The sequence below is a fragment of the Zonotrichia leucophrys genome, chromosome 9, assembly GCF_028769735.1.
Source record: "Zonotrichia leucophrys gambelii isolate GWCS_2022_RI chromosome 9, RI_Zleu_2.0, whole genome shotgun sequence".
Taxonomy (NCBI): Eukaryota; Metazoa; Chordata; class Aves; order Passeriformes; family Passerellidae; genus Zonotrichia; species Zonotrichia leucophrys.
This window is the reverse complement of record NC_088179.1, coordinates 3,798,614-4,355,640: the sequence shown is the minus strand read 5'-3', so window position 1 is coordinate 4,355,640 and position 557,027 is coordinate 3,798,614. Positions and strand designations below refer to the sequence as shown.

The 557,027-nt window shown below is 48.9% G+C and overlaps 25 protein-coding genes across 73 annotated transcripts in view; 11 read left to right on the top strand and 14 right to left on the bottom strand.

Annotated features, from left to right (window-relative positions):
• The window catches only part of UBE2G2 (ubiquitin conjugating enzyme E2 G2), an 18,507-nt gene extending 14,131 nt beyond the window's left edge, over window positions 1-4,376 (bottom strand). Inside the window, exon 1 of one of the 2 annotated variants that reach the window (XM_064720611.1) lies at window positions 4,271-4,376. In XM_064720611.1, the coding sequence (XP_064576681.1) occupies window positions 4,271-4,313 (43 nt within the window). In that variant the 5' untranslated portion in view covers window positions 4,314-4,376. Of the gene's footprint in view, window positions 1-3,883; window positions 3,900-4,270 lie in introns of those variants that run through there. The other variant, XM_064720612.1, reaches the window with a different exon arrangement.
• A 462-nt stretch (window positions 4,377-4,838) lies between these two features.
• LOC135451439 (small ubiquitin-related modifier 3-like) lies at window positions 4,839-8,079 on the bottom strand. Its single transcript, XM_064720613.1, has 4 exons — window positions 8,043-8,079; window positions 7,619-7,759; window positions 6,259-6,330; window positions 4,839-5,953 (listed from the first exon to the last, which is right to left on the bottom strand). Exons 1-4 carry the CDS (start codon window positions 8,061-8,063, stop codon window positions 5,891-5,893), a joined length of 297 nt encoding a protein of 98 aa, XP_064576683.1. The 5' UTR covers window positions 8,064-8,079; the 3' UTR covers window positions 4,839-5,890.
• A 7,755-nt stretch (window positions 8,080-15,834) lies between these two features.
• PTTG1IP (PTTG1 interacting protein) lies at window positions 15,835-25,296 on the bottom strand. The gene is made up of 7 exons (XM_064721205.1): window positions 25,196-25,296; window positions 22,688-22,740; window positions 21,316-21,424; window positions 18,632-18,737; window positions 18,463-18,528; window positions 18,038-18,084; window positions 15,835-16,598 (listed from the first exon to the last, which is right to left on the bottom strand). Exons 1-7 carry the CDS (start codon window positions 25,272-25,274, stop codon window positions 16,555-16,557), a joined length of 504 nt encoding a protein of 167 aa, XP_064577275.1. The 5' UTR covers window positions 25,275-25,296; the 3' UTR covers window positions 15,835-16,554.
• Window positions 25,297-41,332: 16,036 nt separating this feature from the next.
• On the top strand, window positions 41,333-74,444 carry LOC135451631 (diacylglycerol kinase beta-like). 2 transcript variants are annotated; one of them, XM_064721011.1, is made up of 25 exons: window positions 41,333-41,777; window positions 47,601-47,852; window positions 50,151-50,227; window positions 51,588-51,684; window positions 53,414-53,644; window positions 54,771-54,941; window positions 55,646-55,695; window positions 56,231-56,305; window positions 56,410-56,529; window positions 57,548-57,665; window positions 57,948-58,036; window positions 58,350-58,466; window positions 58,579-58,677; window positions 59,113-59,226; window positions 59,311-59,384; window positions 60,054-60,128; window positions 60,704-60,789; window positions 61,617-61,706; window positions 62,735-62,895; window positions 64,193-64,257; window positions 65,769-65,859; window positions 69,097-69,298; window positions 69,895-70,015; window positions 70,104-70,164; window positions 71,730-74,444. In XM_064721011.1, exons 2-25 carry the CDS (start codon window positions 47,786-47,788, stop codon window positions 71,826-71,828), a joined length of 2,550 nt encoding a protein of 849 aa, XP_064577081.1. In that variant the 5' UTR covers window positions 41,333-41,777; window positions 47,601-47,785; the 3' UTR covers window positions 71,829-74,444. The 2 variants fall into 2 exon arrangements, with proteins under 2 accessions (XP_064577081.1, XP_064577080.1); XM_064721010.1 differs by having other exon boundaries at window positions 41,334-41,777; window positions 51,588-51,753.
• Window positions 74,445-76,238: 1,794 nt separating this feature from the next.
• On the top strand, window positions 76,239-88,940 carry ETV5 (ETS variant transcription factor 5). The gene is made up of 13 exons (XM_064721015.1): window positions 76,239-76,367; window positions 76,861-76,997; window positions 77,170-77,257; window positions 77,366-77,413; window positions 77,517-77,567; window positions 82,496-82,625; window positions 82,719-82,985; window positions 84,382-84,641; window positions 85,264-85,323; window positions 85,691-85,759; window positions 86,119-86,288; window positions 86,925-87,026; window positions 87,161-88,940. Exons 2-13 carry the CDS (start codon window positions 76,953-76,955, stop codon window positions 87,380-87,382), a joined length of 1,512 nt encoding a protein of 503 aa, XP_064577085.1. The 5' UTR covers window positions 76,239-76,367; window positions 76,861-76,952; the 3' UTR covers window positions 87,383-88,940.
• Window positions 88,941-104,856: 15,916 nt separating this feature from the next.
• BOK (BCL2 family apoptosis regulator BOK) lies at window positions 104,857-130,670 on the bottom strand. Of its 2 annotated transcripts, none has more exons than XM_064721370.1 (5): window positions 130,299-130,670; window positions 129,068-129,418; window positions 122,102-122,230; window positions 111,706-111,869; window positions 104,857-105,955 (listed from the first exon to the last, which is right to left on the bottom strand). In XM_064721370.1, exons 2-5 carry the CDS (start codon window positions 129,288-129,290, stop codon window positions 105,830-105,832), a joined length of 642 nt encoding a protein of 213 aa, XP_064577440.1. In that variant the 5' UTR covers window positions 129,291-129,418; window positions 130,299-130,670; the 3' UTR covers window positions 104,857-105,829. The 2 variants fall into 2 exon arrangements, with proteins under 2 accessions (XP_064577440.1, XP_064577441.1); XM_064721371.1 differs by having other exon boundaries at window positions 105,788-105,951; window positions 130,299-130,559.
• A 15,595-nt stretch (window positions 130,671-146,265) lies between these two features.
• Window positions 146,266-165,966, top strand: STK25 (serine/threonine kinase 25). Of its 3 annotated transcripts, none has more exons than XM_064721099.1 (12): window positions 146,266-146,401; window positions 147,881-147,996; window positions 154,015-154,245; window positions 155,791-155,847; window positions 156,868-156,976; window positions 158,194-158,351; window positions 158,614-158,799; window positions 159,341-159,486; window positions 160,212-160,326; window positions 160,622-160,693; window positions 164,225-164,361; window positions 165,623-165,966. In XM_064721099.1, exons 2-12 carry the CDS (start codon window positions 147,967-147,969, stop codon window positions 165,660-165,662), a joined length of 1,281 nt encoding a protein of 426 aa, XP_064577169.1. In that variant the 5' UTR covers window positions 146,266-146,401; window positions 147,881-147,966; the 3' UTR covers window positions 165,663-165,966. The 3 variants fall into 3 exon arrangements, with proteins under 3 accessions (XP_064577169.1, XP_064577171.1, XP_064577172.1); XM_064721101.1 differs by having other exon boundaries at window positions 146,294-146,397; XM_064721102.1 differs by having other exon boundaries at window positions 146,295-146,455.
• Window positions 165,967-167,994: 2,028 nt separating this feature from the next.
• Window positions 167,995-250,786, bottom strand: FARP2 (FERM, ARH/RhoGEF and pleckstrin domain protein 2). Of its 4 annotated transcripts, none has more exons than XM_064721096.1 (27): window positions 250,652-250,786; window positions 241,109-241,332; window positions 224,463-224,567; window positions 223,001-223,043; window positions 219,503-219,581; window positions 217,799-217,896; window positions 215,328-215,442; window positions 207,464-207,611; window positions 206,615-206,704; window positions 205,341-205,504; window positions 205,142-205,210; window positions 203,713-203,770; window positions 202,803-203,043; window positions 192,274-192,446; window positions 187,548-187,637; window positions 186,134-186,267; window positions 185,213-185,294; window positions 183,198-183,435; window positions 181,380-181,510; window positions 180,097-180,165; window positions 179,616-179,705; window positions 178,866-178,948; window positions 176,456-176,574; window positions 175,535-175,698; window positions 172,215-172,322; window positions 170,665-170,816; window positions 167,995-169,551 (listed from the first exon to the last, which is right to left on the bottom strand). In XM_064721096.1, exons 2-27 carry the CDS (start codon window positions 241,310-241,312, stop codon window positions 169,464-169,466), a joined length of 3,135 nt encoding a protein of 1,044 aa, XP_064577166.1. In that variant the 5' UTR covers window positions 241,313-241,332; window positions 250,652-250,786; the 3' UTR covers window positions 167,995-169,463. The 4 variants fall into 4 exon arrangements, with proteins under 4 accessions (XP_064577166.1, XP_064577165.1, XP_064577167.1 ...); XM_064721095.1 differs by lacking the exon at window positions 250,652-250,786 and adding an exon at window positions 246,261-246,317; XM_064721097.1 differs by lacking the exons at window positions 167,995-169,551; window positions 170,665-170,816; window positions 250,652-250,786 and adding exons at window positions 172,880-173,019; window positions 246,261-246,317 and having other exon boundaries at window positions 172,212-172,322.
• Window positions 250,787-256,787: 6,001 nt separating this feature from the next.
• On the bottom strand, window positions 256,788-279,529 carry SEPTIN2 (septin 2). 3 transcript variants are annotated; one of them, XM_064721156.1, is made up of 13 exons: window positions 279,511-279,529; window positions 276,435-276,467; window positions 275,245-275,365; window positions 272,070-272,156; window positions 271,004-271,127; window positions 266,406-266,540; window positions 266,053-266,170; window positions 264,716-264,817; window positions 264,256-264,401; window positions 263,541-263,624; window positions 261,108-261,165; window positions 259,750-259,853; window positions 256,788-259,355 (listed from the first exon to the last, which is right to left on the bottom strand). In XM_064721156.1, the coding sequence occupies exons 2-12, from the start codon at window positions 276,441-276,443 to the stop codon at window positions 259,758-259,760; spliced, it is 1,080 nt and encodes a 359-aa protein (XP_064577226.1). In that variant the 5' UTR covers window positions 276,444-276,467; window positions 279,511-279,529; the 3' UTR covers window positions 256,788-259,355; window positions 259,750-259,757. The 3 variants fall into 3 exon arrangements, with proteins under 3 accessions (XP_064577226.1, XP_064577224.1, XP_064577227.1); XM_064721154.1 differs by lacking the exon at window positions 279,511-279,529 and adding an exon at window positions 278,728-278,924; XM_064721157.1 differs by lacking the exons at window positions 271,004-271,127; window positions 272,070-272,156; window positions 275,245-275,365; window positions 276,435-276,467; window positions 279,511-279,529 and adding an exon at window positions 269,489-269,504.
• On the top strand, window positions 278,860-316,169 carry HDLBP (high density lipoprotein binding protein). Of its 2 annotated transcripts, none has more exons than XM_064721152.1 (28): window positions 278,860-278,998; window positions 296,681-296,748; window positions 297,320-297,432; window positions 298,333-298,487; window positions 298,924-299,139; window positions 300,752-300,958; window positions 301,708-301,923; window positions 302,739-302,945; window positions 303,149-303,256; window positions 303,789-303,893; window positions 304,320-304,398; window positions 305,049-305,188; window positions 305,474-305,578; window positions 305,880-305,993; window positions 306,310-306,396; window positions 306,568-306,699; window positions 307,016-307,234; window positions 308,058-308,279; window positions 308,493-308,711; window positions 309,405-309,543; window positions 309,929-310,083; window positions 310,686-310,790; window positions 311,445-311,579; window positions 312,111-312,254; window positions 312,845-313,030; window positions 314,370-314,486; window positions 314,903-315,031; window positions 315,623-316,169. In XM_064721152.1, the coding sequence occupies exons 3-28, from the start codon at window positions 297,357-297,359 to the stop codon at window positions 315,707-315,709; spliced, it is 3,804 nt and encodes a 1,267-aa protein (XP_064577222.1). In that variant the 5' UTR covers window positions 278,860-278,998; window positions 296,681-296,748; window positions 297,320-297,356; the 3' UTR covers window positions 315,710-316,169. The 2 variants fall into 2 exon arrangements, with proteins under 2 accessions (XP_064577222.1, XP_064577223.1); XM_064721153.1 differs by lacking the exon at window positions 278,860-278,998 and adding an exon at window positions 292,501-292,576.
• LOC135451824 (collagen alpha-1(I) chain-like) lies at window positions 292,065-293,915 on the bottom strand. Its single transcript, XM_064721369.1, has one exon. It carries the CDS (start codon window positions 293,913-293,915, stop codon window positions 292,065-292,067), a length of 1,851 nt encoding a protein of 616 aa, XP_064577439.1.
• Window positions 316,170-325,174: 9,005 nt separating the features above from the next.
• On the bottom strand, window positions 325,175-342,105 carry PPP1R7 (protein phosphatase 1 regulatory subunit 7). 2 transcript variants are annotated; one of them, XM_064720914.1, is made up of 11 exons: window positions 341,994-342,105; window positions 341,296-341,373; window positions 341,006-341,128; window positions 337,002-337,057; window positions 335,964-336,029; window positions 335,291-335,421; window positions 333,901-334,063; window positions 330,838-330,954; window positions 329,531-329,635; window positions 328,620-328,706; window positions 325,175-325,558 (listed from the first exon to the last, which is right to left on the bottom strand). In XM_064720914.1, the coding sequence occupies exons 2-11, from the start codon at window positions 341,336-341,338 to the stop codon at window positions 325,382-325,384; spliced, it is 1,068 nt and encodes a 355-aa protein (XP_064576984.1). In that variant the 5' UTR covers window positions 341,339-341,373; window positions 341,994-342,105; the 3' UTR covers window positions 325,175-325,381. The 2 variants fall into 2 exon arrangements, with proteins under 2 accessions (XP_064576984.1, XP_064576985.1); XM_064720915.1 differs by lacking the exon at window positions 341,296-341,373 and having other exon boundaries at window positions 341,994-342,066.
• A 112-nt stretch (window positions 342,106-342,217) lies between these two features.
• PASK (PAS domain containing serine/threonine kinase) lies at window positions 342,218-362,344 on the top strand. The gene is made up of 17 exons (XM_064720913.1): window positions 342,218-342,393; window positions 343,231-343,446; window positions 344,097-344,326; window positions 346,287-346,457; window positions 347,821-347,961; window positions 348,205-348,339; window positions 349,100-349,384; window positions 349,739-349,838; window positions 351,345-351,519; window positions 354,142-354,986; window positions 355,604-355,785; window positions 356,281-356,448; window positions 357,200-357,325; window positions 357,968-358,102; window positions 359,475-359,674; window positions 360,926-361,059; window positions 361,946-362,344. Exons 2-17 carry the CDS (start codon window positions 343,272-343,274, stop codon window positions 362,101-362,103), a joined length of 3,360 nt encoding a protein of 1,119 aa, XP_064576983.1. The 5' UTR covers window positions 342,218-342,393; window positions 343,231-343,271; the 3' UTR covers window positions 362,104-362,344.
• A 644-nt stretch (window positions 362,345-362,988) lies between these two features.
• Window positions 362,989-364,224, top strand: MTERF4 (mitochondrial transcription termination factor 4). Its single transcript, XM_064721718.1, has 3 exons — window positions 362,989-363,329; window positions 363,408-363,592; window positions 363,670-364,224. The coding sequence occupies exons 1-3, from the start codon at window positions 363,113-363,115 to the stop codon at window positions 364,030-364,032; spliced, it is 765 nt and encodes a 254-aa protein (XP_064577788.1). The 5' UTR covers window positions 362,989-363,112; the 3' UTR covers window positions 364,033-364,224.
• Window positions 364,225-364,249: 25 nt separating this feature from the next.
• Window positions 364,250-396,184, bottom strand: SNED1 (sushi, nidogen and EGF like domains 1). 5 transcript variants are annotated; one of them, XM_064721717.1, is made up of 33 exons: window positions 396,138-396,184; window positions 382,962-383,249; window positions 382,328-382,514; window positions 381,479-381,641; window positions 380,419-380,544; window positions 380,194-380,307; window positions 379,332-379,445; window positions 378,972-379,085; window positions 378,735-378,851; window positions 378,029-378,154; window positions 377,665-377,769; window positions 377,117-377,230; window positions 376,891-377,007; window positions 376,345-376,461; window positions 376,149-376,265; window positions 375,895-376,008; window positions 375,641-375,814; window positions 375,363-375,476; window positions 374,655-374,768; window positions 374,109-374,222; window positions 373,914-374,027; window positions 373,097-373,393; window positions 370,501-370,684; window positions 370,304-370,416; window positions 369,603-369,881; window positions 369,131-369,275; window positions 368,769-368,851; window positions 367,900-367,986; window positions 367,591-367,707; window positions 367,134-367,221; window positions 366,509-366,592; window positions 366,273-366,311; window positions 364,250-365,913 (listed from the first exon to the last, which is right to left on the bottom strand). In XM_064721717.1, exons 2-32 carry the CDS (start codon window positions 383,141-383,143, stop codon window positions 366,275-366,277), a joined length of 4,071 nt encoding a protein of 1,356 aa, XP_064577787.1. In that variant the 5' UTR covers window positions 383,144-383,249; window positions 396,138-396,184; the 3' UTR covers window positions 364,250-365,913; window positions 366,273-366,274. The 5 variants fall into 5 exon arrangements, with proteins under 5 accessions (XP_064577787.1, XP_064577782.1, XP_064577786.1 ...); XM_064721712.1 differs by lacking the exon at window positions 396,138-396,184 and adding an exon at window positions 385,864-386,171 and having other exon boundaries at window positions 382,328-382,468; XM_064721716.1 differs by lacking the exon at window positions 396,138-396,184 and adding an exon at window positions 385,864-386,000.
• MAB21L4 (mab-21 like 4) lies at window positions 396,102-400,304 on the top strand. The gene is made up of 5 exons (XM_064721720.1): window positions 396,102-396,564; window positions 397,581-397,803; window positions 398,586-398,739; window positions 399,574-399,930; window positions 400,095-400,304. Exons 1-5 carry the CDS (start codon window positions 396,105-396,107, stop codon window positions 400,185-400,187), a joined length of 1,287 nt encoding a protein of 428 aa, XP_064577790.1. The 5' UTR covers window positions 396,102-396,104; the 3' UTR covers window positions 400,188-400,304.
• Window positions 400,305-400,780: 476 nt separating this feature from the next.
• AGXT (alanine--glyoxylate aminotransferase) lies at window positions 400,781-404,137 on the bottom strand. The gene is made up of 11 exons (XM_064721719.1): window positions 403,868-404,137; window positions 403,560-403,752; window positions 403,193-403,257; window positions 403,021-403,121; window positions 402,787-402,857; window positions 402,397-402,481; window positions 402,071-402,166; window positions 401,781-401,850; window positions 401,585-401,680; window positions 401,249-401,377; window positions 400,781-400,942 (listed from the first exon to the last, which is right to left on the bottom strand). The coding sequence occupies exons 1-11, from the start codon at window positions 404,105-404,107 to the stop codon at window positions 400,835-400,837; spliced, it is 1,254 nt and encodes a 417-aa protein (XP_064577789.1). The 5' UTR covers window positions 404,108-404,137; the 3' UTR covers window positions 400,781-400,834.
• Window positions 404,138-405,594: 1,457 nt separating this feature from the next.
• On the top strand, window positions 405,595-447,955 carry KIF1A (kinesin family member 1A). 22 transcript variants are annotated; one of them, XM_064720616.1, is made up of 50 exons: window positions 405,595-405,755; window positions 410,815-410,966; window positions 414,840-414,916; window positions 415,015-415,194; window positions 416,192-416,257; window positions 416,383-416,561; window positions 416,903-417,014; window positions 417,365-417,442; window positions 417,726-417,791; window positions 418,282-418,299; window positions 418,625-418,700; window positions 418,789-418,867; window positions 419,335-419,477; window positions 419,858-419,884; window positions 421,140-421,348; window positions 422,336-422,415; window positions 422,699-422,774; window positions 424,804-424,883; window positions 425,142-425,248; window positions 426,194-426,277; window positions 426,384-426,564; window positions 426,656-426,728; window positions 426,968-427,061; window positions 427,173-427,321; window positions 427,466-427,644; window positions 427,730-427,867; window positions 428,709-428,945; window positions 432,518-432,636; window positions 432,720-432,805; window positions 433,090-433,228; window positions 433,821-433,986; window positions 434,306-434,396; window positions 434,756-434,874; window positions 435,016-435,071; window positions 435,689-435,797; window positions 435,908-435,974; window positions 436,063-436,147; window positions 436,465-436,570; window positions 438,568-438,594; window positions 441,447-441,561; window positions 441,778-441,911; window positions 442,034-442,095; window positions 442,206-442,351; window positions 442,561-442,773; window positions 442,922-442,999; window positions 443,256-443,380; window positions 443,513-443,659; window positions 443,763-443,955; window positions 444,031-444,149; window positions 445,159-447,955. In XM_064720616.1, exons 2-50 carry the CDS (start codon window positions 410,861-410,863, stop codon window positions 445,199-445,201), a joined length of 5,439 nt encoding a protein of 1,812 aa, XP_064576686.1. In that variant the 5' UTR covers window positions 405,595-405,755; window positions 410,815-410,860; the 3' UTR covers window positions 445,202-447,955. The 22 variants fall into 22 exon arrangements, with proteins under 22 accessions (XP_064576686.1, XP_064576685.1, XP_064576684.1 ...); XM_064720615.1 differs by lacking the exon at window positions 438,568-438,594 and adding an exon at window positions 440,025-440,048 and having other exon boundaries at window positions 428,685-428,945; XM_064720614.1 differs by having other exon boundaries at window positions 428,685-428,945.
• Window positions 447,956-448,558: 603 nt separating this feature from the next.
• ILKAP (ILK associated serine/threonine phosphatase) lies at window positions 448,559-460,152 on the top strand. Of its 2 annotated transcripts, XM_064721377.1 has the most exons (12): window positions 448,559-448,687; window positions 449,261-449,326; window positions 449,723-449,779; window positions 450,213-450,341; window positions 451,162-451,288; window positions 452,316-452,422; window positions 452,831-452,924; window positions 454,707-454,794; window positions 456,353-456,474; window positions 458,175-458,294; window positions 459,543-459,624; window positions 459,900-460,152. In XM_064721377.1, the coding sequence occupies exons 1-12, from the start codon at window positions 448,645-448,647 to the stop codon at window positions 460,038-460,040; spliced, it is 1,176 nt and encodes a 391-aa protein (XP_064577447.1). In that variant the 5' UTR covers window positions 448,559-448,644; the 3' UTR covers window positions 460,041-460,152. The 2 variants fall into 2 exon arrangements, with proteins under 2 accessions (XP_064577447.1, XP_064577448.1); XM_064721378.1 differs by lacking the exon at window positions 449,261-449,326 and having other exon boundaries at window positions 448,602-448,687.
• Window positions 460,153-462,495: 2,343 nt separating this feature from the next.
• ERFE (erythroferrone) lies at window positions 462,496-464,467 on the bottom strand. 2 transcript variants are annotated; one of them, XM_064721366.1, is made up of 6 exons: window positions 464,164-464,467; window positions 463,877-464,037; window positions 463,677-463,785; window positions 463,515-463,605; window positions 463,352-463,430; window positions 462,496-462,993 (listed from the first exon to the last, which is right to left on the bottom strand). In XM_064721366.1, exons 1-6 carry the CDS (start codon window positions 464,465-464,467, stop codon window positions 462,745-462,747), a joined length of 993 nt encoding a protein of 330 aa, XP_064577436.1. In that variant the 3' UTR covers window positions 462,496-462,744. The 2 variants fall into 2 exon arrangements, with proteins under 2 accessions (XP_064577436.1, XP_064577437.1); XM_064721367.1 differs by having other exon boundaries at window positions 462,848-463,070.
• Window positions 464,468-464,965: 498 nt separating this feature from the next.
• Window positions 464,966-468,541, bottom strand: KLHL30 (kelch like family member 30). 3 transcript variants are annotated; one of them, XM_064720986.1, is made up of 8 exons: window positions 468,413-468,541; window positions 467,432-468,272; window positions 467,182-467,350; window positions 466,904-466,990; window positions 466,570-466,725; window positions 466,306-466,494; window positions 465,667-465,812; window positions 464,966-465,392 (listed from the first exon to the last, which is right to left on the bottom strand). In XM_064720986.1, exons 2-8 carry the CDS (start codon window positions 468,203-468,205, stop codon window positions 465,141-465,143), a joined length of 1,773 nt encoding a protein of 590 aa, XP_064577056.1. In that variant the 5' UTR covers window positions 468,206-468,272; window positions 468,413-468,541; the 3' UTR covers window positions 464,966-465,140. The 3 variants fall into 3 exon arrangements, with proteins under 3 accessions (XP_064577056.1, XP_064577055.1, XP_064577054.1); XM_064720985.1 differs by having other exon boundaries at window positions 467,432-468,275; window positions 468,413-468,515; XM_064720984.1 differs by lacking the exon at window positions 468,413-468,541 and having other exon boundaries at window positions 467,432-468,397.
• A 406-nt stretch (window positions 468,542-468,947) lies between these two features.
• Window positions 468,948-472,896, bottom strand: ESPNL (espin like). Its single transcript, XM_064721368.1, has 5 exons — window positions 472,535-472,896; window positions 471,077-471,127; window positions 470,621-470,756; window positions 470,326-470,534; window positions 468,948-470,287 (listed from the first exon to the last, which is right to left on the bottom strand). The coding sequence occupies exons 1-5, from the start codon at window positions 472,894-472,896 to the stop codon at window positions 469,048-469,050; spliced, it is 1,998 nt and encodes a 665-aa protein (XP_064577438.1). The 3' UTR covers window positions 468,948-469,047.
• Window positions 472,897-476,663: 3,767 nt separating this feature from the next.
• On the top strand, window positions 476,664-477,939 carry FBXL12 (F-box and leucine rich repeat protein 12). Its single transcript, XM_064721192.1, has 3 exons — window positions 476,664-476,814; window positions 476,888-476,960; window positions 477,158-477,939. Exons 1-3 carry the CDS (start codon window positions 476,729-476,731, stop codon window positions 477,929-477,931), a joined length of 933 nt encoding a protein of 310 aa, XP_064577262.1. The 5' UTR covers window positions 476,664-476,728; the 3' UTR covers window positions 477,932-477,939.
• Window positions 477,940-482,110: 4,171 nt separating this feature from the next.
• Window positions 482,111-495,640, top strand: SFT2D3 (SFT2 domain containing 3). Of its 4 annotated transcripts, XM_064720826.1 has the most exons (4): window positions 482,111-483,594; window positions 485,930-486,156; window positions 489,031-489,469; window positions 490,221-495,640. In XM_064720826.1, exon 1 carries the CDS (start codon window positions 482,274-482,276, stop codon window positions 482,931-482,933), a length of 660 nt encoding a protein of 219 aa, XP_064576896.1. In that variant the 5' UTR covers window positions 482,111-482,273; the 3' UTR covers window positions 482,934-483,594; window positions 485,930-486,156; window positions 489,031-489,469; window positions 490,221-495,640. The 4 variants fall into 4 exon arrangements, with proteins under 4 accessions (XP_064576896.1, XP_064576897.1, XP_064576898.1 ...); XM_064720827.1 differs by having other exon boundaries at window positions 485,930-486,011; window positions 489,031-495,640; XM_064720828.1 differs by lacking the exon at window positions 489,031-489,469.
• WDR33 (WD repeat domain 33) lies at window positions 486,135-555,628 on the bottom strand. 5 transcript variants are annotated; one of them, XM_064720824.1, is made up of 23 exons: window positions 555,486-555,628; window positions 538,746-538,969; window positions 536,624-536,692; window positions 536,074-536,178; window positions 535,358-535,453; window positions 534,738-534,889; window positions 532,883-532,980; window positions 504,957-505,083; window positions 504,247-504,401; window positions 504,046-504,124; window positions 503,437-503,547; window positions 502,600-502,694; window positions 502,383-502,391; window positions 501,590-501,676; window positions 501,233-501,372; window positions 500,758-500,910; window positions 499,359-500,405; window positions 494,808-494,910; window positions 494,071-494,533; window positions 490,421-490,587; window positions 490,198-490,290; window positions 489,261-489,446; window positions 486,135-486,806 (listed from the first exon to the last, which is right to left on the bottom strand). In XM_064720824.1, exons 2-23 carry the CDS (start codon window positions 538,947-538,949, stop codon window positions 486,577-486,579), a joined length of 3,969 nt encoding a protein of 1,322 aa, XP_064576894.1. In that variant the 5' UTR covers window positions 538,950-538,969; window positions 555,486-555,628; the 3' UTR covers window positions 486,135-486,576. The 5 variants fall into 5 exon arrangements, with proteins under 5 accessions (XP_064576894.1, XP_064576893.1, XP_064576891.1 ...); XM_064720823.1 differs by lacking the exons at window positions 486,135-486,806; window positions 489,261-489,446; window positions 490,198-490,290; ... (11 more) ...; window positions 504,247-504,401; window positions 504,957-505,083 and adding an exon at window positions 517,625-518,976; XM_064720821.1 differs by lacking the exons at window positions 486,135-486,806; window positions 489,261-489,446; window positions 490,198-490,290; ... (11 more) ...; window positions 504,247-504,401; window positions 504,957-505,083 and adding an exon at window positions 521,684-521,712.
• Window positions 555,629-557,027: the final 1,399 nt, after the last annotated feature.

The window sequence follows — 557,027 nt, the reverse complement described above, 5'->3', positions numbered from 1 at the left end:
GAATTGTGTCATACAGCACTCCAAGGAGAACAGGGGCAATGGGAATAAACAGCCAAAGCCCACAGAGCAAAGGGTCTTCATGAGGATAATTCTCCACTTCCTTGCTCAGTTCCTCCCTCAGAGAAACGTTTCCATCCTTAAGGATCAGATAAAGCAGAATCCGGGCACTCAGGGGCACAGGAATGTTGATTTTCCATCAGAGTTTGATTTTCCATCTTGTGGTTCTCCCTAAGAAGAAAATGCCTCTGCTGTTCCTCTGGAAAAGCTGGCAGCAGTCCCTGTGGTGGGCAGCCACCCAGAGACATGGAATTGTGTCATACAGCACTCCAAGGAGAACAGGGGCAATGGGAATGAACAGCCAAAGGCCACAGAGCAGAGTCTTCATTAGGACAGAGGTTCCATTCTCCACTTCTTGCTCAGCTCCCCCCTCAGAGAAAGGTTTCCATCCTTAAGGATCAGGTAAAGCAGAATTTGGGCATTCAGGGGCAGAGGAACTTTGATTTTGAGTGGCTGCACATGATCACTGAGAAAGGTCTCCATGGGAATGGTGACTCCTAACCTGTGACTTCCCCAGAGCTGTTCAAAAGGAAATTGAGAGCCCAGCTGAACATGAAGCATGGGAGCTGACACAGCATCACTCACCAGAGCCTCCAAAGCAGGGTCACTGCAATGGAATGGCAGGGAGGTGCCCAGTTATTTGTGAGTGAGCAGCAGAAAGCAGTGAAAGGCTGAAACCAGTGCTCTGATCACATGCAGAGTGACTCTGACAGAGCCAAACAGTCCCACTCAGCGCAGAAATTTTCCACAACAGCCAATCTAAACCTCCCCAGGTGCAACTTTTTATTTGTTCCCTGGGAGCAGAGCCAGATCTTGTGAGCTTAAAACAGAGCTGACACCAGATAAATGTGATGCCTCTATCAGGAATTCAGGGCAGGTTAGCTGCACACACAATCAGCCCCTTCCTTTTCATTTCTCTGCTCTTTGTGGAGTTGTTATCAGCCAATTCCACCGTGGAGATGGTTCTCAGGAGAGCTGAAAACACATCTTGTTAAAGAACTGAAGAGACTGAGATCATCCTTAAAAGAGAAGTTCAGCAGTGTGGTTCCTAAAAACTGCAGCAAACCTGCAAGGGGATTTAGGATAAAAGCCCAGGATTTAGGAAATATTATGGGTACGTGCTCAGTGCAGTATCTGACAGCATCTGGACTGAGAAAAAGTCAGTTTTCTTCTGATTCCACACAACTCTCCCCAGGCACTAAGGATGGGAGGTACCCCCTAAAGCCCTGCCAGAAGGTTTATCATTTCTGTGCTTCCCAAATCTCACAATTAACATAAATCTTTTATTTTCAACCTGACAGCACTTCCAGAGAAACCTGTTGGCATTAAAATCCCTGCTGCCTGTTTGTGCCAGGAAGGAAATCCAGTGCATCCAATCAGGCACTGCAGTTCTCAGGTCTCTAGAGATTTAATTCTTACAATGTGACCCACTTTAGACTTGAAATTTCAGCCAGCACAAGACATCTTCAAGATCTGATACTGTTTCTTTACTTCAAGAAACAGTCAACACAGAAAAATAACGTTTCCATCTCTTATCTCTCACAAATATAAGCTACTGAGAGACTTAGGTCAGGCTTTAATACTATTATACATCAAGAATTAACAACAGGCACATGCTCTAATAAAAATGATGCCCTTTTTATATCTGATTTTTTTTTCAGCTTTATCCAAACTGGTTCTGGCAGAGTAGATAGTAAATCTGAAAAAGAAAGAAATCAAACAGAGATCTAAATGAGGACAAGAAACCCAATCATCTGAATGCCCACAGCTTCCCTTCCTTCTTCAAAAAAAAAAAAAAATCAGTGCAATTCCACAACCTCTCCCAAAATGCAGTAATATATCTGGGCTCCATCAGATAGAAACTCCTCACAATGTCAAGAATTTTTCACAGAAGGAAACGATAAATCTTTAAATTAAGACTTAAACAGAGTGTGGGCATGCAGAGAAAAAGATGAAAGACAAAAATTGAAAAAATGGAAAGAGTTAAATAAAAAGCAGCATCAATAAAACAGCCATGGCTGCACAGGAAAGTTTGGATCCATCAATCCTCACTTTCTCTAGGAAACTGCTACAATTTAAAATTCATAAAACAATCTTCAGCATCAACTCAAGCTGGTAAGGAAATCTGGTAAGGAAATACACCTTACCAGAAATCTGGTAAGGAAAATACACCCACCAGCAAGGCACTGAGTGCCAACACCACTGTTACTACTAGAAGTAACTAAAGGGAAGACATGGAGGAGAAGAGGGATAGTAAAGAAAAAAGAAATGTCCATAACTTTGTAGATAACACCCAGGCAGGAGAGGGTCACTGAAAACCATTCCCATTCACCCAGGGCAACACAGGAGGGAGAAACTTCACACTGAGCTGAACCTCAGGCTCCAGCCCTGTCCCAAGGCAGGACTTGCAAAAAGAGGCAGCAGAACTACCTAAAGCCAGGAGCTATTTTTATTTTTCATGATAACTTTAGCTGAAAATCTCTACAGAGCTAAGAGACTGCAGAGCTACAATTAACTGCCAGTCTTTAGAGAGACACAAGGGAAAGGTTGTGAGTCCTAAGTGATTCTGGGGCTTGTGCTAAAGGAAAATAACAATGCACAGACACCAAAATGTCTGTTTTACTGCACTGCTGCAGCTCAGGTTTCCAGAAAGCACTGTGCACTCAGCCAGTTACATTCATTTTTTACAACACTGAGTTTTATTGGGCATGGGAAAGTGCTTGTAAAGGCAGATCACAGACAAAACATTATCTCTGTTCCTGCCTTGTGTTACCCTGGGAAACCAGGCAGAGAAGAGTCACCTCATGTCTGCCTGTGGCATTAAGTAAAAATCTTTCTGAGATAATTTAATATCATTTTTCCTAAATACTTTGTTCATACAAGACGCTCCAGTAAGATCTCTGTGCTCCTCAACAACAAAGGATCACAAATGTTTCTTTGAGACTTAGGGCACTGATATGAGAGGAGAGAAGCAGTGCCAAGATTTTCTGTGGTTGTTTTTCAGGTCACTGCCTCTGGAATACAACAGGAAAATGGAGATTTCTAGGGCACACACTGTCAGCACAAACTTCAGCCAGCCCCAGCTGGGTGGGGAGCCCTGGCTGCCCAAACTTCTGTGTGACAGCTCAGCTCAGAGAGCTGCAGAGCAGCCTGAGAACAGCACAGTGCTGGCAGAAAATGTGTGTCAGAAATACTTTCATAAAGGCTGGTGTATTCCACTGAATCATGACAGAAACAAGTCCCCATGCCTGGACAGACCACAGGAAGTGACCTTCCCTGGAGCAGAGCCTGTTCTTACAGCCCAGCTCCCTCCAGCCCCACCAAACATTTCTCTTCTCCATTCTACTTCCTTGCTGTAAATAAAACCCAGAGCATTAAAGCACCTAGGTACACAAACAGGTATTTCTTGCCAACAAAAGGCACTTTTGGGCACATCTCAAACCCATCAGGGAGCAGATGAGCCATCCCAGAAGCTCTGGGATTCCCAGAGGTCTCTGGTCCCTGTGGTGAGCATCCCTGCAGCCACATCCCACAGTGGTTTTTAAACAAACAAGTCTAGCCTTTCATTACTAAATTCGAATTTAAATCCTTTTTCTAGCCATTCTGCTTCCATTAAGGACTTCAGAGAATTCCAGAATCATTCAAGTTGGAAGGGACATTAAAGTTTATCTCATTTCACCCCTGCCATGGTCAGGGACACCTCCACCAGCCCAGCTCGCCCCAAGCCCTGTCCCACCTGGCCCTGGACACTCCCAGGGACCCAGGGGCAGCCACAAGCAGGAGGATCTGCCCTGACAAACACCTCGAATTACAGAGATCTCCATACCTGTATTCTGTTCTATCTGGAAAATTTAACAAGGAAAATACCAAAATAACCGGCCACATGCCCAGGGTTCCCAGCCTCCCTCTGGAACAGCGGAATCCCAGAGGTGCCACCCGCACACCGAGCTGTCCCCTCGGTGTCCCGGCGAGACAGGGGGCAGGACTCCCTTCCCACAGCCCCCTCAGAGCGGGCAGTGCCCCGTGCCCGTCCGTGACCCCCAGCCCGCCCCGGGAGCTGCACGGAGCCAGAGAGGAGCCGGGGCACGGCGAGGCCCGCGGCCCGGCCTGCCCGGCGGCCGTCACGGCCCCTCCCGGCCCGCGGGTCCTCCCGGGCTTCGGGAGCGCTCCCCTTTGTGAGGGCAGCGCCAGGGGCCCGGGGAGCGCCACTCACGCTTGTACTCGGCCATGAGCCGCTTCAGCGCCGTCCCCGCCATGGCGCGGCCCCGCCGCCGCTTCCGGGTGCGCGGCCGGAGCGGCCGCGGGCGGGGCAGGGCGGAGGGCGGCGCTCTATCCGCCCGCTTCGCCTCTATGGTAGCGGCCGGTCCTCCCACCGGTATCAGGCGGAGCGGGAAAACCTCGGGATTCCCTATAGGAAACAATGGGGAAGATGCAAGAGAATCTGCAAAATGCCCCATGGAGCGGGGGTATGCGGAGCGGATTGCCCGGAGCAGCGCCCACACGGCATTTCCTGCACAGAGAGCGGAGAGCCCGGCCCGAGTCCCTGAGGGGATCCGCGGGATATCCCAGCCCAGCTACCGCCACCCTGGAAAAGGGAATATGCTGAAATCTGCCTTTCCAGCCAGATTTCAGCAAGCAGGAGCACAGCTAATGTGAACAAATGTAAAGAGAAAAGGCTGGGGATGATTCCATGGAGCAGCAGGACAGCCTCAGTCAAAATTCCTCAAAACGGGCTTCCTGGAGCCCAAAACACCACACAAATAATTAAACCTCAGCAAGGCTGGAGGGGCCGGACAGCAATTTATTTCACGACACTTAAATGTCTCTCCTCGCTTACTAGCTCTTCTGCACAGTTTGGTGACATTAAAAGGTATTTCCCCCTCTCATTTACAAAGTTTATATACAAAAAAAAGAGGTATTAAAAAGAAATCTGAGGCCACGGACTTCCAGTGCCCACAGAGACTCAAAGTTAAGGGAGCTGGGCAAAGGGAGCGATGCTGCCCAGCCCTCAGCAAACAGCTGCAATTTCAGTGATGGGATTTTTATCACCTTGCACAACAAAAAATCACAGCTACTCTATCACAAGCATTAAGTTTTTGGACCAGCTGCCCTGCTGCTACCTCCAGCTCTGCAATAGTGCAGGACAAAAAAAAAAACCATTTCTGCATTAAAAAAGTATATTTTGGCCTACTTTATCATAATATGAAAAACCACATGTAAACCTGAAGTATTTAAACCCTATCCTAAGCATTGTATTGTGTTCTAGCCCCAGTCAAGGGCAGGATGCTGCCCAAGGGATTGAATGAATTTGTAACATGAGCTAAAAACTTTAAACCTGTATCTGTGTCCCTTCTCTCACGCACATCTTACAAGGAAACTTTTACACTCACACTTAGCATGAAAATACATTGAACTATTTATATAGTTTGAATTAAAACAGGGATAAAACCAACCAGAGACAGGAAAGAACACTCAGTGTCCCAACACATGGATGAATGCTTAGGCCACAAGTTTAAAGAGAGAAAAAAAAGAGATAATACAAACAGTATTTTTTTAAAAAAGGCTAACAACAGAGAGACAACACATATTACTTAATCTGAATTTTAAATGGTGAAATTCAGACACAGCTCAATCCCTGCAGATACTATTTTGACTTGTGCACACAGAACGTCAAAGACAACAAGCAACTTTGGTAAATATCCTGAGAAGTTTCAAAGAACCCTGTGTGATTGGCATGTTCATCTGTTCCCTAATAAAACAGCAAATCCAAGGAGAGATGAGAGAGCAGGGAGTGATGAGGATCCTCAAACTGTTCTCCAAAAGATGCTGTGTCTTAGCATCCTCCTCCTGTCTGCTGCTGGTACACTTCGATCGTGTCGTTGTGTTCCATCTCCAGCTGTGGGAGTAACACAGGAATTATTTTAACATCTTAAAAACATAGAAATGATAAGTAATACAGAAAACTTGAAAAACACATGCTGACAAAAGCACGTGGCTCTCTGCTCTGAATCAGCATTTCAGGAATAACTTTAATTAACTAAGACATGAAACACTTTCCATCAGTCATCCTGCACGAATTTGTTGGAACATGCTAAACTCACAGCAACTATTTCAGGATCATTTTGATTTCAAGCCCCTTTGATCACCACTCAGACACCTGAATATCTGTGTAGCAATTTGCAGTAAGAGTGTTTTTCATACCTGTGCAGGTGTGTCTGCTTCTTTAATGGGCTTTCCATCAAACAGGAACATAATGTACCTCATTGACAAGCCCTGCAAGTTCAAAGTTACAGATGAGAAACCACACTTGATTTCTGAATGCAGACTAAGTGTTCATGGATTTACTGTTAGAACATATGACAACAAAATTAACACTCAAAAGTCAAGGGGGATGACAGAAGATAGATTTAGGTTAGGTATTGGGAAGAAATTCTTCCCTGTGAGGGTGGCAAGGCCCTGGCACAGGGTGCCCAGAGCAGCTGTGGCTGCCCCTGGATCCCTGGAAGTGTCCAAGGCCAGGCTGGATGGGGCTTGGAGCAACCTGGGATAGTGGAAGGTGTCCCTGCCCATGGATGGGCTTTAAATTCCCTCCTAACCCCAAACCATTCAGTGATTCTCTGATTAAGATTTCACCATCAGGACACTGAGCACATTTGTCTTGCTGTCTACATTGAGGAAGGTCAAATGCTGGTAACTTTACATTGCCCTTAAAACCTGAGTTACCACACTACTGAATCCTGTTCTGACAGTGTTTAATCACATGAGGAAGTCTTTATTCCCTGCATCAGGGACTGAGGACCTTGCTCTGCCCTCTAAAATCCATGTGATTCACACTTGTGTCACACACAGGAATGCCAGAACTCCTGTACCTCTCCAAAACCCCAGATGTGTCAGGGTGCAGCAGGCACAGAGCAGGGCAGAGTGTAAAGTTTGAATAAGCAAAGAAAGGATCCTGCAAGTAACAAAGGACAAACAAAAGTCTGTTTGTCTGTTTCCAAAGCCATTCACATGCCGACCCTTTGCTCTGTGTAAAATCGGGAGCTCCAGGCTCAGGAACTGAGCTGTGGGATTCATCCTTCTGTTCAGTTCAGGATGGCACTAAGGAATAGCCTGTGACACCTGTGGGACACAGGTCACAACTGTGCAACAGGAGCAGGAGACACAGGAGGGGAGAAGAAAACAATGCATGAGGAAGCTGTGGCATAGAAGAATTAATTTTGTGCCGTTTTCCAAACAGAAAATGCACTCAAAGTTGATGAAGTTTTTGGAGATGAGGGTTAGTGCATTGTTTATGAGTCAGGATCAGAACTGGAGGAATTTTTGTAACTGTGTCATGGGACATTAGGGAGCATCTGAAGAGGAAGAGGCAGCTTCCATTCAGCATCCCAGCTCCTCATTCTCCCACACACCTGGACACCCTCAGCCTGCCCACAAGCATGTTCCACGATGCGGGCAGAGAAGCAGCGAGGGTTCCACCAACACGGGGACGCTTCCCCGGGGTATCGGAGCCCTTTGGGTCCGTGGGAGTCCGCACGGAGCCCGGGGCCGTGCCCTCGCCTACCTGTCGGAAGCAGTACGCCTGCATGAGCTTGCTCAGCGGAGTGTGCCGCTTGATTCTGAACTGCACCACGGAGCCGTCCTGCCCGGCAACTTTCAGTTCGATGTGCTCGTTCTCCGTTTTCGCACCTTCCTGGACGGAAAACTGCAGTATGCGGCGGGCTCAGAGCGCCGCTCGGGCCGGACAGCCCCCGCCACATCCCGCGGCGCCTCAGCCGCTCCTGCTGCCCCCGGCCGGGACACCTCGGCGGCCTCGCGCCACGGGCGAGGCGGAGCCGCACCACAGTCCCGCCCCTCCGGGACGAGGAGAGGCGGCCGCTCCTCGCTCTCTCCCTGCTGCCCGCTCCTCCCCTCCCGCCGGCTCCTCCCGTCCCGCCTTCCAGCCGCTCCCGTCCCGCCGGCTCCTCCGGCTGCACTCCCCGCCTCACCGGGGGCTTCTCCTCCGACATGGCGGGCGGCAGCGGGGGGATTGCGCTGGGGGCGTGGCCAACGGCCAAGGGGCGTGGCGGGGCCGCGTGCAGGCGCGTCCCCGATGAGGCGCAAGGGGGCGCTGTGCTCCGGAGCGGGGAGCGGCGTGAGGGGAGCGCCCGGGACGCCCCAAAACATCCTCGGGACACCCCGAAACAGCCCCGGGACACCCTCAGAACACCCCGAAACAGCCTCTGGACACTCCAAAACAGCCCCTGGACACCCCCGGGACCGCACCTTCCCGGTCGCACGGCAGCTCCTGTGTGAGGGGAAACAGGGGACGAGAAGCCTTCCATCAAAGCACCCAATGTCTCCAGTCCGGCCCAGACCGGTGCTGGCGTGTTCAGATCCCCCTTAAGGGGAGGAGAGGCAAGTTTGCCTCGATCCACAATTGAGGAAAGAATTAGATTCTAAACATACCCGAAAGCGAGATTAAAACACAAACGAGGTTAAATGTTGGGATCCAAAGCGATATTTCAACCTTTATTTTTTTCATAAAGAAAAGTGGGGATAGCCAAGAATACTTAAGTGAAGCAGAGGGGAGGTGTTACCACCATGGGTCCAGCGCTGCCTCACAGAGTGCAATGGGTCTTTAGCTTCTGAATTCCATCTGACAGCTGCCAGTGGAGACAGCTGGACCAGCACTGTGGGAGGGCACGAGCAGCCAGCAAAGACTCCCACACTTTGTAGATTTAGCAGCCGCAGTTTCTGTGGCACTTGCTTATTTGAGAGTGGCAATGTCATGTCCACCTCAAAGCAACAGCACGCCCGTGGGCAGATTCATGTTTGCTCCCTTAAAGCTGGTCGTTGGAATCCAGCTGAAATTTGCCTGATGTATCAAAAAGTTTATTGCTTGATTTTCTCATATATAAAGCTTTGCTGCTTGGTCGCCTGATGTATCAACTACAAGTTCTCTTCCTGACTTCAAACAGGGTTTATTTTCCAAAATAAAGCAGGAATTAAACTTTTTGCTAGAGGCAGAGAAAAACTTTAATTTTCAAACTTGAATCTTCGAAGAGGCAATGAAGAAAAATATCATTTACTTTTTACTCATTCACTACACAGGGCCGGGTGAGAGCAGGGCGGGAGTTTGGTGCTGACGGAGCTGCCCCTGAATGGAGGGGCAGAAAGGGATCCGGGCTTCTTCAGAGGAAACCCCCTAAATATGAGATCCATCCCAGCCAAGTCCATTTCCTCCCGCAGGCAGTGCCCTTGAGCCGGTGGCCAAGGCTGCCTCCTCCAGCCCTAGGGGTGTTGTGGGGCCAGGAGAGAGGAGGAGGATCTGCCCCAAACCTCAGCCTCTGTCCTCACCCCGGCCGTGAGGAAAGCGGATGCTAGTCCCTTCAGAATATGCTCAGAGTCTTAAAGGATTTTCCCTTTTCCATTCCCTTTCCCGGATATATCCCCTTAGAGATGAGCAAAGCGGCACATAATCAAGCAAGAATGGCCCCTGTTGGGGTCTTAGGAGCTGGATTTTTTTGTTTTTCTCTCGAGGAATTTTCCCCAATACGTGTTGCCAGGATACAGTAATGACTGGATACTTAAGAGAGACGAAAGAAGTTGTCAGCTCAGGGGAAGGGTGCACCTGGCTAAGTTCTCTCTACCTGAGGTTTCCCGTGGAGGGCAGAGATACCTCGAGATTTGGACTGGGGAAACGGCGTTGGGTCCGGCCTGTCTTTACTGCGCTCAATATTCGGAGGGGAGAGAGCTGCAGTCGCTGTGGGGAGAATTCATCGCCACTGTGGGCTTCTGCCTTCTGCTGCCTTTCTTCTACCGTAAGTGGAGCTCTGCTGTTGCATTGGGACCCCATTAACACCCTACCTCACTAAAGAAGGGGCTTTTCACCATCTGCCTGGCTGCCTCAGGGGAAAACCCTGGGACGCCGAGACCGCCTTTCCCTGTCGCCGCCGCTTCTTCAGCACTGCTCCGAGCATTCCCTGCATTATAGCTCTTCGTTCTCTGCCTGCCGAGACGCCCTGTGGTTCCCACTACAGCTGTGGAGTTTGATAAATCTCATTTACCACCATGGATTGTAAAGCAAGCCTTCCTTCCGTCCCTGCCCGTCACGGTAGAGCCACCATTAATTACCGCGCGCTCCCCGAGCTGGCACCGGAGCGCCCCCTGCAGGCGCGGGGCAATCACAGCACCCGCCCTGCCCTGCCCGCCGGGAGCCAGCAGCGCCCCTGCCGGCCGTGCCCGGAACTGCAGCGCAGGGGGAAGTACCCACGGCCGAGAGAGGCTGACACTGCTTCTGTTTGGGGCTGCTGTAGTTATTGCTGTTTGTTTCCCTTATTAATGTTTGTTTGACTTGTTATGCATTCGTGGCATTCACCCTAATCATTGTGTGTACTTGTATTAACTGTTATAGTTGTTGCAGCACTTTGGGCTGGAAAATGAAGTATTGGGACTTGCCTAAAAGAGACAGTCTCTGTAAAAGGGTGTACTTGATAAATAACACAGAGACTAGAAATTTTCAGTTGCCTTGAAGTTACTGAATAGAGCTTTAAGGCTAACTAGCGAAAAAGATTAAAGGTGTGCATAAAGGAGGTATGTAGCTGGGACCAGTGAAGAAAAAGATAGAGGACTACAGAGGAGTTTTTTTTGCAAATTACATAACAAAAAACAATAGTGCATCCCCAAAGAAAAAGTTCAAAAAAGGTATATTGAGTAATATTGAAGCATTCAGTGAATATCACCACCAGACCCCCCCCCTTTAGATGACCTCCAGGACCAAAAAAGGACTTCCAGTAAAAGGCGAATGCATCAAATTAGTTCTAGGGAAATGGTGTTTGCGTATTAGCTGGGAGGTACATTGTAATGAATATGTATGATCAGGATGGAATAAATACCCTGTTGTGAACTTTCACCACACACATCAGATTAAAGGAGATACACTTCTGTGTGTCCAGCGCTAATAAAGAATGCTGCTTTCTAACACTTCAAATTGAATAAAAAAAAGTTTATTTCAGAGCGAACATCCTAACAAACATCCGAACATCCTAACAAACATCCTAACAAACATCCTAACAAACATCCTAACAAACATCCTAATATCCTAATATCCTAATCTCCTAATATCCTAATCTCCTAATATCAACATCCTACTCTATCCCCAAGTTTCTAAAACTATATGCTTTCCCTCCCACAGCTCCCACTCTCCTAGTCTTGAAGCAATGTGCAAACAACAGGCAGAAGAAATCAGACGAGGCCCTTCTCATCATCCTGGTTTTCAGTTCGGACGGGCCATGGACGATCCACATCAAATCAGATCACACGAGGTTGCGGTACTGGTTGTCCCCTGCGGCCATAGCTTGAATTCCCCTCGGTGGCCGCTGTCCCAGCCCGTTTCTTCGCAGGTCATCCAGCTCTCTCCGGGGACGCTGGCGGGGCACAGGGCTCGGGGCCCTGTCCCCATCGGCCAGTCTGCGGCGCCGGCCGCCTCCGGGAGCCGCATCCTCCTGCGCCTCCTGCTGCTGCCGCTGGCGCCAGCGCACCACGAAGGGATGGAGGCGGCGGCGGGGCCGGCGCGGGGCCAGCCCGGCCCGGCTCTCCTGGCCCTGCAGCACGCGGATGCCCCCGATGGGCCCTTGGCAGGTCGGGCAGGTGGCGGCGGCGTCGGGCCCGGCCTGGGACTGGATGCAGGCGTGGCAGAACACGTGTCCGCAGGGCTCCACGGCAGCAGCGGGGCTCTGCAGGAAATCCACGCAGATGCGGCACACCCGCACGGCTCGGGGCGCGGGGGGCTCCTCCCTGACCTCTGCCATTGCTGCTCCCGGGCTCGATTGCTCTCAGCCGCTGGCAGGACTCGAAGGCTTGGCTTCCACTGGGGGCACTCGGAGGCTCCTCAACCTCTCGTGGGACTCAGAGGCTCCTCAGTCACTGAGAACACTCAGAGGCTCCTCAGTCACTGGCAGCACTTGTAGGCTCCTCAGTCACTGGGAGCACTCAGGTTCCTCGGTCACTGGCAGGACTCAGAGGTTCCTCAGTCACTGGAAGGACTTGGAGGTTCCTCTTCACTCACTGGCAGGACTCAGATGGTTGTCTTCACTCACTGGAGTAATTCAGAGGTTCCTCGGTCACTGGCAGGACTCAGAGGCTCCTCACTCACTGGAGTAACTTGGAGGTTCCTTGGTCACTGGAAGGACTCAGAGGCTCCTCACTCACTGGAGTAACTTGGAGGTTCCTCGGTCACTGGCAGGACTCGAAGGCTCCTCGGACACTGAAGTAACTCGAAGGTTCCTTGGTCACTGGAGTAACTCGAAGGCTCCTTGGTCACTGGAGTAACTCGAAGGCTCCTCGGTCACTGGAGTAACTCGAAGGCTCCTCGGTCACTGGCAGGACTCGAAGGCTCCTCGGTCACTGAAGTAACTCGAAGGTTCCTTGGTCACTGGAGTAACTCGAAGGCTCCTCGGTCACTGGAGTAACTCGAAGGCTCCTCGGTCACTGGAGTAACTCAGAGGTTCCTCGGTCACTGGAGTAACTCAGAGGTTCCTCGGTCACTGGAGTAACTCGAAGGTTCCTCGGTCACTGGAGTAACTCAGAGGTTCCTCACTCACTGGAGTAACTTGGAGGCTCCTTGGTCACTGGCAGCACTTGGAGGTTCCTCCTCAGTAACGGCAGACTTGGAGGTTCCTCACTCACTGGCAGGACTTGGAGGCTCCTCAGCCACTGGCAGCACTCAGGTTCCTCGGTCACTGACAGCACACAGAAGATGCCCACACGCTGGTAGCACAGAGGCTCCTCAGATGCTGGCAGCGCTTGGAAGCTCCTCAGCTGCTCTGGGTCACAGCCTGAGTGTGCTGGCACTACCCAACGCTGGTGGTTATAGTTACGCAGGTGGTGTCACAATGACCATGAGTGACATGGCCTGACATCACAGGGCACTGAGGGACACACCCAGGAGCTCCCCCATCCACAGAGACAGATCCTGTGGCACACAGCCCACCTGGCAGTGGGCTGCACACCTCAGTGTGTGCCCAGATCCCTTCCAGGCGGTCCCTGCTGGTTTCCATGCCATGTGCTGGGGCCTGGGGCTGAACCTCCCCAGGGAGAGGACTCTGCTCAGCCCCTGGTTGAACTTCAGGAGGTTCCATCAGCCCATTTCTCCAGCCGGTTGAGAAATGTGGGACCACAAGACCTGTTGAGGTCCTTATGGGTGCACAAGTCACCCACTGGCATCTCAGCAGCTCCTCCCATTGCAGGAAATCCAGCAAACTTGCTGAGGGTGCCCTGGGCCCCGTTATTCAGGCCACTATCAAGAAGGAAGAGGAGCGGTCCCAGTACTGATGCCTGGGCTACACGGATGATGATCAGCCTCTATCTCAGCTTCATGCTGCTGATCAACACCCTCAAAATAAAAACGAGTATCAGCAGTTAAAATCACTTCCTCACAGGGCAGAGTTTATTTGCAAAGTTCTGCCTCTCCCAAGCCTCCTGCTTTCTCCAAACTCATGAGAAATATCTGGCTGATAATTTATAAGCCCGAGTGAGCATTTTCCCCTTCAAATACAGCAGCTCTGGAATACAGCGTAGGATCTGTTGAGTCTTTTGCCTGTTCCACCACTTTTCCTGAAATATATCTGGTATTTTCCTGAAAATACCATTGTAGCACTACACACTGACACCACCTCTTGGAATCATTTTGTGCCCTTTGCAAAGAGACTGGGGTTGTTTGGCACAGACTCTCCAGCACCAGGCACCTCCAGGGCCCTGTTTCTACCAGAGGATTTTGACCTGAGTGGTCTGCTGCCACCATAGCCCCGCTGTGGATGGAATGGAAGAGGCTGTGATGACAGCAGGCCACCCCAGCACAGTTACCCACCTGCAGCTGGGCAGCCTGTGCTCACGGCTCAGTCTGTCCCTGGGGTTTCACCTCCCAGAGTGTTGGCTGTTTGTCCCACCTTTCCTATCACATGGCTGGAATTGGCCTAGTGCCACCTTTTTGTGGCTTTATGTGCAGGGCTGTGGGACTCTCCTTGGGCTCAAAGCCAAGCTCTCTGTTAGATCTCATTAACCCCTTCTTTCCAAGTTCCCTTGTGCATCCTCCTGGTACCCACTGCAGGTGGTGGGGCACTGTCCCACTCCTCAGCTGTGGTGTCCCCATCACCATCTGCTTCCCCATCCCACTCAGGACAGCTTTCCATCATGGCAGCCTTGCAAAGGACCAGTTTCCTCATGAAATGTCCTTTTAGCTGCCAGGCTCCACTCTCAGTTACACTCCCAGACCTGAGTGGCACCTTGGCCACCCAAGAACACAGCTTCACCTCCCCACCATGGCCCAGCCAAGCCAAAGGGTTCACCAGCTTTTCAGTGCCTCAGCCACATGATCCCTGCACACAGCAACCTTCACAGGAGGAATTAGAAACATCAGGAGTAGCTCCATGCCAGGCTATGTGAGGCAGCCCCTGGAAGGAGGATGCTGGAGCTCAGGATGAGAACAGAGGACACAATGCCTCTGTCCAGGGACACTGGGTGCTGCCCTGGCAGCATGGCATGGCCTCTGCTTGTCCCCAGGGCATGGCCACATTCCATCCACCATCCATCCTGGCTCCCAGCAGGTCTCTCTGCTGCCCTGGCTCAGCAGAGGAGGACAGAGCCAGTCCTGTGGGGTTTCATGAACAGGAACTTACTTGCAGGGGTCCCCCATCCCTGATAGGTTTGGACACATCACCCCTTAGTGCTGGGAGCAGGGCCAGGGGGAGCACTCAGGGAACACAAAATTAATTTACTGGTCCCAGTCCCAGGGCAGGAGGGGGACAGGAGCCTCGTGCAGGGGAAAGGCAGCTCAAAAGGTTTTAGCACCAGCTGTCCCTGGGTGTTGGTGCCTCTCAAACAAAGCCCCCACAGCTTTCCCTGTACCTTTGATTAGCAGAGACACCACGGGCCCTTTGGGCCAGGACAACCAGGACCCCTGTCAGCACTTTCCCTTCTCTTTACTTGGCTCCACAGTCCATCCTCCACGCCCAGGGGGATTCCAGCCAAACGGGGATCTCTTCGGATCATCACCTCCCACCTCCCGGCACCGCCCCCGGCTCCTGCCGGCAGCACCGAGCGCAGCCCCTGCCCGGGCACAGGGTGGGAGAGCAGCCAGCAGAGAGCCTGGCAGGGCCAGTCCCTTTGTTCCTCCCACCCCAGCCTCTTCTGGCATAGCCAGGGACAATCTGGATCAAAAGTCACCCACAAGTCCTGCCCTTGTGGCATGCTAACAGCAGCCAGGGCTCCCGGTCCTTATGCTGATCCCCACAAGCCCGGCCCTGCACAGGGAGAGTTTGATCCCAGCCCATGGCAGTCCCCCCACGGGCAGCTTTCCCCAGCCCAGACTCTCCCATCCTGCCCAGCCTCACACGGGGCTGTGGGTGCTGCATGGGCAGCTCCAGAGCAGCAGCTCCATCCTCCTCCCCAGCCCAGCTCCCTTGCACTGCTGGGGCTGCAGGCTGAGCCCCCAGCCCCCCCACGTACACAGGGGCTCTCTCCTAGAGATGGCAGGGACAAAAGGCCAAACTCCTGCCAGAACACCCAGCTCCTTCCTCAGAGAGCAGCCTTGCTTCCATCCCCAGCTCTTCCTAACACCTGAACATCTCTGGGAACTGACTCCTCCTTTCAAACCCAGCAGGAGCCCAAGGCAGCCTTGCTTCTTCCTCCCCCAGCTACCCCCAATGAGTCAGAGCCACATACCAGTGACAACTCCATCTGCCACTACTCCCAACCTGTGCCTGCTGTGGAAGCAGAATTAAACTCTTTCAGACCAGAACAGTAATTGAATCAGTTTAATATACAGTCAGCAAATTGTAAATGCACTTGAAACTTACAGTATTGCTAACAGATGTGGCCATTGAGCCCAAGACCACCTTTCTAGAAAGGCACAGAGAGGTAGGAAAGGTGGGGCATTCCCCAGATTAGTTGCAAGTGAGAAGGTGCACATAGGCCCTTCCTCCTGGAAGCACCAGATCACCAGAAACTTGTGCTCTTTGAGAGGACTGCTAATGTGCTGGGATAAGTGCAGGCACCTGGAGTGACAGCCAAAGCCTCCTGCTGACCCTTATGTCAGGAAACTCTTGCTGGCTTTTGCATATACTAGAAGAAAAAAGAAAGGGAGGGCAGAGCAGAAGAGCCTAGCTCTGTGTGCATGAAGTGTTCTTGGTGAGGCAGGAGTGAGGGAGGTGTGACATTGCTTTTGCCCTTGGCTGGGACAAGGACTGTTCTGTGCATTGCTTTGGACACCACAACCACCCTGGGGTGAGTGAGGAGAAATGCTCCATCCTCCAGTATTGCCACCATGGCTTCTTGCACCAGCAGGGCAAGAGCAAAGCTCTGGCCAGACCAAGCACCTGGAGTGGGGACAATGGTGTCACCAAGGATTTGGGTCATCTCCTGTGGCAGTTGAAGTGGCACCATGGTGGTGGGGGGAAGCTGGAGACTTTTGGCTCTGCAGAAGGCACTGTTCACCAGGGTGGGTGCGTGTGTCTGGAGATGCTAATTCTCAAATTTTGCATAAGGGTTCTCTTCCTTGAACAGGCCTAGAAGAGAGGAGACATTTGTTCAGACAGCAGCTCCCACAGTGGTCACAGCCAGCAAGAAAACCAGTTCTGGGAAACAACTCTGTCATTTAAGCCTCCTCAAGCCTCCCAGCTGTAATTCTCCCAGAATGCCTGCTCTTACTTGAGCAGTGCCCACAGTCAGCACTGTTTCACTCTCCCTTTCTCTACAAGTGGAGACACCCATTGAGAAGCTTGACTGATGGCAAGCTCCTCTCCCAGGCAGTCCATGCACAGTCCAGGTAAAGCAGCCTGCCTGATCTTCCAGAGTGCTCCCTCTGCACACCCCTTCTGTCAGAATGGACTTACAAGCAGACTCCCAAATTAAATTAGAACTCTTCTTAGACTTGCTTCCCTGCTCCTGCATTGAGACTGGGAAGCAGCAAGGCAGGGTATGGGGCTGGAATTTGGGCTAGCAACAAGCCATGTGCCATGCTGTTTGCTGCTTTCCCAGCTCAACACTTCTGAAGAACAGCCACAAAGGACAAGACTGCAAACTCTGGGGTCAAGCTGCAGCCAGACAGCCTTGGCATGGCAAGACAGGCCCAGAGCACAGCTCTTCCACGGGAAGATGCTTCCCATCCAAGAGCTCTTTCAGGCACAGCTTTGCCTGCTCTTTCTTCCCCAAAGGAGCCTGCCCATCCAGGCCCTGGGATCTCCTGCCTAACCTGGACCTGCTGCAGGCAGAGAAAAGATCTCTAGTTTTCCCTACAGTCCCCCCAAAGCCAGAGACCACCAAGTGCAGCATGCATGAGCCCAACTGCCCCACAGGCAGACACTGGCAGAGCCCCTGGCAGCCCCAGAGGGTAGGCTGTCCCATGCACAGAGCAACTGGCTGTTCCTTGCTTCCTTCCAAGCTGATTTTCCCCTGGCCCAGGTCCTTGGGACCCACCTGAGGGACAGCCCAGCCCCAGGAGCGAGGCTATGCACTCCTATCCCCAGGGGACTGAGACACCACTGCTGGCACAGAGGACCAGAGGGACTGGGGTGGGATTGGTGCCTGCTCTGTGCTCCTGCAGCTGTGGCCATTCTGATTCCTACCTGCCCCCACAGCCCAGGCTGCTGGCTCACCACAGGCCTACTGGAGGGCTGTGCCTGAAGGGTAACAGCATTATGATGGTGCTGTGTCTGCCAGCTTCTGCTTCTCCCCTCCAGTCAAGCTCCATCAGCTTCTCCCACATGTAGGACACATTCTGGGGAACATTATACACTTCCTCTTCCCTGCCCAGGGAAAATAGCCCTGTGTGGGCTCACACACCACGAGCCCAGCATCTCTACACTTATTCTGAGCCAAAAGAAGCAGGGACCATGTTTTCCCTGCTGGCCAGGTCTCATTTACAGCTGTGACCACGGCAAGGAGCACAGTTATAGAGGCTGCTTCATCTACAGCTTAGTTTGAATCACTCATGTCAGCACTGTACCGTATTTCCTTCGGATTTCATCATGCCGTGATTTCATCTCTGCTCTCCTGCGAGAGGCAAACAGAAAAGCCATGAGTCAGTAATTGCTGGTACAAAAGGGAACAAAAAGAGCCAGAGCTTGCTTATTCCCAACCAAGAGAGCTCCAGGCTGGCAGGTTTGCTCAGCCTCCCACCTCAGGGAGGCTCTAGGGACCACCAGAGCCCACATGTCAGCAGCCCTTAGGGAGCTGCATACACAAGACTTGTGATGCTACATCCACGAGTCACCCCAGCATGACATTCCTAATGAGGCTCATGTGTGAGCTAGGGCTGAAGCAGCCGCTGACTGCATGTGTTGAGCCCCATGTGCCTCCTGGCATGACATTTGATGGCACAGACAGGAGCCAAATCATCCTGCAGCCTCAGGGCCTGTGGTACAAACTCACCTCTCCTCCTGACGCACCCGCCGCTTCTCCCGCTCCCTGGCTGCTCTCTCGTCATCCTTGTCTGGCCTGGGAGACAAAAAAGCCCTTTAGTGCTCTCAGCACTCAGTTCTGCAGCAGCACATGGCTGCATCTGAGCTGCCCCACAGTCAGAGGACCCCCCAATACTTGCTTTTTGCTCTTTTTCTTGCAACAGCAGCAGCAGCAACAGACCCCCAACATGATCAGAAGTGTTCCTCCCACCACGGACATTGCAATGATCAGGGCTTCAAAGTTCACTGAAGGATTTGACAAAAACGTGTTTAGCACACACAGACACAGCTGCCTGGGGTTACAATGTAGGATCACAGGATCATTAATGTTGGGAAAGCACTCAAAGATCATCAAGTTCAACTGTTCCCCCAGCACTGCCAGGTCTTCCAGTAAACCATGTCCCCAAGTGCAACAGCTCTGTGTTTTTTGAATCCTTCCAGGGATGGTGGCTCTACCACTGCCCTGGGCAGCCTGTTCCACTGTCTGACCACCCTCTGAGTAAAGAATCTTTTCCTTACTATCCAACCTAAACCTCCCCTGGTGCAACTCGAGGCCATTTCCTCTTATCTACAGCCATTTTCTCTTGAACATACAGCTTCAGTCACTGGGCTGTAGTAGATATGCAACCACCTGGGAAAGCAAATGGACATTGTTAGCTGTAGATAACAATATAGATATACCAATGCAGATATAGCAAGTGTTGGTACCCACAAATAAACACCAGCTGAGCACATGTCCCTGCTAGCAGGAGTGCTCAGTTACTGGCTGTGAAGAAAGGCAAGGACAAATGCACTCAGGTCAAACTCCTCTGGCAGAAACAGGAGCAAAACTATCTTAATCACTAATCCAGGCAAAAAGTAACCATCAAGGGAAAACACCCAACAACTGAAGGCTTCAGGGTTAAGGAAGGATCTCTGACAGGGTGGAATTGCTGTCCATGTGAGCCAGCCTCAGAAGTCATCTCTGATGAGATGAGCACTTAAAGGTGTCTCAAGTCCTTGGGCAAGGGATAAACTGAAACAAAATCTGTTGGGATTTATCAGCTTGGGGGCAGCAGTGCTGCTCAGGCAGCTGAGGGCCAAGTCCTGCTTTCTGCACTGACTGCCACGTCTCCCCAGGGCTGGGGGGCTCTGCTTGCCCCCACACACAACAAAACCTGCTGGAACATGGTGAGGCAGCAGCCACGAGCCCTGCTCCCTGCTCATCCTGCTCAGCTCCTGCAGCAATGGCAGCAGAGACACCAGCCAAAAATGACACGTCTAGATGCCAAGGATTTCAGGCAACAACACAGAGGACTTTATTCCAAGCATGGTTCAGGCTGTTCAGAGACTTGTGCCTGTGGAAATATTTGTTTAGGAGCCACTTTGTACACAACAGCCAGGCTACAGAAATCTCAGTGCACCTGAACTTGCTCAGAGCACTTTTGAAGGTCATTCAGTCCAACTCTCTGCCATGGGCAGGGACATCTTTCACTAGACCAGGCTGCTCACAGTCTGACCTTGAATGTTTCCAGGGATGGGGCATTCACCATCTCTCTGGACAGCCTGTGCCAGTGCCTCATCACCCTCATTGTAAGAGACTTCTTCCTTTTATCTGCTCTCAATAGATCCTCTTTTAGGTACTCCAGCCCGAGCTGACTCCACCACTGAAGTGGTTTTCAAAGCCTGCAGCAGTTTCAGTGCTTCTGAAACCCTTTTGGGGTTTCAGGATGAGCCTGGGGTTCAGCTCCCCCCTTCCCACACAGAGAGATCTCTGCAGAGCACCAGGCACTCCTCCAGCTGATGACAGAGGCTAAGTCACACACACCAAAAATGCAGAATCACACAAGAGCTAATCTCCCACAGGACTAATCTCCTCATAGCAAGTTTTGCAAGCCAAGGAATGTGATCTTCTATAATGAAACCTTTTGTGACGCTACTTACATCAAAACTAGTATTTCAAGGTCTTACAGAAGTTTCAGAAAAGCATACCACAGGGCTCACAAAGAGGAGATTCTTCCTCCACCAGCAGAAGAGCAGTGTGAACTCTTGTGGGCAGACAGGAGAGCTCAGCCTCGAGCACAAGAGATGACAGGCAACAGCAATTCAGCTCCAGGCTCCTCATCAAGGGGGTGGGTGAGAGCAACCAGCCCCCAGCTTGTTTCCTTCCTGCTCCAGCCCCCAAAAGCTGGCTCCTGTCTGAGCATGAATTTGGACTAAGCTTGGTCTAAACAAGGCACCAAATTCTCCAGAAATCCTTCAGAAAACGGAGCAGGAGGGAGGAGAGGCAGCTGTCCACCAGAAAAAGCTCCCAGAGGAGACCTGCATGTGCAGGGGTGGTTTTAGAGGAGGTTTTTTCTCAAGTGGGTAAGAGCTGAGCAGGACTGTGGTACACTCAGCACTAGAAGCACACACAGGTTCCCAGAGAAGTCACCACACCTCTGGTTCCAGGAGCCCACGTGGGACAGCAGCCACATGAAGAGGTTGCACAGAGTGACATGGCAGCTGCAGGGGAGAGATCTTCTGGGATTCAGCCACCAGCAAGGGCTGCACAGGCCCACAGAGAACCTTCCACTGCTGCTCCCAGGCGCCAGCCACGTCTGGAGCCTCCATCACACCACAGCAGAAGGGATGCATTTTGGAGCAGCTAAATCCTCACGGGTCCTACTTGCCAGAAGGCAGGAACTGCTCATACTCTGCTTCCCCACCCACGCTCCAGCAAGTTTGCAGAACCTTGACTGCCTTCAGCCTGTCACTGCTGCACTGGCAGAGAGATGGGAGGCAGGGGAACCTCCCACAGCAGCAGGCAGGCACTCCCACAGTCACAGCCCCGGCTGGCACTTACCCCAGCAGACTCCCCAGCGAGCAGAGCGCAGCTCACACAGGTCAGCCGGGGGGAGGATCCTCCTGACAGGGTACTCCATGCACCTCCTGCTGCTGGCACACCACAGGCACTAGGAGACAGGGAGCAGGCAGCACAGAGTTACTGCTGCGCTGCCAGTGGCCCACAGCACAGGCTGGCTCACCAGGTACCACCCAGCAGACACAGAGTGCTCAGGAGTAAGAGCTGTGACAGCACAGATCACACCAGGAGAGGGGAGTGCAGAGTAAAGATGCTGAGAATCCTTCTCCTGCCTTAGAATTAGCTGGAAGGGACTCATAAAGATCACTGAGCCAACTACTGGCCCTGCTCAGGACAGCCTTAAGAATCCCACCATTAATAACACAGATCCTTTACATTTATTTTTGGGATAAGAAGAAAGCCTTTCAGACACTTTACACACACAAAGCTGATGAGCAGGAGAGGTGTGCATGTGCCCAGCTGTTACAGACATCTTTTATGAAAAATCTTTTCTTTAGGATTTTTCCTCCTGAGAAGCTGAGAGGCCTCAGGAACAAAATGTAAACAATGGTTATCTGCTGCTGTGGAATGCAACTGGTAGAACTTTAATTGGCCCGTGTTGGTTGTTTCTAATTAATGGCCAATCACAGTTGGCTAGCTCAGACTCTCTGTCTGAGCCACAAGCCTTTGTTATCATTCTTTCTTTTTCTATTCTTAGCTAGCCTTCTGATGAAATCCTTTCTTCTATTCTTTTAGTATAGTTTTAATATAATATATATCATAAAATAATAAATCAAGCCTTCTGAAACATGGAGTCAGATCCTCATCTCTTCCCTCATCCTCAGACCCCTGTGAACACCGTCACACCCAGCCACCACCAGACCATCTGCAGCGCTTTGCACGCTCCTCTCCTGGTGGCACGAGCCCCAAACCCAGCATTCAGAAGGGTTTGGTCAAACTGGTTCTGGCCACATCAGCTGCAAGATCTGACTCAAGTTCAAGTTAGCTGATATCTGTGATAAGGCAGCAGGGACTGGCAGGACACCAGTACACATCCTGCACCCACCCAGTGCCACAGCCCAGTTGCTGCAGGGGAACTTGACCAGCCAGCCCAGCCCAGCCCACTCAGTCCTTTCCCCAAGCCCATCCACCAGGAAGCAGCTCGGCAATTCCATTACTCTAATCTAAAAGCACACAACAAAACCCACCCAGTTTCTAGCAACCTCTTTCCAGAGCACCAGAGAGGGATTGCCCTCTCACCCTCATAGGTGGGTGGAATTTGCAGCATGTCTGGGACAAGGGACCAGCCCTGCTTCCAGGAAGGAAACTCTTTCAGGTGTGGTGAGAGGTTGGGAGTCTCACTGCTGCTACTCACAGTGACATTTTTCAGGCATTCTTCACAGCTCCTGTTCGTATACTGGCGACAATCTGCAGGAAGGAAAAAAAGAAAGACACCTCAGGACTTTGAAGAGCTTCAGTGCTTTAAAACCCTGGGCTCCTCCACACCTGCTCCTGCCCACCACTGGAGCTGCTGCAAGAGCCACCAGCTTCAGCACGTGCTCCATGTCACGGTGGGAAGCCCAAATGCAAGGCAAGTTCTGCCTTGCTCTGCTGACAAAGCCCTAAACTATGAGTTCCTCTCTTTGGTTGTATTTCCTCAAAAGCCTGAGGATCAGCTGTGACAGTAGGGCAGCCAGGAGACACAGCTAGAGTCGGTCTGGAGGGACCCTGTGAGGATGAGGGCAAGCACTGGGTGGGTGATACAGTCCTGTGGCACCAGATGATGGAGCAGCTCAGGCAAACAACCCGAGACACAGAAGTTGCTACCAGGAGAAGTAGAGGAGCACACAGAGCTACAGATCCTGAGGAGGCCTGCTGCTGCACATGAGGGCTGTGCCCTACCCCAGCCAGGTCATCCAAATCCTCCTTCAGCAGGACACAGTCCAGGCAATGGGAGCAGTACTGCAGCCAAAATCTGTGCTCATGTCCAGAACCTGTTTCCAACCCCAGCTCTTTCCAGACCCCAGTTCTGCAGACACAGGTGGCTCTCAGGACCAGAGCCACCATGGATGAAGGCATCCAGCTGGGCAGGGGAATGGATAAAGTCTGAACACAGGACAATCTGGCCCCATTCTGAGCTTAGCTTCAGCTCCCAGCAGTGCTCCTGGAAAATGTCTTCCTACAGGATATTCACCTGCAATTCATTGGTGTGTTTCTCCAGATCTGCAGGAAGGGTGCTTTGCCAAGCCCTCAAGAATGAGCCGTTTAAAACTGACTCCTGCTCAAGAGTCTAAGCAGCAGCCTGTTTGACAGTGGTTTAAAAGGAAAACTCAATTTGCCTGACCACTCACTGCTGGCTGAAGGATCATTGCTTTGCAGTGTCGTAATCAGGAAAAAATCAATCCCAGAGGTGCTTGTTTTCCACTCTCACAATCAGCAAAGCTGGATTTTCTCCCTCCAGCTGGCAGGAACCCTCAGCTATGACCCACTGTCAGCAGTCACATGCTCTGTATAGCCTTCCAAACAACTGGGCAATTGATTAACATAGCTCAGATAAGGGTGTTTACACACCAGAGAGGCTGAGATTGCAGGTTTTAAACACTCTGAAGCTGCATCTTCTCCAGCCTCAGTTGAAGAAATAGGGAAGCACAGCAGTGCCTCTGCTGCTCCAGGACTGTTCTCTACCAGGTGTCACAAAACACCTTCCCACAGCACAGGAGGCCAGTGGTGGCCAAAAGCAGAACTTGTGGTTTTAAATAGGCTTTCCTTTCCCCCAGGATATCCCCTCTCCCTAGCTTGGGGCATCATCCTACAAGTCATTAAGTCAAAGGCAGCGAATTACAGCTGTTTGGGAATGGGCTGCTTCGAGGACAGCACAGCCCTTCAGGATTTGGTTTGTGCCAATGTCCCATGTCAGGTGAGCAGAGAGCTCCCACGGCATGGCACAGGAAGCACTGCACTCCTCAGGGACAGAGACACAACAGCAGCTCTTGCTGTGCTGGAACCCCCCTGGGTAATGCTTTTGACAGCTAGCTACAGGAGGAGTGAAGTGAATGGAGAACAGCTCCTGGCTTGGAAGAGGGGGCAGAATTCTTAGGACACACTGAAGGCAGTCATCCCCACCCTCTGCTACAGCTTCTACACCTGGAGCAGCACCTCTGGGAGCTCTGCTCCATCCCCAGCCACTAAGGAGGAGCAGCTGGACACCCACATATCAAACACGATCTGTCACAAACCACCCTGTCGACAACACTCCTGTCAACCCATCATGACAATCCACCCATTCACCTTTTCCTGGTCTGAGGCTGCCCAGCCACTGTCCCCCACCTTCCACAGGGCCATCAGCAGGAGCCTGGCTGTCCCGTGGTCAGGACAGGTAAGCAGCTCTCTCACCTGAGCTGCTATCATCACTGAATCATGGAATCATAAAATGGTTTGGGTAGGAAGGGCTTTAAGCCCACCATGGGCAGGGACACCTTCCACTATCCCAGGCTGCTCCCAGCCCCGTCCAACCCGGCCTCGGACACTGCAGGGATGGGGCAGCCACAGCTCCCGGGGCATGGAAGTTCCACTGCAGTAGAAGCCGGAAAAGCGGCGAGCAAAGCACCACTTGCAGCACCCACCCAACTTTCCCCACCTCGACGGGACACACCGGGCTCACTGGATCCCACCCGGCGGAACTGTCCCGAGGGACACGGCCATCCCTCCCAGCCCTCACTGCCCACAGCCCCTGACCAGCGGCCACCCGCCCCGCTGCTGCCGGCCTGCTTCCCGCCCGGACACCCACAGAGCCGGGCTCCAAAGCCGCTGCCCGCCCTGGATTTTGGGGTGCTGTGCGCGGAGAGCCCCCCAGCCGCACGGCGGGGCCGCGGTCACCGCTTACCTCCGGCCGCCTCCTGCGCGGCCACGGCGGCGGGCAGCAGGGCCAGGGCCAGCGCGCAGAGCGGCAGCGCCGGGGCCATGGCGGAGCGGGCCGGCACCGGGGGCGGCCCCGCCGCTATGTAGGGAGGGCCGGCCGGGGGCGGGCCGGGGGCGGCCCCGCGGGGCGGTGAGGGCCGGGGGCGGCGGCCGGAGCAGCTGTCACGGGCGGAGAGAGCCCCGGGGCTCCTGGAACCCACCGAGACCCTGCTGGCCTTTACCCTTACCGGGGACCCGCCGGCCGTTACCGAGACCCCGCCGACCCTTACCCTTACCGGAACCTGCCGGCCCTTACCGGGACCCCTCAGCCCTTGTCTTTGCCCTTACCGGGATCCCACTGGCCCTTACCGGGACCCGCCGGCCCTTACCCTTACTGGGGACCCGCGACCCTTACCGGAACCCCACCGGCCCTTGCCCTTATCGGGACCCCACGGCCCTTGCCCTTCCCGCCTGCCTTGCCCTTACCGGGACCCGCGACCCTTACCGGGGACCTCGCCGGCCCTTACCGGGACCCCTCGGCCCTTGCCCTTGCCCTTACCGGGACCCACCGGCCCCGCGGCCTCCCGCAGGAGGGGGCCAGACCCCCGCGGGAGGAGGAGCGGGACAGAACCGGCTTTTCCACCAGCTCCCCGGTTAATCTCCCCGGGAAACCCACCCCAAAGGGTCCCGCATCCCTTCCCGCACCGGTTCATCGATTGTTACAGCACGGAAGGGTGTTAATGTAAAATAAATGTTAGTTCTCGTGACACACTGTGATGTGATGGGGTAGTAGAGTTTTATTGGAGATTTTGGGATTGTTTGCGGTGAAGTAAAACAAACAGCCTGGCCCTGCAGAGAAGGATTTTGCTTTTGGAGGGTTAGAGTAGTCCCTGAGGGATAAACAACGGCTTTATCCCTGGGATGAGCAAGGTCCCACAGCATCCCAGGCTCTGAGATCCTCCCAGGCTGGTCTGGTGTCACAGCTCAGTCACTGCAGCCAGAGGGACTCAAGGACACCTGGATCCATGGACCAGCAGAAACAGCAGCTTTGCCAAGTTTTACTGTCATTTGAGATCTGTTAGTGTGGGTGTCAGTGCTCAGTCAATTTGTGCTGTACCTGTATGTGATGGATGTAAGAACCTCATAAAAAAACCCCACCTGAGTGCCTGATTTGGCTGGTACATCTCACACCCATGAATAAATATTTGCGCTCTGTAATTCCAAGCTTTGCATCCCAGCCTGGCGCCTGGGTCAGCACTGGCCAGGCGTGACTTTTGTGACACACAGCGTGCTAGGAGCTCCCTCCTGGGCAAAGCCCTGGCCTCACACCCATGAGTTTTAACATTCAAGACATGAGAAGCTGCATCAATATAAACAAAAATATAAATATGAGGATTTTCACATGCTGTAGGTCAAGAGTGAACTGAGTGCTCCCCTGGCACCCCCAGATGCCCCCTCGAGGTGCAGCAGGAGCAGGGAGCCTGGCACAGGCAGTGGGATGCTGAGGTGTGAGTTACCCTGGTACTGGCTCTATGGCCAGACCCTCCCTTGGGTTTTGGCTGAGGGACTGAGCACTGCAGGGTGTTTCTCTCTGGGAAAGCTGGCTGGGTTTTGGAGGGCAGGTGGGGAGTGGTGTGAAGGTACCTGTAGGTGAGGATGGGAGGCAGCTCTGCAGTGAGTGCCAGGGAAAAGCTCTGGCTTGGAGTCACTGACACCTCAGCATGGAGGCAGCTGAGGGAGCAAGAAGAGAATATTTTAGATTGCCCTAAACAAAATGAAGAAGATAAATAATATTTTTTAGCAAAACCCCAGAGAAAGCAATCCTCTATCTTGAACAAACAGCGACACTGGCCACCCCTGCATTGTGGAGCTCACCATCCATCTGCTCAGAAAGCTTTGTCCTCCCTGCTGTGTTCTTGGTGTCCTTGAGAGCCAGATGGGCTGGCTGCTGGTGACAGAGCTCCTGCAGGCTGGGAGCACGAGTGGCCAAAGGCTCTGAGGGTCGGCGTTGTCGGGAAAGATGAAACAGGAAAGCCTTGTAAATATGATTGCCTAGCAAAAGATTTTGAGAATATGGAAACTATAAGCGAGATTGAAATGAAAGCAAGCTTTGAGATACCTCAGTTACTGAACAACTGGAAAACAATGGTGTGGCCAGCTGAAGGTAATCCCCTTTTGATGGAAGAACACCCTTTGCTGGTCCAAAGGTCAGAGCAGACCCTACAGCTTGGCAGAAGGGGCCCAAAGAGGAGTTTTCAGGGTTTAAAATGTAACACAATACGGCAAGGTAATGATTCTTATAGGCTGTATGTAAATGCTATAGAATTTGTATGTTGTACTAGATTGGTTAGTGAGAATTAGAATGTTCAGCACAGAAGAAGATTTATGGTATTGTAATGGGAATCTTAATCTCTTACCCCTTTTACTCTCTTATGCTTTTACTCTCTTACCCTCTCACCCTCTCTCCCCCTCTCTTCTCTCAGGCCTGCTCTGAGCTGTGTTTGGCAGCTCCCAGCAGGGCCCTGCCCCCAGGCCCTTTGCAATAAACCCCAAATCCCAGCAGGGCCCTGCACCCAGGCCCTTTGCAATAAACCCCAAGTTCCTGACCTGGCTGCAGAGATCTCTGCTCTCCATCCATCCCCACCGTGCTGCCCCCCTGGCTCCCACACGGCTGCAGCCGGGCTGCGGGAGCTGCAGCGGGGGCTGAGCAGGATGTGTGTGTGACACAGAGGTGCGCTCGTTCCTTCCTCCACCACAGGCGAGCGCTCTGCCGCCAGCAGCCGGCTGTGCCTGTGCCTGTGCCTCACATCTTGGCAGCTCCTCAGGAGAAACACGGGGCTCTTCACGTGTGATGGGCACTCGGGCTGCCAAAGACATGGGAGCTGTGTGTTTGCTGCTCTGAAAGCAGCTGGTGCTTGAAGCTGGGCAGGCGCTGATAATCACCCTGGTGTTTGCTGGCACAGGAGAGTCTCCCTGAAGCCCTGACACCAGAGTCATTGCCAGATGCTTTGGGAAGCGGGAGGAAGCACCAACCGAACCATTTCTGTTTGCAAAGTACTTAATTCCTTTGTCCTGGGTCTATCCCTGAAGTGACACCTGGACTACAAATCATCCCAGTGGCATGGGCAGGGACCCAGGCAAGGAAAGTCAGGGGAGACCCGAACACCGCTCTGATCCCAGTGGCCTCCCCTCTCCCTCTCCTTATTTGTCTCTGAAGGGGATTTTCAAACCCTTCAAGATGGCCTCAAGTGGTTTCCAAGGCGACGGTGCTAGAGTCATCACTGCCATGGAAACCCTCTCTTTGGCATCATATAAATATTTCCCTTCAAGGAGGCTGGATGAGTGGGCGATGCACTATTTTCTAGCACTCCCTGGCTGCAACAGGACAACCTCCAGGAGATGGGAGGGAGCTTGGGAGGTTAAAATTAGCTTGCCATGCTGGCCAGCAATGGAAGGAGGTGATTGCTGATGTTTCAGCCCAAAACCTGGGGTTATTTGTGTCAGCGGGATCCAAATGAAATAGATTTACTCTGTAGGGAGACAAAAATGAGAAAAAGAAAGGCAGGGAGGAAGTAAGGTAGAAAACTGAAAACTTGTGCTTTTTTTGCTGTTCTTCAGAAAAACTTCATAAAGTTTTCCCTTTAATGCCAATCTCACATCCTCTTGGGTCAGAGGGAGGGGGGTGAAAACAGTGGCTCCTCCACACTGGGAGCTCCCAGGGCAGCTCAGAATTCCCTGCTGGCTGGTGGCTGCTGAGAGCTGGTATGGTGGGGGACAGCCAGAGCTGGGCTGGTGTCCCTGCCATGCAGAGCACTGGGGATGCTGCTGGCAGCCCCTCCAGAGCTGTGCCTGGGGCTGAGCATTCTGAATGGGCAGGGCTGGAGGGGATGCTGGGCTGCAGCTCATGGCAGAACCACTGGCACTTAGGGGACACCACAGCAACAGGAGGTGTTTTGGGATTACCTGTCCCAATGCCTGTGCTCAGGGTGTCGCAGACATCTTTTATGAAAAATCCTTTCCTCAGGATTTTTCTCTCGGAGAAGCTGAGAGGCCTCAGAACAAAATGTAAACATTGGTTATCTGCTGCTGTGGAATGCAACAGGTAGGTCTTTGATTAGCCCATGTTAGATGTTTATAATTAATGGCCAATCACAACCCAGCTAGCTCAGACAGAGTCCAAGACAGAGCCTTTGTTATCATTCTTTGCTATTCTATTCTTAGCCAGCCTTCTGATGAAATCCTTTCCTCTATTCTTTTAGTATAGTTTTAATGTAATACATATAATAAAATAATAAATCAAGCCTTCTGAAACATGGAGTCAGATCCTCATCTCTTCCCTCATCCAAAAACCCCTGTGAACACTGTCACATCAGGGTGCAGGCAGAATCTCTCCCTGTGCTCCTGTGAAGGTGTTGGGGAGTTGATGAGACAGAAAGGAGGCAATTAAAAGCAAAGCAAAGCAAAATACTTCAGCCTTGAATATGCTCCCAGGAGAGGGTGAAATACTCCAAGACCCCCATCTGCCTGCACCCTGAGCACAGGCATTGGGACAGGAACCCCAAAACACCTCCTGTTGCTGTGGTGTCCCCTAAGTGCCAGTGGTTCTGCCAAGGGCTGCAGCCCAGCATCCCCCCCAGCCCTGCCCATCCAGGATGCTCAGCCCCAGGCACAGCTGTGGAGTGGCTGCCAGCAGCATCCCCAGTGCCCTGCATGGCAGGGACACCAGCCCAGCTCTGGCTGTGCTCAGCCTTGGGGCACAGGCTGCCAGCAGCATCCCCAGTGCCCTGCATGGACACCAGCCCAGCTCTGGCTGTGCCCAGCCTTGGGGCACAGCTCTGGAGGGGCTGCCAGCAGCATCCCCAGTGCCCTGCATGGACACCAGCCCAGCTCTGGCTGTCCCCTTCCATGCCAACTCTGAGCAGGCACCAGCCAGGAGGGAATTCTGAGCTGCCCCGGGAGCTCCCAGCGTGGAGGAGCCGCCGTTTTCATAAACAGAGACGTCTGCCTTCAGCAGCGGGGCCAGGCTCCGAGCCGGGCCAGGCTCTGCAGAGGGCGTCTGTGCCCGGGCTGCTGTAAACACCTCCTGTCCCCGAGCAGATGGCTCCTCTCACACCAAAGGGCTTTCCTGACAAACAAAGCGGCGCCGCACGCAGCCCTGGAGCGCTGCTGGCTTTCCTGGAAGAAGGAAGGGGATGCTCCCTCCTTGCTGCGCTGCCCGGGCTATTTTTAGTCCTGCATAGCAACCAGAGGATGGGGAGACACGGTGTCCCCCTGCCACCCTCTCACCTGCTGGCTGCTGGCCTTTGGCAGGGGCTGGGGATGGCTGTGGGTGATGGCTGGGCTGGAGAATGAGGGTTTCAAGTGATCACCCCCCAGCACCACCCCAAAAAGTCTCCCAAGAAGCACAGAGCTGCTCCAACACCCACTTGCTCTCCCCACTCTGGAGACCAGCAAGGTCAGACCCCAGCACCTGCTTTCCTCTTTCTCCGTTTAGGAAAAAAAAAACCCAAAAAACAAACCCACCCTAAATCCAGAGCAAACAATTAAAATGTTCCAGCTGCTGGCTCAGAGCAGCGATCCCAGATAAAACCCCAAGGATCTGCCAGCTAAAAATAGCCTGAGCCCCATAAATTAAACAAAAGCTTTTTGCTGGGCTCTTGGAAAGCCAGTTCCAGTGCAGTTTTCTCTATGTAAGGTATAACTCTAATGGTATTTGTTATTATTAGCCCTACCTCCCCCGTGTCACGGACCTTCCCAGCACCATTGTTTAGGAACAGGAATTTTACAGAGCCAGACTTCTTCCTCCTGGCAGCTCCTCTGCTGGAGTGGGATCCCACCTCAGCCACTTTCCTGCCTTTTTATATTAGTTTAAACCTTTTTATTTCCTTTCATGCAACTGATTATTTGATACTAAGATATCCTATGTTTTGTAGGGCCACCCTCATTGAAGGCCTGCCTCAAACATATGCTTATTTTTATCCCTATCAGCTGTTCTGGGAGCTGTGGACCCGTAAATAAATTCCTGCTTGGAATGCAAAGGTATTGGGCAGCCCTTGGTGGATGCTGTACAAGCCAACATGCATGTAGGGGCTTGTCTCACCTCCTTTCTGTCATCGAGACTATTGATATTTTCTCATGTTATATTTTATATATATGTGAATGACTTACAGCTTTCTGGGAGTTTTCTCCTCCAACCCTTGAAAGAGCTTCCAGCATCCCACTACCTCAAGCACACGTGGCCAGCTCATGAGGATGAGTTCCCTCCAGTCCTTCTCCAATGCTTTTCCCAGCACTCCATGCTGGGTGTGAGGAGCACGTGCAACACCTGCTTTCCCATCCCAGATATTTAGGCTTTGTTGCTTTCTCTATGGGCTTTTGCAAAAGTATTTCACTTACTGCACCTGGAGCAGCTGCATCCCAAAGCCACTGAGATCCCTTGCTCCATCCTCGTGCTGGACTTCAATTTTTTTGCTTCACTTGCCAGTAGTTCTGTGGCTGAGTAATCCAGCCCACATCTCCAGGAGGTGTGAGCAGGGCTGGCAGCTCAGAAAATCCACACTGCCTTTTCCAAGTGCAAGCACCATCTCCTTGCTGAATTTTTTCTCAGCTTTCCATCCCAGCAGCAGGACTGGCTCTTCTGCAGCCACCCAGCAAAGCTTCTCCTTGCTGAGCTGTGTGTGACTGAGTCTCCACAGGTGCCACCCACTTGTTGTGTCCCACATTTTTGGGCTCCCTGCAGTGTTTTTTAGGCTGTCAGACCTTTCTGGGCAGGGTGTGAGAAGAGGACAGCTCTCCTGGTTCCTGCCCAAGGGTTGGAGACAGCCTGAGAGCTCAGCACCCACATCTGCTCCACCCTCAGCACCATTCAAGGATGTGCAGGAGGAAGGGTGATGTTCCCATCATCCCACCATGGCCTTGGGTTTGTAGCTGTGTTTGTAAACATGCCTCTACCTGCCCCCTCAGCAGGGCACAAAAAAAATCCTCAGCAAGCTATTTTAAGTGAACTCAAACCAAAAAAAAAAAAAAAAGAAAAAAAAAAGAAAAAAAAAAGAAAAAAAAGAAGAAGTCAACTCTGAGGCTGTCATGTCTATATTTAGTTGGAACTTTTCTGTCCAGGATTCAGACTCTATTTGGAAACCCTGTGCCTTGGCATGCAGCCAAGCATCTCAGTTTTATACAGTAATCCCTCAGCATATGGCAAACGTTTCTGTTCTCCTGGTGACTGCGGCAGCCTGGCATGGAGGGCTTTCAGCTGAACCCAAGAGAAGCTGTCTGTCTGAGGATTCACATCACAGACCCAGAAAGTCTTTTTATAGCAACATCTTTTTGGGAAAAAATCACTAAGGGTGCCCCTACCCCAGGCCCCAGGGCCAGGAGGGCATTTTTGGGGTGCAGGCCTTGGGGCTGCTGCTCTGGGGTGATGGGGATGAAGATGTGGCACATGCCAGGTCACAACCCCAGGTATCCCTGGCTGGTTCAGCCGTCAAGGTGGGAAACAGCTTCTGGTTTATTTTGCCTCTCTCTCCACTGAAAATGTAATAAAAATTCCCATCCATTATTCTGAGATTTCACATGCCAGGACTTCTGGGATTGACACAAATATTGCTCAGTGCATGGTGTAGTTCCCAGTATGAGTTTTGTTCCAGATGCTATTTCAGTGTCAGCAATTTTGTCCTGACACCTGCAGGAGTCTGACGGATGTTTGTGGAAGCAGCATCCTTGTGAATCCTTCTCCTCTCCTCTCCTCTCCTCTCCTCTCCTCTCCTCTCCTCTCCTCTCCTCTCCTCTCCTCTCCTCTCCTCTCCTCTCCTCTCCTCTCCTCTCCTCTCCTCTCCTCTCCTCTCCTCTCCGATTAAACAAGTTTTGTGACAGCCCCTCTCTTGAAAACTCAAGAAACCTCTCATGAAGGTAGCTGAGAGTAAACTTGCAGATTCTGAGTGCCACACACACTTCTCACTCCGTGGCAGCTGTGGGATAGGGAGAGGCAGAAGCCAGATGAGGAAAGGTGATCACACAGTTATTTATACAGCCCTTCCAAATATTTGAGGCTCGTGACACGCGTGATGATGTATAACAAAAATATCTCCTTCAAAAACCTTCCAAGTTAAATCCCACATCCGTATTTGAATCCAGGAGTTGAAGGGATTTAGGGAAGTGTACACTTCCAGTGATTCTTATCGCTGGCAGGGAGGAGCTCTCCAGACAGTGCCCAGGGCTGGAGACAGAGCTAAAACCCTGCACCACGACTTTCCCCTCAGTGAGGACAACAGGCTGGGCCACCTGTGGGAACAACACAAAGGGGAAGTGTTGGGGAAGATGAAACAGAAAAGCCTTATAAATATGATTGTCTGGCAAAAGATTGTGAGAACATAGAAGCTATAAGTGAGATTGAAATGAAAGCAAGCTTTGAGATACTTCAGTTATTAAACAGCTGGAAAACAATGGTATGGCTGACTGAAGGTAATCCCCTTTGGATGGAACAACACCCTCTGCTTGCAGACAGGCCCAAGGGTCAGAGCAGACCTTACAGCGTGGCAGAAGGGGCCCAAAAAGGAGTTTTTAGGGTTTAAAATGTAACACAGTATGGCAGTGTAATGATTCTTATAGGCTGTATGGAAATGCTGTAGGATTTGTATCTTGTACTAGATTGGTTAGTGAGAATCAGAATATTCAGAGCAGAAGAAGATTTATGGTATTGTAATGGGAACCTCGCTCTCTTTACTCTTCTTTGCTCTCTGATTTTCTCTTTACCACGCTCTTGCCTTCTCTCTCTTTCCCACTCTCTTTACTTCTCTCGGGCCTGCTCTGAGCTGCAGCTGGCAGCTCCAAACAGGTCCCTGCACCCAGGCCCTTTGCAATAAACCCCAAGTTCCTGACCTGGCTGCAGAGATCACTCATCGCTGTCCATCCCAACCATCCTTTCCCCCTGGCCCCTACAGGGAAGGGTCTGTGGGGATGCTCAGGATCAGCACCTTTGATGTGGGGACCCCCCTATCCCCAGCAGAGGGGAGACTCACTGTCCCCTGCAGCATGGTGCTCCGCACTGCTCAATATAACAGGGTTTCTAGTGAAATTAGTTTAATTTTGCTCACTCAGGAGAGGCCAAATCATCTGAGGGAGCTCTGCAGGGCTCAGGAGCTGGAGGTGGCACCAGACATTCCCTGGGCAGGCCAGTCATGGCAAAGCTCAGTTCACACCATGATGCCATGCTCCACCCTAAGGCACCCATCTACAGGTCCCTTCCTGTCACCCTGATTTTTTAAGATTTTCTAAGCCTTCTGATGTTTACATTCTCATAGCAGATTTTCTCACACACTTTCTGTGAATAACTTATTGTTTTGTGTAGTGGGACACACAGTATGGGTAAATGAAGGTGGTATAGAATGTAATCTTATCCCCTAAAGATGATTGCAGCTGAGCCAATTACTAAAGATTAGGAGCAGGCCTGATGTTAACAGGCCACACCTGTAGCCATTAAGAACAGTGTTATAAAACAGTGAATTGGTGGGAACTGGAGTCAGATGGCTGCTGCAAAGACCAGGAAGAGTCAGTGCCTAGAGGGGGTGCTTACAAGAAACAACAAGGAGGTACAAGACTCTGGCAATATGGAACCCTTGCAACGTAATGATACTAGAACTCTTGCAATATAATGACAACAGTTTTGCATTCTTTTATGGTAGAAGACAATTTTGATGGACTGTTGGTTTGCCCAGTGTCATTGGAGAGGTAATCCCAAAACACTTTCCCCCTCCAATCCACTGTCACTTTTAGAAAACTATAAATGTTAAAGTCAGAAAATAAACTTCCCTTTTTCTTCACCTCGAGAGCAGCAGTGCACTCGTGTTTATACTGACCCCTTCCCCTGCTTTGGGGACCCCAATGGACACTGTGGATTTGGGTTCCCCTTGATCCCACAATGTATCCCCAGCCCTGGTGGGAAAATCTTCAGAAGAGGCAGCAGAGCACGTTCCTGCCTGCCCAAATGTCTGCTGCAGCTGAGGCAAGCTTTCCAGAGCTTTGCACCACCCACCCGCGCTTCCCTGCAGCCCGGTGATTCATCGATAGCCACTTGACTCAGCTCTACCCTTTCATCGTGCCTCGATGTGGCATTTCCCAAATCACATGGGCTTTTTCTGCTGCTGTTCCACACCTCCAGGCCCAGCTGCTCTTCTGTGTGGTGCCCTCCTGCTCCAGGATTGCCCTCTGCCCGGTGACACAGGCTGCCCTGAGATGACACAGGGCTTTGTCACCGCAGATTTTATCCCCACAGTCTCCCCACAATCCTTCTTCCCCACAGACAGGGATTTCCTTCTCACAGTTATTGTTTCATGCAGATGCCTGTGTCTCTTGGGACAAGGACAAGACAGGGTGGAGATTCTGATAAAGGCTGCTGAAAAATCTTTTGATTAAGGTGTGCACATTCCCAGGTGAGAGGCGTGTCTGTGGGAACCAGGTACATCCCCAGAAGTGACCCACAGCTGGATCAACACATCCTAAAAGATGCCAGGAGTTTCCCAGGAGCTCTGTGCTGCAGGGAGGATTTTATTGCACTCCTGATTTCCTCTCTCTCACGCTGAGGTGTTGGAGCTCGTGGTGCCAAATGCTGCCCCATCCTGTTTATTAGTGCTGATTGTAAAACCCTGGCACCAGCACTCCCCATCAGGTCTGCAGAAATCCTGCTGGATTTGCTGCCTTCCAGACAGATGGACCTTATTAAGAGGTGTCACAGCACTAACAACATCTGACAGCTCCTGTGCTCCCTCCCCTGCTCTTCTCCTCACAATCTGAGAGCCAGGCAGCAGCCAGAGATGGAGACAGGAGGCAGATCCCTCTGCTCCCACGCCTGCCCCCAGGGCACAGAGCTGGGGCTTTCCTTTGCATGGATTCCTGCACTCTGAATTTGCTCCATGCTCTTCCCTTCTCCACCATGGAGGCACCCAGCTGCACCCATGGCTGTGCAGTGAGGTGTCACCCCCAGCACTGGATGCTTGAGGTTGCAGATGATGCATCAAGATCTCTTACAAGAGGGAGTTTTCCATATATTTTGTTACATTTTGGATGTTTTTTCACTAGGTGCTTTGTGCCAATGGGTTCTGATGTTGTGATGCTGTGACATTATCATGTTCTGAGCTGTTGCATTGTCACTGTGGCCATCTCAAGTTTAGAAGAGGCCACAAAGTTGTTTGGAGGGATGGAATCCCTCTCCTATAAGGAAATTGTGGGGATTGTTCAGTCTGAGGAACAGAAGGCTCCAGGGAAACCTTCTCAGTACCTAAAGGTACTCTTCCAGGAGAGCTGGAAAGGGACTTTGGACAAGGACAGGGCTAGGTGATAAGACAAGGCAGAATGGCTGTACACTGACAGAGGACAGGCTTAGACTGGATTTGGGGAAATAATTCTTCCCTGTGAGGATGGGGAGGCCCTGGCACAGATTGCCAAGAGAAAACATGGATGCCCCCTCCCTGGAAGTGTTTCAGGCCAGTTTGGATGGGGCTTGGAGCAACCTGGTCTAGTGGAAGGTTGTGACGGTGTTCACAGGGGTCTGAGGATGAGGGAAGAGACGAGGATCTGACTCCATGTTTCAGAAGGCTTGATTTATTATTTTATGATATATATTATATTAAAACTATTCTAAAAGAATAGAAGAAAGGATTTCATCAGAAGGCTGGCTAAGAATAGAAAAAGAATGAATAACAAAGGCTTGTGGCTCGACTCTCTGCCCAAGCCAGCTGACTGTGATTGGCCATTAATTAGAAACAACCCCATGAGACCAATCACAGACGCACCTGTTGCATTCCACAGCAGCAGATAATCAATGTTTACATTTTGCTCCTGAGGCCTCCCAGCTTCTCAGGAGGAAAAATCTTAAGGAAAGGGTTTTCCATAAAAGATGTCTGTGACAGAAAGTGTCTCCACCTGTGGGGATGAGAGGTTGGAACTGGATGACTTCTGTGGTCACCTTCTATCAGCTCTGGGTCACTTGAGGGGAAATGGGGCAGGGTGAAACTGAAAGTACCCATGGGTGCCCTGACCACTCTCAGTCTCCCTGCTGGGTGTCCCCAGCCTGTGCTGAGCTCCTGGGCCCTGAGTTAGCCATGGCTCTCAAGGCTCCATGCTCCCAGCTCAGAGTCCTCCTCCAGCCTCAGGAAGAAGCTGCTTTGCCAAAATCCCTGACTCACACCATCTTTCCCTGACAGCAGGCTGGTTCTGCAATTGGAGCTGGGCTTGGGCACGAGCCACAGCGCCCTGGAGAGCTGCTGCTGGCACTGCTGTGGATGTTCCTTCTGACTGTGCTGCTGCAACTCTCTCTTGCTTCCTGTCAGCCCCATGGTTCCCGAATCAGAGTTATTTCACCCTCCAGAAAGCCATCCTGCCTAGAAGTCACCCATGCAGTTCTCCAGGTGCAGAGGCAGGGATGGAGTCAGCTGGCAGCCAGGTTGCTGTTCCCTCTGTGATGTTCAGCACCCCAAGGCTTGGGAAAAGCCTGCTGGGGTGACACCAAGTGCTTTGGGAATATCCACAGTGGTGAAAGAGCAAGTGAGTGCCCTGCCCAGCCTCTGGCTCCTCTCACTGCCTGCAGGAGCCCAGCACAGTGCCCAGGGACACCCAGATCACCATGGCTGGCAGCTGGGAAAGAGCCAATTTGGCCACGTTGGCATCTCCTGGCTCTTCAGTCAGGTCCCTCTCAGGGGACATCCCATTCCTTCAGGGTTTTCTAATTTCCAACCTAATCTACCTCTCTCCAGGCTCACTGAGACTTAATATAACACTGGCAACCACCCATGAGCTCATCCTTCTCCCAGGGAGCAGATCTGTGCTGAGCAGAACTGTGCAAAAAAATCATCCTGGAAATTTCTTCTGGTTTTATGGGGTTTTTATCACCTTTCCTGTGGTCACTGAGAAATAACTGGGCTGTGAAGTGCTTCCCAAGCAGCTGTTTGTCTTTGGAGCAAGAGCTGGGACTGGGGGAGCCTGGGCTCATTTTCATTTTATCTTGACTGCAGTGCTCATTGCTCTGCAGTTCCCATTTGTAATCACACGTTCAGTAAAATAATCAAGTTATAATTGCTTGGGATTCCTTCTCTCCTACGTCACAGAGCCCAGGAGGGGAAGCAGTGCTACAACTGAGTCAGCAGCCAGCCTTGGCATTGCCTTGGGCCAACATTTCAAGGGAAAATTAACCACAGTTAAACCAAGAAGAGAGCTGATAAAAATCTCCCAAATCTGCCCAGGTGACAAAAAGAGATTTTTAACCTCTCCTTTTCTTGTCATACTGAAAAAAAAGCATCTTCTTGCCTGTGAGTGTCCCCAAAATAAGGCTGGATCAGTGCCCATCCTTTGCAGGGCAATGCCCTGGGTGTGCCCAGGGTGTCAGGGAAGGTTCAGCCCCTCCCCTGCTGATCCCTGCTGGGTTTGGGCTCTGCCAGGGGCAACCAGGGAAAGAGAAGGAATCACTGAGCATGATTTCAGAACAAGGAATCATGAGTGACTCAGGTTTAAGAAGAACAATTTTTTGCCAGGCAAAATGTAATGGCTTTTTTGGACAGGGATAGAAAACAGAGCTGCAGCTCTCATTAACCCATCAAATGCCTTAATCTGGGGAGCGAGGCTTGGACAGACCTGCCCTTGAGGCTGTTGTGCCAAGGGGCACCTGCAGACACACCTGGGGGTGTTTGGTGGGTGGTGGGGCATCCCAATGGCATGAGCAGAGGGAATATTGGGAGACTGGCAGGGACCAGGGAGGCATCACAAATGCCCAGGGTGGCATCTCCATTCTGGCAGCTTGTCCTTCCTGCTTCTCCAAACTGGGCTTTTCCTCCTGCATGTGCAGAGAAAGAGCTCAGAGGCTCCACAGCTCCTGCCAGCCCCCCTGGCACATGGGCACTGCCACCCCAGCAAAGGGATCCAGCAAAGGGATCCTGCTCCTCCTCATCCTCATGGGCACTGCCAGCCCAGCAAAGGGATCCAGCAAAGGGATCCATCCTGCTCCTCCTCATCCTCACAGCTCCTGCCAGCCCCCCTGGCCCCAGCAAAGACATCCTGCTCCTCATCCTCAGGTGTGCAGCATGGTCAGGGCTTTCAGACTCAGAGATCAGTGTTAAGCAGGTCTCCTCCTCCCAAATGTGACCCCAGAGTCCCACTAAGGGAATCAGTCTGGGGGGTGAATCTGCAGCTTCAGCCCTTTTAGGGACTGGGAGTGTGTCAGGACACAGACACATCATCACTGGGGCTTGTGCCTAACCATAATAATTTGGTTTTTCTGCCCTTTTAATTTACTAATTAATCCCTGGAAGGGATACTTACTGGGATGCAGGGAAAAAAAAAATGAAACTCTCATCTGGGAGTGCTGAGGATTTCACCAATAGCCCTGGCAGAGCAGTCCAGCATCTCAGTGGGCCAGCAGCTTCTCATGATTGAGCTGGCCACACTGCCTGGAAAAAATACCCATTCCCCACTCCTGCAGGGCCATTCCCATGGCTGGAAAACCTGTGAGAGCTCCTGGCTGTCTGGAAAGCCCTGGGAGACTGCTGCTGGCTGGAAATGATGGCAGGAGGTAATAAAGCATCCTGAGCGTGTTGCTCCTGTGAGGGCTGGGATCAGCCCTGAGCTGAGCAAGGCATCATCTGGCATGAGTTTTCTTTTGGGAAAAGGGCTCTGTGCCTACCAGCTGAGCCCTTGCAGGAGGAATTTCACCAGCCCTGGGCAGGTCTCTTCCTGCCCAGCCCAGAGACCATGAGCCCTGGCACCCTGGATGCAGACAGACACGGGTGTCTGGCCAGGAGACTGCTTCATCCTCATCCTCCTCCTCCTCTCACCCGTGTGTTTGACAAACTGCTGTCTCCATGCAGTAGTTGCTAATGATAAAATTCATTTATTATTCATTTCCTACCCTGCCTCTCCCATAGTGTCTGGGCTTTCCTTACATCCCACTGTGCCCTGAGGACCCACTTCTCCATCCTCATCCTGGTCCCCAATCCCCATCCCTGGCATGGAGAGGTAAACCAGGCAGGATGAGGACAGGGCTGGGACACTCAGGGGACAGGAGATGCCTCCTGCTTTAGCTCAGGGCTGACACAGGTCACAGCTCCTGAGGGAGATGGCTGCCTCCTTCCTCCTGCTCTGGAGTGTGACATTTCTCTGTGCTCCGGCACAGCCCACCATCAGAGACCAGTCAGGTCTTTGAAGGGATGCTCCTCTTTCCCAGGCACAGATAACAAGTGCCATCATCAGAAGTTAAAGGTTGGACTCAGAGGTGTTTTCCCACCTAAATGATTCCATGATCCTGTCTTCCCTAAAACTGGTGTGGCTCTGGGGACTCCATCATTCTCAGCATCCCAGCCAAGGGCCCCAACCCATCTCTGTGGGGTCCCAGCCAGAAGAGAGGGAGGGAAGGTGGGGCTGGAGAGATCCCCACATAGAGCAGGAACATCCCCTAGGACTGGCACACAGTGAACAGCTGTGCCTGTGGAACCTGCTCCTGTTTCTCTCAAGAAAGTTCAGTCCCAGCTGTCAGTCCCCTTCTCCCGCTTTTTTTTTTTTTTTTTAAGTTGGAGAGCTACGTGCACAGATCACGTCTCTAATTAATATAAATATAGCGAAACATAAATAATAGACATGCCTGAAATAGTGTCACTCCCAAGCAGGCAGGCAGACGCGTCATGGAAAGAAAATAAAAATGCTTTTTATCTGTTTTGGCATTTTTTTTGTTTGTTTGTTTTCGGTGGTTTGTTCTGTTCCTGAGGAAAGAGCAACCTTTGCCATGGGTGAAACTGTCTGGAAGTGAGAGACCGAGGTGCAGGGGGAGGGAAGGCCCGAGGAGGAGTGAAATGGGGACCGCGATGGGGATGGGATGAAGAATGTGGATGGGGACAGGGATGGGGACATAAAGGGGGATTGGGACATGAACGAGAATGAAGATAGGGACGTGTGAGGGGATGGGGACAGGCACGGGGAGCGTCAGAGCTGCGGGGCATGGGGAAGCGGGGAAAGCCCCGCCGCCGTGGGGAGGAGGGGATCCATCACCAATGAGTTTCATGGTGCAAACCCGTCTGTCTCCCGCCGCCCCCGCACCGGCTGCTCCCGCCCCGCTGCTCCGGGCGCTGCCCCGGGCCCGCCGGGCTCTTCCCTCCAACTCCTCCTCCTCATCCTCCTCCTCCTCGTCTTCCTCTCCCTCCCGGCCCGGCCGCCCGGTGCCGGCGGAGGCGGGCGGAGCGGAGCGGGGCGGGCCGGGCCCGTTCGCATCCCCAGCCCCATCCCCATCCCCGCCCCGCCGCGGGAGCGCCGGGCTGAGCAGCGCTGCCAGACACCGCCAGTACCGGAACCGCGGGGCTGAGCCACCCTCCAGGCACCGCCAATCCCGGAACCACCGGGCTCAGCAGCTCTGCCCGGTACCGCCAGCTCCAGAGGCACCGGGCTGAGCGACCCTGCCCGGAACCACCGGGCTGAGCCAACCCTGCCCGGCACCGCGAGCTCCGGAACCGCCGGGCTGAGCAGCTCTGCCGGTACCGCCAGCCCCGGAACCGCCGCCGCCGCCGGTCCCGCCGATGGCACCGCGCTGCCGCCGCCAAGTAAGGGGACAACAGCGGCGGGGGGACGCGGGGCTGGGCGGGGGGAACCTGTGTGCTCACCCCTTTCAGTCGTGGGGAATCCCCCAGATCCGCTCGGGATTCCCCACCCCACGCGGGAGCGGCTCGGCAGCGCTCGTCGAGCTCCGTGTGCTGCCCTCGGAGTCCGCGACCCTCACCCGGGCCTGCCCCGACCCCTTCCCCGGGCCAGCCCCGACCCCTTCCCCGGCGGTTTGGGAGCGGGGCAGTGCTGGGGATGGGGAATCGGGATTCCCTGGTTTGTGGTTCCACTCCTGAGGAAAGCTTCCTGAAGGGTGCAGAGAGGGCAGCGTAGCCTTATCCGAAGGGAGAGGAGGATGGCAATCAGCCCCTAAACCGCCCTACACCACCCTAAATCCCCCTACACCACCCTAAACCACGGTCACTGGTGTCTCAGCGTGTGTTGGTTCTCAGCCCGGCTATAAAACCACCACAGTGCTTTGGCTGGGCAGAAGAACAGCCCGATGCAGCTGCTCCCGTGTGTTGCCAGGCTGGAAAAGCTCGTTAGTGTCTTTCTTGTTAAGTAGGAATTGCCAGGGCTGTTGGCTTTGAGGGTTTTGGGAGGGCTGAGGCGGTGCTGGTGTGGCTGGCCCGTGGAAGGGGGATGGATGTGACTCGTTCTGCAGGTTGTGGTGGGGGATGAAAGGGGACAATGCTTTTCAAAGCTACCAGGAAGCAGCTTCATCTTGCACAAGGTGTGGTTATAACCCATGGGACTCGTGGCCACAGGATTCCTGCAGGGAGAGAGAGTCAGAGCTTCCATCTGACAGGTTTGGAGGTGTCCTGAAGTCCTGGGCTTACATGTGCAAGGTGATGGAATTGGGATCCTGGGGTGGATCCCACTCCTTAGGCTGCAGGCCCAGCATTTGCTGCCCTGTCTGGTGTGGAAAGGGCTTTTTCATGAGACAAGATCTGCTTGGAGTGGGACCTGCAGGTCCAAGGGGAAGGATCTTGCTCCAGAGATATCCTAGCTCAGATCCAGTCTGCTCTGAACTCAGCCAGCAAAATTATTCTCTAAAAATCCAGCAGTACTAAGTCAGGAAGTTGTTGGTGTCTCTGGGGGATGAGCTGAGCTGTCCTGGCCCTGGCAGTGGGTGAGTTCCAGGGAAGGCTGTACTGCCACAAGGTTGAGCCAAGCTCTCCCAGCACCCAGCTGGGAGCTGGTGCAGCCGCAGCCCAGCCCTGGGGCTGGAGGGCTCGCCACAGCCACCCACCTTTCCCTGTATCACTGGTGCCTGGATGCTCTGGGCACCCCTGCCAGCCCCTTTTATTGTCCTGGTGCCATGAGGGTGCTCAGTCTTCAAAGCAAAGCTGGTGTGAGGCACCTGGACAGCGTGCCTTGCTCTGTGTGGGTGTTGCTCAAAGGGTCAGGACAATGTGCAGACAGCAACAGGTCTGGAGAATGGAAAAACCCCATCCTGAGTGTCCTCCTGAGCTGGCAAAACGCAGGAAAGTGCCTTCTCCTGTGGCTGCAGAAAATAGTTTGAGCGTGACTTGGTTGGGGTTTGTTTGCTGCAGTGGGACAGGAGGGATTTATACTCCACCCACCGCCTCAGGGGCCTCTCCCCATCCAACACAAAAATAGGCTGATCTTTCCAAAAGATGGTGGGGGAGGCCCGGAAAATGCCATTCCTGCAGGGACCTGCCATGCTTGTGCCCCAGGAGATGTGGCACGTGACTGTGGCTTCTGCAAGCCCGGGCAGGGAAACAGGGATGAGCCCAGCATCACTCCCTGCTGTATCCCACTGCTGCCAGGGAGCTCTGCATGTGTGTGTGAGCTCAGCAGGAGTGGTGCCTCCTCCTGCCACCTCCTGCAGCTCAAGGAGCCCATGGTTTCCTTCCCAAAGGGCATCTGGAGCAGGAATCTCCTGTGGGGCAGGTGCTGCAGCCCCATCCACACATTTCCTGTGGAGCTGATGGGAGGCTGGAGGCTCTGCCAGCACCTGGGAGCTGCCAGCCCAGCCCGTTGTCTGTGGTGCTGTGTGTCTGTCTGCATGGGCAGAGTTGGGTCCCCATTGTTGGGGAAGATGAAACAGGAAAGCCTTATAAATATGATTGCCTGGCAAAAGATTTTGAGAATATAGAAGCTATAAGCAAGATTGAAATGAAAGCAAGCTTTGAGATACCTCAGTTACTGTACAATAGAAAGACAATGGTGTGACTGGCTGAAGGTAATCCCCTTTTGGTGGAACAATTCCCTGTGCTTGCTGACAGCTCCAAGGGTCAGAGCAGACCCTACAGCTTGGCAGAAGGGGTCCAAAGAGGAGTTTTTAGGGTTTAAAATGTAGCACAGTATGGTAATGTTGTGATTCTTATAGGCTGTATAGTATATGCTATAGGATGCAATAGGATTTGTATGTTGTACTAAAGTAGTTAGTGAAAATCAGAATATTCAACACAAAAGATAATTTATTGTATTATAATGAGAACTTCACTCTCTTAGCTCTTACCCTTTTTACTCTCTTATTCTTTTGCTCTCTTACCCTTTTACTCTCTTCCCCTCTCACCCTCTCTCCCCCTCTCTTCTCTCGGACCTGCTCTGAGCTGTGTTTGGCAGCTCCCAGCAGGGCCCTGCCCCCAGGCCCTTTGCAATGAACCCCAAATCCCAGCAGGGCCCTGCACCCAGGCCCTTTGCAATAAACCCCAAATCCCAGCAGGGCCCTGCACCCAGGCCCTGTGCAATAAACCCCAAATCCCAGCAGGGCCCTGCACCCAGGCCCTTTGCAATAAACCCCAAATCCCAGCAGGGCCCTGCACCCAGGCCCTTTGCAATAAACCCCAAGTTTCTGACCTGACTGCAGAGATCTCTCGTCTCCATCCGTCCCGACTGTCCCACCCCCTGATGCTCCAACACTCCTCAGTAGCTGTGGCCCTGGGGGACAGGTGGGTGGCAGTGGGACAAGGCTCCCAATGCCACGGTGACCCCAGAGCTCAGTGCTGTGGCATGAGGAGCTGGATCCTCCATCCACAGCAGCGCCTGGAGCTGGAGAAGATGGCTCCCAGAGCTGGGAAAACAGCTCCTCTGCCATCCCTCTGCTGCTGCTGGGATTCCCTATCCATGAACCCAAGAGGTGCCCAGGGGCAGCCCTTTCTGAGGGACACTCTCTGGTGTCCAGGCTCCAGTCACCACTGTGGGCCGGCCATGGCTCACTCCAGCCTGGCATTTCATTTCCCTGTTGATGCATTTCAGGCCCTACATGGCTGCGCCCTGGCTCCCACAGAGCTGCACCCATTCCTGCTCCCAGCAACTCCTCTCCCATCCCTGCAGCTGCCAGGATGTTCCAGCAGCTCCCCAGGAGCTCCAGCCCTGCTCATTCCCTCCCAGGAAGGTTTGGGAGGCCCCAGGGTCCCCCCTGTCCTGTTCATCCTCCCCCATTGTGAGTCAGGGCCCGCCGGTGAGCGCCTCCAGGCAGGGTAATCCGGTGTTATTTGTAACACTAGTAGGGAGCTATTTTTAGAGAGAGGCAAATTTGATTTAATAGAACATAATTTGCCGCTGACAATTCAGAGGGCGGCCAAACGAGGAGCAGCTGGATTCCTGAGGAGGCTTTTTCCTGCCCTTCCTGAAAGCCGAGGCTGACGTGCCACCAGTGGCATTTGTTATTCCAGCAATTGCTGGGGGAAAGCCCCTTGGGATGGCCCAATTAGCTCTGCTTTGCTTTCCTTCTGGAGCTCTGTGCTACCCCATCACCCACCAGTAAAGCCAGGGATGTTTTTGCTGCCCTCAGTGCCTCCAAATTCCTCTGAGGAGCTGGAGCCAGCCAGGTCCCCCCCTTTGCCTTTTCTTCTGCACTCTCTGCCTCTCCTGCCTCTCCTTGGATAAGTTTAGGATAAAAAAAAAGGTTCTGATCAAATCAAACAGCTTGTGCACCAAGAAAGTGGAGTCTGTGTGTGTTCCTGGGCATTTCTTACAGGCTGAGCTCTTCTGGACCAGCCTTGGAGGTGCTTTGGGACAAACCCATCATCCAGCATGGGAGCAAACACCATCTCCTTGTTTGTGCTTTCAGCAAGATGAAGATCCCCACAAAACCAAAGACATTGGGTTGTTTTTCCCTAGCCATAGCCCTGCTGTGTCCAGCCTGTCCCCAGTTGGTGGCACAGGACGAGCTGGGATAGTCACAGGCTGCAGGCAAGCTGCCATGGGGCTGCAGGGCCCCAGTGAGGGGGGGAAGGTGAGATTTTCCCCAGGATTTGTGTGTTATCCCACCAGGAATAACATTCCAGTGAGGGCACTGTCCCCTGTCCTGGGACAGCCCTTCCTGGACAGGAACAGCCCCTTGAGGGGTGCCCAGAGCCCTCCAGGCAGCCTCAGGGGCAGCCAAGCAGTGCCAGGCCATGGAGGGGTGGAACAAGAGCCCAGTGACTTTGTCCTCCAGGACTAAGGAGGGTTGTGACACTGAACTCTGGCAAACGTGTGGCCAGGCTTTGGTGGGCTCCTCTCTGTGTGCAGCTGGCAAAGCCCTTGGCAGCCACGTAGGCAGCCCTCAGGGCTCAGCATCCTCCCCACAGCCCCAAAGAGGGTTTGCTCCCTCCTCTGCCAACACCAGGCTTTGCCCCTGGGACCATCTCTTGCCCTGGAGAAGCTGAATATAGAGCCAGAATAGCATTAGTGCAGAAATGTGGGCAAATCCTGAGGATGGGGGTTGAAGTGACTGCTCCTGGTGCAGCCCCAAATGTGAATGTCCCTGGGGACTCTCTGTGGGGTTGCTGTGGCTCCCCAGAATTACTTGTTCCTTTTAATCAAAGGTGTTTTTCTGTGACTGGAAAGGTGCAGCCAGCTGGGGGATGTGGGTGCTCCCCAAGCATCATCCCAAATCCTGGGATCCTTCCCACCTCATCCTTGCTCTGCTTTCTCCAGTCTGTCAGCTTAGGCTGGTGGAAACTGGGAGCCAGCATTTAGCAGGGTAACAGCCCTAAAATGGAGATCAAACTCCATGGAGGGCAACCACCTCCTCAAAATGCTGCCCTGTGCCTGATGACCAATTTGATTAAATGAAAAAGACTAAAAAATTTTGAAGCTTATAAATGTGTGGGCTGGAGAGAGCCCTTTGGTCAGGGTTTTTCTGTGACACTGTAGATTTTAATTTACGATGATTCTCTGGAAGGAAACACCAGCTTCAAAGGTGCAGGAGCACGCTGGAAGTTTGTATTCCCTGCTTCCAGTTTTTGCATCTTCTTTAAATAATCATGCCCTTCCTTCTGCTCCCCTTGCTGGGTTCCCCTGGGAAGTGCTGGAGTGTCACAGGCATCTTTTATGGAAAATCCTTTCCTTAGGATTTTTCCTCCTGAGAAGCTGAGAGGCCTCAGGAACAAAATGTAAAAGAGGATCTGACTCTATGTTTTAGAAGGTTTGATTTATTGTTTTATGATATATATTACATTAAAACTATACTAAAAGAACAGAAGAAAAGGTTTTATCAGAAGATCAGCTAAGAATAGAAAAGAAAGAATGATAACAAAGGTTTGTGGTTTGGGTTCTGTTCTCTAAGCTAGCTGGGCTGTGATTGGCCATTAATTAGAAACAACCACGAGACCAATCACAGATGCACCTGTTACATTCCACAGCAGCAGATAACCATTGTTTACATTTTGTTCCTGAGGCCTTTCAGCTTCTCAGGAGGAAAAATCCTAAGGAAATGATTTTTCATGAAAGATGTCTGCGACAGGACAAAGCCCCCTGGCACCCCATTTCCAAGCTCCCACCACTGAAGGTGACTGTCCCCAGGGACAGCAGGACCCTGTCTCTGCCTCCTGCTGACCCCTCCTCTCTCTCTGTGTCCCCTCCAGGCTGGGCAGGTGCCCTGAAGCTCTGGGCTGGCTTCTCCCAGGCACAGCAGGATGATGCCAGCAGTGCCAGAGCCACCCCTGCCCCTCTCCATGCTGATGTGACCGAGCTCTGCTGGCACCTGTGGCACTGAGGCTGGCACAGAGGCAGTGGCTGGTGGCCCCTGCAGTGTCCCTGCTGCCCAAAGATGAGTGATGGCACGTGGATCTCGCTCAGCCCCGCTGAGTTTGCCCAGCTCCAGCAATACACAGACTGTGAGTACCTGGGATGAGAGGGTTGGGTGTGCTGAAAAATCCTGCTGATCTGTGCTGCACTGGTCCTACCTTTCCTGGACAACTAGCTGATTCCTTAGGTTTTTGGGAAGCCCCTGACCCTCACCCTGGCTGGTTGGGCTCCCCTGCCTGCCTGGCTGGGAGGATGGAGCTGAGCTCTGGGGGCTGCACACGTGAGCTGGGCTCAGTCCGTCTGAAGGCGGCGGCTCCCACGTTCTCAGCAGAGTGAAATGCCAAGCAGGAAAAGCAGCCTGGCTTTTCCCAAACACACCAGAGCTGCTCCACAGCCTGCTTTGGGCTGCCAGCCCTCTGCAGTAATTTTCCTTAGTGCTTTTGCAGAGCAATTCTCTGCTGCAGCTCCCGCTGAGGCGAGGAGATGTGCAGCAGCACCAAAGGGGTCCTGGAGCTGGGGGAAGCTGCAGACAGAGCCTGGGTGAGGGCCAGAGGTCCAAAACCAGGTCCTGGAGGTCCAAAACCAGGTCCTTGAGGCCCTGCCTGCCCCAGAGCTGGAGTGTGGGCGTGCTGTTTGCAGCAGAGGATGGAGAAGCAGTGCAGCTCATGAAGGTGCTGAGAGCAGGGCAGGGTAGGGCAGGAAAACCACAGGGTGAAGGGAGAAGGGTGTGAAATTACAAGGGTGCTGCTTTGCAGAGTTGTCATCACCCTGGGGTGAGCAAGCTGGCTGGGAGATGACTGAGAGCCATGGTGAGCTCTCTGAGGCTGCCTTTGGGGATGCTGTACATCAAAAGGGGCTGGGGACAAGTTCCTCATGACCATCCCACCCCAGCCCACCCTGCTGAGAGCACTTTTTGGGGCATTGCCTTGCCAGGCAGAATCTGGGAAGGATTTCCTCTCCCCCTCAAAGCAAATGACCTGGCCAGCATAGGGATGGGACAGATCTGTGCCCTCTTGTCTCCTCCAAAGAAGGTTGGGACTATTTTTCCCAAGTGATGCTCCTGCCCCTCAGCCAGAGACTCAGGCAGGGCTGCAGGTAGAGCTGTGTGTGTGCAGTATCCCTCTGTGCATCTCATTCTGCCTCTCTGGAGAATGATGGGCTTTGCTTTCCTGAATCCCAGGCCATGGAACACCCTCTGTAACACTGGACTCAGAACACTGATGGCATCTTAGTCCTATTAACCAAAGTGTGGCCAGCAGGGCTGCAGCAGGGCCAGCTGCCTTCTCTCCTGTAGGATGGCTCAGCACTGGGGAATGGGATTTGGGGGTTCTGAGGATGCCAGGATCCCTTTCCTTGAGTGCCCCAGACATCCCAGACAGCTGTGGGGGGCCAGTGCCAGGTTCTGTCCCCAGCAGAGGGCTGAGGGGATCAGAGTCAGCACAGCCCCCACGTGCAGAGAGGATTTCCCAGTAATTAACAAGGCTGGTGTGTCTGAGAACCTTTTAATTGCACATGCCCATTGATGTGTGTGAGGTGAGGGCTGAATGTTCACTCACCTTGATATTTTTTTTCTGTTTTTTCCCTTTTTTTCCCTGTTTTGAAATGATGAATGTCCCCCCAGACACTCCAGCCTTAAGGACACTCAGCCAGGGTGTGTTTACTACTTGTGTGGAAGTTTGCATGGACAAATCCAGTGACAGGACAAGCAGGAATGGCCACAAGCCACACCAGGGGAGGTTCAGATTAGATATTCAGGAAAATTCTTCCCCAAAAGGGAAGTCAAGCACTGCAACAGGCTGTCCAGGGCAGTGGTGAAGTCACCATCCCTGGAGGTATTTAAGAGCCATGGAGATGTGGGACATTTCTATCTTTGTGCTGGGTAATGGTTGGACTTGATGCTCTTAGAGGGCTTTTCCAACCTAAATGATTCTGTGGTTCTATGAATACAGTTCTATTTCTCCCTCCTGGAGATGCCAATGGGCATCCCAAGGCAGGCTGTGGGATGAGTGGCCCTGCCAGGGGGTGATGAGTGGCCCTGCCAGCAGCCACCTGCACTGGGGCAGGGACATGAAGGGTGTGCTGAGCACGCCAGAGCAGCTGCGACTGCAGTGTGATCCACGCCTTCCTTGCTTTGTTCTGGCTCTGTGTTTATTTTCATACTGGCAAGAGGAAGTTCTCTGTGTATGTAAAGCTCCCAGGCCAGCTTTCCATATCTGCCCTGCCCTCTGAAGATGGAAGGGGAAGCAGGGCATGCCCGGCCTCTTCCCGGCACAGAAGGATCCAGAATTGTACACCCAGCACATAAACCCCCTGTGCAACACCCTGCTGGTGGATGACACAGGCAGCCCAGCAGGGCCATGCTCAGCAAGGTGCTTTTCTCTCCCCAGACTCCAGCAAGAAGCTGAAGGATGTTCTGGAGGAGTTCCACGGGGACGGTGTCCTCTCGAGGTACAACCCCGAACAGGTACGGCCCCATGCCCACCACTGTCCCCCAGTGCTGCTGGCACCCCCAGCCCCTGCATCCCCCCCCAGCCCAGCTCCCCCAGCTGGGGGCAGCCAGGGGAAGGCAGGGCTGGCTGCTGACCCCCAGCTCTCCCCATGGTTTTGCTCCCAGAATTTCATTCCCCAGCCATCCCCAGACCGTGCCCGCTGCATGGCCACCCCACCCCAGCCCACCTTGCTGAGAGCTTTTTGGGGCATTGTCTTGCCAGGCAAAATCTGGGAGGGATTCACTCTCCTCCTAAAAGCAAATGACTTGGCCAGCATGTGATGGGACAGGTCTGTGCCCTCTTGCTCTCCTCCAAAGCAGGTTGAGATTATTTTTTCCAAGCGGTGCTTTCAGAGGGACCTGTAGGTGTGCCAGCAGGACAGGGCTTTGTGTGGGGCTGTAATCACTGGAATTAAGGCAAAATGAGAAAAATCAGTGGGCTGAGCATGCAAGGAGGGGCACAAAGGTACCTTGTGCCCTGTGGGGCTGTAATCACTAGAATCAAGGCAAAATGAGAAAAACCAGTGGGCTGAACATGCAAGGAGGGGCACAAAGGTACCTTGTTATTCCAGGGCACCACAGGACCCTCATTCCAGTTGGGGATACAAAAGCCATAGAGAAATCATCGTCCTCACACCATGGCACTGCCCAGCAGGGAAGGAGTGGGCACAGAGTCCTCAGGAGGAGGAGGACAGTCCCCATGGGGCTGGGCTGGAAAGTTCCACTGCTCTGCCCTTTCCTGCCACTCTGTGACCGTGTTCACAGGGGTCTGAGGATGAGGGAAGAGATGAGGATCTGACTACAGGTTTCAGAAGGCTTGAATTATTATTTTATGATATATATTACATTAAAACTATACTAAAAGAATAGAAGAAAAGGTTTCCTCAGAAGACTGCTAAGCTAAGAATAGAAAGGAATGAATAACAAAGGCTTGTGGCAGTCTGAGCCAACTGACTGTGATTGGCCATTAATTAGAAACAACCACATGAGACCAATCACAGATGCACCTGTTGCATCCCACAGCAGCAGATAATCAATGCTTACATTTTGTTCCTGAGGCCTTTCAGCTTCTCAGGATGTAAAATCCTAAGGAAAGGATTTTTCATAAAAAGACATCTGCGACACCACTCCCCCAGCTCCTGCTGTCACCTGGCTCAGCCATACTGGCCTGGGCATTGCTGGATCCCTTTAGGTTACCCCAGACACTGGGATTTGGGAAAGCTGCAGTTTTGGGGAGGGCTCTGTTGTGCCCAGTGAGGGGGGCCCAGGCTGTGCAGCGCCTCATGGTGACCTGGACCACTTCCATCCTCCTCCTCCTCCTCTCTCTGCTCCCCAGCCCATCGACTACGAGGGTTTCTGCCTCTTCATGAAGACCTACCTGGAGGCTGACGTGCCCGAGGAGCTCTGCCAGCACCTCTTCACCTCCTTCAAGCGTAAGATCTGCCCAGCCTCCCCCGAGAGCCAGCAGCAGAGCCCTGGAGTGCCCCAGCACAGCACCCTGGGTGAGCCAGCCCTGCCACCCAGCTGGGCACTGCGGCACCGCACTGCCACAGGAGTGGAGCTTGGGGGTGGCACCTTTGTGCCAATGTTATGCTGTAATCTCAATGCTTTTATGAAAATATATCTATTTTTTTTAATGTTTGCTGTAAGATGTAACTAGAAATAGAGCAAAGTAGGCTTTGGCTTAGGAATAAAGGAAATAACTTTATTAATTTACAATATGAACACACAGAACTTAGAATGAAAACTTCCTAAAAACATTTTTTCCCTTCTAATTTTTAACATAACGCAGTGAGATAAAACTTTGGATTTTTAGTTTAGTTACTGCATTTTAAATAATTGACTCTCAGTTTATTACTACCTTTTAGAGAGTTGATTTGTAGTTTATTAAGAAGAGAGGAGTTTTTTTGCTATAGGCTCTTTTAGGAAAAGAAAGAAGTTTTTTTTTAATTACTATAGACATTTTTAGGAAACATGGTTGAAACTTTGTGCTTTTATGTTACATATTTGGAGAATATTTGCTATTGTGACTTTGTTTAGTGTATTTACTACTGTACATGGATTAGGGCTGCTTTTAGCATTTTTCTTTTAAGGATGTTTTGCTTAGTTTTAAAAAGTAGCATTTTTTTATTTTTGGGACACTATTTTTTTTTCATTTATTTTTTGGGGGTTGAAGGGTTTTGAGAACAGAGATTTCATATTTTTTTTTTCCTGTGGCATATAGACATATATAGACAACCCCATCTGTCAGATGGGTTGCCAAGGCTGCTGCAGGGAGGGATTTCTCCAGGAATGTCCTTTCCTCTGCACATTCAGAGCCCAGGTCCCTCTGTCAGCATCTCTGTGCAGGCTGAGGTGGCCTGTGCCTGTGTCACAGGTGCCAGCAGCTCCCCTGCACGCAGAACAGGCTGTGTGTGCCAGGCACCCAGCCCTGCCCGGGTGCATTCCTGGCTCGTGGTGACATCTGCTGAAAGGACCATAAATTGCAAAGGGAAAGGGAGCACGTCCCCAGCTCTGGCTGGTGATGGAGGAGCACATCCTCTCTGCCTGCTCTGAGCACTGTGGTGTCCATCACCCAGGGATGGGGCACTGCTGGGCCAGGCAGGAGGGGCAGGAGGGTGAAGGGGCACTTGTGGTGCCCCTCAGAGAGCCCTGGTGTGACCGTGTTCACAGGGGTTATGGGATGAGGGAAGAGATGAGGATCTGACTCCCTGTTTCAGAAGGCTTGATTTATTATTTTATGATATATATTACATTAAAACTATACTAATAGAATAGAAGAAAAGATTCTCATCAGAAGGCTGGCTAAGAATAGAATAGCAAAGAATGATAAAGGTTTGTGGCTCAGGCTCTCTGCCTGAGCCAGCTGACTGTGATTGGCCATTAATTAGAAACAACCACATGAGACCAATCACAGATGCACCTGTTGCATTCCACAGCAGCAGATAACCATTGTTTACATTTTGTTCCTGAGGCCTTTCAGCTTCTCAGGGAGAAAAATCCTAAAGAAAAGATTTTTCATGAAAGACGTCTGTGACACCCTGGGGCTGGGATGCCTGGGGCTGGCAGAGAGGGCACAGGGTGAGCACCCAGCTCCAGTTCCTGGAGGAGGGGACATGGACACCCTGGTGTCACACTGCCCTTGTGTGTGTCTGCTTGCAGGGATCAATGGGAAAAGCCTCCGAAGCGCCCTGGGACGAAACACTCCAGAGCCCAAGGGCAGCACAGCTGAGCCCCAGCCAGCATCCCTCACCCTGGCATCCATCCCCAATGCCTCCCCCAGCTGGTCCAGATCATCCTCCCAGAAATCCACCACTGGCACCACCTCTGCTCACAACTCCTCGGGCTCCTCCAAGATCTCCTCCGTGTCTCTGCTCAACCCTCAGTCACCAGGTGAGCTTGGCTGGGGCTCCACAGGGACACTGGGGCACTGACAAGTGGCAAGGCCTCCCCAGCTTCTGGGCAAGTCCCCAGCGTGGTGGCAGTGACCTCCCAAACTCACTGGGCTCCTGGCATCCTGGCAAACTTAAGCTACAAACTTAAGACATCAGTGATGTCTTAATTAGCTGGCAGCATCTTGTAGGGAGGGGTAAATGGGCAGTGAGTCACAGCTGCCCCTTGCCCCAGCCCCTGAGGAAGGGCCCCTCTGCCAGCAGCATCCCTCCTGCTCTTGGCATGAGCATCAGTGAGCGTGGGCTGTCCTGGCACCCTGGCAAGCTGCCCTGCTGCCCACTGAGCTTCTTCCTCCCCCTGGCTGGATGTTTGTGCCCATCAGGACACGTTTCCATGGGCTCCAGCTGCTCATCCTGCCCGTGGCTGCAGTGATGGAGGTGTGGCAGTCTGCTGTATTAGCAGGGACCCCCGTGGCAGGCAGGAAGGAATGACTCCATGTTCTCAGAAGGCAAATTTATTATGTAATGATACCATATTACATTAAAGAATGCTATACTATACTAGAGAATACAGAAAGGATACTTACAGAGTGCTAAAAAGATAATAATGAAAACTCGTGACTCTCTCCAGAGTCAACAACACAGCTTGGCACTGATTGGCTAAAGAGTGAGAACAACTCACAGCAGAATCCAGCAAAACAATCACCTGTGGGTAAACAATCTCCAAACACATTCCAAAGGGGAAAAACAGAGGAGAAGCAAATGAGATAGGAATTGTTTTCTTTTTCTCTGAGGCTTCTCAGCTTCCCAGGAGAAAAAGGGATTATTTCAGAGAATGTGAATGCCACGGGAGTCTGCACCACAAGGACTGAGTGGCACTGGCCAGCCTTGAGCCTGTGATGGCACCAGCCCCAAATCTGCTTTGTGCCCCCAGGCCTGCAGTGGCACCCAGCCCCAAGTGCCCTTTTCATGCCCATTCCTTTGTCCCCTCTCTGTCCCAGCCCTGCCCTGTGGTGTCACTCAGTCCCACACTGAATGGGTCCCTCCCCCAGAGTTCCCATGTCCCACCTGGTGACAATTCCTGCTCCAATGTCACCCCTGTGTGTGGCCTCTGTCCCTGCCCACAGGCACGAAGAACGTGGAGAAGAGGTTGCCCTTCAGCCTGAGGAAAGGCTCCAGCTCCCTGAAGGCCACCCCTCCTCCTCCTCCCACCCCCGTGGCCCAGGTGGTGCACCTGAAGGACATTGTCTGCTACCTGTCCCTGCTGGAGAGGGGACGAGCAGAGGACAAGCTGGAGTGTGAGTGTCACCCTGGGCTGGGGAGGGAACCAGGGGCTCAGGGTGTCACCTGCAGGGGGGTCTGGCTGCTCCTGTCCACTTGGGAAAAACCCTCAGCATCCCCTTCTGCTCCTGTGTGTGTCTTTGGTGAAGTTTGCATGGACAAATCCATTAACAGGACAAGAAAGAATGGCCACAAATTACACTAGGGGAGCTTCAGATAGGATATTCAGGAAAATTTCTTCTCCAAAAGGGAAGTCAAGCACTGAACCAGACTGTCCAGGGCAGTGGTGAAATCACCATCCCTGGAGGTATTTCAAAGCCATGGAGATGTGGGACATTTCTGTCTTTGTGCTGGTTAATGGTTGGACTTGATGATCTTAGAGGACTTTTCCAACCTAAATGATTCTGTGATTCTATGAATACAGTTCTATTTCTCCCTCCTGGAGATGCCAATGGGCATCCCAAGGCAGGCTGTGGGATGAGTGGCCCTGCCAGGGGGTGCCAGCAGCCACTGAGACAGGGACATGCTGGGTGTGCTGAGCACAGTGTGTGCCCAAGGGGCCTTGATTCTCCACAGCCCTGGGGTCCCATCTCAGCCTGGCTGAGCCAGCACAGTGCTGCTCCACCCTGAAGCCCCAGCAGCCTGGAACAGGGTGTCTGGAGCAGCCTGGGTGCCCTGGGGCTGGGCTCTCATCATCATCATCATCTTCTCTCCTCCCCAGTTATGTTTCGCCTCTACGACACCGATGGAAACGGGCTCCTGGACAGCTCGGTGAGCCTTCCCTTGGGACACAGGGCAGGGGCTGGGAATATGGGTGTCCCCTGCCCTGCTGAGGGGCTCCACAAAGGGGCAGGGCTGTGGGGAGGGAGGAGGAAAGCAGCAGCTGTGCTGCAGAGCTGGGGATGACATGGCAGCTCTGCTGCATCCAGCGGGAACTGGGGAAAAATCCACCCACCATGAATTGTAGCACTACATCAGGTCATGGTGTTTCAGGGAAGGAAAAAATCATGCACAGCTCCTTCTGCTATGATGTTTTTTTTCTTTGTTCTTTGGGTATTGCCTGTGAAACCTGCTGCAAATGAATCTGGTTTTTCAGAATAGTTCTTCCCAAGGAAAACCCTTTATAGATTTTCTTGCAGGGCAGAAGGCCCTGAAAAAAAAGGAGCATCCATTGAGGACCGGGGTGTTGCTGCCCCTCCTATGTGGGCATTTTGGGATGTAGACCCTGGGGGCTTGGGGTTGGACACTCTGCTGATGCCTGGAGCCATCCCTAACCCTGGGCACTGTTTTCTCTGTGGGAGTTTAGGAGCTGGATCGTATCATCAACCAGATGGTGCACGTGGCTGAGTACCTGGAGTGGGACTCCACCGAGCTGAAGCCTGTGAGTGCTGGGGCTGGGGGCACCAGGGGCAGCTCCAGGGGCTCTCAGCCAGCGCCCTGGGTGCCATCACTGTCCCACACACCACATTTTGTGTCCCCCTCCAGATCCTGAAGGCCATGATGGAGGAGATAGACTACAACCACGATGGCACTGTGACGCTGGAGGAGTGGATCCGGGGTGGCATGACCACCATCCCCTTGCTGGTCCTGTTGGGCATGGAGACAGTGAGTGTCCCTGAGGACACCTGGTCCAGCCTACCCCCAGCAACCAGCCATGCACTCATAGAGCACCACACAGCCCCTGCTGACACCTCCAGCCTGCCCTCTTCACCCCCAAATCTTTCCAAGTTCATTTTTGAGCTGCTGTGCCCAAACAGGCTGGGCTTGCTCCTTGCTATCACTGACTCCACTTGGGTGAACATTTAATCAAAACCTAAGATAAGTACCTAAAATTGCGTCTCCTCTTGTGGAGTGAGGCATAAAGAGCAAAGGTGGGGCTGCTGGCACCCCCTTTATTTCTCTGTCTTGTTTTTTCATCCCTTTGGCCTTCATTTCTTTCAAGTGCATCCCTGGCCATCAGATAATAATTTGCCGGGAAAGAAGGTTTTGCTCATGGTGCTCATGGTTTCCCTGTAGAGGTGGGGTGGTGGACAGGCTTTCTGGCAGAAAAAATCAAGAAAGGGGATTTTAACAGCTTCTGCAAAGCACTCATGCCTGGCCCCAGATGAAGGGGTTTGTACTTTTGTCACCCCATGGTGGCAGTGGTGGCTTGCTCCCAAATGTGAAGTCACCTTCCTGTCAGCTGCCAAGATCTTCCCAGTGGTTGGGCTGTGCCAGGGTAGTGGTGAAGTCACCATCCCTGGAGGTATTTCAAAGCCGTGGAGATGTGGGACATTTCTATCTTAGTGCTCATTAATGGTTGGATTTGATGATCTCAGAGGGCTTTTCCAACCTAAATGATTCTGTGATTCCATGAATACATTTCTATTTATCCCTCCTGGAGATACCAGCTCTGTGGGAGCTGGAGCTGGTTGTGCCCAGGGGGATGCAGTGCCAGGGATGCTCTGGGGAGCACCAAGAGAGAAGGAGAACAGGGGGAGCCCATGATCCTGCCAGGACCAAACTCCCAGAAACACCATGGGGTTTTTAGGGGGGAAAAAAATTATTAAAATGATGGGCTGAGGGTGCTGGGACTCTTGGCAGCAGGGGAGTGACCTCCACCCTCCACTTTCTTGCCCTGCAGAACGTGAAGGATGATGGGCAGCACGCCTGGAGGCTGAAGCACTTCAAGAAACCTGCCTACTGCAACTTCTGCCGCACCATGCTGCTGGGGGTGCGCAAGCAGGGCCTCTGCTGCTCCTGTGAGTCCTGGCCAGAAGGCTGCACTCCCAGTCTGATGGCTCCTGCCACAGCCAGTGCTGCCCTGGGGAGGGAGGATTGGTCCCTGTTAGTGCTGAGCCCCGTGGGTGCTGCAGGCTGAGCGGGGAGGGGGCAGCTGCCATGCTGGGGAGTGATGCCGACCATTTTCTTGGTGGCACTTGGGGTGGTGGTGCCCTGGTGGTGTTGGGGTAACAGCTGGACTGAAACTGAAATTATTTCAAACCTAAATTATTCTGTGCCTTTATGATTTTTTCTCTCACCAGTCTGCAAGTACACAGTCCATGAGAGGTGTGTGTCCAAAGACATTGCTTCCTGCATCAGCACCTACGTTAAATCCAAGAAAAACACAAGTGTGAGTAGCAGCTGGTGCATCTCTGAGCCACTGGGTGTCCTGGTTTCCTGCTCTGCCTTCCCCTGGGTTTTGCTCCTCATATCCTAGGCAGCAGTTCATGGGCATTCCCAGCATCCAGAGCCTTGTAGGATGCACCCCATCCCCAGTTCCCAGGCACCCACACCACCCCCAGCTCCAAGATTTGCACAGGGGCAGGGTTGGATCAGCAGCATCCTGCAGGACAAGCTGCCAAAATCCTGATGGACACCCTTAGCAGGAGGGAGGGGCCTGTGGGTCAGTGGGTGCTGTGCCACTGTGTCCCCGTGCCTTGCAGGTGATGCAGCACACCTGGATCGAGGGCAACTCGCCTGCCAAGTGTGACAGATGTCACAAGAGCATCAAGTGCTACCAGGGCATCACTGGCCTGCACTGTGTCTGGTGCCAGATCACGGTGAGTACCCGGGGCTGGGCACACCCTCAGTGCCTGCATGGCCAGCTCTGGGCCCCTGCTCAGGGCAGGGCAGGTGTCCTCTGCTCCACACCCCTTCCTCCCACCCCTGCAGCTCCACAACAAGTGTGCCTCCCATGTGAAGCCAGAGTGTGATGGGGGCCCACTGCGGGACCACATCCTGCTGCCATCCTACATCTGCCCAGTCGTCCTGGTAAGTGCCCCCCTTGTCCTGGTAAAGTGTCCTGGTAAGTGCCCCCCTTGTCCTGGTAAAGTGTCCTGTTGAGTGACCCCCTTGTCCTGATAAATTCCCCTCCTTGTCCTGGTAGAGTGCCCTCCTTATCTTGTAAAGTGTCCTGGTAAATTCCCCTCCTTTTCCTGGTATATTCCCCTCCTTTTCCTGGTAAATTCCTTCCCTTTGTCCTGGTGAGTGCTCCCCTTGTCCTGGTGAATGTCCCCCTTTTCCTGGTGAATTCGCCCCCTTGTCCTGGTATATTCCCCCCTTGTCCCGGTGAGTGTCCCCCTTGTCCTGGTGAGTGTCCCCCTCCTCCCTGCCAGTGATGAGGGCCCTGCTGAGACTGCTGTGCCGGCCCTGGCTGCTGGCACTGCCTCGTGGGCAGGGTGGGCACCCACTCCTTGGTTCCCAAAGGACAGGCAGTCCCACTGCCGGCGCTCCGAGAGCGACTCCCCTGCCAGCACCAGCCCCGAGGACAGCCAGGCCTTCAAGTTCAACTCCACCACCGTGGATGGCCAAGGGCTGCAGGTGGGTTCCAGGTGCTGCAGGTGAGCTGTGCCACTGAAAACTGCACAGGTTGAGGAATTCACAGGTGCCTTTTCTGCCCCCCAGATCAGCCCCCAGCCCGGGACGCACCCGCTGCTCGTGTTTGTGAACCCCAAGAGTGGAGGAAGGCAAGGGGAGCGGTAGGTGGGCTCCTGCTGGGCATCCCTCCTGGTGTGGGAATCACCTTCATGCTGTTAGAAATGAGTACTCCAATTTAATAATTAAAGGGGTTTATTAAATAATTAAAATATAAATTTGGAAAAAGCCACAAGCAATTTCGACTCTGAGCCAGGCGATCAGAGATGGGGAAACCCAGGATTTGGCTTCTGTTGCACCAAATCCCTGTGGGTGTCCAAATGTCATTTCTAATGTCTATTTCTAAACTAAAAATGTCATTTTTCATTTTATACAGTCTTTTGGGCTCTGGAAGGGGCTTCTCTTTAGCATATTTTTGCATATTGTCATAGCTTTTCTTTCTTGCTGCTGTGTTTCCTGGTGGATAACTGCTGGAATCCTGTCAGTGAAAACTTTCTGGGATAAACTTCTGATGATGCCTATCAATTGCCTCCTGCTGGGGTCTTGTCAGATGAAAAAAATCCCTTGAAATATCCTTCCCTGGAGACAGTCATCTTCCTGATGTTTGAATTTCTGTCCTTATCACTCAGCTTATTACTGCCTGTTGCCCAACACTGATTTTAGTACACGGAATGCTGTGGTTTTTAATTTCCTTTAGCACTAATTATTTTATAGCATATGTAACAGATTATTTTATAACATATATTACATCCCTGCTGCCTCTCTCCTGCCAGGGTGCTCCGGAAGTTTCACTACCTGCTCAACCCACGCCAAGTGTACAACCTGGACCGTGGCGGGCCCACGCCAGGGTAAGGAGCTGCTGCAGGGGATCCTGTCAGGAAAATTAACCCACAAACACCAGAGGTTTATGTCCAAAAAGGAGACAGAGGAGTCCTTTTACTTTATTCCAATAAAGGGAGAGGCCATGGGGCATTCCCCTGGGGTCTCTCAAATTTTTGGAGGATGCAGCCTCCTTTTTATCCCAATTTCCCAGCCATGTTTTCCTTCTCTCTTTCCCCATTGGCTGAGGTACTCGAGAGGTACAGACTTCCCAATATGCCTGATATCAAAGGTTTCCCTCTAATGTATTTCCCTTTTCATTTTTAATTCTTATGGAATTTGAGTTTGTTTTTCTTCCCCATTGTTTCTTTCATCTCTCAATGTCTAATTTCATTTATCAGCAAACCTAAAGTTTATTTGTATAAGTAAATAATACTTTTCCATTCATCAATCAGTGGAATCCTTCCCATTGCTTCTTTTATCTTCCAGAGCTAGTTTTATCTACCAGCAGACCCACAGATGGTTTGTAGAGAAAAATCTGCTATTCCTCTCAATCCTCTGCCCCTCTCTCACATCACCCCTTGTCTCTCCGGGCTTTCCCCAGGCTGAATTTCTTTCGGGACACCCCGGATTTCCGTGTGCTGGCCTGTGGAGGGGATGGCACCGTGGGTTGGATCCTGGACTGCATAGGTGAGCCAGGCACAGCTGTGTTCCTGCAGAGCATCATCCTCCTGCATCCTTGGTGTTGTGCCACAGATTCCTCAAATTCCCCCAGGGAAAGTGGGGTGGGGATTGTGAAAAACACCAATCACTCGTTTTTAAAATTTTTAAAAGTTTAATAGTAATAAAATTGTTATAAAAATAGTAATACAATTGGAGTAATAATAATTTGGACACTTTGGATTAGGACAATATGAGACAATAGAAACAAAGAGTTAGGGATGGTTCAGGTACCTCTTTCTGGGCAGCACAAGCCCGAAAAAGGACCCAGGTTAACAAAGGATTAATCCTTAAAAACAATAAGTTGCATATTCATACACCTCATCCATGATGCATAAATTCCATTCAAAGACAGGATTCTGTCTGGTCAGTGTCAGCTTCTTTCTCTAAATCCTGACGGTGTTGTCCTGCCTAAGCAAGGCAGGAAGAAGTTCATTTCTCCTGATAATGGAGCAATAAATTCTCTTTCTCTGAAAGTTTTAGGTGTCCTGTGGCTGCTATCTCAGTGCAAGTCCTTTCTTCAGAAAAAAATATCCTACATAGCACAGTTTCTATTTTAACATTGTGTTATAACCTAAAACTATATTTAATACAGTACTTAAGAGAATTAATACACCATCACTTTCTAACACAACACATCTAATATTCATTTTAATATTTGCGAAAAGCCAGTCATAAAACACGCATTTTTCACAGTGACCCTTAGCCAGCAGCATCATTGCAGGGACACAGGGAGGGGCAGGGAATGAGCCTTGCCAGCCCCAACCCTCTCTTTTCTCTTCTCCCTTGCCCTGCAGATAAGGCGAACCTGGTGAAGCACCCGCCGGTGGCCGTGCTGCCCCTGGGCACGGGCAATGACCTCGCTCGGTGCCTGCGCTGGGGAGGAGGTGAGCACAGCCCTTGGGAACCCTCAGCATGGCCATCCCCAGGGCAGGGAGGGCTCCTGGGGTGCAGTTCCGAGCTGCATCTGAGCCTGCTGCCTCTAAATCCTTCCAAAAAGAGCAGCTGCTGCTTTCTGAGCCCTCCATAGCGGGGCTGTAAGAGTGTCGGGGGGTAGCACGGTCAGGATGGACGGAGATGAGAGATCTCTGCAGCCAGGTCAGGAACGTGGTGTTTATTGCAAAGGGCCTGGGTGCAGGGTCCTGCTGGGAGTTGGGGTTTATTGCAAAGGGCCTGGGTGCAGGGCCCTGCTGGGATTTGGGGTTTATTGCAAAGGGCCTGAGTGCAGGGCCCTGCTGGGATTTGGGGTTTATTGCACAGGGCCTGGGTGCAGGGCCCTGCTGGGAGCTGCCAGACACAGCTCAGAGCAGGCCCAAGAGAAGAGAGGGGGAGAGAGGATGAGAGGGTGAGAGAGTAAAAGGGTAAGAGAGCGAGATTCCCATTACAATACCATAAATCTTCTTCTGTGTTGAGTATTCTGATTCTCACTAACCAATCTAGTACAAGATACAAATCCTACAGCATTTCCATACAGCCTATAAGAATCATTACATTGCCATACTATGCTACATTTTAAACCCTAGAAACTCCTCTTTGGGCCCCTTCTGCCAAGCTGTAGGGTCTGCTCTGACCCTTGGGCCTGTCTGCAAGCAGAGGGTGTTGTTCCATCAGAAGGGGATTACCTTCAGCCAGCCACACCTTTGTTTTCTAGTTGTTCAGTAACTGAGGTATCTCAATCCTTGCTTTCATTTCAATCTTGCTTTCTATATTCTCAAAATCTTTTGCCAGGCAATCATATTTATAAGGCTTTCCTGTTTCATCTTCCCCAACAGCTGGGTCCTGCCCAAGCTTTTCCATTTGGAGAGCCCTGCCATGAGCTGCAAGGATGTGCCATAGCAACACCCCCAGTGCTTGGCACCTGTTTGTGACATGGCTGTGCTCCCCTTCATCCTCCTTCATCCTCTTCCCCTCCCAGGCTATGAAGGAGGCAACCTGATGAAGGTGCTGAAGGACATAGAGCACAGCACGGAGGTGATGCTGGACCGCTGGCACATCGACATCATTCCCACTGACAGGGAGGCCAACGGGGATCCTGTCCCATCCTCCATCATCAACAACTACTTCTCCATTGGGGTGGTGAGTTCCATGGGGCAGGAGTTGGTTTTTCCCTCCCTGTTCCTCCTGCTCACTCTCCCAACTTGCCTCCATCTCCTGATGTTGAATTTGCAGGCAATCCTGGCATGGGAAGAGATGAGAATCTTGACTCCCTGTTTCAGAAGGCTGATATATTATATATTATATATGACATATTATATATTATATATTATATATTATATATTATATATTATATATTATATATTATATATTATATATTATATATTATATATTATATATTATATATTATATATTATATATTATATTAAAGGAAAATTATATACTGAAACTCTACTAAAAGAATAGAAGAAAAGATTTCATCAGAAGGCTAGAAAAGAAAAGAATAGAATGATAATGAAACCTTGTGACTGCTCACAGCCTTGACACAGGTGGCTGTTATTGGTCATCAAGTAAAAACAATTTCACATGCTGGGTGAACAATTCTCCAAATCACATTTCAAAGCAGCAAAACATGGGGAAGCTGCAGCTTCTCTGCTTCTCAGGAGAAAAGATCCTAATGAAAGGATTTTTCAGAAAATATGTCCATGACATCCTGCTTTTGGGTTTTTCTGGTTTTATTGTCGTTTGTAAAGGCAGCACCAAGACACATAAGCAGGCATGGGATCTCTGTCTTCCCAGCAGGAACGTTGCAAGAATGAGTGGGAAAGGATCTTGAACAGGGTTCAGGGAAGTTTGGGGTGCCAAAGACAAGAACACCCCACCTGCCAAGGCATCAGCAAAGCCCTGCTTTGGTGTTTGGACCCATTTTCCCACATTTTCCTGACCAGGAGAGGTTGGGGAGCCTGGGGAGGATGACAGCCCTGTGGCATGGGGGTCATTCTGAGAGCAGGAGTGTTTTGGGGAGAGCCCCTCTCTTCTTTTGTCCTGTGCCAGGGCTGCCCCCATGGCAGGGGTCACTCACCTGCAGCCCTGCAGGATGCTCCTGGGCTCACTCTGGCTCCTGCTAATGCAGGTGGCATTTGGTGACAGGGCTTAAACACCCCCACTGTGCACAAGGAGAGGATGGGATGAGTTTCGGGAGAGCTGCCATCCTGCCAGGGGGGCTCTCAGGGTGCAGGGTCTTGGGGTGTCCTCAGAGCCCCACTGGGTCCCTCCATCACCTTGAGCCACCAATGTCATCCTCAGTGACACCATGTCACTGTGCCACAGGGACCAGCATGAAGAGCTGAGCAGCCCTGCCCTGGCTCATGCCCAGGGGGCACAGGGTGTGGGTTCTGTTTCTGTTTCTGTGCCTCTGATGTCTGTGTGCTCCCCACAGGACGCCTCCATCGCCCACCGCTTCCACATCATGAGAGAAAAGCACCCCGAGAAATTCAACAGCAGGTGAGGGCTCCCCAAGGACCCCCTGAGGGCTGGGGGGGTTTGGGGGGACCCCCTGACACCCCATGGGGGCACCCAGCACCCCATGCACCATGCCAGGAGGGTTTGGTGTTTGTCCAGCCTGAGGGCACAGGCACCAGGCATGGTGGGGGTTTGGGATGCTCCTTCAAGTCCTGTGCGATGTGTCAGGCTGCTCAAACTCAGCCACACCCCCAGTTAGGTTCATTCATGCTTTATAATTAGTGTGGAATGCCAGGACAGGCAGGAGCAGGCCAGGCAGGGAGGGCAGGGCAGGCAGCAGGTCACAGCTCGTTCCCGCTGTGCTCAGGAAATGGGGTGGTGGCAGCAGGAGCTGTGACTGGGGATGGGGTGAGCCCCATCCCAGGTTTAGAAATGCCTCAGTGGAGCAAAATGTCTGGCTCTGCCCTCAAAATCAGCTTCTCTTGGATTACAGCTCTCTCAGCTCCCCCTCCAAGCCTGGCTCAGCAGCTGATGCAGGGAATGAGCCACGGTCAGGGGGTGCTGAGGCTGCTGAGCTGTGGGACATCCCCTCCATAGGGTGCCCTGTGCTCTGACAGCACACCCCATGGCCAGGGAGCACCCATGTCTTGGTTTGGAAGGACAGGAGTCTGCTAAGGAAGGCAGGAGCCTCCCCTGAAATGGAGAATGTGAACCCTCCCCACCCCTCTGAATTACTATCAATTTTAAGTTAGGGACTCTCCAGCAAGAAAAAGGGAGCAGGAATAAGAGTTCTTTAATAGGGAAGGAAAAAAAAAATAAAGGATGAAATAAAGAATGCAGTAAGCTAGAACAACACTGCCAGAGTCAGAACCCAACCTGACACCCTGTGGGTCAGGGTGTTGGTGGCAGCCCCATTGGAATTGTGGCTCAGCCCTCCTGCAGTGTCAGGGGTGGTTCTGCTGGAGCAGGGATCCTGTAGAGAAGGATGGATTCTTCCTCTGAAGATCCAGTGGAAGGAGAGGCAGCTGCTGTTCCTCTGGGGAATCCCGTGGAGAAGCCGTGCTGGTGTCTCAAAACCTCTGGATTATATCTGGGCAGCAATGCTTGGCTCCTCCCTCTGGGCTCACATCTCCCAATGGGATGCTGCAGTTCTTATCAGCCATGCAGGGACATTCAACAGCTGTTATCAGCAATGTCCCCTCCCCAGGGAGGTGTGAATGTGGTCACTCAGAGAGAGAGATAAGGCAAACTGCCCACTTGACAAAGGTAATCTGCCATGCAGATGGGAATGGAAAACATCTTGCATTGCAATCTTCAACAACCCAGCACCTCCATCCTCCCCCTGTGATGGGTGTCAGAGCCACCCTGTGACAGCCCCAGACACCCACACAGCTCCCTGGGGCCAGCATCCCTCTCCACCATGGCTTATGTCCTCACCCATGGCTCGTGTCCCCACCACAGCAGCTCCATTCAGTCTCTGGCAGCCCCTCCTGCTGCTGGCTGGGGTAAGATGCTGCTCCCAGGTGGGATCCTGACATGTCTCTGTGCCCCAGGATGAAGAACAAGCTGTGGTACTTCGAATTTGGGACCTCAGAGACCTTTGCAGCCACCTGCAAGAAGCTCCATGACCATGTTGAGGTTGAGGTGGGTTTCCTGGCATGGCCCCTGGCTCTAAGCATGGCACAAAGGCATTTTGGATCCCTCAGCTCTTTGAGGAGGGGGTGCCACCACTTTGACCCCTCCCTGTGGCTGAAGGACAAGGCAGGACCCCTTATTCCACCACACTGCAAAGCCAGCCAGCTGTGGGCAGAAGAATAATCCTGTATCCCCCACTTCCAGCTGTATTTGAGAGCATGCCTGGAACATTCTCCCTGTAAATTCTGCACTGCTCCCAGCCCTCATTGGATGACATGGAAACAGCCTTTAATTAGAGCTGGGAGGAGGGCCCGTGGTTGCTAAGAGTGCTGTCACTTCTCTGTGCTGGGGATTTGGGCTGTAAACTTCCATCTCTTCTTATCTCTGGATAATCCACCCTTTTATAACTTAGGCTGGAGGGTGAGGGGAGAAAATAGCACTTGCAAGAGGTGGTGGGTGCAGGGTGCTGCTGGTGGGCACAGAGCAGAGCTGTGCCCATGGGCAGAGGGATTTGGATGCCCGTTCCTATACAGGGAGTTTCTTCCCTTCCCAAAGCCTGGGGTGGGTAGCTGCACCCTTGGAAACTTGTGGGAAGGGGCAGAAGCAGCATCACAACCATCTCACCCCCTTCCCCATCCATGCTGGATAAAATCCGTGTTTGTGGAGTTGGGTGCTGCTGGAAGGGAGCACGAGGTGCCCCCTGTTCCTTTCCGGGGTGCTCCCCACCGAGTGTGCATGCCCAGCAGCCGAGCCCACGGGCAGGAAGGGGTTAACCCCACAGCGTTTGGAGTTGAAAGGAGCCGCCTGTCCTCCCTCCAGCTCCCAGGCAACTGTCAGCCTCGCAGAGAAATAGCAGTTTTGTTTTGGAAATTGGCACTCCTTCCCCCTACAACTCCTGGAAATGAATTTGCTTTTTCCCCCAGCTGCAAATTTCTCCTTCCAGCCTCGCTGCCGTCAGCTGCCCCAGCTCAAAGGGCCCATTGTGGCTCCCTGGCAGGAGCAGGAGCAGGAGCAGGGAGGGCTCTGCAGGGAGAATCCACAATCCAGAATCGCTCCTGCCCGCGGCTCTGGGCAGGCGTGGGCGGCTCTGGGCAGGAACAGGCTCCTGCTGCAGCATCCCAGCATCCTGCACTCCTGCCAGCCAGCTCCCATCCACCCCATCCCATCCATCCCATCCCACCCCATCTCAAACCGCCCCATTCATCCCATGCCATCCCACCCCATATCCCACCCCATCCCGTCCCATCCCATTCCACCCCATTCATCCTATCCCCTCTCATGCGTCCCACCCCACCCCATCCCACTGATCCCATCCCATCCCATCCCACCCATCCCATTGCATTCCACCCACCCCATCCTCCATCCATCCATCCATCCATCCATCCATCCATCCATCCTATCCCATCCCACCCCATCCGTCCCACCCCATCCATCCCATCCCATGGATCTCACCCCATCTCACCCTATCCCATTCCATTCCATCCCATTGATACCATCCCACTGATCCCATCCCATCCCATCCCATCCCATCCCATCCCATCCCATCCCATCCCATCCCATCCCATCCCATCCCATCCCATCCCATTGCTATCCACTGCTCAGAGCATTGAAGGCTTTTCTCCCCCTACAAATCACAATATCATTACATTGTACTGAGAACTCGGGGATTAACATCCTTTCCAAGCCTTGGACAGACAGCTCTTCCTCCCAAACCAGAAGATTCCTGCTTTTTTTTGGCTTTTTTTTTTGCTTTTTTTTCACTTTTCTAAAAATAAGCTCCTGCAGCACCAGGGGAGGCAGGAAGGATCTGGCACATGCAGGTGTGAGCACCCAGCTCCTCACACATGGTTGGTGTCCTCAGCAATGGCCAGAGGGGTGGGAAAAATCAGCTCTAGACCTTTGTTCATGGAAAATACCCAGAACTGGAGCAGCTCATCAGCCCATTTCGTTCCTCTCAGCACAAGAAGTGAGGGCAGGGGCTGCCTGTGCATCACCAAAATGCAAGGAAAAAGCTGTGCTGGGATTTGCTGAGGCACAGAGTGGCAGGTAAAGAGCAGATGCCTGGAGGAAAATAGGGATGTTTTAGAGAAATTCAAGCTGGATGGAAAAGTGGCTGCTTTGACCAGAGGTGTTTAGGAAGGAGATCCATGTCCAGGGAGCCTGACAAGACCTGAAATTAAGAAATGCATTTCCATGGCTGGTGCTTTCAGTTCTGTGGAAAGCTGCAGGCAATGGATATTTTAACTTGCACAGGGAATTTTCAGCCCTGCTGCATGACAGCAAAGCCTGGGATGCCAGTTCTGTGTGCTCTCCAAAACCTGACATTTTTCCCTCTGACACCTTCCCCTAATTTCCTTCCAGCCTTATTTCTCTTTTCCAAATGGCTCTTGAAGACAAACTGGTTTGAGCTACATTTAGGGCAGCCAAACTTTCCAGTCCTTTGGAGTCAGTTTGGATGAGGAAAGGGGGAAGGCAGGTGCTGGAGCTGCTTGGGTGGAAGCTGCTTTAGGGTCAGGGTGATGTGATGGTGTTCACAGGGGTCTGAGGATGAGGGGAGAGACGAGGATCTGACTCCATGTTTCAGAAGGCTTGATTTATTATTTTATGATATAGATTATATTAAAACTATACTAAAAGAATAGAAGAAAGGACTTCATCACAAGGCTAGCTAAGAATAGAAAAACAAAGAATGATAAAGGCTTTGTGGCTCGGACAGAGAGTCTGAGCCAGCTGACCGTGATTGGATGTTAATTAGAAACAACCACATGAGACCAATCCCAGATGCACCTGTTGCATTCCACAGCAGCAGATAATCATTGTTTACATTTTTTCCTGAGGCCTTTCAGCTTCTCAAGAGGAAAAATCCTAAGGAAAGGATTTTCCATAAAAGATGTCTGTGACAGGGTGGTGTTGCCTCCCAATTTGGGTGACAGCACTGAGCCTAGCCAAGGTTTTATGTGCTCCCTGTGGAATTTCCTTTTTGAAACTGCCATTTTGGAGCTATGGTAAAACTCCTGTGGAAGCAGAGGGGAGAGCAGCACAGAGAGTGTCAAGGGCAGTAACTCTAGGAAAAAGTGAGGGGTTTGTTTGGATCTCCAGCCCCACCACTCTGGAGCTGCCAGTGTCCCCTGGAGCCACCCAATGTCACTCGGTGCCCAGGGAGCCACATTTCCATGGCAGGGAGAGGAGGGGGCTCCCCGTGGTGGGCACAGCTCTCCCTGACACACCCCCCATGTGCCCTGGCAGTGTGATGGAACCCTGCTGGACCTGAGCACCACATCCCTGGAGGGCATTGCTGTGCTCAACATCCCCAGCATGTACGGGGGCTCCAACCTCTGGGGAGAGACCAAGAAGCAGCGTGGCTACAACAGGCTGGGCAAGAAGGTGCCAGACAAGGTGCCAGGCACGGTGGTCACCGATGCCAAGGAGCTGAAATTCTGTGTGCAGGGTGAGTGGGGGGCACCAAGGGAGGGTGGGGGTAGCAAAGGTGGGGGCAGCAGTCCCAAAGGGCTGCAGGGGACAGCAGGGGTGGTGCCCTGGGGACATCCCCACTCCTGGGTGGGTCAGAGGGTGTGGGGGGCTCAGAGGAGGGCTCACAGGGGTGGGTGTGAAAGGGGATCTTGAGCCATGGCCATGTGTCCCTGCTGGTGGCCCAGAGGAGCAGGAGGAGCTGTGAGAAGAGGCCATCCCCTGGGATTTGGCCAGACCTTCTCATTCTGTCACATGTGCTGGTTCTGGAGAGCTGCAGCACCCCAGGGCAGCCAGGCAAGGGGTGCCATCCTTTCATGCACTGCAAACAAACACTGCAAGGGCTGCTGGGGATCTGAGCTGGCACCATGCAGGCCCTGGTGCTGTTTCAGGCTTTTGCTCCAAAGATTTTGGCTGGCAGCATTGCCCAGCGCTGGGAACACCCAGCTTGGTGGTCTCAGGACAGAGAGGATAAATCCCAGGGGGATAAATCCCCTCAGTGCCACCAGCACACCCTGGGGTTTCCAGTGAGGGCAGGAGGAGGGGGATTTCAGCTCAGACCCCTGTGTCCTGCAGACCTCAGCGATCATCTCCTGGAGGTGGTGGGGCTGGAAGGCGCCATGGAAATGGGGCAGATCTACACGGGGCTGAAGAGCGCGGGGAAGAGGCTGGCCCAGTGCTCCTCCGTCATCATCAGGTACTTGTCCCCTTCCTAGGAAACCTGACACCCGTGTCACCGAAACCTGACACCCGTGTCACCGCCTCCCCTTCTTTGTGCCTTGCAGGACGTCCAAGCTGCTGCCCATGCAGGTGGATGGGGAGCCCTGGATGCAGCCGTCCTGCACCGTGAGTGCCCAGCCAGGGGCTGGGGGGCTGCCAGGGGGTGGGGATGGACATGATGGGCAGCAGGGCTGGCAGGACTTGGGCATGGGTGGCAGGAGCTCCCAGGGCGTGGGGATGGAGCAGAGCGGGTGGCAGAGTGTGGGATGGGCAGGAGGGGCAGCAGGGCTGGCTGGGATGGGGCAGAAGGGCTGGCAGACCATGGGGATGAGCAGAGGAGGTGGCAGGGGGTGGGGATGGGTGGTAGGGTCTGGCAGGATGTGGGGATGAGCAGAGGGGGCTGCCAGGGTGTTAGGATGGGACAGAGGGGGTGGCAGGGTGTGGGGATGGGTCGGAGGGGATGGCAGGGTGTGGGATGGGCAGCAAGGCCTGGCAGGATGTGGGGATGGGTGGCAGGACATGGAGATGGGCAGAGGAGGTGGCAGGGTGTGGGGATGGGCAGGATGGGCAGCAGGGGATGGCAGGATATGGAGATGAGGCAGGGAGGGTGGCAGGGTGTGGAGATGGGTGGCAGGGGCTGTCAGGACTTGGGGATGGGCAGCAGGAGCGGCAGGACATGGGGATGGGCAGCAGGGGATGGCAGGATATGGAGATGGGGCAGGGGGGGTGGCAGGGTGTGGGGATGGACAGGATGGGCAATAGGGGCTGTCAGGGTGTGGGAATGGGTGGCAGGGGCTGCCAGGGGGTGGGGATGGGGCCACCCCCTGGGCAGGCAGGGTGTGGGATGGGTGGCAGGGGCTAGGGCAGCAGGGCTGGCAGGGTGTGGGGATTGGGGAGAGGGGCTGGTAAGACATGGGGATGGACAGAGGGGCTGGCAGGACATGGGGATGGGCAGCACGGGATGGCAGGGTGTAGGGATGGGCAGGATGAGCAGCAGGGCTAGCAGCACAGCAGGCTGGGACAGCCTTGGCTCCTCCTGGCAAAGCTGCAGGGTTTGGAGGGAGCCTGGGGCTGGGTTTGGAGGGAGGCTGGGGCTGGGTTTGGAGGAGCCTGGGGCTGGGTTTGGAGGGAAGCTGGGGCTGGGTTTGGAGGGAGTCTGGGGCTGGGTTTGGAGGGAGGCTGGGGCTGGGTTTGGAGGGAGGCTGGGGCTGGGTTTGGAGGAGCCTGGGGCTGGGTTTGGAGGGAGGCTGGGGCTGGGTTTGGAGGAGCCTGGGGCTGGGTTTGGAGGGAAGCTGGGGCTGGGTTTGGAGGAGCCTGGTGCTGGGTTTGGAGGAGCCTGGGGCTGGGTTTGGAGGGAGGCTGGGGCTGGGTTTGGAGGGAGATGGGGTTGGGTTTGGAGGGAGGATGGTGCTGCTGCTGATGGGTGGCTCAGAGCTGAGCTGTGACTCCGTGCCCTGCACTCATGTCACAGCCATTCCTTGCTGGATGGGCACACAGCATTCCTCCCTGGGGAGCTGCAGCAGGGTCCCCTTCCATTTCTTCTCCTTCTCTTCCCATCCCAGCGGGGCCTGGATGTGATTCCAGAGCTCTTCCCCCGGTGCTGAGCTGCTCCCACCTCCATGGGGTCACTCCTGAGGGTACCTGGGAGGGCTCAGGCTCCTCTCACTGAGCTGGGTTTTTCTACTTTTCAGGTGAAAATTACCCACAAGAGCCAGGTGCCCATGCTGCTGGGGCCCCCCCAGAAGAGCAGCTTCTTCTTCCTGAAGAGGAGGAACAGAACTCGGGATTAAAGCCTCACCCAAGGATCCACAGCCTGGAGCATCCCAGCATCCCACCTGGGGATTGTTTATCCTGGGAAGGTCTTGCAGGCTCCTTCCTGACCACCAGAAACATCCTCTCCAGCTGGGATGGAAGAAGGGGGAGAAGGCAGGCTGGAGCAGTGAGCACATTTGCTGGAGCAGCACTAGGACTGGGATTTTATTTTTTTTCCCCTTTATTTAAATTCCCTCCAGCCAAGCTGCCAGTGAATGTGCTCCTGAGGCAGCACTGAGCTCCATTTATTTATTTATCCTCCTCCTGAAGACCACTTGATGTCTCAGTGCAGTGGCTTTGCCCCCCAGTCCTTGCAATGGGAGGAATTATTTATTTCTTTAGCCCAGAGGAGCCAGCTCAGGCCCTCACCTCTGTGCTGTGGGGTTTGAGAGAGATGCAAGAACCATTGCTGCCAGCCCAGTGGGACAGGCTGGGGACTGCCAGTGCACAGGGACAAGCCTGGGGTGGATGGCAGGAGATTTTGTTTTTACAGGGAAATGGCAAAAAAAGGGAATTTTGGGGGAAGCAGCCCCAGCTCTGGGCTTTGTGTTCATATTTATGTATTTATTTAGCAAACTTTGGACAAGAAAGGGATTCTGGGACTTTTCAGGAGCCGAGATTGGACACAGACACCACCTCCCTTCTCTGCTGGACTTTTCCTCTCTCCTAAATCCTGCCAGCCTGTCCTGGGGGCTGGAGACCCTGGGGACAGACATCCAGAAACTGTTATTCCTTAAAGGTGTCCCCAGCACCTTTTACACACCTCCCAGTGTGCTCTGCCAGGCTGGTGCTGCCCCTGGGCTGCAGAGAGTGCTTGCACCTCCCTTTCTCTAGGGCCAGCTCTCCCCACAGCCCTCTGCAGCCCCAAGAAGCCTCACAGATGATGGCAGCTGGGATGCACAGGCAGGTGTTGGTGGCATCACCCCTGGATGGACAGACAGAGCAGGGGATGCAGTTTCTCTCCAGGGACCAAGAAGCAGATGGATGCAAGGAGTTTGTGGTGGTTTGAATGCACTCCCAGGGGCCAGGAGCTGCCAAGGCTGGCCATGGCAAGGGGCCAGCAGTCACCCAGTGCCTCCAGCAGTGGGCCTGCATGCAGGATGCAGCCACATCCTGAGTTAAACCTGCTCCCTTGGGCTGCTGGAGGCTCCTGTGCTGGTGGGAGCAGCAAAACTGCTGCTTGTCCCCACTGTGTCCCTGCCACAGGGCTGGGACAAGTCACAGTGCCCACCCAGTCCCTGCTGATGCTGCAGGTCCCTGTTCAGCAGCATTCCCTGGCAGAGGGTGCTGCCAGCTCTGCTCCAGAGGGGCTGGCAGGGATCTGCTGGTGACTGCAGTGTCACTGCAGGGCATCAATCCACTGCTCTTCTTCTTCTTCTTCCCCTTCTTCTTCTTCCCCTTCTCCTTCTTCCCCTTCTCCTCCTCCTCCATTGCCAAGGGCAGCAGTGCCTCACATCCCCACACCTGGGGAGGGTGACAAATCCACCTCAGCCACATCCAGAGCTCTGCCAGCAGCAGGGTGACAATCTGGGGGATGGCAGCACACCAGGCCAGCAGGTTTGGTTCTGTTTCCCTGCCCTCAAGGCAGGGTTTTGTCCCAGATGGGGATCAGCAGTGCATGGGCAGTGAGCTGTGGTTTCCCTGCCCCTTGTCCCCGTCACAGTTTGCTGGGCTCTGGGCAAAGAGCAGCCCTGGGGGCTCTGCTGGGCTGTGCTGGCAGAGCTGGGAGGGCACTGAGCCTGTCCCTGCTGCCTTGGGCTGGAATCAGGGCTGAGCACTCAGCACGTCCTGCAGGGCACAGCGAGCCCAGGGCCACACTCTGGGCCATGGGACAGTGACACACCAGCAGCAGCACTGCCAGGCTCCAGCCAGACACCCCTCTGGTGCCCAGGGAGGTGATCCCTGCCCCAGGGGCTCCATCTGCTCCCACACTGCCAAAGGCCTGGGCCAGCAGGCCTGCCTGCTCCCACCTGCTCCTCACCCTGATGGTGCAAAGCTCCTGAGCCCAGGAGGGGCTGGGATTGCAGCTCCCACCTTCTCAGCCTGATGGTGCAAAGCTCCTGAGCCCAGCAGGGACCCAGGAGGGCTGGGATTGCAGCTCCCACCTCCTTACCCTGAAGGTCCCAAGCCCAGCAGGACCCACAGGGGCTGGGACTGCAGCTCCACCTCCTTTACCTGATGGTGCAAAGGTCCTGAGCTCAGGAGGAACCCACAGGGGCTGTAACTCCACTCCCACCTCCTTTCCCTGATGGTCCTGAGCCCAGCAGGACCCCCAGGGGCTGGGCTCCATGCCAGCTGTCCCTGGTGCAGGGAGGATGAAGCCATTGCAGCTGGGGGGCACCTGAAGCCTTTATCCCCCCCATTCCCCAGTGCCTCCCAGTCCAGCCCAGCTCCCAAGGGCACGGGGTGGCACCGAGCCCCCAAACGAGCCCCTGGGCACTGGGGAGCCCCAGCTGGAGCCCCAGGGGCTCAGCCAGTCCCTGTGTGTGTCCGTGTGTCCCGTGGTGGTGCATGGAGTGGTGTCCGTCGCTTGTCCTGCCGTGTGCGCCTGGCTGCTGTGGCCTTGCCTCCAATAAAGATGGTCATGAACTCCTCAGCTGCTCCTGGCCTGCCTGGGGGTCATTCCTGGCCAGCTGTGGCCCTCTGGGGACTCAAAGGGACAATGCCACTCCATGCTGCCGGGGCTGAAGGGGTGCAGGCAGCGATGGAGTGGTGCTCAGTGCGAGCTGCATCCGGCTAAATTTGGAGCCTGCAAAAAAATTTCTTTTTTTTTTTTTTTTTTTTTCAGCAGTGGGGGCTAAATTTAGCAGGCACCGGTCACCATCCCCCCCTGGCAGCCCTGGCTCTCCAGGGGTTTCAGCTCTTCCTGTGAGCTCCCACCCGCCTGTGCCACGGCTGTCACCTCTGCGTGTCCCCGGGGTGCTGAGCAGCCCCAGCCCCCAGATCTGCAGCTGCCCTGTTGTACCCCCAGCTCTCCCTCATCCCCACTGCCCCCCGTGCTCCCCAGGCTGGGTTTTGCCACCTGCCCTCCCATGTGTCATCTGCTAATTTTACCTGCAGTGATTTCATCTGTGCCGAGGGGAAGTGAGAGCCTGCAGAGCCCCCAGGAACGGGCTCAGAGCAGCAAGGACACCCCGTGCCCTCTGTGCTTCCTGTCCCCATCATTCCAGCTGGCACATGAGCTACCTGCCACCATCCCGGGGGGGTGGAGGTGGCCCTGGGGGACTCTGGGAGCTCATCAGTGACCCAGCATCCACAGAGCAGCGGCCCAAAGCCAGCTGGGCAGCTCGCCCAGGACACTGACAAGCCCATGGGCTGAGCATTTCAAGCTGGCCAGGACATCTCTGTGCTGACAGGCTTCTCAATCCCTGGGCAGCGTCCCAGGATCCGAGCAGAAGGTTCCTCTCCTTCCCAAGCTGGGATGTGCAGTGTGTAACCAAACACCTTGTTTTTGCCTTCTCCAGCAATAACTTCCTAGTCTGCCTCCACAGCAATGTGAGGCCTCCCAACAGCCCATTTATCCTGTCGCTGAGCAGCCACATGCCAGCTACCCACAGCAGCTCTCACCCCCTTCTTACAGGTGGGTAAACTGAGGCACTTAGCAGGGAAATGCTGCAGTGGGGGGCCTGGCAAGCACCCAGCAGCTCCATTCTGTTCTAAATTTACTCCCAGACCTCTGGGAGGTTTAGTGTCCTGCAGGGGTGTGTGTCCATGAATCTGCTTGGAGGGATCCGTGGCTCCAAAGCCCTTGCAGGTGGGAAATATTTTTCCCATGCCCCTTTTTAAAGGCAACCATGGCTGCAGGGCAAGGCTGCCAAAATCAGTACTCAGGTTTGGCTTAGCCCTGGGCTCGCACGGACGCTGCCTTGTTTGTGTGAAACCACAACCCAAGAAAGCAGAGGGGACCCCAGGGCCTGCGAGGCCCGAGCTCCGTGCCATCTGCATGCCTTGCTGTGTGCCAGCTTCTTGGGCACGTTGTGCACGGACCCGCTCCTTCTCTCCTCGCCACCCTGGACCCGGACCCGAGGGTGGTACCCCCAATTCTCCCTCCTCCAGGCTGTCCGTTGAAGCCCCATCCCCGCTGCTGCAAAGGGCCGCGGCCCCTTTAAATCCTGCGCGGCCCCGGCCCCACCCGTCAGTCTTTTCCCCCTTCTATTTTTTTATGAATGAAAAACGTTCGGGGCGGAGCCAGGCAAATCCCCGCTCGCCCATTGGCCGCCTCCGCCCCCGCCCACTCAGCCGTTCTCAATGGTGCTCGGCCGTGCGGCGCGCTGGCGGGCGCGGGGCAGCTCAGCAGCCAATCAGATGTCTCGGGGAGCGGAGCGGCGGCACACCATTGGCCGGCGCGGAGGGTAAACAAGCGGCGCGGGGCGGGGCGCGGCGGAGGCCGCTGGCTCGGGGGCTGCGGGCCGGCGCAGAGCGGCAGCGCGGTGCCCGGGCTCCGAGAGGCGCTGCTCCATCCCCGGCCCCGCTCCCGCCTCGTCCCGCCGCCGCTGAGGCTGCGGCGCCCCGGCCGGGTAGGTGCGGGCCTGGCGGCAGGGCGCAGAGCGGCCGGGGCGCAGGCCCGGGGCGGGGGCGGTGTTTATGAATGGCGCGGGCCGCGCGGTGTGAATGGCGGGGGGCGCGCGCCAGCGGGCGCTCGAGCGCGCGCTCGGGGGAGAAGCGCGGGGAGGGGAAGGGGGGAGGGGCGGAGTTTATGAATGGGGCGCGCGGGGTGGCGTGGGAACGAGCCCGGCTGCGGTGAGGGGCGGGGGAAGGGAAGGGAAGGGAAGGGAAGGGAAGGGGGGTGAGACGAAGCCAAACGCGGCCCTCCCCGCTGCCTCCCCCCGCTCCCACGGCGCGTGATGTCACGCCCGTTTCTATAGAAATTAGGTGACATCACGAGCCGGGGGGCTGCGACCCGCCACGACAGGAGCGGGCCGGCTCCCCGGGGAGGCGTGGCGGCACCGAGGCAGCCCCGGGGGTGGCAGGGGCCACGGTGTGACCCCTCCCCGTCCCCTCCACCCCCAGGCGCGCACCTGCCGGAGCCCGGGCGGGACCCCCCTTCCCGGGCCGGCGTCGATGCTGAGCGGGCCGGGGGCACTGCCCGCTTCCCCCGCACCATGGACGGCTTCTACGACCAGCAGGTTCCCTTCATGGGCCCCGGGGTAAGTTTGCCCACCCTGATCCCCCCGTTGACAAGTTCCTGCCCGACCTTGCTGACACCCCGTCCTCGGGTCACCCACTCCTAATCCTTGGGAGTGCCCCCCTCGTCCTTGGGGGCACCCCCAGCCCTGGGGGCTGCCACGCTCACGGGCAGCTGTCACCCTGTTCTTGCAGAAGTCCTGCACAGAGGAGGGCCGAGGCCGGCCGGGGTCCGATAGGAAAAGGAAATTTTTGGAGACCGACCTGGCCCATGACTCGGAAGGTAGGCAGGGCTGGCCCCGTGAGAGCGTTGTTTTACAAATAATCCTGCAAATAATGGCAGTTTTATTTATTCTTCTGTGGAGCACATAAGTCTTTCACTCTGTTGCAGAGCTCTTCCAGGATCTCAGCCAGCTCCAAGAGGCCTGGCTAGCTGAAGGCAAGTCTTCACCTCCTCCTTTTGCCGTGTAAAACCTCTCTGTGAGCATCTTTTTGAGAACTGAAAAAGCCATAAACCCACTTTTTTTGTTTGTTTTTTTTAGCTCAGGTCCCCGATGACGAACAGTTTGTCCCAGATTTCCAGTCTGACAACTGTGAGTGATCGTTCCTGGGTTTTGTTCTCCGGGGGGAGACGTTTGGGTGCCTGTGCAAACATTTGCACTGGGTTTGGAGCTGCTTCCTTGGGAAAGCAGTTGTTCCTGGGGCTGAAACGTGAAATCATGGGCTTTTGGGAGAAAGCACGTGTGCTTTGGGTTCATCGAGATGCGGTGTGCAACCTCCTGCCTTTTGTTAACGGGGAAAAACCGTGGCCAGATGCATGGAAACGGCTCTGAGCTGCTCTCTGGGCTCCTCTGAGGTGTGATGCTTGTTCCCAGCGAGGTGCATTCCTTCCTAAACCCTCCTTTTCAAGTGGCAGAGATAACCCGTGCTGGGCTGCTTGGTTAGCCACAATCTCTGCAGTTTTCTAGAGCTTTTCCGAGCCCTGGCCCGGCGCTGTTGGCAGGAGCGAGCGCGAGCGGTGAAACTTGAGCCGCTTTAAGCAGCATTAATCACTGGCAAGGCAGCCTCTCTAAAAGGAGGCCAGTGAAAATGCAGTCCCTGGCGAATTGCATAAGAGCCAGAGTGGGTTCTGAGCCGGGCTGTGTTGCCAGAGAGGGTTGGTGGCGAGGGCAGGGGCCGGGGATGGCGCCGGGGGAGAACGGGGGCGGATTCAGGATGTTTGGAGCTGTTACCTGGCAAACACAAGTAGTGGCTTGGTGTCGGTGGCTGGGCTTTGCTGCCGAGCCAGGCAGCCAGGGAACTCGAAGGAAATCAAATTTAGCCTGCAGTCGAACAGATTTTCTCATTCCAGCTCTGTCACAGCATGCAGCGGGGTATCTCCTCCTGTTAATTATTGCTCTTTGGTTACTCTGGAGTGGGCAGCTTGCCATTGAGCCCGTCCAGACAGCCCAAGTTTCAGATGTGTTTTTTCCCCCCTGTCTCCCCTGAGATAAAAGGCAAGCCCGGAGTCAGAAGCACAAGGGTCTGTTGACATCCCCAGCACAGCCCAGCAGCTCTTGCTCGGAGCAGCAGAAACTGCAGTGTGCGTGGGAGGGTGGCTCTTGAAGCTGAAGCTGTTTCCAGTGCCTTTTGGCAGTCTCTTTTTCCTTGTAACCTGAAGAGCTCAGAGAGGAGAGGCAAACTTTTCTGGGTGATGCAGGAAAAAAAGAGGAGAAGGAGAAAAAGGCGTTTATTTGGTCAGGACTCTTAAAATGTTCTGATCTGTGGAGCTGGTGTTGAAACGATTTTGTCACTTGAAAGATCTGCCTGCGTGGCTCCCTGCAGCAATAACCTTCTTTATCTTGCCTGGGGAGAGAAAGCAAAGGTCTCTGTTGCTGCTGCAGGGTGTCAGGCTGAGGCAGAAGGGAATGGGAAGCCCAGCTCTTGCATCCCTGCACTAGAGAGAGTTTACAGAGCAGAGAAACTCCAGTTTTGAACCGTGTGCCATGTAGAAAGGGAGAGAAGGATGGCTGAGGTCTGCACCCAGCTTTCACTAGTAGGGACATGTTGCCTTCCTGGGCTGGCAGCCACAGTGGAGTTCAGCATCCCTTGGCTTCTGGGGAAAGGTAGATCCCTCCTCAGTCCCTGTGGATGTTTGTGGGCTCTGTTTCTGCAGCTCTGTAGCTCCATGCCTTTTCCCTGCTGCTCTCTTATCCTGAGCAAACCTCAGCCTTGTGCCCCATCTTGCATTACCAGGGCCAAGCTTCCCAAAAGGGACGAACCAGGCTCAGTTTGGACCCCGCTGCAGTGGGGAATGTGCCACGTGGAGTCTTGGAGGTGCTCAGAATCCTTCTTGCCTTGCTAAAACCCCCTCATAGCTGCCTGCAGCTCTGTAATACGCACTCTCTGTTCCCAATTCCATAGCCAAGATCCCAGCGGACAGGGTATTAAAGCTGGGGCCTGGTAGCACAGTAACATGGAGGGCAGTGGGTCGCTGTGCTGGGGAGGAAATCGCACTGCAAGGAAAGCAAGGCTGCTCCACATGAGGGGTGCAGTGTTAGTGCCCCGGACTGGTGGCAAGAAGCCAGATTCAGGGCTTTTAGGTTGCCCAGTGATGGATGCTTCCATGGGAGGCAGGAGGTGACCCCACAGAGCTCAGCATGCTGCACCTTGGCTGGGCATGGTGTGAGTTCACCAGCAGTGTGTTCCTGTGGCTGAAGGTGTTGTGTCTCCACTGATTGTTTAAGTACCTGGGAGGTGATGGGATCATGCTGAGGAGATCAAGCAGCACCAGAAGGGATTTTTTAATCCCACGGTACCTGTGGCCTCCCCTGCGCAGGCAGCGCGTGGCAATAACCACGGGCAGGGCACGGAGTTTCTTACACACCAAAATGAGAGAGGGAGGTTTGTTTGTGAGGAAGAGCTGTTCAAACAAAGGAAAGCAGGATCCTGGTTTCTATTTCTGACTCCTCTCCTGGTGTGACCTTGGGTGTGCTGGGGGATGGAGGGGCAGGCAGAGCTCAGCTCCAGGTGACAGCTTGAGTGGGTGCCAGTGTCCCTGGCCTGGAAATGTGGCTTGGTTGCTTTCCCTTGGCTCATTCAGAGGAAACCAGTGCTCTCTGAGCTTAATCTCATGGAGGTCCAGTCTTGCTGCTGGGTGGGAATAACCTGCCCTGTCCCCCATCAAGGGTTTCACTGGGAATTCAAGTCCTTGAGCGGCTCTGTGGTGTCGCCCTTTTCCACGGGATGGTTGGCATTAGGGGCATTTCCAGTTCCACTGCTTGCATGGCACTGGGAGGGTTTGTGTGAGCCTGCCCTAGGTCCCCTCCTGGCTGGGCACAGCTGTGGCACATGTGGCTGGTGTCCCCAGGGTCCCTCCACCTCCATAGGGGCTGCCAGGTACCCTCGGGTGTCCTCACTGCTGCCGTGGCTCAGCCTTGCTGTGGATCTGCTGACACATCTGCTCCAGCCCTCTCTAGAGCCGAGCTGCTCCCTCTGAGTATTTTTCTATATTTTTTTTAGCTTTTAATTACAGTGCCCAGGGCAGGACCGGAAAGGGTAAAAGCGCTTTGTGCGCCCGCCGTTCCTTTGAGGTGTTGGGTGCTGCTCCTCCCACCTGGCTGCCAAACCCAGCGTTTTCCCCCCAAAATCTGCCCCTGAGAGCCCCCCAGGCTCCTCCAGAGCCGGGCTGGCCGTGAGCTTGGCACTGGAGCCGTCGTGCTGAGCAGCGCCGGCCGGCCCCGCCGTGTTTGTGTAAGGAATCCAAACGTTGCACAGAGCCCCGGCTTGGACAGCTGGTCTCTGTTAGGATCTTAAGGCTCATTTCCCTTTTTTTTTGAATGGCAGTGCTAAGCTCTGGGGAAATTTTTCCTTTCTTTTTTTTTTTTTTTTTTTTTTTTTTTCCCTCCCTCAGCCACATGAATGGAGCGCTGCGAAGCGTTTGTGAATGGAGGGTGGTGCCTGCTCGGGGACTGGAGGCTTTTTTTTTTTTTTTTTTTTTTTTCTTTCAATGAATAACCAGACCCCATTGTACGGCTGGCGGAAAAACAACTCTGCTCCAACAACACAGAGCCTGTTTGGGAGAGCCATGCCCGCGATAGGCAGCTGGAGCCCTTCCAAAGCCAGTTCCCCTTGGCTTTCCCATGGCTCAGGGGGTGCCTGTGCTTTGCTGCCGCCATTCTGCCCCCCTTCTTTAGGGCTGGAAGTGCTGAGAGTGGCAAAAGCTGGCTGGGGAGCGGGGGAAGGAGGAGTGGGATAAATCCAGGGTGTGGGGGGCTGTGCTGGCTCAGCGCTGGGCTTTGTGTTTCAAATCCTTCTCGGCTGGAGGGGGGGGTTTATGCCCTTGGTACCAGCTGTATGGAGGCCTTTCCAGGGGGGGATGGGTAGGAAAGGGGAGTCAGCAGCTCTTTAAAGGTTTTGACAAATTAGGGGGGCAGCTAATTACCTGGCAAGCTGTGAACAGTTGTCCTGGAGCTATTTGCTCCTCTCCAGTGTAGCTGGGCTGTGTTTAGGCTTCGCATGAAGCTAATACTCCACTTCCGATTAGTCTTGGCTCTCCTCTGAGGCACTATTTAGGTACAGAGCTCTGAGGCGCTTTCCCTTTCCTAGGGCGCCTGCTTTTAGAAATTAATTAGCTTAAGCGTATATTACTCAGTTTATAATTATATATATAGCAAGCGAGCTTGGGAGTGGGTGGAGAGGATTTGGGTTTAATGGGATGTTTGTCACTCGAGCTCATACAATTGTGGGACCCCAGGACTAGATGCCATTGGACCACCTGGGCTGTGGGATGGTGGATCTGTGAGTGGGAATGGCCCTCTGAGGGCAGGTTTATGGTGTGGGAATGCCCCTGTGAGGGCGAGTGGGCTGGTGTTTGTGAGGCCCTGGAGGAGGTCTGTCACCCCCTGCTCTGTGTCACAGCCACTGCCTGTGGTGCCTGGGCTCTGCTCCACTCGCTGAGGGGCTGGTGATAGCAAATGTCTGATCTAAGGCGGTTGTGGAGCTGCCTCACAGCCCTTGGAGCCCTTCTGAGAGCAATGTCCTGGGCTGCTGCCACTGCCCAAGCTCTGCCCTCCTCTGCCACCCTACTTCTCAGCCAGTGCTGGGGCCTGGCAATGCACCCATCACCCTGGTTCAGCTGCTGATGCTCCCAGGGCATAACTCAGCCCCTTACCCCATGCACAGAGCTGATGCTCCTAGGGCATAACTCAGCCCCTTACCCCAAGCACAGAGCTGATGCTCCCAGGGCATAACTCAGCCCATTACCCCCAAGCACAGAGCTGGTGCTCCTAGGGCATAACTCAGCCCCTTACCCCATGCACAGAGCTGATGGCTCCCAGGGCATAACTCAGCCCATTACCCCAAGCACAGAGCTGATGCTCCTAGGGCATAACTCAGCCCATTACCCCAAGCACAGAGCTGATGCTCCCAGGGCATAACTCAGCCCATTACCCCCAAGCACAGAGCTGGTGCTTGCAGGGGCGATGCTCCCACGGCCCTGTCCCCCATGGGTGAGCCTGTGTCCCCCTCGGTGTCCCCGCAGTGGTCCTGCACGCCCCACCTCCGGCCAAGATCAAGCGGGAGCTGCCCAGCCCGTCGTCGGAGCTGTCCTCCTGCAGCCACGAGCAGGCTCTGTGTGCCGGCTATGGGGACAAGTGCCTCTACAACTGCTGGTAGGTAGCCGGGGCACTCCGCTGCCCGCAGAGCCCTCAGGGGGTGCTGTCCCTCGGTGCCACCGCCATCCCCCGGTGCTTTTCCCCTGGCAGTGCCTACGACAGGAAACCCCCCGCCGGGTTCAAGCCATTAACGCCGCCCGCCACGCCGGTGTCCCCCGCGCAGCCCGGGCCGGCGCTGCCCCCGCCGCCTCCGCCACCGGGCCCTGCCGGGCCGGGCGCCGCTCACGGGGCCACCCCGGGCCCGCAGGCGCTGCAGGAGCAGCGGCAGCAGCCGCCCTTCGCCGTGCCCAGGCCGCCGCACCCGCCCATCCACATGCCAAAGATGATGTCTGAGAACCAATTCCCCGCAGAGCACAGGTAAGGCAGCCCCCGGCGGCCACAGGGGTGCTCCGGGGCCCTGTGGGCACTCCTGGGGTGGGTTGGTGGTCCCAGAGTGTGGGGGAGAAAGAGCCACAAGGTCCCAGTAGGAAGTGGCAAGTTTTGCTGCATGGCACCACAGCCGACAACGTTTGTCCCACCAAGCGCAACCGCAGCACGGGGACAGAGGCACAAGGATTTCTGTCCCTGAGCATGGGGCAGAGCCTTTGCCTCCCTCTTGGGAAGGGCAGGGGAGGCAGAGTCTGGCTCCTTCATCCTTCCCAGTTCCAGCAGGTGCTGGTCCTGGGTCAGGGCTCTGCTCTGCTCATTCCCACCCACTGCAGCTCTGCCTGCCGAGCCCTGTTGGGCTGTGGAGCTGTGCCCATCTCTGTCCTGCCTGTGTGCACCCTGGTCTGGGGGTGGTCCAGAGCTCCCCATGGCATCACTGTGATTTTATGGGCTGTGGTGGGACACCCCTGTTCCCTCCTTCCTCTCCAGGCTGTGGCTTCTCTCCCCATCACTGCCACATCCCTGGAGGCTCTGCCAGTGCCTTCCCTCACCCTGGGCTTGCTCCTGTAGGCATGGGACAAGATGTGGCAGCCTGGCAAAGGCCGTGCAGTGGGGCCAGGGAAGCCCTTGGAATGTGAATGTGCCCACAGCAGGCCAGCATCCCTGCCCAGCAGAGCTCCGTGTGACCTTCAGGCTGTTCAGGGGGCTGGCTGCGACCCCTTGGGAAGCACGGTGCCAGCACGGGGCTTGGGTTTCATTCAGGAAGGGCAGAGGGACACGGCTCGGAAATGGAGTAATCCCAGCCCGGCAGCTGGGAGGGCTCGGGTTACAAAGGCAAATGGCGCAGGGCCGGCGGAGAGGAGCCGCGCGGAGATCCAAGATCACCTTTCAAGGTGCCGGAGGAGGACGAGGGGATGTGGCAGCACCCCCTCGGGATGGTCCCTCACCCTTTGCCACCTCTCAGAGCCGTGGTGGCAGCACCACGGAGCCCAAAATAGTGCTCCCTGCTGCCGGGTTCAAGGTTTAATCCCAGCTGCGCGGGCGGATTAGCAGCGGCTGGAGCTGCGCCGTGGATTTGGCTTTGCATAAGCGCCCACCCCTGCTCAGCATCCCTGGCCCCTGCCCCCCTCGCTGGGCACTGATTTTACTGATTTACAGCTCTGAGGGGTGGTTTTTGGTCCTTTTCTCATTCCTTTCCAGAAGGCCAGAGTGCTTTACTGTGTTATCCTGCTGTTCCACCTTGGTGTTCTCAGAGCTTAGAGGGGCACAGGGTTCTCAGCACCCCGTGGTGGCTGTGCTTCTGAGGAGCCACCCCAGCTGTCAGCAGCTCTGGTGTGGGGTGGGAGCTGCCCCCCACTCCTTGGTAATGGCACATCCTTGTCCCCAGGTTTCAGAGGCAGCTGTCGGAGCCCTGCCACCCCTTCCCGCCGCAGGCCGGGGTCCCTGGGGACGGCCGCCCCCTGTACCACCGGCAGCTGTCGGAGCCCCTGGGCCCTGCTGCCCCCCGCCCCCCTCAGGGATTCAAGCAGGAGTACCACGACCCTCTCTATGAGCACGGCGGCCCTGGCCTGCCCGCTCCTCCTGGGCACAGCTTCCAGCCCCCCATGGGCATCAAGCAGGAGCCCCGGGACTACTGCATTGACTCAGGTGGGTGTGGGCCAGGGGACAGCCAGGGGGGGCTTCAGTGACATCAGAGGTGGGGTTGAGCCTCAGGGAGTGGGTGATGTGTGACCCTGGAGCTCCTGGGGTGCTGGGATACTGCTTTGCCTTTCTTTCCTCCTTTCCCAAAGCCAGGGCATACAGCAGGATTTCACCTGATGCCAGTGGTGTGGTCGGGGCTGTAGCCCCAGGCTGGGGTGCCCCACAGGGCCTGGTGGGTCCCCCCATGGCTCTGGCCTAGGGCCAGCTGTGATTGCTGGCTGCTGGACCCTTGCAGCATCACGGAAAAATCCTCTAATCGCCTTAGGACCTAAAAATACCCCAACCTCGGGATGGAGGGTGGCACAGCCAAGCAGATGGTAGGGGAGGTGCAGCAGTGCCTCCCTTCATGTGGGGCCTGTGAAAACTCGAGCTGCTCCAGTCTAAATTCCAGTACCACCCCAAATCATACTGGGTTTCTTTTCCCCAATGTTGAGGGTGGATGTAGTGCACCAGGGAGCGTGGGGAAGGGGGAAGGTTCCCACATTTCACTGCAGGACATGCTTGGGGTAAAGAAAATGTGCCAAATCCATGGGTTTACTGCCCTAATGTAATTTCATTTCCCCCTCAGAAGTGCCTAACTGCCAGTCCTCGTACCTACGGGGGAATGTCTTCCCCAACAGCCATGACGGTGAGTGACCCCCCCACTGTCCCCTGTTGTGACCCCAGCACTCCCTGGGCACCCAGAAAACACCCATGAGAGCCCCTGGGGCTCATGAGAGCCCCATGTGCTGGCACCAGCCCCAAAAGCAGCTAGCAGCCCCTGTGACGGCTCAGCAGTGCCATGGGATCTGGGATAATGCAGAGATGCCAGTAGGGTTTGGGAGCAGTGAGGGGGGCAGCGCTGCACAGCACTCAGCCACTGAAGGAACTGGGAATGGGTCAGCTCCCTGAGCTGTGGATGGGGTCCTGAGCTGGATTCAGCCAAGCCAGGGTTTTTGGGCTCCAGCCAGGGTAGTGAAGGGGCCCTATGCTCATGAAGGGTCTTTTCCCCACAGGATTTTCATATGAAAAGGACACACGATTGTATTTTGATGACACGTGCGTGGTACCCGAGAGGCTGGAGGGTAAGTTTGGCCCCAGGGGAGCCTGCAGGGGAGCTGGGGCTCATGGAGGAAGATGTGGGGGCGCTGGGATCTGCAGTGCCTGGCTTGTAAAGCCAAGCAGTGTTGGCACGGTGCTCTGAGAGCTGCTGAGCAGCATCCCACGTGGCAGCTTGGCATCACTGCCATGCTCCATCTCTGTCACTGACACCTCCCTGCCTGCAGCACCATCCCCAGCACCTCTCCCACCCCACGGCCTGATGCTGCTCAGGTGTTTCAGCACAGGCATGACCCGTGTTGTTGTACATGACTCCTGCTGGTGGCACAGCCTGGGAGAGGGGCAGAGCCAGGCTGTTCACCCAGGTGTCTCTTTGTGTGAGCAGGTAAAGTGAAGCAGGAGCCCACCCTGTACCGCGAGGGCCCTCCCTACCAGCGGCGTGGCTCCCTGCAGCTCTGGCAGTTCCTGGTCACCCTCCTGGATGACCCTGCCAACGCCCACTTCATCGCCTGGACCGGCCGGGGCATGGAGTTCAAGCTGATCGAGCCTGAGGAGGTATGAGGGGTCCTGCCCTGGAGCTGGGGCGTGCCTGGGGGATGCAGGAGTGGATCCTTCCTTTAGTACCTCCCACTGCCCCTTGGCGTGGCACGTGCTGGCTCCCAAAGCTGGCAGTGGTCACCAGCCGTGGTGCTGTTGCCTCTGTGCTGTGCCTTGCTGAGTTCTGCTGCTCTGCCCTCCTTCCCAAGCTGCTCCCATCCTTTGCCCTGGGTTTCCAGCAGCAGCTCCGTGCTGGAAGCACAGGGCTCCACGGGAGGGTGACACAGAGGAAGGAGCAGTTTGGGGAGTAATTGAGAGCAGCTGTAGGCAGCCCCGAGCTGTGAGCTGCGCATTGTGGGTAATTACCCATAATGTCTCTTGCACCATGCATGGAAATTGTGGTATTTTGAAGCAGCTTTTTTGGCAGGCTCTGCCTAATGAAATGACTTTTGATTTGGCCCCTGATCCAGTGGTGGCTGTGTGGTCACAGCCCAAGCATTTATCATGGCAGGCGAGGAACCACTCCCAGACCACGATGACACCTTCACTCCAGCTGCCCCAGCCCCCTCAAGCCGGCCTCTAGCCACATTTCAGTTGTGATTCCCCTGAGGATCCCTGTCCCAGCCCTGATGGCTGCCTCCTCTCTCCCCGTAGGTAGCACGGCGCTGGGGCATCCAGAAGAACCGACCAGCCATGAACTACGACAAGCTCAGCCGCTCCCTGCGCTACTACTACGAGAAGGGCATCATGCAAAAGGTGAGGCCACAGCAGGGTGTGACCGTCCCCTGCTGTCCCAGGGTGGGACTGATTAGGGATTAGGTCTGATGTGAGGTGTGTGCTGCTCCCCTAGGGCAGGGAGATGTTCCCTCATCCCCTTGTCCTCCCTGCAGGTTGCCGGCGAGCGGTACGTCTATAAATTCGTCTGTGACCCCGACGCCCTCTTCTCCATGGCCTATCCTGACAACCAGCGCCCTTTCCTGAAGACAGAGCCGGACTGCCCAGTGCCCGAGGAGGAGACGGTGCCCCTGACACACTTTGAGGACAGCCCTGCCTTCCTCCTGGAGATGGATCCCTGCGGCAGCCTTCCCTATGCGGAGGGCTTCGCCTACTGACTCGGCCGGCTGGCAGAGCCATTGGCACTAGCGCATGCACCTGGGGCAAACGCGGTTTTCTAAAGAATATTTTTGGCTGTCCATAAGAGGGGAAAAAAAAAAAAAAAAACAAACCACAAAACCAAACCCCAGCGACAAAACAGCATGGGTGCACACGCGAATTTGAGGAATTTAAAACGCCCCACGTGTGTCGCCGCCGAATTCCCACCCTTCCTTTCCAAGGGCTAGTGCACAGGACTGCCCGTGGCTGGCACCTCCTGCCGTGCATCAGTGCGATGTCTTGGGGCGCCGGGAGCCTGAAGGCGCAGTCTCTTGCCCAGGCCCTGGCTCTGGCCGTGCCCCAGGGCTGGGCTGCGTGGCTGCCGAGCCAATTGTCACGACAATCCGCTTTGCATCGAGCACAATCCGCGTAGCTGCCTTGTGTGGTGGAAAGGGCTTTGATTTGCACAGAGAGAGAGGAGGGATGCGGGGGGGCCGCCCGGGCCAGTGCCCCGGGGCTGATGTGCGCAGCATCCTACCCCAACCCCGAGGAGCCTTCTGCCTTCTTCCTGAGCCCCCTCCCCATGTAACCTCCTGTTGTTCCCATAGAACCTCCTGCATCCTCTCCGTGCCCTCCATCCTCCCCAGCTCTGGCTCTGGGCCATGGGTTGCATTTTGGGGGAGGAGACCCTGACACTAACTTCCTCTTTGGTTGGTTTTTTTTTTTTTTTCCGGGATGTTTTAGGAAAATACTAAAGGTTTCTAAACTGATTTTTGTAGATTTTTTGTATTTTAAGGCAAAGCTATTTTTCGCAGCTCGGCTGCTGTCCCTGGAGCCCCTGGGGACACCCCAGTGGCTTTCCTGGTGGCAGGGGGAGCCCTCGATGCCCGTGGCTTCCTGGGATGGCTGCCGAAGGATCTGGTCCACTCCATTTCACTGCTCCAGTCCTCTTTCCCAGGGGAGCCAGGCCTGAATCCCAGTACTGGCCCAGCTACGCTCCCCCTGCTCGGCATGGCCTCGGAGCTGGGCTGCAAGGCTGAGGTGGGCAGGGATGGGGGGTCCCCCCCTTCCTCAATCCCCACCTCTCTCCAGCTCCCCCCACCCCTCGCTGCACCTCTTAACACTCCTCCACCACTCATATATCCATACCTGCCTCCCCTGCACCAGGCTACATGTTTTGTTGTAAATGCTGTATAGGAATTTTTTCTCTTCTTTAGTTAGCTTTGGTTGGAATTTTTGTTTGGTTTTGTTTTGTTTTTTTTTTTGGGTTTTTTTTTTTTGTCTGATTCTTTTTTTTTTTTTTTTTGGGAAGTATGAAGATTAACTCTACAATGACTTGGTTGCTCTCCCCATGGTGGCTGCAGTGGCCTGTACCCATGGGGGAGCATTTGGTTTGGGGAACCCCACCTTGGGGGACAGGTTTTTAACCATTTGCTCGGTGTGGCAGGTCTGCAGTGCAGAAGGAGTTAATCTGAGGACTGATTTGAAAAATATCTTTATTCAAGCAGGGCTATGTATCTCCTGCAAAGCTGCATTACATTCTGTACTGTGTACAATAAAGGATCTTGCTTCCTGTTCCTCCCTGACTGCCTGGGCTCCTGCTTTGCCTGTGTCTGGGATGCTGCCTGGGCTGAAGGAGCCCCTGGATGTGCTTGTGGGGTCTGTAGTGGTCCAGGATACAGCCCAGCACTTGGGGCCTGCAGCATGGTGTGTCTGGAGCTGGGACCAAGGCACCAGGGCTCCTCTCTCCCCAGCCCCCCTGCTCTCTCCCCAGTTCTGGATTTGTTGTTCCTGGGTGTGGATGGTACCATGGCTTTCACAGCTGCATCCTATGAGAGGATCTGTTTGGAATGGGGGTGGCTTCTGCCCAGTCAGTGCAATTTAATATTTCCTCTTGCCAGGGTTTCTCAGTGAGTCCTGCACTCCCCTGGAAACCCGAGTACCTGTCATCAAGTAGGGCTAAAGCTGGTGGGGACCTCTCAGGACAGCCCCTCCACAAGCCACTGGCAGTGATCCCCCATTGTCCCCATTGCTAGGCAGGGTTTGCAGAAATATGGAGGTGAGTGGAGGGCAAGGGCTGTTCTGTGAGGACTTTATTCAGCTGGAGGGTCTGTGTTTTGCCTGACAGGCTGGAAAAGAACTCAAACACCCCAGAACTCCCAGTGCCATTGGCCTCAATTCTAGCTGGGCTGAGCCAGGGTGTCCATGGACATCCTGTGCAGGGGGCTGGTGTGATGCTGCTGGAGCTGCCCTGACACGTTTCCTCTTCCATCTTATTCTCAGAGCCCAGCCAAACCCCATCCCTGGATGTGGCAGTGCAGAGATGAAAGGTGCTTGTGTGCCATGATGGTTTTTACACCCCCACCCCAGCTCCCCTGCATCCCCTGCTGGCTGCCAGCCACCTTTCTAATGGCTCCTTAAGCTGCTCTTCCATCATGCCTGAAGTATTAGGCTGCATGGGGAAGTGTGGCTGTCTCCCAGCCCAGGCAAGGCAAAACAGGCTCTAAAACATCCAGCAAAACCAATTCCTTTGGCATGGAGCCTTGAAGGAGCTAAATCAGCTGTTTAGCCTCAGGAGACATCTTACACTCCCAACCCATCCCGTCTTTATTTTGCACAAAGTTCTGTCCTCTGCCCAAGAGTGCAAACCCAGGTGATCTGAGCTCCAGACAGTGCCTGGTAATCCCATCCCAGCGGGGATTTCAGCAGGCTGAGTGCCGGGGCTCAGGATGGGCTGGGGGAACTGGGGGCACCGGCAGCGCGGCCGGCGGGCAGATGGCCCAGGGGGCAGAGCTGGGACCAATTATGGAGGGTGAGGATGAGGATGAGCAGATAAAGCAAAGCCTTCCAAAGCCTTCATCAGGCATCTTGGCACACCACAACCCTGACCCTGGCCCTGCAAATCTTGCTGTGGGCAGGGCTGGGCCCCAAGGGTGTCTCTCCTCCCAACCCCAGGGAGGATGAAGAGGAGCAAGCAGAGAGGATGGTGAACAATGAAGAACCATTTTGGAGAGGATTCATCTATCCAGGCTGGGCAAAACCTTGGTGTTGGTGCCCAATCCTCCAGCTCACAGCTGCCACCTCTGTGTGGTCGTTGTGGTAAAGAGCCCATCAGCAATCTGTGACACTGGGTAAGCAAACAATAAAATGACAGCTGGTATTGAATGGTTAAACAAAACAAAAAAAAAAAAAAGGAAAAAACAAAAAATGGAAACCAAACAAAAAATGTGGTTTTTCCTATTTTCTTCTCTTCATGGTCTCTCTAATGTGCCCCAAGTTCCCCCCTCCCTGCAATGAGAGTTTGGAGTTAGCAGATGGTCCAAGAAGCACAGGTTAAAAATCATTTGGAAAAGAGGAGCCTGTAAAAGGGAGAGGATCATTACAAACCTTTACACATCCATAATTCATGGAGCACATTTCTGCTCTCCCTGTCTTGGAAGCATATAGCAGGACTGGAAAATGTTCAAAAAGCAACAGAGACAGCCAAGGGTCTGCTCTGGCTCTTCCATGGGAGTGTATAAATAGTCTGGCACTTCCGACTGGGGCAGGATTTGTGGCTCAGGGGCTTCATATTTAATAGCCCATGACAGAGTTTTCCATTGCTGCCTGCAAGAGCATTTTGGGGAAGAATTACTGCCCACGCAGCTCGTTCTCCTGGCAGGGCTGACAGGGCCAGAATTGAGGCTGGAGGTGCTGCAGGGCCCACCAGGGGCAGGGAGGCACAGCTGCCCCCTGGCCCACGTCCCTGTGCCCATGGTGGTGGCCTCTCATCCTGTGCTGGGCAGCTGGCTCTGCCAGGGAGGGAGGTCACATCACAGCAGCTCCTCTGCTGCCCAGCTCCTCAAACACTTCATGTTTTCAATAAGTGGGTGATTTGGCTCTTGATTTGGCTCTTAAACACCTGGAGCAACACCAGTGGCTCCATGTGTGGTGCCAACTTCAATATGAGTCAACCCCAGAGGGAAAAAAAACCCAAAAACAACCACACCAAAACAAAACAAAGCAAAACAACAACCAAAAAGATCAGGCAAGCAAGGTCTGGGCTGGTGAGTGAGGGAAAGTGAGGAACTTCCACCTGGGGGTGTGCAGGACACCCAGCTCCCTTCATGCTGGTCTGGCACCACCTCGTGGGTGTCCAGCTGCTGCTCCTGGCCACCACGGGGTTTGGTGGCAGCACATCTGCAGAGGTTTTGGTGTCCACATGTGGTTCAAACTCTGTGGCAGGCAGGGCTTCAGCCACAGCTTATTTCCCAGGGGTCCTCTCTGCTTCGTGCTGGATTTCCTGGGAGATGTGGGTCTGTGTTGGTGACTCCAAGCCTCTCACTCCTGGCAGGCTGCAGGAACAGGGAGACCACTGAGCCCACCTCTGTCACAGATATCTTTTATGAAAAATCCTTTCCTTAGGATCTTTCCTCCTGAGAAGCTGAGAGGCTTCAGGAACAAAATGTAAACAATGGTTATCTGCTGCTGTGGAATGTAAGAGGTAGAACTTTGATTAGCCCATCTTAGATGTTTGTAATTAATGGCCAATCACAATCAGCTGGCTTGGACAGAGAGCCGAGCCACAAACCTTTGTTATCAGTCTTTCTTTTTCTATTCTTAACCAGCCTTCTGATTAAATCCTTTCTTCTATTCTTTGAGTATAGTTTTAATGTAATATATATAATAAAATAATAAATGAAGCCTTCTGAAACATGGAGTCAGATGCTCATCTCTTCCCTCAATCCAAGAACCCCTGTGAACACTGTGACACAGCTCCTCCTGAGCTCCACTGAGCAGGGAGCTGGGGCTCCACCAACACCCCAGAGCCCTCCAACACCGAGCTCCCAGCCTCTCACAAGGCACTAACACTGCAATAAGCCTTTAAGTAGCTCCTGAAACCATGAGCCAATTGCTGAATTAAAGGCTCTCAGAGCTGCAGGGGAGGCTCCTATTATCATCCTCTTATCATTAACTGTGGCAGTAACTGTCTGTTATTCCTGTGTTCTGTAGGTGCCCATGGACTACTCCCAGCCATGGGGCACCTACACAGGATTTTGTGTCTGGAGAGCCTGAGGAACCTGCAATCCTGAGGCAGGCATCCCACCTAGAGGAAGGTGTCCCTGCCCATGGCAGGAGGGTGGAACTAGGTGGTCTTTGAGGTCTCTTCCAGCCCAAATCATTACAGCTTTCTATGATTTCTTGGCCACTTTTTAAGAGGCAATCAGCAGGACCCCCGAGGCTCAGATTTTGGAAGGAGGGTGCCCCCACTTGGCTGCAGAAGCAGGAGATCCCCCTGCATTGAAGGGCTGGGTGCTCACCTGGCTGGTGCCTCCCTCTGGCCAGGAGAGGGTCCTGGGCAGGGTCAGCCTGGCTAAGACAGAGCAAAAGGTGCAAGATGAGGTTTAATTACAGCTGGGAGTGGAGCCAAGGTGAGGGGCAGAGCTGGGACCTTGTCTGCAGCACAAGGAATCAGCCATTCCTCTTATTTAGAAGGTTTTTAGTTTAATATAAATAAAACCATCCCGGACAGAACAGGCAGCAGATGAGCTGAGAAACCCTGAGCTCCCACAGCACTGGGTCAGCGCAGCTGCACCCCTGCACTCCCAGCTGATCATCCATGGTCCTGCCATGAATTCTGCTGGGATTCCTGGAGGGATCTGGTAACAAATCAAATGGCACAGCCAGGCCAGCCCTGTGCCAGCCCTGGGCCTGGCACCCTCCAGTGCTGCTCCCTGAAAGGATGAAAGAGCATCTGCCAAGGGTGACACGAGCCCAGGCTTGCAGGGATCTCTTTTAAAAAAAATAATCTCTTGGTTTCTTGGCCACCTTGGACCCAGGAGAGGGCAGCAGCAGCCCAGGCTGCAGCCTCAGCTACCCTTTCCAAAGCTCCTTTTCATGCTCAGAGACAGCAGAGAAAGAAAAGCAGTGGATGGAGGGAGCAGTGAAGAGCAGAAAGCCGGTGGGTGGGCTAGTGGTGCTCTCCTGGCCTTCAAAATTTTTTGCTTTCACGATGGAAGTGGAAAGAAAACAATCTTTCTTTGAAAACAAATCAGAGTGCCAGGGCTTTCCATGGCAGTCTCTCATTCTTTTGGTGTCAGTGATCCCTGTGGATGCTTGTGGTGATACTGGGGATACATGTTCCCAATGGAGGTGGGAGGGAAATATGTGCAGTGTGTGCCCATTGTGCTGCTGCAGAGATGCTGAAAGCCCATGAGATCCTCACTGTGGAGCTCTTATGGCTACACTCAGAGCCCTCCAGGGGGATAAAACGAGATTACCAGTGCTACACAGGCACGCTGGCTGCCTTGGCCTCGCTGATTTTGTTGTGCTTGAAGGAGCAGGGAAGGGAAGGCTGGAAATAGGGACATTTTCCACTCCTCCACCTTGGCACCCCACACAAGGGCTCCCCAGCAGCTCGGTGCACTGCTGAGTACTGTGAAACTCAGGCTCCCACTCCCAAGGCAGCATCAGAGGTGTGGGTCAGCATCTCCAGGGGCAGCTGTGGCATTTCCACCCATTTCCATCCTGTTTCCCAGGATGAGCTCAGTGGGTGACTCACAGAGCAGGTGAGGGGGAGGAGACACCCTCAGCCCCAATTCCTGCCCTGCATTCCCAGCCACCTGCTCTGACAACAGCCAGCCTGGTGTGCAGCCAGCCTGGGTTTGCTCAGGCATTTCCATTTCTGCCTGGCTTGGCGTGCCCCAGGGCACAGGGGCAGCAGTGCCCCACTCCTGGCTCAGAGCACACAGATAAACCCTCAGCCCTCTGTTCCCTCATGGGGTTTCTTATGTTTGGTTTGTTTTTGTTTGTGTTTTTGGTTTTTTTTTGTGTGTGTGTTTTATTGTGAGGTATTTTTGTTTTGTTGTTTTGTTTTTTTTTTAGTTTACACCCTCTGAAATCACAGAAGTGCAAAATTATTGCTTACCAAAGCTGTTCTCCTGAAATGAGTCATGAAACAAGGAGTTTTGTCACTCTGCCAGATACAGCCTGGCTGCTTTTCTAAACTGAATGGCACCAGGGAACAGCTTGCTCCTCCCTTTGGGTTTCAACCCACCTGCACCTGGTGGTACCAGCCTCCCTCCAGAGACTGGAGAGAGAATTATTCCCACCTGCATTATTCCCACCTGCATTATTTTCCTGCTTTATTCCCACCTCTTCAGACCACCAGCCCTTTGTACTCCATTTTTGGGTGAAGTTCTGCATGGTGTGGTAACATTTTGGTGGTGCTGTGCTTTGTATCAAGCCAGCAGCTTGTTTGGGGAGCTACCACTGTGTGAAAAACTGCTGAGAAATAAATCTCTTATTCAGATCAGCCAGTCGGGGTAGCCTTGCCCGTCCATCCATCCATCCATCCATCCATCCATCATCCATCCATCCATCCATCCATCCATCCATCCACCCACCCACCCACCCATCCATCCCAACAACCCAACATCCCAGCATCCCAACCTCCAGCATATCCCAACCTCCCAGCATCCCAAGATCTCAATATCCCAGTATTCTAGCATCCCAATATCCCAAAATCCCAACCTCCCAGTATCCTAACATCTCAATATCCCAACATCCCAGGATACTAATATCCCAACATCCCAGTATCCCAATATCCCAACATCTCAATATCCCAGCATCCCAACATCCCAGCATCCAAATACCCCAACATCCCAACATCCCAGCATCCCAATATCCCAAATCCCAACATCCCAGCATCCCAATATCCCAACATCCCAGCCTCCCAGCATCCCAATATCCCAACATGCCAGCATCCCAACATCCCAAATCCCAACATCCCCAGTATCCCAGCATCCAGCATCCCAAATCCCAACATCCCCAGTATCCCAGCATCCCAGCATCCCAACATCTCAATATCCCAAATCCCAACATCCCAACATATCGATATCCCAACATCCCAGCATCCCAGTATTCCAGCAGGCTGGGCAGAGGGCAGAGCTGGAGGATCAGCAGCAGCTCTTGAGGCTGTGCTGGCTGAGTGGTGGCAGGGAAAAGCAGGAAGATAAAGTGGGAATTATCAAAAATGGACACAAGCATGTTCTTGCATCCACTTTGCTTTCTGGAGCATGGTGTTGGCTGGGAAAGCAGTGTGGCTGCCATCCAAAGGGCACAAACACCAGATTTCATTTAGAGTTTGTGTGCATACCTCCACTCCATGGCTTCAGCTGCATTCACAAATCCATGTTTGTACCTGCAGAAGCAGCATCCCAGGCCTGGAAAGGCAGTCCAAACTCTGCTTCCTTCTAAAATGCCTTTTTATTTTTTTTCTGGTTTGTTTAGTTTTTCAGGAGTTGCAACAGTCTCCTTTATTTAATGGCTTTATTTTTAGTACTTTATAGGACACACATCAGCAGGGAGCCAGAGTTTTTAATTACAAACATTTCGGCAAAAATGGGCCATCTCTCTGTGTGGTGGGTCCCAGCATCCTGCTGCTGCCTTGGAGACCTTCCTGCCTGTGGGCATTAGAGCAGGCTGGGAGAGGCTGGAGCTACAGGGATGAGAGTAATGTTTAAGTTCCCAGACTGTTTTTGAGTCAAGTAATGTATTTTCAGCAGGTTGAACTGTTCCTAAAGGAGGAGATGAAGGTGTCAGGTTTTTTTGCTAAACCTACTCCTTATGTTCTTCCAGGAGTACATTTGCAAATGTTTTTCCCCTTTTAGAGCTGTTTTTCTCAGTCTTCTCTGTGCACTCTTGACACTCCTGCTGCTGGAAAGTCAGGCCAGGAAGCTGGTGCCTGTAAATCTGTAAATCCCATTTGTCTGTGCTGTGTATACACACCTCTGTCTGCAACCCAGGGGCCCCTTGAGACGGTGACGTGCATGAGAGCTCTGCAGGGACACAGCCCTGGGATTTTCCCCACCTCCTGGAGCTCCAGACTGTGGGAATCAGCACTGGAGCCTCCCCAGGAGAGGCCACTGCTCTCCATCACACCAGGCTCTCACAGCTGCCCACTTAACTGCACATTTTAAGGGGCCAGCTTAACCCTGCTCTGCTCATGACCTGGCAGTGGCCACTTCCAGGAGCTGTCAGCCATGCAAAATGGGATTAATCATGGAATCATGGAATGATTAAGGTTGGAAAAGCCCTCTGAGATCACTGAGTCCAAGGGCAGCACTAACCCCCACCTCCAAGGAGCCCCTGTCCCAGTGCCAGCCTGTCCCAAAGCCCCACTGTGGTCACCAAGCCTCTGGGGCAGGAAGAGCCTCCCTCTACAGAGTCACCCTGAGAGTGACAGACACTCTCTGCAAATGCAGAGGCCAACTGTGCTGTCCTAGGCTGGGTCTAGGGTGTCAAATCACCCTGGCCAGTCCTTTGGTAGCTCTACTCTTCCTTCTTCCCTTGGTTTCTGGTAGTGGGATGGGAATGTTCAGCTCTACACCCATCCATCCATTATGGATGAGAATATTCAGCTCTACATCCATCCATCCACCCATCCATGGATGGGAATGTCAGCTCTACATCCATCCATCCATCCATCCATCCATCCATCCATCCATTATGGATGGGAATGTTCAGCTCTACATCCATCCATCCATGGAAGGGAATGTTCAGCTCTACATCCATCCATCCATCCATCCATCCATCCATCCATCCATCCATCCATCCATCCATCCATCCATCCATCCATCCATCCATCCATTATGGATGAGAATATTCAGCTCTACATCCATCCATCCATCCATCCATCCATCCATGGATGGGAATGTCAGCTCTACATCCATCCATCCATCCATTATGGATGGAAATGTTCAGCTCTACATCCATCCATCCATCCATGGATGGGAATGTCCATCCATCCATCCATCCATCCATCCATCCATCCATCCATCCATCCATGGATGGGAATGTTCAGCTCTACATCCATCCATCCATCCATGGATGGGAATGTCCATCCATCCATCCATCCATCCATCCATGGGAATGTTCAGCTCTACAATGGCAACAGGGCAGGAGGGCCATGCCCATTCCTTCCTCCCAGTATTTCACTCCCTCACAGCCTGAGGACATCACTCCGAGAAGTTTCTGGAGTTAAATTGGAGACACTTTGCTAAATCTTCCAAGTGAAAGATGGCAGGATTAAATTCCACTTTTGATATAATCCTCAACTCTCTCTTCAAGGCAAATGCAGCTTTGCCTCCAGCCCTGGCTGGTGCCTCCATGCTGAATCACTCTGATCCCAAAGTAAATAAAGCTCTTTGAAAAAGGGCAAATGTTTTCTCAGCTGCTCTTCTTCCCTTCAAACGCAGGGCTGAGTGAAATTTTTATGTCTGCAGACAGAAATATATGCAGTCAACAAATGTTCCTTGCTAGGAAGCTGTCTCCACAAGATAACTGGGTTTTGGAAAGTACACTGAGAATCCATGGGATACTCCTGGACCACACTGCTCTCCTTACAGCTTTCCTTTCTCCTCTCCTTAAGTGCTTTACATTTTATGGACTCCTAAATGAGCAGATTTAAGACACTGCACATTAATCTTGGCACGTAGGCAGCTCAGGCTCCTGGAGTCCTCAGGACTTTGTTTCTGCTCAGCCCTGGAGCTGTGTTTGCTGTGGGAGACAGCAAACAGAACCAGCCCCTTGTCGTGAGAAGCAGCAGTGATCTGAAGGGCCAGAGCCCCCTGTGGGGGCCAGGCTGCCTCCTGCCAGCTGCTGTCCCCCATCCTACAGGTCTGTGTGCTCCTTCTCCTCCAGCTCCAGCTCTGAGAAGCCTCAAACTGACAGGAAAACCTTTCTGCTAGCTCTGAGGGCAGAACACCCCAGTCAGCTGCCCCGCACATCCTTGCTCCCTCCAGAAACCCTCTCAAGGCTGTGAATCCAATGCCAACCCCTACTAACACTTTATTTTTATTAAACTGCTTAAATTTCAGCAAAGCTGCTGTGCAATTTTTCCACTCTTCCCCGTGATGTGCTGCAGGGTTTGGGAAGAGTGCCTGATCATTTAGCTCAAGCTAGCTCCAACCCCCAGCAGGTTTATTGCTTGTAATAATGCACAGCCTGGGCTTGACTCTGAGAATTCATTGCTCCCCCTCAGAGACAAAACACTGCTTTGAACATGCCAGTATTTTTAGTTGTGCTGTTCTCCTCCTCCAGTTAAAACCCAAGGGCACAGATATTCCAAGCACCTCTCCCCAGCTCCAAGTAATCTACCACTAGGCACAGATTACAGGCTCACTGGGTGCCAGGGTACCCAAACCTTGCAGGAGGGGCTCTCAACAAAATCCTTGGGGTTTGCTCCCTTCCAAAACCCAGTTCTGCTCTCTCTTTTCCCACTCTGTGGAAATACAATTTACCAGCCCTAACAAAAGGGAAAATACACCAGGAAATTGCCATGCAGGGGAGCACCCAGCTCTGCTTTGTCTGGGGGAGAAAACAACCTGGTAGGTCAGGGGGGCATCAGCCAGGAGCAGTGCCAGGGAGCTGAGAGGGAAAGCTGAGAGCAGAAGGCAAAGGGACTTGGCTGGAAGAAGCTTGCCAGGCTTAAAAAGGGCAGTCTGGCCACTTCTGGCTGAGGAACTGAGAGCAAGGAATGTTCTAGCAGCTTAGCAGCGATTGAATTGTTCTTTTGAAGTGACAAGGAGATCAAAATAAAAGGCTATTTTGGTGGTTTTTTTTTTTTTTTTTAATCCCCTTCTTGGATTACCAGAAAATCCTGGCTCACCTCTGGTGGGGAACAGGTACAAAGTGTACCCAGCCACCACTGCACAGCCCCTGACTCTCACCTACCTCCACAACAGGAGTGAAATGGCAGCACCACAATGCTGGGAGGGCTTCAAGATCAACTTCCAGGTGGTTTTGTGTCCCTTGGGCAGTGGCACAGGGCACTGGGAGAATGGATGTGCACAGCAGGGACCAGGACAGGATCTGCAGCTCCTGCCAATGAGGGCTGGCTGGGACACTGGGAGGGCTGGTCCTGCCAAGCAGCCCCTGCTCTCAGCTCCCATCCAGCAGTGATGCTGCAGGCCCTTGGTGCTGCCCAAATCTCAGGATTTTGTGGTTGAGATGACCCTCAAGGTGTTAGAAAGTTTTTATTCTTCAGCCTCGCGACTGAAGAAGAAGTTGAGATTCGGTGGTTTAGTTTTTTAAGGTTGTTTTCCTTATCTGTTATATTCTTTCTCTGAGATTTGTCCAGCAGGTTGGGTTGTGGCACAGTGCCTGCCCTTGGGGTGGTGTTAGCTTTTCATGTTAAGAACTATGTGTATTTTATATACAATAATTTTCTAATACTTATTACTTATGATAGACAGTCTGTCTCCATTCTAAACTAATCAAAAAATGTCACTATTTAGTAGAAGATGGAGGACAAGAATAAGGAGAGGACACACTTAGATCTTTTCATCTTCCTTCTTGAACTCTTATTCTAAAACCCCAAAATTCTACTTTTTCACCCTGTGACAAATTCACTATCATTCTACTCAATCTCTTGTGGCTTGTAAATCCTCACACAAGGTTGGTAATTGTTTCCATGGGTTAAAATCAAAGGCACAGGTGTTTTTGACTCTGTGACAAGGTCTCTGAGCCCCCTGCCAGGGTCTTTAATTGCAGCCATGATATTTTCTGAAAAATCCCTTTGCCAGGATTTTTCTCCTGAGAAGCTGAGAAGCCTCAGAGGGAAAGAAAGTCAATGATTATCTGCTGCTATGGAATGCAACAGGTGCATCTTTGATTGGTCCATGTTGGTTGTTTCTAATTAATGGCCAATCACAGTCAGCTGGCTCAGACTCTCTGAGAGTCAGGAGATTTTATCACTCCTTTCTATTCCTTTCAAGCCTTCTGATGAAATCCTTTATTCTATTTTTTTAGTGTAGTTTTAATATATAATTTTCTTTTAATGTCATACATATAATAAAATAATAAATCAGCCTTCTGAAGCATGGAGTCAAGATTCTCATCTTTTCCCTCTTCCTGGGACTCCTGCAAATTCACCACCACATTGAATCACCCAGCCAGAGCTTCCAACACCCAAAGTCCTCCACAGCCCAAACCAGGTGCCCTTGAGGTGGCTGAAAGGGAATGGGGAATAAAAGAAGTTTATCTTGCTTAAACACAGAGCTCAACAAAAGCAAGAGAGAAGGTCACGAGATAGGGACAGAAGCAGAAATTTGAAACAACAGGGGGCTGTGTTTGACACCAGGAGAGAGGTACAAGCAAGTTTTCCTCCTGATGGAGAAGACTCCAATGCTATATCCAAAGGAGGGCATTTCTCCTCAGTTAAAGCTCTGAAATAAACATGCTTTAAGGAAGGAAGCTGGAAATTCCCTTCCCAACTCCTTCCTTCTTATTTTCTTCCTTCTGTGAGAGGGGAGGTTTTTTCCATCTGACCTTGCCTGGACATGGTCTGCCTGCCGTGTGATTGACCCAGGAGCATTCCCTTTCCCACAGACTTGAACATGCAATGCATTTCCAGGTCCTGGGGACAGTGAAAAGTTCAATTGAGGATTGCTCTGTTTAGCTGTGCTGGGGGCTCATAATCCCAAGTGGGTCAAAATGTTTAGAGTTAAAGAGGTTACAGGCTTTTCTGAGGCAGTATTTAAATTCCAGCTGTCAAACCATTTGCATCGAAGAAATTTGTAGCCAGCAGTACATTCAATTGCTGTTTTCTTGTCATTAATCTGGTAATATGCATTGTTTTCCCATTGCCATAAGAGAGTAATTAATCTGCAGCAATTTTATGCCTATAAAATGATAAATAGTAGGCCTAAAAATAAATGACAGTGAAGAAATTCGAGGGGACACGCATTGATGAGAGCCTCACCAAGAATGCTCTTGGCAAAGCCTTTGGAATGCCTTCAGGGTTTCATCTTTTTCCCGATCTTTCTCAAGAGTTTGATCCAGACTTTTCAGGGTCTGATCTTTTCAGAAACCCATCTCAGGGACTTGCAATCTGCTTCATATTCAGTTTAACTGTGCACAAAAAAAAAATCCACTCGCAGACTTTGCACATTAAAAAAAGAATTTTAAAAAAATTTAGAGGTTTTTCTTGGGGTCTATAAAATGAGCATGAAAATGAGGAAGTTTGGTGTTGCAATTTCCTGGGAAGCCTCAGTCTCACTCCCTGTCACTACTGTTCTGTACTTTGGTCTGTAACACAGATGCAGATCTGATAAATTACAGGCGTCACAGACTGTTTTCTTTCCCTTTGCAGGACAAAAAGCAGCGCAGGAACAAAGGTGACATCTGCTGCCAGGCTGAGATCCCTTTCTTAGTGCTGCTTTGAAGAAGGTGAACCTGCTGCAGGTGTTTGATATGGCAGAGGCACCAGCCAGGCTGTGGCTGGGCCAAGGCCAGGTCTAGGACACGATAAGCACTTCTGAAATGCTTATCACTGAATAAGAGGGCTTTCCTGCTTCCCTCCTTTGTGAGAAAGGGTTTTCTGTTGACTCAGTGTAGGCTTACTGTTGGGAAGGATGAAAGTTTAACAATAAAGTCTCAGAGATATGGGTGCTTGGCAGAAAGATTTTTGAATGTAGAGTCTGAAGAAGGAATAGAAATGAAAGCTTGATATAGTTTGATATAGAAGTTTTGATATAGAGGAAAAGAATTGCTGAGCCAGTCTTACTGGATAACCAAGGAGGCAAAGAGTGTGTTAGTTAGAAGGGGTTTTTATGGCTTAGAATAAACCCACCTCAAACAAGAAGATGTTTTTACCAAGCAGAAAGAGAGCACAGGCAAACAAGTCAGCAAATGTGGCAAGTAGAAAAAAGGTCTCAGAATTTTCCACTGCAAGAAAACTGAAAAACAACTTCTAGCTTCAACTGTAATGTACTGACTTTTAGTAACTGGAGAACAGTAACATGAATATGGTAATTACAGGAGTTATGATAGGCTGTAGATAATAGTTAAGGTATAGATTGGTTCTACTGTATGAAGATGCTCGGCAAAGAAAAGTATAGAATGCATTGTAACCAAAAGAAAAGTATATAAAGCATTGTAACCTAAACAAAGGGTCTCCAGGGCTGCCTGCAGCTGGAGCTGACAGATGTGGGCACAGCTCTGTCACCCATGACCCTGGACTGCTGTAACATCTTGGATGGAATAAACTGCATTTTGTAAACAATAAACTGCATTTGGAAGAGTTGTCTGGAGTCCCACATCCCTCATTTCTTACTGTTCACTATAAGGAAACAGAGAATGAGGCTGGTGTTGGAGGATGGTGGATAATCCTTAATGGAGCAAGTTCTTCTGTGAACAAAGGCAAGATGAGGCTCAGGTCCCTCCAGGCTCCACTCTGCTGTAACCACAGGCAAAACTCTCTGCAAAATATTCCACAAAATATTCCAGAAATACTTAGGGTGCCATTTTCCCACCTCCATCCAACCTTTTCTTCCTTCTCCTGCCTCTCCCTAAGCACCTCCCATGCCCTCACCTGACCTTTCCTCACCTTTCCCCTGAGCCCCCAGTTTTTCTGGAAAGAAGCTGGAGCTTGGCTGGGCTCTGCAAGAGCCCAACAGGGTGAGCAGCAGCCACTTGTCCCTGTGCTGAGAGCAGGTTTGTCCCCTACCACTGTGACTGCTGCCCTTCCGCATAAAAGGGATGGAATTGGGACTGAAAGGTCACTATGGACAGGGAACAGCCCCCAAGACAACTTTTAAGTTTGTCTCAGAATATTAAATGTGTGTGAAACAGCTCAAAAAAAAATGATGGCAGCCTTTACTACAAGCAGATTTCTCAAGCAGATATTTGGGAGCACTGGGGGAAAAGAATGAGGTGGTCAGTTTGGGGTTTCCAGGTTTTGATGCTGGAAGAGGAACAACAGGCAGTCTTTTGGTATGAAGGAGCACAATAGTGTTAACCTTAGTACCTGGTTTTTTCTTGTTTTTCTCTAACTACTAAATGAATTAGATCTACTCCTAGGGCCTTCATCCATCATTTAAAATGAAAATGTTTATTAGGGTGATAAACAACCAACCCTGATGTCTCCCATCAGGTAGGGCTGCTGAAAAGAGAAGAGGGAATAGAAAAATCACAGAGCCCCAGAAGAGCTGAGACTGCAAAGGACTCCTGGAAGAACTCCAAAATGACTAAATATTACAGACAGGACAGAACACAACATAAACACTTGTCTGTGTTGTGCTTAATACTGTTAGTTCCCAAAAGCACGGTGGTGTGTGCAATTCTTTCTGCTCTGTTGTTTATTTTGGTGACCGGGCTGGGGGTGATGTGATTATTGCAGGAGTGAGAAGGGTTGAAGAGCCCTCCTTTAACACCAAGTGCAAGGTGAGCAGCACACTGGTCAGCTCTGGTGTGTGCTTTGCAGGGACTAGAAAGCCAGAGAGAAGCCAGAGAAGTCTGATAGCTATTGAGGGGAGCCCCAGGATCTCTTCATTATCAGCAGCTTCCAGGCTGAGCCTTTGTGTGCCTCTTGTAACCCCCTTCCCACCCACACACATTCCTTTCCAGCAATGCTGCTTTATTTGGCTTGTCATTATCTTCTTGTTAAATCCACTTAATTGGTGCATTTAACTCTTCGTGTTCCTTAATAGATCCTCTGATATCACTTGTTTACTGAAATAAAAAACCCCATAGCCTCAAGCATTAATTTCAAAACAGCATCTGAATTGAGACAGGTCTTGCCAGTCCCAGTAATTCCCATTTACCCCATGAGACTCGAGGCAAGCTGGACTTGATGAGCTGAGAACCCATCCAAGTCAAATTCTGCACACAGCCAGGGTATTTCCAGAAATCCAAAATCTCTTTTTCCACAAGCTCCTTTAGGACAGCAAATCTGCATCCCCTGCTATGGACTGTTGAGCTTTTAGTGCCTCTGTTGCAGGCTGGAAGGGTTCCTCTCCAAAAGGTGACTAGTGCAGTCCCCATGTGCTCTGTACCTGTTCTAAATTTCCACAGCCAGATCAACCAAGAGTCTTAAGGAAGAAAATCCCAACTCTACGTGATGCCAGAAAAACCCCTTATGCCAATATGTCAGGAAATTAAAAAAATTAAATGTTCCTCTGGCAATTTGGTTTTATCTGGGGAATTGCTGCAAGCTTTACACACATAAAAATGCCCCAACAATATGGCACCATCAGCTGCACCTACATTGGCAACTCCACCAGTGCAACCCACCCCAAAGGTATTGCTTTATTCTCAAAACTCCTGGAGGAAGAGTAAAGGCCCTCTAAATGTTTGGGAGGGAAATCAGGGGAAAAAACAGCAAATCGCCTATAGTGCCACATGTTCTTAATCCACTTTTTCTTTTTTTTTTTTTTCCTGTGCCTGGTGCCACAATTTTGGGAGCAAGGAGTCTCCAGAAAACTTGGGCAGAGAAGAGACTGCTGCCATCAGGAGGGCCCTGCACCTCTTGGTGGGAACAGCATGTTTCTGACATGGCAACAACATGGGTTAAATTCCAGGCAAGCCATAGCTTTAACATGTTAACATGCTCTACCAGGGGAAAAGCTGAGGTATTTTTAGCATGGCCAGAGTGTTTGTCTCTGCACTGTTCTGGCCTTTTTTGGAATTGGTAACTCTGCCCTGGAAACAAATACAATAGCCTTTGCAGCAGTGAAATACCACTTATTTTCTTTTATTGTTTGCCACAAAGAAGACTACTGAGTTGTACTTGAAAGAGATTAAAGGAGAAACATACATCAGCTACTTTCAGCACAGCTCACCGCTTTCACAATGCCAGCCAGACCACTTGCTGCTTCCCTATTTCTGCCCACATCCCCCAGCCTTTCCTACTTCCATGCTTAGCTCTGACAGAATCTCAGTGGAGAATGCATTTTTCTTCATGATGAATCATTTTTATTCATGATTCCATCCTGAGCTGCTGTTTGAAGGCATTGCCCCTTGCTCTGCTGTTTGACTGGGGTGAGTGCAGTAAGAGGGGTCAGCAAGACACACATTGCTCTGTCATCCTGCCCCTCACACCAACCTCCAAAACATGGCAGGGAAAAGCATCTGCTGACAGATTGCTTGGTTTTATCTCATTAAAAACCCACCATGCAGTGCTGGGCAGAGCCCACCGAGTGAATCAGGGATAAAGGAGGAGATGGAGTTGAAGCACAAACGAAACAACACCAACACAAGGCAAGTCTGAGGGCTGAAAGGGAAATCATGTGGAGTGAAGGAGGAACTCTCTCCCTCTCCTATTTCCTTATCCCGTTTGAAACAACATTCCCTTGCTCCTGCCCTCTGCCTGGGGCTGGCAGAAGCATGCAGCACAGCCACGAGGAGCTGACACCTGACAGCCCCAGCCACACCTGGGCCACACATGCAGGACACCCAGGGAAACGAGTCTTGGAAGGATTAATGGTGAGAGAGGCTCCTGTGGCTGCAAATAGGAGACTGTGGTTGATCATCTGCTCCCACTTGATGGGAGAGGAGAACAAGGCTTTTTTTATTGTCCCAGTTCTTCTCTTCCTCCTCTTCAGAGATTGCCATTACCAGTCTGGAATTACTTCTCCAGTTACTTCTCGCTGCTTCTGGAGTGGGAGAGAAGATGGGGCAAGGGGGCTGTGCTTGGAATCTCAGACTCATCTCTCAGGCAGCAGGACGAAGAAGATGGCCTTGAGGAAGTGCCCAAAACTGCAAAGAGCAGCCACGAGCCAGTGGGAGCGAAGGCTGGGGTCAGTGTTCACCACACACTTTGTGATGTCTGCCTGAAGAGGAGAAAACAGAGATTGTCAGAGACATCCTAAGACACCCCCTGGCATCTGCACCCTAAGGAGAAGCTCAGTGTCACAGCATAAAACACTAAAGCTTGAATCAGTTATGTAGTTTGGTCTAGTACATGCTATACAGTAGTTAATAAACACTTGCTATGTGATGTATGGGCCCAAAAAATATTTTTGCAAAACACTGTGGAGGTATGAGAATACTCCCAGCATAACTTTCATAGGTTATTGTTCAACTGCATCAACACCTCCTATGAGAGCTGGATTAAATCTGTGACTATCCCCAGGCAAATAGATTGAGCTTCTGCACCAAAATCTCTTGTGCTGACTCCTGAGAACTTGCATTGACTTTCCTCAGCCTTTACAGCTTCTTTGTTTGACATTTAGTGCCAGGTCAGCCCCTTCTGCAGGCTGTGCCAGCCCCACAGCCCATGGCACCACCCCTGCTGCAGCACCAGGTGCTGGCACTGACACTTCCACACACTCAAAGTTATTAAATCAGGCTCAAGAGCCCTGCAAAACACACTTTCCTAATTCCCCACCACTGTCCCCCTCTTCAGCCACCCCTGGGGACAGAAATGCTGCAGGAAGATTATCCAGCACTTCCCATTTTGGATAGCTAAACGAAACTTTCCCTGTTCAAATGGTCTAGGAATCCTCAGCAGTATCAGCATTCCCGTCCTTTTCTGTAAAGCCAGATGCTTCCCAGAGGTTGTCCTGGTTAATATCAGCTCAAGTTGCTTGTACATTTTCTCTTGCCTTAATGCTTTATTTGGAAGGCATTCAAGCAAGCCACCCCCCAATTTAAACCTAAAGCAATGCAAGCTTTGTAGCTTTGTTTGTGGAAATGCATATGCCAGCAGGGATGCCTCCCAGATTTAAAGATCACTTGGACAGCCAGTATTAATCAGAAGTTGGCCTGCAATGATTAAAAAAATTAAAAAAAAAAAAAAGGAAAAGAACCCCATCAAATTGATAGAAATAGGCTCTCAGCTGGCATGGGAGGGAGAAAATGGAAAATATCAAGAAGGTGAAGTGAACAGGACAGAGGTAGAGAGAAAAATGCATTTTCTGGTGCAGGAATCAAAATAAAGCTTTGCCCATGATATAACTGAGTTCTGGTTAACCTTCAGCCCAGCACAAGATGTGGACTGAGGCTGTGTGATAGGGGGTGCACTGTTAGCACATCAGCCCCATGTGGTTTGCAGAAATAGATTTTGGGAACAATAATCACATCACAAGAATGGCAAACGCTCACAGCCCCAAAAGTCTTTTCTTTACAAGCTTAGCTCAGCAGCCTTCCAAATTTGCCTTCTAACATAAATCTCTCATTGACCAAGCACAGATGAGTGAGACTCTCAACCCTGAGGTGTTCCTCACCAAAACAGGACATGAGAGATGATGAATGCTCCAACAATCTTCTCTATTCTTTCTGCTTGTTCTCAATACAAGCATGAGCCTTGCCTGACCAACCTTGGTCATCATCATCAGAAAGGAAAAAGGGGCTGAAGGGACAAATCCCAGAGTCTGGTTAGTGGGTAGAGCCACACTAACCAACCCCATCATCATCTACAGACCAAAGCTGTGCTGCCACACATTCCAGCAGCTCCTTGTTCCTTCCAGGCCAGGAAGGCTGGCCCAGTGCAGCTCACCCCACTGCTGCTCTCCTGGGAGCACCAGCAGGAGTGAGCTGATGAATGAGTGACAAGCAGAGACTGCAGAAGGGAGGAACACAGAGCATGCAGTGATGGGAAGGAACAGGACGGCAGGAGAGAGCTGAGTCAGCACCAAGGTGAGGAAATGCTGCTGGAAAACACAAACAGAGCAAGCAGAGCCTAGGCAGTTAGCAGAGGATGCTGCAGTGAGGTACCAGTGCTCACAGGCATTGATCTGTATTGTGGAGGAAAGCAAGGTGGGTCTCCCTGAACGCTTCCAGCACACTCACCCTGTTTGCATTTGAAAATAGTCTGAACTGAACCTGTCAGATTCCAGCAGCCTGCATGGGGTCAGGTTTAAAACACTTGTGTCAAACTCTCCCTTTAGCCATGCAGGACCTGTCTGAACACACATTTTAGGGCACCTGATCCTTGAGAAACACAAGCTCTAATGGGCTTTAGTGCCTCCTGTGAGCCAGGACAACCAACCCAACCCACTGGGCTGATTACAGCTATGAGGGGTTAACAGCCAGGTGAGGAAATGCAGTCCTCAAAGCCCTGCTCTGTTCTCCCAAAGGCAATGACCTCAGTGCTCTAACCAAGAGGAGCTGCACTCAGAAGCACTTACACATTTCTATGGGGCTTGCCCAGATAAGCAAAATTGCTCAGCTGTTTAACAATTGCCTCAGCTGTTGTTATCCAAATCAAGCCTACCTGATAAGGCAGTGCAATTGAAAACTTCAAAGCCACTTAGGGCTTTTTGCCTGGCCAGGCACTGATAAACTGTTGCAATGGCAGTTTGATATGCTATGTTAATTGTTCAAACAAATTCAAGTCACCTACACTGCTTTGCAGCAAATGCTGCTAAAAAAATTTAAATCTTTCCCTTCCACTGTAAAGCCACTACTGAGGCTGCAAACTCTTCCCAGGAGGAGATCATGCCTTAAAGGTTCTTTCCTGCTCTTCCTGTGAGGTTTGCATTGGTTCTGCTCTCTTCTCTCACACATGGGAACCTGCTGCTGAATGGAGAACTCCAAATGCCTTCCCCAAATCTCCTTGGTGTCTTTCCTGGACCAGCTCAGGGATGGGGGTTATTCTTAGCAGCCTCAGCCTAGGCTGATGAGTAAGAGATGGGGAATAAGGATGGCAAGCCAGGACAAACCCACACAATGGGTGAGAGGGCTCCACCAAAGAGCTGCTTGGTCTGGCCTGTGAGTGGACGAGGCTGGGAAATTCCTTGCTGCAGTGCCTACATCAAGAGAAGAACATTCGGATAGGCACAGCATGAGATGGGATTAGCAGCATTTCCCTATATTTCTAAAGGGAAAGTATTTTCTTTTCAGAGCCCAGAGCTGCTGATCAGAGTGTTGGAAATGGCTGTATCAGAACAGCCCAGCAGCCTCCACAGGCCTGTGCTTGATGAGGGACAGTAAAGATGGTTTCCTTTCCTTGGGGCCAGATCCCAGGAAAATCAGCATGGATTCAGCAAACCCAAAGGAATGTGCTGTCCCTCTAAAGGGGGATGGCTGGAAAAAGAGCCAGTGGTGGATTTATCTCCTGAGCTGCACAGAACCAGAGCTTGTAGCCACAGCTCTCTTCACAGAGAGCAGACAGGCACCACTTCCCAAGGGTATTTCCTGGGAATGGCAGCGAGGAACCTCAGAGAAACAGAAAACAATTCCTATCTCCATTCTCTGCTCCTGTTGTTCTTGCACATGTAAAATGTGTTAAGAAGACTGCTTACCTGAAGGGATTTAGTAATTAGATTCTACTAATAGTTCTTTATATTAATTAACCAATTAGGTCAAAACTGTGTCCTGTTTTGAGACAGTCACAAGTTTTTCTTTAGTATTCTTTAATATCTATTCAGTATCTCTTAAGTATTTTAATATCTCTTTAGTGTAGTATCTCTTTAATATACTGTAGTATTAATGTAATATAGTATAGTTTTAATAAAACAATTTTTAGTATCTCTTTAGTATAACATCTCTTTAATATACTATAGTATTAATGTAATATAGTATAGTTTTAATTAAAAAATTATTCACCCTTCTGAATCAACAGAATCAGATACCAATCGTTCCCTGGGTCCTAAGACCCTACATACAATAAGTGCTGCTCTGGAGATGGGTTTTGCAGCTTGTTTGCTATGCAACAAATTTTCCAAAAATATCCTTTTGGAATGATCCAAACATTCTGTTTTGAGCTCTAATGAAGCAATACATGAATTAAAACAAGATGCTAGCTTATCAGAGCATGCAAGTTTTACCAAAACAAAATAAAAATAGCTGGAAACTAGAAAGAGATGTGTTCCTACACAACATTTCTGTTTTAATGAAACTAGATCTTAGGGGGGAAAAAAGTTTCAGAGAATACATTTCAAGCAGGTATGCAGTTAAAGAAAGCCTGAAACGATACTGAGGCAGGGACTGGCATTCACAGGCAGGAACAGTGTCACTTAATTCCAGGATATCCTCTTCACCTGCCTCAGCACAATTCATTTTTGGAACACAAAATGAAACAGATCAGGGCATTCAAATCAAAGTTACTTTCAGCCCAACCAAACAGCTCCCTGGGACAGCTGGCCTCGAGGTGACACAGTTTTGGAGAGGGCAGGGATGATTTAAGGTAGGACTGGTACTTAGTAAGTGCAAGGGATCCCAAACCAGAACAATGACACTTTCCCAGTTCTTCCTTACACTCCTGAAGAAATCAGGGAACTGAACCAGCTACTGACTGGTTGGGAAGTCTCAGCACAAAGGAGCAATACTCAGTTTGGAAAAGGACACCCCATTCTCTCCAGATCTGACTGGGTGAGGAGCCTGACCATTTCCTGACAGCTTAGGAATACATTTCACCTCTTGGAAAAGAGGGAATTTGCATGCCTTGGAACAAGATATCCTATGAACTGAGTGGTGTCACAGGGCAATATTTTGCCCCAAGCAGCACCTGCCCAGCAGCATACTAGGGGATCCAAGGATCTGTGTCTGTGTCCCTGCCTGGTACATGCAGACATCCCCCAGCTGCCAGCCAGTCTCTCCACTCAGCTGGGGAGGTCACTGGGAAGGTATTTAGCTATGCCACAGCACCAAAATAAAGTTTTTCTATGAACCATCCTCCACAGGTACCAATGCTCACATTAAGTACAGAGAGACCAAAGGAATCCAGTGCTTAGAAGTGAAGTGAGAATTAAGCTGGCAGGCCTCATTTGTTGCCAGTTTCTAAGAAACAGCTGGCCAAGAGTAACACAGAATCAAAGAATGGTTTGGGTTGGAAGAGACCTCAAAGATCATCCAGTTCCACCCCCTGACACAGGCAGGGACACTTTCCTCTATAATCAGCCTGCTCCAAGCCCCATCCAGCTTGGCCTGAACACTTCTACAGATGGGGCAAACCACAGCTTCTCTGGGCAATCTGTGCCTGTGCCTCACAGGAATGACCCTACAGTATCCCTCTATGAATGGCTGCTAGCTCTGGAGAAGATCAGGAACACAACAGGTGCTGGTGGGTCAGGACTGAAATGCGAATAATTATAAGAAGGAGAAGGATAAGAAGAAGATGAGAAGAAGGAGGAGAAGGAGAAGGAGAAGAAGAAGATGAGAAGAAGGAGGAGAAGGAGAAGGAGAAGGAGAAGGAGAAGGAGAAGGAGAAGGAGAAGGAGAAGGAGAAGGAGAAGGAGAAGGAGAAGGAGAAGGAGAAGGAGAAGGAGAAGATGAAGGTGAAGGTGAAGGTGAAGAAGAAGGAGGAGGAGGAGAAGAAGAAGAAAGAGGAAGAAGAGAGAAAGAAGAGAGGAGAAGAGAGGAGAAGAGAGGAGAAGAGAGGAAGAAGAAAGGAAGAAGAAAGGAAGAACTACTGATGGTTTTGAGGATGGGACCATGAGGCAGTAACAGAGTTATGTAAGTCTAGCACAGTTGTAAGGGGTAAGTAGGACAGAGGTAGCCACAGCACTGTGAAAGAGAATTTCCCACAGCCTTTTTCTGCATAAAGCTGCCGAGAGCACGCTCTCACTTCCACTAACTGGGATATTTTCTAGTCTGGACACAGAGAAACAAGCCCAATGAGACATGCAGCACTTCTTACCCAGCCTCCTCTCCTCTTCAGCCACGTCACCAGGGTCTTGCGCACGAACTCGCCCAGGCAGTCCACGATGGTGTGAACCATGGCTGGCTGCGCGTGCCGCACGCAGTCCACGGCCAGCCCCGCTGCCACGGCATACAGCGACACCACCTTGCCCCACGTGATGCCTGCGAGAAGGGAAAAGGACACTCACATTTGTAAAAATCAAAATGAGTGATGTGGGACTCCAGGCGGCTCTTCAAAGTGCAGTTTATTGTGTACAAAATGCAGTTTCTTGTATACAAAATGCAGTTTATTGTATCCAAGACATTACAGCAGTCCAGGGTTGTGGGTGACAGAGCCTGTGCCTACAGCTGTCAGCTCCAGCTGCAGGCAGGCCTGGAGACCCACATCCCTCCTTCAGGCTCTTACTGATAGCGCACATTGGGCGCCACTGTAAAAGCCTAAATGAGAGATGTGGGACTCCAGGCAGCTCTCCAAAATGCAGTTTATTGTATACAAAATGCAGTTTGTTGTATCCAAGAGGTTACAGCAGTCCAGGGTGGTGGGTGACAGATCCTGTGCCTACAGCTGTCGGCTCCAGCTTCAGGCAGCCCTGGAGTCCTGCACCCCTAAATCAGGCTCTTAATGATGGTGCCCCACGTTGGGCGCCACTGTAAAAGCCTTAATAAGAGATGCGGCACTCCAGGTGACTCTTCAAAATGCAGTTTATTGCATACAAAATGCAGTTGATTATATCCAAGATGTTACAGCAGCCCAGGGTCATGGGTGACAGAGCCTGTGCCTACAGCTGTCAGCTCCAGCTGCAGGCAGGCCTGGAGACCCTTTGTTTAGGTTACAAATACTTTATATACTTTTCTTTGCTGAGCGTCTTAATACAACAGAACCAATCTATACCTTAACTATTAGTCAGTCAGCTATCTAATCTCCCAGAAGACAGCTTTCCTGCCAGGCTGCCCTGCCTGCAGCAAGTGCTCCACAGAAGCTGTCCCAGCAGCTGGGACCTTCCTGTTGGTGTCAGTGATGAGTGTGGGACCTCAGCTCGAGGTACCAGCCAACCTCCTGGGGCTGCCCTGGGCATAAATCCTTCATGCTCAAACCCAGCAGTCATAAATCCCTCATGCACAAACCCTGCAGTCATAAATCCCTCATGCTCAAACCCTGCAGTCAGCTGCCCCTCATCAGGCTTTCCTCAGGACCAGTGACCTGGAAACACAACCCTTTCGCTCCCATGCACACAATTTAGTTTATTATCTGTGATAGACATATTTATCAAGCACACTGGGAAGTATTTTGCAGTGTTGTGTCTCTATGGAATCTGTGCAAAGTCTCTCCCAAACATAGGCAGAAGCCTGGTGAAGTTCTAATATCTAAAATACACACAGAACTGTTCTCACAGGGTTGCAGTAAGGTGAGAGGATGGAGAGGGGTTAAACACATCATTAGAAGAGTAGATGTGCTCAGCAAGCAAAAACACAATTTAAATGGGGTAAAGAGTCTCCCTCTTTCCTTCACTGCACTCTCAGATCCCGAACCAGCTCTGAGATGGAGCTCCAGCCTCCTCACAGCAGCTCTCATTGCAGCAGAATGCCCTATAATTCTTTAGAAAACCTGCAGATTTCACAATTCTTGCACTTGGTGCTTCAAAAGGGACATTCACACTAACAATTTTAGGAATTGCTTGCTTTTCTTTTCCTTAAAAAAAAAACAAAAACAAACTAAACTTTAGAGGAACTCTTCAAATGTCAGCCATGGGAATACGTTGTAAGACTGAAGAAAATCCATTCAGCGTTACATTAGTCATGACAAATGGGATTTTTGTAAGATAAAAATCTACAGATGAACTTTTTGTGAGGCTCTCAAAACCTCTGTGACACTCTGTCCTTCCCCAGAACTATCCCTGAGATCAGGGGAAGTTTTTAATGTAGCTGAAGCGACTGTTTTTCTTTTGGCTTTATTTACTGAGCAGACCCTGCGGTGTCCCTGACACCAGCGCTGTCACTCAGGAAGTTCACTCCCTGCTTGGCATTCACGCTATTTATCTGCCTTTCTCACATTGTGTGTCACCATGACAGCCAGCAGAATGAGCCAGGAAGAGGCTATGAAACCACACAAGAGTAGACAGAGGGGTTCTCCCTGCAAGGAAGAGGCTGTCCAAGTGCAGGTCAGTGCATTCTACCCAATGAAAGAGGCTTTCAGGGGTTACACTCCTTGCTGATGATATATTCAGGACCAGAGCCTCAGCTGGCTGATATTCAGCTTTAGTATAAGTCACTTTTACAGTTCTCCATCCCTGCAGAAATGTGGTTCCCTGCATCTTGAGTTACATAACAAAAGTTACCCAAAATTCCAGGGAAGAGTTCACTGGCTTACTCCCAAGCTTTTGCTGACAGCACTCCTCAAATATCTGAAGCAAGTCCATTAGCTCTGAGATATTTACGTGGCAGTAACAAAGACTGACAGGACTGAAGTCACTCTGGTGCAGAAAAACAGCTCCAGTCCTGGTTAATGCTGTTTTGAGCCCAAAATAGAAGAAAAGTGTATCCATAACCTGTGAAAGACAGAGACCCAGCACACAGGAAAGCAGTTTGCTCTAAGGCACATCAGTCCAGAGAGGATGGAGAGGAACCATTCAGCTCCAGTTTCCCTGCTAAGATTGTTCCTGCTGCAGGATTTGCACGAGGGGAGTGCTCATGGCACATGGAGAGACCCCTCTCCCTTCCACAGCAGAGAGGGATCAGGTTCTTGGTTAATAATGCTGATGGATGTGGAGGGCTCAGGGGTCACATCCTCCTTCCAGAGCACACCCAAAGGGGTCAAACCAATCCTTCAGCCTGCCTTTCCTGTTAGAGTCAGTCCATGGGGCAGGAGAGGAGGAAATCCCTGCCTGATTTCCACTTGTTTGAATCCCCTTGCCACTGCTGGAGGCAGCAGGCTGGGCCTCTCACAACAGCAGGGCACAGCTTATGCTCCTCTTCTCATCTTGTAGGAAGCAAGGGATGAGCAGGCACCTCCAACACCAGGACCATGCTTGGGGCTGGGCCCCTTTCCAGGAGGGCTCCAGCACCCACCCAGCCCAGGCAGGAAAGGGCAGCAGCCCCAGTAGCCTTCCCCTGCACTTTCCCAGGACACCAGCTCCATGAATTTTTCCCTCTCAAGAAAATATGGGTTTAAAGGTTTTCTGTGTTCAATGGGCTAAGTCTGTGCAATGGTAAGTGATGTTATGTTGCATTTACTCCCCTTGGCAGGGGCAGAGGAGCACAGTTACTGGGAGGGCAGTGCCTCTGTCCCCTGTGATGTCCAGGCCAGGCTCACAGTGACACCAGTGTGATACATCTCAGCAAAAGCTGGAATTGCATCTCCCCAGTGCACATGAGAAGTGAAAACACGTTGGCTTGCTCCAAATCCCTCAGAAGGGCTGGCTGTCATCCACACTGGGTGAAACAGGCACTCATCACCAAGCAAGACAATCCATTCACAGCTTCCCACTGCGTGGATTAACATGCACAGGAGCTAACAACAACAGGGAATGGAAAGCTGGTCCAAAAAGGAGCCAGAGAGAGAGAAAGCTCTGCTCACAGACATGGAACAAAAGGATATGGAAAAAGTGAAGGGCTGCTTAGAAGGCATTATTAAAAAATAAGAAATGCAAGTTGCACTCCCTAGGCCAGCCATGGAGCTGAAGGTATGTAAACACTGCTGAGCCCAGGGGAAAATGAATTGGCAGGAGAGGAATGCTCTTGAAAGTGTTCCTGCTCATATGAGCTTGTCTGCCTCAGGGGAGAGATGAAGAAGCCATGAGACACCAGGGCACCACACAACAACCTGAGGTTATTCAAATAAACTCAGCATCAAAGTCCTGCTCACAAATCAGACCTTAAAGAAACACCAGCCACTGCTACACTCCAGCAGCTGGGAGAACGCAGCCAGACACAACAAGCTTTGGTGGAGAGAAAAGCTGAGAGGGGTGTGCACAAGGAAGGAAGCTCAAGTCATAAGGCCTAAGTGATGAGGGAGAAGCAGGATGCTGAAGAAGCTGAAGAACACCAAAAAAAAATGAAGCTCTCTCCATGAATTTGTCAATATCCAGTGAGAGCGGAATTCCAATTTCTAACTGCATTTCAGAGAAATGGTCTGGGTTGGAAGGGAATTCAAACCTCATCTCATTCCAATCCCCTGTCATGGGCAGTGTTACACCCCAGTCACCTAATTCCAGGGTTAAAACCAGGGTTCTTTTGCTCTGCATAGATTCAAAGGAGAAAATCCCAACCAGATATGATCAAGAGGTAAAAAAAACCCTCATGAAAGTTTGCTGGCAAACTACAGAAAATTAAGGAACGTTGGCAAAAGAGTAAATGCAACATAACATCACTTACCACTGCATAGACTTAGCCCACAGAACATAGAAAACCTTTAAACCCATCCAATGTCACGCCCCATGAGAAGAGAGAAGAAGAAAGGGAAAAAAACAGAAAGACAGGAAAGATACAGAAAAACAGACTTATAGCTACTAACTCCAGTTCCAGTGATGTAAAACTCCAAAATGAAGTAGGGTCTGTCACTGTGATATTTTTTGAAAAATCCCTTTGCCAGGATTTCTTCTCCTGGGAAGCTAAGAAGCCTTAGAGAGAAATGAAAACAATAATTTTCTGATTGCTTCTCCTATGTTTGGCTGCTTTGGAATGTGGTCTGGACATTGCTTACCGACATGTTTGATTGGTTTCATGTGAATTGTTTTTGCTTAATGACCAATCACAGCCAGCTGTGTCAGACTCTGAGGAGTCAGTCACAAGCTTTCATTATCATTCTTGTTAAGCCTTCTGTCTGTATACGTTTATTTTTACAGTATAGTTTTAGTATAGCAATATTATATTATATTACTATATTATATTATATTATATTATATTATATTATATTATATTATATTATATTATATTATATTATATTATATTATATTATATTATATTAGCCTTCTGAGAACAAGGAGTCAGATTCTCATCTCTCACCTTGTCCTGGGGACCTCACAAACATCACAGAGTCAAAGGACAATGTTCTTGCCTCGTGGTCAGGCTTCTTAAAGCTTTGGTCCATCCTGGCCTTCTCCCAGGTGAGATTTGCACTTTCTTGGCCACACTGGGTGCTGCCTTCAGTGTGCCATGGCTGACAGACACTGCAGGGCTGGGGGTGCAGGGCCAGGGCACCATCCCACCACAGCAAGGGCTGACCCACCCCTACCACATTCCAAGCATCCTAAGATGTCTCAAAACAGATTCCTTTTTCCACTCTCTGACAGGCAGGGACACCTTCCATTATCCCAGGTTGCTCCAAGCCCCATCCAGCTTGGCTTTGAACATTTGCAGGGATGAGGCAGCCACAGCTTCTCTGGGCACCCTGTGCCAGGGCCTCATCCTCCTGGGGAAAAATTTCTGCCTTATATCTAATCTAAACCTACTGCCTGTTAGTTTGAAGCCATTCCCCCCTCGTCACTGCAGGCCCTTGGGAAAATTCTCTCTCCAGCTTCCTTGTTGGCTCATTCAGGGGCTTGGAGGCCACACTGAGGTCACCCCAAAGCTTCTCTCCTCCAGGCTGAACAATCCCAGCTCTCCCAGCAGAGCTGCCCCATCCCTCTGCTCACCCTGGTGCCTCCTCTGGGCTCTCTCCAGCAGCTCCAGCTCCTTCCTGTGCTGGGACCCAGGGCTGGAGACAGATCTGAGCAGGGCACAGGGGCAGAATCTCCCCTGCCCTGCTGCCCAGCACACAGGTGGGCTCTGGGTCTGTTGAAGATTGCAGTGCAAGATGTTTCCCATTACCATCTGCATGGCAGGTTACCTTTGTCAAGTGGGCAGTTTGCCTTATCTCTCTCTTTGAATGACCACATTCACACCTCCCTGGGGAGGGGACATTGCTGATAACAGCTATTGAATGTCACTGCATGGCTGATAAGAACTGCAGCATCCCATTGGGAGATGTGAGCCCAGAGGGAGGAGCCAAGCATTGCTACCCAGATATAATCCAGAGGTTTTGAGACACCAGCACGGCTTCTCCACAGGATTCCCCAGAGGAACAGCAGCTGCCTCTCCTTCCACTGGATCTTCAGAGGAAGAATCCATCCTTCTCTACAGGATCCCTGCTCCAGCAGAACCACCCCTGACACTGCAGGAGGGCTGAGCCACAATTCCAATGGGGCTGCCACCAACACCCTGACCCACAGGGTGTCAGGGTGGGTTCTGACTCCGTCAGTGTTGTTCTAGTGTACTGCATTCTTTATTTCATCCTTTATTTCTTTTCCCTATTAAAGAACTGTTATTTCCTGCTCCGATTTTTTTTTTTTTTTGCCTGAGAGCCCCTTAATTTAAAATTTACAGCAATTCAGAGGGGTGGGGAGGGTTTACATTCTCCATTTCAGGGGAGGCTCCTGCCTTCCTTAGCAGACTCCTGTCTTTCCAAACCAAGACAGGGTCCCAGTACACAAGGCTGGGGCATGTCCAGCTCTCTCCCACCAGCACCCCCAAGTCCTTCTGCCAGGGCTGTTCTTGATCTGCTCATCCCCAGCCTGGACTGGTCCTGGTGGTTGTCCCAGTGCAGATAAACCATTAGCACTTGGCCCTGTAGAACCTCATGAGATTCCCATGGATCACTTCTCCAGCTTGTCCAGGTCCCTCTGGATGTCACCCCATCCTTCAAGGGTGTCAACAGCACCAGTCAGCTTGGTGTCACCTACATCCTTGCTCCTGCAGGGAAAGTGCTTTCTCCTCAGAAAGCATTTACCCTACATTCCTGTTACACAGGGCTCACTTCAGCCCAGGCACTCTTGAAGAAAAGCCAAACCCAGTGAAAACCAGGATGAAAGCTTTTAGAAAGCCCTCATGCCTAGCAGCTCTCACCAACAGGGCAGAACTGCTTCCTTTGGGAAAGGAAAATGCCTCTCCCTTTTCTACTTCTGTTTTCCCACCAGTGACCTCTTCCTTCTGGCATTTGTTTTAAAATGTAAGGAAAAAAATGTCAGCTTATCCAGGCCCCAAACCAAAGCTTGTAGAAGGCAGGGGAATGTCTCCTGCTACCTGCAGAGCAGCTTTGGACCACACATGAGAACAAGCAGTAACATCACAGAGGTGATGGTGCTGCAGATCCTTCACCATCAAAAGCAGATCAGGGCTCTGCAGTGCTTTGTCTCCACACAGGGTGAGCTCACCTCACCCTGAATAACAAATGAGATGTTTGGAAACAGGGGAACAAAACACAGCTTGAGCCTAAAGGCTCTTCTCCCAGATGACAAGCCATGGGACAAGAGGAGATGGCCCCAAATGGCACCAGGTGATGTTCAGATTGGGTATTAATGAAAATTTCTTCTCTGAGAGAAGAGGCAATGATCAGGCTGCACCAGGGGATGTTTAGATTGGGTATTAATGAAAATTTCTTCTCTGAGAGAAGAGGCAATGACCAGGCTCCTCCAGGGGATGCTTAAATTGGGTATCAGTGAAAATTTCTTCACAGAGAGGAGAGGCATTGAACCAGGCTGCTCAGGGCAGGTCTGGGCTCAGTCAGGACTTGCAGACAGTGTGGACAGGAAATGAGCACAGACAGAGCCACAATGTGAAGACTCAAAACCAGACCAGAATGTGGAAGATAGACATGTAAAATATTAAGGAGAAAACCTCTCCAGAAAAAAAAAAAAGGTCAAAATCCCCTGCTTCCTTGCTGCAAAGGCATTTTAAGTGACTAGTGGGGCTCCCCAAGCTGTCTAAGCACTGAAGTGTCAGACTGTAGCTGTTTTCTTAATAAACTTGGTAATTGGCATGAAAACTCACCCTGAACTTGAGTGTCTGGTTTCCTTTGCTCAATAAGAGCCTCTTTCCTCTCAAGTATGAAAAAAAAATAATAAAAGGAATGAATGTCTGGCTGCTACAGCCAACTCCAATTTGCTGGATTTATTGTTAAATGCTGAGTTTTAAGACTGCAGTGCGATCCAGGAACATTAAAAAACAGCAAGCTCCTACCCCTCAGCCACTCAGCAACCTTCTACCTAGGAGAAATTACAATAATAAATTGATAAAAGCAATTAAATGCACAGCTCCCAGCAGAGATGGGAAAGAATTAAGAATATACATGGAGAGCTCTGGGAAGGTTTGAATCAGCCCACTAAAAGCCATTTCTGCAGCAGGGTGGCTCCAGAGGAGGGGCAGCAGAGTCCAAAGTCTCCAGCATTGTCAGCCCCAGAGGGCTGAGTCCAGATTCTATTCTTAATACCCTGAAAGGTTTAGAACTATGAGATATGATTCCTACTTTAATTTGAAACTACCCACACGTTTGGCTCCTGAGCTGAGAAGTGAAGAACACCAAAAAACATAAAAAAGGCAGCTTTCCATGAATTTGTCAATACCCACTGAGAGCAGAATTCCCAGGAGGCAGCAGGGTTTATCCCCAGCACCACAGCACACACAGTCTGCTCCCCCTGCAGCATTCCTGGCCTCTGCCTTAGCTCCCTGTGTCACTCCAGCTCTGGAGTGCCCCAGCCCCAATGCTGCAGTCACGGAACATCACCTGCAATCCAAATTGCGCCTGAGTCTGCCAACCTGAGTGTTGTTTTTCATTAAAGCTCAGCACTGAGTGACAAGACAGGGCACCTGCACTCTGTACCAGCCACAGTGACACATTCCTGCCATGCTTTCCCTCTCTCTGAGCTCCCAGGCCCTCCCAAGCTGCAGCCCAGGCGTGCTCTGAAAGGCTGGCGAGGGCTGCACAACCAGGCCCACAGCCCAATCCCTCCATTTCCAGTGACACAGCATCAGTTTCCCTAACCCAGGGAGTAAAATCTGCCCTGATCAAGCTGCCAGGAGCCCTGCTTGGGCAGTGCCTCTCTGAGATCTGTTTTGCCATCTGGGGAGGATCTGTGCTCTCCACCACAGGGCTTCAGACCTTCTGCATGCCAGGGCTTCTCCAGGGTGTCAGTGGTTCCAGATAAAGCAGTTATTAACAAAGTTCTTTGTGAGGATTAAAAGGTTTTGAGTGAGGTAGCCTATTTGAAAGTACAACTGAAACCTGGATTTCCATCCTGTAGCAACTATTGCCAAAGTGACAGGAGTCCCTGCATCCTGTGACACCTCCATGCTATTGTCACTGGTTTCAGTGGTTTCATACTGCCAGCAAGTTGCTTTCTTTGGGCTTTTTATTTTCTTTTTTTGGTTTTGTTTCCAATCTTTACCATCTACCGTCCCTTCCACAGACAACACAACAAGACACTGCAGAAAACCTATAACCATGTCAGAACCTGCCTGACATAAATCCCTCTGAAAGGCTTCTCTTCCCTCAACTCCCACAGGCTGCTTTTCCAGTTGTGAGCAGGGATTGTTTCCAGGAAAAGCTGAATGCAGCACAGGGCTTATTTTTGCTTTTGACCATCATCTCTGGAACCAGTCTAACAGCAGCAGCAGCAGAACATTCACATCTAAGCAGAGAGAAAGCTCAAAGCACCTGCTCATCTGGAACAGCCTTAAGGAGCAGGGCTTCCCCAGCATGAGAAAGGAAAAGGTTGCATTGCATCTCTGGGTGTTGCTGTGGGAAGGGAAGCCAGGAGGAGAGGAGCTCTCAGTGATGAGCTGATTCTGGCTCCCAGCATCAGCAGCCTGAGCTGGAACAAGGGAGACTCCCAAGCAATGAATCTCCTGCAGCTGCCAAAGGTGAGCAAAGAAGCTTGGAATGAGTGACCTCCCTCTGCAATGAGGCAACAACCACCTCCTAACGAGCGAGGAAGGGCAGGAGGTGCCTTCTAGAATGAGACAGAACCCACTGGGAGGATATGACAGCCCAAGACATTTCCCTGCCAGCTCTCATTAAATCATTAAAGCAGGGCACAGTGCCAAACTGCCCACAGCCCTTTCAGAAAGCAAGCCCCACCTTGCAGGCTGTGCCTTCTCCAAGAGGTGTTGAATAATACCCTCTCCTTGACTCAGAGATGGGGCAACTGAGAGGTGCTTTAAAAACTTTAATTCCATTTTCAGTCTCATGAGAAGGGTGAGACAATACAGATGTTATAATTCACGTCATAGTAATCAGAAGCCAACTATCTCCTAATTATGGTATATCATAAGTGTTTTTTGGCTTATCAGATTTTTACCACATCATGCCTTACAACCAATCATCTAAAACTACACCTTGTGGGTCCCACTAGAATGAATCTCTCTTATTTGTAAGGCTATTTTTTGAAACTTTTTTAGCTCTATTTCTCTCTCAACAATATCTCCCCTATTCCACACCATTTCTAAACCAACATTTAGAAGGCAATTCCTTGTCTCAAATTCAGACACAAACACATACTATGTGAGAACTCTCCACAAACCCATTTCCCACAGGAGCTGGCTCCATCCCTGCTGCCCTGTGTGTGTGTGTGTGGGGACCATACCTGCAGTGAAGATCTGCGTGGCCACGGCCAGGAAGGCGTCGGACACCACGGACTCGGAGTGCAGCGAGATGTTCAGCTGCCGCGCCACGTTCCGGTACACGTTGGGACGGATGTACTCCAGCTCATCCCCTGCCAAAACACAGCAGGGTCAGCTGGGCACAGCACCAAGCCCTGCTCCCACCCTGGAGGAGTCCAGGGATGCCATCAGGTCAATGAGATCTAGCTCATCCCCTGCCAACAAACAGCACCAAGCCCTGCTCCCACCCTGGAGGAGTCACAGCTGGTCTCACTCCAGGGATGCCACCAGGCAAAGAGTCTGAAGCCCTGTGGAGACCCAGGGCAACATAGGGAATATTTCTCTGTCTGCTCTGGGGTGCCCTGAACCCCAGGGGAGCACTGGCTTTGACCCTCATTCATGGAGAAAGTTTCCCAGACTTCAAAAGTTTCCTAGACTTCCTAGATTGGAATCTACAAAAGTGTGGAATAGATTATAGAGTAGTGTATGTGTATCACTTGGTGAGAAATTTAGGGTTTGGGGTTTTTAGTGCGTTGTGGATGGAAGCAAGATGGAGGGCACAGGGTGTCATCCTGGGTTTCTTCTTCATGCTTCTTCTTCCTCCTTCTCCATGGGTTTGGGTGGCATTTTATGATTGGGCAGAAAATCTGCATTGCGGGCTCTGTGGGATCAGTTATTGGGTTAAAAGGGAAAATAATCCAGGTGTCAGTTCTTAATTGGATAGTTTAGTCTTAAAAGACCTTGGAACAAGAGATTGTTGGCCATTTTGTGCCTTCTAATGAAAAGCTGCAGAACTCACAGTAGTGAGACTGTTTTACTGATAAGAGATAATAAACACCTGGGTCCCAACATGAATTACTGTCTGGAGTGCCTTCAATCCCAACCCAGAAAAACTCACAACTGAAACCCCCACAAAGTCCAGCTCCACCTGAGTTTAGGCAGGCACACGAGTGCTTAAGGTTGGTGAGATGCAATTCCATCCCATCTGTGTGGAAATCACAAATCCTCTGAACAGAGACACAACTCTCTCCCAGGGTTTTCCTGGGAAGCTGTGAGAAGGCTCAGAGAAAAGAATGAGGAACAATTCTTATCTCCATTTGCTACACCTGTTATTGTGCACATGTGGAATGTGTTAAGAAGATTTGTTTACCAAAGGGTGATTTCTTAATTGGACTCTGGTCCAATATTTTGGATTCATTGACCAACTGGATCCATGGGTGTCGTGACTGTCTGGCAAGGGCGATGGGTTTTTCTGAATAGTATAGTGTAGTATCGTGAAAAATGTGTGAATCTATTTTATTTTATTAAATTACTATTTTATTTTATTGTGAATGTATTTTATGATTGGCTTTTTGCAAATATTAAAACTACTATTACGTGTGTTATGTTAGAAAGCTATGATGTATTAATTTTCTTAAGTAGTGTGTTAAATATAGTTTTAGGCTATAACATAATGTTAAAACAGAAACTGTGCTATGTAAGATTTTTTTAAAGAAGGGAATGAAGTACTCCCACTGAGATAGCAGCCACAGAACACCTAAATCCTTCAGAGAAAAGAGAATTTATTGCTCCATTATCAGAAGAAATGACCTTCTTATTGCCTCTCTTAGCCCTGAAGGCACCGTCAGGATTCAGAGGAAGAAGTTGACACTGACCAGACAGAATCCTGTGTTTGAATGGAATTTATGCTTCATGTATGAGCTGTATGAATATGCAACAGGTTATTGTTTTTAAGGGTTAATCCTCTGTTCACATGTGTCCTTTTTCGGGCTTATGTTGCCCAGAAAGAGGTACCTGGACCGTCTGTAACTCTTTGTCTCTATTGTCTCATGTGGTCTTAAATCCAAATTGTCCAAATTATTATTACTCTAATTATATTACTATTTTTATAACCATTTTAATACTATTAAACTTTTAAAATTTTTTAAACAAGTGATTGGCGTTTTTCACAGTATCATATAATAAAGTACAATAAAGCAATTGTTCAGCCTTCTGCACTCATGGAGTCAATGCTAATTATTACCCAGCAGGGAATGCTGCTACGACACATCTGCACCCTGGGACTCCCAAAGGGAGCAGGGGCAGGCAGGGGCCCTGTACCAGTGGTGTGGCTGCAGTAATCCCTGATATAAATCCTGCTCCCAGCCTGGCTGCCTGCCTTTCCTCCAACACAGGAGACAGGCCCCAGATAAGCAAAGCCATGACGTTTTATTTCAGAAGTGAGAAGGAGGCATGAATGTGGTGTTGTGAGGTCCCCAGGATGAGGTGAGAGATGAGAATTTGACTCCATGTTCTCAGAAGGCTGATACATTATATATTAATATAATGTATTTTATCTATATATAATATATAATATATAATATATATATTATATATTATATATTATATATATAATATATTATATATTATATATATTATATATATAATTATATATAATAATATAAATCTATTATATAAATACATTATATTTTCTGAAACTATACTAAAGAAAGAGAAAGGAGACATCAGAAGGCCAAACAAGAACGATAATGAAAGCTCGTGACTGATTCCTCAGAGTCCGACACTGCTGATGGTGATTGGTCATCAATTAAAAAACAATTCACATGTTTGGATAACCAATCTCCAGAGCACATTCCAGAGCAGCAAAGCATGGAGATGAGGCTTCTCTTTTTCCCAGGAGAAGAAATCCTAGGGAAAGGATTTTTCAGAAAATATCATGGTGACACATGCACATCCATTGAGAGCTACGCCCTTCCTCAACACCCCATCAGGCTTGTACAAAAATGCCTCCAGTGCAAGAGAGTGATTCAAGAATGCTGAAGGCTGATGAAAGCCAAGGATCCACCCAGAGCCGCACAACATTAATTAAACAAAGAGACTGCCAGCTATTTTATGCTCATACAGGGACTTGAGAGTCAGTCTGGAGCTCTTTCTCTCCTTCAAATGGTTAAGGAGATGTTCATCTGCATGGCTGACTGCTCAGCAGCAAGGTACCTGACACACACAGAGATGTGTTTTCACCTTTCTGCCCAGCTGGGAAATGGCAGAAGGTGTTTAGGCCAGCTTGAAGACCAAAAAAAAAACCACCAAGGACAAGCAGAGAACCCTCTCCTAAAGGACTGAGCTATGGGGCTTGGGAAACAACAGTAAAGCTTTTCCTTTTATAGCAAAACAAATAAGTTTTTGAGTAGTAGAATTAATAAAGCCCAGTTTCCAAGGGATTTCTCTCTCTGTAGGGGTTCATGGATATTTAATGAAGGTTGTACAGCTGCTGTAGGAGCATGACACAACACAAACACCCCATGGGACCAAGCCCCTTTGTGCACAGAGAGTCCTTTTTGGCTTGGATTTAGGACACACTGTGCTTCTCTCCTGCACAAGGGTGCTCTGGGAAGAGGAAGAGGTACCCCAACAACTTTATATCCCCACTGTAAGACCCAAGTGACTTGGCCCAGCCAGGGGGCAACTGATCTTCTTCAAAATTTCATTTATGTGAGAGATAAAAAGGAAGATCTCACTGCATTCAGGACCTTTTCACAGTGCCATTAGCTACTGATCCTTAATTCATTTATCTGGCATTCAGCACAAAGGAAAACCCAGCTCTGCAGAATTTCACAGCTGAGCTCTCCCAGCCCTTTCTGAGTAAGGGATTGTCCCTTGTTTGACAGAAAGAGGAAACCTGCCAACACATGGTCAGCCCTGATAAGAGGAAACCTTACTTGGTCTACCAACAGCTGTTTTCTCCTCCCAGGCTTCCTGGAAAATGTCAGGAAATGGGGATAGCCCTGCTTAGCTGGGCCCAGGAGCCTGGGATCAGCACTTGGCAGCTGCCACTGCTCCAATTTCCAACAAGCAGCTCCTGGAGGCCCCAGCTGAGATCAGGGTTTGGTTGGAGGCACACATGCCCTGTTCTGCAGCAAGGCACAGGGCAGGCAGCAGCATCCAGGGAAGGAAAGCACAGGAAAGCATTCCCAAGCTTACAGAGCCTCTCTCCCCAGCAGCACCAGGACCTCCACACTGGTGCTGGTCTCCAGTGCAAAAGGATTTTTCAGAAAATATGGTGACACACGTACATCCATTCTGATTTGCAACATTCAGAGCAATCTGGGGGCCTCTCCTCCTTTCTCCAGAGACCATGGAGGAATTTGCAGGGCAGCAGTGGCAGTTTTCATGTGCAGAAGCTCATTGCAGTGGTCAAAGGGCACCTCCCAAGGCCTTGGCCAGAGGAAATACAAGTTCAGATAAACCAGCTGAAGCTCAAGTCCAGCAGCAGCAGTGCCCTAGAAGATGCCAGATCTTTTGTGGCAATTGAGTCAGTCACTCTGGAGAAAACACTGCAAAAACACCCAGCTGAGAGAGGCTGCTCTAAGTGCTGTGGGAACAGCTGGTACCCAGCTGGAGACCTGTGCTCACACAATCAGTTTGCTGCTGGGCTTTCTCACACTGCTTTGTGATTTTCAGCTCTTGGAGGTCCTCAGAAAAAGGCAACTTTGCAGAAACCCCATGCTGAGCAGTGCTCCAAGAGACTGAGGAAACTCAGAGCTGTTTAGGGAAGATCACCAAAACCAAAAGCAGAGAGGAAAAACCTCTTTATTGCAGTGGTCAAAGGGCACCTCCCTAGCCTTGGCCAGAGGAAATACAAGGTCAGATAAACCAGGCCTATGGCAGACACAGCACCTTGGTCTGGGCTGCCTCATTTGCCTCATACCATTAGGTTTTACCATGCCTGACTCATTAATTGCACTAATTAGCTGCTAAGCCTCACTGAGCTGATGAAGTCTCTCTCCCTGTGACCTTCAACAGCATTGCCTGTGCCCAGCACTTCTGCTGGCCCACCAGAGCCTCTGTGTGCAGGTGGGCTAGGAAATACCCCAATTTCCATCTCCACAGGCTTCTCTGCACTGTCATGAAGGAGAAAACTGCTCCTGCTTGTTGCACTGCTCAGGAAAGGGCTGAGGATCAGCATTGCTGGCAGGTGGCTGGACACCAGCTGGCCTGGTGCTGGTCAGAGCAGAAAAGGGGAAAAGAAAGGGAAGGGCCCTGTGACAAGTGGAGTTTCCAAAGGAACAGGATGGAAACTGTTCTTCATCCTAATGAGGAGCACTGCTTACCTTTCTGCTTTCATGGTGCTCTCCAAACAGATTGGCTCAGAGAAGGCACCAGGTTCCTGGGACTATCAGCCAAATCTTCCCATCTGGACAACCCAGGAGACGCCTTCAGATCCACAGAGCCACCTGCCTGCCCTTCAACATGTTCCTGGCCACCCACAGAATTTTGGGTTGAAAGCACAGAAATCTCAACCCCCAAAGCAGGCAGAGAAGAAAGGAAGTACAAATAGACAGTGGGATTGGCAGAAGAACAAGAAAATTCCCCCCAAAACCAAGCAACCACTGGAAACAAAAGCAGAAGTAAAATCAGCATAGAAGAGAAAAAGTGAAAAAGAATGAATTAAGAAAAAAAGTCAACTAAAACAAACCCAGCTTTGCCTTAAAAAGAAACTTAGGATAATAAGGGGAGAAGGTGGTAACACCAGCCCTGGTCCTGTCTTTGTTAGGCCCAGCTAAAGCTGACTTCACCAGACCTGTTTGAACTCTGATGTAATTAAATCAGATGCAAATGCTGGTGGTAGTTTCCAGCCAGATGTGAGCTAATATACCAGCCTGCAGGCAAAGAGGGATGTTGGGAGCAGCTTCCAAGAATAAAGGTGTTGGGTTCCCAAATGACAGCTAAACTTGAGCACACAGGGTGCTACACAACCCAAAACAAAAGGCCAGGCAACTGCTAACATTTAAAGGGTGCTCCTGGTACAAGCTCTAAAGATTATCTTCATGTCACCAGGCATAACCTTCAAACTGCTCTCCCTGAAGCCCCCATTGTTGCTGTGCTGTGAAGGTGGCACAAAAGGCAGTGTGTGCCACACATCAGCCAAATCCTTCTTGCTCCAGCAAAAAGCAAGAAAACTCAGGTTTTCTTGCAAAGTAGACAAAGGAAAATTAACACACTGTCATTAAAAAGCAGCTTTTGTAAAATCTCCAACACATTTTCTGAGCATCTACCCCCAAATTAAAGCTGGGTGAGCTACTGCTGAAGCCCAAGTCCAGCAGTAGCAGTGCCCTAGAAGATGCCAGATGTATTGTGGCAAACAAGTCACTCCCTCTGGAGAAAACACTGCAAAAACACCCAGCTGAGAGAGGCTGCTCTAAGTGCTGTGGGAACAGCTGGTACCCAGCTGGAGACCTGTGCTCACACAATCAGTTTGCTGCTGGGCTTTCTCACACTGCTTTGTGATTTTCAGCTCTTGGAGGTCCTCAGAAAAAGGCAACTTTGCAGAAACCCCATGCTGAGCAGTGCTCCAAGAGACTGAGGAAACTCAGAGCTGTTTAGGGAAGATCACCAAAACCAAAAGCAGAAAAGAAAAACCTCTTTATTGCAGTGGTCAAAGGGCACCTCCCTAGCCTTGGCCAGAGGAAATACAAGGTCAGATAAACCAGGCCTATGGCAGACACAGCACCTTGGTCTGGGCTGCCTCATTTGCCTCATACCATTAGGTTTTACCATGTCTGACTCATTAATTGCACTAATTAGCTGCTAAGCCTCACTGAGCTGATGGAGTCTCCCTCCCTGTGACTTCCAACAGCATTGCCTGTGCCCAGCACTTCTGCTGGCCCACCAGAGCCTCTGTGTGCAGGTGGGCTAGGAAACACCCCAGTTTCCATCTCCACAGGCTTCTCTGCACTGTCATGAAGGAGAAATCTGGCCCTCCTTGTTGCACTGCTCAGGAAAGGGCTGAGGATCAGCATTGCTGGTAGGTGGCTGGACACCAGCTGGCCTGGTGCTGGTCAGAGCATTGCCTGTGCCCAGCACTTCTGCTGGCCCAAAAAGCCTCCTGCAGAACCTCAGTCTGGTGCAAATCCCTCCATCCCAGCTGGGCTCCCCCTGCCAGCACTCACCAAGCCGCAGCAGTATGGTGGAGACCTCGGCCAACTTCCCCCCGGGCACCGGCGTGTTGTGCTCGGGTTTGCTCCAGCTCACACCTGCCTGGATCAGCCTGGAGTTGATGTAGTCTCTGCACAGAGCCTTGGCTTGGGACACAAGCTCCTTGTCAGTGGGAGACCTGTCAAAAACCTCCATCACCTCTGCAGCAAAGACCGAGGAGCGACGCAGCACCTCCATGCTGGTCTGCTGAACCCCAGCTCTGCATGCAAGGCTGAGCCACAGCAGAATTTGTCCACCAGGAGATGTCCTCAAGGTCTGTCAGAGATCCCAGCAGCTCTTCTCCACAGCCCACTTTTTCGTTTTAGCTGGTAAATAAAAGCATCTGTGAGTCCTCTAGCATTGCAAAGATGTAAATCAGGAGCTCAAGAACACAGTCATGCCCAAGTCAATAGCATCACATTCGCAAAACATTTCTCTGGGTCCATCTTACAGACAGGAGGAAAAGTCTTGCATTTCTTATCCACTGAGTATCCCTGGCAGGATGATCCACAATTTGGAACTCTCAGGTTGTTTCCTCTTTTCCCATTCAGATTTGGCAGTTCTAGAATTACCCATCAGACAGACTAGACAGTCAGAGTATGGAAACACTTCATACAATGTGCTGACAATCTCAGCTTGTTTCAATTAAATTGGAAAAAAAAAAAAAAAGAAAGAAAAGAAAAGAAAAGAACCCCAAATACCAGTTCCAGTAACCTCAACCAGATGTCAACAGACATTCCAGCTCAGTAGGTCATGGATCTTTCTGAAGAAATGGCACTGTTGCAAGAACAAGGCTATGGGAGCATTGGAAATGCCTTGATGGAGACACTTATTCTGAGACACATTCTCCGTTTAGGTTTTGGTTGTGCCACAATTTTCCCCCCAAAACAACGTTCATACTACTACTTGAAAACATCTAGCAATGGCAGAGAAAGCAAAGCAGAAATGTAGATTTTTGAAAAGGTTTAAGCTGTGAATGCCTTAAGGGAACCATCAAAATTTCTTCAGAGGCACCTGAATTCATCTGCTGATCTGAGTTTTTAACCCAGTGCTGCTTCTGAAGTCAGAGTCAGACCAGTCTTTATTCAGAGGTTAATAAATGCATTTTTCAGTCTGCATTTCAGTTTCACACACCTACTTACAATGACCATTTTCAAACAAAACACTGCCAGTTATCCCAATTTCCCCAAGAAAAAACATATTTACCTCTCATGTTGCACTTTTTTCCCCCTCAGTGATTTCTTTTTGGGTTTGCTTTGGTGTTTCTTTAGAAGATCTGCATCACTGGACACCTGGTTTGGGATTCCCAGGTGACTGTCACCCTCCTCTGCTGTGCTTTCCACGGGGCTCTGTCAGCAGCACATCCCGGCTGGGCTCTACCGGGATCCTTGGGCTTGTTCTCCTGCTTTTAAGGGAGCCAGGCGCCGAGGAAAGCTTCTGGCTTTAGCCTTGTAAGGAAGATGAAATAAGCGGGAGGTGGGGTTGCTGTACCAGAGGGAGAGCTCTCTCCTCCCCTCTCGTGTCTCTTAAGGAGGCTCGCTGCTGTTCTGCGCTGGGCTCCAGGCTCGGGGCGAGGCTGCCAGCATCATTTCTGATCACACAGAAGGGGATGGATGCACTGCTGAAACAGGGATAATTCCTGCTGGGTTCCCAGAACAGCTCCTGCAGAGTTGATGCTGGCCAGTCATTTCATACCGCAGCCAAGTGGGGGAATTGTGCTCTGTCATATTCAGCCGTGGGTTAATCCTACACTTCAATCCCTGCCATCATTTTGGGCTGGGTCCCTGCACTGCCATCATTTTGGGTTGTGTCCCTGCACTGCCATCATTTTGGGTTGTGTCCCTGCACTGCCATCATTTTGGGCTATGTCCCTGCCCATGCCAGGGATTTCAACCCCCAATACATGATCTGTAAGGTCCCTTCCAACCCAAACCGCTCTGTAATTCTACAATGATTTTATGATTAACATGGAGATGTTGGGAAGGATGAAAGTTTGACAAGTCTCACAGATGTGGATGCTCAGCAGAAAGATTTTTTGAACGTAGAATCTGAAGAAGGAATAGAAATGAAAGCATTTTGATATAGAAGAAAAGAATTGCTGAGCCAATCTTACTGGATAACCAAGGAGGCAAAGGGTGTGTTAGTTAGAAGGGGTTTTTATGGCTTAGAGCAAAGGATAAACCCACCTCAAGAAGATGTTTTTACCAAGCAGAAGGAGAGCACAGGCAAACAAGTCAGCAAATGTGGCAAGTAGAAAAAAGGTCTCAGAATTTTCCACTGCAAGAAAACTGAAAAACAACTTCTAGCTTAAACTGTAATGTACTAACTTTTAGGGATTGGAGAACAGTAACATGAATATAGTAATTATAGTAGTTATGATAGGTTGTAGATAATAGTTAAGGTATAGATTGGTTCTACTGTATGAAGATGCTCAGCAAAGAAAAGTATATAATGCATTGTAACCAAAAGAAAAGTATATAATGCATTGTAACCAAAAGAAAAGTATATAATGCATTGTAACCAAAACCAAAGGGTCTCCAGGCCTGCCTGCAGCTGGAGCTGACAGCTGTGGGCACAGCTCTGTCACCCACAACCCTGGGCTGCTGTAACATCTTGGATGGAACAAACTGCATTTTGTATACAATAAACTGCATTTTGGAGAGCTGCCTGGAGCCCCACATCCCTCGTTTCAGCTCTTACATAGGGAGCCACAGCTCAGGGCTAAGGAAAGAAGTGCTTGCAACTCCCCTGAACTATGAGCAGTCTGGTTAAAAAAAAGTGAAGTGGCTTTGTTGATAGGAAATAGTCTATCCAGAATGAAGTGTATTGCAGGAACTTGCCCACTTTATCTCAATGTGTTATGAAAAACATGTCAGCGAGTTCCAATATATTTATAAATTAATTTCAACGTCAACTTCTTGTTGCAACATTATCATGTTGATGCCACAATGTTCAGCTTTCTTCCATGTCCATTTCAATAAACCACATGCAACTATTGGCTTTCTGTGTTACAATTTGAAACAAAAGAAGTTTTAATAATAGAAGTTTCCTGCAGCCAAGAATTTCTACCAGACCAAGCACAAATTCTCCCCAATAGCAGTTTGTATATTAGCAACTGGGTATTGGGCATGTTTGAAACAAATTTTTCCTAAAGGAGGTCAGAAGTGAGATGTAGCTGTTGTCATCTTGTTGCCTGCAAGAAAGACAGAAGCAAGGGCAGCTCTTCAAGGTGTTCAGCACATAAATCCCTTCAGTACAACATGCACCAGTGCTGGTCTTTATCCCTCCAAATCAAGGGATAAAAAGGAACAAATGAACTGCATGAAAAAAGCCTCTTTATGTGACGTGCTGAACATTCTGGCCAGCACCCAGCACAGATTAACACAAAGCATGTTGGCTGCTGTTACCTGGATTGCTTTGCTGTCCTGGAAAAGGGCTGAGGTACCTCACACCCTTCAGATTTTCTGTCTGAGCTGGCTTTTTTGGGGAAAGGAGCAGAGTTAAGGAGAGGTACAAGCAGTGATCCAGCTGGGACCCCAGCTCAGTGGCATCTTAATACAGCAGCCTATCATAACTGCTATAATTACCATATTCATGTTACCATTCTCCCAGATCAGCTCAGCTCAGTGGGAACTGTCCCCAGTAACAATTTGTATATTACCAACTGGTTATTGAAACACAATTTTCTGAAAGGAGGTCAGAAGTGAGATGTAGCTGGCAAGGGCAGCTCTTCAAGGTGTTCAGCACAAACATCCCTTCAGTACAACATCCACCAGTGCTGGTCTTTATCCCTCCAAATCAAGGGATAAAAAGGAACAAATGAACTGCATGAAAAAACCCTCATTTTGTGACGTGCTGAACATTCTGGCCAGCATCCAGCACAGATTAACACAAAGCATGTTGGCTGCTGTTACCTGGATTGCTGGAGCCTGCTTTGCTGTCCTGGAAAAGGGCTGAGGTACCTCACACCCTTCAGATTTTCTGTCTGAGCTGGCTTTTTTGGGGAAAGGAGCAGAGTTAAGGAGAGGTACAAGCAGTGACCCAGCTCAGCTCAGTGGGGTCAGGGTAAGATGCCAATAGTGACTGTGCAGCTCCAGCACCACATGTGTTTGCTCCAAGGTTCTCTCAGAAATCTGATTTTATCCTCTAGCTTTACTAAAATTTAAATACAGACAAAGGCCTGTCCCACAGAAGCTGAAATCAATACTCTGTGCTACTGCCTACCCTAAACCCACCAGTTTCCTGCACAGCGGGCCAGGTTGTGTCTTGGAAAATTGTATTTTTGCCTTTGCCACCTTGATGGCTGAAAAAACCATTAAAAATTATGCCTTAGCTTCCTGCAGCAAGCTGACAGCTTGACACAGGGGCCCTATCTAAACTGTTCCTATTCAGTGGGGCTATGAAATGAGGAGGAAATGTTTAAATATCACTATTGCTTAACTAATGATAATTTTTTTTTCCCAGAAATCTGGCAAATATGCAAGTACCACAGTGCTTCCCAGCTCCCTGAGAGTGCCAATCTCATCCCACATGTGTTCCCTGCCCAACTGTCACAGCATGCAGCACCCCCTCAACTTCCACCCTGCAGCAAAGACACAAAACCTAAAAGCATGAGGGCGTTGTGCATAAAAAAACAGGCTTTGTATTACAAAACCCCCACCCAACAGTACATGGTTTTCTACCTATATTATTGACACATTTGTATTAAAAATACAGTTTCATGGGGAAAGATGCTTCAATAAGTAAAAGCAGATGAAACCACAGCATACAGTGCTCAGGTGACCAGAAAATGAGAGGGTGTGACAATCCAAGGTGCTGTCAGTGCAATCAGAGCCCTTTTTTCCATAGAATGTTTATGCTTAGGGACTTGATCTATAAAGGGAAGACACCTGTGGCAAAGGAATTATAAGTAACAGTGCAAAAGCAGTTTTTATCGCCCCAAAACACAGTTTCCAGTGTAGCTGTTCCTGGCATGACAGTGTTCCAGGCTCCACAGCACAGCTCCTACCTCAGGTGGGGTGACCACAACAGCTTGGAGCACTCCTTTAGTAAAACCAGGGGACCACAAAGATATATTTTATAAATATGTCAAGTGGGAACAAACCCTGGAGATGCCACATCAGCAAGAACACAGGGAGAATTTAATTGTGAACAGCTTCTCCTCAATATTAAGCAGTTCAACTGCTAGAGAAGGAAGTCCCTGGGAAGGCCTTTCAGCAGCTGGAGTTGAAGGAAAACATCCAGTGAATTGTGAGCACCCTCAGAGGGTCTGCATGGCACAGATGCCTGCAAGAGCACGAGAGCAGCCCCAAAGGCCAAGGAGGTCATTCAGCATCATGTTCCCACAGCCTGGCTCTGACTGGAGCTGTTGCTGGGCCTCACCTTGCAGAGCTATCCCAGCCACTCCACACAGCCCACAGTTCCAGCAGAAGCTACACACACAAATTCCATGCTACAAACGCCTGCAGAGCAAGGACTTTGTGGAGCAGATGGTTGCCAAACACATCCAGGTAATCTTCAGAGAGCCTGGGAACCAACCCAGCCTCTACCTGCTCTAATTGTCCCTTCAGAGACAAGATGCTCTGGCAAAACTCTGGCACAGCAGCCAGACCAACTCCTACCAAACAAACCCTGGATCACTTTCTGCATTGTCTCTCCCACTTTTAATGTACAATCTTAAGTGATTTTTGCAGCGATTCTTCCAGTCTGTGTGTGCGAAGTTATCACTTAGCTCTTCAAGCATACTTACAATGTCTGGCTTTGTGCTGCAAGGCTGGACAGGAGGGCAGGAAGGTTGGACAAAACATTTCTTTTTACATAGAAATTTTTTGCCAGGAACACAATACATGGAAGCAGCAGCTTAATGGGACCCAAGTAAAACACAAAAGAGGCTTTTGGAACATTTTTCTTGTTTCTGAAGGCCTTGATTCAAAGCCTCCTCCAAGCCATGCAGTGAGTTGAATCACTTGCTTTATGGGATCACCTTGGAGAGTCACATATCAGACCTAAGAGTCTGTGCCACAGCCAACTTATTTTCCACAGCCTTTAGACAATTCTCCTTCACAAGGATACAGATCTAGTGACTCAAATGCATCAAGTTTAACAACAAAACCACTGCTTTGGTTTCTGACTAGCACTGATACCCAAGGCTTTCATCTCCTAACCCACTGCCATGCCCACTGTCACTGCAGACACAACTTCTCTGTTATCCACGTGTTTTGACAAAGGCAGAACAGAGATATGGTGTGCTCCAGAACTGATGTACAAAATGGGTGAAGAAAGGGAAACTGCAGCAAGAATTTAATTTCTGAGTTGAAATATTGAACATCTCTACCTATATTCCTGAACCTTATTGAGAAGAGTTTAACCACTGTTGCCACCCAGGCAGCATTTAATCAGCTGCTCACTGCAAGATAGCAGCTTCTAGGTACATCTAGGACTTTGATGAGGCTGCATCATCTGCTTCAGAACCTCTATCAGTAAATATACCTATTTTGTTTGTCTCTTGTCTCCTAATTTGCTTCAGACACATTTTATTGAATGGCTCAATCATCTCACAGCCAAGAAGGCAGCAGACGCGAAGAAATTAAAAGTTTTAGGATGTTCAACAACTATAGCTTTGTTTTGAAACACAAATATTTACCACCAAAAAGAAAGCCCCAGATGAGGTCACTGTCCCCAAGAGATCAGAGCTCTCTTGCCTTTAAGCTCTGATCAACAAAGGCAGAGAGTGAATCTTTGTCTCATTCTAGGAATTGACCACCAGCAAGGTTTGGGAATCAGTTCCCACTCACACATGGGACACAGGCACGTGGACAGGTAAAGACAGGCAGGTGCTCTGCCTGCAGTGATCCTGAAATCACAGAGCCTGCAGTGGGAACAGCCCTCCTGCACAGGTTCTGCAGCATTTGTGAGCTCTGACACATTTATCTGCAGCTGCAGACGTGTGCTGGCACACAGACATGTCCTACATAGGCAAAGGGATTGCTGGATCTGATAACAGGGGCAGGACTCTGCCCTGAGCACATCTGCATGCCCTAAACGTGCTCCAGGGGATTTAGACTCAAGTTTTGCATATTCAGAATGCAACCTGACTTGTAATTAAACCCTTGGTGACTTTTGGAATGCCTCTTCTGCTGGGCAGGGCAGCTGCTGTGGCTTTGGAAAACCTGTCTTCTCAAGGTCTGAGACACGAGGTCAGGCTGATGTCTCAAGTCTGCTCAGATCAAACTCAGAGTGCATGGCTGCTTCATCCACAATATTATACCCTACAGCACCTCCATTAGGCTGCAGCTCCACTCTGAGTGCAGCAAAACATTTTTAAACACAACTCTAGACTTTGTGGAACTCCACACTGGCAAAAGTTTTCTTCAAGGCTGCGCTGTTTGACAAGAGTGACCCCTCTTATTCTGTGGAACAGTACAGGGCTGCTTTCCTCAGCAGCGAGATCAGCTACAGCCACCTTCATTTGTGTCCAGCTGCTCACAGCAATTCCTAAATCATCCTTCCAAATTGCACTGTGATAATTTAGGGATTGCTGGCACTGTGGAGCTGGTTCTTGTTTTTTTTCATCTGGATGTGATAAAACCTTCCATTCAGAGCACATCTGCAGAGATGTATTAGTACAAGCAAGGTAGTTACAAGCAAAAGGAAACAAATTCAGCTTTCCCATCCAGAAAAATGCCCAGGAAGCAATTGCACTAGTGTTGATTGTCCACATAAAAATGCAGCTGTGGTGATCTGGAGCTTCCTAGTCCACTGCAGAAAACAGAGAAATGCTAAGAGAAAGAAATCAACAAATCCTGCTGTGAGCTCAGCATGCCTGGATTTTCCTGCATTTATAAGATGAGAGCTTTTGTGGCTTCTGGTGGAAGAGACCTTAACCAGAAGGAGGAAGAAGGAAAAAGCAAAAAAAGTCATGGCAACATTTTATTTCCTGACATTAAGGTATCAAATCTGGGACTTGCAATAGCCAGGACAAAAGCAATTCCCACCTTCCGGCTGAAACATGACCTTGATCTTGGTGTCCAAAGCAGGGTTAACTTGCATTTGTTGACCACGAATTTCATTGTCTCCCTTACTTCACTCCCCTTTGGGCTGGAGTGTTCCATGACTCTGGAAGGCAGCTGGCTGCAGTAGCTGTGTCACATTCATATTTTCTGAAAAATCCCTTCGCCCAGGATTTTCTCCTGGGAAGCTGAGAAGCCTCAGAGAAAAGGAAAACAATTCTTATCTCATTTGCTTCTCCCATGTTTTGCCCCTTTGGAATGTGTTTGGAGATTGTTTACCCACAGGTGATTGTTTTGTTGGATTTTGGTGTGAGTTGTTTTCACTCTTTGGCCAATCAGGGCCAAGCTGTGTCGGGACTCTGGAAGGAGTCAGGAGTTTTCATTATTATCTTTTTAGCATTCTGTAAGTATCCTTTCTGTATTCTTTAGTATAGTATTCTTTAATATAATATAGTATCATAAAATAATGAATTAGCCTTCTGAGAACATGGAGTCAGATTCATCATTCCTTCCTGCCATGGGGCACCCCACAAATACAATAGCAGCTGCTCCAAGTGTTTGGGATCAGGTGATCCACGTGCCCACCCCTGCTCAGGGAAGAAGGAAAACCTCACCATCATCAGCAATCCCTTCTCAGGCTCCTGAATGCATTCTGGTTGGAAAAAAAATGCCACAGGTCTTGGACCATCAGTTCAGTGAGAGCCAGGAGCCTCTTGGTGCTCTGCTTCTGGCCCAGCCTGCAGATCTCCAGTCTGTCCCCTAGCCCTGCCAACAGGAAACATCTGGCCAGATGTTAAAGTACTGCCAAAGGTGCTCAGGGTGGGCCCAATTTAGTCAAAGTGATTCAAATCAATCTTAATCACATTTAGCGATCAGCAGGCAGGAAATGTTGTTTTGAAGTCACTGATTTGATCTGTTTCTAAGAGAAGGCGAGTCAGACTCACCTGTCACTTGTGTCTGAACACAGCTCATTGCCAGGGTTTCTGCCTCAGCAAAAAATTACAAAAGTGATGTGTATTTAAGCAATTTGACAGCTGATAGCAATCAGAAATCTGAATGTGTCCAGGGTGTTTTGTACTTATGCTATCCTAACTTCCTGTTGCTGGTGTATGCACCCTTGAACATTAGAAAAACACGAATTTAAAATGCAAGGAAAACAGAATAAAATCATGTCTTCAAGTGCTAAATAAACTATCAAATGTGAAGTTGAAAAGGGGTTTGGAGTGCAGGAAAGCATTCAAGACCAAAAAAAGCCATAACACAACCATTCTTATACAGGTACTGAACTGAGTCAACTGTTGAAATGATTCAGCAGCTGGAAACCAAAAGCCTTCTCTGGGGACACATTCAAGACTTCTGAGATGCTGCAAGCTCAGAAAAGTCTTTCTTACTGAGCTAATTCAGTTTGTCCTTTGACTATGAGTAGCCAGAGAGGTAGAGGGAAAAAAATCTACTTCATATTAGGCAAGATTAATTACTTTTCACAAAAAGTCTGAAGAACCACCTCAACATAAGCAATGCTGCTTGCTTGTATTTTAAAAGTCACTCAGATTTTATTGCCATGCTTTCCATCACTTAAGAATTTCAACAAATCCTCACAGCTTTGATATTTTTGTTTTACAGCAAAGAAAGGGCTTAAATTGGACTTGATGATCCTAAGTGTCTTTTCCAACCTAAATGATTCTATGAAACATTTACTTACCTGCATGAATAAACTGTAAATGAAAATTTGCACCAAAAAATCCCTTTAGCATTCCACAAATTTCACCTGAGCAATGAACTCATTGCCTGAACTGGCCATGAGTTCAGTGTCCTACAGGTGATTTGGGGGAGAAACCAGCAATCCTCTAACCAGGTTAAATCTGAATTCTCTCAGCAGCAAAGAGGAGGTTAATAAGTAAAATAAAAATAGGGAAGTGTTTTCAAAGAATGAAGCAGAAACTCATAAAATTACAGTTCTGGGGAAGAGAGGTTATCTCCCAGTGACCAGTGTCAGCTGAAGCGGAGTTACTTCAGTATTTGCAAGTCAGTGGTTTAAGGGGGAGTTCAGTGCTGTTCAGCATCATTGCCTGTGGCAAAACCAGGGAGAAATAACACACAGACAAACCCCACAGAACTGGATAGGAACAAGCAATGAGGGGAACACTCCCAGGTTGGTTTTCACTGCCACCAAGGTCCTGGAAGCAGCCAAGGGCATCTCCTGCTCCATGAGGAAGCCAAGCAGCCACTGAGCTGTCTTGTGCACTTCCTGCCATGTGTTTGCTGTTTAAGGGACAGTGGTGCCCCTGGCAGAAGCCTCACAGTAGGGCAGATGAGTAATTTAATAGACAATATTGATATAAAAGAAGGAGATGCTGGTCATTGTGAGCCACCAGAGCAAAAGCAGCTTCACACAGACCTGCACAGGTTCTGTGTCTTGTGGTGGTGTTCACAGGGATGAGGGAAGAGATGAGAATCTTGACTCCATGTTTCAGAAGGATGATTTGTTATTTTATGATATATATTATAGTAAAAGAAAATATTAAAACTACACTAAAAGAATAGAAGAAAGGATTTCATCAGAAGGCTAGCAAGAAATAGAAAAAAATGATAATAAAATCTTGTGACTAACCAGAGTCTGAGCCAGCTGACTGTGATTGGCCATTCATTAAAAACCACATGAGACCAATCACAGATGCACCTGTTGCATTCCACAGCAGCAGATAACCATTGTTTACATTTTGTTTCTGAGGCCTCCCAGCTTCTCAGGAGGAAAAATCCTAGCAAAAGGATTTTTCAAAAAATATGTCTGTGACAGTCTCTCACCAACCCCCAAAGCACATCTTCACTTAAGGTTCAATTTCTCATATCCTGGAAAGCACAGACCAGCTTCTCTGCATAGAAGCCAAGGCAGGATACAAATTCTTGCTGGCATTGACCTACACACAGCATTTTGTTAGGAGGAATATAATCTTTGTGACTTCAGTTGTAGAAGCAGCTGTGAGTTCATCAGGCCCAAACTGTAGCGACCTGGAGTGATTAACATAAATGAATGATTTATGTAAATTGAGTGATTTACGTAAATGATGAGTGAACCTTGCAGATCAGCAGGGGACAGAGGTTAATGTGGCTTTGGCCCAGCCAGCAGAGGCCAAGGAAGGGCTCATTAATGAACACAAGTTTGATGCTGGCACTAAGCCCCTCAATACAAAGAGTTCTAAAAGAGCAGGTAGCTTTCCACCTCCTTGCTTTACAAGAAAACAGAAAGAAAGTTCTTTCAGAAAGAATCCTAATTCAAGCAACTATTAACTCAACCAGGTAACTGCATCTTCCTATTTCAAAATGCTTCTGGCAAATCTGCTTGAAGATGTCCCTGCTCTTGCAGGAGGGTTGAACTAGATAACCTTTAAAAGATCTCATCCAACTTGAACTACTCTATGAAATAAAAGAGGAATCTTTCATTAATTTCTAGTTTTCCCTTCCACAAGGTATGTTGGGAGTTAATAGGAGGATGGACTCCGTTCAGACTAGTTCAGTTCTTTCCTCTGAAGTACATGAATCTGAACAATTGGTTTCACTTAGTGTTATATTCTAGTTTAATTGCTTGGAGAAAACATGTTTTGGTAAGAAAAAATGCTGTCAGAAAGGGGAATATAAGCTGTCAAGTCCTGCCTAGGTTTTTGTCCATGGAAACTTGCATGCTGAACTCAGACCCAGGGATCAGCACTACATTGATTTTACTTCACTGTGGTTCTCTATACACAACAGAAACCCTGAGATTCTTTTCCAGGAGTCTCCAAATGGCTCACACATACTGTGCTGGCCTCACAAAGCAGCAGTTAAGGCAGTGGAAGCACAGAAAGCAAAATGCAATTTTCACAGGGGAAAGTTGGAACAGAGAGGGCTCAGAAGCACCTCAGGATGAGTTAGGAGATAATTTTGAATTGTAGAGATCTTTGTAAACACACATGTGACCACACCGTGGTTTTGCCAGAATTACAGCTGAGTATTCCTGTTCCTAACTGGGACAGGAATGAAAAAATAGGTGTTTGGCCAATCTGCACAGGCAGTAGGCAGCCAGAACAAGCTGATTTTCTCCAGCACTTCTGGACAGCACCATCTTTCTCCTTATTTTTCTGGGTGGAAAAACTCATAGGGGATTCAACCACATTTAGCAGCTCCAGTTTAAAAGTACAATGCCATGCTATCAGTCCCAGCAGAGCATTTTTTCCTCTGTTTCAAGGAGCCTTTAAAACAATTTTCATAGGAATTATGTGGTACCAGACAGGAGTTACCCCTGAAGTGCTTAGGTCTATCAGCCAGATAAACCATGTGCCAGCAGCTATCCCTTACAGCTCTGTTAAACAGGGCTCTCCCCACTCACCTGCACACAGCTTCCAGGGCAGCCAGAGGAAACAAGCAGCAAAGCAAAAATCCCTCCAGAATTACATTAGCCACATCCATTCCTGCCCCTGCACAGCACAAAGGCCTGCAAGAACCCAGAATTCAGCTCAGGCCCCTTGAACTGCCTGCTACCACTACCCAGAAAAACCAGCATTCCATGCTCTGGGCTTGGAGGAGCCATCATTTAATTTAGGGATGAGTTGCTGTGGGAAGCAAAGGGTTGCTGAGCCAACAGAGTGTCAGCTGCACTCTGAGCTTTACAGCTGCAAGCATCACTCTTGCTCATTCCACTCTGCCAGCAAGATTGAGAGATAAAGGCTCTTTTCTTTGCTCAACACTCAAGACAGCCTTAAGAGCCACACTATCAGCAGAAAATCAGCCCTGTGCAGCCAATATTGCAAGATTTGTAGTGATAGAGTCTGAAAGCAGGAAGGAGACTGGTGTAGCTTTAACAGCCTGCTGCAGTCTCCATACAAGCACAGATCTGAAGAGCCATCATCAGAGCCAGTGGATTTCCACAGTGCCACCTCAGACTGACCTGTCTTGTAAGGGTGTGGATTTCTCTTCAAATTCTCCCTGGCTTTCCCACAGCGAGCAGCATTTAAGGCCTGGAGCAGGACATCATTGCCAAAAAAAAATAATCACATTATACTTATCAATAGCTGTGATGCACCCAAATAGAGCAGAACTAATGCTCTATGCCTTACACCAAAGCAAGGAGCAATTTAGATTCAGAGTGGTCTCTGCTCCTAGTTTCCTTTGTTAAATTCAGGTAAGGGACTGCTGCACTTCAAAGCCTTCACCAAAAATCAAGGTGACTATGGAGAACATCCCCACTTAAAACTGTCAGTGCAGCTTGCAAGCTCAGGCAGAGACTGTTTTGGCATGAGCTTGGCTAGCATCTGCTCTACAGAAGCTCAGGAGCCAAGTCCAGACAAAAACTACAATCCACAGCAAAGAGTAAAACTGCCAATGAGTCCAGCTCTTGCTTCTTTCTGTACAAGTGCATCCTTTCCTAGGGCTTGGAGGCTCCACTTTGCACTGGGCAAAGCCATATGCCCTGGGAACATGACAGATTCAAAAGGATCCTCTTGTCAAGAAGATAACTTGCCTTCTGTTCCTATAGCAGTAGTGTTTAACTGCATAATGCAGCAATGGTGCTCCTCCACATCACTGCTCTCCACAATTCCACTCCTGGCACAAACCTCTCCAGCCTTTTAGTATCCAAAAGGAGCCAGAAACAGCTCCTCTCCAAACGAGCGCCCCAGCACCAAGAGAGCTGTTCTTGCAGCACATTTTACAGGCAAGTTTGACCCCCATCTACCCTGCTAAGGAATTCTACCTTTAGGGAGAGCCCTTAACACCCAGCTCTGAGGCTAACCACTCTGCTCCAGTGCTCTGTTTATGCAAGGAAAGTGCTGCCACTTCTCAGGGCTCTCCAGGTGCCTAAGCTGCAGCTGCAAATAATCATAGAATCATAGAATGGTTTGGGTTGGAGGGGACCTTAAAATTCATCTCCTGACATGTCTTTTAGTGACTCCAAAGCTAAGGTGCCAGACCTGATATCAGCCAGCCTGTGGTGGTGTTCACAGGGGTCCCAGGATGAGGGAAGAGATGAGAATCTTGACTCTATGTTTCAGAAGGCTGATTTATTATTTTATGATATGTATTACATTAAAAGAAAATGATATATTAAAACTACACTAAAAGAATAGAAGAAAGGATATAATCAGAAAAAAAAATTGAATAGAATGATAATAAAATCGTGTGACACAGTCTGAGATAGCTGGACTGTGATTGGCCATTAATTAGAAACAACCACATGAGACCAATCCCAGATGCACCTGTTGCATTCCACAGCAGCAGATAACCATTGTTTACATTTAGTTTCTGAGGCTTCTCAGGAGAAAAGATCCTAATGAAAGGAATTTTCATAAAATATGTCCGTGACACAGCAGCACGAAGGCTGCACGATCCCTAGGAAAGGGATGAGCAGTGACAGAGCTGTGGGGATCTGGCAGGAGCAGTGACAGAGCAGCAGGAATGGGATCTGGCAGGAGCAGCCGGGTGCTGCAAGGAGCCGGGGCTGCAGGGCGCTGTTGCCATCTGCTGGCACCAGCACAGAGCAAACCACGCTGGCTTCCAAAACCTCTTCACACACATCCACAACTTGTAGTGTGATTGTTCTGTAGTCACCGTTGCTAATGTTAAAATAAATTTAAAAAATAAAATAAGGAGAACTAGCCTGCTAGGAGTACAGCACTGCCTGAAAACCAGGGAGCAAGAGTTTGGCTCCAGTTGATGCATTCTGGAAATCAAATGGAGGTGGTGATGGATATGAATGTGCCATGGACAACCATGGACAATTCAGGCACACATGCTTCCCCAGGGTCAGCATTTGTTTCTGCATTCTTCTGAGCACATTAATAATCTTCTCCCCACAAAACAGGCCCAGAAACAGCTGCCTGAGAACAGAGCAATCATCTCCATGCCCTGTACCCCAGCTTGTCCCAACCAAAGTCTCCAAAGTGACCACTACTGATCCATAAATGGTTTCCTCCAGGTGGTGGCCAGACCAAAATCCCACACACAATCTCTCCTGCCCTATCCATGGAGCAACAGGCTACAAAGCAGATGAGGAAAAACACCAGCCCACATTTGAACTCCTCTGTGTCCTGTGCTCCTGGGGCAGCTTTAGCAATTTCAGAGGGAATTGCTGTGCTAACCCCACATGACAATCACCCTTAGGAAAGACTTATCCTGAACCGACAAAACAAATTAATTGCTGCTCCCGTGTGTATGTTCAGACTTAATAACACATTAATTAACATGAGACTTCTGCCCTTTGGCCTCATGCCAACAGTGGCTGAATTAATGACTGAAATTAATGTGACAAGAGGTGGAGAGCTGAGGCACTGGGGTCAAATTAAGTAACATACACAGGGACTCAGAGAGAGAGCAGTTCACCCCTTGGTGCTTGCTGCAGTGGAAGCAGAGCAGAACTTCACTCTCCTTGCTTTCCTGCTTCACATGAAGCTTTGGTTTCATAGATCTCTTCAGTGAAGGTGCCATGCTGCAATAGTGAAGACATCATGTTGAAATATGGTTGTTTATGAGACAAGATGGTTTGATTTTGTGGGGCTAGAAGGCTGCACCTGCAGGTATAAACTCACAGCTCCAGCAACCCAAGGATCCAACAGGCAAGAGCTTTGTGCAAACCTTCCAGCAAGGCACAGCTGGTTTAAATACAAAGCCAGAATCTCACTGCAGGAGTTTTTGATAGCTGTACTCTCTCTATTTGATGTTTGCACTCAGGTACCTCAAAGTGCTGGTTGATTTGGTCAGGGGCAGGGAAACAAAGAGAAGGGAGATGGATGAGGGAGGAAATGCAGGAGGGAATAAGAGGAATGTGGGGGAGCTGCTGGCGGCTGCCAGACCCATCTGTCCAGGCAGCAACAGTCCCAGGTGAGAAAAACGCCAAGCACTTGTTTTAAATTTTTTTAAAGTTTAATAGTAATAAATGGTTATAAAAAGAGTAACATAATTAGAGTAATAGAAATTTGAACAATTGGGATTAGGACAATATGAGACAATAAAAACAAAGAGTTACAGACAGTCCGGGTACACACATGAACAGAGGATTAACCCTTAAAAGCAACAGCCTGTTGCATATTCATACACCTCATACATGATGCATAAATTCCATTCAAACACAGGATTCTCTCTGGTCAGTGCCAGCTTCTTCCTCTGAATCCTGACAGCATCTTCAGGGCTGAGCAAGGCGGGAAGAAGTTCGTTTCTTCTGATAATGAAGCAATAAATTCTTTTTTTCTGAAATATTTAGGTGTCCTGTGGCTGCTATCTCAGTGGGAGTAGCTCGTTCTTCTCTTTTAAAAAAAGTATCTTCCATAGCATAGTTTCTATTTTAACACTATGTTATAACCTAAAACTTTATTTAACATACTACTTAAGAAAATTACTTTCTAACATAACACATCTAATATTAATTTTAATATTTGCAAAAAGCCAATCATAAAATACGCATTTTCCACACCAGGGTTGCTCCTCTTGCTACAGCTCACCTGTGCTTCAGAGCAGCACCAGCTCCCCATTAGAAGCAGCCGGTTGTGATAAAGGCTTTGTGTGTCAGCTGTGCCTGATTTGTTCAGTGCAGGACCAGCGGTAAAGCTGCCGGGTAAGAAGCTAACAAAATTGAGTTAGATTTTTTTTCTTCCTTTGAAAAACGTGAATCAGTCACTGACATTACAGCACGTGAAGGTTTCCTTAATGCCAACCCCGCTGAGGACGAGGCCATGAGGGAGCTCCGGTCCCCTCGGCTCTCCTCCTCCCGCCCTGCCGGCAGTCCCGGGGCATCAGCAGGGGACAGCCCCTCACCCTCACGGCGAGCAGCGGTCAGAACAGCTGAGGGCGGGCCTGCCTGGCGTCACCCGGGGGGCTCCCGGGCACAGTCCCGTAAGGGCTGGCAAGAGGAAAGCCCCGTGAGGCCGGGCCGGGAGCACAAGAGCGGCTGTCCCGCCACCTCCTCCCCGCCGGGACGAGGGGGCTGCGGAGCCGCTGGGCTGGGCAGCGCCCGCCCCCAGCGCCTCAGGACTCCCCGCCCCATCCACCCCCGCGCAGCCACCCCGCCCTGCGGCTCCGCCCCGCCGCTGCGCGCGCGGCATTCTGGGTATTGCAGTCCAGAAACTCGGTCTCACTGCTGGGTGGAGCGGCGTGGAAACTACATCTCCCGGCGTGCCGCGCGGCGCGGCCTCCCCCGCCGCCGCGCCGTGTTGTTGCGCCCGGCCCGGCGCTCCCCCCCCGCCGTGCCTGGTGTCGCGGGGCAGCCCGGGGCGGCGGCGGCTCCGTGCGCCAGGGCCCGGCATGGCGCTCCCGACGGCCGCGCCGCGCTGCCCGTAGGTGCGGCGGCGCCCGGGGCCGGGCGGGCCCGCGGCGATGAGCCACGGAGGGACTGTGAGGGTGCCGGGCGGGGCGCGCTGAGTAGCCCATGATGGCGAGGGGGACGCGGGAGGGGGGAGATCTCTGAGGTGTGAGGCGGGACGAGGTGTCTGTGACGGGAGTGGGGGTGGAGGGCGGCTGTGGGGCCGCACCGTGACGGGGGATGCGGGGGTCGGGGGCCTGGAGAGGGCCGGGCCGAGGGGCCGGGCTGGGTTGGGGCTCAGCTGTGGCTGGGGTACAGGGAGGGAAGGGCCGAGGAGAACAGAAGCAGGGAGATGCGGGGCTGGGGCTGTATGAAGGGAAAGGTGTGAGGTGCAGGGCTGGGGCTGTATGAAGGGAAAGGTGTGAGGAGCAGGGATGGGGCTCCATGAAGGGAAAGGTGTGAGAAGCAGGCTGGGGCTCCATGAAGGGAAAGGTGTGAGGAGCAGGCTGGAGCTCCATGAAGGGAAAGGTGTGAGGTGCAGGGATGGAGCTCCATGAAGGGAAAGGTGTGAGGTGCAGGGCTGGGGCTCTATGAAGGGGAAGGTGTGAGGAGCAGGGATGGGGCTCCATGAAGGGAAAGGTGTGAGGTGCAGGGCTGGGGCTGTATGAAGGGAAAGGTGTGAGGAGCAGGCTGGAGCTCCATGAAGGGAAAGGTGTGAGGTGCAGGGATGGAGCTCCATGAAGGGAAAGGTGTGAGGTGCAGGGCTGGGACTCCATGAAGGGAAAGGTGTGAGGTGCAGGGCTGAAGCTCCAAGAAGGGAAGGGTGTGAGGTGCGGGGCTGGGGCTCTATGAAGGGAAAGGTGTGAGGTGCGGGGCTGGGGCTCTATGAAGGGAAAGGTGTGAGGTCCAGGGCTGGGGCTCCATGAAGGGAAAGGTGTGAGGTGCAGAGTTAGTGTTCCCTGAAGAGAAACGTATGTGCTGAGCAGGACTGGTGCTCCTTGAAGAAGAAGGTGTGAGGTGCAGGATTGGTGTTCCCTGAAGAGGAAGGTGTGAGGTGTAGGGTTGGGGCTCCATGAAGTGGAAGGTGTGTGCTGAGCAGCTGAGCTGTAGTGGGGACTGTGGGAGCAGAGGAGTGCTCCCAGTGAGGGGATTGCTGAGGAGGAGCAGGAGAAAATGACTGTCTGAGGATGATGCTGAGGAAGATGCTGGGAGTGGTGGTGAGGCAATAGGTCTGTGGCGTTAGCTATAATACTGGGCAGCATGCTGAGGGAAAATGGAGCCTGGGACTTGGTCAGTGTGTAACATCAGAGTGAGGCTCCTTGCCACATCTGGGAGGCATTTTTGTAGAGAATTGAGAAATGCACTGTGCAAGGAGGGCCTGGCATACTTAGAACCTGCTGGCAGGTTCAAGGAGCACTTCAGATGAAGGAGAGAAAAAAGATGCAGGTAACTCTTCAGGGGAATGAGCCAGCTTCCAAGAACCTCGCTTGAGAGCTCTGTATTCTTGCTTGTCACAGTTGACCAGTGGAGAAATCATCACTTTCCTGCTGTGCTGCAACATCCTAATCCTCCCTGATTTTGCAAAAAACCCCATCCTGTAGGCATGGCTCACCTGAGAGAATTTGCTAGCCAGGTAAGTGCTGATTAAAAGTTTGTTTTAAAACCCTCTTTGAGGGTTTACATAATGCTGTTTGCTCTTGATACAAGGGTTTCAAACAAATAACGAGAAAATCACTTTTTGCCACTCTTTATCTCTGTTGCACAGGTCTCAGCTTACTCCTGTTGGCTGACTGACCTGTGCCTGACTGTACCTGGTGTTGGGCTGATAATGGTGTGTTGCCAGCCATACAGAAAGTGAATTCTTCACCCACTATGGAGCCTTTCTCTGGGATTCAGGGTGTTCTTTTTAGGGAGACAGGAGTCACTGGCTTTCTAAATATTTTTGGAAGGGGAAGTCTAGGAATGGGAGCAGAAAAACGTGTTCATGGCATTAGTCTCAGAAAAATGGTGCTTGTAACCTTGCTGCATAAGAGGCAGTGATATTTGATACTGGGTCATAACTCTTCCAAGAGATGTCAGCCTCTGTGGATGTGGTTAAATGTTGTTGATGTGGTGACATTTTCACAAGAGGAGTGTGGAAAGATGATGCCAGGATTTGGGACTAAAAGCTAAAGCACGTTAATAGTATTGGCTTGCATCTTCTTCCCTCTGAATTTGGTTGTGAGGTGTGTTTGATTATTGGCAGATGTCAATACTGAGCACAGGTCTTCTTAAACCATGTTTTGGGGCATTATTCTGTTCTGCTCCTAGGTGTAGAATTACTAAAAGCTTTAGTGGTTTGGGCTGATGCTTTCTCTGAACCTTGACTGATTTAAAATTGATTTGCAATGCACCTCAGTTTGCATGCTGTCTTTCACATCAGCTGTTTCCCCAAAGTGTGTGTGGAATTAAATGTGAATATAATGCCTGGGTGAGTCACTGTACAGGGGGAGAAAGGGAAGGATACTGTTTGATTAGGGCTGAAAACAGTTCTGGAGCTGCAGAGGAGATTGCTCTGAAGGTTTTTTTTGTACACAGCATTCACTCTTGAAGCTTATCAGCATTCTGGTGGTTTCAGCTCTGGATTTATTATGGAAATGTTAGGCATTGTCAGACCCTGTCATGTCATGAGTGTCTGCTCTTGGCATAGAAAACCAATCTGTGCTGTCCATTCTCCAGTCTTTTCAGGAATCCCTGGTGTAGCTGAGGCTGGCTGGGAGGGCACTGGGAGCTGCCCTGAAGTTTTCTTCCCTGGGATTTAGGGAGCACTGGGAGGTGCTGTGAAAAGCAAGACTGAGACTTGCATTGGGCTCTCAGAGGGTTGGCTTGTGTCTGATTCTCAGCTCTGGTGCTGATGGGCAGAGTCACCTTAGACCAGGCTGCTGTGCCTGTGTGCTGCCATTCCCTGCCTCAGCTGCTTCTGCTCTCTTTCCTTGGCTCCCTTTGTGCGAGCACACAGCACTGCAGGCCTCTGGTCTTGGTCTGAAGCTGCCAGGGGATGGATTTGTGTTAGTTCCTATGCTTAAAGCTCTGATTTGGGCTCTGTTTCTACATTTGTTGTTCCTTACCTGGCCTTGGAGAAGCCATTTAGGTTTTTTTTTGGCTACACAATGCTTCATCTCCTGAAGCAAAAGAACACTGTGTGTGAAGTGAGCTGGGAGTTTCAGACATACAGTGTTTCAAAGTGTTGAACACAAACTTCCCTCTTTTCTATACTCCAGAAATTCAAAATTGTCCCAGGTTTTGGCAGTTGCAGAGAGCTATGCACAGATTTCATACAGATAGGGGAGCTTTCAGAAAGTTCCAGGTACAAAGCTGGTTTCACCAGAGAGACTCTTGGTAGCCCAGAGGTGAGTGTTCATCATGCAGGCTGGGAAATTGGGGAGCAGAGGAGACAATGAGGGAAAAAGAAGAGCAGATGAGTTCTATTAAAACCAACTTCCTTCTTGCACTGTGTTTGGCAAAGCAGAATTATGTTTGTTTGTTTGTGTGGCTGGTTGGAAAGTGCTGCAGTCAGAAATAACTCTAAATGTGGCTGTGGTTCCACAGAAACCCTTTGAAGTTGCTGCATTCCTGGTCAGCTTCAGCTAATAAACTATTGGGGCCTTGACAATTTTCTGTTTCAGAGCTCTCCCATGTAGAACAGTGATTCCAATTCCAAGATTAAGGAGTTCTCATTTCCAAAAGGATTCAAGCACCCCTCAGTGTTTTTTGCAACAAATGTAGGCGTGATCCTTGCTCTTGAATATTTTGAGAGTAAAATCCAGCTGGACACAGCCCAGAGAGAAGATCTTCAGCTGCTTCAAATGCTGTTTGTTTCTGTTCCCAATATGCAGCTTATCTTTGCAGGCAGTAGCTTTGAAATGAGGGCAGATACTTACCCTTCTTCTCTAGTACTTATCCACATCTTCTCAGAGACTGTGGCTATCATGTCTGAGCAGCTGGAGGTGGCAGAGCTGCCAAAACCATTCTTTCCCCATGAAGCAGCTGCAGTGTTGCTGCCAGGCTTGTCTCACAGCACTCTGCAATTCCTGATGGCTGCAGTGAGCTGGTCTGTTTTAAAACATGGTATCATCAGTCAGGATGGCAAACACTCCCACACCTGTCAGGACAGAGCATCCTTCTTTCCTGTGCTGTGAGATTGGATCCCAGAGGGCACAAGTGGAGCACATAACCAGGAAATTGTCACCATCCCTCTCATGCTTATTCCCTTCCTGCACTCAAACTGAGCTGGTGCATTGTGTGCTCTCCCTCCCAAGCCTGCCCAGGCCTGCCTGAGCCATCTCCAGTGCCTGCCTGGCTGCTCTCAGTGGAGAGGAGCAGCAGGAGGCTTTTTGCTTCAGATCTGCTGTGTAACAAGCAGTCAGCCAAAGAAAAAGTTACAATGTAGTGATCATCCCTTGGTGGCTTTACATGTAGAACAAGGAGCAGCTGCTGCTGCTGGAGCTCCGTTTTTCAGCTCTGATGGGTTCTGTGAATGTGGAAGAAAAATGGGAAGAACCCAAGCTGGTGAGCAGTTGCAAAGGTGACAGGTTCTAATAAGCTGCTTGGGGTTATCTGTGCTCATTTAAGCAGGTATAAAGCATTTCATCTGGGTTCTGTTGCTTCCCACTAATGAAGTTTTCCAGGTGTGTTTGTAGCACTGCAATTCCAGAAGATTTCCAGCCAGGGTGGTTCTCTGACAAGATGACTGGTACTGAGATAAGTTATATTTAGGAGAGGGAGGGATGGTGCTTGTTACAGCTCTCACTATGGTGGAGGTGTGTTGGGGAAATCAGGCTCATGGAGTGCATCCTTCTCTCTCCTGACAGAGCAGGGCAGTTCCACAGCTCCCCATTCCTGATTTGTGCTGCTCTCTGATGAGTGCTGAGGCTTTTATGCCCACACATCTGAGCATTTGTGTTTGTCAGCACAGATCACCCTGTGGTGTCTCAAACTGGATTTTTTTTTTACTGGGCAAGGGCTTTTGAACAGGGTCCTGCAGACAGGACATCTTAGTTTGTTCTGGAAGTTCAGAGTTGCTGAAAATGTCACTTGGCAGTTTCTTCTGTGGTGTTCACAAGGTGTGCTCTTGAGCAGACATTGACCTGCTTGAATTGGGCATGGGCCTCTTTCCTCCTGCCTGTTTATAGAAAGGGAAGAAATCCATCAGCAAACTGTGCTCCTCCAGCAGTGTGTGGTGTGTCACAGTGTAACTGTGGCTGGAATCACTCTGTACCCCTTGGCCCTGTGCTGGCTCCCTGGACTCTTTCTGGGTCTGATGGGTCTGATTTCTGCAGTTTTGGCCAGTGCATTGAGGGATGTTCATCCTCAGGCCCTCCACAGAGTCAGACCCTTGCCCTGTCACCTGTGAGCTCTAAAGCATTTCCAGGTCACTATTGGGAAGGTAAATCCAGTACCTACAAACTAAATATCCTCATATTTCCACCCTAATGGGGGTGGGCCTGTCTCACCTTCCCATCTGTGATGTTGTTTTCCTGAGTCCCTTGGGCAAAATTTCTGTGTGCTTGTCAGAGGCTTTGTCTCCTCCACCACACCTACCTGAACTCCTTTGTTCTACAGAAAACAGGATAAACCAACATCCAGGTCTGCAAGGTTGTTTACAAAGCTGTCCATGATGACAGAGCCTGCCACATAAAGTGGTGGTTGTCCCTAAAGCTGCCTGCCACAGCCAGTGATCTTATGTTTGATGTCTTCATCTGGAGAAATCAGTCCTGACTCTCTGGTGTGTCTGAGGGGGGAGCAGTTACTTCCACTTTCCTGTTTCTTACCTCATGGAAAAGTTACATTGGAGGGGAGGAATGTTTTCATGAAGATTTGCTTCTCTGCACTATTCATGTGGGTTGTGGTTTCTTTTCTGAGCTGATCAAGTGCTTCTAGCAGATGATCCTCTTTCTCTCCCTTCTCCTTGATGTGTGGGAGTGGCTGATGTGTTGTAGGCATTTTTAGGGTGCAGTAGGTCACTGTGCACAGTCATGTTTGGGGCACTTTCTTGCCCCTTCCTCCAAGTTGGTCAACAGGTGGAAGCTGTTCCTGGTCTGCAGTGAGCCTGGACTGGTCACACTGTTCTCCCTGCCTGTGGTCATCATTCTCATGTTGTCCCCTAACATTTCTCAAGCTCAAATCCTCTTTTTCCCACCTCCCTCTCTCCAGTCTCTGCTATGCATCTCCAGTTCTTATCTCTGAACATCCCTTCTAGTCTGTTTCCAGTGCATTTGTTCAAAGTTCAGCCTGTTTGGGTGTTGCTATGGATGCAAAGGATATTTGGTTATCCTTCTATATCTTGGGCTGGAGTTTGTGTGGAAATCCTGTTGAGTGAGCTGCCTGTAAAACTCACCTGGGCCTGGCTTGCAGCAATGCACAGAAGGCAAACAACCTGTGATGACAGACTGGCTTAATCATTAAGCAACACCTTGGGCTGCTCAGTGATGGCCTGCTGCTAGAACGTGGTGTGAGGTGGAAAAATGCAGCCTCTGTGTTCTCTGAGAAAATCTGCCAGCTCAAGGCCCTTGTGAGAGAGCACTCTCACTGGGTGACGTGTTGGAGGTGAGACTGAGAAGTTCTGGGTGTGGAAAATTCCTTCTGATGGCTTGGCTGCTTCCTAAGGTCAGGCCATATTTTTCAGGGTTCTTTTTCAAACTATTAAAAAAAAGGCAGAAAAGCTAATCACAAAGAGCATTTTAGTAGCATGAAGGACCTCCTGATGTGCAGGTGGACTGAATTAAATAGTATAAGAAAGTGACTGTGATTTATTCCCTTTCTTACCCATATCTTAATAAAGAATTAACTGTGCAGCTGCTGTTAAAAGGTCAGTATTTCTCTGTTAATAACTGCCTGGTTGATGTGCTTATCTAATGAAGGAGATGCTGTTTGCCTTTGCATCTGAGGGTGCCAGCTAGAGAAGAGGCTGGTGCAGAAAAGCAGCTCAGGAGGATGGAGTGTCCATTCTGCTCTCCTGCCTCCTCCTTGCTGCTGACCTTCCAAAAGATGTGAGGCTCCATCTGCAAACATCTGAGGAGAGCTGTGCTGGGAGCTGCCTGGAAATCAGGCTGCAGCAGAGGAGGCAGTAAATGTGAATTCAGATTACTGTAATATTTCACCCTCCAGACAAGTAGGGAAGGGTGCAGATCTTTCTAATCATTTCAGTCTTTGAGTGCAGGAAGGCTAACTAGGGAAATATTTTTATGTGGCTTCTTGCTTGTGCTCATTGTCTCATCAGATCTCCAGGAGAAATCTGGTTCTGGTACCCCTTGCTGGTCTGTATTGAAGTGTGAACAGATGCCTGCTCATGGAGCTGCTTAGGCACCAGTTGGTGCCTGCAGTTGAGCAGCCCTGTCCCAATGGAGCTGACACTTTCCCCAGCAATATTTGCTGACATTCTCATGCTGGGCTTCCCTCCTTTTCCTCCCCCACTGTGGTCTGCAGGGTTGGAAAGCCTGTGGAAAAGTTCTAATCTTGGATATATTCCGTGCTAAGTTTCTAAGACTGTTTAAGATAGGTGAATTTATCAAGGTAGTGGGTGCTGCACAGATATGGAGATGAGCTGTGTGTGTGTGTGTGTGGTGCTCTGCAGCCTGGGAACTGAATGGAATTCTCCCATCTCGTGGTTTAGCACTCCAGGGTGGATCCTGAGGAGCTGTTCACCAAGCTGGAGAGGATTGGCAAGGGCTCCTTTGGGGAGGTGTACAAAGGCATCGACAACCGCACCAAGGAGGTGGTTGCCATCAAGATCATTGACCTGGAGGAGGCTGAGGATGAGATTGAGGACATTCAGCAGGAGATCACAGTGCTCAGCCAGTGTGACAGCCCCTACATCACCCGCTACTATGGCTCCTACTTGAAGGTAGGACAAACCAGGGTGGCTCCTTGCCAGTGGTTTGGGAATGGGGAGGTGTGGTATTCTCAGAGAGGAAAGGTGAATCTGACTCCATGTTCTTAGAAGGCTAATTTATTATTTTATGATCTAGATTATATTAAAGAATGTTATAATAAACTATACTAAAGAATAGAGAATGGATACTTACAGAAGGCTAAAAGTTAATAATGAAAAACTCATCATTCTCTCCAGAGTCTGACACAGCTTGATGGTGATTGGTCATTAAGTAAAAACAATTCACATGAAACCAATCAAACAACCACCTGTTGGATAGACAATCTCCAAACCACATTCCAAAGCAGCAAAACACAGGAGAAACAAATGAGATAATATTGTTTTCCTTTTTCTCTGGGGCTTCTCAGTTTCCCAGGAGAAGAATCCTGGGCAAAGAGGATTTTTCAGAAAATATGATGGTGACAGGGAGGGCTGCTCTGTGGATGCTGCAGTGGGTGGTGGCACATGGCACTGCAAAGTGACATGTGAGTGGCAGCATGGCAGCAGGAGCAGTGGTGCCTCTGCTCACTGCACTGATGTGCACTTGATAGCAGACTGGGCTTTTTGGCACATTTCATTTGGAAATGAGGTGCCCTGTACTTTGTGGTACCCAGAGCAGGGCACTTCACTGGAGAGCAAGTTATTTGTTGAAGACTGAACTTTCCCTGGTCTGACAATTCTGGAAAGGAAGTTGATGGAATACTTTTCCAGAATAGCACAGTGTTAAGGCAGTACCACTGAGGGATTTATGCCTCTGAAAAAAAGAGGAGATTGAAACTCATTCATTTCATATTTCATCAGAAAAGGTGAAGAGTATATGAGCTGAGTCTATGGAGGAGTGCTAATACTGCTTCCACTGAGAGCAGGTTTAGGAATCCCTGATGGAGGTAGTGTTGATCAGAAGTGGCCTATCCATGCTGGCTGCTGGAGGTGAATGTAACAATGGGACTGCAGCAAATAGTTCCTGAGCTCTTCAGGTCCTGAATATTCCTCCTTTATTTTTTAAAGGCCATAATGTATTTTCTCAGCCTTCTGCTGTAGTTTCATGGACCTGCTGCTTATCTTCTGTTGGGACCCTGGAGCCTCAGCATGGAATCTCTTCTCTGAGGAGTAAGAGTGTCTTGCTGATTGTGCCCTTCATGCTGGCAGCTCTATTAATGAGATCAAAGGCTGCCATGCTCCCCTGCCATTGCCAAGAAGGATTTATGCTGGATGAGCTGCTGGAGAGATGTTAAAGGGCTCCAGCCTGGGATAAGCTTATCTGTGGGCTGGGCAGTCTGGTGCCTGTAGGGGCACTTGCCCAGGTGAAACTGCAGACTGAGTTAGCAATGTGCTGGGGGCAGGTAATGCTGTGTCAGCAGAAAAGAGGGAGCCTGGGGCTCCTTCCTTAAGCCCCTGAGAGCAGCAGCTCTGGGATTGTGTACAGGAAAATCTTGTGTGTTGCTGCCTTGTGGGTGTCTCACTTTTCTGTCTGCTTTTATTACTGTATTTGCTCTTGGTTTGTGCTCTTGCTTGCAGGGCACTAAGCTGTGGATAATCATGGAGTACCTGGGAGGAGGTTCAGCCCTGGATTTGGTGAGTAAGTGGCAAGTTCTGGACTATGAAAAATACTGACTGAAGCCTTGGTTTGTGCAGTGCCCATAAGCCAGACACACTCTTGCCACATTCCATCCCTTAGGCAGCCCTGTGCCCAAGGGTAAGCAGTGCAGGACACACATGTTGGTTATGCTTATCCCAGGACTCAGGAAATGTTTTCATGGGGCTCAGCTGTCCCAGCACTGTTGTCCATGCTGTGCTGCTGTGTGATGGAAAGAGCCAGTGAACTGAAAAGTGAGCACAGCCAGTTGGTTTTGAGCAGTAAAATCTGTACTTCACCTAGTCAGAGTCATGGTATTGCTCAGTAAGGACATGGTCTGTGATGAAATTACCCCAAATTTTGAGAATACACATGCAGAATTTACCCACAGGCAAAGGTGCACTGCACTGTATTCTGTCACAGCATTTTTCTCTTCTCTTTAGGACAATAATGCCCATTTTTCCAGAGGGATAACTAATGATGTAGGAAAAACTGCTGAGCCTACAGTGGCTTGGAGGAAGGTGTAGTGGGTGTTCTGTCATCAGCAGAAGTTACCTGAGTGTCAGAACCTCAGTTGTTGCACTGAGAGGGCAGGACTTGGTTAGAGGAGAACTGATGGAAAGGAGAAGAGCTTTGATACTCCACAGCCTGAGGGTTGATATCTCAGAGGCTGAAATTCAGTACTTGCATGCTGGCAGAGAGACCTGAACAAGAGAAACTGTTAAAATGTTCTGTTGGCCAGTGTATTCCCAGGCCAAAGTGAGAAATGAACTGCTGTTTGTTTGGGAAGCCTTTAACAGACTGATAGGCCAGCAGAAAACCCCCCAAAGTTTTGCCATTGAATGGTTCCAGGTGCAGACACCAGCATTCTGCTTGTAGCACCTAAATCAGGTGTGCAGGAAGGTGCTTCCTGCTGAGTACAACCTGCTTGGCCAAGGTTTCCAAGTAACAAACTGAGAGCCTGGAAAATCCAAGGCATCACTCACCCTCTTTTAAATCATCTTTCTGCCTTTTTTTAGCTGAAGCCAGGACCACTGGAGGAGACTTACATAGCTACTATCCTGAGAGAAATCCTAAAGGGCTTGGATTATTTACATTCAGAGAGAAAGATCCACAGAGACATCAAAGGTAAGATTGAAAGGCTCAGCTCCCTTTCTTGTAATGGATGTTAGTAACATCACACTCAGAGGTATTTTATTCACCATAATCTGCAAGGTTTCAAAGACTGTTTCTCAGTGCTGCTTTTCTTGTTGAGTTGCTGTTTTGTGAATCTGGTGCTTGTCACTGTATTACAACTCATGCTTTTCTTGTCTTTAGGGTTTAGAGTAGCAGTGAGGATCTGTAGCTCTCCTCTGGCACTTGGAGTTTGGAGCTGAAGTGAAGGAGTCAGTGAAAGGCATGCTCAGATATTAGCTGACTTGTGTCTGGACATTTGCTTTTCTGCTGGACCCCAGGGGTGTGTGTGCTGGTTATTGTGCTTGTAGCTCACAGCAGGAGTGAGCTGTCCTCAGGCAGGGTTCACAGCCCTAGAAAATCAGGGCAGCTTGTGTCAGCTTATCCTGTTGCTGTTTTTTATAGTCCCTGGCCACGTGTGGTGTGCAGAGCTGGCATCTGCCTCTCAAGGAGCAGAGTCCCAGCAAGCCCAGAGCATCAGAGTTCTGCAGGAGGATGGAGGGACAGAGCTGGGGAGCTGGGCCAGGTGCTCTCTGCTCTCACCCACTGCAGGAGGGGGTGTGAGCACTCAGGGCACAGAAACCTCGTGCAGGGAGACTGGGAGAAAAGATGTTGTTGCTATGTGAGGCTGCATGTTTCTAGCACTGCAGGATGTGTAGGGCTGTTGGCTGCCAGTGGTGGGGAAATGCTGAAGGTTGTTAGGTGGGGTCTGAGAATGAAACCCCCATTCCCAAACTTGCACAATGTTACAGTCTTATCAGTGAGTGGGAACCAGTACAAGAGTGGGCCTTGAGCTCTTTAGAAGGATCTGCTGTTTAACCTGGGCTGAATGCTACTCTGGAAAAAAAATCAGGAGCATTAGAGACTGTGTTACCCTCCCTTCTCTGTGTGGCCAGGAGTCACATCTAATTGATGGTGTGGTCCTTCACATCTGCCCCCTGCTCCTACCTTACCAATATTCCCCTCCTGATCCAACAAAGTGCCTGAGCTTGTTCCATGTCACCCAGTGGACTTCAGAGCATGAGAATGGGTCTGAAGCTGAAAATCCAGGCTGAGGGTTATCACTGGGGTGAAGGGGGATCCCCCAGGAGGGCTCTGCTCAGTATTCAGTTCTCTGTGGGCTGGAGGTGATTCAGAGGCCAGCAGACTCAATTTCTTATTTGTGCATACAGCTGCCAATGTGCTGCTCTCAGAACAAGGAGATGTGAAACTGGCTGACTTTGGGGTGGCTGGCCAGCTGACAGACACCCAAATCAAGAGGAACACCTTTGTGGGGACTCCATTCTGGATGGCACCAGAGGTCATCAAACAGTCTGCTTATGACTTCAAGGTGAGCTGGGGGCAGGATTGCTGCTTGGGGCTGCCATACATGAGGTGGTGCTAGGACAGAAACAGGGGTTGGGAGTGCTGCTTACTGCAGGAATTATTCTTTTCTGTTATGATGCAGAAGTTTCTGTTCTTCTGCTGAAGAAGTTTGTATATCAGACATGAAATGCCCCACCTGATTTATGTGATTAGCTGTCCTAAAACTGTGCTTTCATGTTTTAGAATTGTTCCTTGCTGTTCTGGGTTCTTTTTCTTCTCTTTTCCAGGCAGACATCTGGTCCCTTGGGATCACAGCTATTGAACTAGCAAAGGGAGAGCCTCCAAATTCTGACTTGCATCCTATGAGGGTTCTCTTCTTGATCCCCAAGAACAACCCTCCAACACTTGAGGGTCACCACAGCAAGCCCTTCAAGGAGTTTGTGGAAGCCTGCCTCAACAAGGATCCTAGATTTGTGAGTATTGCTGCCCACCTGTGAATTTGGGAAAAGCAGCAGAGCTCAAAAATGCCCTTCCCTTCAACAGGAAGGTTTCAGAATTGCAGAGATAGAATTGCTGAGCTTACAGGATGGACACATGAGCTGGACTTCCTCATGAGGGGACAAGGAGGGGAGAGCACTGATCACTTCTGTCTGCTGACCACAGTGGGACCTAAGGGAATGGCATGAGGCTGTGTCAGGGCAGCTTTAGGTTGGATATTAGGAAAAGGCTTTTCCCCCAGAGGGTGTTTGAGCACTGGAACAGGCTCCTAAGGGCAGTGTCATGGCCTGAAGGCTGCCAAGAGTTCAAGGAATATTTGGATAAAACTCTCAGGCACTTTGTTGGGGATTGATGGCATTGTTGGGGGCTGTCCTGAGCAAGGCCAGGAGTTGGATTTGATGATCCTCGTGCATCCCTTCCAGCTCAGGATATTCTGTGACTCCAGCAGCAGTCAGTGAGTGTGTGTTCAGTGTGCAGGGATGGTTAGATGTGACATGCTTTCCTTTTCTGCTCCAGAGGCCAACAGCTAAAGAATTGCTGAAGCACAAGTTCATCACACGCTACACCAAGAAAACCTCGTTCCTCATGGAGCTCATCGACCGCTTCAAGCGCTGGAAGTCAGAGGGCCACGGAGAGGATTCCAGCTCTGGGGACTCTGACATGTACGTGCATCTTCTGCATGGAGGCTGCCCCTGCTGCCCCTGCTTGCCCCAGGGTGGCCTACTGCAAACAGCTCAGGTCCTTTTCCCACCTGAGATCTTACCTTGGAGCTTTTGTTTGTGGCAGCAAGTGAGTGCTGTTACCTCCTGTTCAGTGGGACTCTGTTCTGGTCCTAACTTGTGGAGCCTCTTTGCTGAGTGTAACACAAAACATTATCTGTGTGTAACCAGTAGAACAAGGCTCTTGTGGCCTGTATTTTATGCACCCTTCATTAACTACAAGAGCTCCAGGCTTTAGGAACTGTGGTGAGGGCTCTGTGGTGTCACAGTGCTGCTCTTCACCTGTGGCAGCACTCAAGTGACCAAGCACTCAGGGAAATTGGCTTCTGACATCTAAGTCTGGCTCCTCGCATTGTGAGCTTGGGTTGTCTTGAAATTCTCCTAAATTTAACTAGCACTAGAAACTTCTTCAAGCTGGCTGGATCAGAGAGGTGATGTGGTGATTTGGAAACATGATGTACTTAGCTCAGATCTCTTTGATGCTCTCTAGGTGTAGTAGAGACTGAAGTGGTTTCTCTTCAGAATTTTTTCTGGGATAGGGAAAAGCCTGAAGGCCTGCAGCAATATGGCAGTCAGGTGGGGAGAACTTGTGATTCTGGGAAACTGTGGGCAAACCCCCAATGTATGGAGCTGAGGCTTTGTCTTGACTTTCCCCTTTTCATTTGCAGTGATGGAGATGCAGAGGATGGAGACCAGGGTCCAATCTGGACATTCCCACCAACCATTCGCCCCAATTCCTTGAGCAAGCTGCACAAAGGAATGGCTCTGCATGGTTCCCAGAAGGTCTGTGTGCTGTCTGGTGTTTCTCAAGTGGACTGAACTAACATGAGCTTTTGGGTGTCTTGGGGAAGCCACCAGGCCCTCATCTTGTGTCTGAAATTTACTTCAGTCTGGCACCAAGGGCTGGTGCTGCAGAGCTGCCTCTTCCACATCATCAGGGTACTGTGACTTGTGGCTTTCCCGGGATCTGGTGATGGGATTGCTGTGGAGGTGCTGTGAATTCACCAAAGGCTGAATATTTCATGTGCCCTGGAAGCTTTTCCCTGTGCTTGTAACTTCTTCTCTTGTTGCTTTCCAGCCTACGGAGCCCATCAAGAGGCAACCACGGTCACAGTGTCTCTCCACACTTGTTCACCCAGTTTTTGGGGAGGTGAGTAGAACCTTCTTGGTGTCTCTGCTGGTTGGAGATGAAGAGATACCTGACATAGATAAATGGGAAGGATTTGGAGAAGGGAGGTGTGGAGAGGTGTCTAGTAGGGTTAAGGGACTCTGAAGTATTTGTACCAGTTCAGAGAGGAAAGTGAGTGTGTCCCTGGCCTGTCCTCCTGAAAACACTTGTACTGGAAGAAAGGCATTACCCTTCTGGCAATCTGTGTTCTGGTGAGGATCTGATAGAGGAGTATCTGTCTCTTACCTGCATCTTAGGCTTGCTGGTGCCTGGGCAGCTCTGATGTCTGTGGCTGAAGTGCAGCTCCTGTTAGAGCTGCCTGTCACTGTGCATGTCCACAGCAGAGTTACTGAGGGGAAGGTGGGTGGGTTAGAGCAGGAATTGGCTTTGCTGGTTACTGGACCATTTCTTGATCTGTACAGACTGCTGTTGGTAGAGTGCCAAGACCAAGGAGTTCCCTGGCACCCAGCTTCTGGAAGGCAGGCAGAGAAAATCTGTTCAGAAAACTGACCCAGTTGCCCTGCCTGGTGGTCTGGATGGGGATGTGCAGTTGGAGTAAGAGCTGCCATTAATGACAGGATGGTGTCTGTGTCAGCATCACCTTCCCAGCTGGGTGATGCTGACAGGGAAGAGAAGGATAATCATAAGGGGGCTGCTGGCTATGAGCTCTGGTTGCTCTTTCCAGGAGATTATGCTTTGGAAGAAATCAATTAGAAGCTGCCTGTCAGGGTTCTGTTCGTGTCTGCTGGTGACAGACACCCTTTCCTGGTCCTGAGGAGTTCCTTCTCTGGATCCTGATGGCATGGCCCAGCACAGAGCTGTGCTTTTCCCAGGAATAGTTTCTGACTTAACTCTCTGTTCTCAGGTGTGCTGCTCTGTGGAAGGAGGGTTTGCTGCATGGCAGGCACCAGAGGTCATTCTGAAAAGCAGGCTCCTGAGACCACTCTGCTTTGGAAATTGGGATTTTATCTAACCAGCCTCTCTGTGCTTTGACTTTCAGAGTCAGAGCATGAGGGCACTGACCTGGCTCTTGTATGCCCAGAGCTATGAGATGAAGCCACATTAAAGCCATGCTGGTTTGTGATGCAGTTTGTTTGTGCAGCACAGTCACTGGTGTCTGGGTCTCTGTTCAGTTTAGGAGCCCCCTGGGGCAGAGTGCTCAGGGATGTGGCTGTAAATGCAGTTTGTGCTTTTCCTTACTCACCTTGCTGCACCAGTTCCAGGCAGGAAGTGGCTTCTCAGACATTTCATTTCTGCTGGTTTGATTCCCTTGCCCCAGTTTTTTGATCCCCCTTTCCCTTGATGAGACTTTTGCTGGCTCTGAAAATCTCACTGAGCAAAATTAGGAGCAGGAGGGGTTCTGGGCAGTCTCAGAAATAACCTGGCTTTTGTGTGCAGTAGAGGGGGCTTGAAAGAAAACTTCTCCAGGTTGGAAATCTGCTTCTCTGCTGGTTGTGTGTGTTATTCTTTGCTTTTGGTAGGAAGGAACTGAAAACTTTGTCCTCCTCACTGTTGTATGATTGCATTTTAAACCAGCTAGGTTTGATCCCTTCATTCCCCAAAGGGGCTGAAGCTGGGATTGTGAATGGAAATCTGACTGAGATGTTCTTTGTAATCTTTCATCTGCCTTCCTGCCTGTGAGTTATTGGATGTAACATTGAGAACAGCTCGTGAGGAGTCAGTAACTGTAGGGGGACACAGTATGGGTAAATGAAGGTGGTACAGAATGTAATCTTATCCCCCAAAGAGCTGCAGCTGAGCCAATTACTAAAGATTAGGAGCAGGCCTGATGTTAACAGGCCACAGCTGTAGCCAATAGGAACAAATGATATAAAAGAGTGGATTGGTGGGATCAGGAGTCAGTTGGCTGCTGCAAGGACCAGGAACAGTCAGTGCTTGAGGAGCTGCCCATGAGAAACATCAAGGAGATATGAAACTCTGGCAATATGGAACCCTTGCACTATAATGATAATAGAACTCTGGATATATAAGACAACAATTAACAGGTGTGGGTAGCTGCAAATCTGGAAGCATTGTGGGGCAGGGAGGTAAAATGACTTTTTAAACCTGCTGAGGTTGAGCTCAGTGCAGTGCTGTAACTCCTGCAAGCCTCCAGAGAGCTCTTTGCAGTGGGAGGAGACAGCCCAGCACACACTGCTCCCATCACAGGCTGCTGGGCTGAAGTTCAGGGGCTTTGGCATCAAAGGCTGATGGTAAACTGGCTCCTTACCTCCAGGACAGACAGACCCTGTGCTTATTGTGAGGCAGGCAGCCTTTGGTAGGTACACATCAAATCCTTGGATGTAGCATCACAGCTATTTTTGCTCTAAGAAATCTGTATCCTTGATGAGTAACTGAGCTGCCCTCCATGCCCCTGCCACTCTGACTGAGCAGAGGTGTGTGTGGGTTGTTCCCCCAGCTTTGTGGCAGGGAACAGTGCCCCTCTGGGGAGGCAGTGGCTCTTTTTGGCTGGGAACTGTTTGTTCCCAGCAGGGACTTGGTGCACAGGCATGACTGCAGCTGGGGATTAGCATTCACAGTGTTCTGCTTTCTGAGAAAAGGTGAGCTCCAACAACAGGAAAGGTTGATCCTGGAATTGAGGGAAAGAACTGCAAGGCTTATGGAAAGCCCTTTAATCAGCAGGGCCTGATGAGAGCTTCATTGAACTGGAGCAGACATTGCTTGTTCAGCAGGATGCTTGAGTGTTGTTCAGCTCCTTGTGTGCTGGTGCCCTGGGGAAGGGGCTGTCAGATCAGCAGCTCGTGGGGAGCTGCTGCTGGGGGTGGAAATGTAGGATTTCCAACAACAGATTGCTTCAGGCTCAGCACCAGTGACCTGTCAGGTGCCCTCTCAACAGAGCTGTGGCTATTTCAAGGTAACAACTGGAAACTTGTGCAAGTAGAGGCCATGAGAGATGTGAGCTAATGTAGGTGCTGTGTGTGGAGGTCTTGGTGTGTGCAATTTCTTCCCCTGCCCCCTGGGTAAAGCTCTCTTAGAGAGGAGTGTTGGAGGCCCAGGGGCTCAGGATCCCTGGTGTGGCAGTTTTCTGTGGCCTCCCAGTCACTAGAAGCAGCTCAAGGCATTTTTGTGGTGGTTAAAAGTGGTGGTGACTGACTCCTGGCACTGGGTATATTCTGCCCAGCCTGCCTGTGAGTGCTGGGCTGTCATCAGCAGCAAAGGTGATTGTACTGCCTCAGGTACACCTGGAGTTCTTTGTGCTGTGATGAGTTTTCAGGGCTGTTGGTCCATTCCCTGCAACATGTAGTTTAAGAATACATCCTGTTAGGTAAGGGCTTTGATTGCCTTTAGTACCTGGAGGCAAATTTGAACCCCAGACATTGGAATTCTACCTTGCTGACCTACAAATGAGCTGGTTTTGGTTCCTTTAAGTGGAGTGTGGGTGCCTCCTACACCCTGGTGGGATGGGAAAGAGCCTTAATGTCAGTGCTGCACTTCTTGACCTGTGCTTTCTGCAACAAAATGAGGACCTAATGCTCTGTTTCTGGGCTGCAGCTCAAAGATAAGCACAAACAGACTGGAGGCAACGTGGGAGCCATGGAGGAGCTGGAGAATGCCTTCAGCTTGGCCGAGGAGTCCTGCCCAGGCATCTCTGACAAACTGATAGCACACATGGTGGAGAGGGTCCAAAGGTGAGCAGTGCCCGAGGCTGAGCTGGGGTGGAGCTGCCACTGACAGCTGGGCAAAGTCCATACAGACAAAAGTGAACTTCTTCTGACTGCTTGCATTTAATGGCAACAGTTCCTTTGCCTCAGAAGCCTTTCCTCACACTGGGCAGGTTTCTGTAGTGTAGGTGTATGTTGTAGGGCACAGAAAGATGCTGCTGTTCATTTCATTTTGCACATAAATCTATGTACACATGGTGTCCTGCTGGGCTCATTACCCAGGCAGCAAGGACTGCAAATCTCACTGGGTTTGCTTCTGGAATAGAAAGTTTCTGTTAATAAATACCTGTTTCATTGCAGGGAATGTGCTTTAAAGCACTACGTGCAGCTAGTCACTGCTTGCCCACCTTTAGGTGTACACCAAAGTGTACTTTTCCTGCAAGAATTATTTATTAAACCAGGGAAGGAATGTAGTCTGGTAGAATTTAGTTCTTTGCTGGGTCAAACTTGGCTCCATTGCTGGCACCAAGTCCAGTCACATCCTTGTGTTGCAGGTACCAGCACAGCTAACCTGGTCACAGATTTACCAGCCTTTATTTAACATGAGTTTGGCTTTTCTCCCTAAATCTCACCCTTTCCTTACCATGAGAGAAACTCAACATTTGGCTCCTCCCTGGTTAGCAGGCTGGAAATGTTTTACCATACCAAAAGCAGCTGTTCTGTGCTCTGGCTGCCCCTATAAGCACAACCCAAACTATTCAGTCTTTACACCCTTGAACTCAGGCTTTGTAAGCATTTCTTTCTGGTGGGTTAATGTTTGTGCTGTAACTCAGGTTCCTATTGAATAGAAGAGAGTCATTAAGGTTGGAAAAGGTGTCCCAGATTGAATCCAGCCTTTCACTGATGCCCACTGTGGCAGCCAGGAAGAGTGAGCAGGAGGTGCAGGTGGATGTGTGTGGGTGCCTGCAGACAGCTTCCAGCATCATTCACTTCTGTCAGCCTAGAAATGACACTGCTGCACAGGGCAGAAACATCAGAACAACAAAAGATGGTTGTTTTTTTGAGGGGCTTGCAAAACCTCAAAGACCTGCTTGCTTTCTTACCATAAAACATCAGTGCTGAAAACTACTTACTAGGTTAAAACTGAATCTTGAAAGCCTGAAGAAGCACCAAACCAGCTTGGCTTTTTGTTAAAAGTGCTGGTGTTGTCTGTCAGGACTGCAAAACGTGGCAGTGGGGCCAGAGGCAGCAGCCCTGCCCAGCGTCCCTTGTCCCCTGTTCCTTGCAGGTTTTCACACAGTCGGAACCACCTGAGCTCTGCCCGCTGACACCTTCCCTGCTGCTGTTGCTGCTGCCAGGGGGGAAGGATTTTTTCCAGCTTCATAAGAACTACATCTCTAATCCAGACCACCATCTGTTGGATGTGACATTGTGATGGACCCCAGGACATTTCAGAGCCTTCATGTTAGCCGTGTTTCCATGATAACCCAGGGTGGGGTTTGCAATGCAAGTACAATTTAGACCTTTTGCAGAACCCGAGATGGGTGGTCTAATTGTTTTTACAATGTAATCAATGCAGTTTTTAATTGTTTTCCTACAATGGATGTGTCCATTTTGGCTTGGTTTGATTCACAGCTTGTTTCTGGTAAATGCCTGGCTGCTGGAAAAAGGGAGATTCTCTCCCATTGATGGATGTTTCACAGGCAAGTCTGATGGGTTTAGTCTCCTGCCCTTCCTAAAGAAGTGTTTGTGAGCAGTCTTGTGTGAGTGCAGGGATGTTGGGAAGCTCTCCAGGTGTTTAGGGCCTCTGGGAGAGTGAGAGCAGCTCTCCAGTTGTTCTGGAGGATCACTTCAAGCCCTTCACACACAAGGAACAACACTTTGCAGTGCTGCAGCAGCTGGGCTGATACAGTTGCTCTTTCCCAGCCTGTCATTTCATAGGAGGGTTTGCTGATTGTTCTTTTGTTGGCTCTGGGACATCATTTTGTGTTAGGCCTTAGTTCATCTACTTCAGGCAACAGCAGAGCTTGCCTTGGGTCTGCAGGGAGCAGGAGGCAAAGGGGTTTATTTGCTGTGGGAGCTGTGCACTTCCTGTCCCTGGTGCTCTTGGCAGGCTGGGCAGGCCCACAGGGGGCAGAAGGGTTAAAAAGAGGAGTGGGGGAGCACAACAGCTGCAGGGCTTTGGTTCACAGGACAGAGGGAGACACTACATAGTTTTTGGTGCAAGAACTTGTGCTCTACAGGAAGACTTAAGCTGGATGGCTCACAGCAGTGTGCTTGGGCTGGGGGTTCCCAAAAGCTGCTCTAGGCCTCCCTCTCCTTCTCAGCCTTCCCTTTGTGGCTGCTCAGACTCACTGCAGCTGGCTCTGCCCCAGGTGCAGGCTGGGCTGGTGTTTGCTAGCAGAGGCACCACAGCATCCACTGCTGTGTTGGCTGCTTGAGGTATCCCAGCAGAGCATCCCCAGGAGCTTTGCTTTCTGTACCATACTGGTTTATCAATCTTTAATTCAGGTAAGCACACAGATGTTAAATCTACATTTTAAAGGTCCAGAAAAATAGACTAAGGAGACTAACCCCTGATAGCTGTGAGATTGCTTAGAGAGCTGCTCTCCAACTGAGAAGAGATTCCCATGAAGTCAGCAGGAGCTCAGTGCCCCAGCTCTTTGTGCCTGGGTGTTTGTGTGTGGATGAGATGGCTCAGCCCAGAGCCCCTGAGAACAAAGGCTGGAGCTGTTCAGCATTTTTTAATGACAGGCCACTTGGTTAGAAACAAGGCTTGGTTTTTGGTACTTAGACCTGCAGATTTGAAGTGCTGGGCTGCAAGCAGCTCAGGGGGACCACACATTCCCTGCTCCTGGTGTAGGGTGTTCTTTACCTTATTTATCCTGCTGGATAAAGCCAGGCTCAGCAACACTATGAACTTGTACAGAAGAGAAGAGGTGCTGCTGTTGGCTCTCTGCTGCAGAGTTCTGTGGTGAGAGCCAGCTCAGAGCTTGCAGGTAGGAAGAACAGAACAAACCCACTTTTCCCTCAGGAGGAGAAGTTCATGTACAGACAGGAGGCTTGGAGAGGGGGAAGGCAGAGGCTGCAGGCCAGCACAAAGGCCCCTGCTGCTTTTCAAGTTGCTGTTCACAGCAGTAGCAAAGGTGTTGATAAGGTACCTGTGTTGTTCCTCACATGCTCTGCAGTGTAACGAGGAAACTTCCTAAAGGAAACAATCCCCACCCCTTTGCCCAGTATTCAAAACCAATGGGTTTAGTTTTCAAAAACATTGAAAGGGATCTGCCACTTTCAATAAAGTAACAAAACCAATGAGGCTGGTGTAACTGTGTTATTGGGGGAAAAGGATTGGTTCCAGCTGCTTTTCTCTGCATTCTTCTTGAGCTGCCTGCTGAAGCCTTTCCAGAGGCTCCTGGTGTAGAGACCCCACCTCAGCCACTGCATCTTCAAGGAGATGCTGAGCTGTGGCTCCAGCACAGAAGCAACTAAAGGATCATTCACTCACCAGCCCACAAACCTAAAGGGAAGACTCCTGCTCACTGTGGGAGCCCCAGTTTGGATGGAGAGCACTTGGTACAGGGTGAGCTGAGATCCAGAGACATGGAAAACTGAGTAACTGGAACCTGGGATGGTGAGCTCAGGAATAAGAGGCTGAGAGAGTTTTATACCAAGATGCTATTTACTTTGAACAGTCATATTCAGCCACAGTATAACATGTCTAATCAATCCACATGGATACACCTACAACAGGCAATTAAAAAAATAATAAATGAAGACACTAATAAATTAAGTACATTTAACTTAGATGGGACAATGGTCTGTGACAGCGGTGGCAAAGGCTGGGTCTGCAGTCACTCCTCTAGGATGCAAATGCCAAGCAAGAAAACCCCTCTGGATTCCCCCTCCCCACAAATGCTTGAGCCCATACCTGAACACTTGTGCTGGCCTCTGTCCATCCCATTGTCCCATGGGATCTCCACATTGCTCCATCCCCTCAGCATGCAACACTTTCCTTTTGCTCTCACTGCTTCACTGCCTTGTTCCTTCCATTGCTACACAAACACTTTTCTATCTAATACAAACCAGAGTCCCCACAGCCCATCAAAGCCACGTCCAACAGCACCTTGTGGCACTTAGCAAATGTCAGTCCTTCTGTGGAGGCACCCAAAGGTGACAGCTGTACAAAAGAGAACAAGCTGCAAACATTTCAGATTTAATACAGAAATTTAATAGAGTCCACAGACACTAATGCTCCATCTGGAATCCAGTGACTTTTACACCTTCATGAGAAACAGAAGATGGGTCCCACCCCGAACTGAACTAGAAGATGAGGGATTTTCACAAGTCTTGCCATGACAAAAGCACAAGCAACAGTGACTTTCAGAGGCTTGCTCTCCTGCAGTGCTTAAATGCCTTGAAAACATCACCCACACCAGAGTGGAGAGTGTTTGCCATCCCATGCCTTACTTAACTCCTACTAAGGGATACAGAAACCGGAGCTGTGATATGAGAACAGTGATTGAGTTCAGAGGACAAACCATGCACCCCCCTGCACCGATCCACAACCCACCAACACCTCCACAGAGACTCAGCCTGCCTGGAAAGCTGCTGCCCTGGCAGCTCCTGAGGAGCAGAGCTGTGCTGGGAGAGCTGCAGAGGCTGATCAGAACGAGCTGGGAGCGAGGCAGCACGTGGTGGGTCCCTGTCTGTCTGAGGCAGCTGTGCCAGCAGGACAGGCTGTGCTGCCAGCCCCACCAGCACCCTCTGCTGCCAGCCAGCTGCACCCCTGGAGGCTGCTGGGTTCCTCCCCTGGGTGCTGAGCATCCAGTCCAGGTGGAAAAAGAAGGTGGGAGCTGCCCTCAGGGCAGGCAAAGGTGTCACTGTACAGGTACCATGGAACAAGAACCCCTCCATGATGGTGCAGTCGTTGGGTTCTCTCTGAGTAGGTCCAGCTGGAACAGACTTGCCCCTCTTCCACACCTTTGGGAATGGATGTGATCCCTGGCTGCAGCCCCACTTCCCATTCTGGGGGGAAGGAGCATCCTGGCTCTTTGCTTTGCCAACTCCAGAGCCTCCTGCTCCCACCTGTTTTGTTGGTGTTGCCAGCAGAGATCCAGCTCTGCCCCACATCACTCTGTGTGAGTGTCCTTCTCCTTGGGGACAGGCAGGCTCGACCTGGCTGGAGAGCTGGTGGCTCTTTTGATCACCTCCATCCACCTGCCAAGAAAAGACATGAGGAATGTTTAACCCTCACTCCCAGGGAATCTTGTCCTTTGTTATGAGCTGTACCCCTTTCCCAAACCTCCCAAAACAGCCATTTTCTTTCTTTTACAAGTCCTCTGGAGAATTAACTTTTCAAAAGGACAGCTTGAGATGTGGCAAATACCCTGCAGAACGTGGCTGCCTGTCCAGGTAATGAGTCTGCAGTGCTCTGAGCCCCAGAGAACTCTCATGAGTGCTCACTGTGCTCTCTCCTCAATCCCCAGCACCCCCACACACACAGGAGGGATCTCCAAATATCATTGGTGGGGAAAAGAAGGGAATGTTATTCCTGAGAATGTGCTGGAAAATCACTCAGGGTGGGAGGAAAGATAATTCTCTCTCACAGGATTTCTTCCTGGAGAAGCACAGAGAGAAGAACAGAAAACAATTCTTATCTCTACTTGCTGCTCCTGTTGTTTTTGCACATGTGGAATGTGTTAGGAAGATTGTTTACCTGAAGGGATTTAGTGATTGGATTCTGGTGATGGTTGTTTATATTAATTAACCAATCACTCCAAGCTGTGTCCTGACTGTTGGGAGACAGTCACGAGTTTTCTTTAGTATTGTAATTAGTAATTATTGTATTTATTTAGTAAATATTGTATTAATTTAGTAATTCTTGTATTTAATTTATTCACAATAAAAACTATTGTAATTAATTTAGTATTTTCTTTAGTATGGTAATTCAGTATAGTACAGAATCTCTTTAATATATTATAGCATAATGTAATGTAACATAGTTTTAATAAAGCAATTGTTCAGCATTCTGAATCAATGGAGTCACATGCCAATCATTCCCTGGTTAATATTAATTGGTTAATATTAATTAACCAATCACTCAAAGCTGTGTCCTAACTGTCAGGAGTTTCCTTTAGTATGTAATTTAGTATAGTATCTCTTTAATATAGTATAGTACAATGTAATATAATATAGTTTTGATATGTTCAGCATTCTGAATCAATGGAGTCAGATGCCAATCATTCCCTGATTACTATAAAAGAGGATGGAATGACCAAGCACTGAGTTAAGAGCAGGTTACAAACCAAGACAAAGGAAACAGAAAAGTACCTCTCAAAGGTGTATTTGCTCTCAGCCCTGAAGAAGTACACGTGGGACTTGAACTGCAGCTTGAAGACATAATCCTTGTGGATGCCATCTGCCTCCACAGGGCAGCTGACCGTGTAGCCCAGCAGGGGCAGGCTGGCCAGGGGATAATCATCCTGCAAGAGCCAAGAGCCCAGCCCTGAGTGCCAGGCACCCTGTGTGCCACAGGGCTGTGCACTCGTGCTCAGAGACAACAGGAGAGCTCTTCTGCAAGGCCACCAACAGTTCATGATTAAACCTTCCCCCAGCTCCTCTCATTTTTTATGGTTATTTGTTTCTGCTGCTCTGCCCAACACTGCCTCCTGTGCTCCCTCCTCCTTCTCTGCACCCTTCCTATGGAGCTCAAAGCACAGATCTGACAAAAAAGGTGAAGTAACCCTCACAAAAGAAACGTGACCTCAAGGCAAGAAGCCAGAATAACCCAATTACTGGGTTATTGCAGCTATGATATTTTATGAAAAATTCTTTTTTTTAGGATTTTTTCACCTGAGAAGCTGGGAGGCCTCAGGAACAAAATGTAAACAATGATTATCTGCTGCTGTGGAATGCAACAGGTGCATCTGGGATTGGTCTCATGTGGTTGTTTCTAATTAATGGCCAATCACAGCCAGCTGGCTCGGACTGTCTGTCTGAGACACAAGCTTTTGTTATTTTTTTTTCTTTTCTATTCTTAGCCAGCTTTCTGATTAAATCTTTTCTTCTATTCTTTTAGTATAGTTTTAATATAATATATATTATAAAATAATAAATCAAGCTTTCTGAAACACAGAGTCAGATCCTCATCTCTTCTCTCATCCTCAGACTCCTGTGAACACGTCACAGGTTATCACAGTTTATTTGGTTAATAAGATGAAAGAATTGCACTGGACCATGGTTCATGATCAAGCAGTGCTGGATGCACCATGGGCAGAAAAACCCCTGGAGCCTGTCAGGCTGAGCTGAAGCCCAGCACAGAGAGAAGAGGGCAAAGAAGGCCCAAAGGCTGCTGTGTCCCTCACATCCCTCAGTCACTGCATGAGGAGACATTTCCCCCTCACACACAGAAGTTCAGAACCATCAGAACTGGAAATTCTGATTAAGTTCCACAAGAAGTGTGTTGTCATCTTATCTCAAAAGTTTCAAACCTCTTTGGTGTTTCTCATGGTCAGCTCCTCGGAGCACTGACTCTTTCTTCTTCGCAAAGCAGCCACTGACTCCAGTTCCCTTCTCAAGCAGCCACCCCACTCTTTTACAGCATCTTCTTCTCATTGCTTACAGCTGTGGCCTGTTAAAGCCAGGCCTGTTCCTAATCCTTGATAATTGGCCCAGCTGCAACTCCTCAGGGTTAAGATTACTTTCCACACTATCTTTATTTTCTTATATTCTATCCCCCTACAGAAGTGCCCACAGCCTTTCAGAGCCCAGCTTCATTATGAATTAATTACCTCCTCTTGCCCTGGACTGTCCCTCAAACAGCAGTGATTGAAAGCCCAGGACCCCAGGTGCCCCCAGGACCCTGCCCATCACCCCCTCACCTGGTGTGTCTTGTAGAAGAACAAGCAGAAGTTGGTGAAGACCACCCAGAGTTTCTGCCAGCCATTGCTGTTCTTGAATTTCCTCAGCAGATACCCAGAGAGTTGGTTCTGGCACAGAAGGAAAAGAGAATTCCCTGAAATCCCAGGCTGCCATCCTGCTGCAGCCCAGCCCTGCTCCTGTCCCTTCCCCCAGGCATGGTGACAGCCACCAGGGTCCCTCCCTTCCAGCCACCCTTTCTGACATGCAGAAAAGCCAGGTGGAACACACTGTGTGAGAAGGGAAACGAAGCAGGAGAGGACACAGAGGGCTGCAGAGCGGGGAGATGAACAGCACGTGGCAGCTACACAAAGCAAAGCTGGCGTGGAAGGGGCTGCAGGGAGGGGAACACTGCCTTGGAGTCAGCCAGCAGCACAGGGAAACCCCTGGCATGCAATGGCAACACAGGAATTTTGTACTTTGGGAAAAAGACAGGATTTGTGGCGGATTTACAGAGAGAACCGTTTTTTTGAGGCATAAACAGGAGGAAATCCTGTCTTAACAAGGCAGTGGCACACATCTGCCTCTGAGGAGGAGGATCCTCATGTGAGCAGTTAGGAAGCAGGACATTTTCCTGGGCATCCCAGGGCTCCTCCCCAGCAGCACAACAAGTGAGAGGCATCTTTACCTGGATCATGCACAAGTAATCAGACAGGGAAAGGCTCTGGTTCCGGTACCAACAAACATGGGTGATTGTGTTGGGCCGTTGGGCCTGGCCCAGCAAATAGCGAGGAGGAAGCTCTGGAGAAACAGCAAGAGAGCAGAAAACTGAGCAGAGAAAGGGGGAGAGAAAGAGAAAAACAGAATGTTAGGGTGAGAGGAGTGATGCAAGAAAGGTGGCTGTCAAAGGAAAATGGATTGTGAGAAAAATGACGGTGTTAGAACATGGAACAGGTCAGAGTGAGAGCGAGTGCAGGAATCACACACTCCATCCCAGAGCCTGCAGCAGGCTGGGCTTGTTAGCCATGCACAGAACTGCCAGCTGGTGCCTTTCCCCAGGTGTCAGCAGGGAAAGGCCTGGGCCCTCCAGCAGAAACCACAACTCAGCCAGCTCAAGTGCCAGTGTCTGTACCTTGAGCCCAGGTCACACCTACAGCACTTCCCTACCAAGCTGATCCTCAAGGTCTCTATCACAAAAACACAGGAGCTCCAGTGCCCAAACTTTCAACTCCACTTGAACTTAAGGGCAGAGCAGGTCAGGCAGGCCCAGACACAGCTGCAGCCCCCTGCCCCACTGCTTTTGTCAGGTTAGTGATCTCCTTTTCCTGTCCATGTTGTTTAGGGTCCTTCCCATTTCTGGAAGTCTTCCCAGCCTCCAGGCAGGTGTCCTGCCCTGCCAAACTGCTGCCTAAAGTAAAACCAGAGTTGCTGCAAGCAGTGTGAGGAGTGCTGAGCTGATCAGCCTCGAAATCTGCAGGATTCAGTGCCCAAATGTGCCACCAGTGCTGCCCTGCACTGTGGGGAACAGCCAGACTGCAGGAACCAGTGGCTCACAGAACCCCAACCCTCTCTTCTGGGTTGGAAGAGATCCTAGAGCTCATCTGGTTCCAACCCCTGCCGTGGGCAGGGACCCCTTCCTCTAGAGCAGGCTGCTCAGACTCCCATCCAGCCTGGCCTTGGACACCTCCATAATAAACATCAGCATAAAATGATGCTGCCATGAAAAGACACTTGGCTGCTCAGTCCTGCCAGCAAGGGAAGGGCAGAGAATTCCAACTGAATTCCCTCTTCTAAATTCTGGGTGCAGCACAGCAGCTAACCAGAGCTCTGTACAGCACAGTCAGTCTCTCAAGGAACATATGGAGAGGGGACCATTATAATCATAGAACAATTAAGGCTGGAAAAGACCTCCAAGATCATCAATTTGACCAAATCTCACGTAACAATTTAGCAAAGTGCCACATCCACACAATCTCAACATTTCTGGGGATAATGACCCTACCTCTGCCCTGGGCAGCCTGTTCCAATGCTTAACCACTCTTTTTGTGAAGAAATTCCTCCTGATTCCCAACCTGAACCTCCACTGTGCAGCTTGAGGCCATTCCCTCTTGTCCTGTCCTTGTTCCCTGGGAGCAGAACCCAGCCTCCACCTGGCTGCCCCCTCCTGTCAGGGAGTTGTGGAAAGCCAGAAGGTCCCTCCTGTAGATGCCATGGGACAGAGAGAAATGGCAAGCATTTCTCACAGCAGCTTGTGAGAAGTTTTAGGGAGCTGGAAAGATGTGATAACTTGTTGACTATAAACAATTTGCAAGTAGTGTTTTCCTACTTTATTTTTCTGTTCCTCTCAAGGACAGTGTGTGAGAAAGATGTTTCTGTTCATTAGCCAATAGAATAGAATCTATTGTACCACTCTGTCACAGACATCTTTTTATGAAAAATCCTTTCCTTAGGATTTTTCCTCCTGAGAAGCTGAGAGGCCTCAGGAACAAAATGTAAACAATGATTATCTGCTGCTGTGGAATGCAACAGGTAGAACTTTTATTAGCCCATGTTGGATGTTTGTAATTAATGGGTAATCACAGCCCAGCTGGCTCAGACAGAGAGCTGAGTCACAAACCTTTGTTATCATTCTTTGTTATTCTATTCTTAGCTACCCTTCTAGTGAAACCCTTTTCTTCTATTCTTTTAGTATAGTTCTAATGTAATATGTATCATAAAATAATAAATCAGCCTTCTGAAACAGGGAGTCAGATCCTCATCTCTTCCCTCATCCAAGAACCCCTGTGAACACCATCACACCACTCTATAAAAACCATGCGGTTCTTTTGAATAAAGCCTTCTTTGCCTTTTCTAAAAAAAAACAAACTAAAACAAACACCCAAAAACCAAACAAAAAACCCACAAAAACCACCCCCTGAGTGTTCTTTTCTCCAGGTTGAGCCCCTCCAGCTGCTCCTGGTGCTCCAGACCCTGCCCCAGCTCCATTGTCATTCCCTGACACGCTCCAGCCCCTTAAGGTCCTTCTTGTGGTGAGGGTCCCAAAACTGACCCCAGGGTTGGAGGTGCACCAGCAGTGCAGCAGCAGTGCCAGTGCCCAGCAGTGCAGCAGCAGTGCCAGTGCTCAGTGCCCCAGCAAAGCAGGGTGACACCCAAAGCAGAATTCAATCCCAGCACATCCTGGCTTTCCTGTAAACCTTCCCCGCTTCGTTCCCGCTGCCCAAGCCAAGCCCTGCTGCACGGAGAGCAGACACACAGACAGCCAGACAGGGGGACAGCATGCACAGGGGGGGTGCCCAGGCTCTCCCTGGCTGAGGGGGCACAGGGGCCAGGCTGGCCCGGGTACCTCGACGGCCGCGCTGTGGTCGGCCATGGAGACGCTGGTGCTGCGGTACCAGCACACGTGCACCGTGGTGTTGGCACGGGGCTGGCTCTGCCTGTCCAGGGAGCTACGGGAGGAGTGAATGTCATCTTCTGACTCCTGCTCTACTGACACCTCATCTGAGGATCCTGGGGAGGAGAACGGGGCACTGGTTTAAGTAAACTGTGCAATAGGAAAGGAAGAGAAGCTGGGATGTCTGAGAGAGGAGGTTTTCTCTTGTCATGTCCAGCTGAACTGGTTACACGGCTCCTGCACCACTCTGAGCACATCAGGCTGGCTTTCAGCTCAGTTCTGCCTGGGGCAGCTGGCTCACAGCATCAAAGGATGGTCTGGGTTGGAAGGGACCTTAGCTCATCATTCCAACCCCCTGCCATGGGCAGGGACACTTCCACTGGAATAAAATCAGAGTGGTTTGAGTCAGTGCTGTGACAGTTCTGTTCCTTGAGTCTAGGAACAGAACAAAGGTCTCCAAGAAAAAATACTCCATGTTTCAGCACAGCCATAACACCCCCAGACAGGCACAGGAATACTGGGCTGTAAAAGCTGACCTCCAGAGACTCTACATTTTGGACAAAAAAACTCACCACATAGTTAAAGTGAGAAAAAGCTATGGAAGAGTTTTTAGGATTTTATAAAATCCCTTTATAAGGGACCTTATAAAATTAACAACTCTGCAATGGGAGCATCTCTGCTGCATTTAAAGCTGCCTTGAACATCAGTCTGGGAAGACAAGCATATCTCTTTTGATTAAAACCAAAGCCCAATTAATTCTCCATCATCATATGAACTATAAAAATACATCATTTATGCCATCAAACTCACAAAAGGAAAAGCAGAAAGGACAGCACAAGTGCTGCTTTCAGGGGGGCAGGGAACAGCACTTACTGTTGGAGCGGTTGCAGACAGAATTTTCCAGAAGCATCTCGGATTTCTCTGTGGATTTCTTGGCCATCTCAATGGCCACATTCAGGTCTTCCATCCACTTGCCCATCTCCAGGCGGGTGCTGCAAGGGAAGCAGAGGCAGTGGGCATCCCAAGGGAAGCACAGGCAGTGGGCATCCCAAGGGAAGCACAGGCAGTGGGCATCCCAAGGGAAGCAGAGGCAGTGGGCACCTCAAAGGAGGCAGAGACAGTGGGCATCTGCCAGCCCAGAGCTGTGCCCTGCTGCTGAAGGCACAGGTCACTGCCCAAAGCAAGGGGCAGTATCCTTCCATTAGAGAAATAAAACCAAAATTAGAATTCCTCCAAAGCTGGAGCTTTCCAGAGAGGAAACTGATCTCATACAGCCTCTACCTCTACAGTCAAGCCTTGAAACAAGACTAAATTAATAATTAAACACTTGGACTTTACAGCAAATAAAATGAACAGACAGCAGGCAGGGTCAGGAGAGAATTCTGGAGATGGGGGATAGGAGCCATGATTTTTTTGAAGGATAAATGGCAGCCTGAAGCACAGCCCATCTTTCTAAGAGCACCTGACATCTCAAGCCAGTAAAACCCAGAGCACAGAAAGAGGAAACTTCCTTCCCCCATTCCAGGATCCTACAAGGTGAGACCTTCACAGCCCTTCAAGGTGTTTCTGTATCCATAGGGATGCAACAGTGGAAGTTTAGGCTTTAGACACAGCCTCAATATTTCTTTGTTTTGGTAACCACCTCTTTTTTCTGAAAGTTTTTAACTTAGACTGAAAATTCCACATGTGGTCTAAGCCTAGCAGTAATTTTTATTTTTGACAGGTAACCTTTGAGCTATTTTAAAGTCATGACAAGGTAAAAATTCTATTTATTTTTCTAAATTTAGGAATCTTTCAAGCACCTTATGACTCACAGCTGCTGAGAAATGGTTGATCTTAAAAAAAGATGCATTCTCAGGTGTTAGGTTGGAATTTAAAAAAATAAATCTGCATACCAAAGGAATTGGCTCCTGTGCCATTACACACCTGATTTATAAATATACTGTAGTGGTTATTTTTCAAGAACAGGTCAGCAAGCAGTAAAACCCCTGTGATTTAAGGCTGAGATTTAGTGCTCCCACCCTGCATTGTTGGCATTCCTGATTCCAGCTGGGTTTTCACAGCAGACAAAAAGACAAAAACTCCTAAAGCTGATCCTAATTACAAAAAGGCACCAAATTCACTGCACAGGGATAACTGAGGCTGAAAAAGGATTATTTTTATTTCTAAGCCAGCCTTTCATTTTCCCCCAGCTTCCTCCATGAGATTCTGCAGAAACTCTCTCCTCCTCACAGCAATTCATATATTCTGAATTTTCATTCTAAAATATCTGTATGTTTAGATTTTTGTCTCCTGAAGTGGTTTGAAGGATGACAATGGCAATTCCCAAATAAACAAACACAATGGCAAACTTGTTGCTGCCGTTTGTGCTGTGGGTCAGACAGAAACACAGAATCACAGGATGGTTTGGGTGGGAAGGGAACTCAAAGCCCATCCAGTGCCACCCCATGAGGGCAGGGACACCTCCCACTATCCCAGGCTGCTCCAAGCCCTGTCCAGCCTGGCATTGGGCACTGCCAGGGATGCAGGGGCAGCCACAGCTGCTCTGGGAAGCTGTGCCAGGGCCTCAGCACCCTCACAGGGAGGAATTCCTTCCCAATATCCCATCTAACCCAGCCCTGTGGCAGTAGGAAACCATTTCCCCTTGTCCTGTCCCTACAGGCCCTTATCCAAAGTCTTTTTGCATTTTCCTTGTTGGCTCCTTCAGGCCTGCAAGGCCACAATTTGGTCACCCCAGAGCTTCTCTCCTCGAGGTGAACACTCCCAGCTGTGCCAGCCTTTCCTCCCAGCAGAGCTGCTCCATCCCTCTGCTCACCCTGGTATGTTTAGATTTTTGTCTCCTAAAGTGGTTTGAAGGATGTCAATGGCAATTCCCAAATAAACAAACACAATGGCAAACTTGTTGCTGCTGTTTGTGTTTTGGGTAATTTTTATTTTTGACAGGTAACCTTTGAGCTATTTTAAAGTCATGACAAGGTAAAAATTCTATTTATTTTTCTAAATTTAGGAATCTTTCAAGCACCTTTTTTTGGACACCAGAGCTCCTCTGGGCTCTCTCCAGCAGCTCCAGCCCCTTCCTGTGCTGGGCCCCAGGGCTGGGGCAGCTCTGCAGGTGGGGTCTCACCTGAGCAGGGCAGAGGGCACAATCCCAACCCCTTTGCTGGTACCCACCCTGGGATCAGCCCAGGATAAACTAACTGCTCCTTCCCAAAATTCAACACTGAAAAAGGAGCTGGGAAGAGTCCTGGGCTTATTTTGAAGTCCAGAGGAAAAGCAGGATTACCTGGCTGCCACCACTATGGTTTTCTGTGCAGAATAGATTGTGAAGCAGTGTGGGACAGACCATTCATTCTCACTCTCCTCCACCTGCAGGAAAAGAAAGGATTTTTCTCATCAGTGCTCAGGCCCAAATAAACACTAAAACTGTCCTGTGCTGGCTGGGATTGGAGTCAAACAGGATCCCAACCCTGCTGCAGGGAGTGCAGAACAGCAACTGTCTGATGAATACCAGCTACTTTCAAGTCTATTTTGGCTCTCTATGAAAAATCTATGGTGTGTTTCTACTGCAGGGGCACAGCAGCACTTCCAGCAGGGCAGGGAAAGGAAGGGTTGGAGCAGGTTTGGCTCATTACTCACCGGGGGGTCAAGCACTATCAGCTGCAAACCAAAGACAGAAAGAACAATCCTGTTAGAAAAGGTGTGGGGAGGCAGGAGCATTGATTACATGCCCAGCTGTGTGCAGGGGGACAAAACACCAGGGTAAATAAATCCCTATTTCCAGATCAGCCTCTCACAGCAGTGTGAAAATGAATGGGCAACAGGGTGTGCTCCAGCTGTTTGCTAATGTGGAAGGAACAGACTCATCACCTGCAGATAAACAAAGCTCTGTTGGACACACATCAAGGTCCAAGTGCTGCTGAGAGCTGCCTTGGAGCAGTTTGTGGCTTTGGTCCTCGTGCCCTGAAGGAATTCCTCAGCCTGCCTTAGGCAAAGCCACTTCCTTAACCCTGGGGTGCAACATGGAACCACTTACCAACATGCCATGCAGAGAGAGGTGTCCGTGGATTTTGAACTGATTTGTCCCTGTGACCCCTTTGCTTGTGTACAGTAACATATCTGAGAACTGCAAAGGCAGGAAGAGAACAGTCAGTGCTCTGAGAGCAGCAGGCAGGGCCAAGGATTTTTTGACATCTCCTTGAAAATCTGTTGTTTAAAGGCCACTGTAGATGCATGAAAAATGCCATTTCTCAGTCAGTTTGGCCAACTACCCTTCCAACCTCTGTTTTGTTTACTTATAAAAGAGGAAATAAATTTTTTAATTCTGTTAAAACTCTGTGCCATTAAGGAACCAAGTTGACCAGAGAGTAGTACCACAACCACACCTCTAAAAACATTGCTTGGAATGAGTTTTCAGTCTCAGGTGCCGATTTTAAGCAAAAGCACATGAAAACACATTTCCCCAACAACTTTATCTTGAAGAATTTGGGTTTATAAAACTCAGGAGCAGCACTCACCAGAAAGAACATCCTCTGCTGTAAACCCTTCTTAGTGAGCTTGTACAAGCAACCTTCCCGGATGAACTCCTGCAGTGGAAAAGAAAAAATTGAACAATGTTTGATCTTTCCTGACTTGAAGGAATTTTATTTTCATCCCAGAGTACACAGATGTTGATTAGTGCCCAGTCATGACCACTAACAGATTTCTTGGAGGCCCGATGACACTTTCCTTCCTTTTTTGTGACATGAATCAGCTCCTTGCTGCAGCCAGCATTTAAATCAGTGAAGGAAGAGAAGGGAAAGGAGCAGAATTCCTGTTGGACACCAGCAGTTCACCTATCACACTTACATCCCACTGCAGTGACTGCCAGAGCATCCCCAAAGCCCATGCGATGCTCCTGTATCTATGCCCAGTACATCTATCAAAAACAAAAAACAGAAATCCAGGCAGGAACTGCACAAACTCCTATAACACAGAGGCACCCACACCAGTGGGGTTTATTGCAAAGGGCCTGGGTGCAGGGCCCTGCTGGGATTTGGGGTTTATTGCCAAGGGCCTGGGTGCAGGGCCCTGCTGGGATTTGGGGTTCAGCCCATGCTGTGCTCTCACCATCCCTGTGCTCTCTGGGTTTGCACCAGGCAGACTCAAGCAGAGCTGGGAGGGCATTTCCAGCAGGACACAGCAGTTCCCAGTCACACACAGAGCACCACACCCCAGCACAGCCAGTATTGTTGGGAATTTAGCTGCTAGAGAATGGAAAAGTACAAAACCGTGGCTAATTCCAAGTCCTGCACCTGTAAGATAGCATGTCCTTGGGCCTAGCTGTAGTATAATAACAAACAGTGAAAGAGACATGAGAAAAGAGAGATGTAACCCCTAAGGAATGAGGAAGAGTTCATGGTATAGTTTAACCAATAGATTGCTTGGCTTACAGAATATTCATAAGCTTATTATTTGCTGTATAAGTGTTTGATACTTTCTTCAATAAACTGGACCAGAAGGACCTGAGGGACCGGGACCGGACCGGACCTGAGGGCCATGATGAACCAACTGGTGTCCTGGTCCCCTTCTTTTGACACAGTATCTGTACTGGGAACACAAAACTGCAGCCAGAGTTTAGGCAGAATCTTTCTGATCAGAATATCACCAAGGGGATGATCCACCATCCATGGCATTCACTAAGGGACAGTTACTGAAGTTACACAGACCAGAGGGGCAGTGATGGCAAATCCTCATTCCAAAGGCACTTCCTTGGAGATAAAACCAGCAAAGGCTCCAAAAACTCAGCAGAGGCACTTACCCTGCCAGGTGCTGTGAGATTGTCCACCCCAATCAGGTCATGCTGCAGCTCTGTAAGCTTCTGGAAGTTTTCCAGGCGGATGAGGCTGTGCTGCAGCTGGGAGGTCATTTCTGTGACTTCCTTCAGGGCATCTGTGTGGAGAACAGCACCAATGGGACCAGAGCAGAGCAACCCAGGCCACCCATTTCACCCCTGGAAAACTGAATCTGAAACTTAGATCTGAAATTTATAGCCAATTCTAGAACAGAATGGTTCATATGGAAGGGACCTACAACGTCCAATTGCCAATTTAAGTGTATTTTGAGAAGGGTAAAAAGAGCAAGTGATTCCACAGCATTTCCTATGCTTGTGGAGATTATTGTGTATCTGAGATTTTGCTTAAACAAAAATATTTACCATTTAGCTGAAAGTAAATGAAAAAATCAAACTATTTCTGCCATGAATGGACTTTACTACACACACTTCTGATGCTGCAAAACAAGCATTTTTGGTCACATTTTTACATTTAAATGACAAAAATGTTGTAAAAAATCTTCTCTTTTTTTTTTTTTTTCTGCTAGGAGACAAGAAAAGAACTGATTTTCCAGCTTTGGGATGCATCATGAGAAACCCACTTCCTGGAATGCCAGGAAAAAAAAGCACTAACATTGAATTTGTGAACATAACTGAAAACAAGTGAAGCAAAGTGTTCAAGGCCAGGCTGGACAGGGCTCTGAGCATCCTGATCTGGCAAAATTATCCCTGTCCATAGTGGAAGGGGAATGAGCTGAGTTTTAAGCTCCCTTTTAACCCAAACCATTCTGAGATTCTATGAGTGTATAATTCTTGTGTTCCCAGGGCACAGGCAGAGTTTAGGGTGTCCATGGGGAGGGTGCTGCCAGCAGGACAGGGCTGGGCTGTAGGAGCCAGGGGGGTGGGACAGCTGGGACAGACAGAGATGAGAGATCTCTGCAGGCAGGTCAGGAACGTGGGGTTTATTGCACAGGGCCTGGGGGCAGGGCCCTGCTGGGATTTGGGGTTTATTGCAAAGGGCCTGGGTGCAGGGCCCTGCTGGGATTTGGGGTTTATTGCACAGGGCCTGGGTGCAGGGCCCTGCTGGGATTTGGGGTTTATTGCACAGGGCCTGGGGGCAGGGCCCTGCTGGGATTTGGGGTTTATTGCAAAGGGCCTGGGTGCAGGGCCCTGCTGGGATTTGGGGTTTATTGCACAGGGCCTGGGTGCAGGGCCCTGCTGGGATTTGGGGTTTACTGCAAAGGGCCTGGGTGCAGGGCCCTGCTGGGAGCTGCAGGAACAGCTCAGAGCAGGACTGAGAGAAGAGAGGGGTAGAGAGGATGAGAGGGTGAGAGGATAAGAGCACAAGGGAGTAAAAAAGCAAAGAGAGTAAAAAACGTAAGAGAGCATGAGGTTCCCATTACAATACAATAAATCATCTGTGTTGAATATCCTGATTCTCACTAACCAATCTAGTACAGGATACAAATCCTTTAGCATTTCCATATAGCCTGAAGAATCACTACATTACCATACTGTGTTACATTTTAAACCCTAAAAACTCCTCTTTGGGCCCCTTCTGCCAAGCTGTAGGGTCTGCTCTGGCCCTTGGGCCTGTCTGCAAGCAGAGGGTGTTGCTCCATCAAAAGGGGATCACCTTCAGTCAGCCACACCATGGTTTTCCTGTTGTTCAGTAACTGAAGTATCTCAGAGCTTGCCTTCATTTCAATCTCATTTATAGTTTCTATATTCTCAAAATCTTTTGCCAGACAATCACATTTCTAAGGCTTTCCTGTTGCCCCTTCCCCACACTGGGCGCTCACTCACTGCGGCAGTCGGCGAAGTCCCGGTGCTCTGCTGTGTAGTGCTTGCACAGCCTCCCCAGGATCAGCTTGTAGTGCATCAGTCTCTGGATGGGTTTGAGCAGAAAGGTGTTGAGGGGCAGGTAGCAAACCTTCTGCAGCTCAAACTCCTTATAAACCATCTCCAGCTTCTTGAGGCGTTTGGTTGCTTTCTCCAGTTCCGTCAGGACCTCGTCGTGTTTCTGCAGGTAACCCGTGAACTCCTGTGGAAACGGACACAAAGTGACTTGGATCATAGGAAAACAATCTTTCATCATTAAAGGAAGTGGCAGGCAGCTCCTAGTCAAGGTCAAAATAGATGTTTGTATGGCATTGTGCCTGCTGAGGATACCAAATGCTGGTGGTACAAATAGCAGTCCCACACTCCTGCACTCCCATTCAAGCTACTGGCTTTAATTAAATAATTACTCCACTACTGCAGCACTAATGTAACTGTCCCACATAGGCACTCTGCACCAAATAAAGCTGATTTCATTTCAGAAGAAATTATTCTGCCTTTAAAAAATATGTATATTTTTAAATTAAATAACTTTGTGAATCAAGGTCTCAATAGGGGAGCTAAATAAATAACTTGTCTTTGTTTTCTGCCAAATAACCAACAAACACCACTTATCAATGTAAATGTAGGTGCCTAAATAAGCAACAGTGATATAAAACCTTCCTGCAATTATTTTACCATGTTTAAAATTGTTTCTCAAAAATAAATAAAGTTACTTCGAGATTGACTGAAAAAGAAAAGAAATTCTTCCCTGTGAGATGATGTCAGATACCAGAATCTGGTAGTTCATGGATTAAACATTGTTAGGAACCTTTTTCCTGTTGTAGAAAGAAGCTACAGCCACAGAAGCCCAGCCCTCCCTGAAGATGCCTGACTGGAACTTTGGACTGAGAGTTAAGATGCCTTGATAAGATAAAGGGAATGCTATTATTCAATAATCATAGGTCAGGGAGAATAAACAAGGCAGAGGGAAAAGAATGCATGCCCAAGAAAGCCAAACCCAGCAGGAAATCATTCCTGGCTGTGTTTGGGAGGGGGAGGCCATAGCCCAAAAGGTCAGGTTTGCACAGAACCCCCAAACAGGAGGAGAGTTTTGGGTGAGTGGTGAAACCTCTGGTCAGAGGCAGTGAACACCCACCCTCCCCTACACCAAGTGGATCAGTTGTAAAACCCCCCAAGCCCAGGATGGCCACATCCATGGGACATGCATGTGGGAGGCAGCTGAGGAGGGGTCTTGATCCATCCAAGACCCCCAAAGTGTTCCCCAGACTGATTCCTGTGGCCTTGCACCACAGGACTGCACAGGATGCAGTCATTCACTCTGCTGCAACAGACTGTGTAAGGGTTGCCCCCTCCGGGGGAGGTACCTGGGCATTCCACCTGGCCTGGGCACATATTAATCCCTATTAATGATTCTATGTTTTGTGGGGGACCCTCACCACCAAGAAGACCAGCTGGACAGGATCATCAGGATGCTGGAGGGATGCACAGAGTGGTGATATTTTCTTTAATCTGTCTCTGTCCCTCTCCTTCTGTTCCCCCACCTCTCTTCTATTTCTTTCTCTTCCTTCTCTCTCTCTCTGATATTTACTATTAAACAAAGCCCATACTATGGACTTTGGCATATGGTCTCATTTGCATTTCTAATTTTTTTTTTTGCATTTCTAATAATTTCAAGAACCAGACTGTAGCAGGTGGTGAGGCCCTGGCACAGGTGCCCAGAGCAGCTGTGGCTGCCCCTGGATCCCTGGAAGTGTCCAAGGCCAGGCTGGCCAGGGCTTGGAGCAACCTGGGACAGTGGAAGGTGTCCCTGCCATGGCAGGGGTGGCACTGGATGGGCTTTAAGGCCACTTCCAACCCAAACCCTCCTGGGATTCTGTGATGAATGGAAATATTAACCCTGAGCTCTGATTCTTGACAAAACAAAACCAAACAGAACACCTCAATAATCCCAAAATTCCAGGTCTTGCAGCCTGTGTTACCTTGAGAGCGTGCATGTTCCTGAGCATGACATCCCCAATGCGCTGGAAATCTCCCTTCACATGAGCATTGCTCCTGCCCTCCCTGGAACACACATGAGGAGAAAAGGAGAAGGAAACATACATTGGGGATCAAGAAATTCCTGTTTTCTCCCTCCATCTCCTCTTGTAATTCACAAAAATCTATAGGCATTTGACATTCTGATTTCACTGCTCAGATTGAGAACTTGGTACGTTAAATATGGATGCTGCACAAAACAGCAAACACAAAGGCATGCTTAAAAAACTGAGAAAGGACTAGAAAGGAGCTTGTGTGAAAGTCTATTTGAAAGTTTTACACTCCAGACCTCCACATAAACGCCATAACATGACCCCACCTGATTTTGTGAATTTATTTTTGTTCATACTTCGTTTACGTAGATCACCTCCTTTTGAAAGGAAGTTATACTGTAATATATAACATGGCAGGTCAGGAGAAAAAAATACAAAGTTTAAAAACATCATGTGTGAAATAAACTGCATTGCAAGAACTAAACTCCCATCTTAATCACAAAAATGTTTCCTAGATTTTCACCTGGAGATTTCATTAAAGGTGGGGAAAAAACACATGCATCATCTTTTTGATCTTGTGCTCCTTCTTTTTTCTAAGGCTTGAGAGACACTATCAGATTATATCAACAATTGATGATCTTAAAGGTGTTTTCCAAGCTAAATGATTCTGTGATTACAAAACCCTCAGTCTGGTGCACAAGTCATACAAACTACAGGATATTATATACAAAGCAAAGATTAGAAAATGGCCTTTGTGCAACATGGTTTGTACTTTTTTCATGGCTTTAATTTCATAAAAGATTTCTCCTTGCTTCTGTTGATGCAGAAATACCAATTGTGAGGATGTAAATAAAGGTGCCCCATGTCACTTACCAGAGGGAGAGCCTCTGCTCAATCTCCTTCAAGAAGCCTCTGTGGAACTCATAGATGGGGTCAATGTTGGAGAAGAGCAGGGTCATCAGGCCCTCGGGCATGGCATTCTCCTTGATCACAGCACTGCGGAACCACTGCCAGAAAGCCACAAAGTCTCATCAGGGTCTCTGCTTCAGAAACTCATTGTTAGCATGAAAATTCCTGCTCCTGCAGTGATGGGGGAGGAGAGAGTATGCACAGGGAAAAAGCAGGGAGGAAGAAGGAGTATTTAGGGAAGACGTCATTTGTGAAGAATGGAAAGATGGGATTTTTTTTTCCTTGCCAAATATGAGGAAGATGAGGCCCATGGCTGGCTGTGGGCACCAGCTGGTTTCTGAATGCAATGATGGGATGGTTGGGGACAGCTGAGTGACAGTCAGTTACCCAGTGGCTGCCCCAGCTGCTGCCACTTCCACGCAGATAAATCTGCTCTCAATGGCCTGGAGCCTGTGCCAGTCACTCAGCTGAAGACATCTCGTTGAGGTCACATTCCACACCTTAGTGCTTCTGGCAGGGATGGGGATATTACAAAAATCCTCTGAGATTTTCCCCCCTTCTTTTTAGGAGAAGTGCTGGGAAGCCTGTAGGAGGAATTGGAGTGAGATGGTGCTCAATGAGCTTGCAGAGAACACCTCCACTGAGGCCATGAAGCATTGAGGGAATCAAGCTTTTCTTTAATGAAATTAAAACAACAGCTTATAGGAAGGCAACAGTCACAATGCTCAAACACTGAGCTCATGAACAAAAAAAGCTCTTTTAGAAGCACATGAACTAGAAATTCATGCTGCCCTCCAAACTGGGACTCACTTGTCTATTCTGAGTGAAAGGAGGAGGAAGAAACAGAAGCAGCAAAACAAGAAGAAACTCTTCAAACCCCCATGGGTTTGATGCCCTTTGCAACTGCCATCTGCTCACAGATCCACAGGCACAAGGCTAAAAGCTTTCCAAGGCTAAAAGCTTCCCAAGGCAAACCACAGAGAAGACAGCCAGGGTATAAGCAGAGCTGGCAGGTATCACTGAAATGGAATGTTGTGGAGTTGCAACACAAAATCAGAGTTAGCCTGAAAACACAGATTACTAAAAATCATGTAATATTAACAAGGTAAGGGACTCTTGCAAAATGTTTTTAGGCTTTCCTTGTTCACAGTTTTCAGAGCAAAAGTTTGCCTAGGTCATCAGGATGGCACAGGATGCAGCTGCTGAAGTCCAGGGAAGGTACCTGCTCCCCCACAGAAGGGGATATGCAAGAAGGAAGGGGACAGCTGCTTGGCTCACGGATTATGCTACATCACAAGAAGAAATTCCAAGTTTTTCCAACCTAACAACCACAAATCTGTCAAAAAAAGGGAAAAGAAATAAAGTCAAAGGCACTTACCACTGTAATGACCTCCAGGTCCTTTAAATAGGTGCGTTCTGTGGCCAGGATCTCCTTTGCTATGAAGTATGCCTTGTCTGTGGGGCAGCGCTGGAAGGACACACAGACACCAGTGAGAACTGAAACACAAACCTCCATTTCCCCCTGGGCATCAGCTCAAACCTCACATCCACTTCCCCTTGCTGTGTGCAAATGGAGCAGCTCATTACTGACATCTCTTTGTTCAGTAGCACATTCCCAAATACTGACTTTACTATAAAATATTCTTTATATTGTTAGAGTATTTAAAAAAAAAAAAAAGCCAATTACATGTCAATTATCTTAGAATCACAGATGGTTTAGGTTAGATGGGACCTTCAAGCTTTTATCATTCCAGTCCCCTGCCATGGGCAGGGACACCTTCCACTACACCACAGTGCTCCAAGCCCTGTCCAACCTGGCCTTGGACACCTCCATTACAGGAACTTCCACCTCAAATCAAGGGAGCATTTTACAAACATATGGAAACACTTAAGCCAAGATACCTAGATTTTAAACACTTCTCTAACCACCAAAACCAGTCCAACAGATTTGCAAGTAGTCCTTTTCCAAAACTGTTTATTTCCACTTACAGCTTTTACTCAAGCTACTCCTTTGAAGACCACATTAATTAGCTAAGAAAAAAAGAAAATCCAACCACAGCGTTTATTGGCTGTATGATTGCTCTGGGCTGCTCTTTAAAGAGAAGACAGAATGGATATGGAAAAACAAAGGAATGAAATGGTGGCAAGAGATGTTGTGCAGCTACAGCAGAAAATTAGAACTAGCCTGAAAATATACACTACTAAAAATCATGGAATATTAAGGAATTAGTCACTCTTCAGGGTAAGGGACTGCTTTGACTCCTTAACTCACTATGCTGTGCTGTAGTTCCATGCCAAATGCCAATGAGTTAAGTCAAAATTTGGTCTCCTCCATCTCTGCCCCTCCTGAGGGAAACACTGCTTTGAAAATTATTTCTTCTGTTTCCTTGTATGTTCTGAGCTAATCAAAAATTCTCTTTACAGAGTCACTTTGAGATGCCTCAGTGCTGTCAGCACAGCCACTGAGTGTTTCCCAATCCTCCAGCTCAGGGTTACCCATGGAGGACACATTCTCCTGGCTGCTCAGTAACCTCTCTGTTGAGTCCAGACAATCTCTAGAGGAGTGTATCCTCAAATAATTAATTTTGAGACACTGTCTAGTCTCTTTTCAGGTTATTTTATGCTAGTTATTGCAGTTTCACATGCCAGCCCGCTCCCTGGAGGAAGCAGAGGACATGCTCACTCATTCCACAACCATTCCCATCCATCTACCTGTCTCATGCTGTCAGTCAAAGTCCTACCTAATGCTGGCTTTTTTCCTTGGCCTATTTACCTGACTGCAGCCTCATTTGCTGTGGAACTTCAGTGGGGATCCTGCATAAGCAGCCTCTTCCCTAAGGAAACCATAATTTTCCTGGCCTCCCTGGAGCCTGAGGTGGCACAGTTTCACCATCTCACTGCCCAGCCTCAGCAGTTCCTCACAGACAGGAGAGTTTCTGCTGTCAGGGATGTTCTCACACAGCCCTGGGTACCTCCCCTTCTGGACTATGCACAGGATCTCACTGCACTTCTTTCAAATGTTACAGGGCACGCAGGGGTGTGAAACGGGAGCATGGCTTCCACACAGGCAGGCAGTGATGGGGGAACTTCCTTAAAAACTAAAACACACCATGGTCATAACCTGTCACTTCTCATAGCCTGCATGGATCATGTTTTTCTCCACCTCTGAACACTTCTGAGGTTTCTGCCTCACTCTCCAGCTGATTCTGTGCTAACCTGGGGCACAAGAGGGCTTTTGCTTTTCCCAGGCACCTTCTGTTCCTTTCTCCCTCCCCAGCACATCAGCCCTTTCTGTTAATTCTCAGAAGTTCCTGCTCTTTCCAAACTGCTCCCTGGTGGAATTGAATGCCCTTAAGTTGCTTTTTTTCAGTCTTGCAGCAGTCCTAAGTGCATCCCTTGTGCAGAGTGCTGGCAGCAGCTGCTGGGCAGACCCTGCACCAGAGGAGTGGAAAGGCTCTCACAGAGCACAGGGGCCCTGCCAAACACCCTCACCACTGCTCAGGCTCTGCAAGGGGAAAGGAAATCAGCTCATGCCTCAAAAGCCAAACACAAGAACTCTCTGAGGTGGCAGTCTCCTTCTGGAGTCCAAAGAAAATGTTTCTACAGCCACAGCAGGCATCCAGGCAAAGATCCCCACTTGGAAAAAATGATGTTTCACCATATAATGTACAAACAATCCCACCTGGAAACCTTCAACATTCACCAGATACAGCAAACCCATCTTGTGAAGAGCACTACTCTGAACTTGTAGTGGCCAAAAATGTTTAACTTTTCACTTCAAACAGGCTTCAGAAGTGTTAAAATAACTCTGAGAGGGGGAACTCCCCCAAAAAGCCCAGTTTCAATGTCCTTCTTTAAGTGGGTTGCTACAACCAACCTCCATTGGAAAAGGAGCAGGGAGAAATCTATCAGTGAGATGAAGGAAAAGCACAGAGATTTAAAAAGAAAGGAAAAAAAGAAACCCTCATGTTTCTAAAGGTGTCAGTACTGGACCAGCAGCACTATGGCTGCAAAGAGCAGACAGCACACATTGTGAGAGTTTGCAGAACCTGCCCTGATTAACCACTACAGCAGCATCACCTTCAAAACAGAGCTCTAGTCAGTGAGATATTGCAAGATTACATTTTTCTTGTACAACAAAGCCGTAAAGCTCCTGTGAAATGTAACCAATTTCACACTGTTTTCCTCTTGTGTCTGTTTCACTTAAAACAATGTCTCTGAATAGACATCAAAGCCTTGGAATACTCAGGAGTTGATCAAGCTTAAGATCAATACAATAAAAAGAAGTTCCCTTCTAAGGAGTCTCATTTTCATAAATTAGTTTCAGCCTGAAAGAGAACACAAGCTGCCAAAACACCAGACCTTGCAGAATGTGGCAGAAAGGGTTGGGCTTCACATTTAAGTCAGCTAACACAGTCTCTGCTCATTATTTCCAAGCCATAAGGACAAATGAGAGGAGTTATTTTTAAAATAACTATGGAAACTAACAGTAGAGTGATCAGCCAAAGCTATAAACTCCACTCAGAAAGTCTAAATGAGACAGGGAAGCTGCCAGTGGGGTGGGCTGTGTGCAGCTCAGCTCCCAGTCACAGGTTAAACCTTCCTCTCTCTGGCAAGCACTCACAGCACGTCCACACCATGGGTGTTTCTCAACAGCATCACAAAAGTGCCTGGAGGTGCCCAAGAATGTGGCAAAGACACCAAAGAGCAGGGCCTGTGACCAGGTGCCTGAGGACCCTGGTCTGCCAGAGGTAAGACAACCAGAACACTGGATGGGGCAAGCAGGAGAGCAGAAGCAAAGACCACACAAGGTGGTTGTTTCTTCTTTGTGGAAATCTGCAGCAACCAGAGACTCCATACAGAACTGAGTTTGGACAGTGAAACCTTCCTTGCACTGTAATGGAAGGTCCTGGATCCTTCTCAAGCACCAGAGCCAACAAACCTCTCTGCAAGCAAGGCAAGGAGAGCAGAGAGTCTTCCAGGAAAATGGTTGTGGAACTCTACTGTGGAATTCTTTATCCTTTGGAAGAAATGCAGCAAATGCTGAGCTCTGCATGAGGGTGAGGAAAACCCCACATCATGTGGGGGAGTCCCTGGTTAAAGCAAGCAGTGCTCAGTGGTTGAAAGGTTCTTTCAGCAGGCAGAAAGAAAGAAGCCCAGACATGGAGCAGCACCCAGACATAAGCACATCTTGAAGACCCAAAGCTGTTCCTGGTTTGAGACTCACTGCACCTGCAAAACTCAGGAGCATTTTTGTCCCACTCTTTCCAGAAAGTGAGCCTCAAGCTTCTGCAAGGCCAAAGCACCATCCACCTCTCTCCAGACAGAAGGGTCAGCCATGGAGAGGAACTTCAACAACACAGCCAGCTCTGCTGAGCAAGCCCATGATGAAATGGATGTGAGAGAGTTCACACTGAGCTCAGGTCCTCCCCAGCTCAAAGGGAACACCACAGGACCCCTCTAAAGGTCCTGTTATGATCAGAAAGCATGGCCTGGAGGAACAATGTATGGTGAGATGGAGCAACGAGACAGTGATGAGACTGCATGGAAAGGAAGGAACCCAGCAAACAAACTCCTTATACATTAACAAATAAGGATCTCTGAGGATCACTGTGTCCAGCTCCCCATCCCTTGCACATCCACCTGAAAATAAACCATATGAATGGAGGCATCATCCAGATATTCCTTGATCTTTGTTAGGCTTGGTGTTGTGATCACTTCCCTAGGAAACCTGCTCCAGGGATCAGCCTTGAGGTGAAGAACCTTAGAAGAACCTTTCCCTAATATCCAACCTGAACTCATTTCCATTCTGGGGTACAAAAGGTGGTTTTGAACACAATTCCCTGACACACTGCTCCTGCTAAAACAGAGGGAGGTGCTCCCAATGGCCATGCCAAGAAGACACAAGATGCCAGGAGGGCAGAGGGGACTCCTGCCCCAACAGCTCAACACATCCAACCAACCCTCAGCACTGGAGTTCTGCCCCAGCCACCACAGAATAAAGCACAATCTGCATTCAGCAAGCAAGCACAGCTCCCACCTCACCCCTTCAACACCCAGCACAGCTCCCACATGGCACCATCACTGCCCATCTGTGCTCTTACCTTCCTTTTCATTTCATCATCCTCTTCTATCCTGGCGCCACCAGCATCGCTGAGCACAGGGCTGAGCAGAGGGGACGAGCCCTGGGTGCCTGCAGTCACCTGAAAGCCTGGGCTCAAACCCAGGGGACTCTTCAGCACAAGGGAGGACAGCTGGCCATGGTCCACAGGGAGGCCTGGGTGGGAAAACAACAAGAAAATGGAGTGGAAAAGGAGAGAAAATTATTTCAAAGATAGTGCAAATCACGTGATTATCCACTGTTACAGCAAACCAGCATTGTAATCTCATATTATTTTTAAAAAGGCAAAAAAGCAAAAAGGCATATAAATCCAAAGACTTCTGTGTGTATCTCAAAGTAATGGGAGTGTTCCCTGCATGCCAGAGGTTATAGGGCAGTGCAGTAAGGACAGACACAGTGACAACAGAAAAGGGAAGGATAAATTGCTTATTGTCACAGAAAAGTAGTAGCACAATTCACAACACAGGGTTTTACTGCAGGGACTGCAATACAGCTTTCAATTTTTGCTTTTCAATATAAGAGTTACTTTTCAACACAGGGAAAAGCTAGGATGAATTATTCCATGACTTGCCACTCCAGAAGACAAAGTATGTTAGAAATACATTCAGAAATTAGGGTATCTCCAAAATTGATCCAAAGAAAAAGGAAAATCTATTGCTATACAATGAGGGAGCATGGAAAAAATTAAATTCCTGGCTTTTTTAAGTATACAAACAGAATAACCTCAAAGAAAACAATTTTGTAGCACTGAGTATTAACTGGATGGACTCAATCCACAGCTAAACCTCTTAGAAGCAAAAGGTACCACTTCGCTTTAGGTTATTGAACTTTTTATTTAAATTATTATTACTATTTTTTGGACCCCTCAGAGATTTCTGACATACCACAATGAATTTAAGCCTCCTCTTTTCAGCACGTAGACCCCCCACTTGGGGGAGAAAATGACCATTCAAGATCAGCTTTTTTGGACCAAAGGAAGGTGACAGACACACTACACCCACAGAATTCCTTCTAATCTCACAAACTATTTTTCTGATCTTCCCTATGATACACAAACGAGTTTTCTCAGATCAGGTAACCAAACAGGTATCAGCACTTAAGCAAGGAAAACTGAAACACCCTCCCAAGCCTCCCCAGCAGGATTTGTTGTGTCACGAGTGCTGAACCACCCACCCGAAGACAAACGGGGAAATCAACAGCCAACCCCAAACTGCCAAATCACCATTTCCCAAACTACTTAGAAATCATCACAATATCTTAACATTTTTTAAAAAAACCAGCCCTCACAGGTATGCAGGATCCCCCCACAGTGTCATGGGTGCTGCAGGAGGAGCTGGGAGCTCTCGATTCCCTCCCAGCTGCACACCCAGGGCGAGGCAGCCCCAGCCTGTGACTCCACATGGACAAAGGCAGGAAGCTAAACAGAGCTGCACTCGGTCACCTGGAAGAGATTCAGATCATCCAGGCTGCTGAGTTAACTATTTGTACACTAGTCCAGCACCACTTCTGGAGGAAATTTTGTTTCTCTCTAAGCATTTTGGCCCTTCACCCCAGGAAAGCAACACTTGTTTCACCTATCCAGGCACAGGATTCAAGTTTGCTTTTACATGCCAGGAGTGCTGAAAAAACCAGCTTCCAAACAAATGAGTTTGCAGGGGTGAGGAGCTTCTTTAAGTTCTTGGAATTTAACATGAAGTAGCAACAAATTCCAGAATCTGTAACTTGAACTGCTTCCAGACAGCCTGAAAGCTCAGACACAGAGGGAACAAATGGGATAGAACTTGCTATAAACCACCCTGCTTTTTCACTTGGGTTGTTCTGCCTTTTATCTCCTCCAACAGAAGATGGCCAGGAAATTAATTGCAAATATTGAATCTGAAAGCAAGAACCCTCCCCAAAGCCAGAGTGCCTGATGGAACTGAGGCACATTCACAGAATCTCAGAATGGTTTGAGTGAAAAGGGACCTTAAAGCCCACCCAGTGCCATGGGCAGGGACACCTTCCACTACACCAGGGTGCTCCAAACCCTGTCCAACCTGGCCTTGGACACTTCCAGGAATGGGGCAGCCACAGCTTCTCTGGGCAGCTGTGCCAGGGCCTCTGCATCCTCACAAAAAAGAATTTACCCATCTAAAACTTCCCTCCTTCAGCTTAAGGCCATTCCCTCTTGTCCTGTCACTTCCCTTTTTTTTTCCCCTGGAAGAGGCTATAAGAAGCACAGAGCAGCTCAAGTTAGCTTTTTGGCTAACATTTCTTTAATTAAATATTTGATCTAAGCTCAGTGTGATGGCAGATGATATTACAGGTGAGGACTGAAATTTTCATTCTCACAACCCAAGTCTTCTCCACCAGAGCAGCACAGAGGACTCCAGGCAAGCAGGTAGGATGTACAGCAATTCCTCATTCTCACAGAGAAGGATGGTAAAGGAGAAGCCATTTCAACTGCTGCTCAATGTAGAAAACTCCTAATTAGGTGGAAATATTGATGTGAAGATCAAAACATGTGAATGATTCCCTCTGACATCAAACCTTGGTGCTCTGAGGTCTTCCCTTCCCCACAGGCAGCATCTTCCAGTTACATTAAAAGGGATTTACTCTTTCAGAGGGATGTTTCTGTGTTTCAATGTTCTGCATGAAGTGGAAATTTGTTCTCTATAAGTCACACAAACATCTCAGGTTGGTGTCTGTAAATGCTGGGAGCACAGCCCTCCATGCATTGATGTGGGAATTCAGAGTTTACCCCACACAGTCAGACATGGCTGAATCCTGTACACAGCAAATTTCTGCCTCTGCATCACACACAAATGCATTTAAGGCAACATCCAAAAATGCATCAGCTCAGTGTAATATTCCACATACTCAAAGATCTTAAAGTATGCTAATACTTTTTAGTTACACTATATAGTTAGAAATGTGCCCTTAAGCAAACAAACCCACAGTTTCATAAAGCCCAGTATACACCTAATAGAAATAAAAAATAAAAACTAATCAATAAAACATTGTAAAATCTCTGTAGTATTCAAGAGCACAGCTACAGAATCTGGTGAGAATGCTGAGGATATCCTCCACAGCTACTGGGTAATATTGGTCATGTAGAGTAGGCTCCATTTGATTTTCACTGAGATAACAAGCAGAACAATAAGATAACAAGCTTTTGGCATCACTTCCCAGTTATTTTTTTCAGCAGGTATTTCCATTCTTCAATCTAAATTCAATTCCTACCCAGAAAGCCAGATTTGAATGTACAGGCTGGCCAAAACAAAAAAATACAGGTTCTCTAAGCTTTATGCATGGATGCTTAAAATAATTCAGACAGACCACTAAAATAGTACCCCAATAATACTGAACATTATGGGATGGACAAAAGCTATGTGAGGGTCTAATGTCAGCAACAGCTCCTTATCAAACGGAGTGACAGAAAACCTTTAGAGATACAACTTTATTGTTATATCTTTGTTATTACCAGTGCTTCAAAAGCAGATTATTTTCAGGCTAAGCCCTGCAGAGGCTGACCAGAGGGCAAGGGGAGCCTGCTCTGAGCCTCCCTTCCACCCCATGCCCTGCTGAACCCATCACATGCACAGACCAAATGATTATTTCTAGAGTGAAATACACAGTATCACTTCCAGAGTGAAGTCATTAACAAGCTGATGTACTACAAGTAAAATGCTGGATATTTTCCCTATCTTCCTTATTTCAAAACATCACAACTAGCAGCTTGTCTCTCTGCTAATCTTCCCTTTAAAAAGATGATAAATAGTTGGGTGATAAGAGAATCTTGAAAATTATCTGAGAGCCTAAAGAGCTGATGCAAGAGACTTTAAACTCAAAGATCATTTTTTTATCTTTCAACAGGTACAAGTCACATGAAACATTAAAGCACATTTACAGCACTTGCCATGTGCCCAGTGCTGGGTACCTGTGAAGTCACATACCACAATCCTAAGGTTGGCCCTGGTTTTATGGTGATGCCATAAACAGCTGAAACAATCCCAAATAATCACCTTCCTTTTGCCACCTTTCCACCTTTCCAAAGCCCTGTTTGCAGGGAAGAGAAATTACCTAAACCCAGGCTAGAGATACCTGAAGGAGAACCTGCCAGCTAGAAAACATGCCATCACCTTCACATGCTGTGTTTGCAAAAAAAGGAAATCTTCCAATAAAAACAGATATACAGAAGAGAGTTCAAGGGATATACTCAGTTTAAAAGAAAAAGATCTCCACAATAAATAGAATTCCTACAAAGAAATCTGAGCTTCTAGTCCCATTTGTATTCCAAGCAAAAGATCTGCACAAAGCAGGAAATTGAAACCCACACACCAGTGTTTGCCTACTGTGCTCTATTTCCAAAAACTGTGTGGAGAAAGCTGGGAATAAAACTATAAGATGCCTTGGCTAGGAGAACAAATATTTATTCTATTTCAAAGGTAAGGGTAATGAAAATAAAGCTAAAAAGCCCATGTTGTCATTTATATCAAAGTTTTCCTTGTTTTATTGCATAAACAATTAAAATTATGAATTAGTACAAATCTGTAGGTTCATAATTGGCAATCTGAACAGACACAAAGATACTCAAAAACCCCAACATATAATTCAATAAACATTTCCCATATATAAAAGATAAAGTTCAAGAGATCAATTAAAAAATTCCAGCTCTCTTTGTTTGAATGCAATCTTTTCCTGGCAAGAGTAGCACCTATGGAACTGGGGAGTCCCTCTAACCAAGGCACAAGTACCCCTGTTCGTACCAATAATCTGGAATTTTGGGATTCCAGCAAGTGCAGAACATGATTTGATTTTTGCAAATGTACAGGAAACCTTCCCACAGAGCAGGTTCATGTTCCAAATTTGAACTTCCAAACCTCCAGCTCAGCCACTGGAGTGATCCTATGGGAGCCCATGGGCAGGGAATGAATGAAGAGGATTTTCTGATGTGTTTGGAACTGTGAGGTCTCCCCATCTTCAGAGAGAGGATGTATATGTACAGCCACACATATACACACAGCCCTTGTGACAAGTCCCTAAAAATGACAGGCAGTGACAGCTAAATGACTGCATTGACACCTGTGATTACACTCACTCAGTACTGAGTAATTATGGCTTAGAACATTTTGCAAAATGACAATAATGGGAATGACTTACCGACAGGTTTGCCCCAAAAAAGGATTAAATTATAACAACTTTTATTAGTGTCTTCAGAAAATCTTATCCCTACCAAGACTTGCAACTAGACAAAATCTACCACCACCACCAAAAAAAAAATCAAATAAAAACACCCAATATCAAACCATAACCAAGCCATCAAAAAAAACAAAATAAAAATCCCTTAAACAAAATCACCTATGACCACAATACAAATAAGCACAGGAAAAAGGAGATCAATACTTGGTATTATCCAGATTATTCAGCAACTCTGAAATTCACTGGAAATTAAAGTGAAAGTTGAGGGTAGCTTGATATACCACCCTATTCCACCCTAAGATAACATATGGCAAGTCCTGGGAATATACAGCATGTATTACTTGACTAATGAATACTTTAAAATTACAAATCTACACACAATAGGTAACACAGGTTAGTAAAGTTAACAAAGCTAAACCAGGTGGTGGATAGGTCAGAGAATATTCCATGACCCAGGTTTTGTGCAAATTAAGTTTCATTAACTGCATAGATGATGATAAAAATGCTCTGATGTAGTGCTTTACATTTAATAAATGTCTTTAAGCATCAGAAGGGTTAGAAGTTCACACATAGAGAAGGACAGGTAGGGATTAAATTGCTCAGTTAAAATACCCATTTTGCTTTCTCTCAGGGTTCAGGTGCAGCCTGACTCCCTGGGAAAAGCCACCAATACTGGCATGCATCCTACAGCTGCCTGTGCTTGCTAAAACAGAGCAGAGAGATGTGGAGGGATGGAAAAGAGCCCTGGCACACTCCCTCTGCTGAGCTGCAAACTGCTGCTCTGTGTAGAGCAGGAGAACACACCTGGACACTCTGTGGTTCTCCTACTGGAAAAACACAGCACCAAAAGCTGTGCACTGGCTAGAAATGCTCATTCCTGTGTGTCCCCAGCTCCCCATGGGGTGGGAGGCACAAAGCAAATGGGCAAGAACCTGCAGAGGTGCACACTGGAGGAGTGGGGGCACGACCACAGAGTTTTCACCCAGGTTTTATCTGCTCAACCACAGCTCCTCAAATGCTGCTTTCTTGCATGTGATACTCAACAAAGATCTTCTCCATCTTGGCATTTTTCCTAAGTCATTCCCCCTGTTTTCCATGCTGCATGAGGTCACTGCAAGGCTCCTGGCTCTCACCACTCACCTTCATGAAAGGAAAGCTTGTGTTCTCAGGAAATAAAAAAATCAGTACCAGGAACTAAGTTTTAGTACCAACAGAGTAACAAGAAAACAAAACAAACCCCAGGGAACAATGCTGGAAGTTAAGCAGCATCACCAGGACTCGGGACACATCACACTCCCCTCGTGCTACCCACAAGTAAATGGAGGGGACAGAGCAGGGACAGACATTCCTTGTCCCACCTTCTCCTGCCACCTCAGGAGGCAGCCAGGGGAGGTGAGGACAGCTCCACTGCACTGAAATAACCCACACAGCTCCCTGGGAGGCTCTGAGCTGCCACATTCCCTTGAGGGCAGCTGGTTTTCTCTCCATCTCTATCAGAAAGTGAATCTGATGTCTCTGAAGGAAATTATAAAGAACCTTTGCTCACAGCTTTCTTGCTATAATAAAAACTCTGCTTATGAACCAAATTTTCTGCTCTTTTGTGTCTGTCTGGGAAACCTAGAACAAAATAACACAGGTCAGAGTGCAAAGATATCCTCAGAAGCCACAGGGCTTTGGAAATCAAGGGAAGCACAGAAGGAAACCATGACAGCTCTATGCTATCAGTCAGCCAGAGCACTGACAGAACTAACAGGGGCACAGCAGCAGCTCTGAACTCTCATTCTGTACCTAAAACCTTCAGCTAAACACATCTGTACCAGGGTCAAAGGTCCCCTCACCTCTTCCTCACCTGTGGATCCCTAAGATAGAAGACTGGAATCCTGGTCACCACCATTCCTTTGGAAAAACTTAAGAGGCACTACACTAAGAATCTTATTGCTTTCTTAAAAAAAAAAATAGAAAATCCCTGAGAGTTAGAACTGCCAATAAAAGATCTGCACAGTTTAAAATTAAAGAAGAAAAACTTTGAAGATGTCTTTTCAAACTAACTGTGGTGCAAGAAGGCAAATTGGCAAGCCTGTACATTGAAAATACAGGCAGCTTTTTACCAAGATCTTTTGAAAACTAAGAGAATTTAGTTGGATTTATTCCTATTCTACAACATTTAAAGGAATGCTTGAGATTGAGGCACAGAACATGGAACAGAGGCAGCACAGTTATATGTAATAGCTGAATCCTGATCCTCTTTTTAAAAGATCAAAGATATCAACAGCCTTTCTCTACATCTTCATCTATATCCTTGTCCCTGATGCCACCACCTGTAATAGAGTTTGCAGACAGAATTCTGTCTCTTTGCTGATTTTATTTCTCTTCCTTGGGTTACATAACGTAGTTCATTCTGGGAAGAAATCAGACAAATCACCTAAAAATGTACTTAAAGGCACCAGCTCTCTACACCACTGCCCTGTTTCAAAATGTCACACCACACCCCCATGACATCATCTGCACAGGCCTGAATAAAGTCCCACAAAGAGCCAGAACACACATTCCACAGGAAAGAAATAAAATGGAAGTAACATAGAACAAAAAAAGAGCACCTTGTAGTAGATTACTGGAGGTCTGAGCTAATATTTTGTTCTCAATGTGCTTTGTGTTCCTGTGCTGCTGGCAAAGGGGGCAGGTTTCTCATGAGACAACACACATTCCACTCAAACACAAGGTAAAAGCAAGCATTGTGCAGAATAGTTATAGCTTGGTAAAACTAACGTGGAAGAAATGGGTGACTAAAGGAGGTTTTACCTCCTTGAGTTCTGCCTCACGTTGAAAAGTATTCCATTGAAGTTGTGGTTATCAGAATTTTGAGAAATAATAGTATTTTTAAATGCTTGAGTAAACAATGCAGGTCTTTAATGATATATCAAGACCATATTTAAACTGGTAGCAATAATATTGACCATAAAGTTATGTTTGTAACTAAGCTGCTTATTTTGGAGGCATCAGCTGTAATAGTGCTGCATTCTCTCTGCAAAGGACTGAAAACTGGGCAGAAGGAACCCAAAAACCCAGTGGCTGAAGGAGATGATGATTTCCATCACAAGATTTGGGTCAGGTGTTATGGATTTCCCATTCTTGCTTAAATATGGTCTAAAAAATGCTCTCACAAGCTGAAGCTCAGAACTTCACCTCCACAATGCACAGCAGTTGGGAAGGACATTTCACAACTTCTGTTGTTTTGCCTCAATAAATGTTGCTAAATTAAATGTGACCAGTTAAGCAACAACTCAAGTGTCTTTACCATTAGACTTCCTAACTTACAGCTCATGTCACCTGTCTAAAAGAATTTACAAAAGCCCTGAAGCTCTAACTGTTGTCTATAGTATTTACCTCTCCTAACAACTCCATTTCTCAGAAAAATTACAGTATTTTTCTGAATACAGTCCATATTTTAAAGAAAAAATTAAAGCTATCACCAGGTTTGCCACCAGCTGTCCTCCACAGACACAGGACACTTCTCTGAATCACTTTGTATTTTTATGCAGAGTGATTAAAAACAAGAAAGAAGGGAAATGCGATGGGGATTAAGTGCTTTTAAAGTCTCTGTATATCTCCAAGCTGCTGGACTGCTGAAGACACCTGGAAGTCAGCAAATAAGCTTGTCTTCATAAGAAGTTGGGAAACTGCTATTTCCATTTGGTTGGATACACATTCCCTCTTCCAAAGGCAGGTAGAGGTATTTATTCTTCAAAGCATACCACAGACATGTTGCATAGGTTGGCATTTTAAAACTGTCCTTCAGAGATGATTTGAAGATTCTTCAGGGTTTTTTTGATGATGGAAACAAAACCAAACCCAAAATGAAGATCTTGCTACAGTGCAGGAAAACAGGCAATTTTTGGATGCAGCTGCTGGTTAATAGGCATGTACAGAAGTGACTGTTTTATTTGGATTTTGGAGGAACAGTATATTATAGAGACTCTTACAGATATGTTTACAGCCGAAGAAATCCTTTAGTGTACTGTAAGTGGGGATGTCTGTATGAGCCAGTTGATAGTTAAAATTCTCTGAAATCAGTGGTTTTTCCTAAATGTAGTATTTTCCAACATTGCAGCCTATTAGAACCCATTCTTCATGTAGTGTGATGCACAGAAACACAGCACCAAAATTTGGATGCTTTGAGGGACACTGAAGAGGCACACAAATTTTTTTAAAAATTTTAAAAATTTAAAAATCAACTATGTTATATGATTTAAAATCCAGCCATTGGATTGAGTGATATCACACCCTATTATTGACTTCCAAGCCTGAAAAGCATTGAGGAATCCATCCCAAAAATCAAGACCAATCAATTGATCTGTGACTTCTCTGTCCAGTCTTCTTGAGTGAGATTTTTTAAATTATTCTGAAAGTCAAAGGCATAGCTGTCCCCCGCGCTTTGAGCAAAGGGGTTGCTAAAGAAAAGGTTGACATCCAGAGGTGCAGCTGTTTCTGAGTCCCAGGAGTCGGTGTCGGTGCTGCTGGAGTCCTCTGTGGTGGTGGGAGGGCAGCTGAGCTGCTCCAGCTGGTCGATGATGTCGGTGAACTGGAAGGCTGAGCTGGACTCGGAGCGCACGGAGCAGGCGGGGAAGTTGAGCATGGAGCTGGCAGAGGAATGGTTGGCAGAGCCGTGGGTGTGCAGGGAGCAGCTCCCGTTCAGGGCCAGGTTGTTGAGGGAGCTGCTCTCGGAGCGGTTGTTGATGAGGGAGCTGGTTTCAGAGGGGCTCAGCAGGCTTTGCATTCTGCTGGCTTGGGCCTTCACCTCAAACAGCTCTGAGGTGTCCGATGGCCTCTCATTGCCGTTGAAATCGCTGCTTTCCTCAAACTCAAACTCCTCTTCCATATTCATGTCCACGGCCTCGGTTGAGTACCTGTCAGGGCTCGACTGAGCAGAGACTGAGCTCTGCTGGAGGGCACCTGCAGCTAAACCAGCTGGCTCTGACAGACACTTGGAAAACTCAGAACCCTTTAATTCTAACCCACTGTACACATAGGAAAATGCCTCAGAGCCCCCAGCAAAAAAGGACATTTCTGCTGGGTCATCATCGATAAACTCCTCTGACACCTGCAACTGGGAATTTGCCAGTGTGAAAAGAGGGGCCCCACGGCTGCCATGCTGCTGCTCTTTTTCAGCAATGAATACACCTGTGGTAAAGTCATCCTCATCATTGTCATTTTTACAACCAGCAACCCTGCTCTCCTTACTACTTCTCACTACATCTACATCTACACCGCAACCACTCTCAACGACAGGACAAGACGGGTCACAGTTTCCTGCAACACTACCAAACCCAACACCTTGGAGCACGGGAGATCCAGGCTGCTGCATCAGCTTCCTCCCCACTTCTTCCACTGGGGCTGCAGTGGTTTTGTCTGGAATCCTTGTGTACGATGCTCGGGGCTCCAAGGAGGAAGGGCTGGGTTCAGCAAACATGGGCAGGATGGAAGCGGGACTGGCCAAGGAGTGAACTGAGTGGAAGGGGGCAGCTGTTGAGGCTGGAGACCCTGGAGTTCTCAAGCCCTCAGAGAATGGGACACTCTGAAATGGGACAGAAAAGCAGAAAGACAACAGATAAAAAGGTTTTTACAATACATAAAAACAAATGTAACATCTAGTTACATCCATATGCAGAAGGAATATACGGTTCACAGAAGCTCACTTTACAGCAGACACTGAACCTGATCCAGTAGCCCATGTAAAAGGCAAGATTTTTTCCCTTAATTCTGATAACTGGATGGAAAGTTAAAAGCATATATTTTATAGCTGAACAAGCATCCACAAAGAAAAAGAACAAAATGACAGTGAAATTCTGAGATGCTTCTTTAACCTCTCCCATGTAACACAAGAGCATTCAGTGAAATGATTGTTTCTTGCTGTGTCCTGCAGAAGGCATCTTACAACAGCTTTGAGACTGCCAGAGAGCAGTCAGACAATACCTGGAGATAAACTAATCCTCTGAAATAACATACTAGAAAGTCCAACACTTCCTTTTCAGTTCAGTGGAACTTTGAGTAAAATATTACTCACTTCACACTCCATTGGCTACAACTATCAAATCAGTAACACCAACAAAAAGAACTGTGCAGCAGACAAAGAGCAAACAGTGGCAGCAATTCTGGTGAGTTGACTCCTTCACTATCACCTCAGAAAGCTGTTTGTCCATGGCCCTGCCCACAGCCACAAGCCAGAGAGTGCTGCAGAACTGACCTGCTTTGGCACGTCTGCGTTGGAGGTGCGAGTGGATGCTCTGACCTTGCTGTGCCTCCTGTGGAACAGAGCAGCCTGTCAGCATCCCACACATGCTTCAGCCTCATTCCTTCCCCCACCACTTATGGCCATGCCAGTGGCCAACAGAAACATCTCAAGCTCTATTTTATTGTGTTTTGTTAATAATTAGTTCAAGTTTTAAAAGGTCAAAAGAGTTGTAAATTAAATTATGTAAGATAAGAAATGTATTAAAATGGAATAAAGCAAGATCCAGATCATTCACAGAATCAGAGAATCATTAAAATTGGAAAAGGCCTCTAAGATCATCAAGTCCTGCTGTTAACCCAGTGCTTTATCTCCTCCTTTTCTGAACACCTCCAGGGATAGTGGCTCCAACACTTCCCTGGGCAGCCTGTGCCAGTGCCTGATCAATTTTTCCCAGTGTCCAACCTAAACTTCTCATGGCACCACTTGAAGCCATTTCCTCTTGTCCTGTCACTTGTTACCTGGGAGAAGAGACTGACCCCACCTGGCTGGTGGGGATCTCTTGGGACCACTGAAGGAGACTTCAACAACTTGGGGCTGAATACTAACTGAATACTAAACAGCATATTTTAGTTTAACTTCATCTTTTTTCATTATTATAAACATCTACAGAAGAATGGCTTCAGAACCAGAATGAGCTAATAATTGTACAAATTTTTATAAACTCAGTCCACCATATAAAATTTTGAATGTTAGTGTTAGATATCCAAAAAGTGATATCCTGCATTACACTCATTGCTAGATTCATTCTTTGTCAATAATTAAACAGCAAATCAAATTTTGAAATAGAAAAGGAGCTCAACTGAAGTCTAAGACATTAACAATACCTATTAATAGCAGATTAATGCAAACTTTTTAAAATTCCTTTTAAGCCCCTATAATCTTTTGTATTAGGAGTAAGATTTCCCATACATAGTTTGGATTTGGGGTAGGAGGAGCTTCCCACATGTAGACTGGACAGCATTAGAGTCAAGGAAGGAAAAACAATTTTATAATGAAAAAGCATATTCTTAATTGATATATTTATATATTTAGAAACAATTGAGTATTTTAGGTCAGAGTTTCAAACTTGCAGATCCCAAGTTCCATTATGTGCTCTGCCACTGGCTGATGGCACAGCTAGGTCCTCACTAACATTATGGAATCTTCAGCACATGCTGAAATTTCAGACAGCTAAGCCACATTATCCACAGACATCAAAATGTGGTACCAAAACTTTCCTCTTATATCATCACAAAATAACTTTTTTACATTTTAGGTCAGCTACCTTAATGAATGAGAATGAGCCTGCCTCCAAGCAGCACTAAAACACTGAAATTTAGGCAAGAAGGGCATTGTGAAAGTCTCAAGCTATGTTTTGCCTTAGAAAGCCATTTCATCTTACCTTTCATATGGGGTTCTCTTCATCCCACTGTCCTTAATATAATCCACTAGCTGCTTCTGTGTTCGTCCACTGTGAACCCACACAAGTACAAAGGTTATCAAACACAGGGGATGAGCATTACAGAGGAATGTCTTTAGAACATTTCTTCCTTTTGCTCTCATTTTCTAAGACAAAATGAGTGTGTTGTGTTTCTCCCTACCTGTATCTGAAAGATGAGCCTCTGCTGAAGAACACTGCTTTAGCCTTTGGCTTTGGCTGGTCGAAGAGCCTAAAGAATGTGTGATACTCAACACAGATTTTCCAGAAGTTTTTACACTCATCCCTACTTCCCAAAAGAAACTCCAATGTATCCTGATATGGGCCCTGGGAAAAAAGACACAGAAGTTCAGTAGCATCTAAAATGACAGTAAGGAGAAAAGGAAGGTACAAATGTGTGCCAATAAAAAAGATGAACTCCAGCAAGATGCAGGATTTTGCTAAGTCACTTCTCATCTGCCTCAAAACAATGGGAGTGATTCTGAATGCAGTTAAAAATTATTTAATAGCTGTCCAAAATGTTTGCTTACCTTGAAACTGTAGAAGTATTTAAAAAGCACTTGACTTTAGAAACATGCTCAATATAACCCACCTTCAGAAAATTCAAAGGAATTTAAATACTCAAGTGAAATAGTAGCTATTTTAAAATACTATGCCTTTTTTAGGAGTTCTGATGCTTGTCTCTTGGAAATTCCAGAACAAAAATTCCAGACAAAACCAGAAACTACTGCATATGTCAGAGTACAGTTATCACATGAAATTTCTGCAGGTCTCTCTGTGAAACACATTACTGCATCAGCAGACAGTGGGTCCTATTTCAGATATTCTTGGTACATGAAATTATATCCAAAGTTGGTTTTTTTTCCCTCTATTTTAATATAAATTAAACACTGAATGCAATCTAGTCATCCAGCATGGAAGCAACAATTTTGATGACATCTGCAATAAAAAATATCTACTGTAAATCATCTAACTATGCAAAATGACACTTGTGCTATAGAGATGCATAGAAAAAATGAAGCAAGTGAAATCACACCATCCTTAAAATTAAGCTACAACAATATAATTTCAGTCACCTATTCCTACCTGAGGTGTATCAGATACTTTTCATCTGAATCAAGAAAGTGGATGCAACTTTTTCAAAGGAGAAGTACTGAGAAAGGCTGCACCAAATACTTGGGTCTAGTAATTTTTTTCTGTCTTGCATTTATCCATGTGTAAGCTTGTGTCAAGGATAAGCTGAGAGTGAAACACAAAACCTAAAGATCCTAAGTTGTGGGGTGAGAAAGGAAAGATTGACACTTGAATGATGCAGCCAAACCTGCCTGCTGAGGCTGTTTTATAAATCACAAACTCCAGAAATGTTCATAATGAAATAAAGCACAGGTATTTTTTTCAACACTGAGCAGTTTATATTACAGTAAAAGTGACACAGACCTCTGGGTGCAGCTTAATAAGGAATCTTTTCCTCTTGAAGCTCAGCTTACGGACCTTGGACCAGTTGAAGGTATTGATTTTTGTGTTACCCTGAATCAAAATGAGAATGATCAAATGTTAGCAAAAGTTTCAGAGAAGCAGAGAACCAAACAAAATTCTGTTGTGGGTATATAGATGTGTATGTATCCAGCTGGATTCTTAGTTCTGGTGACAATATTGCCTTAAACAAGAGAGGCCACTGAGCAGTGTGAGAGGGATTGCAGGGCTGATGCACCTCCAAAAGAAGCTGCCCCACAGTAAGCAAAGAACAGGTAAGACACAGCTGAGCACCCAAACAGAAATATTTCAGTAAATCAGCTGCCTCTGTGTTCTGGGGAGAGGAAAACCCTATCACTGCATTCATAAACAGGACTCTGAGCACTGAGTTGCTTCTTTAATACAGCAAACATAGTAACACTAATTGGTCCAATCACTCTAATCAATCAGCATTCTTATACAATAAGAGCAATAATATCCAGTAAAAATCCACTGGAATATTAAAATAACAATCAAACCAAAATTCCAGAATGACAGACCTGTCCCAGGGCTGTTCCAAAAATGAATTAATTATGATTTTCTCTCATCACACACCTAACTTCAAACAAAGCCCCTCTACCTCACTGTACTTGGTTTTGATGCTCTGCTCTCTGCACAAGGACAAGCTGCACCAAACAGAGTTTTGGGGGCTCAAATGACCCTCCTTGACCATAGAACATGTTAAATTTCCAAGGCATCAGAGACACCTGATGTTCAAATGAGAGACTTACTCCAAGACATGCTAAAGGACAGAGTGTGCCATCCCTGCCATACCTGGAACACCAGCACACCCATGTGTGAAACTGCCAGGTTGATTTTGGTGCCCTCACGGTCGGAGGCAAGGTGGAATCTGATGCCATACATCTCCAGTTTCCTGGCAATTTCAAGCACTTGAAAGTCAGATTCAGCAGGAGTTTGACCCCTATAATGAGGAAGAAAAATAAAATTTTAAGAACAAACTGATTCTACAACACTGCCAACACATTTAAGTCTGAAGTCTGGCACTAAATGAGAATTTTCTGTCTCATCTAGTTGGGTGGTTTCACTCCATGTCATGTGTTACACTGAAAGTTCTGTAATGACACAGCTGATGGCCAATGTCAAGAGCATCCCAAGCCAGATGCTGAGAGAGATATTAATCAGTTCAGAGCTTTTGCCAGTTGAGAAACCACAAAGTTGAACAAATCCACATTCAATCCACAGTGCTCCTCCTTCCGCTTGCTTGTGCACACATTAGCATCAACAAAGATAAGAAGTGAGAGTTGGCAGAGTTGCACAGGCAGCAAAACAGAAACAATGCAAATATTGCAACAGAATGACCCTTTTCAGGTCAGGTTTTGGGACCACAAAATTATTACTCTATTACTACCAGGTGCCTTTGGCTGGATAATTCCCTCCCTGCCAAGGAAACCAGAGAAGAATCTTTAAAATGAAACTTCATCTGCTGTCAAAATTCCTCTAAAAACAAGAGGAAGCTGCACACAGACAGGAGCAAGTGCTCTGTAAGGGTGCACAAGGCCCAAAACAGCAACACAGAGACTGTTCATGACCTGGCACAGCTTCAGCCCTCACTGACTGCTCCCCAGGTTAGCTGACATCAAACCACTAACATTTTGCTCTCCTGCATGGAAACATCCTTTTTTTCCTCAATATCCCTTGTTTTTTTCCATGAGAGGGAGGGCATTAGATTATAGAGAATTTTCAGTGAATACAAAGAGTTTTTCCCTGTAAATCAAAACACTGTAAGTTCCTGGGTCCTGACAAGGAGTTAAAGATCCTCCAAGAATGAGCAAATGGTGCTGTGGAAATGAAGGAGTTCTTGGAGTCACAGAATCACAAAATCATTAGGGCAGAAAAAGGACTTGGACTTGATCATCACTGAAGATGATCAAGTCCAACTATTGCTACTGATCATGCTCCAGTTACATTACAAAGCAAAAAAGTCTTTATCACAAACATGAGCATGTCACCCAAGTAGGTCTGAGCTACAAACACCCTGCAAGAAAATGCTACTACCCAGTTTGAGCATAATATGATATAGGAGAACCAGGAGAAGCAGAACCTTCTCCTGCTAACCCCAAGGAAAGCCCATTGCAGAGCTGCCTCCACATCTGGGGTCCCCAGCCTAAGTGGACACCCCATAAAATAAAGGAAGATCAGAGGAGGGCACAGAGATGCTCCAAGAGCTGGAGCCCCTCTGCTCAGGCTGGGAGAGCTGGGGGTGCTCTCCTGGAGAGGAGAAGGCTCTGGGGAGACCTCATTGTGGGATTTTGTTGGGAATTTAGCTGCTAGAGAATGGAAAAGTACAAAACCGTGGCTAATTCCAAGTCCTGCACCTGTGTTGATAGCATGTCCTTGGGCCTAGCTGTAGTATAATAACAAACAGTGAAAGAGACATGAGAAAAGAGAGATGTAACCCCTAAGGAATGAGGAAGAGTTCATGGTATAGTTTAACCAATAGATTGCTTGGCTTACAGAATATTCATAAGCTTATTATTTGCTGTATAAGTGTTTGATACTTTCTTCAATAAACTGGACCAGAAGGACCTGAGGGACCGGGACCGGACCGGACCTGAGGGCCTGTGATGAACCAACTGGTGTCCTGGTCCCCTTCCTTTGACAGGATTTCAGTTCTTACAAGGGCTCTAAAAAAAGAGAGGGACTTTTTCTATGGACAAAAGGTGATAGGAGATGGGGAAATGGTTTTAAACTAAAAGAGATGAGATTAAAATTACATTAGGAGAAATTCTTCCCTGTGAGGGTGCTGAGGCCCTGGCACAGGTGCCCAGAGCAGCTGTGGCTGCCCCTGGATCCCTGGGAGTGTCCAAGTTCAGGTTGGACAGGGCTTGAAGACACCTGGGACAGTGGAAGCTGTCCCTGCCCATGGCAGCAGATCAAAATTTAAGTTTCCTTCCATCCCAACCCACTCTGGAATTGTGTGAAACACCAGCACAGGACCTGCTGGGGCACTCAGAGCAGTGAGGCTGCATCAGCCACAGCTGGATAAACTGACCCCCTACATCACTACTGACAATGATTAGAAATAATAAATACCAAATTACTTCCATGTGCAAGCTCACTAGGATAAATGTAATGATACACAGAAGACACAGGTGCTCAAAAATTATTATTCTATTTACAAACAACCAGTGCTGAAACCAGATTAGATTCCTGCACACACAGACTAAGCAAATTTTACAAGCCTTTTTTTCCAAGAAAGTGGCCTTCCTTTCATAAATCTGCATTTTATTTTACTAAAACACATGACAAACTATTTTTAGCATTACCTATTTTTGTGTACTATGCTGTGCCAACCACACCATCACTACTAAATAAATTCTCCTGGTCCCTTGACTGGCTTTTCTAGTTATACTCCTTAAAAATACCTCCTCCTACCTACCTAGAGTCATGTCTTAGATCAAACAATTGTTTAGCTCCATACAGATTTCCTTAAAATACAATTAGAGAATACTGAAATGAATTATTACATTTGAATTAACAAAACTAGGGATGATGACAATACATATTAACTCTGAGTAGGAACTGTCTCTACAATTCAGAATTCAATTATGAAACTTATTTAATATTAAAAATAGAAGTTGTTAGAAAAAGCAATGATTTTTTTATAGTTAGTAAAATTCTCTTTAGTGTAAAACACATACACACACAAAATGCCTTGAGAAAGTAAACCTGAATGCACACAGCAGCATTTCAGCAGTGTTCTGTTGCCTTGTTCAAACAAAGAATCTAAAACACTACAGCAGGAAATCACAAATTTATTTTGCCAGCTGCAGAAGGCAGGAATTCAATGGCATTCCTGTCTTTACAAGCTCACTCCATAATCCACCCTCATCCAAATGTCAGTATTATGTGACCATGTAATAGAAAGGGAAAAAACATAAGGGGCACAAAAACCTGATTTCAAATGGAAACAGAAATGCCAAACAACAGAGAGTAATTTCTACTACTGTTACTACTACATGGAGTAGTTATGTCTAAAAGCTCAGACTGGTAAAGCAGATTTCTTGAGTAACACTGGAGTAAGTGCATTTAACATTGGCCTGAACTGTTGTTTCATTTCCACCACAGATTCCTCAACTACATCACAAAACCTGGAGAACCATGGTTCCTATTTATGAAATATACACAAGACAAAAGAGGTAGATCATAAATCCTGCTTTTGGCCAGGGCTCCCTGAGTTCCACTCTGAGCTCTGTGTGTAACTCCCACCCACGCTAATTCCTGCTGTAATTCTTCTGAATGCAGCGACATTAGGAATGAAAGCAGGGCTTTGTCTTTTAAAAAGGGTGCTGAGGTTGGGAAGGAGCCTTGCAAGGGAAGGAAGGCAAAAAACAAAAAATGACAACTAGAAAACTGGAGCTCTGCAGTACTAAAAATTCCTCATGGTGTAACTGATGTAGAATCACTGATTATTATTTAATATACTATTACATATGATCCAAAGCACAGCACATCTCAGGAAAAAAAATTAAAAATAAGATACCAGGCAATTTTAAGAGTGTTCATTGTGGAGCAGCTGGGAGCAGAGCAGACACTCTGGTTGCACCACAGACAGGTACCCAGGGAGGCAGCTCCACAAATTGCCCTCAGATGCTGCCTGCAGGCTTAGCCCAGCCCCAAAACAATCTGCTCTAATTTTGTCCAGCCATTAAGCAGATAAATCTACTTAATCTTCCCCAGGTCAATGGATGACACACTAATATCAGTATTTCCAGCAAAAACTGCTGTCAGTGCAATAGGTGTTGGTGTAGAGGCTCCTTACAACCACCCAGCTGGACAAATATTGCTTGTGATACAAAATTCCCATGGCAATGGGCTCAAAATAAATGCTGTCAAGTGTTAAGTGATTTACAGAGCATTTAAACCCAGTGATTAATATAGAGCTTTAAAGATGAACTGTCAAGTTAGAGTTTTTCTAATTTACAGGCAATTTAAAGAATTTAAATTCATGGACAACTAAGCTAACAAGTTGTGAAAGGACATGCATTTACATCAGTAAATAGAAATCTATTAAATTTTTTATTTCTTTCCTGATTTAGGTATGCACAGACAAAGAAACCACAGACATGTGAACACAGGCCAAATGTGTCATGTTGAATCCTGCACTCCTCTTGCAGCAAGTATTCTACTACTCACAGGAAGGCAGAAAACATTGTATTTTGGGTGTATTTGAGTGTATTTGAGTGTATTTTGGGTGTATTTTGGTGTATTTTGGTGTATTTGGGTGTATTTTGGTGTATTTGAGTGTATTTGGTGTATTTGGTGTATTGGGTGTATTTGGTGTATTTGAGTGTATTTTGGTGTATTTGGTGTATTTGGTGTATTTGAGTGTATTTTGGGTGTATTTTGGGTGTATTTGGTGTATTTGGGTGTATTTTGGGTGTATTTGAGTGTATTTTGGGTGTATTTTGGGTGTATTTGAGTGTATTTTGGGTGTATTTTGAGTGTATTTTGGGTGTATTTTGGGTGTATTTTGGGTGTCAGGAATTAACTGCACCAGCACAAATACACTACAAAATATACATCTTTTGTTTTTAATAAACTATAGAAGATAGTTTTTATTTATTTCCATTTTATAGAAATAAAATAGATGAATTCAGGCTCTTGCTGAAGTAATAACTAATGTGCTACACCAAAAATATAACTCATCTTGTTTATCATTACTACATTTGCAAAGTATAGAAATCATATTCCTATTCTAATGAAAGTAAAAGTATTTCCAAATGTAAAAGGAAAAATAGAAAATAAGCATTCAATTGCCATCTTTCCAATTACAACATTCTCCATTTACAGAATGGATTGGATACACAGGTTCTGTTTTATTGAGGGTGATGACATTCTCCCACTTCTAATAGCTACAGTGAAGCAATAAAAAAATAAAAATAAAAAGGAAATGAGGCAAAAAGAAAGTGCCACATAAACAATCTGGAGGAGATGAATCATCCTGCCAGGAATGGGCTTCTCTTCCTGAACACCTGGTTTGTACAAGAAATCCTTCAGGAGCAAAGATCAGTGGGAAAATCACAGAATCCCAGGATGGTTTGGGTGGGAAGGGACCTTAAATACCATCCAGGACACCTTCTATTATCCCAGGCTGCTCCCAGCCCCATCCAACCTGGCTCAAAAATATCACTCTGCTAAAGGTCAGTGGGGGAATAATAAGGTAAATGAAAGGAAAGAAAAAATTAAAATAAATGGGAAAAGTAAAAATATTATACACCAGGATAAATATTATACACCAAGGATATCCCACTGACCCCAAAGATATCCCAGTGACCCCAGGGATATCCCACTGACCCCAAGGACATCCCAGTGACCCCAATGATATCCCACTGACCCCAAGGATATCCCAGTGACCCCAAGGACATCCCAGTCAGCCCCAAGGATATCCCACTGACCCCAAGGATATCCCACTGACCCCAAGGACATCCCACTGACCCCAAGGATATCCACGTGACCCCAGGGATATCCCACTGGTCCCAAGGATATCCCACTGACCCCCAGGATATCCCACTGACCCCAAGGATATCCCACTGACCCCCAGGATATCCCACTGACCCCAAGGATATCCCACTGACCCCAAGGATATCCCACTGACCCCAGGGATATCCCACTGACCCCAGGATATCCCACTGACCCCAAGGATATCCCACTGACCCCAAGGATATCCCAGTGACCCCAAGGATATCCCACTGACCCCCAGGATATCCCAGTGACCCCAAGGATATCCCAGTGACCCCCAGGATATCCCACTGACCCCAGGATATCCCACTGACCCCAAGGATATCCCACTGACCCCCAGGATATCCCACTGACCCCAAGGATATCCCACTGACCCCAAGGATATCCCACTGACCCCAAGGATATCCCACTGACCCCCAGGATATCCCACTGATCCCAAGGATATCCCACTGACCCCAAGGTGACCTTTTCTAATCTCAATGCCTCAGCTGTTCATTTGAACATGGCTTTCATGCACACTTCTAAAAAAATAAAATAATAAAATAAGATTTTCTTTTTGCCTTAAAATAAGATTTACAATCATTTTAATAACATGGCTGTATTAAATGCAATTCTTATTAAACTAACTTTGAAAAGTACATTTATGAAGCAAGGAACTTTTACCTGTTAACCTTCCTCTGATTCCTTCCTGACAGGCAAAAATACAAACTTTCCTTATTGTAACCAATTATAAGAAGTAACTTGTTTGAAAAAAAGCTCAAATCATAACAGAACTACCAGTCCCTAACTCAGAAGACATTCACAACCTTTCCAAGAGAAAATTCCCCACAAGCAGAAGCAACTGAACAGAATCCTGGTATGTGACAAATGCTGGGCTGCTCTGTCCATGCCCTGGGGGTACTGAGATCTAAAAATCCAAATTTCACCTCAAATTTGAGAGCCATCAGCCTGCCCTGCATGGGATCATCAAAACCTTGCATGACCCATTGGTAGCTTCAGACTCCACAGCATCTTGCAGTAGTATCACAATGTCACTACAAGTTCTGTGAAAAGGATTTTTCCCCTTTTAATTTGCTTTGAAATTACTAATTATTTTCTTCAGGCAAGAGAAAAACTAATGAAATGAATGGTTTTCCTACTCCAGCTACTTTCTCCCAAGGTGAAGAATCCTAGAATATATTTTAATTTACTTCAAAATTAAATAACTTAAAAACATTTATTTTGTTTCTTCATCATTTCCACAAGCACATCAAAGGTTCAAAAGCAGAAAAAGTAACCACCTGATTTCATGAAGAATCAGCAAAACTGAAATTTTATCATTAGCAATAATTTCAATACAAGTTAAAGTGACTGATCACAAACAGCAAATTACTGAAATTCTCAGGAACTAATTTTCCAATATTATAGGATGTGTCTTTCAACACAGATGCTGCCCTGAAAAACTTTTGTTCTGTCTTAAAACAAAATCCACAGAGAACAAAGAAAAACCTAAGTTTGGATTAAAACACAGAACCATGCACAATAAAATGTGTGTGTGGACATTCACAATTTTTAAAAGACCTTCAAATTGCTAAATCCTAATATGCAAGGTGTCAAAAATTACAGAAAAATAAGTTCCTGAAAGTCCTCACTCCATGTTGGAAGCAATTTTATATTTGTGGCAGAGTTTCTTTGTCACCAATAGTCTGTCCTTAATTCAAAACTGTAAGATAAGGTATATGATACCTTACAAGATAAGGTATTGCATGAATTCTGATGTGAGTTATTTCCTCCCCACTCCCTCCATCCTTCTCCATCTCCCTTGTGCTTAATGTGCAGCAAAAGAATACAATGCAATTGATTTCTAATTATTTAGACAAAAGCAAGAGCTCTGCATATGCTGGCAAAACTGAGCTTAAACTCTGTAGAATGGAAAATCTGAAGAATTCTTTTACCTAAACCCATTATTACATTTAAGTTTTCTTTGGCATGTTATTAAAGGCACACTGCAAAAATCAATTGAGAAAAACTACTGCCCAACAACTCCATCCTGACTATGTGACTATTGCTATCCCAAACTTTCTTGCTCAAGGTAAATGGTGTTTAATTTACACACTCTTGATGCCATCCTGCTGCCCAGGGGTTCCCTTTGTGGTGTGCATTAATCCTCACTTACACATGCTTCCTGTGGAAGTCCAGGATCTTTCCTTCAAGTTTTTCCTGGTTTGGCAAATACTGGTTTGTTTTAAGGTGTTCTCTGTCTTCTGATTCATCAAAATCTCCTATTTCAGCTATAACAGAAAAGAAAACTATGTTAGAGTAAGAACAATGGAAAAGGAACAATGGCAGAAAATACTTGGTAAGGAATTAGAGAGATGTTTAGGTCTTCAAATCTGTGCATGATGTTTTGTATCCAGTACCATTTTACCAAAATCACATTTAGCCCAAGCTGACTTCCTGGGGATTACAGCAGTATTTGAACATTGTCTGGAAAATTTAGACTTCTTAAAGGTGCAAGATGTGAAACCTGTAGAAGACCTGTGAGGTGGTCTGAACAGTTCTTCCTTACAAATACCTTACACCAAATAGCATATTTCAATTTATTTTTTACTATATAGATGTAAAATAGTAGTTTTACTATATATGTAATATAGTAAAAAAATAGTATTTTTTACTATATATATATGTAAAATAGTGAAAAAATAATATGTAAAATAGTGTCTAGTAATAGACAAGGTTACTCAGGAAGGTGGCAAGTTACAGCTGGAATTTTGGTCTCCCCTTCACATATCCATGTCTTTCAGATGCAATTCTGTGAATTTAGGAAGATTTACTGAATAAAAAAGCATTACTGTAAAATGCAGAACAGCTTCCACCTGATACAACACAAAACAATCAGAAGTTTTTGGCTCACAATACAAAAGCACAAGACAGGCAGAACATGTGGCAAATGTACATAAAATTACAAGTTGAAGAAATAAATTTTAAGAATTTACTTTTTCTGATAAAAAAATATGAAGTTGCAATATTAAATTCAAAACCAAAAGGTTTTAAAATATAAAAGTACATAATGTTGTCCTTAAAACTTCCCAAAAACTAAGCTGTGAAGCTCATTTCTGTGGAAGGATGGCAAAAATATAAGAAAATTCAAAAACGAGATAAATACAAGGGTGACCAAACAGATGCAGAGTGAGTCTGTGGTGCTGTGTGTGCAGTGATTATGGGATGGATGCAGCAAAGGAAGAGTTGCTCTGTGTCTGAGGGCATCTGCCATCAGCTGTGTCAGAGAAAGGAGTGGGATTGTTCCACAAGAATGCAGCAAATCCTGTTTAAAACCTAGCCAGCATAAGAAGGAATGAGTCAAAAATACTGAATATTTTGTAAAAGAATTTCTGTTGAAAATGAAGCTGTTCTTTCTCACATTTTCCAGAAGAGCAGAATCAGGCTAAGCAAGGCCTGAAGGTGAGATTCTCTCATCAGCTCCACAGGGCTGGAAAACCACGAGCAGGTTTTAGTGGTGTCACTCACAAGGCAGATTTGCTCCTCCAATAAAATCACCAGAAGAAATACTATTATAACTGTATTGTTATATTGCATTGCACAGTCAGACAACCAATAACTACTCAGCAGTGCAATTGTGAAGAAGAATTATTGATCAGCTTTTGCATCCAGCCAGCCAAGAGCCACCAAGGTTGGGCTGCAGACCTGTGAACACTTCAGCTGCTGCTCCAAAAATCTGGTATCTGAACTCACTCAGGGTTTCCAACCTCCTTGCTTCAAAGGCCACATTTTAGGTTTTTAAGCATGCACAGACTGAGCCAGCAGCAGCATGGAGTGCTTCCAAATAAATGGCTTCCCATTTCCATTTTCAGTCGCAGCAAGGAGGAAAGGTGCTGACAGCCCCAGTGCAGAACCTGTTCCAGCATGGTTCTCAGTGTTCCAGCCCAGTTCCTGCACAGCCATCTCCTCCCAGCACAGGGAAATGGGAACTGAAGCCAGGGGAGCACCTAGACAGGGGGGAACAGCTGGCTGGGAGATGTGGGGTGCTGGCAGCAGAGCCAGGGAAACAGCAAGGCTGGTTCTGTACCACCCCTCTGAAGCCAAATTTACCTCATACATTAGCACCAGCTGTTCCTCCCCCTGATGACTGTCACCCTGATTTTTTAAGATTTTCTAAGCCTTCTGATGTTTACATTCTTGTAACGAACTTTCTCACACACTTTCTGTAAATAACTCATTGTTCTGCATTCTTTTGTGGAGGAGGAGAAATTTGATGGACTGTTGGTTTGTCCAGTGTCATTGGAGAGGTGGCACTGTCACCCTCCAATCCACTGTCCCTTTTGGAAAACTGTAAATGTTGGAGTCAGAAAATAAGCCTCCCTTTTTTCTTCACCCTCCAATCCACTGTCACTTTTAGAAAACTATAAATGTTGGAGTCAGAAAATAAACTTCCCTTTTTTTATTCACCTTGAGAGCAGCTGTGTGTGCTTCTGTTCTTTCCTGTCCTATACTGACAGGTGACCATCCCAGGGTTGAAAACCAACAAATTTACAGTGTGTGAGAAGGAAATGCTATGAGATAGAGATTTCTTTTAGTTACCAAAAGCTTCTGTGTGTGATGTAATGTGGGTCAGCAGTGGATACTCACACTGCAGCAGGTGGGAGACCAGCAGAGCAGCTGTGTTGTCACTGCAGGTCAGCCTCTCCTCTGCCAGGTCCCTCTTGATTTGCAATGCAAACAGGTACCTGCAGGAGAGGAGCAAGGGCTGCAGTTACATCCTGACACTGAAAACACAACACAACAACTCAGCAGGGGTTTATAAAAGCAGCATCTCAATCCAAAATAACCTGTGACTTCCATAATTTATCAGCACAGAATGACTCACAGCAACAAGAAAAAGGAAAACCATGTTTTAAGCAGGTTTCATCTGTGCAGTAACAGCAGCTGTCATTTTTAGCTGGAAAGAAACTTAAGCAACATTTCAAGTGATACAGAAATACAGAAGAATATCACTGATGCCAGTATTTTGTTAGAAAACTGATAAGCTCTTCTGTTAGCACTCAACTAATCTACTCAGCAGTTGTATTTTCCAGAACTATATTAGCAGCCTGCAAAGACACTCAGAAGTTCAATTTTCTTTTCTTATACTCCTATATTAGTTCCACTGAAATATTTCCCATTCAGCTGTTAAAGAGGAATCATTTCTGTTTAGCAGTTTTGTATGCTGTTCCTTTTAATTGGAAGGAGATACAGTAAGGACTCCAGTAAATAGGCAACAACTCACTACTAGAAATCTTCAAACTGACAGACTGATTCTTTTTCTTTACTGAATTACACCCTAAGAGATGGTAATAAGATTTTTTTAAAAGAAGAGTTTATTTTAAAATTTTATTCCTGAAGTAAAAGATACTAAAAGTTATAAATTTTGAGTTATAGGCTTTTTAAATTTTTAAGTACTGTAAGTATGTATTAAAGGCTTCTCAAAAAGTATGTTCTGCTTTCTGCATGTCTGATTAGAGCTCTCAGTTTTTTAGTATACTCACAATAAAGAGTACAATATCATTAACAGCATCATTAATTACCCAGATTCTCTAAGTGCAGACCATAAATACTCAATAAATAGGCAAAATACAGTTCCTGCTCTAAAAAGTTGTATTCTTAATGAATTCCCTAGTTAATATAAGAAAACCTGGTGCAAAGGAAATATTTAGAGAATATTTCTCCTTGCAAGAGACAGTCACAACTGTTACCATGCTGGTTTGTTCTTAAATACATCTGAAGGATAATAAGGAACCTCTCTAAGAGGAATTCTAATTAAAAGTAGTGAAACTGTGAGAAGCACAAAATGAGCTCTTTAACCACCAACATCTGGGTGATGTCCTTGTGAGAGGCAGACTTCAGACCAGGCCCCAGGTGCCAGCAGGTGGATAGGGCTGCTTAACTGACCACAGATCCATCAGCAATAACCCAAAAATAACCCATGGTGAGCACAGTTAAAATTGTGAACAGTAAAGTGTGTTTGGAAGTTTAAATCACTTAATAAAACATGTACTGATTATTTTATATTTATTTTTATAGACACTGTTTATAAACATTAGTATTTTCTGTATACTCTGACTCCCTTGGCACCAGGATGCTGGAAAGCCCTAACCTGTGCTGTTTTCTGTTTTGAAAACTATTTTTTCTGATAACATTCATCTGCCAACACATGTCTGCTGAAACTGCAACATTCACTGTAAGTGATGTTTTACTCATCTTCCACCTCAGTTTTGCTTGGAAGTAACTGTGCTGACTTCCTACTCTATTAATTCAGTATTTAAATCATGTCCAATAGTTCTAAAAATACTTTACCTGGTATATTCCTCTTGCAGCTGACCAGGGTCAGGAGGGAAAAACTTTACAGCCAGACGAAGCATTGTAGTCTTTGGTCCTGGAAGAAAAGTTGGTCATTTCACAAAAACACCCTGAGATCCTCATAAACACATGCATATTCTGTTTGCCAACAGGCAGAGAAACAGCACAGAGAAATTCTGGCCAGTTTCAAATCCCAGCTAACCACAGCAGGCTCTGCTGTTGCTTGTTCATGTCAAGTGAGATAAAGCAGCTGTTTTGCAGAGGAACTGGATACCACTGACAAGGTGAGTCTGCAGCTGAAACTGGAAAAAGTTTCATGCAGTGTGAAATCTCTAACACCCCAAAGCAGCTGCATCAAAGACCCTCAGAGGTGAGCCAGGGAGAAGGTTCCAGAAGGGAAACACATCCCACAGGCTGCCAACACCCACCTCACCAGCAGCACTGATAAAAGGTGTTTGCAGCCTGCCCCCAGCCTGCCTGGTAATACACATTTCCTCCCATTTCCAGAAAACTAATTGAATTTTCAAAATTCAACAGAACCCTTGGTCACTACAGGAAACAGTCCATAATGCTCTAAATTATCAGTTCCAGCATCACAACTCAGAAATCCTTGTTTCACCTGGATTTCTGAAGGAATTACTGCAGAGTACAACAATCCCTCACCATGCCAGCACTGGGCACCACTGTTTTCCTGTTGTTTTTCCTGCCTGAAAGCAAATGAGGCCAAGGATTGCAGAGGGAGGCAAAGCACTGGGCAGGCTGTGCTGAGCATCCACCTGATGTGCACCAGAGCCAGGCAGTGCCCCCAGGGACTCCCTGTGCTGCTGTTTCAAAGTAAACTTACCCAAATTAAAAATAAATCAAACTTGCTGGAGCACAAGCAGCCTGCTTTTTAATTTATTTTAAGCACCAGGATCTCTCAAAGCTTAACAAAGTCCAGTTTAACCCCCATTAGTCCTAAAGTACACTGATTTTTTTCTGTCTGGAATATCTGATTCCCACAGGTCAAACATTCCTTCACCCATCCTCTTGTTTGCTAATGAGAGAATAACAAACTTTGCTTTTTGACAAGTAGCTGGGAGAACTCAGACTATCACAGCTGTGACAAGAGCAGCTGCCAGCCTCCAATTCCAGAATTACCAAAGCTTTGGTCAACAGCAACAACAAAAAACCACAAAAAAACCCTAAAATTCACATCCTAATTACAGTGGAGTATCTAGAAATGAAAGGAGGCTGGAAATAACACCCTATAATGACACAGAAAGCCCACATTTGGCAGAGACTAAGGATTCTACAGTTCTAGACACAGACCAAGTGAGGGAAATAAATAGTTTTAATGATCCCAGTTAAAAGACCAAAATTTTACAGCAAATTTCTGAAAATACTGTGAGTCTCTGGAAGACCTTCACAAGGTTAAGAAGAGTCCTGCACATTCCTGATGCCAGTCAAGTGGAAGTATTAATGTGGGAACAATATTGGAATTGTTTCAAGCATCAATTACATCCAATGGTAATAAATATAAAAAAATTAAAAACATAATACTGCATATTTGCTTCTGCAGCACAATCTTCCTGTTTTTGTTTAGCCACTTCTGCCTTTCCTTTATGAATAAATTCCATTTAAATTAGAAAAAGAAACACTTGCCCAGTCTTAATATTCAGAATTTATTTTAAGAAGCCAAATCTGAGCAAAAGAAAGAAACAAAAAGGATGTGAGAAAAAATGACCCAGGCAGGAATGGTTGAAAACAACTCTGTATATTATATAAAGTAGCAGCACCTCAGAGAAGGTACCCAAATGTCAGCCTGATACTGTGTGTCTGCTAGGAGGCTCAAAATTTGGGTCCAAACTCCTTCCCACATGAGTGATTCACTACTAAAACTGACTGCATTCATTTGAAATGAATTTAAAAACTCTTCTTATCACACAAGATAAGGTTCAATGGATGTCACAAAGCCAAAACTAACTGGGAGTAAAGCAAGAACTTTTGTTTTTAGAGAGGATGTCAAAGACTCAGAAGTGTCTGTCTGCAGGTGCACAGCACTCACCAGCAACATCAAGCAACAACTTTGAGCAAAATCACCTCAAAGTCCATAACATCTGTGTTCCCCTGCAGCTGGACTAAAAGTAAGAAGTTGAACTTCAAAATCATTACATTCTACAGAAAAAAAAAACCCAAAACCAAGCAAACAAAATCCCCAATAGATAGAAAATTCATTTCAGTCAATTTAAAATTGATGTCAGAACATGAACATTTGCCAGACAACTGACTGGTATCTCTTACAGAATAATATTAATTAAAAAAATTAAATAAATCTTTCAGTTTCACTGGCATCACAACAGGGGTGGCAGACTGTAAAGCAGCCATAAATCTCAGTACATCCCCATGATTTTAGACCACTTTAGAACAATATTTGTATCATCAGGGAACGCTGTCTGTGGTCTAAGGTCAAGCTTTCACAATTTATTTGGTATAGGAGAGGATACAGAAGGAGTAACCAAGCAGCACTGCAGACCTGTGACCCATCAGATCTTCTGACTGGGACATAATTCCTTCTAGCCAGGAGCATATAAAAAGACAGCACTCCCAACATCTTTTTGGCAGGGAAAATAGAGTGAAAATATTCTGTATTCTCCCTAGGGAGCCCTATTTTATTGATGATTTGGTTCTTCTGCTTAAAAACAGTGTTGACAGAAGTCAAAAATCATGACCTTAAAGTTAGAAAATGAGCTAGAATTGATGATTTCATATTTTCTGGCAATCAATTTTAGACAGAAGAGTAGCTAAAAGCTACTTCCCAGTACTCATTTCCAACATATTTCAATCAAGATTTGCAAAGGAGTAGGAATCCACCACACCCTCCTGATCTTGTTCCTCCACAAAGCCTCTATGATCAGAACCACAAAACAAACAAATTGCTTAACTGTGTTCTACAGAGAAAAAAACAAAAAGCTGGATCTAATCTTTCAGCAACCTCTGAAGAACCAAGCAGCAACCTGAACTCTTCAGCTGTTTTGGGCCTTTAAATTGCCTGTGTATTATATAATTGTCACTTATATAATTATATAAGTGACATTAACACTTTTTAGGTGCTATAAAGAGCATATTTCAGAACCTCTGCTCCTCAGCATGTGGAAAGAGCTGCCATGGGAATCAGCCAAAATGCTCCTTTTTCTTCCCACGGTATGACAACACAACAACTTCCAAAAGCTAACACAACAAGTGTTATGTTTCACTTCAATACAGCAGCAGCTGAGCCAACCTAGCCAGATATTTATCAGAGAAAGAACCCTACCCTCAGGAAGTTTCCATTCCACCCACCACACAGTGCCTATTAAAATGTCAGGTTAGCATGCCCCAGCAGGAATCACTCTCACCCCTGCCATGTGTGTTTTACAGGGAAGCATAACCAGTAAATCAAGTAGTAATTGTGAAAGCAACCCACATCAAGAAGATGTAAATTAAGGAAAACTTCCTTTTTTTAAAACTACTTACTCCGTACTTGTTTAATAACAGGTTTCATAGGTTCCAGCCAAATCTGAAATGGAAGAGAAAAAAATTACAAACATTCTTATTTATTATAATATGAAAACATTAAAAGGAAATTCAAATTAAGCAATAATTTATGAGTAGCATTTCTTCCTCAATGCAGTAATTCCTGTGCTTTACAAAAAGTGTATTTCTCTATTTGGATTGACATTTCTCATGCATCAATACCAAAGCCACTGATCTGTGCTTAAAGCTCATCTGGACAGAAGAAGAGCCAGGTCAGCAAAAGCAGAGCCCCAGTGCCAAGAGGGCAGGAGTCATGCCAAAACCCACAGTCTGACAGGAGCCAGGCTGCAGAATTACAGAATTACAGAAAGTCTGCAGAACATGGAAAGCTCCAATGGTTTTTCCCTTCTGTGCTATTTCTGTCACTCTTCCCTACCTACTTAAGGTTTTTTACTCAATATTAACTTGCCACCATTTTTTCCCTTTTGACAAGCACGTTTTACAAGAAAGACTTTTGTTCTAGTAAAAGGAGAATCCACAAAAGCAATGCAAAATATTCTGGAAGCTCAACCTTTTATTTTCCCCACACTTCCAAAGAGAAAATTGTTACAAGACAATTATGTTTGGTGCTTACTGCCCTGTTTGTGAGACACCTGAGGATTTTAAGAACATTATTAGCTGCAGAACAGTTTGCACACCATGCACAAGCAACAGAAACTACACAAGCTTTAGTGTATTTCCTCAGCTCAAGAGCAGCATGGATAATGCCTTTAGCACTCCCTATATTCTCATCATATTCTCTGCATGTGAGTCCTAAAACTAAAAAAAAAAAGTAATTAAGAAAAAAAGTTGAAAAAAACCAAAACAAATCAAAATGAAAGGAAAGTTTGGGGAACATTTTCTAGTTTAGAAGCCACACTGTCCTCTTTGCAAGGTTCAGGATAAGTGACTAGGAGGCTTAAAGGTGTCAGCATTGATCTGGATCAATGATTTAAAAAGCTTGCAGGCCTTTGTGCCTGCTGAGGTTTTTGTTGATTAGAAAGAGGTTTCTAATGGCTCTTCAGGAAAATTAATTGATGACTGAATTCACTGAAGATAAATATGAACACTACCAAAATTACACACCACAATTTGATTTTATAAGTGCTCTGCAGAGTACACTTTGAGTTCATGTTTCTCTTTTCAGAGGAAAGGAGGATTTTATTTCTGTCCCTGCAAGTGGGAACATCAGCAGCTATTTAACTTCATACAATTTCTGAGACTTAACAAGTAGCAGGATCTGATTCTTCTCCCTTCTTCTTCAACAGCTCTTGTCATTCTGCTGAGTGAAACAGCTTTACAAGAATCCAAGAGATAATCCCACAGGAGACTGCAGGAAACTGCAGCAGACTGAGAAATTCTTGTCACTCTGCATTCACCCAACCTTTTCACAATCCCAGATTTGTCAGGGAACTGTACTCACCCAATATGACTGGATATTCTGGAACTCAATTCCAAAGTAGTCAGATTCAATCAAATTCAGATGCTTGTAAACTTCTGTCAATAACGTCTGGCCGTAACATTTTGACTAAAGGAAATAATAATAAAAAAAGTTACAGTGAGATTAATAAGAATAAATAAGAATAAGTTTATTCTTGTTTATCTATTCTTATTATTGAATAAGCAAAAACAAATGGCATCTTTATAAACTGGAGAAAAATATCACAAAGTACAGGAATGTGCCTTTTGTTGATGGAGTGGCAAAACTATCCTTTGTCCCCTCAAAAAGGAAAGAAGCCCAGAACTTTTTCTCCTCAATTTGGTGAAAAAGCCAGCTGATAAGACCTTGAGGACTTTAGCTCCAATTTAAGGATAGGCAATCAGACAGAAGCCAAAAAGTCCTGCCTAGATAATTTACTAGAAAAAGAAGAGAACAAAGAAACTAATCCCTTTTGTGAGGTGTTTTACCAGGGGCAGGAGGACCTCTTGCACCTAGCTCGATTTTTCTCTGTTATTTTACCTTTTATTAAACCTTTTTGTTTCCAACACTGCAACAGAAGCCATCCTGCTGATTTTATGCCTCCAAAGGTGAGTTACTAGACTTCCAAGAGATTATGAGACCTGGCTTGGAGAGGCTACTATTACTACAAAGATTATTCACATTGTTCTAGTCACTGTAACACACAAACATCTCATACACAAGACTCCACACAAAAATCCTTCACAGAAGCAGAGGAGCTGAAGCTGACAGAGGCCACTGGAGGTCAGCTACCCGCAGCCTCCTGCTGCCAGCAGGGTCAGCAGAGAGCTGAGGGGAGCAGCTGTGGGCTATTTGCAGCTCCCTCGATAAACCCACACGTTTGTTTGTGTAGCTGAGGGCTGTGGCTGGAGCAGGAGCTGCTCCTCACTCACTGCTCCCCACACCAGGAACCCCAGGGACACCCCCAGGCTGGGAATGCCTGTGGACAGCAGGAACCCAACCAAACCTCTCACACCACGCTGCCTGGGGAACCCTGGCAATGAATCTGTCCCTCAAGGAACTCACTCACAAACCCTTTCTGAGAGCCAGGTTAGGGGCAAAGCCACAAACAGCAGCAGAAAGCAGCTACAGGAGAATTCCACAGCACATCCACACTCGGGGCTGCTGGTTCAGTCACTCAGTTTGCTCTGCACCTCTCACTGCAGCAGGCACCAGAGAAAACCAGCATTTCTGAACCCACACATCAGCCCACCTGCATCACCCAGCAAAGAATCCAAAGGGGCTGTCCCAGCCCATCCCAGCACCACACCAAACCCTGCATGGCCACCCAAGGGCTGTCAGCCACCAAACCTGCATGCCACCAAAGGGCTGTCCAGACACACCACCTGCATGTCCCCAAAGGCTCCCACCCATCCCAGCCCCACACAAAACCCTGCATGGCCACCCCAAAGGGCTGTCCCAGCCCATCCCAGCACCACACCAAACCCTGCATGGCCACCAAGCTCCACCTTGGGCCACACAGCATTCCCCAAGCTGTGGGACAGGGTGTGGCACCATTCTGGAGGGATGACTGGGTTATCCAGCACAATGCACTGACAGCCTTGATGCCACTGTGGTTTTTGTTCATTTGGAAAAGTCCAGTGATGGAAGCTTCTATGACTTTCCCATCAAAGCAGGCACAGAGTTCTGTAATGACCCACAATAGTACCTGCTTTAAAAGTATTAGGATTATAATAAATTATCACAGAGTCACAGGATGGTTTGGGTAGGAAGGGACCTTAAAACTCTTCCATTTCCACTCCCTGCCATGGCAGGGACACCTCCCACTGTCCCAGGTGGCTCCAAGCCCTGTCCAACCTGGCTTTGGACACTGCCAGGGATCCACCTGTGCCAGGACTTCACTACTCTCACACCAGGAAAGAATTTCACAGGGAAGAATTTCTTCTCAACAGTTCATCTAAATCTACCCTTCTTCATTTTAAAGCCAAAGTAGTGATAGAATTAGAATAATTCAATTCAATGCAAATTAAAATATCTGAGGGCAAGAATGTGTTATTTTAGGCTTAAAAGATAAAAAACAAGGGGAAACATTGGGGAAACAGTTTCACATGATTGAGGTGCATAAAAAAATCAAAAGTAATCACCTCTTACAGGAAAAACATAAACTCTCAATGGTTTTAGAACTCTGCAAATGCCTCTATAACTCTTAAAAAACCTCTAAAATTTCATAGAGAAAAAGTCTGACAGCCCTGCAATGCTGCAAATCTGAAATAGCTTTGGTATCTGCAGTGGTGTGAGCAAAGCTGACTGAATGCAACCCTGGAACCTCAGAGAAAAGCACAGAAGCAGGACACCAGATGGGTTTGTAGCTCTCACTCAGGCTTTCACCAGCCATGGCACCTGTCAGAGCAGCCACAGCTTCACTCAGGTGAATTCATCTGGTGCAAACACAAATCATTCCAAAAGTTTCTTGGTATCACACTGGCTCAGGCCACTAATGCTGAAACCCCTAAATAAAACTGCAAGTCAGGAGAAATGATGCAATTGTCAGAGACTGCAGATGGTACAGAGATGCCAGGCTGAGTGCTGACATGGTACATGAATATGAGTACTCAGCTCTTTTTCTGAACAGGTTCTGTGATGTCTAAAATGGCATTTTCTTGGGAAGAATAGCTGCACTTTTTTAGCCAAAATCTGTGCTTCCAGAAGACTCTGTGGGTATGGGTTTTTGTTTTTAAATGGTGACAATGAAATAAGGAATGATAGAGGTAATGATAAACCACATCTCCAGTAAATTACATTATTTCTGTGATGCCTCCTGAACGTTTCCCATGCAGGTAACACTCTGCCACGGGAGACATTTATGCCTGGAGAAATGAATTTTGGCAATCAAGTTTTTTTAATTTTTAACTGAAACACATTTCTTGCTATTCACAGAACGAATAGGGTGGAAGAGACCTTAAAGACCCTGGAGTCCAGCCTAGCCCCAACACCTGAACTCACCCCTGGCACCCAGGGCCACATCCAGGGTTGGTTAAACACACCCAGGGATGGGGACTCCGCCATTCCAGAACTTTATCACCTTTCTGTAAAAAACTCTTTCCTGATATCCAACCTGTATTCCCCTTGGCACAGCTTGAGGCTGTGTGCTCTGGTTGTGTCAGTGCTGCTGCAGACAGAGCCCAGCCCCAGCTGAGCACAGGCACCTTTCAGGCAGTTATAGAGAGTGATGAGGGCACCTCTGAGTCTCCTTTTCTCCAGGCTGAGCACCCTCAGCTCCCTCAGTTGTTCCTCAAGCTCCCTCAGTCACTCCTCAATGCACTATGCTATGGATTTGTGCATAAATGTTAAAATAGGAACAGAAAAAAAATATCCTCAAATCTAGCAGGAGTGTTGTAGTGTGTTGTTAAGTTTCTTGTGTTATTCCTCCAATTTATGTATTGTTCTCCCCTATTATGTGTAAAATGGTTTTGTTCCCCCGGTTTTTCCCGCCGCTGCTACCCTGTCAGGTGGGTTGCTGTGGTAGCTTCGCTATTCATGGTTGCTGATATGTAATTGCTCCTCCCCTGGTTTCCCTTATGGGTGGGGGTTGTCTCCTCCCTGGGCCCGGTCGGTCGCCCCCTTCTCCTCCCGGGTTTCGAGAGCCTTCTCCTCTCTGGAGATGGTGGCTGGCTGGGGTCCCAGGACACCTCCTTTACCTTTTGATTATTGGTCTCCATGGAGTGTCAGTTCTGTGAAGTTCATCCCCTCACCTTTCCCGATTGGTTCCGCCTGTACCCACCCCCCTATTGAAAAAAACTTTTCCCGGTTGGTTTCCCCGCGTTTGGATCCCGCAACACCTTCAATAAACCGATGTTTAACCCCCGGGAAATGGTCAGCTCCGTTCCTCCCCAATACCAGCGGTGTAAGCCAGTCCGCAGCCAGCACAGCCCGAGGCCATCAGACGCCGAAGGGCGCTGGCCAGGAATTGCAGAGGGGCGTCGGCCTTTCGCCCTCAGCTAGCCGGACTCTAAACTTCGGGCCACATACGCCCCCCTCTGCACAGGAGCCTTGTTTTTTAAGGTCCAAACCCACACATCTGTAATTGTGCACCTCCTTCTCCCAGGCCCCACAGAAGGGAACACTTTTGAGGCAGCAGCACCCTGACCAAGCTCCTGTGCAGAAAATGGGACATGCACCTTGCCTTTCCTCTGAACAGGACATGTCCTGTGACCCAGGTCTCTGATTTCTCATTCATGAAACAAAAACCCAATTCTGGTTCCAACAACCACCTTTTGTTAGAGCTGACACAGTTGGATTCACTCCTGAAAGATGCCTGCTGACAATCAGACAAGTTTTACAGCCAAATGCTGCACTATCAAGGGATCTGTGTGCAGGGATAGTTCCACAAAGGAATTAAAATGATCCCAACTGGATTTTAATGCACAGCTTTCTTCCTTTCCCACTGAGCCACATCTCCTGGCTCCATCAAGTTCTGTGCCTGAAGGCAATCCAGCTGCCTTCATCTCTCCCAAAAAAAGAAGTTTTATGGCCCAGATCCCTGGCAATTCTCCCCTTCCACTGTCAAGTCCACACTCCTTCAAGAGAAACTGGAGATGAAGAAATTTAGATGGTTGGAGATGGAAGCACTTGGCAACCAATTCAATTATAAAGGTGCCATCCAAATGCTAAAAGTGTAAAATAATTTTGCTTGCGTTACCAACTGTAATTTTGGGTGTCATTTTCAATGAAAAGCTAAGAAAAACCTCAGTTTAAGCTCAGTATCATTTTGCATCCTTCAAAGGATAAATTTCACATTTTGAAAGAACAGTATTAATTTTATTTTAAAATAAAAATGGGGTTCAAAAGCTTGAGACAGAAAACAGTCTTTTATTATTTTGTCTCAAATTCTTTGGGAAAACTCCTCCTAGAAGTATTTGGTTCCTCAAGTTGTTTATTGCATTTATAACCATCCTTTCAGACAGAAATGAAAGTAACACAGTGGGCAGCTCCATGTCATTGTTTCATTTGCATAAAAGCAGCACAAAGCAAAATATTTGAAGTAATTTCTTAATTACTGTAATTCTGACAGCAGGGCAAGTAGCTGCATGAATGCATTTCATAAAGGTCCTGCTTTCAATACAAACTCACAACATGGCATACTTTCCATTCCAAACCTCTCAATTACTCTTTATTTTCTGCCCAGACAATGACTACTGATATTGCTGAATTATTTCACATTAAAACAAAGAAGAAAAAATTGGGAAAAAAAACCTAAATAGGCAGCTAACAACAGCTTTCCTTGGTGACCCTGCTCTAACTGTGCTGTAGATAATTTTAATGAGTCACCATAAAAAGACTGATAAGTAGAATAAATTTATTTCAAATTGATTTCTATAGTGAAATCAAACTTTAAAAGTTCTCTCAGAGCTGCACAAGTGCCAGCAGGTACCCTGACAGCCAGCCATGGCACAGAGAGCTCTGTGTGGCAAGAGAAACCCCAAACCAAACCCCAAAACCTTCTCAGTGCTAAGACAGCATCAAACAGGAACAACCACTCCCAGCTGAAGGTTCTTGCCTCAAGGAAATATCTCTATTTTTTACCTTATCAGAAGAATAAACATATTTAATGTTAGGAGTGCTTAGGACAGAGGAATAAAAAATATATATATATATTTTTTTTTTTAAGTAGTAACAGCAGTTATTTTTGTTTTATAGAACAATATAATCACAGGATGGTTTGGGTAGGAAGAGACCTTAAAAAACTCATCCAGTGCCACCCCTGCCATGGCAGGGACACCTCCCACTGTCCCAGGGTGCTCCCAGCCCTGTCCAGCCTGGCCTGGGCACTGCCAGGGATCCAGGGGCAGCCACAGCTGCTCTGGGCACCCTGTGCCAGGGCCTCACCTCTCTCACAGGGAAGAATTCCTTCTCAACATTTCATCTAAATCTGCCCTTCTTCATTTCAAAGCCAAATTAGCGATAGAATTAGAATAATTCAACACAATGCAAATTAAAATATCTGAGAGCAGGAATGTTCTATTTTCCACTATCCCAGGTTGCTGCAAGCCCTGTCCAACCTGGCCTGGAACAATTCCAGGGATGCAGGGGCAGCCACAGCTTCTCTGGGCACCCTGTGCCAGGGCCTCAGCATCCTCAAAGGGAACAATTCCTAATTCCCAATATCCCATCCATCCCTGCCCTCTGGTGTGGAGAGCCTGGTTTAAGCATGGCTTAAAGAAAGAGGCCATGAAGGTATTCAGCTGAGGGAAATATAGAAGCCTGCTGTAAAAGCAGCCTTTCCCAGGCTTGATCCTGTAAATAATTAAGGTTCTCAGCCACCTTTTATATAAACAACAAGATTCTCAGACCGTTCTGTCCTTGGCTGTTACTGGGAACAGACGGTCAGTCTGGGAACAGATATGAAGGTTTTCAGAACCTTTCATATCATGGTGTGAACACTGATCTTGGTTTCAGTAAACTAACTTCAGGTATTGTAAACAAAAGGAGGAGCTGAAGTTTTCTCTACAGCCTATCAGGAGCTCAGATTTTGCAATATGCATGAAGTGAATTAACACTGTTATAAAAAGTGCCTGGTTGATGAATAAATCGGAGTCAGATGCTAAATCAACAAAGGTGGTTGCTCCCTCACTTCAACACTCTGGCAGTGGGAAGCCATTCCCTGTGTCCTGTCACTCCATGTTTCATCCCCAGTCCCTCTCCAGCTCTCCTGGAGCCTCTTGAGCCATTGGAAAGGGCTCTGAGGTTTTCCTGGAGCTTTCTCTTGTCCAGGCTCCAGAGCATAGGGGCTCCAGCCCTTGGAGCATCCCCATGGCCTTCTCCAGACTCACTCCAGCAGATCCATGTATTCCTGATGGGATCTCACCAGAGCAGAGCAGAGGGAGACAATCAAGCCCAGTGTTATTTGCTATTTTCTCAAATAGCACTGCTATAGGGCACATCCCCCCTCTGCCATAAGGTCTGAGCTTAGGAAGAGAGAAAACAAACCCACAGCCCAGGATTTTCATAGCTCAAAATCATACCTCAAAATCAAGGCTTCCTCTCTACCTCCCAAACTTGTCTTCCAGGACAACTTAACTTTCTGTTTCCACATATTTTAATTTAAAAACCAAAAACCCCCATATTTTCATAAGGACTAGTACTCTCATCTTCCAAAACTGGCATGCTGTCCTTGCTCCAACTTTCCAAAAAAGAATCCCACTTTTGGCAGCAGATAAACTGGGAGGGAAAATCAGTCCAAAAGTCAAGATTTTGGGAAAAAAAAGTGTTATAAAGCTGAGGTATAGAATGGAAACTCTTGTGCAGCCAGAGCCACTGGACCCTAGCAATAGCAAACACCTTGGATTTTTGTGTCACAGAAATCAGAAATCTGCATGTCAGGAGACCAATTCCTCCAGTTAACAGTGGATGTGCATGAGAGGCAGAAGTTTAGGTTTGACATCATCATCACAAGCACCCTGTTTAAATAAATTTAAATAAAGGCCACTTCAGCATGGATTTTTATTGATTTTTCTTCTTCAGGCCACTTTAAAAGTTTTCCTAATGAAAAAGTGATTTTTCACTTTATAGTAAATTAAAAAAAATAGACAATTTGCAGCTAAACATAGATTTGTTATTTCCTTTCTTAATCAGAAATATGCAAACATTTTGGTGAGTTTATAGCTGTGTTTATCTCCAACCCTTCTGCAATCTGTTAGATCTCTGTCCAAATGAAGCGTGAGACAGAAAAAACACTCTCCAAACTCCCTGTTAAAAATCATCATTAATGCCACATGTAAACAAAACTGCATTTCTGAATGCAGGGTGGACATCAGAATCTTTATTAGAAAGAAGGAAATAATCTAATACCAGGAGGTATTAGAGGAATAAATACCAGTCATCAACTTGGTGCTTTCATGGCTGAGACAAGATGACCTTACAGCTCCATATCTGGTATTCAATCTGCACACTGGAAAAGCAAGAAACAACTGCCTTCCTTTGCAGTCCTTTATAGTTTTCTGAATTTTGATTGGAATTAGTAACTCCAATGAAAATACTCCCTGATTTTCCACAAAAACAAGCACCAGGTAACAACTCTGTCAAACACTGTTTTCATGTGCTCAGCCAAATTGCTTAAATACTATTTTATTTTGATCATCTGAATATTTAACAATAACTTTAAGCTTCGAGTCTTTCAATTTTTCTTTTAACTCTTTGTGAAGAAAAGGGTAATTTAAATACATTTATTTTATCCACCCTTCTATACTGACTTTACTAAGACCACATCAAGAATATTCTGCAGAGCATTTAACAGCTTCCAGAGCACAGGATGCAGCTTCATTATCACAAAATGAGATAGAGCTCACTTTCATCTTGAAAATTCTTCTTTATAAAAAAGAAGTTATTATGTTACAGAAAAAAGAATTATTGTGTTACAGCATTTCCACACTGCACTAAAGTATCATTTACTCAACTATGGAAGCTGCAAACTCAAATAAAAATCTTGGAGCTATTTAAAGTTCCATTATTACACTCCATACTGGGCATTTTTTTTTTGTTTAGGAAAGAAAAAATCAAATTCTAAGACTCTCTCCCCATGATATTTTTTGTCCTAGGATTTCAGTGGTTGCTTTTGATGTGGTTTTGTCAGGGTTTTTTAAAGCAGAATCCACAGCCAGACAAATTATTCTAGAAATGGAAGCCTCTGGCTCATTTAATTAAGGCTAGCTTTAAAATTATGATCATTGAAAGGATCATTTAAGGCAATGTCAAAGCACTGAACCAGCTCTACCCAACAAACAAGCTTTTCCAGAGTGGCTGGACTTGCTGGATGCCTCAAAGTAGGAAAACAACAGCTGGTTGACATGGGAAGCCATTCCCAAAAGGGAGGGAATTACATGAATGAGACTGGGAAATGTACACTTGGGTAGAGAGCATGTAGAGACAGAAAATGGCCCTGAGTTTTTAGAAATGGTGCTGTGCTGAATTACTCAGAATAAAACTGCTGGAGAGTACCTGGGGAAGAAGGAAGCACATTAATTAATGAACACCATGGGGCACATGCTTGCACAGAGTTTCACAGGTTCTGCTGGATGATTTGGCACCAGAGCTCCTGCTTGGTAATAATTAAACATCCAGGTGACAACAGTGACAGCACCACAGAGAGGAGCAGCTCTGGGGCAGCTGATCCCAAATTCAGGTTCAAACCAGAAAGTCTGAGCACCTCCTTTGTCCACACAAGCTCATAAAGAGAAGGAATCACAGTTTTTGCCCCTTGAACCTTCCTACAGCCATTCATTCCCTCAGGCCTGGCCACCCCACACTGAGAGTGATGCTGCTCCTATGACCTTGCACAGCTTCATTTCATAGGCATGTATAGCATATAAATAAAACTCCATAGTTTTAAGTCATTTTAAACATAGAACATACTCTGTTCATAAAAAAAAAAAAACTAAAACACCACCTCACTAAAATTGCAAGTCTTTCAACTTTAATTATGCTTTTGCCTCAAAACCATCATCCATGCCCACATTTACCAGATTTGATCTGGCCTTTCATACAATTACAGAATAGTTCAGGTTGGAAGTGACTTAAAAGCCCATCTCATTGCCATTTTTACCATGGGCAGGGACACCTCCCACTGTCCCAGGTTCTCCAAGCCCTGTCCAGCCTGGCCTTGGGCACTGCCAGGGATGCAGGGGCAGCCCCAGCTGCTCTGGGCACCTGTGCCAGGCCTGCCCACCCTCCCAGGGAACAATTCCCTCCCAATATCCCATCCAACCCTGCCCTCTGCAGTGGGAAGCCATTCCCTGTGTCCTGCCACCCCAGAACTTGTCCCAAGTCCCTCTCCAGCTCTCCTGGAGCCCCTTCAGGTGCTCAAAGACCTCAATAAGAGCTCCCCAGAGATTTTCCTTCTCCAGGCTGCACAATCCCAGCTGTCCCAGCCTTCCCTAGGAGAGGTGTTACAGCACCCAGGGACTGCACTTCCCCTGCAAGGTGTTAGGCTACTCCAGGCTGACACTTCTTGGAGGAAATCTGCCCAAAGGAAATAGTTTACAACATCTAGAAGACAGTTATGACAGACTCTTTGGATAAAAGACAAACACAAATTGGGTATTTTTACAGAAAAGGCCCAAACTCCCTTTTGTTTTGTGCAAAACTGAAATGGTCCCAGCTGTCCTAACATCACTCCCCACTGTACTTTGAGCAGAGGTGGTGATGGGTTAATAAATACCTACAGGCCAGATTAGATAAGGCCAAGCTTTTCTAACTTCCCCCTTGCCAGCAGGGGTTTCCTACACCCCTGGCTTCAGGCTGCCTGCCTGCCAAGTGGGCTGAGGGCACAGCAACATTCTCCTGCATTATTTCAGCTGAAGATGTGTCTGACAGCTCTAAGAGAGTTCCTATAAAGCTTTGGGGTTTTTTCCCTTTTCTAATTCTTGTTTTTATTAATGAATGACTGCTCAGTCAGAGAGAGGGGCTCACTCCCCTCCCATATCCAACACTCCAGCCTTGAACAGAAAATCTCTCATGCCAGGAATTGCCACCATAGCACAGCTTTGTAAATATTCCATATATATGGTCTCTCTCTTAGCCAAGCAGGCAGCACTGCCTTTCCAAACAGCAATTTGGCTGCAAGGAGAAAGGGCTGACACACAGGTGTGCATTTGCAACCTTGTTGAGCTAAATGCACATCCCCAAGTCTGTGTGCTCTGAACCCTGGGAGTACCATGACACAAAATCCTGGCTCAGCTCAAATCCCTTTTTCCAGCAGGCACAAACCTAAAATTTCTCTGCTCTCAGCACACTGAATTTCTGTAGCTGTGTTTGGCTGCTCGTGGGCTGATTCTTGGTTTGCTTTTGGGTTTTCTTCCCTTTCAGGCTCCCTGTATTTTACAGAATTACCCATCTGTGGGCTCCACCTTCAATGTCACCCACACCCAAAAGAGGTTTAAAAGGTTTCCAGTGGACTTATTCTTGGTTTTTTTGTAGAATACAGCATTTCCTACAGCCATTTTGGTTGAATGGCATCAGACTGATTTCAGCTGATTTTCACTATCCTACATCAGCAGATTATGAAAACAGAAACAAACACCTGCCTAGCCACACAAACTGTTATAAATTCAATTCACTACTCTTAAAAATTAATATTTCAAGGACTGTAACACTTGATCACCATTTTCCTAAATGGTTTCTGTGTTTTAAGATGCCAATTTTTTGTACAGGGATATTCAGACTGTTTTTTCTTTATTGCAGTGCAACTCAATTTTCTTTACATATAATATGACACCTAAGGTCAAGAAAACTGTAAAATAATAATTTTGGCTTATACAATTTAAGATCACATTTTTCCTAAAAAAAAAAAAAAAAACACCAATGGACAAAACCCACACTCCAAATGTCTGTCAATAAAATGGCTGTGGTTTCACCTTTCCCCACCCCATACCACATTCCTACATGGCATCAAAAAAGTCCAGCTTCCAAACACAAAATAACAGGCCTAAAAAATATATAGTGGAATCAAACAGCACACAAAATGCAAAGCTTTAGTTACCTTCTTTTTAAAGCCTGTAATAATTGCAAATTTAAAAGAGTGAATTACTAACTTTCTCTTCTGAGGTCAGATAAAAATAAATCCTAAGGCAGCTTATTTGCCATATTTAGGAGACTCAAAGTGAAGCAATGACAAACATCTGGCTATGATTCTTTCTGGAATTTTGACTATTTCTTCCTGGCTAGGGAAGAAAAACACTGTGAGCTGACCAACAGCACCTCAATTCCTCCAGCACAGCACTTAATAGGATTCAGCAGCAGACTATTCCTTGACTCCTCACATATTTAAGCTGTTAATACTTTCACAGCACAGAAGGGAAAGCCTTCATGCCAGGAAGGTCTGAGCAGGCACAGGGAGAGCAAGGCAGAGGCAGGAGGGCACAAATGTCAGTGCCAGGCTGGGCTGCCTGTGCCACATGGCACACAGCAAGGGCTTTTCAGTGCCCACAGCATCATCCCAGTGTTTAACACATGTTTCTTACCTAAAATTACTCAAAAACAGCAGTTAAAAGCTGTAGCATTTCTGCACCATCCCCATGGAAGTTTTTTGGGGCACTAAAGCTACCAAAACTCTGCTACTGAGAGCAGCATTTGCCATGTGCAGGAGTGGGAAACACTCCCCAAATCATGGAAGGATTTTGCTTGATTCCTCACATATTTAAGCTGTTGATACTTTCACAGCACAGAAGGGAAAGCCTTCATGCCAGGAAGGTCTGAGCAGGCACAGGGAGAGCAAGGCAGAGGCAGGAGGGCACAAATGCCAGTGCCAGAGCCAGGACTAGGCTGGGCTGCCTGTGCCACCAGCAGCATGCCCAGGGCTCCTCATGGCACACAGCAAGTGCTTTTCAGTGCCCACAGCTTCATCCCAGTGTTTAACACATGTTTCTTATTTAAAATTGCTCAACAACAGCAGTTAAAAGCTGCAGCATTTCTGCACCATCCCCATGGAAGTTTTTGAGGCACTAAAGCTACCAAAACTCTGCTACTGAGAGCAGCATTTGCCATGTGCAGGAGTGGGAAACACTCCCCAAACCATGAAAAGGATATTGCAGTCAGATTGCTTCCTCTGCCATCCCAAAAACTTCCTGCAGCCCCAGCCCAGCTCCTGATTTCAGGGCCTCCAATGGCTGCTCCAAAACAATGGGCATCCCAGGGGAAGCCACTTTCATGGCACCTTTTCAATCACAGATAACTGCAGACTGCACAGAAACCAGAGTGAACAGAGTGATTCTATTCCATGCTAAACATGAGGATGGAGAGTAGCTTTGCACTTTTATTAATGCAATTTATAAATTTCAATAAGCCAAGGAAGTGCCCAGCAAAGACACTCACTGTCAGAGTAATCAAGTACACATTTTCATTTAGTACAGAATGAGTCACTTTGGTTTTGTAGTAATTAATAGTTTTGCAGGGTACATCAATGAACAAAGCAGACAAGAGCAGTGAGAGGACACTAATTAATAAGAAAATAAAGGGAAATTACAGTGTAATCTTATCTAATTAGCCTGTTCTCAAGAATGGCAGTGGAGTCCACCCCTGTCAGAGGGAGAGGGACACCTCAGACAGCATGGCAGGGATGCAGAACATCATTACTGCATTACATACAAAAAATAAATTTAAAAGAACAGATTTGTGTTCTCAGAACAACCCAACAAAGATTAGCACAAAAGAAAAAAAAAATCCAGTTTAAGTTTTCCCTTAGAGTCAAGCAGGCAGATCCTATAATAAATTGTACAAATTCCCAAATTTCATTTGACATCCAAGCAGAAGGAGAAGAGGAAGTACATGCCATTGAAGAAGCACCAAGTTCTCCCCAAACAATTCAGTAAACTTGAAGCATAATAATATAAACTACTTTTTCTGGGGCACTTCCTCCTAGCATAGAGAATATCTCATGTAAAAGCATTTCCTAAATGACACATATCACACAGGCCAAATATTAAACATCATCTGCTGGCAGCAATTCCATTAAATGTCATTTTGGTGAATTCAACCCAGCCCAGACCCTTTGACTTGAGAGTCTGCCACATTTTTGTGCTGAACAAAAGCCTCCAAGTTTAATCTCTTCAGAAAATCTGGAAAGCTGGCAGAACTTCTACTGTAAAACCCTGATTACTTTGAAGTGGGAAATAAATTGAATTTGCCAATCATTCATCTCATAGTCTGCAAAAACACCCTTTGGAGTTATTTTGGAGAAGAGGCCAGGTAACCCATGAAATGGCACATGCCAGATTTGAGCTGACTAAACAAGCTGGCTGTAAAAAGGGAAAAAAAACCAACTCATGGAAATAGTGAATATTGCAGCCTAGCTTTGAATGGATATGTTTCATTCTCTCTTCTGTTTTGGAAGGGAAAGGAGAACCCATAAATAGCCCATTTGCAGTTGTTTTAAACTCCAGAAAACATTGAGTATTTCTCCATCCCCTAACATTCAAATCAGATTCACTGGAGAAAGTCTCTGCCCAATGTACTTTAAAGAATAACTCCCTCTCAGTAATTAATAAATTTCCTACTTAGAAATTAAACCTTATGAAACAGATGGAGAAAATGGGCAGAGCCAGTGGTAGAATGCAGCTATGTGGAACTTTCAGCAAACTGTTCCAGATACACCAATAATACAAGGAAAAACTGTTCTTTCCCATTTTGCTCTCTCTCCATCCATCACATCACTCTGTCAGTCTCTCTTCTTGCTCTTTGGCAAGTTAAGAAGTCAAGTGGGCTACCAAAAAGGGCAACCAGCAACTGCTGCCAGGAGAGAAGCAACAGTTTTAAACTCATCTTGGAGAAAGGAAGGGATGACAGGTAAAGCTGCATGGATTAAGCTGTTGCTGTGGCTACTCTGTTCATCCCATATGGCTAAAAATGCTCCTGTGCCTCATTTCAGGCAGGGAGGAATAAACAGGGATACTGCAGCAGGTCCCCACCACACTGCACAGGGAAGCTGATCCTGCATTCAGTCCTTCCACTGACACACCACTTTTCCCAATAAAAAGTCACTTGCCACAGCTCTTACAGACAGAAAAATGATTTTTCCCAAAATCATTTGGGAATAAAAGCCCCAAACCACCTTTTTGGGATCACCCCATCTCCCCAGGCAGGCCTGAGTGCCACTGCACTGACAAACTACAGCTGACCTGAATCAAACACAAACCCCAGCTGATCACATCTTGTTCTCACAGCCAGTGACAAAATTACAAACCAAAGAGAATGGGCAAGTGGCATGGCATTCTGAGCCTGCACTCCTCCAGGACAGCTGCTTGGCCACCACTTTCTCTAATTGCTTTTTGAAAAATGACTGTGCTAGCACACACACCTATTCAGCAGTGTCACTGCCTTTTCCTAATTCCTGCCCTCAATCCCAAGTGAAAAATTCCCATTTTCCACAACAAACAGCAGGAGCATGGATAGCTCCTGCTATCCCAACAGCTCACCAGAGAAATCAGGCAGATGGGCACAGTTTAATACCTCATGCCTGTTTTCTATCATTTGCTACCTTATTTAGCCAAAACTGAAAGGCCATGGAGGCAGTGTTAGCTGGACTGTAATGCCACAGCTGCTGACTCTGGACCTTTTTGTGCTCAGTGCTCTGAAGCTGACCCAAGGCTGACCCCTTTTCCTCATCACTCCCAGCATCAGGCATGAGGTTTTTAAGTTTTTCAGTTCCAACTGATCTCATAAAGAAAAGCAGCACAATATTAATTATGGCCTCAGCAAGCTAGTGCCTGAATTTGGGTGTTTCTGTGGGTGAGAAGAGCTTTCCAGCTCTCTCTCAGAGAGAGCTTTCCAGGTAAAGAGAACTAAGACAGCTCCTAATTATGGTTAACACAACCAGCTGAAAGCCCCATAAACCTGGCCTTGCCCTGACTTTCAAAATTACAGAGCTGAGGGCGTTACTTGGAGTTGTTTTCTTCTTTTTTGAATCCAAACACAAAAGCACCATCTACATCACTTTGGAAAAATAAATAAAATTTTGCTTCGAAAGGACCAAAGTCAGCGGATTTTGTAAAAAAATATTCTAACATAATGTAAAGGGAAAAAAAGAGGCTTTTGTGTTCTATGTGGTACATGAGGGATGGGTGGGTTTGCAGCACCAGACACTCTGTGCTCAAGTGGAAGGATACAGGCACAGCCTCACTCTTTAAAAAACAAACAAACAAACAAACCCAACAGATTTCACATCTGAGACTTGAACAGAATCTGTGGAACACATCCCCAAATCCAGTATTTCTTCAGAGTTCCACAGAAATCTTTTTCACTCTATTTGAAAAACCCTTTTTGAGTCTATGCAATGAACTAAGGCTCCAAGTGGAAATTCTAAATTACTGATTACAGTTTGATACTAATGTAGAATATCTGATAGCTGAGTGTCTTCACTACAACACAGTTGTTTTCTAACAACAGATCCCAGGCAAACTAGAAATCAACTCTGAGGTTAATGCTGAAAATGTATCAAGAATTGGAAGAAAAAAAATTGTTTCAAAGCAGAATCTCCCTAATTTGTGCATGGCTTCTGTGTTTTATGGCAGAATTCCCCAAGCATACTTTTAAATGAACATTTTCAGAAACACTGAACTGACACTGCTTTGGTGCATCCCTCCTAAAGCATGCTGGCAATCAAAGACTTTCAAATAGGAGCAAGTTTACATGGAGAGGATACAAACCATTAAAATCATATAAATACAAATATAAAATCATAAATCATATTAAAAAATAATATAAATACAATACAAACCATATAAAAATTAATATACAGCAGTAACTAAGGCAAAGCTCTTCTGCTTCCCAGCTGCCAAATCAACAAAGCTGCATGTGGCTCAGGAAGCAAGAACATTTTGGCAGGAGACAGTTGCTGCTCCCCCAAAGCGAACAACAAACAAAAACTCTCCTTACAGTATGTGCTTGGATTTAAAGTCTGTTAAAAACACAAAACATCTGTTATACTTGAAAGATTTTTAAAAAACAAGCCACGCAACTGCTATCACTGCTTGTGAGCAGGTAAATCCCAACAGGAATCTGCATGGCTCAAAATGCCTCAGCTCTCTACAGAGGCACATCCTTGTGAGCTTTAAATTCTCAGAGGCTCAGTGTGCTTGAAGTCAGGTTTAAATCTCTCTTACCTCAATGTCAAGGACTTCCACTGTGTTGTCCAACATCTTGATTTTGACGGGGAGGTCGCGCTCGTGCGCCTTGGCGGGCGATGAGGCCATGGCAGGCACGAGGCTCTGCCCTGGCTCCAAGGTGCTCACTCCTGAGCTCTTCTGGGCACCCAAACGAGAGCCTGGAGTCTGCAGAACTCTGTAGGTTCCTTCTATCTCTCCCATCTTCCAACAGCAAGCAGAGTCTGTAGAAATATGGAAGGAAATGGAGGGTTAGGGTTACAGCCTGAATGATATTGTGGATGAAAATACCACCCAGTGAAGCACTGTCACAAAATCCTTATTTAACATTCTTTATCCCACTAGCAAAATCAGTAATAAGGTTAATGAAGCTCTGGACAGGGCTTGGAGAAAGCTGGTCTAGGGGAAGGTGTCCCTGCCCATGGGAGAGGTTGGAACAAGATGAGCTTTAGGGTCCCTTCCAACCCAAACCGTGCTATAATGACTAAAATCCAACAGCTGGGAAGCAAAACCAACCATTCTGAAGCACAGTTAAGAAATGGGGTAATCAAACCTGTGCCTTCTGCCCTCTCAACATGAACATTTTTGGTTCTGACAAGGTTTTTCTGCTGATGAGCCTCCTCCCACCAGCAGCATGAGCACTGGGGACAAGAAGGTACCCAACCATCCCACTGACTGCACACCGAGATAACAGAACTATTCATTTCCTGCACCCCCAAAAAGGTGATTCGTGCAAAACCTCAACTGCTGGCAGCTCAGAGCCTTCATCAGGCATTATGAAGCACAGTTAAGAAATGGGGTAGTCAAACTTGTGCTTTCTGCCCTCTCAACATGAACATTTTTGTTTTTGACACTTTTTCTGCTGATGAGCCTCCTCCCAGCAGCAGCATGAGCACTGGGCACAGAGAAGAGTGAGGCAGGTGCCTCTCATGGGTACCCAACCATCTCACTCCACACTGAGATAACAGAACTGTTAACTTCCTGCACCCCCAAAATGATGATTCATGCAAAACCTCAACTGCTGGCAGCTCAGAGCCTTCATCAAGCACTGCTACAAGGTAACAGCTCCTCACCTCACCAGGAAATTTGTGCTATATCCAGATTAAATCAGTGGGCAAAAATCTCAGTTACAGACACTGGTGAGTGCAGGCTGACTCCTACACAGGAGCCTGGCTGTCACAGCTTGGTGGCAGCTGTGCAGAGCCAACCTTTAATTTGACATGGGGAAAATGTCCCACGAGGCTGTCCCAGCTCTGCCATGCCACCAGGGCAGTGCTGATGTTTGCATGGGGAACCACAGTGGGGTCCACACCAAGGTGAGGGCTGTGTGCTCAGAATGCCCCATGCCCAGCCCTGGCACTGAGCATGTGGCAGCAGGAGCACACAGGGAGGCTGCCTGGGCCTTGTGGGTGAGTTACCCAAACACCACCGTGTGTGCCAACACAAGGGTGTGTGGGTACTGCAGTGGGACAGCTTCACATCCAAAGGAGTGCCAGGTTATTGTTTTAGTAAAAGTGTTTTGTCAGAAAAGAAGAAAGGCAGCTCATGACAACACTCCTTTGTCCCTGTGCTCAGAGTAGGTAGGCAGCTACTGCAAGGATCTGAATGAAGCCAGCCCTAGCTGTCCTCACAAATTACTTGGGGGTTTATGTTATGTTTCTGTTTCAATTCTCACACTCACTGAGACTGGTCAAATGTCTTCCTAGCTTGCAGCCCAGTGCATTTTAACATTTTGGGGGTTTTATTTTTATACTTGTAGATCCCTGTAGAGATAAACTTACTCCAGAAGGGCAGAGAGATGCCTCCCCACCTAATCACAGCCCCCACAGATTTGTGTGGCCTCTGAGCCCCTGCAGAGCCCTGACCAAGCAGCAAAGCTGAGAGCACCCAGAGATGTCACCAGCCTCCCATGCAACACCAAAGTGTGACAATCACAGAATAATTATGACTGAAAAAGTCTGACATCATCAGGTCCAACCTCTAACCCAGCACTGCCTACACCATTAAACCATGTCCCCAAGTGCCCCATCCACACATGTTTGAACACTTCAGGGATGGAGACTCCACCACAGCCCTAAGAAGCCTGTTCTAATGCCTGAGCAACCTTTCAGTGAATAAATTTTCCCTGATATTGAATGTAAATGTCCTCTGACACAGCTTGAGGCCATTTCCTCTTGTGCTGCCCCTTGTTCCCTGGGGGCAGAGCCTGACCCCCACTTGGCTGCAGCCTCCTGTCAGGGAGTTACAGAGAGCAAGAAGGTTCCCCCTGAGCCTCCTGTTCTCCAGCTGAGCTCCCCCAGCTGTGCCTCACCTGATTTGCTCTCCAGAGCCTTCCCCAGCTCCACTGCCCTTCTCTGGACATGCACCAGGAACCCAAAACCAAACCCAGCATGAAGGATGAGCTTAACCCTGAAAGTGGGCACACACTGCTCTATGCCCAGCCTTGGGTGACAAATAATCAGAAAGTTTCTTTCTTGGGCTGTTTTGTGTGTATTCTTTGCCTGAACTTCTTGGTTAGTGTGGCCACACAGCCAAGGAGAAAAACTTTTAGGTCATAAATTTTAAAAGCACCCTAACAATAAAATTCAGAGGTGTAAATTGGGTGTCTCCTTCTGCTAACTGCTGATCTGAAGAGAAACCAGAGCTTGATCTGGTCACCTGTATCCCCTTGATATCATGTCCCTTATCAGGTAATCCCATGGTAAATTTTTGCTGTTGGCATTCAGGAGCCTGTGATCACCTGGAGCTGCCCAGGATGGGTCACACTCCTCACAGGGCTCTTTATTAGCCAGCCACTCTTAAAATTGGTGCTCCAGGAGCACTCATTCCCTTCTGAATAAACAGCTCCTGGAAGAGACACACTCTGCAGTTACTCAAAAGGAAAAAAATGCAAGCAGCAAGAGCAGAGGCAGCAGCAGGAGCAGCCCTGCAGAGCCTCAGCAGTTCCCCTCCAGCTGGAGGCAGCTGCTGCCCCAAGGAAGGCAGGCAGCCACCCAAGGCCAGGCTCAGGGGGAGCTCCTGGGCACTCTCCAGGAGAGATCAGAGTCACACCAAACAGGAACTGCACGTGTCAAAGTCCCTCCCCACTGGTGCTAACAGGAAAAGTGAACTCAGTCGGGCTTGATCTCACGTCCCGCTGATGACATGTTCCTAAAAATATTTTCAATATTCAGATTTTAAAGGCCAAACAAGCACTGGGCACAACACACATGTGCAGAAGCACGATGCCCAGAAGAGCAGTGGAGCATCCCCCCCATGGCACATCCTGCTCCCTCCAAGGCACCCCACTGGTGCCACCACAACCAGTGACAATCCCCAGATATCCCAGTCTGCTCCCTCTGCCTCCACCACCCCATGTGTGAGGAGTGCCAGCCAAGGCAAGCACTACCTCCAGTTTCACCACCACAGTTACACAGGGTGTTTTAAGTCCTCTGACTACACATATGACATTTCTGGACAAAACCCACAGTGTCATGGCTCAGGAGACACTTCAGTTCAAGGGGCTGACTACACGAAAGGAGGAGGAAAATGAGCTAGAGACAGGCTGCAAGCTCCAAGAACACAGAATTTCTACAGGCAGAGCAGAGCATCCCACCAAAAGCCTCCTGCCATGAGTGAGCCACAACAAGATCTCAACAATACAAAACTAAAATACAATATCACCACAACACTGGTATTCTGGCATAAAAAAATCTTCCTTGCATTGCCTCTCCCTGAACTTGCTTGCACCTAGTGTTTATCCTGATCATTTCCTACAAATTGGGACCCAGGCACTAAAGCTAAATCTGCTCCCTGAAGCACAGTGACTGAATGAGTGTTGCTCTCAGCCCTAAATGAAGGAGCAAACAAAACAAAATTTAGGTAGCAGTATATCTTTTTCTTTTTTACCAGGTGCTTTGCAAAATACCTTTTAAGACACAATGAGTTTCATCTTCTACTTGGATGGAATAAACATATTTTTCAGAAGCAAGACAGCGTTTTCAGCTACCAGCAAATCTGGAAAGGCAGCTTATATCTAAGGATATGCAAGATCATAGAAATATAGAGTGGCTTGGGTTTAAAGGGACCCTAAAGTCCACCTTGTTCCAACCCCCTGCCATGGGCAGGGACACCTTCCACTAGACCGGTTTACTTCTAGCCCCATTCAATCTGGCTTTGCACACTTGGATGACACCAAGGGCTTTCCAAGGAGCTCCTCTGAGCACGGTGTCTTTTGGTGAGTGGTCCATGGCAGGGTCCATGCTCCATCCCTCACCCATGCAGGAAGCAGATCTGAAGCGAGGCCAGTTCCCCAGCAGTGTGAGCAGGGTGTTCATTCCAATAGCTACACAGGGAGCAGCAAGGAAGTACAAAAGAGCAAACTTTCCTCTCTTAACTCTTTAAGCCACAGCCACCCGTTAGCAGCGCTACACTGAGCTGACACAAATGATGCACCAGGAATCCCCCATCTCAGAGAAGACGGTGAAGATTCCGAGTGCTCCATGGCGAGAAGAGCGATGTGCTCCCCTGAGCCGCACCTCAGGCTCCCGTAGGGCCCGTCCCTGCTCACGGCCCCGGAGGGTTCCATGGCTCTCCCTGCACACGGCGGCCGGGATGGAGCAGGATGGGCGGGGACAGCGGGGAATGTCCGCGGCCGGTCCCCGCCAGGTGAGCGGCGCTTCAGCAGCGCCTCTCGGAACGAGCAGCCGGGCCCGGCAGGACGCTCCCGGCCCGGGTCCCGCACGGAGGCGGTCAGGGACGGGCCGTGCCGGGGCGCGGCTGCCCTCACACTCGCAGCCCGGCAGGGCAGCGGCGAAGCCGCCCAGGCCGGACCGGCGGCACCCCAGCGAAGGCGCTCTCTGAGCCCCGGGGAAGCCGCTCCCCAGGCCCCGGCAGCCCCCGAGCCGGAGCCTAGTCCCGGGGCTGGCAGAGCGCGGCCCGCAGACCCCGTTCCGTTCCCCGGCCCGGCTCCCACACGAGCGCCGCGGGCCGGGGCCGCACCGCCGGCAGCGGCGGAAGCGCGGCCGCGCAGGCGGGGCCGAGCCACCGGCCTGGGGCGCCGCTCGCCGGCAGCGCCGCTCCGGCCCCCTCAGCCCCCGCCCCGCGCCCGCTCCCCGCGCTCCAGCCCCGGTTCGGTTCGGTTCGCGGCCCGAAGCCGCCGCCCCGCGCTCACCTCCAGGCCGGGCCCGCTCCGCCGCCGCCCGCGCTCACACCGGCCCCGAGCGGCCCCGCCCCGCCCCGCCCGGCTGTGGGCAGCGGGACCGGGGCGGGACCGGCCCCACCCTGCGGGCGGGTAACGGGGCCCGGGGCAGGGCCCGCGGCTCCGCGCACGGAGCTGCAGCGGGATACAGAACACAGACACACACCGAGCCCTCCCGCTGCCCCACCGCCCCGCCGGTCCTGCCGGGATCAGAGAATTATTTTATACCGAAACGAAACCCAAAGTGGGGTTTTGCAGCACGAGGAAGGCTTTAAAATAATATTTCCATGCGAAGCTGAAGGACAGGCTGCTACACAAGGCCTGCACCCCAAAAAGAGGCACATGAGAGCCCCCAATGCCATCCCAGACATCCATCAGGCGCACCCCACAGATCTCACTTGCTCAGGGGAATGCCACCCTGGGGGACAGCAACATGCTAGTAACCAGCCCCAGGCCAAGTAGTGAAAATTTTAGGTCTTCACTAGGTTAAATTTTTCACATATGAATTTTAAGTGGGGTAGAAACAGACTCAGCGCTACAGAACAGAAAAGGTGGGTGCTGCACAGGGGCATTGGGAAGTGTTGTTGGCCAAAGGAGCTGAAAAACACAAAAGCATCCTCCTCCTCCTCCCTCCCCAGCCAGCAAACCCTCACTGACACACACGAGAACAAAACACTGTAGGAAATTCAGCACAGGACAAACAGATCTTTGCACCGTCTGGATTTCATCAGCTCTAAAGCTAAGGCCAAGGCTGGCAGATAACAGGACAGCCAGGAAAAGAGCTCTTCCTGAAAAGGGCCACCTTTCACAACCCCTGAGTCACCCACAGCTCACTACAGTCTGCTCTTCAAGACAAGAAGCAACAGGAATGAGAGAAATCCTTGTGTTTCTCTAGATATGGATTGTTGGACAATAGCATGAGAATTGCAAGGAGCCATCTTGTTTCTGAGAACTTGACCTTTTCACAGCAATATGAAAAACAAAATATTGGCATAGCATATGACTTTGGTAATAAAAAGCACATAAATTATGCAGAACAGCACTTTCAAACAGAAGCAGCTTCATTACTCTCACTCACAAAAAGGCAGCTTGCAAATTTAGTGAGTAATTCCTGACTAACAGCATTCTCATCTCTTCAAAAGGACGAAAGACACAAAGTTTTACAGAATACACCCCATGATTTGTTCTCCTTAAAAAGTGATGTGGAGCTGAAGAATCTCATGGATTCAGACAAAAAAAACACAAATAGGAAAGTTGCAAAAGTGTACACAACATTTTAGAGAACTCCATTTATAAGATCAATGGTGATTTCAGTCAGGTGAAGTGCTTTCATTACAGTCAGGCTTTTTTCAGTATCTTATTTGCATAGCTTTTTATTTGCAACCTAACTGCTAATACACTTCCACATCCTTCAAAGTGCCGACACTTCAGAGTCATCTTCATTTCAATCACTTTCTTTAACACCTAAAAAGAGCACTAAAGTTTTCTTGTGCAAAAAAGCAGCTGCCACTAAGTCAGAGAACAAATCTGATGTGATCACTTTAAAGCCACACACCACCACACTCAGGAGAGGAAGGGAAAATTACAGATGGGGCAGAGCCTTTAGAAACATCAACACCCTGCTGCTGCTCTTTATGCTTCACTCAAGGGTCCTGACTTTGTTGCTTACCCAAAACACAGGTGATTTACTGAACTGAAACAGTGCAGCAAGGAAAAGGCACAAAGGTTCAGTGTTTAATTGTCCTCATCCTGAACACATAAGAACAAGCTCATTTCTGACCTGTCTACTCACACAAACAACAACAACAAAAAATTTTCCATCATATCAGAGAATTCCAGAATAGTTTGGGATGGAAAGGACCTTAAAGATCATCCAATTTCAACTCCTCTGCCACTGGCAGGGACACCTTCCACTATCCCAGATTGTTCCAAGCCCCAACCAACTTCACAGGGCTGGAGCAGCCACAGGGCACAATTAGGAAGGGCCACATCAGGCTGAACTTCTGTTCTATACACTCAATCATTTAATAAATCCTCAGCATCTCTAACAAAAAACATGCTTGAGATGTGGTGTTTGGTGATTTTGAAAACCAAAAGAGGGAGTGGATTGGTTATCTCTACCAGACTCAGCAGTATGTTCTTCACAGCTGTCCACAAAGACTTTTAAGTTTCTGTAACAGCCATGAAATCAAACTTTTCAGCCATCCAAGCAGTGTTTGAAGCCTTTACAGGAGGAGGAAGAAGTTGAGAGACCAAAACTAGAAGAAGAATGTCATTACACATGAAAGCCAGCTGTTGCTGATGCAGTGTCAGGACAAAGCACAGCTCTCTCCTTTTGAGATAAAAACTGATAACAAGGTGTAACTCTCTCACTCAAGTAATACAACAGATAATCTGCACCACATTCTCCTCTTGGCCTGAGCAGGACAATTAGAATTACCCTTTCATTACACTATAATATAATTTTTTTCTTTAATCACCCTCTGGATGAGGTTTGAGGAAGTCCTTCAAAGCAGACTTTTTATCCAACCAAGATAACAGCTGGGAAAGCTTCTTTTTGTTCAGATCCTTCACCATGACAAAGAGAAACTCTGCAGGCTGAAAATGGTGATTTTGTCAGCACATATTTTCCAAATCCACACTACAAAGCTCTGTCTCTCGGAGGTCTCCATCTCATAAGAACAAGGCAAGCAGTTTCAAATGCTTACATTGTAGGATTTCAAATGCTTGTAGCAGCAAGCTGGCACAGCTGAGAGCAACATTATTTACAACCACTTCAGCCAGCATTTTATACCATGTGCACCAAACTAACAGGGCCACATGTCACCAGCTCACCTCTCCAGTGTGTTGTGCTGGGACTCCACAATGACAACACACATGGGCACACCAAGGATTTGAAGAGGAAGATGGATTGATATGGGTTGCACTGCAGGTTTGGCACTGAAAGCACCAGAATCCCTTTGGGGGCTGTTCACAGACCTTTGACTGCCACAGTTCCTGGTTTAGTTCAAGCCAGAGCCTTGTAGGACAATTCTTCCATCTGTTACTGCCTGGAGATATTCAACAATTTCCTGTAGGCATCATTAACCTAAGCCTAAGTGTCACTTAGGACTGACTGCAAGGGCTGAGAGCTTTCTCCACCACATGATCACTTTTGAGGACCTGGTGACACTGCACCACCCTCAGAGCACCTCAGAGCTCCACCAGGGGAAAAAAATCACTTCTGCACAACTGTGTCTACTTGTTAATGAAAAGTAATGACAATTAGTGACCACCCTGGCCATGGCTCTGGTCTGGAAGTGTTTCATCCTGTAATGGCTTGTGCAGCAGAACCAGGCACAGACCACTTGTCTTGCCTCCCACATCACCTCAGACATCTCAGCAAGGACCAGGCTGCAGGATCCACAAGTCATTCCTCAACCTGCCTCATTGCAGATTAACAAGTTCTCTACCCAACAGTCACAAAGAGCATAAGTTTGTTTCTTAAATAGCAAAATCAGGCCAATTTCAGCAATTTGAATCAGTGGTGCTCTGTACTAACAGCCCACCAGTATTTCAGATGGTAGAAAAACTGAAAAGAATAAAATCATAAAATCTGACCAATCCACCAACTCTCATTAGCAAATGACAAAAGACTCAAGTCAAGGTGAACAGGAATTGTTGGATAAGCAGAGATATGATCCACACAATGAGCATAAAGATTGAATAACACATACCTGCACATGCCACTTACCAGAATTACTCTCTTACTCCAGGCTCACTTACTGTTAAAATTTACTGAAAGCATAGGAGAAATCCTGTTCTTCAGCAGGAATGAATGAAGATGCTTCAAAAATGGTCAGAATGCACCTCCTTCTACTGGCAGAGATGGAATGGCAAAGGCACTCAGCAGCAGCAGGGCCTTGCTAAACCAACTGATTCCCATGCTACAGATAGCTGTAGACTCTGTGGTTGGGATTTTACACTTCCAATCTTAAATAATTCTGCCCTCCAAAATCACGTTCTAGCACTTCTCCCAGAAGGAATTCTTTGAGCTTCTCATTGTTCCCCTTTGGAGTATTTTTCAAGAGCTCTTCTATACACACTGCAACTTCTAATTACATTGGCCTTTCTAAAGCACAAAGTCCACCAGCCTTAGACCATGACCTGGAATTAAACCCTCATTATTAACCAATTCTTTAGAACAGGCCTGGGTATCTATGTACAGGAAAAACTTCTGCTAACAGAAAAACCCCAAGAGGCTGCAAAATCCCTTTTTGCAATCACCTACTTTGCCTTTCATAATTACATCTCTATTTTAACTTGGCTCTCATGGTGAAGGTGGCAATTAGAACAAGTAAATTAAGCACAGCATATGTTCCTACCTGCACACACAGACACACTCACTCAGCAGCTCCTCTCAGTCTGACTGGTGAACTTGTCCAAGCACGTCCTCCCTGCCCAGAAGGCACAGTCTGTAGCCAGCAGCAGTTCTGAAGCCACAGCACAAAAATAAAGAGCACAGACAAGCTACAAACTGCAATAAAACAGAGCTGCTGAGCCACAACCCTGCAACAAAAGTCCAGGTAAAAATCTGACAACTGTGTCTGCTGTGTTCTTATCCACAGGTAACAGCTGAGACACAGACAATCCCTTATTGCCCCCACGTGGTGCACCAATCTTACTGCACAAAAGCACAAATAGGCCCAGAATTCCTCTGAATTTGCTTTAAATTGAATCCAGTTTCTTTGATAGATGTTAGTTCTGTGACTTTAACAGCCTGAGCATTAAGCTGCTACCAAATAGTCTTTTCTGCAATTATACTGATTTTTTCCTCTCTCACACTTAATAATGTCTGCACAGTGAGGGCAACCAAGCCTGTCTGAAGCAGCAATGCCTGAACACCACCTCCCAAAAAAATTGAGAGTGCCAAAAAGCTCACCCTGCCTTTTAATTTTTTTATTATTTTTTAAATCTCATTGAGGTTCATCTTATTTCCCTGCCCATCAAATCAGCCTGGCTTTTGTTACCTCAGAGAAGTTGCACAAGGGTTCAAGTCAGTCATGCCTTGTACAATGCCTCAAAGATCTACATGAAAAATGTCTGTGTGTGTTTGAGGGGGTGGGGAACAAGACATCCCCAGACAGAAACCACTGCACCCCCACAATCTGAAATTGTGACAAGAAAGATCACCTCATCCTCACATACCAATCAACTTAAATCAACAAATGCACAAATGTCCAGTTAAACATAAAAGAGAAAAAGGCCTAGTTCTATTTCATGGACAGGAAACTTAGAATAAAAGGATAAATTTAGGATCTCCAAGCACTAGACATGGATAAGCTGGGCAATTATTTTACTGCCAGATAAACCACAGTTGAGGCTGTCAGTAACACCAACTGTGCTGCATTAAGTTCTTTCAGAAATGAGGCAGACAAACACAGATTGCTGGCAAAATAAACTGGTGGATTGCCCACTCTGCCCTCACCCCAAGGGCTGCTCCAGCTGTTGGTGCCAGGACACAGAGCACAGCAGTGCCACTGCTGCCCTGACACAGCCCCTGAGCTGAGCCCAGCTGTCTGACACATGGACAGCCACCCCTGCCACGCTGTTTCCATGTTTCAAAGCAGCCTGGGACTATTTGCTGGGCAGGAAAGGAAGATTCAAACCAGTTTTCTTCTGCTGGGTGCAAACTTTCTAAGAGATTGAAATAATTCCTGGAGAGCCCAATTGGATGTTCTCTGCAGGGGAGAAGCTCTGAACTCAGAGTAAGTACCACTACAGGAACAGCTCAGCCTAGGTTTTGGGCTCTCCTTTATGGAAAAGCTTCTTAAAAGTAAAAATAAATTAAAAATTTTAAAAAACAAGGGAATTGAAAATTGCAAGGCACAGGAGTGAGCATGTTCTGAACAAAGCCTTTTACTGTCAGTGCCTTTTTTTTCCTTTTTTAAATAGATATGCTATTGAAGCAGCACAGGATCTGGTTTGATGAGTGTTTTGCATTAGTTCTCATGGGTGTGTATATTTACTTATTTTACAGAATACACTGAGTTACCTTCACGACACTTGTGAGCTCCTATGCTTCCTACACGGGTTTTTCCCCATGAATTTTTGGCTTCTGCTTTTAAAAATGAGGCAATTCCTCATTGCCCCACCAGCTTCAAATTGCTTGTCAATAAAAAACAGGGGGACAACCAGGCTGAAGCACTTTAAGCATGATGCCTCAACATGGAGAAGTTGCTAATGGAATTCACATCTTACAACTCAGATCTCCCTGACTTTTTGTCATTTTTTTGTGTATGTGACTTACCGGGCTGAACAGAAATTTCTGTCTGGGAACGTGGATCACTCTTGGAACAAAGCCTTAAACCTGACACCATTTACATCACATGAGATGTGCAAAGCTGAGAGCCAGGGAGGGCTGGGATGGAGCAAAACCAACCAGCTCCATCAGTTCTGCAGAACTGTTTAGAACAGGTTTCAAAGGGAGCAGAATGAGCCCCAGGCTTGGAACAGAGAGTAGAGCTCCTCACTCCTCATTCTTTTCCTACCTAGGAGTTCAGCAGTAAGTGCTGCACTGCTTTCTGTGTGGGACTGCTCCATAAAGCCAGGCAGGATGGCAGCAGGGCTGGGTCTGCCCTCACCCTTTTGGGGTAGCTCCCCAAAAGTGTGTTGTTCTCTCTCTGAGGTAGCCTTGGAACAAAGCCTTAAACCTGACACCACTTACATCACATGAGATGTGCAAAGCTCAGAGCCAGGGAGGGCTGGGATGGAGCAAAACCAATCAGCTCCATCAGTTCTGCAGAACTGTTTGCACCAGGTCTCAAAGGGAGCAGGATGAGCCCCAGGCTTGGAACAGAGAGAGCAGAGCTCCTCACTCCTCATTCTTTTCCTGCCTAGGAGTTCAGCAGTAAGTGCTGCACTGCTTTTTGTGTGGGACTGCTCCATAAAGCCAGGCAGGATGGCAGCAGGGCTGGGTCTGCCCTCACCCTTTTAGGGTATCTGCCCTCACCCTTTTAGGGTAGCTCCCCAAAAGTGTGTTGTTCTCTCTCTGAGGGAGCCTTGGAACAAAGCCTTAAACCTGACACCACTTATATCACATGAGATGTGATATAAAGCTGAGAGCCAGGGAGGGCTGGGATGGAGCAAAACCAATCAGCTCCATCAATTCTACAGAAATGTTTGCACCAGGTCTCAAAGGGAGCAGGATGAGCCCCAGGCTTGGAACAGAGAGTAGAGCTCCTCACTCCTCATTCTTTTCCTGCCTAGGAGTTCAGCAGTAAGTGCTGCACTGCTTTCTGTGTGGCACTGCTCCATAAAGCCAGGCAGGATGGCAGCAGGGCTGGATCTGCCCTCACCCTTTTAGGGTAGCTCCCCAAAAGTGTGTTGTTCTCTCTCTGAGGGAGCTGGACACCTCCTCTGCCTTGCTGGACTGACAGGCTCTCATTCCTGTGGGTGGGAGTGAAATTCATTTGCCTTCTGCATTTCAAGCACCGAAACTAAACTTGCAAGCACACAGCTCCATCAGATCTTGCCTTGCTAAATGCTGCAGAAACTCCACGAGGCACCTGAAACTTGGGCACACCCTGCTGTGGCTGTGAGCCAGGCCCAGGTGATCCCATCATGTCTGGGCTGCCCTGGCAGGGTGTCTGGCCATCACACCACTCCTTAGACAAAGCTTTTCGTCCTCATACTCCATTCCCACTTTCTGGGTTTCACCTGTAATGACATCAAATGTAACTTCTCTGCACATGGGCATTGTGACAACAGCCTGCTGCCAGCACCCTTCAAGTCTTCATATAAAAGGACACACTAGAAGGTGACAGCACCTCCCATTTTTTTGGATTATGAAGGGATTCTTTAGGAAACACTACACACCAAGGGCTGCTCCAGCACAGGGACACCCCCTGTTTCACAGGTAAGCTGACCTGCAGTGCCAGCCCCATGTCCACAGGAACAGCAGCCCAGAGCCTCATTCAGCATCTCTGGTGGCAGCCCTGGCAGGAACAGGGCTTCAGGACAACGAGCTGCTCATCAAACTGTTATCTCTGCTGAGAAACTGCCCTTGGGAATCGTGGGCTGTGGGAAAATCTCTGTGGCAAGCTGAGTTATGAAGGGTTTTAATCACAGCTTTCTTGCACTGCAGGAATCCTTTAAGCATTTCTTTCTGGCTTTCTCTGACAGCAGGAGCCCTGTGTTAAGCTCTTTGAGCTCTATTCCATACTCAGCATTGAGAGAAAACAGCAAATAGGGAAGAGCACATAATTCCATGGAGTCCTTTGCACTGAATTCCAGTACAATGTCCTTCCAAGCAGTGGTTTCAGCTCTTCCCAAAGCCTTTCAGGATTATATTCTGGCACATTCTGAGCAATTACCACCTCATTTCTCCTCTAGTCCAGACACTTCCCTAAAGCATGCAGCATTTCAGGATCCACTACAAAGTGTCCAGAGAAAGGCAGCAAAAGTTACATTTTTCATTTTTCTTTACTCAGATGTCAGGAAACAAAGGTCTATAGATATTTTGTTCACTTTTCCTTTTCTTTTTGTAACCACTAAATGTGTGTAACAAGCTAGCAAAATGCTGCTAGAAATCCTTCCCCAAGACCCAGAAGCCAGATAAACCAGCAAGAGCACCACAGAGAAGCCAACAAAACAGACACAGGAGGTGTGCTCAGCCCTGTCCAAATACTCAGAAAGATCCAGGCAATATTTGGCAGTGTGGAGCAGGAGAGCTGCCTGAAAAAGGCACTTCTCTGCACCCATGCTGTCCACTGAGACAGAAGCAGCAAAAGATTCAACTGACGTTGAAGTTACAACCCATGAATCTGAACTTTATTTCTTTCAGTCCTGAGAGGATTTCCTACTAAATGCCTTCTGAATATGGCTGGGATCGTTAATGAATGCCAAACATTCCCTTCCACTCACATCACAGGAGAGCTTTCTCCTCAGCAGCTCACTCTGAGGTCATTAGAGTGTGTATGAAGACAGAGGTGTGACTGATTCACCCACAGGAGTCACACAAATGAAAAGCCTGGGAGCAAGCAGTGTCAGAATTTGATCTAATATTCAAAACCACCTGAAAAGGGCACATGACAGGCTCTGAATGATCTTTTCCCTCAATCTTTGCTGAAGAGCCATGATGGCCAGGGAGTGAATTTGAATTACTCTCCCCAGAAAAGGGAACATTTGGGCATATAAGCCACCATCATTCTAACCAGGATAAGCAGAACCTACAAAAATGCTACCCCAAAAGTATGGATGAAGTACAAGAAAAATTCTGGGAGCTTGCAGGATCCCAAATGGAAGGAGCAAAGAAAGGGAGAGAGTCTGGAGACAGCCATGGTGGTGGCTGCTGCTCTGCTTTCCCCCCTCTCCCCAGAGGTGCTCTCTAGTGATGAGCAGGGTACAGTAAATAAAAGCCAGGGCTCAGCACACTGCAAGAGGTTTCTCCTCTCTGGAGTTGCCACAGCATTTTCCTTGCAAACATTCTGTCACTTTAACAGTGACAAAAAATTCTGTACTCCTTTAGGGGTGAACTTCCAAACCACTGTAGGAGAGAATTTCCCCAAACCTGGCCCATTTTCTCCCATGCTATGCATGTTTAGTGATCCTTGGGGGAAAATCTCTGAGTGACCTCCCTAAAATCTCTGTCCTGACTCTCAACATGGTGTGGACCCCACTGGCAGACCTAGCAACAAAAACATGCTTTCCTTAACATACAAAGGGAATTCAAAACTCTCAAAAGCTGCTCTAACAGGCTAGAGGGAGGAAAAAGGGGTGAAAAGCTGGGGAAAATCATCCCTCCCTGTTCTCCCTGCACAGCAACACTGAATATTCATCAAGTGACCCTCATTGTCCTCAGTGTTATCATGTCATAAAGTGGCATCCCACAGTACAGCAAAAAAGCAAAAATCAAATCCTGATTGCTCTCCCTGCCCTGAAAAAACCCTCCATGAGGAGCATCTATGGCAATAAACACAGAGTTAGGCACCACACCCACTGAACAGACCAAGCAACATTGGGACTTCTCAAATACAGAAAATGTTTGGATCAAACCTGTTTCCAGCCTGCTCTGGGCAGATTTGTGGTTATCTCACTGTGCCCCACACTGGGGCTGAATTAAGGCTGTCCTGGTTTAGCAATGGTATTTCCTAACTCACTGCTCCCACTGAAACTCCAAACCAGGCTGCCAGTCCCTTGCTCCCTCTTCCTCTCTCTCTCTTTTCTGCATCAGGATGGAGAGGAGAACTGGAAACACAAAATGTTGTAAGAACAATTTACTGGAAACACCAATGAGATAAGAAAAGGAACAGTAATAGCAACCATATTAAATAACAAAAATGATACAAAAGAGAGAGAAAATGCCCACCATGGAGCCCAACCCCGCCCACTGTCACTCCAACCCTGCCCTTCCTGGCTGCCCCAAAAATTAACCCTGTCCTGGCTGGAACAGGACAATATTTCAAACATACCACCACAAATTAATATTGAGTACAATAAAGAATCATAATAAACACAAAACAGCTTTTTAGCATTTTTATTACAGTTTTAGCTAATTGTAGTACACAGATAATAACAGGTTTTTGTACCAAGAACTAGTAACTTGTGCTATCAACTCTAAAGCTCTGCAAATTCAAAAGTATTCTTACTCCTAATATAAAAACCATCACAACACAGTAAAAGAAAAAGAACTGTGGCCAGTTCAACAAACCACCAAACAGAATTTACCTTTTGTCCCCAAGCCTTTCTGCTACTCATATTTTTCTTTTACCAGCAGCTTTTCTGAGAAAAGTAGTCTTGCTTTTCATGCCTTAGCACAAAACCATCCATTTCAAGACCATCTCAAGAAAAGTGAAGGAGAACCTTCAGAGACATCAGGCACACTATGAACAACTGTCCCAAAGACTTGGGAAGATGCAGTAATTAATTATCTAAAATGGCTAATGCCATAAACTTGGTTTTTCCCATTAAATGCCAAAGCAACATACAAAAATATTTCTCCTGTTGAATTTTTAGATCATTTTTTTGATCAATTTAGATCAAACTTTTCTTTGCTTTATAATAACATGAAATGCTTTAGCCTGAACAAATATTTTAATAGATATGTAAATATTCCAAAGAAATAATTTCACAGATGGTGACCAAACAGCACTAAACAAATGGACAATGTGCTCTTGTTCCCATGTTAAAAATAGAGAAAAAACCTTTCAACCCAATATACACAGTGAGAGTGACAAGTACAACCAGGCCCCTGTGCAGACATTTTACATTTCACAGTTTTTCTTCAAGTACAGGCTCATGGTAATAGAAATAAATAAGGTGTTGTGGAGTGTTCTGTGGCAGTGCTGCATTACTTTGGTCCTACACCTTCTTTTGAAAAAGCAATTCAAGAATTAGAAGCACATGTTTTTCTCACCAAGTTTTGTGGGTAGAGGTTTGACAAAATGGGATTTAACTCTGCTGTGCATACAAAAAGGTTCTCATTTTCACTTTTGTCAAGGTAAGGGAAAGTCAAATGAGTTGTGTCAAAGTTTGGAAGACAGAGCTGGACATCCCCAGCTACAATGCAGGATTTTACTTCACATTTTTAGAAAGATTCAAACATAAAACAGCAGTTTCAGGCAGGTAAAAATTCCAACTGATATTTATATTTATATTTAATCTAGCCACTGAAGCACCACTGGAATTATACATTAGCTGTAGAAATTCTATTATTTTTTCCACAGGAACATTAACAAAATTATAAAAGTCACAGCTGCACCTGAGCTCAAAGAGCCAAAAGAAGTTGCAATTCTATCTATTTGTTTATTAGCTGCTCAGATAAGGATGTTTTGTGATAGAACAGATGAAGAAATCTGATTGCTGGCTTTATCAGGAGCAGCAAAGAACCCAGGGTGTGTCACTGCTTGCCCTGTCAGCCACCAGCTGGGCACTTGTGTTGATTATTCATTATTTGCAGCAAACACAGCACAAGGAATGATCTGCAGCACAAGCCCAGCCAAGATAAAAAGTCTCCTTTGCTACCAGGATTAAAAAAGAGATCTTGGCCTAATAAAAGGAAACAGAGACTCTTCTGAAGTAATACTGCTGACTCCATCCTGGAGCAAGAACTTAAAATACAGTTTGCACTGATCCTGTCAGGAACAGGTCATTTTTAAAAAGAGAAGTGTGCTAATATATATTTTTACTACATGTAACAGTTTACAATGCCCTAAAAATAGTATGAAAATACTTATTAGGATTTATAGAATTTCTTATCCTTTGGATGTAGGAAACACCCATGCATAGAAAACTACTCTTTGGAGTTTACCTCTTTCAACAATAAAATCAGCCTTATTCAAGTTTATTTGGCTACAATAATGCCAGAAAATAGCAGGAGTGACTTGTGATGGCCTACAAGAAACTGTTCAAAATTAGCTGCAATAGAGTAAGAGATTTTAGGAAAACAATAACCCTCAAGGGTAAATCTAAAAGAAATAATGCCTGTCATGTAACATACAGTGGCATCTCCTTTCTTTTGCTAAGACACAAGGCATGCTTGAATTTTCATTTGATATTCTGCAGAGGCCAAGGAAATCCTCTGCTGTGAGCAGAGACAGAGAAAGGGCTGCTGGTCTCACACACACATGTAAACACTGCAATATTTATAAAATTAACCTTGCAGGGGTGCAGCCTTAGTGAGGTGACTGTTACCTGGCACTGAACAAGGGATCACTGGCAGCTGCTTATTTCTAAATGGAATACAAAGTTAAAAGTAGGGAGCTAATAAGGTATATTAAAAAATATTATTATCTACTGCTTATCAGGCTAGAAAACTTTCAATGACTATTTTGTATCCCTAATAGGAAATTTAAAATAACCTCAAGAAAAGAAGGACTAAAGAAAATGAAAGTCAAATGTGTATAATATATAAAAATACCAACTGACTACATGTTATGAAATACATCTGACAAGGTGTTACCACAAAACAGTCCCACATTAAACTCCACAGCAAGCTCCAGATCACATGGAAGCAAGAGGCATCCTTTTGTCCTCCACCACTGCAATCCAGCTCCAGGAGGTCTCCTGGGAGTCAGGGGGTAAAATCATCTAAAAACAAGACAGGAAAATACCATTTCAGATTAAGAAACCTGAAAGAACTGCACACATTTTATAAGTCACGAGTAAACAATGACTTCATCATGAGATTAAGAAACCTGGTTCAACTATTTCAAAGACTTCTTCCATAATTCTTACCAGGATATATTGTATTGACTTTCTGGGAAATTTTTATATGTATACACACACCATCACACTGTTTAGTTTGACTCCAAGCCATCTAACTTTGCAAACAGCAGTTAATCCTTATAAATTAAAATTCAGACTGAAATCTATGGAAACACATCTTGTTAACATTTTTCCAAAACTTCTTAATACCAAGCACATTAGAGAGCAGCTAAAGGAGAAGCCCTTTAAGTTTATTAAGGTTATTTGAGCTTCTTACCCAAGACTTTACACATGGTGCCCACTGCTGTCACCTTCTCCACTTTGCATCTGCATCTGCATCTGTGCCTGCATCCTTGCAATCATCTCCTGCATGCGACGCAGCTGGAAAAGCAGCACAGAGGAATTCTGCAGCTCACAATATAATTCTTCACTGTCATCACTCTAATTCTTATTTTTATTAAAGAGGGAATCACAAAGCTGCATTTTCTTTATCTGACAGGTAATGTATTCAGGTTATGGCATCTTCCTTTACTGCTCTGCATCACTGAAGAGGCTGGCATTTACTGACTGAAATAAATAGGTTTTATTATTGTACTGTGGGATGGGATTTTTAAGCATCCCTAAGTGGAAGTCTCTAACATCACATGTATAAAAATTATGGTTCTAAAGTACTGAACAAGCAATTTACACTTACTAAAGTTTATCAGAAAAAAAAAAAAAAGCAGTCTGGTTATGTTCCTCCAAACTACTCCTGCATCTGTCATCCAAAAAAAATTGTCAGGATTATTCCCCAACTCCCTTGCTAGGGATGACTGGGTGGAAGAAAGTATTACAGGCAAACCATCCAGTGAGACACAAGCATGACTAAACTTGGTTGAAGCTCAGTTTTAGAGTATTGTATTTTAGACTAACAGACTATGTTAGAAGCAGCTTTTCATACTGAAATCAACCATCTATGAATCCCATTAACCATGACCTGTTGCTTGTGTGGCAGATTCCCATTTTTATCCCACTATCTGTGATCATGTCAGACCCCTTCCCTTCTGTCATCCACTTCTCAACAAGGCAATTAATCTCACCTATCCTAGCACAGCACCTGCTTCAGGTCCCACTTCAGCCTTTCTGCCCACATTTTGCTTTTCATTGCACTTTTTCTAGTCTTGCCTATCTATAACCTTTAAGTTTAGAGAAACAAGAAAAGCAGCATTAGAGCTATGCATTATAAATTTGTCACAGTGGCAGAATGAGAATTTCTGTTTCATTTTTTATTTCTGACTGTTTTTACCATCATTCCCTCTTTTGCTGCAGAGCTGAACTGACTTTGTCCCAGTCTGCAGCTCTTAACTGCAGAACCTTTACTCCCAGGAGGACGATTCTCCTTGCCCAAACTGTGTGTTACATCCATTGCTGACCAGTAAAATGGAATCATGTTTTACCAGATTCCACTTGTTCCAAAAAATCCCTTTCCTGAGTCTCCTCCTCCTTCTGTTTTCTTAGTGAACCTTTAAATAACCTTATATTGGCATATAACTGTTTTTCCTTTATGAATTACCAAGATCATATAAATGTTTGCTCCAAAGTAGCAACAAAACAAAAATTCCCCCATTACAAGAATATAAAGTTCTGTCATCTTACTTCTGCTTCCTTCTCAAGCAGAATCTGGTCTTTATTCACTTCTTCATCTTCTATTTTCCTAAAATAATATTAATATTGTTAGAAACATAAAACCATTAAGGTTGGAAGATTGCTGAGTCCAAGCATTAACCCAGTATTGTGTTAACCCACTAACATGTCCCTCAGTGTCACTGTCATATTTTCTGAAAAATCCTTTTGCCAGGATTCTTCTCCTGGGAAGCTGAGAAGCCTCAAAATAGAATGAAAACAATAATTATCTGCTTGCTTCTCCTGTGTTTGCTGCTTTGGAATGTGATCTGGAGATGGTTTACCAACATGTTTGATTGGTTTCCTGTAAATTGTATTTATTTAATGACCAATCACCATCAGCTGTGTCGGATTCTGAAGAGTCAATCAAGAGTTTTTCATTCTCATTCTGGTTAAACCTTCTGATGCATCCTTTCTCTTTCTTTAGTATAGTTTTAGTATAGCATATGATATAGAATGGAAAGGAAGGGATAGGAAGGAATAAGAATAGAAAGAAGAAAAATAGGAAAGGAAGAATAGGAATAGAATAGAATAGAATAGAATAGAATAGAATAGAATAGATAGATAATGATAGAATAGAATGAATAGATTAGAATAAATAGATAGAAATAATAATAGAATAGAATAGAATAGAATAGATAGATAGAATAGAATAGAATAGAATAGATAGAATAGAATAGAATAGTAGAATAGAATAGAATAGATAGAATAGAAAGAATAGGATGAATAGTAGAAAGGATAGAATAGAATAGAATAGAATAGAAATGAATAGAATAGAATAGAATAGAATAGAATAGGATAGAATAGAATAGAATAGAATAGAATAGAATAGCAATAGAATAGATAGAATAGATAGAATAATGTGAGAATAGAATAGAATAAATAGAATACAATAGAATGAATAGAATAGAATGATAGTATAGAATAGAATAAATAGAATAATGGGATAGAATAGGATAATGTAGTAGAATAAAAGAATAGAATTAATAGTAGAATAGAATAACATAAGATAGAATAATGATAGAAAGAATACGGATAGGATAGAATAGGATAAATCATCTAATCAAGCAAGTGCCATCAAACATGTAAAACAAACAAATTGGTGTTTGTTAAAAAGTTAACAGAGAAGTACATTGTAAAAAAATCCTGTGTAAATAAAAAGAAATAAATTATTGTAAATAAATCCTAAGTGAAGAAATACATTGTAAAAAATCTGCTGTGCCCCAAAACCTCAGAGATCATTAGTGAGTACAGAGAAACACCTATTGTAAGCACTCCTGGTAGCAAAAGTGCAAGCTTGAAATAAATTCACATGCAATTTACCCTCACTTACAGTAAACCTAACTACATTCTAGTACCATTTCAGAAATGTGAAAGGAAATGGGCCACTTAACTAGAAAATATACAAAAAGATGTTTCAGTTTCACATACCCAACTTAACAGCAACTTGAAATCCTCTAAAATTGGATGACCTTAGGTCACATTACCTCTAAGGCCTTTGTACACACCTGTGGGATAAGAGGTGCCAGAACTTGGGAAGTTTGGGGATTTTACCTTGAATTTCAGAAAGCAGGATTTCAAATCAGGAGAGAAGAGGATTTTATCTTGCCTGTAGGCAGAAAACTCTAAAAGGAAAACTCTTTTTGCTGAAAACTGACCAGACATGTTACAAAATGTCTGTTAACAGCTCGATGTGGAAACTTTTGCAAAATGCCCCAAAAACCCCAAAACGTGCAATTTGGAACCCTCTAGTGGCTGTAAGAAGAGATGCAGCTGAAACACCAAAACCAGGAATCGTGCAGTTTCCCTCAAGAACTCCCCAGCTCATCTTTACAGACCCTGCTCTTGTGTTTAAAAATTGGGTGTTTTGCCAGTTCTCTTTCCAGGAAAGCTGTGTCCTATCCAAGCCAGCTCAAAACAAGGCTAACAGTGTGATAGCTACTATTGATGTATGTCATGTGTAATAAAGAATTGCAAACAAATTTGATCATCTCTTTTTAAAGCCTCCATCCAAATATTCTGGTTGTTAATTCTGAAAAAAACCTCCACACACTCTTTTTAAGATATCAGCTCTGATCTAATTTGCAGATTTTTTAAAGACATTTATCATAGACATCTGTCCTACTTAGGACCTTCAACACTCCAACCCAACTATGTTTAAACCTCAGACCAAAGCACAGATCCATTCCCACAATTTCCTAACTCCCCCACCATCACTTCAGATTTAGCAAATATTTTTTTTGTTACACTCTTTGTAAGCTGCTCAACAGAACTTGATGTTGACTGGAGTTACAAAGCTGCCTTTGGTCTACCAAATGCTAACAATGCAATGGTAGGTGAGACACAGAGAGAGCAAAAGAGAAATTCAGAGGAGGAGAAAGCAGCATGCAACCATGAGATGCCAACCTGGTGCCTCGTTTGAGCCTCTCAGAGCGGAAATTCTCATAGTGGAGATCCTGGGTCACCTCCTGAAGGTCCTGCATGTGGGTGCTGGAGGAAGCAGAGTCATTAACAGATAAATTGTGTCACATCAGTTTGCTTAAGCAACTCTGGCATCAGCACTGGCTTGGATCAATGTGCTCAGCATGCACACCCACTTAGCATACTAATTTAAATCTAATTTCAGTTCAATTGGTGCAATAAAGGACACTGAGAGGTCACCTCAGCCCTGAGAGTGCCCTGACAGAGCTGCACTCCTGGGTGAGGCCTTTGATGAATCTGAGCAAGCAAAACAGAGTAGCATAGACCAGGAAAAAAACCAACCAGGGGGCTTTTCAGGTCTGCTCCCTTGCAAATGTATCTACTCATAGATATATTGAAATCAGCACAACTTGGTTTATGTTCAGGGGATTTGAGCAGCAATACAACACTGCATTGGATAAAAGAAGCACACAAATCACTGTTTTCACAGAATCACTGAGTAATTAAATCAGAGAGGACCTGTGGGTCCTGTGTGGTCCAACCTCTGACTAGGCCTAGCTCAAGGCTGCTCATGGCCTTCTCCACACAAATTCTGAACGTGTCCAGGGATTACCCAACTGCTGCAAACCCCCAGGGCAGTGCTTGATTATCTTGGTGATTGTTTCCTAAACTCCCATGTAACTGGAATGTTGTAACTTACATTAACATGGTCCTCAGCTTCAGGAAGTCATTATGCTCTGGATTCTCCACTTCAACTACACCCCATGGGTAGAGGCGACCTCTGACTTTTTTGCCTTTTGCTTCAATGAGTTGATTGGACCCCACTACACAAAATGGAATGCTGGCCTGAAAGCCAAAAGTGAAAAAGTTACTTACAATAAACCAGGACAAACAACTCCAAGAACAACTCTTGTTCTGCTCAGCACTGCATATTATGGTAATAAGTTCATAATTCTTTGAAATTAAAGGTGTAAAATAAATAAAAGGAACTGCTGCCACCATCCTCCAAGCTAGGGAAGCCTGGGCAGAGACACTTCAGGTGTCTCATTTCTGGGTGACTCACTCCAGGTTGCATTGCAGCTCCTGTCCTAAAGCCATCTGAGCAGTCTGAAAAAATACAATATATTATCCATGTATATAACCTATTAAACCAGTCATACCTTCAGGAGTCTGGTCTGCTCCTTAAAATCTTCATCCTCATCTGATTCAGCATCAGGCAGGTGATAAATTTTGATGCCATGCTCTTCTATTTCATCCAGAATCTGAGATATGCAATAAAATAAATAGATATAATGTACATGGAGAATCAGTACTTTTAAATCCTAACAGAAAATTACTTAATACACAGGCTCTTAAGAAATCTGGATTTATCTTATTGATCCAAATTGCTCAGCAAGGATTTGGTTTTAAATACTATATTTGTTCATGATATTCAACAATTACTTGCCATGGACTTTCATACAAACAATAGTGTTCACAAAACCACCATCCTTTGTGGAAGCTCTGCCTTGTTAAAACTTTGCAATTTTTTTTAATAATAATAAAGGTGTTGACACAGAAATTATACTTGCTTTCTACAGCTTAACCTCCTTGCTCTTACATCTGAATTACTACTTGGGGGGTAGGGGTGGGAGTGTTTGAAAAACTGAGATATAAACACTACAAATACTTTTTTCTTCATGATTGACAGTAATGGTACCCGCACCAGGAATCCATCTACCACAGACCCCAAATTTTGCTCTTTATAAAAGAATAATCTTTACTTCTGCAGAATTCTAGCACTCTAAACACACCTACTAGAGTATACTATATATAAAGTCTTCATTTTTATTCCAGAATAACTGACAAAACCATAGTTTTCAATGCAAGAGCTAAGACTGGAGCATGCCTGTGACGAGTTAATTCTAACACTTCTTTCTGAACTTCCTAGCTGTTATTAGCTCATGCTGGTTTGCTGAATCCCCCCTCCTCCCAGCAAACACAGCATCAAGCCCTGCATGACTGGATGTGTTAAGAGGTCTTGCCTCTGGAAGACAGAACTGGAATGCTTTAGGAGTGATATAAGGGAAGAAAAACAGCCTCACTATCAAACATCTCTGAAAAATCCCATTTTTTAACCATCAGAATTCTGACTGGGGAAAAAACCCATGTGCACATTATAAATGCAGATACTATCTCTGCTTTAGGATTGATTAAACAGGTAACTGAGCAATTACCATCAGCAAATGTATTTAGATATTTTTCCAAAGTTTCAAAATTCACTCAATCTAACTGTAAACGCAGCCAGATTACCATTTTACAAACAGCATTCTAAGGACAGTTTCTCATTTAAATACATAACAAAATATTTTACAGGATATCAAACTACATATTAAGTGATGCTACACTGTGCATGAGATTCTATTTTCCTCAGCTAGGACAGAGCAAGGTTAATGAGAATGCCCCCACTGCCACAACCAAAGCACAACACATTTCTGCAGGCCAGAAAAACACTCACCCTCTTCTTTAGTCTCTCTCTCTCCTTCAGAGAAAGTGTATCAGCTTTTGCAATCACTGGTACAATATTTACTTTGTTGTGTATGGCCTTCATAAACTCAACATCCAGAGGCTTAAGGCTAAAATTAAAACATGGAAAATTTTTATTTATTTTTTACTCTAAATTACCAATTTATTTTCACTCCGACAGAAATATCTCTCTTTACACAGAGAGAAAGAACACAGCCAATTAATGTCAGCAGTTACAGCAGCTGCTTAAGTAATGGCAACCTGATTCTGAAAATTTAAGTCACCAGGCACAAACCAACTCTCTAAAATAAAATAATGTATAAAAAATGACAGAGAAACACCTACCCATGACCAAATGGTGAAATGAAGTAGAAACAGCAATGAACTCGATTATCTATGATATGCCTTCTGTTCAATCCACTCTCATCGTGCAGGTATCGCTCAAACTGCTCATCAATGTAAGAGATGATGGTCTTAAAGCTGGAAAACAAACACAGATTTGAGGAATCACCAAATGGCCCTCAACTTTAGGACTCTTTCAAAGGTAGTATTAAACCACTAAGATAGCCTGCTGGTGAACCAGTCTTCTGTTGGGCAAAAATTCATTTACTGATTCTATAGAACAGGGAAAACAGAAGAGCACATCTTAAAATTTTATTGGAATTCTAGAAAAAAATAAGCATAGCTACTATGCATATCACATATGTATAGAAAGATAATATATACATAACCCAGCCTTAGTTCTAAAACAAATTTCTCTTGGGTTAGTGTTTATATCTTGATTAGCATTAACTACACACTGCAAAAAAGGCTCTGCTACATCCAACCTAAATCTATTTTCAGTTTCAAATCATTGTCCCTTGCTCTGCTACTGCAGGCCCTGCTGTTAAGTCTCTGTCCATGTTTCCTGTGAGCCCCTTGGATATATTTCAAGGCCTCAGTAAGGTTTCCCTGGGTCTTTTTCTCAGATGGAGCCCCAACTCTCCCAGCCTCTCTTTACTGCTGTTCTGGATCATTTTTGTGGTTTTCCTCTGCATCTGCCTTAACAGGTCCATGTCTGCCATGTGTCAGAGCCCAGAGCTGGATGCAGATCTCACAGGAGTGGGGCAGAACTCCCTCCCTCAGCCTGGGACACTCATGGCTTTCAGGGACTGCCTGCTCATACCCAACTTTTGTCCACTCATGTCCTGATTCTGGCCCAGATCTACAGGAGGGGACAACTCCAGAGAGGAACAACTTATAGCAGTGTGCTGAGCCCTGGATTTTATTTACTGGACACTGCTCATCACTAGAGAGCAGCCTCAGGCAAGGAGGAGGAAAGCAGAGCAACAGGAACCATGGCCATTCCAACTGCAGCTGAACCACTGCCACAAACAGCTGCCCCTACAGAGAGGAAATCCAAGACCAAATCAGTTTGCTTAGTGAGGGATGAAGAGGAAGCAGAAGAGGAGGCAGGGCCAGAGATAATCACCCAATTGCTATCCTTGATGAAAAGATGTCAGCTGCCCTTTGGGGACACCCTGGCATCCTGGCTGCTCTGGTGCCAGGACATGGTGGCCCACCATGTGGAAGCAGATCATAGGGAAGCCAAGGAGCTGGGATCCCTGTCCTGGCATTGACAAGGGGATTGGGATGAGGCCAGAAACTCTCAGCTCTGGTGGTGACTTCTGTCAAGTGTGAGGGAAAGGTATTCCCTCAAGGATGATCTAATGGTGTGACCAGGCAGGTGGAAGGCCATGGAGGAAGGTATCCAGTACCTGAGAGAATTAGCTGTGCTGGGGGCAATCTCTGGGGTTCCAAATAACCATCAGTCCCCTGCAGATCCTCTGAGGTCCTCTGTACACAACCCACGTGGCAGAAGTTTGTACAGACAGAAGTTGTACATGTTGTATGTCAATGCAAGAAGGAGAGCAAACAGTGCTTCAGGTGACCCAGCTCTGGCAACATGAATATTAGTTTTTTCCCTCCTGACCAACCTGCACCTCAGCTGTGCAAAGACTGTCCAAGATTAAGAACAGATTTGAAAAACTCTAGCAAACTAGAGAGGAAATGTTCCATACTCCACCAGTATGGGTCAGTCCCTGCTGCTGGGAGCAAACAGCCCCATCCTCAGGACACAGGATGTACACCACGTGGTAACCTGTGGTTTCACCTACATGGCCACACAAAAGACATCAGGAAGTGGGATGGAAAAGCCACCACTGCCTCAGCAGCAGGGGGGCAGGAGCTGACAGGAAGTACAACCACCACAGGAAATTCTTCAAGCATAAATGCAGCTCCAGCTTCCAGTGGGCAGGTCCTCAGACAGAACAGAAGGGCTGATGTTACTCCTGAAGTGTAAGCTTTCAGAACACTGGCAGTACATTGATGGCATCATCATGTGGGGAAACATGGCAGAGGAAGTTTTTGAGCAAGGGGAGAAAACAATCCAGATCTTCCTGAAGGTTGGTTTTGCCATAAAACAAAGTAAGGTCAAGGGACCTGCTCAGGAAATCCAGTTTTTAGGAGTAAAATGGCAAAATAGGCATTGTCAGACTCCACTGGATGTGGTGAACAAAACAGCAGCTCTGTCCCCAGTGAGCAGCAGGAATGAAGCTCAGGCTGACCCAGGGGCTGTGGGATTTTGTAAGGTGCATATTGCAGAGCACAGTCAGATTGCAAGGCCTCTCCCTCATGTGACCCAGAAGAAGAATGATTTCAAGTGGGGTCCTGAACAACAACAAGCTTTTGAACAAATGAAACAGGAGATTGTTCATGCAGTAGCCCTTGGGCTCACAGGACAGGACATGTGGGCTTGAAGCTGAATTTCACTTCATTGGGCAATTTAATTTCCAAAATTATGGGGAAAGGCAGAGGTTGCCTTGAGGTTCAGGGGTTTGAGAGATGTGGGAAAAGGAATTACCACTGAAAACTGATTTGACCTCAAGATTAGTTCTCAGTGTTTACTATAATGTAAATTTGTAAAAAGAAAAAAAAACCTAAACAAACAAACAATGAAAATCTAAGTTGATGAAAAGCACTTAAAAATTAGGCACAGAATCTGAGAATGCTCAAGTGAACGTGGACAAGATCCAGGGGTGGATTTTTGCTTGCACTGAAGAGTAGGTGATTTACTTTCTCAGAGTATTATTGAGAATCAAGGTCACTGTTCACTTAAAGCTCTTTCAAGCAAAATGGAAGTTAACAAAGAAATAAAAAGCATTACAAAATTGATTTCAAGATGTGCTAAAGTTATTGATTCCTCTTCACACGTATTGGAATTCATTCATGACAGCAGGATTAAGCTTCTTCAAAATTAGAAAACAAAAAACCTCACCTCAAAGTGAGCATTTCACAGGCACACACAGCACACTCTCACCCCTCAGAAGAGATAAGAAATCCATGTTATTCTCCATAGGTAGATGAAGAGATGCTGTGTGTGCACGTACCAGTCCCTGCAGTTGATGGCATTATCAAACTTCTTCAAAATTAGAAAACAAGAAACCCCACCTGAAACTGAGACTTTCACAGGCACACAGCACACTCCCACCCCCCAGGAGAGATAAGAAATCCATGTTATTGTCCACAGGTAGATGAAGAGATGCTCTGTGTGCACATACCAGTCCCTGCAGTTGATGGCATAATCAAACTTGCTCAAAATAAAAAAACCCCACCTGAAACTGAGCATTTCACAGGCACACAGCACACTCTCACCCCTCAGAAGAGATAAGAAATCCATGTTATTCTCCACAGATGGATGAAGAGATGCTGTGTGTGCACGTACCAGTCCTGGCAGTTGATGGCATAATCAAACTTGCTCAAAATTAGAAAACAAAAAACCCCACTTCAAATTGAGCATTTCACAGGCACACGGCACACTCTCACCCCTCAGAAGAGATAAGAAATCCATGTTATTCTCCATAGGTAGATGAAGGGATGCTGTGTGTGCACGTACCAGTCCCTGCAGTTGATGGCATAATCAAACTTCTTCAAAATTAGAAAACAAAAACCCCACCTCAAACTGAGCATTTCACAGGCACACACAGCACACTCCCACCCCCAGGAGAGATAAGAAATCCATGTTATTGTCCACAGATGGATGAAGGGATGCTGTGTGTGCACATACCAGTCCTGGCAGTTGATGGCATAATCAAACTTGCTCAAAATTAGAAAACAAGAAACCCCACCTGAAACTGAGCATTTCACAGGCACACAGCACACTCTCACCCCTCAGAAGAGATAAGAAATCCATGTTATTCTCCAGGTAGATGAAGAGATGCTGTGAGTGCACGTACCAGTCCCTGCAGTTGATGGCATAATCAAACTTCTTCAAAATAAAAAACCCCACCTCAAACTGAGCATTTCACAGGCACACAGCACACTCCCACCCCTCAGAAGAGATAAGAAATCCATGTTATTGTCCACAGATGGATGAAGGGATGCTCTGTGTGCACATACCAGTCCCTGCAGCTGATGGCATAATCAAACTTGCTCAAAATTAGAAAACAAAAAAACCCCACTTCAAACTGAGCATTTCACAGGCACACAGCACACTCCCACCCCCCAGGAGAGATAAGAAATCCATGTTATTGTCCACAGATGGATGAAGAGATGCTGTGTGTGCACGTTCCAGTCCCTGCAGTTGATGGCATAATCAAACTTCTTCAAAATTAGAAAACAAAAAACCCCACCTCAAACTGAGACTTTCACAGGCACACAGCACACTCCCACCCCTCAGGAGAGATAAGAAATCCATGTTATTGTCCACAGATGGATAAAGGGATGCTGTGAGTGCACGTACCAGTCCCTGCAGTTGATGGCATAATCAAACTTCTTCAAAATAAAAAACCCCACCTCAAACTGAGCATTTCACAGGCACACAGCACACTCCCACCTCCCAGAAGAGATAAGAAATCCATGTTATTGTCCACAGATGGATGAAGGGATGCTGTGAGTGCACGTACCAGTCCCTGCAGTTGATGGCATCCCCATAGCCCGGGGTATCCACGACCGTCAGGCGCAGCTTCACTCCCCTCTCCTCAATTTCCACTGTGGAGGCCTCAATCTGCACTGTGCGCTCAATCTTGTCTGAAAAACAACAAAACTGCATCTGCACAGCCCAGCCTGACACCAGGGCACCCTGAGATCAGCTCCAAAAATCAGCTGGCAGAGAAAACAGCAAAAATATTATTCTATCCATTGCATTCAAAAAGGCTCAGTACAAAAATTCCTTCAGCGTTATTAGAGGACTGAGTATGAGATTCCATCATTTTCTTGAAAATAACATAGAAATTCAGGCAAAAGGCTCTGAGACAAAACCATCAGTAAGGGGAGAACAATATAAAATTATATGTAATGGATTTTTTTTCTTGAGGCTGGAAGTAATAAGTAGCATCAGCGAACATGATAAAATTTCACAACATTAACACAAATTTCTACATGTTAATACAAATACATCTCATTTCCCCTCTATTTCTATTTTACAAGAGACAAGAAACAACTGTTGATCTATACAAAGCAATTCATTCAACAGGTAGCCAAAAGACAAAAATTGCATCTTTTATCTTATTACAATGTTCTCTTTTGCTGGATTATTTCATACCTTGATAACAACAAAAACAGGACAAGAAAATGAAGAATAAGAAGTGAAGTTTCATTCATTTTAGTCATTCACTAAACATCTACCTAAAGTTGAAATAAGTTGCAAACAGGCATAACCAATTCATATGTTTACAAATGCAACAGATTAAAAACGAAATAAATTCTCTGATTGTTTTAGTTGATTGTTTATCTTACTGTGACACAAAGACTGTTTTTAAGCAAAAGAAGGGATCAAATTTCTAGGTGTTAATACAAATACAAAGACTAAATAACAAAGACCTGGTGCAGAAGAAAACGGTTTTATCAAACAGCTGAAGTGTCAGGAAATGCATTAGAAACTACTGGAGCTGGAAATCACTGCTGGCTTTTACCAAAACTCACAGATAAAAGCAATCAACTCCAAAAACCATTGAGCAAAGATGTATTTACCAGCAGCTCCTGGGATTATCCTTTCTGGGTACAGATCTGTCAGGAACAGGCTGTTTATTAATGTAGATTTTCCTAATCCAGATTCACCTGTGATTCAATAGAAAGATAAATTCAATATATTTACATAAATAATTTCAAGAGTGTCTCACAGTATTATCTGACTACAGATTTTTTCATATTTCTTTCAAAGGAAGAATTTACATATTTTTAATTTTGGATTAGGCAAGTTTACACAAAAAGATTGAATAACAATTTTTACATCTTGGCTTTGTAATGCACTTTGCCAGAGCTCTCACTGATGATCTGTAATTAATGCTGCTAGCCAAGGGGAGTTGTGACCCATTTAGAATTAAGATTTTCCATTTCATCTCCTGATTTTTTAAGACAAGCTTTTCTGTGAAATATCATACCCAGTGAGAAGCTCTATCCTGTCAAGGCTTTATCATCAATTTAAACAATGAAAAATCCATTGCTGAACTTCTGTACAGCCAGGCTACATAAAATGGGATTTATTTATGTTTTTTAAGCCAGTAGGGCAAACAAGAATTCAAAGCAAGAGGAATATGGCCACTGAGCAATTTTATATGAACTAGAGGATTACCAAATTGTACTGTAAGTATATTTTTGTTCTAGAGATACTGATGGCCATGAGGAAAATTTAGACTCATTAGAGATCAAGATTTTAATCAAAACAAATGTTTATAGCATAAAAAAGAGTAGCAACTTGAAATGCTCAGTACTTGAGTTTACTGAAGAGATATTTTTCTAGAATTTTAGTGTTATTTCAGGTGTTGATAGGATTAAATAAAAAAAAAATTAAAAAATGATGGGCCACAGAATGTCTGAGTAACACTGCAATATGAATCAGACAAAAACATCTGAACAACAGGGAAAAAAGGACAGAAATTGTTTTGAAATGAAGATTTGAGTAGGAGCTGCCAGTTTCAGATTGTGCCAGTGCAGCCTGCACCAGTGAGGGTGACAGGCACCCAGAGAAACTCAACAGTCACATGGAATTATTTCAGCAAAAGCATGATTTCATCCAGTGCCACATTCCACTGTCTCAGTAAGGGTAAATATTACACAAAAATCAGTTTTCATAGTCACTGTCAATGATTATGTTGGCTACAGTAGTTTAGTGACTTTTAAGTGAAATAACTATTTAGATGAAGTCATAGCTTAATAATGAGAATGAACATAAAAATAAACACAAGTGACTGGGATTTCTTTGGGAGCAACACAGCCAAGCAGCCAAATTCTTATAAACTCCAGCTCATATTTTCAGATACCACAGCAAACAATAGCAGGGGGAAAAAACATAACCAAAAGCTGTGGAAAAAAGCAAAATCATTGATTAGGTTTCTGTCAGCACAGGCAGCTTTAAAGTATTATCCTGCTCAGAAATGAAGGAGGATGGCAACTTAATGAAAAATGAGAGTTCAGAACAGGCACTGACACAGCCCACAAGAGAACATACTTTAACTCCATGCATATTTGAAGAGAAAGCATTCACATTCCAAACTGTTGAAATAACCAACAATTTAAAGCACAGTTTATTTTATCTTACATCAGCTGCCTCCCTCTGCTAGTGTGGCTTAAAATACCACTCCAAATTTTCAATGAAATTATTTTTTTTCCAAGTCCTCTTCCTTTAGTTTCCATTTATCCCTTAAAATACTGGCAGGCAACAACAGTAAAGTTCCACTTCACTCCAACATGGGTGGATTAATTCTCTTTCTGTCACTCTTACACCATATCATTTGCCCTCTATTTCTATTTTACAAGAGACAAGAAACAACTGTTGGTCTATATAATTTTACATTGCTCTCTTCCAGAACTGTTTGACGTGGCAGGATTTGCAATTAGAATTCAAACAGATCTGGAAGTTTAGAGAAAGCAGATCTTTTCTTTCTCAAAACTGTTCACACTTTTAGGATCACTGAACAGTAAATTCTGAAGAGTCAGAGTAGACAGAATAATTTGAAGCAGCTACTTATGGTTTGGTTTTACTCTTGGATTTTATGAGGTTCCTTTATGGCATCATCCACATCAAATACAGTAAAAAACTACAATAAAATTATAGGAAGACAAAGATAAGGAAAAACTCTGTACACCACTGAAGAAAGTAGGACAAAAGCAGGGCTAGGGCTGTCATTTGGCAAAACTAATGAAAGGTTTGAGGACAGGCTCTCCCTGTAACTACTGAAATCCAAAACCATTAAAAGTCAAACACCTCCTATCATCATCACTCTCTCACCTCTCCTGCTCACTCCCACTGTGATCTCTCTTAGGCAAATCTAGCACATAAATGGGATTTATTTCTTGTGGGGCCAGGTAATGAAGAGCCTAATTCTATTAGGGTGTTTTTTGTAAAAGCCTATTTAAAAGCAAGAATTAAAGAGTTCAAACAGCAAAACTCACAAGTTATGGCTCACAGAGAGACAGAGAAAACACCCAAGCCTGATCTGGGAGTCTATTGAATTTTCAAGAATAATTTTCAACCCATTTCTCAAATGATCAAGGTATTTCTGCAGACATCAGATTTTTTGTCAACACTCCCAGATTTTTTATCAAGACTCCCAATGAATTATCAAATAGAATAACACTTTAGGTTACAGCTGCTAACATAAAATCATGATTAAATTAAAAAGTAACAGCTGACATCAAAACCAACTGATCCAATTCTCAGTCTTTCTCACTCTTTTACAAGAGTATTTGGAAGGTTGAAAAGATAGAGGTCAGATTGTTTTGAACTAAAGAAGAATAAACAACATTTTAAATGGAATGGTCTGCTTAATACAAGACTCTTAATCCAAACACACAAATGAACTAAGACAATATTCAAATGCAAAACCAGTTTTAAATTATATTTGAAATGGAGTGCTGGAATCCTGTAGGACAGGGCAGAAGGAAGGAAGGAATGAGTGATTGCTGGAGTGCACAATAAACTTTCTTCACCCACAAACAAACTTATTAATTTATTCAAGAATGGTTTTAATGTGGTAAACAACTGCTGCAAGAATCAACAAAATATAAAAGAAAGCTAAATGCAACAGTAAAGGAAAGTTTTGATGCAAGCTGAAGCCTTAGAATAGTGCAAGTAACATTTGATTTAACTTCAAATTCCCTGTGAGCAAGCGCTAATTGTGAGAAAAACTACAAAATGTTTCCTTACCAACCACCATCAGAGTAAATTCAAAGCCCTTTTTCACAGACTTTCGGTGAACCTGGTTGGGAAGGTTTGCAAATCCAACATAGCCAGGAGTTTCTGGGTTGGTGAATTGAGCAGGCTGTTGCTACAAATGAAATTTAAAAAAAATAAAATAAGACTATAATAAGCAACCAGTCAAGATTTAGAAGCTTGTACAACTGCTTTCCTCACTTAACTCAAAAGGTTTGAAGCTATGGGACAGAGAGGAAACTACTCAGAGGTTCCTGCTACTCAATGGTTTCACAGAGAAGTGCAGAACAACTACATTGACCTAGAGCTTAAAAAACAAAACTTCACTTGTTCAGATATCCAGCCAAGCTCACTTTAAGTGAAACAGAAACAAAATCCCAAATAATTATTTACCAAAGCATGACAAAGTATGAATTGTGGGCACTCATCACTTTTTGAACAGGCTTCGTGCACAGCTAAAATAAAATAGTTTTCTATGACCATTCCTGATCCTTTTTTAGCACATCCAAAGCCAAACCCTGAGCAAGCTGTGAAGTGAAAGCCATTGGCTGGAGGTGCTCTTCAGAGAGCTCTCTTCAGGGGTGGGGAAGGGGAATTTACACAAGAGAATGCTCACTGCTACAGATATGGCAGAGAAATCTTTACATCTCTTACTTCCCTCTTCAAACACATCACTCAAACATCCTTTATCACTCATTTCTCTCCAATAAACCAACATGGGCATTTCACCCATCATAGCAAATGCTAGGAGCCAAGAATGAGATGAATCCCAGCATGACAATAATATTTTAGGTTATAATACTTGAAATGAAGGGTTTTATTGGAGAAGCAGTTGATTCTATTAGTAAAGAAAGAAATTAAATCTAAACCACCATTTTCTTAAATGATTGGAAAGGAAGTTTCAGTGAAGATGCAGCAGGGAGCTTTTATCCAACTCTGACCAAAATGAAATCCTTCCAAGAGTATTAATTAACTGCAGAGATTTATACTTGCATGAAACTACTTTAATCTATGTCTTGCATCACTCATCTTTCAATATTGTGGCTCCTATAGGCAGTAAATTTTGAATGCTCTTCATATCAAACAGATGCAAGTTGCACAATAATAATCATTGAGGATTAATATTTAAAAACAAAAAATGTATCTCCCATTGTTGCATTGGAAGACAGAAATTTTGTTCTTACCTTGGACATTTTTAGGCAAGGACAGGAAAAAATCTGAAAAAAATAATAATGTTTATCAGCTTATTAAAAATTGTATGAGGAAAAAACTCACCTACAAACCAGTGTAATATTTGCTGTTGCACAATAAATTAAAAAAGGAGCATCCCTGACTGGCTGTCCAGACTCTGAAAGTGTCAGATTCTTCACAGGCACAAATATTTGACTCTGCTGTTCTAACAAGGGGCAGAATTTTCAGCTACAATTACTCCTATAAATGCAGTCAGACAAGAAATTCAAGCAACATGAATGTGGGGTGCTGAAGGCAGCAGATGTGTGACAAACCATTCTGAAGCCCTCAAAGTCCACATCCTTTCTGAAAACTCACCAAACCAAACACCTTGCTAAAAGACACCTTGCTCTTTAGAGAAAAGTTTCTTCAAAGCCAAAAAAACACAACACCCTAACTCATGTATTATTTTTCCTTTTCAAGCCTCTTTGTCCTCAACATTTCCATCCATGCTTGAGTGTTTTGTAAAGAGCTCACAGCTTCAAAATGAAACTTTTTCTCTTCCTCTTTTATCTAGATGCTTGCAAACTCAGTCATTCTACCTCCTGTTTACCAATATAAAATTTTCATATGTAGCTGCATGTGAAATAAAAAACAGGCACAAAAAAAATGTTTAAAGATTTCTTATCTAACACTTCTGTGCAAAAAAAATCTCTTAACAAAGCCTCACCAACCACCAGCTTGCATGATTTCAGGAGAACATGTGATTTACTGTGGCAACATAAAAATGCCTGCATATGCTGGATCTGCAAGTGATAAAAGCTCAATTCCCCTTTCTAGACCTTCCCCTGGCTCACCCTCTTACCACAAGGTATCAGTTCCCACTCCAAAGCCCTCAGCCACCTCTTACCTAGCTCACTCTCACTTTATTTCCATGGATTTGAAATTATCACTAATAATTCTTTCCATCTTCCAAGCAGATTTTGTCAGCAAGCCCAATTTGTGTGAAACTACACCAAACTGCTTCAGTTTGCAGCACCCTTCAGTCTGTTCCTCCCAGCAAAGAGATATCTTGGAATCAAAACAAATAGCAGAACCCCAACTTTTTGTGTCAGGCACAAGGTAAAGTTGTTTCAGTGTGGGGATGATTTCCAGGATTTTCTTCTCAAAGCTACCATACAGGTGTATGTTTACACCATTTTAACCTCATTTGGGTTTGATGGGAGTTACAGACTGAAGATGTTGAACTTTGAAGCAGTTTGGTGTCCTTTCTCATGAAGCAAAATTTGCTGAGCAAAATCTGGCACCCTGATTACTGGCACAAAATAAAAACTGGATAACATGGTTCTCAAGTGAAATTGTAAGATAAAAATAAAATCTAGTATCTGCAACATCTGCATTTCAGTCCACAGAACAATCTATGACTTGTGATGTATTCAGCTAGTGAAGAACTTGAGCCTGTTATATCATGTGAGATTGCTCTGATAGCAACTCTTCCTTCCAAGAGTGTTTCCTGCCCAGTGATGTCATTGATTCCTGCTTAAGCATTCTCCATGAGAGGTTTTCAATGCCAAACAAAACCAGATCCTGCTGGAACACAGAGGAACATTCTTTTAATTTGTGAGACTTGTCTGTCACCCAACTATTTCTCAGAGGAGGGCTAAGAGACGAGGAAAGTTTCTCACAGCTACTGAGGAAACGAAGCAGCGAGCAGAGTTATGCAGACGGCTGCAGCTACATTATGTTTTAACACAGAGAACAAGCACAGAAACTTTTCAGGAATGATGTTTCCCACAGCGTTCCCGCCAGGTCTGAGCGCTCCCACACAGGCACATCCGAACCCGAGGGCCAAGGCCCGCAGACCCGAGCCCAGGGCAGCGCACGGGGGGCTGCGGGCTGAGATCGGGGTTCGGGTGCATGGAAGCAGCCCAGACTTTCTCGGGAGCTGGTCGGACATGTTCCTCACCCTCCGGTCTCTACAGCGCGGTGCAGTTTTCTACGAGAGCACGTTCAGAAGGGACTGCCTTGCCCGCCGTGGGAGGGGCCCCGCCCGGGGGTCCCATGGCGGCCACACGAGCACCAAGTCCCGCGCTGGGAGGGCGGCCAGGGCGCCTCACACCTCCCCGGCACCGCCCGCAGCGCGCATCGTCCCGCTCCTTCCTCACCATCACCCCATCTCAACCAAACCCCTCACGTTCGGGGGTCCGGCTGGAAAGGACAGAGCCATCCCAGCGCTGCTGCCCGCCGTGTCCCCTCACGGCCGGCGGGACCCCGCGCTCCCGGGGCGGGGCAGGGTCCCTCCCTCACCTCAGCGCCTCCCGCAGCCGCCGGCCCCGAGCTCCGCTCCCGCGCGCGCACGGCCGGCCGAGGGGGCGGGGCCGCCCCGCCCAAGGCCACGCCCCCCGGGCGGTGCAGGGCCCCGCGCGCACGCGCGCGCCCCGTCCCCATAGCAACCCGCTGGGACGGGGCGGGGCCGCCCGCATGTTGTAGGTCACGCACATCCCCTCTGCTGCACCAAGATGGCGGCCGGGCCGTCGGCCTCGTACCCAGCCTAGGCTTCGCTGCGGGCCGACTAGAGGTAACGGCGGGCCCGGCGCGGGAGGGCGGGGACGGTAGCGCCTCCGGTGAGCGGGAGGAAGGCGCGGGCCCGGCGCTGTGACCGGGCTCCTTCCTTTGCCTGCAGCAAGATGGCGGCAGCGGCGAGAAGGGCGGCAGGCGGGATGTGCAGCAGCGCCCGGCCCCGCTCTATGGTCGCGGCCGCTGCCATTGGCGCAGCGCGGGCCACGTGCCGGCCGCGCGCCCCGCTCCGAGCCGGGGTCCCGCTCCGCCGCCCCGGGGCCCCGCTCCGCCGGCAGCGCCGCCCGCGGGCGGACAAAAGCCATGAGTCATGTCCCGCTCCCTTCCCCTGCGGCGCACCGGCTGTGGCTGGGCCCTGCCGCGCTCAGGGGATGCGGCGGAGGGAGCGATCGCTTCCCCCGCCTTCAACCTGCCCTGTGTCCCCCCTCCCCAAGGGCAGCGGGCTCCATCCCCGGCGCTCCCCAAGGCTGAGGATGCGCCAAGGGCCGCGCTGGGGGAGGGCTGTGGCCTCACCTGTGACACTGCAGGTAGCGGCAGCCGCCTCTGGGCATGATAGCCGCGGAAATTCAGCCTCTGCTGACCTGCTCTCTGTGCCTGCAGTGTGGTTTTATTTCGAGTTATTTATAGACCGGGATGATCCAGCAGCCCTGAAGAGAGTTAAACATAGGGCACTGCTGATTCTTGAGCTATAGGTGAAATGGCACATGATAAATAGCGTTTCCCGTGATGGCTTTCCCCAAACAGTAGGGGAGGTTTCATAATTTCTTCCAGTGAGAGACAAGAAGCAGGAGAGGAGATTGTGCTGAGAATATTGGTAATATAGAGATCAGTTAACTTGTAAGATGAAGCAAGAGCTTTGAATTAACTAAATTTAGAATTTGAAACATTCTCTGTTCTGTGCTTGTGGAGTTAAGATTAGTGACATTCAGTCCCAAGGTGTTTGAAGAATAATTTCTTGTCTTATCCTGTTGTGTAATGGCAGAGAAAAAAATCTGCACACTCATATGTGCTGCATTGCTTTGTCACATCCCTTCTGTTCAGTAAGGCAGGTGAAGCATCTGCCTGGTGATTTATTCTCCATTTTCCCTACTGGTTCTATTCTGACAACTGTCTTCAGTTAGAAGACAACAGACAGTAGATTTGTGTTGGGTTTTTTCCCCCAGACCTGAATTGGAAGTGGTGTTTTAATGTATTGTTTCATATGTGGGTTGGGCATCCCTCTGTGTGGTAAAGGAACATAAATCAGAGGTGAAGCAGGAAAGGAAGCAATAACCTGATGTGTATCTGTCTATCTGCTAAAGCTCTGTGTTTGAGTAGGAGCTTCCAGTTTTTCTAACCCTTTGCCTGTTTAGATTCAAGCTGTTATAAAAACCAGTATTCCTATTTGTACGTGGATTTTCATAAAGCATGGCCCAAGTCATAGGCAGAGCCATCCACAGCTAAAACACACAACCTTTTTCAGAAAGGTCCACAGTATAATTTTACAGGGATCAGAATGACAGGCACAGGAAGAGCTCTCACTAGATCTGAAACAGTAACTGGTGGGATGTGACTGCAGGGTGGCAGAGGCAGTGTCACCAGCCAGCCTGAGCTTTGCCACTGCTGCTCAGCTAATCCAGATCATTCTCAAAGGACAGCTTCCCAAGTAGCTTCTATAAGAAACACTTAAAAATTGCTCCAGGGTTTTTCTATGTAGCTCATTCTGCTGTGTCCACAGCTGGCAGTGTGATACACACTCCTGTCTCCTCCTTTGCTGCAAGTTAAGCTGATTTTTTTTCTGTTGGCTTATTTTTCCTCTCTTTCCCAGTTTTGCCTGATAGGGTGGAAAAAAAAAATGACATTTCTTCTTATGATTTTGAAGGTTATTCCCTATTTTTTCATTAGTCTCACTTACCTAGACTGGGATGAGGAAGGAGGTTTCCTTCCCCTTGAACTGGAATTTGAGCATAATGTTGTTGGTTGCTGCACAGCTTAATGGCAACAATAATAACTTGATTTTGGTAGGTTAGGGGAGGTTATTCTTGGTCAAGTAGCTGTTCTTTTTCCATTTAACATCAGGCTACCTCTGAAGGCAGTATGGTCTGTTAGATGAGAGCTTTGTAACCTTGGGCTTTCCATAGCTGTTATCTGAGTGGGAGCCATCCCAGACAAGGCAAACTGTGCACTTTGCACCTTTTTAATGAAAATTGGGGTGTTTCACTGGCTACAGTATTTCAGGTGATACTGCCTGTTCCAAAGCATGTGATTCTTTTTGTATACAGAAGCTTGTTAAGCTGATACAAATACACTTAGGGTTGTGCTGCTGTGAAAATTTGGGTAATTCCTCCAATCAGATGGTCAGAGTAGTCAGCAGTGGCACTGGGACCAGTCCAGAGCATTCAAACTGAATGCAGGTGTGTGGTTGGAATCACAGGATCATTTAGGATGGAAAAGACTTCCAGATCATCAAATCCAACCCTTCCCCAGCTCTGCTGTGTTCAGCACTGACCATTCCCACATCCAAACATCTCAAACCCTTCCAGGGATGGTGGCTGATGCTGCTTCCCAATATCCAATCTGAACCCTCCATTATGAATGAATTAATGAATGGTTCTCTTACCATAACTGGGAGGGTTTTGTCAATTCCAGTGGTGGGTTTGTGTAGAGTATCATATTTATGTGGAAATGTTTCTCTTTGAAAAAAAAGTCACTCAACAATGGTTCAATTTGGTTTTGTATTCAAGAATTCTACAGAAGGAAATCCTCAGGCCTTTATTGTGCAGAGCCTGTAAAATAAAGCTCAGAGTGAAATAATGAGACTGGCAAGTGTTCCCATGGGTGTTTTGAACCCTTAGGGGAATGTTGTTACAGTCTTGACAAAGATATTCAGAGTAGGGGAGAATTCCCTATCCTTGGAAATGTTTAAGGCCGGGTTGGACAGGACTTGGAGCAACCTGGTCTAGTGGAAGCTTCCCTTCCATGACATGGGGTGGAATTGGATGGTGATTAAGGTTCCTTCCAACCTAAACCAAACTGTGATTCTGGGATTCTCTGCACCACTGAAGAAGTTGCAGCAGGGTTTTTAAAGCAGGCTGAAGAAAATGTGTTCACCCAGGAGGTAACAAGCCTGACTTGTCCAGGAGCATGGTGCTGGGAGAACTTCTGCAGCATGAGTCTGTGCAGAAATTAAGTAGGTGTTATTGTATTAAAATATGAAAACAGATAAAGAACAGACAGGAAAATAAACCCCAGCTGCAGGATTAAGTCTCTGTTCCTCTTCCTAATTACCCTACCTTTGAAAGCAGAATGCTATTGTGTAGCTTGTTGGGCTTTGCTCATGTTTTTTTATTTTTCTTATTGTTTTTTCTAGGCCTTTGGTCCAGAAGCCGTTCCTGCAGGGTGTGTGGTGTTGATTGTGGCCTGTGAGGGGGAGGGCGGGCCCTGGTCAGGAGGGCCTCTTGGGAAAGGGATTGCAGAGGACTCAGGACACCTGGAGGTGGTCTCTGGCTTCCAGGTGTTCATGCTGGACTGGTGATTAAGTCAAGAATCTAGGGCTTGTTTCAAGAGCTCTTTCCATTTTAGAAATTCCGAGCTTTAGAAGAACAATTTTGGGTTACTAGCTTATCCTGGATGTGGAATTAGACCTGATAAATTTGCATTTATATTTATATTTGTATTTATTTGCCCTTTAGCTTTAAAAGTAAGCAGATTTTTAGGGTATAAACAGTCTATTAAAATCTTGTGATTTGCATTCTCATCTGAAATGATAAGTCCTGAATGCCTAATGAGTTTAGTGATCTTTTTCCAGATCTTCCTTCTGTGCACTCATAGTGTGACTTCAGTGGGAGGAAATCACAAAGTCAGGCTGGAAAAAGATGTATCAATAAATGGGGAGAAAAATTTCCAACCAAAGCGAGGGGAAAAACTGAGTTGCTAAAGGATTTATGTGTTTAAGGTTTTAATTGCAACAAGGAGGAGTAATCAGGCTGTGATTAGTGTTCTGAGTTTTTCATAAAAAAGGTGTGTTCAAGCTGAAATACTTAATTTGTCCTTCATTTAGGTGATGATCTGTGGTGTTTCTACCTGCACAAACTGATATTTTCCCAGCAGTCTTGCAGAAGTACAGGAATGACTTGTGGCAGCTGCCATATAATACAGATAATTCTCTTAAATCCTGCTTCTAGACTTCACTTGTCTCTCACTACTGATTCTGTGTTGTTGAATCTTGCATCTGGTAGATCTCTCAAGCCTCAATGATACCTACTAATATTTTACAACTTCTTTCTGGCTATATTAGCACGTGAGTAGCTCAAGTACACGTAAGCACTCCTTGGTGCAGAGGGCTGACCTTGGCCACAGCTGCCTGGCCTGGGGGAGCTGCCTGTGCTGCTGAGGCACAAGGGAACCAGGGGTTGGAGCAAGGAGTTATGTCCAGCTAGAGGCACAAAAAAAAAATCAGGGAGAAACCTGAGAGAAAAGATAAACCACAAAAGGCTCATCTAGAGGAAGTCATAACAAGTTTAACTTCAGTGGAAAAACAGCGCTAGAAGAAGGGAAGGGATTGGTTCAGTAGCTGCAAGACACAAAGAAATGGTGACTCACAGGAAAAGTTTTGCCTTTGAGGGGATTGAATAGCACAGGCATATTTGTGACCTCCCTTAAATGATGTTGTTTAATTTAATTGCAAAATAAAATGGATTTACTTGTTGACGCAGAATGGAAGTAGTACCAGATTCTCTTACACCCCACAGCAGTGTCTGGAGCTGTTTTCCAGCAACAATTTTGCTGTTTTACTGACAATTTTTCAGTGATGAGAGAACCACTTGGGATAAGTTTGAGGATGGAAAAAATAGATTTATTTAGCATTGATGAAAGAAAAGAGATAGACCCATCCCCCCACCCGAATAAAAGACCCCAACAACAAAAAAAACCTCAAATATGGAAACAAAGCCAAACCAAGAAACAGAATTCTCTAAAGAACTTGTCAGTGTGATTCTGGTAAAAGTATCCACACATATATAACTTGTGTGTATGCCCCATCTTTTATCTGCAAGGGAAATACTTGTGAAGAAAAGTCTCTGGGAGTCATCATATCATGGTAATTGATAATTGTGTGCTCTGAATTCAGCAACATCCCAGCAAATAACTGGAATTTAGGGAGGAAAGACTTGGAAGCCTTTGTGTTATGACTATTGCAGTCCTGTTTGGAGGAGGCAGGACCCAGCCTTCTCTGTGTTATTGAATTGATAGCTGCTTGTTGAGGTCTCTCTCAAAGGAAGGTTACTGGTATCACATCTCCCACTAAATACCACGAGGCAGGTATGGCTGACTGTCACACAAAGGTAACCTCTGGTGTGTTTCTCATCAGGGATTGGATAACAGATAATCTCCTTACATCATTCAGATCTCAGGCTTGGTGCCAGCTATTGGCACACAGCATGGGCATCGCTCCCCTGCCCCTTTTCCCCACCCATGCTGGTTTTGGTTGCCTGGTATTTCAAAGGTTTTGCTGCAGGTTGCTGTAAAAATCTGCAGAGGCTTTTTCAGAGGAGCACTGACTGCCTTTATGGCCAGAGCTGGATTCAGGTGCTACCACCTGCTGTAGCATCACTTGCTTCTTCTCTTCTGCTTTTTTGTAGTCCTGTGTTTTTGTCTATCCCTGCATTTGTAGCACTGGGAATTGAACTGGATATTTCACAAAATAAACTGGATATTTGCCAAAGATGAGTAACAAATAAAGCCAAGGGCAGGCTGTGTGGCCAGAAAAGGGACCTCAGGCATGGGATGGGTACATGTGTTGAATTAGAAAAAAGGAAGAGGGGATGGAATTAGCATTTCCCCACTGGCAGGGACAGAGGCAAAGCCAGGGAAAGCCACTTTGGGGGAGCAGGCCAGGAGTGATTGCAATGGGCTTGTTACTGCTTGCCCCAGAAGCTGGGGGGCATTTTTGTGTCTCCAGTGGCCACTGGAGATGGTGTGGACTGCCTGACTTCCACATTTCTGAAAGAGAAGAGCAGGGTCCTGCTGTTTGTACAGCAGCCCCAGCAGTTTCCATTGCTCAGGAGAAAGTAAGTTTGCTGTTATCTCTGTGCCAGTGATAAAGTTGAATGTAAACCTGTGCTGGAGCAGTTGAAAGGAAAACTGGAAAAAAAAACCTCTCAGAGCAGGCAGGGTGAGAGTGGGAATGGGAATGTATTATTGTTGACCTGGTAGTGCATATGCCTTTGTTTCCCAAGTGAATACTTCAGCAGTTGGTGCAGTGTGCTGGGATTCAGGTGTTTGGTCTTACAAGGACCCTTGGAATGTGTGGAGAATAGCAAGTTGGAGGTATATGACTATTGCTTAAAAGTAGAGCTGGTTATGTAGCATTGAAAAAGCTTAAAAGTGATTTTTTAACTCTTGCTCTTATAAATAGTTTCATTAAAATCCTGAATAGATGGCTCTGTTGCTTGCAGCATAGCTGTGGGTAAAATGAGAGCAAGCAGTGAGTATTTGCAGAAGGTTAGAAGTTCTTGCAAATTTAGGAAACATTACTCCTCTATTTTATTTGAAAACTCATCTTGCTCAGGACACCAGTCCAAGTGGGTGGAGGACTGAGCAGCATGAGGTATCAAAACAAAAAAATTGTACCCAAAATGGTTCATGTCCTGTCCCAGTTCAGCCCAAAGATGAGCAGGGTAGAACTGGGAATGATTCAGTTATGAAAAGGGGTTTTAACTGTAAAATAATATTATTTGTAACAATTAGGGGGAATAGTTTTACTCTGAGTTCTCCCTATCTGTCTTTCTCTCCTTTCATAGCAGGCTTAGAGTGGCCTTGCAAATTTGGAAGGGAAGACTGTCTGGGTTTTTCACTGTCAGTTTAGATCACTGTGATGTAATTCTGTCTAACACATGAAGAGCCTTTTGCTTGGCCTAGTAGAGATTAGGAATTAGTGCTTGTCTGTGGATATGCTGAGCCCTGTTGCATGTGCTATGAATAGGACAAAGGGAAGGCAGTGCTTAAATAGTGAGGGGCTGAGCATTGCTTTGCCAAAGTGGAAGTCATTGCTTTTCCAGTTGGAATCAGATATTTACTTTAATGCTTTTTCAGAGGAATTGTTGCCAAACTGAAGGTGGGTTTTTTTCATTTTTAAATAGTTCTGTCCTGCTCCAAACACAGCACTAGCCTCCCTGCAAGTTTCAGGCTTTTATTCTTTCAAGTGTTTTGTTTGTCATAATAATTCTGACTTTTCTGGGTTGTAATTTCAAGCTGCTTATTTCATCTGAAAGATAGAAATAAAGAAAAATAAAATTTACAGAATTAGAGAGTCTCTTGAAGCCATGTGACTTGGGAAGCTGGAATTCAGAGCAAAACATACCAGAGCACATAGAAGTTTATAAAAATGGAGCTCTGGCATTCTCTTCTCTTCATTATCCAATAAACATTGTGAACTGAAGAATCTTTAAAATCTTTTAAGGAGTCTTGAACAACTTTGCTGAGGTTTTTTTTATATAATACCTCAAATCAAAGTAGCTAAGCAAGATTAAAAAGAACTGGAACCCAAACAGAGTGGACAAAACCAAATGCCTGTTTACATTTTTGCTTAAGTTGCAATTTTTCTGCTCCTGCCCTGAAAAGTGGCACTGGGGAGGTCTCATTTAGTTTGCCACTGTTCTTTTTTCTTTTCCTTGTTTTCTGTATATATTTATCCAATCAATATGAAAAGAAGTGGTTGTTGTTGTCTTTATAAACTGCTGTAAGCAAGTATTTAAATTCTGCCCTGCAAAATATTAGGTTCAGAGTACCTGGAGGAGGGTCTTAGTGGGTCTGGGGACAGGTTTGGGCTCAGGGACTTAGTTGACTTCATATTTTCTATGTATAGGACAGTTAATATAGTAAAAAGGTAAGTTATGGCTTGCAAATTCCTTGCCTTTTCAAGCTAGGTGATGTAGAGTGGATGAGAGCTGCGTGCAGCATTTCTTTAAAAAAAATTGCCACGTGTTCATTTTATAGTGCAGTGGCCAATGGAGAGAGATCAGGAGACACTGAAAGGTAAACAAAAGAACTTCAACCCAGTGGCCAAAGGAGAGCAAAGTAAAAGTTTCCATTTGAAGAACAGAAAAAAAAATAGTGCATGCTTTGTTCTGCAGTGTCTCCAAAATGCTCTTTTCTTGGGTAGCTGGGATATTAGCAGGCTTTGGGAAGCACCTCTCAGCTCACTGATTGTGGAAGATTTTTGTTCCTCTGCAGTGTAGAATGGCAAGCAGTGCTGCAGCACCACTCAGAAAGCACCTGGGAGTGATAAGCACACAGTGTGCTGGTAATTTAAACTAAAAAGCAAGTTCACATCAGCATAAAAAGCTAACATTGAAATTCCAACTGCAAGTAAGAAACCTTTTTTCACTGTAAGGACAGTCAGGTGTTGGAATGGGTTGCCCAGAAAGTTTGTGCAGCTAGGAAGGTTTTCAAGACCTGAGTGAGGAAAGCCCTGAATGCCCTGGTCTGACCCTGCTTTGAGCAGGCCCCAGAGTCTCTGACCTCCATGTGTTGCCAGATATTCTGAATTTCTATGATTTCTGTGCTGTTCCCACTTTCCAGGCAATATATTTTGAATCTTTGTTTTCTGAATCACTTTTTCCATTTTGAGTCAAACCAGTGTTTTGCTTTACTGTGAAACTGGAAGATACTGTGTTTTACTTTATCGCTCATGTTTATTCCTCATGAAAATGTTTATTGGCTCCCCAAGGCCAGCAGCCTGAAATTTGCTTCTACTCCTTAGCAACTTCTTGAAAGCCATGTTTATGTTAAATCAGATTTCTCTCACAGTGCAAGTGGAAGGGCAGACTCAGATTGGTCCTCTGTGGCTTCCTTCTGCTTTGCTTTTGAATTGATTTTATTAAAGTGTCCATTGATTTTTATTTTTTTTTCTTTCTCATCTCTGAAAAGGCATTTGTTTTGTCACAGCACCTGACATCCAAGGATCACAGCATTCTGAACAATTTGAAATGAAATAATGAGTCCACAGAGAAAATCAAGATGCTGTGTGTGTGTACAGCCAGGCCAACCAAGACCATTTGCTGGTCAATTCACCAAATCTGCAGCAAATCCAAGAGCAGAGCTTGAGTCTCTTTACTGTTGTTTTTTTTTTCCCCCATTAAATCTAATTTTTCTCATAGTGTCCCTGTGTAAAGCCAGCAGCTTTTCCTCCCTCTGCAGTCAGAAGCCTGGTGCTCCTTGTTCACTCTAGAACTCTGTCACACCAGTAAGTTGCTCCTGTTCTTCCTGCCTATTCTGCATGCCCCTTGTTACAGAGCACCCTGGCATAGCCCAGGAAGGGCAGTGTCTATATTCTTTGCTAGCTGATGGTTCCATAATTTTATTGTCAGTTTTAAAGACCCATATTTGCCTGAGAGGCCTGCTGAGGTTTGTCCTTTTTCTTCCATATCCAGTCTTCTGTTCCTGCAAGAACATTGCCCTCAATAAACAATGTAGGTTACCAGGAGAAAGGCAAGTGGTGTTGCACCCACCTGGGACCCTGTATTTTCTACCACAGATCCTGTGTGAGACAAACACAGTCACTCATCTTCCTTCCACCACCCTCTCTTCTTCACAGCATCACTAAGTGATTGGAGCTGGGATTAGTGTCTAGGCTTGGGTAGACTTTTCTCTTTCTACCTCTAATTCTCTAATTGGGTATTTACAGTGGGCCTCTGAAGATGGTGGAAGCTGCATTAAGTACAGCCAAGGGGCAGAATTTAGCCTACAGAATCATCTCTTCCCAGCATTGATGTGAATGGGGAAGATAGGTGTCTGATTTGCACATCCCTGAAACTTTTCTTCCTCATAGCAAATAAGTAAAAACTAATCTCGGAGACATAAGCAATGTGGACTCAGTTCAATCATTTCTTATGATGAAACTTTTTTTATTCTCTTAGCAGAACTATCCATATAGTTTGACTCCAAACTCCAGTTTAACAGAGCTTTTCTGTAGAAATGCCAATGTTCTGTTGGAAGATCCCCTGGCTTGCCACAGCGATAGCTGTGGAGCTCAGACACGTATCCTGCTTTGGCTGGGACCCTCAGTACTCCCTGCCACAAGTGCCCTGCATCCTGAATCCTCTTTTGCTTGCTTTTTCTAGTGTGATGCAAAGTATACCCCCAACCCTTTTCTCTTAACGCCACTGGCAAGGGATGTGCTGCAATGGATGTTTTCAGGGGGTAGCTCTTTTGTGGTGTTCTCTGACTTGAGGGTGTGGGATAAGCACCCAGAGTACAAAAAGGGTGCTTATTTGTACAGTTTTAGAAATCTGGAGTTATATTTAACAGGAAATAAAATCACAGCACACACTCTTTGGAACATACTTGGGTTGCTTTCCAAATAAGGCTTTTGGTTTCTGGCAGGAAAAATAGGGCTCTGTTATAACAACAGAAAATACGAATAGGCCAGAAGAAATGCTTTCAAAATCCCAGCTCAGCCGAGGGTGGCTGTGCCAGGAAAGACCAGCCTTTTTGCTCCAGTACTTTAAGGTGCACTTTCCTTTCCCTTCCCCAAGAGCTCTGGGCTGAAGTGATCATGGAAAGCTTCTTAACTCCTCAGCCTTGCCTTCACATGGGTGAACACATGTTCCAAAAAAACAAGCCCCAAACCAGTTCAGTGTTACTTTTATCTCTCTGTGTGTTTGATGTTTTTGCTGGTCCCATTTGTGTCCTCCCTCAGACTGGTGATATGAGCTGCCACTCTGATAAGCCGTGGAAACTACACACTGCCCAATCCTTTACCCTTTCTGCCACTTCTTGGTGCTCTCTTTGGGAGGGTTTTTTTCCTTTATTCTAACAAATAATGAAATTGGGGCCTATAATGCTGCCAAAATACAGGTTGCTTGAGGGGGAGTGGTAAGTTAGGTTTGTCAAGGGGTTGGGTACCTTCTTCTGTCTCCATTCTCCTCAGCTACCAAAAATTCCTGCACCTGGCTTGTAGGGGAGCCATTTTATACACATCTCCATGACAAGTGTATTTTTCATTTATTTTTTAATGTGAGATTGCATTTTTGGGCAAGTTAGTAGACAGAACAGACCTGAAGTAATCCCTGCAAACCCCTCTCTACCCACACTCCATGGCCTCATTGAAGAAAAGGTATGGGATGGAACATGGATGGTTGATGTGCTGGTGGGAGCAGGAGGTTGAAATGAGCCTTCTGGCACCGTCTAAATGTGTTTTTGCCCATGCACAGTATATTGCACTGAATGTGGGAGGAAAGGTGAGATTTTCCCCTCATACACACACCTCTTTCCTTGTGGAAGATCTTCCTCTAAGGAGAACAGCCTGTGACACGTTTCCTTCAGCAGAAATCATTATTTGAGGGTGGCACACAGGTGCTCCAGGCCTTCCAGTAGCTTCTGGGACTGGCAGACTTCCCTCCCACCACTTGCAACTGCAAGTAAAGGAAGAGCAACAGGCAGAGGAGGATTGTCTCTTCAGCAGACCTGCAGAGGAAGCTGTGATAGAAGCAAGAAATCCATAATGACCTGGCAACCCATGGCTGCAGCAGCACTGTGTAGAGAGAGCAGGAGAGAGCCATGCTGGTGTCCCAGAGGCACAAGGTGGAATGTCCCCACAGAGGGCCTCTGCTGAACCAGATAATGAGGTGGAGGTGAGGGAGAACAGTGTTGGTGCTTTGGTAGGCTGGAGGTTGTGATGCTTCTCTGGTTCCCTGGCTCAGGGGATTGTGGTACTTGCTCATGTTAGAGTTAATTGGAAGTTAGTGTTGAGAGGAGCTTTGCACTGGGGAGATCAACATGAGGGAGCAAAAGCACCTGAAGAGCATCCTGCATCTTAAGCAGGGTTCTGAGTCCCAAATTACAGCACCCTGCACTGCAGCTGCTGCCCAGAGTCTGGAGGTGCTGAGGTTTGCCCAGGTCCTGGAGCTCTGCCTTTACATAAACCCCCAAGAGCCTTGGCAGGCACCAGCCTGCTTGGGGGCTTAGGGGCACTGGTGGCATCCACAGCCCGGTGCTTTGTGCCAGAGCAGCCAGAGCCAGCTCCTGCAGCAGCCATGACGTGGCAGCAGTGATATCTGCCTTTCTGTGGAGATCCCCGTGCCTGGAGTGGGATTCCTGCATCCTCCCAGAGAGAACAGGCTTTGAGGGGAGATCACAGAGGTGCCTGGCCATGGTGTCAGTTCAGTCCTGATGACTGTTCACTGTTCAGCAGACTTCCCCATTTCACCCACAAGTGTATCTTTATTTATAGCTATAAATTGTTTGTGTCAAAAAATTCAAGTGTTTTGATGATGTTCTCCCAGCCATAGGATAAAAAGAGGAGAAATGGAGAAATCTACTCTTGTTTACTAATAAGTAATAATTTTACTAAAGGCTAAATACCATCCATGTTTCCATAAATACAGTGCATGAAATCTCTAAAATTTACTGCGTGTACTCAAAAGCAGTTAACCCAAAGACCTCAGATTTTTGTGGTCAGAGCTCCACAGAGCAGCTTTCATTTTGTTTGCTAGGATCTGGGAGTGCTCTTTCTCAAGGTGGGAATGAGAAAACCAGTCACTAAGTGTAAGTTATAAATTATTAGAAAGATTAATGCCATGTAGGAAAATGAGCTAATGCAAAAATCAGTTCAAATTGGATGCATTTTTACAGTGATGGGAATGGGACAGGGTTTTTTCCTTGGTTCCCTGAGGGTGCAGAGCTAATAATTAAAAACATCTATATTGCACAAAGTAATAAACATCCTCTGTGCAGGAAAGGAGGGTATTGTGCTTGCTGGCTTGCCTTTCCCCTCCTTCACTCTTCCCAAAAATTGGAATAAGAAGAGGGGTGCGGGTTTGGGGTTTTTTTTATTTATTATTTTATTTTTCCGGGGGATTGTGTTGTGGTTTTGGGGGTTTTCTATGGTTTTGTTGTTTTTTGGCTTTTTTTTTTTTTGTACTCTTGCTCTTACCTTGCCCCTCCTGCCTGCCTGCAGCCTCCCTTCGGGCAGCTGCTGCTCTGACAGGGTGTGCAGGAGGAGGTGGATCAAGGGGCCTCTCGGGGCTGGGGCCTCGCTGTCCCTCTGCACTCGCGGGACCTGGCAGGAGCCCCAGCTGTTCTCTTCTCTAAGCCGCGGTTTTCAGGCTGATCGGAGCCCTCATGAGCCACTGCTCACTAACCCTGCGTGATACCGGGCTTGCCCGGAGTGGGTAATCCTGAGCTCCGGGGCTGGGTAAGGGCCTGCGGGCGGCTCGGTGCTGCCGCTGGGCTGCGGTCGGGAGGCGCGTTCCGCGGTGAATCCGCACGGAAGGTGCACAGGGCTTGTACCGCGGATATCGGCGCGGTTCCGGGGCGCAGAGCGGGCGGTAGCCAGCCGCGATCCGCTTCCCTGGCCGTGCGGGAGCGGGGCCGCCAGCAGAGCCGCAGGCTCCGGGGCCGCTCGGCCGCAGCGGGGCGTCCCCGGCGGCGCAGGGCACGCGTGGCGGGCCGGCCCCGCCGGGAAGGGGCATGTCCCGCTGACGTGCGGCCCGGGGATTGGCAGCGGCCCGGCCTATATAGGCGGCGGGGCGGGCGCCGCGCCGTTCTCCCAGGAGCGCTCCGTTTCTCCAGAAGGGCGGGCGAGCGGGCACCGGCCGGAGTGAGTCACGGGGGACGGGGGGCGGCCCCTCCGCCGCGGCCGCGGCGCCGACGTGGAGGCTGGCGGGGAGGCCCGGCCCGGCCTGAGGCGGCCTTGCATCCTCCCCGGGGCACCGACGTGTCGGCGCTGCCTGCAAAGTGCGCGCTAACTTCGCGCCGGCCGAGCCGGGCAGGGCAAAGTCCGGCGAGGGAGGGCATCCGGCGGCGGGAGGTGGGGAAAAGTCTGGCCCCGCGGCGCGGCCTCGGCCGCCGGTGGCATGGCTGTGCCGGCCGGCAGCAGCTGCCGCGGATGGCCGGCAGTGGGGCCGCGCCGATGGGGAGGCCGGGCCCCGCGGCTGCCTGGGGAGGGGGCGGCCGGGCCGGGCCGAGGCACGGTGTGGACCCCGTCGTTGGTGGGAGAGGGTTAGTGGCGCAGACGGAGGCGGCTCCATGCCGTTCCCGGCCGTCTTGGGGTTTGATTCCGATAGGAGCCAAAGCGGCCGTAGGCGAGCGCTCGTCCGGTGTTGGTCAGCCCGCGGAGCGCCGGCGGCGGGCAGCCCAGCCTGCCGCGGGCCGAGCGCTCCTCTCCTGCCGTGGCTATAGAAGGACGAGCGCCCTGGCCACCGTCGGCGGGGGGAGGTGCCAGCGCCGGGCCCGGAGCCGGCCGTGCCCGCCGCGCTGCCCGCCACCGGCACCGTTCCGGCGGCCGTGGAGCCGCGTTCGGGGCTGTCACTGGGCCCCGCGGGAGCTCCTGCCCCCCGCTCGCCTGATGCGGCCGCCCCCGGCCTGCAACCCTCAGGGCCGCGGCGGGCTGGGGCTGCCGGCACTGGGGCTGGGGCTGCAGCTGCCCCGTGGCACCGGCCGCGCCCCGACCCCGTTCCCGCACGGTCCCGGTGCCCTGGGCGCGCCCCCGCCGCCCCCTCCCGCTCGGCCCCGCGGGGGGCGCGGTGACAGCGGGGCCCGCCGGGCCCTTTAAGGGCGCCGCCCCGCCCCGCCGCCCCGCCCCCGGTGCCGCCAGTGCTGAGGTGGCGCTGGCGGCGCCGCCCGCCCGGCCGGGCCCGCGGGGCCTGGCGGCTCCCCCGCCCCTCGGCCGGGCACGGCGGGGCCGAGCGGACCGGCGGCCCCGTGCCGCTGCCCCGGGGGTCACGGCGGCGGTGCGGGCCTGGGTAGGCTCCGGGCACCAACTGCCCCGGCGATGCCCCTGTCCCAGCCCCGTGAGAGGCGCCGTCTCGGGCTGCCCCACCGGGCCGGCCAGCAGGACGCGGCCGGGTGCACGTCCTCGGTGGCGGGGCCGCCACAGGGCTCCTCCTGTCCGGGGCCAGACGCGGCGGCGGGGCCGGCGCTGGTGGAAGAGTAAACATGGGGGATGGGTCAGGGCTGCCCGCGGCCAGGGCTGCGGTCGGGTTGCACTTTGTGATGCATTAAGTCGGGAATCGCTACGAAGGGAGACTGCGTTCTGCCACACAGCAGCTGTCTGTCAGCGTGATCCCCTCCAAACCAGGGGACCTGGGCCTTCAGTCGCTGAGGGAGCCCGTCGGTTTTCAGAAAAGAAGTATTTTCATGTGTCCACTCATCAACCAAGAGGTTGCCTTGTCCTGGGTGAACGTTTGACAGAGCACAGTGCCTACCAGCCCAGACCTGCTGCTGTGTGTGTTCTCACTGCATGGCATTAACAAAGTAATAATGTTTGTATAAATATACTTTTAAATAACATGTAACTGACATTTCCGTCCACAAGAGCTGCCTGTATTGGCAGTGTAACTCATGACTTTGCCTTTGTTTCTCTTCATACAAATGTTTCCCGTGTGATTAGGTCTGGCCATTGCTGGAGGTTATTTTTAGGATGTTTCTCTTTATTTGAGAATTCGTTCTCTTTATTGAAATGTGCTCTAGACTTCTGTAACTTTATTTGGTGCACAAGGCCAGCGCTACAGGCAGTGTATCAAGCAGGCAGTTTGAAACCTGTTGACCCAGTCAGCTCCATGCTGGCATGACGTAGCTGTAACCTTAGTTTCAAAACCTAAGTGGGAAGCCAAGGAGGTGTAAGATCCAAATGCAGTGCTTGAACTGCTGGTTTTGATGTTGCATTTAAAATACCATTCTAATGGTTGCCTCTGATTTTGGCCAGAGATGAATCCCTGAGGCCTGCAATATACCAGATGCTTGGAATTGCTGGAGATGAGGAGTATTTGTTCTTAGCTTCTTGTATGGGTGACGAAGCAGAAATTCATATGGATAAATGCTGCCCTTTGATTCTGCATTCAATGTCTGGCTGCTCTCTGAGGTGGAGGCTGAAGGAGGATCTGTGCAGCTGCTGTGTACACAGTGAAACCAGCAGCTGTGCCTTGAGGTTGTGTCTTTCAAGTAGGTGCTATATTGGGTGTTGTTCACTGACTTCTTATCCTTACCCTCCTCCTCTAAGGAGAAAAATACATGCAAGATCAGCCAGGTGGTGTTTTCTGGAGAAATGAGAGTTATAAGCACATCTGTGCCTTTAGCAAGGCTGTGGCCAGACCTTGACAGCTGTTTGTGATGTCTAGCATGCCTCTCCCTCCTGCCTTCATTTGGAGCTTGCCACAAGGTGGTGGCACCCTCGTTAGTGACCCAAGGGGCTGCAGGAGCTGCCACAGAGTCTGCAAGCCTTGGGGAGATAGTCTGGAACAGGTGCCATGGCTGTAACTTGCTTTCCTTGGATCTGCAGCAGCCTGAGCAGCACAGGCATGCACCATGGACACATAACCATGTCTTGCACTGGGGTGTAACCCTGGACTGCAAGGAGATTTCTGCAAGATCAGGTTGCTAGCCACCCTTTCTGTGCAGAGATCTGCATTGCTGCAGCAGCTGTACTTCAGCAGCATGACTGGCTGTCCCAGTACCTGCTGCCTCATTCCTGGATTAATTGCAGCATTAGCTCTATTGCTCTGACAGCACAGTTTGTGCTGCCTTCTGCCTGTTCAAGGTGTGTTGAAGTAGGGGAAAACAATGGCCTTGGCTGAGGTGCAGATCAGGCCTGGATGACTCTGTTGCATCACTGTTTTCTCTGTTCTTCCCTCCTTTCCTTCTGCCACCATCAGCCTCCCTTTACTGCATTACAGCTCAAGCATAATGTGAGACACCCCATCAGCAGCACTATGTTTTTAGGAGTGACCCTGGTTTTGGGAGCCTTTCAAACATACTGGAGTGTCAGAGATGGCAGCTGCTACTTTGCTGAAAAGCAATCAAGCTGTACAGAAGATGGCCCAAGCAGCACTGCAGGGTGTGTGTGGGACAGCAGCCTCTTGTCCCATGAGCAGGCAGAGGCACTGGGTTTTAGGAGAGTGCCAGCTCTGCAGAAGCACACAGAGCAGCTCTGGAGGGCTCTGGGTGTGAATATTGTACAACTGACAGTGTGTGTACTGTACTGACTTTTACATTTTCACTTGTATTCCTAAGCGCTTTCTCAGTAAATCTGCAGATCCAGGTTCAGGAGATGGAAGTCCTTTCCCAGCAGTGTATTTTTCTTCCTGGTTCTGCCTCTTGTACACATTTAAAATAGTCTATGTAAACCAGTGTAAATTTTCTTCTTCAAACTTTCAGATTTAGGCCTGGAGACAGAATTTAGTGCCTGGTGCATGATCTTATTGCAATAAAAACTGCAGAGCTGGACTGCCCAGCAGCTGAGTGTTTGCCTTGGTTTGTGAGGATGTCTGTGTTGATTCACCCAAGCTCCACTGAACTACATTCCTAACTTGTGACTGATGGCAGTGCTGTTGGCAGGTTTTCAGGTTGTTAGTCTCTTCTGACTAGAGAAGGTCTTGTTTGCAACCCTGAAATTTCATGTTTTGAACATCTGCTATTAATTGACTATATTTTTGCCTGATATTGGATGGCTACTCTTGTAGCCAGTGTGGTGAAAGAGTAACTACTCCAGACTTCCTGCTGTGAAGTTGGAGTAGATAGTGGCACAGCTAGTAAAATACAACAGGTGTCATGTGTGGGGAGATGCAGCTGGGTATGAGTGTTTTGGATAAGGTGCAGCTTTGAAGCTACAGGCAGTGCTCTGTTGGAAGTCACAGTAACAGGGATGTCATGTTTTCTGTTGTCTTGGACCTAATTTATTTATTTTAATTATTTTTTTTCTCTACAGCAAAAGCTGGCAGGCTGACAAACAGGCAGCTTACAGGACGGACTCTCTGGCTACTGACCATTTAGCTGGTAAGTTTTTACACCATTTAGCTGGTAAATTCTTATTTTGGGGAGCCAAAGATCTTGCTGCTGCTGAGCTTGCTAGTCAGAGTGGTTTTCTGAGTGTCTCCCTAAGTCAGGCACCTAAATAAGTTTCTCAGGAGGAGGAAACAGCTTCCTGGGTCCTTTCTCTTTTATCTCTAGGAGTACACCATGGTCTTGGACTGACTGTCCAGATATTCACATACTCATGTAAAATTGCACACCATTAATAATTAATAGATTAATGAGACTGTACTCTAAGTTTAATTAGAGTATGCTTTAAAAATTTGTGGTGTCCCCCTTTCCAGTGACCTTCTTAGGTTACACATCCTTTGCCTTCTTAGGGAGGAGCTCTGGTTTTGGTGACCACTGTGTAGGGAGGAAATATCCCCCCAAAATTCCTGTTTCAACAAGGAAATCAGGCAGCCAGTGGGCCCTGGGGGTGCTTTTCAAGAGGAAGACTGGAAGAGTGCTCTGTAACAAGTACTTTGTCTTCCTGGGCTGACTTTGTTCACCCTGGCTGCTGTTGGTAATACTGTTGCCACTCCATCTCTCGCAGTGGCATACCCGGATTGTGTGTGGGTGGGAAGTCGACAATGAGCTCTGTGGCAGTTTTGACCCAGGAGAGCTTTGCTGAACACCGCAGCGGCCTGGCCCAGCAGCAGGTGAAAGGTGAGTTCCTGTCATGTGCCTCTCAATCCAGACTGCACAAACATGTTAAAATTGTGCATTTGCCTTCCCTAAATTAGTGTTTTACTGGACTAGCTGTCCACCCCCAGCAACACAGTGGTGGTGCTGCACAATGAGGGCTGTGAGGAGATGGGCCTGAACACTTCAGAGAGTTCTGGCTAGCAGTGCTCTCAGCCCTGGGATGGGGCACATCAAGAGTGGGGCAATGAGCTACACAAGAGATCAGTTTGCTGGGCTGTCATTTCCACCCTTTGCTCAGCCAGGTGCTGGGGGTGGTCACTGACCATACAAACTGACTCTGTGGTGGGTTTTGGCTTCCATTCCCAGCTGTGAGCTGCCCCATTTGGTATGGCCCAGTGCACATAATGTACAGGCATACAGGCTTTCCCTAGACTTTGCCCTAACTATAGTCCTTCTCTGCCCTTTCCCTAGACTTTGCCCTAACTATAGTCCTTCTCTGCCCTTTCCCTAGACTTTGCCCTAACTATAGTCCTTCTCTGCCTTTTCCCTGGGCTGATGTTTGTCTTATCCCCTTCTGACCTGCACCCTTTGGTCCTTTCACTTCTTTCAGCTCAGCCTGTTTTCTCCTAATTGAACTCCTCTTGACAGAGTTGGCAATAAGGTGCTGTTCACTCCCTGCACCCCCTGTGCCAGCTCAAACAAGGCTGGTGGTTTGTGGCATCCACTGCAGTCTGTGCTGTGCTGATGTCAGTCGTGCTCCAGACTTGGCAGCCCCATAGGCATAGTTGTAATAGGATTAATAGCAGGGCACAAGCCATTTGCTCTCCCTTGTTAGTGGTGCCTAATTACAATTGCACTGCCTGTGAACAGGGGCATTTCTGCAGGGAAAGTGACTCATTTGCCCTATTTGCTTTACTCCAGTTACAGCTTTAAACTCTGAAGAAGAGAATGATCCTCCAACCTACAAGGAAGCCTTCCCTCCACTCCCTGAGAAAGCACCATGTTTGGAAGCTGCCCAGGAACCTGCTGGTCCCTGGAGCAAAATTCGACCAATAAAGGCTTCTGTCATCACTCAGGTTGGTGGAGTGGATGTCTTATCTCCTGTCTTTTCCCCACTCCCCAAAGTAGGTGAAGTGAAGCATTCTCTGGAGTATGAAATCCTTGGTATATCAGTCAGCCTCTTTGTTGTATTTTACCCTGGTACTGCAGCTGAGAGCTAGGACTGCTCTGGAGGGGAGGGATGTGTTGGAATCCCTGTTCCACAAATAGCTGAAGCAGGCCCAGAGGGAGGATTGCAGAATTCCTGTAGTGAGTGCTAATCCCCCTTTAGGAAGAGTCCCAGTGTGGGGCAGCCTGGCTGCGGAAGTGCTCCTGCCCTTCCCTGGGCACAGCTGCACAAACCTGGGGGTCAGCTTGCCACCAAAGTCCTGCATAGCCATGAGAGAGAGAGAGGAGCTGTCAGGCAAAGCACACTGACAGCTTGCTGTGCTTTTTGTGTCTGTGGCTGAGCAGGTGTTCCATGTGCCGCTGGAGGAGAGGAAGTACAAGGACATGAATCAGTTTGGAGAAGGGGAGCAGGCCAAGATCTGCCTTGACATCATGCAGAAGACAGGAGCTCACCTGGAGCTGTCTCTGGCAAAGGACCAGGGCCTTTCCATCATGGTCTCTGGCAAGCTGGAAGCAGTCATGAAGGCTCGGAAGGAAATTGTTGCTCGGCTGCAGACTCAGGTGAGGGCAGCTAACTGTTTCTCACTTGATCCTTGCTCTTCCCCAAGACTCTTGAATGCTTTGAGACCCTTGGGTGTGTGCTTATAAGCCAAAGAGGTGTTATTAGATGACTAATTCAGCTTTGCCATATATTTTCAAAGCATACAGTTGGCAATTTGGAATGGAAATGAGGCTTAAAATAGGGTTCAAAGCTAATTACAGGCCATGGTGTTGCATGAAGGGTGGAGTCTTCAACCTGTGACTTTGTGCTGAGGTGCTGGTGCTGGCAGGGTACAGGTCCCTCACACAAAATTCATAGTGTGTGAGAACAGAGTGGTGCTTTCTCTGAAGTCTTTCAGAGAAGAATGTGGAGGGATGGGAGGAAGAAAAATAGAGAAGAGGGAGTCCTGCCAAATGGTGGAAGTTTCAGATTGGGGTTCTGAGTTGTGTAACTTGAGCCCCATTGGTAAGTAATTACAGACTGCTTGTTTCAGTTGCTTCTCCTTTCAGTCCTCTGCATTTTGATTTCTTACTTTCAGGTTCTTGAGTTCATTATCAAAATGGTACTTCTTGTTAAGATCCATCATAGCCAGATGTCATGGTGTGTTTTAAAGTGTAATGTCCAAGGTAGTTAATGCAGTAGTTAATACCATGTCTGCTCAGTGCTGTTCAGCCCATGTGTCATACCCTGCCAGAGGGATGAAAATGGGACAAACTCTACATAATGTGCATCTGAAAAAATAGTTTAGGTTGTACTCCCACAGATCCATGCCCCACATGTCCTCACATATCCCTCCTACGTGGCCCCAGGTCTGAAAGGTGTGTCTGTGTTGCAACCTCTCCTCGGCTTGCCTGGCATCAGTATGTGGACAGGAAGCTGAAGAGTCACACCAAGTGATCTGGTTTTGATTTCATTTATTTCTTTTTCCATTATAGCTTGAATTGTAAGTGCCTAGTTAGTTAATAGTTACATATTCACTGGGATCAACAGCATAGTAGCAATCCTAAGCTCTCAGGTCAATAAAAACTCATTGAGAAGGGTAGAAGTCAGGAATCCCTGTTACAAGCCAGACCTTTATTGCTAGATTGAGAAAAGTTCTGGGGATCCCTTGTTTTCAAGAGAGAAGCAGTCCCTGAAGCAGCATGTGCTGCTTTGAAGACACCTTAGCACTCAGTAATGGTAAGCATAGTTGAGCTGTCTGCCTGCTGGAATAAGTTTCTGGTGTTGAATTTCAGTTTCCTAGGAGTCAGGCTATGTCTTCTTCTCTGTAGCCTTGGCAGCAGATATCAGAGTTCAGATAAACTCTACCCCAGAGCTGTCATCCCAGTTGCTCTCTGGTGCTGAGAGACTGAGACAGTGGAGCATAGACACCTCCTCATCTGTGCCTGAAGGCTTTTGCTTGTTCAGAGTGTTGGTCCTGGGAAAACAGAAGGCTTTTTAGGGAATAGTGGGGTTTAGACTCCTGGAATACAGGCACTTTAGATCAGCTCCTCTGGCATTGTGTCAGTCTTGTGCTAGATGGATGTGCTGGAAGACACTGTGTTCACTCCTCAGTTGTAGCATAAGCAGCATCTGAAAAGCTTTCCCTGTGCAGGCAGGGGCTCTCACAGATCCTTGGCCTCTGTATTGCAGGCCTCAGCGACAGTTGCCATCCCCAAGGAGCACCACCGCTTTGTCATTGGAAAGAATGGTGAGAAGCTGCAGGACCTGGAGCTCAAAACTGCAACCAAGATCCAGATCCCCCGCCCAGATGACCCCAGCAACCAGATCAAGATCACTGGCACTAAGGAAGGGATTGAAAAGGCCCGACACGAGATCTTGCTTATCTCTGCTGAGCAGGTACCTCAGGCCTGTGATCTCTCATGTTGTTATCTGAACTGCCATTTTGGTTCTCTATGGTATATGAGATGTTTGTAGCCACCATGGCCACAGCCAGTGGTTGTTGTCATTATATTGCAAGAGTTCTATTGTCATTACATTGCAATGGTTCCATATTGCCAGAGTTTTGTACCCCCTTGATGTTTCTTGTAGGCAGCTCCTCTGGGCACTGACTCTTCCTTGTCCTCACAGCAGCCAACTGACTCCAGTCCCCTCAACCAACCAATCCACTCTTTTAGAACACTCTTCTTATTGGCTACAGCTGTGGCCTGTTAACATCAGGCCAGCTCCTAATCCTTAATAATTAACCCAGCTGCAACTCTGAGGGGGTAAGATTACCTTCTATACTACCTTTGTATTCTATCCCCCTACAAGTGGTAACACTGTTAGCCTGAACAGAGGTGCACACCATTCCCCTGGCTGTTTGAGCACTGCTTCCAGGTTCTGCACCTTCTGCTTGCCCCTTTTGTCCATCTCTGAAGTCAAATAAGCTCTTTTCATATTTTGAAGTGAACCACATTAGTTACCAGCTAAGCCAAGAGATTAGAGGCAAATATCATAAATTGAGACCAGCGGTGTTTGTAGATGGAAAGGGATGGAGCCTGCAAACTGGAAAGGTGCTTGGGCTAGAGTGTCAAGAAAGACAGCACTGGGAATCAGCTGTATGTATCACCAGCAGTTTCCCTGAGGGCTGTTCTGGATTCCTGTAGGATAAGCGTGCCGTGGAGAGGCTGGATGTGGAGAAAGTGTACCATCCCTTCATTGCTGGCCCTTACAACAAGCTGGTGAGTGAGCTCATGCAGGAGACAGGGACACGCATCAACATCCCCCCGCCCAGCGTCAACAAGACAGAGATAGTCTTCACAGGGGAGAAGGAGCAGCTGGCCCAGGCTGTGGCTCGTGTTAAGAAGATCTATGAGGAGAAGGTATGGATGGTCCCTAAAGCTTCCCATCTTCCCCCCCACCTGCTCACAGCCCCTCTTCCCTTCTTGTTCTACTTCTGTGCATCCCTCAGTTGCATTCTCCTCGTGTCAGCTCTTGCTCAGCAGCCTTTGCAGTACATGGACCTGGGTCTTACCATTTCCTTGCTCAGCAGAGTGGGACGTGGGGTGATTCTGTTGGGGAGGTGACAGCTCTCCTGCTTTTTTGTGTAATGGAAATTAGCAGACCACAAAGAGCTCTCTGGGTGCATGTTTTCACAGGTGCTGCAAAGGAAGGAGGGAAGTGTGAAGGCTACAGTGTGGCCAACTGACAGTATCAAAATTGTTACATGAGTAGAAGTTGCTGAAAAGTAAATTTCACCTCAGTTTATTTTCCATTGTTAGTGTCACTGTGAATATCCTTGTTGTGGGTTGTTGGTCTGTTTTTCCTCATGGTTACGTCTGCATTTGTACCGGTCTGAATTTCAACACAGATAATCAGCTTATAGCGTGGTGTTGCATTACAGCACTGCCTGGGGACAGCTGGGCATTGTGCAAGGCCAGGGGTGTGTATGTGGTCTCTTCCATGTAGTGTCCCAGGGAGCTGAAACAAAATTTTTGTATTTCACCTGTCAATTTTTGAGAATAAGGCTTTCTGTAAGCAGGTCCCCAAGATTCTAGGGTACTGCAGAACTCCTGTGCTCACCTTTGCTTTGATCTTTCCTGGGTGCTGAGCTTCACTGCATCTTGTGTCTCTTCCTTTCACTTTTGTCCTTCCCTGCTCCCTTGTGATTGATGCTCCAGTGCCTCTGCTCCTACAGAAAAAGAAGACTACTACCATCGCTGTGGAGGTGAAGAAGTCCCAGCACAAGTATGTCATCGGCCCCAAGGGTAATTCCCTGCAGGAGATCTTGGAGAAAACTGGAGTGTCTGTCGAGATCCCACCCACTGACAGTAGCTCGGAGACGGTGATACTGCGAGGCGAGCCTGAAAAGCTTGGGCAGGCATTGACTGAAGTCTATGCAAAGGTACTGATGGGATGGGCCAGGCTCCTTTGGCAGCCCCACAGAAATACATCCCTGGGCACTGACAGGTGGAGGGGGGTGGTCTCTGTCAGGCTGTCAGAGATGCAGCTTAGAATTGAACAATGAGGGTGCAGCATGGGAATTGGAAGTGATTTTTTGTGAAGGCCTCTTGCAGTCTGTCCATCAACAGCTTCTCTGTCTCTCAGGCCAACAGTTTTACCGTCTCCTCGGTCTCAGCCCCCTCTTGGCTTCATCGTTTCATCATTGGAAAGAAAGGACAAAATCTGGCCAAAATAACTCAGCAGATGCCAAAGGTATGGATGAACTGTTAGCTTAGCACCAGTTGAAGTAGAATGTGGTTTAATCCAGCTCACTCTTTGTAGAGAGAGAAATGTATTCTGGTATGGATAAAACCAGGGAGGAAATGACACAGATCTTATCATATTCAGGGGAGCTACCAACCAGATTCTACTGCCTCAAACACTTCCCATCCTATGTTACTTTCAGGTGTTGAGTCCTTCAAAGGAAACTTTATGTGTTAGTATTTGGAGAATTGATGTAGTAGGAGACCTGGAAATTCTGAGTTCAATGAGACTTCTCCCTTGTGAGTGAGATGGTGTCTGGAGAAAGGCTAGGTGAGCAACTTCTCCAAAGCCCTTGCAGACTCCAGGACAGCACCAAAACCTTGTGCTCTAGACACCAATATGGCCAAAATTGTAGGTTGCCTGCTTCAGAAATCCTGTGTACCCTTAGTGGTAGGGATTGATGGTGTAGGCCTGACTGACAGCATTGACCTGGCTCTTACCTTGGAAAATTCTTACTGGTTTCCTTGCCTTGTGTGTCAAGGTTCACATCGAATTCACTGAAGGAGAAGACAAAATCACTTTGGAAGGACCTACAGAAGATGTGAATGTGGCACAGGAACAGATTGAAGTCATGGTTAAGGATCTGGTGAGTTGTTGGTGCTAGTTCTACTGTATAAAAAGAAAGTGGGGAAAGGTGGGGAAACAGATGAAGTGTAGCTCATGTCTGTGGGTATCTTCACAGGCTTAACAGAACTTGCAGAAGGCAAGTTGTGTGGCAGGTGAACAAAAACCTTGGTTATGAAGCTTTTCTTAAAAAATCACGGGCACATCTTCAGTCTTTTGATGCAGAGAAGGGAAGATTCTCTTTCAGTCACAGCTGGAGAGGCATTTAAGTCTCTTTAAATGTTTCACAAGCATGGTGCTCTCAGCTCAAAGCAGAGGAGTGTTCTGCTGTGCTCACTAGCAGGAGGAGTGCTTGTAGCTGCAGCTGGAGTCAGTGCCTGCACTGGCAGTGGGCTCAGGCAGCAGCAGAGGGGGCCTGCCCTGCCTAGCCCTGTACAATTCTTTGTAGATCAACCGGATGGATTATGCAGAAATCAATGTCGACCACAAATTCCACCGACACCTCATTGGCAAGAACGGAGCTAACAGTAAGTGGGGTGCCTTTCTTATCCTTCCTCAACTCTCTGTGATAAGCCTGTCATATCGTGGCTCTGCAGCTCAGCCAGAGTGCTGCCTCCATCACATTGCCTCTGCCCTTCTGGAGTGAAGTTGGCACAAGAAGATAAATGGGCAGTGAGGCCTTGGGATGGCTTTAATGTCTTGGAAAGTTGAACAGATTACTTTGCTGTGTCCTGGCAGAATTTTTGTGTTTTGGGGAGGTTGGATAGTTGTCTTTTTTCTTTTTTTCAAATTGGTCTATATGAATTTCATTTTAGAACTGAGTTGAGGGGGTAGAAATCTGCGTTGGTGAGTTTTTCCCCAAAAAAGAATTTGGGATTAGAAATGAATGAGTATCTTCTAGTCTAAATATGGTGGTATCTGGGGAAGAAACAGATGCCTCACTTTGGCAAGTGAACTATTGCCTCTAGATGCCATAGTATTTAATTGTACAGATTCCTGTGTAGCATGGATCTGCTCTTGCTGAGCCCCAGGGTGAAGAGACACTTTCCCCTGATTCATCTCCATCCCCCTGGCCTTTCCTCAGAGGCTGATGTACTTCTTAAAGCCTCCAATCAAGGTGTCTTTGCTTCCAAATGGTGCCCTAGCAGAGTGTGTCACCACAGCCCTTGCCTTGCAGTTAACAGGATTAAGGACCTCTACAAGGTGTCTGTGCGCATTCCCCCGGACAATGAGAAGAGCAACCTGATCAGAATTGAAGGAGACCCACAGGGGGTCCAACAGGCCAAGAAAGAGCTGCTGGAACTCGCTTCCCGTATGGTTAGTGGGATGTGATGCCTGGGAGGTCACAGGGTTTGAGCTCTTGTGTTCCCTAGTAACCTTCTGGTAGAGATGTGTGCCCCTGGCCCACTGAGCCCTTGGATCTCAAGGGCAAGTTCCTCTATTCCCTTGGATCCCTTCTCTGTCAGCCCAGAGTGAATAATATCTGGAGGAAAAACATTGATGATCAGTAAGCTGTCAGGCAGCAAACTGGTAATGACAATTTGTTGTCACAATTATGTGGCTCTCCTGCTGAGCACTCCTTGTAAACTCTGTTCTCCACAGGAAAATGAACGCACCAAGGACCTAATCATCGAGCAGAAATTCCACCGGACCATCATTGGGCAGAAGGGCGAGCGGATCCGGGAGATCCGGGAGAAATTCCCAGAGGTAAGGCTTTCCAGGAGAGGAGGGATTCAGAGGGCATAGTTCCTACTTGGGTAATAGACACATGATCAGTAAAGTCATAAATGTAGTGTCTCTGTGAGCATGAGAAATATCTAACTGATCTGTTAGTGCTCATACATCTAAAATATGTGAGAAGATGGTTCTTCTGGCCAGAGACTGCTGACATGGTTACCTGCTTCCAGATGGCAAAGGAGATGTGCAGGATCCCCCCAACCTTTGCACATGTCTAACATGACAATCATTATATTTGTTTGAGCTGACTCTAAGTGACCATTTCCTGCAGGTTATCATCAACTTCCCAGACCCTGCACACAAGAGTGACATTGTCCAACTCAGAGGTCCCAAAAACGAAGTGGAGAAGTGTACCAAGTACATGCAAAAGATGGTGGCAGACCTGGTAAGGGACACTTCTATCTGCTGTTCTCTCTTCCATGCCTGAATAACCCTGGAATAGAAGAGAGCTGTAGGGGCTTGACTAGGGCTGACACACCTCAAGATGAGGGAACTGTGGGCATGGTTCTATGTTTATGGGGGCAGGCAAGTAATCCCTGTTATTTAAGGGCTATAGGAGAGGGTACCTGTATTTGCTTATTCTTGGAAGTGTCCCATATGGAGAATTCCTGTTGTCAGAAGCTTGTTTATCAAATTCCTGGGGTGGGGTCTCACTTGCCAGGATGGTGTAATCTTCAATTCTCCCTTCCTTTCTCTCTTAGGTTGAAAACAGTTTTTCTATTTCTGTTCCCATCTTCAAACAATTCCACAAGAACATCATAGGGAAAGGAGGTGCCAACATCAAGAAGGTGAGATATCTTTCCTTTCTTTGCTGCTCATTACCATGATTGCCTGCAGTGAAGTCTCCTTCACTGGTCTCCCCTGCTCATTGGTAATGCAAAATAAAACCTCCAAGGTCTTTTTTTTTTGTCATGGGAGACCTCTCAAATAATTTTGCTGGAATTTATTCTTTGTGGCAGATCCGTGAAGAAAGCAACACCAAAATAGATCTCCCAGCTGAGAACAGCAACTCGGAGACAATTGTTATCACGGGCAAAAAAGCAAACTGTGAGGCTGCTCGTCACAGAATTTTGGCAATCCAAAAGGAGCTGGTAGGTGAAACAACTGGCCTGTGACAGATCAGAGACTTAAAAACATAAATATAGGAGTTACAGGAGATATAAATAGAGAAGTGCTTGTAGTGGGGCATGGCAGGGGGGAGACAAATATGGATGTCTGTTCTTGATGCTTCAGGTGAAGCTTGTGGCTGCTCATGTGTTAGGAGTGGCCAGTGCAGTTCCCTCTGGTCAGGCATCTCTGACACTCAGCTCTGCAGAGCTCCTGGCAATGTGGGAGTTAGGGGGCAAGCAGAGTCTGTGCAAACACACAGCTGTAGCTTGACTAACATCCCATACTGTCCTTGCTTAGGCCAACATCACGGAGGTGGAGGTCTCTATTCCTTCCAAACTCCACAATTCCCTCATTGGCGCCAAAGGCCGCTTCATCCGCTCCATCATGGAGGAATGTGGTGGAGTCCACATCCACTTCCCCACAGAGGGCTCTGGCAGTGATACTGTGACCATCAGGGGCCCAGCCCAGGATGTGGAGAAAGCCAAGAAACAGCTGCTACATCTGGCAGAGGAGAAGGTGAGCCTTGCCTTACAGGGGATGGAGCACGTTGGTCTGACCAGCTTTTTGTTTCTGGAGGTTGAAGTGATTCCCTCTGTCTGCATGAAAGGATTTGGTGTCAATAGAACAAATCCTTTTTTGAGGGATTTGAATACAGTTTGGGTGATTAAAAGTCATACATTTATGACTTCCATCCTTGTGACAATGAATTCTTCTCTCATGGGCAGAAGAACTGTCTGTAATGCATCTCTGGGCAGACTGATGATACACTCAGAGTTAAGGCTCCTTGCTTTTGTGGTTTGAATGTTCCTGGGTACCTGCACTTCTCTGAAGCACTTTACTCTGTATATCTCCTTCACTATTTTTTTTGATCTCTGCATTTCAGCTCCAGTTCTCCCATTTCACTGCATATATTCAGATTTGAGAGCTTTTGGTTACCAGACCATGCTCTGAGTTGTGGCTGACTGACTGGTCATTTTAATAGCAAGCTTTCTGGGGTCAGCATGTGAACATGCTCTCCCTGGGAATGGTTAGTTGTCTCTGGGAGCCTGGCTTGCAGCAGCTAGCAAATGACTGTGTTGCCTTTTGTGCAGATCAGACCCTTCTGGGGAAGTCTGCTCCTATTCTCATTGGTCATGCTGAGTGTAGTTAGTTTTTTGGCCCTGAGAACATCTCTGGTAATTTAAGACATTGTATAGCTTTTTTACTTTCAATTGTGAGCTGCATATGCTTTTGCAGCACTCTGCATGTGGGTGCAGGTAACATATCTACATGCTGACTGTTGGTGCTGGTGATATTTTTTGTATATTAACATGTTTCATGGGTGTCTGGCTCCTTTCAGCAAACAAAGAGTTATACTGTGGACCTCCGTGCAAAGCCAGAGTACCACAAATTCCTTATTGGCAAGGGTGGTGGCAACATCCGCAAGGTGCGGGACAACACGGGGGCCCGCATCATCTTCCCCACCTCTGAGGACAAAGACCAGGAGCTGATCACTATCATGGGAACAGAGGAGGCTGTCAAAGAAGCACAGAAGGAGCTGGAGGCCCTCATCAAGAACTTGGTATGAACTTTTTCCTGCCTCTCCCTATTGCAAGGTGTAATGAGTCAGCATGAAGGACCTGCTTGTCCTAAAACCATTTGCTGCCCTTCGTGGGAGCTCAGGAAGATCCTTCCTTACCTTGGGGTGAGGTTGTAAGCTGATTGCTGTTGAGTGCAGCCAACTTGTGCCTGTCACCAGCACAGGTGGGGTTGACTGGCTGTGTTGTGTTGGCAGGATAATGTGGTTGAAGACTCCATGGTGGTGGACCCCAAGCACCACCGCCACTTTGTCATCCGTCGAGGACAAGTTCTCCGTGAGATTGCAGATGAATATGGTGGTGTGATGGTCAGCTTCCCACGCTCCGGCACCCAGAGCGATAAAGTCACCCTCAAGGGAGCCAAGGACTGTGTGGAGGCAGCCAAGAAACGCATCCAGGAGATCATTGAGGACCTGGTATGTTGTAGAAAAACTGTTTCTTCTGTACTCTGTTCCCTCAGCAGTGTCCTGCTTGAACCTGCTGTATGACCAAGCTTTATGTGAACAAGTCCCATGGTAATTCTTGGATGTGAACCTTTGCTGTCAACATACAGGGTCTGCAGACTTTTGATCCTGGTTTGGGGGTAGCAGCTGGCTCCAAAATGCCAATGCTGCATGAAGGAATCTTCTCTGACAATCTTGGTTTTTAGGGGTGGAAGTAGGAGGCCAGTCCTTGATGTACATCTAGACATTAAAATATTGGAGCGTTCCTGTGCCTCTCCATGTCTGGCCTTGGCCAGTGGTTGCTTTCCGGGGTTTCCTGCACTGCTAGTATTGGCTTTTGGAAGCAGTCTAGTGTCAAATCTGTTCTTTTCCCATCTATCTTTATATTTTTCCATTTCTTCTATTGCTTCCTCTTCAGAGTACTAAAGAGTTTGAGCTTTGCTCTTTAAAGCCTTTAATGTCCTGAGTTGAAGGCAACCTTCTTTAAGTCCTCTGCTCTTGGAAAAGAGGAATGATTCTTAGAAGTTTTGAGTTCTTCCCCTATCAGCCATTGTTATCTTTTTTGACTCCTCTCTGTGTCCATTTTGGGTTTCACCATGCACAAACATCCTGTTTTGTGGTGTGAAAGAGGCTGCATCACAAAAGAGCAACTCTGCTTTCCCACAGGAAGCTCAAGTGACAATCGAATGCACCATTCCACAGAAGTTCCACCGCTCCATCATGGGCCCCAAAGGCTCCCGGATCCAGCAGATCACCCGCGACTACGGCGTCCAGATCAAATTCCCTGACAGGGAGGAAAACCCAGGTGTGTCTGTGGATGCATGGTGGGATGGTAGTTGGGATGGTCAAATAAGTGTTGTGTAGCCTACACTCTGTACCAGTGGGTGTGTTCTACTTTAAATCTATGGAGAGAACTGATCCCTGGTGTTCCTGCAGTGTCCTTGAATCTGGGCTTAGCATCAACCATGTCCTCTTGGAATAGGACAGTTTCAGGAGGTCAAACTGCAGACCTGGGTGTTGTGATCATGTTGTCACTGCAGAGAACAGGGAGAACCAGGACATCCTGACAAAAAAGGCTCTGTGAGCTTAGTGAGGTCTCTCTGACCTCTCAATCTTAGGATCTGGAGGAGGGAGATGATGAATGAGGAGGGCACTCTGTGCACTGAACACGAAACTTTCCATGTTTTCAGCCCCTGTTGTGGAGCCAGCTGTGCAGGAGAATGGTGAGGAAGGTGGGGAAGGCAAGGAAGGGAAGGACACAGATCCCAGCTCTCCGAAGAAGTGCGACATCATCATCATCTCTGGCCGCAGAGAGAAGTGTGAGGCAGCAAAGGAGGCGCTGCAGGTGTGTGGCTTTCTCAGCCCCTTACCCCCTTAAGGTGGTGATGCTTGGATGTAATTTGTGGTGGTGGTAGTAAAAGCTGCTCAGTCAAGGTGCAATGCAAGTGGTCAGTAATGTTGGCTGTAGAAGAGGTCTGCACTACTCAAGGGAAGCCCCTCTGCTCTGTGACTTCGCCTGGCAGCTTGAATCACAGTGCCTGACTTTGTAATTACTAGTGCTTGTAAGCAGCCCCAATAGCCATAAAAGCATGACATGATTGTTTTATGGAGCACAACTGAGGAGAGGAGGAGTCTGGTTGAGGCTGAGTCATTCCAGGTTCAGCAGATCTTGCCATGCTTCTGTAGTGATGTTTCCCAAGTCTGTGCTAGACTGAAGCCAAGGATATGAAAGCAACCTGTCCCACAGGTGGGGTTTCACATGGCTTCTTCTGAAAACATGCAACAGATCATTTTGGTATTCCCAGCTGTGCTCTTTCTGTCAAATTTGTATCCTGACTACAAGGGAATGTACCTCTGTTCAGCAACATGTTCTTTTGGGCAAGCATATGGCAAGTTAGAAGAGAGGAGAAGTTTTTCCACTGTTAAACTGTGCTCCATCCCCTGCAGGCTCTGGTTCCTGTCACCATTGAGGTGGAAGTTCCCTTTGATCTTCACCGTTACATCATAGGCCAGAAAGGAAGTGGGATCCGCAAAATGATGGATGAGTTTGAGGTAAGTTGTTGCTCTTCCTTCCATCTCCTCTGTCCTGGAGAATGTGTAAGTGACTGTGTTGGAGGTTTGGACAGTTACAATGTACTCAGATCTGCTATGGAATTCAAGGCTCCGTGGTAGGAAAATGATCCCTGGGTGTTTTGGAGCCTGGATCCAGGGCTTGGTCGGTTTTGTGCTGAAGCAGTACAGTCAGGGTTGATGTTGTGAGTGTTGCATGACTTGTTTGGTGTCTGCAGGGATTCCTCATCAGTGGGAGAGTTGTTTTCCTCCTGGGCCCTGGGAAACAGCTCTGCTGTGCCTGCCCATTCAGTAGAATTCTCCAGAGCCTCTGGGCTGATGCAGGTTGGCTGCAGTCAGTGTTGTTGAACATACATTTGTTTCCTGGCTTCTCTAGGCCAGCACAGGGGCTGGAGAAACAGAGTTCTATTCAAAAACCATCTAGAAATTGTCCCAAACTGACTCCAGGTGGCCCCAGCTCGATGACCTCCAGAGGTCCTTTACAACCTCAGCCATTCTGTGGGTTTTAGGCTGCCTGGGTGGGAGCTGGTCTTGGTGCCAGGGGAGACCAGTGAGATGCCAGCTTGCAGTCAGAGACATCACAAGTGATGCAGAATGAGCAGTGATACAAAATGATAATTGCTACTTGTTCCTCAGGTGAACATCCAGGTGCCTGCTCCTGAGCTGCAGTCAGATATCATCACAATCACTGGGCTGGCTACCAACCTGGACCGTGCCAAGGCTGGGCTCCTGGAGAGAGTGAAGGAGCTGCAGGCTGAACAAGAGGATCGGGTAAGGCCTGTGCCTGTCCTTCCTTCCAGCCAAACATGGCTTCAGCCTCTGGGCTCAGACTCCTGGAACACCTCATCTTTTAGGGACACCCTTAGCTGTTCTGTGGGTGTGGAATGGACATAAATGGTTTACTCAAAGGTAGCTCATTTATCATGAACTGACAGGAGAATTTGAGAATGTAACTTTGGGCTGTCCAGGTCTCTCTCACACCTTCATGTACTTTTGAGACACTGGTGGGTGGGAACCTCACTGCACTGCCAGTCTCTCTCTACCTGTCCTCACTGAATCCTTATCACAGCTCTGAATAAAAGGTTAGGGATGAGCTGGGGGTTGTTTGCTGTTTGCAGTTTCCCTCTGAACTTGGCAAAAGCACAAGGCTCCACTGAATGGATGGCTTGGGTATTCAAGCATGGCCGTGCAAAATCTGTTCCATGCATCTCAGAAGGCAGGAGGAGATGCTGTGACTTAAGTGGACATGACTGGAACAGCCATGGTGTGTTCCCTGCTCTCACTGTGCTTCTCCTGTTCCAGGCCCTGCGGAGCTTCAAACTGACAGTGACTGTAGATCCCAAGTATCACCCTAAAATCATCGGGCGGAAGGGAGCAGTGATCACCCAGATACGCACAGAGCATGAGGTCAACATCCAGTTCCCTGACAAGGATGATGAAAGCCAGGTGAGAGATCAGACTGAGTGCAAGGATGGCTAGTGGTTATCTTTGAGCATCTTCTCAAAAGCTCTGAACTCTCTCCACTGCCTTAGGATAAGGTGGATGGTGAAGGGGATTAGCAGGGAGAAAGCCTGCTCAGCTGCTTTTGAGGTTAGTTGTGCATTCACATTCTCTGAAAAAATTCCTTCACCCAGGATTTTTCTTCTGGGAAGCTGAGAAGCCTCAGAGAAAAGGGAAACAATTCTCATCTCATTTCCTTCTCCTCTATTTTGCTCATGTAGAATGTGTTTGGAGATTGTTTACCCACAGGTGATTGTTCCATTGGATTCTGCTGTGAGTTGTTTTCACTCTTTGGCCAATCAGGGCCAAGCTGTGTCGAGACTCTGGAAAGAGTCACAAGTTTTCATTATTATCTTTTTAGCATTGAGTAAGTATCTTTTCTGCATTCTTTAGTATAATATAGTATAGCATTCTTTATCATGAAGTAATAAATTAGCCTTCTGAGAACATGGAGTCAGATGCATCATTCCTCCCTGCCACAGGGGTCCCTGCTAATACAAAACTTGTTCTCTCACACATCTCTGTTGGCTCCCCAGGCCCAGGACCAGATCACCATTACTGGCTATGAGAAGAATGCTGAGGCTGCCCGGGATGCCATCATGAAGATCGTGGGCGAGCTGGAGCAGATGGTGTCCGAGGATGTGACTCTGGACCATCGTGTTCATGCACGCATCATCGGAGCACGTGGAAAAGCCATCCGCAAAATCATGGATGAGTTCAAGGTGAGCACTGGGGCAGGGCCACACAGGCCAGGCTGGGCCTGGGCAGCCACGTCCTCCTGTGGGAAGAGCTTGGTGCTGAATGAGGCTCACATCTCGTGGTTCTTGTGTCTTATGCCTGCTCAGCATCTTCAGCTAGAACAGACATGAAAGTGCTGCTCTGCTCACCTTCAACTCCACCAGCATATGAGCAGCATCCCTGGCCCAGGGCACCCTGGTATGCCCAGGGCACCTGGGCTGTCTGCACACCATAGTCAGACACCAGCTGAAGCGTCCCCACACCTCAGCTCTGTGTCATGTTTCTCTGGAAGCCAGGCCAGGAGCTTTTCCTGTTTTGCTGGAACCCAGACTAAAGTGGAACCTGGAAATGCTTCCTTGGTGCTCTGGATTAGCTCTGCAAGCAGCACTGAGTTCTGTCCCTCTCTGGAGCCCTTTTGTTGGGTTTCTTGCAGAGTCCCAGATGATCTTGGTATGTCAGCTACTCTGATTACTGGAAGTGGGCAGCCAGGCCTCTTGCTGGGAGGTTCTGCAAGGAGGCTGTCCCCAGACCCTCCAGCTACTTTGAGCTGAATTCAGGGAATTCTTCTGGCTTTTCTCTAGGCCACTGTATATCCCTTTGACTCTGGGAATCATGGTGCATTCTCAGGGCTGTGGATGTGGCAGAGTTGGCTGGCTCTGGGAAGGTCAGGGACTTCTGCCCTGATAGCATATGGCATCAGCAGCAGGTTTTACTGGGCCAGCAGTGAATGTGAATACTGAGGGATGGGATTTTGGAGACTTGCATTTTGGCTGGGCTCAGTTCTTGAAACAAACTGGTTCCCAAATGAGCAGCCTTTGAGTTTGGTCCTGTCTTGTTTAGATTTCTGGCACCCATCTGGAAGGCAGGGTGTGAGAGAGCACAGTGCTTGTGCATGGGGTGCACTAGGCCAGCTCTCTAAAGCCATTGTCAGTTAGGATTATTCTGTGGCAAACACAGAAAGCTCATTGTGCTTTGTGGTGGTGGATCAATGGTAAAAATGCTTGCAGCAGTGTGAGGACACTGTCTGGAAATGCAGCCCCTCTCCTGCCTGTACTGCTCAGAAAACTGAGCCTCTGGGAGTGAGAGCAGCAGGGGCTGCTGGAAATTCCTCCACAGGAAACTGGGCAAGCTTTGGGGCCAGCTGTGTACCTGCTCAGCCCTCAGTGTCTGAGCTGTGGAGGTCTAAAACAGACTTGTGGCTGTGGACAGGCAGTAATGAGGGCATCAGTGACAGTGATCTGTGGTTCCTGTGACAAGGGTCATGGGGAGTGTCTGGCATTTCAGATGTGCAGGTGTAAGTGTTGTGCTGTTCTTGTGTTCCAGGTGGATATTCGCTTCCCCCAGAGTGGAGCTCCTGACCCCAACTGTGTGACTGTGACAGGACTCCCTGAGAATGTAGAAGAAGCTATTGATCACATCCTGAACTTGGAGGAGGAATATGTAAGTGTTCAGCAAATCTGTGATGGGGCTTAGCAAGAGCTTCCCCTGACACAGAGCTGGATGTCTGAACTATGTCCAGGTGGTATTTTCTTCCACTGCATTGGAGAAATGGAGCCCTGTGCAGGTGGCTGTCAGCTTCCACTGCAGCTGTCCCTCAAACCAGCTGGACTAATGTCCAGGAGAGGACAGTGAATGAGAATTCTGGGACACCCCAGAATGTGCCTGGTCTTGCCTTGTAGCAACTTGCACAGTTTAAAAGTTGTGGCCCTCAAGGTAGTGCAGACACACCATTTTTGGTCATTGTACAACTGGCTGATGAGCTTGAACAGGATGCAGTGTGGTGAGATGCAGGGGTGGGCAGTGTATTCCAGTTTGAGGAGCTATCCAGATCCCCCCTCACTGTTGTGTTACTGCAGCTTGCAGATGTGGTGGACAACGAGGCAATGCAGGTGTACATGAAGCCCTCCTCACATGAAGAGTCCAAGGCCCCATCCAAGGGCTTTGTGGTGAGAGATGCCCCCTGGGCCACTGTCAACAACGAGAAGGTGAGTGCTGCTTGTGCTGCAGGCTGGGGGCACAGAGCCTGGGGACACTTCTGTCTGTACTGGGGACACAGCACTCTATCTCCTCGTGACAGAGAAAGCAGCTTTTAGCTGCTCTTTGTGGCCCAAGCACCGACCTGGGCTCTCCTGTCCAGTTTTCAGAGCACTTTCCAGTGTCTTGTCACTGTGGCTACATCAGGGGAATGGGGGATCCTTACCAGAAAGTGTCCTGTGTTGTTTTTAGGGGTAGGGGTAGGGCCTGGGACTGGAGACTCATGCTGCAGCACAGAACTGGCTCAGTGTTGGCAGCTCTGAGCTGGGACATGTGGCAGCTCATCTTCAGCTGCCCCAGTGCTGCTGCAGGGCTGGCCTGACCCTGCTCCAGTGTCCCAGTTACCGAGCTGGGACCCTTGGAGCCCTCTGCACCCTCCTCAATGTCACCTCAAGATGTCCTGAGGCCACAATGATCCTTTTTGTCCCTTCCCCATTGTTTTTCCTCCTGGGAAATCAAAGACTCTGCTTAGCTCAGGGCCTCACCATGTAAGTTCACAGCAGAGCAGGAGCTTAACTTGTTCCCTTTTTTGTTTGCTCTAGGCCCCTGATATGAGCAGTTCTGAAGACTTCCCCAGCTTTGGGGCTCAAGTGGCCCCCAAGACTCTTCCCTGGGGACCCAAACGATAATGACCTGGAAGCAGAAACTCCTCCAGCCCGCTGACCTGACACTAACCTGCCACAAATACTTCCTGTCTGAAATCTGACCCAGCGGCTGGAGCACAAATCAATTGTCCCAAGAGGTCTCCTAATGGTGTCTGGAGTGCTAGACCCCATCCTGCTCCCCTCAGCTATCACCGTGTCTAGGACCCACCCTCATCTCTTGATGGATATTCTTTCCTCCTTTGGAACAAGACTTCCACTCAGATTCAAACACTAAATGTGTGTGTTTTTGTTAGAAACTTCATAATTGACTCCAAGTGGCTAAGATTTGCAGCTTCCCAAGCGCTAGCAGAGCAATCTGCTCTCTTGAGCATGTCTGACTAGGCATTCTCGCCTTCATTAGGAGACCTCCTTTACTGTGGCTAGGAATCTACTTCCTGTCTCATGACCTCAGGAAATAAATTTCCTTGACTTTCTAAAGCCAAAACGTTTGCCCTCTTTCCTTTGTGTTTATCCCAGGCCTTACCTTACCTTTGTAGAGTGCAATCAACTTTTTTTCCTTTTAACTGCCAAAAATTCATTTAATGCTGATAGCTGACTGTGGGGAGAGAGCTTCAAATAATCTATGAGGTCAGAAACCTGCTTTTTAAAGAAACAAAACCTTCAATAGGCTGTAGAGACAACAGAGATGGAAGGGGCCAGAACAACCTACGGCTACCCTGGTCAGGAAAACGCCTGTGAGCGCAGCGAGCGTCCCTGCGCCGCACCAAGCACAGCCCCAGCTGCACACTTGACCAGTCTTCCAGTGCTTGATGGCAGCCCCTGCTCCTTGTTCCCCCTTCCCAGCAGTGTGAGCAGGCAGGAGAGCCAGCACACGGCAGCGTGGCCGGAGGGCACAGGTTTGCCTGGGTGCAGTGACGTGGCTCAGGAGCAGCTGGTGGGACACACAGCCTGCAGGAGCTGTAGCTGGCTGTTAGTGCTGCAGCAGCTCGGCCTGAGCGGCAGTCACAGCGCTCCTGTTGCCTTCTTTCTACCTCAAACAGCAGTGTGGTGGGGGCCTCTCCATGGTGGTGGCTTAGCAGCCGCTCCAGCTGTCACCTGGAAGCATGGAGGAGAAGCAAGAGGAGCCTTGTGTCTCCGCACAGCTGGGAGAGCTGCTCCACAGGGAAGCAGAGTTTGGTGGTGCTGAGGCAGGCTGTGAATCCATAGGACTGCATGCTGAGCTAGCACAGGGCTGTGGCTGCAGCTGTGCCGTAGCCCTGGGCTGCAGAGGTTGTGTGAGCCAGGCTTCTACTCTGACGGCACTGGGGGTTGATGTGTGTGCTGAGCCCTCCTGAGACTTCCATCATGTGGTAGAGGGTGATCCATGATCTGTACTCGGGGCCTCTTGCACCTGGGCCCTGCCACAGCTTGCTCAAAGGGTGTTGTCTGAGCTCCTCCAGCAAGAGGGAAGCCCTGTCCTCATGGAGGGAGGCATGTAGCGTGGGCTTTTTGTGTGCCCCCACTTCCCTGCATTGCTCCTGCAGAGCTTGTAGTCTGAGCCATTCCTCTGTCCCAGCTGCTTCAGCTCTTGGACAAGCAGGAGTCCCCAGCCTCTCTTGTCTAGTGCTGCTGACAGAGCACAAGTGTGGCAGGCTGAGCCCAGCTGCCTTGCCTTTCCCTCCCTGGGACAGGCCCAACATGCCGATGCTTTTCCTTCCAGCTCTTCTTGGCAGAGACTGCTATGCAGAAGTCAAACCAAAACCTCACAGTGCTCTCCTTTAGTCTGAGAACCAAGTGAACCAGACCATGGCCCGTTGTGGGGTGCCTGGTTGCCCCTGAAGGACAGGGTGGCCTTGCCTCCAGCACGGGAGAAGGGGAATTAGGGTGGTACCTTCCCATCTGCGTCTGTCAGGAAATGGTTAATAAATACCCTGTAGCTTAGGTCTGCCCTGCGTCACCAAGCCTATCACCCCCTCCTCCTCTTTATTCCCCCGTGCCCTCACCAGTTGCACAGCAAGGCTTGAGTTACATCCAGGGCACCCACTGCCTTGGGCTCATGCCCCACAGCCCACCCTTCCACTCTAAAGAAGGTCATGAAGTGATTGTACCTAGTACTGTCCCCCAGCACCCTCCTTCCGCAGCAGACTGTGGCATGTGTCCATTTCTTCTCTTTGACGTCTTCCATATTGTACGTTTCCATAGCAATGATCCCTTGGCCTTAACTTTGGAATTTGGAGACTATATGCAAACATGTAAAAAGGCTCATGAGTATGGATGACACTGGAATTTTATAAATTCTAAAATAAAACCTGAAACAGCTTGGAGTGTGGTGGATATTATTTCTGCTGGTGGGGTGAGATCCAAGACAGCCCCTGCTGGGCTGGGTTTGGCCAGGGATTTAAGTTTGCATACCTGAGCTTTTGCTGTGGCCATGCCTTTGAAAGGGTGGGACTCACATGGCAAGTGGTGGGTCCAAGGAAGGGGGTGAGAGCAGGAAAGGGGTGGGGGCTGTGCCCTCCTTGTAGGGAAACACAACCCTGCTTGTCTCCAGGCTGCTGGTGCCAGGGATGCTGCTGCTGTAAGGGAGGAAGGGGGTGCATCAGCCATGGTCCCTCTTGCTCAGCTGCTCCACAGCCAGAGCCTCTTTAGCCAGGTAGTGTTCACATTTCATCTTAACCTCAGGCATGCCAGGTACCACTTATGCAATCACACATCCAGTAAGGAAACCCAAATGCTGGAAGTGGGTGGGAGGTGTGGGTTGGCTGCCATGGTGAGTCCTTACCCTTGGCCCAGCACCACACCCTGGGCTGCCCCGTTGTGCTCAGCAGCTGGTACCTCAGAGGTGATGATGAAACCCGAGCACATGGCCAGCAGCTGCCATCAGTGAAGGGCAGGCTGCCATCCTGATCCCTGAATGCTCTGTAACTCAGGGAGCGAAGTGCAGCAGGTACTGACCGAGATTCCTAGCATTCCTCCTGCTCCCAGCCTGGCATGCCAGAGCACAGCAGAGCCAGCCCTCAGCCAGCTTCTGCTGGGACCTGAGTCTCACAGGTAACCCGGCCCTGGTGGAGTCTATTCTCCACAAAAGCCCCTCCCTCTCTCTACCACGGTGTCCAGTGACCCTCCCACCCCCCTGCACGCTGACACGTCCAGCCACGCTCAGCCCTGGCACGAGTGAGGGTCTCAGCACCTCAATGAAGTGGGTGGACAACGTGGACCTGGCTAAAAGTTGCTCTGCTAAACAAAATATGTGCGTGGCAGAGGCAGAGAAAGGCAAAATCCCAGCCTAAGGAAGGAGGAGCCAGCTGAGGCAGGGGCTCCCGCCTGCCTGGGCTTTGCTCTGCAGCACAGAGTCCCGTGGTGTGTCCACCAAGGTGGAGTTCAGGTGCAGGCTGCTGCTGTGGATGTACCTGTAGTATGCACGGGGCAGCAAATCAGAGGTGAAGGCTGTGAGGAAGGCCTGGAAGTCGGGAGCTGTGCTGCAGTAGACCCTGCAGCTCGGGGACACCCCATCCCGACCCTCCTTCATGCCCTGTGCTGCTTGCATGGCTTTCTGCCTCTCTCCTTGCCCTCAGCTTGACAAACCAGACATGACACTGGGCTGGGACAGCAGACATCTGTTCTCTTCCTTCAGTTGTTGCCAAGCAAGGCCCAGAGCATGGCAGCTGCACACTGCCCATGCTGGAGCTGCACCTCCTGCACAGGCAGACCCACCCTGAGCACCACTGCTCCCCTCATCACACTGCATCCTGCAACACCCAGATGAGTTCTCCTCATTCCCCTACTCCACCTGCAGCCCCCTCACTCCCCACTGCCCAGGTGATGGAGAGCCAGGTGCCAGTGCCCCATGCCTGCTCATCCACAGGCTGCTGGTGGTCACAGATGCACTTGTGGGCATCCAGGAGATCTCCATCCTGCTGCTGAGCAGGGTGAAGAGGGCAGCCAGGGGGACAGGCTGCCACAAAGATGGTGATGAAGCCAAACTGCAGGACTAGGAGGAAAAGGAGCAGGGAGGGACAGAGATGACAGCATCAACTGCAGCATCTCACAGCCCCATCCTGTGGGGAGTGGGGCAGCCTCTCCAGCCCCTGCAGGCTGCTCAGGGTGGAAGCTCCTTCCTCTGGGGCACTCCTGCAGTTCCAGCTTTCTCTCTCCCAGCACCCCTCAGCACTCCCCAACCCAAGGCCAGTCCCCATCCCTCTCCAGGAATTCACCAAGCAGCCCTTTGAACCCCAGCCCTGGTGGCCCACAGCCCTGTGTGCCTGCTCCACCAGGGCTGACTCCCTCCTCATCCTCCTTGGTTGAGAGGAGCTTCTTCTTTTGCCACCAACACTTCAGCTCTCTGGAGGAAGCAGAGGGGACACCATATCCCCTGCTACTGAACATGCCCTTGGCATCCTGTGTGAGCTCAGGGATGTGTGACAGCCCTGACAAGCCAGGACACACTCACAGGATGGCCACCTCTTGCACCTTGGTGCTGATCTGCTTCCCCACCATGAGGGGAAGCTGCTCCTGCCAGCTCTGTGGGGCTCCACTTGGGCTGCCCTGAGGGGACAGTGGGACATCCCCTTGGCTGCCTGAGGGGACAGTGGAGCTCCATCTTGGCTGTCCATGAGGGGACAGTGGAGCTCACACTGAGGCTGCCCTGAGGGGACAGTGGGACATCCCCTTGGGCTGCCCTGAGGGGACAGTGGGGCTCCATCTTGGGCTGCCCTGAGGGGACAGTGGAGCTCCATCTTGGGCTGCCCTGAGGGGACAGTGGGGCTCCATCTTGGGCTGCCCTGAGGAGACACTGGGGCTCCATCTTGGGCTGTCCTGAGGGGACAGCAGGGCCCTCAGCCTGCTGAGAGCTAAACCAAATGTTTGCTGTGGCACCCCGAGCATGGGAAGGCATTCCCACAGCCCACACAGCTGGGAAGGCCGGTGCAGGGGCTGGTCGCTTGTAGCAGCGTGTGGCCGCAATGAGATCACATCCAGGGAGGCCACAACCCTTCAGCGACAGCAGAGGAAACAGACGAGACAAGTCTCGTCGTTGTTTAGCACCGGAGTCCATTTTATTTCCCCCTCACGCCGTGCCGGGGCCCGGGACAGGAGGCGGAGGCCCGGGAGGCCGAGCAGAGCCCCAGAGAGCAGAGCCCCGAGCAGAGAGAAAAACAGACCCGGGGCCGGGCTTTTATCAGGTGTCCCATGGGAGGAGTCTTAAACTCGTATTAACCTCCTCAGAACACGAATGCTCCACCTGGCACTCACCCCTCACTGTGGATCCCCTGAAGGCTCAGGGAGTTTGTGGGACAGCCAACAAAGCTGCAGGAGCCATGGCAGGGTAGTGAGGGGACAGCCCAGGCTCTGAGCCCAGGAGTGCACCCAGAGCAGCCCTAGGGAAAGAAGGGTTCATCTGGTTCACACAGAGCTTCTTCCAGTTTGCCAAGAGGGGACAAAATGATAATGGGTCCCAGACTGAGACAGTTAGCCCCCAGCCAGCTGGCACTGCCCTGGTCCCAGGCATCCTGTGGCCATGTGGGTGCTCCCACTCTCTGCTGGGACAGTCCCACTGCCACAGGGCTCCTTCCTCACATGGCACCAGCACTCCCCTGTCCTTTAGCCCTGCCCAAAGAACCACGAACCTGCTCTTGAAGAGCCAGGGAGAGAAGGGATGGGGCTCTGCAGGAGAAGCTCAGAAGCCAAATGAGGTTCCGCAGCTGTCCATGGGACAAGAGTGCTGACTGAGGGTCTCTGGTCTCCTGGAAAGCAAGGAGACTGCAAACCTTATCAGAGCCCCACAGAAATGCAGCTGCTCATGCAGAGTGGCACACCCAGGAGCTCTGGGGCACTGTCCCCTTCCCCTGCGAGCTTGGGCACCTCAGCCCCTCACCTTCAGAAGCACCCAGAGCTGGGGCTGCTGCACAGGAGCAGGGCAGGGTGTAGGGTGCATTCAGCACCACCTTCTCCAGATGAGTCATGGGCTGCGGGGACAAGGTGGCTCCAGCAGAGATAAAAGATAAGATTGCTGGCACCTGTACCTGTGCATGTGGGCAGCACTGGGGCGGCTGTGCTGGTGTGGATCAGCCTGGCAGAGCTGACCCAGGAGATGAGCACAAACACATCACACAGATAAACACATCACACCCCTGCTCCACTCCTGGAGGAGGCCCCCATGGCAGGCCATATCCTCCCCTGGATCCAACAATCCACTAACCAAGGCTGCATTTACCACAAGGGGATGGAAATCTGAAGTCACATCACTGGGTACCTTTCCTATGTGTATCCCAGCAGAGTGAAGCTTGTCCAGAAGTTTCTTCCTCCAGGTCCTGTGGATGGCAGCAGATCTCTCCTGTTCTCAGTGTCCTGCTGCCAGCTCAGCTCCTGGGGAATGGTTTCCCACACCAGGAGGCAAGGAAAGGGATCTCATGATGGAACCCTATGTTTGTCCTGCATGTCTCCCTCCTCCAGGACTGGGCATTGTCTTGTGAGTGAAAGAAGGAGCTGAGGGAAGGGTGTGTCTGCTCTGGAGAGGGCTCCAGCCACTTGACCTGGGTGTTCCTAGCAAGGGAAGCAAGAAGCTGGGAGAGCTGATTAACAGGACTGAGGACTGCAGCTGTCCCGTGAAAGGGAACGACTGGAACACCTGAGTAGGATGAGTAGGATGAGTAGGATGAATAGGATAAGCAGGATGAATAGGATGAATAGTATGAGTGGGGTGAGTAGGATGGTGCCTGCCAGGGCTTGGGGATCCAGTGCCCTCTGAACATGATGTATGGACCAGCTGCCAGCTCCAGCCATCGAGCACTGGGGCTTTTCCTGTGCTCCTCAGCCTAGCAGACCCTCTCCTGCTCCAGCCTCCTCTCCAGGATGGAAAGGAGTCAAACTCCAAGCCAAGCCTTTTTGCTCACTCATCCTGGTGCAGCTGTTGCTGGAGACATTGGCCATGTTCCTCTTGTCCAGGAGTGAATATTCCCTGCAATTCCAGGTGTGTTATCATATTTTTGTGCTGCTTTGTGTGGTCACCATGTGCCCAGCTGGCTGTCCCAGTGTGGTGGCAGGGCCACCTTGCCAGGAGGGCCTTAGCCTTTTTGAGGATCCCAGCTGAGGACACTCTTAGTGGTGCAATATTTAGAAGCTTGGGCTCTTCATGGCGTGTTTCCCTCTCTCCCTGGCCCAAGAATATTTTCCCTAAGGAAAAACATCCATATCCTGAAAAGCCCTGCTGGCAGACAGCCACAAAACCCCTCAATCCCACAGGAGCCCAGCAGGCACCTCTGAGCCCCATGTTGGAGCTGGGGAGGGACATGCTGGGGACAGGCCACCAGGCCAGGCACTGCTGGAAAGCTGCACGGAGGCACCAGGGTCTGTTCCATCCTGCCTGTGAAAACGCCAATCACTTGTTTCTAAAATTTTAAAGTTTAATAGTAATAAAATGGCTATAAAAATAGCAATATAATTAGAGTAATAAAAATGTTGGACAATTTGAATTAGGACAATATGAGACAATAGGAAAAAAGAGTTATGGACAGTCCGGGTACCTCTTTCAGGGCAACATAAGCCTGAAAAGGACCCATGTTAACAGAGGATTAACCCTTAAAAACAATAACCTGTTGCATATTCATACACCTCATACGTGATGCATAAATTGCATTCAAACACAGGATTCTGTCTGGTCAGTGTCAACTTCTTCCTCTGAATCCTGAGGGCATCATCCTGCCTGAGCGAGGAGGGAAGAAGTTCGATTTTCCTGATAATGGAGCAATAAATTTTCTTTCCCTGAAAGATTTAGGTGTCCTGTGGCTGCTATCTCGCTGTGAATCCTTTCTTTAGGAAAAAAAGTATCTTACATAGCATAGAGTCTATTTTAACATTATGTTATAACCTAAAACTATATTTAACAAGCCACTTAAGAGAATTAATACAGCATAACTTTCTAACACAACACACATAATATTCATTTTAATATTTGTGAAAAGCCAATCATAAAATACGCATTTTTCACACTGCCCCTATCCTTCAGCTCCCAACACGAGCCCCAAACTGCAGCTTTTACCCCCACAGCTGCTGCCCAGCCCTTGTGCTGCTTGTTCCTCCCTCAGAGCTGGGTCTGAGGCACAGGCACAGGGCAGGGGGGTCCTCCTACCCTAATTCTGCTTCTCCTCCTGTGGGGACACAGTGGGACGTGCCACCTTCCTACTCCTGTTGATGGCTGCTTCTCCTCTGGGGAACATCAGGCTCCGGTGCAGGAGGGGAGAGGAGGAGGAGGAGGGTGGAGGGGTGTGCAGGCACATTCCCCATTTGGAAACGCCTTCCTCCAAGCCGCCGGGAGGAGGCCCTGCCTTTGTTTGAGCTGGAGGTGGGGTCCTGGGTGGCCCTGAGCAAAGAGGGCTCAGGGAGAGGCAGCGAGAGGGAGCAACTCCACCTCACACCCTGCAGGGGCTGGGGCCTGGCCAAGGCACCGGGATTTGCGGGCACCAGGGAAGATTTAGGTGCCGTGTTCACCTCACACCTACAAGGACACGGTTTGTGTTGGTTTGTACAACTTTGGACACAATCCCAGCTGGGTGCTGCCAGCCCAGGAGCAGTGTGGGGTACAGCACCCATGGAACAGAGTAACTGAGACACTGCTGCTTTCACAGTCCCCAGGGAGGGCTTGTGGCACTCTGAGGGACTCAAAGCAACTCATGTCACCACATTCCCAGTTCAGTGACCTGGTGGGTGCAGGCTCCCAGCCAAGCCCAGCCACCACAGCAGAGCTGCCAGTGAGCAAATGCAACACAGCCCACAAAGGGGAACTAAAATCTCTTACACGGCCACACTGTCCTGCCTAATATGCCCGGTCTCCAGCTGAAGGAAGGATTCATCCACTCTTCCAAAGATACAAATTCATGTCAGATCAGAATGAAACTACCACCAAGAGCACATTTTCAAGCACTCTTCTTGGTTTTCCTTGCTCCCCTGGATGATGACATGGCTGTTGGACAAACAGCAGCAGATGGCAAGTGCCTCCCAGGGTTTTTCAACTGCTGCAGAGATGCAGTTCAAGGGCCCAGATCAAACACAGGTACAGAGGGACAGCAACACCACACTGCCATCTTCAGTAGGAGCAGGATGTGATTCAGGTTTTCTGATGGCAAACACTGTCTGCAACAAGGTGCTACCAAACCCTTACCTGGATTAATATATTAACCCCAGACTGTCCCCAGTCCTCTCATGAGCTTGTAGCTCTGTTTAAAAACATCATTACAGAAAGGCTACTCCCCCTGCAGCCCCATGTTGTACCACCAAGTATACCTGGTAACTAACCTGGGTCAGATCTTTTCTCACCTTTTTGCAGGCCACTGTTGAGCCTTGATTTGAGGTGGTGTTTGTGAGGACATTCCTGACCTGAACACGTGTCACAGAGTCACCAGCGGTCAGCAAGTGCCTCCCATGGCTTCACCCTGCTGCAAACACCTTCTGGTAAAGGTGTTTGGAGCAGGCAAACCACCTCCCCCACGAAATAAAAACCACAGGCACACTGAAGGCTCTTGTGTTAAGATTTAATAATAATAATAACAACATTTCAAAAACAATGAGTGCATTGTACACGAGACCTGGTTTCAGTGCTTTCTGTTGACTTTTTGCCCTGTGTGTGTCAGTGTACTGAAGACCTGGGGATGGTGAGTGGATAAAAAACCCTGCTGGGACATTTTCTGGAGGAGGGCAGGGGAGGCAGGGAGGGCAGCAGGAGGCTCAGAACCGCACGAAGGTGGCGTCGATCTGCCGCACGGTCGGGAGGGCCAGCATGATTTTGCGCCGGTACTGGGGGTCCTTCTGCAGGGGGTTCCTCTCCAGGTACACAGTCTCCAAATTCTTGGCTCCTTTCAGCTCATCCAGGTCGCTCCAGCTCTCCACCAGGTTGTCATTCATCTGCAGAGCACACACACAGAGCCATGGTCACACCCACAGGGAGCCCCAAGAAAAGGAGAGCAGTGGTGGTGCTGAGTCACTGCTACCGGGGCACCGCTCACAAACACCTTCCCTACCAGATCCTTCTTGCCCTGGAACCTCTGAGACAGGCTCAGCACAAACACCTTCCCTACCAGATCCTTCTTGTCCTGGAACCTCTGAGACAGGCTCAGCACAAACACCTTCCCTACCAGATCCTTCATGCCCTGGAACCTCTGAGATGAGCTCTCCTGTCCACATGCCAGGCTCAGCACAAACACCTTCCCTACCAGATCCTTCCTGTCCTGGAACCTCTGAGACAGGCTCAGCACAAACACTTTCCCTACAAGATCCTTCTTGTCCTGGAAGCCTTGAGATAAGCTCTCCTGTCTCACAGGCCAGGCACAGCACAAACACCTTCCCTACCAGATCCTTCTTGTCCTGGAACCTCTGAGACAGGCTCAGCACAAACACCTTCCCTACCAGATCCTTCTTGTCCTGGAACCTCTGAGATGAGCTCTCCTGTCCCACATGCCAGGCTCAGCACTAAACCCAACTCCCCCACGCTGTCCTGGCTGCTGGGCAGATGTGCCACCCTTCAGACAGCAGATCCAGCCCAAGCACTGTGTTAAGAGAGACCCTGCAAGGCACCAGGTCAGTCTCCACACCCTCTCCCACTCCACTCTGCATTTATGGGCTGGAAATCTTTATATCATAATTTATTTCTACTGTGACATCCACCTTTACTTTAATGACTTCTCAGGAAACATTAGAAAAGGTCCCAAACTGACAAGAAAAGCAACATTTTCCTCTCTCCCTACATAAATTTCCCTGCAAAAACTGATTCTGCACTCCAGAGGAAATGCCAAGCTTTCTGATTTGGGTTCTTCTCCTGCCTCATTGTTGGCCCAGCAATTGCACACAAAGGAATGAGTGCTTCAGCTGCCCAACAAGGAAGCAAAGCTACAAGGTGGCCCCAAGCTGTCCAACCCTGAGACAACAGCACCCTTTGCTTTTGGATAGTCACTGCAGCAATGCCACCTTCACATAAAATGTAAAACACCTCACTGGATTGTTTCATTCTGCTACAGCTCATCACAATGTTACTTCAGCCAAGCCACTCAACTTTCAGACATCTCAGTCCCTCCATTGGGGATGTGCTACTGGGAAACTGCTGGAAGACTACCACAGTGGACAGGATTTTGAATTCTCTTAAGGTGTTAAAGGACATTTTTATGTGGCTTCAACTGTGCAGTCAGTGAAAAAAAATATAAACTGGGAGATACAACACTGGTTTCCATTGAAAATTCTGCCCTGCTCCTTTTCAAACAAATCAGTTTTTTAAACACAGTGTTGGAAGGCTGGAACAAAGCCAGGAGGGCATTTTCTGTGCTCAGCTAACAGATCTTTTAGCCAGTCCTCTGCTCTGACAAAGGACTCTGAACACACTGGTGTTTTTGCAAAGGAATCCAGCCCAGTTCAGTACAAGTCATTTCAGTACAAGTGCAACGAGTGCAGACACCTCCTATCAGCACAGCAACAGCAAAGAGGCAAACAGGAGGAAATTGCACAGCATCAGGGCAGGCCCCACACCAGGCACACTGCACTGCCTCACCTCTACTGCCCAAAAGATTAATGGGCAGTTAAATGGGCTTCTCAAAAACAGAAATGCTCCCTACAGACAGGCATGGCCAGGTAACACTGCTGGCTCCTCCTCGGCCACACTGCAAGATGAGGAACACCATCTAAGGAGCCTGGGCTGCAGACTCCAGCTGGGCTTCATTTGAAGGTGCTTTCAGCTCCTTTTCTCTCAGCATCTGCCCAAGAGTTTAAATCACTCCAAATGACAGACATTATACAACACAACTCTTATTCCCAGCCTTGAATGCAAAGACTCTACAAGAGCTAAAGCACCTGCCAGCTCATCAACATCTGCTGCTGCTTCTCCATTTTCTCACATCAGCACGTTTGTGCACAGCCTCCAAACATGGCACAGGGCTGATGCTTCAGGACAGGGCACCTCTGAATTTCCTGACCTAGGAAAGCCAAGGAGCTCAGCAATTCAGGGTGCCAGAAAGAAACAGAAGCAATCCTAAGCTGTTATGTGGCATTCACATTCTCTGAATATGATTCCTTTACCCAGGGTTTTTCTCCTGGGAAGCTGAAAGGCAGCAAGAAACCTCAGAGAAAAGGAAAACAATTTTTATCTCATTTGCTTCTCCTGTGTTTTGCTTGTCTGGAATGTGTTAGGAGATTGTTTACCCACAGGTGATTGTTCCATTGGATTCTGCTGTGAGTTGTTTTCACTCCTTGGCCAATCGGGGCCAAGCTGTGTCAGGACTCTGGAGAGAGTCACGAGTTTTCATTATTATCTTTTTAGCATTCTGTATTCTTTAGTATTATATTTAATATTTATATATATATAAAATATATACTATAATATACTATACTATTATATTATATATTGATACTATATTATTAGCATTATATTTAGCATTCTTTAGTATAGTATATATAGTATTCTTTAATATAATGTAGTATAATAAAATAATAAATTAACCTTCTAAAAACATAAAATCAAATACATCATTCTTCCCTTCCATGGGGCTCACTGTGCATTTACAACACATAGGAATGGAATCAGAAGTTGATTTAGTTTTCTTCACAATTATAACACCATAAATATACCAACCCTGCTCTGAACAAGCTCTGTGCTCCCCTGGTACTCTGCCATGCTCACCTACAGAAAGAAGAGCTGCAGAAACAGGACATGTGGGGCTGTTTCACAACCAACCTGGGCATGAAGGCAGGGCCCATTTCCCAGGCACAGACAGGCTCCTCACCACTCAGCAAGAAATTTTCAAGCTCTTCCCTTTCCCTAGGGAAAACCACCACACTATCCATGCAGGCTGTCAGACCTTAAAGCTGATCACCAGAAGCAGAAGAGCTCCCTCCAAGGCACACAAGTCCACGTGCTGCCCACTGAAGGGTTTCCCTCACTGTGGCTCAGACATTTTGGGGATCAGCTCTGGCCTGTGCTTACCCAGAACTCCTGCAGCTCTGTTAGGTGACTGATATTCTCAATCTTCTTAATTCTGTTGGCTGCAATGTCCAGCATTGTGAGTTTGTTCTAGACAAAGCAAACACAAAAATATTAGATCTGATTTCCTTTCATCTTCTCTGTGCCACTTTTTCCAGGCGCCAGAGTTGGAAGCTGTCAGGAGCAGACTCATTATTGCCAGCTGCTCACATTCAGCCCAGCTCTTGCTGCCCATATGGAACAAGGAAGATTGTTTTCCATTAAGCTGGGCTACTGACCCCCCCAAATGTGACAAAAATGAAGGCAGTTACTGGCTGGATGGCAACTGCCAGCCAAAGGCTCCTAAAAAGTGAGCTTTCCTCAAAGTACATTAAGAGGAGGATTAAAAATAGGATCCAAAGTGTCCCCTTGAGCAGCAGAGCTGAATAAACTCTTAACAGCAGGAAACTCAACAATTTTAGAAAAGCTTTTGCTGGATGAGAGTGAAAATGATACTTCCACAAAATCCATCCCATCCAAAAGACAGACATGTACAGTGACAGTGACAGGAAGACAAGCTGCATGCCATGGCTGGCCGCTCTCACACCCAGCTCCAGTCCTGTCCTGTTGCACAGCACTCATGGTTATCTACCAGCTGTGTCCAGCTTCCCATGGCTGAGGATCAGCCACGCTACTGCTTCAACCACATCTCCTTCCCCACGTCAGGAAACTAATTCTACTCCAGAATATCTGGGGGATCTTTACCCACACGAGATACTTTAACATACAACAAACACTTGGATATTTGTGGTCTCTCAAGAGACTCAGGAACCCACACCTAACTGGGGAAACTGAGGCACAAAATCTCCCAGAAAAGCCACTAACACAAGCAGCTCAGGGCAGCACTTGTGCTGCAGGGTCAGGCAGAGGCTCACATTGTTCTCCAGTCCCTCGATGACCTCGATGCCGTTGTGGCTCAGGTACAGCTCCCGCAGGTTCACCAGGCTCTGCAGCCCCTCAATCTTGGTCAGACGGTTATTCTGCAAGTGCAGCAGCTCTTTAGTAGCCTCCAAACCAACCCAAACCCATGGCACTCACTGGGGGGAAACCATTCCCCCAAAGTATGGCTGGGGGAAGGGGAAATAGTCTGCTTGGGCCCATGCAGATTTTGGGAGCTCAGCTGTTTGGTCTCTGCACCCCTTATGCAGGAGAAAGTCCCATGGGAGTCTCCAGCAAGAATCAAACTCTGACCTTCCCATCAGAAGTTGCAGCCTGAAAGTTTTTGGCTTGGTGTCTTAACAAACAGCAGGCCTGTGCATGAATTTTGTAGGTCTTAGTGTTCATTTTGTAGGTCTTTACAAAAGGGAAGGCCAGAGAGGAAGTCACACCACCTTAACCACACTGCACTCTTGTCCTGTCTGCACTCCTGCAGGACATAAAGCTAATTCTTGATGTCCTACAGAATAATGGCACCCAGAGCAGGTGGTCAGTGTGTCTTGCCAGCAGCTTTAAGAAGAGATACCACAATGCACAAGCATTGTCACATGGATAAGAAGGAGATGCAGTGAAAGAAATTAGCTGAGTGTATTTTATTCCACCTTTTAAAAAAGGAAGAAGCTGTTTGAAAGCTCACTGAGGACAGATTGCATTCAGCACAGGCTCATTCACATTTCTGGCCTCCTCAGTACGAAGGCAGTGACACTGAGCCACGGTCACTGGCATCACACTTTCAGTGCTATTGTAACACATCAGCAAACAGTGTTTCAGGAAGGAAGAAGGGAATAACACTCATTTCCTGTTCTTTCTTCCATCGAAAGACAGCTGCTTTATCATTTTATCAGTGTCTGTCAATCTCAAGTAGCATGAAAGGATGAAAAAAGGCAACAAAAAGAATATCTCACTTCTTTCCAGCGCAGGAGTCTGACTCTAACCCTGCAGACCTGCTAAGGGGGTGCTGACAAGAGGCTGGAGAGGGATTTTTCACAAGGATATGAAGTGAAGGGGGAAGGAAGGTTTAAATTAGATGTTAGGAAGAAATTCTTCTCTGTGAGGGAGGTGAGGCCCTGGCACAGAGAAGCTGTGGCTGCCCCTGGATCCCTGGGACACAGCCTGGGATGGTGGAAGGTGCCCTGCCCATTTCAGGGGGTGAAGAAAGATGGTTTTTAAGGTTCCTTCCAGCCCAAACCATCAGAAGAGCTGATCCCATCCCACAGGGTGGTTCAAGGCTTTCAGAACACAGTACCTGTATACTGAGCACAGTCAGGTTTGTCAGGGCATCCAGGTTCTGGAGCTTGGTGATTTTATTCTTCCCAAGGAACAGACTGTCAAGATCAGCCAAGGTGTCGATGTTTTCAATTACCTGTGAAACAACCAGAGGAGAGACAGTGTTACTGCAAAGCTCCACCTGGGAGATGTGGCTGTCAATTTGTAGCCACATTATAACCATGTGGTGTAGCCTGGGGAGAAGATACTCATTTGTGAATTAAAAAAAAAAAAAAAAACCAACCTGTTACTAGTGAGTGGAAAGAGAATCTGGGAGGAAAGAACACAATTAGTAAATTTAGTGCTGCACATCAGTGACTGTCTAACACAGGTGAGTTGTTCAGCTTCTCTGCCATGAGCAAAGTTAGCTGTCTCACAGGGGGGTGTGTGTTATTGGATTTCACTGCACAGCCTTGCTTCTGCCAGAACACATCCACAGCAGCCTGAGTGATGCACACCTTTTAAATACACATTTTAATGGGAGAATACAGACACTGCTCCAGTTCAGCTCCAGCTCAGCCTTCAGGAAGAGAAAATCAGGATTTCTGTGAAGCATCAAGGATGTTGCAAAGGAAAGGAGAAAGCACAAACAGAAGAGTGAAAACAGGAAAAAAAGGGAAAAGGGTAAGATTACAAAAGGCTCCTGCAAACAGAAGGAGACACTTTTATTTCACAGGGAAAAGGCTCTGAATTAAAAAATCAAGATGCTGTTAAAAGCAACAAGGACTTCATCTCACAGTAAAAACAATAATATGGACACAGACACACCCAGAGCTATGCTCAGGCAGGCTGTGACATCTCAGCTTTTCCACGTGCTTCCTGCCTGCCAAAAATCTCAAATCAGCAGTGCTGGGGAGCCACTGAGTCCCAGCAGCACCTGGCTCACCCTGGGTGCTCACCTGGGCAGGTAACAGCACAAGGAAGGAGAAGATGGACACTCAGGAAAGGACCTCTATCCCACAGCTGCCACAAGACTGAACAATACAGTGTTAATCAGCTCAAATTTGCATTCACCCCCCTTCTAGATGATGGACTTAGCCCTGTTGTGACCTTGCAAGAAAAATTATAGATTTGTTGCTCATTGGCAGCTTCTCCAGCCCTGAGGAGGAAATACTGATGACTCAGTACAGGGAGTGGAATGGAATATATGGACATGAGGGGACAAAAACCTAAAAACAAGTTGAGTGCTTACACTACAGCTGCCTCAGTCCAACTTTAGGGAAAAAAAGCATTAAATATTCAGCTTAAGCATAAAGTTTTGCTCTTCAAACAGAGCAAGAAGTGCTAAGTCATGAGGGATTCCAAGCTAAGGGCACTCTGGGAGGTTTGAGTAGGCAAGAACAGCTTTAATACACAGAGAAAAAGTCAATCAGGCACCTCAGAGCCAAGAACTCTGCCTGAAGAGTCCACAGCCTTGTACCCTAAAGAGTTAAGGGTATGTCCAGCTGTAAACACACACCCTACACCAAGAGAAAAGCAGCCCAGGAGTTCTGGGTACCCCCAGGCAGCAGCAGATTTCTCTGTGCCAAGCCAAGTCACAGGTTACTCACTCCAATAAAGCAATTAGAAGCACAGAACACTGCTGTTTGAAGAAGTCAAAATAGAATTAACAGACAAACAGAAAAAAAACCCACTAAAAATAATTTAAGAAGCTTGTGTTACCCATACAGCAACAATTTAGGTTTGTTTTTTTTTTTGTTTCTTTGTCCTTAATATGCTCAAGACTGAGAAAACACATAAAATAAATCTAATCTTATTGTTAAACAGATATTCCTTGGTTTGACAACATAATTGACAATGTACTGCCTAAGTATCAATTCAGAAATCTAACTGGATTTATTTTTTTTTCCAGATGAAAATGATGCTTAGATACAGAATTTTTAACCCAGCTTCTGTAATGTAAGGATCAGTGTGCTGAGCCTGCTCTGCTTCTGAAAAAAGCCAAGTGCTTCTCTCCATAACTCCTGTTCCTCATCCTATGCAAACTCTAAGGTTCCTAATCCCCCATCTGACCTGGCTGATGTTCTCACACTCCAGATTTATCCCCTAAATAATTTAATTTCCAAAGCAGAAATTCCTGGAGAACAATTCAGTCCAGTTTGGCTTCAGGAGGAAACCAAAATTTTTCCTCTTCAAAAAAGCAGCACACATCTCAGCCTTAGAAGGCTGCTTTTAATAGCTGAAGTTTCCTTCTTTTCTACAAAGAAAAGTGTTCTTCCACAAGTCCTGAAACAAAGAGGACAAATTTTTCTTTTCCTAATCTTTTACCATAACAAGTAATTTCTCAGAGACTATAAATGGGCAGCACCAACTTACACCACATTGACTGAAATGCACTCATCTTCATGAGTATTTTCTAAAGAGCGTGTAATTAAAAAAGCTTTTAAAAAAGAGCTTATTTTGCATGTTGCAAGTCTTTTGTGTCATCTCTTTGACCAGTTCTCTTATGAACTGAGCAAACACAGTGAATCACACCTTAGGGACAGGAGAGACTGCTCAAAACTGCTCCCCTGTAAGTGGCACAGATTTTTAATTGAAAAAGTCACAATCTGCACAATAAAACCCCAAAGCAATCAGCAGTGCAGTACCAAGTTTTAGGTTTTAAAGGCATTCCAGAGCAAAGCATCAAGAAAATCTTTTTCCTAAACAAGACTGAGTGCCATAGCAGGCTGTAAATTGCACCTGCAAATCAAACTCATTTTGCTCTCAATAGGTTTCATGGACTCAGCACCAGCCTGTAGAAAGGTAAGAGAAAACAACTGCTGGTTTTGATGGGCTTGGCTCTCTAGCAGGGAGAACCATCACCTGCAAAAGGAAACACACAGGGGATACAGGAGTTCATTAAAGACACAATTCACAAATGGTGATTTAGCAGCCAGGCATTAATCCATAATGAAAGGCTCCAGCATGCACAGCAATCAGCACAGGGAGTGACTGGAACAATAAAAACCAACAAAACTGCAAATCAAAGTCAGTGCAGGAAATGCCAACATCACAGCACAGAGCTGAGAACTCTGCAGCCAACACCTCTGAGCAAACCTACCCGAATTCGATTGGACCCCAACTCCAACATCTGCAGCATCTGCAGGCTGCTCAAATTCTCAATTTTGGTGATTTTGTTGTTGACAAGGAAGAGCTTTTTAAGCTGGGTGAGCCGATCCAGTCCTTCAATGTGTCGCAGAACATTAAAGGAGATGTCCAGGACCCTGGGGCAAAACAAACCAAAGGTCTCATCAGGCAGGGATGATTCTGAAAGAAACACTTGTAAATTAGTGGGGTGTGGTGTTTGTGAGGTGAGAAATGAGGAATCTGACTCCGTGTTCTCAGAAGGCTGATTTATTATTATGATATGATACTATATTAAAAATGCTATACTAAAATTGTACTAAAGAAAGAAAAGGATACAGACAGAAGGCTTAACAAGAATCATCATGAAAAACTTGTGACTGACTCCTCAGAGTCCAACACAGCTGATGGCAATTGGTCATTAAGTAAAAACAATTCACACGTTTGGATAAATAATCTCCAGACCACATTCCAAAGCAGCAAACACAGGAGAAGCAATCAGATAATTATTGTTTTCATTTCTCTCTGAGGCTTCTCAGCTTCCCAGGAGAAAATCCTGGGCAAAGAGGATTTTTCAGAAAATATCATGGTGACAGTGGGGAATCAACCTGACTGCAGAGATCAAGTCTTGAAGCTAAAGTCATGAATGTTATTTCTTTTTATCAGAAAACACAACAATAAAACTTTCAAAATGTGTTAGGAAAAAAAAATCACCTGCCACATGCAGAAGACAGCCATTATTTTGCCCAGCCATGGAGCTGCCACAGTGGAAAATGCCAATCTGCATTTTCCTTGGGAAAGGTGCCTGCCTGCAAGATCTGTCTCTGACAGGACCATGTCAAGGGCTCCCCTGGGCAGGAAAAGGTTGTGATGGTGAGAATTGGGCCAGTCCTGCCCCAGGGAGAACACTTTTGTCATGTACCTCCAGAATGATCCAGGCAAGTGCCAGAAACTCAAAAACTTGGAAGGGTACTTATTCCTTCCCTAACACTCTTTAAAAAAACCCCAAAAACTTTACCTGAAATCTCTTGTCATTTTTGCAGGAATAAACACCTGTTACACAGAGCTCTCACTGCAAGAGCAAAGGGGGAGAGCTCCCACACCTTGTGGAAGCTACAACCACCAGTCATTCTCACTGTCTCACACAGCACAGGGCTCATTTCCAGCTGCCTGTCCCTGGGCAGGTTCAGGATAATGAAATTTGTGTACTGCACAGGTTGAATATCAATAGAGAACAGACATTATCCTTCACTGAGCACCAGAATAAATCCTGAGAGAGGCTAAAACACTGGGCTAAGTACAGCATGAGTAACACAGTGAGCAGCAAACCACCCCCAACCTAACCCTGGTGATTGCCCTGCACTCACTCAAGGTCCACCAGAGCCTCCAAGTTCTCAATCTTCTTGATTTGATTGTCATAGAGATCCAGCTCCCTCAGGGTCTGCAGCTGCTCCAGGTTCTCAATGCGCTTAATCAAGTTCTGCCGCAGACACAGAGTCTGATTGTGGAGAAAAGTTGAAAAAGCAACAAAAAAATGGCCATGAAGGATTGCATGTAATGCCTCACAGACTGAAAGGTGTGGGTGAGGGTTCCCCCATTAAGTTTTACTGGGAATTTGCTGGGTTTTGTTTGATTTTTTAATACAATCTTTTCCTGGTATACTCCAGTTCTACAGAAGGAAATCTTTCAGCCACAATGGTCAGATACAGTAACAGCAGCCCAGAGAGGATACAAAATCTCCATCCTTGGAAATACTCAAAAGCTTAACTGGAGAAGGCCTTGAGCAACATGTTCTGACTGGGCCTGCTTTGAGGGCTTCACCATCCACATTATTCTATATTCAGTCTGCTCTGCTAGTCCAGGATGTGCCCTGATGCACTGTCTCTCACCAACTTCCAAAACACACTTTCTTCTTCAGCTAAAAATGAAGCAAACCCACTAAATCTCAGTCAAAAAGAGATTGTCTATCTGTCCTTTTATAGGTTAGATCTACAAAATCCCCAGTTCCAAGAGGCATTCTCTGCTCCCCAGGACTGTTACCTTCACTTTCTTGAGCACCTCAAATCCTTCAATCTTCCCAATCCGGAAATGATTCAAGTCAACATCCTGAAAGAGAAATTGAGGGATTTAGCAGTTGTTCCAAAACAAATCTGGTCTTTCAAGATCAATCTGGTACTTTGTTCTAAGGAAATCATAGGCTTACAAAATGTGTAGCTCATTAAAACTTCCCTTCCAAGAGCATTTCTAAAATGAGTTTGGAACATGATTTTACCACCACAACTGAGACACATGGCCTGAACTTGTCAACTGCAAATGCAAAATGTCAACTGCAAATGCAAAATGTCAACTGCATATAATGCAACAGCCCTTTCCTGAGTCTGAGCATCACCAAAATTAGAAATCTTCAGAAATTTATCGAGATGGAAAAATTCTTGCATAAATAAAGCTTTGCATAAAGTTCTCTTACTTACTTTGCTAGGGCTTAACCAGAACACAAGTTGGCATTTCCAGTTCCAGGCCTCAGATGAGCAGGAGTCAGTGCCAGTTTGAATAACCAGTGGTTTTGTGAATGTTAATTCTGCACTGGCAATCAGCTGAGGCACTTCCCATCTGTTCTGCTCAGCCCCAGATGCTCCAGATTTGAAAGTCAAAGAGACAGAGAGCACTTCCCCACCCTGAAAAGCAGCTCAAACCCTCTGCTGCTAATGGGCTCAGGAGGTTGCTGATGCCAAGGCACTGGGCTGGGTAAGTGCCTGTTCCAAAGCACAGTGCTCACAGCAGCTATCAGCTCACTGAACACACTCCCTGAAGCTCACAGCCCAGCAGTGCCTCTTGCAGCACACACACACTTTCAGTGCATCTACACTTCATTTAAAATTCTGAAGTACTAACAAAACGTTTCAGCTAGTGATGAAAAATAGAACACCTCTACTTCTACTCTAAAGGCTGTGAATCAGCTCTGGGGAGGATCACAGCAGCCAGCACCTGCAGAAGAATTAGATCTTTGAATCAGGTTTCAATACTTGCCTTTGCCTACCTTTGCTTCCTGCCGAATAAAGGACAAAAATCTGCCTTTACCTCAGCCTCTGGGTCCAGGCTAATGGTCTCCATGTCCACTGGGGTCTCTGCATCTCCTGCACGAGAGGCAAACACATTACCAGCTCCTGAAGCACCCAGCCAAAGGCAGGACAACAGCCCCATGCAGAGAGCAAATGCTCCTCAGGAGGACAAACACATGAGAGGCACAGCTCAGATATTCTGCTTCATTAAAGCCACGAGAGTTACAGGAAAACCTTTCTTTACAGCAGGATTTCATGCTCAGATGTAAAACACACAGAGATCAGCCCAACCTGCTGGAAACTGCAGGCTCAAGGATGGGCAGGATGCCTTTCCTTCACACCTACCCTGTCCTAAGTGTCTGTGCTCTGACAACACAATAAAACCTTGCCAAGAAGGATTGTAACTGCCTGGGGAGATGGGCAGGAATGACCAAACATCTCAACAATCCCACCCTTCAGTTTGTTGGTTTTTTATATTAGCACTGCCACTTTATGTCACTGTGGTGAACACTTCTGCCTGGATCTCCCTTCCTTTGTTTGGCTGAACTCCCTACTATGCCAGACAACACTGTTTATGCCACTGCATGAATTTCCTTGGGAAATGCTTTTACAGCTCTGGAAAACACCCCAGCATTTGCTGTGCTTCTACCACAGCACACGAGGGAGGGAAATTTACTGGAGAATTCATGCTGAATAATTCATGCCCATTCCCATTTGCTGGAGGTGGCTTGCTGGTTGCATCAATTGCTGAAGAAAAAACAAAGTCTGATTCAGCTTTGCAAAACTGACATACAACACGATTTGCAAGGTTTTTCTAATTCATGTGCAAAGCTTCTCTGAGTGCTACCAAAAACTCAAACAACTTCAATTACAGTGACATCCCCAAGGCTTTGCACTAACTCCTGCATGTATGCAAGCTCATTCCCTTAACCCAGCAGCAGTGACTATTTTCCCAGCTCAGAATGGTTAAATCCCTGTAAATGTCAAGTGTTCTTATTTAATGAGTGTTCTTCCTGCTAAAGCTTGGCTTTGTAAGCAGCAGTGCAGGCACAAACAGTTCCAGCATCACCATTTTTAATGCCACCATCCAGCTCCAAGGGTTTGCTGGTGCACAGATCATCACTGACCTTCCTGTATTTGAGCTGTTGCTCTTGCCTGGACATTGAAACAGGAAAGAGACTCACTGAGCTGATTCACAGAAGTTAAGACTGAAAAAGCAATCCTCTTTTTTTTCTTTTTTTTTTTAATAGCACAAAATAGCAGGAAACAAATTATATTTTGGGAATGAAAAATGAGCCGGTAGTCTTGGGGATGTGGAACAGCAAGATAGAAATGGCACCAAAAATTGACAGATATACAAGTGCCTGTCAGCAATGAGCAGTGAGCAATGTCTGCTTTTTCTTATTTTAGTTCCATATCAGGAGCTCTGCCCTTCAGAAGGGGAGGGGGATACCCCACCCTGCTGCTATCAAGGCTGGAGCTCTTTGATCTGTTTCCTGGGTGCAAAGACTCTCAGAGAGAAGTGCTCCAAGCCTTGCTGAATTTACAGCCCACAGGAGCAGTGCCCAGCTTTGGAACAACAGTTATTTGAGATATCACATGAAAAATCCAAATTATGTCCCTTGTATTGAGTGATACTGGCAGTAACTTAGTGTTCATGGTGAAGGAACTTTGAGTTTCAAGTCCTTTGAGACTTCAAAGCTGTCCAATAATAAAGCCAACCACACATATGGTAAGGAAAAAAATCTTCAGGAAAAACCCCATTCAAGAAAAAAAAAATTGACTTTGTTTGGCTAGGAAGCTTGAATATATTAATTTATAAACCCTAGATTTAGGTAATGTGTTCGATACTCTGTTCTGAGGCTCCTCTCAATTTTGACACATGTCATGACAGCCAGTGTGGAAAACAGCACTCAAATCCAAAGCTGCAAATCCAAATCACACAGGACCCAGGCTAAAATAAAATAAATTTAAAACTGAACACACAGGCAGTGCTGTTGTGTACTGAAGTCAATTGCCATGAAGTCTCTGCACGGTGTATAAAACATTCAGCAGCCTGAGGGAGATGTGTGTCTGATACCAGCTGTAAATCAGTATTGGTAGGAAAGTGTTAAAACACATTTTCTCTCAAGAGCAGAAAAATAAAGCAAAAAAAAAAAAGGAAAAAGAAAGAAGAGAAAAATGGTTCTAGCAAATTTACAGTCATTTTATTTATGAAGTGACTGGATATAAAAAACCTCTAAACTGACCCTCCTACTTTACAGGCAGGGCTGCAATTTCCCTTGCAAATTGCTTTACTCCACATTTCTCAATGGAAAAAATTCCCATCACTCTGGCAGTGAAGTTTCCTAAGTGGATTTCTGTGTAACCCATGCCTGCAAGCCACATGCCTTTGCAGAGGTGGAAAAAAAAAAATCCACCATTGAGAAAACCCAAATTCCACAGTGGGAACAGTCATTACTGAGTTATGTAAGTTCACAGTACCACAAGCATTTCAATCAACAAAAAGCCTAACTACACCCTTAAAGTGCATATGCATGAAGAATATTATAAATAGCTCAGTTATATGATTTCTAACCAGAGGCTCTGTTCCTCAGAGAATTAGCTAAATGATGAATTTGAAATTTCAGCTGTTCAAGCTACTTAAGATCTTCTGTGAAAAAAATGTGGAAAACTCATCATTTTCCTTTCAGCTGAGAAATTCAAAGCTGGCTGTGGAAAGGATCTTGAATGTTCAAAAATTATTCCTCTGCTTGGTTCCTGCCCTAGTTTTCTGAATGCTTCTTGCAGTTTGGAAAATGTAACAATACAGTCATTATATTAAACAGCACACAAATGTAACTCAGCAAACAAATCTGAATGTGCTTTTCTTCACTAGAGTCAGAGCACACCACTTCTGTGATTCCTTTCATACAATTCCCAGGGGAACAAAGTGCAAAATACAACCTCCAACACACACAGCTAAATGGTGGCAGCTGAGCAAACACTCAGGATTCCAGGCATGCAAAGGAAAGCTCTGTCTGATCTGCATGCTTCCATCAACTGCACGGTTTGCAGAGCCATGAAAATGGAAGAGCATTTCTTTAGTAAGATTTAGGGGGTTTAAATTACCAGCAACAAATTAGATCTAAAATAGAGTGCAATTAATCATGAGATTTAAAATTCTAGAAACAATTTATCAGTTTGAAAGATACTTTGGCAAATCCCAATGTGCAAGGTTAAGACGAGCTGGGATCTCACTGTAAGAACTAAAATTTCTTTCATAATTTCTCTTTCAGTATCCCAATAATAATAATAACAACAAAAATATGGACATCTCTGGCAAAAGGATGATGTTACACTTCACCAAAAGCTCAGCTCAGATCATCACACAGGGCATGCAGAAATGGATCTGCTCTGACAAATTCCATGCAAGCCACTGAAAACCCTCCCATCAAACATCCACAGGCTTTAGAGTCTGTCAGTATTTCTACCCCATGCTCTAGTGCAAACAGTGGGATCAGCAGGAAAAGTTTACAGCCAAGAGGATTCAAAGATATAATTTTGAGATGTCTTAGAACTTTTAAATTAAAACAACAGAAGGGACAAGTTCCTTCAATCCATCTAGAAATGGTCTTTGTTGCCTTCCAAAGGAATCTGGCAATTCTTTAGGCAAAAAGAACAACATAAAATAAGGTAGAATTATGAAAAGCTCTTCATCATAACCTCTAATGAAAATCTTTCCACATAAGGTTTCTAAATTTCCATAAAAGAAAAGAATAAAGATGCTTTGCATTTTGATATCAAAGAGAAACACGGATGGGTAAATAAGCAAAGGAAAAAATAAAAAAAAAAATCAAAGCTCTAATACTAGCAGTTCCATAAAAAGCAGGCAACTTTATTCTAGCAACAGATTTATTGAGCTTTCAGGAGGCTGGCTCTGGGGCAGGCTCCCAGGGCCAGGAGGAGCCCAGGGGGTGCTGCAGGCTGTGCACACGCGGCCGGCCGGGGCTCCAGGAGGCAGCGCTGAGGCTGACACGGTACCTGCCGAGTTCTCGCCGTTCTGCTCATCCCGCAGGCTCTGCTGGCTCAGCTCTGTCACCAAGCGAACCGCCTGCTTCCTCCCCTCCTCGTCCCCCGACTCCTCGGACTCGATCCTCTTATCCACTGCACAAGACACAGAAATTCCCCATCAGGCTTTTCCCGGCTGCGGGGCACAGGGCAGGAGCAGCAGGCAGAGAAAATAACCAGGATTCACATAAACGACTAGGCAGTTAGTAGAAATCCTAAGTTAACTAAATGAAAGGTTTAGTCTTAAATAAAAGGCCTCTTACCCCTTGTTTCTACTTTGATTTTGGATGCACTTTTTCCTCCCATCACATCTTCCTAAAACCAACAATCTGGGAAGAAGACTGGAGGAAAAAGGAAATTTCTTAGATCAATGAAGTGCAATTCCAAAGATTACGGAGATGGAATTAGAACGATTACACTTTAAGAGCTTTTAGACTTAAAAAAAAAAAAAAAAAATCAGTATCATGTACAATAGTACCAATGACACGAAGAAGTGAAGGCATGGATAAAAAAATCCTCGCAGATAAGAGCAACCTCCCCAGAACAACCTGTCAGATCCCTTCACGCTCACCGAGCCACAGCTCCGGTGGCCACCCTGAGCCTGGACCGAGCTTCTCGCTGGTCCCCTCAGCCTTTCCTCGTCTCACCGGGGCACTAAGGAAAACCAGCGCCATTCACAAGCTAGCTTTCTCGTTATCTTTACTTTTTACGTCACGGCCATCTCCACAACCCCACTGGTTCTCCCTGCGGGCACGGAGCCGGCGGGGATCCCGCCCTCCGGTGACACCCCGGCCCCGGCAGGGCCCGGCCGCTGGACACTCGGGGGCTGCACGACCCCGGAGGGCCCGCAAACCCCCCCGGCACGCAGCTGGCAGCAGCACAGCCCGGAGGCAGCGCTGGAGCAGCCGGCCGCGCCTCCCCGACCCCCGCAGCCCGGGCAGCAGCCCCGGCGGGCTCTCACCCTCCATCATCTCCTGCGGCCCCGCTCCGCTCTCCGCCGCCATATCGCTCCTCCTCCCACCGCCCCTTCCGGAAACCGCCTCCGCCGCCGCCGCGGCCAATCAGAGCCCGCCGCCGCTGCCGCGCCACAGCCAATCGCGCGCAGCTGCCGCGCCCAGGAGGAGGGGCAGAACCCCGCCCATACCCCAGCGCCCCCATGGCCTCTCGGGAGTTGTAGTTCTCTGCAGGAGGGGTGGGTGTCTGCTCTCCCTCCGCCAGGACCTCCTCCCCCTCTACCGGCGCCTGGAGCGGGACGCGTTACGCGCTGTCTTCGGCCTCGTCCTCCCGCTTACAAACCCCTGGGAAGAGCGGCTATCCCCCTGCGGAAGGGCTTTCACCCGCAGCCTCTCCCCCCGGAGCAGGTCGGCCGCGCTGCCTCACGGAGCGCGGGCACCGCGTGTGGCGGCAGAGGCGGGGAAGGGGAGGCCGGCGGGACCAACGAACCCCCGGGCACTCGAACTGTTTTGCCTCCTCCCGCGCTGGTGCCCCATTTGCTGCGCTCCATGCCGCTCTCACAGCGGCCGTGCCCATTGGGTGCCGTGGCTGCTCAGTCCCGCCCGCCTCCCCTTCGCGCCCTCCGCCTGTGGCGGCCCGCCCTGAGGAACCGTCGCCGTGCCTGTGGCTGGGACCGGAGCGGTTCGTTCCGACCGGTCCTGTCCCCTCCTGCTCTGTTCTGTCCTGTCCCGTCCTGTCCTGTCCTGCCCTCTCCTGTCCTTTCCCGTCCCCTCTCGTCCCGTCCCGGTGGGAGCCGCTGGGCGCGGGGGTCCTGGCGGTTCTCTGTGTGTGAGGGAGGGAGGGAGGGAGGCTGCGCTCCACTTGTTGCTTCAAAACTGCGAGTGACTTTCCAAATTACCCCAAAGTTTTGATTTCACAAGCCAGCAGAAAGTAGGGAGGGTGCTGGCTGGGTGCTGAGCAGCTCTGACAGAAAGAAATGGTCACGCAGGGTTGGAAGGGACTCGGAAGGATCACGGAATGCAACTTTTCAGTGAATGAAAAGTCCACAGGGGGATGGAACCGTCTGCTGGGAAGGATGCCAAGTCAGCAGTCAGCTCTGGAATAACCCCACAGCCATAGCAGGATGCTCAGGAATGAGCGTTCTGCTGTCACCACAGGGTTGTGGCTGGTTCAGAAGGCATTGTCACCTGCCAGCGTCTGTCCCTGCTGCCAGCCTGACTCTGTGTCCTTTGATTCTTTTGCAGATGGTGGCTCCAGAGGCGTGGCTGGCGACCAGAGTGTGATCATGGCTTACAGCCCCTCTGAAGGGGCCCTTCTGTCTTCATCAGCAGGCTTAGTCCTTACTCACCTGAATGACTCTGATACTCTGAGTAGATCCTTCCCCTCGGGCAGCAAGAGCAGGAGAAGTCGCCTGTCTGGGCTCTGTCAGATTGGAGCATCACTGCCTGGTGAGCACTCCTGTGAGACTGAGTTCCCATGGAGATTTTGGGCACTTTCAGGTCTTCCCCTTCCTCAAACCTAGAGATAACAGCAATATGTATCTGCCAGGATGCACTTGTTCAGTGAGCCATGGAATTACTCCAGGCTGGGAGGGTTTATAGGGAAAACATTACTGGATAGGTGCTCACAGAGCCTTTGAAAATTGTAGTGCAATCACTTGGCACTTTGTAGCCTAAAACATTGGTGTGGACACAAGTATTTCAATGTCACATGCTGTGAACAGTTAATTAAGTGGCTCCCAACTAACACAGATTTTAATAAGGGCTTGAGCACTTACTGCAATTATTTAATGACTGTTTCATTGTTAATTAGAGAGATTTCAAAACATTTTAAAAACTGTTAAGTAAAAAATAAAAGCTAGTCTGGTTAAAACTTATGAATGTTGGCAAGTTGTATGGACTAAGTTTATATGTTCCAGATTCAGAAAGATAAATTTATTAGAATAGTTTCTGCTTTCTTTAGTTTCACTGATTTTATTTACTTTAAAAATCTAGAAGCCTGTATTTTGGGATTACTTGACAGCTGCTTCAGCTGACAGCTTTTTTATTCTTTAATCCATTCCTCTGATACTCCTGTTACAGCAACATTGCTGACCTTTGTGTTTTCACAGGGGAGAAGTGGAGCTCTTACTGTTTGTCCTCTCTGACAGCTCGTAACATTTGTACCAGCAAAACTGGGCACTCATGGGCTCAGTGGGATTCTGCCTCTCTCTCTGCTTCCCCTGGAAGCTCCTGCTCCTTTTTGCACACCCCAGCTGGGGAGGAATCCAGCCAGCCCCTCCCAGCTGCTGCCCGCAACCCCAACCAGGCCATCTTCACCGTGGATGCCAGCACCACAGAGGTACCTGCAGCACAACCTGCAGCACTCAGCTGCCCATAAATGGCAGAGATTTAAATTTAGATGAAACAGGGCTAAAATATCTGTTTTTCTCTTGTGTGTCTGCAGGCAATCAGTGTCATGAGGGCATTTTGTAGCCTGCTCCAGCTCAGTGGTCTTCCAAAGGCTGAGTTTATTTCCATCGCAGGTTGTAGTTTGCAAAATACACAGGATAATGGCAGAATACACAGAATAATGGCAGAATACACAGAATAATAGCAGAAGCAAGGATGTGTTGAGTCTTTTCTCAAACAGGACAGGGAGGTTTCCCCATTCCTGGAAATGTTCTGGGCCAGGTTGGATAAGGCTTGGAGCAGCCTGGGCTGGTGAAAGCTGTCCCTGCCCATGGCAGGGGGTTGGAAGTGAGTGGTCTTTGAGGTCCTGTCTGGTTCTTTGAGATCCTATTCTACTCAAACCATTCTGGGATTCAATGTTTCTATAAGAATGCAGCTGTGGAGTGACAGGAGGGAAGAAAGGAAGAGCACAATGTGCTTCAAGCCTTCTCTCTGTAATCTGCAGTAATCAGTGTCATGAAGGCAGTTTGTAGTGTGCTCCAGCTCAGTGGTCTTCTAAAGGCTGATGGGTTTATTTCTGTTGCAGGTAGCAAAATTATTTCGATTTTAGTTAGTAAAATACACAGAGTAATAGCAGAATACACAGAATAATTGCAGAAACAAGGACCTATTGAGTCTTTTCTCAGAGAGGACAGGGAGGTTTCCCCATTCCTGGAATGTTCTAGTCCAAGTTGGACAAGGCTTGGAGCAAGCTGGGCTGCTGGAAGGTGTCCCTGTCCATGGCAGGGGGTGGAATAGATGATCTTTGAGGTCTTGTGCTACCCAAACCATTCTGGGATTCAATGTTTCTATAAGAATGCAGCTGTGGAGTGACAAGAGGGAAGAAAGGAAAAGCTGAATGTGCTTCAAGCCTTCTCTCTGTAATCTGCAGTGATCAGTGTCATGAAGGCATTTTGTAGTCTGCTCCAGCTCAGTGGTCTTCTAAAGGCTGATGGGTTTATTTCTGTTGCAGGTTGTAGATAGCAGAACACACAGAATAATAGCAGAAGCAAGGATGTGTTGAGTCTTTTCTCAAACAGTCCAGGGAGGTTGTGGTCTCCTCATTCCTGGGAATGTTCTAGGCCAGGCTGGACAAGGCTTGGAGCAAGCTGGGCTGCTGGAAGGTGTCCCTGTCCATGGCAGGGGGGTGGAATAGATGATCTTTGAGGTCTTGTCCTACCCAAACCTTTCTGTGATTCAATGTTTCTATAAGAATGCAGCTGTGGAGTGACAGGAGGGAAGAAAGGAAGAGCAGAATGTGCTTCAAGCCTTCTCTCTGTAAAGTACCAACTCTGTTTGTGGTGGCACAAGATTTCTTTATCTGCCCCAGTAAACATTTCATTTGCATTGGGAGGCAAAGAATTTCTCTGTTGCTGTCCTGAGAGGAATCTAAAATGGGGTCCTGCTGCCTTTAAAGAGCTGTGCCATGTTTTAGCTTGAACTGACACTTTGGGTTTGCCCACTTTGCCCACTGAGTCCCAAATTGCTCCATTGCCCAGCTCCAGGGGCCAGTGACTGCTGTGATCACTGCACACCTCTGAGCTTGGATGCAGTTTTGTGCCTTGCCTGAGGTTTGTTTGCAAATATAACTTTGTAGTTTTGCCTCCATGGATGTCATTGTTTGCAGTTAAAAGGAAGCAGGAAACCTGAGAGGAAAGCAATGTCCCAAAACCTCTTAACCAAAAAGATGTGTGGGCAAGGGATGTCCTAGAAAAAGAATCTATCATGAACTCAGAATTGTAAAGAGCCATTTTATTTCCACCAGGAAAAAGGGATATTATAAGACATTAAAGCAACAACCTGAGGAGATTGTGAGCTCTTAAAAAAAATTTATTCTTTGTTTAAGTTTGTTTTTTTCTGTTCTTTTCTAGATCCTAGTGGCCAATGACCAAGCTTGCAAGTTGCTTGGGTGCAGCAGTCAGGAACTCATTGGTCAGAAGCTGTCCCACTTGATATCCAAATCTGGCCAAGAGGCATGGGAAGCAGTGGGTGAGGAGTACCTGGAAACCTCTGAATGTTCCACAGTGGTGTCAGGAGCTGTGGTATGTCAAATGTTCAAGGAAATGTTCTCCACCACATAAAGTGGTTTTGTAAGCTTTGGTTTGGGTTTTTGTTTTTTTTTTTTTTTAACATTTTTTATATATTTTATGGATATATTTAACTCCATGGGCATATGGCAATTGTGTCATTTGGTTTAAAAGTTTGCAGGTATGGGAATTCAAAGGGCAAAATGATGATTTAAGGGAATGATTTAAAGGGACACCCATGACAACCTTGCAGCTGTCAACACATGGAGCCACTGTGAGATGATCAAATCAGAATTTATAGGACATTAGATTTTTTAAAAAATTGCTTAACAAGGAAAAAGTCTATTGTGGAAAATCTCCCAGTTGTCTGGTCCTTAAAAATAGATTTATTTTTTTTTTAATATTTTCTTTTAAAATATATTTTAAACCTCAATTTGGATTGTGCATATTATAAAGGTTGAAGGCATTGAAATACTGGGTAATGTCTGTGTCAGAACACCATAGTTTGTGCAAAAGAGTGGAATTGATATTTTGCCTGGGATGGGGTTATTTATAAGAGAACTGCATGAGAAAATCTCCATATTATTTTATTTTGCTGCAGTTGTGTGTTGCCACTAGAGAGTCCTTGGAAAATGAGCTCATATTCTTTCTGGTGTGTTATTTTTGAACTGAAATTGTTGCTGTCTCAGAGCCTTATCTTCCTGAATCCTCAGCTGGATATGGGGTGGGGGCAAAGACCTAAGTTTGATTCAGTGAGAATTAAAATTAAATATCTGACAGAGGCACTTAATCCAAGCTGTTCCAAATACTTTATAGGAGTCACTGTGTAAATCATAAACCCATTCTGTCAAGATAATCTAAAAATCATAAAAGGCTTGGGATGAGCCTTGCAGGCTCTAAGAGAAATAAACATTTTCTGATCTGAGAAGAATCTCCTCCCAAAAGAAATTAAAGTGCTTTTTTTGCAGCTGAAAGTAAGGACAGTGTTACTAATGGGGAATGTTCATTAGCACCATGGGACATCCCTTAAATAGGACATTTCTGAGAGGCACTTCACACTGAGTGCAAGGTGTTACAGTGGGACATTTATTATTCTGAAGTCTTCGTGCCTTTAGACTTCCTGAGGTGAGGAGAGATGACACAAAAGTAACAACATTTTGTGTCTTATTTTCAGATATTTTAATCTCTGTATTAAAACTGTATAAAAATCTCTGTATTAAAAATGTTCCCATAAAGTAATAGTAAGTAATCAAGAAATGATGTTTTTTCTAATAATGATAGGGAGGTATCCTGGCTCGGTATCTTACTCCTGTTTGAAATTTGTTCTAAGTAACCAATCTTAGTAAGCCATGTCTCCATTTCTGGATCTGGTGGGCAGGTGGATGTCATTGGCCACCTCAATGAGAAGATCCCTGTCTCAGTGTGGCTGAGACAAATAAAAAGCAAGGACACCCAACGTTGTGTGGTTGTGCTGGAACCAGTGCAGAGACTTTCAGCTCGTGTCTCCTTCACAGCTGAGGTGAGTGTTTTCCTAAAAATCAAACAGGATTGCAGTTTGGGAGGGTTTTGTGGGAAGGGAAGGGGTCTGAAAGGCAGCAGGCACAGGTTGGTGTTTGTGGACATGGAGTGTGTCCATGCAGGAGCTGTGCTGGATCTCTGCTGAGGCTCTGCTTAGGTAACTGCAGCAGCCATTGTCAAAGCATTGAGTGGACTGTGGCTAAAATGTTAAAATTTTAACAATCCTGTAAATTTTCCTCCCCAGGGAAACATTACATCCTGTGATCTCCTTTATGCTCATCTCCATGGCTACCCAACACTGGAAGCAGTAGTTGGACTCCACATAAAGGACCTGATTCCTTCTGTGCAGATCCCTCCTCTAGGCAAAAAAATCCCAAAGGTACAGTATGAGCACCAGCCTCTTTCTTCCACAGCCTTCCCATTTGGGGTGCAGGCTGCCTTCCCTCCTTACACAACAGAAGAAAGAAGGTTTCCTTTTCAGAGAGCAGCCTGATTCCCCTGAAAAGGGTGGGCTGCCTTTTTGTGGAGCTGCTGTCTGAAGAGCTCCTAACCTGGGAGGAGACCATGCCCTGACCTCTCACTCCTGGCTTTGTAAGACACTGTAAGCTCTTTAAGATTCCTTCTAATTCTTTACCCCATTTCAATCATGTCTCTCTGAGGAGTGAAAGAATACCCAGGTCTTGTGAATGCCATGAAAATGGGCAGATAGGGAGTTGAAGGAGGCTTCCTTGTGAATGCCATGAAAATGGGCAGATAGGGAGTTGAAGGAGGCTTCCTTGTGAATGCCATGAAAATGGGCAGATAGGGAGTTGAAGGAGGCTTCCTTGTGAATGCCATGAAAATGGGCAGATAGGGAGTTGAAGGAGGCTTCCTTGTGAATGCCTCATTTGTTGAAAAGCTGCAGCACAGACTGGTCTTCATCTTCAGGAGATTTATTTAGTTGTTCAACACTGGATTCCAAATCCTTAAACAGATGTTCATTTTGATACTCACAAGATTGCTTCCTTTTCTTTTCCTGCTCCTTTTCCCTGAGAACTCCTATGTCATTTTATATGAACAATGCACTAAACCCCAAACATTTGTACAGTTAGAGGTTTTGTTTGAGTTTTATTTGGTTGGGTTTTCTTGCTTTGATTCAGAACCTCAGGATCCAGCGAGCTGCAGGCCAGTGCAGAGAGGGCAGCATGTTTCCTCTCAGTTTAAAGCTGGAAGTCACCCACCTGGAGGAGCAGCAAGCAGGGCAGAAAGATGGGATTCCACAGGCAGAAGGATCTCTCCCAGGCTATCAGTACTCTGCTACAGTTGTGGTTTTCTCCACCATCAGTGGCCTGATCACTGTCCAGTCAGATGGGATCATCTGTGGCATCACAGATAGTTTTGCTTTAATGCTCTTTGGCTATGAGAAGAAGGATCTGTTGGGAAAGGTAAGAAAAGTTCATATCCTCCCTGAAGACTGATCCATGTGGCAGCATTCCCACTGGAATTGTGAAGCTGTTTTACACTCCTTGCTATCCCAAAACCCCTGTGTTCCACACGTTTGGTGTGGGATGACATGAGAATTCCCATGCTGGAACTGCTGAGACTTGCAGAGCTGAGGAGCTGCTATGGATTTCAAGTAGCCCAAAGCAAGCTGCACAATTTTATGTTCTCCCCTGGTCCTGTGGATCCCTTTTGCCTGGCTGTCCATGAGAATCAGGCTCCCAGACAGGGACTGTCAGCATTTACCCCCATCCTGTGAGAGTTGCCTTAGCTTTATAAGGTTTCCTTCTTTGTTTTAGAACATTACATTCCTGATCCCTGGTTTCTATAACAACATGGGAAGAAGCAGTGGCTGCTCTGTGCCTTTCCCTCCTCTGGATGATCCCACAGGGACAGAAGGTGAGTGCCTTTTGCAAAGTGTCCCTGCCTGCCACAGCTGCCTCTGCCTGCTGTAACCAAGGGGGAAAGAGCAGAGACAAGAGGTTCACCCACAAAAAAGAGAACATTCTTCACAAAAGCAATGCCCCTCCATGCAGTTTTTAAATCAGGTTTCCACTATAACCTCAGGTAAAGAGGATTTTTCACCTAAGATTGAGCTTCTCTCTTCGTTGCCAAGAAGATAAAACTGAATATCCAATTTGGGAATCACAGTGAGGATAGAGAACACTTTGTACTTAACAAGCACTTCCCTTCCCTCCCTTCCCTGCTAGGACCCTGTGGTATTTTAAAATGTGTAAAATATAGCTTTTGTGACTGTATTGCAGCAGAGCTGTAGCTACTTGGGATTAATATTTTAAGGGAAAAATGGAATATTCTGAATTGGCTTGTGCTGCTGGCTAATAGTCAATGCTATGGTTGCTGTATTTCAATCAGGGAGGCATCTCTTATTCCCCTGATCAAATTTGCATCAGAATTTACCAAAATTTACCAAAATTTTTACTTCTCTGAACACAGCATGAAAAAAACAGAAGCAAAGAAGCCTCATATTTCCATATCTGTCTTTTCCAGCCAGCTCTGCCCAACACAGGGAGCACCAGCAAGTTCATGCTTTCATCCATATCACATTTTAGGCTGGTTTTATCTCCTTTTTTCCCCCTATTTTTTTATCTTTGCTTTGAAATGCAGGTCTGTGCTGAAACCAATGCACCCCACTGGAACAAAGAATTGTAAACAGTGTATACAATTTCTTAGGTAATTCTTTGATGAAATGATGCCTCTAATCCAGGAGTAGTTCTGTTCTTCAGTGAGGAAGCATTGCTGGCACTCAGCTGTTACTAATTAAAGGATTGTTCTAGATTCAAATCCAGATTTGTTCACTCATTACCTTCTCCTGCAGCAATAATTCTTGGTTTACTTCCTCTTCCAAACTCATGTTTTTCTTCTGATCTGTTGTCACTGGGGAGGGAAAGAACTTCATCTCCTCTTCTTTCAAACATGTTTATACTCTTTTTTTATATTGCAGCTTCAGTGAGTTACATAAATCCAGTCCAAAACTTTCCATTACATGGGTTTGAAATGGGCTCTATATATGTGCTTTGAGCTTTTTTTTTAATGCTGCTGCTGTATGATCATTTTAATTTCAGTCTCTTTACATTATTGGCATTTTTTAGGCCTCTGAACTTCAATTCAAGTAGCTAACATGTGATCCCAATATCTGCCCAAGAGTTTTGCTAGCAAAGCAAATTTTGGCAGCCCTAAAACATGTACATTCCTGCATGTGGTGACTTCAAAGTAGAATGGAATGCTTGTATTTTGACTGTTTTGCCTCAATCAAGCCTTTTATACTCAATTCCTTAGGAAAAAGACAGACCAAGGCAGTTCCAAGTTTATTTTTAATCCCTGTAGCCTCTGAAGCCTAAATATAAAAGTTTAAATTGGTGTGGTTTTGTTTCCTGTTTGGTACAGGGAGCAGCTTCTTGGCTGCATCTTTAGCACACCTTCTGTCAAGAGATGAAGAGCAGAAATTGGAGCAGCACCACAAAGATGACAAATTAATACATGATGAGAATAAACACAGGAATGGGACCAGTGTCTGTTCTCCTCCCTCACCTCCTGAAGCAGCATCCACCCCCAATAACAGGTAGGCATTTCACAGACTGCACATTCACTTGGCAAAATGAAGAGCTGGGATGGCAGTCACCAGCAAAAGCTGATTTTTTCACCTGTTTGATGTCTGTGGGAAGGTGTAGCCAGAGCCTTGCATGCTTTGCTGTCTTTAGAATCTGAGTGCTGTTTGCAAGACAGCCTGAGCTGGCCCTGCCTTAGATTTTTATTTATATCTGCACAAGCTACCATTGTAAAGGTGCAGAAATTCCAGCTCTAAAGGGGACCAAATGTTTCATCCAGACTATGATAATTAGGCTCACTAATCATAAATAGTGGATGTTTATCTCCTTCCAGCTGGTGTTGCACTGAAATCAGGTTACCTGGAGGGAATTCTAAATGTTATTCCTTCTGGTGCTTGGCATAACTGTCAGGTCATCCATTAAAACAGGCTGCTGTTTTCCTGAAACCCAGCCATTTTTTCTTATACATTTCCAGATCTTTTTCCCTGTTACAAGGTTATAAATTCTGTACTAGTACATATCTGATGCTCATGCCCTACTTTAAGTCAAATTTTAAGCCTTCCAAATTAACAATTCTAGCCACAACTCTGCTACAGTTGTGGTTTTCTCCACCCCAGTAAATATTTACTATCCATTTTAAGGTATAGACTATTACAGCACAGCTCTTGCTGCTTTTTAAAGTGGCTGAGAGTGTTATTTTTGTGCTCTCCTGGTTTACATCTCTCATATCATACTTGTGAGTAAGGACTGTAAGTGCTCTGCTTCATTGTTTTTCTATGCTGCATTTTTACTGATGGAAATGTTTGCAAAATACCTTGTGCCATGGATGGATCATTAAAGGTACAGTTTCTGCATTTATTTATTTCTTACTGTAAATTACATTTAATTGTGCATGGAGATATAGGTACATCATGGATATGTTAAGGCGCTTTGCATTTTTATTTTTAAAAATCTTATAAGGTTTAATTTTCCCTGTTAGAGATTTTTGAACATGGCATAATTCTGGAAATCAATGAATATTTTAAGCAAACACTTTAGGTGGATAAAAAGGTTTGAAATTTGATCATTTAAAAAACCATCACACAAGTGACCCAATGCAGATATTCTGCATGCTTCCTAAACATTAATGGCCTAACATAAAACTAATTGATTTAGTCTGAAATATTACAGGTAAAACTGTTTTTTGAGGGCTTGGATTTCTGTCAAAGCATAACTCCAAACCCTGGTGGATGGAGAATCCATCTCCTGCTGGACAGACAAGGAAACTTCTGTTTTCAGGACTGGAAGCATCCTGCTGAGATCTGAACAGCCTAAGCACTAAATTGACTTAAAAGATGAATCTTGAGCATGATGCTGTTAATAAGATCAAAATTCTTCAGTTAAAAAGAGATTATAAAAGCATTTATATTAGTTGTTCTTAATGCTGTTGTAGAGACATTTGTATAACCTGGTGTAAGTGTCCCAACAGATATCCCTGGAGGTTTGGTAGCAGAATATTTCAGGAAAAGCCCTCTCAGCCCTGGCCCTGGCTGGTTGGGAAGTGGGCCTTCAGAACCAGGTGTTTTCTGCACAAAAACTCATTTGGACTGTTTGATTTGGGCCTATAAAGCTGGAACCAATTTTGGGCAAACTTGGTGACCTCACCTCCAAGTGGATGCACTGCAAGGGATTTTCCCAATTGCTGGGAAGAATTCTCCAGCTCCTCACTGAAAAAAGGTGCTGCCCAGCAATTGCAGGCTCTGGGTGAGGGTAAATTATTTAGGCAATTGCTGATGGATCTTTCTCAATCACTTTTCTTTCTCCTGTAATAATGATTACATGCATCACCTTGCTTATTTTTGCTTGTTGCTAAAGCTGAGTGGGTAATAACCTTATTGTTTTATCAAATGTATCTTTTTTCTTCTGTGTTGCCTCAATATTTATAGTAAAATAAGATCATTCTTCCAATGGTGTCTGTGCCCATTCCATCACCCCCATCAATGTGGCAAAACACCTCCCATGTGTATTAGGGGTTTTTTTTGTAGTGCTAAATGGTTTGTGATTTATATTCAGAAATTAAGCTAGAGAAGGGAATTATCCATAGGGAAAGAATGTCATTTGAGTGTACCTGCTCTTTTTTTGGTAAATTTGTCAGGATTTTGGATGCCTGTGCAAACAGCTTTCTGCCTTTTGCTTTTAAACTTGAAATAAATCTATTGGCCCAGGTTTTAAATAATCACTACATTTAAATGGGTATTATACAGTAGGACTTTTAAACTTGAAATAAATCTATTGGCCCAGGTTTTAAATAATCACTACATTTATATGGGTATTATACAGTAGGACTTTTTAATTAATAATCATGAGTTGTATAATACTTATGGTTTTTGGCATTCTTTATTTGCAAACATGATGTTGCGAGATTTTGGGCTTCTAGCCCTCTCAGAGGCTCTTAGTCCCAAAGCTATCCGGCTTGGCACAATCAGAGCAGTGGCACAGGGTAGAACAGTGGAAACTTCAGGATCAAATAATGCTCAAAAGATGCTCTCTGCAAGGCTCTGACTCACAACAGTGGGATTTAGGTCAGAATTGGAGACTGCAGAGAGAGCAGTCACAGTGCAGGATCTCCTGCAGTAACTGTTGCCTGTTTGTTCCAGACCAGAGGAAATTCCAAAGGCCCCAGGCTGTGACTCAGAGCAGCTGCCTTCTGCAGCCACCTGGAACTCACCTGGAACACCAACACTGGATGAGCCATGGCCTGGGACAGCTCTGACCTGCAGACAAGGCTTGAAAAGCCACATGGTTCCAAGGCAGGTGTCAAAAACAAACTCCATGTGTGGTGCAAAACATTCCAGCCTGGAGCATGTTGCTGTTGACAGCGGCCTGCTAAATGATCCTTCCACCTTCTCTGCACGTGAAAGGAAATCTGGCTGTGGTGTTTGCTCAGGAGATAAACCAGGCTGCAGTGCTTGTGCACCAGGAGCTGCCACAGCCTCTGAAGATGTGGAAGAATCTGAACTGAACTGTGTTTGCTCTGGCCTTGAGGTACTGGGGCTGAATGCTGGTGCCAAGGGGAGCTCAGGCGGTTCTGGAGGTGTTACTGCAGCTCTTGCAGGAGGATGCAGCTCTGATGTGCTCATTGACACCAATGGTGCCTTTCCCACTCACCAGCTGCTGGGTGCTGCTGCCACAGGAGCTGATTCTGGATGGCTGGCCTCCAGAAGGCATTTACAAAACTCTGAGGAATCCTCCAAAGCATTTCCCGAGCAACCTGAAACCCTTGCAGAACCTGTGGGGGACAGCTCCAGCAGAAATCCCCTGAAAAGCAAAGTCAGGCCTGAAGAGCACTGTCAGTTCCTCAGGCAGCAAAATGTGGAGATCAAAGTAACATCAACCCCAGTGAGAGAAGAAAGCAGGCTAAATCCAGCAGCTCCTTTGGCCTGGGAGATTCTGGAAGGCAGCTACACTGGGAACTGCTGTCACAGAGATGGTTCCCAATTCAGTAAGTGAAACCTTGTCCCCTTCCCAAACTCTTATTGGAGTGCTCCTTTTCACCCACAGTTTGGCAGAATGCAGACAGTTCTGGTTAGGAGCTCACAGTGGAGAGGAAGGAAGAAGCATCTAGAAGAAAAAAAAATGGTATTTAAGTCTACCCAGAGGATATCAGAAAAGGAGGTGGTATAAAATACAAAGTTGGTCAGAAATACTCTCAAAACACAATTTAAAAGTCTGAACCTGATAAGTTTTTCTGAACAGAAAATACAAACTCCACTGTAAAACTGTAAATTAAAATTGCATAATGGAATTTGCTTCATTCACTCCTGCAGCTGCATTCAGTGGCTTGTTGAATAAAATCCCTGGTTTTATGTAATCTAGGATAACAGTGTGAAATGAAAAATCACAATTGGACACTGACAAGTCACTGCTGGAGGTAGCTGATGGGTACCTCTAGAAAAGCTGTGCTGGTGTCAGGGCCTCTGATGATTCTTTACTGAGCAGCTGTTCCCCAAATTCTGCACTTTTTGTCAAGAGCTCTGAATTTTGTCCTAAAACCTCTGTGGTCTTGTTCAACACCAAAGTTACATTCTACCATTTTCATTTCCTCACCTGTTTCTGCAGGCATACACTTTGAGGTGAAATGTGCAGAGCTGCAGGATCCCACCGTGCTTTTCTGTGTCTGGGTGGTGAAAGACATTTCCCAGAGCCAAAAAGAAGCTCTAGCAATGACTCAGCATCTCCTTGCCAGCCTGGCAAACTCTTCCCAGTCTGTTGCTGATCTTTCTACTAAAATTCTTGGAGAAGTAAGAAATCCTACCTTTGAATATTGAGCATTTCTCTCCTTGCTTGACTGCTAAGCTGCAGCTAAAGTCAAGAAGATTTTCATGTTAATGACATGAGTTGGTGGGGTGGATGTTGCTGTTTCTTTTTTTTTCCTACTTTTTTTAAATATACTAAAACAAAATCTCAGCTGTTATTTTGTAACACTTCTGGTGTTACCTTTCCAGCCTGAACAGTGCAGTTCCAAACTGCAGGATACTCACTATCATATCTATATCTATGTATTTTAACTATATCTATATGTAGTTATTTATACACACACATATATAATATATATACATACACACATATATATAAAAATATACATATTATATGTATAGTGCAGTTCTACCAAGGATTCCTCATTTTATCTATCCTTGCAGATGTGCATGTTTTTTTCAGTGTTTATTAATTTTATAAATGTGATTCTGTGCCTGTTCATTTTTTGCTGTTATTGTAATCCCTATATCTGTACTTAGGCCACCAGATCATCTTCACTTTTCAACAATTCCCAAAGAGCTGAAGATCTTGAAGGATTAGGAGCATGTGAGGGAGAATATGCAAAACATTACAGCACTCTCAATCTTATTGGCAAAGGTGCTTTTGGCTTTGTCTGGAGTGCCAGGAGCAAGAAAGATCAGCAGGAGGTGAAGTATTTCTTGTTGCTCTATTGCAATAATAATTTAGGAGGAAAACTGAAAGGTTGGAGCATTCATTTGCTGTTAACATTATACTGTCAAAAGCTTCTCTTTGGTAGTTTGGGGTTTTGTTTTGTTTAAACAGAAATCTGCAATGGAAACAGGACAGCAAAACATTTGCATTGATGTTGTGTATAAATGTTACCTGAGACAACAGGTGCAGAATGAGTTAATGAACTAATTAATGCAGCTAATTGAACCTGTTGGAAGAAGTAGGCATTAATCTTAACAGAATTACAGGTTTTAGTCTTCTGTTACTAAAGAGAATGGCAAACCTCAAAATCTGTATTGTGCCATGACTCAAGAATGGGGAGTAGATGTGTTGAGGAGATGGCACCTCCTCTGTTCCAGGAGAAGCATTTTGGGTGCTCAGAGGGCAGTTCTGCTGTTTCTCCTGCATGGATGCTCAGTGCTCCTTTCCCTCCACTGCACCCATGTGCTGTGACTGCTTGATAAGAGAGCTGGCTTGCCAAAGCCTTTGGAATTCAGAGCAGCAATAAATAGATTCCATTTATGTGCATCATTTAGCTTCCAGGACTAAATTAATTTAAACACATTCAAATATACTCTGAGCTATTCACATGGGGTTACTTCCATGCCTCTGGTAATGTGAGGCACTAACAGATTTCCTGCAAATTAATTTACCTGACACTCCAAGGCATGCTTTGGCAGATGATGCTGGATGCTGTTGTCTGTGTAGGTGATTGTAAAGTTCATCTGGAAGGAGAGGGTGCTGGAGGACTGCTGGGTGGATGATCCTGACCTGGGGAGGGTCACTCAGGAAATTGCAATCCTGCAGAAGCTGCAGCACCCCAATATCATTAAGGTACAGTGGCTGGGAACTGATGCAGTTTGCACTGCACCAGGTGGTTTGTTTGCATGCTGGGTGCCTGGGGTTCCTCTTCAGGAGTCAAGTGTCCTCTACTGAATCTGCCTTTTCAGGAGAGAAAGGAACCTGTTTATTCTGCTTTCTTTTGGAGGGTGGGTCACTGCAGATTTTCTACATTTTTTACCCCAAACTGATCTGAAAACTTAACAGAAAAAAAGAGCTATTTCAATATAAGATGCATATCTTGGAAGTGTGATGTCACATCTGAACATGTACCAACCAGTTCAGTGAATAACCTGGACACATCTTGTTTCATACTCTTTGTTTTGAGGTTGCTGGTTTTGGTTTTGGAGTTATTGGGGGGTTTTTGTTGGGGTTTGGTTTTTTGGGCTGTTTTTGGGGTTTATTTTGTTTTTTGTTGGTTGGTTTTTTTGCTTCAGAAAAAATTCCTCTCAGATTTAATTCTGCTCCAGTTTTAATTCTGTACTCTTTTCAAGAAACATTTGTGCTCAGTGAAACAAGAGTTTAAAGATTATAATATATAATTAAATCTCCAAGAGGAGAACAGTGTTTGTTAAAAAAAAAAAAAGGCAATTTTTGAGGATGAAGCACATGATTAAACAGGTCTTTTATTTATAGGTGCTGGATGTGTTTGAAAATGAATGCTTTTTCCAGCTGGTGATGGAGAAGCATGGATCTGGTCTGGACCTCTTTACATTTATTGATAATCAGCCCAACTTGGATGAGCCATTAGCAAGTTACATTTTCAGACAGGTGAGAGCAGAACTGCTGCATGCAGGTGAGAATTGGTTCATGTAAGAACCAGGACTCTGTTCTGGTTAATACTGGCTGACAACTGGCACTGGAGTTGTGCTCAACACCTGCAGAACCTTTCCTCACCATTCTCTAGGGCTGATTGAAATGCTGCCTGCAGAAACCTTGCTAAGGTTTACTTAGAAACAACAAAAAAGCCTTTCCAGGACCTTCCTGCCTGTGAGGTTTCCTGTGCAGCCATGGCCCCTCAGCTCACAGCCCCTCTCACCCAGACACTTCATTCAGCACTCACATTTCCTCTGACGGAGGAGGGAAACTCACAGAAGCTGCCCCAAGCCTGCAAAAAGCCACATTTTCACTTACTTCAGGCCTCAGTTTCGATTGGTTACAGGGGTAAAGGGCTCTGCTCTTTAAATCAAGAAATTATATTGGATTTTAAGGTGGCATAATGCAAAGTAACTCAGGGTAGTTTCCCATGAGCCAGGAGCTGGCCTGAGGGCTGAACTGTCCTTTGTTTAGCGAGTTAACCACAGCAGCAGTCCCCAGGTAATTTCCCCTCAGAGTTTTGGAATAAATTCTTGCTCAGGGGTGTGCAGGAATTGCTGTGCATGTGGTCACCCCCCCACACACCCTTGCTGTGCCCACCCTGCCCTCACCTGGGGTGCTGATGGAAGCCAAAAGTGTCCCTTTAGCCTTGGGATGGATCAGCCCTTTCCCTAACCCAGCCTGGGCTTTGCAAGGCTGAATTGTTCCCTCAGATCTGCACTGCATTTCTCTGCAGAGGCACATTTGTATTATAAATAGAAACTTTGCTCCCTCAGCCATCTGCTTTTCTTGTTAAAAACATTGTAGGAGTCAGGATCATCTCCAAGGTGATATCATTCTCATATTATCCTTAATTATGGCATTAAAGCATGAATCGTGCAGGAAAAAGAATGGGGTTTAGGAGTGACTGTGTTATTTATACCACACTTGGCTCTCAAATGCTTTGTCATCCTGCAGCATGGAAGGCACACAGTAAAATATCCTTCTGGAGAAACCAAAGGACCCTCCAAATGAACTGGGATAAAAATAGAGTAACTTGCAGGGTTGTAGCTGCAATGCTCTCAATCACATCCTGACTGCAGCATCCCCTCCTCCTGCACATCTGTGAGATGAAAGCAGCAAAATCCCTTTAAAGTGTCTCTTCCAGGAGCACTGCAGCAGTGATGACAGGCAGGCCTGAGGCCATTTCAGTTTCCATAATTAGGATGTAAATCTTGTTTAGGCAGTGTCAAAACAAGCCAAAGTGTGGCTCTGGGAAAGCTGTGATGCTGCATCAATTATTCAGGGACTCTGTGTAGTAACACCCAGTTCCTTCTGTCTTTTCCAGCTTGTATCAGCTGTTGGGTATCTCCACTGCAGGAACATCCTTCACAGAGATATCAAGGATGAAAATATTGTCATTGCTGAAGATTTCACAATTAAATTAGTGGATTTTGGTTCAGCTGCCTACCTGGAACCTGGGAAATTATTTTATACCTTCTGTGGGACAATTGAATACTGCTCACCAGAAGTGCTGTCTGGCAAACCGTATGTCACCCTCTGAAAAGTCATTTTTGTGCCATCACACCAAAAATAACCCACGTGGGCAGGGCTGGAACAGAGAAGCCAAGCTGCTGTGCCATTGGAATGCTGCTAGAGCATCCCAGCACAGGAAATGCAGCGAGATTTAAGGCACTGCAGTGGCAGAAATCACTGTGAAGGTCTGAGTGCACACAAAGCAGGGCACTCTAGTGACAGAAATCAAGTTGTAAAAGCTTGAATATGTACAAAGCAATTTCTAAGTCTGTTGTCAGGCTCTCTCTAGCAAAAGCTGCTCTTTCAGAGAGGTGGAGCAAGCAGGTATTGCTGTTGATTGCACCTTCTCCTTGCTTTGTATCCTCCCACTCTCATCCTCTCTGTTCTCTTTTCTACGTGCTTCCCTCTATTTGAATTCTTGCAGTTTGATCCCTGTTCATCTCCACATAGATTTTTGTACTCCCTGGGACTCAAGGATTCTTCCCTTGCAGCTTCTTTTGCTGCTGTTTTGGATGTGCTGCCTAAATCTTGGTTCACTTCCCTCTTGTGTCCCTCTCCAAGTGCTCTGTACCTGGCAGCTGGTGCTCTCCTGGCTGCTCCACAAGGAAGCCTCCCCATCACAGGGGATTTTACAATTTCACAGTAATTTTTTACAATTACTGCTGTAAGGGATGGATCTTGCTCCCCCTTCACAGCTCTTTCCATGGGTCCTCCTCCTAAAGCAGTGGGGGGAGAAGCAATGCAGGGAGGAGAGGAAATTCCTGCTGGGAATGAGATGAAAGGTGAAACAAGCAGCTCTGCCCTGGGAGTTCCCCCTCTTACTGTGTGAAGGAACTGGCTGTTTTCTCAGATGGAATTGAGATAGTTAAGAGTTTTTTCCAAGTAACTTTTGTTTTGAAAGGGCTGGGAGGATGTGTTTGCTCTTGCAGTTAAATATTTACTTGACAGTTTTGGCTGATGATGAAGAAGGTGGAGGGGTAAGTTCTTGTCAGCAGCTTACGTATGTGGAAGGCTGGGTGCATGTTACACCTCACACTCATCAACAGAAACTGGTTGGCTGTTCTGTGCTTGGTTTTATTTCCTGGAGAAGGATAGTGCAGACTCCTCAAACACATGAGAACCTTCTTAGAATTCCCACAAACTTCCTATGTTAAAATAAAAATTGGAAGTAAGGGCCTTCAAGGCCCTTTTTTTCTCTTCACTTTCTTTAGCATACAGCTCTGTAGTTGCAATCTGAGTTGAAGCAAGCTTATCTCTGCACAGGTACCATGGCCCTGAGCTGGAGATGTGGTCACTTGGCATCACCCTTTACACCCTGGTGCTTGGGGAGAATCCCTTCTGTGAGCTGGAGGAGGCCTTGGCAGCTGTCCTGAGTCCTCCTCGCCCCGTGTCTGAAGGTGAGCTTGGCTTGGTTTGGAAAGCCAGGAGTCTGCTAAGGAAGGCAGGAGCCTCCCCTGAAATGGAGAATGTGAACCCCCTCCCTCTGAATTGTTATAGATTTGAAACTAAGGGGGGCTTTTAGGCAAAATATGGGAGCAGGAATAACAGTTCTTCATTGGGGAAGAGAATAAATAGATAGAATAAACAATGCAGCAAACTAAAACAACACTGACAGAGTCAGAACCCAACCTGACACCCTGTGGGTCAGGGTGTTGGTGGCAGCCCCATTGGAATTGTGGCTCAGCCCTCCTGCAGTGTCAGGGGTGGTTCTGCTGGAGCAGGGATCCTGTAGAGAAGGATGTATTCTTCCTCTGAAGATCCAGTGGAAGGAGAGGCAGCTGCTGTTCCTCTGGGGAATCCCGTGGAGAAGCCATGCTGGTGTCTCAAAACCTCTGTATTATATCTGGGCAGCAATGCTTGGCTCCTCCCTCTGGGCTCACATCTCCCAGTGGGATGCTGCAGTTCTTATCAGCCATGCAGGGACATTCAATAGCTGTTATCAGCAATGTCCCCCTGAGATAGGATTGGGTGTGGAAGAGATAAGGAAAACTGCCCACTGAACAGAAGACAACTGCCATCCAGGTGGCAAATAGAATACAATCTGCTTGGCAATCCAGAACAGAGCTCTTCCCATTTGCTTTCCAAAAGGAGCAGATCTCCTAGGAAAGTATGAGCAGTGTTTTTCACCCAAAATAAAGGGAAGGCTCAAAAAATGCTCCCTAATGTGTTCTGTGATGATCTGCAGAGTTCAGGAGATTTGTCATTCTTTGAACACAGACTGTCTCTCTCATTCCCAACCTGCCTAACCTCCAGCCTGAGCCACCCTCTGCTGTCTCTGCCCAGGGCTCATGGATGTGCTGGCCGGGCTCCTGCACCCCGACCCGGAGCAGCGCATGACCCTGGCCAGGCTGGCCGGGGCTCCGTGGCTGCGCCAGCCTGTGAACCTGGCACATTACACCTGGCAGGAGCTGTTTGCTGAGCCAGCTGGCACCTCAGGCTAAAGGCTTCTTCAGCCAGGAACGACTTAGAAAAGTCTGAGCTCTGTTAGCAGGACAGGTCCCACCTGCTGATACCCACCTATACTCAGTTTATTGCTGTTCTTACCCAGGACATGTTTAAGAAATGTGAGGCAAAGATTTAATGTTGTTTAAATTCTTCATAAATATTTTTATTGCCTGGTTTTGCTTTTTATATGTAGTTTATATATTTTTCTGAAAAGTGAATGAATAAATGAATGATGACATGTCTGTTGGGTTGCTGGAGTATGTGTGCACAAAGGAGACTAAAACCAGACATGTAATTGCATGATTTGGGTGGGAGAGGTGGGTTGGTATTGTCCCTTTTTTTAAAATATCAGTGTCCTGTCTATATTCAGGAAAACAGTCCTCAATTTTGATGAGACAGAGATATTGGGAAGAAAGAAATAGATACAATAAAGAGAACTTGGTCGAGACATGGGTAATAGGTCAGGCAGGGTCAGGCTGCTTGGGAGGAAGGCAGCAGTTTGGCCGGCTGCTGCAGCACTGCAGAGAAGCATCAGGACTCGTCTTAATCACTAATTAGCTTTGAATCCAGCTGTGCACTCTGCTATCTCCCACAGCCTGCCCTCACCTGCGTTCTGTTGCACCGCGCCCCGGCGGGGATCGGCTCTGCGGGGACCGGAAAGGGCAAAACGCTCTGCCCGGGGCACCGGGCTGTTCCTGCCCGCGCTGTGCCCGGGGTACCGGGCTGTTCCTGCCCGGCGTGCTCCAGCCGTGCCGGGCCCGGCTCCCACCCCGCCCCTTCTCCCGCTCCCCGGCGCTGCCCAGGGCGGGATCGCGGCCGTTCCGTTCCGGGCCGGGGCGGAGCGGGGCAGGCCCGGCCCCTCCGGCAGCCGCGGCCATGGCGGGGCGGCTGCCGCTGCTGCTGCTGCGCGGCGCAGGGCGGGCGCTGGGGCCGGGCCGGGCGCTCCCCGCCGCCCCCGGGCCGGGCTCTCGGCGCGGCTGCGGGGAGCTGGCGGCGCTGCGGGCCATGGGCTTCAGCCAGGAGCAGGCCCGGCGGCTCCAGGCGCTGCAGCCCCGGCTCGGCCCCGAGCACCGGGAGGCGGCGGCGGCGCAGCTGCTGCTGCTCGGGCTGAGCGCCGAGGCCGCCCTGGCGCTGCTGGAGCGGAGCCCGGCGCTGCTGCGGCTGCCCACGGAGCGGCTCCGGGAACGCGCCGAGGAGCTGCGGCGCCTGGGGCTGGACGGAGGTAGGGCGGGGAGCGGGGCTGGGGGGACAGCGGGGCTGTGCCGCTGAGCCGTGCCCGCTGAGCTGGTGCTGCCCGCAGGGCGCCTGCAGCGCGCCCTGAGCCGCTGCCCGCAGCTGTTCCACGTGCCCCGGAGGAGGCTGGAGGCGGCCGTGCGGCTGCTGCGGGAGCGGTGCCTTTTCACGGCCGAGCAGCTGCGGGAGGTGCTGGGGACCTGCCCCGCCGTCCTGCTGGAGGAGCCGAGCACTCTCCATCACCAGTTCCAGGTGAGGACCGGGAGCCGCGTTCCTGCAGAGCCGCTGCGGGAATGGGGCCGTGCCTGACACCCCCGTTCCGCCCGCAGTACGCCTACTTCAGAATGGGGGTCCAGCAGAAGGAGATGGTGAAGGCTCGGCTCTTCCAAATGCCCTTTGCCGAGCTCCGGAATCGCCACATCTTCCTGGAGCGCCGGGGGCTCTACGAGACCCCACACAAAGGACAGACCCAAATTAGTAACCCAAAACTGAAGGACATCCTGCAGCTCCCGGAGAAAGACTTCCTGGCCAGCCTGGCCTACTCTACCCCAGAGGAGTTTGAAGTCTTCAAGAAGCTGCTGGCTCGAGAGGAGGAGGAGAAGGAGGAAGAGGAGGATGAGGATGCACTGTACACAGAGGATGATGATGATGATGATTTGGACAGAGATGAAAGTAAAACAGCCCGGGAGTGAGGAGGTGAGGCTGCAAGGTGCCAGCCCTGCCCTGCTGCTGCACTCACACTGGGGGCTTGGGCTCACACCCCACACCAGCACAAGCTGGGGTGGGTGCAGGGCCCCATGGGTGGGGTTCCAATAAATCCCATCTGTCAAATACAACAGCACTCATTCCTTGGCCAATTACTTTAAAAAAAAAAACAAAACAAAGCAGTTTCCATAAAGTGTTTTTATTTAAAAAAAAATCAAACAAAACCCCCTAATTTATTTCCAAGACTAGGTTAAAACCTTCCAGCTGTGGGACAGGAGCTGTGGCTGCTCTGCTGGCTGGCAGTGGGACCAGGCTGCCTGGTGCTGTGGGGACAGGTCCTGTGGCTACAGAACTGCCCCATGGCAGGGCCACCTCCACAGCCCATGTCAGTGCTGATCTCGTGGCTGACAGAGCAGGGGCGCAGATACTTTCAGACCACAGCTCCAAAGTCTCCTGTTTGGGTTTCCCCTTGCCCTGCTCTCCCTGCTGGGGAGGGCTGGCTGCTTCTCCTGCCCTGGGAAGGCAGGGCTGCTGTGCTGCCAGGCAGCTGGAGCAGGCCCAGGCAGCCTTGGAGGGAAACAAGGCCTGTGTGTCCTGTGGGAGCAGAGCTGGAGGTGGTGCAGGAGGGGAGCAGCACACTGGCCAGCTGGTCTTGGCTTCACACTGTCCCTGCCCCCAGGCTGGGCACTGTTACACTGCTCCAGGAGGAAGAGGGTGGTGGCAGGAGCACTGAAACTCCTGGGCCTGCCCTGCTCTGAGAGCAGCTTCCAAGCTGCTGCTTGAGCCATGTGGCTGAGCAACAGAGCCCTGCTTGGCAGGAGGGGAGGCCCTCCCCACCAGAACAATCCCACTCTGCTGGGGCCATGACACTCTATACCATAACTGTGATATATCTCTGGTATGTGTTAATTTATAATATACACCGTGTACGTTAATACACAAATCTATGTTTAACTAGTGTTGTCATACAAACTCACAAAAACTAGCAACGTTTCTAAGCTACACTTTTTCTTTCCTTGCCTGCCCTGCTGCAGTGCTGGCTGCTGGTCCTCTCCTCCACACAATCCTGCAGCACTGGTGCCACAGGGAAGTGCAGTGCAAGGGGATGGAGTGTGGGGCTGGCTTCCTCAGCAAGCCTCTGCTGTGCCCTGCACTGGTGTGGAGGCAACTGCTGGCATGCCTCAGCTGACAGATTTCACCCTACAGATCACATTTTAAATTCTTTTTAGGTGCTCTATTGGTTTCTGAGCTGGAAGTTTGGTTAAAAGCAGGGCTTGTGTACAAAGCAAAGAAAAAAGGCAGGCAGTAGAAGCTGCCTCAGTTTCCCCTGCTAGAGCAGAGGGAACAGGAATGCTCCTCTACTGCCCGTGCTCGCCTCACCTCTCGGAGCTGCTCACCATTTCTAACTCATCTACACAGCACGTTTCTGGGGGCCAGATTTCAGGTGATGGCTAAAGCTTTTTGGTCTGCATTAAACTGTTTTATTTGAGGGTTATAGGTAATTTATAACCTTGGATTACGAGAACAGATTGGTGCAGATGCTGTTGGCAAGGGGCTGGGCTGGTCCCTGAGTGAAGCGGGGAGCCCGTGGCTTGTGCAGAGTGGCTGGGGGTGCTGAGCAGGGCTGGCCCCTCAAGGGGCGCTGAGAGGGGGCCAGCAAAGACAGTGCTGGGCCAGCAGGGGGAAAGGGAGCACTACTCAGTGTGCTGATCCAGCTGCGTGTCCCTAACGGGCCGCAGGAGAGGGAGAGGCTGACACCGGGCAGGAAGTTCAACCCTGCTGTGTTCAACCCAGTGAGCAGATCTGATCTTCCTGGTGTTCAAAAAGCCCTTAGATGTGGAAAGACGAAGCTTCTACTGCTTTAAAACCTGTGGAGGAGCAGGAGTAAAATGAGCTGGTGTTCAGAGTCTGCCAGATACCCCGCAGCTGGCCTCTGCCCACCCTGTGCACCACCTTGTGCTGAGAGAGGGGCCCTGCTGCCTCCAGGACTCCAGCCTGTGCCTGGTGCTTTTTATGCAGGAATTTCTTGCTCATATGGAGCTGCAGAGCCAGGGGGAAGCAGAGCATTCCCTCCTGCTTCTCCACCCCAGCCACAGCCAGGAGCCCTCACAGCCCCTGGACATGGTGGCATGAGCAGGGTTGTGCCCTGGCCTGCACCTCTCTCCCTGACTCCCTGCATGAGAGCTGCCCCTGCCTGCATCTGGGGAGGGCTGGAGCAGGTACTTACTTCTAGGGCTTCTTCAGTGTGTGACTGTTGCTTGGCTTTCTGCAAGAGAAGGGAGGGCAGCGCTGTCAGCCCCATGCCCCATTGCCTCACAGACAAGCACACAGCACTGCCATCCATGCCTTGGTCATGTCTGCACCCCTCAGCAGTCCAGTCCCAGCCTGGCACACCAGCCAGCCCCTTCCCCTGCCCAGCACCCCAGCAAGGCTGGCACATCCAGTGTGGGCTGTGGGCTGTACCTGCTGCTTGTCCTCTTGGCAGTGGTGCTCTCACAGCTCTCCTTGTAGCAGATATCCTGGTGTACCTTGTAGACTCTCCTGGACCTGCACACACAGTGGAGATGGTACTTTCATAAGAGTGAAGGGGAAGTCTGGCTATTTCCCCTATTTCCTTCCAGGCTGCAGTAGCCAACCTTGGCAGGAATGGGACCAGATTTTTTCTGCTGTGCTGGAGGACTGATCCCAGCCTCCATCACAGGGGGGCCTGGGCAGAGCAGAGCCCCCCTGCCCTGGCACTGCACCAGGGCTCCCCCAGCCCTCTGCTCACAGGTGGAGAGGCAGCCAGGGGCTGGATGGGATCTGCTGCTGTCTGGGGGTCACACACACCAAATCCAACCTTGCTGCCACGTGGGTGGGTAACACCAGGATGGGGCTGTCACTTGGGCCCCACCCTGCCCTGATGCACAGCTGGGGTGGGCACAGGGGCACTCCAGGCTGCTCAGCCTGCACTGGGGAGGGGGCAACTGCCAGCTGGGGCTGGAGACGGCCTTGAGCTCGCTGTCCCTTCCCCAAAGCCGAGCTGCAGGGAGACACCCCAGCTCAGAGCACAGGGGAAGGGGCAGCATCACCTGCAGGCAGTACTCACAGGTAGTGGCAGGTGCCTCCTTCCCACACGGGGAATGCCCTGGTTTCCGAGTACAGCCGCGTGCACGAGTGGGGCACCTTCTTGCAGGCTGCTTGGGGAATAGGAGAGGGGAGCTACCACTGAGCCCATCCCTGGCCCTGCCTGCCTGTGCCTCGGGGCAAGGGTCTGCTGAGGCCCCCCCTGGCCTCAACACAGCTGACCCAGCAGCAGAAGCAGAACCCCCAGCCTCACACTGCCTACACAACTCCCTGGGGAAGGCAGGGGCCTGGCAGAGAGCTCAGCCAGGAGCAGAGCCCAGCCCCTCTCTCAGCTGCCAGCATGACACGGATCTCCAGCAAAGCCTGGGCACTGTGGGAGCCCCTGGGCGCTGGCAGGGTGTGCTGGGTGACCATGCTAGGGGACATGCTGTGTCAGGGACAGGCAGCAGCCTGGCCCTCGGGCACAGTGTGGCACTCACCCAGCTGGCAGAGCCTGCCCTTGAAGCCCGGGCGGCAGGCACAGTGGTAGGACTCCCCATCTCTGGTACAGCTGCCTCCATTCCTGCAGGGATTCTGGGAGCAGTTCTGCCCCTCTCCTGCAAAACACGCTCCACCATCAGAGCCCGGGGCCACAGCTCAGCCCTGCCAAGGCCCTGGCATTGCCAGGGTGCTCCCAGGAAGAGCAGGTGGGCAGGGGTGCCCTCCAAGGAGGGCAGGCTGGTGCTGAGCAGGTTGCCTGTGGGGCCAGGGCTGGTTCCTGCTGCTGTGGGTCTCCCCCTGGGACTTACTCTTGCTCTTTGCCTCACGCAGCTGCAGTGCCAGACTGTCCCAGCTGGACACCTCTGTGTTCTCCAGCTTCACTGGAGCCTCTGGCTCTGGACAATGAGAGGATTAAATGTCACCTTCCAGGCCAGAGTCAGACCCAAAGGCAGCCCCTCCCAGGGGATCCAGCCTGCCTGCAGCCCTGGGGCACTGCTGAGGCCTGAGGCAGGGCTTTAGCCCTTCCCAGCTGGCATCCCTAGAATTGGGGTGACACTCACTCCTCCTGGAAGGGTTTGGGACACAGAGTCCTGGGCAGAACCAGGATGGGCAGTGAGGTCAAGGGCTGTCCTCAGGTGTGCCAGGCCCCTTCCCCACCCCATGGTGTGGGGTGTGCAGGGTATCTTGGGTATCTTGCAGGGTGCTCTAGGGTATTCTGGGTTGGCACTTGGGTTGGTCCCCAGTCTTCTAGGGATGGAAAATGGGGGCTAGGTCTGACTAGTGAGGAGTTTGTCACCCAGGCCCCCTCCTCAGGTGTGAGGCTGCTCCTGACAGTGGGGGCTGAGGCTGCTGGGCAGGGAGGGGCTGCACTGGAGGGCTATGGAGCCACTGCTCAGGCCCCTGCTGCCGCTGCAGGGAAGCAGGGCAGGCACAGTCAGCACCGCCTCCCATCAGCATTGTCCTTCTCTGGGCTCCCCCAGCCAGTCACCCCTCTCCTCGGGCAGGGGTCTAACGGGCAGAGCAGATCTTTGCCTGCCCAGGGCCAGGTGAGAGGGCTCCACCCTCCTCTATAGCTCCCCCAGCCCTCCAGCAGCCTGCCTGGCTGCCACCTCAGCTTGCAGGGAGGAGCAGGAGGTGGCACTGGCTGGAGCAGGGCACAAGGCACAAGAGCACTCACGTGTTTTCACAGTGATGGATCTTCCCAGCGCAGGGCCAAACCTGGCACTGATCCTCCCTCTGCCATCCACCAGCTCTGTGAACCTGGGACAGGAGAGCCATGAGGGGACAGGGCACTGCAGGCTCTGTGTGCTGGGGCTCATGGCAGCTGCATAAAGCATTCACTGCTGGCATCAGGCTCTGTGCAAGTCCCATGGGGGAACTGCTCTCAGGGTGAGGGGCCTGGCTGAGAACCCCAGTGGGTGGGCAAGAGGGTGCAGCAGGAGCATGGCTCGGCTCTGCACACACCTGGGCATGGAAGCTGGGAAAGGGACTGGCTCAGCCTAGTGCTTGGGCGAGTGGAAGAGCTGAGGCAGTGCCTACCTGGGGGCAGGCGAGGGCTCCTCAGCCGTGTCGTGATCTGCCAGCAGGCGGAGCTCCGGCAGGAAGGCTGGCGGCAGCCTGTTCCGCAGGACCCGCGGGTGCCCGGCTTGGCTCCACCGCCTCTCCGGAGCGCCATCCCTCTGCACTGCACACCAAAGGATGAGGCTTAATGGAGGCAGCGTGAGCCAGCAACCGACCTCCCAGCCAGTGCCATCATCCCCAGGCGGCCAGGTGGGGCTGCAGGTGCCACACACACTCTCCACACACCAGGGATGCAGGTGCATCACCAAGCTGGAGCTCTGTGTCTGCCTTTGCTAACCCTACAACCCCCACCTCCCATTCCTCCAAAAGAGTGATGAGGCAACAAGGGCTCATCACTGTTGGCCAACTGCTTTCCACCCCTTACCCCTTTCCCTGCTCTCCCACTGCCCCCCTCGTGCTGCAGCAGCCAGCAGAGCCCGGGAGCACTTACAGGTGCTGACATGGAGGTGGATGGGCTCGCTGTGCAGCTGGCCCTGCTCCGTGTTCTGCACGGCTGTCAGGGACAGGTGGTAGCGCTGCCCCGGCAGCAGGTCCCGCACCGTGTAGGACACCAGCTTCCCGTTGGGCACGTAGCGGCTCTTGACGCTCTGGGCCGTGGTGACATTGATGATGTAGCCCTCCGTGGTGCCAGCAGGCGGCTGCTGCCACGCCATGGACACGGAGGTGGCGGTGACGTGGGAGGCAGTGAGGTTCTGTGGAGGGAGAGGCCCTGCAGCAGGCAGGGGATGGGGAGAAAAGCGGTCAGGGCTGGTGTCACTGGATGGTCACATCACCTTATACCAGCCTGCCTGGCACTGCCCAGGCCAGCCCCGAGCCTGCTCCAGCCAGGGGATGCTCAACACTCAGTCCTTGCCAAGGCAGACAGAGCCTCACTGCACCCTGGCACCCAGGTCAGGCCTTGCCTTCTGGCTGCCAGACAGCAGAGGATGAATTGCACCCATGCATGGGGCTGGGCTCAGAGACTGAACAACATTTGGCAGGGGAGCACATGGCAGAGTCTTTCCTGGCCTCCCCAGCCCTGCCTGCACACCTCCTGCTGGCTGTGCTGGCCAGACAGTCTGGCAGCTCCCACACCTCTCCCTCCCCACAGCTTTCCTGCCAAGCCAGGATGGCAAAGACAACCTCACTCACTTGTCCACACATGGAAAGGGGCTGTGGCCAGGCTCTCTGAGGGGTGGTCTTCCACTCCCAGGCCGCTCAGCGTTGTGACATGGATGATATACCTCTCTCCTGGTTGCAGGTCCCTGTGCAGGAAAAAGATCAGATGGGAAGGGGTGAGCAGGGCAAGCTGAGGGAGGCAGACCCTGGCACCCAGCAGCAGCACTCACAGGAAGGTGTACTTGGCCACGCTGCTGTTGAGCTCCACGGTACGGGCTGCCAGGTCCCCCGTGTGGCGGATGGAGACCCTGACCCTGCTGACAGTGGAGTGCTGCAGGCGGTGCAGAGCCCAGTGCACCGTGATGGCGCTGGCAGTCACATTGCTGATCTCAAAGCCTTCCACCGGGCGCGGCCCTGGCCGGAGCAAGCACAGAGCACTGCGGTCACCCCGGGTCACCCCTCCCTTCCCTGTGTGCCCCCAGGGCGTCCTGAGGGCACCTCTGCATCGCCTTTCCCTGTGGAACGGCTCAGTGCCACCTCTGCCACTGAACTCATGCTCTCCTCAGTCTCCAGGCGGGTGGGAGGCACATCTGTCTGGGGATGTGGGAGGCACATCTGTCTGCCCACCCACGGGGCCTTGAGCTACTCAAAGCAGCCCCCCACCACAGCTCCAAAGGGGCTGCAGTGCCCAGGCACAGCCCTAACCATAGAATCATCAAGGCTGGAAGAGACCTAGGAGATCATCCAGTCCAACCATCCTCCCAGCACTGTCACTATAAACCACACTATAAACTACTATAACCCCTAAACCACATCACCCAGCACCAGATCCAGATGCCTCCTGAACACCTCCAGGGATGGTGACTCTACCACCTCCCTGCATATCCTGTTCCAATGTTTGACCACCCAAAGAGTGAAACTTTCTTTACTATCTAATGTGAATTCCCTGTCTTGGCTTTAAGCCATTAGTTCTTGTTCTCTCTCTGCATTCATGACAGAAGAAACCAGCCTCCACCACACTACAACCTCCTGTCAGGGAGTTTTGGAAGTTATGAGGTCCCCCTGAGCCTCCTCTTCTCAAGGCTAAACAAACCCAGCTCTCTCAGCTGTTCCTCATAAGGTATGTTTCCCAGACCCTTGACAAGCCTTGCGGCCCTCTCTGGCCATGCTGCAGTGCCTCAATGTCCTTTTTAAAGTGAGGGGCCCAGAGCTGAATGCACTGCAGCCTCGACAATGCCAATGCAGAGAGATGATCAGCTCCCTAGTGCTGCTGGCCACGCTGCTCTTGATACAGGTCAAGATGCCATTGGCCTCCTGAGCCATTTGGGATCACTGTTGGCTCAGGTTCAGCCAGCTGTCAGCCAGCACCCTCATCCCTTTCTGCTGAAGACTCTTCACTCCTCCCCCAGCCTGGAGCTGAGGGGGCTGCTGTGACCCAAGTGCAGGGCTCAACACTTGGCCTTACTGAACATCACGCTGTTGTCCTCGGCCCTGTGATTGAGTGTGCCAAGGTCTCTCTGCAGGGCCTTCCTACCCTCAAGCAGATCAACACTCCCATCCAACTTGGTGTTGGCTACAAATTCACTGAGGGTACACAAAATCCCTAGGTCCAGACCATCAGTAAATATGTTAAACAGGACTGGCCCCAAACCAAGCCCTGGGGAACCCCACTAGTGACTGCTAAGTCCAGGGCACACTTCAGGTGGCCATCCTGACCTCAGCATCCAGCTGTGGCTTGAGGCCCCATGAGATGCTGTGCCCAGCATTATGCTGCCATCTCCTCCCCTGGGCTTCCCTTGGTCTCAGCCTGCTGTGGGAGATGGGGCTTTACCACCACCATGCTCCTCTCCTCAGAGGCCATCTGCTTTCCTAATTCCCTCCATCTTGTTTGCATTTGCTTTCCACACCTGCCTGCCCTAGGAAGTGGGGTCAAAGCTGCCCTGCCTGTCTGTGCCCCAGAGGCATCACTGTGCCCCTTCCTCTGCCCATGGAGCAGAGGTCCCTGACAGCCCCTGCCCTCGCTGCCATGTTCCCACACCAAGCGGAGCAGTATGGCAGGACTGGTTCAGAGGATTGCAGAAGCCCCACTGCCTGCCCTGCACAGGGGCTCCTCATACTCTCCTGGGCACAGTGACAGGGAGCAGGACAGCCTGGCCCCAATGAACAGGGCTCAGGAACAATCCCCACTGCAAGCTCCCTGGACAGGGTGAGTCACAGGGCATCAGGCCTTTTACTCACAGCAAAGAAAACAGCGATTCTCTGTGTCAAGCACTTTCCAGAGGCCCCCAGCTGGATTTTAGGATCTGCACCAGCAAACCTGCCAGGTTTGATACCATGCTGGAGCTGGTGGCAGGCTGGAAGTGGCAGCACAAACCCTGGCACCCGCAGGGGCCGCGCACGCTCACGACCGTGATTGTCACAGACATCTTTTATGAAAAATCCTTTCCCTAGGATTTTTCCTCCTGAGAAGCTGAGAAGCCTCAGGAACAAAATGTAAACAATGGTTATCTGCTGCTGTGGAATGCAACAGATGCATCTGTGATTGGTCTCATGTGGTTGTTTCTAATTAATGGCCAATCAAAGTCAGCTGGCTCAGACAGAGAGTCCAAGCTACAAGCCTTTGTTATTCATTCCATCTTTTTCTATTCTTAGCCAGCCTTCTGATGAAATCCTTTCTTCTATTCTTTAGTATAATTTTAATGTAATATATTATCATAAAATAATAAATCAAGCCTTCTGAAACATGGAGTCAGATCCTCATTCTTCCCTGATCCTGGGACCCCTGTGAACACGGCCACGCGTGATCCCCCTGGGGACGCTACTCACTAGTGCGCGTGGTGAGCATGACGGGCCTGCTGATATCATTCTTGTTGTTCACGTTGCGTTTGACTGAAAAGACAGAAATATTGTAGGCTCTGCCGGAGGTTAGTGCCCGCAATTGGTGGGCAGAACGACTTCGGTCCACAAAATCTGTCCTGCGGTAAGAGCCGTCGAGGGATACGTACGTCACGGCGTAGCCGTCAATGAGTTGCCTGGCAGCTGCGTCCTCAGGTGGGTGCCAAGAAATCAACACACCAGTGTCCTCCACCCTTTCCACCTTTAATGAGGTTGGTGGCAGCAATTCTTCAGGGTGTGTGCAAAAGCAAAGGGGAGAGGTAATGCCATGAATCTTTAGAGAACAGACCCTGTCAGCGAGGGGCAGAACAGCGGCGATAAGAGGACGAGGTCCTCGCTCGTTTTGCCTGGCACACCTGGCAGGGGCTCTCTGGGTGTAAGCCAGCCCTGGCTCAGTGGGCACAGGAGGAGCCAGGGTGCCAGGAGCATTCCCTGGTATCACTGGTGGCCAAGCACTTGTGGCCACTGTGGGATGGGGCGAGGGGTCTGGGGGAGGCCAGTGCCAAGAGGCTTCTCTTGGATGCCTCCGCCTCCCCTCCTGAGGGCATCCGAGGGATTGCCATTGCTGCAGGGGAAATCTGTCCCCCGTGTCCTGGTGCCCCCCCAGGGCGAGCCCCCAGCCCTGCCCAACTCAAGGAGTGCTGCTGGTCCCGGATGGTGCTGAGCCCCTCGTGGGTGGGTGGTGGGCACTGCCAGGCTGGTGTCAAGCCCCACATCATGTCCTGGCGCTGCTGCTGAGGGCCTTTACCTTTTTCGCAGTTCTTGCCTGTGTAGCTGACTTTGCAGGTGCAGCTGTGGGTGCCATTGCTGGGCAGGCAGTAGCCTCTGCTCCCACAGGGGCTGGAGAAGCACGGGTCACTGGCTGTGGGAGAGGTGCCAGGTTTGGCAGTGTCAGCAGTGCCCCTGACCCCGGGGCCACCCTGTGCTGCCCTGCCTGCCTCACCTGTCTCACAGTGGTAGCCGAAGAAACCCTCTGGGCACACACAGAGGTAGGAGCCCCCGTAGCTCTCACAATCCCCTCCATTTTGGCAAGGGTCTGACTCACAGGCATCCACTTCTGGAGGGGGAAGAAGGCCAACAGTGAGCATGCCAGCAGCCAGCTCCCAGCCTCCATGAACGAGCAACAGTGACAGACCCCCTGAGGGGGCAGCAGGGCAGATGCACAGCTCAGAGTTTGGCACAGCTAGGCTGGACACTGAAACCTGCATTGAGCACCATGGTGCCCACATCCCAAGGAAGGGATGAACACCTTGGAAAGGGAGTCCATCACTGGTGGACACTTCATTCCTTGTTCCCTCCCCATCAGAAGCAGTTTCACCTCTGCCCCCAAAACTACAGGCAAGGAGGTGCAATAGTGAGCAACCAGGTGATGGCTTGGGGTCAAGGTGTCCCAGACAGCAACCAGCCACCCGGCATGGTGCCAGCCCTGGCAGTGTCCTGGTGCCACAGTGCAGCCTCCCACTGGCCCCAAGGAAGGGAGAGCCCCTACCTGTCTCACACTGGGTGCCCAGGAAGCCCTCAGGACAGGAGCAAGCAAAGGACCCGGGCAGGTCTTGGCAGGTCCCGCTGTTCTTGCAGGGCTCCGACTGGCACTCGTCAACATCTGGGGTCCGGTGGGAAGAAAGGCACCAGCTCAGCACAGACATGGCTGGTGCTAGGGACAGGGGCTTGGAGAGCAGCACTTCTCCCACTGGGCATGGACCCTTCCCATGTGATTTGCTTCCCCAAGCCCAGTGGCCAGGAACATCCCTGCTCCTGGATGCCCACTGCCTCAGGCCTGCCCTGAAGAACACAGCATGGGGACATTCCTTCAGGGACACCTGGGGACAACTGGCAGTGGGGAGCTGTGCCAAGAGATCCATCCCATAGGGTGCCTGCATCATGTCCCCTCATCCAGCTTCCAACAGCCCAGCTTCTCCTACCACTGCCCTCTGCCAGATCCCAGGGAGCTGGGCTGGAGCCACCTGCCAGAGTCCCACCACCTCCCACACTGCCCATTATCCCCAAACAGGAGCAGTGTCTCCCTGGTGGAAAACCCTACAGTTGGCTGGGAGCCCTGGGAAAGAAGGCCTTGCCTCAGGCTGATCCAAGCACACACAACTCCTGGTAACCTAGCTCCGTTGCAATCCATGGGGGTTTCCCAAGGGTGAGGGAGGCATTGTGACAGTCCTGGAGCATGGCTGGCATGGTCTCTTACCCAGCTCGCAGTGGTGGCCGGTGTAACCTGGCTCACACAAGCACAGGAAGGCAGAGACACGATCCTTGCACTGGCCACCATTCAGGCACGGCTGCGACTGGCACTCATCGATCTCTAAAGAAATTTGAGCAAGGGAGAGGCATGAGCACAGGACAGGGATCCCAGGGGGAAGGCAGCAGACAACTGCAGTACAGATCCTGGGGTCACCAAGCCATGGTGGTGACCTCAGGCCACTGGGATAGTGTCCCAGGGCTTGCATGGTCCCCAGCCCTCCTCACCATCGCACTCAGGGGGGTCGCTCCAGACACCTGGCACACGGCACACACGGGGGTGATTGTGCTGGCTGAGGATGTAGCCCAGCTCACACTGGTACTCAGCCAGTGAGCCCACCTTGGTGGAGTTGAAAGAAGCCTGGGCATGCTTCACCTCGCTGGGGATGCCACAGTCAACCTCTGTGGAGAGACAGGGGATGAATGGGGCCCACAGAGGCACCCCAAGTTCCCAGCCAGCAGGGGAGGTGCAAGGCCCTTACCAAACTGGCAGTGCTTCCCCACATAGCCCAGGGAGCAGGTGCAAGCATAGCCCCCGCCGAGCTCCTCGCAGGTAGCCCCATTCTCACAGGGGCTAGGAAAGCAAGGGGAGGGCACTGGAAGAAGAGCAGAGCAAGGAATGAAACCAGAGCCAGCCCCAGCAGGGCACAAGGAAGGGGGCTGAAAGCAAGCAGCGAGCTCCTGACAGCCACACCCACCGTCCCCCCAGGCAGTGGCACACCCTCCCCAAACCTACCAATCTCGCAGTGCCGGCCGGTGTAGCCTGGGGGACAGTCACACTTGTACTTGCCGATGTAGTGGAAACACGTGCCTCCGTTCTGGCAGGGCCCCGAGGCGCAGGGGTCCGGCTTACCTGGGGGCACAAGGCGGCCGTGAGCCCGGTGGGCGGGGCAGCTGCCCCCTCTCCTCCCACGGGGGCCGGGGGGCCGTACCGATCTCGCAGTGCTTGCCGGTGAAGCGGTAGGGGCAGGAGCAGTGGTACTCGCCGTCCGCCTCCCTGCAGGTGCCCCCGTTGCGGCAGGGCCCCGTGCTGCAGAGCCGAGGCTTGGCTGCAGAGAGAGCCCAGAGCGGGGTCACCCACAGCTGCTGCCCCACACCAGCACCCAGCAGCCCTCCTGAGGGAAGCCTGACTGCATCCCGGGTCCTGCAACACCACAAAAACTACACTCGTGCAGATATGCTTGGGGCCAACTGGTGCATGATGCTGGGAGACAGCTGGCTGCTCCCGAGGGCAGAAGTTGTGGCATGTAAATAAAAACCACCAACACTGATGGTGTTGTAGAGGAAACAACTGATCTGCTGTTGCAGCTGTTGGGTGACAACATTCATTCAATCCCTCCCTCTACCCTGCAGGATGGGATGGGAAAACCTCCACCAACTTCCAGCTCTGCAAGCAACTGTTCATCTCCCAAGAAGGTCCAAGCCCTTCTCCCAACCTGTGCCAGGTGCTGGTGCCACAGGGGGCACTGTGGAGGTACCTTTCTCGCAGTGCATGCCCAGGAAGCCTTGAGGACACTCGCAGCTGTAGGAGTCCTCGTGAACCTTGCAGGAGCCCCCATTCAGGCAGGGCTCTGAGTCGCAGGGGGATGGCATCGCTGCAGAGCCAAGCACAGGGCACCACTGAGGACATGTGGCAGCTCCCCTTGAGGTGAGGCGAGGGTATCCCCACCCCAGGGCTGTTCCCACATCCCCGTGGGGTCTTACTGTGGTTGGTGCCATAGCTGGTGTGGCAGACACAGAGGTAGCTCCCGCCATACTCCATGCAGTACCCGCCGTCCGGGCACTGCGTGTTCATGTTGCACGGTGTCGTGGTGACTTCTGCAAACACATGGCAGTGCCAGCCTCTTTCAGTCGGTGGCAGGAGGACACCCACATGGAAACAGGAGTCTCCTAACTTTGCAGGGTCCAATGAGGCAGGACAGACCCTCTGGCACACACAGTGCAAATGGCAATGCCCAGCCTGGATGCTCAGTGAGCTTCAGCAAGGGAGCGCACAAAGGCCACGATTCCCTCCCCACCCATGGGAGCTGGGCTGAGGCAGAGGCTGGGAGAGGCACAGCTCCAAGGGAAGGAGCTGATGGAGGTGGAAGCACTGCCATCTCACCAGGTGACAATATTTCCAGGCTCAGATTCCGTGTGTGTCCCTGGCACTGTGCTAGGCCCAGGCATGGGCAGTGCCTCCTTGCTAACCCACAGGCTGACTCAAGCATCCCAGAGGGAATGAACACAGCAGGCAAGAAGCTTTCACCTACCGAATTCACAGAGCAGACCAAAAAACCCAGGAAGGCACTGGCAGACGGTGACATTCCCCTCCAGACAACTGCCTCCATTACGACACTCACAGCCCTCAGAGAGCTCTGCAAGACAGGAAACAGGAGCTTCCTGGGACCTCTCCTGCTTGTGGGCTTGGACAGAAGCCACTCACAGGGGAAGCTCAGGTGGGCAGCAGCCCTGAGGCCCTCAGACACACAGGCACAGCCTCCTCCAGGAGGACAGACCTGCTCAGTCCCAGAGCCCTGGAGAGGCTCTCTGGGGCTGCTGCTTCTCCCTCTCATGAGCATGAAGGCTCCCCTTGACATGCTGCACCCCATAGCAAGTCCCCTGGGCTGTACTCACGGTCTCGGCAGTCCTGTCCAGTGTAGCCCTCCTGGCACTCACAGACATAGCCCCTCTCAGTCTCCAGGCAGCTGCCTGCGTTCTGGCACGGCTGGGAGAGGCAGGCGCCGGGCACGCGGGGCCCACCTGTGGGGAATGGGGAGCCTGAGCTGGACAGCTCCAGTGTGGGGCTGGAATATCTCTGTCCTGGGCATCCTGCTGGAGGCTCCAGCACAGTCAAGCACAGAATCACAGAAATTCTAGGTTGGAAGAGACCTTTAAGATCATCGAGTCCAACCCATGTTCTAACACCTCAACTAGATCATAGCACCAAGTGCCACATCCAGTCTTTTTTTAAACTCTTCGAGGGATGGTGACTCTACCACCTCCCTGGGTAGATGATTCCAGTATTTGACCACTCTTTCTGTAAAATACTTCCTCCTTAATTCTACCCCGTATCTCCCTTGGTGCAGCTTGAGACTGTGTCCTCTTGTTCTGTCTGTTGTTGCCCGGAGAAAGAGACCGACCCCCAGCTCACCACAGCCACCCTTCAGGAAGCAGCCCTGCAGGAAGGTGTTCCCTCCTGGCAGCACCATGGCTGCTCTGCACATGCCACCCACCAGTGCCTATGACTGACAGAGCCCCTTTGCAGCCATGTGCCCATTGCTGCCCAGTGCCCCTGACTGCAGTGCCCGTGCCAGGCTGGTCGAGGCACAGCCTCACGCACCGTACTGGCAGTTGTTGCCGTAATAACCCGGGGAGCAGGTGCAGATGTAGCGGCCGGGGCGGATGTAGTTGCATGTCTGCCGGTTCTGGCAACTCCGGTCCTCGCAGGAAGATGAATCTGGTAAAGGGAAAGCAAGGCAGTGAGCAGGAGGAGAGCCTGGGCTTAGGAGAGGGCCATGATGGCCAGCAGAAGATGGGGGACACAGTCCCTGCCGTGGGACATGCTGGGGCACAGCACCTGTCTCGCAGCGCTGTCCCACAAAGGGCTCCAGGCACACACAGGTGTAGTTATTGACCAGGTCCATGCAGTGCCCGCCGTTCAGGCACGGGCTGGACTCACACTCGTTCACCTCTGCAAGGGGAGGCCAGGAAAGGTCATCAGGTCATGTGTGGGCACAGCCAGCTCACCTGGTGCCTCCTTCCCAGCCTGGATGGTGCTCAGGAGGGTGAAGGCGATGGACAGAAAAAATAGGGGCCACTGGCAGTTCCAAACATTCCCCTCCCAAAACTACATCCAGGAATGAAGCTGACTGGGAAGGAAGCTTGCCAAGGTATGAAACATCACCATCTCCATCCCATTCGTGTTTCTGTCACCCACCTGTTTGGCAGTCCTCCCCTGTGTACCCTGACTGGCACAAGCATTCTGCTGTCCTGTTCACCACCTGGCAACTCCCACCATTCTGGCACACCCTGTTCTCACATGGTGATTCTTCTGCAGAAGAACATCAGAAAAAGAGAGGCAGGGGTGTCAGCCTAGGTGCAGGATTAGCACATGGCACCCTCTACACGTGGTGATACCAGGCCTAGGCAGAGTATGGACTGGAGCCACCCATGCACCTTCTGTCAGGAGACAGCGGCCATGTCCCCAGTCATGACTGTCCCCAAAACCTGTCCTCAGGCAGCTCAGCTCTTTCACCCCACCACACCTCCTGGAAGTCAGTGTGCTCTGCTGGGCATTTCTCCCTCCCTTCCTCCCCCACAAGTCAACTCCCTTCTCGCCTTTTCCACTGGCGCGGCCGCTTGCTGGGAGCCAAAAGCTTTGGCGGCACTTCCAGTGGCAGGCAGAGGCCAGCACTGGGGGAAACCTGTAACCACAGCCCTGCCAGGGACTGGGAGGGTCTCCCCTGGCTTTGAAGAGCTTGGGACCAGAGCATCACCTGCAAAAGCAGGGCCTGCAAGGCTTGTTTGAGCACTGGCTGCCAGCTTTTCTGGCTAAGGGAGTGGTGGTGGAAGAGTGCTGGCAGCAGTGCTGAGCACAGCCCTCAGAAGAGTCAGCAGAAGGAAAGGCTCGTGGCCAGAGAAAAGTTTCTTTTGCCTGAAGCAAGCTGCAATCCAAATTGGCTGTCACAAACTGCTAGAGCCCAGCAGCTACTGCAGGAGCCCTGGTCTGAAGAGCCCTCCCAAGGGCAGAAGTGCCCCCAAGCCTGAGGTCTCTGCTTTTCAAGTGCCTCACTGCTCACCAGTCTCACAGCTGTTGCCTCTGAAGCCTGGTGGGCACCTGCAGGTGAACCTGCCAGCACCGTTGAGGCAGGTGGCTCCGTTCTGACATGGCTGGGAGAGGCACTCATCCACATCTGAAACACAGCCCCGGGTGGGGACAGGAGCTCAGGGCGGGGACAGACAGACTGCCAGCACGCAGCAGTGACACTGAGAGCTAGACCTGCTCCCTGCAGCAAAGTGCTCACCAACATGGCACCTCTTCCCAGTAAAGCCGGCCAGGCAGGAGCAGGTGTAGGAGGGGTTCCCCGTGATGCAGTCCTCGATACACTTCCCCCCATTCAGGCAGGGCCGCAGTGTCAGGCACACAGAGGCTGTGGGAACAGGCAGTGACCCCCTGTCACCCCACCCTGGCAGGGCTCACCTGCCACCTTCCAGCCACACCAGTGCCAGGGCCTCTCCCTGCACCCGCCCGGCTCCCTGGGGTGCTTGGGGAGCCCGTGGGGCTGCCTGCCTGATGGTGGGGCAGGGGCTGCTCCTTGCGGGCTCCCCTGGGACAGGGGGCAGTTTCACTCCTCCTGTGCAAGGGGGAGAGGCTGCACAGGTCTGCAGCCTGGCTGGGGAGAGGTCTGCTCCATGGCTGAGGGGACATGAACATGCCCTCACTTATCACTCAGGGCAGAGGGAAAGGGGACGGGGAGAGCCCACGTACAGAAAATCCACCGATAACGCAAGACACACAGATCACGAGTGGGAAACACGGCCAGGGGGAAGTGGGGATGAGGAACTGGAGACCAACAGCTCTGTGGGGGACATGCCAGGACCCCCAGAGTGGAGAGCATGGACCAGGCCCTGGCAACCTAACCCCACATGGCAGGCTGGCATTCAGCAGCCCTCCATTTGGCTCAGCCCAGCATACCAGGACTGATGGACATATGCTCCCCCCAAGGGTGCTGGTCCCTCATGCCCTGCCTGGCAGTGGGCTGGCAGGGGCCCAGCTGTGCACACCACCTCCTCCCCAGCCTCCCTCATCACTCCCCACAGGCTTCTTTAAACTAAGAACTCTTCCTCCCTTTCCCATTTGCTCTCCCAGCCGTTCCCAGCCCCAGGGCAACCACAAGGTGCCATGCCCAACCACAGCTGGTGCTGAAGACAGTCCCCACATAGCTGCCTCCCCTCCCTCCCCAAAGCCCTTCCAGACATCTCTTCCACCCCGCGGAGGTGGGGGTTGAGGCAGGGAAAGATGGGGCTGGAGAACAGTGTGGGGTTGGGTTGGGAGTTAAGTAAACCTAACTGCTGTCCTCTTACTTGTATTGCTGCAGCCCCCCACTTGCACCTGGGCATCATCGATTCTGAACACCCAGCGCCCGGGGATACCCACATTTGTCGTCATCTCCACGTCAGCGATGTCATCGGTGCGGGATCCGGGGATGTTGAAGTAGCGCTTTCCATCACCGGCGTTAAAACCTGCCTGGAAGGACAAAGGCACAGAGTAAAGAGACATCACTAATGCATGGGAAAGGCAGCTGGAGCAACAGGATTCATCTCTCCTGTCACATGGCACCACTGGTGGCACCACTCAGACCAACTTTCCCTTTCCACAGGCCAGCGCTCAGTCCTGTTCACATGACAGGACAACAGGGTGAAGTGAACACTTGGCCTGCTCAGTCCCCTCCTGGCAATTCAAATCCCATTTCCTTCCTCTCCACCTGCAGCATCCTGCCTGCTGCAGGCTGGCAAGCAGGGAGCCAAGCACGGATCAACTGTCGGTAAATTCACACATCCAAGTGGGCACTGGGGTTTTTGTGGGTGTGGGTGTTGGCTTTTTTCCCCTTTAACACAACAACACACACAGGGATGAAATAAAACTACAAGCAAAAGCTGTGCTAGCAGTGACAGCTGCTCTTAAAGGCTGAGGTTAGGAAGGAAAAGGGACTGTGAAGCAGCAGCCAAGGCAAAGATCTGTGGTTTTGGGATAACAAAGCCCCCTGTATGGTCTCAGCTTTGGGAGCCAGAGCACACACAGATATTTAAGAACTCTGAAGAAGAAAAAACAAAAAACAAGCAGGGGGAGATTTTCCACCTCCAAGAAACCCAAACAGGAGCCACGAGCTCTCAAGGTGGATGTGCTACCCAGGCACCACATTTGCCACTTACCTGTGCTGCGATGCCACCGAGCCCAGCAAAGTCCCCCCCACTGCTGGCGTGCATACCCGTGGTCCAGGTGATGGACTCATAGTTAAAGATGGTGAAGGAAAGCTTGCCATCCGTGATGAGCACAATCTGGAAAGTGTTTACCTGCAGCAGGGAGGGGAGGAAAGCAGTGAGGGACGATGAACCAGTCCTAAAATAAAGTGACAGAAATTGCTTTCAGCAAAGGGATGTTTCCTTCAACCCCAGTCCTCCTCTATGAGCAAGGGCATTAGAGTTTAGTTATTTTTATTTCTAACTTGTTGTGATTCTGAGCTAGAACAGCTCACTTCTCATCTCAGAGGAATGGGAAAAATGGGGGAAAACATGATATTGAGCATCTGGAAAGGCAAAAGGTGCCTCACTTTTGCCCAAGAAGGCTGATGATGTAAAGCCTCCACATGGCACAAAAAGAGGAGGGTTTGGTATTGCTAGCCCACTATTGCTCTGTCACAGCAAGGTATGGTGATGGAGACATCATGGCCAACATGGCCAACATCATGGCCAGCAGAGCTCTGCTGACAGCTCTGTGCCAAGTGGAAGGTCTGGCAGCACACTGAAGGCACACAGGTGGGGTGGCTGCCTTGCCTCAGCTACTCACTGGTGAAAATGAGTTGCCCCCGAAGAAGGTGACTCGGTACCAGGTTGCAATGAAGACCCACTGTGCAGAAAACTCTGGGAACTCGGGGAAATACTGGGCAATGTCCCTGCTGGCTCTGTCCAAGATGGGCTGCTCGGTGCTCTCTCGGTAATATATTTCACCTGCCCGCCGATTGTCCACATCTGCCCAGAAAGCAGCAACCACACGCCGGTCCTTGGAGATGGGGAAGGCCACTGGTGTGAACTGGGACACCTCCTTCAGGAACGAGATGATCCCGTTGTTGTTTACCTGCAGAGAGCAAGGGAAAGAAACGGGTGGCCACAGTTGACTCCTGCTGCCAGCAGGAATCCATGTTTTAGAGGTGCTTTCCATTTCATCTTTCTCTCCCCCTCCCCTTTCCACAAATATTGGAGCGCTTCCCCTTCCTGTCCTTAGAAGCCGAGACGTGCCTGAGCACCCACAACAGCCCCATCCCCCGGCCCAGCCTCCTGCTCGCTGGAGCGCGGCTGCGGCCGCTGCCCGAACAAACCCAGCCCTGTTCTCCGGGCCAGGGGAGGGGAACAGCTGCACAAACTGCAGGAGCCTGTGCATAAAACAAACAGTGCCCGGTGCGTGGGGCCAGCTCACAGCACCGCTCTTGGCAGGGGACAGGCTCCCAGGCAGCCCAGGGGGCTGGACCCTGCTGCAGGGGGGCTGCGGGCACTGGCCCAGGGTGGGAGGAGCCCCGCTCCATCCTGCCGCCCGCCCACCGGCAGGCACAGCACTCCGGGTGAGCCAAGGGGCTCCTGGTCACCTGGGGACCAAGTGCCACCACCCCGCGCAAAGCTGCTCTCGTTAAAGTGGGGGATGGCAGACCCCCAGGGTGAGATAATTCAAGCTGTTCCTCAGCACTAACTAATTGGGGCAATTAGGGTTCTGGGATGCATGGCAGAGGCAGCCTGAGCCCAGGGAAGGAAACTGGAGCTAGTGGATGTTGCTGCCTGGAGTGCTACCTCCCAACTTGGGGATGCAGTGGGAATGAGGAAGGTGAAGAAACCCCCTGCCTGCCTGAACAGGGATCACAGGGAAATGCTCTCACCCTGAGCTCCCAAATTCCCTGGAGGTGACCCTGCCACAGTGCCATGGCTGGCAGTCCAGTCAGCTCCAAGCCACTCTGCTCCCCAGCCCACAGCGACCGTGGGACAGGCAGGAACACAGAGACTCCAGCCAAGCTCTCCAGGCAGGATGGAAAAGGGGCCTGGTGCAGGCAAGAGGCTCTCAACTGGAGAGAGCAGCTCTGGCACGCAGGCAGGCAGTGGTGTCACACTCGTGTGCCAAAGAGGAGCTGGGAGCCAGCATCCCCAGGAGCCATGTGGAAGCCAGAATGCCTTCACCCCAGCTGCCAGCACACCCACACGGGGGGGCTGAGCTGTGCTGGCCTTGTGCAGTCCCTGGGGGAGCTCCCCAGTGCCTGAGCAGGGTTCACAGCCCCTCCATTTGAGCACAGGGCAGTCCTTACTGTGACTAAGGGAAAGAGGATTCTGTTTTCCCAAAGCCTCTGTAACCCCACTGTGTCCGCAGAGGAACATTCTTCCCTTGATTAAAGCAAGATGGGAGAGAACCAGAGCCAAGAAGGGCTTTTTTTGTTGTTGCTGGTTTTTGTGAAGGAGGAGGGGGGTGGTTGGAGGCAGCCCTTGAGAACAGAGGTTTCCAGGTGAACTCAGCCCTGTGCCAGTCCCCCTGGACAGCAGCTCCCTGGGGAGGAGGGCTCCTGCAACATGAATTTCTGTGCTGGGGGCAGGCAAGCTGGCCCTGCAGAGCTGTGGGGTTTTAGCTCAGGGAAAGGGGATACACTGTCCTCTGATCCCTGCAGCCCCTCCAAGATCTACAGCTACACTGTGGATCCTCTATGGTACAACCATCATGTCACCTGGCTTCTCCCAGCCCCTTCTATCCTCCCACAGTGGCTCAAGCCCCAAGCCTGGATCCCTCCTCCCCGATGGCAGGGCTGGTGCTTTGATCAGGGGAAAAACACAACCAGGTAGGACCAAGGACCCCCTGTGCAGCCAAGGCAGTGGAATGGTACATGAGCCCAGCTCTGGGATGGCATCAAGGCAATGCTCAGCCCTCTCCTCTGCCACCTGGGTCTGGGTCATCATTAAGCCCAGAGCAAACTGGGGAGATGGGATCAGGATGCTGAAGGATTCACTGTGCCAGACGGAAACTGGATGGGGAGCCCAAATCTCACTTCTGGATGCAAGACAGCACCACCCAAAAGACTCCACGGACAGCCAGGCACTTGGGCTTGCCCCTCTGGCCACAGGGGACACGATGGGCCAGGCATGATTCGAGTTCTTTGGCCACAGACCCCTCCTGGTGGCTTAGGGGTTGCAAGGGAGCGTGTCACCAACAGTCCTAGTAGGCGTAGGGAAAAGCAAGGGAATCAGATGTGCCGAGTGGGCAGCCCAAAGTGCAGCTGTCTTTATTCTACATCACACCCAGAGCCCCACCAACACCCCTTTGCCAGGGGCCACCACTCCAAGGCTGCAGCACACCAGCTCTGGGCTCCTGCCCACCAGATGTGCCCAGCTCCCTGCTGCCGGGATCCCCCAGCATGTCACCCAGCCAGTGCCACAAGCTGTGGGCACACAGGGAATGGCTCCCCACCGTGGGTGAGCATTCCCAAGGCACTGGGGCCAGGATCCTGCCTGGGGACCCCCACACTGACCCAAACCCACCGCACCATCCCCGGCACACCGCTGAGGCTCCCAGTGAAGGGGGACCACCTGATGGCCCCCAAGGAAACTCGGATTCATCCAAGCACGACAGGAAAGAGGAGAGAAGAGGAAGGGAAGAAGAAGAATGAAAAAGAAAAGAGAGAATTAGAGGGAGGGAAAAAGAAGGAATAGTGGGAATTACTCACATAGAGGCCGGTGTGCCCCGCACCGAAGAAGGGGAAGGGGATGGAGAGGGGCCGGAGCTCGGAGCCACCATCGTCCTGCTTCCGCGTGGCGGCGTCGCCCTGGGCCGGCCCGAAGGGGTAGAAGTCGCCGAGCGGCACCTCCGCAGCGGCCCTCAGGCACCAGCCCAGTGCCACCAGCACGGCCCAGCCTGCCAGGACCTGCATGGCCGCCGGCACCGCCGCTCGCCTCTCACGGCGGCACCAGCCACGGAAGCATGGCGGGGGCGGGGCAGGGCGGGGCGGGGCGGGGCAGGACGCCCGCGGAGGGGGACGGGGAGGGCGGTGGCTGATGTTGCTGCCCGTAGCCGGGCGCTGTGAGCCGGGAGCGGGGAGCCCGGAGCGATCCCCTCAGCGCCGCCCGGAGCAGAGGCCCCTCAGCCCCACAGCGCTCCGAGCGCCCTCACCCTGCCGGCCACGCCCCCGCGCCTCATTTGCATAAACAGGGTGTGACCGACCAATGGGCGCGCGGCGCGCGGGGGCGGGGCTCAGGGGCGGGGCCATGGGGGGCTCCCCGAGGAGCGCGAGCGGCCCGGGGTCCCCCCCTTGTCCCCACCCCAAAACACGCGTGGGGACAGAGATATCCCTACCCCGTGCCCAACCGCTCCCCCAGCCTCCCCGACCCATTAAAACACAAAACTGCATGAGAAAAAAAAAATGAAAAAAAAATGGATCATTTTCCTTTTCTCCCTGTTTTTTTGGCTTTTTTTTTCTCCTCCCCCCCCACCCCCCCGTTCTCCTTTTTTTCTTTTTTTTTTTCAGGTGCTAAAAATATTATCAGGAAATTCTTTTCAGGAATGCCGTGTTTTAGGTTACGCTCCAGGCTCAAGGGCTTCTTTGTCTTTGCTGGAGGAAAAAAAAAAAAAAAAGAGAAGCAAAACAAACACACCCACCCTACATTTATTATCGGGAAATGGTTTGACTGGGAGAGGCTGAGCTCCCAGGAAAGGATAGGGCTACTCCCAGGGAAGCCCCACTAAGAGCAGCAGTGGTTCTGAATAATTATCAGCTCATTATGGGTTGATAATTGTGCCACAACTCAAAGCTGGATCCCAAAGTCAGCCTGACTCCTGGAATGCCAGAGCATCCACCAGTGGTCCAGGCAACCCTATCTGAGCCCTACTGCTGATCCCAGAGAGCTGACCCTATCACTTTAAAAATCTCTTGGAAGAAAATGTTAAAAGAAAAGGAGAAAAAAAAAAAAAAAGAGAGAGAGAGAGAGAGAGGGAGAGAAATCCAAAATAAATAAGCAGCCACATCCGGATTTCTCCCCTAGGACGCTAATAAAGGTTTTATGGGTTTGATATGAATTACCCTCCCTGGCCATTCATGGCTGATTTTCTGGAAGGCATTAGGCTGCACAGCCCAGTCCCAGTGGGATGCAGGGGGGCACTGCCATCCTCCCTGGTTGAAGTGGGGTGCCATGGGGGCACTGCCATCCTCCCCCATGCCAGTCTGTGGCTCTGCCAAGCTCTTCTCTTTATGGTGGTGACTGCAGGGCCATCTTCTGGCTGTCACCACCTACCACCTCACACCCACCAGAGTGAGCCCTGTGCTCCCAAATCTCATCTCCTGACAGGTCTGCCACAAGCTCAGCTCCCAAGGAACACAGGGATGTTGTGGCAGGACCTGCCCCTCCTCCAGGACCAACCCCACAGGGCCATCCTGGCCTTCTCCTGGTGGGTTTTCCCTCAAGAGAGGGGAAGGGATTTTCTTCCAGGCAGGCTTTGCACAGGAAAGCATCCCCACATCCCCCCCGTGTTGCCCAGCCCAGCTCCCCGGGATGTTAAATTGGAAGCAGTAAATGGAGCAGGGAGAACAGCTGTGGGCCCCAGCTGCAGACATTTCCTCTGGGCCTGGAGCTGGAGCCAGTGCAAAGCTGGGCTCTGTGCTGAGAGTGCTGGGGGGAGCGTGGGGGAAAGCAGCAGCCCTTTATTCTGCACAGCATCTGGCCAAGCCCTGTGCTCCACCACCCACCCCATCTCCAGCACAGATGCCCCTTTCTGGCACCTCCTTCATGGTGTCCAGCCCTCTGATGGCCACCAAAACAGGGCCAGGATCTGCCCCACCCATCCCAATGGGGCTTTGGTGAGGCTGTGTGCAGGTCCCAGGGGTATCCTGGACTCTCCTGGAGATGCTCTCCGGTGAAGAACCACCTCCAGGAGGGAGAGATGGAGACAGAGATCCTTCCACTGACCCCAAGGCTGTCTCTCCCTGGCATCCCCATTTCAGGGCTGCCCCAAACCCACAAGGAGTCACCCCCTGGTTTCTCCCAGCCCCAGTACCTCCCACAAAAGGCAGCCCTGGAAAAAAACCACAGGGAAAGAGCACAAACCCTGCCCAGCCCCAGCCCGTGCTGGGGACAGGACATGTGGAGGGGGCCTGGGGAGCTGTTAATGATCCAGAGCGCGTTCAGCACGGATCACTCAGGCAGAGGGGACTGCAGGTCAGCACATGGTTTGGATTTGGCTCTCCCCTCCCTCCCAGCTAATTGGGCCGAGCCCAGAGAGCGTTCCCTGCGGATGCCAAACACGTGTGTGGCACAAGCATCACCTCCTGTGGGGGGGGAACGACTCCTGGGAGCTCCTTCCCCAGGGTGGGAGAGGCACCAGGCGGAGCAGGGAGGTGTGTGGGTGTTGGAGGGGAGCTGGGCTTCGGTGAAAGGGTTTGAACTCGCTGCCTGGCCCAGGCTCAAAGAATGCAGCAGCGCAGATCACATGCACGGCTGTGGGTGGTGGGAAGGGGCTGGAGGGCAGCCAGGAGGATGGAGGTTACTGCAACACCCAGCTCCCACTCCCCCAAACCCCCAGCAACGCCTGCTCCACCCCACAGGGCAGGAACAGGGGGGGATCTCTTCCCCTGTCCCCTTTGTCCCCTCCTCCTGCCACCCTGGGACCCCTCTGAGCCCTGGGCAGCTGGTGGCCATGTGTCATCTGAGCTCTGGTGGCAGGGATGCCGCTGGTGTGTCCCCTCCCTGCTCCTAGGGCGGTCCCAGATGAGCAGAAGGACATGGGGGGTCCCAGGTTCCAAGTTCTGCTCCCCAGGGCTGTTCTGCTCTCCAGGGCTGTTCCCTGGGGGGACACGGTGCCCATGGGACACAGCAAAGGAGTGGTGGCTCTGCCAGTCACTGCTGACACCAGCACAGATGGGGAGTGCAACCCCTGAGATGGACACAAATCCTCTCCCCTGGGGCAAGCCCTGGCCCAAGGCTTTTTCCCACCACTGCAAATCCCAGGGTTTGGAATGCTGAGGGTGCTGCTGGCTCTGAGGATGCAAATCCCAGGTTCTGGAATGCTGAGGGTGCTGCTGGCTCTGGAGGGATGGGGATGCAAATCCCAGGTTCTGGAATGCTGAGGGTGCTGCTGGCTCTGGAGGGATGGGGATGCACATCCCAGGGTTTGGAATGCTGAGGGTGCTGCTGGCTCTGGAGGGATGGGGATGCAATTCCCAGGGTTTGGAATGCTGAGGGTGCTGCTGGCTCTGGAGGGATGGGGATGCACATCCCAGGGTTTGGAATGCTGAGGGTGCTGCTGGCTCTGGAGGGATGGGGATGCAAATCCCAGGGATCCCAGGGTCACCCTGCCAGCTCAGCTGTCCCTCTGCCACTCCCCACAGAGCCCCTGGCCTCAGGGAGGGACAGGGACACAGCACTTCACCCAAGGATAGCCCTGTCCTGGGGCAGCCCCAGTGCAGGGAACGGTGCCAAAACCAGGACACGAGGCTGAAACCAGAGCCTGGTGAAGCCCTGTCCTGGCTGAGGCTCCTGCAGCTGGGTTAATGAAGTGAAAGCCACCCCAGCAGCAGTTCTAATGAAGATTTCAAGCCTGTTGTGAAGCCACATTGGCAAGGGTGGCACCACACAGGGCTGGGGCTGGCCACAGGCACCTCCAGCACAGCATTGGGAAGCAATGTCAGCTTTCCCAAGCCAGCTGAAAGCTCCTCGGATGTTCTGCTGCTTTGATTATTTGACAGGCCATGTTTTTTAAATTATTCTTGTGTAAATATTTACGCGTTTTTACAAGAACCATGCTTGGAGCAGCGGGCCTGCGGCAGATGCAGGGCCGGAGGGGAGGGGGCTGCACGATGCCTTGCTCCATCCCTCCTGCAGGTCAAACTGCCCCAAAACACTTCCAAAGACACAAAACTGCCCCAAAACACTTCCCACAGACACAAAACTGCCCCAAACACTTCCCACAGACACCCTGAGACACAAAACTGCCCCAAACACTGCACACAGACACAAAACTGCCCCAAACACTTCCCACAGACACAAAACTGCCCCAAACACTGCCCACAGACACAAAACTGCCCCAAACTGCCCCAAAACACTTCTCACAGATACCATGAGCCCCAAACTGCCCCAAAACACTTCCCACAGACACCCTGAGCCACAAAACTGCCCCAAAACACTTCCAAAAACACCCTGAGACACAAAACTGCCCCAAACACTTCCCACAGACACAAAACAGCCTCAAACTGCCCCAAACACTTCCAAAGACACAAAACTGCCCCAAACACTTCCCACAGACACCCTGAGACACAAAACTGTCCCAGACACTTCCCACAGACACAAAACTACCCCAAACTGCCCCAAAACACTGCCCACAGACACGCTGAGACACAAAACTGCCCCAAAACACTTCCTAGAGATACCCTGAGCCCCAAACTGCCCCAAACACTGCCCACAGACACAAAACTGCCCCAAACACTTCCCACAGACACAAAACTGCCCCAAAACACTGCCCACAGACACCCTGAGCCACAAACTGCCCCAAAACCCTGCCCACAGACACAAAACTGCCCCAAACACTTCCTACAGACACAAAACTGCCCCAAACACTTCCAAAGACACAAAACTGCCCCAAAACACTTCCCACAGACACCCTGAGCCACAAAAACCCCACTGGGCACCAAGGGCTGTTGGCAGGGTGGAGATCACTGCTCCATTGCCCCCTCCCACCTCAGCACTGCACCCCAGCCCACCCCAATCTCAGAGCAGATCAAATAAATACAAAAAAATCCCTTTTTTTGGTTTTTTTTTTTTTTTTTTTGGTTTTTTGGTTTTCTTGGTTTTTTTTTTATTTTTGTGGGGTTTTTTGTTGAGTTTTTTTTTTTTCCTTTTTTTTTTCTGGGGGTTTATCTGTCCCCAAAGCCCTCAGTTTGCAGGGATAGTGCTTCCTGGTGGGAACCCCGAGTGCCAGCCCTGTGCTGCTCCCCAGGATCGTGGCTGTGGATTTTGGGAAGGATGAGGGTGAGCTCCCCTCCCTCCCCCACGCACAGATGGGATCCACAAGCCAGCCTCGAGTTTTCCACCGAGCTCAGCAGAATTCCCCCAGAAGGTCAGTGACCAGAGAAAGGGATGATCCATCATTAAATAAATTGTTTTCATTTCCCAGGATAAAGGGGAGGAAAAGGGGAGGAGGGGAGGTGTTGTTGGATCAGGGCTGGAAAATAAAAGAGCACAAGAAGGCAGGAAAACCACCCCCTGCACTCCCTGCAGAGAGCAGCCCCAGCTCCTTCCCTGGGCCCTCACCAGAGTTTTACAGCCAAAGCTCTTAATGTGATTATAATAATTATTTCTTTCCTAGCAATCCCCTCTCCCCCTGCAGTTGTTGGTTTTTTTTTTTTTTTTTATATTTTAATAAACAGCCTATTTTGAAATGTCACTGGGGCAAGCCAAGACTCCAGCTGAGCCCTGGCCTGGAGGAAGGAGTAGGGCCAGGGGGAGCGTGTGAATGTGTGTGTGAGTGTGTGTGTGAATGTGTGTGAGTGTGTGTGTGAGTGTGTGTGAATGTGTGTTTGTGTGAATGTGTGTGAGTGTGTGTGAATGTGTGTGAGTGTGTGTGTGAGTGTGTGTGTGAATGTGTGTGTGTGTGAATGTGTGTCTGAGTGTGTGAGTGTGTGTGTGCGTGTGTGTGAATGTGTGTGAGTGTGAATGTGTGTCTGAGTGTGTGAGTGTGTGTGTGCGTGTGTGTGAATGTGTGTGAGTGTGTGTGTGTGTGTGTGTGTGTGAATGTGTGTGTGTGTGTGTGTGTGAATGTGTGTGTGTGTGTGAGTGTGTGTGTGTGTGTGTGTGAATGTGTGTGTGTGTGTGTGTGTGAATGTGTGTCTGAGTGTGTGAGTGTGTGAGTGTGTGTGTGTGTGAGTGTGTGTGTGCGCGTGTGTGTGAATGTGTGTGTGTGAATGTGTGTGTGTGAATGTGCGTGTGAATGTGTGTGTGTGTGCGTGTGAATGAGTGTGTGTGTGAGTTTGTGTGTGTGAATGTGTGTGTGAGTGTGTGTGTGTGTCTGTGTGAGTGTGTGTGTGTGTGAATGTGTGTCTGAGTGTGTGAGTGTGTGTGTATGTGTGTGTGAGTGTGTGAGTGTGTGTGTGTGTGCGTGTGTGTGAGTGTGTGTGTGAATGTGTGTGTGTGAGTGTGTGAGAATGTGTGTGTGAATGAGTGTGTGAGTATGAATGTGTGTGAGAATGTGTGTGAGTGCATGTGACTGTGTGGCTGTGTGTGTGAATGTGTGTGTGAATGCGTGTGAACATGTGTAAATGTGTTTGAATGTGTGAATGTGTGTGAGTGTAACTGTGTGAATGTGTGTGTGAGTGTGTGAGTGTATGTGAATGTGTGTGGCTGTGTGAGAGCGTGTGAATTGTGTGAACGGGTGTGTGCACGTGTGTGAGTGTGTGTGTGAGTGTGTGTGAATGTGTGTGAATGCATGTGATTGTGTGTGTGAATGTGTGAAAGTTTGTGAATGAGTGTGTGTGAGTGTGTGTGTGAGAGTGTGTGTGCGTGCGTGTTTGAATGTGTGTGAATGTGTGAATGTGTGATGTGAGTGTGTGTGTGTGACTGTGTGAGTGCGTGTGAATGCATGTGAATGCGTGTGAACGTGTGTAAATGTGTTTGACTGTGTGAGTGTGTGTGAGTGTAACTGTGTGCACGTGTGTGCAAGCATGCAGCCAGCGTGTGCCTGTGGGAGCGTGGGCACCACGGGGACACACCCCTGCAGCCTGCAAGCACAGCCAGACCCTGAAAACCCTGAAAACCCTGAGAACCCTGAAAACGCAGAGAACGTGCCCATGCCCCATGGAACAGCCTGGGGACCCTTCTCCCTCCCCCCCAGCCTGGGTGCCCCACCGAGCCCCCCCATCTCCCACCCCTCATCTCCCACCCCTCTGTGTGGTCCCCCCCAAGCCCCAGGGCCGAGCTTTGAAATCTGTTGAAAAGAGACCCTTTCTGCCAAAATAAACAGCCTGTCATGTTAAATTACTCTCTCTTCCTCTCTACCTTCCCTGCCTGTGTCCCCCCTCGCCGTCCCAGCTGTTATGCTGGGGGCTGTGCCCCTCTGGGGGCCTGTGGGGAGCAAAGTGCTGGGGCAGAGCATGACCCACCCCTCATCCCAGCTCCTTAACACATCTCAGCACCCCAAAATCCTTCTGCTGGGTGCTGATGGAGTCTTGCAGCAGTCACACTGCGCAGGGGGACACTGGGGGCTCCTTGCAGCTCCTGCCCACCTCTGCTGTGCCAGGTGCTCCCACACCCCCAGGTTTTTTCCCCTCTCTCTCTTGCTTGTACTTGCCCTTCAGCTCGGGGTTGTTTTCTCCCTCCCTGTTTCTAACAGATCAAAAATTCTTGGAGCTGCAAAATGCCAAGATGGAAACAGGGATTAGCTCATTCAGGCCAGACTCTGTGCCAGTAGCAGGGCACTTGCCACCACCAGCCTCTGGTGACTTGCCCAGACACTCTGCACTCCAGCCATGCCTTCCATAGCCTCACCTTCCCACCAGGAATATTTTCCTGCTGTTTTTGGGCCATCTTGGGCTGATTGTGGGGCTGAGTGCCCAGGTGCTGCCCCAGATGCCCAGCAGGTCACTCCCTGTGCTGCCTGTGGCTGGAAAATGCCCCTCCAGGGCCCCCTGCCTATCCTACGGGGGAGAGGAGGGAATGAGAAGGAGAGAGGAGGTGATAGAGGAAGGGGAAAGGAGAATGGGAAAGGAGAAAAACAGGGTGAAAACCAGGAAGGAGGGGAAGAAGAAGAAAGGAAGGGAAAGGCAGAAGAGGGAATGTGAAAGGGGAAAAGGGGGAAAAGGGGGAAAAGGGGGAAAGGGGGGAAAGGGGGGAAAAGGGGAAGGGGAAAAAGGGGAAAAGGGGGAAAAGGGGGAAAGGGGGAAAAGGGGAGAAAAGGGGGAAAAGGGGAAAAGGGAAAAGGGGAAAGGGGGAAAGGGGAAGGGGGAAAGGGGAAAAAGGGGAAAGGGGGAAAAGGGGGAAAGGGGGAAAAGGGGAAAAAGGGGGAAAAGGGGGAAAAGGGGGAAAAGGGGGAAAAGGGGGGAAAAGGGGAGAAAAGGGGGGAAAGGGGGAAAAGGGGGAAAAGGAGGAAAGGGGGAAAGGAGGAAAGGAGAAAAGGGGGGAAAAGGGGGGAAAAGGGGGAAAGGGGGAAAGGGGAAAGGGGAAAGGGGGAAGGGGAGGGAAAGGGGGGAAAGGGAAAAGGGGAAAAGGGAGGTAAAGGGGGGTAAAGGGGGGAAAGAGGGAAAGGGGAAAAGGGGGGAAAAAAGGGAAAAGGGGAGGTCCCAGCCTACAGGAAGTCAGCATTTGCAGCAGCAGCCTCTTGGCTGTGGCACCCAGAGGTTTGAAAAGTGCAGAGATGAGCCCAGGGGATCACATCACTCTAGCTCTTGCTGGTGCCAGGGCTCTGGCTGCAGGATGCCAGGGTCACCCTGTGACAAGGGGGCAGGGTTATCCCACTGGCACCAAGACATCTGGGGGCACCCCATGTTTCCCTGCCCTGCCCAGCCTTACCTTCCCACAGAACCACTCCTGGCCCTCAGCTCAGCTTCTGCATGGTGCCACAGCCTCCTCCAGCATTCCTGCCAGGTACTGACAGAAGGAATGTCCTGGATGCTGCTGAGGCAGGAGCTCCATCCGTGACAGAATGATACTCCATGGACACACAGCAACCCTGCCAGCAGTGAGCCATGCCCCAAGACCCTCAGAAAAGTGGTGGCCTGCATCTCTCTGCCCTCTTTTTGCCACACCAGGGCATGAGCAGTAATTTCCCTTGTCTGGCTTGGGTTCAGCACTCTTCAGGATGAGCCCAAGCCACTCTGATGGGGCTCTGCTGCTGCTTTTGGTCCCTCTCTGGGACACCACATGAGATGGGAGGAGCAGGCATGAGCCCATGGCACTCTCCCTTCCTTCCTTACAAGGGGTCCCTGTGATGGTGTTCATAGGGATCCGAGGATGAGGGAAGAGATGAGGATCTGACTCCATGTTTCAGAAGGCTTGATTTATTATTTTATAATATATATTATATTAAAACTATACTAAAAGAGTAGAAGAAAGGATTTCATCAGAAGGCTAGCTCAGAATAGAATAGCAAAGAATGATAACAAAGGTTTGTGGCTCGGCTCTGTGTCCAAGCCAGCTGGGCTGTGATTGGCCATTAATTAGAAACAACCACATGAGACCAATCACAGATGCACCTGTTGCATTCCACAGCAGCAGATAACCATTGTTTACATTTTGTTCCTGAGGCCTCTCAGCTTCTCAGGAGGAAAAATCCTAAGGAAAGGGTTTTCCATAAAAGATGTCTGTGACAGGCCCCGCCGCTCCCCACCCTCCCCACGCCGGCTTTGGGGTCCCAACCCCACTCTGTGCCCCCTCCCGGCTCGGTCCTCCCGCAGCCCGGTGGGGTCGCTGCTGGAGAGGGGCGCACCTGGGAGAGCCTGATGGAGCCTCATGGAATCTGATGGAGCTGAGCCCGGTGTTGACAGAGTCACACTGGGCCTGCAGGGCTGCTCTGGGCCCCGACAAGGCAGGCTCAGGGTCCTGCAGCCCTTCTGGGCTCCTGTGGGTGCCACACAGGGCGGGAAGGGCTGAGCTGTGCCCGGCCAGGACAGGGGGACAGTGGCTCCTTCAGCTGGCACTGCCTGGGAGAGGGTGCTGCCGGCACCCAGGCGGTGCCGAGGGCGGTGTGGGAGAGCACAGCGTTCTCCTGGCATGATCCACCCGCTGAGCACCCTCTGGAGTGCCGGGAGAGGGGACACGGTGTGACTCAATTCCCCACCCTGGGTTTGCCCTGTACCTGTCCCTGGGTGTCACCCAGCACTTGGTGCTTGTCACCACCCGGCCCTGCTTCCCTCTGCCCGCCCCAGCCCTGCCCTCCCCACCCACACAAACCCTTCCTGCTGCTGGAGCAGCGTAGATCAGTAGCAGAGCTGCCATGGAGGCCAGCCCTTCCCTCTGGCACAGCTACCTCGGCGTGATCCTGTCCCGCGAGAGGCAGCGCATGGAGCACTTCCAGCGGGCCGAGGACATCCTGCTCACCCTGCTGGAGAGCGTCCATGCCAGGGATCCTCGCTTCCTCGTGGACTACGCCAGGAACCTGGAGGCCTTTGAGTTCTCTGTCTGTGCCTCTGAGGACGCCGTGACTCTGGAGGTGCCGCTGCGCATTGACGGTGACACCCTGCGAGTGCTGGCACGCCGGAGCAGCCCGAAGCATCCTGCAGAGCTCAGCACCTGCTGCCTGGAACTCTGCTCTCCTAGGGCTGGTTTGGAGGACTGGACTGGTGCCGTGGATGGGATGGAGCACTGCCTGCTCCCAGGCAAAATCCTGCAGCACCTGAAAGAGCTCCTTGTTTCAGCCATCGTGCGCTGCCAACGCCTCTTCCTGCTGCAGCCAGGTGCGTACGCTGGCACGGTGCTTCCCAGGCAGGGGCTGCCTGCAGGGCCTGCCCAGCTCCCCAGCTTGGCAGTGATCCATCCCTCTGCAAACGTGCTGGGACCGATGTTCCTGGGCATGTGGCCCACCCAAAAGCTGCAGGGGCAGGTTAGCGAGCACCTTGCTGTGGGCTGGGATGGGCTCTGCCCCCAGCTGAGGAAGGGGAGATGCAAACTGTTCCCTGGTATCCCAGGGCATCAGAGTCATCCTCACCTGGGATGGATGGCACCCTCCCTTCTTGGTGGGTGCAGGGTCCACCCAGCCCAGGTAGGGTTTGCTCAAGGATTTGGTGGGCTTGGCTTACCCTCAGCACATTCTCCTCTCTGCCTCTCGGCCTCCAAGTGCCCCCTGTTCCCTGTTTGTAGAGTGAGCTGGACCAGGACCCTGGGGCATGGGTCTGGCCCTGTGAACACACAGCTGGCAGCAGTGTCCCTGGAAAGGACATGGTGGGAGGGGACCCTGGGAATTGCCCATAGCTGCTCCATAACCCTCTTCATGCATTTCCATCTCCCAGTGTGCTTCTTGAAGGAAAGCTCAGCCAGGGTGAAAGAGTGATGTGGGAGGACCAGTGGCTCTGAAAGTCTCTTAACCCAGTCCCAGCAGGTCCAGCATCCCCTCTTTCCTCCATGGCCAAGCCAGTGACCTTCACCTTCCTCCACCCCCACAAAGCAATGAACCTCTCCCGATCCATTTTTCTGGGACTGCTTTGCTTTTCTTGGCACTGCTCAGCCCCCCAGAAGCACAGCTCGGTTTGACTGCTGGAGACTTCCTGCTGTGCCTGACCCTGACCCCTGCCATGCCTCTTCCTGTAGAACCACCCCAGCACGGCTGGGAGAGGGATTTTACCGGGAACTGCACCCAGATGCAGCCCTGGGAAGGGCTGACTCCAGTGGGGTGGGACACGGCCACGGGTGCTGGTTCAGCCTGCGGGACCGGCTGTGCCAACCTGCTCACTGCTGCCAAACCCTCTGCATCCAGGTGACATCAGCGCTGAAAACCTGCGGGAGGATGCCCTGGAGCTCTCGCTGCTGATCCGCGGCAGCTGGAAGCCCGTTCGCTTTGACATCGTGCCGGTGGTGCGGAGGCAGCAGGAGCCGCTGCAGCTCCGGGGGCGGCGGAGCGGCCGGGGCTTCCCCGCGGGCAGCCTCAGCAGGGCCACGGAGGAGGCTCACTTTGTCCCTGCCTCCCCGCTCGGCTGGAGGTGAGAGGCTCGGCTGCGTGAGCAGAGGGGTGACCCTGCTCCAGGGATGGCCCCTGGCTGGCAGCACTGCTGGCTGGAGGCAAAAAGAGGGTGGGAAAGGATGGGGATGTGTCAGCAGGGGTTGAAGTCACCCCTTCGTGATGCCCAAACCTTCTTCTCTGTGCTGGAGGAAAAAAACCTCAGCCAACTTTCAGACAGCTCAGGGAAAGAGGGGGAATTCAACTGAAGGAGGCCCTGAAATGATCCACTGGAGCTGCACCATGTCTGTGCAGAGAGGGCAGCTCTCAAATCCCTGCTTGGGCTTCTGCCAGCAGCAGGGTGATGAGCTCCCTCCCAAGGTGGGCTGCAGGACAACACAGGGCTGGACTGACGTATCTGGGGCTGGGCAGCCAGCTGGACCAGTCCATGTCTATTTTGGGAACCAGGTGTTCCAGCGGGATGCCCAGCCTCCCATTGGGGACCAACCCAGCCTCCCCTCCCCACCACACACAGGGGAGAACAACCCCACTTCGCCCCACTCTTGATCCTCCTGGGAGGGCAGGAGCTGCTCAGCAATGGGAACACTGCTCTCTCCACACATCTCTCTCCACACCTCTGAGGTTCTGCTCTGCCAGAGCAAGCACAGGAGGTGGATCCAGCAGGATCCTGCAGATCCAAGATGCTGCATTGGCTGGGACCCCATGTGTGCCATGGAGGGATCCCTCTGCAGGCACGCTCCCCCCATCCTGGGAGCATGCAGGTCTTCCTGTCCCCTGCCAGCAGACCCCACTCTCTTCCTCCAGGTCCTCCACTCACCTTCCCCTCCTGAAGCTGCTGCGGGCAGTGGATTCCCTGCAGGGGCCCCGTGTGGACAGCCTGCGCCTGCTGGACCAGCTGCGGGAGCAGGACTGGGGGGGCCAGGCTGGGACAGGCCCTCTCACCTTCCAGCACCTCCAGGTGGGTTGGTTCTGCTGCTTGGGACCATGGCTCTCTGGGCAGGCAGAGCCAGGGCTGCTCCCCTGCACAGGCACCCACACACTGGGGGCTGCAGGGTTTGGGGTGCAGCAGCCCATGGCTGTGTCTGGGGAGGGTTTGTGCTGCTGCCAGCCGTGGTTAGAGGGCTTTGATTCTTCTTCCTTGGACTCCAGGAACTTCCAACTGCAGACACTTGGTGCATTCAGAGCTGGGGCTCTGCAGGGCATCATCCCCTGTGCCACACTGCCAGTGCTTGCAGGATGGCATCCCTGTGCCAGGCTGCCTGTGCCTGCAGGATGGCATCCCTGTGCCACACTGCCTGTGCCTGCAGGATGGCATCCCTGTGCCACACTGCCAGGGCCTGCCTGTGCCTGCAGGATGGCATCCCTGTGCCACACTGCCAGTGCCTGCAGGATGGCATCCCTGTGCCACATTGCCAGGCTGCCTGTGCCTACAGAATGGCATCCCTAGTGGCACAATCCAGGTGTGCCCTCCCTTTTGATGGCTCTCCAAGCCAAGGGTCAAGAATAATGTAAGGATGTTTTCTGCTTACAGGGTGGCTCCACTCCCAAAGAACCCAAATCCTGTGTAGTTTGCTTTGTGCTGCATTCTTTGATGTTTTGGGGGTGGTGGTTGTGTTGTTTGTTTGTTTGTTTTTTTTTTTAAGAAAAAGGGCAGATATATTTATATGGCCTTCAGAAAAGTATGATCTGATTTAGCCCCCATGGATTCAGCCCCACAAGTGGTTGCAGGGTGTGAAGGGACAGCTTTCCTGGGATCAGGCCTGATGCTGTGCTCCTCTCTCCCTCCCCACAGATGGTGTTGCTGTGGAGCACAGAGCTCTTTCCCTCCCCAGAGGACTGGCAGGACCTTGAGGGCTCTGTCTACAGGCTCCTGGTGATCCTCCTCCGCTGCCTGGCCACCCAGCACCTGCCCCACTTCCTGAACCCAGAGGAAAACCTCTTCCAAGGAGCTGCCCCAGACCTTGCCTCCCTCTACCACAAAGTGGAGAGCTTTGCCTGGGATCCCCAGCGCTTCCTCCGCTTCCATTTTGGCCTCCACGGGTTCAGTGGCAGCTGCCAGGCAGACAGGGAGACCAGAGCCCTCCTGCAGCTCCCCACCAGGGATGGCTCCTGCTGGGACACTGCCTACTTTGACATCCTGCTCAGCCAGGTAACCCCAGCCCTTCACCAGGAGCCACCTGGGCCAGGAAGCTTGGGATGAGCTGCAGTCTGAGCCCTCTGGGGGGCTGTGGAGGCTGTGGGAGGCTGGCAGTGCTGGCCATGGGGCTCAGGCAGAGTGGGGAGTCCTGTCCCCTCACTCCCCACCCACTTTAGTTCCAGGTGTTCCGGATCCAGGACAGCGCACGCCGCTCTGCAGCATCCCAGCTCCTCGCCAGGCTCCGCCAGGAAATCCCTCAGCAGAGCTGAGTGGGGCCTGCTGCTGCCCCATTGGGGGGGTCCCAGAACTCTGGGGGGGTGCAACGAGGGCTGCAGGGCCAGGGAACAGCGTGCTGCTGTGTCATTTTATTGAGGAAAGGTGCTACAGGGGAGAGAGCACACCTGCTGCAGCTGGAGAGGGGGCACAACAGTCCTGGTGGAGCTGGGGAGGGGGCACACACAGCCCCTGGTGGAGCTGGGGAGGGGGCATAGAAGCCCTGGTGGAGCTGGGGAGGTGGATCATACACAGAGACCCTAGACAGCCCCTCCTGGAGCTGGGCACTGGGTGCTGCATGGCACAGGACCTGGAGGGGATGGCTGCCATTCTGCACTGCAGGGTGAGGTGTTGGTGATGGGAGGGGAAGAACCCTGTGGTCAGACCCTGATCCAGACCCTTGCCAGCTTGCTGAGGGTCCCCATGCCCTGGGGACAGGGGAAGGGAAAGAACTGAGGGGCCAGGCCATTGTGGGGTGATGGGAGGAGTGGTTTTGAGCCATGCTGAGCACAGCCCTCTCCTCCATGCCCCTGCTATCCCAGCTCCTTTCCAAGTGCTTTGGCTTGCTGGATTGACTCCTGCGGCATCCCAGGGAGGCAGTGAGTCCCTCTGGTGCCAGGCACGCCAGGCAGTGCCCGGGGGCTCACAGCCGGCTGCGGGGGCAGCACTGCAGGGCGTCCCGCAGGGCTCCCAGCACTCGCTCCACGTTGTCCCGGGTTGAGTTGCAGCCCATGAGGCCGATGCGCAGCACCTGGAGGAGGAGGAGGATGAGTGGCTGTGCCTGGACAGGAAGGACTGAGGGCCGCCCAGCCAGGCGGGGAGGGCTGTGCGCAGCTCCCTCGCTCGTATTTAACACCCCGCTCCCTATAAAGAGGTGTCACCGCGCTAATTACTAATTACGTGCGTGGTTATTCAATTAGCGGTGATTGTGTGCGGTTGGGATGCAATGCGTTGCTCCGGGCAATGGGACAGCCAGGGAGGGGTAGGGAAGGCGGGGAGCTGTGCCCAGCAGCCGTGGGCACCACCACCAGCAGCAGCAGGGCAGGGCTGTGCCCACCTTGCCCGCCGTGGGGCCCAGGCCCCCGGCGATCTCCACGCCGTGCTTGTCCATCAGGAAAGCCGTGATGTCCTTCCAGCTGTAGCCCTCGGGCACCCTGACGGTGGTGATGGTGGGCAGCCTGGCTTTCTGAGGAACAGAGAAACTGGTTCCAGTCCCACGGCCCCTGCTGACCCCAGCACAGCGCCAGGAGAGAGCACCACAGAGCAGGGAGACTTTTCCCTGGCGTCAAAAGCTGCCCAGGCACATCTCCAGCTCCTCAGGGCTGTGTCCTCACGCTGCCCCCACTCCCTGGTGGTGGTGATGGTGGTGGTGGTGGGCTTGTCCTGCACCCACCTCCTCCTCCACAAAGAGCTCCAGCCCCATGCCGAGCAGCCCCTGGCACAGCAGGCTGCAGTTGGCCCGGTGCCGCTCCCAGGAGCTCTCCAGACCCTGCGGGCAGAGAGGACAGGGGAGATCCCTGCTGCTGACAGGCACCTCCAGGCACCCACGGGCACCGCTGGGGCTGCCCTGCCCGCCCGGTGCCACTCACCCGTTCTGCCAGCAGGGCCAGGCCCTCCCGCAGGCTGAAGAAGCTGTTGATGGGCGCTGTGTGGTGGTACCTGCAAGGGGCACCCGGAGGGGTTCGGCTCGCCTGCATCCCCGTGCTCATGGGGAAACTGAGGCACAGCATGCTCCCTCCTCATTCATCACCTGAGCAGCAGCCAGGCAGGGTGTGGGGAGGCAGGGCTGAGCCCTGAAGGGCAGGGGCAGCCCCCGAGCCGGCACAGAGGCTGGTGGGGAGTGTTTGCAGCCGTGTGTGAGAGGAGAGCCCGTCCTCACCTCCGTGGCTCCCCGTCACAGCCCCAGTAGTTTGCCAAGCAGCTCATGTCCAGGTAGTAGGATGGCGGCTTCGTCTTCCTCCTCAGCAGCTTCTCCCTGGTGAGACAGAGTGCTGGGGACAGGTGGGACCTTCACCCCACCAGCTCCAAGGTGGGAGGGAGCGCAGAGAGCTCCCACCCCACAGTGAGCGCAGAGACTGGCTCCAGCTCCCAGTTACTGTCCTGGGATGGGATGGGATGGGCTCCATCCCAATAGCACTGCAGAGCAGGACAGAAGCAGGATACAGATGATCCAGCCCCATCACCTCCCAGCCAGGCTGCTCTTACCTGGCTCTCTCACTGAAGGAGATGGGGGCAGTGCCAGGGGGTGCGTTCAGGACCTTCTGGGACCCCGAGTACAGGACATCGATCTCTGCCCAGCAGGGAAGACAGCTCTTCAGGAATCAGAGGCTCCCAGCAAGAAAATGCTGAGCTCTCTGACCTAGTTGCAGGTGTTGGGTGGGAAGCACAAGGGTGGCACACAGGGCAGGTCCTGCTCATGTTCAGACTGCTTTGGGAGGGCTCCTGGCACTGCTGATGGTCCCCCAAGGGGAACAGGCTGAACCAGTTCCAGTGCTGCCAGCCAAAATGCAGCTGAGGGGCTGACCCCACTGTTCTCTCTCCCTGTCCATGAGCCCTTTGTCCCCTGGCTGCCCATGATGGCACTGTGGCTCTTACCCTGCTGGTCCATGAAGATGGGGGCTCCCCCAAGCGACGCCACTGCGTCCACCAGCAGCAGGCAGCCGTGCCTGTAGGGGGACAGAGCTCAGCCTGCTGCTGCTGCCACCTCCTCTGCCACATCTCTGCCTGCAGCCCTGCTCCCCACAGGGGCTGTATGTCTCACTGGCACCGACTTCCAGCACAACACAGAGCCCAGCACAGATAAATCCCCAGTGCCCACCATGCACTGACCGGTGGCAGAGCTCGCCCAGCCCCTCCAGCGGCTGCAGCACCCCAGTGGAGGACTCGCCGTGGGTGATGAAGAGCACCAAAGGATTGTGCTGCACCAGGCCCTGCACGACACGGGGGGAAAGTGACCACGCTGGAGGTCAGCTGTGCCCTCTGCACAGCGGCCAGCACTCACCTGCTCAATGTCCTGTGGAGTGAAGTACTGGCCCGGGGGCTTCAGCAGCTCACAGACATTGGCTCCTGGCAGGAATTTGGGCAGAGGAGAGTGAGGTGTGGGCATGCTCCCACTGGGCAGTCACCTGCTCCATGGGGGAACTGGTCACACATGAACCAGGAGCAGAGGCACCTGCCAGAGTCTGGCCTCCTGCAGGTTTGCCCAGTGCCATAAAGCACCACAAATGGAGTGGCATCATTCTTGGAAAAACCTCTAGCAGAGTGCTGTCTGGTTGTATAGCTGTGTCACCGAGCACTGCCAGGGCTGGGACAGCAAACCAGGGCACCCTGCCCTCAAGCCCAGTCCCCCCAGCCCTGCCCCAGCATACCCAGCCTCCTGGCGATCTCGGCAGCACGCTGTCCCCAGATGCCATTGATGGCCACCAGCACGGTGTCACCTCGCTCCAGCAGGTTGAGGAGGGCGGCCTCCATGGCACAGTGGCCGCTGCCGCTGAGGGCCAGACTCAGCCTGTTGCGCGTCTGGAAGGCGTACTGGATGCCTGCCTTGATCTCATCCATCACCTGCGGCGGCAGCACGCTGGCCAGCACTGCTCCCGCTCCTCCGGCCCCAGCAGAGCCGCGCCAGCCCCTCCTGGGGGTGAGGAGGAGGAGGGCAGGGGAGGAAGGCTGGGCTCACCTGCAGCACCTCGGGGTGCATGTGGCCCAGGAGCTGGGCTGCCCCCGCAGCCCGGATACGGCGGGGCACGTTGCTGGGGCCCGGGCCGAGCAGCAGCCGCTCCGGCACGGCCAGGGGCCGCAGCAGCTCCCCCGGAGGGCACACGCGGAGCAGGCTGGTGGCCATGGCACGCCGCGCTGTGCCCAGCAGCTGAGCCCAGAGAGCAGGAGTGGTGGAGGCTGCCTGAGCAGCTGCCAGCATTGCAGCACGGTGGATCCCGTGCCAGCAGTGTCCGGTGTCCCCATGGACCTTGACCCAGAAATCGGTGCCCCCCCACATACCAGTCTGGACTCTACCCCTGGCTGCCTCCCCTGCCTGGTTAAAGTGTCACCAGTGCTGTCCCTGCTGTCGTGGGCCCCTCGTTTTGGGGGATGCCCCCTTGCTGGTGCTCAGGGTATCACTCTCCAGGTACCCAGGCAGTCCCTGCCCCCATGCCCACACAACAGCAAAGATTATGTCTCCCAACAGCATCCCAGCAGGTGGGATCCCTGCTCTGGGCACCTGGAGCTGTGCCTCGGGATGGTTGTGCTGAGACAGGTCTGGCACAGCTGCCATGGTCGTAGCTCCTCCTGCAGGAAAAAGTTCCTGTTGAGCAGAGCTCCCTGCCCAGGGCCCTGCCTTGCAGAGGGACACTTGGCTGGGTGACAGCCTGAGGGTGACAACATGAGGGAGGCTGGCCAGGGGACTGATGAGCACCAGGGCTGTGGGCTGGGACACAGACACAATCCCTGCCACAGCGAGCTGTGCTCTGCAGGCTCAGCCTGGACCATGAGCATCCCAGCGTGTCGTGAGGATGCCACAGGCCCCACGTGGGGTCAGTTTTCTGTTACCTGCTGTGTGTACCCACAGCACATTGCCTTGTGCCCAACCTCTGGCATGCTCTCTGCCATCCATACCCTGAAATGCAAACAAGCTGCCCTCTGCCAGCTTTAGCAGAGCCATGAGTGGATCCCTGCCCAGAGGAGCCCCTCAGTGAGCAAGGCTTTGGTTAGGGATGGCAGCACAGGGGTGGGAATTCCCACCTGGCAGAAATGGCCCCAGCGGCCGCTGCTGAAGACAGGGACAGAGGCGCAGGGCCAGGACCACTGAGAGGAGCTGGGCGCAGATGAGTTTGCTCCGACATGGCTGATGGAAGCCACAGCCAGCCCGCGGAGTGCTGCCCAGCCATCACCCACCAGAGCGATGACGACATATCAGATGGAGATGTCCCTGTTTTCTGGGGAGATTTGGGGCATGGCTGGGGCGGGGAGGGCACGCGTGGCCTCGAGGCTGCCGTGGGGCGAGGCTGCAAACAGCTGGCAGCGAGGGAATAATCCGCTTTCTGCGCTGCCTCTCAATTCCGGGCGCAGATGGGCAGGAGCGGCCGTGCCCCGGGCGGCGGCTCGGTGGACGGAGGAGCGAACTGACGGCACCGGGGGTCGGGGCCGCTCCGCGGAATTCATAACCGGGGAGCAGCGGTAGCGGTGTCCGGCCCGGGGTACCGGGGTACGGGGGTACCGGGGTACGGGGGTACTGGGCCGGTGCCGGTTGCCAGGCGACAGCGGCCCCGCCCCGTCCCGCCCCTGCGGCGGTTCCGCAGCTCCCGGGGCCGGGGGATGCGCTGACGTCACCGCTCCATCCCCGCGCGCGCCCTCCCGGTCCCCGCGTCCCCCTCCGGGCGGCGGCGGCCGCCAACCAGCGCGTGGGGCGGGGACCGCAGGGGCGGGGCCGCTGCCACCCGCACCGGCACCGACACCGGCACCGGCACCGCATCGCACCGCGCGGCTCGGCCTCATGCCGGCGCCCCCCGCCCACGGCTGAGCGCCGCGCCCCTCCGAACCGGCCACGGCCCCGGCCGCGGGCATCACAGGTAGGGAGGGGCGGGCGGCACCGCGCAGCACCGGGCAGCACCGGGGCGATGGCCGCGGGGGGACACCGGGGCTGCTCGGCGGTGGCGGTACCGCCCCTCGTGGCCCCGGCGGGCGGGAGCGGGATGCGCACCCCGAGGGTCCGGCGGGGCGGGGGGGCTGCGGCCGGGGCCATTTTGCGGAGCCCCCCCCCGATGCTCGGTGTTGGGGTGTGGGGAAGATGCCCTGGGGTCCCCAGCGCGGTGAGCGCCGGGTGCCGCCCCATCATCTTCCAGAAGGATCCAGCCGGGGTGCGCGGGGGGGCTGCCCGCGGACCGGGAGACGCCTCTGTCGCCCCGGCCCCGGGCAGGGTGCGAAGGGGAGGATGCCGTGGCGGGGGGCACAGGAGCCGCCCCGGAGGCACCCCTGCTGTCCCCTGCGGGGCAGATGGCAGTGGCTGTGCAGCTGAGCCATCTTGCGTCATCACCATCCTGATGCTCCAGAGCCGAACAGCAGCGCTGCAGGGAGCGCTGGGTGCCCCGCCTGGGGCTCTCGCACGGCAAAGATGCTGCGATGCCCAGGCTGTTCTTGGCCCCCAAGGACGAGCAGCCGCCGGTGACCTTGCGCTGTGGGGTGGCCGGACCAGGGCCGCCATGTCACTGCGGTGGCTGCTGGCTGTGGAAGGGGCCGGTCTGGGGCGCGGGGACAGTGCAGAGCTCCGCGCTTGTCATCCAGGCTCGCAGGGAGCAGCCCTGCACCTGCCCCATTGTCTCACTCCTCTGCTTCCTTCTCCCCCCCCCCCCCCCCCCCTCCTCCTCCTCCTCCTCCTCCTCCCCCTCCCCTAGACCCTGCAGCCCCCTGTGAGCCGGGCTCCTGCCTGCTCGGGTCCCATGCGACACCATCAGGGCTCGGGGGGCACCAGGGACCAGCCGAGCATCCTCTGTCCCACCCCAGAGGCAGGCACAGCCCCGGAGCAGCCCCGAGCAGGCGGCCTCTGTGGCACTGGGGACAGAGAGGCAGCAGACAATCCCTCGGGTATGGCCAGGGGTGTGGTGGCTCTGCCATCTCGGCACGCTGCTGCTGCTGCTGACCTCCATTTTGTCTGGGAGGTGGCAGCTGGCGCTGGCAAAGATGCTGCCAGCACCACCCTGCACCTCCCTGCGTGTGGCAAGAGCTGCAGCCCCTCAAGGCCTGGCTGCTGTGGGGATCTGTTGTGCAGCCCCTCCGTGGCTGCCCTTGCCCGTGCCCAGCAATGCCCCCAGAGCTCGCTGCCCTTTCTGTGCCCCTTTCCCTGCTTTGGGCTGGCGTGGCTGGAAGAGAGGATGGAGGGAGCAGGCATGGGGGTGGGGTTACTCTGCAGCAGAGATGGGGAGCAGAACCCCTCATCCATGTCCTTACATTTGCTACCTGTGAACTGAATCTGCCTGGGAATTCTCAGGGAGCTGCAAGCTCTGCCCTGGGGCTGTGCCCTCATTGGGGTGGGCAGGAGGTGAGGGGCACGGGGCAGGGTGCTGGGGAAGCTGGGCTGGCTTTCATCTGGGTGTGGGGGGCTCTGTCCTTGTCCTGGGCTGTCCTCTGAGCTGCCTCCCTGCCTGCAGGTGCTGCTCTGGAGAAAACTGCACCGTCATGGCCCCTTGTGCTGTGTGGGGCGGGAGGTGGGTGAGGAGCCTGACGGTGCCATGTCATCCAGCAGCGTGCTCCTGCTGCCCTGGAGGCACCACAGAGCCCCGTGGGCCCAGCCAGACCCCAACAAAGGCTGCAGGGGAAGGGCTCACCACAGCAAAGCTGCTGAGAACACACCAGTGCAGCCAAAGGGGCGTCCACCCTCGCCCTGGATGAGATGATGTGGTGCTGGATGTGAGCAGACAAAGGGAAACTCACCTTGGATCTCCCTGGCTGAGGCAGCTCCTCATCTGCTGGAGCTGGGGGACAGCAGCACAGCATCCTCTGGGGAAGAGCTTGCTGCTTGGTGGCACCTGGGGACAATGCTCCCTGTCCTGTTGGTCACCTCTCAGCAGGAGAGGCTGCCAGTTGGTAGCCCCTGCACTAAAGAGTGGTTTCATTAGCTAATCTCTGCCCAATTAATCTTGGCTGATCCAGTTAATCATGGCTCTCCATGATTTGCTCCTCACTTGGGGTGCCTGGTGTGTCACAGGGAGGGGCAGAGCCAGCAGGCTGCACGGGAAGGGGACAAGAGATGGGAACTGGGGACAGGTCCAGATGTTCCCCCTGGCCCCAGGACGTGGCCATTCCTCTGTGCAGCCTCCCCTGTGATCAGGGCAGCCCTGGGAGGCGGCAGGGAGGGAGCAGGTCTGTGGTGCTGGCACCCTCCCAGCAGCAAAGGGCTGGCCCTGGCTTATCGAATTTCTCTCGATGGCAGCAGATTAAACTGCCCTGGCTGCCCCCAGGCAGAGAGAGCTGGCCGGGCTGGAGCTGCCCACAGGCTGGGGGGGCTGCCTGGCCCTGCCCTGCCCAGCCCTGCCCTGCCCACTGCAGCCCTGCCCCTCTCTCCCCTGGATGCCCAGTGATGCCAGGGCTGCCTCCCTGCAGCTGAGTGAGTCAGAGGAAGGAAAGGAGGGTGAGGAGCAGCTGGGCAGTGTCTGCTGGCGGTCCCCAAGGGCACGGGATGTCACCTGGGCTCCTTGGCTGGATGGAGCTGGAGAGCTACAGAGGGGCAGAGGGAAGCAATGTGCTGCCCACCAAGGATGCTGAGGGAAATGGAGGGAGCAGAAAATGGAACTGGGACTCTGCAGCAGGGAATGCTGGCCAGGAGAGGAGCTCACATCACATCACAGCCAGATGGGAATACACTGGGATGTAGCCTGTGATGGCAGGGAGAGAGAAAAGGTGCTGCTGGCCAGGAGGGAGGTTCTCACAGCCAGCAGTGGTGGGGTGTGGGGCTGAGCGGGCAGAAAAAGGCAAAGAAAGGAAAGCAGCACTAATGGAAGGCACACAGCAGGGTGGGGAACACGGGAAAGTGTTCAAAGGAGAATCCAGAGTGTCTTTGTGGGCAGTGATGGGGCTGGAGTGGCACAGGGTGGGAGGGGATGAGAGCAGGGCCTGAGGTGGCCCAGGCAGGCAGCAGCGGGTCCTGGTGGGCTCACCGATGGGTGTTGCTGTTCTGGGGCTGTGCAGGGACCTGAGCCACCTCCGGAGAGGCTGTAGAGCTGGGAAAGGGAGTGGCCTTGGCTCGGGAGCAGAGGGAAAGGTGTGACATGGGCAGGTGTGAGGGGCAGCCTTGCCCCGGGGGTGGATCCATTGTCCTTGAGCGGTGCCATGGGGTGGAGCAGCTCCAGCTCTTGGCCCAGTGAAGATGCAGCCCTTCCACATGGGAATACATCCAATCGTTTTCCTGGGAAAAACAACTCCTCCATTCCCCTTTGGCAAGCGCTGCTGGTTAATTTTTCTTTCCCCCAGCTGAGCAGGGAGGCGGAGGCCACTGGGAGGCAGAGCCCACTTGCTTGCTTAGGGACTCAAGGGTGGTGTTAAACACCTGCTTAAAATAATCCAGGCTCAGGAAAGCTGAGACCAAATGCTTGAACTGTGGGATTTATGGGTGTGATCCCTGGCTGAGCACAGTGGGAGCTCCGGAGCCATCCCAGCAGGGAGATAAGAGGGGGGCTTGGGAACTCCAACAGAAGCAGCTTTGTCCTCTGCGTGCTGTTGGACATGCCAGCTCACTTATAAAACAGGCAAAGGGTTTCTGAAAGGCAGTGCCAAGCTTGTAACACTTTCTCGATGCAAATTTTTCCGCCGTGTCCTTGGTTTCCTCTCACCCCCTTGGAAATCAAACCTCAGCTGTCAGACCTCAGGTAGTTTTAAAGCCACCCCCTTCTCTTGGGATACTTTCTATTCTGTGGATTTGGTTTTTTCTTCCCTCTCTCCCCCCACTTTTTCCACAAATTCTCCTGAATTTTTCATTTCCACTGTGGGAAAACACATCTCATGTTCAAGATCCCTCCTTCTGGTCATGGCCCATGTAACCAGAGCTGGTGATCACTAACGATCTCATTTCTCCCCGATCTCCTTCCTCCTGGAGCAAACATCCTGCTGGCAAAACCCAGGCTTGGAAAGCATCAGGGAATTCACACCCAGCCTTGCAGCTGGGATGCCAGAGGAGCAGCTCCTGCCCTTTTCTGAGGGGTCCTGTGCCCCATTTTCACCAGCAGGGAGGAGCCAGGGAGCAGGGAAAGGCAGGAAAAGGGATGGATGTTAGAAAGCAGGATTTGTGTCAGGTCCAAAAGGATCCCAGAGCAATCAGAGGAAGGATCCCAGTGCAATTTAGTGGGCAGTGGTCTTGAGGCTTAACTGCAGCTGAGGGAAGGTGGGAAGGGCCTGGATGGACAACTGCTCTGGGAGGTGTTGGCGAGGGGTTTGTTTTGTCTTGGTGAGATGTGCAATTTAATTTTTCAGCAAAAGGACTGGAAACAGGATGGTAAACTGGGAGCTGAGTGCAATGGCCACTGGCTCCCCAGGAAGGGCTGCTGGTGCTGATGCTGCAGGTCTGCTCTGTGGGAGCTGAATGGGAGGCGCATGCCCAGCCACCGCCTCCGTTCCCAGTGGAATGCCATCGCTTCCCTGCCTCCCTCCCTGCTCTGTCCTGCTGCCCAGCCCTGCTCTGCTGGGCTTGGAGGGGAGGCAGCAGGCTCTGGTAACAGGCAGGGACTTTTCTTGCAGGTTGGGGGGTACCTATTTGATGGCATTGTCACCCTGGGGTGGAAAAGCTGCTCCTTGGGGTTGTGCTGATGCTGGCAGTGGCTGCTGTGGGTGCCCAGGGGGATGCAGGCTCCAGTGCTGCCCTGGGGACTGAGATGGGCACTGGAGCCTCCATCCCTGAGCACTGCAGGCTCCAGTGCTCCCCTGGGACTGAGCTGGGGGTCCTGACCTGAGGTATGACGGGGAGGAAGGGATAAAATGAGATATGGAACAAAACATCATCTTGGGGGCAGAGGCAGAGCCGCGTTCCCAGCAGTTTCCTTGCGCAGGGCTTCCATCCATCCACGCAGCGCAGGTGCAGGATGTGGGTTGGCATGCAGGTGTTCCTGACCCCCTTTCCTTTCCTCTCCTTCCCTCCCGTTCCAGGCCAGGCAGCGCTCCGGGGCAGCGGCAGGCGGGCGGGGCCGGCGCCATGGCGGGAGCCTCGGTGAAGGTGGCGGTGCGGGTCCGGCCCTTCAACTCCCGGGAGATGAGCCGCGAGTCCAAGTGCATCATCCAGATGTCGGGAAGCACCACCAGTGAGTGCCCCGGGGGCAGGAAGGGGGGTTTGGGTGATGCTGGCAAGGAGCAGCGGTGGTGTGGCCACAGCAGTCTGGGGGGGTCGGTGTGAGGATGCCTGAAGCATCTCCAGTGGTTTGGAGGGGGAGATGTGGGAATGGGGTCAGCATTCCATGGGGAGATGCAGTTGGAATGGCAGTGGTGGGACCTACATGGCACTGAGCCCTTGGATTTTGGTGACAGTGAAAGAAAGGGGCAGTATTCCCCAGTAGGCAATGACAGAGGAATCACAGAATCAGACAAATCCCTTTTTTCAGAAGGGATTTGTGTTAAAGGGAATCTAGAAGGGATTTGTGTTAAAGATGATCTTGTTCCAACCTTCCACTGTAGATGAGGCTTTTCCACCTCCAACCTGGCCTTGGATGGGCCAGCAAATGTGTTTTGTCTGCCTGGCCAGGTACCACTCACTGCAGCCTGCCAGGACCCATCTCTGCTCTCTGGGGCTCTTGGAGCTGCAGCAGCAGCATCAGGGAGGAATGGGAGGGGGGTTTGCCCAGGGAATGGTGTGCTCAGGGTGGGGAATGCAGCCTGGAGCCCTGGGGCTGTGTGTGCTGTCTGGAGCCCTTGCCCCTCTTTAGACGCCAGCAGGGTGTGGGACTGGCAGTGAAACCCCTCCTCTGTGGCTCTGGAAGCCTCCAGATGGGGCAGTGTCTAAAATAACTCCATCCTGCGTCACCGGCGGTGGGTGACACGCTGCTGGAGCCACCCCCGCCCTGAGGCTGCCATGACAACCCTGCTGCTGGCAGGGGACAGCACCCAGGGGTGCAGGGGGACCCTGGGACCCCGCTGGCCACCCCAGGCCCGGGGGGAAGTTTTGTGGGGCAGCATCTCTGGCCTCCTGTGGGGTTCTCATGGCTGGATAGGATTCTCCACCTGTCCCCGTGGTGAGGAAGCCTCCTGTCCATGCAGGAGCCTCCCAGCTGCCCAGGACAGGCAATGGGAGGGCAGATGTTCCCCATTCTGGTCCTGGGGGGGAGCTGTCGTGCCCCAGTCCCAGACAGATCATCAGGAGAGAGCTGCACCATGGCAGTGTTTGCTCAGAGCTGTTTGCCCCTGCTCACCCTGGCTGTGCCCCCAGCCCTGCAGCCCGTGCCTCTGCTCCAGGGAGGGCAGCAGGGCTGCAGGCAGGAGCCCTTTGCTGACAGGGAGGATTTTCTCCATGAATGGACAAACCACTGGCTAATCCTCCTGGCCAGGGGGCTGGGGAGCAAGTGTGGGGGGCTCTGCTGCTGCTGGGGCTGGGGGAGGCAGGAGGGTGCCAGCAGAGCAGGGCTGTCCCAATCCCCACAGCTCCTGGCAGAGAAGCCAAAGATAATCATGTTTGAGGGGAGTGAGAGTGAAGTTTTCCCCTTCCCAGCATTATTTGCAGACACCTTTCCCTGTGCAGGTTCTTTTCCTGCCTCCATCAACGCCCTGGGAGGCAGAGGGGCCCAGGGAGGGAAGGGATCTCAGCCTTTCTCTGCTGTCCTTTCATCTGCAAGCTCCCAGCTGCCACAGCTGCCCCCAGCCCTGCTGCTCTGTGCCTGTCCTGCACCCTGTGGGCACCATCCTGGGCCCCTCTCCCGATGGCTCCCTCCAGGATGGTGTGGAGGAGACCCCTGGCTTTCATCCCAGTCGTGTTTTCTCTCTGGAGCTGTGCCTCTGCTGCCTTTAAACCCTGGTGATTATTTTCTGTGAGATGGGCTCTTGCCTTTCTCCTGCTCTGTGCCTGCCCACTCATGCTGCTGCCTCTTCAGGGCAAGGCCAGGCACATCTCTAGAAGTTTTCCTCCTTCCTGCCCCCTTGTTTCTATGTTTGTCTTCACCTCCACACCCCTCATTGCCTTTTCAATCCCAATGGCCCAGAGCATGAATTTTTTGCACAAGTCCCATAGGAAAGGAAAAACTCCACCAGCAGCATTTATCTGCCTGCAGGCAAATAAATGGGAATGGCAGGGGCATGGCAAGAGTGTGTCAGCTCAGGACAGGAGGTGCCTGCCCTTGGGATGCTCCCCTGTGTCTCTGGTGTCCCATGCCAGCTGGGAGCTGCAGCTGGGGTGCCTGGAGCCACGTGGTGCCATCCCCTGCCCTGTGCCCAGCATGGGCTGGCACTGGCATGCAGAACAGGCTCCTTGTGCTGCTCCATCCCTGCTCCACAACCCATCTTTGCTCCTGTTTGCTTGGTCAGTGTCACTCTGCAGGGCAGGGACAGGCCTGGGGACCAGGTGGAGCTGCCAGGCTGAGCACCAGGGACCACCAGAGATGCTCCATCCCACTTCTTGCTTCTCTTCACAATGCCCTCAGCACCACATCCAAGCATTAGCAGGGGTCAGGAATGGGCAGCCACCATGGCCTGCTCTCCCAGGGGAGGATTCCCAGCTGTTCCTCCCCAGCCCTTTCTCCTGGTGTTCAGCCTGCCTGGGATGCCCCAGGGCAGTGGGGCCAGGCTGCCTGCAGCAGGGGGACAGGCAGGGAGCCCGTGCCAGCCCCTCTTTGGTGCCAGAGCTGGGCTTGTTTCCATGCCAGGGAGCATCTCAGCAGCACCACGCTGTGGTTTTGTGGCTGGGGCTGCATCCTGACCCCCCTTCCCCTGTCTGCCTCGCTCGGTGCTGGGCTGTGCTCAGGTCACAAGTGGGGGACCCTTCCCATGGGAGTTGGTGTTGGAGGAGGTGTTCAGAGCAGAAAGCATCTCTGTGTGTGACACTGCACATCTGGAGGCACATCTGGCCGCCAGAGACTCCCAGCAGTGAGCTGCCCCGTGCCTGGGGCTGCCCAGGAATGCCCAGCTGGAATCAGGAGGGGTTTGAGTCCTGGCTGCCTGAAGGGCAGAGCAGGCTGGCATGGAGAAAGCTCAGGGCTTTTCAGGATGGTTTCTCCATCCTTGATGGTGGCAGGGAGCAGCTGGGGCAGCGGGCACGGGAGCTGTACTGTGCAGGCCTCAATGTCACCTCAGTGTCACCCAACATGGCTGGTGGCTGCACCTCGTGATTGCCCGCTGATCTGGGCTCCTTCTGATGCATCTGTTGTTTCAGAAATAAAACCACATGGTAAATGCTCTACAGGAGGTAAAAAAAAAAAAACAACCCATGGTATGAGGAAGAGCAGTGATGCAGTCTCCAATTTCCATGGCAACGTCCTTTTCATCAGGGGATGACAAAAGCAGACTCCTGTTTCCGCTGCTGCTGTGACACGAGGCATTAATCACTGCTGGGGCTGGGCACCTGCAGGGGAAGGAGCCAGAGGGGCTCTGGGGGAGCCCTGCCAGGGCTGCAGCTGCTCCCACCCCACAGGTGACACCATGGGGGCTTTGGGGACAGGGAGCCTGTGACCCTGCTGTGTGACCGTGTTCACAGGGGTTTTCGAATGAGGGAGGACATGAGAATGTTGACTCCATATTTCAGAAGGCTTGATTTATTATTTTATTATATATATTGCATTAAAACTATACAGAAAGAATAGAAGAAAAGGTTTCATCTCAGAAAGCTGGCTGAGCTAAGAATAGAAAAGAATGAATAACAAAAGTTTGTGGCTCGGACACTGTGTCTGAACCAGCTGACTGTGATTGGCCATTAATTAGAAACAACCACATGAGACCAATCACAGATGCACCTGTTGCATTCCACAGCAGCAGATAATCATTGTTTACATTTTGCTCCTGAGGCCTCTCAGCTTCTCAAGAAGAAAAAATCCCAAGAGAGGGATTTTGCATGGAAAGATGTCTGTGACAGCCTTCCAGGACTGTTTTGGACCGAAACCCATCACCCTTCATCCCTCCCACATGGAGGGGGAGAGGGGCATGGGGCAGGGCTGCCATGGGTGGTTGGTGGCCTCATGTTCCCATCTGTTTGTCCCTAGCTATCCTGAACCCAAAACAGCCCAAAGAGACACCAAAAAGCTTCAGCTTTGACTATTCCTACTGGTCCCACACTACGGTAAGCACTGGGAGGGCTGAGCCCGCCTCAGAGGCTGGGCTGGGGAGGGGCAGGAGGCCTCCTTGCTAAATTTCTCTGTGTCCCCCTCCTCTGTGCAGCCTGCAGACATCAACTATGCATCCCAGAAGCAAGTGTACCGGGACATTGGCGAGGAGATGCTGCAGCATGCCTTTGAAGGCTACAACGTGTGCATCTTTGCCTACGGGCAGACAGGAGCTGGGAAATCCTACACCATGATGGGCAAGCAGGAGAAGGACCAGCAGGGCATCATCCCACAGGTATGCCTGGGGAAAAAGCCTTGTCCCAAAGGGGTGCCCAAAGGAAAAGCAGAGCTGGGAGGAAAGAGGGCTGTGACAGTGTTCACAGGGGTCTGAGGATGAGGGAAGAGATGAGGATCTGACTCCATGTTTCAGAAGGCTTAATTTATTATTTTATGATATTTATTACATTAAAACTATACTAAAAGAATAGAAGAAAGGATTTCATCAGAAGGCTAGCTAATAATAGAATAGGAAAGAATGGTTACAAAGGCTTGTGGCTTGAACTCTGTCTGAGCCAGCTGACTGTAATTGGCCATTAATTAGAAACAACCACATGAGACCAATCACAGATGCACCTGTTGCATTCCACAGCAGCAGATAACCATTGTTTACATTTTGTTCTTGAGGCCTCTCAACTTCTCTGGAGGAAAAATCCTAAGGAAAGGGTTTTCCATGAAAAATGTCTGCAACAGAGGGCAGCAGGGTGGGAGTGAGGCCTTGCCAAGGTCCAGTGTAGCACTGCTGTGACAGTGAGCTGGCATGGCTCCACCAGGAGGGGCTCAAGGAGGGTCACCCAGGCTCTCCAAGGCTGGAAGGACAATGGTGTGGCCACGCAAGGCCAGTGGATGTGAGCAACAGTGGCCCAAGAGCTGAGCTGCTGACCCAGGGCTGGCCTGGCAGGACACGGGGGGGCTCTGGGGATGCTGATTGTACATGTTAGCGTGGAGGGGCTCTGCCAGCTCCCCAGGAGCTTTTCCAGCACTCACTGGCTGGTTTTGGGGTGAAAAGGCAGAAACCCCTGTATCCTGGGCACTCTTGTGTCTGCAGCTGTGTGAGGACATCAGTGACACCACACTGGGGCTCTGGGGATGCTGATTGTCCATGTGAGCTCTGCCAGCTCCAGGAGCCATCCCAGCACTCACTGGCTGTTTTTTGGGGTGAAAAGGCAGAAACCCCAGTGTCTGGGCCCCCCAGGCAGGGGCAGTGGGGCTGAGCCTGGCTCTTGTGTCCGCAGCTGTGCGAGGATCTCTTCTCCCGCATCAATGACACCACCAATGACAACATGTCCTACTCTGTGGAGGTAGGCACCCCTCCCTCTGCCTGCCCTGCCCCTCCTGCCCTCCCAGCTGGCTCCACAGGCTGTGCCAGTGTGCAGAGCCCTCTGTGGGGCCATCCTGCCAGCTCTGCCCGTGCCCTCTGCTCTAGGTGAGCTACATGGAGATCTACTGTGAGCGCGTGAGGGACCTGCTGAACCCCAAGAACAAGGGCAACCTGCGGGTGAGGGAGCATCCCCTGATGGGTCCGTATGTTGAGGACCTTTCCAAGCTGGCTGTGACCTCCTACAATGACATCCAGGACCTCATGGACTCTGGGAACAAAGCCCGGTGAGTTGGAGAAGGAGGAGATGGGCAGGGTTTGGGAAGCTTGCAGTCACTTCTAGGAGGTCCTGCTTCACTCCCTGACTTTGCCAGTCCAGCTGCTCTGGAAGTGGCAATCCCCTCCTCACTGAGTGTTGGGTACCCCCACTTTCCCTTTAATTTTCTCCTGCTTTCCAAGGGTGCTGGAGACAGCAGGAAAAAGCCTGAACTTGTGCACATCTTCTCCCAGAGCCCTCTCTTGTCCTCTATTCTTGCCTTTCCCCCATGTACCCTGTCCTGGCCCTGTCCCCAGCCACTGCAGTGTCCCCGACAGGGTGTCACAGCTCCCTGTCCTGCTCTCCCTGCAGCACAGTGGCTGCCACCAACATGAATGAGACCAGCAGCCGCTCCCACGCCGTCTTCAACATCATCTTCACGCAGAAGCGCCACGATGCCGAGACAGACATCACCACTGAGAAGGTGAGAGCAGGGCTGGGCACTCAGGGCAGCCCTCATGGGTGCAGGGAGGACTTTTGTGTGCTTTTATCAGCACTTGGGGCATGGTGGTGCAGCCTGGTGGAGGGTTGGAGCAGGAGGGAGATGAGTGCCAGGCACATTCTGGGCTGGTGGTCCCTTGAGGGACTGACGCCTGTGCAGGGTATTTGGCAGCTTCAGCCCTGCCTGCATTAGCCCTGCTCCTGAGCAGCTCCTGCAGGAATCACCCTGCAGAGCCACTGCTGCCCTCAGAGCAGTGCCATCCTGCAAGGGGGTTTGGCTTTGTGCTGGGTTTGCTGTGCCCACAGGGCTGACAGCCTCCCCTCTGCCTGCAGGTCAGCAAAATCAGCTTGGTGGACCTGGCTGGCAGTGAGAGAGCTGATTCCACAGGGGCCAAGGGCACAAGGCTAAAGGTGAGAGCTGACCTGAGATCCCCTTCTGCTGGTGGGACACCATGGCCTCCTCCCTCAACCCCAAACCATCTCCTTCCCTGGCCTGGTTCTTTGCCCACTGCACTGCCAAAATCCTGGATGGGGTTGTGTTTGAAAGCTGCCCAGTGCCAGTTTCACCATCAGTCCCAGCTGGGGGGTGCTGGGTACCCAGTTAGACCAGCTCCTCTTTGGCCACACCATGCTGGATATTCTTCATTTTCTCCTGGGCTGAAATGGGACCTGAGCATTTTCCTCTTCTAACCAGGAAGGAGCAAACATCAACAAGTCCTTGACCACTCTGGGGAAAGTCATCTCTGCCCTGGCAGAAATGGTAGGTAGCTGGAGAGCAGACAAACATTGCCACTGGGGGAAAAATGGGCTTGGGGCAGCAGGGCTGGGCTCAGCTTTGGGGGATGGAGCATCCCAGCTCCAAGGGATGGAGCATCCCAGCTTTGAGGGATGGAGCATCCCAGCTCCATGGGATGGGCTCAGCTTTGAGGGATGGAGCATCCCAGCTCCATGGGATGGAGCATCCCAACTTTGAGGGATGGAGCATCCCAGCTCCATGGGATGGGCTCAACTTTGAGGGATGGAACATCCCAGTTCCATGGGATGGGCTCAGCTTTGAGGGATGGAACATCCGAGCTCCAAGGGCTGGGCAGACACATCCCAAGCTGTCCCTGCAGCTGGGACAAGCTGGGCAGGTGGAGATGCCATCTGCATGGGGACCTGTGGTAATCTCTGTTTGAGGGCCAGGGATGTGTGGTGGGTGCCAAGGAAAAAAGCAGCTCCCCTAAACATTGTCTCCATTTCCTTTGCAGGATTCAGGGCCTAACAAGGTGGGTGCCCAGGCTGGGTGGGGAGGGGGTGTTGGTTTGGAGCACAGTGGGAGTGGGTGGGAGTGGGTTCAGGGTGGTTTGGGAGTGAAACTGTGCCTGGACTTGAGCCATCTTCTCCTCATTCCTCCTCCTCCCTCTGGGGCTCTCAGCAGCCAGCCTTAAGCAACCCTCCCAGCTGAGGGCATTTCACAGGCAGGACCTGTGGACCTGGGCAAAGATGCCCAAGGTTTCCATCCTGCTCCAAGTCCCCATGGCTGGGGACCAGCTGTCACCTTCCCTTTGTGGGGAGCAGGCAGCCTGACAGCCCTTCCCTTTGCTCTCCCAGAACAAAAAGAAGAAGAAGACAGATTTCATCCCATACAGAGACTCGGTGCTGACCTGGCTGCTGCGGGAGAACCTGGGTGAGGACAGCTGGGGGTGTGCTCTGCAAAGGGCATGGCAGGGGGCACAGGGAGCAGCATCTCCCTCATTGTCTGTCTCTCTGGGCAGGAGGCAACTCCAGAACCGCCATGGTGGCTGCTCTCAGTCCTGCTGACATCAACTACGACGAGACCCTCAGCACCCTCAGGTAGGAAGAAGTGCCCTTGTCCTTCCTGCAGTGGGCAGGAACAGGGGAGGCTGAGGCCAGGCACTGCCACATGCTCTCCCCACCTCTGTGTGTCCTTGCCTGGGGGTGTAGTGTGGAGGGAGCCTGCAACCCCAGACAAAAGACCAAAGGGTTGTCCTGGCACTGGGATCCTCCTTGCTGGAGGGGCTCTGCAACACTCTTGCTTGTCCAGCAGCTGGGATTTTGCCCTTGTTTGTGTTAAGACCCTGCCCCTGTTCTCAGTGTTGTTCAAGACCCTTCCCCTGTTTTTATGTTATTCAAGACCCTGCCTCTGTTCTCAGTGTTGTTCAAGACCCTTCCCCTGTTCTCAGTGTTGTTCAAGATCCTGCCCCTGTTTTTGTTCTGTTCAAGACCCTTCCTTGATCTTGTGTTGTTCAAGACCCTGCCCCTGTTCTGGTGTTGCTCATGCCCCTGTCCCTGTTCCCCAGGTACGCTGACCGTGCCAAGCAGATCCGCTGCAACGCTGTCATCAATGAGGACCCCAACAACAAGCTCATCAGGGAGCTGAAGGATGAGGTGGCTCGTCTGCGTGACCTGCTCTATGCCCAGGGCCTCGGGGACATCATTGACAGTAGGTACCAGGGGTGCTCTCTGCCCTGGCTCCAGGCAGAGATGGGCTGATGTCCCCACAGGCTCCCTGCACCCTGCTGCCCTGCCCCACAGCAGCACCAGTGCTGCCCCTGTGAGCCCCTGCACGCATGGGCACAGCCCCCAGCCCCTCCTGTGGCAGGGGGAGCTGCTTTCTGCCTGCCAAACCTTCCCTTCCTCCCACCATCTTCAGCGTCCAGCACCCAGCAGAGGTGCCAGGAAGGCGTTACTGGGACTGCACGTGCCCATGGGCTCCCGTCCCTGTGCTGTCTGATACCCCACTGAGATGAACCCCCCCTTGTTCTGTTCTCTCTTCTGTTCTCTCTGTCTCACCCCCCTCCCTGCCCTCTCTTTCTCTCTTAGCCCACCCTGCTGCAGGAGGATCCAAATGTGTGTATTCCCCATCACTGGTACTCTCTGTTGCTTCCCAGCTTTTTGGAGATCTGGGCTGTGCCCAGGGGCACCCGTGCAGCCAGCCCCTGCTGCTGGGGTGCTGTGTGCCTGCAGGCTGCCCATCCTCAGGGAGCTGGCACAGGGCATGGTGCCAGAGTGCTGGTTAGCACCTGGGCTTGGTGCTGAAGGGACCAGTGTCCTCCCAGCTGGCCATGCCAAGGGCCCAGGCCACACGGGGACTCCTCCTTCATGCTGTTGTGATGTTTCCTGTCGCTGCTGCTGCTGCTGCTCTGCTGCTGCTGGTGTCTCACTGGGGCTGGAGCCTGGCACGGCCTCGGGTGGGATGGAACGGTGCTCTACTGATGGATTGGTGGGTGGTAGTGGCCAGGAGGCTTTGGCCTGTGGATAAGCACTATGACCCTGTTCCACCCTGGGTCAGGCAGTGCAGTCAGGCCATGGCAAACCTGCTGAGGAGCCAGGGCTCTGCTTGTGCCCTCCTGGCTAATGGAGATGGGTGACTACTCCTGCACCTGCTGACCTGTGCCCTGCCTGCCTCTTGCACACTGCTCTGAGAACCAGTATCTCCTCAGGGCTGGAGGAGCATCTCTCTCCCCCCAGAGCTGACTCCTGGGGTGCCAGCTGGCAAGCACCCCTGCCTGTAGTGCTGGCTTCATTCTCTGGCTGCCTGGCCAAGGTGCTGCTCCAGCAGGCCACGGGCTTCCTTTGAGCAGACCCTCTGAGGGAATCCTGCTGCTCCTCCTGCCTGGTCTACCTGACCCCTTTGTAGGGCACAGGGCCAGCCCCTCTCATCCCCTTCCTTTCTCTGCTCTCAGATCTGGCTAATCTGGGGCATCTGGGCAGGGAAAACCATACAGGCTCTGTGAGATGGAGAGGATGTCAGAGGCAGTGGCACGTACATGGGGAGGATATTTGATCCCAGACCTGATGGATGCAGGACCTGAGGTTACAAAACAGTATCCTGGGAGCCCAGGATGGTGCTTCCAGCATCTGCCTCACCCAACAGCCCTGGTCCCTGCAGGGCTGCCCGGGCTGGGGAGGAGAGTGCCTGCCCTGCCCTGTTGCTGTCTGTGCTGCTCTGCTGCTGCCTGTGCCTTTTCCTGTAATTCCTGCCTTTTTTCTCGACGCACCGGCCACTCTTTTTTTTTTCCCAACAGCTTTTCTTGTCTCTGTCTCTCTCTGTCACCCTGTCTGTGTGTCTTTCCCCGGCCCTCCCCTCCTTCCGCGCCCGTAGATGTGTCGGACCTTGAGAACAATAATGATGCTGGAGGGGCAGAGCTGAGCCAGCGCCATGACAATCTCTCCACAGTGACCAACGCCATCGCTGGCATCAGCCCCTCCTCCTCCCTCTCTGCCCTGTCCAGCCGCGCTGCCTCGGTGGCCAGCCTGCACGAGCGCATCATGTTTGCCCCGGGCAGCGAGGAGGCAATCGAGAGACTCAAGGTAAGAGGCTGCTGCCTTCCCTTTTCCCTTTCCCTTCCCTTTCCTTTCCCCTTTCCTTTCCCCTTTCCTTTCCCCTTTCCTTTCCCCTTTCCTTTCCCCTTCCCCTTTCCCTTTCCCTTTCCCTTTCCCTTTCCCTTTCCCTTTCCCTTTCCCTTTCCCTTTCCCTTTCCCTTCCCCTTCCCCTTCCCCTTCCCCTTTCTCCTTTCCTTCCCCTTCCCCTTCCCCTTTTCTTTTTCCTTTCTCCTTTCCCTTTCCCTTTCCCTTTCCCTTTCCTTTCCCTTTCCCTTTCCCTTTCCCTTTCCCTTTCCCTTTCCCCTTTCCTTTCCCCTTTCCGCACCTTCCCTTCCCCTTCCTCTTCCCCTTCCTCTTTCCTTTCTCCTTTCCTTCCCCTTTCCCTTCCCTTTTCCTTTCTCCTTCCCCTCTCCTTTTCCTTTTCTTTTTTCCTTCCCCTTTCCTTTTCCTTTCTCCTTTCCTCTCCTTTCCTTTTCCTTTTCCTTTCTCCTTTCTCCTTTCCTTTTTCCTTTCCTTTCCTCCCCCTTTTCCTTCTTCCTTCCCTACCCTTTTCCTTTTTCCTTTCCCTTTCTGGAGCCCCATGAAGTGTGATCCTCATGTGAAGCAATACTCAGATGCGCCCTTGCAGAGTGGACAGACCTAGAGCTCGCCCACCCTGAGGGTTTGGGTGTTGCAGAGTCCTCCTGGTGCTGCCTTGGAGCTGTGGCACAGGTGCTTTGGGCTTGGGATGGGCACTTGAGTGCTCCTCGTCCTGCATGGTGCAGCAGTGGGCTGGCAGCAAGGCAGTGGAGAGGGTGCTGTCTGTGCCTCACTCTTTGGGGATGGGGCTGATGGAAAGATGGGGGTGAAATGTGCTGCAGCTTGTGCAAACAAGCCTGAAGCTGGCACTGGTGTCCCACTGGAGCACACTGGGCACAGTGGGCAGGAGAGCTGCCCCAGGATGGTGTCACCAAGCCCTGTTAACCCCCCTGGCAGGAGACAGAGAAGATCATTGCAGAGCTGAACGAGACGTGGGAGGAGAAGCTGCGCCGGACGGAAGCGATCCGGATGGAGAGGTGGGTGGGCTGGGGGGCAGGATGGCAGGATGGCAGGGCGCAGTGGCATTCCTTGGGCATTTTGTAAGAGCACTTGGGTTCCTGGGGCAGCCAAACAGTTTGGATGTCCAGCTGGACCCTGGGTTGCCCCCTGGGACCCCAGTACCCACCATGTCAGCATGCACAGAGATGGGCTGCTCTGAAAAACCCACCTGGATTGTGATGAGAGCTGGGACAAGCCAAGGGCTTCCATCCTGGGGGTGCATGGAGTTTTGACAGACACTTCTTTCCCTTTCTCCTTCAGGGAAGCGTTGCTGGCCGAAATGGGGGTGGCCATGAGGGAGGATGGAGGCACCTTGGGTGTATTTTCTCCTAAAAAGGTAGGATCATCCCATTCTCTTCTTCTGGGGACTGATTTGTACCTGCAGCTCCCTTCTGATCCACTCTGTCACAGCTGGCCAGTCCCATGTACTTCACTGGCCTTTTCTTGGCTCTGAAACCTGTGGGGGAAATCCCAGCTTTGAGCCTGCTGGGCACAAACATGGGTACAGATATGTGGGTAAATGTCCACCCCCACTGCTGGCATGCTGTGCCCCTTCATGAGGGGATTTACTGATGATTGCTCTCTTGGACTTCAGTGTTAGCTCATAAAAATTCATACTTTCAGATATTTAAAATTGCTGCCCCTGAAGCCAGCAAGTCCTTGCTAACAAATGTGGGTGGGCAAATATTTAATCTCTTTATTGCTTCGTTTGGCTTGGCCAAACCTCTTAAGTGTGTGTGTCCCCAGCTCAGGTGGTGATAAAGATTTCACAGTCTTCCTCTTACGTGGCCAATCTGACTTTTAGGATGAACTTGTGCACTGTTGTCTTTGTTTCTTGTCCCAGCTGCTGCCTGTTAGGAGCCCAGACCTTTGGGTAGGAAGCGTGGGGGTTTATTCCCCAAAGCAGGTTGGTCTTGGAGGTGGGGCATTGCTGTGGTGGTCTTGGTGCCTCCTTGCTCTTCAGCTCTCTGGCAGGTGGAAACTCTTCTGACTTCTCCAGTGGCTGGTGAGGAAATCTAGTGTTGGTAGTGTGCAAATCCATTTTGTTATGGGCACTGCACTTTGCTTCCTGCTGTGTGCCATGGCTGGGGTGGTCACAGCTCCAGGAGCTCAGTGGAAGGTCACCACCAGCTTTACAAATCTGGACAAAAACTGCAAGTGAAGGAGGTCTCAAGCCCCCCAGGGCTGTCTGTCTGTCCAGTGAGGCCAGAGATTAAATGTTACAGCCAACTCTGCCAGCCACCATGGAGAAGAGACAACCTCTCCTTGACTTCCAGTGTTTGCAGTGAGTTTCTGCTGCAGCCAAGGCTTGTGGCACCATGGTGAGGGGCTCCCTCTGCATGCTGGGTCTCAGCAGGCTGATAAGGTGTTCCTTACAGCCTGTTCTATCTGATAAACTCAGAACTGCTCTCACTGGTACTCCTGGGGCTGCCCCTGTTCCCTGAAGGTGTAATCCCAGCAGCTAAGCTGGCTCTGGCCAGGGAGGCCTGTGGCTGGGGGAGAAATTTTCCTCCTACCAAGAACAAAGTGGTTTGTGACCCAGAGCAGGAAAGGGCTGTGAGGGACTGTTAGGAAAAAAACCAGAAAGTGAAATTCAGCCTGCAGGTCGGGCTTCAGGTCTGCACTGCTTTTGGGTGAACCTCTGGGACCTGCTCTTTTTGGATGCATCATCTGGTGCACAGTCATTGGAGGAAAACGGGCACTTTTACTGCCTTTTTGACCTGGCAGAGGGCAGGGTTAGATCAATTATCGAGAGGAAATTCTTCCCTGGGAGTGTGATTAAGCCCTGGCACAGGTTGCCCAGAGAAGCTGTGGGTGCCCCTTTCCTGGAATTGTCCAAGATCAGGTTGGATGGGGTTTGGAACAACCTGATCTACTGGAAGATGTCCCTACCCTTGGAAAGGGGGGTGAAATGAGATGTGGTTTTATGTTCCTTCCAACCAAAACCATTCCACGATTCTATACTATGGAATTATATTCTCACAGTGAGAATATAGTGAGAATATTGCTCATGTGAGAAGGGTCCTGCCCCTGGAGACTCTGAGCCATATCAGGGAAAGTTTTGGCTTTGTGTTGGGCCTGTTTGGAACATGAATTTTCAAAGGTGGCCAGAGGAAGGGTAGCTAGGACTCAGCCCTGTGAGGAGGAGAGCAAGGAAGCTTGTGGAAGCAGGGATCCTCATGGCAGCCTCTCTGTGCAGCCCCCTGGAAAAGTCTGGATGTGTCACCCTGAAGATGGAGAGGGCAGGAGAGGCTGTGCAGGGCAGCCTGCAGTGCTGCTGAACTCCCTCCTTGCTGCAGAGCCCCCTCAGTGCCCGGGCAGGCAGGCAGGGCACTCAGGGATGGCTCCGTGTTTGTCCCTCCCAGACACCGCACTTGGTCAACCTGAACGAGGATCCGCTCATGTCCGAGTGTCTGCTCTACTACATCAAGGATGGCATAACAAGGTGAGGACCAGGTCCCTCCAAGGAGGGAGAGGTGGGAGCACTGTTCCTATCTCAGTGCCTGACTTCCCCAGGTGGGCAGGGGGGTGACAGCTGTCCCCAGGCTGGCCACTGTTCCCAGGGCATCCCCAAAGCACAAATCCCCAAGATTTCGGTCCTGCAGTGCACCAAGGGTTGCTCCTGTCAGCTCCAAGGATGGAGCTGGGGGGAGACTCAGGAGGGGCTGCTTTGAGGGAGGATTGAGCTGGATTTCCCCTGCAGGGTTGGCCGGGAAGATGCTGAGAAGAGGCAGGACATCGTTCTCAGCGGGCACTTCATTAAGGAAGAGCACTGCCTGTTCCGCAGTGACACCAAATCTGGTGGTGAAGGTACTGCTTGTCTGGAGGGGCTTCCCTGCCCTGGGGACCCATCCCTCTGCATCTCCTCAGCCCCTGCCCCCAGATGAATGTCCTGCACTCCTCAAACTAGTTGGGATTTACTGCATGGCTGCTCCATGCTTCCAGACGAGCTACATCCCTCCTGGCTGGGAGGGGAGCTCGCACAAGGCATGTGGGAAGGAAGCAAGGTGAGGAGATCTGTGAGGGTGTTCACAGGGGTTCTTGGATGAGAGAAGAGGCAAAGGATCTGACTCTATGTTTCAGAAGGCTTGATTTATTATTTTATAATGTATATTATATTAAAACTGTACTAAAAGAATAGAAGAAAAGGTTTCATCAGAAGGCTGGCTAAGCTAAGAATAGAATCAGCAAGAATGATAACAAAGGTTTGTGGCTCGGGCTCTGTGTCCAAGCCAGCTGACTGTGATTGGCCATTAATTAGAAACAACCACATGAGACCAATCACAGATGCACCTGTTGCATTCCACAGCAGCAGATAACCATTGTTTACATTTTGTTCTTGAGGCCTCTCAGCTTCTCAGGAGGAAAAATCCTAAGAAAAGGATTTTTCATGAAAAGATGTCTGCGACAGAGATCAGGGCAGGATGGCTGAGCAGACTGTACATCATTCCCCCTCTCAAGATGTGGAGCAGAATCCACTCCCCAAAATAGCAGGAACCTGGGTGTGAATGAGCTGTGGGAGATGAGCCTGGGGAAGCTCTGGGGTCTCCTCCCACATGCAGTCTCCAGCTGCCTTTATTCCTTGGGACTGCTCTGATTAACATCAGGTTGGCTGAGTCCTGTCAGCTGCCCATGGAGTGGGTGCTGCTGGTGGGTACCAAATGTGGCTGGGGTGGCTCTCCCTCCCTGAGGCTGCTGGAGCAGGGGAGCAGCACGTGCAGGATTCAACCATCTGCTTCCACTCTGTCTCCACAGTGATAGTGACCCTGGAGCCCTGTGAAGGTGCTGACACCTACGTGAACGGCAAAAAGGTGACGGAGCCCAGCATCCTGCGCTCAGGTGGGTCCCGGGGCTGGCAGGCCAGAGCTGCTCCAGCCCCCCTTCCTCCCTGCCATGGGGGCCCTGCACGTTGAACCCACACCTTTCCCCGTGCCCATGGCTGCAGGAAACCGCATCATCATGGGCAAGAGCCACGTGTTCCGCTTCAACCACCCCGAGCAGGCTCGGCAGGAGCGCGAGCGGACCCCGTGCGCAGAGACGCCCGCAGAGCCCGTGGACTGGGCCTTTGCCCAGAGAGAGCTGCTGGAGAAGCAGGGCATTGACATGAAACAGGAGATGGAGCAGCGGTGAGAGCACAGCCTGAGGAGCTGGGGAGCTGGGGGTTCACTTCCAGCTTGGTTCACTTCCACCTTGGTTCGCTTCCCCATTTCCACCTAGGCTCCAGGAGCTGGAGGATCAGTACCGGAGGGAGAGGGAAGAGGCAAATTACCTTCTGGAGCAGCAGAGGCTGGTAGGTGGCTGGGACATGGCTCCTTCTCAGGCATGACTGAAATCCTGGCAGATGTTTGTGTGGGGTGGGTCTGTGTTCTAAAAATAAGGGCAAATGTGTTGTTCCTGGAGTTGTCACCACGAGCACTGATCCAGAGAAGGGAGGAGGCTGTGTTCCTGCAGGGAAGAGGAGTGTGATGTGGCAGCGTGGAGGAAGGTCACACCAGTGGGTTGCATCACCCCTTTTCCTGTTTCCCCCAGGACTATGAGAGCAAACTGGAGGCACTGCAGAAGCAGATGGATTCTAGGTATTACCCTGAGGCAAATGAGGAGGAGGAAGAACCTGAAGATGAAGGTGAGGGCTGGGAGCCACCAGGAGGTTTTGATGCTTTCTGTGGCAGCATGAGGAGTGAACTGTGGGTTGGTGTCCTGGTAGTGGTGTGACTGTCCCTCCTTGTGCCCACAGTGCAGTGGACAGAGCGAGAATTCGAGCTCGCCCTCTGGGCCTTTAGGAAGTGGAAGTGGTACCAGTTCACCTCCCTCCGTGACCTGCTCTGGGGCAACGCTATCTTCCTCAAGGAAGCCAATGCCATCAGCGTGGAGCTGAAAAAGAAGGTGGGTGTGCCTGGGCTCCTTCCTGCCTGGCTGCAGCACCCACAGCACAGGCAGCCAGGAGGTGCTGAGGAGAGCTCTCCAGAGGCAGCACATGAAGCCTTCTGCCCTCCCAGGTGTCTCACCAGCCCCTCTGCCCCTCCCCAGGTCCAGTTCCAGTTTGTGCTCCTCACGGACACGCTGTACTCGCCTCTCCCTCCCGACCTGCTGCCCCCCGATGCTGCCAAGGACCGCGAGAAGCGGCCGTTCCCCCGCACCATCGTGGCCGTGGAGGTGCAGGACCAGAAGAACGGGGCTACACATTACTGGACCCTGGAGAAGCTGAGGTGGGTGAGATGGCTGTGCCAGGAGGGTCTGGCTGCCCACAGCCCTGTGTCTCACCACCACCATGGGCGTCCCCTGTGCCCGCAGGCAGCGCCTGGACCTGATGCGTGAGATGTATGACCGAGCAGCAGAAGTGCCTTCCAGCGTCATCGAGGACTGTGACAATGTGGTGACAGGCGGAGACCCTTTCTACGACCGCTTTCCCTGGTTCAGGCTGGTGGGCAGGTGAGCGCTTTGGCTCCTTCCAAGCGTGGCTGGCACCCACAGAAGGTCCTGCAGGAGGATGTGCTGCCAGTGCCACCCACGGCGTGCGGGGCGCTCAGCCCCCGTGTGACAGCTCCGGTGTCACAGCTCTCCTGCCAGCGCCCCGAGGGGTGCACCAGCTGCTGGCAACGCTGCTGCTGCTGCCTCACCCAGTGCTGAGAGCCACGGGCTCCAGCTCGGGGGGTGTGGGGGCTGTGGCTGTCCAGCAGGCAGGGATTCTGTGCCCTGGTGGGCTCCACGCGGTGGGCATGTGGTGTCCCTGTGCACGCGCCGGTGTCTGAGCGTCCGTCTGTCTGTGCAGTGTGTGCCGCGTGTCCCCTGCGCTTCCTGCGCTGGATGGAAGGGTGCAGGGCCAGCAAGGAGCATGGGCCACCCTGGAGAAGGCTGGGGCAGGGCAGGGGGAGCAGGGGGCTGAGCTGTGTGGCCTGGAGGCATTCCCCCGTGCTGTGGCACAAGGAGGGATTCTCTCCAGCCGCAGGGATAGTGGCGAGCCTTTGTGCCACCTGCTCTGTCCCTTCGTTCCCTGCAAACCCAGCAAAGGGTGTCCCCAGCATTCACATGGTTCCGTGGGTTGCTCTTTTGTCTGGCTGTTGGTGGCTTTAGAGATGCGCCAGATGGGCAGGTCTTTGTTCCCAATGTCCCTCAATTGAAGCGGACAAAAAACCCACCCCAAAACCTAACCAAGAAAAAAACCAAAAAAAAAAAAGCAAAATTCCTGTTCTTTCTGTTTGGAACAGCTGGTGTTAACATGTCTTCTATCTTGTTGTACTAACCTTAGTTCAGATATCTCTGGCTGCAACAGCTCTCCTCTTTTCAACACATGCATGAGCGAGCGCATGGCTGATCTCACCCCCTCCCCTACCTTCTCGAACCCCGACTCCGACATCACCGAGCCTGCTGACGAGCAGCACCAGGGGCAGGAGGAGGAGGAGGAGGAGGAGGAGGAGGACCTGGAGGAAGACATCTTTCCGGAGTGCCCGCTGTGTGATGGCCGGGATCCATTTTACGACCGCTTCCCCCTGTTCAGTTTAGTAGGAAGGTTGGTGAGGTTTTAGGAGAGCATGCCGGGAAGGACCTAGCTCTTTCGCATGAGGGAGCTGCTTTTGGACACGACTCCCACCTCCGGGGCATCCCGGAGGTGCAGGCTGGGCTGGGACTGCCACCAAGCCCGGGTGCCTGGCAGGGTGGGGAGGTCCCCACTGAGGTAGGGCTGTGAGAAGCATAGCGGGGGAAAGGGATGGCAGGGGAAGGTGGATGGTGCCTTATGTGGGCACCTTTTTGGGCACATTGTCTTTTTCCCCTGAAAAAGGGAGCTCTGCTGTGTCTCCAGCACCAAAGGAACCAGGGGAGCCACCTGGGGGCATTTCTGTCCCAGGAAGGAGCACCTCCCACCCAGCTTGGGATGACCCTATGGTGCCACTGACACAGGTGCTTCAAAACCCTGTGTGCCTCTGGCACTGCATTGGTCAGGGTGAGCCCCCTGAATCTGGAGACTTGGATGTCCCCAAGTGGTTGTGGGGATGAAGCTGAGGGGCGTGAGGGGAGAGCTGGGTGCAGAACAGAGTGCCAAAAGCAGTGTTTGTTCCTCCAGCTCCAGCCAGTGCTTGGCTTGGGGCCATACCTGCCAACTTGGCATAGATGTCCAGGGAAGTTGTGGGTGTAGGCTCCAGCTCCTCTTTAGCAGGAGCCAAGGACAAGAAACTTTAATTTCTCATACCTGTTGGCTGGAGACCCCTTGGGCTCCACCAGTCTTGGCCTGGAGAAGCCCACCAGCTGCCCCAAACCTGGCTGTGCCACAAACCTGGAGCCATCTGCCCATCCCTAGAATGCTCTGAGGAGCTGCCAGCTTTCTCTGGGTTTTCCCAAGGGGGTGTGCACCAGGAGCTGTTCTGAGAGCCTTTGCCTCATGCAGGGGCTCCCTGACCAGGGTGAGCTGGGGCTCCTCTTCCTCAGAGGGCCAGAGCCAGGCAGCGTGGTGGGAAGGAGGGAGCAAGGCAGGCAGAGAGGGTGGAGGTGGGGTAAGAGTCCTGCAGCCTCAGACCGAAAGAGCTGGGTTCTTCCCCTTTTATTTTCTTTTTTCATTTTTCCTTATTTAAAAGAAAACAAAAAAACATATCAAAACAACCCCAAAACTCTCAAGGGCACCTCAAAAAACCAACTGAGGCCCTGTGGCAGCGGCCCCACTCCACGCCAGGGGTGTGTTCCCCAGAGCTTGGTGCCTCCTGACTTCTTTTGAGTCTGCCCTGGGTTTGGCTCCCCGCGCAGCAGCTCCGCCGGCCACATTTCTTGTGAAGTGTGCTTGGATTGGTTTATGATTGGATCCTTGTCTTTGGTTTTCCTTTCTCTTTCTTTCTTTCTCTCTTTCTCTCCCTCTCTCTTTCTCTTTCTCTTTCTCTTTCTCTTTCTCTTTCTCTTTCTCTTTCTCTTTCTCTTTCTCTTTCTCTTTCTCTTCTCTTTCTCTTTCTCTTTCTCTTTCTCTTTCTCTTTCTCTTTCTCTTTCTCTTTCTCTTTCTCTTTCTCTTTCCTCTTTCTCTCTCTTTCTTTTCTCTCTTCCTCTTCCTCTTTCTCTTTTCTCTCTTCCTCTTCCTCTCTTTCTCTTTCTCTTTCTCTTTTCTCTTTCTCTTTCTCTTTCTCTTTCTCTTTCTCTTTCTCTTTCTCTTTCTCTTTCTCTCTTTCTTTCTCTTTCCTTCTCTCCTTCTTTCTCTTTTTCCTTCTTTCTCTTTTTCCTTCTTTCTCTCTTTCTCTCTTTCTCTCTTTCTCTCTTTCCTTCTTTCTCTCTTTCTCTCTTCAAATTTTTTTTTAATTTTGGTTATTTTAAGGGGTTTTTTTATTCTTTTTTTTTTTTTTTAGCTGCTGGCTCTATCTCTTCAAAGCTTTAGCAAAAATTGGGGTCCTTTCACTTTTATCTTCCTTTGGAAAGGCTTTTCTTTGATCTGAGCATGCCATCTTTGCACCTCACCAATCTTGTGGTTAGTGTCCCTGCCCTCCTTCCTCTAGTGACACACTTGTCCCCCTCCTCCCTGCCTGCCCCACCTCCTTCCCACTCCTCCCTTCCCTCTCCAGTCCTCGGCTGCCACTCCAGCTGCCCTGTGGTTTTGGGTGGGTGGGTGCACACAGATCCCTGCGCTTCCGAGAGTTCCCTGTGGGCTCTGCCCCAGCCACGCGTCCTGCTGGGAACCCTGCCATGGTCTGACTTCCTGTTCCCAGTGCCATCTGAGAAGAGATGGGTTGAGATGGACCCATCAGGAGATAAAGATTTGGCAACAGCTGCTTCCACAACTTGAGTCCTTTGAGATGCTTTTGGGTGGAAAAAGCCTCGAGGAGCATTGAAGGTCAATGGGAGTCACCAGAGCAGGGGGAATCTCCGGACTTGGGGGTTGGGATGCAAGGGCAGGGCTGCAAGAGCCTCCTGGGCACTTTGGGGTGCCACTGAATCTGAAGATTCCTGTGAAGCTGGGATGCCCTGAGCAGCACAGCAGAGATGCAGCCCTCTTGGGAGCCTCCTGCAGGAGAGATGTCCTGGCCAGCCCCCAGCACCATCCCACCCCACCATATGTCAAGATGCTGGTGGGTGCCACAGGGAGAGGTGGCCCCATCTTGCTGGAAGTGGTGCTGCCAGCTCACACCTTTGGCAGGGAGCTCAGTGCCAAAGGTGACTTGTCACCGTACAGCTTGCCACCATGGCCAGAGCTGGATGACCATTGCAAGCTGACCGTGAGGCAGAGGGAGGCAGCAAGAGGACCCAAAATGCTGGAGAAGCAGAGAGCAGTGGCCTGACAGGAGGTGCTGGCAGAGTCATGGTGCAGCCGTCATGTTGGACTCCAGCCACTTTGCCGTGGTGGCATCGGTGACCTGGATGCTGCAGAGGAGAGCAGGGAGGCTCCAACCTGCCAGGCGTCCTGTCCATCCCTGTGACCTGCTGGCAGGTGGCCCAGGACCCCGAAGCCATCTGTGTGAAGGGGTGGGGAGGGGGGGATGCACAACCTGATGCTGCCAGCCACACCATGCAGCCTCCCTCCCAGTGGTCTCCAACACGGCGGGCAGAGCCAGGGCCAGGAACCCCCAGCAGGTTCACCTGTGGAGGTCCAGGACCTTGTCCTCCAACCTCCTTCGCTCCTGACAGCCTCCATCTCCCTTGTGACCCTTCCTCCCCCCTGTCTTGCCCCTGTCCTCCCTGTGGTGACTCTGCAGCTACCCCCAGTCATGTTGCAGCACCTCCTGCCCAAGTTCTCCAGCTCTCTAGCACACAGAAGGTCCTCCCGCCCTACGGCTTCACGGTGGCACCAGCGCAGCCCTCTCCCCTCCTGCCTGCCACGGAGGCGCCGGTCGGAGAGGTCTGCAGCTCTGGTGTGTTCTGTGGTGTTGTCCATGGCGTGTGGCACCCTCCTGCCCACCCTCCTGCCCGCGGCACGCTGCCTGCCCGCTGCCCCAGCCCCTCCGCCTGGCCCTGGCTGCCTTCTCTTTAGTTTTGCTTTGCAGCGCTGCGGTCGCGCCCTGAGCAGTGACCTGGGATCCCGGCCACTGCCGGCCACGCCAGCCGTGCCTGGGCACCCACGGGTGGGAGCAGTGACCGCTGTCCCCCCTGTTGTGTGTCCCCCCCTTCTCTGGCAGGGCCTTTGTCTACCTGAGCAACCTCCTGTACCCCGTGCCCCTGGTGCACCGCGTGGCCATCGTCAGCGAGAAGGGCGAGGTGAAGGGCTTCCTGCGCGTGGCTGTCCAGGCCATCTCAGGTAGGAGGGAACCCCACCCTGCAGAATGTGCCCCTGGCATCCCCTGCACCCTCTGTGCTGGCTCACCCCAATCTCTCCTTCAGCGGATGAAGAAGCCCCTGACTATGGCTCTGGAGTGCGGCAATCAGGGACAGCCAAGATCTCCTTTGACGACCAGCACTTTGAGAAGGTAAGGTGGGGCCGGCTCTTGGTGGATGCCCATGGACCTCAGATCCCTGCCTGTCACCTCAGTGCTTCCCCATGGGGACCCCCAGGCTCCTAGAGGTGGAGGGAAAGCAATGTGCTCTTGGTCCACCAAGCCTTGGGTACCCACCGGTGCATCCTGCTCTCACCCATGTCCCAGGGGGAATACAGTGGGGTGGGAGAGGAGAGCTGGAGGTGCCTGGGTGCCTGGGATGCTGGTGGTGGTGCAAGCAGGACCACCAGATTGCCTGAAGTCCCCTCGTGGCTCAGTTCCAGTCGGAGTCGTGCCCAGCTGTGGGGATGTCTCGCTCGGGGACCTCTCAGGAGGAGCTGCGCATCGTGGAGGGGCAGGGCCAGGTCAGCGACGTGGGCCCGTCTGCTGATGAAGTCAACAACAACACCTGTGCAGGTGAGCAGGGGTGGCAGGCACTGTGGGAGGGCTCCCTGCACCTCCCTGCCATTGACAGCCCACTGCTCCCATGGGGGGCTGCTGGCAGAGTCACAGAGGGAAAAGCCTTGGAGATCTTTGGGTTCAACCTATGACACCACCTTGTCAACCACCATGGCACTGAGTGCCACAGCCAGGCTTTTCTTAAACACCTCCAGGGACAGTGACTGGGCAGCCCCTTCCAATGCTCAGTCACACTTTCTGTGAACAGCTTATTCCTAATGTCCAGCCTGAACTTCCCCTGGTGCAGCTCAAGCCTGTGTCCTCTTGCCCTGTCAGTGGTTGTCTGGTAGAGGAGAACAACCCCTACCTGGCTATAACCTCCTTTCAGGGAGTTGCAGAGAGTGATGAGGTGTCCCCTCAGCCTCCTCTTCTCCAGGCTAAACACCCCCAGCTCCCCCAGCTGGGTTGGACAAGGATTTGTGTTCCAGACCCTTCTCCAGCCTTGTTGCCCTTCTCTGGACATGCTCCAGCATCTCAACATTGTTCCTAAATGTTCCTAACACCGGGGGGAAGACACCCTGCCTTGCTAAGGGCCTTCTCCTCCCTGCAGTGACCCCAGAGGATCTTCTGGACAGCCCAGAGAAGCCTGCACAGGACGGGCCCCTGGAGGTGGCTTTGGACCACCTGAAGCTGGGCAGCATCTTCACTTTCCGTGTGACAGTCCTGCAGGCCTCCAGCATCTCTGCAGAATACGCCGACATCTTCTGCCAGTTCAAGTGAGCCCCCAGTGCCCCCCAGCCCTGCTTCCTCCACCAAGCTCCAGCCATCACCTGGGGGCTCCTGGTGAATTTGGGGTGTTTCCTCCACCCCTGAGCCCTTTGTGGATGGGGAGGCAAAACCAAGGGCTGTGAAATCTGCCCAAGGACTTGTTTAGTCACTGGCAAAAGGCAAGGAGAGGCTCCCATCAGCTTCAGGGGGTCCTGTGCCAGCCAAGGGGGCAGGCAGCAGCCCAGGGGGAATAGACTCTTGTTGTGGTCCCTTGCTTTAACTCCCCATCCCTGAACAGTCCCTGAACAACCTTCCTTCCCTCCACAGCTTCATCCATCGCCATGATGAGGCCTTTTCAACAGAACCCTTGAAGAACACAGGACGGGGGCCACCCCTGGGCTTCTACCATGTCCAGAATGTGCGTACTCCTCTCCCACCACCCCTCTGCTCCTGCACCTGCTGGGCTCTCTGCAGGGCCTTGGCTGGATCCTCTCCCAGGGAAGCAGCTTCCTCCTGCCTTTCCCAGCCCCTCACAGACACCCAGCTAGCCAGGCTTAGATGGGGTGGACATGCAGGAAAAACACCAGAAGCCACTTTGTACACCTGAAAAGGCTGGGATTTCACTGCATGGTCTTGGTGGAGAGAGGGAGCATGGGTGAGGGATGCAGGGGACTCAGTCTTACACCCTTCCACATTCCAGCTGCTGTTGCTGGCTCTGTCCCCTTTCCCAGATAAACTGCCCTGTCAATTGAACCATGACAGCTCTTTCTCTTCTAGATCGCTGTGGAGGTGACAAAATCTTTCATTGAATACATCAAGAGCCAGCCAATTGTGTTCGAGGTGTTTGGCCACTACCAGCAGCACCCCTTCCCACCTCTCTGCAAGGATGTCCTGAGGTGGGCACATCTGGGCCACCCCCAGCCCCTGCCTGTGCAATCAATGGGTGCCATGGGCTGCCTGGGGACACAGTGTGGGGCTGCCTGGGTTTGGGGTGCCTGGTTTTGGGGGTGCTATAACCAAGCTGGTTCTGCCTGCAGCCCACTGAGGCCATCCCGACGCCACTTCCCCCGTGTGATGCCACTCTCCAAACCAGGTAGGGAACCTGGCCTCCTCCTCCTGTACCCACTCGTAGTTCCCATGTTGGGTGGGTGTCCCCTTCCCCAGAGGCACCACAAAATGTACTATTTTATTTATTTCTTATGGGCCATGGCACTCTAAAGCCCTAGACACCCACTTCCCAGTACTCAGCAGATGGAAAGCTCCCATCTCACCTCCTGCAGAGCAGCAGGGGGAAATTCTTTGCCCTGGGTGGCTCAGGTGGCTCCCCAACCCCAGTGTCCCTGAGAGACCCAGCTGTGGGGGTTTGGCTGTGCAGTCAAAACAGCAGCTCAGGGGGAGCAGCCTCCCTGTGGTGGTTCCTGAGCAGTGCCTGGAGCAGCACTGTGTGATTTGGGATGTGCAGGCACACTGTGCACTGTCCCCTCAGCACCTGGGGATGGCTGAGGCCAGTCTCTTGCTGACACCCCACACTGGGCAAGGGAGAAAGCCCTGCCAGTGATCAGTAAGGTCCCTGGGATGAGGCTCTTGTTGCTGCCTCTATGCATGCCCTGAGGTCCCTGCCTGCTCTGCCCTTCCCCTGCCATCATGTTCCTCATTCTGAGTGCCAGCAGCAGGCTGGACCTCTCACCTGTCTTTTCTGCCCCACTGCAGTGCCTGCCACAAAGCTGAGCACCATGACTCGGCCCAGTGCTGGCCCCTGCCAGTGCAAGTACGACCTGATGGTTTTCTTTGAGATCTGTGAGCTGGAGGCCAATGGAGAGTAAGTCTTGCAGGGAGAGGGAGAGGGAGGCAATGAGGGGTTTGCCCAGTGCTCAGCACCTCTGGGCAGGCTGGCAGGATTCTGTTTCATGCTGCAATCCTCTCTTCCAGCTACATCCCTGCTGTTGTGGACCACCGTGGAGGCATGCCGTGCCATGGCACCTTCCTCCTTCACCAGGTACTCTCTGCCCAAGTGGTGTCCTAGATGACCCCTGCTGGGACCTGTGTTAACTGCTGTCCCTTCTCTCTGGCCTCGTGGGTCTCAGGGCATCCAGAGGAGAATCAGTGTCACCTTGGTGCATGAAACAGGCAGCCTCATCCGCTGGAAGGAAGTGCGGGAGCTCGTTGTGGGTAAGCCAAGCCAGCCCCCAGTCCCAGCATCATCTCAGACTCATCCTCTTCTTTCTTGCCCACATTCCCCTGTCCCCACATGGAGCTTTATGCCTTGTCTCCCCTCCTGCCCTGCAATAGTAAAGCGGTGGTTGGCTGGCAGGTGACACTGGGACACTGCATGGGCAGGACACCTCAGCCCCTGCCCCCGTGTCCAGGAGCTGGACCAGGATCCCTGGTTCTGGATGGCCGGGGGGGCTGCAGGCAGGCACTCTGGCCCTGCCTTCACAGGGACCCTCTGCTGTCACCTCAGAGGTAACTCTGCGTGTGTGTTTCAGGTCGGATCAGGAACACCCCAGAGGCAGACGAGTCTCTCATCGACCCCAACATTCTGTCCCTGAACATCCTCTCCTCCGGCTACATCCACCCCTCCCAGGATGACCGGTGCGTGATGCTTTTTCCTTGCTCTTCCCCTGCTGTGGTGAGGGATGGAGGGGTTGAGTAGCAGCCCCCCTGTCCCCCTGGAAGGCTCTTGGCCCTTCTGCTGACCCACTGCTGCCTTGAGGCAGGGTGTTTCTGAAGCTGCATGGGGTTTTGGGGTACAGGGCTGCCAACCCCCCTCCTCCTCCTCCTCCCCAAGGCCTTGCTGTGCTGGGGAGGGCACTAAAGGGAATTTGTGTGGGGGTGCTGCTCTCTGGTGCTGCCTGTGATGGGCTGGCACAGAGAGGCAGTTGGTGCTGGTGCCAGGAGGATGTTCCAACTCCGTGGCTAGAGGGGAGCACTATTTATCCTGTGTCCCAGCAAAATTGCTGGAAAGGCCACTTGGCACCCATGGCAGATCCCTGTCTGTGTGTAAGTAATGCAGGAAAGCCATTCCCACCCACTGTGGGTGACTCCAGGGATGCCCATGGTGCAAGCAGGACCAACCTGGGGACCACCTGTTGTTCCCTATTCCAGGGGGCTGTCACAGAACCACAGAGTGGTTTGGGCTGAAAGGGACTTTAAAGATAATCTCATTCCAAACCCCCTGCTACGGGCAGGGACACCTTCCACTAGACCAGGTTGCTTAAAGGTGTCCCCACTGTAGATTTGGCAGGGTGTGAAAGAAGCAGGACCAGAAGATTTGTTTTCTCCAAGGTCTCCCTGTGTGAGTTCTGCAGTGGCAGGGGGAGTCGTGGGTATGGAGGGCAGAGCTCTCCTCTGCACCAGGGCTTCTGGTGGAACTCAGGGGACTGGTGGGGGTCTCTGACAGAATGTGTGCATGCAGGCAGCTGTGACAAGACAGGGATGGTTGCTGCCAGCACTGGGAGCAGCAGGACTGGTCCTTGGCTGTGTGTGTTGTGGTCACTGGTGTAGGAACATCCTGGCGAGGAATGGGGAACACTTTTTCCTTCATCTGCTTTGTGATCACCACTGAACCAAGGAAGCCTGTCCCAAGGCAGGGTGGTTTTGGGGGAATGATGGGGGTCTGGATAGGATTTGGTACCCTGAGCACTCTCATGGCGGCTCCTGGACCTGGCAAAGCAACTGGCACAGAGCATCTGAGCAGCAGAGGCGAGTCCTGGGCTCAGCACGCATGCAAGTGTCAGACCAGGAGACTTTGTCACAGCCTTGGGGGTACACAAGGAGGCCAGATGGGGATGGTCAGATAAGGAGAGCCGCCCAGTGGAGCAGTGGTGTTTTTTTTGCTGGGAGCTGGGTGACTGTAGCACCTGTGGGCTCTTGGGGCTGTGCAGTTTTTCATCAGCTCCTGATCTGTTGGATTGTGTGGTCCCTGATGCAGCCATATGGGATCTTCAGCATGCCTAAGGTAGCCTGGCAGGAGAGGTGCTTCCTGCTCTGCCTTCCGCCCCATGAGTCCTGCAGGACAAGGGGACACGGCTCGGGCTGGGGGGATACTTGGGGTGTGCAGAGAATTGTGGAGACTGGGGGCCCATTTTGGGGGCACAGACAATACTCATGTCACATCTGTCCCATATCTATTCCACGGAGCCTGCCCGTGGTGAGGCAGGGGGAGGAGGGGGTGGCCAGCTGCCTGCAGGGCGCTAGCTGCAGTGCCCCCCACTTCCACTCCACATGCAGCCATGCATGCTCCCCCCTGCAGCTGTGAGGACAGGCAGGAGGAAGGCAGAGAGCAGAGCCAGCGCCCACTTCACCCTCCTCCCAGCCGCTTGCGCTCCCCGCTTTGCTGCCTTGTGCCACGCAGCCTCCATTGCCTGGAGCAGCCCTGGCTTCCCCTCTGCAGCCTCCCAGCGCCCCGGAGCCCCTCAGGAAGAGGCTGGGAGAGTGGTTCAGCTCTCTCCTCGGCGCCATCCATCCCCGCATCGAGCGCCCAGGGCGGAGGCGCGGGGGGCAGCGCCTGGTGTCCCCCCTCGCTTCCCTCAGCTGCTGCTGCCCATCTGAGCCCACACTAACCATGTGATTGTTTTGTGTTTTCGCAGGCAGTTTCTTGATTCGGATATGCCTAGGTATTATTTGTTTCCATTGGTTTTTTTTCCACCCCTCCTTCTTCTCTCCTTTCTTTCTTTCTACCCCCTTGCCTCGGCACGCTCACTCCCGCCAGAGGCAGCACTTGGACATCCGGCCCCTCATCCCTTCACATGCCCCATCCCTCCTTCCCACTGCGCTGGCACCTCTTGCTCACTCGGCCCCTTTTGCTGTTGGTGTGGGCCACGCTCTGGCTGGCTGCCGCTCCCCCTCGCACGCCTGCGTCTCCATTGCCTGATTTGGGTTTTATTCTTGCTTTTGGACTTTGCTACTCTCCCATCTTTTCTGGCACCTGGCACCGAGTGTGCCGGACCCTCCATTGTCTCCCGCCCCAGCCCCAGCTCAGCCCCTGGTACTGCTTGGAGTAGCTGCAGGGCTGGTGAGGACAGTGGAAATTTTGGGGCTTGTCCTGCCCTGTCCTGGGCACCTGGTGACGCTGGCAGCAGTGCAGTTGGCAGCAGTGCAGTTGGGGTGGCAGCAGCTGCCCACCCTGTGCACGATGTCCTGTGTGTGTAGGTGCGGCATTCGGGCAGCGTGTGTCTGTGTGCAGGTGTGACAGAGGGTGCACATGGGGCACAGACTGTTGTACCCCTGTGGAAAGGGGCTCTTTGGGGACTGCAGGCTCCAGCTGGGACCACTGGGTGAGCCTGGCATGTGTGTGAGAGGTGCTAGATTTGTGGGTGTGCCACCAGCCTCTGGATGGGAGCGTTGGTGAGGCCTCAGGGCAGGGGGCACCACTGTGCCCCGTGGCAGAAGAAGAGGGGCACGTGTCCGGGAGAAAAGGGATGGAGTGTCCCGAGTCCTGGCACATACCTTTGTGCCTGAAGGTTGTCCTCCCTGCAGCAACTCAAATCTGGTGGTGCTCAGAGATGTCTGAGGGCAGAGCTGCATTCTGTCCCCTCCCAGGGTGCAGGAAAGTGGGTACAGCATTGATCCAGCCCCCCCACCACAAGAGAGGTGGGTTCACACTGGCACTGACTGTGATCTCTCAGCACAGTGATGCTTTCCTCGTGGACCAGGGGACGGGCCAAGGAGTCACCTGCTGTGTGAGTGGCAGTGGGAATCTCATCCCCCCAGCTGGCACTGTCCCAGGGGACTGCACTGGGCAGGAGCTCCCTGCCCTGGGATGGCACAAGGGCAGAGTTAAGGGCATAGGGAGCACATGTGCTTCCTTCCCAGCTGCTGAACCATGAGGAAAGTGGGAGGCAGAGGGTTTTCACCCAGGCTGGCAAGCCTCTGTCTGCCCTCGCTGAGCTCCCTTTGGTCCCCACTTTGGGTTCAGCCAGGCTGGAGCTCCTGTGGCCAGCAGTGCTATTATGTGCGAGTCCCTTCAAGGGGGGCTCTTCTGACCTGTCGTTTTTCTGTGTGTGTACATGTGTGTGTTTGTCCTTGGGTCACCTTCCACTTATAGCATTTCGCTGGGAAATGACACTAGGTATTTCACGCGCACCTGCTCGGTCTGGTCCCTCCTGCTTTTCTCTTCTTTCCCTTTGCCTCCTCCCTTTGCTTTTTGCTCTTTCTGCCCTCCCCTGAGGCTCCTCTTCTCCTCCTCCTCCTCCTCCTCCTTGGGGAGCACTCTTTTCTTAAGCAACCTGTGTCTGCAAAGCAATCCTTTGCCTTGGCTGTGTCTCACACCGGTGGGGTTATGTGTTTTATACACCTTCTGAAAGCGTCACTCTGCCTCTTCTTCCAACATGGGGGAAATTGCAGTTGAGAACCTCTCCCTCCTCCTGCTGGCTGCCCTGGCTCTTGTTAAAATTGCTCCTCAGCCACCTGGATGCTGCTTCAGGGACGTGCTGAAGTGTTCTTACTGAGATATGGCTTTCTGAGGATGCTCGGGCAGGAGCCAGGGCCACAGCAGCTCTGGGCAGTTTTGGGGAGTGGGTGTACCATAAAGCCAAGGCTGACCTGGGAGGGAGCCCAGGAGTGGTGCAGGGGGTGCAATGGGGATCCCCCATGCTCTCTCACCAGAGCCACCTCCTGCTTCCTCACCCTCAGCTGCTCAACCCAAGGAGGGCAGATGCCACTCTTGATCTGGGTGAGCTGTGCCGTCCTCTCTGGGATCCTGTAGGCATGGGGGAGTGGGACCAGGTGTCCCCTGCTCCTTCTCCCAGCCTGGGAGGCATGGAAAACACAGCAAAGGGGCCAGAGGCAGCAGAGTGGGAATGGGGCTGGCAATGAGGGTAGAGCAAGAGCCAGGGGAGACAGCCTGACAGGGGCCGGCCACCAAATCATAATCCTCAGCTTCTCACTGGGGCCCAGGGCTGGCAGACAGGGGCAGCCCTGGGGAAGGGGACCTGGCTGGTGGGGGGGCTGTGCTCCCAGAGGTGGGCTGGCAGCACACCCCCAGTGCTGAGCATCCTCCCTCCTTTCCCTTCTGGCCATCAACAGCCGCTCCTGGCAGGGACTGGGAGGTGCTGTGCCCAGGCTGGATGGTGGGGACTGGCCCGGGTGCACTGGGGGTGGCAGCCCCTGCTCTGAACACAGGGGTGGGGCATGAACCCTCCTTCGCCCTCCTTTGCCTTCCTAGCCTGCTGTGCCTTGCCTGCTCCCCACCTGAGCCCCCACTCCTCCGCGGTCCCGCCTCCCCAGAACCCCGGTCCATTGGCCATCGCAAGGGTGCCGTGTCCCCTCCCCACCATGCCTTGTGCCCTTTGCCTTGAGCCTGTGTCCTCTGGAGTGGCTGTCCCCATCTGTCCCCACTGCGCATGCATGTCTCTGTGTCCTTGCAGGCCTGCTGCAGCGCTGTGGGGGGGACAATGACATCTCTTTGCTCGCCTGCCAGGGGTTGCAGGGAGGTTGTTTTACTGGACCTGCTGGGTTTTTTTGGCAGGACTTTCTACCAGTTTGAGGCGGCGTGGGATAGCTCCATGCACAACTCGCTGCTGCTCAACCGTGTCACCCCTTACCGGGAGAAGATCTACATCACCCTGTCAGCTTACATCGAGGCAAGGACCTTGCTTGGGGTCACTATACATAACAAAGTCTGGTGTTTCCCCTGCTGTTGGGGTGCAGCCAGCGTGAGCCCTTCCTTAGCTACTCCTTATGGGGTGTGGGGGCCCTGTGGGACCGTGGGACTGGAAGCTGCTGGGCACAGGGGAGGGAGAGACCTGCTGGGCTGCCACCCTGCAGCACCTCTGACACCTCCCTCTGCCCTGCTGCAGATGGAGAACTGCACTCAGCCCGCAGTCATCACCAAAGACTTCTGCATGGTTTTCTACTCGCGGGATGCCAAACTTCCTGCCTCACGCTCCATCCGCAATCTTTTTGGCAGTGGCAGCCTGCGGGCTTCTGAGAGGTACAAGGATGCTCCTGTTGGGGACTGGAGCTCTTCTAGGGCATCCCAGCAGCCTGGCTAAAAAAAATTGGGGTGTGGGGATGGGACAAAGCCAGTAATGCCTTGCCTGTCTTTGCTCACAGCAACCGCGTGACAGGAGTCTACGAGCTCAGCCTGTGCCGTGTGGCTGATGCCGGCAGCCCAGGTGGGTGCCACGCCTCTGCCCAGGTGTTCAGCTGGGACAGGGAGGCACAGCCAGGCCTTCGGGTCAGGGGCTGTGTGTCTGTCCCTCCAGCTGTGTGTCTGTGCCCACAGGCATGCAGAGAAGGCGCCGGCGTGTGCTGGACACCTCTGTAGCCTACGTCCGGGGAGAGGAGAACCTGGCTGGCTGGCGGCCCCGCAGTGACAGCCTCATCCTTGACCATCAGTGGGAGCTGGAGAAACTCAGCCTGCTGCAAGAAGTGAGAGTCTGGGCTAGAAATGGGCTGAAATTGTGCAATTCACAGCTCCACTGGGGGGATTCCCGGTGGATGGCACGGCTGTCTTGGTTTTGGGAGGAGGCAGGAATGGGGCTGTGCTGCCAGTAGATCCAAAACGAATGAGTAAATGGGGTTAAGGGGGCCTGGGTGTGGGGAGAGGGCCACCCCTGAGCCTGAGTGTCTGTCCCCAGGTGGAGAAGACAAGACACTACCTGTTACTGCGCGAGAAGCTGGAGACCACCCACCGCCTGGGCATGGAGACGCTGTCCCCCTGCTCCAGTGAGGATTCTGAGTCCCGAAGCACCTCCTGCATCTCCTCCCCACTCTCTGCTGATGGAGCGCCTGAAAGCCGCACCTCTCCCCCTGAGACCCCCAGCGAGAGGCAGAAGGAGCTGGCTGTGAAGGTACCATCCTGCAGCGAACCCAGCTTGTGGGGATGAGGCCAGGAAGTGGCTTCCACAGGGTGCCTGGGGGTTGTGGCTGGAGGAAGCCGAAGAAAAGTGGGAGGTGGAATGTTCCTCATGCCCCGCTGTCCTCCTCCTCTCTCTGCAGTGCTTGCGCCTGCTCACGCACACCTTCAACAGGGAGTACAGCCACAGCCACGTCTGCATCAGTGCCAGCGAGAGCAAGGTACTGCTCTGCCCCTGGGCTGGTGGGGCCAGGGGGGATGTGTGCCTGGGTGGGGCTAGATGGGCACTGTGGCACAAGTCATGCCTCCTCTGGGGTGTCTGCTCTCCCTGCTTGCTCTGGTCTTTCCCAGAACTGGTGGCTCTCAGGACCCTGCCAGCCAGGGGCCTTGCCTCTCCCTGTCTGAGCAGGAGCCTCGTCCTTTGCATGTGCCTGGCTTTGCGCAGAAACTCCAGTTCACACCTCCATTACTCCACAGCTGTCTGAAATGTCCGTGACCTTGATGAGAGACCCTTCCATGCCAGCTCTTGGGGTCACCACTCTCACCCCCTCTTCGACCTGCCCATCACTGGTGGAAGGATGTTACAATGCCATGGAGGTCAGGTAAGAAGCTGGCTGGGAAGTTCTGGTGACAAATCCCAAGCAGAGCAGCTGTATCACTGGGACACGGTCCTTGTCTGTGGATGTTCCCTAGCCATCACTCTCCCTACATTCCATCCTCTCCTGCTTCCCCAGACCCCCCCAGGTTTCCTCCAGGGCAGAGAGCCCCGATCTGGAGCCTGTGATAGAAGGAGAGCAGAAGAAGTCCCCAGCCCGCCGGCCTGAGGAAGAGAAGGAGCCGCAGCGGTTGCTGGTGCCCGACATCCAGGAGATTCGAGTCAGGTAGGAGCAATCAGGGCAGCCAGCAAGGGGAGCACCTATGGGCAGGGGGGCCATGCCCTACCACTGCCACCTCCTCATGCTCTGTATCCCACCCCTTCTGCAGTCCCATCGTCTCCAAAAAGGGCTACCTGCACTTCCTGGAGCCTCACACCAATGGGTGGGTGAAACGCTTCGTGGTGGTCCGGCGTCCCTACGTCTACATCTACAACTCGGACAAGGACGCGGTGGAGAGGGCCATACTGAACCTGTCCAAGGCCCAGGTGGAGTACAGTGAGGACCAGCAGGCCATGCTCAAGGTAGGGCACCGGGAGCCAGCCCCACTCTGCACACCCCACTGAGGGGAGCACTAAGCTCTGGCTCTCCCCCCGCAGACCCCGAACACGTTTGCGGTGTGCACCGAGCACCGGGGCATCCTGCTGCAGGCGAGCAGTGACAAGGACATGCACGACTGGCTCTACGCTTTCAACCCTCTCCTGGCTGGATCCATAAGGTACCAGGGGCACCTGGGGGAAGGGGCATGCACAGAAGCCATGGCTGGGGGGCTGCAGGCTCCCGGTGCTTTCCTGCTACAGCCACAACCGAGTGTGGGGAGCATCTCCTGTGCAGAGCTGTGCTGGGATAGGCTTTCAGCTGGCAGAACTTGGACCAGATTAATTTTGAATTCAGCTCATCCACATTTAAATGCTTCAGTCTAGGGCCAGATTCCAGGTGGTACAGAGGTGTTGTCGTGCTGAGCTCAAAGCAGGATCCATGCCTGGTGGCAGGGCCTCTGGCCTGTCAGTGTTCTTGAGACCATCCCACAGAGTTTTTGAGACTGTTAAGGAAACTTTCCTGTCTCACCATCCCAGAGCCACTCTGGAGTCACACAGGAGCCACCTGAGCTGGGACTGAGGCCCCTTCACAGCAGGTGGTTCCTTGCTTGACTTCTACACTCACCTCACACTCTCAGACAAGGTTTCCTTACGGGCTCAATCACAGGTTTCCCACTGCAGAGTCTCAGACATCTCGATCCTTTAAATAATTTAATCACGGTGCAATAACAAAATAACAGCTGGAGCTGGGTGCCTCTGAGAAAGGAGCATGAACAAAGGGAACCCTGGGCTTTTACACCCTTTTAGTCCCTGTGTCCTTCACCTGGCCGTGCCACAGGTCCCTGTGCCCTTTGTTATGCAAACGCTGGGCAGTTCACAGGCTCCGGCCTCAGGCTGCCACCCCTGCAGCTCAAATCAGCTGCACACCAACCTCCCTGCACTAAATGTTTTCATTCCTCAACAAGACCATCCCATGGACTTCTTGAGATCACCTCAAGCTGCAGGACTAGGAGAATAGGAATAAATGCACAGAAATCTGTGTGCTCTGGCTAAAGAGACTTTAATTCTATGTCCCTCCAGCTGTCTGGATTCAAGTATCAGCCTGGATGCAGGACACTGAACCTGGGAGTCCACACCTCTCCTTGCCCACATTTTTTAACACCTTTTGTCCCTTGTTTTCCAAATCAGATCCAAGCTGTCCAGAAGGAGAACAGCCCAGATGAGAATCTAACCTGAAAAATACCCTCCACCTCATCCGTCTGCCAACAGGATCAAGATAGCTGATTCTGTCTGAAGACTCCCCATGTTAATATCTGATCTTTCACACCATCTGCTGCCCCAGCTCTCTGCTCCATGGAAGGATCTGTCTTGATTCACAGCTTCACAGGGGAAACTCACTTCTGTTTGTAGCTGCAAAAGCCTGGACCCGCCTGGGCAGGATTCCTTGTGCACGTGCCATCTTCTGCCTGTCCCTCCATGGGTGACCTTCATATCACACCATCTAACGCTCCAAAAAAGGTCCCTATCAGAGGGGAGGGAGTGAGAAAGGGTGGTTTTGGCTAAAAGCTGGTCTTTGATCTAGAGAGATGGGAATGCAGCAAAGCTCAGAGCTGGGAGAGCAGGAGGAATTGCCCTCAGGCGAAGGGAAAGTGGTTAATTTAGATGTGGGGTTTCCCTAATTTACCGGTGTTTCTGCAAGAGACAGCAGAGTAAGATCAGGTGTCAGTACTTTAAGATTATATTTATAAAGTATTTATTTCTATTTACATCACAAAAATCCCCCAAGTTGAGTCCTGGCCCCCAGCCAATGCCTCCCCCAGGCAGGGGAGAGCCTTGGTGCTGGGCCTGGGTTCCAGAGATGCCTTCCCAGGACACCCCTGGCTTGTGCCTGGCAGCAGTGCAGCTCTCACCCTCACTCCATGCCCTTCCCCAAATATTTGCTTTGCCTTCCCCTGCAGCTTAAACTACTTTTCCCCTGAGCAGTGGCCAGACAGCCCACCATGTCTTCCCAAAGAAGGCAATTCCTACCTGTCCCATCTACCTCTGGAAGGGAGGAGCCCACAGTCTGAGCTGGCCAGAGCACCCTGTCCCTGCAGGTGGCTCACTGCACTTTGGAGCTTGGTCCTACTGGAGGGAAAAGGAGAGCTCTGGGTATGGCTCTGTCTGTCACCCCACGCTGGGCTCCCCTTTCCAACAAAAAGCACTTAGGCCACCTCCCCTATCCCAGCCTGGGACCCCCAGATGTCTCATCCAAAGGGATTTCCCACTCTTAGGGCAGGATGCCAAGGATCCCAACCCTGCAGGGAGTGTGGAGGTTCAGGTGGAATAGGAAAATTCCCCAGGAGCCACGACTAGGAATGACTATCCCACCCTACAGGATTCTTCTTGCCCTTTCCCAAAAGGGCCTGCACATCCCTTCTTCTCCCAGCAGGATGACGAACTCAAAGCAGATCAAAGGGTGTCAGGCTGGGGATGGGGCTTCTTTTTTTCTGTTGTAGCTGGTGTTTTCTCACTCTTCCTCTGCTGCAGAAGCGAGCACCCACCTCCCCCCACCCTGCCTCCATCAGCATGTTAATCTGGAGGCTTCCTGCACAGGAGGTGTTTTTGCTGAAAAGACCTTCTTCCTCCAGCCATCACTGCTTCCCACCTCCTCCAGCAGCAGCTCTCCCTCTTCTCCCATCTCTCACCCATGACTAGATGTTTTTGTTCAGGGCTTCCCAAGTGGCCAGCAGCATCTGGCACAGCTCCGTGCTGGAAGCTGAGCACCTTCCTCTGTGCATCTCCCAGGCACCCCCCAGCTCTGCTGTCTCTTGTCCAGCACGGCTGCGCCTTGGCTCTGCCACACCTCCCTGCACTGTCTGTGGGGTGTGATTGTGTGTGTGTGTGCGTGTGTGTGTGTGTGGGACGTGGTGCTGTCTTCTCGTTACACTCGTGTTGTGGGGGGCACGGATAGGCAGGGACGTGGCAGAGGAGTAGAGGCTTGCACTGGCCCCCTTGCTGCATATCAGGCACCCTTTAGCTTGGGTTTCAGGTGACAGAAAGAGTTTGGGGATTCTTCTTGAGCACATGCTGGTTCTGCCTGGCCTCGCCACAGCTCCTTGGGCATCTTGCCCCATTACTACAGCCCAAATCTGCAGTGGGGCTGCTCCTCTCAGCCCAGCTCCCCTGCCCAGGACAACCTCCCCAGCAAACTGGGCTGTTTTCCCCTCTGTGATCCTTTTAGACCTGAAAGGGCCGACTTGTGCCCTTTCTGTATGAAGAGGTGCCAGCCTGGAGGCACAGAGGCTGAGCTGGGGCAATGCAGGGGCCCAGGCTGCAACATCCTGGCTCCCGTGCTCTGAGCAAGGACTAGTTAGTACCATCCCAAATGTCACTGTAAGAGCTCAGGGTGGACAAACAGGGAGTAGCTGAGGGGAGGCTCCTCCAGAATGGAGGCAGCTTCTGGCAGAGATGAGACCAGTGTCTGTCAGGGACCAGACACAGGTTCACTGGCCAGGGCTGTGTGGTGCTGCCTGTGCCACAGACAAGACGCAGCCAGCTGAAGGGCACCCTCCAGCCAGAGCCAAGCCATGCCTGAGGCCAGCAAACCTGCAGAGCAGACGGCTCGGCTGGAGGTGGGAGCCGAGGGACTCAGAGCTGCCCGCTGGATGCGGCACACGGGCCGCCTGCCATCTCACAGCAGCGCTCTGCCCGCTCCTCGGCACGGCCCTGGCCCCATCCTCTCGGCAAGGAATGCACACCGGAGCTTCGAGCAGGACGAAAGCCCAACGGGAAGGGAAACTGCACAGGGCAGCGGGTGGCACGGAAGGCAGGCGGGCACCGGCGGGCGGACCGGGGCCAGGGGAGGAGGGAGGCGGCGCTCCCCGTGCTCCGGTTCCCGCCGGCGCTCCCTGCCGTGTGCCAGGGGGGCGGTACTGCGGGTCCTGGCCGTCCGTGCGCACGTGAGGCTTGTTCGGTTCTGAAATAAATGTCGCATTTAACGCAACTCCCGTGCGCTGAGCGTGCTCTCTGGGGCTGGCGGGGCGGCGGCAGGGACGGGACGGGACGGGAGCGGCGCTGAGGGGTGGGGAGCGGAGAGGAGCTGAGGGCAGCGGCGCTGAGGGGAGCGGAGCTGAGGGAACAGAGCGGAGGGCAGCGGCGCTCAGGGCGGGCAGTGCCACTGAGGGGAGCGGAGCTGAGGGAACAGAGCGGAGGGCAGCGGCGCTCAGGGCGGGCAGTGCCACTGAGGGGAACGGAGCTGAGGGAACAGAGCGGAGGGCAGCGGCGCTCAGGGCGGGCAGTGCCACTGAGGGGAACGGAGCTGAGGGAACAGAGCGGAGGGCAGCGGCGCTCAGGGCGGGCAGTGCCACTGAGGGGAACGGAGCTGAGGGAACAGAGCGGAGGGCAGCGGCGCTCAGGGCGGGCAGTGCCACTGAGGGGAACGGAGCTGAGGGCAGCAGCGCCACCGCACTGAGGGGCGCCCCCTCGCGGGTGTGCGCAACACGGCGGGGCAAGGGGCGGGGCTACGGCGCTGACTGACAGCGCGGCCCCGCTTGCGATTGGTGGAGGCGGCGGGCACGCGCCGCTGTGGGCGGGGCCGCGCGGTGTTTCCGCTGCCGGGGGGCGCGGGCCCGTTTCCGGCCCGCCGCGGGTGCGGGTTGGGCCGGCGGCGGCGGGCGGCAGCGAGCGGCGGCCATGGACCTGTTCGGGGACCTGCCCGAGCCCGGCGCCGCCGCGGGTGAGGCCGCGACCCGCTCGGGCCCGCGCGGTCCGTCGGGCCTGCCCGGCCGCGGCCCGTGGGCTCGCTGAGGGGCGGCGGGCCTGCTGCAGCTCGGCTGTGGGCAGCGTGGCTCCGCGCACTGCCGGGCCGCCGCCACGGGGAGCTTGAGGGGGCGAGGGGGAGCGTGAGGGGACGGGTTAAAAATCGCTGGAGAAAATGCCGGGTTTGGTGGGTTTTGTGGTTTTGTTTTCCCTGGGACTCGCCCCATTGCAGTTTATGCTGTGTTTTTGCATGTTCTGTATGAACTGCAGCTCTCTGAGGTTTAGACCACGTTGGAGCCTTGCCTTTCACTGTGCTGCTGAGCTTAGGGCATTGCTAGCAAAAAACAAACCCAAAAACCTGTTCTCAAGACAAAAGCTCACCTCAGCCCCAGGCAGGTGGTTATTGAGGTTGTGTAGCAGCTGCTAAAATTACAGATGGAAGTGGGGCTCTCCTGGTTCACCACACGTGTGCTGGCCTGGGGACAGTCCTTCAGAGCAGCTCCCCAGGAGTGCCTGCACGGGTTCCTTACTCTGCCCTGGTGCCTTGCAGGGAAAGATGCCCAAAAAGGGCCTCTGCTGTTTGATGATCTCCCACCATCCAGCAGTGCTGACTCAGGTATGGGTGCTCTGTTCCTACCATTAGTTTGGTTTTCTGTGTTTCCTGCATCAGCATCTCTTTCAGATGAAATGTGTGTAAATCCTGTTCTTTGTTAGACAAGAATAAAGACAGCAGGGTTATCAGTGCTGACATGCAGACCAGCTGTGTCCTGTTTGGTTTTTTGTAACCAGGCTGTTATAGATGTTTCACATATATTCTATGAAACATTCCTTAAAAATGTTCCCTGGAGCAAATGCAAAGTCTGGATTTGCCCAACTAGTAATGGAAGTGGAAATTTGGCTCTCCTTGGTAAACTGACATAATTTGTTCACTTCAGAAGAGACATAGGCAAAGCATTATTCCCTGAAAGGAACAAAGGTATTTAATTATTTTTGTCTTCTTTTTGTGCTCCAGGAAAAGAAGGCTCTTTGCTCTTCGATGGTCTCCCACCTGCCAGCAGTGGTGACCCAGGTAAGGAGCTGTGTCCCTCCTCAGCCTCTCTGGGAGCAGCCCAGAGTGCAGCCTGTTGTGTTGGACACATAGCAAGTTCTGTGTAATAAAATAAGTTCCTTTGAATTGTTGTGGGCAGAGATCAGAGAGGAAAATAATAATAATTAATAATAATAATGTAGAAATGTTCCAGCCTGTAGCATTAACTTCCTGAGAAATTAACTTAAAAAAACAAAACAAAAAAGCCTGGTAGCTAAGGAATAAAACCTGTGGGTTGTTCATAGTAACTGTGGTCACTTAATGCTATGTAAGTGTGTGAGCCTGCATTGCCTGAGTGTACTTTGGTAGAAATATATATATTATATAATAATTATATAAATTCCTTGCTGCTGAATTTGTGCAAGTCAAACAGTCCTGGAACACTGGAGCCACCTGCATCTTTGCTTTCTTTCAGCCTCCAGTGCTACTAAGCAAGTCTCATCAGCAGAGAGCCAAGAGAAAGGACAGAAGAGAAAGTCCTTGGAGGAGGAGGAAGAAGAGAAGAATGGCAGGGAAGAACTTGTGGAAAAGAAAGTTTGTAAAGGTTTTCAGACAGTTTGAAAACAAATGTACTCAATTTGTACTTTTGGCGTTGGGCTGAGTAAGTCCAGAACAAAGCTAAGCTTTGGTTCTTCACTCTGCTTGCCTTTCCAGCCTCTTGCAGGAAACAACAAACTGCTGCAGGGGGCTGTGGCAGCTCCTTGAGCCTCCTGGCTCTGTCTCCCTCACCTGGGCCTTGTTTCTGTCCCTGCTGGAGCAGCAGGCCCTCAGCACTGGCAGGATGTGCTTGTGCTGCCCAGAGGGGGATTGGTGTGGACCCTCTGTAAGGCTGGATCCACACCATTTTCTTTTGCCACATCCACAAATCTCTGCTGGCTGCTGAGGATGCCAGAGAGGGGCACAGACAGGCCTGTTACAGACAGGGCCTTTGGCTGCAGTGCCTGTGTTGCAGCTTTGGGAGCAAGATGTGTTCATGGGTACAAAGGGAAGGACATGTCCTGGGTGCTTCAGACCTGGATTTCCTGTCCTTAGTGCACTCTCTAAAGCTGGGCTTTATTAAGCTGCAGGTTCAGTGCCACGTGCTTCCCCTGCCCCCCCTGTCCCCTGCCCCTGTTTTAGAGTCCTGTCCAATGCCCAGCAGTCCTGCTTGGCTGCAGCTGCCTGCCAGAATGAGGGCAGGCTGCTTTTAGAGCTGCTGACCTTGGGGGCACATAAAAACCATGTTACAAAGTGAACATGTCCTGCTCAGCAGCACAGGGTTTGTTGCAGGACAAGGGCTGCACTGCCATTTGTGGTTTTTAGCCTGAGCTGAGGAGACAGAGGAGTTTGATTTGCATGTGTGTGTCTGCTTTGTTCCCCTTTAGGATCAGTGGGCATTCTTGGCCTGAAGGGTTACGTGGCAGAGAGGAAAGGTGAGAGGGAAGACATGCAGGATGCACACGTCATCTTAAACGACATCACCGAGGAGTGCCGGCCTCTGCCCTCCCAAATGTGAGTGGGCCCAGCTGCCAGAGCTGCCATCCTGGGGCTGAGGGAGCCCCAGCTTGCTTCAGCTAAACCCAGGGGATGATCCTTTCTGCTTGGAACAGCTGATGCTCTTGTCTGCCTCTCTTGTGGTGCATGGTTTGGGCTTGTTATGGGAGACCTGGGGTGAAGCATCAGCTAGCTGTGTTCCCAGGCAATTCACAGGGCTGCTGTGTACAAAAACCTTCCTTTGAGGGGTGCTTAGTGGATTCAGTCACTGACTTTAGGAGCACCATGAGGGGCCTGATAACTCTGGATGCTGATCCTGTATTACCCAAATGTAAATGGGTATGTAAAATTAAAATAGTGAGGGCCTGATAACTCTGGATGTTGATCCTGTATTATCCAGATGTAAGTGGGTATATAAAATTGAAATAATGAGCACCATGAGGGCCTGATAACTCTGGATGCTGATCCTGTATTGCCCAAATGTAAGTGGGTATGTAAAATTAAAATAATGAGGGCCTGATAACGCTGGGTGTTGATCCTGTATTACCCAAATGTAAGCGGGTATGTAAAATGAAAAGAGTGTGCTCAAGCATCACCCTCATAGTGGATTTAGTTTCTGAACTAGTATTGTCCCAAGAGGTTTGTGTTCTGAGAGATCCAAGTTTTTTTGTCTGTAGCATTGTTAGAACAAGCTTAGGCATGGAAGGTACTGTAGGATTGGCTAGACTGATGTCTGTAATGTCTGGAGAGATGCAGTGTCCTTGAGGTAAAATGTTTATCTACTTTTATGCCAACCTGTAAACCCTTTAGCCCTTCATTTTCTTGAGAAGTGGAAAATTACAAGAAAGTTCTCAGCTCAGTGCTGGAACACATAAACCATGTAAATACTGAATATATGAGCTCAGACACCTGCTGCCTTCTGTGCCTTGGGGTGCAGGATTTCTGGAGTGGCTGGCACAGGGCAGGGTGGTTTGGAGAGGGATGTTCTTGTTCCCATTCCCATTCCCTTTCTCAGCTCCTCCTGCTGCCTTTTGTTCCCTCACAGCACACGTGTCTCATACTTCGCTGTTTTTGATGGCCACGGCGGAGTGCGAGCCTCCAAATTTGCAGCACAGAATCTGCACCAAAACCTGATCAAGAAATTTCCTAAAGGTGAGAGGAGTGGAACAAGGGCTGTATGACAACTATCACCTTTTCTGCCTTGGCACTTATTACCAGAGGGCTTGCAAGAGTGCTGTATCTGCTGGGCAAGAGGGCTGGAAGCCTTTTGGCACAAGGGTGCTAGTAGCCAGCTGTGACTCACTAAACAAGTGTGGGATGTGCTGTTGCCAGTTTTGGCATCAAATATGAAAATCCTCCTGTGGTGGAGAGATACATGTCATAAATTCTCCACATACACTACTGCATGGATTTCTGGTAGGGTAAGCCCAGGATGTGCCCCAGCTGCTCTGCAGAGTTCAGGAGATGCACTGCCTGACTGAATGTTGGATGAGCACAGGGACAGACTAGGATAGATCAGATATGTTTCACTTGGAGCTTAGTTGCTGTTTTCTCTGACAGGTGAGGTAGCCAGCGTGGAGAAAACTGTGAAGAGATGCCTCTTGGACACCTTCAAACACACAGATGAGGAGTTTCTAAAGCAGGCATCCAGCCAGTAAGTGCAAATGCTTTCTGTTAATTGTATTTCTTAGTGTGCATTCTGAGGTCTGAGTTGTGAGCAGGGCAGAGGAAACCTTCCTTGTGTCATTCCTATGCTTTGGCAAAACTCCACACAGCTCCACTGTGCCAGGCTGTGCCTCTGCCAGCTGAGTGCTGGCTAGAACTGGATCATGGCATGTTCCACCCTTACTCTGTGGTAAGTGGTCTGTAGGATCCCTTAGACTAAAATGTTTCTCCAAAGGAAGGAAGCAAAACAGGTTCAAGGACCACCTCTGTCCTTAATAGGGACAATCCTGTGTCAAAAGGATTGTCCCTATTTACACCTCCCAATGTAAATTTAAATCTTGCTTTCTTCAACTCTTTAGAAAATTCTTATCAGGATTGTTTGATTTCTATTTAAAGACTTGCCATGTTGCTGAAGGGACTTGTCCTGTGCTGCCTGAGGTGGGATGTCTCTGTTGATGGCATCAGTGTGTGGCAGGAGGGCTCTGTAGAGGCCACTAAACTTTCTTTAGAGCTCTGCTTGGCAGGCTGGAACACATCCCTGAGGCAGCTTTTAATGCCCTGTGTTGAAAGACCTACATCTCCCAATGTAAATTTAAATCTTGCTTTCTTCAACTCTTTAGAAAAGAGATGTTATGAAGAATGTCCCTGTGTGGGGTAAATGCCAGCCTGCCAAGCACCCTTCTCTCAGTGTCTGCTGAACTGACACACCAAATGTGTGGACTAGGGAAGATACAGATTGCATTTCAAACACACTCACTTTGTTACCAGTCCTTCACACGCGTTTGGTTTGGGATTTTTATTGTTCTGTTTCACAGTGACACCTCTCACACATATGGAGACACTGCTGGTGCATTTGATTCCCTGAAACTTCCAATTCTAAGTAAATTGCAAACTGGCTCAGTCTCTTAAGCCTAATCAGAACAACAAGTTTGACCAGGCAAAAGAAGGATGCTTTCTTGAGTCTGTCACAGTAGTGTCTTTCTCAAACTAGCCTCTGGTCAGAAACATGACTTTTGGCAAAGGATTGCTAGCAGTAGCTGTATTGATGGTGAAATGAATCATGTTCATGCAGCCACACCTTCAAAGTAAGGAAAAACTGGGTGAAATATGTCTAGAAATTAGTCTCTCAGTGAAGAGTGGCATTATAGCCAAGCTTTTTTGTGGACAGGGCTAGTCTGGCAGCTGTAATCTAAGAAATGCTTCTCGTTTTACCTAGAGCTCTAGACATAAAAGCTTAACTACAGGAAGTGAAACAGGAGGAGAGCAACTGAGCAACTGGTCATGCTGCTGCTGAGGTGGGGAGGGCTGAGGTGGAGCAGGGAGCAGGAATACTGTGAGAAAAGGAGGAAAATGTAAGCAAAAAAGAAGGAATTTCTGCTGCAGAGTTTTGCTGCAAAGAAGCTTCCCAAGGAGGAGTGTGGGGTTTTTGTTTGCTTGTGATGCTGTAGCTTTTGGGCAGCCATCAGGGCTGAGCCTGGCCTGCTCCCACACGAGGTTTCCTGGGAGCTGAGTGTCAGGAGGAGTTGGTGTGGGAGCTGTGATTGGCAGTATTTGCCCCAGCTGGGCATGGGCTGTGCATTCAGAATCTGCAGGCTGTGTAGTTCCTCTGTCCCTGTCCAGTTTGCTGTTTGTCACCAACCTGAGCTGCTGGCAGGCAGCTGCTTGGGCTTGTGCCACCTGATTGCTGGACACTCTTTGAGTCCCCAGGAACACTCTGTAACTTCTTAAGTGTTGTTTTTCCCTTGAGCAATCTCATTTTTGTTCCCTTCAGGAAGCCAGCATGGAAGGATGGCTCCACAGCCACTTGTGTCCTGGCTGTTGACAATATTCTCTACATAGCCAACCTTGGGGACAGCCGGGTAAGCAGAATGGAGACCACTGGTGGCATCTTTATTCTGCCCAGAGCTTTGGGGGGCTTTTGTTTGTTTGGGATGTCTGAGTTGTCATGAGCTCTCAACTGTTCCTACAAAGCATCTTGCTTTGGGTGGGTACAGAGTATTTCTGTATTGTCTCCCATAGTGTAAAGCATTGGGGTGTGGAAGTTCTCTCTTGGTGGTGCTGAATATCTCACAGTGTCAAGAAGAGAATCTTTGAATATTTCAGTTGGAAGGAACTTGGGACAATCATCTGGTCCAGCTGCTTGACCAGTTCAGGGCTGCCCTAAAGTTCCACCACTGCTCAAATGCCTCTTGAACACAGTCTGGGGCATCAGCCATCTCTGCAGGGAGCCTGCTGCATATTTGATTATGTGCTCTATAAAGAAACACTTCCTAATGTCCAGCCTGAGCCTCCCCTGGCCCTGCTTTGAGAGCAGCATTCCCATGAGATCAGCACTTCCCTCTCCATGCCCCCTCCTCAGGAAGCTGCAGAGGGGATGGGGCTGTCCCTCAGCCTCCTTCTGTCCAAAGCAGACAAACCCAGAGCCCTCAGCCTCCTTCTGTCCAAAGCAGACAAACCCAGAGCCCTCAGCCTCCTTCTCTCAAAGGAGACAAACCCAGAGCCCTCAGCCTCCTTCTCTCTAAATCAGACAAACCCAGAGCCCTCAGCCTCCTTCTCTCAAAGCAGACAAACCCAGAGCCCTCAGCCTCCTTCTCTCCAAAGCAGACAAACCCAGAGCCCTCAGCCTCCTTCTCTCAAAGCAAACCCAGAGCCCTCAGCCTCCTTCTCTCAAAGCAGACAAACCCAGAGCCCTCAGCCTCCTTCACTCCAAAGCAAACCCAGAGCCCTCAGCCTCCTTCTCTCTAAATCAGACAAACCCAGAGCCCTCAGCCTCCTTCTCTCAAATCAGACAAACCCAGAGCCCTCAGCCCCTCCCAGGTCACACCTCCCAGCCCCAGCCCCAGCCTGGGTCTCCTCCTCTGGGCACACTCAAGCCCCTTCCCCATCTCTGACCCTGGAGCTCTCTGCCTGAGGCTGCCCAGAGCTGAGCACAGCCAGGCCCTGCCCTCTCCTGTGTGGTGTCCCCAGGATGCCACCTGCCCTCCCGGCCATGGCTCCTGCTCAGCTGCTGCCCCAGCACCCCCAGACCCTTCCAGGGCTGCTCCCCAGCCTCTCCTCTCCCAGCTCAGCCTCGTGCTCAGCCTTGCTCCCCCTGGGTGCAGAGCCCACACTTGGACTCAGCAATTCTGTGCCACTGGCACTGCCCTGTGGTGCATCTGAGCAAAGCCCTCTGCAAGGTCTCATCACTCCGGAGAGCCCACAGCACTTCCAGTTTGGTATCATCAGCAAACTTGGTAATGCTGCATTCAGCTCTTGTATTCAGATCAGTGATAAAAGTACTGAGCAGCACCTCCTGCCTGGGAATGAGCCCTGAGAGTCACCCCTGGCCACCAGTCCCTGGCCACTCACTACAGTTTAGGGCTGTTTCCAGGAGCAGCAGCTGGGCTGTTGTTTGATGGTGGTGTTTTGTCAGCACAGGCCATTCTGTGTCGGTACAATGAGGAGAGCCAGAAGCACACAGCCCTGAGCCTCAGCAAGGAGCACAACCCCACCCAGTACGAGGAGAGGATGCGGATACAGAAAGCTGGGGGGAACGTCAGGTGAGTGCCTGGGGTGGGAATGAGCTGATCTAAACCCCAGCCTGATCTGGGGCCTGGGCATTGAGGATTTGAAGCTCCCTGAGCCCAGGATGCAGGATGAAAGTATCTATTGCTGCCTGAGGCCTGTAAGGATTCAGTTACTGGGGTTGGTTGGTGGTTCCCAGAGCCTTAGGATGGCCAGGGCAGGACCCGTGGGAAAGCCTGGCAGTGGGATACCAGCATAGGCAGGCTTAAGTTTGACCTACAGATTTGGATCTACAGAGCTGGATTGGATTGTTGAGGAAGTTGCTGCTTTCTGCTCACTGTGGTGCTGAACAGAGCTCATCTTGCAGCATGGCTTCTCTGTCCTTGTCCTGTGAGAGGAGGCAAGGTTTGAGAGAGCACAGAAAGCCCTCAATGTCCATTGGTGTTGCTCCCCTGGGGTTACTATAAGCACTGAGGCTCTGTGCATTAGGAGGGTGTTTAGAAGAGCCAAAATGTGGTTATCTTAATGTTCTGTGCAAAAAGGAGTTCATGGCTGTTTGTGGAGCGGGTGCCAAACACAACAGCTGTGTCCTATTTCCATGGCTAGGTTCTCTCTCTTGTTTGAGGGCTGTTTCTTGATTTAGTGGCATTTTCACAAAGAAAGGATTCAGTGCAGGTGAAGTATCTCCATGCCTGTGGAAGCAAAATGCAGCCAGGGTGGAGAGGGGTGGGCTCAGTTCTGTTACACTGCACTGGAGCACTTTGTTCCCCTTATCTCTGGGGAGCACATGCTGCCCCTTGCACTCAGCACTGATCTCTCTTTGCACATGGCACAGAGATGGCCCAGTGGCTGTTAGCTCCTTTCAGAACTGGTCCCTGGCTGCCTGGGAGCCTCTCCCTCTGCTTGTGCTTCAATATTTTGGGCCCAGGAGATAAGCCACAAAGTGTGTGAGTGTCAGAGCTCTTCTCTGTGGCATGCCTTGCTTCTCACTTTTATCTCAAGTGGGGCTGCTTGGACTACGAGATGAATGAGCTTTGTGTATTCTCAGAGGGCACAGAAGAGCTTTTTTGGAGAGAAGATGCTTTATTGTTGGAAAGGTGAAGTGTGGGAAGCTGTTCTCTAGGGAGCTGCGTTAGTTAGAAAAGCTTGACAAGCCAGAGGTGTTTCCTGAGGGGTGTTGTAATTTAGGTTTCACATAAACTGCTTGCTGCAATCAGTGGTTACTAAAGGCCAAGTGATCAGGAGCTGAACATGTTGTGTTTCTCACTCCTGGGAGCTGCCTGCAGCTGGGCCAGTCTGTGAAGGGTTGGTGTCCCCAAACAGGACACAGGAGGGGCTGCTGACTCAGACCTCTTGCCTCTGCCACTCTGCTTCTAGTGAAGAGCAGTTTGCTGGATATCTTGCCAAAAAATAATCTCTATTCAAGCTATGCCACTGGGAGTTCAGCTCACATATAATTTTACTGCCCCAGTTTGCTAGGCTAAGCAGGATTTGAGTTATGGCAGGGTGACAGAGAACAGCCTTGAAGTCTCCTGACTTTATTTCCTCCTCAGCTGTTTCCCAGAGCTTCACACAGGCATACAAAAAGGGAAGGGGACTTTGAAGGGAAGATTTGAACTTGCTGGGGAAGTGGGTCATCATTTGTACAAGCAGATGGGTGCACAATGTCCCCAGCAGGCAGTGCAGTGGAATGCACACGTGGGGAGGGCTCTGAGTGCTTTCTTTCCTCGTGCAGGGACGGGAGAGTGCTGGGAGTGCTGGAGGTTTCGCGCTCCATCGGGGATGGCCAGTACAAGCGCTGTGGTGTCATCTCTGTGCCAGATATCAAACGCTGCCAGCTCACTCACAATGACAGGTAACGGGTGCCCTTGCACGGGGGGGTCTGTCCCAGCCCTGCTTGCTCTGCTCTGAGAGCCAAGGCACTTCAGGCTGATCCCCCCAGAATTAGAGGATGCTCTTACTGCTGCTGTCTCTCTGCTTCTGTTCCTTATTAGAGCAGTGGGATAACCTGCTGCTCTGCCAAGATGCTGTGAAGGCTCCTCTGGAGGAGCCAGCCTCATAGCAATAGCATACACAGCCCTTAGATGTCCTCTGTGCTCTGATTAAGCTCACAAATCAGTGTTCAAGCAGGTAGTTAAGGCTTGAGTTTTGGATCTCCATTCTGTCCAGGAGTTGTTTTTAGCAGCTGTGCTGCCAATAAAGACTTTTGCATTCAGCTGTGATATTTGAAGATTTGAGATACTTTTCCATGGTATGATTGGCAACGACAAATTGCAGTGAGCTTTTGTGTCAGTATGGCCCTGCAGACTCTGAGGTGAGTGTAACCCAGTACTGCTGCTTTTTCTGGGATTAGAGCTCCATATCAAGTGATCCACTAAAATATTTCTAAAGATACTCGTGAGTATCATGCACTGAAGTGATGTCTTCAGAGGCATGTGCAGACTGACCACTTCTGTAGGTTTGTTTAGTTTTCCTTGTCCTGGGACTCTGGTTAGGGCTCCTGGTTAATGCAATTCCCTGTGCAGGCAGGGAGTGCACAGCAGGCTGCCTCCCCATCCTAAGGGGGTGCTGCCCTTGCCTTGGGCTTTGTATCTCCTCAACCTTCTGCAGCCTGTGGCAGTATTTTGTGTCAGAGTTTTCTGCTCACAGTTGTGTTGTGTGCTTTTCTTTGGAATTTGCATATTTAAATTACCATATACCTCAGGAGTCTAGAAATGTAAAGCGATGTACATGAGGGATTCAGCTTTGTTTATTTCCTTGCATTAGCTGCTTCACAGGGAAAATACATGAATGAAAAGGACTCAAAGGAAAGAAGCAGTTCTTAGAGAAACAATGGAGCGTTTGACCAGGATCATACATGATCTTGCCAGTGTTGTAGCACAGCCAGGATGTCCTGATCAAGGTCTTACATTAGTTGCCTGGCTCTTTGCCCTGTATTTTGAATTGCCATGAATGGTAGGTCCCAAGGGATTTTCAGATGAGCTTTAACAGCATCTTCCCTTTGGATCTGAGCATAGATGTTCATAAAATAGATTGGAGTGATTTTATTGTGGTTAAGGAGCCAAAAATTCATTCTTGGAATCTGTCTCCACTTGATTTGCAGGTTCATTCTGATAGCGTGTGATGGCCTCTTTAAAGTGTTTACACCAGAAGAAGCTGTGAACTTCATTGTGTCCTGCCTGGAGGTGAGGAGAAGGTGGCATGTGGGGGCTGGGTTTGTCACTGCAGAGGGCACAAAATGGATTTCTGCCAGAGTGCCCTCTAGTTATCCCCTAGGATAACTGTGTGCATTTGTTTTGCTTCCCAGTGTTTGGAAAACACAACCCCACTGTCACAGGAGGCAGCAGGGGGGAAACTGGGATAAAGCAAAGTACAACTTAATGCAGCTAAAACATATGAGAACACAATACAAGACAATCCCAGCTTTGCTGGGAGCAGTGAGGTTGCTCTGTCCCTACAGGATAAGAATATCCAGACGAGAGAGGGGAGGCTGGAGGCCGACGCTCGCTACGAGGCCGCGTGTAACAGGCTGGCCAGCAAGGCCGTGCAGCGCGGCTCGGCCGACAACGTCACCGTCATGCTGGTCAGGATCGAGCACTGAGGGGCTGCTGGGCCAGGGGAGAGCTCTGTGTGCATGCTGTGTGCCTGCAGGAGGCTGCCTCCTGCTGGGTGCTCTCCAGTGTAAATAAAGATGGGGTTTTTCTAATATTGATTGTGACGGTGTTCGCAGGGGTCTTAGATCCTCGTCTCTCTCCTCATCCTGACTCCATGTTTTGGAAGGCTTGATTTATTATTTTATGATATATATTATATTAAAACTATGCTAAAAGAATAGAAGAAAGGGTTTCATCAGAAGGCTGGCTAAGAATAGAAAAGGAATGGAATGATAACAAAAGCTTGTGTCTTGGACATAGAGTCTGAGCCAGCTGGGTGTGATTGGCCATTAATTAGAAACAACCACATGAGCCAATCACAGATGCACCTGTTGCATCCCACTGCAGCAGATAACCATTGTTTACATTTTGTTCCTGAGGCCTCCCAGCTTCTCAGGAGGAAAAATCCTAAGGAAAGGATTTTGCAGAAAATATGTCTGTGACAGTTGATGTCGCTCTAGAGCGCGACACGGCGCAAAACACCAAGGCTCCTTTAGAAGGGTGCATAAGAGATTTATTACAGCAACATGTTGCTTTTATAGTTTGTCAAGATATTTACATTTACTTAACAGACACATTCACTGCCCATTGGTCAGGAGAAAGAAACAAAGTTCTCAATAGGTGAACAAGGAGCCCCTTCATTTTGTGAGCCAGCTAAAGTCTGTATCTTTTAACTTTCTCTCCTCTATTGTGTCACCATGGTGACAGCCTTGGTGTCTTCCTCGAGATACAGGGCATTCCTTATCTTTAGGAAGCCTTTGCTGGCTCACAGGAACAGCACAAAATGCCTTTCCTAGAGGTTTAGCTCACGTAGTGCTTGGGTTGAGTGTCTCTGCAAACGCAGTGAATTCACTGGACAGGGGTGCTGGCAGGAAGGATCTGGGGGCATCAGCTCTGCCAGCTTTTAATGGGACAGTTCTGCTGTCCATATCCTTGAGCTTTGTGCAAGACCCTGGGAGAGTCTGGAGTTCCAGGACTCAGACAGGCTGTACCATACAGACTGTGAAATCCTCTAGGCCACCAGTTTGGGATGGGGTATGGGCTGTCCTTCACACTGGGTAGGAAACCTGGCTCTGAAGCTGGGCTGTGAGGTTGCCTGCAGCTGAGGGACACAAACACCCTTTCCAGAGCAGCAGCATACCTGCCCTGTGCTTGCAGGAGTTTTACCCCAAAGTTGGTATGGAAAAAGTGGCTGGAGTTTGCTCCTGATGTTTTCTGGGAAAAGCGTTTTCACCAAATGGGCTTGGTGAAAAGGCAGCTGAGCTGCAGGCAGGCTCTGTGCTTGTCTGTGCTATCTGAGGAGGAGGCATCTCAGGTTTTAGGTACTAATTAGTGTCTGGTGTCTCATCCTGTCTCAGTGCCTCTGCCAGCTGTTGCTGCAGTCAATGTGCTGTTTTCCAGAGAAAATTTGGCCTAAGACCAAATGACAGAATGAAAGCTAAATGGATTGGGCTACCTAAGCCCTGAAGTTTCCAGTTTCCTACCCTGTGTGTGAGGGGTCTGAGATGGTGCATTGTGGTTGCCTCCTTGCTCTGATGAGGCACAGCTGCAGTCCCAGGGAAGGGGACAAGGGCAGGGTGATGCAGGAGCTTCCCTGGCTCCTTTCTGTTTTCTGTATCCCTGGAACTCTGGGATTTGTCCCAGCTCCTGTCCTGTTTGGGACAGGTGGCTTGGCCATCTTAATTCTATTTCTGCTGCAGCAGTAGTGAGTTACACTTCATGGGCTTAGTCTGAGGGTGCATCTCCTGCAGAGCACTGAGGAAGGAAGTGGCTCTCTGGCACAGATTTTGGGTAGTGCTGGTAGATCCTCTGCCAGCTTGTTCTGCTCCCAGCCATTCCTGTGTATTTTGATGTGAGGCTGCAGTGCAGGATGAGCTGGGAGGGAATGCCTTTGTTAGCAGCACACTTTCCTGTTTCTACTCTTGAAAGGCAAATTTGGAGAGCCCAAACAGAGCAGCATGGAGTTGCTTCTATTTGTGGCAAAATAAACCCCGATGGCAAATTTCAGAAAGATAACTTGCTTTCCCTTCTCAGCTCCCCCTTTTTCCAGACCCAAACACCCCTACCCTTGAACTGCTGCATTAACAGCTCCTTCACCAGGCTCCTCAAGGAGATGCAGCCCGTGGGGATGGGCAGGGACATCCATGGAGAAGGTGGGGCTGTTAGCTCAGGCTATCTTGCAGTGCTGCTGGCACCACTTGCCCAGTTCTGAGCACTACTGGGAAATGAAATGCTCTCCCTTGCTGGTGCTGCCCTGGCTGGGTCACGTAGGCTGTGCCCTGCTGAGCTATCACAGCCCCAGCACGGAGCTGGGCTCTATCTGGGCTGCCACAGGCAGGGAGTGCCTGCTCTGCAAAGCCAAGGGCAGGAATTTGCTTTAATCCAACGTGTGGCATTGTTGGGACTTGGCTTTGATGATTGGTGTGAAGGATGTTGGCTCCTGCCAGCAAAGCCCCTGCTCACACACTGCAGGGGCTAAAGCAATGCAGAATCTGGCCTGGGCTGCTGAGACTGAGTCTGGGCAGAGAAGGGAAGTGCACTGAGGGCAAAAATGGAATTGTGGGGCTTTGTACCATGCACAGTGGGAGCTGAGCCCTGGGCAGCCATCTGCTGCCACTGCCAGCTGTGTTTCCCAAGATAAACTTTTAGCCTTTAGATAAAAGTGAATGCCTTTAGGTCCTGCTCAGGCTGCTTTATTACTGTCATCATCATCATCATCTCCTTCATGATCTTTTGTCCATCTTCAGCATGAGCAGTATCGGACCAGACTGCAGCTCCCTGCATGAGCAAATGTTCTTCCTTAGGCTTGGTGCTGAGCAGGGGAGGCACGATGGTGGCAGGCAGAGGGAAGGGTCTGGGTTCAGCACGGTTCAGCCTCTTCACACTCCCAGCAGCACAGCACTGAAATCGGAGCCACTTTGAATGGTGAGGGGAGAGCCTGCCGTGTTGTCCACAAAAACAGAGGCATGCTGCCCAGCCTGGGGGGAGAGAGGGATCAGCAGGGCCAGGACACCTCCCCTGGGCACCAGGCATGGCCTGGCAGGGCCAAGGAGAGAGCTCTCCCTGCACACAGCAGCCAAGAGCTGGAGGAGCTGCCCCTACCCTTCCTTCTGGGAAAAGAGCAGCACAAGGCTTTAGGGCAGCCCAGCCACAGTCTATGCCCCAGCAGAGCTCTGCCCTGGCTGTCTCTGGGACCCAATGCCCTGCCCTGGGCCGGGGCCATGGAATGCACCTTCCTGCCCAGCCCTGTCCCACTCACCTGCAGGTAAAGGGTGCCTGTGACAGTGATGGTGAAAAGCTCCCCGCTGCTCTCCAGCTGGGATACGCTCTCCAGATGGCTGCAGAAGAGCAGGGGCAGCGGTGGGAGGAGCAGCCCCTCCTTTCCCAGCGATGCTGGGCTCCTTCCCCCTGCCCTGTGGTACCTGTTGTGCTGGCAGCAGGACTGCACGCAGATCAGCAGCCGCAGGCGGCTCCCGCGGCATCCCTGCCTCTTCCTCCGCGGCTCCCTGCGCGCTGGGACAGAGCGGGGGGTGAGGCCAGCCCAGCCTGCCCCGGCAGCAGCGCGGCGCTGTCGGAGGGCTCACCGATGTGCAGCGTGCTGCTGAAGGTGTAGAATCCCGCAAGGGGGGCTGTGTACTGCCCGCTGGTCAGGTTCAGCCCCGGGCCACGCTGGAACATCTCCTCCCTCTCAGGCTGGCATGGGGAATGGCTGAGTTAGAGGAGGAGTCCCTGTGCCAGGACAGGTGCCCCTGCAGACAGGGAAAGGGGCAGGCTGGGCACTCACAATGTAGAACTGCCCCAGCTCCAGCCACGTCTTCTGCTCCACAGCGATGTCTGCACGCGTCCGGCAATGGAAGGCCGCTTCCACACGACGCTGGGCGCTGCCTTTGCTGCTTTCCTCCTCCTTAGACCCTTCCCCAGCTGTCCTGCACATCTTTGCCGTGCCTGACCCCGAACCCCAGCGGAGTCTGACATTAGGAAGGGAACCTTCACTTCTGGCTCTGCTGCCCAGCCCTGCTTCGCCTTGTCCTGCTGTCCCCACAGCTCCCCCCCTGTCTCCCCAGCCGGTACCTCTGAGCAGGAGCTGCAGCTCCCTCAGCAGCTCCTCGGGCACGGCCGGGCCAGCCCCGGCTCCCGCGGTTGATTTCCCCGGGGTGCCGGGGCCCGCTGGGGCCGTGAGAGCCCCGGAGCCGCCACGGCCCCGCTCTCCGCTGTCCCTCCCGGGGCTCCCGGCCAGCAGCATCCAGGCCTGCCGGGGATCCACACGGGCCGCGCCGCGCTCCGGGGCCAGCGGCCGCTCCCGGGCTGCCCGCGGCGCTTCGGTGCCGGTGCCGGCGGCGCAGAGCAGCGCCAGGCACAGCTCCGGCAGCCGCATCCCGCCGCCGCTACCGAGGGCGGCCCGGCCCCGCCTCGGGCCCGCCTCAGCGCCGGGCTCTGCCCTCGGGGCCGCCCCGCCGGGAAAACCTTCTGTGGGCCCAGGGAGGTGCCGCCCCGGCCCGGGGCTCCTCAGCACCTCGGAACCACCGAACAAGCGCAGGGGAACAGCTGAGCCGTCCTGCGGGCCCAGCCGGCGGGGAAGCCGCAGCCTGTGCTGGCCCATCCCTCTGGCACCGGTAGCGCCGGAGATGGGCTGGGGCGGGAGTGACCGCAGCAGCGGGGCTCAGCCGGGTGCCGGCTGCTTCACCAAGGCCGGGATCACTTCCCTGGGTGCGTGCTGTGCATCCCAGCAGAGAAACCAGCATTATGCACAAGCAGCAATGTCAGGCTTTGATGGGATCAACCACACCTGAAATGCCCTAAAATCTTTAGGGTTTGGGGGGCAAGAAATGCAGTTCTAAAAAACCCACAAACTCACAAAAGAAGAGAGCTTTAACCAAAGCGTGTTTATAAGGAAAAGCCTTTTCCCTGCAGTGGTGGGGGAGAACATGCTCCTGGTGCCCCAGCCAGCCTGGCACAGGGCTTCCACCTCCCACTCACCAGTCTGAACAGCAGAAAAAAGGGGAGCACTGTATAGGCTGTATAGGGTGACAGGCATCACTGAGGCTCTCCTACCACCCATGGTCACCCTGGAAAGGTTCTGTCCATTTGGAGGTGTCCATGAAGATGGAGGAGGAGCTGTGGAAGAGCCAGAGGCAGGGCAGGGAGCCCTCGCGTGTCCAGAGGTCCTTGGAGCAGTCGTACACCTCCATTTCCACCCGGTAGTCCCCGTCCATGCCCTTCCAGTGGCCACCGGTGACAAAGAGCCGGTCACCCAGTGCCACCATCCCCCCGTTCTCATGCAGGGTGTGTAGGAGCTGCACCTGTGTGAGGGGCAGGGTGAGATGTGCAGGGACTCCTTGGTGCCCTCCTGCTCCCATCACAGAAGACAGTGACCCCCCAGATGTGTCTCCCTCCCCCATCTGTGTGATGGGGAGCAGGGGAGGAAGGAATGGGGCACCCTCAGCTCTGCAGGTGTTAATAGAACCAAGGGATGAGTGGGTAGGAGGGAGAGGGGTGCTGGCACTGAGGGGAGGCAGCTGGGAACACCATCCCCATACCCCTGAGAGGCTGATCATGCCTGGTCCCACATCCCACCTTCTGCCAGATGTTGGCCTCTGGGTTGTACACGTGAACCTTCTTGGTGTTATCCCCGATGAGGTAGATGAGCCCGCGCAGGGTGGCACAGCGTGGGGCTGAGAGGTACTTGGGGATGAAGGGAGATGTGATCACACTCCACAGATCTGCAAGGAGCAGTCATTAGCAGTGCACCCCACCCTTTCTCTCCATGCAGCTGCCATTGCTGAAAAAAGCTTTGCTATTTCAGGGGGAATTTGAAAGGGAGGGGGCAGACCAGCCAGGCAGACAGGCACCATCCCAGTCAAGGGTCTTGCATAACAAATAATGTGGGGTGGGGACGTGGTTTGTAGTGTTGTGGGATGGGAAAGAGTCTGCTTGAGGAGCTGGCATTGTCACAGGGTGGTAGTTTCTCCCCAAGGCAGGCAGCCTGCCCCATCCCAATGCCCAGAGATTGATTTCACTCCACCCAAGCTCAGCTCTGGCTGTGTCAGACACCTGTGACTCAGGTCCGTGCTGCAACAGCCCCACCACAGCCATCACCACACCCTGCCAGCACCTGCTCACATCCCACAGCACCGTGCCTGGCACTCCAGGGGTGTCACCTGCCTGGGGGTCCCAGGGACAGCACTGGGGGGTGGCAGCAGGCTCGGCTCTCACCTTGAACGGGGTTGTAGCACTGCAGAGTGAGCGCGTTGTACTTGACGGCGCAGGAGCCCACCAGGTAGAGCTTGCCCAGGCAGCTGGCAGCTGCAAAATTGCTCACGTACTTGAGGGCTGGGCTGATGGCACACCAGCTCTTGTTGTACGGGTCGTAGCGCTCCACCTCCACCACGTCCACTGTTGTCCCTGCAGGGTGACAGGACACTGCAGCCACCCTGGGGCACCCACCCCAGCGGCTCCCCGGGGTCTCTGCAGCCTCACCCCCGATCACGTAGATCTCGCCGTTGAGGACGGCGCTGGTGTGGTTTGTCCTGGCTCTCAGCATGGAAGCGATGGGCTGCCACACCCCGTCCCTGGGGCAGAAACACCAGGCCTGTGTCGTTGACCACGTGTCATTCTGGGAGCCCCGGGAGCCACCTAGGGAGGGACAGGTCAGGTGGGCCACCCTCTCCAAGGGCAGCTGTCCCTGGGTACTCCCTGCCCGAGAGTAAGGAGAGGATTTTGCTCAGAGAGGAGCCTCTGGCCCCACACCAGTGCCCCATGCTCATATCACTGTCCCTGTTCCCCACCCTGCCCCAGCAGCCCTGGCACTGACCTGTGACATACACATCGTTGTTCAGAGCCACCAGGGAAAAGCCCCACTTGTTGTAATCAGGGAAGTCAGGCAGAGCCATCCATCGCCCTGAAAAAAAACCAAAAACCCACACACAATGACCCCACAGCCAGCAATGGCACTTTTTAAGCCACCCCTGTTTCAAGCCCATCCCATCCCAACCAGTGTCTCTCTGAACTGACACCAGTTTGGCAAGAGGTGGCTTGGGGGTAGACAGATAATTAACATGGAGGGAGCTGGAGGAAGTGGGGGGCACTTACTGCTCTTGGGGTTGTAGAAGGCAAAGTTCCTGGTGGCAGCCGGCATTTCCAGCCCCCTCTCCTCATCCTCACCATCCTCCAGCACACGGCCACCAACCACCACCAGCACCTCCTCCAGCTTCTGTGGTGGGGCTGGGGGGTTCTTCAGGGCACCGGTGCCACTCTGTCCCTGATGAAGAGGCCAGGACGGGACCCTGAGGCTCCTCCTTCCCAGCTCAGGGAGCGGCATTTAGGGAAGGGGAGTACCCACCATGGTGCGGGAGCGGGCGACGAGCGCCTTGCTGGCATCTGAGTCACGAACGAGAGGCTCAGTGGCGAGGAGGTTCTGCAGGTACTGGTCAGGCAGCGACACAAGGTGGGTCAGCTCCAGCAGCTCCGGCAGGAACTGGGCTCGGGATCCCGGCTCGTGGCGTACCCAGCGCAGCACAGCCTCCACCAGGCTCCGCTCCTCCTGCACCTGCAGCTGGTCATTGGACAGGTAGACAGCCAGCCTCTCCTTGGAGAGCTGGAGGAACTCCTCCTGAAGAGAGACGGCTTCAAAGTTCTCCTGCAAGAAAGACCAGGCCTTGGAGGAGACCTCAGGGCAGCCGTGGCTCTCACCAAACTCACAGATACCTAGGCAGTTGGTGGCATCCATCTGCTGCCGGAGGTAGCGGCTGCAGACCTTCTGGATGGCAGGGAAGTGGAGCTGGCTGGAGGTCCTCATCAGCCCCTCCACGTTGCCCTGGTTGATGGTGACCTTTCCCGTGTAGGCAAAATCGAGCAGCATCTCCAGCGCACTGGGGTCCACTTCCTTGAGCTCCACCCGCGCTGCGATGCTCTCGGCAAAGTCACCGGAGAACATGGCATAGAAGTAGTGGCTGCAGAGGGCCAGGATGCCTCGGTGGCAGGGAAACTCCCGCCCGCCCGCCACCAGCGTCACGTCGGCCAGTTTGGGGTTGGTGCGGAACTGCTGCAGCCCCTCCAGCACGCCCTGGGCGTGCGAAGGCAGGCAGAAATCAAAGTCGTCCATGTTCCTCACCATGGTGCCGGCGATGGCCGCGGGGAATGGCAGGCGGGCGCTGCCCGAGCAGCGGGAGGCGAGGGAGTCCCTGCTAGGAAAAGGCGACGGCGTCTCCCTCTCGCCCTGTCGCGACATCCTCCCGCCTCCCCAGCGCCCGAGTCAGGGACAGCAGCGGCCGCACAAGCGCTTCCCACACCCCCTCCCACGGGGGCCGCGTTTTCTCCTCACCGCGCCGCAGCTGCCCCGCCGGACCCGGCCTTTCGGGGACGGTTCCCGGGGCGATTTGAGCCCTCTCGGCGCGGTCGCTCCCGCTGTCAGCAGCGCTCCCCAGCCCGGCCGGCCCGCGGGAGGGAAGGGACCGCGCTCCCGGCGCTGGGCAGGGACACGCCGCATGACACGGGATCAGCCGCGACGGGGGCACTCGCTATTTTTAGGCGGCACCTGGACACCGCTCCTTGCTCTTAAAGGCACCGCACGGGCAGAGCTCCCGCCGCCGCCCATCCTCGCTCGCTGCCTTTAGGAAAGCCTCCCCCTCGCGGAGGGGTCGGTGGGGCAGCGAGACTGGAGGGACGAGATCCCGCAGCAGCCTCCCTGCACCCCATCGGCAGCAGGGCTCCCCGCCATGCCCCTCCTGGCTCCTCCGGCTCGCACTGCCGGGGCCGCTATAAATAGAGGCCTTTATCTCACCCCGGGGCAGCCGAAAACACGCGGCCGAAACACCCGCCCGGGGAGAGGGGGAGCGGGGCTGCTGCGGCGGCCCGCCCAGCTCAGCAGCTTTCTCCACCGCCCCCAAAGCGTCGCTCAGCTGGGACAGAACCGAGAAAGTTTTTATTGCAGCCCGCGGCCTCCGGAGCCCCTCGGCATCACTCCTCCAGGCTGAAGATCTCGGCCTCCTTCTCCTTCCAAAAGGCGAAGCTGCGATCGATGTAGCGACAAATCTCGTCCCCCTCGTCGCCGGGCAGCCCCGGCAGCTGGCCCGGGCCGTGCGGAGTCCCGAAGTAGCGAGCCTTGATGTCGTCGAAGCCGTCGCGCCAGCCGCGCCGCCCGGCCGCGATCTCGTCGATGACGGCGCGGTGGAAGGCGCGCACCGCCCGCCAGCCGTGCCGGCCCAGCTGCTCGAACACCTCGAAACAGAGCAGGTGGCGGCCTCGGCGCTCCTCGGGGGACAGGTCCTGCTCCAGGATGCGGAAATAGCCCAGCATGAACAGCTCCAGCGACAGGCTCTCGTACTCGGCCGGGCCGCCGCCCGCCGCCGACACGAACTGCTCCGGGGAGAGCAGGGTGCGGGCGGGGGGCGGCGGCGGCGGCCGGCGGGAGGCGGCGTCCCTCCAGCCGTTCAGCAGCTTCTGGATGGCCGCTCGCTGCCGGGCCAGGCGGGCCGCAGCCCCGGCCCCGCTCCCCGCTGTCTCCCGAGGGTCCCCGGCCCCGGCGGGCCGTAAGGGCGCGTACGCGGAGCGTCTCCAGTGGCTCAGGAAGAGCATCACGATCCGTTCCTTCCTCAAGCTGCCCCACTCCGGCCCCTGCCGCTTCCCCTGCCGCGGGGAGCCGCCGTCGGAAAACGCCTCCTCGCAGCTGATGCCCGAGTCGCTGGCGGCCTCCGCCTCGCGGGGCCCGGCCGGAGCGCTGCCCGCCGCCCCCCAGGCGGGCTCGAAGGCGCCGCGCAGGCTGCGGACGCAAACCCCGCACTGCCGGATCTCCCGCTGTGCCAGGCTGCCCCCCGGCTCCCGGGGATGCCCGGCGGCCGCGGGGAGAGCGCAGGGAGCGGCGGGCACGGCCGCGGCAGCGCGGGGAGCCGGCAGCCCCTCCATGTTGCCCAGCAGCGCGGCCAGGCTGTTGACGGCGACGGCCAGGCGGCCGCACCAGACGGGCAGGGGCTGGCCCGGAGCGGGCGGGGGGCTGCGGACGGAGATGTTGAGCAGCGGGGCGGGCAGGAGGGCGCGCAGCTCCCGCACCAGGCGCCGCAGCTCGCTCTGGTACACCTCGCCGCGCCGCCGCAGCCGCAGGCTCTCCACTGCCCTCTCCAACTGATACAGGTCTGTCTCGGTCAGCAGCTCCCCGAACGGGCCCAGCACGCCTTGGTGGGAGGGCGAGAAGCTCCAGGAGCCGGCATCCTGAGGAGAGAGGCGGTCAGCGGTCCGACAGCCCGTTCCCCCGGTGTTCCCCGGGCCCCTCGTACCTGCCCTCCCGCCGGCTCCTCGTCCGCCAGCCGGGCCCGCAGCCGCCGCACCATCACCTGCCGCTTCCACTCGGGGATGAGCCGGCCCCGCTCATCGTGCGTGGGCACCAGCGATTCCGCGTCCACCTCCGCGGGGTCCGGCCTGGGGGGCCCCGCCGGCCCGGGCGCCCCGTCCTGTGCGGGCAGAGTCATGGGGGGCTCGAAGGGGCTCGGCCGCCGAGGGGACGAGCCGGGGGCCGCGGGCCGAGCCAGCGACCTACCGAGTGTGCGAGGAAGGGCGCCGGGATCCCGGCCCGCTGCGAGGGCTTGCGGAGCTTCAGCTCGGCCGGCACCGACCTGCCGGGCTCCATCCCTGCCGGGCCCGGCGGCTGCGGGGGCAGAGGCGCGGGCCTCCTCCTGGGGGACGGCAGCAAGGGCGGGTGGGCCCCAACACCTCCAGGGCCCCCCCAGCTGAGGGGTGACCCGACACATCACCCCGGACCTGAGGGAGAGCCCTCCTCGGGGGACAGCCAGGGGTGGATCTGATTCCTTCAGAGGACAGGACGGAGCTGAGGAATCCCTGCTGCCCGCTATCCCCCTGCAGCCAAGGACCGAGCCCGGGGCCGCCCTGTGGCTGCCATCCCTTCTCCCAGCCCATCCTCCTGCTTCCTGCGGTGACAGGCTGGCGTTCCTCGGGGATGGGGGTGCCCATTCCCCCAGCCCCAGTGCGCTCTTACCTGCAGCGGGGGCTGAGCTGGCTGCTCAAGGGGGCCGGGTCCTGTCGTGCCCTGCTCAGGGAGCACGCAGAGGTGGTGAGGCTGCACCCCCAAAGTCCCTGTGTGGGGAGCAATGAGCGATATGGGGCAGGAGGGAGGATGGAGTGGTCGGGCAGCCCTGCAGCGCTGGGGCAGGGCACAGAGGCATTGAGCATTGTATTAATATTTGATGGGGCATCGAGTGGCAGCACCAGGGCTCAGTGGGTGGAACTGGCGCCGTTCCTGGAGATCGTGGCTTGGTGATTTGGCTCCAAGCCTTGTCCTCCTCTCGGGACCAATGGAGAATGGCCGAGGCTGGTCATGGCCCCAGGCCAGGTGCTGGGGACAAAGGAAACATCTTGCACAGGGCACTGAGGGCAGGTTCTGGCAGCGGGGGATGCTCAGCAGAGGGATCTGCTGCCTGGGCATCGGTTACTGGCATCCAGCCACATTTGTGTTCTTTCCCTCCACCACCATCCATTATATATGGCTAGCATGGACTCGCGGGGCTCACTTACATGTGAGAAATTCAATCGAGGGGCTGGAATAAAATTAACAAGCAGCAGATCTAAGCCTATGAACACCGATTAGCTGGCGAGGATCCATTACAGAGTCAGCCTCCCGAGCTTCCCTGGCTCCAGTGCAGGCTGACACCCAGCTCTCATGGGGAGGATAAGCTCATGCTGACCAGCAGTAGAGGATAAGTGCAGGTTATACTTTGCTGTAGGAGGGGGGAATGTGCTGAAAGTCCTTTGGCAGAGAGTTGTGTCAGGGTTGTCCCTCCCAGCAAGGAGAGCATCTTCCAGGATTTCAGCTCTCCACAGTGCAAGGGTGTGCAGGAACATGAGAGGAGAGGAGGTTCTGCCCTAAACCTTCATCTCTGCCTCTTTTCTTACCCTGTTCCTCAGGAAAGCAGGCACTGGCCCCTTTGGGATCTGCTCAGAGAGTCTTTCCCTTTCCCTTTCCCTTTCCCTTTCCCTTTCCCTTTCCCTTCTCCATTTCGTGGCTGCATACCCACAAGGATGAGCAAAGCAGCACAGAAACAACCAAGGATGGCCTCTCTCCTCCAGTTCCAACAACCACATTCACCCCTCTCCACCAGTTCTTCAGCCTTATCCCACCCCAAGTTCCCACATCCATATCCTTCCCTCTCCCACAGCTCCCACTGCCCCAGTCCTGCACTAATGAGCAAAGGAGCAGAAGAAACCAGGCGAGGCCCTTCTCAGCATGCTGGTTTTCATTTCAGAGGGGCCAGGGAGGATCCACATCAAAAGGGATCAAGGGGAGGAGGTGCACGTGGTCCCGAGGCCAGGCCTGCCCTGGCTGTTTCTGCCCAGCTCCTCCGACACTCTCTGGGAATGCTGCTGGAGCCCGGGGGGGCTCGGTGCCCTGTCCCCATGGGAGAACGTGCAGTGCGGGCCACCTCCGGGAGCTGCCTACTCCTGCTGGTTCTGCTGCTGCTGCTGGTTCTGGTTCTGCTGCTGGTTCTGGTTCTGCTGCTGCTGCCGCTGCTGCCGCTGGCGCCAGCGCACCACGAAGGGATGGAGGCGGCGGCGGGGCCGGCGCGGGGCCAGCCCGGCCCGGCTCTCCTGGCCCTGCAGCACGCGGATGCCCCCGATGGGCCCTTGGCAGGTCGGGCAGGTGGCGGCGGCGTCGGGCCCGGCCTGGGGCTGGATGCAGGCGTGGCAGAACACGTGTCCGCAGGGCTCCACGGCAGCAGCGGGGCTCTGCAGGAAATCCACGCAGATGCGGCACACCCGCACGGCTCGGGGCGCGGGGGGCTCCTCCCTGACCTCTGCCATTGCTGCTCCCGGGCTCGATTGCTCTCAGCCGCTGGCAGGACTCGAAGGCTTGGCTTCCACTGGGGGCACTCAGAAGCTCCTCAGTCACTGAGAGCACTCAGAAGCTCCTCGGCTGCTGTGGGTCACAGCCCGAGTGCTCTGGCACTGCCCAGCGCTGGGGGTTACAGTTTGTTTATGGTTACCCACTGCAGGTGAGTGATCCTGGCTCTGGTGACATCACAGGGTTCTCAGGGGCACACCCAGGAGCTCCCCCATCCACAGAGACAGATCCTGTGGCACACAGCCCACCTGGCAGTGGGCTGCACACCTCAGTGTGTGCCCAGATCCCTTCCAGGCGGTCCCTGCTGGTTTCCATGCCATGTGCTGGGGCCTGGGGCTGAACCTCCCCAGGGAGAGGACTCTGCTCAGCCCCTGGTTGAACTTCAGGAGGTTCCATCAGCCCATTTCTCCAGCCGGTTGAGGTCCCTGAGGCTGCAGCATCATCTTCTGGTGTCAGCCATTCTATAGAGAACTGGGACCAGTTTTCTTGGTTTCTAAACTTTCATTTCATTTCTTTGATATCTCAAAAGCAGTGGAAATCCAGGGAATGAGGGATTGAGGACCACCCGTTTCTACACTTTGTAAAACTTAGTGCTTCATGTCTAACTGATCCTGTGGGGCAGCCAGTGCGAGACTGATGAAATCTGGGAGCCTCCCCAAGGACTGTGTCCTTGCAGAGGCACTGCTGCTGAAATCACAGAGCCATGCTTAGTTGAAAGCATAAAGTTAGAGGGACTGGGAAAAACTTTATATTTCTGTTACTAAGGGTGCTCAGGGAGCAGATTTCTCTCACAGCTGGAGAGCCCACAGAGCAGTAAAAGAGGCCAGGAGGAACCAGTCAGAACACCCCAGGAAGAGAAGGAATGACCCCACACACTGGGGCAGGGCACTGACTGCAGACCCAGCCCTGCTGGGTGGGCCCCATTCTTTGCCAAAGGCTGGATGTGAAGCAGGAGCTCAAAATCCCATGAAAATCAGGGAGCACAAGAGCATTGCTGCTACATTTCTGCTGCAGTACCAGCCAAAAAGCAGCTCAAATTGGGCTGTTGGGCGCTTAATGCTGCCACCTCCCTGTTTCTCCCTGGAGAAGGACTTAGATGGCAGGATTAATAGGACACAACAATCATTCTGCCATTGAAAATCTGTCAGAGCTGTAAATCCTGATCCTGAGTTCTAAGGAAATATAAACTATATAACTATTATTAGTTGTATAGACTCTATAACTTAGACCAAAATTACAAAGTGCTTATATAACTTAAGTTATATCAATATATAACTTATAATATATACAGCTATATAACCTGGTATCAATATAACCTAAATAATGACTTTTTATATATCTAAATAACCTGATACCTACATAACCCAAATCATAGCTTTTTATACCTATATAACCTGAATCATAACTTTTATACCTAGTAAACTGATATAAATCAATTTTTATACAATGTAATGGCTGGTATATGGTTAACTAGTTGCTTAATGCTGAATAGAAAAAAAAAAGAAAAGGAAAAAAAACCTCAACAGGTGGATAGCTTAGATAAGTATAGTCTAATGAAAAATAGTAATGATATATATAATACTAATGAAAAATGGTAGTTTTATTTAATTTTATTACTAAAAATAAATAAATAAACACCTGCTCTATAGACATTGGTCTGTGGGGATTTATTTCCAGCCTATCTTTTGGGCATCATATGCAGCCACTCTTCTAAGAACCTTAAAGCTTGTTTTGGTAATCTATTTCTTTTTTGAAGGATTCAGTAAAAATCACTTATGTCAATAAATCTGTTAAAATAGAGTGAAAATTGGTGCCAAGCTTTAGAGAAAGAAAGGAGAAAAGAACAGCCCATGGTAAGCACCAGTCCCATGTAATTAGTACTGGAGACTGCTGAGGCCATAGACACACAAGAACATGTCATGACACACTCTGTGCTTGCCTTAAATCTGGACAAGAATAAAATAACTTGTCTTTTTTTCCTGCTGCCCAGCCCGGCTCTTTTCTGCCGCTGCTTTGGGTTTTTCAGTGCCCTTTAACCCCACACCTCATGTCTGATGTCTGCCCAGACCCCCGAGGCTCCTGCCAGTTTTTGCTACACTTTGTCCCCTGGGTGTGCCCACCTCTGCCTCTTGGGATTTTACTGGTCAGAGTGACCCCAAGATGCCTTAGAAAGTCTCTTTCTCCAGCCTGGCAGTTGAAGAAGGAGTCAGAACTCCTCTATTCTCAGTCTCAAGGTTGTTTATTGTCTCTATAAAATTCTTTCTCCGACCCACCAAGGTGTGTCTGGCAGGTCAGGCTGAGGGACACAGCCCTGGCCAGCAGCACGTCCATCCTCAGAGCCCTCAGGGACTGGCTCTGCCAGACACGGTGGAAGCTTCCAGCAGCTTCTCACAGGAGCCACCTCTGTGGCCCCCTGGCTACCAAATCCAGGCTGTGCAAAACCAACACCCTGCTGAACTGCAGCAGTAGATCCCAGCACAGTCCCAAGGGGAAGGAGTTCAGTTTGCTTTCTGTCACAACTGAACTTCAGACTCCAAGGCTTCCTGGTGAGAACAGCCTTCAGCTGTACCTTGGTGGCTTCAGCAGCAGTCCTGGCTCACTTGCCAGAGCTCAGCAACCTGTACTTGACTGACACAGATCTTACACGCATTCTGCCCTGATGCCTCTGTAGATTTACCTCCTCAGGGTGACCAGGGTGTCACCAAAGCCATGAAAGTACAGGGACAAGTGTGGCAATTGCTGCTGCTGCCACTATAAGTGCATGGCCAGAGCCTCCTCCCACCAGGGAAGATCCTGTTTGCATCTGTATAGAAGCAGCTCATTTGCTGGTCAGACTTTCAGAGAAGTCTCCTCAGGCTTCTCCCTTCCTGTTCCATCTACCCAATGGATGTGAAAAAAGATGACAGAAATCTGCCACCAAATGGAGAAAAACTACTTCTGGACAGCAGGACAAGATCTCTGCTCAGAGACCATTAGTTGTGGGCAAAAAGCACTGAGTATGGGCTACAAAAGAGAGACAAGTGTGTGTCTGGGGACACTGGGGCAAGGAGGTTGGCATCAGTGTGAAGTGCACTGGTGAAGGCCATGGGGTGTCCAAATAAAGAGAAAATACAACAGTGTGTGTTCACAGGGTGAGAGGGAAAGAAAACAAGCAACAACTCCAAAGTGCTCTCTGGTGAAATGTGTCATATTCTAGAGGACAATGAAGCTTGCAGAGGTAGGGACAGAATATTTTACCTGCTCAAGCATCCTCCTGAGGTCAGAGTTGAATGTATTACTTTGTATTCTCTTCTTTCGGAGTTGCAACTATGCACTGCAGATATTCCAGGCTCTTTGAGACTCGGGACAGCTGTTCCCATCCTGTAATGGCATGCTGGGCATCCAGAGAGGAAATGATGTGAGCTGGTGCCATGTGAACATTAGAAACAACAGGTCAGGGAGAGTGAGTGGGCCAGGAATGGTCAGTGCTAAGCCACTTCTCCGAGAGACACCAAGAGGGGCAGTGCCAGGAAAGAAGAAGCACTGGAGATGGGGTGGCGGGGGGTAACGGGACAAGAGGCACCGGGCAGGGGACACGGGAACAAGTGGCACAAGTGGGATGGGCGAGGCTGGATGAGACACCGGGGCTCAATGCGGAGGAGCGAGGCGGCACCGGGAGGGGCTGTCGGTAAGAAGGGGGTTAAACAGGGAGGTCCCGAGCCCAGCGGAGCACCGGGGCCTACCGGTACCTGCGAGGCCGCGCCCGCGGGCCGGGCCGGGGCTGGTGAGGGCTTTGTTGTAGCAACGGCCGCGATGGCGGCGCGGCCGGCCCTGCCCGACTCGGTGCTGGTGCAGGTGCTGGCGCTGCTGCCGCTGCGGGACCGGCTGCGAGCGGCCAGGTAGGGTGTGGCCGGGCGGGAGCGGCGGCTGCCGCCTGCCCGCCGCGGCGCTGACGGCCATCGCCTCCCGCAGGGTGTGCCGGCGGTGGCAGCAGCTGGCGCAGGACCGAGCGGTCTGGACACATGTGGATCTGAGCCCTCACCGGGTACGGGCCGCCCGTCCGCACCGGGACCGGGGCGGGGAGACAGCCGCGGTGGGCGGGAGGGATGGGGGAGGCGACATCACCCCACTGTGCGCTGACACTGACTGCGGGGTGAGATTACCCTGCTGCGGGCAGGAGCTGAGGGGCGGGGTGCCCTTCCCCAGCCGTGCCTGGAGCCGGGCCCTGTCTCTCTCCCGCAGATCAGCCGCCGCACGCTGTGGCACCTGGTGCGGCACCGCCTCCCCGACAGCCTGAGCACGCTGCGGATGCGGGGCGCGCCTCGCTCCGGCGGCAAGCAGCGGCTCCTCTCGCCGGCACTGCTGGCTGCCCTTCGGGAGCGCTGCCCCCGGCTCCATCGGCTGTGCCTGACCGAGACCGACCTCCGCCATGTCCCGTACGAGAGCATGCCCGCCTCTGTCACCACGCTGGAGCTGAGCCTCTGCGACATCCCCGACGCCTGGTTCTGCGTGTCCCCTTCGGTGCCGCCGCCACAGGTACAACACCTCGCTATCCACAGCATTCCCACCTTTTCTGACCATCATCTTCTTAACATTTCCTCACAGAACCACTTGAAGACGCTGAGCCTTTGCGGCACGTACGGCGTCACTGACATGGGGATCCAAGCGGCAGCTCCGCACCTGGAGGAGCTGGAACGCCTGACCCTGCGGCACTGCATCATTGGCGATGCTGCCATGGTGTTCATCGGGCGGCACATGAAGCAGCTCCGCTACCTGGAAATCAGCAACGCCTACTTCCTGACAAACAGGGGGCTGGTGGCTATCGTGACCCTGGAGCACCTGGAGACGCTGTGCCTTGACCTCTATGATTTGGTCTCCCTTGGTACTGTTATCGCTTTGCTGCAAGTGCTGCCTCGCCTGAACCACCTCAAATTAGGTGGAACTTGCTTTGAAGATGAACTCCTCGGTAAAATTCAGGAGAATTTTCCACATTGCACCATATCTCACACTCTGTGACCACCTGAAGTTCCTTAGTACACCTGAAGAGCGCTTCCTTTTTTTTTTTTTTTTTTTTTTTTTTGGAAAAGCCTATTTTCCTGTAGCTCTGGGACAGAATTCCCATTGGCTGTAAAATACTACATTTTTTCACATAAATATAGTAAAAAGCTTGTAATGTAAATAAGTTTTTAAACAAGCTTTTGGTAGGATTCCCCCCTCCTTGTTTTCCATGGATCAGAGGAATAGGAAGGCTGGGAAGCACACTCAGCCTTTGGGAAGCCCACTGACCAAAACCTGCCTGGGGTGATGACAAGTTTAAGCTCTGTCTGCTCCTCTTTCTCCACTGCCAAGGATTAGGCAGCAGCTTAAGGAGTGCAGAATTCAAGGAGCGAAGTGAAGCACCCTTCTGTCACGGAAAAACCAGACCTGGCAGCCAAACCCTCACAAAATTCCTTCTCCTTTCCTTCAAATTCAGATCTTCAAGTCACTTTTCAGACTGGTCATGAAGATTTCTGAACACCCAGTCCCAAGGGCCAGACATCCCCTTTGCCCCCAGGCATTGCTGGGGCTGCTGTTACCTCTGGGTTTTGCTGGTAACATCCACATTTTCTCATCACCTTTTATTGTCTGTGTTCACATCCTCTTCCTCCTCCATCCCCCAATATCCTAACATCAGATAGCCACCTCAATTTTATGTTGTTATTCTAAATTTTTTGTCAATGTTTTTAGGCAAATATTGTATTTATTTTTAAAAAGTTGCAAGCTTTGAGCCTTCATTTGAATCCTTGTTTTTAGGACTTGTTTTTTGGTTTTTTTTTAACCTGCTTTAGCATCTCTCCTGCCCCTTAGGCCAGCCTTCCTTGTGACAAGAGCATCCCACAGGAAACAGAGCAGGACAACTAATGAATGCCTCAGTCGAGCCTTTTCTGCCCTGTTTTCATCCCAAACGCCCCCTGCCCTCCATTCAGCTGCAGCACATGCAATAAACCTTTGGGTTTCAGATGGTCCTGGATGGCAGTGACCCTCCCTGTGGTGAAATCCTCATTGCTGTCAGGTGGCCTTTGTGCCTTTGCCTCTATTTTGTTCCTAAACCCAGTCTCAGGGTAGCTTCAGGGCAAATATCCAAAGGTGAAACGCTCCAACTCTGCTTTGGAAAGCATCCCAAGGCTGCTGACTTAGTAACTACCACTCTGTGTTTATCCCAAACATGGAGATTAACACTGGTGGAATCAGCCTTATTAAAACCTTCAGCATTCCCTGTTCCAGCTCTCTGAGGTGGGGAGGGACAGTACAATAGGAAAAGGGGAAATCAAAAACAGTAAAAATCCATCAGTCAGTCAAGGCACAGAGAGAGGCAGCAAGAACCTCAATGTTCTCCTGATCTTTGCAATCCCAATGGCACAACAACAGAATTTAATATCCCCACAGTTACAACATGCCAGTTTTCCATTCACTGACTGCTAAATAGGGAACAGCAATTACAAACTGATATGGTGCAAAGTGGAGTGGTTTAGGAAGCAGGAGGGGAGCTGGAAATATGGGATTACTATGGGCAAATTAGAGGAATAAACAACTGGAAGGTTTTTAATCAGCAGTTCTGGCTCTGCTCACCCTCCCCACATACCTGCCTGAAGCTCTTTGGAGGGTTGTTCTTGACTTTTATTTCTTCTGATTTCCAAACTCAAGGGTTTCTACTCAGTTCATCTCCATTTCATCTTTTGCTGACTTGAGCATTTCTTCCCCCAGCCCCACCTTCTCAGTGTCCATGTACACATCATTATATCAAAGCCCAAATGTTCTTAAAAACACACTATAAATGAGTTTAGCTCAGAGACAGCTAGACCTTCAGCAAAGCCAAGACAAAACTGGTTTTGGCCAGCAACAGCTTTCTCAGCTGGCACTTTTGTGAGCTACACTTTTGCCCGTGGTTTTCAAGTTTGTAGCTGCACTCTATGAGAAAGAAAAAAATTATTAGCACAGAGGAATTGGTTTTGAGTGTGGTGCAAATCGGAGTTTGTTCTTGGAAGGGAAAGGTCAGTGAAATCTTTCTGTTCTGACTCAGTTTATTTGAGAGCAGTGACGTTTTGAACTTGGATCTGCATTTTGTGTGGTTTAGAGCTAGAAAAGGTAAATTTCCTCCTTTTGCAAGTGCACACCGCCATCGTGTGGTGCGATTTGTGAGCGCTGACAGCGCCCAGGTAAAAATCACACCCTCTGTCCTGGCACTATTATTGTGGGAGCAGCTGGTGCAGGGGATCCTGAATCCTCGAGACTGAGAGAATGTCATCCTGCATATCGCTGGGAAGGAATCTCTCACTGTTGCTGGGCAGTTTGTAGGCTGCAAAAGAAAAATTCCAGCACAGCCTCTTTCTCCTCTAGAACCTTTTCTGGGATATGAACTGCTGAATATTCTTAGTTTTGTAACTGGACTCTGTGAGACTGCAAGGGGGAAGGGAAGGCCAGTGCTTACTTTTTGTTTTAGGACATACAGTAGGAGAAGCACTGCTGGACATGTTAAGTTTTGAAGCTGGGTTTTGGAGAGTGGAAGAATGTGATGGTACATGAGGCTGAGCAGGAAAATTCATGACTCCAGAGTGTGGTTGCTTTTCACAGGATGTAAGTTAAATGTTGAGACAGCACCAGCCTGCTGAACCACTGCTGGTCTGAAGTTTCAGTTGCAATATTGTAGTTTTCTTCTCAGCTTTCTACCACAATATTTGCTGAATCTCAGAGTCTAAAGCTAAATGGAATTGTTTCAACATAAGTCTCGATTGGGAACCTGTGATAGCACAGACAGTGTTCACTGACCTTCCCCCTTGTAACCAGAATTTGGAAGGCAATTGTGGCAGTCACTCTCCTCTTGCAGCCTTTAAACCATGGTGCTCTGCAGGTGAATTCTCAGCCTTATGTAGCCTCACACAGTCTGAAATGTCAGTTTACTGTGGTGCAGAGCAATGTCTCTGCACAGAAGCACTCCAGCACATTGCACTTGTGGAGGTGCAAATCCAATGTCCAACATGGGCTCCTGGATGGGAATTACAGCTAATTTCCACAGCAGGAAAGCTCACAGCCCCAGTGTTTCAGGTACAGATGAGAGGCAGCCCAGGGAAGTCAAGGCCAGTGGGACCACTATGTCCTGGCAACTTCTGTCTGGGAGCAATTCTTGGTACTAAAAAGTACTACTAGTAGATTACAGCATAACACAGAACAGTGCAGGATATCAAGGTACCTATATTAAAGCTAGCAAAAGAAACAATGATTAGGAGTCAAATGTAACTGACCACTGAAATGATGATAATGTATACAGATTCCTTTCACTTAACCTTCAGGGGAGTAACTGCAAAGCAGGCAGGCCTGGTCATAGGAGAAACTCTACACATTTCCAGGAAAAGTACAGAAAATTTCTGCTTTGTCAAAGTTTGGTGCAGCTTTTATAAAGTGAGGTGTCTGTCAATCAGATATCCAGCTTTATCTTCCAGATGCCAGACCAGTCTTAACCCCATGGTACCAAAATAACTCAATACAAGACAGCATGTCCTGTTTGAGTTATCCGGCCAGTTAACAAGCAACAGATAAGTTCTTGTGTGGGGCGAGAGAGGTGGAATCCCACCTTCAGCCCTGGGTGCCTGGCTGTGAAGGAAGGAAAGCCCCAGTGTCTGTGGGGCAGCTGAGAGGCCATCCCCAGGAAGCCGAGGCCAGTGAGACCTGTCAGTCTGGCAGCTTTTGTCTGGGAGTAATGCTCGGGTGTTCAGTTTTGGGAGGCGGAATCCCAATTTCAGCCACAGAAGCCTGGCTACAGGGCACTGCTCCGGTGCCCCAGTGTCTGTGGGCAGCTGAGGGCACTCCCATGGCCCTGCCTGTGCTCACCCTGAGAGGCTGAACTGCCCCTCATCATCCCTGGCCTTGCCCATCAATCACTCTGAGTGGATGCCTCTACATGTCAACTACTCTTAGTACCGCCTGACAATCCATCTCCTGGGCTGATCCCGCCTGTCAATCACTTTTAGTGCTGGGTGTCAATCACTGACAGACTAATCCCAGGCTTATAGCCCTTCGCGCCAACACAGCCCTCAGGGAGCCCGAGACAGCCCACGCAGCCCTCACAGCGCAGAGCTCTCGCAGTCTCCACAGCCCTCACAGATCGCCTCGCCCCCATCGCCCTCTCAGCTCCCCCAGCCCTCAGAGCCCTCACGACCCCCGCGCACGCGCCCTGCGCCTCACAGTCCCTGGCGCATGCGCGCCGCTCTCCCCGGCCTGCGGCCGCGTGTTCTGCCGTGCCCCGGATGTGGCCCCTGCCCGGGAAAATGGCGGCGCCGGGGTGGGCGGAGGGAGCGTTGTAGCGCCCGGTGCCGTCCCCGCCATGGCGGACCTGGGCCGGCAGCTGCACGAGTACCTCGCGCAGTCCAAGGCCTCTGCTGCCGCCACCGGCCCCAGCGCGGTCCCCGCAGCGCCGGCGGCCGGCGGCTCGCAGGAGGAGGCGGGGGACGGCGGCGGGCTGCGGGCCTGGCTGGGGGCGCTGAACCCGTTCCCGCCGGGCAGTGCCCCGGGCGCCACGGTGTGGCCTTGGACGGGAGAGGAGGACCCGTGGCTGCCGGGGCTGTCGCGCTGGCAGCGGCTGGCGGGCAGCGGGCTGTGCGTGCTTCTGGCCGCGCTGTGCTTCGGGCTGGCCGGGCTGTGCGTGCCGCTGCTGCTGCTGCGCGCCCGCAAGTTCGCGCTGCTCTGGTCGCTGGGCTCGCTGTGCGCGCTGGGCGCCGCCGCGCTGCTGCGCGGGCCCACCCGGCTGCTGCGGGAGCCCGGCCGCGGGGCGCTGCTCTACCTCGGCGCGCTCTTCGGGACGCTGTACGCCGCGCTGGCGCTGCGCAGCACCGCGCTCACCGCGCTGGGCGCCGCCGCGCAGCTCGGCATCGCCGCCACGGCGCTCCTGGCCGCGCTGCCCGGCGGTGCCGCCGGCCTGCGCCGCCTGGCCGCGCTGCTCCGCGCCGCTGTGTGCGGCCGAGGCAAGGCGGCGCTGCCGCTGTGAGCCCGGCGCGCCGGGGAGGAGCGGCCGCGGCCCCGCGGGAGTCACACACGGACCCGGATCGCCAGCCGACTCCCAGACCGGGGACGCCGCTTCTCTTCGCCTCCTCCGCGTCCCGGCACGTTTTCCTCGCCAGCACTCGAGGAGCAGCAGCAGCGGGGCCGGCAGCCCGGAGCGGCCCCGGTGACTCGGAGCTGCAGTGTGCGGTGTCAGCCTGCCGAGCCGCCCCCGGGCTCGGTGTCTGCCTTACCGCGCTGCCAGCTCCATAGGCACGGCTTGGCATCGCTGCCAGCTCCATAGGCACGGCCTGGCACCGCTCCACCTCTGGGTGGGGAGCTGGCAGCGTCCCGCTCGTTCCCCAGCCCAGGACGACCGTGTGGCGGCTGCGGAGCGCGGTCGGAGCCCATGCGGCGGCATTGAGGACTGGGCAGCGGCTGAGGTGCGCAAGGCTGACGGATGCTGAAACACGAAGATGATTTAGCAAAATGCGATTGAGGCTAGGGGAGAACATTGAAAAATTAACTGGTTTTACCTCATTTTGTGCTGACCCCTACACTATGAACACATACTGGTTTTGCTGTCACCTCAGACCAGTGGTGAATACGAAGACTGTGGCCACTGCACTGCATTTCTCTCTATAAAGCAGCTTTAAAATAACCATCCAGTAAGTGAAACAAACTTTCCTGGGGCTGTGGGTGACAAACACTGCCCATAATTGTAAGGGGAGGGGGTGTTCCTGCATGATGATGAGAGGATGCAAAGTGCTGATGTTGGTTAAGAGCATTGGCGTTTGCAGGTACTGCAGTAAGGGACCAAATTGGGCTTTAAAACGGGAGCTTCAGCTGTTACAACTTCATTTTTGTGTATAGATACTGCTCTCTGAACTTGGGCAGCAGTTGCTTACTTGTCCCAGCCTGACCTTCAAAAATAGATGTGCCAGTAACTGGAGCTCTGCTTCAGTGCAGAAACTGAGCTGCCTTAGAGGTGCTGAATTCAGGCTGACAGAGCTGGGGGCTCCTCTTTGGGCCGGGCACTGGGCCCGTGCAAGGCAATGGGACCTCACTGTACAGAGCCCCCAGTGAGTTCTCACTGAGCTTTTGTGCCTCGTGGAGAAAATGAAGCCACTGCAATCCTGCTATCACTATTTAGTTTTAATATTTACCAAATATTTTTTTGAATTAAACTGAAATTGTTAAAGGGGGTGCTTAAGTGTACATTTTAATAAAAATATTTCTGTCCAATTGTCAGTATAGACATTTCACTAATGGTCATTTTTTCCATTAAGAATGTAGATCAGAGCTATCAGAATAGCATTAAGTTAGCTCTCGTTTTTACAATTTCTAAATTACAGTATGTAAAATTAATTTAATTCCTAACAGCAGTGTAAAATTAAATTTGAGACAACCTCTGAACTAACAGGTAGAGCATAAGAGTCTGTGTGCAGCACTGGTAAAATAACATGACCTGAGGAATACAGAAGTATAATCCCATTAAATAACTGTGCCCATTTCCCAGTAATAGTGGGTCATGGTATCACAGAATGGGAAGCTGCTTCTGTCTCTGCTATGCTGTTACCTTCCAAGATTCTGTAGAAACTATATCAAATTTTCTTAGGACTTTTTGAGCATATGATTGTGAAATACTTTAAAACTCCATTTAAAAAGCTGCCCCTTGAACAGTTAAGTACCTCAATTGTTTAAGGAATTAGACAATCATCAGAGGAAATATAAGTTGTCTAGATAAAGCTGAGTTTTCTCTTGTTAGATACACTTTACCTTGTTTTGGTAGAGGACTGTGGTTTAATTAAAGCCTAAAGATCACCCTCTAACTCATGGGATCTAAGTATTAGATCTCTTTTAGTCCTTTAAACATATATTTGGCTTACTAAATAAAGAAAAAGAGGGTAAGCTTTCCTCTTTGAAAGTGATTAAATCATTAGTATTTCTCATGAAAACTTCAGGACTCAGAAATCCCAACTCCCAGACCAACACCCAAAGTGCCCAAAGTCCTTCAGATAGAGCTGAACAGCATTTTTTCTCAAGGGACAAACTGTCATATCAGATGCATCTCAGCTGTTTCTAGTTAGTTCCTTTTAGACCATTCTGTTTCTCCTGACTCCTATGACAAGGATTTTATTGGCTAATGATCAGTTAAAATTTTCAAATGTGATTTGATACACCACAAATTAAAAACCAAGTAAAAAGAGTCTGACTGAACCAAGAAAACAAGTTAAGCATCTGTGCTTTGATGTCTTTGAGGAAGATGGGACATCAGGACTTGAGCCAGCCTTTGGTAACCCTGCCTATGGGAAGATGCAGCAGCTCTGTGTGTTACTGGGCTGCAGGAGCCTCTAGAACTGCCTCATCCTGATTATAACCTCAAATTCAAGGCAGGAGAGAGGGAAGCCTGGTTGTGGTTTTTCATTATATGCTCTACTTTCAATACAGGACCTTCCTGAGGGGTACCTGGACAGTAAGCATTTATGTGGTAACATTTTCACTGAGGCTTAGGTGTTAATGAGCCTTCTGATAACACGGTGGCTGGAGATGATTAATAGGAATGATTTATGGGGAAAACAAACTCATGGTTGGTAAGCAGCTTTATTATGAAATGTGGGAAATGGGAATAACCCCTCCTCCTCATTTCCCTCCTTTAGTAAAACCAAGTAACAATATCCTAAAGAAAAAGACACTTAAAAAAACCCCTTATTCTGGAAGTGATGAATTGCACTTCAGCAATTAATGCACCAGACTCTGCTGAGCACCCACAGCTTTAAACAGTGTGTCACATAGCTGCTGTAAAACATACCAATCAAGCTGCTAAACTTTCTGTCTCAGTTTTTGTAAACAGATCCTGTTCTGAACAAAAACCTGTGGCTTGCTAGGTGAAGTGCAGAATGCCAATCTTTGCTGTGATGTCTGTCTTAGGATCCAGGTTATGTAACTCACACTATGTCTCTGACAACTTGTTCTAAACACTCTTCCACTCTTTTGTTTCAGGATGGCAGACTAGCAAGCAGTGGTGATTGCCTGCAGTTTGGAATTTTGACCTCAGCACCATTGCAGACAGCTGTGGCTAAAGGTGAAAATGAAACTTCTCTGTACATGATAAACCAAAGCCCTAGGAATCATCTCTCAGTATTTTAACTGGCTGAGATTTCAGGAGGTAGTGCTGTTGCTCCATCTGAAACACAAGTTTGCCTAAATACAACCCTCTGTAGTAATAGGTGAGTAAAGAATCACACACTGTTGATTTTTTTTTGTTAATTTTTGCGCAAATTACATTCTGTATTCATACAAAACCAACGTAACTCTTTGACAAACTGTACATATAGAAACAAGTTTCTGTCTGGAGGTGAACTGAAATCTGTGGAGATGCTCCATGTTCCACAACACTTAAAAGAAATTCCAGCTCTTGACAAAAACAAGAAAGTGAGGGCAATGGGAGTGGAAAGAACAAAACAAAGGTAGCTACAATATTGCAGCTAGAGGCAAATGACTGGTTCAGGAAAAGAAAGACCCTTGTTAGGAACTAATGCACATTCAGTTATCCCAGTTAAGAATCCAGGTTCGTGGCATTGTCCAGAGTAGCAGTCTATTTAAATATTGTCCCACAAGGACTGGGCATGACCCAGTCAAAGCCTCTTCTATCGGCCTCGGCCGCCCCGAGATCCTCCTCTCCGGGACTGGCCAGAGTTCATGTTATTTCCTCTTCCCCAGCTGCTGCTGCTCCTTCCTCCTCGAGAAGGGTTATTGCCTGCCCCAGGGCCTCCACCAAAGGCCTCCTCCCTGTGGAATCCATCGTGGTGGTCTCCATCTAGAGAACTGGACCTCCCAGATTTCGGCGCTCTCTGTGAGGGTCCCGAATTTCCTCGTCCTGCAAAGGAAGCACAGCCAGTTACTGGTGGGAGTTTGAGCTGAGTCTCTTCTCAGACATGCCAGGCACTGAGCTGCTTCTGCTGTGGTGCCATCATTCATAAACCAGCTGCAGCTGAGACCTGCAATTTTATGCCTCCTCCCTCAGTACAATTTTCTTACACAGATTTAGTGTCTCCGTTACAGTTCAGAAAATGGACAACAATCAAGCAATTCCTTGGGAATTAAAGGAGCTTGTATTTGATACTGTCAGCAGGCACTGAAATGAAGTCAGAATAGTGATAGCTTTTCCTCCAAACTGCCAGTTCTTGTGCTAACATTGTGGTTCTCTCCATGTTTTTACTGCAAAATTATTTTTTTTAATCCTAAACAAAGACATTGCACTGTTGACAAATTGAGACAGTTGAGGCTAATGGTGAAGATCATGAGTAACATTACTGGTTTTTTTCAATTTTTTGCTAAAAATAATAGAAAAATGCTTTATTTTACTACTAACCTGAAACAAAAAGTACTCAAGCTCTTACTGCCAGGAATGGAATGTTCTAATTCTCACAGAACAGAATTTTCTAATTCTCACATACCTTTTTGGTTTTGATATGTTTGCTATGAACAACAAAAAACCCCAACCCAATTCATGAGCCTAAAATAAGAAGCAATATTTTGAGAAAACAAAATCAGTTGTAACTTTGTTTAAGGACACATACTACAGCTAAATTCAGGTATCTTTGCTGCACTTTAGCAAAAGTGATTTTTGTTGACTGTGGATGGTTCCATGTAAAACAGTCACCAAATTGTTTCACAGAAACATTCATGAAGTTTTAATCTCCAAAGGATTTTCCCAGTACAACTGAAGGTGACACAGCCCACATGTGAAGAATTGTTCATGGTTTGTTTATCAGGCTTTCTGCCATCATTCTGAACTTTCTTTAGCACATTATGAGTTAATTACCACACTTGTGCCTGGACAAGGATTGTTTTGACTTTAAAAGAATCTGATAGAGTTATCACAATCATTACTGAAGCTGGAAAAGGAATCCTTATATTATATATAGATTTGATAGATGCTGGCTAAATTGAGAACTGCAGCATGTGATATGGAAGGAAAAATAATGGTAGAGAAGTTTTATCAGAGAAGTTTTATCAACCTGGGAACAGAGTCCATGCAGAGGAGGAGTGTCAGGCAGTTAAAACTGAATGAGTTTGGGACAGTGGTGAGGGAAGTGGGCTGGGATTCAGTGTTCAGTGGCATCACAGACAAAGCTGTGCAGTCTGACAGCAAGAAATTCAGCTGCAGGCTGCCAGCTCAGCAGCCAAATGAGAAGGATGTTTGTCACTGATCACTACCTGACACTGGGTAGTCAATGTGAGGACATTAAAGTATTTACACAAGAGAACAGAAGCCCTGAGATCTGTAAGAAATAGGATCAAGAACAAATGTGATGCCAATAGCACTGACTCCAAAGGAATGTGTTCTGTGGGTTACAGAAACATGGCACCACTTAGAGGGAACTACAGCACCAGGAACTGTTAGGAAAGAATGGAGAAAGTGGAACAAGTACAAGAGAACTATAGAAATCCATGGTTACACCACATCTTAAATAGTGTGTGTAATTCCTAGCTACCTCATTTAATTTAGAAAAGGATAATTTAAAACTCAAAATAACACATACAGAGTAACAACGATAGTGAAAGAGAAAAATTTCTAGAAAGAATAAAGAAATCAGAGCTCTGACTTGGAGAAGAGCTGGTTCAGGCTGAAAGTGGTGGAGCTCAGTGCAATCAGAGGTGGCATTCAGTAATAACAGGGACCCACATTCAACTTAATTACAACACAAGACATCACATTAAATTAGTGAATGGTAAGCATAGATTAAGGGAAAAACATTTTCCCTCTTTTTTTTTTAAAGCATAGTCTACTTCATTTAAGTTTTAGAAGTCTGTCCATGGATGTTGTGTATATCAAAAGTTTAGATGATTCTTACACAAAAGGTAACTAGAAAGCCATTAAATATAAAAATAATGTTTTAGTAAGTCAGATCTTCAGAGGTTTAGAGAGCACTTCAGGGACATATCACTCCAGGCTCAATGTTCTTATATTTGGGTTAAAGAATAACATCACAAGCATTAATAGTAATAAACAACTATTCTGAAAATGAGGGAAAAATGCTCTTAATGAGTTTTCCAGCTGAGTAACAGGGAACCAAAAACCAACTACTTTTCAACAGGGTAATAAAGAAGAGGATTCTGCAGTGCTGGAGACAAGATTTGGATTTGATGTTTGAAAATCCCTCTGTTCTTATGTTCCTGTAAGCCTGGTCTGTAACTTCCCAGCTGGTAACATCAGATATTTACCAGCTCAGCTTTATCCCCTCTGAACAGAGAAGTTCTGGATACACTTAATACTGAAAATACATTCCAGTGTTACATAAGGGTTCCAATCAAAGGGGCTTTTTACCTTTGCCCCTGTCCTCTGGAGGGCCACCTGGAGCATCCATGTCCCTGTGGTCAGAGGTTCCTGGTCCATCGTGCCAGGGCCGTTTCCGTGGTGGCAGTGAGGCCATGTCCATGCCCTGGAGGGAGGAGGAACGTTCTCTGCTGGCTGGAGAGTGCCCATCATGAGGAGGGTGATCTGGACGAGGACCTGTGCATGAAAACACAAGATAAGTAATGTTTATTGCATCATTGTTCTTTATTTTTGAAAGCAGTCACATAAATTTACAAACTGCCCACACTGTTTGCAACACAGTTAAAATTATGTAAAGCTTCTCCTCTGTCCCATTTTTTTGTAAAAAAGCTAAAGGTAAAACAGATTTTTAAGATGATGGGAAAGAAAAGTGTGGCAGATGTACAGTGTTTATTCCAGTATAAAATACTTCCATATATTTTAGAGACAATCACATCTTCATTTATTCATGTGCCATTTGTAATTTGTTTTCCATGACATTCTGCAGCTCTGTCTTGCCCCATATGGGGCTGCCTTTAGTAACACAACTGCAAATATAAGCTGTCAGACATTGCAGCTGAAAAGATACCAACATAGGGAAAGATTACTGTTGGCATTAATAAAGATATTTTTAAAAACCCATGACATGATTCAGTCATCCAGAGGTGACAGTTGCCTGGGCAGTTCTGGACTGCACAAGAACACAACTGAAAATCAAGGCTTTGAGGGCACAATCACTTTTATTCAATAAGACAGCTGTATTTAAAGACAGTTAAATTCTGTGTCATTCTTTTTTCCTAAATTGAAAAGACCAAAGAACTGCATTTGCCTTTTTTCATGGTAAAATACTGGTAACAAATGTGAGGTACAGGAAAAACACATGATTTTTAAAATATTTTTTTAAAGTTATTATATTGTAGAAGTCTACAAACCTCACCAAATTTTTTACCTGGTTCTCTGTTTCCATCCCAGGAGTCTGGTTTCCTCCCTCCTTCAAAACGTGGGAATTCATCTGGAGTAGGAAGCAAACCCTTCCGAGCTCCTGAGCAGTAAGAGAGGCAGGGGACAGGAGTGAGAAGAGACATTGTATTGATGAAAATAACGTCAGGTGCCCAAGAAGTGCCTTTCCTTCCTCACCCTCGTGTTTCTGTGTGCAAGAACATGGCCCTTACCTCTCGGAGCACCTCGCCCTCGGCCCCGAGCACCATGGTCCCTTCCTCTGGAGTTTTCATCTGGAGAGTCAAAAGCATCATCTGGCCCAAAATCTTCAGGGCCAGGGAAGCCATCTCTGCCCCTGGGCCCCCGGCCCTCGTGCCTCGAGGGTCCTCCTCTTCGGAAGCTACAACAAAGAACAGGATACAAACGTGGCTTTTAGGCATAATTGAGGCAGTTTCATTATCAACTCATTTCTAAACTGTGTCACTTCATGCTACAGCACATACAGTTACTAGAACAGGATTTGTAGGTGAAAGTGCCCATTTCTGCCTTTGAGCACTTTGATAGTAAGCTTTGTAATCTTCCTCTTATATTTTCTTCCACTGGTTATGTTGGTTTTTCATACAAGAAAAATATTATTAAACACAGTGCATTCATTTAATGAAAAGGTGGGAAAAACAATGAGTGATGATAGATACAAGGTGAGGTAAGGCAAGGCAAAGTGTGAGTTCCCCTTAACTCTGATGCTCTTACATTCCCCTTCCCTTTTTTCCTTTCCATTTCCATCATAAACTGAAAACATAGAAGCAATGAGAGTTGTGGCTGTAACAAAACATTACAGGATCTCATTCCTATTCTATGATTCTTTTGCCAGACAATTCTCCTTTTCATTCCATTCTTCCAAGTTTACAATTCTAGCAAATGCATCTAGACTGCCCTTGGATGTGCAGGCACAGTGATGGCTGAACAGTGCACAGTGGCATTCTGCAACCTGAAGAGCAGTTTATCCAACTGCACTAACGAATTTTGTGTTGCAAAATGTAATTATGGGCCTGAAATTGATAACTGCTGTCTAGTAAGTACCAAGGGCATCTTTCAGGAATTTGATTGGGTTCTGCACAGCATCTTAACTGAGTGCAGCTCCTCCAGCACTGCCCTGGGGCCTGGGACAGCTCTTCAGAGAGGAGAATGGCTCTTGCTGAGCTGTCAGTGCCATGCCAGGTAAGCCTGCAGTACCTGGCAGTTCTGCTCCTGACACAAGCAGCCCAAACACCCGGAGGGTTTGCACAGCTCAGCCCTGCCCTGTGAGGGTGTCACAGCCCTGTCTGCCACAGCCTGGCTGAGGTGTTCGGTGGTGCAGGCACACTGGTGTCCCCACCGTGCCACCCCACGCTACTCTGCCCCCCTCAGTGACAGCACATGGTGTGGGGCTCTCCTTGCCCAGTGACAGGTGCCTCCCACCTCCCCAGTGCTCCCAGTTCCACACTGGCTCAACTGGAAGCACACAGCATTCCCATGGCGTTGGCTGTGTGCAGCCTCCCCTTCCCCAGCTCATTAACGACACAGTGCATCCTATTACAAGCAAAACTTTAGATACTTTTATTTAGAATTTTAACAACATTAACCTTTTAATTACAAATTTAAATATTTTAACAGTAGTCATAACACAATACAATATTCTTCAACTTTTACATTGTTTTTAATAAAAAACAATAGGTCTGTCTCCACCTCCCAGAAAACAAACACAATACAGAGAGGAGGCTGCTGTGCCTGTACAGGTACAACAGTGGATGGAGGAGTGCTTTGTATGGACCATGAACCATTTACATTAACCTGGATGGTTTGGGAAAACAAACTCAACAGTTTCAGGTACAAATGGTTCAAATAATCACAGAGCAATATTGTTTAGCCTTGAAAGAGCACAGTCCTCTAGAGGTTTCTTAGAGGGCCTCCTGCTAATTTAATACTGATATGGTGTGATTCAACTTAGCTTGGAAATTACCAAGATTTTCAACACGAGGCCCCAGGGCTGCAGGAACAGGGCCTTTCCTATTTCAGGCAACTTAGGGACACAGTTGAGTTTTGAAATCTACGAAACCTAAGCCTGACACAGCCACAGCTCCTAACATTGTGTTATGGATATCCTTATTTGCCTTTCCATATCAGTCACACACAAAGCCCTGCCTTGCATCGGGTTCAGTTCCTGTTACACTGCTCTCACATCTTCTTCCCCGAGGCCTAGGACCTTACTGAACACAACTACACACTGTGCAGATTAGCAGGCAGGAAGAGGCAGGTCTCTGCAGTAGAAGCATCATGTTGATAAAGAGTAAGAACAGGACAGGGATGAAAAGGATGGGAAATTAGAGAGAAACACACATACACACATTTGCCTCTCATGCTTGATCAAAGCAGTTACAATCTCAATTTCAAACCAAGTCAGCTAAACGAGTGGTTGGGATTCAGTCCACCACAGCATCTGCAGTAAATGGCACCTAGTTCACCTTCATTCCAAGAAAATCATCAAATTTACAAGCACAGTGAGCCTCTTAGAGCCCTGTGCCATTTCACTTCAAACTTTCTGGGCAAACACTTGTACTCTGATAAATAGAATACTCTTAGTTCAAAAGTCAGATTTGCAGGTAACAAGGTTCTTGTTTCCCTTCCTTAAACTTTTTAAAAATCAGGATCATAATAAAATATTTGCCAGTCCCTAAGCATTTTTAATATAAGACCTGAAAAATCTCTACTGAACTTCTAAAAGTCTTGTCTGCTGTATCTTTTAGAGTTCTGTGATGCAGACCATTGGACCACTGGACCATCCAACTGGATTTTCTCTGGCTTTACTTTTTAAAAATGGCTTTAATTGTTACCTTCTTTAAGTTACTGTTCATTTCTTTTCATACTCTTCACACAAAAGGAAGTTACATCTTACAGAGCTAGGTAGAAAATAGCTAAAAGAAGAGCTGTATAGATGCAAAGTAAAAGGAATGTAAGAAAATGATTAAAAAGGCAACTAAAACACACAAAATTCACATTATGTGGAGACCACAGCATATTTGTAACAAGCACATGTTCTTATACATAGAGAGTTGGTGGTCAGTGAGAGGCTTAGACCTTGGAGGCCAAATTTCATTTAATTAAACTAACATAAATCTGGAGCAATTTTGCTGATAATTAATTTCAGTGACAGCATTAATTCCTCCACATTTACATTGGTAACTAAAAGCAAATTTATCCCTTTGTGATTTATTTGGAGATTGTGAGCAATGGCCAGGACATTGCTGTAAATCAGATTATTTTTGAGTTCTTCACCTGGCATTAAGAAATAAGTCAGAAAGAAATAAAATTTCTACAAGCAAATGCATGAAAAAATAGTCTCAACAGTCCAACAGATGCTGTAAGTCTGGCCCTTCTATGTGGCAGTCACATCACTGCTCCTGCTCCTTACAAGGGCATTGCATCTCATCCTACAGTCTCTACAGTCATGCTGTAGTTTGTGACTGGAGACAGACTCTCAAAATCCACTTCTAGTGTTCAAAAGGGTCATTTTAACCTTTAAGTCTCCTCTCAATTTTCATCAAAACCGTCTCAGGTCTTCATCCTGTGTCACTGGATCTTCTCTACAAACTTTCCCCCTTCTCTTTACTTACTGTTTAAAGACACGGAAGCTGCTGTGTACAATGACCATTTTTCAAGTTTTCTTCTATTACTGAATGATTTTTATGGACTCTACACTCAGGTATATTAGAGTTTTCATTTCCTTATTGGTTTCCAGTTTATAAATCTGAAACAGATAGACTCCTTAATGAAAAGGAAACCAGGAATAAAAGAGTTCCCTCCATTTACCCTTTAACCCAAGGAAGAGAAATGGATTTACTCTTACCTCTCGTCTCGCCTTCCTCGGAAGCGCGCGTCCTCGGGATCCCGCGGGTATCTGTCATCTGAAGGTCTCCGTCCTTCCCAAGCACCGGGAGGGCCCCGGTTGGAACCTCCTCCTTCAAACTCCCTGTGATCAGGAGGGAAGGGAGGCCCGGGCCCGCCTCGTCTCCATTTCTCATCCTGCAGGGGCGGGCCTCCCCTCCCCTCGAACTCCCGGAGCCGATGGCCGAATCTCTTGTCGGGGTGGAAATCGTCGCGGAAGTCGTCGGGCCGCTCGAAGTCGTCGTGGAAGTCGGGGTGAGGCCCCCGTCGGTCGGGCATGCCCCTGGCGTCCCTGCCGTCGCCCCAGTCCTGCCCCCCTCGGAACAGGCCCCTCTCGGGGCCGTGCTCGGGGCCGCCGCTGTTCTGCTCGTGCCGCCGCTCCGACAGCGGGCCCAGGTGATGGTTGGGTGGCCCGCGGGCGTCGCCTTGAGGGACGAGAAAAATCACAGCAGCTTTCTGTAACCATTTCGAACTCCATTCAGTTCATACAGTTCTAGAAAGCATATGGGATACCTTTCACATGAAACAATCTTTCTGGGAAAATGTTTCCTGTCTATCCCAGCCCACATCTATGGAAGCTTTTCTCTCAGCCAAGGCCCTGCTCTGTGCTGCAGCCATTTCTCCCTGGGCTCACTGCACTGGGACAGCCCCTCTTTGAGGAGACTGACTCCCAGCAGAACAGACAAGATGTTAAATTACCTTTATTAAGACCAGGTCCTTGGTTGTGAGGGCCCAGACGACCTTGTCCTCCTTGCTGCCCCAGGCCTGGTATCAGTGGAGGAGGACCTGGGTTCTGTCCATCCTGTGAGCAGGGAAGAACAAAAACCACGTGAATTCCATGTGTGAGTAATTCAAAATTTCTGTAGGAGTGCAAAATGCAAAACAATTTTCTTTCCATAAGGTCTGCATCTACACAGGTTGTACAACAGAAACAGCTCATATTCCAGTGGTTTCAGCTTCAGTTTGCAGACATTCACATCAGTAATGCTTCATCACTGAGAAACACAGCATTCATAGGAAACAGCTTTGCAGCTATTCACATTTTATCTGTCCCAGCCAAAGATGATAAAGGCTCATATTCTTCCTCAGTATGAATATTCTATAAGAATGTATTGAATTTATTGAGTATTTGATACAAATATTCTGTTTCTCTGGAGGAACAGAGGAATTTTCCTGAGGAAAATATGTAAATTTGTTTGAAAAATATCAGGTACTGATTTATAGGCAGGTAAAAAGCTACAGAGACCAAAGACTTCATTTGGAAATGAACAAAAAAGAGAAACTACATATACAAAAATAAGTATCAAGAATGTTGGTATGAGGGGACAACAACAGGGCCATAAGGGAACCTCTTCTCTAAACCTCAGTAAGTTTTTAACAAGGAAATACATGAGTTTAATTTTTAACATGATGGCAAAGTTCATTTTTCTTCATTTTAGGACTAAAAAAAAGCAGAGGCAGTAGAGTGGGCAGTTTTGTGTGCTTTATGTGATCCCAAAGAAAAAAATAAAGTATATAAGTGGGTTTTGGTACATTTTACTCATTTTTTGGTGAATTTTAAAGGATAAAATTATGGTGTTTAAATTCAGCTGCTGTCACTGAGTCATGAATGATTTTGACAGGACTTGCTGTGGTGACATTGGTAGGAAAACTGTGTCTGGATGATGTTGTGGTTCTGCCTTTCAACAGCACAAGGCTGACAAAAAGTCATCACTTGGGGTTTGTGCTTGACTGGAACTGCAAAGGGACATGTACAGAACTTACACTGCAGATCCAACAATAAAAATATGAACCAGACAGAGCTGAATCCTGCAGGACTGCAACAGAAAACCTTCCTATGCTGACAAGACCAAAAAGCCAATCCCCCTAAACCCTTATAAGAAACCCCTAAAAATGTCATTTTTCTCCTAGACATCTTTAGTATTGGCCTTCACACTGACTTGTTAAAACCCTTCCAGACTGGAAATACTGAAAGACCTGAACTCCAGCACACAAATGGGTCATAATTACACTGCTTAACCTCTCCATGAATCAAAGTTAAATAATTTTAAAGGTCTAAATTTATTTTTGAGAAATACTACCTTTTTGTTTCTGGTTGCACAGAAGCAGAAAGTTTATTTGTGCATTTACCCCATCATGTATTGAAATATTGTTTTAAATTAAAAATATATCTTCAACTGCAATGTAGGTGATAAACACAAGAAAGCACACAAATATGTACTACAGACTTCTTATTTGCATTGAGTAATTTTGTAAGAATGTTGGGAAAATAAAGAAAATAAAAGACCTTGCTTAATGCCCATAAAAAAAACCCCTAAAATCCCCAAAAATACTTTCCTAGTGATGGAATGTTGACTGGATTCCAGAACAAATCCATCCTGACTAGGTAAGAGCCAGCTATCACAGTGACTCTGCTGTTCCTGAGCAAAACCTTGCTGGAGTTCCAGCATTTCCCATATATTTAGCAGATGCTTACTTAAAATAAATTTTATGGAACTTCTTCCATGTATGGAAGTGTTTAAGCAAAGCAGCAGTTTTTAGCACTCAGTAAATAACTCTCCTTAGCAGAAACCTTGATTACAAACAAGCCATGCTGGGAACACAGAGCCCTAACTCTGCCTTTTCAAGGGATTTCTGTTTCAAAATTCATTCCAGGCCTCAAACTGGGCTTGAGCTGGGAAATATGCAGAGTTTAGAAAGAGGCACTTTACTAAATGCTGAAAATGGCCTTGTGCATCCCAGCAAATCCAGTGTACAGCCAGGGCAGGTAACTGATATCTTATATGGAGATTAACCCTTGCAATTATCTGTAATTGTTCTGTGTTAATGTCACAAGCCCTTGATAAAGCAGATATTCACCCACTTCTGCTGCTGAAAAGGAAGAGAAGAGATTTGTACAGGTTTACAGAAGAAAAAAGCTAAATCCAGAAAACAAAACAAATTCAAGTCTATTGCTTTAAAAAATCACATATGGGGCCTTTTTAAACAGGAACTGTGCTGTATTCATATTACAAATAAGCAAAATGGAGGAAAACCTGACATTATGAATTTTAAAATATGTTAATTTTTAAAAGCCATTGCCATACTAAAGGTGCACAAGGAAGGAAGAATGGGTTACAATACCTCACTGTGGCATTTTTTTAGTATCTGTAAAAGCCTTTAAGATAGGCTTGCTATTCAAAGAAAATAACCAGCCACCCATCAAAAGCACTCTAATGAATTCCAAAGTGTCAGTGCCAAGGGCAGGGCAATTATTCTCAAAGAAAAATGAGTTTCCCTGGGACAGCAATGAGAAACAACTCTGCTGGTTTAAGTAACATAGTTGGGGAACCAACACTCCTTTGGTAACTTGGGTACTTTTGAAATCTCAGCAGCAGTGGCACATGAACAGCCTTCTGGAGGGAATTATTGATTTGTAAGGAAAAAATATTCAAATAAAGCCACAACTTGTGGGCTACTCTGCTTCAATCTGAAAAGGAATCTCTGAGCTAAAGCTCATTTGAATATTCAATTTCTCATTGTGACTGGTACTGAATACACACTGAGTACTCTGCATGTCTAAAGCCTTGATTGAAACTATTGAGTGCAGGTCTAAAAGAGACAATCCTGGTTAAAAAACACCACACATTTTCTTTTTTCAATTAAGTATGGGGTTTTTTTCCCCAAACTTCCCTTTCAAAATTCACCCAGAACTGAAGACACTTGAGACAAAGTAAGAACTGGTGCTATCCAGCCAGGAACTTATGGGAGGCAACAACCACTGAGAGTTCTGTGTGCAGTAAAGCAGAAAATGGAAATGCTGTGTCCCCCTGATTCCCTCTGCACTTAGAGCCAACTGTTAAGTGCAAGCAGAGCTAAGCTGGTTCCAGGTGTGTCAGCATCTATGTAAATCCACCCCATAGTTTGGATTAACTACTTTGGACAACTGAGAGTTGGCAATACCTTGCTTTAATACATATGACTTTTCTTATGTTGAGTTTCTTGAAATTTGGCTTTTATTAGTGCTTGTCTGCTCCCAATTAAATACCCTGCTTAAGACAGTTCAGTGTCTTTAAATTAAAAAAAAAAGGAGTTTCTCTTAAGGTTACATGTTTTCATAGCAGACTGATTTCTGTACTACTATTCCCAACAATCCTTTTCCACAGTTACCTGTCATAGAATCATGAATACTTTGGGTTGGAAGTGACCTTAAAGATCACCTATTTCCAATTCTGCTGTTTCCAAGCTACAGAACCCTTTTTATCATCACCTCAATTTCCCTGAGACCTCAGTATTATGTTTAATACTTTTCTTATGTTGAGTTTCTTGAAATTTGGCTTTTATTAGTGCTTGTCTGCTCCCAATTAAATACCCCACTTAAGACAATTCAGGGTCTTTAAATTAAAAAACAAAAGGAGTTTCTCTTAAGGTTACATGTTTTCATAGCAGACTGGTTTCTGAACTACTATTCCAAATAATCCCTTAGCACAGTTATGTCATAGAATCATGAATACTTTGGGTTGGAAATGACCTTAAAGATCACCTATTGCCAATTCTGCTGTTTCCAAGCTACAGAACCCTTTTATCATCACCTCAATTTCCCTGAGACTCAGTCCTGCTGGGAATACCCAGCCTGCATTCTCCCAGCTCCTGCTGTGCCTTTCTCCTGCACACACAGTTATCACTCCCACTTTGTGAGAGCTGCCCTTGTTCCAGAGCCAACTGTTAAGTGCAAGCAGAGCTAAGCTGGCTCCAGGTGTGTCAGCATCTGTGGTAAATCCACCCCATAGTTTGGATTAACTACTCTGGACAACTGAGAGTTGGCAATACCTTGCTTTAATTAATACATTAATTATGTTTAATACTTTTCTTAGGTTCACTTTCCTTGACTTTTATTAGTGCATGTGTGCTCCTAATGAAATACCCTGCTTAGGACAGTTCAGTGTCTTTAAATTAAAAAACAGAAAAAAAGGAGTTTCTCTTAAAGTTACATATTTTCATAGCAGACTGATTTCTGTACTACTATTCCCAATAATCACTTTCCACAATTACCTGTCATAGAATCATGAATACTTTGGGTTGGAAGTGACCTTAAAGATCACCTATTTCCAATTCTGCCCTTTTTATCATCACCTCAATTTCCCTGAGACTCAGTCCTGCTGGGAACACCCAGCCTGCATTCTCTCAGCTCCTGCTGTGCCTTTCTCCTGCACACCCAGTTATCACTCCCACCTTCTGAGAGCTACCCTTGTTCCAGAGACCCCCACGTACCTGGCTGAAGGGGGGGCGAGGCCCATCCCCCAACAGAGGCGTTTTCTGCTGCTGGAAGGGCAGAGGGCCCTGGGAAGGGTGCGGGCCCCTCGAAGGGTTTGGCTGTCCCTGAGGTCCTTGCATGTTTCCTTGAGGCCCCACCATGGAGCCCTGTGGAGGTCCCTGCTGGCCCTGGGGACCTGGTGGCCCACGCATTTCTTGTGGCGGTCCCAGCATCGAACCTTGAGGCGGGGGTCCCTGAAGGCCCCGCATCTCCTGGGGACCGTGTCCTAGTAAACCACTTTGCATATGAGGACCTCTCATTTCTTGTGGATGACCCATCATCATCCCTTGTGGATTAGGTCCCTGGTTATCTCTGGGTCCTGGTGGACCCTGCATCCCTCTTGGATTAAGTCCCATCAAAGGCCCTTGAGATATAGGGCCCTGCATGCCTTGGGATCCCGGAGCTCCTTGCATGCCGTGAGGAAGAGGTCCTTGCATTCCTCGTGGGCCAGGTGGGCCCTGCATTCCTTGACCTCCAGGGGGACCCTGAGGACCCAGGTGACCTTGTGGGCCAGGTGGGCCCTGTGGTCCTAAATGAGTCTGGGAGCCGGGCAGGCCCTGCGGTCCCAAATGTCCCTGAGGGCCAGCACTGCCCTGTGGGCCTGGGGGCCCCATGGGCCCGTGAGGGCCCGGGTGTCTCTGCATTCCTTGATGTCCGTGTAAATCCTGAGGCCTTGGCATTCCTTGTGGAGGCCCCTGGGGGCCTGGAGGTCCCTGTGGTCCCATGAACCCTTGTGGACCTCCAGCTCCTTGGTGTAATGGACCTTGAGGTCCCATTTGTCCCTGGGGTCCCGGAGGTCTGAACTGTCCTTGTGGGCCAGGAGGTCCCATCTGAGGCATATTCATTGGCATCTGCTGAGGTGGAAGGGGCTGCTGAAAGCCTTGAGGCATCTGTGACATTGGGCCTTGCCCTGGGAAAGGCTGAGGTCCATGGAGAGATCCTCCTGGGGGTGGTGGCTGCACTTGCTCAGCTTGCTTTTGTGCAAGTCTCTCAATCTTCAGTTGCTGTCCAAAAAAGAGAGACAGAAAATCAATTAAGCACAGAGGTATGTTACAACTAAAAATCAGAAAAAGTCATCCCATTTCACAGGAATTTAAGAATGCTTTCCTTGTAATTAACAGAAATCACCAACTGAAGAGACCCACTGGTAAAGTGAGATGTAGGGGCCTCATTGAGAAATTCACATCATCACACATAAAGTGCAATATCCTGTTCAATTAGATGTCTTTTTGTAAAAAGTGAAAACAGGCAAACAGGTGAAATTGCTGCAGGAACCTGCTCACTTTAGTGAAGTCCAAATCTGTCACAGAAAGGACTGAAGCAAACATTAATCCCTGTGTTTCCACACATACATACCTCCAGGAGCTGTGGGTTTGTGTATTGAAGTGCTGCCATTTCCTGCTCAATCTCTGCCTGTGATTTCTTCTTCTCCTCCAGCTTAATATCCTCCTTTCTATCATTCAATGGCTCAGGTGGGGGAGGCAAAGGAACTTTGTTTTGCATCCATGCCTACAAAGACCAGGAAACACAAGATTAATTCTGCAGAACAACATGTGTGCAACACATTGCTGCAATGAGAAAGGATGAAAGGATATGCTGAAATATTTTGTAGTATGGATACTTGCAAGTAAAAACAATGCTGAATAAAACTTCCTTATCTTATTTAATCCAATATTTTATGTTTAAATAGTAATTAAACTAGCTACTGTGGTACATTGCATGGGGTGTTGATACAGGAGAGCTGTAAAATCCAAAACATTTCAAAAGACACCCACTTTTTGAAGCTGGGAAAAGAACAGGTTGTTCTGTTCCCTCTGCATCAGGTACTTACCTGCTGAAACTGTGCTGGTATTGGTTTTGCATAGGGAACTTTTTTCTGTGGCACTTTCTTTTGGTCCTTTTGCATTACTTCCTCCATTCCCCAATCCAGTCCTGGGATTGTCATCTCAATGTCATTGGACTCATCTTTCCCTTTGGCACCAGGGAAACAAACAGTCAGAGCAATGCAGGCTTACACAAAGATCCTTTATTTTTTTCACAGAGATTTTCAGCTCATCCTTCTTTATATGGCAAATATGCACAACAAAGAACTTTAGAAAAGAGTTGCCAAAGAATATGAAAAGAATGAAAAAGAAGTCCCACAGATCTGGATTGCTCAGGAGAATGCTTCTCCATAGCTATTACTTACCCATCTGCTCCTGCTCCATAGCTATTTTCAACTGTTCAGGTATTCCCATCCCAGGAATGACTGCAAGGCTGTTGGGCTCCAGATCATCTAGAGAAAAAACCAATAAATATTTATAATTGGAAAATATTTCTTTACATTACTACTTTATCCTTTTAGATTCTCACATGCTTTTACCACTGGTATCATACTCCAGTAGTAAATAGATATTTTACAACTGGTAGGTCACAATTGAGTTTCATGTATGAATTACAGGATATTCAAAGAACTGCAAGCTCAGATTTATAAATACACCCTAAAAGGTCAAAAACTATGTCCTTTCAGGAAGATTATTTAGGGTAGAAGCTCAGTAAAAGAAGTTATTTAGGGTAGAAGCTTCTATTTAGGGTAGAAGCTCAGAAAAAGAAGTAGTAACCCATAAGCAGTCCCTTTTTTGTTATAACAAATCTACATATTTTAAAATTTAACTTGTATTAAAGTGCTGCATTTTAATACCCCCTCCTCCAAAAAGGAAAAAAAACCCACAAATAATAAAAAATCTGAAGAAACATGCAACTACAGGTGGCTGAGGCACACCATTAACTGGTTAATCCTGAGCAGCCAAAAATTATTGGGATAAATCCTTAAGAGTTAAGTTTAAAGGCTTTAGTAGAACTCTTATTGCTTTTCCTGTTGCAGTTCAGGACTGTGGGAAGCCTTGAAGACAGATGAAGTTTTCAGGAAGAGAAAGAAAACTGGAGATAATGCCAGAGGGAGAGTCAAACCTCCTTCCTGTGACTGACAGAGCAGCTCTTACCTCCTGGAGCTGTGGAAACAGAAGAAAACCCATTGTTGGAATGATGATCACTGATACCATAGGCAGTAAAACCATCCTTAGAAAAAGGTATTTTTGCCCAAGTGGTCCCCAATGCTATAATTCTGCTTCCTCATCTTATCCAGAAGTGTTTCCTAAGGACCTAGGCCTGTTGCTGACCCCAATCCTCCTCCTTCCCTATTGAGGAAAAATGCCTCACCATATTCCACCCCATCCTCTGACATCCCAGGCAGCAGGTTCAAGTTGTAACGATCTCGCATTTTATCTCCAGGCCGATTTCTAGTCCAAAACTTGCTGTCAAAAGGAAGTTACATGATCTCATTAAAGGGTCAAGAGCATGAACAACTTTTAATCGAATTAGTTCTTTGATTTTTAGTGTAGTATCTTGATTATGTAAGGATTCAACTCTTAATAAATCAAGTTTAGGTCTAGATCTGAACACAGGGTATGAGCTTCAAGCCAAAAATAAAAAACCCAATATCACAACTTAGAAGATACTTCAAAGTGTAATGGGTGTAAGTACAAGGCAGTAACATCAGATCCTGAAAAAATAATTTCTAGTTCATTCCAAAACCTCCTTGCTCAAGTATATTCTTCACATACACATGCTCCCAGAAAAATTTACTGCATTTATAAAATGCACTGTGTTTATAGCATGCCCAACCTAAAAACACGAACTACAGCCTCTGAATGTGTCTGCAATGTGAAAAGACATGACCAGCAGATGAAATTGCTGTGGAGATAGGAGTATTTCTTCAGCAAGAAATGACAAGAATTATTTTTTAAAAATTTTCTTCAGTGGATTTAAAAGCTCCCACCAACCAAAATCATAATATTTGTTACAAGAGGTCAGACTCTACCATGTAGTATAAAATGTCACCTAGTGCTTCCTATTAACATAAGTTGTGTCTCTCTTTGGCCACTGGTTGTGTAACAGAACCATTCCAATCTATTTATTCACTGATGCCAAACACTGTTCTAGTTTCTAAAAGTAAATATGTTCCCTCAGACCTTCTCTTTAAATACTTGAAATTACCTGGTGTGATCATTTGAGCCTGAACACAGAATGTGTCCAAGGGGATGCCATGCCAGACTCCAGATCATTCCTTCATGGGCCATTTCCATTCCACCAACCTCCTTCTCAACCCTGATGCATTAAAAAAAATAAAAATTAATCATACACAGCTGACTATCTCCTACAGCTACAACAGAAAACTTCTGCTATTCAGTTGTTGTTCATCCTCTATCCCATATTTTGTCAATTTTAAGCCTTTGTCATTTTTCTACTGGGTGAACTGATTGGTTTTAATAGGCAGTTCAGTAATGTAGGGATTGTACATTTAAAACCAAAATAATTACAGCACCTCAGAACAAGCTTTAAGAAACTAGGAGTTTCAAACTTTCATCACAAAACACATGGCTAGTTTTGTGCAAGCAACTGTATCCTTTAAAGTCCATTTCTACAGGAAAACTTCCTCATAAATGAAGCATATTAACAAATTCCTCAGGTACAGAGAAGAAGTATTACCACAAATATGCAGGTTAAATATAGGCCTAAAGGGGAAAAGAGGTATTTTATGTTTTGTCTAACAGCTTGAACAGCTGACCAACACCTTCCCAACATGCTGATGAAAATGCCACATACCCAACATGCCAGAAGAGCAAGGACCCATCGGAGCCTCCACTGGCAAAGAGCCCCTCATGAACAGGATGCCAGGCCACAGCTGAAACACACAGCAAGCCACAATCACAAGGTAGAATACTAAGATTTCAAATAAACTGAAATAATTTTAATTTTAAATCTAAGCTTAATAATAACAATCTACATAATAAAAAGAGTTCTGACCTGTGGCCTCCTTCTTATGCCCCCTGAAGACCTGAAGCTCTTCCTTCAGGTTGCGGATGTCGAAGAGCTTGCAGAGGTGGTCCCGAGAAGCTGTCAGCAGCCAGTTGCCATTGAGATTCAGTTTCACCTCCATCACTGTGTTTTTGTGAGCATGCCTGCAAGCAGAGAGAAACAAACAGATTGTTTGTCCTGAAGCTGATGTCTCAGACACAGATATAAATGTGTTGTTTGCCAGTCACAAATATTCAATATTCAGGTCAATAACAAGGCAGTTCAGGCTACTAAAGTAGAACACTGGGGATTCCTGTGCAAAGGCCTCTGCTCTGATCATGGTCTTTTGTACTGCAAAGGAACTGCTAGCACTCACTGAGACAGTATCCAGTTTCTACTGCAGCATAACAAAGTTTTCATCATCTCATTTATTTTTCCCTATCTCAGTTTGTATGAGAATTGTGTGGCTAGATTGACTGTGAAAAACAACAAAGCAAATTTAAATAACAAATGTTAAAGTCTCATTTTACAGGTAGGGACTTGTCCTCACCTAACCTCTGGATTTTCTGGCAAAGCTAAAGCACCAGCTTCATGTGTAAAGCAACTGTGTACGACTGAAAAGTTGGGAGGAAAAGAGCTAAGAAAGGAATTAAGAAAAAATTATTTTATAAAGTTAGTTTATATTTGAGCAAATACAAAATCTGTGGGTAGGAACTTACAGTGTGGCAAGGCTCTGGCCAGTCTTTGGATCCCAGAACTTGATGGGCTGTTGGCTATCTTTACTTCCTGAAACAACTAATCCCTTGGTGGGATGCCAGTCAACACATTTCACATCTGCTCCATGGCCTGTAAGATAAAAATTGTCCATTCTGAGATTTGACAGACACGGGAAAATTACATGGTGCTCACCTTATAACTAATTTAGAACTGAATGAAAAACATCACAGAGCACAGGTTACAAAACATAAAGGAAATAAAATCTCTTCCAAGTTTTTTAGCTTGCCTTCCTTCCCACTAATTAATGGGAGCATTCTCTCCTCAGATTATGCTCTCAAATCAAGCTCACTGGAAAAATTATCTAAGAAGATTCTGTTTAAATTGGCACTTTTCTTTAGGTTTTGGCCTTAGACAACTTCACAGTATTTTAATGAAGCATTTATATGGAGGTGGTGAGGTAAAATGATTGTGTGACACTTCTCTTTCAGTGAAAAGGAAATATAAAGCAAATACCTATTTATTCCTATCCTATCAGTACTATCCTTTTACTGTCCTTTCAGAAAATAAGCAAAGAAATTAAATAATGGATCTGAAAACTAAATTAGTATATGATGAAAAGAAACCTGATGAGATGTGATCTCTTACCAGTTTACAGGGATTCAGGTTTTTTCCAAAAAGTGTTTATGAGTGAGCAAAGATTATATCACCCTTGTGATATAATTTCCTTTTGAATTGATGGAACTTGTGAGAGAATCAGTGCTGTTCAGATGAGCTAAAATCCATTAAAAAAAAAAAAAGCCTGATCCTGCTGCATGACAAAATGAGGTTTCTGAGGTTAACTATAGGAATGAAATAACAAGCAATAATTTCCTTCTCCAATCTCTCTCCACATCAGCCCACTTCAAGGCAGGGCCAACAGTAATAGTCCATCCCAGAAAATGAGGCAGCATGCAGCAACTGAAGGAAAAAGCAATTTGAGAAAGGAGGGTCTGCCTGCACCATGAAGGCACTGAAGTGATAAATGGCATGGAGGAATGGGAGCACACCCAGGAAAAACTGAGGACTGCCATCAAGTCAGGCAGCTCCCACACAGACTGCTCTGCTACACAGTGGAACACAGAAGGTAAAGCAGCACAAGCTGCCTTAACACACATCTCACTTTGACAAGACATTAAAAATAAGCATCAGCTGAAGTTTTCCTGAGGCCACAGAAAAATCAAATTAGAATTGATGCCCTTCTGAGCCCTGAAATCACAAGCCAAAGATTAAAAGGATAAAGGTGGTTACTGTTTATTGAAGGATGCAATTATGGCAAAATGCACATGTGATATAGGGCTATGACACTTTTATAAGTTTAGCAAATTAGCATAATTGACAAGAATAACCAATTAAAAGTATAGTTAATGAAGTAATTCCCCCCTGGGTTCAGCCTCCTACTGAAGCCTCCCCTCTTTCTCCTCACATTGTTCATGTCCACACACATGGGGAAGTAGAAGAATGGCCTTGGTTCACTGAAGAGAGTTTAGAATGGGATTCCAGGAATGTGTCTGTCTAACAAGTACTGGAAAAGTATTGAATGCTAGCTGAGAAACCATGTAACTATTCAATAGGAGTCTACAGAGCTAGGAATAGATGAAAAATATATAAAAAGTAAAAATCTTTTGGCATCAGAATATGGAATATACTTGCATCTTAAAATAGAAGCAAACTCATAACATGTAGAGCACACTCTCAAGTGAGTGCAACTTTCCTCCTTTCTGGAGGAAAGGACAGACAGGGAAGAGGTTCTTGACCAAAGGAGAAATGAATCCAGCCTTGGCAAGTATATGGGAACAACGGTAAGAATTGACTGACAATACAGGGCAAGGAGCCCAACTCCTCCCCAGGCACAGCAGGCAGAATTATCTCTGGAATATTTGGGGTTTCAGGGAAGAGCAAGAGCCTCAAGTTGCCAAGACCATCAACGTGCTCTGGTGGTCTGGGCTATCAAGAGAGGCACTCTGAGATGTAGGGTTTCCTTTCTCTCTGGCTTTTCTAATGCAGAAAGAAGTGACAGGCACTGTCTGCATTTGCTAAATCTCTAAACTGGAACATGAAGCTGAATGCTGAACAAACCTGGCTTCCCAGTGTTTATTTGGAAGCAACAATTCAGCCAGGAATAAGGGAGAAAGTGCTCCTCCTGCACAGGGGAGGGGAATCCATGCTTGCAGATTCCCAGCTAAGGATGTTCTGCAGGTAGTTGCTATCATGCAGTCCCCAGGGAAACAGAGAAGATTTTAATTCAAAGCCCTTATAGAAAAACAGCTCATTAAAGTTAATGCTTGGTTGAACCATATGAAAATGTGTTCAGACTAGAATGCTTGAGCACCATCATAGATATGAAATAAACCAAGCCTATCAAAACCATAAAAATCTGCTACCTGCATGGACTGGAGTGACATTGGTACTGTTGCTGCTCCTGAAACAAAGACAGCCAGCAACGGAGGAGCACAGGAAACCCCAGGGCTAAGTATAGTTGATGGAAAAGATTGCATCCAGAAAACAAGAGATGCTGAAAGGCCATCTCTGGGGGACAGCTCATCCTGAGCAAGGCTCTGCTTTAGGCTCTTCTTGAGTTAAGCCAGCCCAAACACAAATATGCACCCTGAGAAAGGTAAGGTCCAGAATGGGCAATGTTAAACAGAGCAGTTGAAGCACTCATCCTTTCAGAGTCCTCAGGAGGGAGAGGCAGTGACACAGCACAGGCTGACAGAGCTGAGAGGCAGGAGAAGAGCCCAGGACACTCAGAACTTGTAACCAGAGCAGATAAACCACTGGGCACTTATCAAAAGGCTTTTGGCTATCAGCACATTAATACTTCATGGGGATTTAAAACCCTAATTGTTATAATCTTTGTATGATTAAACAGGTCACTGGCATTTCCTGCAGAGAGCTTGCTTTCAGCCAGTGCACTCTGGATTATGGCAGCAGAGGGGAAAGCTGGGACCCTCCTGTGTGATCAAACCAGTGATGGATCCTGCCCTCAACAGAGCCACTCAGCCCCAGCTCTGCAGAAATGGGACCATCACACACTCAGCTTTAGCTTCCTAATCCACTGAAGCTTTCTCAAGAGAAAATAAATTTTTCCCTACAACAATTATGCTTTAAATAAACTATTCACAAGGGATGAACTAACTCAGAACATTTACATAACCAAAATAACTGAATAGCATCATCTAATCAGACCTTTCTTAATTTCTTTTAAAATTGAAGCAACTGACGTTGTATATTGCTTTTCCTTCTTTCTGCTGAGACATGGGCACACTATTATCTGTAATGAGACACATGATGCAGAAAATACATTTAAAATAACATTCCAGAGAAAAAGTCACCTCACAGATTTTATTTCACAGTTGTTTTCACTTCTTAGTGTTGGGAATCAGCCTCTCCTCTGGTACAAAACCCCCTTGTCCCCAGCCACCAAGCTCAGAAAACCTTAATTCATGCAAATCTCTGCAGTTTACATTCCCAGTTTGCTGACAACAGCTTTTGCTCAGTAATTTCAACAGTCACACACACACACACACACATATCTGCCTCTCTGCTTGAGCTGCAGGGTGAGAATTCCTCTCTAAGGAACTCCTTTTCCTTTGCATGGACCTTATTATCAACTCCCTGTCTGGTAGGGACACTTTAAGGATAAATGAATTGAAATGTGTGAATTGTGTAGGAGTTGTGGCCATAGAAATCCCACAAATCAACCAAAATGAAAGACTGAAGGCAAACATTTTTGAGAAATTCAAGTAATTTAAAAACATGAGTGAAAGTCTGAGCATAAACCTATATACAAACACTTGGTTTTACTTACTACAATTTTTCCCAACCATTTAATAAATTTGCAGAAAAACAAATGTAGCCTGAAAAGCTCAGATACAGAAGTTGTTCCCCAGTATTACCTTTCACATGCATAATAAATGCTTTGAGTGCCCTTAGTCACAATCTTCTTAATTAGAATACTGATTATTATTAGTTCTAGCCAATTTCTTTGAAGGGCTGTTCTTTAATAGACACTGAACAGAAATCCTGGCTAGTGAATAATAGGATTATATATAATGGTATTTGATCAAATAAAGCATGTCACAAGTCTGAAAAGTACACATATTATAAGGACATGATTTTTTCCCTCCTTACACTAATTTCTGTATTTATGACTTTCTGAACATAGCTTACAAAGTAAAAAAGCTGGTTTGAATCAGTCTCTATATTACAGTCTATAAAATATCCATATGTTTTATAATGCAACTGTGTATAGCAGTTATAGATACATCAGGTTTATTGCTGTAGCTCAACTTTCCTGTTTTATATTCTTTCCCCATGGGATGAGCCCAATTCTGAATGCACATAAATTCAAAGAGAATTTTATAGATGATATTGGAAAACTAAGATGCCAGTCTTAAGGCACCTTCACATTTTAACACCCACATTCCAAAGAAAATGGGTATTTACAGCTTTTTATATTTTAAAGAATTAACCATCATTTAACTGCAATGATACTGTTTGTCATTTAGAATTCTATTTGTTTGGATTTTTTTAAAAAATTCTGTTCTAAATGGGGAGTAAACAGAGTTGTGTATCCCCCACCCAGCCTGGTTAGATCACAGCTTTTTTTGTCACCACACAGTGACATTCATCCTCCTGTTCTCTGTGTCCCCAAAACAACATCACACCTCTCAGAGAGCAGGGCCTTGCCACAGGATTATTTCCAAGGGATCTGCAAAGAAGTCCTCCAAAAATTAACCAAACCATAGCCTGTATCATCAACTTAAAAAAAGCCAAACCAGAAAAAATTAATTTGATTAGAATATCAAATAATTTGATGCTTCACAGTGACAGTTTATGTCAAACTATTGAACAGCATTGGGTCTTACAAAAACCAAGCTAAGGTTCTCCACCCCCAAAAAAGAGGGCAAGGATGAAGGGCCAGAAAAGAGATAGCAAGTCAAAGATAATGGGAACAATGTTAGCAGAAAGGAATTCTAAGTTTTCTACACAATTCCATTAGAATTTTGCTTCCAGCCTATTAGGTAAATTGGATTATTCTGCCATTATTCTGTTCCATTCTTATGAAAGGCTTTGGAAATGTCACATGGCAGTTACCCACTCCCCAGAAATCCCCTGTTCCTCACTGAGGAACTGAATACTCCACACCTAAAACAACCTGGGCACTTTTGGTCCCACTGCTCAGCTCAGCAGGAAGGTTTATATTTAATTTCAGTAATTTATTGCTCTTTACCCATCAATTTAAGTGAACTGTCCTCACCCAAGAGGTGCCCTGGGAGCTCCTGCACTTCCTCCTCTCCACTCCAAGAATGAATATCACAGGAACCCTTCCCCTACAGACACACAGCCAGCTTGTGCTTTTTAGCATCATGTGGGAGGTTGTGCATAAAGAATTAAAGGAAAAGTTCCTTTCAGTCCTCACTGGATTAAGAATAATGCCTCCCACCCTACTTTCAGACTTCTGTACTACAAACACAAGTTGTACTGTCCTTTGCTTGCTCAGTCTAGCTCTCTTCTAGTTTATTAAACTTGTTATCTAGAGCAAGAGAGACTGCTAGTTTTAATCTACCTACAGGGGGTGTCCTCTAGATCCTTAGTATTCCACTAATTCAGCAATAGAAAGGGACATAATTCATATTTGTTTAAAAATTTATGAATAATTTTCTTTTTTTACACTTCTATAATTGTAATTTCTTCCCAGACAAAAGCTCTTGTAACAGGACAGTTTATCATCTGTGACATCAGGAGGTTAACAAACAATAATAATCACTAAAAACTAATGAAACAGGAGTGGGTAAACAAATTATTTTCCCCAAGATCACCCAGAACAGGTAATCAGTGTTGCCATAAATGAGTTTAGAATTTGTGTGTGCTCATACCAAACTTACACCAATCAGTGAACAGTCTGAATTCTACAAAACCCTAATGAACTGGCAAAATAATTTAAATTTAATGCTGATTGTGTGTTTGCACAGCTTGGTAATGGTAAATGCACTGCAAGAATAATGAAATAAAGTTGCTACATATGTAATTACCAGTACAGTGAATTCTTGACACCTGTGGAAATTCAATGACAGTATCTTCTGCAAGGGCTTGCTTATAGCAAGGGGAAGAGAAGCAGCTGAGTTGCAGTGTACCTGGGAACTGGGCATGAAGGGTTAAGTTTTTAGGTACCCACATGCTAAATTTAGAGGGATTGTTTAAATCCTTCAATCCACTGAGGCTGAGCAACTCCCAAAGCTGAAATGAATTGTTTTGACCAGAAGCAAAAATCAGAGCTGAAGATGCTGGCTAGTTTAGGTCATGTTTTTTAATCATTCAGTATGATCTTGCTAGAGTTTACCACCCCTCTAAAGATACCTTTCCTTTTAGACATATTTTCTTTTTTCTAATTCCTGAAGTTATTTTTGGGCTTTATCACTACCTATACCTACTCAGGTTATTTGTGCTGTAAAACATATCAGGACAAAGGAGACCAGTATCTGTACCATGTTAAAAGCTGTTTAACATTCTCTTTGTGAGAACAACAACAACAAAAAAAATCAATTAAATATGCATGTTTCACAATTTTCAATCATAAGACACAGTTAAGTCAATATCTACACTGACCACAGTTAATTATCAACACTAAGTTATTTTAGTATGTAAAAATATTACTAAAATGTCACTAATTTTGCTTAATCAGCATCCAGATATTTTAACTTAGCACCAATTTTATGCACTTAATCCCCTATTTATATCATTAAAATCACCTCTGTGATGATGCTTTAGATGCAGCACAATGCTGTAGTGCAATACAGCAGTCATTATTTCTACTTAAAAAGTTACTACTGATCTTAAAAAATATAAATTAGAAAGCTCAGAGCTAGCTCAGAAGAAATGACAGAGAAAAAAGGGCAGAAAGTGTCAAAAGAGAAGAAATACCACATTAAAACTTCCAACACCTTCTTATTCCAAATAGAAATGCGTGTGCTTAGCAGTAATGCAGCTGAATTCAAGGATCAAGACAGGTTTTCCTCACAGTTAAATTATTTATGAAATGCAGACTGGATTCTACCTTGCATTTACTTATCTACTAAAATTCTCATTGTTATCTACTAAAATTCTCATTGTACAGTTATCTACTAAAATTCTCATTGCTATTTATGATTTCTTTGCATGTACTTATCAGAGAATTAAAAGGAAGTTTTTTTAATTGAAAAAGGCGGAACCTTTTTTTTTTTTTTTTGCTGTTTACATTACCTGTAAAGTAGCTGGGACTAGATGTTCTTTTCTGTTAAAAAATTAGCCAGCCTACTTTGAAAGCAGCAACACACTTGCTTTTCATTGACAGAAAATATTTATTAACAAGGGCAATTTACATTTAATGATAAGAAAAATATGTACAAGAAACATTAAAAAATGAACAGCAATTGTAAGAAAATCTCTCATGCTTCATAACATCAACATCTGCCAGGAGCCAAACCCCCACTCCCTCAGGAAGAGTGTCCCAGAGTTTTCTAGTGCTGGTTTTCTGGCACCTTCCTTGGATTCCCTGGCACTGGATCTGATAAAATTTGCATTGTTTCTAAGGGGTGTTGGGTGTCTGGGGCCCCAGCAGGACTGAGCAAGGGGAGAACAGAACAGGGGTGAGCACTGCTGTGCCCAAGAGTGGAACAACACTGCTCCTTCCAGGGCAGAAAAAGCATCAACCCAACAGATGAGAAATTCCATTATTTTGTCAATCTGCCTGCACTTTTGATAGCTTTGTGGCCTCATATCTGGGTACAGAACCAAGTTGCAGTATTGTTTTGTAAAAAATAGAGCAAAACATGAAAACCTTCCCAGTCAAGTCCTCCAAAAATGAACCAAACCAGTGTTTTGGAGTCTGCCTAGAGTCTGTACCATCAACTTTAAAAGACAAACCAGAAAAAATTAATTTGATAAGAATATCAAATAATGTGAAGCCTCACAGTGAGAGTTTATGTCAAACTAACCACTGAACAGTCAGAACACACGTGTATTTTATGAATCAAGAATGAAGTGAGGCATGAGTTAAAAACTGGTGCCTGAAGCTTCCAGGACTGATGGGATTTTAAAATGAACTGAACCTGGAGTAGCTTCAGTGGGGTTTTCTAAACACAGACTAAGAAACTCGTTCTGGGCACTAATTCCTGAAAATGATGCCTTGGTGTGGTCACCTCCTGCCAACAGGGAGCCACAATCCCCACCTTGCCACCTTTGTGACACTTAAAGTTTGATAGTTTTACTGAAACTACAGTACATAATGCTAAGAAGGAATGTCAAAACCTCAGTATCAATTTAGATGGATTTTGAAATTAACTTGAAGCTAATAAAGGAACTTTGGTGCATCCCAAAATTCAGCCTGGCAATTTAGTTATCAGAGGAGAAAGGGAGGAAATCAGAGCAGACACTTTATAGTTTAGTACCTCTTTGCCTCTAGCTCTCTCTTTTGACCAAAATTTTTGTCAAGGTTCTAAGTGGTAAAATCAGAATAAGCTTCCAGCTCTGGGAAGTGAACAAAGACTTCCAGAAAATCTAAAAGTAAACATTAGTAATAATTTCCAGTAGTTATTTCCTTAAACATCCTGCTGGATGCTCATTTGAATTCTCCTGGTGATTATGGCAGTTGCAAGAGAAAAGAACAGCCCAAATACCCACTTTAGAGGTTCATTCAAGTTTCACAGAAACCCCTGTGTGGCCACATGATCAGAGAATTCTCTCAGCAAGCTGCAAAAAACTAAGAAAAGTATGTGTGGATCTCAGTAAAAGAAGTTACAAGACATCTTCTCTTGATATTCCCTTACTGCCAAGTGAACCCAGAATCTCCTAATAAAAAGATATTGCAAAAAGACATTACCCAATACAGAAAGTCTACCAAGATCTTTCAGTTAACTTGATATTCTTTAACTGGAAGAATTTTTTTTTCCCATGATTAAAATGACAGGGCGGCTTCCTACCTTTTTAACATCCCTTTGAGAGAAGAACTATCACCTGTCAGACAAGTAAATGAATTTTAAAGACAGCCATGATCATCTGGCCAGACCCAGAGGAGAACTTGCCCAGACTGGTGCCTTTTTTTTTTTTTTTTAAGGGACAGCACTTCTACAGAAATGCTATTTTTCTTCTTGCCAGCCAAAAAATACACGTAAATTATTTCTGACAGTTACCATTACAAAATATCTCATCATTATGAGCCCACTATAATGTCAAGCAAAGAAATACTAAGTTTAGGACACAGAAGCTGGGAAAATTATTTTCTTTGGTCGTAGGGCAAAAAGTGCATGACTGCCAATACTGCCAGTATTAATAAACAGCAGCAGGCCTGGGGTGAGGTGAGGGGGCAGACATAAAGATTATTATAGAGACTGCAGGAAAAGATTTGTGTCAGTCAATAATCCAATTAGCAAGTGTAAAAGATTCAGGAAGGGATATGAAGACAGAATTTATTCAATTTTCTCTGTGCATTTTGCAATGCCACCAAGGCTGAGCAGAGTGGGAAGCAGCAGGTGCACTGAAATAAACTGCTGGCAGAAAGCAGAGCACTGGGTTACCAAGCACTGCTCTTCCTGAGCACACAGAATTCTCATCTCAAGCAGAAAGGGCCAATTTTTAAGCAACTGAAATACAAAAGGGCTGAAAAATTACAGGGAGAGAAACCCACCCAATGAACAGAGTACCATGGACTGGAACAGAAAAAAATCTGGCATGTAATTATCACATATAATATCACACTATTACACAGGCATTTTTAATTTAGCTGTGATTTGGGGCTAATGAGAAAAAACACAGCAAAATTTAAAAAAATAACGATCTCAGTGGAAAAGTGTAATTGAAATGCAGGAGACAAACAATGATTTGAATAATGTTGCAGACACCTAAGACAGAGAAACCCTTCATTTGAAATTTTAAGCAGCAGAGATGAGGTCAGGCAAGAGACAGAAACAAGGAATGTTTTCTGTCTTACTTTAAATTTCTGCACCACCACTATTCTCATTTCCTCTTATTTTCCTGACTTTCCTGTATCATCACTACACTCCCAGTCCTCTCCTTCTTGCCATCTAATAATTCTGAAATTTAAGGAAATCCTCTTCTCTTTTAGAGTAAAAAATAACACTGCAGCTCCTAAGTAAGAAGAGAAATACAATTTTTAATTCTAAAAAGAGATCCCGTATTAAACAACTGTTTTGCAGTGTGACTGTACAAGTATTTATGAAGCTGTCTAAAATTCTGTGCATCCATTTTTAAATTCTACAAGCACATGAATGGATCTAAAACAAAGCTCTTCACATGTGACTCAACAGAGAGACAGGGAAAAATCTGATGTTCAAAACTTACCAGGGATTTTGTGCAATAAAACCTAACAAAGAAAGGGAGAGATGTCAACAGGAAGAAATGGGATAAAACAACCAAATAATACTTAAGTAACTCAGATATATCAAAACCAGGGGGGAAAGACATGGAGAACATGGAAAGATGATGTATATGGGCATGAGAAGAAAGGCAAAGGGGCTATCACCAGTTTAATGGGTTTTCAAGCAGAAGTAGTGGCAATAATTTGTGGAAAATCCTGTCCTCAGATTCATTTACTAACATCACACAGAGATGTGAACAAAACAAGAGAGATGCAATTTTTAAAGTGCAGAGAAAAATATTTCTGCTACTACTTCTTAGTGTAAAAAAAAATAAATGTGTGTGACACAGGTTTCCTATGATAACATATTTCAAGACCAGAACAGAGGAATCCAACACATCAGGCTATGGAGAGACTGAACACTTCTTCCAACCCTTCTGTGCTTCTGGAAGTCACTGGCATGGCCTCAAAGGAGTAAAAACATCAGCCAGGACATGAATATTGTTCCCCTCTGTGATGCATGTTATAACTGAATTTGTATTTGAGTCTACAGGGACATGGACCCAGCAGCATGTTACAAATCCCCAGAATAAGAAAAAGAAATGATGCAGAATTTGGAAGGAAATAATCCTAAAAGCCTAGTGCAACTCTAACTGCAGTGTTATGTTCTCATGAAGTAATCAGAGCTTGAACAGGAAAAAATGTTGATTAGAACAGCAAAATTACTCTTCAGAAGCAGAAAAATCTTCATTTTCAGTGCTACACCAACAGCTCCTGGCTGTTATTGCACACCCTCCATGCCAGCAGCAGATATATTGTCTAATATTTAAAAATGAAAATTTTCCAAATACTTAAACAGAAACTTGGTTAGTCAAAAATCTTGCACTCAGAGGAAAAATAAGTTAGCCTGAAGTACTTTATGACCTAAAGCTATTTTAGAGCTTTAAAAAAACTTTAAAAAAATTTATAAAAAATTCTAGATAATATATAGATCCAAAATTCCAGAGAATACATAAAAAATCAAATGACATGGACAAAATAATTGCCTAGACAGAGAACGTCCATCTATTTGCAAGTGCACACAGAACAAAAAAAGAAGCCTGACCATCTCTTCAGCAACACTGAGAAAAAAGAAACTTTTCAGTTTTTCTGAAAAAATTATCTTGCCTGCAGAATTTTACCTCAGTCTTCTTTGATATGGGATGAGCACCACAGGAGGAATATTAATACCAGAGATTTTAATTATCACCATTCTGGAAATAAAAGTTATCTATGGGGCTTTGTTTCCCTGGATTTTGGAGCATTTATTGTACAAAACCATCACCACAAAAAAAAAAACCTGCTAAACTTCAAATGATCTGCAACTGTGTAAAAAATGTGGCTCTAACCACCAAAAGAAAACATCAACTATATGATAAATTTTTTAATTAAAGGCAAAAAAGAAAAATTGTTTACTGGGATGATGTGGTTCAGAAAGAAGCTTTTTCATAAGGAATCTTTAGATTTCTCTCAGTGCTTTCTGTAGCAGCTTTTAAAAATTTTCATCTTACACACACCAAGAGGAAGAAAATACAAAATATCTTTCCAGTCTCAGAAATGCACAAACCAGTTCATATAACCACAATGGATTTGGTTCATATATGAAGCTCCAGAGACAGGAGACAGCTAAAAAGCAAGTGCTCTTGGGAAGATGGGAAATTTGGAAAATAGGAAGGAAGGAAGGAAGTAGGTGAAGCACAAAAATAATGAGGGGGAGGTCATGGCCAGGATGGGGCTGCTCTCCTGGCCTGGGGTGGAACTGATCTGTGCTCCTCACATAAAACACCTTTTACATAAAACACCTTTTACAGTGCTGTGTGTGAGCTCTGGAGCTGAGCTGAACAATGTGAAAATGCAGGATTTATCTTCTAGGAAGTTGGAGTTTAGAAATCTTCTGTAAAATAAAATTACTGATTAAGTGAATCAGTGCTGTGGGGGAGGCAGGAAGAAAAGTCACCTCTTCACTTGCACAAATAAATTTCCATACATAGTCTCATTAGCACAGACCAAAGAAAGATGACTGTCATGAGAGAAGATGGTCTAATTTCTATTTAAGAAAGACTAGGTAAGAGCAGGGCATTGCTACTGAAGTAATCCACTGAGGAAACTGAAAAAAAACCAAATATATTTGTTGGTGAAATTATGAGAGTGCTGTCAAATTTACATTTTGATTTTTTAATATTTCTGTTAACACAGCAACCCAAAAAAAAAAAAAAAAAGAAGCTTTAACAGGTATAATCCCATGTCAACAGTTTATTTTCAGTGCAAATAAAATACAGTTCTTGTTGTAGTACACAGAATACACCTCCATGAGGCTGCTCTGGTTTTGGAATACACACTCCCATGTGAATGATGTGGTGAGCAGGTGCCAGAAGCACTGCAGGGAGAGGGCAGCAGGCTGGGAACACCTGACCCTGCCAACAGGAGCTTCCTGTGCTGAGCTGGGCCCTGATCCCCCTGAACCCTGCACTCACCCAGAATATTCCCTGGGGACTCAGCTCTGCAGCCTGCATGGCACCCATGGCACAGCAGCAGCAAATATTCCTGCCTCATGTACAAAGGAGTAAACCTGCCCAGAAGGTTTGTTAGATAAAAGTTATAAAGCCTGATCATCTATCAAGTGGTTTTAGGAAGGCTTTTCTGCTCCTCTATGAATTAAACTTTTCTTTTTTTCAGAATTATTAGTGCAATTTATCATTTTTCACTAGCAGGCCGATTGGAACTAGAATTAGGACAAAACCTCTGGAGAGCAGATCACATCACCTGAAGCAGCTGGGTGAGCAATCCCAGCCCTGCAGATGTCCAGCCCACAGTAACTGCAATCCAAGAGCCATGGACAGCAACAAACTGAAAAATTAATTATCTCCTCACCCCTAAGCTCGAGTTCCTCCTGTGCAAGGACTGCAAGGAGTGGATACATCAGGAAAAACACTGATATTCTTCATGTCTAACAAATGCAACATTAATTTCTTTTTAATATGGCCCTTTATGTCCAATTAAATTCTAATTTAAATTCTCCACACTGCTCCCTTTCATATACCAATAATGAACTATGTTTGTTAGTTATTTGTGATAATTGTTGCCAAGTATTTCTCAGAAAAATTGCCTCATGCCTATTCCTTACTTGCAAAATAAGTTGAAGTAAGTAAACTTACTTACCAAGTAAATTATTCCACCCTACAAAAAAGTTTAAAAAAAACTTATTCAAATACTTATTCCAACATTCTGTTGGAACAAGTCATTAATTTGGTAAATAAATATTGTACAATGGGTTAAAATCAACTCGTGGAATACCCAGTAAGTCACTTCTGTGGAATAAACCCCCATGACTCAGAACCTTCTTTGAATTTCAGTGAATTACTGTGATTTGCTACACCTGTGGAAGGGATGATAGCTGAGATGAGAGAGCTGTGCAGGAACACAGTCAGGCTGGAAGAAATCTCCAAAGTCTCTTGGTCAATCAGCTGCTCAAAGCTAAAAAGTCAGAGCAGGTTACTCAGGAATTTATCCAGGTTCAGCCTGAAAACTTCCAAGGACAGAGACAGCACAAGCCATAGAATTCAGCCAAGCTCTCACACTCTTCTACTGCCCTAGTGAGAGAACAGGTGGGAAAAAAAGACCCTGAACAAGAGATCATTTTCTCTGCAGTGAAAATGGTCTTTTAAATGTGTTTTCAACTGCATAAGAAAAGGAGACAAACTAATTTCTTTTTTAGAACTTTTAACTTCACCATAATATTTATTTTTATAATGTTAACATATCTGGGACATCAATGAGTTTGAACTCATTTGAACTTCTGGGGATTCCCATTAAACTTGTATTTAAGTGGGAAATTACATATGAATACCATCTCTAAATTCAATTTGTGCTACATATCTGCACAGCTTCAACCACTGCAGATTAACTGCCAGTATTTCCAGCCAAGCTGACTGGGAACAGACATCCTTGTGGTGAAACTGCAGTGAAACACCCACACTGAGTGCTCCTGGGGACAAAGCCTGGATAATCCTTGAAGAATGCTGTGATGCAGGAACAGCAAATGCAGGGAGAGCATCAGGCAGCGTGTGCAGAGCCTGTGAGCGAGCAGCACGTGTGCTCCAGCCAGCAAGGGGAGGCTGCACCCTCCCAACATGGCTGGCAGCACTGCACTGCTATTTAAAGCTCCACTTCTATGTGGCCACAGGAATTCTAAATCAATACAAGCACAAAAATTCCTGATGGCATTTTTAGGAACACCCTGTTTAAAACTGCTGGCAAATGCAAGATGTACTACAGAAAGGACACCTCCAACAGGCTCGTGTAGGTGACTGGAATGAGCTTTTCTTCCTCCACTCCTTTAGGAGCAAGGGATATTCCTGACAAACTAGGAGGAGTATGAAACAAAGAACCTACCTTTGCTCAAAGAATAATTGCAGAGTAATTAAATGTAATAAAAAAATCCTGTCTAGTTGAATTTAGCTTTTCACATTTCTAATTGTAATACCACATGCTCACTTGTAACTCTGTGGAGAACAGGGACTTCCAAAAGGAGAATGGCAATCAAGAGTAATCCATATTCATCAATATTATCAATATTCCTCAGGGCTAAATTTAGCAAAGCAGCCAAGAGAATAATGCTTTTACAGAAAAAACACTTTACAGTCATTTTAAGTAAGTGAGCCCCTGCTAGGGAAGCAACAAAGAGTTGTTGCTTGAAGATTTAAGGGCATAAAGCAACATCTGCAGGGAAAATGCCTCTTATTATCCAACTACATCAGCTGACCTAAAATAAGCAAGTTTCTGTATCCTTAAGAAGGGCTGGTCTAACCTTTAAAAAAACAAAAACAAAACCCTACTCTTTTCTCTCAGTGCATCAGCTGGTCCAATTAAAACCACTATTTCTGCCTATGAATTATGCATGGGGTAAGAAGAACACAAGGCAGACAAAGAAAAGGCAGATTCTTCTTGACCAGGCACAAACAGCAAGCACTAACAGCCAGCACTCTATCAAGCTACAGGCTCAATAAATCCTTAGAAAACAGAGATATCTTGCCAACAATTGGAAGCACCTATACAGAAATTGGCTTTATAGCTGTCCAGATTGTACTTCCCATGTGCAACTGTACCTTGTTCTCTATTAATTACAATTCAAATGGGAGAATTTTGTCTGCAAGTTTTTAAATGTGTGGTTACTCCTAAACTCAGTTGTAGCAAAAACACCAAGACAAATCTGGCCTGCACTTTTCATGTTTTAAGACAAAACAACTTCTGAAACTCATTTTTTAAAATTTTAAGATAACTGCAGTCTCAGAATAATATTTAGTAATGTGCAGTGTTCTGTTAAAATGCTTTAACTCAGAAATTAAATAATTTTGGTTTAGACATTACAGTCAAGACCTGGAAGAGGTATAGGAAAGAACAGTGAAATATATACTCTGTAAACCAGTTCTTACTTGAAAGAAAAAGAAGAAAAAAGATAGGTAACACCCATTTCACCTGGATGTAAAGGGTAATTTTTGTAAACACAGCAGGTCTACTTAGGAAATCCCTGGAGAAGCTGGGAATGTGATATACAGAAATGCAGCTTCAGGAACACTAATGCACACAGACAAATCTAGGCTGCCCTAGTCAATGGAGTAAAGCATCTACCTAAATCACTTTTTTCTTATTTTTTCTTTTAAAGCAAACACTTTCAATTTAATTGTGCATGGATTTTACAGCTTTACAACACAACCTGCAAAGCCTTTTTCAAGACTGCATCATTTTGACACATAAAAAAAAGCAGCAAATGAGTATTAAGGTGATAAAATGTGCCACTGGGACCATTTTAGATGTTTATATAAAAATTATATATGCACATGTAACAGTTACATATATTTAGTGCATATATATACAAAAATAGGTATTGGTTTACCTGACTTACTACATCAGCAGAAGCTGAAAAGATGCTGACAGCACACAATCACACCTTCCATCTTATTTACAACCAGGTTTTAATGCTTGTAGGACACAGGAAGTTCTGAACCTTCAGTGATGATTACTCTAACATACTGTTAGTTCCTAGGGAATGATGAAACATTTAGCATCTCTAAAAAAAATCCACTAAACATGAATCCTTTTCAATCCACATAATGTGAATTTCCTCAAGGATGTTAAAAGTTGCCAGAAAAAATTTTTGATTATTTTCAAGATCAGTTCCTTATGTCACATATGAATCCAGCATCAGTAGGATTTTTGCTGGCTTTGGCAAAACAGGGGAATTCAGTATAACTCAGTAGCCCAGGAGCTCTGGGTAAGTCAGGCTGGAAGAAATCTCCAAAGTCTCTTGGTCAATCAGCTGCTCAAAGCTAAAAAGTCAGAGCAGGTTACTCAGGAATTTACCCAGGTTCAGCCTGAAAACCTCAAGGACAGAGACAGCACAAGCCATAGAATTCAGCCAAGCTCTCACACTCTTCTACTGCCCTAGTGAGAGAACAGGTGAAAAAAAAAGACCCTGAACAAGAGATCATTTTCTCATTTTCTCTGCAGTGAAAATGGTCTTTTAAATGTGTTTTCAACTGCATAAGAAAAGGAGACAAACTATTTTCTTTTTTAGAACTTTTAACTTCACCATAATATTTATTTTTATAATGTTAACATATCTGGGACATCAATGAGTTTGAACTCATTTGAACTTCTGGGGATTCCCATTAAACTTGTATTTAAGTGGGAAATTACATATGAATACCATCTCTAAATTCAATTTGTGCTACATATCTCCAAATGTTAAAAAAATGGTGAAAATTTCCTTTTCAAAGGAGAATGTTTTACTCTATCAAACAGCTTGGGACAAGTGCCTCCCACAGAAGGTTGGAGGGAGGGGTGGAATATCAGCTCTTCACTGAATCCCAAGATGACACTCAGACTTTTTTTAGTCTTTGAGGGTAGTGATTATTTATAAAGCCAGTAGGAACCTCAACCTCTGATGAAAAATAGATCTCAAGGAGCACTAGGCTTTGTAAAAAGGTCTTTCTATCCAAATTCTGAGGATTGTAAATGTGTATCAGAGCTACTCCTTCCTTAAATCTTAACACAGAGAAAAAAATAAAACTGAATAAGGCTGTCCTGGAGAGGAGTCAGCTATAAAGAGAAGTTCAAGAGTAAAAGCATTGTATAATTATTTAAACTTGATTTCCCCAGCATATAACAATATGCTGCTAATAATAGGATTCTGAGCTCCATTTTTTCATCTATTCATTTTACCCCTTGAGAACTAAAATAGTTACAGTAATTACAGCAGTATTACAGCTACTAATTTATAAGGTTATTATGACTCTATTTAGAGGATTTTTTTTAGGTGATCAAGTTGAAAATATAAGATTTTAATACAATAGCTACAGTATTTTCATGCTCTCCATCATTCTAAACAAACAGGCAGAGAAAAAAGACCTTTTGTAGATGTAGAAAATCCACATCTGCCAGCACACATAAAAAGTTAGGTTTGTTTTTTACTAAAAGGTATTTTTCTTCCCAATATTAAGCAGCTAAGGTAACTCACTCCTCAGCTTTTTTGAATGAAAATTTGAAGTTTACCCTCCAAGATCTTGGTGACTTGGAAGAAGCACCTGTTCCAGTCCAGTTATAGTTAATGTTCAGCTTTTCAGGCTCATATTTATATATGGTGAGTTCCCTTTAAAAACTAATTTTGGTGAGCAAAAAGTTTCAGACAAAATTTCTACAAATGGTCAAAATCAGATGAAGATCACCTTCTGTCTTCAATGACAATATAAGTAAATTATTTGCAGTTCTTGTCTACACCAGCAAATTAAACTGCAATGATACAAGTACTTCTCTATGTGGCTGTAGTTACATCTGGAACAGCTCTCACTACATAAATCCAGTGGGGCATACACAATATGAAAAATATTAGGAAAATGTTGTATATATTAAAAATATATAATTATATAAATAATATAATAAAATAAAATTAGTAACTAGCTGATGCATTTAACTGGATGGCTTGTGTATGTATCAAAATAATGTTTTGCAGAACTAGAAATATCAGATGTTTCTACTGAATTAATAATTACAAGTAGTAATCTAAACTGTCTGGGATAGAAGAATTGTCAAACCTTGCCTGTGAAACTTTCTATAAGACAAATAAATTTTGAGTGGTTTTAGATTTCTCCTTTATAGCTAAACTTGTCATACTTACAGGTGTGCTTCTTTGAAGCTAAGACACTTAACAGCCCTAATACTTTTGAATTAAAAAAAAATCTCTCCCTAAAAACCTTCCCTTTATAAATGAATAAAAATTTCATGACAGTTACTTTACCTGCAAGACACATTTATACTTTCAACAGCAAAAATCAAAATGTCTTCCCCAAGAAGTGCTTTGTTTTCCACAAAAAGTCTTATCTGTGCGTAGCAAAACTAAGTGGCAATTTGTATTTTCACTCGAGATAAGGATCAGTCCTTGGAAAGTTCTGGCACTGAAGTTTGTAAGTAAGTCTTGAGTCCATGCTTGCATGCTTTACCTACTCAGCTACTTTCTGCAGAAGCACACACAGGTACCTGCTGAAGTGAACCAGAGCTGAAATGAACCAGAGCTAACCTTAGAGCTGAGGAGCCACTTCAGATATTTCAGTTTTAGAGCTGTAAAATGACAAAACTTAAAAAAAAATCCACATAGCTTCACAGGGACTACTAAAGAAGACAATGAATTTGAATCAGGTGGTAGAGATAGCTTTTCCTAGGTGCAGTGAGAATGATGGCATCCCTCCCTGATCAAACAGGGGCAATCACCAACCACATGAACTTCACCAAGGGCAGCTGCTGGGTTCTGCACTGGGACTGGGCCCCCCTGGCTGTGGGTGTGACTGGAGAGCAGCTGAGGGAAGTCCTGATGGATGGCAAGCTGATTGTGAGTCAGCCACGGCCCAGCCATGCCCTGGGGAGCCAGGCAAGGGGGGATTGGATTGTCCTGCCCTGCTCTGACCTGGGGTGGCCTCACCTCGAGTGCTGGGGCACCACCAGACAAAACATGAGGTTTCAGACAGAGTTCAGAGGAGGCCATGAGGATTGTGAAAGGTCTGGAGGGGAAACACCTCCCATGAGGGGAGCAGCTGAGGCCATTTGATCTGTTCAGCCTGAAGAGACTGAGGAGACCTCACTGCAGTGTGCAACCTCCTGGTGAGGGGAAGGGGAGGAGCAGACACTGATCTCTTCACTCTCATGACCTGTGACAGCACCCAGGGGAACGGCCAGAGCTGAGGCAGGACAGGTTTGTGTTGGACACCAGGAAAGTTTCACCCAGAGGATGCTGAGCATTGGAACAGAGTCCCCAGGAAGTGATCACAGCACCAAGCCTGACAGGGTTCAACAAGGGTTTGGACAATACTCCTGGGCTGTGAATCTTGGAGCTGACCAGGACTAAAGAGTTGGACTCCATGATTCCTGTGGGTCTCTTCCAACTCAGCACATTCTATGATTGACTCCATGTTCATGTTCAGAACAAACACAGAGCATGTTCCTAACTCTACTCAATCGGTTGGAGTCTCTACAAGCCCTGACAGAGAACACAAAATGTAAGAGCTATCAGGGGTGCTGTTCCCACACAGATCAGTACAGATACACTCTTGGCACATTCTGCACTGCCCACTGGTGTCCACGTGTGTCACTCAGCCACGAAACCCCTGCCTCTCCAGTGCCTGACCCAGTGACTCAGGTTGCCCAAAATTATCCACAAAATGCCCAGTGTGACTTGCCAAGTTCCACCACACCCCATTCTCATCCCCACACTCACACTGTCACCAGCTTTTCTCAACCCTTACACAAGCTGTTGTTGTTTTTTCATATTGACACAGCCTCCACACTTGCCTCACATTTCCTATGCTTCTTATTTCCAGCCACCTTTCACACAGATTTATTCAGGATTCTTGTTTATCCCTTTTCTCCTGTTATGCAATCCCATTTCAGCAAATTCCCAGTTTAAATCTTGACTGTGTCTTCCTAAAAATGCAACATATCACAAGCAGGATCAGCTTTCTCATGAGGAAGTTAATGCCAGGCAGTTATGAAAGGCATGGGAATAAAAGTCACTGAATTTTAGGGAAAACAGCAAGCTGTCTCCTCATGTCCCAGGGTCTGGCTGTCCCTAGCAACATGTAATCTCAAATATGAGATTATGGTACCATTCAAATTCTAAAACTTGATGCCAAGTGTCTCACTACTAAATCTGGAATAGCAGTCAGAGCTAAATGTAAAAATAACAGGAAATAATTTAAGGATGTAGAATAGAAATGATAGAAAGAAAATATCAAAGGCTTTACAAGGTTAATGCTTACCTAAATGCACAAAAGCTTTTAGTGCAGTAACTGGAGGATATAAAAAGATAAAAGTTAAATAAAGAGTTTTGTTTAACTCATGGAAGTGGCATGACAAAGCCTGCAAGGTGAAGTTTCTAAGGATTGACATGGATAATTTTCAGCAAGGAACTGTGTTTTTCTATTTTCTGAAGACTTCCACCACTTACTCTAAAAGAGCTTCATTTTGTCTGTGCTCTCTGAGGAAACAGTAAGTCAGAAAAAGAGTCCAGTAAAAATCTAATTAATGAAGAGCCCAATTTTGAGTATTCATCCATGTAAGACTTTATCAGAGATGAGTTACTAATATAACTGGCTTAAGGCTAATTGCACAATTTTTTTTGCTGAGAACTTTTGCTATGACAGATACTGGTGAGCAGATACCCCAGAGGCCACCATCCTCAATGGCACCCAGCCTGCCTCCTTTTCAACAACCACACTTGTGCTGAGAAAGGAAGACTGGTAACACTTTAACATCAGCATTCAAATGTCTCTGTAATTTAGGATTTTATCATTAATATCAATGTGATCTCCTTAGATGGTGTTTTTCTTCCTTCACAATCATGTGTAGGGCTGAATGACAAAGCTCTCTCTGCAGGTGGGTCCTGAGCCCTACACAGATTATTGGGCACAATTATTTTTAATTCCATGTGAAGTCACAACTAATGGAAATTAAGTTCTAATCCCTCAAGTATTTATAACTAACAATCTGTAAAAAATAGTTTTGCCTAGTTCAGTATTTATCTGCCCATTGCAATCAGCAGACACAAAAGGAACTAGAGGCAAGAAATCTTAACAATGCAGAGAAGTTCTTATGGAACCATCCTGTATTTCAGCAGCACTGAGAGCTGGCTGCCCTGGTTTCTCTGAGGTTTCTCATTATTCCTCCAAGCTTAACAGAACAGAAGGGTTACAAATATTAGTGTAAAATTTGCCCTTGGGCTCAATATAAGTGACTGTAAAATTTTCAGCTTCGGGACAATTTTAAGGGATGAAAATATTTCAAAGTTGCATCTGAAATAATCTCTTTCTTGCACAGTATCTCTTCATTCTTGTTTAATGAGAAGCCTTCTTTATAGCATAGTGCTGTGATTCGTGTCTTGTGATCTCCTTTACCTGTTCCTAGAGAATTCTATGTATTTCCTATTATTTTTCAGGATTTTTCAAAACACTGGTTCTAGGTAAGAATCAGAACTCTAAGACACAGTATGCTGTACACTACTCACAAAATAATGAACTGCAGTTTTTAGGCATATCAGGTGCAACCAGCTCCAAGAGCAGTCTTCAATATTCTCTAATTCTCCTGGAATTGTTTTAGGAAGCAGAGTAAAAGCCTGAAGCTATCACTATCATTTAATGGTAGTTTCTGTAAATCGCCTCAACCCAGTGGTTCAACCCAGAACACTTCACAAATAGAAAGCCAATGTAAGTCAATACAGCAGGGTAGTTTCTCAGCTCTCAGAAGGATTTTTACTTCTAACACAAAGAGAAGTGGATATTTCAATGAAGCCTACCTATAATAAAGTTTCCTATGCAGAGAAAACCAATGCACTTTAATCCTGAAAGTCATTATCAGGAAGAACACTGAGTTACCAGGTGACACCTGAACACTTTTTAGTAGCCTCAAGCAAGAAATGGGATTCTTGCAATGTAATGTAGGTGATAACCACCATCCTAACAAGCAGCAGAGACTGAGATTAGCCACAAGCTCAGGAAAGGCTATGAGTATCCCAATCCATGTCCCTGGTGCTGCTTAACTCTGAACAAAGTGTAGAGAAAGATGCTAGGGAAACATTTCTTGTGTGATACCTTCCTGTTATGAAGCAAGAAATTGTGTACAATATTTGTGACTTTTCATTTCACAAAGGTAAAGACACTTCCTAATGAGAGGAGGAAAGTGCATGAGACTGTAAGGAGCCCACCATACACAAAGAACCAAAGGAGCAGCAGCAGGATTACTGACATAACATGAGCAGCAGAACAGCAGGGCTCTAAATCACAGATTGTGCAAGTGATCCCGTTTGTGTAGGGAAAAACCTCTCACAATTCACTATTAACACAAATTCCTTAACATTTCTTGTGCCCAATGCACATGGAAAGCACAGCTATTTGCTGCTCCTCAACTGATTTAGCTGCAACACCTCTCTCCCCCAGCCCCAGCTCAGCTTTGGCAAGAGTGATGAACATCAGAGACCTGCAGCACCAGCTGGCAAACAAAAAACCCACCAACAAAGAGGAGAGCTGGTCCAATACCAGCATTCCAAAACAGATCATCTTTTTTAAGTTCAAAAATTCAAGGACTTGCCTTCTCTAGATTGACATGGTTGGTGTCACTATCAGCCAGGTCTCATCCTGAGCTTCTGAGTAAAAACCTTCCCAATGCAAACTTTCATGCAGGGATGCACCTAGGCTAGAAGATGTTTCAAATATACCTGAAATCCCAACAGCCTAAAGAAGCAATCCCCACAAAAAAACCCAGAAGATTTAAAAAATAGGTCTCCTTACAAGAAACATGGTATTGACATACAAGCTTTTCTGGAATTTCCTGAGTTTTCTCTCTTTGTTGAGACAAGGGGAAAAAAGGAAAAACCTCATATAAGGGTAATAAAGTTGGAAACAGAAGGGTTTTATTCTTTAAAATCACCCAATGCAGAGTTCAATTATAGTCCAAGAAAAGGAAACAGTTTTAGAAGTTACTTGCTTCAAGGCTACGAGCTGGATAATAATGCATGTTTAAAAGTGAGAGACCAAGCTGAAGATGTAGCTCTGCTCCTCAGATTCCTTTTACCCATGGAACTCATGTCTAAATTAAGTTCAGGATTTGCTATTTGACTGAGGAAAAAGACTCTGAAGAGATCCTTCAATTTCAGGCAGGAGGTGCAGAGAATACAAACCATACAATAGATACAAACAGCTTAAGGGGATTCATGGTACATTATTTGTTAATAAAGACTGAGAAATGGAAGAGAAGGAAGGAACAAATCCTTCAGTTATTTCAGTATGAACAGAGGTGGAAACACTTTGGCAGAACCTGTGAGCAGATGAAAAGTCTATTTACAATTGCTGTGATTTCTGTAGGCACAAACACTGGGGTTATTTTGTAGGTGATAGTATTAAAAATTAGATGTTGCTACAAACTGCATATTTCAAATCCAGGCAGAACACAATAAAATCTTGATTGCCTTTAATTGTTTGAATTAGGCTAAGACAAATCTTTTATCAAGACTACCACACTGGCTGAAAGACTGTTTAATGCATCACCCTATTTTAGAGACAGAAAATAGAAGAACTGAACTATAAAGTATTTTAAAAAGCATGGGTTACACCATCCTTCAGAGCTGGGTGGAGTCATCCTCCCCAAAAGAACTATTTAAGGCAGCTAACTCTGAAATCCTGGGAATACAGAGCTCATCTACACTTCAGAATGAAAACATTACAGTCTTCCCAAGAACTCATTTCTACTGGATTCTGTGAGAGGAAGGAGAAGGGAACTGAGAAATCCAAAATCTATTTGTAGCCTCCTAACCCACGATGTTATGCTGGGAATAATTAAGGAATCATGTGTTTATTAATGGCCTACCCAAAAATATTCCCAGGGATACATCAGCACAGACACACTACCCAGAATGTCACTGCCCCCAGTAAAAATCAGCAATAGCATTAATTTCTCATATAAATAAAGGGACATGAATGTTGTACTGTTTTTAGCTATTCACTAGATATTTTTAGCATTATTAAAAGCCATCCATGTGTATATTCTTACAGAAATGTTCCCAGCATTAACATCATAGCAACAGTTTAGACAAAAGATCTGAGATCATTTTATTGGAAATGCCATTCAGAGGAACAGATTATTGTCATGAAAATAAAGTGTTGCTACACTATAGCCTGTTTTCCATGTCTTATTTTTAAAAGAACATTTTTTTAACATCACTAAAGCTCCTACCTATGTATTTTATTAACTGCACTCACTACCATCATCAAGATGCTGAAATGACAGAAATTCACAGAGGTAAAAGCAAGTGGTGCAAAATCAGGACCACAGCATCTCTACCTCAAGAGAAAAGGGAGTGCCTGGGCTGTGGGGAAGCAATGACACTCAAAGCTATTTCCTCCACCTACAAGTTCTTCCAAGATAATTTGAATTATTTAAAGATGGTTCTCCAAGAAAACAAGAATTTAATCCTATTTATTTCTTTAGGGTATTAAAAAGGAGCCTGACAAATCTGCATGTTCTGCTAACAAAATGCCCAAACTCCCCCTGCTGTGCCCTGGAAAGCTGTGGTGGTACAAACAACAGCCAAAGCAACATTAAGCAGTGAAAAACTGGCCAGCAAAAAGGGATTTGGATTGAAGAAATGAGACTCAGAAGCTCTGGCACAACCCATGAAGAACCCTGGAGGGTGCCCTGCTCACCTTCACTTTGAGGAATTAAAGGGAAGTGGACACAGTTAATACGTGTATCTCATGCAGCCCAGGAATTCACAGGGTAAACTACTGGGAAAATGCAGAGCCCATTCCAGACAGCTGAAAGAACTGCAGGGAAACCTCAACAACTCATCTTATGTAATTTATCACTTCCATTGTTTTTCCAATACTCTTCAGAAGGGAAGTCTAAAATTGCTGCTTCAGGCCACTTCTAAGGAAACCATTTCAATAAACAAGAGGAATATTCATTTGCTCTAGTGCAAGCAAAAGCACCTGCAATAAGTCTGTGGAATTCTGTCTTTTTTATATCAGCAAAGCTTATCCCAGTAACTTTAATGCACTCTACAGAATTGCTTTAAAAGCATTCCTTACCATTAGTCTTCAAATCTGTTTTTTAAAATATGTTCCTTGTTGTTGAAAGATCACTCTGAGCAGCAACATATTGACATATCCCTGTGAGTGCTGATCTTTTTAATTAATACATCTGACTGTAAATTGATAGTTATATTTGACTTTTATAATTCTGTGTGACAACTTCAAAAACACCTTAACATGTGAAGTGAAACTCTGGACCTAAAGGACACTGTAGAACTCCTTTAACTTCACAGCACCAATATTATCCAGAATAGCTGTATGATGTGTGAAAGCAGGGAATAAAATTAATTTCCCAGCATTGTATTTGATCCAAGCAATGTACATAAAATCCCTTTGGCACAGTGGCACCAAAAATTTAACTTAACTTACAGATCTCTGACTGCATGGCAATGGCATGAGCAGTTGCACAACTGGAAGGCTGCACTCAGCAAAGTATTACAGGTCACACTTGTAACCATGTAAAAGCAGAAAGCACATGGAGAAGCAAAAGCTGAAGATCAATACCCTAAATCCATAAGCACTGATCTCCAAATAAAAGAGTGAAAGCTCGTATTTTCTACCAAGAAAATGATGTTACCCAGCAGCTCTTCCAAATAACTCTTCTGAGCATATTTAAAACCAGTCCTAGAGACTAAAGCCAAATCAAACCTGTATACCTGCAGACATCCTCCCAACAATCAGGGGTTTGGGTATTGTTTTGCTGTGATGGGATGTTTTTGCTGTTTTTCTTTTTGAGTTTAGGTTGAGGTTTGGTGATTTTTTTCCTTATTTAACAGTAGAAACAAGGAATAATCTCCCCTGCTCAATTTTATCTAAAGATGGTAAAGTTTTCAAACCACTTCCAACTTATATGAGTAGTGAAGGGTATGGTGGTTAGATGATATAAGCAGAAGCAAATGTATTCTTTATAGAATTATGTGCAAACTAAAAATTGGATATTGAGATGTATAAACTAAGAAACTATAGGATAATTCTATCTAAGGTCTACTCACAATCAAATGTTAACATACACAAGGAAACAAAGAAAATGTAGTGCAAGTTCTGCTCTCTACAGCCTAAATTAAATTCTTTTCTCCTTCTACTTTACACAGAACACTGAAAGAACAGAAGTGGAGGGATTTTTATAACCTTGCCAATTCTGCATGGAGGCAATCCCTATTTCCTCCACATGGTTCGTACATACCTGGAGGAGGGCACAGGATATGTTTAGGGCAGAAAGATTTCTTGGTAAAGCATCAAGCAGAACAGTCCCTAATCTGTTTGAGGCCTTCTAGAGTAACAGGAAGAATCTAGAAATATATCTATAACCTAGAAATATAACCTAGAAATTTGTTTGCCAGGTCCTGCAAACTACACACCTATCATAATGCCTATGGACACATGCTGTTAAAATATCACCACTGAAAAAATGCTGAAGCTCAATGTCTTTGCAAAGCAGTGGTGTTTAAAAGTAACATGCTTGTAAATCAAGAGACCTTAAGAGTCATATGAAACAGGGAGAGCTCTACTTCATAAAATATGGAATGCAGGTCCAAGTTGGAGGCATGATTTAGGAAAAAAAAATCCTTAATTTAGTAAAGCACTGAACAAGCTCACACACCTGGAACTGAAAGCCCATGTTTTTATTCCCTACCTTCTTTTCAGTTTATCTGCAAATCTACAGTCCTCAGTCTCATAACAGTCTTTTAATATATTCTTATTAAATGATGTATTTTGGACATCCCTGCAAAAAAGGAACATCTCTCAGAAGCTACTATTACTGCTCATTAGGATTGCAGAAAGAGAAGGAGAACGGCTTAAGAAAGCCACCAGAATTTAGTGTACACAGATGTTGGACAGAAACTTTAACCATACCTAGGATTATTTGCCTGTGCTATAAATGATGTGATTAAAATGTACCTGTTTTCTCTACTTAAATACTCTCTTCCTCTTAAGGAATGAGAAATAACCACCTTGCCTCTGAAGAAATCAGAATGAAAGTTATGCCCCTAAAAAGAATGGAATCCTGTGCATGAAGATGCATGTTCTGAAATAAGAGCAGCCACAAAGATTAAGCTTTGGAGAATGATAAATGTATTCCTGATCCAGAAACAGCTGTTTCTACCTAATTAGGAGCAGTAAAAACGTCCTTCTATCCACCTCCATTGTTTAGAGCTCAAGTGGAGAGTAACCAGTGTAATGCCCTTGTGAACTGCAGCCTCTCTGAATACAAAATACCTATAGCAGCAGCCAAACAAAAACTTGTTTGGAGCATTAAGAAAAAAATTGTAGACAAGCTGATACTTCTGTATTGTGAACATCTAGTTTAAAAAAAAAAAAAAAAGTTTTCCCCCTCTTGAAATACCCCAATCAGTACTTTTGGTACACATACCTCGAAGAATTCTCTCCTCATGGCAACGTAGAAAGTCCCAGATTCTAACAGTGCCGTCGTCAGAGCATGTAGCAAATTTATTATCCGTGGGTGAGAAACTGTTACATGAAGACACACAGCAGGGGAAAGAAGTCAGCATTTAACAGATTATCTATGCTTCTCAGACAGGGCAAAATTATACTGTAATGTGTTATACACTGAAGGAGGCATTTGAACAAAGGCACTTCTAAGTGAATACAGTGCCTGCCAAAGGGCACTTCACCACAAGACATGAATTCAGCATAGGATTATTATTGCATTGCAGTCCCCTGTCAAATGAGGAAAAAATCTGTCATTTATTCTTAGCACCTTCCTATCTGTGACTGCACACAGTAGTGCCTTCTCTGCAGGATGAGAAGCAACATCAATATGGTTTGGTAACTGTCAGCCTAGATTTTCATGTCTGGTAATACCACAAGAAAGTGACACTGCATAGAAGCACAGGAGAACAGTTCTTAGGAAAAAACTCCTCTTCAGCCACAGGTGCTTTGCAGCAGAGAAGCAAAACATAAGGGAAAGCTGGTTACAGGAAAATGCTACTTGGTTTAACTGTTGGGGGGAAAAAAACCTATACAAAATAAACACTTATAAGAGCAATTTGGAAACATTCTCTCTTATTACACCCCACCAACAACATGAAAAGAATCCTACAGACACGTAAGCAGCTTGCAGGTTCAGCAGTTAACATTGATTGATGAAAGTCACTGGAAAAGCAAGGAGTTATTTAACCATGTGAATAGGACCAGGACACCTCCAACAACTGACAGGCACTCAACTTTCTTTCTGGTGCAGTGAAAGACCACAGGGAGCCCTTGTGAAATCCTAGATCTTTATGATCAAGAAAGGGCCTAAAGCAGTAGAGAAATTCAGTGCATGGCCATGATAGTCAAGACAGTAACTGAATCCAAAGTAAGCAGTTCTCATAACCAAACTCTGGCAGAAAATGCTGCACCCTACCAAGAAAAATGGTGACTTTAGTGGAAAGTGAGTTTGTGGCAGTGAACCCTTATCACCATGGGCCAGCACCTCAACCCAAAGAAACACTGTTTTAGCACCATTTGGGATCTGCAGCTTCTCTTCAGGCTCACTTTAAAAACATTTACTAAAAATTATATGCAGGTTTGCTCTAGAAACACCCTTCATTTACATCTTACTGATAAGTATCACTTTGGATTTGATTTTTATATAGACATTTGCACAACTGAGGCATCAACACTGAACCAAGAGAATATCCTACAATCTTCTTTTCAATGGCTTTCTTACAGTTTCAAGCTTGAAGAACCCATTCAGTATTAACATTAGACTTCTGTATGTGGCAGTCTGCGTGGGTATTTAGTATTACTGGAAGTCTTGGCTTCACCAAGCCAAGCAGTTCTTCACTTTATTTAGTGTTTTATTATTTTGTGAGAACTATGCAGGTGTTTTATTTCTGAAGGCTTTATATTTTATTCAGTTAAGATTATTAAAGACTGAATTCTTTATTTGGAATGAAATTGTCGTCTTACACAGTGCGTATAAAAAGGAATAACTGATACACATCGTCACCATATAAAAATGAAAAGAATACCAGTGCAAAATGCGGCAGACAAATACATCTCTAACATATTGCAGAGGCGGATACTGGGACAATACTAATTCAGAAAGGTGCCAGCAAAACGGTGAGAATGTGGAAACAAAAGGAAATACTGTGTTTATGTGGTGCAGGAAGTCTCCCAGAATCTGACAGAACCCATGCATTTCTGCACCCAGAATACACTTAGAGAACAGTCTAATCATGGCAATAGGTACTACAGAAAATGGTATATTGTGTATAAACCTGGCCTCTCTAATCGCCTCCTTATGTGCCTGGAACATCTTGACGTTGTTCATGTTGGACTGCCAGTATTTCACATATCCCCCGTGGTCTGCTGTCAGCATCCACATATCATTGTGTGACCAAGTCATAGCCCTTACAGGGCTGTCGTGAGCCTGCAAATTCAGAAACAGAACTTCTAGCAAACACATTCCAAACTCTCTGATCCACACAAACACTGAAGTTACTACAGTTCTGACTTAACAGCTGCAATGAGGAAACGAGAACAATGATGATCTAATTACATTCAAGATGTTGGGGGGGAAAATCCCTTACTCTGTACACAATGGCCTTCTAAATAATAAGAGTATTTGCACTTTGTTTCCAAAGTGTTTCTTTATTATTACAAATACTCATAGTACAATCTGGAGAACAGTTAATACAGAAGATGGAGTGGAATGAGAAGCATTAAGTGAATTGCCTGTAGCCATGGCCTGACACGGGATCACAACAGGACAGGAGACCTCTAAGGCTCCCATCAGCACTCAGACCACAGACCCATGATGAACAGGGTGAAGATGTGTTCCTAAAACATGCTCCAACACCTCAAGGAAATACAAAGAAATCTTGACAGATTACTTTACCTGCAATATTGTTTCAAAATTGAAAGTCAGTCCATTCCATAAAGTGAACTCCCCACTAGATGCACCAGTGACCAAGCGTCTCCCCTCAGGAGTCCACTGCAAAAGAAACATTTAACTAAACTGTGCAATATAACATTCAAATATTTCTTTACAATTCTCCAAATAAATCACGAGCTTCTTCAGGCACTCTGTGGAAATGGAAGCTACTTAATGACTTTCTAGAGGATGTGAGAAGGCAAAAATGCAGAACTGTGCCAGAGGACTTTTGACTTTAGTAACAACAGGACAATGCCCACTGTAAAAAACAATGAAAAACTCTAGTTGTAAAGATGAAACAGCTTATTGGCACCAATGCATTTCTAGCACATAATATCCATACTAAACAATACTTGTGACATCATGGAAAAGTTGTTAAAAGCTGCTTTGAGACTCCAACAGCACAGAGACCAAATTTCCTTTCTTTTGAGTCAAGACATGTCAGGTCTCTGAAATGTCATAAGGAAGGTAGGAATTGCACCCCAAACTCAAAGTAAGAACTCTTGTGTACTCAGACTTTACCATTTATTTTCCTAAAGCTCTCCACAGAAAGACTGGACACAGAAGTAGTCCATGCACATGCTATTTTTATTTAAAGATGCTTTAACTGTCATCTTGTTAAGAATCAGTCTAATTTAAATTAAGACAACACAACAAAGTAATTCCAACACTGTACTCACCCTGACAACAAACACTGGGCATTTTACTTTATTAGTAGATGTCCGAACAAATTTTGTTGTCACAGCATTCATAGGGTTGTTCAGCATTCCTATAGGAGGGACCAACTGTAAGAGAAGAAAGAAAACATTTTTTTCTTGATGACATTTAAATCAGAACCTTCAAGAAAAGAACACATTCTAAACACCCATTTTTGGAAAAGCAAGGCTGTAATTTGCAGGGATATTACCAGAAGTAAGTTGGTAGAAGGGTTTCAAAGTCTGCATGATTTAAAAACACAAACATCCAGAAACAGCATCTTCAAGAGCAGCTTTGTAACCTCAGTGCATGATGAAAGTTCTTATGCACAAGAATTAAAAGCTTGTCCAACCTTAAGATCCCTTCATAGACATGGATTCCAACAGAACAAAATGTAGAGTGAAGATACCCTTCACAGCTTTAAGGCTTTTTGCAGATACAAAAATAACCTCAGCTGACAGGCAGAATCTTTCCTATCTTCTGGACAAATTTTATTTGCACACCTTTATCAGTGAACAGGAAAATTCTACTTACATCATTGTAATATCCTGCATCGGGCTGGATCGCTCGCATATCTCGCTGGTCTCTCTGCCACACTCTATTCTGGAAAGGAGAAAACAACTCCTAGTTCATAACAGAGCATCTCCTTGTTAAATAACAGAAAATAAACACATGGAGATCCTGATTGGGAAATTCTGAAGTGCTCCAAGGATTTTAGAATGAACTGTGTTAAGATTTTGGACTCAGGAAAAGGAACATGTGGAGTTTATATTCTGTAAGAAAAGGAGTCAGGAATGTTTAAAGTGTTAATTTCATCAGATTGAAGCAACTCCAGGAAAGCAGCAACACTATGTAACAAGGAACATTATTGTGGTACTCTGCTGCCCAGTGTCAAAGCTTTATATTCAAGACAACAATTTACATATATATATATATTCAGGACAAGAATTGACACCATTAGCAGCTGTGCTGATGAGCTCCCCATGAAATCCACAGAGCAGCACGAGTTACAACAGGACCTTCTGCAGAGCCAGCATAAAGACAACACCTTCAAAAGGCCAAAACTTAGAAGACCAAGGGATAACACCTTCAATTACTTAAATTTTGTGAGTTGCCAAACCAAACCTTTTCAAAAGCACTTCTCATGAATTTAGAATTACTTATTTTAGCTTTGTGCTACAGACTCTACTGAAGAGCTATTTAGTAAAATGATGAGAAAACATTTCTAGTGGCCTGATTTTGGAGGGGAAGGAGCAATGGTTCATCTTCCATTTTGGGAAATTTCTATTTCAAAACAAAAACAAGAACGACTACATTATTTATAAAATAGAAATATGTATAAAAGTTTTTTATTAAAAGCTAAAGGAGCGTGCCCCTTATTGATGGAGTGACAAAACTACCCTTCGTACCCTGAAAAAGGAAAGAAGCCCAGAAGTTTCTCTCCTTGATTAGGTAAAAACAGGAAAATACAAACATAGGCCTAGGGGGCTTCACCTCAAACTTAAGGATAGCTAATTGGACAGAAGCCAAAAAAGTCCCACCTGGGCAATTTACTAGAAAAAGAAGTGAACAAAGAAACTGATCTCTTATGTAAGGTGTTTTACCAAGAGCAAGAACCTCCGGCACCTAGCTTGGTGTTTCTCTGTTTGTTATTTTGCCTTTTATTAAACTTTTTTGTTTCCAACACTGCAACACAAGCCATCCTGCTAATTTTTAGGCCTCCAAGAGTAGCTGAGCTATCTTGAGTGTTTTATAGACCCCCAAGAGCTTATTAGTCCTAGCTCAAGAAAGCTGCTATAACAAAAAGCCAGAACATTACACAAGATATTCAACTGTGCACCAACTTGGAATTTCAAGACAAAATACACAACACATGTAGTTTTATTGCCAATGCTCAACCTCCCCTTTTTATTCACAGTATATCAAATTTACAAGCATTTGGAATTTTGGTTAAAAACGCAGCAGTATGTTGTAATGTCCTGTTTTAGATTTCCAGGTCACCTCCCAGGTGTGGCAATACCCATTCCCCTTCCCCCTCGCTCCTTGCTGAGTGAGTCCTGTCAATCAGGCTTAACATTCCAGCAAGGCATCGTGTGGTTGGTCGAACTCAAAGGATGCCCCTCAGGCTTGGGGGTCATTGGCCTGTCTGGGTGTCCCTCGCCCCTCGAGACCCCGCCCCCCCCACCTGGTTGGTGGCTCACCTGTCCCCTCCCCTCCCCCTGAGCTTAAAAGGTGAAGCACGCCATGTGCTCTGAATTCTGTTGGAGGTCTTCCCAAGATTCAGACCTCTGTCACCATGGAATAAACCACGGCATGTAACCCTCCGGCAGAATCCTCTCCTTTTTTCTCTTCACCTTCGCCTGAAGCCTCTTCCTGAGGTAAATTGAGTCCCTACCAAGCCTGGACTTGTTTGGTGCCCAGCTGAAACCATCAGCAAGCTAAAGGTGTCTCTGGGGTGATACACCACACCTGCTGCCTTTGGCTCAGCAGCGAGGTTCAGACTGGCCCAGGCACAATCTAACTGGTTATATTGGGATTCATATTCCAATAGCAGTAGCTCTGCCAGTATTCCACATTCCTCGGTGGAAACCGGAAAGCATCATCTCAAACATCAGGAAAAGATTTCTAACCAAAATCCAAAAATGCCTTTACTGACCTCCAAATACTTGATGACAGAAGGGTTGTAGTCGATGGTCTTCCTGTTGACAGCTTTCCTCATGCGCTTGCCGTCGAAGGTGAGCTGCTGCATGGCCTGCTGCTGTGCGAAGTCGGGCCGCTTGTAGAAGAGCTGCCGCGGCGCCTGGTGCTGGAAGCGCGGCATGTGGAAGAAGCGCGGCGGGGAGCCGATCTCCGTGGCCATGGCTGCGTCCTGCTGCAAGGCTGCACAGGGACAGGTGTAATGTGTGTTAGCAAAGCGTTCGTGCTTAAGGGGAGAATGTGTTGGTATGAGTAGAAGAGCTGCCCCTTTTCTAAAAAAAGTTGCAGAGTTCACAGGTTGGGCTTGTTGCTGCCAGGGTGGAGTTCTGTTTGTTGTTGTGATCACCTGTCCTTTTCGTTAACTACTGTCACAGACATCTTTTCATGTAAAATCCTTTCCTTCGGATTTTTTCTCCTGAGAAGCTGAGAGGCCTCAGGAACAAAATGTAAACAATGGTTATCTGCTGCTGTGGAATGCAACAGGCCAATTGTGGTGGCATTCGCAGGGCTCCCACGATGAGGGAAGAAACAAGAACGTTGACTCCATGTTTCAGAAGGCTTGATTTATTATTTTATGATAAATATTACATTAAAACTATGCTAAATGAATAGAAGAAAGGATTTCATCAGCAGGCTAGCTAAGAATAGAAAAAGAGTAAGAAATAATAAGAATAACAAAGGTTTGTGACTGACCAAGACAGTCCAGACAGCTGACTGTGATTGGCCATTAATTAGAAACAACCACATGAGACCAATCCCAGATGCACCTGTTGCATTCCACAGCAGCAGATAACCATTGTTTACATTTTGTTCCTGAGGGCTCCCAGCTTCTCAGGAGAAAAAATCCTAAGGAAAGGATTTTTCATAAAACATGTCTGTGACAGAAACTATGCTATATAGGATACTTTTTTAAAGAGGGGACATGCAGTGAAATAGCAGCCACAGGACACCTGAATCTTTCTGAGAAAAAGAATTTATTGCCCTCTTATCAGAAGAAACAAACTTCTTCCTGTGCTGTTAGGATTCAGAGGAAGAAGCTGACAATGACCACACAGAATCCTGTATTTGAATGGAATTTATGCATCATGGATGAAGTGTATGAATATGCAACAGGTTATTGTTTTTAAGGGTTAATCCTCTGTTAACGTGGGTCCTGTTTCAGGCTTGTGCTGCCCAGAAAAAGGTACCCGGACTGTCTGTAACTCTTTGTTTCTATTGTCCTAATTCAAATGGTCCAAATTATTATTACTCTAATTGTATTACTATTTAATAACCATTTTATTACTATTAAATTTTAAAAATTTTAAAAAAACAAGTGCTTAGTGTTTTTCACACTATGAAAATGATAAAATCCAGCAAGCCCCTGACCACGAGCAGGATGTAATTCCACAGATAACTACTGCGGATTTACAAAACTCCTGAAGGCAGCAGCAGAACAAAGCTCTGGTTACCAATGAAAGAACACGGCCAGAGTGGAGATGGGCTTCCTCCAGAGCCATAAGGGAACACCCAAGGGTGACCATCCTTGATAGATATCATCAATCCACATAACAGAAGTAACCAGAGAGATACATCTGAATACAGGACTTCTCCTGACACCATCAGCGCCTGCCACTGCGCAGCAAACAGCGACGGTGCAGCCCTGCACAGTGAAATAAACCCTCACACACACGTGGGGTTACAAAGGAAATGGGGGCACCTCTGCCTGCACAGGGAAACAAACCCTCACACACATGTGGGGTTACAAAGGAAATGGGGGCACCTCTGCCTGCACAGGGAAATAAACCCTCACACACATGTGGGGTTACAAAGGAAATGGGGGCACCTCTGCCTGCACAGGGAAATAAACCCTCACACACATGTGGGGTTACAAAGGAAATGGGGGCACCTCTGCCTCAGCATAAAAATCTGTATGGAACAGCTCTGCTGGAAACGGCATTGGTGACAGAGGGGGCTCTGATGTGACACAGGTCAGATCCAGCTTCACCCAGTGCTGACCTCAGTCCAACGCTGTCTCCTTGGCTGTGGGTTTTCAGGACCGGGTTTTGGTCATGGAAATAAAATCTTTTGCATTTATTAACTTGGATTTCTGGCTGATCATTTATAACACAGGCATTGCTGGAAGCAAGACTTCTCTACAAATTCATTTCCCACACAGCATGATATAAATCCCACTGCAGCATCTCCCCTAACTTTAGAAATTACCGTTAAATGTTCATTACTGCATGTAATAGAAAAAAGGAAATGGCAGATTTCTTTAAAAAAGACTACATAATCTGCTTGTAAATTCATGGATGTACTTTCTTACACACTCTAAATACTTGTGTCCTCAATTTGAATGAGCTGAAAAGTTGTTTCACTGCCAATTAAAACATTTTATTTAGCTTTTATTGATCTCAGTAGTTTAAAACATTTCCCTTTTAAAGTAGCAAAATAAAGCTAAGATAGAAATGCTGGATATAAGAGACTGTTTAAAGCAGCAGAGAGTTTGATATTTTTTTTCCAAGAGGTTCTTTGTAACCACTAGGAGCAGGCTGTCCTGGAAGTCTCAGGCAGTTTGCAGGCACAGAGCAGGGGCAGCTCTGCAAACTCAGCCTTACACTGTCCTTTCCATGGAACACAGTGTGACAGCCAGCTCTGAGAGCTCCAGCAGCCACCTCTGAAAGCCCCAGCAGCCACCTCCTCACTGCACAGCTCCCACACCAATCACAGCTGTTCTCTATTCCAGAGAATAAACCAGCTCATTTCCAGGAGGGAGGGAAGGAAATTTAACACCTTGGGCAGCTGTAGCATCTTACTAGACCAACCTGGTAACTGGAATGAAGGGGGGGAGACAGAAAACAGCTTTCAAAACACAAATCTTCATCTGAAGGCTCATTTGCCTGGAAGTTGCCCCATTCCAGGCATCCAGGAGGTCTCAAACCAGACCCCAGGTGAGTCTGATTGTCCCCAGGCCCCCACTGGAACACAGCCAGGACAACATTCAGGATGCCTGAAACAAGGCACCCAAACTTCCTCACACAGGAATGACTTCAGGACCCCCATAACCCAGCTCAAATTCTGTTACTTGGCAGGAGATCTCAAACTGTTGGAAAGAAGGTTTCAAGTGTTTAATATCAAAGGTAAAATTTTGTTATTAGGGGTTTATATTGAAAAAGAGGAAGTGGCTTCTTCCAACAAGCTGGCATTGAAATTACAAGTCCATTAACCCTCCTAAATGTAGTTATTCAATAGTCAGAGAAAATAAACCAACAAAAACAAACAACCAAAAAACCCCACAAAAACCAACAGCACACCACAAAAAACCCCAGAAACTCATATGAAATTTCCAGTACTATTTCTCAAGTCTGAAGTTTGACACTCCCTTATACCAATGAGTGCTCTAAACCAGAGAGAAAAAGATATTTTTTCAAAACCTCATCTATACTCTCTCTAAAGCGCAATGCAAAAATAAATTACAAGAACTGACACCAAGAATGTGGATAAGGATTTACACTGGGGGGCTTCCAAACACAAAAAACCAGAAGATCAGCTATCATTTGCAAGAAAACATCACATCCCTTTTTAGGGAAACATTGCAAAGCAGCAAGTTAATACTTGATTTTCATGTTCCAGGGCATAAAAATCTGAAGAAATTTAATTTTTTGCATTACTGTCATTGGTAAATACAGCATTAGGTGTGAGATGGGTCAATTTAGACTGCAATAGTTTCAGGTCAGTAAAATCAGTGTCTAGCTTAAATCAGGATAAACAACCTCCACTTAAGGTGCAATTCAAAGCAGCAAAAAGTAGGACCAAGGGCATAAAAGGGTTAATTGCAACTCTTCATGCCTACAGATCCTTCCACACTCATGATTCTGACAAAACACCACAACTGCAACAACATAAGGGACGTGAGACAGGATCAGAAAAATTCATTTCTATTCTGTTTCTTCAACTTTTGAAATCACTACCTCCTATCACAAAAAGCCTTCTACCTGCATTCACAAACTCTGAGGGAAGTACTGTTTATCCAGCTGCTCAGGACTATTTTCTTCTAATAATTGCTTCAAATATTATGTTTTATCCACATAATACCCTTATCCCATCATGTGTGCATATGGCCAGTATATAATCTATGAATAGATATATAAAAAATGTGCACACACACACATTAGGGCATACACACACCAAGTGAAGCTTTAGAAAGAAATGGTTTTGGCTCACAATTCTCACATGAAACCAGAGCATTTTTTTCCCAAAGTCTCCTATTTGAGAAGAAAAATATACCTATTTAATGGTTATCAGTATCCATTTGGTTTGTTGGGACAAACCAAAGCCTCAGCAGGCTCTCCTTAAGATCTTTTTTATCATGACAGAATTCAGCATGTCTATTAGCTAAAGCTCCTTTTGTACTGGCAGTGTGAGCAGAAATATGCAAACAAATATTAGAGGACATGGCACAATCCAGTGTAGTAATATCTTATTTCCTATTTTCAGCAAAGTACCAAAATTTGCTTTATTTTGGAGTCCATCAACAGGAGTTTAAATGGAAGAAACCATATTTTCCTTAATTCACACAATTAGAAGCAACAAGAAGATTTGTTTCCAACATCTGGCATAAGTCACTTCTCATTTTATTGTTTCTGGACAGTAATGTCACCAACCAGTTCTTTTTCTTCTAATTCATTATACCCTTATCATAATGTGAACTAGGTTTATTTCTGTATTCCATTTTTCCATGCATCCTTATCAGTTTTCCTCTTCTTGTCCCCATGAACAGCCCTTCCAAAGCCTCACACATTGTGAGATAGAAATGAATTTGGGGATACAGAGCAAACCCCTCATTTCTCCCTGTGGTGCCATAAGGGTGCCAGGCCTATTAATGCCATCAAGCAAGCAGAGGGAGAACTGAATTCAAAGTGAAAAAACTCCCAAAAATTTCCCACCCAGAGCAACATGGAGGAAAGGCAGATGGATTTGGGCTGGTTTTGTTTTGTAAAATAAGCAAAAAGTCACATCTGGTATTAGTCAATGACAGAAAATGGTTACCACTGAATGAATGCACCCAAATAAGGCTGCAAAGGTAACACTGGCATTTAACACAGCAGCATTATTACTTTATCTTATTTGGATATGATTGCTCCTTTTATAGAAAAATGAACCTTGCACTAAGTTTTGAAAATTGACAGATTGCAACCAAAGCATTTCACACAACTTCAACAAATCAAACTAAACCCACCAAACTAGTGAAGCTTGGAGAAAAAGAGCCATGGTTTATATTAAATACAGCACTACTTACAGGTAGCTCAATACTATAAGGAAAAAACCCAAATTATTTATGTATAATTTGACATATTTCATATGGTTTATGCAAAAAATAAAGCTCACCATTAATAAAATGCAGTTAATTGGTAAATAAAACATCCTTGCCTATTTAATAGGTATTTTTAATTGGAAGTAAAGACACTTGGCAGTGAGTTATAAACTGAATATGCCAAAAGAAAAGTGTGTTTCCAAATGGGAGCAAAGGAGGTTATGGGGCAGAGTGCAAGCAGCAATCACTGCAAACCCAAAATTGAGGCTTAAAAGGCACTGCCTGAAATGGGCACAGCAGCAAAGGAAAGGAGAGCTCCCATTTCCTGGGTGGATCTACAGAAAACTTCTTTAAATGTGTATTAGTTCTATTTGAGGCTACACACAGACTCTAAAAAAGCACTTTTGAAAAGCAGTGCTCTCATTTCCTGAGTGTATCTATAGAATACTTCTTTAAATGTGTATTAGTTCTGCTATAAAGTACACACAGACTCTAAAAAAGCATTTTTCCAGTGTAACAAACAGTGAGAACTGACAGGAGTCACTTTGGGAAAATGGGAATTTTTGCTCTGGACACCAGCAATGGATCCTCCATGGCTTCCCCTTCCTAAGGAAAGCTTTTCTTGGCCTCCTCATGCAGCCTCCTTCCTTTCCTGGGAATCCTGCCTCTTCCCAGTGCAAAAGAATTATGTGAAAAGATATATTCCAGACATAAATTTACACATTTTTGCCATCTTCAGCAACCATGTTAAAAAAAAAAGAAATTATATTTAAAAAAAAGAAATAAACATGCATGTACACACACATCATTTCTCTATTACACAGAAACAGAGCAAGCCATCCTGGGTAAAGACTGAGAAAAGTGGCAGACAAGTTCTTGAAATAATAAAATTTCCAGGGAGGGGGTTACACAGGAAAAAAAAAATCCCCAAACATTTGAATGTTTTTTTCTCCAAACCATTTAAATAAACTGTCTTCCAATTATTTTAAACTAAATGAAATAGAACAAAAATGATTTCTCTTTTAAACAGAAAATGAACCTGAGCAAAGGTTTGTTTTCAGTCATGGTTTCTACATCTCCCTTGCTTTCCTCACTGATAGGAATGGAGCAAGAGAGCTGCAGGTGTGCTAAAAACCTGCAAAATATCACAAAATCCCATTTCCAAAGCCACTGTAAAAGCAGCACCAGCAAACTTCTATCACATTTTCCTGAGCCAAAATTTGCATGTCTGTCAATGAATTCATCTCTCCCAGCAGATGAGATGAGGGGTTTGCTCCATTCAGATGCCACCAATTTCTACAGAAAAGATGAATCTCACATTTCCTTCACTGCACAAGGTAAATCCACTCAGAAAACACTGACAAAAACATGAAAACAACCCCACTCTGCCAAAGTGCAGATGCAGTGAAAACAGACTTATCTGACCAATTCCCCAAACTGCTTTGTGTTTCAGTTTCCTACTGCATGGGAAAAACACTTCATCAGATTCACAAAACCAGATTATTTACTCCATGGCTGAGAATTCTACATCTTTCTGAGACAAAATAATCAAAAATCTCAAGTAATTCTGAGTACTTCTCTTATTATATGTGGGTTGTGTATTATTTTTATTTCAGAACAGATGTGAGACAGATTAAGCTGCTTCATTAGGATATTTTGGTATCTTTCCCACTGATTATGAGAGAGAATTGGTGGATTAAGCAGGATTATAAAATTAGTTAAAAACTAGATTCAATAATGGAAGTACAAAGTTGCTCAACCTTTTAGTCAAAAGCAGACCTGTAACAGTAAAAAAAAAACTGTGCAAGGTTCTTGACCTCTGAATATTTCAAATATTATTCCCATTTTGGATTATGTAAAGGCACTGCAGCATGCATTTTTGTGCACTTTTATATGCATATCTCAAAAGATTTTCTACAAGGCATGCAGATGTGAGCACAGGAAGTTTAAACTTAAAACCAGAATTAATTTTAAAGTTTGAGAGATTCCTTAATTATCTCCAGGTGCTGGAGGTTCCTAATCCAGCAAATCAACAAAGTGAAGGCAGAAACGCTGCCCTGTGTTATACAACACTGCTATTATGCAACATCTCTGTTCTCTGCAGCAAATCCTTTTTCCCTGGCCTCTACTGCTCTGCTCCCAACACACATCTGCAACCACTCTCTATTGTGTTCTATTTGTGAAGCAAACTTTCCTAGAAATGGGCTTTCAATTCTGACCATGCAAATCAAGGCAAAGAATTAAGCAGCTTTCTCCATTCCGCTCATTGTGTTCCAACAGAAAATGCAAAAAACAAAAAAAATCTCTTTTCATTAAAATTGGAGAAATATACTTCAATTAATAATTGTCTAAGTCACAATAAACTACTCTGTGCAAAAGGCTCACAGATCTGTTTTTATTTGGAAATATTCCAAGGCTTTTTGTTGTATGCACAGTCCAAAATCTCCAAAACCCTGAAATGCAGCAGCATTTTTTTCCCCTTTAACTTCAGTTCTGTACCTTCACAGTGCCCAAGGTGAAACTTAAAGCTTTGGATTTTCAACAGAACCCGAAAATATTCACACACTGTACAAGTGTAAAAGACCAGAACATGCAACATGGCAAAATGGGATGATGCTGATGCAGGTTTGGATTTAAATGGTTTATTCCCTGCAGGAAAAGGTGCTGATATTTAATAGACAAAAAGGGCATACAGCTTTAAGTTTCACATAGAAACACACAATGCTCAAGAATTTCCGAGACAGGAAAGCAAATTTACATCAAATGGAGCTGCCTAAAATCCCAAAGGAGAGCACCTTCACCCAGCCAGTCTGGAGCTCTGGTACAGAGAGAAGCTCCAACAGCTGAGCCTGCTTAGCTGCAGGAACTGACACACTCTGATACCTTCCTTAATCACTTCCTTCAAATTTTGGGTTTCTACTACTCAACAAACAGCTCTAAATCAAATCACAAATGTTCCTTTTTTTATGCTCAAGCTGAACCCTTGACTGGTTCCACAGCAGACATATTTACAGGAGATCATGTGCTTACATACATTGTAATAAACCCTCAAATACTTCATTTCACAGGACTCAGACAGCTCCTGCTTTACCTCTCTGGCTACAGCACAGAAAACTCCTTTCATGAGTGCAGCAGCCTGGAATCTTTGCCTTTCTGCACCTCACAGAAGCAACTTCTGTGAGCTTAAATTTCTTGAGCTGTACTTCAAAACATGGAAGCAAGCACAGATTGCACCTCAGCTAGAAGACAGACAGGATTTGGTTTGCTGCCATGATTTTACTGTTACCAATTGAACACCTTGGTAATGGTAAACTCACAATATTTTTTTTAAATGGAACATTTTTCCTCCCTCTAAACTTCCCACATACCCCTTTATTTCAAGTGCTGCTTAGTATTTATAAAGAGGTGTATTATAACCCAAACTGTCTAACATTGTCTAAACCACAATGTAATAACCCAACTGTCTAACCACCCCTTGTCTAAACCATCACATGTAACCCAAACCCTTGTCTAAACACAAAATGTATAACCCAAACTTGTCTAAACCATCGTAACCCAAACTTGTCTAAACCATCACAACCCAAACTTGTCTAAACCATCATAACCCAAACTTGTCTAAACCATCACAACCCAAACTTGTCTAAACCATCACAACCCAAACTTGTCTAAAACCTGTCTTTCATTGGGAGTCCCTATGATAAAAGCAGTTATCTTACCTAGCTGAAGACTCCCAGCTGGGTTTTCATGTTCAAGTGATTACTGATGCTGCCTTACCTTGGAGCTGCTGCTTTGTCAGGAAACAAAACTTTAGGACTGATGTTTAAAACATATAAATATATCATGACATACTAAAAAACCTGACTTAGGGAAAGTAGTTTAAAGGGAAAAAAAAGCCTGTCATCCTTGCTAATGCTAAATATCAAAACCTAGTGAATAAAAAAGCCCCAGCAGGACCTGTGTGATCATTCAATGAGCAGCTGCCCTTGCTTGAGAGGAGAATTTCTGTTTGTGCTCTCTGGGCTGTTCTGAGAGCAGCCAGGAATCCTGCAGCTCCTGCACACCCACAGGCTCTCCCTGCTCATTTCCAGCTGCTCCTGGAGAGCCAGCCCTCAAGTCCCTACTGTGAGGCACACAAGGGATGGACAGGGACAGACAAGAGAAGGAAGAGTGATAAGAAATTCTCCAAAAAATTCTTCAGAGGAATTATTACCAGCAGAATGGAAAAGGATTAGAAGGACTGTGGGAATTTGTAGGGCAAAACTGAAATAGGAAACACAGCAAATTGTCTTGGCTTCAGGCACAACCACCTGAAATTCTGACTAAGAAAACAAAGTTCAGATAATCTAGCAACAGTTTCCTTCTCATTCACACTATGGAACAGAAACACACATTTTAATATACTAAACACAGGTGAGTATCTGAGACACAGAGTTGCAAATTCAATCCTGACAAGACACCTAAACCTTTTTAGTAAAATCTGGCAATTATAAAGAGTAGTAACATGTTACAAAGATTTACTTTTCACAACCTTCATCTGATAAATGATTACCAAAAATACCCAGAACTCTTGCAACATTTGCAGGGAAGCTGCAAATACCAAGAGAATTTAGGGCATCTTTATTTCATGACCCCAGGAATGTTCACTCCCCCTCTCTGCCCCTTTAATGTTACTCAGGCCCATCTTGTCTGCCATTCCAGTTTTTGGGCCAAATAAAGGCAAAACTGTCTCAATTTTCTATAATGACACAATTGAAGTCTGGAAGGGGTAGCAGGGGGCAGGATGACAGTGCTATCATGTGTGGTCATGTGAAAAAGTGTGCCTTTATATGGTGAGAAGTGTAAGAAGGTTAAAAAAATCCCAAAAACCAACTGAAAGCAATGTTTTCCTACAGTTAACAACTGTATTCAAAGATCATTTTTCCATTTCTCTCAGCAAGAGGAGATTTTATACCTCAGTAGAAACTCCAGGATGAAAGAACTTTTTATTTTGCTGCATATTTTAACATTAAAATCCATTCATCACCAGTGGCCATACCCTAACCTGCATCCAGAGGTGGAGACTGTGCAGAGCTCTCATCCTCTGGGCACCTCAAGGTTATTTACACACCTCATGTACTCAGTACAAGAAGAGACTAAACAATTATACATCCACACTGCAGAATAAATGGCCTAGAACATACTACCTACAGTGCTTTCTTCACAATATTCAAGATTTTAAAAGGGTTTTTTAATCCTCTGTTCATAAAAAGATGTGGCAGAAGCACACATACTCATCCAAGACAGAAATTTGTTATCTGCCCCAATGGCAGAGTAGCAAAATTAGCAACTATTTTTATAGCAAAATATTCAAATTAATACCTGCAGTTGTTATGCCTAGACTCAGCTGATGCAGAGAAATCATTAAGCAAAATTGGTGAAATTGCAGCAAACAATTCAAACATTATTGAATCACACAATGCTGCCAAACAAGGCTAGAGAACCCTGCTAATTATCAATGCTCCCCATTTCTATCTTCCTGCTGAAGCCAAAGAGTTAAAAACAAACTAAAAAAACCCAACAAATCTGATCAAACACCTGCTAAATTAAGGAAACAGTCAAAGAAAATAGCACTTATAAAACTATTTTGATCAAATAAAGTTCTGGCTGCAGATTATTTATGTGAAGATCATCAGAACAGTGAGTTTGCTTCAGTTAAGATATGAAAGTCTGGCATTTATGCAAACTCAAACTATTTTTTTGCCACTGTATGGTGTGGAAGATTAATGGATAATCCCTATTTGCTGGTGGTTAGGCTAGGAACTGTTCAACCCCATGAGGAACAAATTTACAATAGCAAAAAATCCCCAAAACCCAGTGCTGTTTATTGTAGTTTCAAGCTCCCAGGGTAAAAAATTGCAGAGATCACGTGAGCAGTCCTAAGCTTTGTCAAGAAAGATTTGTAAGAATTTTTGTATTTTCACCTATTTTCAAACATAACCAACCTAGAAATTTCTCCTGTAACAAGAAACTTTCAATACTAGAACCCTTTCTAAACTGCTGGGTGATGTACCCACATCTCATCCAACAGGACATGAATTAGAAATGCATTTTCTTTTAACTGGAATGACAGACCCAGTTTGTTCCAGGAATGTTTTCTGATCTTTGCTTGTGGATTATGAGCCATGCAAATGCCTGTACATGGTTATGTGTGTATATGGATACAAACTGCTAAAAAACCACTTTTAAATTCTGCAGTAAAAGCCTTTGCTTTTACCATTTAGTAGAGTTCAATAAAACTTTCTGTATCAATACATTTCTCAGTAAGTCAAGCTCATACAAAGATTTCAAGGAGAAAGAGTTCAGTGTCAGATTCTCCCTAAATACAAAAGTCATCCATGTCCCCATGAGAACAACCATTCAGTAGAACAGCACATCACCAGAGAGATTCAGTTTTGAAAGCTGGAGTTCTCCTAAAGTCTAAAATCCCTCAGCATTTCTCTCCTACTTCATATCTCCTGCCTTGAGAATTTCAGCAAGTTTTCCTGTCAAAAGCAGCATTTTCATCTCCAGTTTTAGGTCAGTATTTTCATCTTACTACACAGAAATTTTGGCAGCTGTGGCTTCCATCAGTCAGGAATCTACAAGGATATTATTACTAGAAATAGCTACTTCATTTATTAGCCTTAGATTTGCTGAGGAGACCAAAATATTTGCATCCATCCATAGAAAAATTTGTAAAATATGGTTTGATGACTGATTCTAGTGTGACTTTAGCTCCAAACTCTGTAATTGAGAAACACTGCAAACATTGCAGAATAAACATCCTCATTCAGGCTGCACTCCTCCTCCCTGCAATTCTACAATCCCCAACTCTTCTTGTGGTAGAACTGTAACTTTTCACCAGTCTCTAAAAAGGTGCAATGGTTTGCTTACAAACAGGGCCCAAAGGAAGAACTTTTCAAAGCTAAGTGCTGATAGAAAAAGCTACTTCATTTATTAGGCTTACATTTACTAAGGAGACCAAAATATTTGCATGCATCCACAGAAAAAGATTGTAAAATATCAGATTGAAATAGATTGTAAAAATCAGTCACACTGATTCTAGTGTGACTTTAGCTCCAAACTCTGTAACTGAGAAACAGTGCAAACATTGCAGAATAAACATTCTCATTCTCCTCCCTGCAATTCTACAATCCCCAACTTTTCTTGTGGTACAACCATAACATTTCACCAGTCTCTGTGAAGAAGCTGCTCACAAACATGGCCCAAAGGAAGAACTTTTCAAAGGTAAGTGCTGATTTTTACTGGGATGGGGGAAGGAGGACAAGGGCAGAGTGGTTGCTGTTTTTGTGAGCACACAAGCCGAGTGCAGCCACAGCTGCTGAGGAAACCTCAGCACTGAATTGCTGAGCTGACCCAAATCCAAAGTGAAACTGCTGAGACCAAAAGCAGAGCAGCCTGGCTCCAGCCCAGCTGTGTGCTCCCTGCCATGGCCCCTCCTCGAAGCCAGCACACTGAACATGCACCTCAAGAACTGCTCAGTGCTGTGACACCATTTCAGCTCACACTGGTCACTCAGAGCAGCCTGGCAGGCACTGGCTGCTGAGGATTCAGGGAATGGCCCCACTGACCAGGAGGAAATCCAAAGGATCAGCATTTGCACTGGGCAGTGCCATGGCAGATCACTGCACAGATCCACAGGCTGTAAATCCAGCACTCCCACGAGCTGGGGCAGCTCCTCTCAAAACAAAACTGCAGCTGAACGCTCCTATACCCACAGGAAAGGAAATACAGCTCACTGTGCTGCCAGAACTGCACATGGACACAAAACTATCCCAAACACAACCTGCTAAAGACTCCTTGTTAGCCAGTCTGGTCTCTTTCAAAAAAAGGCACATTAACATATTCTTTTGTATAATGTTTCTTTTGGATTTGGGATAATGGTTTAAAGGAATCCTCAAATGCTTAAACTGCACAAACATGGATTAATTCATGTGTCCCTGTGCTCATAATGAATTATATAAAACATTATTATGAAGAACTGATCAGTACCAACAAATCCAGAGTTCTGCTTTTGGCCCATCCTGGCAGACCATCCTGCTGAATTTGATGGCACTCACTTTTGGGTAAAGTCACAGGTGAGTGACCGAGAGCCACTGAAATTCCAGGCTCTGTGACCAACTGCTCTGGATTAACCCTTGGTGCTGCAGACACGCCCATAATTGAGGGATGGATTCCAGAAGAGCTCATCTGTCAGATCAGAGCATGCTGCCCCTCCTCAGGCTCACCAACAGCCAGGGCAGCCCAGGCCAGAGCCATGGCACACCCAGGGATTTGCCATCACCTCCTCTTTCCCACCTCACCAGTGCCAGAACCCCAGGGTTCTGTTTAATATCCAGCCCAAAACAGAAAAGAGACCCAGATAAACACAAACATCCTATTTCTGCTCACAGAAAGGGTCCCCCTGTACAGCCACCTCCACCACTGCACCGACTTCTGGACAGCCAAAAGAATACTATAATTTTAATGATTTTAAATGACCTAAAATTATAGGTTAAATCAATTTACAACTCTACTGATAATATTTGCAAAGCTCCAGAAGTTAATAGAATTTTTTTGAACCAATATACTTCATTATACCAAAGACTAATTAAATAGCACCAAAGAGCTCATATGGCATGTTATTGTTCTTTGCATCAAAACCAACTAACAAAGTGAACAGAAAATTGAAAGTGTTCAGATTTAACAACAGGGTATGGAAAAAAATCCTATTTAAAGGAAAAATGAAGTTGAAGATAAAGTTCTAACTCGTTTACTGATAGGAAAAAAAACATTCCAGGGTTACTGGAATGCAATATATAAGAGAGGAAGAAATGTTTTCATTTGTGTCTAAAGAATGTGAAAAATTACACATATAGATAGAATATTAACAAAAGTATGCACAAGAACACTTATATGTAATTATAAGTGTTAATTACATAACACATCCCCTGCTAAATCCACACTTCCATCCCCATTCCAGGTTTCACAACAGCAGGACTGGGACACCCAGCCCCGTGTGGAGAGCAGGTTGAACCAGAAGTGACATTATGAAATGCTGAGTAGCTTTTTTAAATATTAGTGAGCAAGAACCAAGGTTATCTTAAGGTTTTAATCTTTTGAAGGACCCTTGGCACATCTCCTCCCCCACAATGCTCAGGGTCTGTATTAACCACACCAACCAGGCCTGCATATCTGTGTTTTCACTTTTGGTAACATAACAATCCAACATCAGGAATGCAAACATGGCAAATAAAGAACAAATTCTGCAAAACTCACAAACACACTGCAGATAGCTTCCTGCTTGTTTTCACAAGTAGTTTTCTAAATGAGAACCTCTAACTGAGCAAGGCCAAAATAATTCTCATTTCCACTGTTCTCTTGAAATTCCCTACATACCTGGCTAGCAGATGCACAAAATGAAATATTTTGCATGGAATAATCCCAGTACAGATTTAAATTGCATTCCTTCCATTTGGCTACTCAGCCTCATGCCTTCTGCATGAGTGGTTTTTTCAGGTGAGTCAGAAGACTCCTCTGCTGGGATGGGAACAAAACAGGAGAATTCTCATCCCCTGCTCAGCCCAAGGTCTCCCTGCTGCATTCCTGGTACCTCTATCTCAAGCACAGAGCAGGATTATTGGGCTTTTACTTCCTGTGCTGATAGCACAAAGACAAAACTGATGAGAAATTTTCAATCCCAACAGTGCAATATTGACTGCTCCAAGGGACCAACATTTCAGACAGCAGGGGATGGCTGCCACTCTTTGCAGTGACTGATATTTGAATCAAAAAGCTTTTAGCAGCTCTATGAGGAGTCACTCACACCTAACATTCTCTGCAGCTCTAAGGTTTTTTCCTCTCCTCCCAATCCTTCAATACTTTATTTTTAGCATCTATATTTTCAGCTCTTCTCATTAGAACTATTACAACACAACTGAAGATGTTAACACTCAGATTTTTGAAACAGATTTAATAATTACATGATCTGAAAGTAAGATGATGGCAGAATACTGCAGCAGACCACCTAGAAGTAAAAATCAGTTTACTTGAAAAAGAACTGAGGAGCAGGGAGCCCTGGAGTATTTTGTCACAATACTTGTTGCACACTATAAACTCCCTGACAATATTGCCTCTCTTAAAGGAAGGATAGACCATAAATTAAGAATAAAAGTTAGAGCATTGAGTTAAACATAAAAGAATAAAAATATGCTGCAAGAAGGATGAGGGATTACTGCCTACACAGAAAACCAGATTCCCAAACAGTACCCACAACTGCAAGCAAGGATACAATGGGGCACAAGACTTGCAGAGCACACAACTACTTACCTATGACAACTCTGTCAGACAGATGTGTTCAAGGGACTGCTAACATTAAAAAATACTGTGTTTGAGACTATTATTTACTGACAACAATCAGCACGAGAGAAATAACATCCACCTCTAAGGAGGCAGGAAGTTCAATGAGCTCTCTCCAAGGGAAAAACGCAGAGCTGTTTTTTTCAAGCTGAGCACGTCCCTTAGGTTTGCTGCCATGCACAGGCCGGTGAGTCTCGGCCAGTGGAATGTGACACCACGATCAGCAGCCCCTCCACCATGCCAGCAAAGTGTCTGCTGTGTTATTACACTGCAGGGAACACACTCCAACCACAGTGCGGTTACACAGTACAAAATGTGAGCAACAGACCTCCCGGGATCCATAAGAAAACCAAAAATAATACTTTCTCATTCTTTTACCAAAGTTGATTAGTCCTACATAACTAAAACCGTTCTTTACTGGCAAATGCAGTTATCTCCCTTGGTATCTGAGAAGCTTAAATACTAACCTAGGTAGCATTATACGTCTGTGGCCATTTCTTCTCTCTTCTCAAAACACAGAGGATTATCCTTGTAAAGAACCACATAAGTAAAAAACTCGAGGTATCTCACAAGGCTCGTAATGGCCAGAACTTCCCAGCCCTATGTTCAAAGCAGCTACAACTCGATCTCCACTCGGACCCAAGGCGGGGAGAACAACAATCTTAAGAACCAGTAACATCAAAAGAAATAGAAAAAGCTGGGATCGATAGCCTGGGGCGAAGCCACCGACAGACACCTGTGCAGGGAAGAGCACAGGGGCGCTGCTGCCGCTTCCAGGCCCGGCCCTCGAGCACAGCCCAGCCGAGGGCCCGGCCGCAGCACCGGGCCCTAGCTCGGCTCTCGCCGCTGCCCCGGGCGCCCCGGCCCGGGGAACCCCCCCGTTCCCGCCGGCGGCCCCCGCCCTGCCCCGGCCGCGCCGCTCCAGGGCCGCGGCCTAAAGATGGCGGAGGCGGCCGCGCTTCCCCGGCTGCTCCCCCGCCCCGCCCGACACTGAGCCGGACTCACCGCCCAGCCAGCCTCTCGTACCGGGACTCCGCGCCCCACCGACACCTCGCCGCCCGCCTCGTCCTCCTGGCTCCGGCAAACTCCGCCGCCGCCGCCTCACGACCCGCGGCCGCCCGCCATCTTCCCTCCGCCTCCCCCGCCAGCAGCGCACGCGCCCCACGCCAACGCGCACGCGCGCTACGCCAGGGCGCGCGGGCGGGGACGCCGCTCCTAAAGGGCCCAGGGCGGCAATGCGCGTGCGCACCGGGGGTGGGGCGGGGCGCGCGCCTCTTCCGCGAGCCGACCCGGCCGGCGCACCAATCACAGGGCGAGGGCGCGCAGAGCGGCGCGCATGTGCAGAGTGCCCGGCGGGGCTGTCCCGCGTGTGGCGGCGGCAGAGGGGGCGCCCAGGGTCCCTCAGAGCCGCCGGGCCGGGATACGCCCGCGAACACTCTCGGGCCCTGCCGGGCTGGGATCTGTCCCCGGACACTGCCCGGACCCGCCGGACTGGGATCTGTCCCCGGACACTGCCCGGACCCGCCGGGCCGGGATCTGTCCCCAGACACTGCCCGGACCCGCCGGGCCGGGATCTGTCCCCGGACACTCCCGGGCCCCGCCGGGCCGGGATCTGCCCCCGGACACTCCCGGGACCCCCGGGCCAGCCGGCTCCAGCTTGGCAAAAGAGGCACTGCCGACGGCCAGAGCGATAATTCCTTCCGGGCACGGCCGTGTTGAGCGCTGCTCCGTGACAGTTGTCACGCTCAGCAAACGCCCAGGCGGAACAGGACACTCCGCCTGCTGGGGCTCCCACAAATACCTTTGGAGCTGCTGCCCAGGCAGGCGGTGGAGCTGCCCTCTCTGGAGGTGTTTAAGGGAAGATTGGAGGTGGCACTCAGTGTCATGTTCTAGTTGGCAGGGTGGTGTTCGCTCAGAGGTTGGACTCGATCTCAGAGGTCTTTCAAACCTGGTCGATTCCGTGATTCCTTTCTTTGTCCCTGTTCCCGGGCTTCAAAACACAAGTAAAACCTACTAATCTCAAGGTTTGTAATAATCTATTTGTGTTGGATAGTGCAAACTCCTGAGATAATTTACAGATCAGTAGGTCTGTTAAACTCCTCCTAAGGGTGCTTACAAAGGTGTCATCAAGTAGTAACATGAGTGTAGACAGAGAGGTGCAGAATGGCTTTTTTCCATGAATTAGTTTTGATTAAGACCTAAGAGTCTGTGTGTTTAGATGAAAATGTCAAAGCTGCTTGAACAGAAACATTTTACAGAGCAAACCTGGTTCAGCAGGGGCAGCTACTGGGAAGCATATGCTGTACCCAAAGGGGGCACTAAGCTTTATAAAAATAAAGATTTGCCACCTTGGTTTTTCTTCCTCAGAATTATTCTGATGCTGGTAAAGTTCCTGTGGTCGGTTCCAGATGCATGTGTGGTTTAAAGGCCTGCAGGAGCCACTGCCACCCCAGTTCCTACACAAATCTCTTTGAAGTACTGTGCTCCAGGTGAGGTGAGCCCAAACCAGAAGAGCATCTCAGCACAGCAGCAACATTACATTTCTAGTAAGACACAAAAGAATATTTT

Bases quoted from the DNA above. Each gene is read 5' to 3' on its own strand.
- LOC135451439 (XM_064720613.1), bottom strand. From the start codon at position 8,063: ATGTCGGAGGAGAAGCCCCCG. The intron at 7,760-8,042 runs GTGAGGCGGGGA...CGCATACTGCAG, and splicing joins TGTCGGAGGAGAAGCCCCCG to TTTTCCGTCCAGGAAGGTGC. The intron at 6,331-7,618 runs GTAGGCGAGGGC...TTGAACTTGCAG, and splicing joins AGGCGTACTGCTTCCGACAG to GGCTTGTCAATGAGGTACAT.
- PTTG1IP (XM_064721205.1), bottom strand. From the start codon at position 25,274: ATGGCCCCGGCGCTGCCGCTCTGCGCGCTGGCCCTGGCCCTGCTGCCC. The intron at 18,529-18,631 runs GCAAGTATTGGG...TTTGTCTCCCAG, and splicing joins TGCAAGAAAAAGAGCAAAAA to GCCAGACAAGGATGACGAGA. The intron at 16,599-18,037 runs GTACAGTGCTGA...CCTCTCTTCTAG, and splicing joins TGAAATCCGAAGGAAATACG to GCCTGTTCAAGGAAGAGAAC.
- LOC135451631 (XM_064721010.1), top strand. From the start codon at position 47,786: ATGAGTGATGGCACGTGGATCTCGCTCAGCCCCGCTGAGTTTGCCCAG. The intron at 50,228-51,587 runs GTACGGCCCCAT...TCTGCTCCCCAG, and splicing joins CGAGGTACAACCCCGAACAG to CCCATCGACTACGAGGGTTT. The intron at 59,227-59,310 runs GTGGGTTCCAGG...TCTGCCCCCCAG, and splicing joins TGGATGGCCAAGGGCTGCAG to ATCAGCCCCCAGCCCGGGAC.
- ETV5 (XM_064721015.1), top strand. From the start codon at position 76,953: ATGGACGGCTTCTACGACCAGCAGGTTCCCTTCATGGGCCCCGGG. The intron at 82,626-82,718 runs GTAGGTAGCCGG...TTCCCCTGGCAG, and splicing joins AAGTGCCTCTACAACTGCTG to TGCCTACGACAGGAAACCCC. The intron at 85,324-85,690 runs GTGAGTGACCCC...TTTTCCCCACAG, and splicing joins CTTCCCCAACAGCCATGACG to GATTTTCATATGAAAAGGAC.
- BOK (XM_064721370.1), bottom strand. From the start codon at position 129,290: ATGGAGGTGCTGCGTCGCTCCTCGGTCTTTGCTGCAGAGGTGATGGAG. The intron at 122,231-129,067 runs GTGAGTGCTGGC...GTGTTTTGGCAG, and splicing joins CACCATACTGCTGCGGCTTG to GGGATGAGCTGGAGTACATC. The intron at 105,956-111,705 runs GTAAGAAGTGCT...TCTCCTCTTCAG, and splicing joins TGAAGAGGAGAGGAGGCTGG to GCAGACATCACAAAGTGTGT.
- STK25 (XM_064721099.1), top strand. From the start codon at position 147,967: ATGGCTCACCTGAGAGAATTTGCTAGCCAG. The intron at 156,977-158,193 runs GTAAGATTGAAA...TTGTGCATACAG, and splicing joins GATCCACAGAGACATCAAAG to CTGCCAATGTGCTGCTCTCA. The intron at 159,487-160,211 runs GTACGTGCATCT...TTTCATTTGCAG, and splicing joins AGCTCTGGGGACTCTGACAT to TGATGGAGATGCAGAGGATG.
- FARP2 (XM_064721096.1), bottom strand. From the start codon at position 241,312: ATGGGAGAGATAGAAGGAACCTACAGAGTTCTGCAGACTCCAGGCTCT. The intron at 192,447-202,802 runs GTGTTGGGTTTG...TTTCCCACCCAG, and splicing joins TGGATCTCCCGTGCTCCAAG to GCCTCCCTGTGGACCATGGC. The intron at 183,436-185,212 runs GTAACACAGGCT...CCGTTTCCACAG, and splicing joins GGAACATGCACGCTCTCAAG to GAGTTCACGGGTTACCTGCA.
- SEPTIN2 (XM_064721154.1), bottom strand. From the start codon at position 278,868: ATGGGGACGGGGCGCGCGCGTGCGCGCGGGGCCCTGCACCGCCCGGGG. The intron at 276,468-278,727 runs GTGAGGGAGGGA...TATTTTTTTCAG, and splicing joins CGGCTGCGGGAGGCGCTGAG to ATTTTTTCCTGTCCTTGCCT. The intron at 271,128-272,069 runs GTAAATACATCT...GTTGTTTTTCAG, and splicing joins GATAATCCCAGGAGCTGCTG to ACAAGATTGAGCGCACAGTG.
- LOC135451824 (XM_064721369.1), bottom strand. From the start codon at position 293,915: ATGTTTACTCTTCCACCAGCGCCGGCCCCGCCGCCGCGTCTGGCCCCG.
- HDLBP (XM_064721152.1), top strand. From the start codon at position 297,357: ATGAGCTCTGTGGCAGTTTTGACCCAGGAGAGCTTTGCTGAACACCGC. The intron at 305,579-305,879 runs GTAAGGCTTTCC...CATTTCCTGCAG, and splicing joins TCCGGGAGAAATTCCCAGAG to GTTATCATCAACTTCCCAGA. The intron at 312,255-312,844 runs GTGAGAGATCAG...TTGGCTCCCCAG, and splicing joins ACAAGGATGATGAAAGCCAG to GCCCAGGACCAGATCACCAT.
- PPP1R7 (XM_064720914.1), bottom strand. From the start codon at position 341,338: ATGGGAGGAAAAAGTGCATCCAAAATCAAAGTAGAAACAAGGG. The intron at 328,707-329,530 runs GTGAGCCTCTGC...TGCTTTGTCTAG, and splicing joins TCGAGGGACTGGAGAACAAT to AACAAACTCACAATGCTGGA. The intron at 325,559-328,619 runs GTAAGCACAGGC...TGTGCTCTGCAG, and splicing joins CAGAGCTGCAGGAGTTCTGG to ATGAATGACAACCTGGTGGA.
- PASK (XM_064720913.1), top strand. From the start codon at position 343,272: ATGGCTTACAGCCCCTCTGAAGGGGCCCTTCTGTCTTCATCAGCAGGC. The intron at 344,327-346,286 runs GTACCTGCAGCA...GTTCTTTTCTAG, and splicing joins TGGATGCCAGCACCACAGAG to ATCCTAGTGGCCAATGACCA. The intron at 359,675-360,925 runs GTATGTCACCCT...ATCTCTGCACAG, and splicing joins GAAGTGCTGTCTGGCAAACC to GTACCATGGCCCTGAGCTGG.
- MTERF4 (XM_064721718.1), top strand. From the start codon at position 363,113: ATGGGCTTCAGCCAGGAGCAGGCCCGGCGGCTCCAGGCGCTGCAGCCC. The intron at 363,330-363,407 runs GTAGGGCGGGGA...TGCTGCCCGCAG, and splicing joins GCGCCTGGGGCTGGACGGAG to GGCGCCTGCAGCGCGCCCTG. The intron at 363,593-363,669 runs GTGAGGACCGGG...TTCCGCCCGCAG, and splicing joins CTCTCCATCACCAGTTCCAG to TACGCCTACTTCAGAATGGG.
- SNED1 (XM_064721712.1), bottom strand. From the start codon at position 386,067: ATGCAGGTCCTGGCAGGCTGGGCCGTGCTGGTGGCACTGGGCTGGTGC. The intron at 376,009-376,148 runs GTAGGTTTGGGG...CTCTTCTTCCAG, and splicing joins CGGCCGGCACTGCGAGATTG to TGCCCTCCCCTTGCTTTCCT. The intron at 374,769-375,362 runs GTAAGAGACCAT...ACCGGACCCCAG, and splicing joins CGGCCACCACTGCGAGCTGG to ATGTTGACGAGTGCCAGTCG.
- MAB21L4 (XM_064721720.1), top strand. From the start codon at position 396,105: ATGGAGGCCAGCCCTTCCCTCTGGCACAGCTACCTCGGCGTGATCCTG. The intron at 396,565-397,580 runs GTGCGTACGCTG...CTCTGCATCCAG, and splicing joins CCTCTTCCTGCTGCAGCCAG to GTGACATCAGCGCTGAAAAC. The intron at 398,740-399,573 runs GTGGGTTGGTTC...CCCTCCCCACAG, and splicing joins TCACCTTCCAGCACCTCCAG to ATGGTGTTGCTGTGGAGCAC.
- AGXT (XM_064721719.1), bottom strand. From the start codon at position 404,107: ATGCTGGCAGCTGCTCAGGCAGCCTCCACCACTCCTGCTCTCTGGGCT. The intron at 402,858-403,020 runs GTCAGTGCATGG...GTCCCCCTACAG, and splicing joins CTGGGCGAGCTCTGCCACCG to GCACGGCTGCCTGCTGCTGG. The intron at 401,681-401,780 runs GTGAGTGGCACC...CTCTGCCCGCAG, and splicing joins TGGCCCTGCTGGCAGAACGG to GGTCTGGAGAGCTCCTGGGA.
- KIF1A (XM_064720614.1), top strand. From the start codon at position 410,861: ATGGCGGGAGCCTCGGTGAAGGTGGCGGTGCGGGTCCGGCCCTTCAAC. The intron at 417,443-417,725 runs GTGAGAGCTGAC...TCTTCTAACCAG, and splicing joins CCAAGGGCACAAGGCTAAAG to GAAGGAGCAAACATCAACAA. The intron at 435,975-436,062 runs GTACTCTCTGCC...CGTGGGTCTCAG, and splicing joins GCACCTTCCTCCTTCACCAG to GGCATCCAGAGGAGAATCAG.
- ILKAP (XM_064721377.1), top strand. From the start codon at position 448,645: ATGGACCTGTTCGGGGACCTGCCCGAGCCCGGCGCCGCCGCGG. The intron at 449,780-450,212 runs GTAAGGAGCTGT...GCTTTCTTTCAG, and splicing joins TGCCAGCAGTGGTGACCCAG to CCTCCAGTGCTACTAAGCAA. The intron at 450,342-451,161 runs GTTTTCAGACAG...GTTCCCCTTTAG, and splicing joins GGAAAAGAAAGTTTGTAAAG to GATCAGTGGGCATTCTTGGC.
- ERFE (XM_064721366.1), bottom strand. From the start codon at position 464,467: ATGCGGCTGCCGGAGCTGTGCCTGGCGCTGCTCTGCGCCGCCGGCACC. The intron at 464,038-464,163 runs GTACCGGCTGGG...GTTCGGGGTCAG, and splicing joins GCTGCAGCTCCTGCTCAGAG to GCACGGCAAAGATGTGCAGG. The intron at 463,431-463,514 runs GTACCACAGGGC...GCTCTTCTGCAG, and splicing joins TCCTGCTGCCAGCACAACAG to CCATCTGGAGAGCGTATCCC.
- KLHL30 (XM_064720984.1), bottom strand. From the start codon at position 468,319: ATGTCGCGACAGGGCGAGAGGGAGACGCCGTCGCCTTTTCCTAGCAGG. The intron at 466,495-466,569 runs GTGAGGCTGCAG...GTCACCCTGCAG, and splicing joins CGAGATCTACGTGATCGGGG to GGACAACAGTGGACGTGGTG. The intron at 465,813-466,305 runs GTGAGAGCCGAG...TGCTCCTTGCAG, and splicing joins GTGCTACAACCCCGTTCAAG to ATCTGTGGAGTGTGATCACA.
- ESPNL (XM_064721368.1), bottom strand. From the start codon at position 472,896: ATGGCAGAGGTCAGGGAGGAGCCCCCCGCGCCCCGAGCCGTGCGGGTG. The intron at 470,535-470,620 runs GTAGGTCGCTGG...CTGCCCGCACAG, and splicing joins CGCCCTTCCTCGCACACTCG to GACGGGGCGCCCGGGCCGGC. The intron at 470,288-470,325 runs TGTCGGACCGCT...TCAGGATGCCGG, and splicing joins GGAACACCGGGGGAACGGGC to CTCCTGGAGCTTCTCGCCCT.
- FBXL12 (XM_064721192.1), top strand. From the start codon at position 476,729: ATGGCGGCGCGGCCGGCCCTGCCCGACTCGGTGCTGGTGCAGGTGCTG. The intron at 476,815-476,887 runs GTAGGGTGTGGC...CGCCTCCCGCAG, and splicing joins GACCGGCTGCGAGCGGCCAG to GGTGTGCCGGCGGTGGCAGC. The intron at 476,961-477,157 runs GTACGGGCCGCC...TCTCTCCCGCAG, and splicing joins TGGATCTGAGCCCTCACCGG to ATCAGCCGCCGCACGCTGTG.
- SFT2D3 (XM_064720827.1), top strand. From the start codon at position 482,274: ATGGCGGACCTGGGCCGGCAGCTGCACGAGTACCTCGCGCAGTCCAAG.
- WDR33 (XM_064720824.1), bottom strand. From the start codon at position 538,949: ATGGCCACGGAGATCGGCTCCCCGCCGCGCTTCTTCCACATGCCGCGC. The intron at 534,890-535,357 runs GTAAAGTAATCT...CTGAATTTGCAG, and splicing joins ATTTTGAAACAATATTGCAG to GCTCACGACAGCCCTGTAAG. The intron at 501,373-501,589 runs GTAAGTAATAGC...CTGGTGCCAAAG, and splicing joins TATGGAGCAGGAGCAGATGG to GGAAAGATGAGTCCAATGAC.